This window comes from Lissotriton helveticus, chromosome 11 (genome assembly GCF_964261635.1).
Source record: "Lissotriton helveticus chromosome 11, aLisHel1.1, whole genome shotgun sequence".
Classification (NCBI taxonomy): Eukaryota; Metazoa; Chordata; class Amphibia; order Caudata; family Salamandridae; genus Lissotriton; species Lissotriton helveticus.
The window spans coordinates 41,918,373-42,495,088 of record NC_136072.1 but is presented as its reverse complement, the minus strand read 5'-3'; the positions used below and the strand labels follow the sequence as shown (position 1 = coordinate 42,495,088).

General features: G+C 44.3%; 1 pseudogene across 1 annotated transcript; it reads right to left on the bottom strand.

Moving 5' to 3' along the window:
- Nucleotides 1–145,666: 145,666 nt before the first annotated feature.
- Nucleotides 145,667–544,247, bottom strand: LOC144790702 (cytochrome P450 2D28-like; annotated as a pseudogene). Its single transcript, XR_013602251.1, has 9 exons — nucleotides 543,975–544,247; nucleotides 405,118–405,280; nucleotides 343,337–343,486; nucleotides 314,632–314,792; nucleotides 298,120–298,293; nucleotides 289,657–289,798; nucleotides 194,423–194,610; nucleotides 159,572–159,713; nucleotides 145,667–145,899 (listed from the first exon to the last, which is right to left on the bottom strand). The product of XR_013602251.1 is annotated as a cytochrome P450 2D28-like (transcript).
- Nucleotides 544,248–576,716: the final 32,469 nt, after the last annotated feature.

Below are 576,716 nucleotides of genomic sequence, written 5' to 3'. Positions count from 1 at the left end.
TGACAGTGAATGTCCAGGCAATTCACTGCAAGATCATTACTTGGGATTTGTTAGGGCACAAACTAGCAGATGCCCGTAACCGTCAAATGTCATTCCCAGTTCTCCGTTTAAAGTGTTTGCCAATATTGCAGTGCTCTCCATGTACTTGTGTTTGGTATTCTTTGGTACCTGCCACGCCACTTATCTCTTGTAACACACTGTTTGCTATTTCACACGTGTTGTTTACCTTTGCACTTGCGCAATTGCCACCATTGCCTGTTCTTGTGCCTGGGTGTCTAGCATGTATTGCAGTATTTACCTCTAATTATACTGTATTTTCCCTTGTAAACTGCACACTGTTGTACTGTTTGCTACCTCCTGTAACGTTTAATCACAATTGTCCTCTTGCCTCATGCAACTTGTCTGTTTTTGTAAGTTTTTCACCCGTCAATTTCGTAAAGTCTCTCGCCTGTCATTTTCTGTACCTATTGAGACCCACTCAGGGTGACGTATTTGCCGACCATGCATGGCATACTTGATTTTGCAGTGAGGGCCAGAAAGGTGGCTGTGCTCCTGCTGGTGTACTTGGTGTGCTAGAACAATTCCTTCTCTGTAAGGGGCTGTCCTGCGCCTACAACGTTCGTCTGAATAATGATGCAACCTGCTATAGTAAACATTCTCATTTACATGGTCCCTGTGGTGAGCTTTCTTGGCAGCAACACTGGTCATGTGGTGCCATCTTAGTGGTTTAAAACGCCAACCTTATTTGGCCATTCGCAATTAACATTCGATCAGTTTCGGACTACATCGCCTGAACGACTGAACAATAATTGCAGGATACACGTTTTTGTTAGTTCCATGTTATCGAGGGTGGGAATGCCCTTCGATCCGCGTTATTTCCGATTCAATAACTTCGTCGGCAGAGGCTGAGAGCCTCTCGTGACACATGGTTGTTTTGACCAGGCCAAGCCGCGAATAAGCTGGTTCGCGCGGGGGTGGCATTCCGCCCATGGTGGCTACCCGGCAATTCGCTTTGAAAGGTTGATGCTCATTGTGCTCATTGTATGCAGGTCAGGCAGAGCAGCACAACTGACAAGCCCAATATGAAAACCTCTCCTCGGCTCAATAATTTAACTTTCACCTGTTGCACAACTATCACATCTGACCCACTGAACCATCAGTTTTCAGGGGTTTTGCCTATAATAAATTAAGTTGATATGTGGGAAATTAATGCAGTTCTGCAACCCGTGCTACATGTTTCCGAATATGTTCCAAGGTTAGATGGACCAAGTTCGTTCCACAAATGCTGCTACACTACTCCCTTATGACACAAATGTGTGGTCTTTGATGTTCTGAATTCTGGATTGATTCCTGTGAGAAGTTGGCCTGATGTGCAGTGCTCACTATTCTAGTGATCACTATATATCAGTCCAAACAACCCTTATTGATGATTGGTTGTAAGTCAACCTTATAGACCAGCTATCCTAGTAGCATGGATACGAGCAGTCTAAGGCTAAGACTCTAGAGGGCGTGTTAAGCCAGCTGTTTTACCATCACATTACCCCTTGAACACCCAGTGAAAGGACACCACACAAGTGTTATGAAAATAAACAATGTATTTATTAGAATCACAACAACCCTGTACTCTTTATGAGGACAGGGTGCTAAGCACACAGCAAAACTCTTATGAAAATACTTAAGTTAGCACGTTATACACAAATGCCCGAGGGGCACGAAAAACCATATACTCTAAAAGTGGAATGCGAATTACTAGCAGGTAAGTAACAGTACTAATAGGCTTTGGAATCGCTAGGACTTGACTAGGGAATCGTTAGATTACTACTAGGAGGCCCAGGGGACTCGGGTGCAGAGTGTGCACTCTCACGCGGGATGCGGGACAAAGTCTATGGAGGCTAGTAAAGGCAAAGTTAGTGTTCACGGGCGAACCCGACCTGGTAGGGAGAAAACGACAGTGGATCCTGACCCTTGGATAGTGAGGCTATGCTGGGACACCGAAGTGCCGAAGTTACCTAGCCCAGGGGCTGCAGCTGCATAGGTCTGAAAAGACGTCGGGAATCCTCGTGCCGGACCAGGAGCCTGGAAGGAAGAAGTTGCTGGCAGGCGACCAGTGAAGGAAAGTTCGATGGATCCAAGCCTGGATCAAGGAAGAAGGAAACCTGAAAGCAGAGGGGACCAAGTTCTTGAATCACTAGCCAGTGATTAAGTGGGCACCAGGATGGCACCGGGCGAAGTCACCGCAGTCAGGTGAGTGGGCGCGGCTGGGCTCTGTAGTCTCTCGGACCAGGAGGCGTTGTCGGCGACCAGGATGGAGGTGCGAGCTGTCCCACGAAGGTTCTTGCTGTCGACGTCGCTGGACCCAGGATTGGGCAACAAGTCTTGGCAAATGCAAGGCCCACGCGGTGGACCTAAAATGGCGTCTTAGCCGGACCAGGAGGGTCCAGAGTACTTCTCCGATGGAGGGAAGCAAGGGCCAGTCTGGAGCAACCAGACCAGCAGCAGTGTTGTCGTCGGGCGTCGTTCGGAAGGCCACAAGCCAGCGGGCTAGTAGCCAAACAACGCGGTGAGCAGCAAAAAGCAGAAGGGCCCCACGCCGATCGTGGAGATGCTGGGGGGCGGCTCTTCGCTGCTGGAGCTGCTCAGGGTGGGGGCTTCTCGGACCCCAAAGCACTCACCAGGAAATTACTCGGTGGGCTTGCTGTGCAGAAGTCGTGCAGTCTTGGCGATGGCCGGTCCCTCGAGGTCTCGTCGCACCCACGGTTCTCAGCTGTGCTGTAGAGGGGGGTAGAGGTCAGAGGTGCCAGGGAAGCCGGGTCTCGTCGAGCTGGGCAGTCGGATTCCGGAGGAAGGAAGTGCAGCAGACCGCAGTGTTCTTGGATGGTGCCTGCGGATGCAGGGTGACTGCTCCTTAGCCACAAGGGAGAATCTTGAGGAAGAAATCGTGAAGTCCTTTCGTGGAAAGTGGTATCTTGATTCCAAAGATGATCTGATTTGGAAGGGGGCCAGTCTCTACCTTTATCTTGGAAAAGGGGGCTGGCACGCGACTAAGTCCTGCCCTAGGGGTGGGACCAGGAGGGGGGTGGTTACACCCACTTCCTTGGCGGGCTTTTCCCCAGCACAGGGTCTGGAGTGTCCCTGGAACTGGTTTAAGCCAGCCTATGCACAGTGAGCACCGGGGTGCCACGTGCAGTCACCTTCCTCTGAAGCCCTGCCTACCTACAATACACAAAACCCTGTCTGGGACGGTGCTGGCACCGCCCCTGGCAGGAAACCCTTTGTCCTTAACTCCTGCTCTGGGAGGACTCCCAGCAGCAGGAGGGCAGACTTGTGTCTCGGTGGCAGCATCCATTTTGTGGATGCTAAGGCTCTGTCTGACTTTTAACCGGGTTATAGGTTACATGCATGTCGTGTCCCTCTAGAAGGGTGGAATGCTAACCCCGTCGCCAGAATTGGCGAGGGGTTAGTATTCCAATTCGTATGACACCTTACTCGACATGTTTTGATAAAGCGATACCAGAGTTGGCATTTAACCGCGAGGATTATAATGCACTTAAGAGTATATGGTATGCGATATCATGGAAACGGCTAAGGGATAGATCCCGAAAGCCGCAGACAGGCTCAGCTCATGCCAGAGCACCATCTCACACGATTCCAAGCACTCTGCCTTCAGGATTGTTAAGGCCTGCCATAGGAGTGACTGATAGGAGATCTGTGTGTCCATTTAGGGTTAGATATAGGAATACTATATCTAAAGCAAGGGGTGATTACACCACCTTGCCCCAGCTGTCGTGCAGCCAGTTGTGTCAGATTTGGATGGCCAGCCAGGGGTGGCATAATACATGCTGCAGCCCCTGGTAGGCCCTGGGTACACCTATGCCCTGGGTACCTAAGGTACACTGTACAGGGACTGATAAGGTGACTCAGTATCCAATTAGATATGTACCTAAGGTACATGGAATCCATTTTACAGAGAGAGCAGTAGGCCTGGGGTCCTGAATAGCAGGGCCCCAGGTCAACTAAGTCAGAAAACCAGCAAAACACCAGGCAAAAAGTTGGGGGCAACCATAGTCAGGGATCTACCTTCCTACATAACCCCCTCCCCAAACGAAAGGAGATAAGGCTAGCCTTGCCAGGTAAGCCTATATTGCCTGAGTGGCCATATAAGGAAGTACCAGCACTGGCATGGTTACCCCCTATCTCATGGTCCACTAAGCAATCCCTCACCCTAAGGGTGTCTGAGGGTCTCCACCATAGGGAATCTCTACCTGTGGTGTGTTTTGGCAAAGTAAAAGGCTGGTGCTGAAATGGAGTACTGAAGTGAGGCTCCACTAATTTTGGGCTCAGCTTCCTCCAATCACTATCCACCATAGAGGCCTTTCTTTCCAAGACTGAGTTGTTTTGGGCTCTCAGGGTCAACCTCTGGCTACCTACAGCTGGAGGTTGGGTCCCTCTGTTTGGCTTACTGGAGGGACAGGTCAGGTCTGGGGCCCTCAGGTCCCAAGTTTGGCTGTGCCCAACAGTGTCCATCTGTGGGAGGTCCCTAACTAAATTTAAGGGGGATCCCTCAGGAGTTTGTTTTATTTTCACTTGGCTAGGACTACTAGCTTCAGTGCCCTTAATCTGCTGATTGGGGAATTCTTTTGGACAGGGGGCCCTTTGGGGTCCAACACTGGCCTCCCTGACCTCTACAGCCCTGGGCTGACTGAGGCAGGGTAGAGAGGGGCAGGTTACCTGCTCCAGACTGGGTCCCACCTTGGAAGGGTCCACTGACATCAGGGGTTCTGCCAGGCTAGGCCTGACTACCTCTGTGGCAGTTTCTTCACAAGGGGTCAGATCAGTTCCCTGAGGAGGCTGATCCTTTCCTAAAGTCTGGTGGGAGGGAGATTTCTCTTCCTCCTCAATACTCTCTGTCTGAGTGGAGTGATCCATAGTTTCAGGCTTCACAACACTGTCATCTGTCTGAGTTTGAGCTGTGGCCATCACAACTCTCCCAACCTTTTCAGGAGGGGGCTCAGTTTGGGTGTGGGCTGTGACCTTCACAGCCTTGACAACCTGTTCTGGGAAGGAAGTTGTCTGAGATTGGGTTGTGACTGGCACAACCCTCCTGACCTGTTCAGGGAGGATATCTTGGACTGGGGCTGTGGCTACCACTGCCCCACTACCCTTACCATGGATGTTCACCATTCTAGAATGGGTTTCTTGCTCTACTTCAGCCCAGGCTGAGAGCTCTAAATCATTCCCCAGTAGGCAATCTACAGGCAAGTTTGGTGACACTGCCACTCTCTTGTGGCCAGTGACACCTCCCCAGCTGAGATTGACCACTGCCATGGGATGATCTCTCTGTACTCCATCAATATTGGTCACCTGGTATGTGGCACCAGGTAAAAGTTGCCTGGAGGGGACTAGGCTCTCAGTCACCATAGTGATGCTAGCCCCTGTATCTCTATGGGCCTCAACTTTTATACCATTGATGAGGGGCTCCTGTCTGTACTTGCCCAAAGTGTTGGGACAAGTTGTGAAGTTGGCAAACCCCATGCCAGTCTCACAGACAAGAGTATCTAAGTTTGGGGACCTGGTTAGGCCAGAGTCCCCAGGAACTCCCAAAGTAAATGCACCCAAATTCTTGGGGGCACTCCCACCACCTGGGGGATTACTACTAGTAGTAACAGGAGGTTTGGGAATGTTACTTGGGGGTATGTTTTCCTTATTGTTATTATTTGGGCAACTGCTGTCAGTTTTTAAATGACCCACCTGTTTACAGGGATAACAATAAGGTTTCTTTTGGTTATTGGAAGGATTCTGGGACCCACCCCCCTCAGAGGATTTTTGGGGCCCTGATGTGGTTTGATCTGTAGATTTATTCCCACCCTTCTCTTGAGGCTTGGTTGATTCCTTTTTCTGGTCACCACCTTGGTTCTTGGGCCTAATCCTGGTTCTGACCCATTTGTCTGCCCTCTTACCCAATTCTTGTGGAGAGGTCAGATCAGAGTCTACCAGGTGCTGGTGTAATAACTGGTTCTGACAATTATTTAAGACTTGCTCTCTCATAATTAGATTATACAATCCCTTGAAATCAGTAACCTTACTACCCAGTAGCCAGCCTTCCAAAGCCTTAGTGGCACAATCAACAAAGTCTGACCAGTCCTGAGACTGAGTTTTCTGGGTGTCTCTGAACAGCAACCTGTACTGCTCAGTGGTTAAGCCAAACCCATCAACCAGTGCATTTTTCAGGACCTGGTAATTGTTAGCATCCTCAACTCTAGTAGCGAGGAGCTTATCTCTACCTTTGCCATCAAAGGAGAGCCACAGTATAGCTGCCCACTGACTCTGGGGAATGCACTGCACAGTGCAGGCCCTCTCCAAAGCAGCCATCCATTTCTGGATGTCATCCCCTTGCTTAAAGGGGGGCACTATTTTTGTCAGGTGTTTAGTATCTAAACCCTTCTCTCTATCTCTTGGGAGATTGCTGCCACCAGTGGGAACTATCCCACTCATCTGCTGCTCTCTAGCAAAGGCAAGCTTCTCTTTGGCCAGGGCAAGTTCTTCCCTTTCAATCCTCAGTTTGGCTTGTCTCATCCTTGCTTCATGCTCTCTTCTCTGAGGGGAAGTCCATCTCCACTGGGGAGAGCTCCTTCTCCTCTGGGAAGAGGCATTAGAGTGCAGAGACCTATTGGAGTCCCTAGAAAGAGATCTATCTCTCCTAACTCCAAGGTTAGGCCCACTTCGGGTCAGTACTGGGGGTCCCCCAGTTCCTAGCCCAAGTAAGTCTAAGTTGGCCCTGGTTAGCCTTCTGACTACCTCAAGACCTTTGTCTACCTCATCCCCAGAGAGTTCCTCCTGATCCTCCTCCTCCTCGACTGCAGTAGCAGTGTTGGGGAGGTCTGGATCCCCAGAGGTTCCCTCCAAGGCTGGCATGTTCTCATGTAACTGAGAAAGCTTTCTGGCATCATATGTCTCTAAGAGACCTATCAGAAAGGGAATGGTGGGGTTAGACCCCTGCTTCAGTTTCCTGGAGACACAGATTTGTCTCATCTCCTGAAAACTGAGAGCTGCATATCTTGAAGTGACCTGTGGAGGGTCAACACTGACCAGGGGAGTCTCAGTAGATTCTCCCTGGGTAGACATGCTTTTCTAGTGAGGTGTAAGTGGTGCACTTACCTACACTATATGTTTGCCTACTGATCCCTTGCTAGAGTTGTAGTTTAGGGTGTGCTAGGCCCTAGGAGCTACAACAGCTGGTTCAGTAGAACTCAGAGTATTCTAAGCTAAGTTATATGTACCTTTAGTACTTATGTGATCTTTCACAAGATATTCTTAGGGCATGTGTGGTAAAACAACAGCAAGCTCAAATCACACCGCTGCCACCAATGTGAGAAGTTGGCCTGATGTGCAGTGCTCACTATTCTAGTGATCACTATATATCAGTCCAAACAACCATTATTGATGATTGGTTGTAAGTCAACCTTATAGACCAGCTATCCTAGTAGCATGGATACGAGCAGTCTAAGGCTAAGACTCTAGAGGGCGTGTTAAGCCAGCTGTTTTACCATCACATTACCCCTTGAACACCCAGTGAAAGGACACCACACAAGTGTTATGAAATAAACAATGTATTTATTAGAATCACAACAACCCTGTACTCTTTATGAGGACAGGGTGCTAAGCACACAACAAAACTCTTATGAAAATACTTAAGTTAGCACGTTATACACAAATGCCCGAGGGGCACGAAAAACCATATACTCTAAAAGTGGAATGCGAATTACTAGCAGGTAAGTAACAGTACTAATAGGCTTTGGAATCGCTAGGACTTGACTAGGGAATCGTTAGATTACTACTAGGAGGCCCAGGGGACTCGGGTGCAGAGTGTGCACTCTCACGCGGGATGCGGGACAAAGTCTATGGAGGCTAGTAAAGGCAAAGTTAGTGTTCACGGGCGAACCCGACCTGGTAGGGAGAAAACGACAGTGGATCCTGACCCTTGGATAGTGAGGCTATGCTGGGACACCGAAGTGGCGAAGTTACCTAGCCCAGGGGCTGCAGCTGCATAGGTCTGAAAAGACGTCGGGAATCCTCGTGCCGGACCAGGAGCCTGGAAGGAAGAAGTTGCTGGCAGGCGACCAGTGAAGGAAAGTTCGATGGATCCAAGCCTGGATCAAGGAAGAAGGAAACCTGAAAGCAGAGGGGACCAAGTTCTTGAATCACTAGCCAGTGATTAAGTGGGCACCAGGATGGCACCGGGCGAAGTCACCGCAGTCAGGTGAGTGGGCGCGGCTGGGCTCTGCAGTCTCTCGAACCAGGAGGCGTTGTCGGCGACCAGGATGGAGGTGCGAGCTGTCCCACGAAGGTTCTTGCTGTCGACGTCGCTGGACCCAGGATTGGGCAACAAGTCTTGGCAAATGCAAGGCCCACGCGGTGGACCTAAAATGGCGTCTTAGCCGGACCAGGAGGGTCCAGAGTACTTCTCCGATGGAGGGAAGCAAGGGCCAGTCTGGAGCAACCAGACCAGCAGCAGTGTTGTCGTCGGGCGTCGTTCGGAAGGCCACAAGCCAGCGGGCTAGTAGCCAAACAACGCGGTGAGCAGCAAAAAGCAGAAGGGCCCCACGCCGATCGTGGAGATGCTGGGGGGCGGCTCTTCGGTGCTGGAGCTGCTCAGGGTGGGGGCTTCTCGGACCCCAAAGCACTCACCAGGAAATTACTCGGTGGGCTTGCTGTGCAGAAGTCGTGCAGTCTTGGCGATGGCCGGTCCCTCGAGGTCTCGTCGCACCCACGGTTCTCAGCTGTGCTGTAGAGGGGGGTAGAGGTCAGAGGTGCCAGGGAAGCCGGGTCTCGTCGAGCTGGGCAGTCGGATTCCGGAGGAAGGACGTGCAGCAGACCGCAGTGTTCTTGGATGGTGCCTGCGGATGCAGGGTGACTACTCCTTAGCCACAAGGGAGAATCTTGAGGAAGAAATCGTGAAGTCCTTTCGTGGAAAGTGGTATCTTGATTCCAAAGATGATCTGATTTGGAAGGGGGCCAGTCTCTACCTTTATCTTGGAAAAGGGGGCTGGCACGCGACTAAGTCCTGCCCTAGGGGTGGGACCAGGAGGGGGGTGGTTACACCCACTTCCTTGGCGGGCTTTTCCCCAGCACAGGGTCTGGAGTGTCCCTGGAACTGGTTTAAGCCAGCCTATGCACAGTGAGCACCGGGGTGCCACGTGCAGTCACCTTCCTCTGAAGCCCTGCCTACCTACAATACACAAAACCCTGTCTGGGACGGTGCTGGCACCGCCCCTGGCAGGAAACCCTTTGTCCTTATCTCCTGCTCTGGGAGGACTCCCAGCAGCAGGAGGGCAGACTTGTGTCTCGGTGGCAGCATCCATTTTGTGGATGCTAAGGCTCTGTCTGACTTTTAACCGGGTTATAGGTTACATGCATGTCGTGTCCCTGTAGAAGGGTGGAATGCTAACCCCGTCGCCAGAATTGGCGAGGGGTTAGTATTCCAATTCGTATGACACCTTACTCGACATGTTTTGATAAAGCGATACCAGAGTTGGCATTTAACCGCGAGGATTATAATGCACTTAAGAGTATATGGTATGCGATATCATGGAAACGGCTAAGGGATAGATCCCGAAAGCCGCAGACAGGCTCAGCTCATGCCAGAGCACCATCTCACACGATTCCAAGCACTCTGCCTTCAGGATTGTTAAGGCCTGCCATAGGAGTGACTGATAGGAGATCTGTGTGTCCATTTAGGGTTAGATATAGGAATACTATATCTAAAGCAAGGGGTGATTACACCACCTTGCCCCAGCTGTCGTGCAGCCAGTTGTGTCAGATTTGGATGGCCAGCCAGGGGTGGCATAATACATGCTGCAGCCCCTGGTAGGCCCTGGGTACACCTATGCCCTGGGTACCTAAGGTACACTGTACAGGGACTGATAAGGTGACTCAGTATCCAATTAGATATGTACCTAAGGTACATGGAATCCATTTTACAGAGAGAGCAGTAGGCCTGGGGTCCTGAATAGCAGGGCCCCAGGTCAACTAAGTCAGAAAACCAGCAAAACACCAGGCAAAAAGTTGGGGGCAACCATAGTCAGGGATCTACCTTCCTACAATTCCTTTCATTTTCACGATGTTAGTTACTGCGCCGAGCAGGCCTTCACCTGCAATGTTATTGGGTAATGTAACTTAGCGTGGCGTCTATTACTTTCCTACTCATAGACACACCCCTACTTAAATTGGGGCATGTTATATTTAAACAGAAAGGGAGGATAATCTTGGTCTTGTTCCATTGCCAAATTTCTTTGTTGGATTGTATTTTACTTTATGGCATGCCACTCCATTCCAAGAACCCCGTGAATATCCCGCATCCAGTTTACCGTTATAAACGAGGAATATCTAGCCCCAGTTTACCTTTAATGCTAGCTTGTATACACACACAATTGGGATAAGCCAAAGCATAAAGTCCCATTCAGATCACTATATTTATTTCACCTTACCTGCGTTCCTATTCCTATTATTCATGGAAATTCACTCTGCTTCATATTAGTCCATTCTATGTGGTCCCACATGCGTTCAAACAAGGAAACTACAAAGAGGGATAGCAACGAGTACTTGGTAGGTTAATCCCGCTGAACTATGTAGTAAGGACAACTCCATCTTGACCTGCTCAGCTACCAGAGGGCAGTGTTGAAGGAAGTGAATCAACATTAAATCCCCTTATTATTCACCCTGAAGTGCTGCCTGCAATATTACCGTATTACCACAGTAAAGCATGCTTGGTTGTGTTTGGATTCCACGCACAGAGGCAAGGCCGATATGTCTGTTTTCAGCACTTGATGTGACGGGTATCCTATTACTGTAAGCATACGGAACACCGTAAAAGAAGAAAGTAAAAAAGGCCACCATTTAAAGGTGCTGGTGAGGGGTGTGGCCACGCAACATGGCAATGGCAGATTAGCCACAGTCTATAGCTCGTCGCATAAAGGGTGCCCAACTGGCATGGACAAAGGGTAAAATTGCGAGACGATATTCAACCGGAGGTGCAAATCCGGGACAAAAGGTAAATTTTACAGACACATCTGAGGAGGTCGTGCAATAGACTATGCTCGTACACCGAGGAGATAATCAAGTGCGACCAGAAGGTACACCGCAGCGAACAGGCAACCCGGGAGCCAGAACGGGCAAGAATACAACAGAAGGGGAGACCACAAAAGTGGGCAGAGCATAGAAAGAGATTTCCCATTGGGCAATATATTCTCCTGGGAACTATATTTTCTTCTTGAAAACAAATTAGCAAACGCATACTACCATAACTTCTGCACAAGCAAACATTATTATATGATTGCATATCCACACGCATAGATGGCCATGGGGGTTACGTGGATCGGCCTATCAAGAGTATTTGAGCTAAGGATAAAAGGAAACTTGCATACTGGATAGACTTCACTTTAATCTGTTGCTAAAATTACCATAACTTCTGCACAAGCAAACATTATTATATGATTGCATATCCAAACGCATAGATGGCCATGGGGGTTACGTGGATCGGCCTATAATGAGTATTTGAGCTAAGAATAAAAGGAAACTTGCATACTGGATAGACTTCACTTTAATCTGTTGCTAAAATTACCATAACTTCTGCACAAGCAAACATTATTATATGATTGCATATCCACACGCATAGATGGCCATGGGGGTTACGTGGATCGGCCTATCAAGAGTATTTGAGCTAAGAATAAAAGGAAACTTGCATACTGGATAGACTTCACTTTAATCTGTTGCTAAAATTTATATTTTTGTTCTCTTATGTTACTAACAATGGAAAATTCTTCCTACTTCCGGAAGGAACAGCGGAAAGGAGGAAATCATGCAGTTTTGATTTTTTGATTTCCTAGTCTGCACTAGGGAGGCTACTCCGAATTTGAAGTTCCGTTTTTGATACTCCTGTTTTTTCATTTAAAATGAATACTTCTCTCCACAACAGCTTGTTTTATTCGGGAATGCCTTTATAGTTGTGTTGCATAATAATCAATTCACAAGAATTATCTTAAGGAACAAGTTTCAACTTCCTCATGACTATGTAAGCGCATTCCCAGCGTGTTCTTGCGGTTTGAGGTCTGCCTTTTGCTGCGGTATTTTCTTTCTGCCTGTGTTCGGTACTCTTGTCACATGCACACGTCACTTTCTCTCTTAACACGCTGTTTGCTATCTCATACATTTTTTTGCTTTGATACTCGCAAAGGTGCCACCCTGCTCGGATCGTGATCTACTGCGCCTCGTCCTCGGTCCCCATACTTGTGGGTAAGGAGGAAGGCACTTACAGGGGAGGGGGTGCATCAGAATTTGGCAAGTGCCCGCCTGTGCAACCTCGACCGTAACCGTCGGCCACTGGTGTTTGCAGTCACTCCAGCAAGGCTGCAGGATGACCCCGTGGTACCGTACAAACGATCATTATTGTACCACATCGTGCTCCTCCCTTCCCACACAGGATCCTTCCCTCCAAAATTCGAAATCGTATTATCCCCGAATTGTGGTTTGATAACATTCGCGGCCTTCCTTTGACTCACAGCCCGTCTATATTCTGCCCGTCAGGTGCTAAATACCGCAGGCCACTAGCCGGCTTTGGCCATTGATCATCCTCGTTCGCTGTCACTAACGCACCTTCAGGGCCCCTTCGCAGCCATCGCTGGCCCTGAAAGCGTGTCACCGGCACCGGGCCAGCAGGGTACACGCAGTTCCTTCGCAGGCAGCGGGAGACGGATACATCCTCCATGAGACGCGCTTCTGTAAGATGCAATCTCATCAGACAGAGGGGGGCCATAGGCGACCCGAAGAGAAGGGCATCTGACCGGACATTTGTCTTTGTGTGATAGAAAGACTCCCACAATTCATCTGGAAGCCTCTGATAATCAATTGGTGACAGCAATTATGTCTTTGTCTAATAAAAGACTACCGCAATTCATCTAGAAGCCTCTGATAATCAATTATTACAGCTGTGTTAATGCACGCGCTTGTTTCGAATGGTGCTACCGACCCATCAGCGTGATTTCCGCAGTGACGCTACTATGCATCTCGGTGTAGCCCCACATCACTCGGGAAATCACCGCGGCAAGCGCGCTGCAGCAGCATTCGCGGTGGCCCTGCCCCCCCCCCTTCCACAGCGCAATTCAATTGATGCACCTCAGCCGATAAAACATTAGGGGCCGAGTGAGGGGGTGGCGTAACGGCCAGAGGGCTGCTGTCCCGACTTTGCAGGAAAGGAATTAGCATGTGTAAGTTTCGCAGGAGACTCGACATCCTGCAATTCTGCGCAAAATCACTGAGGAACGTAGGTGGTTTGCGGTGATTGCGGGCACCGGGCCGCCTTTCTGCTTGCAATAGGCCCGTGCAGGGTGTCGCTTTACCTACTCATATCGAGTGCGCTCGGGGCCACCCTCGAAAGAGACCCCCGACGGCACGATTCGGAGACCGGCCGAACACTTCGTCCCCTACATGACTACAAGGCTCTCCTAGTTGTTGTGTCCTGCAGATGGGTCGGGACAACCTTGGGGATCACAACTAGGGGCCTACTCTGTAGGGTATCTAGGTCTAACTAGGCCTAACACGTGGCCCTAGAAATAACGGAGTCAGACACTGGGAATAACTTGCTGGCTCTCCGTGCGCCCGTCTCTGCCTGCGTACGTGCGTGCGGAGACTCTCTTTATTATACCAGGTCACATGACTTCAACACTGCACGCCCCTTGCGCCAGGGGCGGATCATAGGCCCAGGACATAACATTCCTCCTAAAACAAGAAAAACCCAAACAACTTCAACACTGCAGTCTTGATGGACAGTCTATTGCAATAATCTTCATAGACCCCAAGTCCGCTTTCCAAAATCACTACCAACGGGTAGGACACGTTACTGAACATGGTACTCAAATACTGATACATAAAACAGTCTTACGTGAGGTAATCGCGTAGTCGGCAGGAAGGCGTCGGGTTTCTTCTCAGCCTTTGATGCACGCCCCTCTGGCTTGAGCAGTCTGTTTCTGGGGCGGTGTTAGTCTCAGGCGCCTCCATGTCGGCCTCCTCCGGATCTGACACCCCCTCCTGGGCCTCAGCGCCGCCCTCCATCTCTTTGATCACCGCCCTTGGAGTGCTACTCTGGGTGACCTCAAGACTAGGCGTTGGCTCCCGGCCTGGCAAGTCCTGGGCAGTTTCGATTTCTGTCGGCAGAGTTGGTTGACCAGATGTTTTGGAGTCCCCATGGAAATGTTTAAAGTGCGACACATTTCGGGTTACAGTCTCTCTTCCTCGGACCACAGTGATACGGGTTCCTTTCACACCAATTACTCGCCACGGTCTTCTTTCATAGTTCAAACGGAACTTTCCACTGGTCACCCTGTTGCGGAGAAGTACCACATCCCCTCTGCTGAATTGTGTCACTGTGGCTCTTCTCTTTTGGCTAATCTTAGCAAAGGCAGTCTTTCGTTTGCGTGCAATTAGTTCTTCATTCACAGTTGCTGGTGCCCATTGTGGATGGTGAGGAATGGAATCGGGTATGATCCGTCCCATCAGGAGATGCGCCGGGGCTATCCCCGTAGTTGAGTGCGGGGTTTGCCGGTAGCTGCGGAGAAACGTGAAAATGGCCATTTTCACCGACTGTCCTTCATCATGGGCAATGCGAATTACTTTATTCAGAGTCCTCATGAAGCGTTCAGCTTCCCCATTAGCTTGTGGCCAGCGCGGAGTGATGCGTCGATGCCGAATGCCCAGGGATGATAGATAGGTAGCCAGCTCCTGTCCTTGAAATGGGGGCCCATTGTCCGTGCGGAGCTCACACATGGCCCCATGAGTGGCAACGATCTTTTCTATTTTCGGGATGACACTCTCGGCACTGGTGCTGGTTATTATCTCTACTTCTGGATACTTAGAATGGTCATCAATCATGACCAACGTATACCTGCCATCCGGAAGACTGCCAAAATCCATGCTGACCCTCTCCCATGGCTGTTGTGGGCGAGGTTCCACTGCAATCGGGGCTTCACGAGGAGCTTCCCCGGTCACTTGACACGCAGCGCATGTCCTCACCACCTTCTCTACCATATCGTCCATCAGGGGAAACCACACCTTTGTCCGCAAGCGTGCCTTGGTTTTGACTATTCCTTGGTGACCCACATGTGCCAACTGTATTACTTGATCAGTTAGGGCTGAGGGTATCACTAAGCGATGCCCTCTCAGAAGGCATCCCGCTTCATCCTCATTGAGCTCCTCCCGGACATGATACAGGCTTTCCATTATTTTCTGAGCCTCGGAGGTGAGCACCTTCCACCCATCCTTGGCCCGATGCCAGTTGGTCGTGTGAATGAGTTCTTTGGCCCTCTGGAGACAGGCATCCTGTGTTGTGGCGTTCACAATGTCACTGATAGAGAGGGGACGAGGGCATGATCGCGCCACCACCCACTTGACATAAGCCTCCGTCTCTTCAGCCTCCTCCATCTCTTCGGGCGTGGCTGGTCTGGGATGTCGTGATAGATAGTCCGCCGGGTTCCTTGCTCCAGGCTGATACTCAATTGTGCAGTTGTACTCCTGCAATTGGAGCAGCCACTTCTCTATGCGAGGCGGCGGTTTGGATGAGGTTCCCGCAAACAGAGACAGCAGGGGTTTATGGTCAGTCACCACCGTGAATGGTTTGCCATAGATGTACAGGTGAAAATGTCGGCACCCCCAATGAATGGCAATTGCTTCTTTCTCGATCTGCGAGTACCGTTGTTCCGTGTCCGTGAGGGATCTGCTCGCAAAAGCGACAGGTGTCCAGTCAATGTCGTCCCTTTTCCTTTGCATGAGAACTGCTCCCAGTCCAGCAGGCCCAGCGTCCACTGCAATGAGCGTGAAGTTTCGTGGGTCAAAGAAGGCAAGAGTGGTGTTGTTGGACAGAGAGTCTTTGATATCTCGGAATGCTTTTTCCTGCTCAGGTCCCCAGTTCCATGGAGTGGAGTCTTTGGTGAGGTCCCGTAGGGGGAGCGTGAGATTAGCCAAGTCTCTGATGAACCGGCCACAATAGTTGACCATGCCCAGGAAGCTCCGGACTTCAGTGACGGTCTGAGGGGGTGGCGCATCTTTTATGTCTTTCACTTTGTCAGGGTCTGGATTGACACCATCGGCTGAGAAAATGTATCCAAAAAACCCTATCCGGTCCCGCAGGAACTCACACTTTTCTCTGTGGAGCGTTAGTCCTGCTTCCCTGAGTCTTCGAAACACTTGGGCCAGCCTTTGATTGTGCTCAGGGATGGTGCGGGCATGTATCATTATGTCATCACTGACATTTATCACTCCAGGTATTCCGGCAATTAACTCCTGGATGACATTCTGAAACACCTCTGCTGCGCTGGAAATTCCGAAACTGAGCCGAGTGTATCGTCGAAGGCCAATGTGGGTGGAGAAAGTGGTAATGTTGCGCCACTCCATGTCCAACACCAACTGGTGATATCCTGATCGTAAGTCCAGCTTCGAAAACCAGCGGGCACCTGCCATCTCTCCGATGAGGTCATCGATGGTGGGAGTAATGTGACGTTCCCGTTTTATGGCGGCATTAGGGAGGCGCATGTCCACGCAGATTCTGACCGCTCCGGGTTGCTTCGGTTTCCGGGTGACCACGATGGGCGAGACCCAGGGGGTGGGACCCGAGACCTTCTCGATTATGCCCGCCGCTTCCAGTTTATGGAGTTCCTCTTCCACCAGCGGCCGTAGATGGAAAGCAATACGACGGTGTCGCAGAGCCACCGGCTGCACCGTTGGATCAATGTGTAGGTGAATCTCTCGACCCTTGAACTTGCCGATGCCCTCAAAAAGGTCCGGGTATTCCATGAGGAGGTGTTGAACGGATTCCTCATGGACTCCGAAGGCAAATGTCACCACGCCCAGGTCTTCGGCTGCTCTGCAACTCAGCAGCATACCTTGGCCTTCTTCCGACACAAAGATGTTGGTTCTGATAGTCTTATTCCCATGGCGGATGACCGCTTTGAATTTCCCTCGGATCTTGAGAGGGGTGTCTTGCCCATACGCAAAGACGGTGATGGGGGTGGGGCTCAGCACCGGAGGCGTGGTCATGGTCCTGTAAAGGGAGACGCTCACAAGGTTTATGGATGCGCCCGTATCCACCACCGCTATTAAATCTTGGTCCGCCACTTGTATGGCACATTGAGGCAGTGGCCTGGTGCGGCGGGCAGCGGTGCCGATCATGTGCACCTTGTGCACCGACCGTTCTTCTTCCTCATCGTCATCCATGTCACTGGGACTCTGTTCCCCCTCCGTTATGGCCTGCACAGCGGGGCGTGGTTTGCGGAATTTTCTTCGAACGGCACACCTTTTCGAAGTGATTTTGCCTGCCACATCCCGAACACCGCTTACCACGTGCTGGGCGCGGACCTCCACAATAGCCACATGACTGTCCCGACGCCCCACCCTGAGTGGGCGGTCTCTTGTGCCACTTGGTGGGCGTGTGGGCCTGTATCTTGTTAACCGGTTCCACTTTGACCGATGCCTGCAAGGCAGCTTCCATGTGCGCAGCCCTGGCCTTGGAAAGTTCTTTCGTGCGGCCAAGAGTTAGGATCTCCGTCAGCGGCTTGCCAGACTCCTCCAGAATCCGTTCCCTCAGTTTGGCCGAAGCACATCCCTGTATAATTTGCCCCCGAATCTCTTCAGTGGTATCTTGAAAACCACACGTCAGTGCCAACCTTTTGAGTCGAGTGTGATATGTGTCCAACGATTCCTCCGGCAGCTGACGCGCTTGTCGGAACACAAACCGTTCATAATCTTGATTGGCCATGGGCTCAAAATGGGCATTGAGGGCATTGATCAGCGTGTGATGAGTTCTGGGGGTCGCCTCCGTGAGGGTCCGAGCAATGGAGTGAATGTCCTTGCCACCGAGATGTAACACCATGGCCCGTTTCTGTTCCTTGTGTGTTTTCGTAGCTTCGAAGAACACTAGGAGTCTATCCACCCACTCCTTCCATTTGGGAGCGAGCGCTGAGGGCGCACCCTCCACCACAAAGGGTTCGATGGGCGGAATTGTGGCCATCCTCCAGGTCGTGCCGGATCAGGCACCCGGCGCGCCCACCAGATGCGTGCGCTGAAACGGGGCACCGCCCTGATCGACGGGCTGAGCGGAAGGAAGCGCGCTTCACGCACGGGCTGAGAGGCACAGTGCGGCGCTAGGACTAGAAACACCTACACGACATCCATGCGCCAGGTCGCTCCTCCAAGCGGTCCGTGTGGGGGTGGGGTACACCGCACGGCACGAGCACCACAAGCCGAGGGACAGGCTCGCGGCCGCCACACGGGGCAGGAGGCAGGTACCCACACCCAGCGAGGATTCAGCAACCACCCTCGTCGCCAATTGTTTTGTCCTGCAGATGGGTCGGGACAACCTTGGGGATCACAACTAGGGGCCTACTCTGTAGGGTATCTAGGTCTAACTAGGCCTAACACGTGGCCCTAGAAATAACGGAGTCAGACACTGGGAATAACTTGCTGGCTCTCCGTGCGCCGTCTCTGCCTGCGTACGTGCGTGCAGAGCCTCTCTTTATTATACCAGGTCACATGACTTCAACACTGCACGCCCCTTGCGCCAGGGGCGGATCATAGGCCCAGGACATAACACTAGTTACTCGTGTAATAGATGTCTTGCAGGGTGTCCCCTTACCTACTCCATCCTGTGCGCTCGGAGCCAGCTTCAAAAGAGACCCCGGATGGCACAATCAGGAGGCCGGCTATGTCCTTGACTGTACGGCCGCTTTGCGGACATTACACCAGCTGTAGCACCTTTAGGAGCACCAGTTCCTTCAGCGGGTTCCCAAATTTGTACAGCGGTCGTGATTCGATGCCCCACCCCACCCAAGTGGTATGATAGCAAGCCGCATGGATTTTAGCTACTGCACAACTAATGAAAAATGTAGCTGATGGTCAGCCCTCTCGCTCCTTGGTTCAGGCACCTATTTCCCGATGCTAATCTGCTTCTTTTCATTAATTAAACATCCAAGCTCCCTGTGTCTAGAAGTCCTACGACCACTGTGGTTAAAAGTGAGAGATGTTTATACACATCCAGGTAACGGTGGCAGAAATGCATCAGTTAAACCTGTGTCATGGTTTATATGTATCTGTCTCGTGTGTGGCTGCATCTTGGAATTTAGCAGCGTGCAAGGTGTAGTGGGAATTGTCTTAAGTGGTCTACTGTTCCCTTAACAAATGCGAATATTTAGGATGTGTGAACTCCCACTGTCCACCCCCTCTCAAGTTGTTGTGCCTTTAAACATTTGCTGTAGTTTAAAACATAATCATGGTAACATTCTGGATGAGGGACCTCAGCTGGGGTGGGCACCACGCCCGGTCAAGCCGGGACATCACCCTATATATAGCAGTACGCAGTAAGCAGGAAATAAAAGTCTCTTCACATTCTGAAAATCCATATGCATTTTGGTAACGGACCGTCGTGCTCTGTTTAGTAGCCGCCATCGCGCACGATCGTCCCGGCATCAGGCCTAGAAAATGACCGATATTGTGGGGCGCTTAAGGCCTGTAAGGACCCCAGCCCCGTAATACCCCGTACGGTTGCTCCGGCATTAGGCCCCGCAATATTGGCTATGGTGTGAGGACTGCAGTACATAAAGACTGCACGGAAACCCGGCCACGTGCGGCTGCCCGACAGCAGGCGCGCCGCAGAGCCACACAGCTGCTTAGACCGCGCGGCGGTTACACTCGCTGGCCAGTTAACCCCCTGGGAAAGTGTTTCATTATAAACAAATTGCACTAACCCATTTTTCCCGGGAGACTGACTGCAGCGCCTCAGACAGCTCCACTTGGCGCCACAATTATCCACAGTGTACTCACTGCATCGGGCCGCTTAATGGCGCGCGTACAGGCAGCCACTCTCGATCAGCGCACTACACGGCCCCTCGCCATCGAGGAGACTCTAAGCCCACTAGTCCTCAACTCAAATTACTCCACCGCCCGTTGTCCATACTAATGATGGTTTGAAGTACTATATAAAACAACTAAAATACAATGCAGTAGCTGGCAGCACCATATAGTTGGATTTTGTTTCTAAACTTAGGTCCTCAATTTGTGCTCTGGTGTCTGAATTGTCAAAAAGTGTGAGTGTTCTTGTGCCAGCTGTACGTGCAAGCGATACCGTTGTGAACTCACAGTTTGCCGTAATTATACCGTATTTCCAGTCCTGGGAATATGTGGTATTTCAGTTGATTCAATATGCTTGCAGGTTGATCAAAAGGTAAACCAGAAATCACTTTTTCAAACCATTTAGAAAAAGCAAGCATTTCAAATTAATATATTTATGATACTAGCATAATAATGTGAGAATTTCTCACATTATTATCTCACTGAGAAATCTGGCAGTACTGGAAAGATATGTTGCGGTGTGTTCTAATTAGTATAGCCGACAAACTGCACATCTTTTCAGTACACTTTTTCTGTAATGTATTGATGCTGTTTTCAAGTGTGCCTCAAGCTCATTCTGTGCTCCAGACTTTCTCCTGAAGGTAGCGGCGGATTATCAGACCGTTTTCATTTAATCATTTTAGGTTGTGACATATTGGGTAGCCTGAATAATTTATTAAGTACTCTTCCATGGCACACTATACGTTGAAAAGAGCACCTTTAGGCTCTATCTAGACACTGCACATGGTAAAACCTGGTTAATAATGACTATTAAACACAATGCTAAATTACAGTAGGCATGTTGAAACTACAAAGAATGCGATAAATTAATTGTACATTTACTGACACATTTCAGAAAGAAGCTGCAAAAATAATCAAATAATATGCATGATGTCACTCCTGCCATTAATCAATATAGGTTTGTTTTCATTGCAACACCGACTGGTGCAGTTAGTGAAGGCATTATTTGAATAGCATTATCATTATTCATCACTTAAATTACTTTAGGTTGCAGACTTGTCCTATCTGGGCATGAATTGCATTTCCAGTGTTCATTAAATAGCACGAAAGCCCAACCTTGAGTGTGTGTGGCCGTTCACCAGTTGCACGTGAAGTAACAGTAGATGTTGAAGCACCCAGGATAATGTGCTGCTTGGCTAAACACTTACAAGCTCCCAAAGGTGAGACCTATTGGCTATGCCAATGCTTGTTATCTTTGAGGGAGATGTTTTCTTAGGGCTTCACTTAGTATGTGTGGGTATCTTTCTACCTCTGTTAGCTACCCCCTAATGTGCAAATTGAGATGGAAAGGAATTGGTTCTTGGTAAATCAGCTGTGTTTGGATTTTCTGCATTCTATTACATTGTCATTGGCAGGATGTATGACGTTACAACGCATACTTTTACATCGCATGCCTTTACAACGCGGTTTTTACATCGCATACCTTTACAACGCATAGTGCTTTGGGGTGCTGGATAGTGAATAGTTTAATTTACTATTCCAACTCCAGTCCCCGTGGACACTAGGGAAGGTGTTGGACAGTAAATTAAACGTATTCCCTATCCTAGAGCGCCCCCCAGCGCAATGCGTTGTAATGGTTTGCGTTGTAAAAGTTGCATCGTAAAGGCACTGCGTGGTAAAAGTTGCGTTGTAAAGGATGTTTCCCTCATTGGCACCTTCTGTTTCCAAAGGCCGTAAACTAATCGTCCTTCCAGTCACAGCTTTCTGTTTGTATAATGACGTCAGCCACTTTCTTGGCCAGTGAGTTTAAGTTGAGTGGTACCCTTGACTGGTTTATGATCTCACTATAGCTGAGCATGAGCTAATTCTGCCTAATTTTAAACTGCTGGTTTCCAGGTGAGATAGTGCTATTATTAGTGGTGACTTTGATATGTTCTGTGTGACACTTTATTTAAGATGGGCTACGTTTAGTTCGACTGCTGGGGCACTTAAATTGTTACCTGTCCCCTCATCAGATTAGTTAAATATTTGCTTATTATTTCTGAAGTACCTACATCATGGGGTGTCAGTAAATATCTTGTTTATTAAAGTCAGTATGTAACGTTGTTCCCTGGGCAGCTATTTCTTGTACTTCTTATTTCCCGCCTGTGGTTCGTGTCAAGACAATATCTGGTGGTGCTGATTGTAATTTTTAGTATTTTGTTGTGGTTGTCTTTTTCTCGGGCTGAGCTTTTTCTTAGCTCTATTCTCATTTTCATTTGTTGCTTTGAGTCTAGAACTAATGTGCTCATTAGCTCTGGGAGGGTTATTAATTTGTCTAAGAGTGTGGGACAAGAGCAGTTGGCCCTTCTGTATCTCACCTCTCCTTTTGCCCTCCTTTTTAGGGCGAGCCTGGCAGTGCACATGCGCTGTCTTCGAGACATGCAGTATTCACTCTGTTGGCTTTGAACACGCCCAGCGCTTTTCACTGGTTGTGTCATCTGGTTTTTGAAATTTCTTTGCTGTTGTTGTTCAATAGTTTACATTTGTCCCACTTTTTGGCTGTTTTGCTCCTGGCTTTCAAAATTCCTTTACTGTCAGTAAATAGTTAACATTTGCCCACCCTTTGTCTGGTTTGTTCCCGCCCTGGAGACTGCCATTGCTATATGGATCCTTTTACTAACGGCCATATGTTTACTTTTGGCACACTCTTTTTTACAATTATGTATTTAGCCATGGTTGCAACTTTGGCTGTTTCCGTCTGAAGTTATCGAATTTCCCATGATTATATCAAGTAAGGCAACAGCGCCTTTCTTTTGTTCTGCACGGCCCGGCTCGCCCACCTCTTTTGTCAGCTTTTGTTTTAAGCAAAGTTGTGTAAAAAATAGGCAAACTGATTGTCAGATCGTGAGTATGTGAGATTTTGTGTGCTAGGGATTGAGCGAGGGGAGTTATCTAATAATTAACTTACTGGGTCATTGGAGTGGTTGATACCCTAACCGTGGTGATGGAGGCCAGAGACATACGCAAAATCTGCTTCCTGCTTTTCCAAACACCCAACACTTCTCCATGTTGCTGCCACATCCCTCCACCCTGTCGTCATTGCTTGCCTGCAGCTGTGCCCTCTTACCCCTCCTTGCTTGCCTGTCCTGCTCTTCCCATCTTGAAAAAAATCTCAATGATGCTGTACGAGCGCTTTCCCTCTTGGAAGACTGGGAGTGGGAATGTTATGGTGGAGGAAATTCCACAGGTGGCTTCTTCCCTGGATTTACCACTTTCTCAGATATTAGTGGGTTTTCCTATGTCCTGCCATTACCACTGCACTATACTGTGTTGCGCCTCCCTTGCCTTCCAACACAACCACCCGTAACCTGTCACGGTCTGCCATGACTCACTATGGTGGACAGAAGTGGGCAGCAGTAGGCAGCAATAGACGGTGATTAGTGCTACCAATGGAATTCCTTCAGGGGGGAGAGTAGTGGGTGGTGGCAGCATCAGTAACAAAACGCAGTTTACTTTTCTGGGGAAAAGGTCCGAAGGGGCACACATGCTCCATGACACTTCTGCAGACCTCTGCTTCCAGCCTCGTGCTACCAGCGTCAGCTGCTTCAACTCCTCATCACATCAGTCCTTGCTTACACTCCTCATCACATCAGTCCTTGCTTACACTTGCCGCAGTATCAGGTCTTCCCAAAGAAACCTGCAAAATACCGGAACCAGCAGAAGGGATGCGTAAGGCTCACTTGTTGGCTTCTTTCTACACTGCAAGCCAGACTGACTAGATAATAAATGTACTGACATCTCACTTTTTCCCCCGTAGTTTTATATAGTGCGAACTTGACCCGAAGGTATCAGAGCACTTTACATGAGAATCAGTTGTATTACAGACAAACACATTTTTTTTTCTTTTGGGGCACGGGGAGTTTGAGTGATTTGCCCAGAATCACAGGATGTTGAGCGTCCCATTTTTCCTACCTTTGGAGAGACAAGGGCATAAGGGATGTATTTGGTTATGCAGTTGAATCATGGGACAGCCACTGGCCCCAGAATATCAATGGGAAATGCCTTCCTGTGCTGCAGGGGCATGAATCACTTTCTTGGGAATGTCCTGCGTATAGGAATCCCCTTATGGACCTCCTCATCACATGGATGTAAATTTGATGTGGGATACATTCATTTCTCCTCACACACAAATCCTTAGTTACCGACGTCTAAGAGGCACATCAGAACGTTTTGACATTTCAGTTCTTTGCTGGGGCAAAAATAGAATAAGCTAACTTTGGACTGATTTTGCTGCTATTACAAGAGTAGAGCAAATATTTTTGCTCTGCTTTTTGATCTGGAACGCAGGGCATGATTCAGAGTTGCATAATAGTGATAGTCCCTCCAATATCTGAGGAGGTGGTAGATCCAGGGAAGAATCTATCTGTGGAATTTCCTCCATGGAGGAAAATGCGCCGGTGGAGCCTCCTTTAAAACTTTTGCCTGAAATCAGAATCAAGCCTTAGTTTGAGCAAAACTGGCGTGTCCCTTTCACACTGTGTAAGCAATGTTTTGCCCTCTGGATTTAGCACTTCTTCCATAAATGTGAAGATTTTACAGTACACCAGCACCCCAATGTTTTGAGTGATTGATCTGTCACCAAACTGTGAATTCATAAAATATGCGTAGCAAAGCCAAAGACACAGAAGCAAAGGCATAACTGACTCAAGGATAGCTCGTCTTCCTGACACCTCAAGGACAAATGTTGTTACCTTTTTAACAATGAAGCCCTGAATAGTGGTGTCCTTCACACAAAGATGTGGCATGCCAAGAGGAGCAATGCTGCTGTAGCGCTGTATCTCATGGATCACGGCATTGGTGTATGGCAGCTTCTTCCGGTGTTCATATTGAATGATTTTGTCGGGTTCAAGGACATCATCAAGCTCTCTCTGGATTTTCTCTGGGGAGAGATATGCAGTAGTTACTAGTGGGAGATGCACTAGGGACTATCCAGTCTCCCCTCTTCTCTCCATCACGTTGAAAGCATTCAGACCTGTGGAATTCACACGCTCTGTAACTCCTGAATAGTGCAATTGTGGTTCTCTGAGAACTTGATAAATTGTAATATTGATAATCTAGACTTTTTGACAGTATATCTGTTAGTGGGAAGCAGCTAAGGAAAGCCAGAGTCCTGCCTCATTGTCGCAACCACATAAATCCACATCAACACCAAATGCATCTTATTTCTTTGTTTTAAATATATGTTTATTTTATTATAAGAATTCAAACATGACATATCATATATCATTTAACATATTCGGTTATACAGGATATTACATATGTATGCATAAAGTATGCAACACCTTATCTAACCCTAACTACTATCAATGCATCTGATTTTCTGATACAAAAGTGAGAGCAGCAGTGAGATATTCGGAATCAATAAATAAGGTGTTACGTGACCCTTCGAGGATGGCCAGCTGTAACACCTTAATAAGGATGGACAGTTGTCACTGTGACCTAGTGGATATTGCATGGATGACTGTCAACATTAGAGATTTATGATGGCAGAGAAAACAGTAGCTCTGCCACTGTGAATGCAATGCTTCACACAACTCAAATTAGAGTTTGGTGGGGGTGAATCACAGCTGGTTTGCGGTTGTGGTACCACTCTGCCAAACTCTAAATGAGGCCCAAGGTGTGTTAAGAATGTAGATGCATATTGTGGGATCAGGTAGTGCTCTCAGCCCAACAGGACAGCTAAAGACTGCCACTTTACTATGGTCACTGATCAAATTATAACATAGAATCTGCTGTCAAAAAGAGGGTGGAACGTTGGTAATCCACGGATAACCATCTCTAACATATGGATTGCATGGTTTGTCCATGAACACAAAGGCACTGTGAGGGTTGTACACTTTTCAGGCCCTATATATTAAATAGTTAACCCATGTAATGTGCTTTTTCATTTGAAAAGGTGCTAATAAAGCACAACAAGTTTGTACTCAACTTTGTACTCTGCACTTGTTAAACAAGTGCAGTTATGTGTCCTGGATGTGAATTACTAAAGCCTACAGCACTTTGAAATTTGCATTCAGAAGTTTTAAGGGCATATATCAATGTGGCTGGTTGGACCGCCAACCGCAATTATGGTAGTCAGGCGACCACCCGACAAGCAGTCGACAGTCCGACCACCAAATTAGGATGCGACCACCATGCTGGCGTTCAAAAAGAGCACTTGAACACTGTGGCTTGTGCTGCAGCCCAGGAATAGGGCCACAGGGCAAGCCACAGTGTTAAAGGGCAGGAATAGGGACTCAGCACAAGTGGCAGTATTAAAGAGGTCTTCCTGCACATCCATACACCATGTGCCAGTCATCATGCGGTGCCTGGCACGCAAGACATGGATGTGTATGGGCACCCTGGGGCCCACAGGGCCCTCTTTTGGCCCCCAAAGAACATTTCTGACAGCCTTTTATGGAAGTCAGACCGCCATGAAAAGGCTGTCGGAAAGAGACATCGTAATCCTGATGGAAGTGCCTGCCTCGGCACCGCAGTCACTAAAGATTGCTATTCCAACCACCACCCTGTGGGGATCAGTAGATCCTATTGGAGATGGTGTTTTGTCCCCCATCTGACAAGGGTCCGACTGCCTGGATCATTATGTAGCGGTCGGACCGAAGGGCTGTCTGTTAGTGGGACGGTCCCACCGAAATCAAAATCAGGCCCTTAGATTTAAAAGCATTGTGGCAAATATATAAAAAGGGTTGTGCAAGCATAAGTGTTTTTGAGCTTTAACCAATCTAAACTATGTAGTAGTGCAGTTGTTAAACTATAGTCATATGTTTATGGACATCTGGCGAGGTGTGTAATCAAACACCAATATGACTGTACTATATATATATATATATATATATATATATATATATATATATATATATATATATATATATATATATATATATATATGTATATATATATATTTGACTGCTCCCAAACTTCCTCCATGTTCCGTCGTTCCGTCAGAACAAGAAAACAGCACTCTCAGGGGGGGGGTTTAAGTGCCAACAGTTCTTTAATAGCAACCCAGCACAGACAAGACGCGTTTCGGCGCTTAGCCTTTGTCAATTGCAACCTAGAACACGCCGCCATTTCTTTTAAAAGCATTGCTTCAATTACGGTGTGGTAAAACATAAACATAGAAAGAAGACTGTACAATTGCAATTTGGTCGCCATATTGGAAAGTGCAATTTTAACGTGAACAAAGAAAGTATATACAATCGAACATCACGGTCTTCAATGCTGTAAAGTTTGAAATCAACTCTACTATTGCCATATTTTGCAATCATGAAATTTAGCCCTGAATGGGCATAATCTTAACACAGTTAATCTCGCCCACCAATGGGCATATCTATGTAGTCACACACCTTACTACAAACAGTGCAATATATTATATCTCAGTTCATAAAGCAATTACATTAAAAAACTTGAAAAAAACAAATCATTTTGACACTTGAAAAATACATTCCATTTCTTAATCAAAATCCACTCTGTGAAAATTAATCTTTCTAGTGCCCCAAATGTACTGCTAATTCCTCATGTGACTTTTACCCTGTAAATCTATGATATAGCGTGACTCTAACTGTCGTAGTTTCTGCAGACGATCTCCCCCTCTGGGGAGGGGTGGTACACTGTCCAGACAAAAGTAGGCCAATAGGTCCCTATTGTGCCCATGTCATTTCTTAAAATGTCTGGCGACTGGGTAGGATTCATCGGTGTTGTTAATAGCACGCATATGTTCCAGTATACGTAATTTTACAGGATTGATCGTGCTACCGATGTATCTCAATCCACAAGGACACACAAAGCAATAAATTGCATATGGTGTGGTGCGAGTCAGAAATTTGGTGATCTTTTTGGGGAATTTAAGGCCTGGGATGGTATATGTTAGAGTTCTTTTACTGATTTTGCAGGCCTTGCAACGGCCACAGGGGTAGAAACCATTTAATGGTATTTTACTAGAGCTGTTAGTTTTCGTCATATGATAACTATACACTAAATCATCTCTCAAAGACCTGGCTTTGCGAAATGTGACCAAGGGATTCAATGGTAAATCCTCTTGGATAACATTGTCAGTAAGTAAAATATTCCAATTTTTACAAAGTATCTTCCTCACTTGTTCTGAATTTTCTGAAAAGGTTGTGATGAGTCTAAATGTTCCTTGATCTTCAGTTTTTATGTGTTTAGGTTTCAACAACTCGGATCTGGGCCGTTTCTTAACTTTATTTAAAGCTTGTTCTAACACTCCCTCTTTATATCCACAAACTCTGAAACGATCCATACTGAGTTTCGCAGATTTTTCAAATTCAATTTCTGTAGAATTATTTCTTTTTAATCTCAAGAGTTCCCCATACGGGATGCTCTTAATCAGTTTTTTTGAGTGGTTGCTGGTTGCATGCAATGTACAGTTGCCAGCAGTACTTTTCCGAAACAATTTGGTTTGCAATTTTCCCGTTTCAATGTACACAGTTAAGTCCAAATAGTTAACACTTTGATCACTGATCTCACCACTAAATTTCAAATTCACATTGGTATTATTTAACACATCGACATATGCAGTGGCTTTAACTATGGATCCCTCAAAAATAATAAAAAGATCATCGATATATCGATGCCATGCTTTGATCCTGTGATTCCATAAAATGTTGATGTTGTCCCAGGCTATCTGCTCCTCCCACCAGCCAACGCAAAGATTCGCGTAGCTGGGGGAGGAACAGGAACCCATGGCCACACCAGACATTTGCTTATATAGCTGTCCGTTGAACACAAAAATATTGTTATTTAAGCTGAAGATTTAGAATTCAATAAGCATCTTATTGTGTTCAAAGTATTTAATTTTCCTAGTCTGTAAGAAACTCCGGACCGACTTTAATCCGTCTGTATGTGCAATACTTGTGTATAGACTGGTGATATCCATCACCATCATACAGTATCCGTTTTGCCAGACAAAGTTACCCATCAAATTTAAAAAATGAGTAGTGTCCTTAAGATAGGATTTTAAAGCGATAACAAACGGAGACAGAAAGGAATCTATATACCTGGAAAGATGTTCAGTAAGACCTCCTAGTGAGGCCACAATAGGTCGTCCAGGAGGATTAAGATTATCTTTATGCACCTTTGGAAGGTGATAAAAAGTTGGGGTAATAGGATTCAAGCAACGCAGGAATAGAAATTCATCACTGTTGAGCATATCTTTCTCATACCATTTCGTAATCATGTCATGAAATTCTTTATTACTCTGTTGGTAAACAGTATTAGTGATTTTTAAATAACAATTCGTGTCACTCAATTGTCGAAGTGCTTCCATTTCATAATACGTTTTAGTCATTAGCACAATGTTTCCTCCCTTGTCCGAAGGTTTACACACAAGGGAAAATCATCACAAAGTTTGTTGAAAACCTTTTGCTGTTGTTTGGAAAAATTACTTGCTTTGTTTTGGTATTGTATATCGTGTCTTAATCTATTCAGATTTTTAATAACAGCTTCAGAGAAGGTGTCGATGGCATCCGTCATAGTGGGAGGCATAAATCCCGACATAGGTTTAAACAAGGTCATACCTCCTTTTAATTGAATGTCCATATCTGTCACCATTTGTGTGTTAGTGATGTCACGGTGTTCACCCTCAGTAATCTCTGCTCTCAGTTCTTCCACAGTTATTATTCCACCTACATCTTTACAAGATAACCCTTCAGATATTCCTTGCTGTGTTTTTCTGGAGGGTTTGGATGGAGCCGGTCTAGATTTGAAATACTTATGTAGCTTAAGTTTTCTCACAAATTTGAACAAGTCTATTTGCGTTTGTGCATATTCAAACTTCTTTTACAGACAGAAGGAAATACCTAATTTTAAAACAACTTCCTCCTCTTCCGTTAGGATTTTAGGTGTCAGGTTAATGATAGTAAGATTGTCTACCAACTTTAATTCCTCTTGTTGTAGGTCTTTTTGCTGCGGGTAATTGGGGGTGAGCCTATTACATTTCTGGCCCCCACCGCCCCTCCTCGTCTTCCTCGTCCCGCTCTTCTTTCTGGTGGTTTCCCTCTGCTGCCCTCCAATTGTTGCTTTCTCATGACTTTGAACTCCTCGTAAAAATGTGAGGGAGTGGGAGCCCCCAACCCCTCTTCACATGAGTCCTCATCCGGTGTTACTTCTGATTCCGAAGTTTCAGGCACAGTAGGTGGAAGGCCTGTTTGTTTTTTCCGAAGCTCTTTTCTTGGATTGTCATATTTTTTGGAGAACGTGAGTACTCTGCCCAGTCTGTAATCACGTTCATCCCTATCAAATTTGTCTTCTTTACGTTGCTTGATTTTTTGTTCGTATATTTTAAGTAGTTTTTTCATTTGTTCTCGTTTATTATTCAAGTTGTCCTGATCCGGTTCTTTGAGTAATTCTTCTTCTAGATCTTTTATTGAGACTAATGCTTTATCACGGTCTCTCCATGCAAAACGTATTAGAATCACCAGCATTCTCTTACATGAGTCAGCTACGTGTTCTGCCCAAGCATCCAATAGCAAAGGGTCAGGATTTTCGTAAGCGGGTATGGTGTAAATTCGCAACCCTCTAGGTACACGATTGACCTCGATAGAGTTTTGTAAGGAGGTTGCCTCCCACCATTTGCGAATTTCGCGCTCATATAGGCGCTCCAAGGTGGCTAGTTTCGTGGTTAGATTAGTTGTGTTTCCACTTGCATTGCTTGGACCCGCTTTGTTAGTCTCATTATCATTTTGCTTTTTCTTGAACATTCCTAGCGCGGCTTCTTTGCGTTCTGTCTCACAAAACATAGTCTTATTTTAGAATGCTGCAGCCGCAGCTCTTCAGTTAAGTGTGCTAAACCCTCTTCGTTCTGTGTCAGTAAAGTCAATAGATAACAAGGTGACCAGAGATCGCCTATGGCTTACCGGAGTTCAAAATGAATTTCCCAACGTCGACTGATGTGATTCACAGATTTCTCACGACGTTATAGTGGAAACAGGCTCTCGGTAATACATTTCCCAGCGATCACGTAGTTCGTATCGGTCACAGTTCCTCTCTTTACTTTCACGGTGCAGCTGGAAAAGTAATATAAATGCTCCAGAAACCACCAGCCTGCTGCACACTCGAGCGGTTGCTCTTCCAAGCGGGGGTGTACCCGCCAAACAAATGACTGCTCCCAAACTTCCTCCACGTTCCGTCGTTCCGTCAGAACAAGAAAACAGCACTCTCAGGGGGGGGGGTTTAAGTGCCAACAGTTCTTTATTAGCAACCCAGCACAGACAAGACGCGTTTCGGCGCTTAGCCTTTGTCAATTGCAACCTAGAACGCGCCGCCATTTCTTTTAAAAGCATTGCTTCAATTACGGTGTGGTAAAACATAAACATAGAAAGAAGACTGTACAATTGCAATTTGGTCGCCATATTGGAAAGTGCAATTTTAACGTCCGTTTGGTTACATTCCCGGAAACACAGAACTGGTCTTCCAACATGATGAGATGCCCCTGTGACGGAGCTTCTTTACAATCTACGATCCATGTTGTCCTTTTCTGTAAATATTATAAACTTGCAAGAAAAAGATGGATCATCCCGATCCTCCGGGCCAGTGGACTTAGACAATCTTATCCAGCTCTCTTCTATTTACAATCCCCAAAATCCCCACACGAAGCCAAATTCATAGCGACTTTTCTCAAAGCAGTTATAAGAGTTCGCCGTAATATTGTTAGTCAAATGAATATGTCTCGTTAAGAACTGTAAAGATGATTTTATAACCTCAAAATATCTTTTTTTGCAGTGATCTCATTCTTACATAATTCCATTTTATCTCAAAGTTGTTTCTTGTGTGTAAAACTTTCTTAAATGTACTTTTTATGATTATTCAATTTTATAATCGAATAAAAGTTGATGAAAACTGAAACTGAAACTAATCTGGAAGAAAGAACATTTCACCTGCTAAAGAGTGATCCCATATTCATATGGACGTTTCAGGGTAGCCCTCAGGCACTGGTGATGTTCCACTGCTATTGCTGAGTATATCAAGATGTCTAATATTAAACAACAGGAGAGATAGGGTTGCGAGACACTCCTGTACCCCAAGTAAAGATACTTACAACAACAAAGGAGTGACTATTGGTGCAAAAAACACAAGAAGGGGACTAGTGTTTGCAAACTCAAACAAAAAGCATAACGGGTGGGGTGTGAAATGTGTTACTCAAAAACCATTAAGGTTTTTAAGAAAACCCTCACTCACCCACCTAGTGGGTGACATGCTTCATCATCGGGTTCCACCTTCCCGGTGTGCTACATCACCTGCAATTGCAGTGGAGTTGGTTTTTGTGTTTGAAGTGAATTGTGACAGGGTGAGTTAAAAGAAAGGAAATTTTATCCAAAATTCAATTTTAATATAGGTAAAGTAAGCAATCGGTTAAAAATAAGTGAAACGGACAGCAGCTGGCTTTTAGCCTGAGCCAGCTATGTCCTAGGTGTACAAAAAGGTCAACATGTTTCTGCTCATACGTGCCAATTAGCCTGAGTTTTCTTCAGGATCAAGCTACATGTGGAAAACAACCACTGGGCGGTATACACACACTAAGGTGTACCCTGACCTCAGGGGCGTAGGTGTAATAATAAGAATTAATATTTTCGGGCCGTGGATGTGAGCTGAATAGGATGCAGGCGCAGAGACGTCAGGAGAGAATTTCTTCGACGCGAAGAAAACCCCATGCCACCGGTCCCATGAAGTGAATCGCTACGTGCTTGCACGTTCGGACACCTGGAAATGCCAGGTTAGTCCAGTACAAAACCGTGAGTTTTGCATTTTTACACCTAGATGGGTGAGTGAGGGTTTTCTTAAAAACCTTAATGGTTTTTGAGTAACACATTGCACACCCCACCCGTTATGCTTTTTGTTTGAGGTTGCAAACACTAGTCCCCTTCTTGTGTTTTTTGCGCCAATAGTCACTCCTTTGTTGTTGTAAGTATATCAAGATGTCATCACTGACATTCAGTATGCCTTGCAATCCTGATAGCTCTTCCCTAATTGCATTTTGAAAACCTTGCCAGCGACGATATTCCAATACTGAACCGTTTATAGTGTCTCATACCTAAGTGCATAGAGAAGGTGGTGATGTACCTGCCCCCTTCATCCAGCTGGAGCAGTGCTTTCGGTCTAAGTTTGAGAACCACAAAGCCCTATTGAGATGCACTATAATATCATCCACTGTGGGGGTGATGTGCCTCTACCTCTTAATAGCCTTTTTTTCGGAAGGCATGTATTGATGCAGAGGCGTACCTTGTCGAACTGTTTAGGCTTTTATGTGATCACCATGGGTAATACCGCGTTGGGCCAGATACTTTTTCGATCACCCCCAGGCTCACAACTCTTGTTCCACAAGTGGCTGCAGTAGGAAAAGCCTTCAGAAATGATGTAGCACCACTGGTTTGACATTTTGTTGGCGGCACTCCAGGCAGCCTAGCCCCTTGAACAGTCCAGGGAACTGATCCAGTAGCTTATCTACTTGGCACACATGCACTTTTCGGGCAAATGGCACTAAGCCTAAGCCCTCTGCTGTTTGACACCCCAGCAGGGTATCCACTTCCTTGTCAGTGACATGGAATGATGCAGTGATCTACTGGGTGTTTGATTGAACACACCTTCAGTAGCCCTTTGAGTGGCAGTGGTATATTCCCACAATAGGTGTAAATCTTAGTGTGTGAAATTGTCACGGCTAGCTTTGGGTGGAGGCGTCTCCTCCTTATATGTACTGAAGCCCCAGTGTCTATGAGGGCCTTAAGTGCCGAACATGCTATTTCAACCATGCAGGTGGGTTGTGTTTTCCAGTGTCATTTGATATGTTTTGTGAATGAAATGAGGAAGACCTCCTCCTCATCCTCAAAGGGGGAGTTTTCCTGCTGGCCACCTTCCTATCTGTGGTGCTTTGGTGCTTTGGTCATCCAGCAAGAGCTGACGTATGGCTTTTGTTTGGGTTTTCCACCCATTAGCTCCTTGGCTCCTTGGTCCTCCCCTGCACACTTTGGCAAGTGATTAGGTTTGCTGCAGCTCAAGCATGTCCTCCCTTGAGCCTGGTAGTTTTCCGGGGGGGGGGGGGGTGTTCCTCTGTTCACAGTTCCTTCATTGCACATCCAATGGCGCCAATACACTTGCTTTGGGTCTGGTTGTCTTTGCCCTTGTGGAGATGGCAGCTGCATGCTCCACTTTCGCACTGTGTGCCTTGCTGAGCAGTTGCAACATGGCCATGTCTATTTCCATGGCCCTTGCGGCTGACAGATCATGCGACCTCCTCATGATAAGGATGTCTTCCAAGCTGATGCTGGGTTGGCATAAGGTCAGGTTCCTCCGGGTTTTGTTTCTGCACCCTTGGATGATCTGTGCCCTGATCTGCTTGGGCTGATCGTCTGCTGTGCACATGCTTAGACGAGCATGGAGAGTGTCAATGGATTCCCCTTCCTAAAAGTGAGCCTGGCGGAGCTTCAGGTGTTCGAAATCGGGATCTAACTGTGGGTCTAAATGAACGTTGAGGGCCCTCACCATTGGTTATTACTATTAATCATGTGCTCTGAGGAAAGATTGCATGCATTTACTCAAGTTAGTTTGTGATATATTAATACCAGGTAGGCGTGATCAATAGTGGGAGCTATATGATTTCAGGTGAATGGTTGGGGAGATAGGCTGGTGGAGTCTAAGACATGTCAGGCTAGTTTTTAAAGAGGAGAGGTTGTGATGTATGAAATTAGGTATCTTCCAATTGCAACATTTATTAATAAGAAGGATTGTGGCAGACATGCATGGGGCTCAGAGGAGGCTATTCTTGGAAATTGAAGGTGTGCGGAGGATGGAAGGTAAGTAGAGGGTCACTATAATGAAATGAGTAAATCATGATAAAGTTTCCATGCAGGATTTAGAAGTATAGTGGGAGAAGGCCTTCTGTGTTAACAAGCAATAGGAGGATGTAAACTAAAAAGAAACAAATTTACAAATAATGCTCCATATCCGGGGCTAAGGTGTATCTAAGCTGTTGTGTTATATATCTTGGCGCAATAACAGAAAGCTCAGGGAAGCACGTAAAAATAACAGTTGAGTGGTACGCAATGGGAATTACAAAAATTGTTTATATGTTTCAGCCACATCCTTAATTACATAGACCATGCCCCTTTTAGAGACCTCCCACTTTTTACATTCGATTGAAAGCCCTGATTGTAATCCATACACTTCAGAGAAATAAAACTCCATGTCCAAATCACGTTAACTCCTAATTATAATATTTAACCATGTGCTTATATCTATATGACATGATGAAATGTAATATATTTTTTTATTTTTTACTATCAGGAGTGAGATTCTACAACCACCTGAAGAATGGGCTTACTTACAAGAAAAGAGGACATCGCAGTTACCCATCTGAACAGTGTTATGATTGTAGCAGATGAATGATATTTAAAGCCCAGGTAAATCCACAAAGGTGTTGAGATTTTCCAAAGGATGTTCACCTGCCATCATCCTCTGGTTTTAGTTTTGAGACCTATGTCTGAACTTGAGTGCAGCCTTGCACCTCCCTTTGGTGCTAGTATGTGACAAGCTGTAATGCCTAACTCTCTTATATATAGTACACAAAATACTACCACCAAGCTTCATGTTACACTGGGGGAGGTCTGCTGCAAGATGCTGCACACAAAAACTGGTCTGCCGGCATCCCTGTGGAGCAAACTATGTAGGAAGGCCAGAAGTCAGCATTTCATGTGTCCCACAGCATAATTCCTAGGCATTGTGCTGGTATGCTGATGAAGATGCAGTGTTGGGAGTAACCATTGGTTTTCAAAAAACAGGAACTTAGAGGGTAAAGCTAGTCATAGGTCGCCCTCCACTCAAAATACACCTAATCCAAAAAAGACCCAGACTATATAGGCACTTATAAAGTTTACCTTTATTTGGGATATACCATTTGTTGCATTGTCATTGCAAACCTTACTCCCCTTTCAAGAATTAATGGGGTAGTCGGTATGTCTTAGGAATGTGCCTCCTTTAAACAATCACCTGGTTCCCAATAAGTAAAAATCAGTTGTGAGACCAAACATACCACACTCACTTTCGTGTCAAATTATGATGTGCAAAAACGAAAAAAAGTGTGTGTGAGCAAGATGGCACCTCACGGGCGCACCACCAACGGGAACCTGACTAGTACTCGCCAGGATAGCCCTGTTCTCATCATTGGCACCATCAAGCTCGAAAAGAAAAAATAATAGTGTCCAAAATCTCAACAAAAAGAGTTTGTGAGAGGATGCAGTGAAAACAGACAAAGGAGTGACCAATAAAGTGTCAAAACAACATGTAAAAAACACACACATACACCAACACAGATATGCAATTTTATTCTGTCTCTTGTGTTGGGTATGGGATTAATAAAAAAGTAGTCGTGGTTATTACCTATCTAACCACTACTACTTCACTTGCCGACATGTTTCATTGCCAGTCAATTTTGGCAATTTCTTCAGGGCGTCTTGTATTTTAGAGCCACTGCCTATGGACAGATAGGACTTCACAACTGAAATGACACATAAAGAACACTGTTGTAATGAACCTGTTTAGATAGCGCGTGCCCCCTTCCAATCTCCCGCATATATCTTAATAATAATTACCCTCATACGGCAATAGGTGCTCGTACCAGCCGAGGAGGTGCAAGTCTCATAAAATGAATAATCGCCGCAAGTCAATTATTCCATCTTCCCCTTCAATTTTCTGCAAATGATACAACATATCCATTTAGGGCCACATCCATATCTATGGATGTCCTTTTACACAGTCCCACGTTTCCACAATCATATTAATTTGTTTTCAAAATGTCGAGCATTTCGTGTGGGTTTGACTTAACCTCCCGTTTACAGACTCATCACGGAGGCAATTAGTGTGGAACTAAATAAATAAGCCTGTCTTCATACCTCTTTTGTTACAAATCCCAAAATCATAGTATAGCCTGTATTTTCTGCATTAAACTCGTGCTCACCAGTTTCAATTGCCCTTATATCTCTATCATGTTACTTGGCTAACACCTCGGCAACCCTCTCAGTGTCTCAAAGAAAAATAGAACCTAATTGTTTCAGTCGGAATATACCCCGTTTAAAAGTCTAAAACACGGCGGAATCCCCGGATCCTTACTCCTTACCGGAATAGTGGAAGATAATGGGCGGTATCTCAGCCCCTGCCTGGTTCTGACGGAAATGATGTATTTGTGTATAATACACGGCGTATTCTCGCGTTGAGACGCGGCCACCATCTTGAAATGGGCTATCGTCACTTCCAAACCATGTAACCTGCCCCAACGAGATCAGTTCTCGCGAGATCTCGACTCACACTATCGTGAATTTATCGGAGCACAAATTTTATTTCAATTTCTTGTACAGTTACACAATGTGCACAAATCGATTCTAAGAGTGTTATTCAAATTGTGTATAAAGAAATATGTTAATTATAACGATGTTAATAAAATCTTTTTTTGAGGGCACAATCCGACTGATTCAAGAGAGGTCCTACCTGTTATATTATGGGGATTCCCAATATATCTATGCAATGGTGTTTGTGCAAGTAGTCTCTTGATAATGATATTTAATGGGCACAGTCCATCCCTAAATATTAGGAATTCAGTTCCTAATGTCATATTGCTAATGTATCTATGGGCTCAGTGTGGAGTGTCATTAACCATGGACCCAAATTTATGTTCTGTAGAGAATATATATGTATAATCTCTTAATTTAAACAGAATACTTGGAGGTATATATATCAGCCACTGTATTGTTAGGTGTATCGCCTGTTTAGATGTCCTGTAATGTCTAGACTTATGCCCTGAGTGTAGGTGACACCTCACACAAATGCCAAGGGACCATCGTAATGATTGATTCAATGTATTTTGTTCCACTCCAGTAGATCGTTCAACCCGAGTTTATCCGACTTTTCTTGAAAAATCCATTTTGCTTCCTTCCTAGTTAGCAGTCGCTCCACTGTATGTGTGTCTCCTGTTACTTTCTCCAGCACCAACCACTTGAAAGAATGTTTATTACTGTGACAGTGTTGCACCAGTTTTGTTGTCAATTTTCCAGATTTTATAGTACTGAGATGTTCCTGAATGCGAGTCTTTATTTTGCGCGTGGTGAGCCCTATATAATGTAGTCCACATTCACAGTCCAGTCTGTATACTACGTTTGTAGTGTTACAGTTACTAAACTGTCTTAACTCCCAATCTCCCTGATTCCAAAATGACACTGGTCACTTTGGAAGTGAGGTGGCAGACAGAACAAGTCCCACAGGGATGGTGGCCTGTGAGCCGTGTTTTGCTATTATTTTTTGGTGTTTGTGTGCGGGTATGCACCAGTCTGTCCTTCAGATTACTGGAACGTTTAAAAGCGAACCTGGGTGGTGGCATTGTGAAGTCTTTATTAGACAGGATCACCCAATGTTTCCGTATCGACTGTCTAATTTTGGAGGCAAGAGGATCAAAGGTCAAAACAACAGGAAGGCATTCCTTTCTTTCTTTTTTGTTAACTTCTAAAAGAGCACTTCTGGGAGTATTTAATGCTCTTTTTCTAGCATTTGTAATTGTTTTTGCTGGATACTGTCTTTGTAAAAGTTTTTCTCCAAGTATCTGTGACTGCTCTTTAAAGGTCTCTGTAGTAGAACAGTTTCTACTGTACCGGAGAAACTGGCCCACAGGGAGATTATCCCTGAGGGCCCTTGGATGGTATGACTGATAAGACAACAATGAATTTCTGTCCGTAGGTTTTTGATGCACACTGGTGCTCAAATTGTTGTCCCTGGCTTTGATATCAAGATCCAAATATACAGCAGCATCCCTGCTGTAAGACCATGTGAACCGCAGGCTTTGATCCTGACAATTAAGCCAATTAAGAAAATCTAACAGCTTGGTCTCTTCACCAGTCCAGATACAGAGCACATCGTCTATATATCTCCCCCAGAGACGCACATGGTCTCTGAAGGGATTGCTGGCGGGGTAGACGATGTGCTCTTCAAACTGGCCTACATATATGCAGGCCAGACTGGGGGCCATCGTAGCCCCCATGGAAGTTCCCATGGTTTGTAGGAACATCTTGTCCTTATAGCAAAAGAAATTGCGTGTTAAGGCTATTTCAATGCATTGCAGTATGAATGTTTGTGGGGCATCATAAAACCATTCTTTTTCTCCCAGGGCCCTAGCTGCTGCCACCAGCATGGCGTCCTGAGGGATACAAGAGTAAAGAGACTCGTTGTCAATGGTGACTAATATTTCGTGGGTAGGATCAAAAGTCATCTCACTGATTACGTTCAGTATATCCATAGTGTCTTTCACGAAATATTTTTGCGTAATCACTGATTCCCGCAGGAAATAGTCTGCAAATTGAGAAAGAGGTTCAAGGATAGATTGTATCCCTGATACAATAGGCCTGCCCGGCGGCGGCCGGGCAGGCTTATGAATTTTTGGTAAAATGTAGAATGCAGGCATCTTGGGATTCGTATTCACCAGGAATTCTGCCTCCTTACTGGAAATCCATTTTTTCTCTTTGGCTTCTGCCACCAACTTTTGAATAAGTTTGAGGCACATTCCTAGGACATACCGACTACCCCATTAATTATTGAAAGGGGAGTAAGGTTTGCAATGACAATGCAACAAATGGTATATCCAAAATAAAGGTAAACTTTATAAGTGCCTATATAGTCTGGGTCTTTTTTGGATTAGGAGTAACCATTGGTTGCCAACATCACCATTTGCAAAAACAATTCCCACTGTGTATATTACAACCCAGGAGGAGGTGAGGACTCTACTTCTTTACTGGTGCACAAAGCTGAAATTAATGATCACCAAAAGACCTGCCCATGCTATGTCAAGTAATCTCCCATTGCTCACTTCTACCTTTCTGTAGTAGGAAAAAGGCTCATGAAGTGTGTAAATCTCTGCAGGGATTAACACAGAGGATTATCTTTCTATTGCAACTTAATTATTGCTTATTAAAATGGATTGGTGTAAAGCATACCAGCTATTAAATCTGCTTAAAACTCATTACATTTTATTTTGCAATACAATGTTTATGAAAGGTAACTTAAAGCATTATGCAAGAAACAGTGATTAGATGTAGCATTATACAAAAAGGCAAGTATGTAAGCCTATAGGTATATTAGTAAAAGATATTTTTTATAATTTTACATTGATATATATTTAGTATGTATAAAGTAGTAGAGCAATGGCGTTCAATGTTATAGGTTGATAATACCCTGCTATAGCCGAATTTATGCGCAAGAATAGAGCTAGAGAATAATTATTTAGTATGGTTAAAGACGTAAGTCTTGGTGAAAAGTGCATGATGTGCATGTGCCAGGCTACTAACTTGAAAGGCAGATTGTCTATTAGGAATGTATGACGTTACAACGCATACATTTACAATGCATGCACTTACAACACAGTTTTTACATCGCAACATCCACTACAACGCATTCCATTACATCGCATGACACTACATCGCATTTTAAAAAACTACCTTACAACACATTCTATTACATGGCATACTACCTTTACAACGCATGCCAATACAACGCATACCATTACATTGCATTTAAGGTAAGTATTGGATAGTATAGGGATAACAATTACTATTCTAACTCCAGGGGGTGCAACAGTAGGGTAAGTGTTGGATAGTGTAGGGGAAAAAATTACTATTCTAACTCCAGGGGGGGCAACAGTAGGGTAAGTGTTGGATAGTGTAGGGGTTATAAATTACTATTCTAACTCCAATGGTATGCGTTGTAATGGTATGCGTTGTAATGCCTGCGTTGTAGTGACATGCAATGTAGTGTCAAGCGTTGTAATAGTATGCGTTGTAATGCTTGCGTTGTAGTTTCATGCGTTGTAAAGGATGTTGCCAGGGGCGGCTCTAGGCTCATGGCGGCCCTGGGCAGGGAGCGTAGGTAGGGGGCCCCGGAAGGGGGGGGTCCGGGTGGGGCGGAGCGCGCAGGCCAGTGAAGAGTGGTGGGGGGGGGGTCAGGGTGTTTGGAAGTGGAACAGAACCGGAGGCCGCCAAATCCATGCCAAGGGCCGCCACGCAAATATGTATCCATCCTCTGAGGATTAACATATTAAGGATATATATTGGTGTGGTGGCCCCTGGGGTTTGGTGGCCCTGTGCAGGTGCACAGCTTGCACATGCCTAAGGCCGGCCCTGATGTTGCGAAGTAATGCTCGCTTTGTTTGTGTAGGGCGATGTAATCGTTGGGTTATAAAGGTTGGTTCCCATCTATTAGTAATTACTAGTTACCAAATTTTTTAACAAGCACATTTGTATAGGAAACACAGTGAAACATAAAGAAAAGACAAATATTTTTGTTGCATCATTGTGCCAGCAAATGCAAGCCAATTACACCTTATTTCTTGGCTCGCTTGTAACAAAAGGACTACTTGATGACTCAACCCCAAAACTTAATGGCCCAAAGTAGTCATTCTTGAAAATCCAAGGCATTTATGACACTCCATATAAGTGATGCCAAAATATGAAAAATGAACGAAACCAATGACTGAAAGGTGCGGAGCCAAGGTCTATTATCTCTGTTTTTCACATTATACCTTTCTGAAGAATTGATTGCATCAGCAAAGGCTGTCTGTAACCATGTGGTGTTGGGTACAAATCAGACCTACGTACTCTGCTAAACTCTCGAACACCTTAGTATAGAAGTTGGCACGGACACTGGAAAAGGTAAAAGACAAGTTTATTAGGACCCCATGGGGTGGTGATACATTCCCACAGCACCCTTCGGCAATGTAAGAAGTAGCACACCGAACATTGGTGCGCGACCTCTTTTATACAGTTTAATAGTAATAAAAAGATAGGCGGTTACAAGTTACACATTTTAGGTACATATAAGGTCATTTTTGGAACACAGCCAACGTGTGGGAGGAGCTTCAACAGCACTGGTCAGTTAGTGTGAACATTCCTAAAGAGTGACCAATTGGTGCGTAATGCGCATGTGCGCTTGACCAGTACTAAAAATAGCCTGTTGCCGAGCAGACTAGTGACCATGGGTATCGAGAAAGGACGAAAGGGCACACTGACCACGAGGCAGCGTGTTCATAGGAAACGGAAGTCAGAGGGATTCAAAATGGCCCCCGTTCGTTTTGGTCAAGTTAACAGAAAAGACCGTGTAGCTGTGCTAAACGCTAACTCAGGAGCTGCCAAAACACGACAGACGGCCCTTTTAGCGTTTAGCAAAAGCTACCTCATAGTGGACATAGTCAGAATGTTCATCTTCAATGTTAATAGCCATTATTTTCAATACTTCATCATTGATCAGTTTCTCTTGCTTAACAATAGCTCGTTTGGACGGAATACAGGCTGTGATACATACAGAACATAATGTAGGGCCACATTGAATACATAGACAAAGAAAAAATAGTATTCCAATAAAAACACAGAGAATCGTTAATAATTTCCAACCCCAAGTACTAAGCAGGGTCCAGAACCAACCAGAAAAGGTCCATGTTCCATTTTGTGGGTGGATCTCAGCAGCTATCTTATGTAATTTTGTAATTGAATCATATACAGAAGGTGAGTTATCTGGTACGTACACGCAACAACTACTTCCGATGACGCGGCATGCTCCACCCCTATCAGCTAGTATCACATCTAGAACCATTCGATTCTGGAGTGCTACAATTCTGGTAATTTGTAATTCCTCAGTAATATTCCCTAAAGCAGAGGCAGTTTCGTTAGCGACGGCTTCCACCACACGTGTAAGCCGCCTTATCTTCCTGCTATTCAGTGCAGATCCTACAAATGAAAATAACCCCAAATTAAAATCTACATATTGTTGTAAAGTGGTATCAGTCTGGTCTATTTCATCAAGATCTAGTGCTCGTTTCACTCTATTCAATATGAAATCATGGTACAAAACATAATCATTGTGATACATGGGAGGAGCAATAAACACAGGTGGTAATACAAATGCTATATAACACGTTCCCAACCATCCCAATGGTAGACGATGGTATCCCTTATTTCCACAAACGAAATATGTGTTATGTGAAGCTACAAATGCAATTCCAGTCGGTGTATCAAAGGTAAGTGTAATATTACATTCACTGCGGCCTACAGGGATTGTACCTTTATTTCTAATACACAAATCTGCTTTTGTATCGATAACGGTTATTATATGCGAGTTCGTCACATTTATAAGTCTTTGATTCGTATATACACGAGGTGTAGAAACATTGTCCGGACGATATTCTTCCCATTCGAATTTAGTTCCTTCAGCGTGTGGATAGCCATCTTTATCGTTATAGCATATTTTATTCAACCGAAAAAGTAATCCACCTTTCGTCGGCCATCGCAGAGTAAAAAGAAGAGTGTACCAAGCATGACAAGAACCATTATGAGAAAACGGGAGAGGAATGAGTGGTGTTCCTCCCTTCTTCTGGTGTCCGGGCAACATTCCACATACCCAACAATTGGACGTATTGGTCATGTTATGAGTATGATGCAAAATTTTAATAAAACTGTTATTCAAATAAGTCTGCCTATGCCTTTCTTCGTGAAAAGGCAGAGTGAAATGAAAATGTTCAGACGGACTTGGAGTGGTGGGCAGTAAATGTTCTCGTACAGGAAACAACAGTTCTATAGTCCAAGCTAATACTGCGATCACCACTATGGTCAAGACAAACAAAACAACACCAAGAATTCTCCTCTTTCGTGTCGAAGGAGATGCCATAGTTCATAAAACAATACTCTTTAAAAACAACACTAAGCGGGAAAAATAAAAACGATGGTTCTGAACCGAGGCTGCCGTTGATTTGTTCTCCGGGATTCAAGACGGGTGTCGCTACACTGGGCAGAACTGATCCCCCCCCCTTGATATTCCCGGCTTCCGTTTCACAAACCTCAGAGCGGTCACCAACCAGTTTCAAAAAGAGCACAAAAGAAATCTTATTTCCTGGGGCGTAGATTATATTTCACTTTATCAGAAACAACGTGGTCCGGGAAGGCTCCCTCCAATTCATCAGGCGTGACAGCTGGGCTCTTTCTGTATCCAAAATCTTTCTGTAGTCGGATAGCACCACAGGGCTCACCAGATCCGGAGAGACACGTCGGCAGTGCGTTGAATGTATCCACCGCTTCTTGTTGGTGACTCTCACAGCAGTTCGCGTAGCCAGCAGCACTTGCTCAGGGCCATGCCATCTCGGTTCCAAACTGCTGGATCGCTCAAAGACTTTGACCATCACGTGGTCCCCAGGGCGGAGATCGTGGGCCTCACCAGTGGAGTTATCAGGGAGCGCCTCTCGAACCTGTTGATGAATAGAAAGCAAATCATTTGTTAATCGTGCCAGATAATCGTTCATCATTATACAAGGCATATCATGTATCAAACGAGGTTTCGGAACTCCCCAGATATTCATAGGCCTTCCAAACACCACTTCATAGGGTGTGAGGCCAGACCGAGAATGGGGCACTGATCTAATGGACAGCAATGCCAGAGGCAAAGCGTCCGGCCATTTCAGAGATGTCGATGCCACTATCTTTGCTAGCTTCAGCTTCAGAGTTGCATTGTATCTCTCTACTAAACCTGCTGATTGCGGATGAAAGACAGCATGGAATCGTTGTTTGATTCCCAATCCTTTCAGGACATATTCCACTACTTTTCCAATGAAATGAGGGCCATTATCACTCCACATAAGTTTACAAACACCGTAGCGCGGGAAGTACTCCTTCAGTAACACCTTAGCTGTTGTCAATGCTGTATTGTCTTTCGTAGGGTAAGCCTCAATCCATTTGCTGAAGGCACACACCACCACTAGAACATACTTGAGATTATTACAGCGCTCCAGCTGGATGTAATCCATTTGTAGTACTTCGAATGGTGCAGTAGGTGGAACAAACCCACCTTTAGGAGTATGAGTCCCTTGTCCAGGATTGTGCTGCAAGCATATCAGACAGGTCTGCACTACTCTCTTAGCCGTACTAGCAATGTCAGCATTTTCCCAAACTCGTGTAAGCAATTTAGTAATTGCGAGAGCTCCAATGTGTGCCAGCCCGTGTGTCATTTGCACCATTGTTTGTAAATAGGCCATGGGTAGTTTCCATCTCTCCATATCTTTACTACGCCAGCAACCCTCATCATCTAATACTCCTTCAGTGGCCCATTTCACAAGTTCTGCCTCTGATGCTGACTTCTGTATATCTAGTATTTCTTCTCTAGCATCATGCCACCGCTCAGCTTGTGACTTCACCACATACATGGGGAAATTATTTTGCAGCATAGCGGTCTCCCTTGCAATGTGGTCTGCAAAGGCATTGCCTTGCCCTATTTTGTCCGTCACCTTTTTGTGTGCACTACACTTGACTATTGCAACTTTCTTTGGGCATAACAGTGCATTCAGGAGATCACGTACCAACTCTCCATGCATGATGTGTACTCCGTGTGAAGTCAGGAATCCTCGTTCCTTCCAAAGTAGGCCAAAATCATGCACTACTCCGAAAGCGTAACGACTATCCGTGTAAATGTTCACACATAGTCCAGCACTTAACTCACATGCCTTCGTTAAGGCTATCAACTCAGCCGCTTGAGCCGATTTTTGGGGTATCCGTGCTGCTTCTACCACAGTCTTAAGTGTCGTGATCGCATAAGCTGCAGAAGTCGTACCATCTGGTAACCTCACGCACGATCCATCAACCCACAGTTCCCCATCTACATCTGGAAATGGCGTATCCTGTAAGTCGATACGACCCTTTGTCTGCTCCTCAGTCAGAAAAACACAATCATGTTGTTCTTCCTTCTGGGTCTCAGCAACAGGATCCGGCAGTAAGGTAGCAGGATTTAGTGTCGCACATCGCTTTAGTGTGATGTGCGGCGCCAACAATGTTAACTCATATCCTGTCAAACGGGCACTGGTTAGATGCTGCGTTCTTGTTTGATTCAGTAACGCATCTACCGCATGGGGAACTAGCACCAACAATTTGTGTGACAAAACTATTCCCTCACTTTGTCGTATCGCAACTGCTGTTGCTGCAACGGCTCGAAAACATCCGGGCAATCCTCGAGCCACAGGGTCGAGTACCGCCGAGAAGTATGCACAAGGCCTCTGTTTGTCTCCGTGTGTCTGCACTAACATTGACAATGCGCACCCATCCTTCTCGTGTATATATAATGTAAAGATCTTCGTGTAATCAGGTGTACCCAACACTGGTGCAGAACAAAGAGCTTGTCTCAATTGCTCAAAAGCATTCTGACATTCATCCGTCCATTCAATGGGAATCGGTGTATCTTTAGACAATAATGCCAACAAAGGTTTAACGATATGTGAAAAACCCAGTATCCATTGCCTACAAAAAGACGTCAAACCTATAAAGGCGCGAACATCCTTCTGAGTGCGAGGGACTGGAGTATCTAGGATTGCTTGAATTCGATCTGGTGTCAATGCACGGCCCTCCTTAGACAAAAGATGACCGAGGTAGGTCACCTTTGGTCTACAATATTGTAGCTTTTTCTTCGAAACTTTATGATTATGTTTGGTCAGGAAGGAAAGCAAAGAAAAGGTACTCTTCTCACATTGTTCTGGCGTGTCTGCAGCAAGTAAAATATCGTCTACATATTGAATGAGAACCACTCCCTCTTGTAAGTCAAAAGAATCAAGCTGTCTTTTTAATGCCTGACTATAAATGCTAGGACTTTCAGTATAGCCTTGAGGAATTCGACAGAATCTGTACGATTTATTATTTAATGTAAAGCCGAATAGATATCGACTGTCAGGATGTACAGGGATCGAAAAGAAGGCATTCTTCAAATCGATGACTGTAAAAGTAGTTGCCGTCGATGGGACCAACGTAAGCAACGTGGTGATGTCAGACACCACCGGGTACTGAGGCACTACTATCTTGTTTATTTCCCTCAAATCAATAATGAAACGGTAAACCTTGGCATCTGTATCTCTTTTAAGAATCGGTAAAATGGGGCTATTGCAAACATTGTAGGGGACTTCCTCAACTACTCCTGCCAAAATCAAATCGTTCACAATGTTCATCAAAGCAAGTTCTCCTTCTCTGGAAATCTTATATTGTGGGACACGTGGTAGAGACACTCCCTCCTTTACAGTAATACGTACTGGAGGGATTAGCATCTGCCCTACATCCGTATCGGAAGTGGCCCACAACGTTTTCGGTAAGGAGGCCAGAACTTCAGATTCATGGACAAAACACACTCGCTCCAATTCCGGGTAATTCTCATTCAACACAACTCGCACTCCTTCTGGGGCACAGCGAATAGTAGCTCGAAAGTGTTTTAACATATCGAGTCCAATAATATTATCTGGTGTATTTGGAGACAACAAAAAGGGACATGGGGCAGCAAATTTATCAACATGAAATGCAACTGGTTGAGACAATGGGCTAGAAGTAGGTGTTCCATCGAACCCTATTGCTGTAATTACCTCGCCAGACAGGGGAGCCCTTGGAACCAAGTGTTTGGACAAAGCGCTATGAGTAGCTCCTGTATCGACCAGAAATTGATCAGTGGAACCCAGAACATGTGCTTCTATGTATGGACCCCTTTGATCAACTGGTACCTCAACCGATTCCACACCCCATCCTACGCAATCCTATGCGTAATGCTCATCCTGTAGTTCAGCAGGACCACCCTCATTTATCTGATATTGATTGCGATTATCAAACGTATTATAATCTGACTGACCACGACCCCTTGCTCCATATCCTCCACGATCATTCGTGCCATAACCTCCTCTTGACCCTCCATAATAATTCCTAGACCTTCCACTTCCTCGTCCCCTCAAATTACGCTGCTCTCGAAACACCGGACAGTCTGCAATCCAATGCCCAAACTGTTTGCAGTATGCACATTGATTCACAGAAATGTCAGAACGAGGGGGAGGAGCATTACTATATGATCCTCGCCCTCCTCTACTGTTTCCTCTCGTAGCCTGAACCTGAGCTAACATTACCTTCGTTTTCAATTCCTTCGCCTTCTTTTCACTACTTTCCTTCGCCTCCAATTCCTGTCTTTCATAATATTGAGCCATAGTCAATAAAGAAGCAGGGGTTGCTGTGGTCCATGAACTTTCACTCGCTTTCAATCGTTTCGCAATCTCCGGTAGGAGATTAGCCACGTACTTATCAACGAATAAATGCCTGCCAGTATCTTCTGTCAATAATTGACCACTGTAATCATGGAACGCTTCCTCGAAGCGAGAGAAAAAATCGGAAACTGATTCATCCGCTTTCTGCTTACAAGAGGCTAATATAGTCCAATCAATCTTTTTAGCAGGAGCAAGAGTCTTTAGTTTTGTTAGTATGGCCCCTGGAAGGTCTAATATTAATTGACACGGCTTACATGCTGGTTCTCTATTTAAATCAGCCTGAACAAGATCTTTCCAAGTGGCCCCGAGAGTCGTGAGGTCATCAAACCTACGAATCGCTCTCCACATATCAGGGGGCAATATCAACCCGAAAAATAGATCAATATCAACTAACGTCATGATACATGAAGAAATTGCACTTTCAACATTTTCATAAAAAGCCGCAGGGTTTTTACGGGGATCAGGTAAAGCATTCTTAAGCGCCATGACATCTGCTCTATTCCAAGGCGTATAAACCCAATTATGTACAAAATACCCTTTCGCGTCTTTGGATCCTTTATCATCATCTGTGCCATCCCCTTTATGAGGGACATATAAAGGCGCAGCTTCTCGCATAGGTCTAACATTAATCGCAGCGATCTTATCTGTTTCAAAGATAGGGCATTCTTTGGATATCCCCGTCACTCCGGACGTAGACGAATTCTTCGACTTTTCCAACTCCCGTAGCCGTGTCGTCTCATTACGCAGTTCAAGCAAACGCTTGAAGAAGTCGTCCGCATCTGAAAGAACAAAAAGACCTTTACGAAAATTCTCACGATCCTTGGATATCTCCTTTGGTTCTAACTCGAGAGAATATTTTCTATACCGCTCAACAACTTCATCTCCAAAATGATCTAAAAAATACAGTCGTTCCTTATCAGACCACTGTTCCATTTGTTTAGTAACATCAGAAACAGTAACAGTATTAATATTTAGCTTTCGCGCAATTGAGCGCAATTCCGCAGCTCGTTCCGTATATAACCTGGTACGCTGTGTTCGATCACTATCCTCGTCCGAGTCCTCGTTCGGAGCCGTAGGTACGACGTACGGAGGCGGACAACGATCTAGTAAGGAAAAATCATCTATTTCATTAGTAAGGACCGGATAAAGAGGACGCCTGATAGGGAATTGACCATTAACCTGTAAATTTCGTTCTCGTCTCTCCCTCTCTTTCTTTTCCTGTAATTCCTTCTCCTGTAGCTGTAAAGCTTTGTCATGTGCAGCCTTCCGCTGCACTTTCTCCGCCAAGGCTTCCTCACGCTTCGCTCGTTCACGCACCTCTTTCTCCCACATACGCACACAATCAAACATATCTTGTCTAGACCTTCGCTGAAACAAACACTGTTCTACATACTGTACCTTTCGAAGGTCAAACGACCCATATAGTGGCCACTGTAATTCACGATCAGTCTTAGTATACTTATGCCATAATGTACTATACATTATAGGTGGAATACCGAATTTGATATACATTTCACGATTTGGAGTCCCCTCTGGGGGAGCCGGCTGTTTTTCACTTAATCGATAATTGGTACCATTTTCGGAACAGCACATCCTACGGAGTGTGCTAAAAACAGGCATGTTTCAAAAAGTACCACGAAACCGCGATACTACAAAAATGCCACCTAACACGGTGCACTGTTCAAATCAAATAAATCAGAGAAATATCCCTACATGCCTGCCTATGTGAGGTGCACTTCACATATTCAAATTCAAATTCAAAGATTCAAAACGTTAGCTAACAAATTCAAATTCAAATTCAAAATTCAAAAAGGCCACAGTAAGTGTCAGTAGACTACCTCACCGCTCAAAAGCTTACCAACTATTTTCAAACGTCCAACGTCCACCTGCCAAATTCTGTGGTCAAATCAGCCAAAACGGCACATCACGACAATCCAAGATCAGAATCTCAGTCGAAGACCGGCGCCACCTGGAAGGTCAGATCGGAAGGACGGGAAAACCCACCGCGGGTGCCGAGACTCGGGTCACTCAGTGGCAACGTACGCGTCCATGGCGAGTTTCCTGACCTTCGTCACGACCTCTCCTTCGGGCATCCGAGTCGCCGATGAGTCCCTTCGTGGTCGCCAATTGTGGTGTTGGGTACAAATCAGACCTACGTACTCTGCTAAACTCTCGAACACCTTAGTATAGAAGTTGGCACGGACACTGGAAAAGGTAAAAGACAAGTTTATTAGGACCCCATGGGGTGGTGATACATTCCCACAGCACCCTTCGGCAATGTAAGAAGTAGCACACCGAACATTGGTGCGCGACCTCTTTTATACAGTTTAATAGTAATAAAAAGATAGGCGGTTACAAGTTACACATTTTAGGTACATATAAGGTCATTTTTGGAACACAGCCAACGTGTGGGAGGAGCTTCAACAGCACTGGTCAGTTAGTGTGAACATTCCTAAAGAGTGACCAATTGGTGCGTAATGCGCATGTGCGCTTGACCAGTACTAAAAATAGCCTGTTGCCGAGCAGACTAGTGACCATGGGTATCGAGAAAGGACGAAAGGGCACACTGACCACGAGGCAGCGTGTTCATAGGAAACGGAAGTCAGAGGGATTCAAAATGGCCCCCGTTCGTTTTGGTCAAGTTAACAGAAAAGACCGTGTAGCTGTGCTAAACGCTAACTCAGGAGCTGCCAAAACACGACAACCAGACCTAAAATCGCTAGATGTAGACATGGTCAACTTTGACATTACTACAGCATTTGATATGGTAGTACATATAGTAGATGGAAAATTAATAAAGACTTGTGAACAGCCTCTGTAGGTGCATATCGACGTACTGATTAGGAACTGGTTGAGTTCACCTCCAAGTATTAGTAAATAACTTTAAATGGGGAAAAGATTAAAAGTGATGCACCTTAGGGGTCAGTAATATAGCTAGAATGTTGTCAAACTGATAAATGAAATTCCAAATACTTGTGGTAGAACTGGTTAAGGTTGTTTATTTGTGAAATGGTGAAGCTGAAAAGTTTTGTCAGCTTTGAATTTTGGGCAGAATTGTTCCTTACAGAATGTCGCCCGATGGAAAGTCATTTGTTTCATCCTATGGAATATAATTGGATATGATTCCAGTTTCATGCCAAGTTTCAGAAGATAGATAGGCAAAGCTGCAACCATTGCCATTAGAATTATTGATTTTTTAAATATATATATATATCTATACTACTATTATAAAGAGAGAACTGGGAACCTTTGAGGCGGGTAAACTCGGGAACCACAGCGCCCATCCAAACACCCAATACAGCGTTGGAATTGTCAGGGTAAGCAGATGGACATAGGCTATATACCAAAAATATATATATGTTAGAAGGGCAAAGTACGTTCTTTGCCAAAGTAGTCCCTTGGAAGTAGCGCCATCTCTGAGGTGGGCGTGTGCGCTAACGACGTGCGTGCTGACATCACGGGTCGGACATTTTGGTAAAGTAAACAGGTCGGCCAGGAGCCAGGAGCGGCCAGGAGCGCGGAAACGACACCGTGCGAGGTCGGACATGCCCAGAGGTAGGAGCAGCCAGGAGCCCTCTCACAGCCCGCCTGCAGTGTACCCCTGCTATCCTACCCCTCGCAGGAGACGGGCCCGGCTCCTCCGTGAAGCGGGGCTCCGAGGTGCTGTGGTCGGCGTGGACCGCCAGGGAGGCCCCCAGGAGCAGGGCTCCATCCCTGGAGTAAGACTTCTGCTTCCAGACGTGTAACCTGCAGGCAGTGTCTGCGCATGAGCAGCACAGCAGCAGTAGCGCCACGCAGAGACCAAGACCCATCGAGGAGCTACAGCTTCCTGACGTCTCCGCTCCGTGTTCGTCTTAGCACAACAGTGTGCGCGTCATCTCAGCGATGGAAACTCATCGGTTATCTTGAGCCAGCGATGGGAAATAGAAGTGTACAGAGGTGACATTTAAAATATTCCAAAAAGGGCAGCGTCAGCTTTCCATGCACCCTGCTCATGTCAGCGCGAGGCCCTTCTAACCCCCGGCACCTGACAGGGGTTTTATAAAGCTCCTCGAAGAGTGATGGGAAATAGAAGTGTACAGAGGTGACATTTAAAATATTCCAAAAAGGGCAGCGTCAGCTTTCCATGCACCCTGCTCATGTCAGCGCGAGGCCCCAGGGATTCCTTAGTATGGGCTGCAGACCGAGCCAGCGCTGCCCTGGGGGTCCCTGCAGGGGGGTCTCTCACAGGGACAATGTCACAGGATGAGCAGGAGAGCACACACACTGGGACTCCTCCGAGTGTGAACCCTGCAGGCCCTGTATCCTATAATACATGCAGGTTACAGGTCAGGGCTATGGACCCTGCATAGAAACAAGTGAGTCCTGCCCACAGGGACCTGCCAGGACTGGCCGCCTCACTGATGCAGAAAACTGGGAATGAAAGACAATCTGGCAACAATGCTGTGTTCTGCATGAATCCAATGAAATGTCCAGGAGTGTTTCTGGGAGCCTCACACTCTTGAGCGCACCAGGAGGGGATAGAGTGACATGGTCATGGCATGGTATCCACTGTGTGGGTCGTTTACGGCGTGTCCAGCAAGCGATTGCTCCAAATCCATTCATGAAACATCTCTGCAGAGTCTTGGGTGGGACAAGGGGTCACTGATGCCACATTTCAATGAAGGACCATCAGGAGCTCTCGACTTTGAACACAGATGAGAAGGTGCGGCTCGATTCCTGAGACCGCGGGGAGCAGACAGGAGGTAGCCCCGTGTGGGGCCGCGAGGAACGCGCCTTGAAGAGGCTGCTTTCAGATAGCTCCTGGACTTGTGGATAGATTGGGACCTGAGCTTCGGGCCATCACTGGTCCTCACTTTGGGGCCGTGAGTCATAAGGGAGCAACACCAACCTCAATACAGAAAGGCACCGTGCCTACATATCGGCCTCCAAGAGCCAGAGGTGGAGCACCGTTTTCTTTTGATAGTTGGGGCCCTGTGAACGGTCTGCAAAATGTTGAAGTAGGTCCCAAAATCTACTGGTAGCCATGATATTTCTAACATTCAGGCACACCTTGGCTCCAGGTTCAAAATTCCTCTGAAAAATTGGAAATTTGTCCCCCGGTTCGGGTGGATAAGATATTGCAGCATTCCGGTTGAGGCGATATCACAGGTCTGTTCTGTGACATTTCTCATACCCGGCTTGCATGAAGGGTACCACCCTTTGAGGTCATGGGGGGAGAAGTGATCGTATTCACTGAATTTGTTGAGAGGCCGAAGGCCGCTTGGCTCGAAAAAGGAACGAGAGCAGGCCACAGCATTGAGTACCAAGCTGCCCAAATAACAGGGCCACAGAGGTGCATTTCTGGACTTTCTTACCTTGGAAAGGTTCCACGGTTGCCAATAGAGTGTTTTTTGCTAACTCTGGATTCAAGAACCCTGCCATCCAATGGAGCCTCAAACACAAGCAAGCGGTTCTCAGAGATGTCATAGCCCATATAGACATGTTAAGATGGAAACAAGGTTATAACCTTGGGTGTTTGACACAGTCATGGTGGGACTGTGCCAACTCCAGTGCCTCAGGAATTACAACTCCTATGGAAAAATGCAAATAGATTTTAGCCCCCACAGCCAATCTATCTAGCTGGACCAAAGGCTCCTCTGGAGATGAGTAGGCACAGTCATTAGTAACTGCCAGATGGACCTCCTCAGGTATGAGGTTGGTCAAAAGAACATAATCCATAATCTATACTACTATAATAAAGGAAGAACTTTCAGCCTTTGAGGCGGGTAAACTCGGGAACCACAGCGCCAATCCACACACCCGATACACCGTTGGAATCGTCAGGGTGTGTAGATGGTTATAGGCTATATACATTTTTAAAAAAAACGTTATTTCCAAATTTACAGTAAAAAAAAAGTAGTCCCTCCGAAGTAGCGCCGGCCGCGACGTGCGTGCTCACGTCAGGAGCGTGGGGAGGAGCGGCGTCCAGGAGCCAGACGAGGAGCGGCGGACATGGCGCGGGGGAGGAGCGGTGACGTGAGGAGGACCGGACAGGCCAGCGGCGAGGAGCGGTAAACTGAAGAGCGGACAGGCCAGCAGTGGTGAGGTGACAAGCAGCAGCGGTGAGCGGTAAACTGAGGAGCGCGGGGGAGGAGCGGTGGCTGAGGTGAGAGGACCCATGTCGGGGCAGGCGGGGGATGGGCCGGGCGGGGCCGGGCTGCTGGAGGGGCAGGAGGGGGTCGGGGCAGGCGGGGGACGGGCCATAGCTTACTTGACTTAACGCGCTCCACTAATAGTGTGAACAGTCAAGATTGTGTAACTCGGGAACCACAGCGCCGATCCACACACCCGATACATCGTTGCAATCGTCAGGGTTTGCAGATGGACATAGGCTATATAAACTTAATAAATATACGTTATTTAAAAACTTTACCGAAAAAAAGTCCCTTGGAAGAAGCGCCGGCCGCGATGTGCGTGCTGACGTGAGGAGCGCGTGGAGGAGCGGCGTCCAGGAGCGGGAGGAGGACCGGCGGACATGGCGCGGTGAGGAGCGGCGGACAGGCGGTGAGGAGCGGCGGACAGGCGAAGAGGAGCGGCGGACAGGCGGTGAGGAGCGGCGTGTCGTAATTTGGCAGCACCTGGGTTAGCATTTAGCTCAGCTACACGAGCTTTTTCCTTTAACTTGACCAAACGTGCGGGGGCCATTTTGTATCTGGTGGCTTCCATTTTGTATGAACATGCGGCCTCGTGGTCAGCGTGCCCTTTCGTCCTTTCTCCATGCCAATGAACCTTTACCCTGCCCAGCAACATGCTATTTTTAGCAATGGTCAGTCTCGCGCATGTGTACACCCGATCTCTGGACTAACGAGTGGTCACTCCTTAGGAATGTTCCCCAAACTGACCAGTGGCCTCAAACCCCTCCCACATGTTGGCTGTGTTCCAAAAATGCCCTTATATGTACCTAAAACTGTTCAAATGTATACCACCTACCCTTTTTATTACTGTTATACTTGTATAAAAGAGGTCACGCACCGATGTTCGGTGTGATACTTCTTGCATTACCGAAGGGTGCTGTAGGAATGTACCACCACCCCATGGGGTCCTAATAAACTTGTCTTTTGCATTTTCCAGTTTCCGTGCCAACTTCTATTCTATGGTCTTCGTGAGTTTTTGCAGAGTATGTAGGCCTGACGAAACCCGATACCACAGGCGGACAGGCGGCGAGGAGCGGTGAGCGGCGGATGAGGTAGGTTATTTATTTATTTATTTATGAGCGGTGAGCGGCGGAAAAATGAAGCAAAAATAACAATCGTGAGCAAGAGGAAGCAAACGGAGCATTACAAAAGTGAGCCAAACGGTGCATTACAGGAGGAAAAAGTTACGTGTGCAGGTTACAAAAGCGTACATCGTGAGCAACAGGAAGCAAACGGAGCATTACAAAAGTGAGCCAAACGGTGCATTACAGGAGGAAAAAGTTACGTGTGCAGGTTACAAAAGCGTAGAAAGTAAACATAGAGGTATTGGAGGAAATGTGACGTGTGCAGGTAGCAGAAGGAAGCAAACGGAGCATTACAAAAGTGAGCCAAACGGTGCATTACAGGAGGAAAAAGTTACGTGTGCAGGTTACAAAAGCGTAGAAAGTAAACATAGAGGTATAGGAGGAAAAAGTGACGTGTGCAGGTTACAAAAGCGTACAAAGTAAACATAGAGGTATAATACTGCAATATATGGAGGAAGGCTCCGGGGGACCCACGGACAACGTCGGGGCGGGCGGGGGCCCTGAAGCCTAATTGCTCCCGGACAACGTTGGGACGGGCTGCTAGTATATATATATATATAAGAAGCAGAGAACCCTGGGGAGTTCCCAAGTTTAGGTGGAGAGCACCTCCTGTATTGAGCACCCTACAACACCAGGGACACTCTGAACCTGCTCACCTCCAGCTTGGGAACTACCCAGAGTGCTCTGCTTCTTTTTTGCATAATTGATGCAGAACTCTGAAGTCTGAAAGGGTTTCGTTTTCACACAAACTTGCGCATAGTTACGTTCAAGAGCAATTTATAACATTATACAAGATAAAGAAGAACAACATCAAAGGGAAAACACCAGGAAGTCTGATCAGTACACATGTTGGGAAATGTAACTAAAACTAGGGCATATGTATCTAACATATATACTCACAATGAGATGAAAAAACTGGATTCAGCTAGGACACTAACCCAAGCTGGCAGATTAACAGTGGGTGACTTCCTTTTACTCTGGACTCTGCCCCAAGTATAACATCTAGCCAGAGAAGATGTCTGATGTATCTTGTGTCGTCTGGTGGCTGGGAATGGCGGTGAACTCTGAGGATCTGAGAAAGGCCAGGCATTCTTCCCACGAAGGAGGTACAATATCTTGTGCACAAGAGCTCTATTCCAGGAGGTCTTCCATAGCCCTTGCTGCTGGAGCTACAGTGATGGCAGAGACCAAGGTAGGTTGACTGGGGGCCGGGGGAGTCTGAAGATCAAGTTCCAAGGAATAAACATATGCAGTACCAGCCCAATCAGCAGAGGTTGATGGCATAGCGCAGCCTCAGACAAGGAGACAGACACAAGAAACCCTGAAACGGAATGCGGCTCATAATAGGCATCTTGCAGCAAAGGGAGCCTCTTAGGACAACACTGTTGGTGCACCCACAAAGGACACACAAGCAGATCCATATCCTTATACTACGACAATTGCATATCAAGGCATAAATCTAGTGAACACTTGAAAGAGCACCATAGATAGTTAAACACAAGCCGTACACTCTGAAATCACATGGGCTAGAAGGACAAAGACGAGCTGCAGTTCAATTCCAGGAGCAATGACAATCCAAAGTACTGTACTATACGTTTATGGCACAGAAGGATGTGTGGCAACTCCATTACCATTTGACCTTGTTGCAGACCATCAATTGCGAACCAACAAAAGTAGGACCCAAGCATCAATCAACAGGAATAATACCAGAGGGATGCCTCTGAAAACACTTTAAAATAAGTAATGCGTAAAAGATGGGATGGCACAGTCTGAAACGTAGAAATGAGTCCAGACCAATCACTTAAAAAAGTGTGCCTCTCTATTGGTGTTAGAAGCATTAAAAATGCTGTGTATAAGTTCACTGAAATGCTTTGACAAGTTAATGTGCAAAAGAGATTACACTTCTGTGGAAGATTGGGCAACTTGGCTATCAAAAGTTTCCAGAGCAGATGTTAATGCCACGTCTTTTTGAAACAAAAGAGCTTTCAATCAGCTTAGCTTTTCAAACTTAACTATAGAAATAGGGACTGATGTAAACAAGGTAACTACCCTAGTTGTGTGTGCAGGAGTATATAAGACATTCATATAGCAAGTCATGACCTTGGAAACAATGATATCATATGGGACATCTGGTTTCATTCCAATCAAGTACCTTCCATTAGAAAGTAACATAAATACTGACCTAAACAAGACTATGGGAACTTAGCCATGGATGCATTAAAAGCTCCATGTCATGTTATCTGTTTACAGATTGAGAAAGGGCCCAATGAAATTCAACATTAATGTCCTCTAATAAAAACGTATTTATCTGAAAGAAACAGTTAGTTATAGATTCCTCATGTTAGAATTACCCCCAGGTGTCAGACTGGATCCGGAAAGTTTTTCGTCAGAAGTACCCCTGCGCGTCGGAAGGTGGCGTAAGTCGACTCCGCGTCCGTCCTTGGCATTGTGGTTGCCGGGATGATGTCGCGGAATCTACATAGACGCTTCCCTTGCGCGCTGACGTCTGTTCTTTCTGCACCTCTGTTGCCTTTGTCTGCACCTCTGTTGCCTCTTTATGCACCTCACTTGCTTCTTTCTGCACCATCTTGCCTCTTTCTGCACCCCTTTTTGCTCTTTCTGTACCTCTCCAGCCTGTTTCTGCACTTCTCTTGCCTCTTTCTGCACTGCTTTTGCCTCTTGCTGCACCTCTGTTGCTTATTTCCGTACTTATTTTGCTTCTTTCTGCACCTCTCTTGCCTCTTTCTGCCACCTTCTTCCCTCTTTGTGCACCTGTCTTGCCACTTTCTGCACCCTGTTGCCTCTTTCTGCACCTCTGTTGCTTCTTTGTGCACACCTATCACTTCTATATGCACCTCTCTTGCCTCTGTCTGCACCCCAGTTCCCCCTTTATGTACCTCTTTTGCCTGTGTCTGCAACTTTCTTGCCTTCTTCTGCATTTCTCTTGCCTCTCTCTGTACCTCCCTTGCCTCTTTCTGTTTTTCCAAACCCCCTTACCCCCTTTGTGTACCTTTCCTGCCTGTTTCTTACCTCGCTTGCTTCTTTCTGCACTTCGCCTGCCTGTTTGTGACCTCTCTTGCCTCTTTCTGCACTTCTCCTGCCTCTTTCTGCACTTCTCCTGCCTCTTTCTGCACCTCTGTTGCTTCTTTCTGCACTTCTCTGACCTCTCTTTGCACCGCTCTTGCCTCTTTGTGCACCTCTGTTGCTTCTTTCTGCACCCCCTTGCCTCTTTCTGCACCCTTCTTCCCTCTTTGTGTATCTCTTTTGCCTCTTTCCTCACTTCTCATGCTTCTTTCTGCAGTTCTCTTGCCTCTTTCTGCACCTCTTTTTCTTCTTTCTGCACTTCTCTTGCCTCTTTATACACCCCTCTTGCCTCTTTCTGCTCCTCTTTCGGTTCTTTCTGCATTGCTCTTGCTTTTTTCTGCACCACTCTTGCCTCTTTCTGCACCGCTCTTCCATCGTTCTATACATCTATTGCCACTGTCTGCACCTCTGTTCCCTCTTTCTGCACATATTTTGCCTGTTTCTGCAACTCGCTTGCCTCTTTCTGCAGTTCTCTTGCTTTTATCTGTACATCTTTTGTTTCTTTCTGCAACTCTGCAACTCTCTTGTCTTTTTCATCACTTCTCTTGCTTCTTTCTACACCTCTGTTGCTTCTTTCAGCAGTTCTGTTGCCTGTTTCTGCACCCTCTTGCCTGTTTCTGCACCTCTATTGGTTCTTTCCGTACTTCTTGTGCTTCTTTTTATACCCCTCTTGCCACTTCCTCAACCCCTCTTTCCTCTTTCTGCACATCTTTTGCCTCTTTCTGAAGTTCTCTTGCCTCCTTCTGTACCTCTGTTTCTTCTTTCTGCATTTCTCTTGCCTCTTTCTGTACCCCTCTTGCCTATTTCTGTACTCACTTGCCTCTTTCTGCACCTCTCTTCTATGTTTCTGTACTTTTCTTGCCTCTTTCTGCACCTCTCTTGCTTCTTTCTGTACTTATCTGGCTTTTTTCTGTACCTCTCTTGTTTCTTTCTTCAACTCTCTTGTCTCTTTCATCACTTCTCTTGCTTCTTGCTTCTTTCTACTTTATTTATTTATTTTATTTGAAAAGTTTTATAAGGCGCGAACAAGACTCTTACGGGTATCAGAGCGCTGTACAGATTTGGCAAAAGCATGATAAACCAAAACACAATGGTACAGAGGGTGTAGTTAAGTCAAACAATGTAAAACAAAGGGGGGGAAGCAGACCCGGGTATGGGTTGGGGGGCTGACTTGACCAGAACTATAACAGAAGTGCCCTAGAGCACGATAACAATTTAACAGACAGGAATGAAATAAATCGCACCAACGGAGTACATTAAGAATCATATTTGTAGACAAAGCATGAGCATGAGAACACGTTGAGGCTGTTAAAGTTTGTTCAAGAATAGCCGTTCAACAAGTTTCTTGAAAGATGCAGTGGAAGGATTGGATCTGATCTCGGGAGGCAGGGTGTTCCAGATTCTTGGAGCAAGACCTGTGAAAGCACGGTTGTAAGATTGTTTCTTTTGAATTTGGGCGGTTTCAAAAGTAGGGTGGACATACTTCTTAGGTTCCTGCCTGAGCCCGAAAGTTCATGCTTATTTGCCAGGTAGACAGGGGTGTTGAAATGTATGGCTTCAGCATCAAGCAGGCTATCTTGAAGCGTGTCCTGGCTTCGATAGATAGCCAATTTAGTTGCAAAAGGTCGGGAGATATGGTCATGCTTTCTAGAGTCTGTTATGAGTATGGCCGTTGCGTTTAGGGTAGCTCTGAATGGGGCCAGGCTAGCTTTGAGAAGTCCAGCAAGGGTCACCAGTCCATATTCCAGATTAGAGATAACCAAGGATTGAACCACCGGCCTGATGTCTTCGAGGGGGCGAAGGCTTGATTTTCTTAAGGGTGTTAAGTTGAAAGTTGGCTCCCCTAATAGCTGCACTGACGTGCGCTTACATATTTAGGTGTTTGTCCAAGGTGATGCCTAAAGATTTAGTGAAGTCTACCACTTTGAAGGGTGCAGTTAAGAGCAGTGAGTTGTTTAAGCCAGTCCAGGGTAGGTGCTGAGTGATTGGGGGGTGGCAATCAGAAGGAATTCAGTTTTGAGAGTATTTAACAGAATATGGTTCTGAGCTAACCATTGTTGCGTTTGTCCAAGTGTAGCATTTACAGCCTGATTCATGTACGGGCCGTTTTGCGTGGCCCTAATAGCGATTCATAGCGACTCGCTATTGAGGACACGCAAAACGGCATTCATGTACATTTCGGGGAAAAAAAAGCGACTCGCACGCGGGCGCTAAATCCGTTAGCGACTAACTAAAATCGCAGAAAAATCGCTATTTCCGGCTACCTGCGTCGGGAATGCGAGTCGCAATCTCGTGCGATCGGGAATGCGAGTCGCAATCTCGTGCGATCGGGAATGCGACTCGCAATCTCGCGCGATCGGGAAAACGGGAAGTCGCTTTTCGAGCACAGTGATGACATCACAACCAGGAAGCAGGCAGTTCCCACCCCCAAACACCACAGTGAGGCAAACCTCGAGGGAGCAAGTCGGAAAGCAGCAGCTAAACTAGTGATAGCGACTTTACTACCTAACTGCTGCCATGTCTGAGGAACCTGTTCCTGGCCCCAGCAACAGCGCAGGGCGTAAGAGGAAGCTGAAGTTCTCAGAGCAGGAGCTCGAGAACCTGATAGAAGGGGTGGTGGCCAACCACGACAGACTCTTTGGGATCAACTCCAGGAAGGTCCCAGAGCAAGACAAACGGAGGATCTGGCTGGGAATAGCCTCCAGCGTGAACTCCGTGGGTGTGGCCGATAGGTCATTGGAGGAGCTCAAGAAGCGATGGTATGACCTCCGAGGTCGTGCCAAGGAGAGGGTGGCGGAGCGCCTTGGAGAGGCATCGGGCACTGGAGGTGGCGGACCTACAGTCCCTCCCAACACACCCTTGGAGGACCAGGTCGAGAACACCCTTGAGAGGGAGGCGTGCGTTGGCGTCACACCTCTGGACTCCTCCCGCCCCACCCAAGACACCCAAGGTAAGTGGCATGCGACTGCGACCCTGTCCCCTATGACCGTCCCTGACCAAATAGGCTCACATAATGGCCCTTAGTCATGCCTTTGTTGCGCATCAGGAAATGCCCTGAAGCATTGTGGTAGATGTAGTATGTCCACAATGTAGTAGTACCACAATGCAGCCAGACAGGTTCCAAAGTACGCAAATCCACAGCCATCCAGGGAATGTCACCCAGCATGCATGTAACATCAGCACGTCTGGCAGTCACATGCAACTAATGAGTATCCACTTACCCTCACAGGTGGCGCAGAAAGCAGTGACAGCGAGAGGCTGCAGATAGATGAGGAGGCCCAGGAGGAGGATTCACAACCGGAAACCCAGGCACCAGCCCCTGCCGCTGCAACAACACCAGCAGCCAGGCCCCCCACCGTTGTGGCCCCTGCATCTGCCGTCCCACCAGCAGCCAAAGCCAGGCCCCCCACCGTTGTGGCCTCTGCATCTGCCGTCCCACCCGCAGCCAGAGCCAGGCACCCCACTAATGTGCCTCCAGTCCCTGCCGCACCAGCAACGCCTGCTGTGACACCACCTGCAGCTGGTGCTACGTCATCTGGGCCTGCGACAGCGGCAACATAGCGGCCAGCCACTGTGACAGGCCAGCAGAGCAGGCGTGGGAGTTCTCACCGTCACACCACAGCTCCAATCAGCAGGAGGGGCAATGGACAGCGCCATGCCTGTTTGAGCGTAGAGAGACGCATGCTCAGGATCCATCAGCGCCAGTCACAGCAGCAAGGTGCCATACAGCTCCAGCTGCACAAAATTGGGCGCAATGTGGCGGGAGTGGGAGACCGCATGGACCGCATGACGGCGGCCATGGGCCGCATGACTGCAGCCATGGAGGCAAACACTGCTGCCATGATCAAGCAGCGCAGTGCAGCAAGCCGGCGCCACCACCAGCTCATGAGCCGGCTGGCCTCCTACAGCAGGTCAAATTATGTGGCTGCAAATGCCACCTCACAGTTGTCGCGCCGGTCACTCACACAGCAGCACCAACTAGTTCAGTGCTGTGAGGACATCACCAGGGTCCTGGAGCACCTAACCACCGCGGTAACGGCACTACACCCTCCTGCTCTACCTGCCACTGTAGGGGGTGACGATGGCAGTGAGGGGGCTTCCAGCGTTAGCAGCCAATCTGCCACACTTGTTCCGCCACTTAGGCGCAGCACCAGGGCAACGCCTGGTACAGGTGCCCCGGAAGAGGATGAGCCTCAGAGGCGCCTGGGCATAACGCGCAGGAGGCGCACTTGACTCTGTCAGAAAAACACTGGCACAGGCTGACTATAAGCCTGCCATGTACTTTCACAATGCAGTATGAAGGAATACTGTTAGTTGTAAATAGTTGTAGTGATTACCTTTTTCTTGTGAATGAAACAAATATATTTATTTTGCAGCACACATTAGCCTTGTGTAATCATTACATTTTGCGTGCAATTGTGATATGTGGGGTGGGGGAAGAGGGTGGGCTAGAAATTGTTCTGTGTGATGTGGTTGCGACGTCTGTGCCCTTCAGCTGGGTTCTCCCCGCGTGCATGGTGCGCATGTGCTGGTGGCCGGTCGTCCCCTTCTGATTCACTGCCTGAGATCTCAACAGGTATCCGGCGCTTGGTTGCAATGTTATGAAGCATTGCACAGACAGCCACAATGCGGCAGCAGGCAGCAGGACTGTAATACATGGCCCCACCTGTCTTGTGCAGTATACGGAACCTGCTCTTGAGCAGGCCAAATGTCCTTTCTATACAGTTCCTTGTCCGGATGTGCGCAACATTGTAGCGCCGTTGCTGAGGTGTGGCAGGGTTGAGGTAAGGGGTCAGGAGGTATTCCCGTAGGGCGTAGCCACTGTCACCTGAATGAGAGGAGCAGATGTTGAATGCCTGTGCAGCGCAGTGACTTCATTGCAATGTGACATTGTCGACAAAGTGTACTTACCAAGTAGGTGTCCTTCCCCAAACTCTCCCCTGAGCAGTCGTGTGTGGAGTCCGCTGTGCCTGAAGATAAAGGAGTCATGGGTACTCCCTGGGTACTGGGCGACAATGTCAGTGATGATGGTCTTGGCATTGCAGACCATCTGTATGTTGAGGGAGTGGTAGGACTTCCTGTTGTGGTACATATACTCCGTGGCAGCTGGTGGGCAGATGGCGACGTGGGTACAGTCTATGCAGCCGAGGACATGGGGAAAATGGGCTACATTGTAAAATTGAAGTTTTGTCAGGTTCAATTCCTGTTGGCTCGTGGGAAATGTGATGTGGCGGTGGAGCTGGGTGAGCATGGCGTCAACGAAAGTGTGGAGGCAGCGTGACATGGTGGGCTGGGATATCCCCCCAGCAGCCGCTACTATGCCCTGGAAACTGCCGGAGGCCAGGAGGTGCAGGCTGCACAATACCTGCACATGTGTAGGCACCGAATTGTTTCGCCTTGTTGGGTGCTGCATGAGGGGGTCAAGTTCATGTATCAGCAAGATGATCATTTCCCCATTCAGCCTGTATTTAGCATATATCTGTTCTCTGGTTTGGCCCAGCAAGGTGACCCGCTGCCGGTAAATCCTTTCCTGCCTCATGCGTCTCCTCCGTGCTGCTCGCTGTAGCCTTCGCCGCCTCACCACCATGTACATTCCTGGCATTGTGGAACGCCTAATGCTGCTGCTGAATGTCCTTATGTGTGATTGGTCAGGCCTGGACCTGTTGGTGATTGGCCAACTGTTTTTCAAATTTTACTTAATCATGGCTTTTATGGTTACCACCTGCTTTGAGTTGTCCTTAATTAGCGCCGCGCAAAAGTGCGATTTAGGGGTTTTTCGCTATTGTATATTTTTCATGAATGCCGATAGAGAATAAATTGCGTTTCGCTATTCATTTCGCAGATTCCGTGGTTGGTCGCTATTTCCGTATCGCTAATGCTCGACTTCCGGGAATCTGCGACTATTATAGCGTAATCGCTATTATAATCGCTATTCTGTGTTTGCGAATTCGCTATTTTGTTCTTGAATGCCAATTCCGTATTTTGCACCCGCAATTGCATTTTCGCAGCCATTGCGGGCGCTATTTCGCTTCATGAATCAGGCTGTTAGTGCTTATATGTCCTCTTGAGAGGAGATCTTCAAGTACAGATACGTGTCATCCGCATACATGTGGTACTGGATGTTAGCAAGGGTCAGAGTGACAGTAAGTGGTTCTATAAAAAGGTTGAAGAGTGTGGGCGAGATGTGGATCCTTGAGGAACTCCGATCATGGCCGGGGTACTGGTTGCAAGGGAATGGTTATCTTTGATCCTTAGTGTGTGGTTCTGTAGGAAAGAGGCAAATCAATTTAGGACCAGGCCAGAAAGACCCATCCTGTTTGGACGAAGAGCACACAGGTTTTTATGTTTGATGGTATCAAAAGCTGCGGACAGGTAATGAAGAATTAGGAGACAAGGGGCATTTTGGTCAAGGTATCTCAAGGCGCCATCTACAATGTTAGTAAGTGCCGTTTCAGTACTGTGCCCTTTTCTGAAACCCAACTGATAGGGGTCAAGGAGTTGATATTTCTCTGTGTGGTTGCATAGCTACGAGTGGATGCATTTTTCGAGCAATTTAACTAGCGTCATGATGAGTGATAGGTCGGAAGTTGTTAGGACCCAAAAGATCTGAGTTGGGCTTCTTAGGAATAGGAGTAACTTGCCCCACCTTGAGGCAATCAGGGATCCTTCCCTGTATGAGCAATTCATGAATGATCCTGACCACAGAGGGAGAATGGCTGAATTGACATCTTTAAAAAACATAGCAGGTAGAAGATCACTGAAATGGTTGGAGGGTTTAAGGGAGGACTTGTTGTGTTCTACACCTCTTTTGCTTCTTTTAGCCCTTCTGTTGCCTCTTTCTGCACTTCTTTTGCCTCTTTCTGCACCTCTCTTGCCCCTTTATACACTTCTGTTTCCTCTTTCTGCACCTCTTTTGCTTCTTTCTGCATTTCTCTTGCCTCTTTCTGCACTCCTCTAGCCTCTTTCTGTACCTCTGTTGGTTCTTTCTGCACTGCTCTTGCTTCTTTCTGCACCTCTCTTGCAAATGTCTGCATCCCTCTTGCCTCTTTCTGCACCCCTCTTTACTCGTTCTGCACCTCTTTTGCCTCTGTCTGCACCCCTGTTCCCTCTATCTTCACCTCTTTTGCCTGATTCTGCAACTCTCTTGCCTCTTTCTGCAGTTCTCTTGCCTCCTGCACATCTGTTGCTTCTTTCTGCATCTTTTGCCTCTTTCTGCCCATTTGTTACTTGTTCTTCACCTCTCTTGTTTTTTTTTGCACTTCTCTTGCTGCTTTCTGTACTCGAATGGGAAGTTTAGGCCGTCAAGTTTAAAGGTCTGCGTGCTCTTGTGTCTGAGGTATATGTCTACTTGTATATGTATTCTCACATGTGGTATGCATCTGAAGATGGTAGCGTAAAAAGTGTGTTACATGGTCTCAGTTCTGCTCTGTCATTCAGTTGCACAGGCAGACATGTCTTATGTATATAGGTATTATCGAGCACCTCAAATATACTACTGAATACCCATATGCCCTGTATTATGAGCAGAAAGAAATACACAAATTTACAGAGTATGCTGGTTGAAACACGGGTATTCAAGTATTTGTATGTTTATTTTGATGTAACATGTCACTAGGTGAAAGCACAGACACATGCATGCATACCTTCACAAACTTGGCAAGACTTTAAGCATGAGCGTAAAATCCGTTCCGCTCGCGGATTTTTGGCAAATTCGCAATCCGCGAACTTGCCGAAAATTCGTAAAATCCGTGCGAAGCGTATTTTTTGCTTGGTCGCACTTGCCAACTAGAATACTATACAATTTCGCGGGAGTAAACACTTGCGAACACGTAGATGCGGCGGGCAGCGACAATGTCGCAATTGCGAGATTGCTAAGTTTGCAATTTCGCACAAGAAATCCACCAGCAGGCAGCAAAAACCTTGAAAATTATGATTTTTATCAGAATAACTCCTCAGGTTGACATTTGCCTGCACTTTTTCTTTGCAAGGAGTCCATTTTGGGGGGGGGGGTGGGAGGAAGGAAGTGCCCCACAGTCTCCAACTTCCTGTTCCTGTCCAGCAGGCTCCTCCTAGTGCTTTCTTCATGTGATGGTCACTTTGATTTGGATCTTGACCTGGAAGGATTACTTTTTGTGGATGCTGCTGGATATTTGGATTTTTGCAAAACTGAAAGCACTCAACAGGTGCAAAAGTTCAATCTTGTCATTAGTAACCATTCCCTGTAGTGCTTCCTGAGGGGCCCCTTCAGAGTTCATTTGCCTACTTGCAACTATTCTATTAACCCTGCTCTGACCCTCACAGCAGGCTCAGAGAATAGCTACAAGTAGGCCACAAAGGTCCTGTGAAAAAAATTACACTGCAACAGAAAGCAATTACAGACAAAACTGAAAGCACTCAGCAGGTGCAAAAGTTCAATCTTATCATTAGTAACCATTCCCTGTAGTGCTTCCTGAGGGGCCCCTTCAGAGTTCAGTTGCCTACTTGCAACTATTCTATGACCCTGCTCTGACCCTCACAGCAGGCTCAGAGAATAGCTACAAGTAGGCCACAAAGGTCCTGTAAAAAAATTGCACTGCAACAGAAAGCAAAATTACAGATAATGAAGCAGGTGCCAGCCAGACTGGAAGTTTAAATTCTGTGACAAATTAATCAACCCCAAATTAATTCATGTCAGTTGAAGCAGGGCAGGTGTGCTTGCTTTTTTTCACCCCCATAATCTACAGTGATAAACCAACCAGAGGATGGCAGTGATGTACCAGAGGGTGGCATGGGTGTACCAGAGGGTGGCAGTGGTGAAACAGAGGGTGCTGTGAACCTGTGATGATGAACCAGACGTAGAAACAACATAGTCGCGGCCGTTGCGAGCCGACAAGTAAGTTCGCAATTGCGAACTGGTACACAACCCTCGCGAACTGGCAGAAACCCTTGCGAACACAAAAAAATAAAATTCGCGACAGTTCGCGGATTTTGCGGATTGCGAATCTGTAAATACGCAAGTTCGCGGATTGCCAATTCGCAAAATCCGCCCATGCTTACAAGACTTACAACAGTGATATCGTTAGGACTGCTGTTTTAAATTTGGTAGGCCTAACATTCTGAGCAGTTGATGAATAGTGAACCTTCAAAAGAAAAGTGAGGTTTAAGACATCTTGGGAGAAGGATTAGTAATTAGGCTATAGTCAAAGTAGGCCTCTCTGCAACATATGTTGGTTCTTTCTGCACTTCTCTTGTTTCTTTTTGCACATTTCATTCTCTTTATGTACCTCTCTTGCCTCCTTCTGCAATTCTCTTGCTTCTATTCACACCTTTCTTCCTCTTTCTTCACATGTCCTACCTATGTAGGCATAGTTAGAAATTAGCATAAAAAATCTTCAGAAATTCACTGAAAAAAACAGAGGTTTCAGGGACGTTATAGTTAGGAATTCACATTTAAAAAACCTTAGGAATTCACTGAACAAAACCCATGTTTCAGGAACTTTATAGTTAGGAATTAGCATTTAAAAACCTTAGATATTCACAGAAAAAACACATGTTTCAGGGAAGTTATAGTTAGGCTGACATTGCACTCATACAAAACCAGAGAAATTTGGCCGTTAAAGTTAACTGAGCTAATTATAACTCATGCCCGCAATGCACTGCTGATGACGTCACATATTATATCACTCATGACATTGTCAGTGACATCACTGATGACATCTCAAATGACATTACTGATGACATCATCCACTTAATATCTGATGCACCTCTTCACACCCTAATATAACCTTTGATACACCCAATCTAAAATATAGACTACCATTCTTGAAACTATAGACACACCAATACCAGTTAGTACAAACCCACTCACTGATTCATAGGTATAAACACACCCACTCACTCACCCATATAGTCACTAATTCATGCAGTCACTCATCTATACAGCCACTGATATATCCAATCATACGCCCATACAGACACCCACTCCCTGCCACTCAAGCATAGAGTTACTCACACAATTAATCAATCACATTGCCATTTACTCACCTATACAGTTATACACACACCACCTCACTTATTCATACAGATATCAACACATACTTACTCTCTCATACAACAATTGACATAAGCACACACTCATCCATACAGTCACTCTCACAATACTCACTCTCACATATAGTCACTTATATACTCCAACACTTGCATATACTGCCTTTCACATATGTAGTTACTCAAACATATACCACTGAGATATCTACTCACTCACGAACACAGCCATACACACTCACCCATACAAGCCCTCCCACTGATGAACCCATACACCCACTGAATCAACCGCTCACACATCCATGCAGGGAGTCACACATCCCCCACCTACCCACACAGACACTCAGGCGCCCGTACAGGTACTCAGACAACCAATCATTAACCAATATAGATACTCATATAGCTACTTACCAACATATGCAGCACTTACACACCAACTGACAGACTGATACAGACATTCACACAGATTAATCATTCACCCATACATTCACTAAGACACGTTTAATCACTCTTATACAGTCAGTCACGCGCCCACCAAATCATCCATTCAGACACTCATACACCCACTCATTCTTCAATACACCTTGGCGTATATATATTACATTCTGAAACTTTTAAAACACACTCAGTCACTGGATGATATCATCGGTGATGTTATTTGAGATGTCATCAGTGATGCCGCTGACCATGTCATGAGTGATGTAATATGTGATGTCATCAGCAGTGCATTGCAGGGGTGCGAGTTATAGTTAGCTCTGCTAACTATAACAGCTACATTTCGCTAGTTTTGGACAAGTGAAATGTCAGCCTAACTATAACGTCCCTGAACCCTGTGGTTTCTTCAGTGAATTTCTAAGTTTTTTTAATGCTAATTCCTAACTATCACATCCCTGAAACCTCTGTTTTTTTCAGTGAATATATATATATATATACTAGCAGCCCGTCCCGACCTTGTCCGGGAGCAATCAGGCTTCCCGGACACCCGCCCGCCCCGACATTGTGCAGCAGCAGCCCGGCCCCCCACCCGCCCGACATTGTCAAGCAGCCCGGGCCCCCGCCCACCCCGTCCCGTCCCCCGCCTGCCCCGACATTGTCAAGCAGCCTGGCCCCCCGCCTACCCCGTCCCGTCCCCCGCCCGCCCCCCACCTGCCCCGCCCCCCGCCTGCCCCGACCCCCGCCTGCCCGGAGCCTTACCTCAGCCGCCGCTCCTCCCCCGCACTCCTCATTTCACCGCTCCTCGCCGCTTACCTCTCCTCCTGCCTGTCCGCCAGTCCTCACCGCCATTCCGCCGTTTGTCACCGCTCCTCCCCCGTGCCATGTCTGCCGCTCCTCCTCGTGTTCCTGGACGCCGCTCCTCCCGCGCTCCTGACGTCAGCACGCAGGTCGCGGCCGGTGCTACTTCGAAGGGACTACTTCTTTTATGTGAATTATTTAAATAACGCATATTTTTATACTTTATATAGCCTATGTCCATCTGCACACCCTGACAATTACAATGATGTATCGGGTGTGTGGATTGGCGCTGTGGTTCCCGAGTTTACCCGCCTCAAAGGTGCAAAGTTCTTCCTTTATAATAGTAGTATAGATATAGATATAGATTTTATACAATAAAGATGTATTCATTCAACACCTCCTGTGCTGTGTTGAGGCCGGGTGTGGTAGACGGTCAGGTTCTGTGCTATGTGATGGTGGGCCAGGATCCAGAGGGTAAAGTTGTCAGGCTGCACACTGCATCCCCACAAAGTCTGGCTGGTTTTATCCTCCCTGTAACTACCTCCTTATGTGCACACGCCGTGCATTACATCTTTTTACCACGACAGGGCGCACGAGTCCTGCAGACACCTTTCAATGTGCTTGTCTTCCAGGTTTGTCTCCTTGCTGTTCCTGTGTTACAAAGCACTTCGCTTCACCCTCTTGTGTGGGAGTGTAAAGTGCCGTGCCGTCCTGTACTCTACACCATGGATTAAAACATTCCTCTGCGTTCCTCAGTCACCAGTGTGCTAAAGCATTATTTCTTGTTCTTCTACCTCTGGTATTTTAAAGCACTGTCCGAAGGCAGGGCCGGGGGTGCGACTCCTTGAGAGACTGGGCGGCCGGGGAGCAGCAGCACCCCAAACTCGCTCAAGATGAGTCCGGGAGGCGCTGTCTGCTGTGAGGGGTTGTGTGTGTGCAGGGGGCACTACACAATGGCACCCCCAGCAGCCCGACCTCTCCTGTTCCTGGAATTCAGTTGGCATCATGCCCCTTACGACCCCTGGCCTGCCCTCTGCGGCCACCAAACTCCGAGATTGCAAGGGCAGACGCAAGAACAGAAGGGAGACGGGGCTCAGATGAGCACTGTTTGCTTTCTTTTGCTTGGCCTGGACTGGAACATTGGCGCATGCATCACACACAATGGCTTTATTTTGCAGGTAGATGCAGTGCATTGAAATGTCTCTTTCTGGTGATGGATTACGAACAAACTGGGTTCATTTAGCAGCAGATTTTTTCACTCCCTCTTCTGCCGCTGAAAGCCCGATTCACCCATCCAGCGCCCGCTCTCTCCCCTCCGCCCGCTCTCTCCCCTCCGCCCGCCCTGGAAAGCAGAGACGAAACCAAACTCGGGCGAACAGCAGGCCGTGAAGTGCTTGGCTTGCCTGGGACCGGGTACGGAGCCGCAAACCTGCCAACAGTCTTTGGACATTTCCAGTTTTAAACCCACTAATTCGCAGAAAAGAAACCACATCACTTGTAACCCAAGATGAACTTACTGGAAATCGTCCTATACGACATGAAGCCCTAATCAATAACCATGTCCGCCCGGTCCGCTGCTCCTCACCGGCCGCTCGTCACCGCTCCTCCCCCGCGCCATGTCCTAACGTGAGCACGCAGGTCACGGCCGGCGCTACTTCTCAGGGACTATTTTTTTTTTAATGTAATTTTTTTTAATATAACGTATTTTTTTACTTTATATAGCCTATGTCCATCTGCACACCCTGAGGAGTACAAAGATGTATCGGGTGTGTGGATTGGCGCTGTGGTTCCCGAATTTACCCGCCTCAAAGCCTCAAAGTTCTTCCTTTATAATAGTAGTATAGATATATAAATTTTGCTGCTATATTTATTGTACCGGATCTGAAAGTATATCTTCCATGTCTATGTGCCCGGTGTCCTGCTAGATGTAATATGCACAGTATTTAAGCACACCCATTGGTTCGTAATGTCATGTGAAAAAGGCTGTGGTGACGCAGCCGAAACGCGTCATGCTGAAGACAATGGAGAAATAAACACTGAAACACTCTATTCTATGCGTATTTGTGGTCTGTACCTGAAGTTATCATGGGCGAAAGAGGCCGAGGTTCAGGATTTGGAGTTTGAGTTACTTTTGGTGGAACGCGGCCGTTTCCGCCTTCACAGACCCTCCTTTCGCAACGGGCTGCCAGACTATGCGGCCGAACTCGCGGAAGCGAAACGTGCACCTAACTCTAAAGGAGTAATCAAGTTGACAGCCCCCCGCATTGGTAAAGCAGTTGGAAGCAAGCGTAAGCACCGGTGCACCCGGAGTTGCCTCAGGTGGACCGAATTGGAGTCGGAGGACCCCGTGGAATCGCCGAGAAGCCGGGACCGTGAGGGTAGGCTTCTGACGTGGCTCCAGAAGTTGAAATCCAGAAAGGATACTGTCTCCAGTGACAGTGAGGATTCGGCATCGGCATCTTCCTCAAGAAGGTCAGTGAAAAGGGGTAGGGGTTCCCCTTCTCCTTCTGTGGAGCGTCCTTCTAAGGCCTCAAAAAAGACCCCCAGTGAGTCTGAGAGCCAGGGTCCAAGCATATCTCCTCACCAAGGTGAAAAGGAGAGGGTAGGACCATCCAGCCTTCAAGAAACCCTCTTCCCATTCTTCTGACAAAAGTTCCAAGTGAAAAGGAGAGGGTAGGACCATCCAGCCTTCAAGAAACCCTCTTCCCATTCTTCTGACAAAAGTTCCAAGTCGTCGACGAAGAAGGCGTCGTCGACGGAGGCTCCGTCGATGGAGAAATTGAAACAGAAGCTGAAACTGGTTCCGTCCACGGGCTCGTCGACAGGAATATCGACAACGGGGATCGTCGACGACAAATACTGCAGTGTCGATGAGGGACTCGCCGATGACGGCATCGTCGATGAGGGCGTCGACGGCGACAGCATCGTCGAGGAGGGTGTCGACGTCGACGGCGTCGCCGACGACAGTGTCGACAACGAGGTCGACGACGATGGCGACGCCGACAGTGTCGTCGACGAGAGCCTCGACGACAGCAACTTTGACGACGATGACAGCTGGGATGTCGACAGTCTCATCGTCGTCAGCATCGACGACGCCCATCTCGTTGTCGAGTGTTTTTGTGTCGACGACACATACTCCGTCGACGATGCCGACGACGGCTGCATTCTCAATTTCATCGGAAAAGAGGATCACAATTTCCATGACCAGGATTACCCCGGACATGACATCTCCCAGGAGGGTAACCCCTTTCCCCCCAGCTCTACGGTTCAATGAGGATGAGTCCAAAGAGGAGGATCAGGACTCAACTGCGGGTTAAATACCAGGAAACGGACTCGGACGGAGTATATGACCAAGAGGAGGGCTATGAACGTCATGCTGCCCAACCACAGCAATACTCTGGTCAAGAGATGGTTACTGTACCATCATCTTTCCTACAGGACCTGCATAAAGTGCTGCAAGATTATAAGTCTAAGGCTGCACAGTCTGCTCCAGCTCCTGTGGCGCACGGCATGCCTGTCATGGCACCGGCCTCAACGGCTGTTCCTGTATCACCACCTCAGGAGTCTCTTCAGCCACTGACATCGACTCCACGGGAGCCTTCCAGACCTGCGGACACTCATGATGATTCCTCGGATGAGGATCAGGATTCGGAGGGTAGAGATGATCAGACCTCTGAGTGGAATGATTACGTCATTCTTGACCCTCCATCTCCAAGTCCGGATCCGTTGGATTCTCCACCTGCAGATATCGGAGGTTTTCATCAGCTGATGGAAAGAGCGACTGGAAAATTCAAACTGACAATGCCTGCGGTGTCCTCCGAGTGTTTCTTGTACGATTTCAAGGAACCTTACAGAAGAACAACAAGATCCATTCCAATAGTGCAACATCTCTGGGATGAGGGCCTTAAGGCTATGAAAAATCCAGCGACGGTGGTCCCTGTGATACAGCGTCTAGATAAGAAGTACAAGGCGCCTGATGATGGTCCAGCTGCCTTGACAGGCCACCCGAAATGGACTCAGTAATTTCCCAGGCGGCGCAGAGAAAATCCCGCAACCCCTCTACTCCTTTAACAACTCCTCCGGACAAAGAGGGAAGCTTTGGTGTGATGTCATACCGTTCCTGGACCAGCTACCTCCAGAAGCCAAAGCAGAAGGAAGGGAGGTCTTGCAGGAGGGGGAGGCGACATCGATGGAGGTCATTGACTGTGCCATGGGCATTGCCACAACGGCATTTCGTTCTTTGGCAGGAGCTGCGGTCCTTCGTTGCCAGGGGTGGCTGAAAGCAACCTGGTTTCGACCCGAGATCCAAAATAAAGTCCTGGATCTTCCATTTGATGGAGAGGCACTGTACGGGAAACTGATTGATGACACTCTCCAAGACATCAAAAAAGACACTGAGACCACAAGATCCTTGGGTACGCTCCAGTACCATAAAACACCTTTTAAAGGATCCAGGGGTAAGAGTACGAACTACAGAGGATTTTACCAACAGCAAAGATACTCTTCCTATCGTTCAAGTTCACAGCAGTACCGCCAGCCTTACCAACAAAGGCAGGGCCAATCCTCCAATTACTCATGGCATAACAACAGAGGAAAGCAGGCTCGCCAGGGACGCGATGCGTCCAAGCGCCAATAGCGGCCTCCTGGCTCTTCCTACTGGGCCCTCCTCCAAAAAGTCATCAGTTGGAGGCAGGGGATCAAAATACCTTCAGAATTTGTCCAAGATAACATCGGACCGTTGGGTGCTCAACATCATTCGAAAGGGCCATACCTTGGAATTCACCCAAATCCCACCAACAAAGCCCCCTGCAGCCATTCCATCGAAACACTTACGTCTTCTGAGGCTCGAAGATCATCAAATGCTCCTCAAGGGGGCTATAGAGCCGGTTCCCTCCGACCAAAGAGGACAGGGATTCTATTCCAGGTTCTTCCTGGTCAGGAAGACGTTAGAGAAATGGTGCCCCATTCTAGATCTCAGGGAGCTCAACACCTATCTCATCTCCCTATCTTTCCGGATGGTTTCCCTTCAAGACATCCTGAGGTTGATCAATGCGGGGGATTTCATGGCCACTCTCGATCTCAAGGATGCATTGCATACTTTCATGTACCGATTCACCCAGCACACAGAAGGTTTCTACGGTTTACAGTAGCCAAGAGCCACTTTCAATTCAGGGTTCTACCCTTTGGTCTTTTCAGCCCCGAGGATTTCCACGAAGGTGCTGGCGCTGGTAGCGGCATTCCTACGAAGACATAATTTTCAAGTCTTCCCTTAATTGGACGTCTGGTTGCTGAAGGCTCTGTCCAGGGAAGAAGCGCAGGACGCTGTTCAGGCTTGTACAAACCTATTTCGCAATCTGGGTCTCACGTTAAACAAGGACAAATCATCTCTGGTTCCATCTAGGAAGGCACGATTCATGGGAGCCATCCTGGACTCAAAACTCTCAGAAGCTTTTCCAACCCTAGAAAGGAGGAGAAAACTTCAAACCATGGCTCTGGACCTACGAAAAAGAAGGTGTCTTTCAGTACGCCGCTACAAGTCTCTGCTAGGGGTAGTTTCATCATGCATACCCCTGATTCCTCACTGCAGGCTGCGAATGCGGCCTCTTCAGGAATAATTGGACATCCAATGGAAACAGGTGCACGGATCATTCGACGACAAGGTGTCTGTCACCCCGACAATGCAGAGAGCGGCTCTGTGGTGGACAGACCAAAGCAACTTGTCCCAAGGTCTATCCTTCAAAAACGATCCGTCTCCTCAAGTAGTGACAACGGATGCGTCGTTGGATGGTTGGGGAGCAGTGATGCAGGACCTGCATGTCAGTGGCCATTGGTCTCCTCACGATCGACGGCTCCACATCAATCTACTGGAGCTCAGAGCTATAAAACTGGCTCTTCAAGCTTTTCTCCCACGTCTAGGAGGTTCACAAGTTCTCATCAGGATGGAAAACACCACGGCCATGCATTATGAGAACAAGGAGGGAGGAACCAGATCTCTCCCGTTGTCACAGGAAGCTCAGGAAATCTGGGAATGGGCTATCCTTCACGGAATGTCACTACAGGCAGAACACTTGCCAGGGGTTTTGAACGAGAATGCCGACAGACTGAGCAGGTTATCATCAGTCAGTCATGAGTGGGAGCTAAACCAACAAGTTCTAGAAGAGGTATTCCGCCAGTGGGGCACATCAGCGATAGATCTCTTTGCCACACCGTCCAACAAAAAATGCCGGTCTTAAGCAAGCAGGCTACACCACCGTGGATCATTGGGGAATGCGCTTTTGATAGCCTGGTCAAGAACATTTGTCTACGCCTTTCCCCCATCCCACTGATCCCGAGACTGATCAGGAAGTTCAAGGTGGAACCTTGCAGGATGATCCTGATAGCCCCTGCTTGGCCGAGACAGTTCTGGTACACGGAGCTCCATCTGTTGTCGCTAGCTCCGCCTCTTCCCTTGAAGCTTGTTCCAGACCTACTCACAATGTCAGAAGGACAGGTTTGGCATCCGGATCAACAGTCATTGCACCTGACAGCATGGCTCCTGAGCAGTGAGAATTTATGAATCTCCCCATCTCAACCGAAATTAAAGAAGTCCTCTCCCAAGCAAGAGCCCCTTCCACAAACAAGACGTACCACCTCAAATGGAAGAGATTTTGCATTTGGTGCAGGAGAGAGAAGATTAACCCTTTTTCTTCAAAACCTCATCAGCTTCTGCCTTATCTCTTGGCCTTGGCTAAGTTTGGGCTGGCCCATTCTTCTATGAGGGTACACTTGGCAGCAATTTCAAGATACAGACGGTCGGAGTCCGGACCTTCTTTGTGGTCTTCCAGAATTATTAAGCAGTTTCTGAAAGGCTTGTGTAGGGTTTATCCACCAGTGAGACCTCCGCCTCCTACTTGGCACCTGAATTTCGTCCTTACTCAACTCATGAAAAGTCAGTTTGAGCCAATTCATCGTTCAGACATGAAGTTCCTGTCATGGAAATTGGCTCTCCTTATTGCCCTCACATCAGCAAGGCGTGTTGGGGAATTACAGGCTCTCACAATCCAAGAGCCTTTTCTACAATTCAAAAGAAACACAGTTATCTTGAGAACCAACCCAAAGTTCATACCCAAAGTACCCTTGGACTTCCACCTGAACGAGCCGGTTATTCTTAAGGCTTTCTTTCCTCACCCTGCTACACCAGCGGAGAGATCGCTACATTCTCTGGATGTGCAGCGATGTTTGAAATTCTATTTGGATTGCACCAAGGGATTTCAGAAACCCTCACAATTGTTTGTAGCTTTTGGTGGTCCGAGAAAGGGTCTCTCTCTGTTAAAGCAGGGAATTGCAAGGTGGATTACCAGTGCCATCCTACATTGCCATTCTGCAGCAGGTAAACCACTGACTGGCAGGGTTTAGGCCCATTCTACAAGATCAGTGGCGCCTTCAACAGCCCTCTTCGCGGGGGTACAGATAAAGGACATTTGCAGAGCTGCTACCTGGAGCAGTGTCCACACCTTTACTAAGCTTTACTGCTTGGACTCCTTGCAACAAGAAGATACTGCAGTGGGCCAGGCAGTACTGAGGAACCTCTTCCACTATTTGGTGAGCTTTCCTTTCTATCCAACCTTCCGTAATTTTGCACATATCTTTATGTCATGTTGGCTTTGCAATGTATACTATGACACAAAATGTTTTTTTTTTTTATTGCTAACTGCTTGCTACTTTGATACAAAAGCATGGGAATCTATGAAAGTTCCAATACTGGGCCATAGGTTTCACACCAGTTATAGTTAGGAATTAGCATTTAAAAAACCTATTAAATTCATTGAAAAAAACATAGGTTTCACACCAGTTATATAAATAGAGAAGGAGAGTACCCTGCCTCAGGATATACAGGCCCTGGCTAAGGGGTCCTAACAGATGTATATGGAGGGGTGATTAACCTAGGGGTTGACACTACATAGAACAATCACATGGTCAAATCAAATAGACTATACAGTTCAAGTTAGAAAATATATATTTTTTTTATTATTGTTTTCCGATAACAGGGATATTAAAAAAAATTTTTTTTGAAGAAATATATTTTTTTGTGTATCATAGGTACATATAAGTCATAAATAAAACAAACATAGATATAAGGACAACAATATCAAGACAGTTCGTCCTACCCAGTACCAGCCAATCTTTACACACACAATATCATTCACTTCAATCTCTACTCACTCTTTCTCTTCTAATACAGTACACCATTCATTCTATCATTCATTCTACTATTCCTTGCGAATACAGCACATAGGTGGTTAAATGTGTTGTATAAATCGGGATGTTAGTCCGGATAGATAGTTTTAGCTACGGGTCCTGATGTAATGAGGACAATGACCGTATTCCTGGAGACATACGCCGACGTGCGTTTCGGTGACAGGCCAGTTAGGCCGCACCTTCGTCAGGGCAAGGGACAGTATACTGGGACGGGCACAAGGATAAAAACTCTGCAAGATAGAGAGCAAAACAAAATTAATTTCACTTTTATATATATTCATGTACTATTCAAAAATACAGTTTTGTGCTAGCAACAAGTTTTCATCATCATAGATTACTACATTCTTCAGACGTTTAAAAAAAATGCTTCCAATATTTCAGCAAGCTGTTTTGTCCATCTGATCAGCCTTGGAGCAATGCTCCTACACTTGACCGGTAATCGCCATGCAATGTCAAACCCTCTAGAGACACTCCCTGAGATAGATTCCCTATTCCGTGGAATCTAGAAGGCATCATGATAGCCTTAACTGTATGGACCATAGAGCACATTTAACACAATCGAAAATCTTCACTTGCATACAGGTATATCTTCTTTTTATCTTACACATTCACACAGATCATAGTCTCTCTCAGCACTCCTCTTTTTTGTGCACGCATGATTCTATAGTACAGACCAAGGACCAAGTCCTGGGACGGCAAAAAGTTCAACTAATCATGATTTATCAGAATGGATTCCAACTGGGAGCTAGCCAGTATTTTATAGCCATATACACAGCTATTAGGTTATTCCTCAGCCTTTAGATTCAATATTTTACCCGATTACGCATTAAGTTCTGTTATTCAAGTATATCAGGCATCAGATGGCGTCATTGGGATGCAGGGGCGCCGATGCTGCTGGTATTTCAAGGGACAGGCTACAAGCAGTTCAAATCCTGTGAGGGGGGCAGATAAATATCCTCTTATATCAAACTACTGGGGTACCTCTAAAAGTGTCAGATTTCAATAGTTAGCCCATACCCCTAATATTCTCTGAGCTTATTGCCATAAGGTGTTATAGATGTCTTCAGGTGTCCCTCTCTACAATTCTCTTGTTTTTCTAGGGAGATCGAAACTATCATGTAGGATCTAGCTAGTAGGCACTCATATTTTGCCAACAGAGCACAATATAGTACTGTCAGTGTTTGAACTACCTACCAGTATGGGTTGGCTCCTTAGCGTTATGCTTTATATCCCCTTTATGTTTTGGCGATCATCTGGGTTCTGGACAGTGGTTGGCACCAATAGGGCCTATTAAATAAAACGTTGTTGGATCAATATTGCATCATGGCCAAATTTAGTTGATTATTATCACTATAAGGCGATAGCATGTTTAAGGGACATTCCTTAACACCTTACATCACTACCCCCCAGCGCAGTTGTTATAATCAATACATACCGGGGATGCTGACTTATAGTGGTGAGTTTTTTCATTTCAATGTTCAGAAGGCGCAGAGGTGCACAATTCTATAGGGCATCTACGAGCCTAAGGATGGAGACAGCAGTTGAAGGAGCTAATAAACCCAACCCTTACAGCTTCATATTTCGCGTTTGTTTTCCCATTTCATTTACCTTTCAAGAGTTGAGTAGCCGTTCCTAGGCGGGGGTTCCAATCGTGCTCTGTTATGTCGGTTCTTTTAATAAGTACGTTCAGAGGGCGCAGAGGTGCACAATTCTATAGGGCATCTACGAGCCTAAGGATGGAGACAGCAGTTGAAAGGAGCTAATAAACCCAACCCTTACAGCTTCATATTTCGCGTTTGTTTTCCCATTTCATTTACCTTTCAAGGGTTGAGTAGCCGTTCCTAGGCGGGGGTTCCAGTCGTGCTCTGTTATGTCGGTTCTTTTAGTGAGTAGCGGATGGAAGCGATGCCGTCTTACAGTACATGGCCGCCTCCGTAGGGGGCTGGCTGATGCAACGCCTGAGAAGGGGACGGTAGAGGGTATTATAAATGGGGTAACCCCAAGCAAGTTTTCTAGTTTTCAAAGCACTCGATTTACGTGCTTACCTTCGTCCCGGAGGCTGTTTTCATCAAGCTGGGATTCCGCCGACCCGGTCTGTCGGCCAATAGACGGTGGCCGGATTCTCTCTTGTTTCCGGCGTCCTAGTTAAGTACCGTCATATTCGCGCCTCCTGGGATTGCATTATCAGCTGGTCCCGATTACATTGAAACAGTTGACGGACTATCGCTCCCTCTATGCACTCAGTCGCCATCTTTTGTATACCGAAGGCGGGCGGAAACGCTATTTTTTAGGGTATTATCTGAAGTAGTGGGGCAGCCATCTTAGTGCGACCGGTCGTCAGCTGTCATATTTTAAAAAAAAAATGAAGATATTATGATTCTATGGGGCTCAATTAGCAATTTATTATACAGTTATAATATGATCATATATTATATATAGTGTCAAACGGGCACTGTGTTGTTCCCTCCTTTTTCGATTCTTTCATCCTCCCTTAGTTGACCGTGGGGGATCCAATGTGCTGTGATTAGAGAAGAGATGTTTGGACCGATGTATTGGCCCTTCCGCTGACCGCGGTTAGTAGATTAGAGGCCATATATAGGAGATGGACTTAGGATATATCAATTGGGATTGAATAAAAATGGTCGCCAGTTTACCTTAATAATTCGATCCTTTAAATACCATGCACTGACGCTATATATAGGGGATGGATCAAAAATCTACTAACCGCGGTCAGCGGAAGGGCCAATACATCGGTCCAAACATCTCTTCTCTAATCACAGCACATTGGATCCCCCACGGTCAACTAAGGGAGGATGAAAGAATCGAAAAAGGAGGGAACAACACAGTGCCCGTTTGACACTATATATAATATATGATCATATTATAACTGTATAATAAATTGCTAATTGAGCCCCATAGAATCATAATATCTTCATTTTTTTAAAAAAATATGACAGCTGACGACCGGTCGCACTAAGATGGCCGCCACACTACTTCAGATAATACCCTAAAAAATAGCGTTTCCGCCCGCCTTCGGTATACAAAAGATGGCGACTGAGTGCATAGAGGGAGCGATAGTCCGTCAACTGTTTCAATGTAATCGGGACCAGCTGATAATGCAATCCCAGGAGGCGCGAATATGACGGTACTTAACTAGGACGCCGGAAACAAGAGAGAATCCGGCCACCGTCTATTGGCCGACAGACCGGGTCGGCGGAATCCCAGCTTGATGAAAACAGCCTCCGGGACGAAGGTAAGCACGTAAATCGAGTGCTTTGAAAACTAGAAAACTTGCTTGGGGTTACCCCATTTATAATACCCTCTACCGTCCCCTTCTCAGGCGTTGCATCAGCCAGCCCCCTACGGAGGCGGCCATGTACTGTAAGACGGCATCGCTTCCATCCGCTACTCACTAAAAGAACCGACATAACAGAGCACGACTGGAACCCCCGCCTAGGAACGGCTACTCAACCCTTGAAAGGTAAATGAAATGGGAAAACAAACGCGAAATATGAAGCTGTAAGGGTTGGGTTTATTAGCTCCTTTCAACTGCTGTCTCCATCCTTAGGCTCGTAGATGCCCTATAGAATTGTGCACCTCTGCGCCCTCTGAACGTACTTATTAAAAGAACCGACATAACAGAGCACGATTGGAACCCCCGCCTAGGAACGGCTACTCAACTCTTGAAAGGTAAATGAAATGGGAAAACAAACGCGAAATATGAAGCTGTAAGGGTTGGGTTTATTAGCTCCTTCAACTGCTGTCTCCATCCTTAGGCTCGTAGATGCCCTATAGAATTGTGCACCTCTGCGCCTTCTGAACATTGAAACGAAAAAACTCACCACTATAAGTCAGCATCCCCGGTATGTATTGATTATAACAACTGCGCTGGGGGGTAGCGATGTAAGGTGTTAAGGAATGTCCCTTAAACATGCTATCGCCTTATAGTGATAATAATCAACTAAATTTGGCCATGATGCAATATTGATCCAACGACGTTTTATTTAATAGGCCCTATTGGTGCCAACCACTGTCCAGAACCCAGATGATCGCCAAAACATAAAGGGGATATAAAGCATAACGCTAAGGAGCCAACCCATACTGGTAGGTAGTTCAAACACTGACAGTACTATATTGTGCTCTGTTGGCAAAATATGAGTGCCTACTAGCTAGATCCTACATGATAGTTTCGATCTCCCTAAAAAAACAAGAGAATTGTAGAGAGGGACACCTGAAGACATCTATAACACCTTATGGCAATAAGCTCAGAGAATATTAGGGGTATGGGCTAACTATTGAAATCTGACACTTTTAGAGGTACCCCAGTAGTTTGATATAAGAGGATATTTATCTGCCCCCCTCACAGGATTTGAACTGCTTGTAGCCTGTCCCTTGAAATACCAACAGCATCGGCGCCCCTGCATCCCAATGACGCCATCTGATGCCTGATATACTTGAATAACAGAACTTAATGCGTAATCAGGTAAAATATTGAATCTAAAGGCTGAGGAATAACCTAATAGCTGTGTATATGGCTATAAAATACTGGCTAGCTCCCAGTTGGGATCCATTCTGATAAATCATGATTAGTTGAACTTTTTGCCGTCCCAGGACTTGGTCCTTGGTCTGTACTATAGAATCATGCGTGCACAAAAAAGAGGAGTGCTGAGAGAGACTATGATCTGTGTGAATGTGTAAGATAAAAAGAAGATATACCTGTATGCAAGTGAAGATTTTCGATTGTGTTAAATGTGCTCTATGGTCCATACAGTTAAGGCTATCATGATGCCTTCTAGATTCCACGGAATAGGGAATCTATCTCAGGGAGTGTCTCTAGAGGGTTTGACATTGCATGGCGATTACCGGTCAAGTGTAGGAGCATTGCTCCAAGGCTGATCAGATGGACAAAACAGCTTGCTGAAATATTGGAAGCATTTTTTTTAAACGTCTGAAGAATGTAGTAATCTATGATGATGAAAACTTGTTGCTAGCACAAAACTGTATTTTTGAATAGTACATGAATATATATAAAAGTGAAATGAATTTTGTTTTGCTCTCTATCTTGCAGAGTTTTTATCCTTGTGCCCGTCCCAGTATACTGTCCCTTGCCCTGACGAAGGTGCGGCCTAACTGGCCTGTCACCGAAACGCGCGTCGGCGTATGTCTCCAGGAATACGGTCATTGTCCTCATTACATCAGGACCCGTAGCTAAAACTATCTATCCGGACTAACATCCCGATTTATACAACACATTTAACCACCTATGTGCTGTATTCGCAAGGAATAGTAGAATGAATGATAGAATGAATGGTGTACTGTATTAGAAGAGAAAGAGTGAGTAGGGATTGAAGTGAATGATATTGTGTGTGTAAAGATTGGCTGGTACTGGGTAGGACGAACTGTCTTGATATTGTTGTCCTTATATCTATGTTTGTTTTATTTATGACTTATATGTACCTATGATACACAAAAAAATATATTTCTTCAAAAAAAATTTTTTTTAATATCCCTGTTATCGGAAAACAATAATAAAAAAAATATATATTTTCTAACTTGAACTGTATAGTCTATTTGATTTGACCATGTGATTGTTCTATGTAGTGTCAACCCCTAGGTTAATCACCCCTCCATATACATCTGTTAGGACCCCTTAGCCAGGGCCTGTATATCCTGAGGCAGGGTACTCTCCTTCTCTATTTATATTGGTTTTCCCCCCTACTACCTGCCCATATCCTAAAGCTACCCACGGGGAACCCCCTTCTTTGTCTACTTCACACCAGTTATAGTTAGCTAGAAATTTTACTCGCATAAAACCATTGAAATTCCCACGTTATAGTTAGTTGGACTCACTATAACTTGCGCGTGCAATGCACTGCTGATGACTTCACATATTACATCACTCATTACATGGTCAGTGACATCACTCATGACATCACTGATGACACCATCCAGTGAATGTGTGTCTTTCTGAAAAATAAATATGTGTTATATATGTATATGTAAAAGTTGATGGAAGAATAAATGTTTAAATAAGTGTTTACATGGATTTCTTTTTAATTGATTGGTTAACTGGCTTATTAAGTGTATCTTAGTGAATACATATATTAGTGAGTAATGTTTAAATATTTAAAAATATGTATTAGTGTTTCACTTTGTGTATAAGTGGCTGCATGGGTTGGCGAGTAGCTACATGTGTATGTATATGGGTTATTAGATGTTTTTTTTAGTATCAGTATGAGTGTTTGTATGGTTTGGTGGGGGTATTACCTAGCACATAGATGCATGAATGACTGACTCTCTCTTTGTATGTGTTTTAAAGACAGCATATGTGCAGGACTGTATGGGTGGATGAGTGTGTATATGTGTGTGTTAGTGAGTGAATGACTGTCTCACTAGTGTCTTTATCAGTAACTACATATGTTTTACTCTAGTATATGTGAATATTGATGTATATAAGTGAGTATATGTGAGAGTAAGAGATTGTAAGAGTTCCTGTTTAAATTAGTATGTGTTTCTATAAGTGATTGTTTAAGAGAGTAAGTATGTGTAAGTTTCTTTAGAAGTAAATTGCTAGTGTGTGTATAGCTGTATATGCAAATAAATGGATGTTTAATAGTTTATTTGCATGTGTGAGTATGTGTCAGAGTATCTTTTAGATGACTGTCGGTGTGTAACAGGATGTATAGGTGTATCACTACATATGATGAGTGAGTATATGTATGAGTGACTATATAGAACTGTTGGTGAATGAGTGGATGTGTATATAGATGGTGGAATTATTGAATTGGTTGTTGTAACTGGTATGGGTATCCCCATTTTTTTGAAAATTTTAGTTTCTAATATTGAATATGTGTTTCAAGGGTTACATTACAGTGAAAGGAGGTCTGTCACTCTGTCACAAGGATGGTGTCATCCGTGATGTCATGAGTGATATCACTGACCATGTCATGAGTGATGTAATATGTGACGTCATCAGCAGTGCATTGCACGCGCAAGTTATAGTGAGTCCAACTAACTATAACGTGGGAATTTCAATGGTTTTATGCGAGTAAAATTTCCAGCTAACTATAACTGGTGTGAAACCTATGGTTTTTTCAGTGAATTTAATAGGATTTTTTAATGCTAATTCCTAACTATAACTGGTGTGAAACCTATGGTTTTTTCAGTGAATTTCATAGGTTTTTAATAGCAAATTTCTATAGGTATGAAATGTAATATTTTTTATAATGAATTTTATATTGTATAATTATGTAATAAAATGTTTTTTGTTTATTTATTTATTTATTTATTTTTTTGCCCCGGAGCGCTCCCGGGGCGCGTACCGATGCGTTCACCGGTGAGCGCAGTGTTACGGCGCGCCCCGGTGCGTGTACCAGTGAGCGTCCCGTTAGCGCTATTGCCGCGAACGAAAACATCATTGTGACGTATCGCGTGGCCGTGTGATGCGTCTTATGACGCACGGCGTAAACGCACCCGGAAGCGCCCGAAGGTATACGATCGCGCAACGTAAGCGCCGCCGGGCGCGTCCCGACGCGCTTACGCTACGCGCCCCCGGGCGCGCTCCGGGGCGCGTAGCGTAAGCGCGTCGGGTCATGTGACCTGAAAATAACACTTATTATTGGTTCAGATCAGTTTTGGTTTCCAAATGATGAAGGCCACAGTCATGTGACCTGAAAGTAACACTTTTCATTGGTTCAGGACCGTTTTGTTTTCCAAATGATGAAAGCCCCCACCTATTTTCCTCATTCTCACTTTGTACTTTGAGTGAGGATGACCTGTTGAAAGACCTCTCTGTACCTATTTGTCTGAAAAATGGCTATAGTAGCAGCAGCTGCAGGAGCATCTGCACCACCACCACCACCACAAGGACCACCACAACACCACAGTGGTGGAGAACAAGAAGAGGAGGAGGAGGAGGAGGACGAGGGGAGTCTCCCACCAGAAGATACTACCCCATATAAGCCAAAGGAGCACTTTATCTGGCAGTTTTTTTCCATCCCAAAGGACAAGAAGAAAGTTAATGCGCCAAAGGCGACTTGTTTAATCTGTGGCTTTCAACTTTCAAGGGGGAACCCTTAACAAAAAATACTCTTTTGGCAACAACACCATGATTCGGCACATGCAACGCCGGTACCCTAATAACTATGCTAGGGCAGAGGTCAGGGAACTGGCCAAAAACCCTGCCCAATCTTCTGCCAGCACCTCTCAAAGTAATCAACCCACCCCATCGGGTCCAGAGGCAAGGGAGATGATCCCTTGCATTCAATCGAAATTGCCCGAAGAAACATTAATTTTTTCCTGGTTTTTTTTTGCTCCAGTTGAGCCATTTACAATTCCCTGTTTTTTGAAAAAATTCGTCCACCGACGCCAAAGTTATTCCCAATAGAATGTTGCGGATTTCCTATGGAAACTAGGTCCTAACTATAACTACCTACTGGCGACCGTCAGTAGGTAATATATATATATATATATATATATATATATGTTTATATGTATACTAGCAGCCCGTCCCGACGTTGTCCGGGAGCAATTAGGCTTTAGGGCCCCCGCCCGCCCCAACGTTGTCCGTGGGTCCCCCGGAGCCTTCCTCCATATATTGCAGTATTATACCTCTATGTTTACTTTGTACGCTTTTGTAACCTGCACACGTCACTTTTTCCTCCTATACCTCTATGTTTACTTTCTACGCTTTTGTAACCTGCACACGTAACTTTTTCCTCCTGTAATGCACCGTTTGGCTCACTTTTGTAATGCTCCGTTTGCTTCCTCTTGCTACCTGCACACGTCACTTTTTCCTCCAATACCTCTATGTTTACTTTCTACGCTTTTGTAACCTGCACACGTAACTTTTTCCTCCTGTAATGCACCGTTTGGCTCACTTTTGTAATGCTCCGTTTGCTTCCTCTTGCTCACGATTGTCATTTTTGCTTCATTTTTCCGCCGCTCACCGCTCCTAAATAAATAAATAAATAACCTACCACATCCGCCGCTCACCGCTCCTCGCCGCCTGTCCGCCGCTCCTCACCGCCTGTCCGCCGCTCCTCATCGCCTGTCCACCGCTCCTCACTGCCTGTCCGCCGCTCCTCACCGCTCCTCCCCGCGCCATGTCCGCTGGTCCTCCTCCCGCTCCTGGACGCCGCTCCTCCCCGCGCTCCTCACGTCAGCACGCAAGTCGCGGCCGGCGCTTCTTCCAAGGGACTTTTTTTTACGGCAAATGTTTTAAATAACGTATATTTATTAAGTTTATATAGCCTATGTCCATCTGCACACCCTGACGATTACAACGATGTATCGGGTGTGTGAATTGGCGCTGTGGTTCCCGAGTTTACCTGCCTCAAAGGTTCAAAGTTCTTCCTTTATAATAGTAGTATAGATATATATATATATACTAGCAGCCCGTCCCGACCTTGTCCGGGAGCAATCAGGCTTCCCCGCCCCGACGTTGTCCAGCAGCCCGGCCCCCGCCCGGTCCGTCCCCCGCCTGCCCCGACCCCCGCCTGCCCCTCCAGCAGCCCAGCCCCTGCCTGGCCCGACCCCCGCCTGCCCTGACCCCCGCCTGTCCCGACATGGGTCCCCTTAGCAACGACACGGAAGCGGAGCTCAAACACATGGCTTCCATAGGATCACCTCACCATTCCTTATGTATGGCCCACAAACTGTTGCGTGGTGTATTGAGTGGCTCCATAGTGTGTACCCTTTGTCGCTAGAAGTTACACAATCTTGACTGTTCACACTATTAGTGGAGCGCGTTAAGTAAAGTAAGCTATGGCCCGTCCCCCGCCTGCCCCGACCCCCTCCTGCCCCTCCAGCAGCCTGGCCCTGCCCGGCCCGTCCCCCGCCTGCCCCGAACCCCGCTCCAACCCCCGCCTGCCCCGACATGGGTCCCCTTACCTCAGCCGCCGCTCCTCCCCCGCGCTCCTCAGTTTACCGCACACCGCTGCTGCTTGTCACCTCACCACTGCTGGCCTGTCCGCTCCTCAGTTTACCGCTCCTCGCCGCTGCTCGTCACCTCACCGCCGCTGGCCTGTCCGCTGCTCCTCACGTCACCGCTCCTCCCCCACGCCATGTCTGCCGCTCCTCCCTGCGCTCCTGACGTGAGCACACACGTTGCGGCCGGCGCTACTTCGGAGGGACTACTTTTTTGTTTACTGTAAATTTTGAAATAACGTTTTTTTTACATTTATATAGCCTATAACTATCTACACACTCTGACGATTCCAACGGTGTATCGGGTGTGTGGATTGGCACTGTGGTTGCCCCAGTATTGGAACTTTCATAGATTCCCATGCTTTGTATCATTCCCCGTCGTCGGAATGGGAGTCTCGGTAATAACAAAATACCATAGTAGTAGGTACAAAAGAGAGAGGAAAGGCCTAGGCCTCATTCCTTTTGTAGCATATCAGCCTCTTTTTGTAAAAGAGACCAAATATTAGGCATCAGCCAATCAGAAGAGCCTCACCCTTGGAACCTTCCTGAAGGAATCTCAGAGCCTCAGATTTTCTACCGCACGTTTCCCAGGCAAGAGCACCTTCAACAAACAAGACATACAGATTAAAATGGAAAAGGTTTTGTATTTGGTGTAAGAAGGAAAAGGTTGATCCTTTTACGTCAAAACCTCATCTACTCTCGCTAGCAAAGTCTAATCTGACCCATTCTACGATCAAGGTCCATTTGGCGGCAATTTCCAGATTCAGGAGAGCTGACTCTGGTCCTTCATTGTGGTCTTCAAGAATTGTCAAGCAATTCCTCAAGGCCTGTTCAGGGTCTATCCACCAGTGAGACCTCCTCCTCCAACTTGGCATTTGAACTTGGTCCTGGCTCAACTGATGAAGGAACCATTTGAGCCAATTCACCGCTCAGACCTGAAATATTTGTCATGGAAATTGGCCCTACTCTTAGCCCTGACATCGGCTAGGCGAGTGGGAGAGTTGCAGGCCCTTACTATCCAGGAGCCGTTTTTATAGTTCAAGAAGAACACGGTCATCTTGCGGACGAACCCAAGATTCATTCCTACAGTTCCTACAGACTTTCACTTTAACGAACCAGTAATTCTAAAGACATTTTTTCCAAACCCAGTCACTCCAGCGGAGAAGTCATTGCACACTCTGGATTTACAACGATGTCAAAAATTCTACTTAGACCGTACCAAGGATTTTAGAAAGACTTCGCAATTGTTCATTGCCTTTGGTGGTCCAAGCAAAGGTCTCCCTCTGTCCAAACAGGGGATCTCAAGATGGATTTCGAGTGCTATTCTGCATTGCCACAACATAGCAGGAAAACCTCTGTGGGCAGGATCCGTGCTCACTCAACGAGATCAGTGGCATCCTCAACAGCCCTCTTTGCGGGGGTACATATAAAGGACATTTGCAGGGCTGCTACCTGGAGCAGCGTGGACACTTTCACTAAGCATTACTGCTTAGAGTCATCGCAGCAGGATGATGCGGCGGTGGGCGCATGGGAATCTATGAAAGTTACCAATACTGGGGAACCAAAGTTACAGGTAAGTAACTTGTTTTCTTCCCGAGTTTACCCGCCTCAAAGGCTGAAAGTTCTTCCTTTATTATAGTAGTACAGATTATGGATTATGTTCTTTTGACCAACCTCATGCCTGAGGAGGTCCATCTGGCAGTTACTAATGACTGAGCCTACTCATCTCTAGAGGAGCCTTTGGTCCAGCTAGATAGATTGGCTGTGGGGGCTAAAATCTATTTGCATTTTTCCATAGGAGTTGTAATTCCTGAGGCACTGGAGTTGGCACAGTCCCACCATGACTGTGTCAAACACCCAAGGTTATAACCTTGTTTCCATCTTAACATGTCTATATGGGCTATGACATCTCTGAGAACCACTTGCTTGTGTTTGAGGCTCCATTGGATGGCAGGGTTCTTGAATCCAGAGTTAGCAAAAAACACTCTATTGGCAACCGTGGAACCTTTCCAAGGTGAGAAAATCCAGAAATGCACCTCTGTGGCCCTGTTATTTGGGCAGCTTGGTACTCAATGCTGTGGCCTGCTCTCGTTCCTTTTTCGAGCCAAGCGGCCTTCGGCCTCTGAAAAAATTCAGTGAATACGATCACTTCTCCCCGCATGACCTCAAAGGGTGGTACCCTTCATGCAAGCCGGGTATGAGAAATGTCACAGAACAGACCTGTGATATCGGCTCAACCGGAATGCTGCAATATCTAATCCACCCGAACCGGGGGGACAAATTTCCAATTTTTCAGAGGAATTTTGAACCTGGCACCCAAGGTGTGCCTGAATGTAAGAAATATCATGGCTACCAGTAGATTTTAGGACCTACTTCAACATTTTGCAGACCGTTCACAGGGCCCCAACTATCAAAAGAAAACGGCGCTCCACCTCTGGCTCTTGGAGGCCGATATGTAGGCACTGTGCCTTTCTGTATTGAGGTTGGTGTTGCTCCCTTATGACTCACGGCCCCAAAGTGAGGACCAGTAGCTCAGGTCCCAATCTATCAACAAGTCCAGGAGCTATCTGAAACCAGCCTCTTCAAGGCGCGTTCCTCGCGGCCCCACACAGGGCTACCTCCTGTCTGCTCCCCGCGGTCTCAGGAATCGAGCCGCGCCTTCTCATCTGTGATCACGTGTTCAAAGTCGAGAGCTCCTGATGGTCCTTCATTGAAATGTGGCATCAGTGACCCCTTGTCCCACCCAAGACTCTGCAGAGATGTTTCATGTGTGGATTTGGAGCAATCGCTTGCTGGACACGTGGTAAACGACATACACAGTGGATACCATGCCATGACCATGTCACTCTATCCCCTCCTGGTGCGCTCAAGAGTGTGAGGCTCCCAGAAACACTCCTGGACATTTCATTGGATTCATGCAGAACACAGCATTGTTGCCAGATTGTCTTTCATTCCCAGTTTTCTGCATCAGTGAGGCGGCCAGTCCTGGCAGGTCCCTGTGGGCAGGACTCACTTGTTTCTATGCAGGGTCCATAGCCCTGACCTGTAACCTGCATGTATTATAGGATACAGGGCCTGCAGGGTTCACACTCGGAGGAGTCCCAGTGTGTGTGCTCTCCTGCTCATCCTGTGACATTGTCCCTGTGACAGACCCCCTGCAGGGACCTCCCAGGGCAGCGCTGGCCCGGTCTGCAGCCCATACTAAGGAATCCCTGGGGCCTCGCGCCAACATGAGCAGGGTGCATGGAAAGCTGACGCTGCCCTTTTTGGAATATTTTAAATGTCACCTCTGTACACTTCTATTTCCCATCGCTCTTCGAGGAGCTTTATAAAACCCCTCTCAGGTGCCGGGGGTTAGAAGGGTCTCGCGCTGACATGAAGTGGGTGCATGGAAAGCTGAGGCTGCCCTTTTGGAATATTTTAAATGTCACCTCTGTACACTTCTATTTCCCATCGCTGGCTCAAGATAACCGATGAGTTTCCATTGCTGAGATGAGGCGCACACTGTTGTGCTAAGACGAACACGGAGCGGAGACGTCAGGAAGCTGTAGCGCCTCGATGGGTCTTGGTCTCTGCGTGGCGCTACTGCGCTGCTCATGCGCAGACACTGCCTGCAGGTTACACGTCTGGAAGCAGAAGTCTTACTCCAGGGATGGAGCCCTGCTCCTGGGGGCCTCCCTGGCGGTCCACGCCACCCACAGCGCCTCGGAGCCCCGCTTCACAGAGGAGCCGGGCCCGTCTCCTGCGAGGGGTAGGAGAGCAGGGGTACACTGCAGGGGGGCTGTGAGAGGGCTCCTGGCCGCTCCTACTTCTGGGCATGTCCGACCTCGCAGGGTGTCGTTTCCGTGCTCCTGGCCGCTCCTGGCTCCTGGCCAACCTGTTTACTTTACCAAAATGTCCGACCCGTGATGTCAGCACGCACGTCGTTAGCGCACACGCCCACCTCGGAGATGGCGCTACTTCCAAGGGACTACTTTGGCAAAGAACCTACTTTGCCCTTCTAACATATATATATTTTTGGTATATAGCCTATGTCCATCTGCTTACCCTGACAATTCCAACGCTGTATTGGGTGTTTGGATTGGCGCTGTGGTTCCCGAGTTTACCCGCCTCAAAGGTTCCCAGTTCTCTCTTTATAATAGTAGTATAGATTTATTTTTCTGAACTTTGCATCTGTGTACCTTCATGATATATATATATATATCTCATGTGTGATGTCATCAGTGATGTCACTGACTATATCACAAGTGATGGATATGTTAAGTCATTAGCAGTGCATTGCTGAGGCATAAGTTATAGATAGCTCTGGTAGCTATAACTGCTCAATTTCACTGGTTTTGGTGAAATCTTACTCCACTCCCAGGTGCACTGCTAATGAGGATTCCAAATCCAACGTCATTTTCAACCATTTCAACTTTTTCCACAATTTAAACATTCTTCTTCATTACTTTTTTAACGTTATGTTCTTGTCGCTTTTGACCTATCCACACGATATTCATACTGTATTTAAGCAACTTCTCATATTTCCATGTGTCCATCCGGACCTCTTTTGAAAATAAGATCCAAATACATCAGATTTTTCAGAGCAGCAATCTTTTATTTCATTTTAGAACCCAATGCATTTCGGGCTGCGGTTCAGCCCTTCGTCAGGGGTAGCTGAAAATGGATAATTACAAGCAATGTTTTAATTTTGAGTAGTAACAATATTATTTGTAACTGTTTTTTAAAAAAAAGAGCAACGTCTTAAAATCTCATTTATAATACAAGCGATCTTATGCCAAATGTTATTACATGCGACATACATCAATGCTATCTGAATATATAGAACACATCCCTATGACAATCCTCAATTTTCGTGTGCAAACAATGAAACAAGCTAAACTTCCATTATCTTGGGGAATCCATTCTGCCCGACTTCAGGGGGATTTTTTACCAGGCGTTATAACAACTTGTTAAGCATAACGATAGTGACGCAGCATTTGAACGGTTATTTTCAAATATTACTTTTACTCATTTGTGCGCTTATCGCGGACTACAATCTTTAAGTCTTTCTTGCCCGCTAGTACAGTGTATATTAAACTTTTGACCTCTTGCTGCATCTTAGCGTTAAAAAGCAACCCCGTACTCATGCCCGTCATACCTGCTATTTTAGTCGTCTCATTCAGCTCGCGCTGCGCGCTGCCGGAAATAAAATCTCCCACACGTGCTAACATACACTTTTTATAGCCACATCCTGCTCCGCCCATCTCCTCCCCAAATTTCATGTGTCCTCAGCTAGAGCCGGTAACTACAATACCAAATACCACACTCGTGGGTATTCTTCAAATATGAGAAGTTGCTTAAATACAGTATGAATATCGTGTGGATTGGTCAAAAGCGACAAGAACATAACGTTAAAAAAGTAATGAAGAAGAATGTTTAAATTGTGGAAAAAGTTGAAATGGTTGAAAATGACGTTGGATTTGGAATCCTCATTAGCAGTGCACCTGGGAGTGGAGTGTGTCTTTACGCGCTCCCCTTATGTTTATACTTTCAAGTAGTGTATTCGGGCTTGCACAACCCAGGGACGCACGCATCTGGTTGAAATTTCTAGTAAAGTAAATGGACTGAAACGGATGAATACGGAGTGCGGACCACCTATAATGTTTACGTAGTAATTTAAGCCCCCCGTTGGTTATTGCACCCTTGAAAAAATATAAAAAAAGCTTGAAGAATACCCACGAGTCCGCATGGAATATAACAACGTGTTCGGAGCCACAATCTAAGAAGGTGGTGATCGTAAATATGGAAGGATAAATAAGCATCTTGAATCTACATTGATTACGGACATTTTTTGCAAGCGGTTTTCTTAAATAAACGCTATTTGAGCAAGTGCTATCAGATATAAGCATTATGTTGCACTGTGGGGCATGTAGTTACCGGCTCTAGCTGAGGACACATGAAATTTGGGGAGGAGATGGGCGGAGCAGGATGTGGCTATAAAAAGTGTATGTTAGCACGTGTGGGAGATTTTATTTCCGGCAGCGCGCAGCGCGAGCTGAATGAGACGACTAAAATAGCAGGTATGACGGGCATGAGTACGGGGTTGCTTTTTAACGCTAAGATGCAGCAAGAGGTCAAAAGTTTAATATACACTGTACTAGCGGGCAAGAAAGACTTAAAGATTGTAGTCCGCGATAAGCGCACAAATGAGTAAAAGTAATATTTGAAAATAACCGTTCAAATGCTGTGTCACTATCGTTATGCTTAACAAGTTGTTATAACGCCTGGTAAAAAATCCCCCTGAAGTCGGGCAGAATGGATTCCCCAAGATAATGGAAGTTTAGCTTGTTTCATTGTTTGCACACGAAAATTGAGGATTGTCATAGGGATGTGTTCTATATATTCAGATAGCATTGATGTATGTCGCATGTAATAACATTTGGCATAAGATCGCTTGTATTATAAATGAGATTTTAAGACGTTGCTCTTTTTAAAAAAAAACTGTTACAAATAATATTGTTACTACTCAAAATTAAAACATTGCTTGTAATTATCCATTTACAGCTACCCCTGACGAAGGGCTGAACCGCAGCCCGAAATGCATTGGGTTCTAAAATGAAATAAAAGATTGCTGCTCTGAACAATCTGATGTATTTGGATCTTATTTTCAAAAGAGGTCCGGATGGACACATGGAAATATGAGAAGTTGCTTAAATACAGTATGAATATCGTGTGGATTGGTCAAAAGCGACAAGAACATAACGTTAAAAAAGTAATGAAGAAGAATGTTTAAATTGTGGAAAAAGTTGAAATGGTTGAAAATGACGTTGGATTTGGAATCCTCATTAGCAGTGCACCTGGGAGTGGAGTGTGTCTTTACGCGCTCCCCTTATGTTTATACTTCAAGTAGTGTATTCGGGCTTGCACAACCCAGGGACGCACGCATCTGGTTGAAATTTCTAGTAAAGTAAATGGACTGAAACGGATGAATACGGAGTGCGGACCACCTATAATGTTTACGTGTTTATTTGGTGAAATCTTAGCCTAACTATAACGTCCCTGTAACTTTTGTTTTTTTCAGTTAATTATTTGGTTTAAAAAATTTTTTTTCCTAACTATAACGTCCCTGTAACCTTTGGTTTTTTCAGTGACATCACCAATTACACTCTACATACCAAGCTACACCGCAAGACCACCACAGGGAATTCAACACTGCATGCCTCTAGCTTCCACCCCAGGCACTTAATTACGAGCATTCCTTATGGGAAGATGTTACGCTTATCTAGAATATGCAGCGCACAGGAAGATCTCCTAGCTTGCCAGATGTAAGCTGCAGAAAGATTTAAGGTACGTGGTTATTCCCCATCTACTGTACGCAAAGCCATTGACAGAGCCAGTGCCATACCTAGAGAGGAACTGCTTGTGGGGCCAACTATTGTTGAGGTTCCCAGTGCTGCTGCCATACTCTCTGAACCTAGCGGCACAGTCACTCCCAGATTGATCATCACACACAACACGGAGGAAAGAACTATCAGAACAGCCATATACAAGCATTGGGGGATCATTAAATCTGACCTTACCCTATACAGGAGAGCATTCTCAATGAGAGATGCCCTGTTCAGAAATAGTCCAGCGGTTATCACCAGGCTGAACTGGTTAGCTGATGTTAAAGGGTTTGTTAAATGCACAAGTTGTAGGGCTCCACTTAACATCAAACATAGACTCACATGTAGGACAGAATTTGCGTTCTATGCTTGAATGCAAGTTTGGGCTCCGCAACATTGGAAGCACTAAGCTCCAAGTCCACCTCTGCATACTACAACACCTCAGAGCTATAGTGAACAATGATCCAGCTTACCCTGTAGCGAGGCATTTTAAAGAGGTGAACCACGATAACCTAGAACACCTGCAATACTCTGTCATTGACTGTGCTCCGCCACTCAAACGTGGTGGCAACAGGGAGAAACTGTTGAGGCAGTTAGAAAGTAAATACATATTACAATTTAACACCAAGGCACCATCAGGCCTCAACACAATAGAGGACTTACACCACTTTCTATGACCCACCACTATAGGCACCCACCTCTATGTCATACTACATAGCTGAATCTACACACTCGTATGACACGATTTCTGCCTATTTATCTCCTATTTTTCCTTGGCATCTTGATTGTACATAATGTAATTATTTGTGTTTTCTCACTGTAGCTGTTTAACTGTGTTCCTGCCTTTGGTTTCCTTTATCTGCATCCACACAGATTCTTATCGTCATGTTTAGCACCGTTTTGAATTTAGCCTTAGCTAATAAGTTACACCCGAGTATTTATACAGCTATATGCGCCCGTTGCAAGGACTTCTGAGTCAATGAGGATTTTAACCTATTTGAATTGTAGCATTCTGAGAGTTAGGTGGAGGCTCTACCTTAACTCTGTTGCTAGACAGACAATATTATGTTTATCTTAATTTATGCAAGATTTAAGATGGTAGTCATTTCATTACCAGGACGCTTCTACTTCACTTTTTATTTTTCACATTAGGCAGTTTGGATCAGCTCCAATGCCTGTGAGGCTGGCATCACTTCTACAAATCCCACCGTACATTTGCGCATATAGCACTCGCACGGCAGCCTCATTATATGTATATACATATACACTAGGCTCACGTAATCACTGTTACCTTTCCCTCATATTCACTATCCACACGAACAGTGGCAGGCATCATACTAGAAGGTTTTCAGTGTGTGGTGTAACACATCACATTTTTTAAATTAGCGCATTTAGACATGATGTGAACAGACCGTCCTTTGAGGACTTTCACCCACCCGTGAGCCACATATTTAATCAGGCACTACTTAAATATTGATTTCCCGTCGAGCAGCCGCAAGACACATATATATTGACAGATGCCGCTGTATACCTTGCCACCTATGCCGCGTGCTACATACCATGACATGTCAATACTTATACACTTGTAGCACATATTTGGCTCTTTTAAACACACACACGGGGTTCCCAACACTCACCAGTCTAGTGCATTACACTGTTGATTTTCTCCATGGACTAGGAACATCAGCAATCCATGAACCTCGTTGGCAGACACAGCTTACTTGTGGCTATCACCGGCTCTGATCCATGTGCTCAGCTTTTATAGTCTTACTACTATGTCTAGATGCTTTACAGCATATCAGTTGCAGTAAATCTGTGTTGTCACAGATGTTGCTTTACCACACGTAGTAAACCTGTTTAATCATTGTGGTGAACATAGTAAAAATACTGCCAGTTTTCCCACTGTATATAAAGCACCCTTCCACCATTGTAAGCGCTATGTGATCAAGGCCGCATGTCTGGCGGCCGAAACGCGTCATTTGGACAACTGATGCTCTGAATAAACACCACTAAGCATTAAGCCTTGCCTACGGAGTCTGTTTCCCGGTTCTGCGCCGCTCCCCTGGATGGTTGCACTGCTGGGATTTTGGTGTGATTCTCTCTCTCTCTATATATATATATATATATATATATATATATATATATATATATATAGAGAGAGAGAGAGAGAGAGAGAGAGAGAGAGAGAGAGAGAGAGAGAGGGAGAGGGAGAGGGAGAGGGAGAGGGAGAGAGGGAGAGAGAGAGATCTTGAAGGTACATAGATGCAAATATGAGAAGAGTGAATTAAGTTTATCGCTTTACCGCTCAATGTTTTGGCATCCAAGTAACTCTTATACGTAACCGCACATTGATGTAACTTGACAATATATATATTTTGAAGGTACATGGATGCATTAAATATATATTCAGGCTCCACCTTTGACAACCAATCGAATATTGACACTTACGACCACAAATCCTTCAACGGTAACTAGTCACAATATCGACTGGACAGAATATTGAGTTTTTGATATTGAATGGACAGAATATCGAATTGCAAAAATATAGTGGCGCAGAATATCGAAATGCAGGTAAGAAATATTGAATTCCACAATATCGAAGTTAGTAATATCAATTTTTTTTGTCTGTTTTAAGTGTTAGTATATGTGTTAAAAGTATGTATTATTTTTGTAATGTATGTTTGAATTTTGTAAAAGTAATTAATTAATTTTTGTGTAATTTAATTCTGTAGCGGCTAGTGGGTTTATAAGGGAATAGGGTGGTAAGCAATTTAATTATAATATATATTTTTCGATTTATTTCATTATATGTAAAAGAACATTTGTGTATAGGGGAATAGGATGGGAAGTAATTTAATTGAAATCAATTAATTTATTATTTTATTACTTAATAATTTATTATCTAATAAGTTATATTGTTATTTAAGTTAATGAATTTATTATTAGTTATTTATACATCGATTAATATTAATTGATTGGTAATTGTGTAATATTTTTTTATAAAACTGTAATAATTAGATATTAATTATTAACAATGAATTTGTAAATATGTAAATTAATTATACTGTTAATTGTAATTCATTATTAGTTAATTGTTAATTAATTATGTTTTTTTTGTTTTTGTTATTTTGTTTAATGAATTTTTATTAAGTTTTCAAAAGCAAAGGAAAAGCCATAATAATATACATTGCACATAAGAAAATAAACAAGCAGGCATATAACATGGGATACATATATTATAGAAAGAGGTGAAAGGGAACAGACAATAAGAAAAAGAAAGAAAAAGAAGGGGGAAACGGAAAGAAGAAGAAAGGAGAAAGAGAGTGACGATGATAGAGAATAGTATTACAAAAGAGAAAGGAAAAGAGAAAGTTAACGTATAGGAGGGTTTGAAGAAAGATAAGTAGTAAAGGGAAGCCAAAGGAGATCAGATTTGATTTTTTGAGAAACAGAAGAAGAGAAAACAGTAGCAATCCTATGTTCATCACAAATAAAATTCCACCAAGTAAGTAGCGATAATTTGGAAGTATCTTTCCAGGTCAAACAGTTTTGAAACAGCGGATACAGCATCTAACTCAGGTGATAAGGATCCTAGAAAAACATGCAATATTGATAAAGGAGCTTTAAATTTAAATAATAAAATGCAAACATTCCAAACTGAATTCCAGAACCATAAAACATGAGAACATTCATATATTTGATGTATTAACATACCCGTTTCAGTAGAACAGGACCAACAAAGTGGAGAAGAGGTTGGAGAAAACTTACAAATGCTAACAGGAGTAATAATTGCGCTATGATAAATAAAATACAAAGATTGAGTTATGCGTGCAGCAACAGAAACTTTAAACAACTTGGACCACAATTTTTCCCATGTTGCAACAGGGAAAGAAATGGACAAATCATTTTCCCATGCAAGTTCAACAGTTGACTTAGAACGGACAGTAACATTTGATAATATTAACTTATAAATAAAAGAGGCTTCTAGGTCTGTGGGTTGAAAATAAAGGAAATAGAGGAGTAGAAGGGGTTAAAGATGGTAAATCAGGTGGGAGTAAGAGGGTAGTTAGGTGAGATTGTATGGCTGTAACAATGATATTGTATTCATTTAAAAATGAATCAGGCAATTGGTATCTTAATTGTAGTTAATGAAAAGGGGTAATAGAATAATTATGAAGAAACTGAAAAACAAAAGTGATATCCGTATCCTTCCAGTATTTGTAATAAAAAGATTAGCCTTTGTATTTAAGGAATGTATTATACCATACAATAGATGATAAAAAACATTGGAGAGGAGTCAGATCTTTGGAAAATGTATTATAGAGTAAGGTCTGAGAGTATTTCAAAACGGGATTCTTGGACAGAAAGGTACAATTTGACATAAAGATAATATTTTGAAAGGAAAAGTCTTTTAACAATGACCGTTCAAAAATGATCCATTTAGGGATAGGGGTATCCAAGAAGTCATAAGCTAATGAAAAGCATTGTTTGATTAAAAAGGCTGAGTGATATGCTTTAAAGTTAGGAAAGCAGACTCCACTTTCATTTTTAGGACGGATGAGTTTATTTAGAGCAAGACGTGGATGTTTGTTATTCCACAAAATGTTTGTACCAATAGAATTTATACGGGAGAAATATACATTAGGGAGTTTAATAGGAAGCATAGACATTGTGTATAATACATGAGGAAAAATCATCATTTTAATGGTGTCTAGTCTACCACACCATGAAAGAAAGAGGGGGGACCATAAAAGGAGGAGTGATTGGAGTTTCTTCACTAGTACATCAAAAGTACACTTAATAGTATCTTTTAGGGTGGGTGCGAACCAAATGCCAAGGTATTTAATTTTGGAGGGACACCAAGTAAAATTAGTATTATTGAACATAAATTGATAGCAAGTAGAATTTAAGGGTAAAAACTCTGTTTTGGATAAATTAAGTTTATAACCTGATATGGAGGAGTAAAGCTGGACTTCATTCATAAAATGTGGAAGAGAATCAACAGGGTTAGACATATAGACCAAAATATCGTCTGCATAGGCAGATATTTTAGTTTCAATAGAGGCAAATTTGAAGCCAGTAATCAGAGAGTTAGCTTGGATACGCTCCAAAAATGGCTCAAGACACAAGATAAATAATAAAGGGGAAAGAGGGCAACCCTGCCTAGTACCTCTAGATAAACAAAAAAATCTGGAGAAATGGTTATTGACAAAAATACTGGCACGAGGACACGAATACAAAAGTTTAATATAGGAAATAAAAGAGGGTCCAAAAGCAAACCAATGGAGAGTTTCAAACATGAATTGACAATTAATACGGTCAAATGCTTTTTGCGCATCTAAAGATAGGGCAGCAAGAGGATCCTTACATTTTTTGCCAAAGGAAATATTATTAGTGAACATTCTAGCATTATCAGAGGCTAAACGACCCTTCACAAACCCAACTTGATCAGTTTTGATCAAGAGAGGGATGATATTGTCAAGACGGCACGCAAGAATCTTAGCAAAAGTCTTACAACCATAATTAATTAATGATATAGGGCAATAGTTTTTACATAAAGAATGGTCTTTATCAGGCTTGGGGATTATAACAATCAATGCATCCATAAATGACCCAGAGGCTTTGGCATCAGCAATAAAGGAGTTAAAGAGTTGTAAAAGTTTAGGGGCAAAAATAGAATGAAAAGTAGAATACAACTCCACAGGTAACTCATCAGGACCTGGTGCTTTTGATTTTTTCAAAGAGTGGATAGCATTAATCACTTCCTGAAGAGTAATATCCTTCTCTACTGTTTAAATTCCTCAGGAAGAGGTGGAGGGGGGGAAGACCAGAGAAAAAGGAATTTAAGTTGGGATCAGAGGGAAAAGTGTCATCGGAATAAAGAGACCGGTAATACTCATGGAAAACCTCAGCAATCTCTTCATCTGACGAAACAAGTTGTTTAGTAGCTTCGTTAAATATAAGGCCAACAGTTTTACGTTCAGATTTAACTTTTAAGTAGTTTGCCAACATCCTACCTGCCTTATTCTGACCTCCATGATATTTGGATTTAATTTTAAGCAGAATGTTACAAGCTTCAGTCGTTGCTAATTTATTAAGTTTGATCTTTGCTGTTATTAAAACATGAAGGACATCAGAAGACTTAGAGGTAAAATATTTGTGTTCTAACGCTCTAATTTTTCGTAGTTGATCCTCATATTTGGTTCTCAAGGCCTTCTTCTTTTTTGAAACATAGGAAATAGTAAAGGCACGGAAAGCTGCTTTGAAAGCATCCCAGTTATTAGGAGTAGAAGTATCTAATGGGTCATTAAAAACAAAAAATTCATAAAAAAAGTAGCGATTTCTTTAAGAAAGACTGGATCAGATAGTAAAAAAGTGTTAAACTTCCAGCAACTAAATTTGGAAGAGGTAAGTGTAAGGTCCAAAACTGCATAAACAGGTGCATAATCCAAAATAAAAATGGATCCAATATCAGATTTATGAATAGAGGGAAGAAGGGACTTACTAACCAAAATGTAATCAATTCTAGAACGAGTGTGATGCACATTTGAAAAAAAGTGTATTCAAATAAATCAGGATTACAAGTTTTCCAAACATCATATAATGGACGAGAGGCAGTGGCCGATTGGAAAGATTTGTGAGTTTTGTCAGGTTGAAATTTGCATTTGGACAATCTGTCAGAAAAAGGGTCTAACCACTGGTTAAAGTCACCAGCCACAACAATATTGGGACAATCAATTGAGGAGAGAAGGATTTTAATATCTTTCCAAAATGTAGGATCTGGTTTGACAGGGCCATAGATATTCAACAAGACAAATGTCTTGTTTTGTATCACAATCTTAGCCATTACCCAACGTCCATCATCATCCTTTTGAGTTGATGGAATTTGAACCGGTAAAGCTTTATGGAACAATATTGCAACACCCCCTTTTTGTTGGATGCAGGAGAAAAAACAACCTGTCCCACCCATTGTCTTTTCAACTTTAGTGATTCCACATCAGAACAATGAGTCTCTTGAAGAAAAGCAATTTGGGAATTGAGTTTAGATAAATGGGATAGTACCTTTTGTCTTTTGACTGGATTACCAAGACCCCAGACGTTCCACCTAACAAAATTACACATGATGGAGAGTTGAGAGGGAGGAAGACAAGAGGAGTAGATACACAGCAGGGATATGGCTACAAGAAAAAAAACACCATACAACAAAATTACATGAAGAACATCCAATAAAAAAAACCACAAAACTAGAATATATTAACTCTAAGATAATAAGAAATAAGAATATTAAGTGAATAAGAAAGAAAAGAGAAAAAAAGAAGAGGAAAAGACGAACGGACAAAAGAAAGTAAGAAGTAAAATGAGAGGTAGTGCATGAAAAAGAAGGGAAAACAAAGAAAGAGAAAAAAGGAAAGAAAGGAAAAGGGAGGAAATGAACAAACAGATCAGGGTAAAACAGCCCGACCTGTAAGAAGAAGAAAGAGCAATAAAGGGAGAGCATGTTGACGCAGAGCGGAGCGGATCTCATAAGGAAAAATAGAGAGAAATAAGAGCCTTAAAAAGTAGAAAAATTAAAGAGAAGGAGATGAGGAGAAAAACAGAAGAGGATAAGAAAGGGAGAATGAAAAGAATCAATAATAATGACGCAGAAGAGCGCTAGTAAATATCGAACACATATAAGTCAGAAAGAATAAAAGTGAGACGCTAATAGATAGAGAAAGAAGGAAAGGATGAGAACAAAGAAGATCAGGGATTAATATCCATTCCAGCAGAAGAGAGGGAGCGAAGGAAGATTTTCAGCTTTTCAGGATCATCAAAGGATTGTGAGCACCCATTATGAGTAATTTTGCAGAGACAAGGATGAAGAATTCCATATTGAATATTATGATATCTCATCTGAGGGCGCAATGCTAGAAATTCTTTCTGACGTGCATTGGTTGCATTAGAGATGTCCTGTGAAATAAAAATGTTATGACCAGACCAATTAAGACGACGCGTAAGTCTAACAGCCTTCAGGACAGACATCAATTCAGTAAATTCCAGAAAGAGCATAATGATTCCACAAGACTTTGCTGGGTTGGAAGTAGGTCGGCCAAGGCGATGTGCTCTTTGGATATTAAGGGGTGCATTTGTAGATGGAAGACTCAAGAGTGCAGGAAGAAATTTTTGAAGAAAAAGTACCATATCTGGACCTTCTACATTTTCCGGCAAACCATACAGGCGTAGGTTGTTGCGACGATTACGATTTTCCAAATCCTCGGTATGTAATTTCAATTTATGAATTTCTTGCTATATATATAAAAGAGGCTTCTAGGTCTGTGGGTTGAAAATAAAGGAAATAGAGGAGTAGAAGGGGTTAAAGATGGTAAATCAGGTGGGAGTAAGAGGGTAGTTAGGTGAGATTGTATGGCTGTAACAATGATATTGTATTCATTTAAAAATGAATCAGGCAATTGGTATCTTAATTGTAGTTAATGAAAAGGGGTAATAGAATAATTATGAAGAAACTGAAAAACAAAAGTGATATCCGTATCCTTCCAGTATTTGTAATAAAAAGATTAGCCTTTGTATTTAAGGAATGTATTATACCATACAATAGATGATAAAAAACATTGGAGAGGAGTCAGATCTTTGGAAAATGTATTATAGAGTAAGGTCTGAGAGTATTTCAAAACGGGATTCTTGGACAGAAAGGTACAATTTGACATAAAGATAATATTTTGAAAGGAAAAGTCTTTTAACAATGACCGTTCAAAAATGATCCATTTAGGGATAGGGGTATTCAAGAAGTCATAAGCTAATGAAAAGCATTGTTTGATTAAAAAGGCTTAGTGATATGCTTTAAAGTTTGGAAAGCAGACTCCACTTTCATTTTTAGGACGGATGAGTTTATTTAGAGCAAGACGTGGATGTTTGTTATTCCACAAATTTTTTTTACCAATAGAATTTATACGGGAGAAATATACATTAGGGAGTTTAATAGGAAGCATAGACATTGTGTATAATACATGAGGAAAAATCATCATTTTAATGGTGTCTAGTCTACCACACCATGAAAGAAAGAGGGGGGACCATAAAAGGAGGAGTGATTGGAGTTTCTTCACTAGTACATCAAAAGTACACTTAATAGTAACTTTTAGGGTGGGTGCGAACCAAATGCCAAGGTATTTAATTTTGGAGGGACACCAAGTAAAATTAGTATTATTGAACATAAATTGATAGCAAGTAGAATTTAAGGGTAAAAACTCTGTTTTGGATAAATTAAGTTTATAACCTGATATGGAGGAGTAAAGCTGGACTTCATTCATAAAATGTGGATGAGAATCAACAGGGTTAGACATATAGACCAAAATATCGTCTGCATAGGCAGATATTTTAGTTTCAATAGAGGTAAATTTGAAGCCAGTAATCAGAGAGTTAGCTTGGATACGCGCCAAAAATGGCTCAAGACACAAGATAAATAATAAAGGGGAAAGAGGGCAACCCTGCCTAGTACCTCTAGATAAACAAAAAAATCTGGAGAAATGGTTATTGACAAAAATACTGGCACGAGGACACGAATACAAAAGTTTAATATAGGAAATAAAAGAGGGTCCAAAACCAAACCAATGGAGAGTTTCAAACATGAATTGACAATTAATACGGTCAAATGCTTTTTGCGCATCTAAAGATAGGGCAGCAAGAGGATCCTTACATTTTTTGCCAAAGGAAATATTATTAGTGAACATTCTAGCATTATCAGAGGCTAAACGACCCTTCACAAACCCAACTTGATCAGTTTTGATCAAGAGAGGGATGATATTGTCAAGACGGGACGCAAGAATCTTAGCAAAAGTCTTACAACCATAATTAATTAATGATATAGGGCAATAGTTTTTACATAAAGAATGGTCTTTATCAGGCTTGGGGATTATAACAATCAATGCATCCATAAATGACCCAGAGGCTTTGGCATCAGCAATAAAGGAGTTAAAGAGTTGTAAAAGTTTAGGGGCAAAAATAGAATGAAAAGTAGAATAAAACTCCACAGGTAACTCATCAGGACCTGGTGCTTTTGATTTTTTCAAAGAGTGGATAGCATTAATCACTTCCTGAAGAGTAATATCCTTCTCTACTGTGTTAAATTCCTCAGGAAGAGGTGGAGGGGGGGAAGACCAGAGAAAAATGAATTTAAGTTGGGATCAGAGGGAAAAGTGTCATCGGAATAAAGAGACCGGTAATACTCATGGAAAACCTCAGCAATCTCTTCATCTGACGAAACAAGTTGTTTAGTAGCTTCGTTAAATATAAGGCCAACAGTTTTACGTTCAGATTTAACTTTTAAGTAGTTTGCCAACATCCTACCTGCCTTATTCTGACCTCCATGATATTTGGATTTAATTTTAAGCAGAATGTTACAAGCTTCAGTCGTTGCTAATTTATTAAGTTTGATCTTTGCTGTTATTAAAACATGAAGGGCATCAGAAGACTTAGAGGTAAAATATTTGTGTTCTAACGCTCTAATTTTTTGTAGTTGATCCTCATATTTGGTTCTCAAGGCCTTCTTCTTTTTTGAAACATAAGAAATAGTAAAGGCACGGAAAGTTGCTTTGAAAGCATCCCAGTTATTAGGAATAGAAGTATCTAATGGGTCATTAAAAACAAAAAATTCATTAAAAAAAGTAGCGATTTCTTTAAGAAAGACTGGATCAGATAGTAAAAAAGTGTTAAACTTCCAGCAACTAAATTTGGAAGAGGTAAGTGTAAGGTCCAAAACTGCATAAACAGGTGCATAATCCAAAATAAAAATGGATCCAATATCAGATTTATGAATAGAGGGAAGAAGGGACTTACTAACCAAAATGTAATAAATTCTAGAACGAGTGTGATGCACATTTGAAAAAAAGTGTATTCAAATAAATCAGCATTACAAGTTTTCCAAACATCATATAATGGACGAGAGGCAGTGGCCGATTGGAAAGATTTGTGAGTTTTGTCAGGTTGAAATTTGCATTTGGACAATCTGTCAGAAAAAGGGTCTAACCACTGGTTAAAGTCACCAGCCACAACAATATTGGGACACTCAATTGAGGAGAGAAGGATTTTAATATCTTTCCAAAATGTAGGATCTGGTTTGACAGGGCCATAGATATTCAACAAGACAAATGTCTTGTTTTGTATCACAATCTTAGCCATTACCCAAAGTCCATCATCATCCTTTTGAGTTGATGGAATTTGAACCGGTAAAGCTTTATGGAACAATATTGCAACACCCCCTTTTTGTTGGATGCAGGAGAAAAAACAACCTGTCCCACCCATTGTCTTTTCAACTTTAGTGATTCCACATCAGAACAATGAGTCTCTTGAAGAAAAGCAATTTGGGAATTGAGTTTAGATAAATGGGATAGTACCTTTTGTCTTTTGACTGGATTACCAAGACCCCAGACGTTCCACGTAACAAAACTACACATGATGGAGAGTTGAGAGGGAGGAAGACAAGAAGAGTAGATACACAGCAGGGATATGGTTACAAGAAAAAAAACACCATACAACAAAATTACATGAAGAACATCCAATAAAAAACCCACAAAACTAGAATACATTAACTCTAAGATAATAAGAAAAAAGAATAGTAAGTGAATAAGAAAGAAAAGAGAAAAAAAGAAGAGGAAAAGACGAACGGACAAAAGAAAGTAAGAAGTAAAATGAGAGGTAGTGCATGAAAAAGAAGGGAAAACAAAGAAAGAGAAAAAAGGAAAGAAAGGAAAAAGGAGGAAATGAACAAACAGATCAGGGTAAAACAGCCCGATCTGTAAGAAGAAGAAAGAGCAATAAAGGGAGAGCATGTTGACGCAGAGCGGAGCGGATCTCATAAGGAAAAATAGAGAGAAATAAGAGCCTTAAAAAGTAGAAAAATTAAAGAGAAGGAGATGAGGAGAAAAACAGAAGAGGATAAAAAAGGGAGAATGAAAAGAATCAATAATAATGACGCAGAAGAGCGCTAGTAAATATCGAACACATATACCTTAGAAAGAATAAAAGTGAGACGCTAATAGATAGAGAAAGAAGGAAAGGATGAGAACAAAGAAGATCAGGGATTAATATCCATTCCAGCAGAAGATAGGGAGCGAAGGAAGATTTTCAGCTTTTCAGGATCATCAAAGGATTGTGAGCACCCATTATGAGTAATTTTGCAGAGACAAGGATGAAGAATTCCATATTGAATATTATGATATCTCATCTGAGGGCGCAATGCTAGAAATTCTTTCTGACGTGCATTGGTTGCATTAGAGCTGTCCTGTGAAATAAAAATGTTATGACCAGACCAATTAAGACGACGCTTAAGTCTAACAGCCTTCAGGACAGACATCAATTCAGTAAATTCCAGAAAGAGCATAATGATTCCACGAGACTTCGCTGGGTTGGAAGTAGGTCGGCCAAGGCGATGTGCTCTTTGGATATTAAGGGGTGCATTTGTAGATGGAAGACTCAAGAGTTCAGGAAGAAATTTTTGAAGAAAAAGTACCATATCTGGACCTTCTACATTTACCGGCAAACCATACAGGCGTAAGTTTATTTTTTTTTGAGAGTTTTTATATAGCGCGAACTTGAACCGAACCGAATCAGTTATCAGAGCGCTTTACATACCACCAGTTACTTTCATTTTTTAGGCACGGGGAGATTAAGTGATTTGCCCAGAATCACAGGGGTTTTTTGGCGTCGTTACCGAGACTCGAACCGAGTTCCCCAGGTCCGAGGTCGAGCGCCTTAGCCGTTGTTGCGACGATTACGATTTTCCAAATCCTCGGTATGTAATTTCAATTTATGAATTTTCTGCTCCAACATTGGAATTTTTGTAGAGATATCATGTAGGCGACTGACCCGCTGTTCCAAATCCAGTACCTTACTTTCCATGAGAATCCACCTCTCCTCAATTTGTTGCAATTTTTCGTTAGTTGTAGTCATGAAAGGCTGATGACCTCGAACTTCATCTAGGATAGAGTCTAGAACAGGGTTTTGAGAGGAGTGAATAGGAGACAGCGAGTCCTTTTTATGACGCTTAGGTTGTGTGCCTGTGATGGAGGAGCGAGCCGCATGTGAATCATTAGCCATGGTAGCGAGAGTAGCAGGAGATCTCTATGAAAAACACAAGTGGCAGACCCAGCAGTATTAGAGTTGATAGAATAACAGGCACACAAATTGGCTAAAAAAGAAGCACAGCAAATATTCCTCAAGGAAAACCCAAAGAAAAGCAGAGTTATCCCTTTTGTTATGTTTTTGTGTGGTAGCGAGAAAAATATGAAGATCGTGAGCTCAGCGGCTATAAAATAGCGGCCGCTCACATCTACAAATGGTACCACAAAAAGCAGGATTATCGTCTGTTGAAAAATGAAAGACCATGCATACCTAACTCGATGCAAGGGACCATTAAAATACCATAGTAAATCCACAGATGATAATAATTCCTCTCAATTTGGAAGAGTAGCAAGGCTAGTCAAGCAAAACAAGTATCACAAATTGCTGTTCGAATGGAAAGTAGTTTAGGGAGTGTTGTTAAAGAAAGTCATAGCAGAAAAGCAGTACCATAGCAAAGTAAGGCAAAAACAGCAAGTAAAAATTATCTTCCACACATGAAAAAAAAAAGCGTCAAAAACTACACATGTCCTTCAAAAACGATGCATTACGAGCAGAAAAGAAGAGTAGCAGGCTAAAATTATGCCAGGAGAGACAGAGCAGTTACTAGCGTGGAGATATCAAAGTTACCGGAGCATAGTGACAATCGCGGGTGCGACGACCTAAAATGGCGGCCGCCCACGATTTATATGAGGAGAGCAACACGGGAGCCCCAGCGTCGACGTCCTGTGGAGAAAAGCACCGCAATCGCTTTCAGAGTGTGCCGTACATCTTCCGACGGCGAAGGCAGCGACTTGCGGGGTGAAAGACGTCCTGGAAGAGGCTCCAAATAGAGAATGAATTCCGCCAATGCGCAGAGTTCACAGAGGGTCCGCCATCTCGCAACGGCGTCAAGCCACCTTAATTTATTAATTTGTTACAATATTGTAGGTGATGTTTATAGGGGAAAATGGTGGGAGGTAAATGAATTTGTACTAAATAATGAATTGTTAATTAATATTAATTATATTTCAGGAGTGGGTATATTAGATGATTCCCCTACACTTGCTTTCCTTACTGTTGCACTCACTGGAGTGGGAATAGTAATTTTTACCCTTCCGCTATCTAAACCTTTCCCTACTGTTACACTCACTGGAGTGGGAATAGTCATTTGTAACCTCCCGCTATCCAACGCTTTCCCTACTGTTGCACTCACTGGAGTGGGAATAGTAATTGTTACCCTCCCGCTATCCAATGCTTTCCCTACTGTTGCACTCCCTGGAGTGGGAATAGTAATTTTTACCCTACCGCTATCCAACGCTTTCCCTACTGTTGCACTCCCTGGAGTGGGAATAGTAAATGTTACCCTCCGGCTATCCAACGCTTTCCCTACTGTTGCACTCACTGGAGTGGGAATAGTACATTTTACTCTCCTGCTATCCAACACTTTCCCTACTGTTGTACTCATTGGAGTGGGAATAGTAATTTTTACCCTTCCGCTAGCCAACGCTTTCCCTACTATTGCACTCACTGGAGTGGGAATAGTAATTTTTACCCTCTGCTATCCAACGCTTTCCCTACTGTTGCACTCACTCGAGTGAGAATAGTAATTTTTACCGTCCCGCTATCCAGCGCTTTCTCTACTGTTCAACTCACTGGAGTAGGAATAGTAAATGTTACCCTCCCGCTATCCAGCACTTTCCCTAGTGTTCCACTCGCTGGAGTGGGAATACTCATTTTTATTTACTCCCTATCCAACATTTTTCCTACTGTACTACTTGTTTGAGTGGAAATAGAAGTTTTATCTTTTACGCTATGCAATATTTTTAGTATTGTTATATTTAATGTAGTGTCAAATATATATCATATCCTATGCTGACGACACCCAGCTCCTTTTTATGTGTAAGAAGGGAGAGGCTTTTGATGGTGGGAGGATCAAAGACTGCCTGAGTGCGGTTTTTGAATGGTTTCGGCGGCACAGTCTGAAATGCAACTCCAACAAGTCGGAGCTGCATTTTTTCGGCTGTCCGCCGGACCCCAGCTGGAAAACTTGGTGGCCTCAGGATATGTTTCCTCCAGATGCGGCCTCGGAAAAAGCCAAAAATCTTGGCGTGTTGTGTGATGACGCCCTTTCTTTCAGACCCCAGGTCATCGGGTTGTCTGGGAAATGTTTCGGCATTTTGAAAATGCTTCGGAAGTTTCTTCCGCTGCTGTCTCTGCAACACAGGCTCTAATAGGGTCGCGACTGGACTACGCGAATGCCCTTTATTTAGGGCTGCCTAAATATCTGCTAGCCCGGCTGCAAATTGTGCAGAATACGGCGGCAAGAGCCATTTTTGGTCTTCCGCGGAGGGCAAAGGCCTCTGAACTGCTCAAGAGATTGCATTGGTTGCCAATCTCTAAAAGAATTACCTTCAAGATCCTGACTCTTGCTTTTAAGGCCCTTCACTCCATTGGCCCTAAATATATAGGGAAGTGTATGGCCTTTTATGCGCCTAGGAGGACCCTTCGGTCGGCTTTGCTGGCCAAAGCTGATGTCCCGCCTATCAGACTGGCCCGTTGTGGCGGTCGCTCCTTTCGATATTTGGCCTCACGTGGTTGGAATGAGCTTCCTGTTTCTCTAAGGAAAGCCAACAGTCTCTTTTCTTTTAGAAAGGAGTTGAAGACCTCTTTTTTTTCTGTTTGATTTCCCGTGGCCTTTGTGAGTAGATGTGTTGTGTTTTCTTCCTCAGGTTTCTCTTTGCCAAAGCGCCGGGACACCCCTTGGGGTAGCAGTGCGCTATAAAAGAGATACTACATTACATAACATAACATAACATATAACATATTTTTTACAATTAATTGTAATGTTTTAACTTATTATATATAATTAATTGTTATATTTATATTATAGGTTTATTTATATACATATATATTTGTATACATATATGTAATTATATGTACAATTATGTTTTTAACCTTGAATTATTAAAAATAATAATTACTTTTTGATATTATTAAGTTAATATGTATGTCATAAAAATAAAAATTCATGTTTCTTTTTTATTTACATTTATTATTTATTAATTCTAAGGTTAAGTATTTTTAAGTATGTTTAACTTAATTACAATTATTATTTAGTTAATTGTACATTACTTTTAAGAGATTTTAAAAAGTCGACATTTTAGCAAACTATATTATTTACAAAGATATTTGCGATTCAACATTTTTGTACTTACCTGTTTGTAGATAGGAATTCGATTTCCTGGTAGTCGATATTTTGTCAGCTATGTTCTGACAGCTCGATATTTTCATCGTCGATATTCTGTCAGTGATCCGTCTTCAACATGTAATGTTATTTTTTAGCTTCATTGGACACTTGACATAGTAGTTTATACATTATCGAACCACTGGAACTAAAAAAAACTTTTAGAGCTTCCCTCATCAAAATTATTTTATATTCTTTCCATATCGCTATGAGCAAAGTCTTCCTGACTGATGTCATTACACTATAATATGAATAATGCTCAAAGTGGGACTAATTCTTCCAAGAAGACATCCCAGCCAGTGATTACCATGATCTATCCCAGAATGTAAAACAGCATAGGGGGAGATAGGTAGTAGTATTTGAGCTAACATATGAGAAATGTTATAGAAAATATGTCTATCCTTGATGTTTATCTGCCATTTTTCTTGCAGACAACCAATGGACTCAATTGATAAATATTTCCCCTTCATTCTTAAAAATTTCTTTAGTGTTGCCAAGCCACTCACTCCAGCCCTGGCTGTATAAGATAGTTTTTGTGACAGCAACCTCGGAAGTTACAGATTTTATCTTGAGCTTGAACTTCTTTAAAAAGTCCTAGTCAGTTTAGCAACCCATAAAAAATCAGAATTACTAACTTGTATTTAAACTAAATGTTTCAAACTAACTGCCTAAGACAATTTCCTTTTAGCATCTATTTCTAACATCTGTGTATGTGTTGGGACGAGAATGTCCTCTCCATGGTGCACGCTTGTGTTTACCTGCCCTCACTGCACCCCTACAAGTGTCTGATATGATGTTTTTTTTTTTAGTTCTGTCATCACACTAATCTAGTGTGTCTGCAAAAGCCTAGACCTGTCTTGTGACATGAGTCATGTAATGGACCTATACTATGACCTAGATGGGCACACTAAGCATACCCTCATTTAACTGACAGCGGACTACTACACATGTTATGGGTTTGGCATGTATGGTGCCGGTGGCAGTGTTCTGGGTTTTGTGAATTCAGAGTTGGGGCTAGATCTTTTTATTTGTGTCTCTCTGCTACAGCTCCACTGGTCACTTGTGTAATGTTCTAAGCACTAGCCAGATTCTAGTGATAACATCCTAAGAGCATTTTGTGTGGGTTTGTGTCTGTAGCATGTGTGCTGCATGTAATGTGAGTATGAGAGTAATGGAGGAATGTGAGTTCCATCTTGGACCCACCTGCTGTTTTGCATAAGATGGAGATGCAGTTGTTCTCTCAGACAGTAGAAGTGTATTGCTGACATTCTTGAAGCTGGAAGGAAGAGTAGACCTAAACACTTTGGTTGGGACAGAGGAACTTAGACTTCTTTAGGAATTCAATCATGCCATTTGCCAAAAGGGACTGCTGACTAGCCTTCCTCCAGCACTGCCATTTGGCAGAAGCTGGGGGTAAAGGATGGGACTGTGTTCTCTGCTGGTAAGGGAAAGGGGGCCCCTTTAGGTAAGGACACCTTTTAGTCTCTCCAGTCATCACTGTTAGGTGTGGTTATTGATAGCCAAAAGGAGAACACTCACACTTCTGTTACAGGTACTTCAAGCTGGAGAATACCCTGTTGTGAGAAACATCACTGAAATTAAAGGCAGTGTATGGCAAGCAGCTTAGAAAAGACACTTGAAAGAAGAACCACCCCAAAGTGGTTCTGAAAATGCAGATATTGAATCCACATCTCCTGTCTGCTTTCACTGTATAAATGTGGGAGGCACTGATCCACACGTTGTTCTAGTTCCAAGTTCTCGCTTACCAAGGAACGGAGTGTGCTGCAGAGTACTGACAGGGTATCCAATTTCAGAAGAAAAGGAGCATGTAAAAGTCCATCCTTAATTTCTCTTTCCAAAATTAAAAGAATAATATTGTTCATTCCTTAATTATCATCAGTCCATTCAAATAATATGCACTTGGAAGTCTTGTGTTTCTTAATGGATCCCAATTGTTTTTATTCAATCAGTGCTTTTCATCACAAAGTGTCAACACAGCCCAGCCAACCCCTTTTTTTCCCTACGGACATCATCAGGGCTCAATATCATGATTCAGGCAGATGACTCAGTGAATTCCTCTGTAGTGTCTATCAAGGTGCAGCACAATTCACATAAATGTTTCATATCCTGATCTCATTGATCTTGTGCTGTCAGTCTCAACAACGTGTTCATGGAGAGCTCCTGACTGCTGCTCATCCAGTGCATTGATTGACTTTTGATAAAAATCATTGAATAAATTTAAAAAATGTTTTTTTGAGGCTTACAGTCACCCAGTGAAGCCCTAGCAAGGGACCCAGCCTATTCACTGGAGAGGCTGAGGTGCTCTCTACCTCTGCTGCCAAGGTCAGCATGCCATACAGTCCTCCACCTCTCCCGCAGCCCCACCTGCAATCCAAATCCTTTTAGTGTGTCCTTTAGGACCACAGTCACCAGGTGGGAAGCAGAATCTACTGATTTTATCCAGGTTGGCAAGAGATTACATCAGACAGGTTGGTTTAGCAAATCATCAGAAAAGGTTATCCACTGCCTATCCATTCTTCCCCACCACACTTTCGACCGTCCATCCAACATCAAATGGAGGACCATCTCTCTATTTTGTGACAGGAAGTGCAAGCCCTTTGTGCCAAAGGGGCTGTTGAAAGGGTGTCAGGGCCAGAAGTGGGTGTAGTTGTTATTCTTGCAATTTTCTGGTGCCTAAGAAGGATGGAGGCCTCCTTCCAATTCTAGACCTGCACCCCCTCAATGCCTTCCTCCGGAAGGAGAAATTCAAGGTGTTCACCCTAGCCTAATTCTTGTTGGCCCTCAACCCTGGAGCTGGATGGAGGAGTTGGACCTCAGGGACACATGTTTCGATGAGCCCGCCCTGCCTGCCCATGGGCGCTATGTGGTACTGCAGCAAACAGGGTGTGGTGGGGTCCCGAACCCTTTGCTAGGAGGCCTTGCACCTTAGAACATTGCTGGACCAGAGCATCTTCCTGGTGGTTAACCACCTGGTGGGCTCCCAGAACACCAGGGTGGACAAACTCAGCCTACAGACTCATGGATCACGAGTGTCTGCATCACCTAGAGGTGATGCAAGGTCTCTTTTGGGAATGGGGAGAACAATGGCTCAATCTGTTTACCACTGCAGGGAACGTGTAATGTCAGTACTTTGGTCCATTTGAGTTCCCAAGGCGTCTCTTGGGCAGTCACCCATTTCACCTAGATTGAAACTTGGGACTCATATACACCTTTCCACTGATACCACTCCTGCCCAGAGTTCTCAAGAAAATCGGGACCGACCAGGCCCAAGTCATCCTGGTGGCTCGGATTTAGCACAGAGCTCCTGGGCTTGTAAATCTCCTCTCTGATCAGACTGGTCCTCTGGAAAGATCTACTGTTGCAGCAGAAGCCAGGTCTGGTTCTCCATCCTGGCCTGCACACTCCCCACCTTCATGTATTGAAATTGAGCTTCAGCAACTGAATGCCATTGACCTTACCCCCAAATTCTTTGTTATTCTGGGAGCGAGATGTCCATCGACAAAGACAGTATACGCCTGTCTTTGGGACAAATTTGTGGTTTGTTTTCGTTCCATCAGTTGACCCACTTAAGACCATATTGTCTGATGTCCTGATCTTTGTTCTTTCTCTCGCCCAACAAGCCTTTTTTTCGGGCACTGTCAAATGTTGCCTTTTTGGCTTTTCTTCGGGTATCCGATCAGCCCTCCCTATTTCATTCACCAGTTGTGATGCAGTTTTTGGAAGGACTACAACATCTATTCCACTGTTTGTGATGCCGCTGTTGGATCTGAATTTGGTATTGACATTTCTGATGTTTGCTTTGGTTAAACCTCTGCACAGTGGTTGCAACTACCGCTGAAGTTGCAAGTATTACTTTACTATGCTATGGTGGCTTTCGGTTACTCAGCAATCAGCCTTGAGGAACGGAGCGAATGTAAGAACTCGGCACAGCGAGATTAACGGCTGAACCAATGACGAGAGCACTTCCATAAGTGTGTCAAGCACGTGACATGGAATCGGAACGAACTGATTTTAGTTCCGTATTAATAATGTTATCATGTTTATTACAAAGAAATATATTGTTATGTAGCATCAGTATCATGATAATAAAATGTCCGCCAGTTTTAAAATGTTTGTATCATTGCACTGTGTTTTTTTTTTTACATGTGTCTGAATGGGGTGTATTTAAGATGGCAACTTCCATTGTTTGGCAAGCATGACCAAGCCGTAAGGGCGAAACGCGTTGTTTGTCTACTTGCCTAATACATTTCTTGCAAGAAACTCTGGGTGTCCGAGCCTCTTCCTTATCAGGAGGTTTGTTTGGAACAAAGATTTGGGTGTACCGGTTACCTGACTCGGACCGCCCACGACAGCCGAGGATCTCCTTACCGGTATTGGTGGAAGGAAAATAGTTTTGGAGATCAAGCTGACACCTGTTGGATTCTAACACCGGTAATTTCAGGCGTAGTGCTATATGCCCGTTGGATTGTCCAGCTGACGGAAGGGTGCCGTGTTCATTGCCGGTCAATATTTGGAATTGGGACCTGTGCAGCCATAGTGGTATTGAAGCGATCTCCAGGAGCGGGGCGCAGCAGCACGCACAGGTGAGAAGGAGAGGTGCTGTGGGCTTCGCGTGAAGGAAGGGTGCTGGGATACAGCGACTGGTTGCAACTACCCATGAATCCAGTAGCAAGGGAGCGTGTGTGAGCTAATATAGAATTGCAAGGTATCACACACGCACAGGTTTTCAGACAAGGATATTGGAATATCTCAAGATGGCAAGTGGTTTAGAAGCTCGCCGCAAACAGATAGCGGACAAATTATTTTTTGCCAACAAAGAACCAAATACAGATGAATTGGAAGCTGTACCTAACATAAGTACAGAAATCATTCTGCAAGCCTTGCTTAGTACCTTGGAAAGATTGTATAGAAAAGAACTGTCAAAATGGTGGGAGGCTGAATCCCTACAACGGTATATAGAGGTTAAAGGTGTCCCCAGAGGTCTCCGTATTTTTACGATTCTAACATATGAAGATCCGGACACAGACATATTGGAAGAATGGTCTGATAATTCAGCCTCATGCTCAATGACTATGATGCGGATTCTTGTAAAATATGTACTAAAAGATCGTGCTAAATTACTGCAAGAAATTGATAGAATTACATTGGAAATCAGTCAACTTATGTCAAAATAGGCTTTGGAGGAACATAATAAAAAATTGCTAATCAAAATGGATGAGCTAGAAGAAGAAATAACAGCAAAGAAACAGGGGAAGTTCCTTTGTGATTATAAGGATTACCAGGCAGGTCGTACTCTGACATTCCAAAGAAAATATGATTATCTCGTTGATAAAAAATTGGGTGTGACAGTTACAACATCTAAAGTTGGTGGATGTATGAGAGAGATCAGTGGAAGTGATATATCGGATGGCAACATATCAGATGCCTCAACTTCTGGCCTGAATCAGGAAATAATGAGTGACCCCCAAAAGAAAATCGAGCAATTTTTTATTGCAGTTCCAGATGATAAGTCAAAACAGGACAGAATTTCAACAAGATGGGGGTACGCTGAGAGGACGGGGTCGAGGAAACAGAGGAAGAACAGGCGCAAACAACAAGCCAAAAAGAGGAGGAATAAATGCCGCCAAAACCCCAGTGGGAATGGAAACAAGGGGCAGAAAACAACAACTAATATGAAACCTCTCTCAAAGGACTCTTTCACCTTGTGAAATTGAGACCTTGGCGCTAGGTCTTTTGTTTTGCCCGTCGTCCAACATGAACTTCACCCAGACAAGGATTGATTTATTTCTATTTTCAAGAAAATTGAAGCTTAAGAAATGGTTCTGCACTAAACCAAAGGAATCTGGAATTGTGAGTAAAGGAGTCACTGAAAGCAATCTTAATGTATGTGATATTGAAATGTTACATGCTTTGAATGAAGACAGTGAGAATGTTGAGTCCACACCTGATTGGGGGTCTTGGGGCACTGAATTGGGGGTTAATCCTAGTTCTAATTTCAGGCCGAAATCTGTATTTTTTCCTTAAAATACAGCGTGAAGCTATTGATACATTTGAAAAAGGAGTTTTGCAAGATCTACATAAAATTTGTTACCGTAAAATACCTATTAACAAGAAAAACCTCACGGAGGATCAAATCATCTCCATTGATAGTTTAAGATCAGACAAAAGGATTGTTATTCGACAATCTGACAAAGGGGGAAATTTCGTTGTATTGGATAAGGAGAAATATTTGGAAGAAGGGCTAAGACAACTCAACGACATTACCTGCTATTGCAAAACGACTAATGATGAAATACTGAAATCCAACACTACATTCAGGGACCAACTTGCTGAATGGAGGGAGAGGGGACTGCTGGAATGGGAGGAGTATCATTATCTATAGTGTGCCCACCCCAGAGTTCCCATTTTATATTTACTCCCTAAACTCCATAAAGATCAGAGTAATCCCCCAGGACGACCCATAGTTTCTTCTATAGGGTCACTATTGGAGCATACGTCCAAGTATATTGATCACTACTTAAGACCATATGTAGTGTCACTGCCATCCTATCTAAAAGATACTACTCATTTCCTAACTGTGATTAATGGTATACATTGGGAAACAAATTACACACTTGTTTCCCTTGATGTGAGTAGTTTATATACCAGCATTCAACACAATCAGGGTTTAATAGCTGTTCAACACTTTCTCAAAACGAGATCTATCTCCCTGTTTCACCACTCTCAAATGATCCTATCAATGATCGAATTCTATCTAAAGAACAATTTTTTTTATCTTTGATGACATCATGTACAGGCAGTCACAGGGCACTGCCATGGGAACCTGCTTCGCCCCCCAGTTAGGCAAATTTATTCATGGGCTGGTGGAAGGAGCAGGTTGTCACTGAAATGGCAGAATTAACAACATTGCCCTGTGGCTGAGGTACATTGATGATATTTTTTTCATTTGGTGCGGAGATGCAATATCAGTGAGAAAGTTCATTGATAAACTTAATTGTAACACGTTAAATCTGTAATTTACGGAGCACATCAGCAGGACCAGGATGGAATTTTGGGATGTATTGTTGGAAGTACATGACGATCAACTAACAACCAAACTGTTCCGAAAAAGTACTGCTGGTAATAGCATCCTGAGTGCCAAGAGTTGCCATCCACAGAACCTTGTGCACGGTATTCCTTATTGCGAGCTGTTGCACGCCAGGAGGCACTGCAGCACCATGGTGGCCTATAAAGAGGAGGAAGCAGTGATGCGTCAAAGATTTCTTGACAGAGGGTACAATAAGCAAACTATCAACACTGCTATTGCAAAAGTGGAGATGAAAAGCAGGGAGGAATTGTTACATCTGAAAAAGGAGCAAGAGGATAGTGACAGCATCAGATTTATTACCACTTTTTCAGCGCAGGCGAACGATATACGAAGAATTTAAAAAAAACACTGGCATGTTCTTATGACTGATGACCACCTTAAGAAGAAACTCAGTGGTAATCCTCAGATCACATTTAAGAAAAGTAGATCCTTACGAGATGAATTGAGTCACAATTATGTGACAAGCATGGATGGCAGCCAAAACTCTAATACTCCTGCGTTTAGATGCTGTCAAAAGTGTAAGGCTTGTAAGAACAGCAGAAATGTCAAAAAACTGTTGGTGCCCAATTCGTCTAGAGAGTTTGTCACAAAGAAAAAACTATTGTGTAATACCACCTACAGTGTTTATGTTTTAATCTGCCCATGTAATAAGTGGTATATTGGGAGTACAAAGCAAAAAAAAGAGTTTTGGAACATCTACGTGCGATCCCATTGCAAGACATTTTCATGAGAAACACATGCAGGACGAGACTTTGGTCCAGATGGCTGTGATTGATTGTGTATATCTAGGTGTAAGAGGGGGCAACAGGGAGTTATCCTTAAGAAAATTGGAGTCCCGTTACATTATAGATCTTGATTGTCTGGTACCCAATGGATTAAATGTTAGTTTAGAATTGGCTATACATTTACATGAGTAAATATTTAAGAATGTTGGCTATGAAGAATATCTGCAATCCATTTGTTTTTAAGAAGATTTTTTTGTATTTTTTACAGATTGGGGGCACTTGTGTTTACTGACGAACTATGAATCTAAGATGCTATGTAATCATGGAATGGAGCTCTAGGAGATATGCCCACTGGGGCGAGAATGTACGAACTCTTATGCCGCATTTGCATACCATACCTGAGGTTGGATATCGCCCACTGGGGCTTGGCACGAAATGCAATATTTCGCTTTCCTGGTATTTAGGGTAAGATTATGGCTGGAGTTGCAAGTATTACCTTACTATACTATGGTGGCATTCGGTTACTTAGCAACCAGCCTTGAGGAACGGAGCAAATGTAAGAACTACAGACAAACTCAGCCTACAGACTCATGGATCACGAGTGTCTGCATCACCTAGAGGTGATGCAAGGTCTCTTTTGGGAATGGGGAGAACAATGGCTCAATCTGTTTACCACTGCAGGGAACGTGTAATGTCAGTACTTTGGTCCATTTGAGTTCCCAAGGCGTCTCTTGGGCAGTCACCCATTTCACCTAGATTGAAACTTGGGACTCATATACACCTTTCCACTGATACCACTCCTGCCCAGAGTTCTCAAGAAAATCGGGACCGACCAGGCCCAAGTCATCCTGGTGGCTCGGATTTAGCACAGAGCTCCTGGGCTTGTAAATCTCCTCTCTGATCAGACTGGTCCTCTGGAAAGATCTACTGTTGCAGCAGAAGCCAGGTCTGGTTCTCCATCCTGGCCTGCACACTCCCCACCTTCATGTATTGAAATTGAGCTTCAGCAACTGAATGCCATTGACCTTACCCCCAAATTCTTTGTTATTCTGGGAGCGAGATGTCCATCGACAAAGACAGTATACGCCTGTCTTTGGGACAAATTTGTGGTTTGTTTTCGTTCCATCAGTTGACCCACTTAAGACCATATTGTCTGATGTCCTGATCTTTGTTCTTTCTCTCGCCCAACAAGCCTTTTTTTCGGGCACTGTCAAATGTTGCCTTTATGGCTTTTCTTCGGGTATCCGATCAGCCCTCCCTATTTCATTCACCAGTTGTGATGCAGTTTTTGGAAGGACTACAACATCTATTCCACTGTTTGTGATGCCGCTGTTGGATCTGAATTTGGTATTGACATTTCTGATGTTTGCTTTGGTCAAACCTCTGCACAGTGGTTGCAACTACCGCTGAAGTTGCAAGTATTACTTTACTATGCTATGGTGGCTTTCGGTTACTCAGCAATCAGCCTTGAGGAACGGAGCGAATGTAAGAACTCGGCACAGCGAGATTAACGGCTGAACCAATGACGAGAGCACTTCCATAAGTGTGTCAAGCACGTGACATGGAATCGGAACGAACTGATTTTAGTTCCGTATTAATAATGTTATCATGTTTATTACAAAGAAATATATTGTTATGTAGCATCAGTATCATGATAATAAAATGTCCGCCAGTTTTAAAATGTTTGTATCATTGCACTGTGTTTTTTTTTTTTACATGTGTCTGAATGTGGTGTATTTAAGATGGCAACTTCCATTGTTTGGCAAGCATGACCAAGCCGTAAGGGCGAAACGCGTTGTTTGTCTACTTGCCTAATACATTTCTTGCAAGAAACTCTGGGTGTCCGAGCCTCTTCCTTATCAGGAGGTTTGTTTGGAACAAAGATTTGGGTGTACCGGTTACCTGACTCGGACCGCCCACGACAGCCGAGGATCTCCTTACCGGTATTGGTGGAAGGAAAATAGTTTTGGAGATCAAGCTGACACCTGTTGGATTCTAACACCGGTAATTTCAGGCGTAGTGCTATATGCCCGTTGGATTGTCCAGCTGACGGAAGGGTGCCGTGTTCATTGCCGGTCAATATTTGGAATTGGGACCTGTGCAGCCATAGTGGTATTGAAGCGATCTCCAGGAGCGGGGCGCAGCAGCACGCACAGGTGAGAAGGAGAGGTGCTGTGGGCTTCGCGTGAAGGAAGGGTGCTGGGATACAGCGACTGGTTGCAACTACCCATGAATCCAGTAGCAAGGGAGCGTGTGTGAGCTAATATAGAATTGCAAGGTATCACACACGCACAGGTTTTCAGACAAGGATATTGGAATATCTCAAGATGGCAAGTGGTTTAGAAGCTCGCCGCAAACAGATACCGGACAAATTATTTTTTGCCAACAAAGAACCAAATACAGATGAATTGGAAGCTGTACCTAACATAAGTACAGAAATCATTCTGCAAGCCTTGCTTAGTACCTTGGAAAGATTGTATAGAAAAGAACTGTCAAAATGGTGGGAGGCTGAATCCCTACAACGGTATATAGAGGTTAAAGGTGTCCCCAGAGGTCTCCGTATTTTTACGATTCTAACATATGAAGATCCGGACACAGACATATTGGAAGAATGGTCTGATAATTCAGCCTCATGCTCAATGACTATGATGCGGATTCTTGTAAAATATGTACTAAAAGATCGTGCTAAATTACTGCAAGAAATTGATAGAATTACATTGGAAATCAGTCAACTTATGTCAAAATAGGCTTTGGAGGAACATAATAAAAAATTGCTAATCAAAATGGATGAGCTAGAAGAAGAAATAACAGCAAAGAAACAGGGGAAGTTCCTTTGTGATTATAAGGATTACCAGGCAGGTCGTACTCTGACATTCCAAAGAAAATATGATTATCTCGTTGATAAAAAATTGGGTGTGACAGTTACAACATCTAAAGTTGGTGGATGTATGAGAGAGATCAGTGGAAGTGATATATCGGATGGCAACATATCAGATGCCTCAACTTCTGGCCTGAATCAGGAAATAATGAGTGACCCCCAAAAGAAAATCGAGCAATTTTTTATTGCAGTTCCAGATGATAAGTCAAAACAGGACAGAATTTCAACAAGATGGGGGTACGCTGAGAGGACGGGGTCGAGGAAACAGAGGAAGAACAGGCGCAAACAACAAGCCAAAAAGAGGAGGAATAAATGCCGCCAAAACCCCAGTGGGAATGGAAACAAGGGGCAGAAAACAACAACTAATATGAAACCTCTCTCAAAGGACTCTTTCACCTTGTGAAATTGAGACCTTGGCGCTAGGTCTTTTGTTTTGCCCGTCGTCCAACATGAACTTCACCCAGACAAGGATTGATTTATTTCTATTTTCAAGAAAATTGAAGCTTAAGAAATGGTTCTGCACTAAACCAAAGGAATCTGGAATTGTGAGTAAAGGAGTCACTGAAAGCAATCTTAATGTATGTGATATTGAAATGTTACATGCTTTGAATGAAGACAGTGAGAATGTTGAGTCCACACCTGATTGGGGGTCTTGGGGCACTGAATTGGGGGTTAATCCTAGTTCTAATTTCAGGCCGAAATCTGTATTTTTTCCTTAAAATACAGCGTGAAGCTATTGATACATTTGAAAAAGGAGTTTTGCAAGATCTACATAAAATTTGTTACCGTAAAATACCTATTAACAAGAAAAACCTCACGGAGGATCAAATCATCTCCATTGATAGTTTAAGATCAGACAAAAGGATTGTTATTCGACAATCTGACAAAGGGGGAAATTTCGTTGTATTGGATAAGGAGAAATATTTGGAAGAAGGGCTAAGACAACTCAACGACATTACCTGCTATTGCAAAACGACTAATGATGAAATACTGAAATCCAACACTACATTCAGGGACCAACTTGCTGAATGGAGGGAGAGGGGACTGCTGGAATGGGAGGAGTATCATTATCTATAGTGTGCCCACCCCAGAGTTCCCATTTTATATTTACTCCCTAAACTCCATAAAGATCAGAGTAATCCCCCAGGACGACCCATAGTTTCTTCTATAGGGTCACTATTGGAGCATACGTCCAAGTATATTGATCACTACTTAAGACCATATGTAGTGTCACTGCCATCCTATCTAAAAGATACTACTCATTTCCTAACTGTGATTAATGGTATACATTGGGAAACAAATTACACACTTGTTTCCCTTGATGTGAGTAGTTTATATACCAGCATTCAACACAATCAGGGTTTAATAGCTGTTCAACACTTTCTCAAAACGAGATCTATCTCCCTGTTTCACCACTCTCAAATGATCCTATCAATGATCGAATTCTATCTAAAGAACAATTTTTTTTATCTTTGATGACATCATGTACAGGCAGTCACAGGGCACTGCCATGGGAACCTGCTTCGCCCCCCAGTTAGGCAAATTTATTCATGGGCTGGTGGAAGGAGCAGGTTGTCACTGAAATGGCAGAATTAACAACATTGCCCTGTGGCTGAGGTACATTGATGATATTTTTTTCATTTGGTGCGGAGATGCAATATCAGTGAGAAAGTTCATTGATAAACTTAATTGTAACACGTTAAATCTGTAATTTACGGAGCACATCAGCAGGACCAGGATGGAATTTTGGGATGTATTGTTGGAAGTACATGACGATCAACTAACAACCAAACTGTTCCGAAAAAGTACTGCTGGTAATAGCATCCTGAGTGCCAAGAGTTGCCATCCACAGAACCTTGTGCACGGTATTCCTTATTGCGAGCTGTTGCACGCCAGGAGGCACTGCAGCACCATGGTGGCCTATAAAGAGGAGGAAGCAGTGATGCGTCAAAGATTTCTTGACAGAGGGTACAATAAGCAAACTATCAACACTGCTATTGCAAAAGTGGAGATGAAAAGCAGGGAGGAATTGTTACATCTGAAAAAGGAGCAAGAGGATAGTGACAGCATCAGATTTATTACCACTTTTTCAGCGCAGGCGAACGATATACGAAGAATTTAAAAAAAACACTGGCATGTTCTTATGACTGATGACCACCTTAAGAAGAAACTCAGTGGTAATCCTCAGATCACATTTAAGAAAAGTAGATCCTTACGAGATGAATTGAGTCACAATTATGTGACAAGCATGGATGGCAGCCAAAACTCTAATACTCCTGCGTTTAGATGCTGTCAAAAGTGTAAGGCTTGTAAGAACAGCAGAAATGTCAAAAAACTGTTGGTGCCCAATTCGTCTAGAGAGTTTGTCACAAAGAAAAAACTATTGTGTAATACCACCTACAGTGTTTATGTTTTAATCTGCCCATGTAATAAGTGGTATATTGGGAGTACAAAGCAAAAAAAAGAGTTTTGGAACATCTACGTGCGATCCCATTGCAAGACATTTTCATGAGAAACACATGCAGGACGAGACTTTGGTCCAGATGGCTGTGATTGATTGTGTATATCTAGGTGTAAGAGGGGGCAACAGGGAGTTATCCTTAAGAAAATTGGAGTCCCGTTACATTATAGATCTTGATTGTCTGGTACCCAATGGATTAAATGTTAGTTTAGAATTGGCTATACATTTACATGAGTAAATATTTAAGAATGTTGGCTATGAAGAATATCTGCAATCCATTTGTTTTTAAGAAGATTTTTTTGTATTTTTTACAGATTGGGGGCACTTGTGTTTACTGACGAACTATGAATCTAAGATGCTATGTAATCATGGAATGGAGCTCTAGGAGATATGCCCACTGGGGCGAGAATGTACGAACTCTTATGCCGCATTTGCATACCATACCTGAGGTTGGATATCGCCCACTGGGGCTTGGCACGAAATGCAATATTTCGCTTTCCTGGTATTTAGGGTAAGATTATGGCTGGAGTTGCAAGTATTACCTTACTATACTATGGTGGCATTCGGTTACTTAGCAACCAGCCTTGAGGAACGGAGCAAATGTAAGAACTACAGACAAACTCAGCCTACAGACTCATGGATCACGAGTGTCTGCATCACCTAGAGGTGATGCAAGGTCTCTTTTGGGAATGGGGAGAACAATGGCTCAATCTGTTTACCACTGCAGGGAACGTGTAATGTCAGTACTTTGGTCCATTTGAGTTCCCAAGGCGTCTCTTGGGCAGTCACCCATTTCACCTAGATTGAAACTTGGGACTCATATACACCTTTCCACTGATACCACTCCTGCCCAGAGTTCTCAAGAAAATCGGGACCGACCAGGCCCAAGTCATCCTGGTGGCTCGGATTTAGCACAGAGCTCCTGGGCTTGTAAATCTCCTCTCTGATCAGACTGGTCCTCTGGAAAGATCTACTGTTGCAGCAGAAGCCAGGTCTGGTTCTCCATCCTGGCCTGCACACTCCCCACCTTCATGTATTGAAATTGAGCTTCAGCAACTGAATGCCATTGACCTTACCCCCAAATTCTTTGTTATTCTGGGAGCGAGATGTCCATCGACAAAGACAGTATACGCCTGTCTTTGGGACAAATTTGTGGTTTGTTTTCGTTCCATCAGTTGACCCACTTAAGACCATATTGTCTGATGTCCTGATCTTTGTTCTTTCTCTCGCCCAACAAGCCTTTTTTTCGGGCACTGTCAAATGTTGCCTTTATGGCTTTTCTTCGGGTATCCGATCAGCCCTCCCTATTTCATTCACCAGTTGTGATGCAGTTTTTGGAAGGACTACAACATCTATTCCACTGTTTGTGATGCCGCTGTTGGATCTGAATTTGGTATTGACATTTCTGATGTTTGCTTTGGTCAAACCTCTGCACAGTGGTTGCAACTACCGCTGAAGTTGCAAGTATTACTTTACTATGCTATGGTGGCTTTCGGTTACTCAGCAATCAGCCTTGAGGAACGGAGCGAATGTAAGAACTCGGCACAGCGAGATTAACGGCTGAACCAATGACGAGAGCACTTCCATAAGTGTGTCAAGCACGTGACATGGAATCGGAACGAACTGATTTTAGTTCCGTATTAATAATGTTATCATGTTTATTACAAAGAAATATATTGTTATGTAGCATCAGTATCATGATAATAAAATGTCCGCCAGTTTTAAAATGTTTGTATCATTGCACTGTGTTTTTTTTTTTTACATGTGTCTGAATGTGGTGTATTTAAGATGGCAACTTCCATTGTTTGGCAAGCATGACCAAGCCGTAAGGGCGAAACGCGTTGTTTGTCTACTTGCCTAATACATTTCTTGCAAGAAACTCTGGGTGTCCGAGCCTCTTCCTTATCAGGAGGTTTGTTTGGAACAAAGATTTGGGTGTACCGGTTACCTGACTCGGACCGCCCACGACAGCCGAGGATCTCCTTACCGGTATTGGTGGAAGGAAAATAGTTTTGGAGATCAAGCTGACACCTGTTGGATTCTAACACCGGTAATTTCAGGCGTAGTGCTATATGCCCGTTGGATTGTCCAGCTGACGGAAGGGTGCCGTGTTCATTGCCGGTCAATATTTGGAATTGGGACCTGTGCAGCCATAGTGGTATTGAAGCGATCTCCAGGAGCGGGGCGCAGCAGCACGCACAGGTGAGAAGGAGAGGTGCTGTGGGCTTCGCGTGAAGGAAGGGTGCTGGGATACAGCGACTGGTTGCAACTACCCATGAATCCAGTAGCAAGGGAGCGTGTGTGAGCTAATATAGAATTGCAAGGTATCACACACGCACAGGTTTTCAGACAAGGATATTGGAATATCTCAAGATGGCAAGTGGTTTAGAAGCTCGCCGCAAACAGATACCGGACAAATTATTTTTTGCCAACAAAGAACCAAATACAGATGAATTGGAAGCTGTACCTAACATAAGTACAGAAATCATTCTGCAAGCCTTGCTTAGTACCTTGGAAAGATTGTATAGAAAAGAACTGTCAAAATGGTGGGAGGCTGAATCCCTACAACGGTATATAGAGGTTAAACGTGTCCCCAGAGGTCTCCGTATTTTTACGATTCTAACATATGAAGATCCGGACACAGACATATTGGAAGAATGGTCTGATAATTCAGCCTCATGCTCAATGACTATGATGCGGATTCTTGTAAAATATGTACTAAAAGATCGTGCTAAATTACTGCAAGAAATTGATAGAATTACATTGGAAATCAGTCAACTTATGTCAAAATAGGCTTTGGAGGAACATAATAAAAAATTGCTAATCAAAATGGATGAGCTAGAAGAAGAAATAACAGCAAAGAAACAGGGGAAGTTCCTTCGTGATTATAAGGATTACCAGGCAGGTCGTACTCTGACATTCCAAAGAAAATATGATTATCTCGTTGATAAAAAATTGGGTGTGACAGTTACAACATCTAAAGTTGGTGGATGTATGAGAGAGATCAGTGGAAGTGATATATCGGATGGCAACATATCAGATGCCTCAACTTCTGGCCTGAATCAGGAAATAATGAGTGACCCCCAAAAGAAAATCGAGCAATTTTTTATTGCAGTTCCAGATGATAAGTCAAAACAGGACAGAATTTCAACAAGATGGGGGTACGCTGAGAGGACGGGGTCGAGGAAACAGAGGAAGAACAGGCGCAAACAACAAGCCAAAAAGAGGAGGAATAAATGCCGCCAAAACCCCAGTGGGAATGGAAACAAGGGGCAGAAAACAACAACTAATATGAAACCTCTCTCAAAGGACTCTTTCACCTTGTGAAATTGAGACCTTGGCGCTAGGTCTTTTGTTTTGCCCGTCGTCCAACATGAACTTCACCCAGACAAGGATTGATTTATTTCTATTTTCAAGAAAATTGAAGCTTAAGAAATGGTTCTGCACTAAACCAAAGGAATCTGGAATTGTGAGTAAAGGAGTCACTGAAAGCAATCTTAATGTATGTGATATTGAAATGTTACATGCTTTGAATGAAGACAGTGAGAATGTTGAGTCCACACCTGATTGGGGGTCTTGGGGCACTGAATTGGGGGTTAATCCTAGTTCTAATTTCAGGCCGAAATCTGTATTTTTTCCTTAAAATACAGCGTGAAGCTATTGATACATTTGAAAAAGGAGTTTTGCAAGATCTACATAAAATTTGTTACCGTAAAATACCTATTAACAAGAAAAACCTCACGGAGGATCAAATCATCTCCATTGATAGTTTAAGATCAGACAAAAGGATTGTTATTCGACAATCTGACAAAGGGGGAAATTTCGTTGTATTGGATAAGGAGAAATATTTGGAAGAAGGGCTAAGACAACTCAACGACATTACCTGCTATTGCAAAACGACTAATGATGAAATACTGAAATCCAACACTACATTCAGGGACCAACTTGCTGAATGGAGGGAGAGGGGACTGCTGGAATGGGAGGAGTATCATTATCTATAGTGTGCCCACCCCAGAGTTCCCATTTTATATTTACTCCCTAAACTCCATAAAGATCAGAGTAATCCCCCAGGACGACCCATAGTTTCTTCTATAGGGTCACTATTGGAGCATACGTCCAAGTATATTGATCACTACTTAAGACCATATGTAGTGTCACTGCCATCCTATCTAAAAGATACTACTCATTTCCTAACTGTGATTAATGGTATACATTGGGAAACAAATTACACACTTGTTTCCCTTGATGTGAGTAGTTTATATACCAGCATTCAACACAATCAGGGTTTAATAGCCGTTCAACACTTTCTCAAAACGAGATCTATCTCCCTGTTTCACCACTCTCAAATGATCCTATCAATGATCGAATTCTATCTAAAGAACAATTTTTTTTATCTTTGATGACATCATGTACAGGCAGTCACAGGGCACTGCCATGGGAACCTGCTTCGCCCCCCAGTTAGGCAAATTTATTCATGGGCTGGTGGAAGGAGCAGGTTGTCACTGAAATGGCAGAATTAACAACATTGCCCTGTGGCTGAGGTACATTGATGATATTTTTTTCATTTGGTGCGGAGATGCAATATCAGTGAGAAAGTTCATTGATAAACTTAATTGTAACACGTTAAATCTGTAATTTACGGAGCACATCAGCAGGACCAGGATGGAATTTTGGGATGTATTGTTGGAAGTACATGACGATCAACTAACAACCAAACTGTTCCGAAAAAGTACTGCTGGTAATAGCATCCTGAGTGCCAAGAGTTGCCATCCACAGAACCTTGTGCACGGTATTCCTTATTGCGAGCTGTTGCACGCCAGGAGGCACTGCAGCACCATGGTGGCCTATAAAGAGGAGGAAGCAGTGATGGGTCAAAGATTTCTTGACAGAGGGTACAATAAGCAAACTATCAACACTGCTATTGCAAAAGTGGAGATGAAAAGCAGGGAGGAATTGTTACATCTGAAAAAGGAGCAAGAGGATAGTGACAGCATCAGATTTATTACCACTTTTTCAGCGCAGGCGAACGATATACGAAGAATTTAAAAAAAACACTGGCATGTTCTTATGACTGATGACCACCTTAAGAAGAAACTCAGTGGTAATCCTCAGATCACATTTAAGAAAAGTAGATCCTTACGAGATGAATTGAGTCACAATTATGTGACAAGCATGGATGGCAGCCAAAACTCTAATACTCCTGCGTTTAGATGCTGTCAAAAGTGTAAGGCTTGTAAGAACAGCAGAAATGTCAAAAAACTGTTGGTGCCCAATTCGTCTAGAGAGTTTGTCACAAAGAAAAAACTATTGTGTAATACCACCTACAGTGTTTATGTTTTAATCTGCCCATGTAATAAGTGGTATATTGGGAGTACAAAGCAAAAAAAAGAGTTTTGGAACATCTACGTGCGATCCCATTGCAAGACATTTTCATGAGAAACACATGCAGGACGAGACTTTGGTCCAGATGGCTGTGATTGATTGTGTATATCTAGGTGTAAGAGGGGGCAACAGGGAGTTATCCTTAAGAAAATTGGAGTCCCGTTACATTATAGATCTTGATTGTCAGGTACCCAATGGATTAAATGTTAGTTTAGAATTGGCTATACATTTACATGAGTAAATATTTAAGAATGTTGGCTATGAAGAATATCTGCAATCCATTTGTTTTTAAGAAGATTTTATTGTATTTTTTACAGATTGGGGGCACTTGTGTTTACTGACGAACTATGAATCTAAGATGCTATGTAATCATGGAATGGAGCTCTAGGAGATATGCCCACTGGGGCGAGAATGTACGAACTCTTATGCCGCATTTGCATACCATACCTGAGGTTGGATATCGCCCACTGGGGCTTGGCACGAAATGCAATATTTCGCTTTCCTGGTATTTAGGGTAAGATTATGGCTGGAGTTGCAAGTATTACCTTACTATACTATGGTGGCTTTCGGTTACTTAGCAACCAGCCTTGAGGAACGGAGCAAATGTAAGAACTACAGACAAACTCAGCCTACAGACTCATGGATCACGAGTGTCTGCATCACCTAGAGGTGATGCAAGGTCTCTTTTGGGAATGGGGAGAACAATGGCTCAATCTGTTTACCACTGCAGGGAACGTGTAATGTCAGTACTTTGGTCCATTTGAGTTCCCAAGGCGTCTCTTGGGCAGTCACCCATTTCACCTAGATTGAAACTTGGGACTCATATACACCTTTCCACTGATACCACTCCTGCCCAGAGTTCTCAAGAAAATCGGGACCGACCAGGCCCAAGTCATCCTGGTGGCTCGGATTTAGCACAGAGCTCCTGGGCTTGTAAATCTCCTCTCTGATCAGACTGGTCCTCTGGAAAGATCTACTGTTGCAGCAGAAGCCAGGTCTGGTTCTCCATCCTGGCCTGCACACTCCCCACCTTCATGTATTGAAATTGAGCTTCAGCAACTGAATGCCATTGACCTTACCCCCAAATTCTTTGTTATTCTGGGAGCGAGATGTCCATCGACAAAGACAGTATACGCCTGTCTTTGGGACAAATTTGTGGTTTGTTTTCGTTCCATCAGTTGACCCACTTAAGACCATATTGTCTGATGTCCTGATCTTTGTTCTTTCTCTCGCCCAACAAGCCTTTTTTTCGGGCACTGTCAAATGTTGCCTTTTTGGCTTTTCTTCGGGTATCCGATCAGCCCTCCCTATTTCATTCACCAGTTGTGATGCAGTTTTTGGAAGGACTACAACATCTATTCCACTGTTTGTGATGCCGCTGTTGGATCTGAATTTGGTATTGACATTTCTGATGTTTGCTTTGGTCAAACCTCTGCACAGTGGTTGCAACTACCGCTGAAGTTGCAAGTATTACTTTACTATGCTATGGTGGCTTTCGGTTACTCAGCAATCAGCCTTGAGGAACGGAGCGAATGTAAGAACTCGGCACAGCGAGATTAACGGCTGAACCAATGACGAGAGCACTTCCATAAGTGTGTCAAGCACGTGACATGGAATCGGAACGAACTGATTTTAGTTCCGTATTAATAATGTTATCATGTTTATTACAAAGAAATATATTGTTATGTAGCATCAGTATCATGATAATAAAATGTCCGCCAGTTTTAAAATGTTTGTATCATTGCACTGTGTTTTTTTTTTTTACATGTGTCTGAATGTGGTGTATTTAAGATGGCAACTTCCATTGTTTGGCAAGCATGACCAAGTCGTAAGGGCGAAACGCGTTGTTTGTCTACTTGCCTAATACATTTCTTGCAAGAAACTCTGGGTGTCCGAGCCTCTTCCTTATCAGGAGGTTTGTTTGGAACAAAGATTTGGGTGTACCGGTTACCTGACTCGGACCGCCCACGACAGCCGAGGATCTCCTTACCGGTATTGGTGGAAGGAAAATAGTTTTGGAGATCAAGCTGACACCTGTTGGATTCTAACACCGGTAATTTCAGGCGTAGTGCTATATGCCCGTTGGATTGTCCAGCTGACGGAAGGGTGCCGTGTTCATTGCCGGTCAATATTTGGAATTGGGACCTGTGCAGCCATAGTGGTATTGAAGCGATCTCCAGGAGCGGGGCGCAGCAGCACGCACAGGTGAGAAGGAGAGGTGCTGTGGGCTTCGCGTGAAGGAAGGGTGCTGGGATACAGCGACTGGTTGCAACTACCCATGAATCCAGTAGCAAGGGAGCGTGTGTGAGCTAATATAGAATTGCAAGGTATCACACACGCACAGGTTTTCAGACAAGGATATTGGAATATCTCAAGATGGCAAGTGGTTTAGAAGCTCGCCGCAAACAGATACCGGACAAATTATTTTTTGCCAACAAAGAACCAAATACAGATGAATTGGAAGCTGTACCTAACATAAGTACAGAAATCATTCTGCAAGCCTTGCTTAGTACCTTGGAAAGATTGTATAGAAAAGAACTGTCAAAATGGTGGGAGGCTGAATCCCTACAACGGTATATAGAGGTTAAACGTGTCCCCAGAGGTCTCCGTATTTTTACGATTCTAACATATGAAGATCCGGACACAGACATATTGGAAGAATGGTCTGATAATTCTGCCTCATGCTCAATGACTATGATGCGGATTCTTGTAAAATATGTACTAAAAGATCGTGCTAAATTACTGCAAGAAATTGATAGAATTACATTGGAAATCAGTCAACTTATGTCAAAATAGGCTTTGGAGGAACATAATAAAAAATTGCTAATCAAAATGGATGAGCTAGAAGAAGAAATAACAGCAAAGAAACAGGGGAAGTTCCTTCGTGATTATAAGGATTACCAGGCAGGTCGTACTCTGACATTCCAAAGAAAATATGATTATCTCGTTGATAAAAAATTGGGTGTGACAGTTACAACATCTAAAGTTGGTGGATGTATGAGAGAGATCAGTGGAAGTGATATATCGGATGGCAACATATCAGATGCCTCAACTTCTGGCCTGAATCAGGAAATAATGAGTGACCCCCAAAAGAAAATCGAGCAATTTTTTATTGCAGTTCCAGATGATAAGTCAAAACAGGACAGAATTTCAACAAGATGGGGGTACGCTGAGAGGACGGGGTCGAGGAAACAGAGGAAGAACAGGCGCAAACAACAAGCCAAAAAGAGGAGGAATAAATGCCGCCAAAACCCCAGTGGGAATGGAAACAAGGGGCAGAAAACAACAACTAATATGAAACCTCTCTCAAAGGACTCTTTCACCTTGTGAAATTGAGACCTTGGCGCTAGGTCTTTTGTTTTGCCCGTCGTCCAACATGAACTTCACCCAGACAAAGATTGATGTATTTCTATTTTCAAGAAAATTGAAGCTTAAGAAATGGTTCTGCACTAAACCAAAGGAATCTGGAATTGTGAGTAAAGGAGTCACTGAAAGCAATCTTAATGTATGTGATATTGAAATGTTACATGCTTTGAATGAACATCATCTCCTACGCCGATGACACCCAGCTGATCCTCTCCCTGACCAACGACCCCGACGCCGCCAGAGCCAACCTGCACGAAGGGATGAGAGAGGTATCCGAATGGATGTCGACCAGCCGCCTGAAGCTGAACTCGGACAAGACGGAAGTCCTCATCCTGGGCGCCACGCCCTCCGCCTGGGACGACTCCTGGTGGCCCCCCGCCCTGGGCACCGCACCCAAGCCGACGGACCACGCGCGCAACCTGGGCTTCATCCTGGACTCCTCCCTCTCCATGACCAGACAAGTCAACGCCGTCTCCTCGTCATGCTTCAACATCCTGCGCATGCTACGGAAGATCTTCCGGTGGATCCCCACCGAGACGAGGAAGACGGTCACCCAGGCCCTCGTCACCAGCCGACTGGACTACGGCAACGCCCTCTACGCCGGAACCACCGCCAAGCTCCAGAAAAGACTCCAGCGGATCCAGAACGCCTCAGCAAGACTCATCCTCGACATCCCCCGACACAGCCACATCTCCGGACACTTGAGAGACCTGCACTGGCTCCCGGTCAACAAGAGAATCACCTTCCGCCTCCTCACCCACGCGCACAAAGCCCTACACGACCAAGGCCCGAGCTACCTCAACAACCGGATCAACTTCTACACTCCCACGCGCCTCCTCAGATCAACCAGCCACGCCCTCGCCGCCGTCCCCCGCATCCGAAGAGCGACAACAGGAGGAAGGTCCTTCTCCTACCTGGCTGCCAAGACCTGGAACTCACTCCCGTCCGACCTGCGCATGACCCAAGACCACCTCTCCTTCAGGAAGAAGCTCAAGACCTGGCTGTTCGAGCAGTAACGGCACCCCCCCCCCTCCCAGCGCCTTGAGACCCTATGGGTGAGTAGTGCGCTCTATAAATGTCTTGATTGATTGATTGAATGAAGACAGTGAGAATGTTGAGTCCACACCTGATTGGGGGTCTTGGGGCACTGAATTGGGGGTTAATCCTAGTTCTAATTTCAGGCCGAAATCTGTATTTTTTCCTTAAAATACAGCGTGAAGCTATTGATACATTTGAAAAAGGAGTTTTGCAAGATCTACATAAAATTTGTTACCGTAAAATACCTATTAACAAGAAAAACCTCACGGAGGATCAAATCATCTCCATTGATAGTTTAAGATCAGACAAAAGGATTGTTATTCGACAATCTGACAAAGGGGGAAATTTCGTTGTATTGGATAAGGAGAAATATTTGGAAGAAGGGCTAAGACAACTCAACGACATTACCTGCTATTGCAAAACGACTAATGATGAAATACTGAAATCCAACACTACATTCAGGGACCAACTTGCTGAATGGAGGGAGAGGGGACTGCTGGAATGGGAGGAGTATCATTATCTATAGTGTGCCCACCCCAGAGTTCCCATTTTATATTTACTCCCTAAACTCCATAAAGATCAGAGTAATCCCCCAGGACGACCCATAGTTTCTTCTATAGGGTCACTATTGGAGCATACGTCCAAGTATATTGATCACTACTTAAGACCATATGTAGTGTCACTGCCATCCTATCTAAAAGATACTACTCATTTCCTAACTGTGATTAATGGTATACATTGGGAAACAAATTACACACTTGTTTCCCTTGATGTGAGTAGTTTATATACCAGCATTCAACACAATCAGGGTTTAATAGCCGTTCAACACTTTCTCAAAACGAGATCTATCTCCCTGTTTCACCACTCTCAAATGATCCTATCAATGATCGAATTCTATCTAAAGAACAATTTTTTTTATCTTTGATGACATCATGTACAGGCAGTCACAGGGCACTGCCATGGGAACCTGCTTCACCCCCCAGTTAGGCAAATTTATTCATGGGCTGGTGGAAGGAGCAGGTTGTCACTGAAATGGCAGAATTAACAACATTGCCCTGTGGCTGAGGTACATTGATGATATTTTTTTCATTTGGTGCGGAGATGCAATATCAGTGAGAAAGTTCATTGATAAACTTAATTGTAACACGTTAAATCTGTAATTTACGGAGCACATCAGCAGGACCAGGATGGAATTTTGGGATGTATTGTTGGAAGTACATGACGATCAACTAACAACCAAACTGTTCCGAAAAAGTATTGCTGGTAATAGCATCCTGAGTGCCAAGAGTTGCCATCCACAGAACCTTGTGCACGGTATTCCTTATTGCGAGCTGTTGCACGCCAGGAGGCACTGCAGCACCATGGTGGCCTATAAAGAGGAGGAAGCAGTGATGCGTCAAATATTTCTTGACAGAGGGTACAATAAGCAAACTATCAACACTGCTATTGCAAAAGTGGAGATGAAAAGCAGGGAGGAATTGTTACATCTGAAAAAGGAGCAAGAGGATAGTGACAGCATCAGATTTATTACCACTTTTTCAGCGCAGGCGAACGATATACGAAGAATTTAAAAAAAACACTGGCATGTTCTTATGACTGATGACCACCTTAAGAAGAAACTCAGTGGTAATCCTCAGATCACATTTAAGAAAAGTAGATCCTTACGAGATGAATTGAGTCACAATTATGTGACAAGCATGGATGGCAGCCAAAACTCTAATACTCCTGCGTTTAGATGCTGTCAAAAGTGTAAGGCTTGTAAGAACAGCAGAAATGTCAAAAAACTGTTGGTGCCCAATTCGTCTAGAGAGTTTGTCACAAAGAAAAAACTATTGTGTAATACCACCTACAGTGTTTATGTTTTAATCTGCCCATGTAATAAGTGGTATATTGGGAGTACAAAGCAAAAAAAAGAGTTTTGGAACATCTACGTGCGATCCCATTGCAAGACATTTTCATGAGAAACACATGCAGGACGAGACTTTGGTCCAGATGGCTGTGATTGATTGTGTATATCTAGGTGTAAGAGGGGGCAACAGGGAGTTATCCTTAAGAAAATTGGAGTCCCGTTACATTATAGATCTTGATTGTCTGGTACCCAATGGATTAAATGTTAGTTTAGAATTGGCTATACATTTACATGAGTAAATATTTAAGAATGTTGGCTATGAAGAATATCTGCAATCCATTTGTTTTTAAGAAGATTTTATTGTATTTTTTACAGATTGGGGGCACTTGTGTTTACTGACGAACTATGAATCTAAGATGCTATGTAATCATGGAATGGAGCTCTAGGAGATATGCCCACTGGGGCGAGAATGTACGAACTCTTATGCCGCATTTGCATACCATACCTGAGGTTGGATATCGCCCACTGGGGCTTGGCACGAAATGCAATATTTCGCTTTCCTGGTATTTAGGGTAAGATTATGGCTGGAGTTGCAAGTATTACCTTACTATACTATGGTGGCTTTCGGTTACTTAGCAACCAGCCTTGAGGAACGGAGCAAATGTAAGAACTCGGCACAGCAACATTAACGGCTGAACCAATGACGAGAGCGCTTCTATAAGTGTGTCAAGCACGTGACACGGAATCGGAACAAACTGATTTTAGTTCCGTATTAATAATGTTATCATGTTTATTACAAAGAAATATATTGTTCTGTAGCATCAGTATCGGGATACTAGATTGGATTCTCATGGAAATTTGAAAATGATAATTGTGATATAAATATTAGCATTGATTATCTTTACATGATTTTGGGCATTGTATATGATAACAAAGACTGTCATAGATATATGGTAAAAATGCATGTATTTTGGATATGCCACTAGCAATTGAAGATGGTATCATCATTGCCATGAGCCCATGCTAAAATGTCTGCCAGTTTTACAATTTTTGTATCTTTGCACTGTGTTTTTTTTTACATGTGTCTGAATGTATTGTATTTAAGATGGCAACTTCCATTGTTTGGCGAGCGTGACCAAGCCGTAAGGGCGAAACGCGTTGTTTGTCTACTTGCCTAATAAATTTCTTGCCTTATCAGGAGGTTTGTTTGGAACGAATATATATATATATATATATATACCTACATACATACCTACATACATACATACATATACACACAACATTCGATCCTCAAGGAATCCAAATACCAAAATACTCTCCAGAATTTAATTTTACCGATTCGGTATTTTGGAATCGGTAAACGATATGTACCTAATGAATGGGTAAATTTTACCGATTTGGTGCAATGCGGTAAATACCGATTCGGTATTTACTGAATCGGTATTCCCCATTTATTCCTATGGGCCTGGAGGCCCATAGGAATGAATGAGAATTACCGATTCGGTAAATACTGAATCGGTAATAAGGGGTAGACCTACAAGGGTGGCAGGGTGTCACATTGACACCCTGTTGCACCCCTGTATAGTGCATGGCTGCACATGTGGCAGTCCAAAGGGCATGTATGTCTGCCACATGGCACTGTGTAATAATTTGCAAAAAAATGCTTCTTTTGGGGTTTTCGATATTTACCACCAACTTGTAGTTGGTGGTAAATAACTAATCCTAAAATGGGAAAAGCACCCATTTGGGTGCTCCCTACATTTAGGATTCGGTAATTTACCGAATCGGTATTTAAGAATTCGGTAATTTACCGATTCCTTAAATTACCTACCAAAACCTTAAATTAGGCCCCTCCATCTGAAAAGTCTAATTCTGGTCGGTAACGGACGAAATTCGGTAATTTCGGCCGTTACAGACCGGAATTAGGCTTCCTACATCTGGCCCTAAATGTGATAAAAAAAGACTATATCTATCATAGTTCAAAGACACTGCCAAATTCTAGTGTGGCATTTCATTAAAATGTTACAAATAGTGCAAAAACATTTTTAGTGCAAATTAATTTTGTCTCTCAACTTCAACAATTAGAACAATGCAAATAAATCATGATTTCTGATGATTTTTTCTCTTATTCAGCACATCAATTTCAGGTCTTGATTTGTATAATATGCAATTATTTCTTTCTGCTATGTATCCGTGTCATTCACATCACAATACAATTAAGCCCAAGTAGGCAAAGTGTATGTTTCCACAATTATGCCCCAGTGGGCTTTACACTCCAAAAATTTAAAATCCCTGATAAAAGTGCACATTTCCATGATTTAAAATCAATAGAGAACCAAAATACCTTCTAAATTAAAAAATTATGTCCAAATTTGAACACCAAATAGAACCTAAATTAGAATCCAAAATAAAAATTATCAAAACCAGTCCCCCTCTTATCCCTACCAACAACCTTAATCAGGCACTTTACTACTGATAGTGAGGGAATGCAGCAAAATCTAAATTACAAAAACGTATACATCTCTTCTCCAAGATTTAAACCATTTAATGACTTGTAGTCTAAGTTGATAAAGTACCTTTTGTCTGATTGCCTAAGTAACTGCTCACAATTACCACCTCTAAGTTGTTTTGGCATTGTTGGAGTGATATCTTTTCCATTCCCTCCTCTGGTCCTGCAGGATTCTTTTACGGACCTGCAGTAATGGATACTGATCAATTTGCACTCATAAGAAAATACTCAAACTCAGTCTTATAACTTTAAGAAACAACAATCTTAATTGGTTTATCATGGAAGGGAGTCATGTATTCTACGGTGTGTATGCCAAATACACAGACTTTGCATCTGTTGCACTTACGTAAGCCGTTATCTTGTTATAACCAGCAATTCTGCTCTATAACCTCTGGGGGGCTCTTAACCAGGGCATCTCTCATCGAGTCCTTTAAATGCTAGAGGGTGACCTGGGAGTAATGGTCCAAAAAATTGGATCCTATGGATTAGATGCCTGTGTTTACAGATGACAGCTCACAGCTCCATTTCCTGTGTGCTGGATGTAGTTATTTATCATGAATGGACTGCATTTCTTATATTTTTTTCATATGTGTATTTGTGAAAAGTAAGGGCTCTCTACTCAATGGAACCACTGACTTCTCTAAGGACTCTCTCAGGTATCCCCTTTCCATGAATCTAAATACGGGCTCATCCTGACATCTCTTTAAATTATAGGTACGGCTGCAGTTTCTTCTCATTCCCGCACACACACACACACACACGCACACACACACACACACACACACACATATATATATTTATATATATATTTGTTTTATGGGGGTGTACACCCCCTTTTATTTGGTTCGTTTTGGGGTGTAACTACTCCAAGCCCCTATTTTTAATTTAAATAAAGAGCTGTTACCTGCGTTTACCTTGACCCCTTGCTGAACTTTGATAAACCATTACCGCCTTTACTTCTACTAAAGCCTTAGCCCTAAAATTACACCTGTACTTCCCTCAGTACACCCCTAAACCCTAAATTCCTCCTTACTCTCCTTTATTTATCCCCAACACTTAACCCTAAAATCACCCTAACTTCCATTATCTCTTGCCACCCCATAATGCTAAAATCACCATTACCTTCATTTACATCTGCCCATCCCTTAACACTAAAATCACTCTTTCCCATATTACCTCTACTCAACCCTTAACCCTAAAATCACCCATACCTGCATTTATCTCTGCCCCTCTCTTTACCCTAAAATCACGACACCTCTAACCACCCCGTAATCCTAAAAACACCCTTACCCCATGCTTAACCTCTACCCACCCAGGAACCCAAAAATGACCCCAACCCTCTTTACATCTACCTTTTGTTTTCAAAATAACATCAAACTATTGTTATTTGTTGTGTTTTTAAATACTTACATGCAAAGTAAATTCCCACAAGTGATTTTTAGTGTGGTGACACCTTGGCAGAGCCAGTCGGCCTACCTTATTGATTATAGCACCATTTTGGTGTTTTATTGTAACTAGTATAGGTGGAGGAATTCATAAGTATGTATTGAGCTTTGCCTTTTTTATAACAAAGTTGTCGGTACCCAGCCCTCACTGCCTCCCCGAGTAGGCCATGGACTGCTCTGCTTCACTACCCTGAGAGAGTCCAGTTCTACAGTGGGGTACTTGGTTCTCAGTTAAGGAAAATATGTATCGCTTACAACGCATGCCATAACTACCCACCATGCTCAAAATACCAATTAGGAAAAGGTACAGTAACAAACAAAAGAGTGATCAAAATAACAACAAGTGTGTTTTAACTGAAATTCATTGTTTTTTTAGGAGTTGCCCGCTGCAGTGGGGCTAGCTTTCTGTTCCTAAAGCTCCGTGGCCGTCCAAACCATGCTGCTCAACTCCTATTGCTGTGCATTGCTTGGAATGGCTGCAGGGAAAGGCCCTGCGTCGAGCCCAACCCCCACAGCACACAACCTGCAATGTACCCAATCTGCTTGATGCACAGCCTTGGGCCAGGCCCTTTGTCCAACTGCCTTAAAGGTGTGCTTCAGGGTTGGTTGCAGAGGTTCTCTGGCCTTGTACTGGGCTAAGTTTGCAATCTGCCAAACTTCATGGAACCTAATTTAAGGGCATCCAAGTTGTCAGTTGGGAAACTCTAATTTATCTTTGCCTCACCCTCCTGATGGATCTGCTCAATACTTGACATAACCAACAATAAGCTAAACCCAGTAAACTTGTGCCACATTTTGTTTGTACAGATTCATCAAATAATATCAAATTTACAATCAGATTGACACTTCTTTTACCCTTCTTTAAAATTCCCTCCCCCTTGATGGTCTTGATTGAAATCGAAAAAACCCAAAGTAGGCTAAACATGTTAAGTTTCTGCCAAATTTTGTATAGATCCATCAGATGGTGTCAAGGTTAGCAGTAAATAAAATAATGCTTTCATCACCTCTATAAACCCTCACCCCCATTGGATCTGCACACAACCGGAAACGCTTGCAGTTGGTGTAACTCTCTAACTGCCTGCCATAATGGGTGCAGATTAATAACAGTGTTAATGTTATAGGCAATTGAATTTTGTATTGCTCCTCCTCCCCTTAACGTTGCCCCTTGATGGATTGGCACAAAACCTGACATTGCACTCAAAATCCACAGCTTCCAGCTTCTGCCAAATTCTGTGCAGATTCATCACAGAGTGCCAATGTTATTGCAAATTAAAAAAAATCGATCCCCATTTATAACTCGGGTCCCCATGATGGATCTACATGAGCTTAAAAATACTAATAGAATGTTAAACACAGTAAGTCCCTGCTACCTTTTGTGCAGATCCATCAAACAGTGCCAACGGTATTAGAAAATCAAAAATATTCCCCGTTTTAACTTAGCTTCTCTTTGGAAACCTGATGTAACTTCTCTGGGTATCACTTGATAGATTCTTGCCATACTTCACACAGATTGATCAAACAGCGCTAAAGTTTTAAGCAAATTAACATTTTATTGATCCACCCCCTTAACTATGTCCACAACCATATGGATTGCAAATAACGTACATATCGATTGAAAACTAATCCCTCCTAGCATCTGCCAAGGCTTCTTCAGGTTTATCACACAGTGTCAAAAAAATTAGGAAATGAAAACTCTCCCGCCCCTTTAACTGCCCCACCTTTGTGGATAAGCACACATTTGAAATTACTAATAACAATTTAAATATCCTTAGTATCTACCGAATTGTAGGCATATTCTTCAAAGGTTGTCAAGGTTATAAGCAAATTAACAAATGTTTTTTACTGACAAGATATACAAAGGTATTGACCCTTTAAATCCTGACCATCACCTTTCTTAAATATGAATATCTAAAGAACTAGAGAACAGATTTATACTGAACCTAACTAAGCGCGCTCTCTGAGAGAAGTTCTAATTTCATGACAAGTTTGGTGTAAATCTGTTCAGCGGTTTCTCCTCCTGTCTTTCAGCAAACTTTCCTTGTCTTCATTTGTAACCTCCCATGAGGACAGGCCCTTTGACTTCTGTTGTTAGACGTTATGTTTAGTCTGTAAGCACTCGTTTCTGGTACTGCAGGCATGATATGCTAGCCTGCAACATTCAGTGCGCCATGTGCGCTTTCACTTTCAAAGCAGCCCGGGAGAATCATGGCTACTTCTTTGCAATGAAATAGGTCTCGCATTTACCAGAGTTTGAGCTATTGGCATTATAAATGACCATAGCTTAAACTCTTGCAAATGCGAGACCAATTGAGGTGCAAATATTTAGTAAAAGCACCCCATACGGTGCTTTCCCTTTAATGTCGGCCATACCCCTTTCTTTAGGCAAGCTGTGTCTAAAGCATGATGCGCAGCTGCAATTAAAGTGAAATTGCGGCATGGGGTACTTATACAAAAAAAGCATTTGTGACAAAGAGATGGGTTTTTTTGCCCCATGCTGCACGTTCACTTTAATGGTGGCTTTAGACGTGCCTCGTCTAAAGAAAGGGGCTTGGCCTACATTAACATGAAAGCGCGGCACAGGGCACTTTCCAAGAATTGCATTTGCAATGTGTTAAGTCTTGCTTTTGGGAAAGTTTAAGCTATTGGCATTGTCATTTACAATGCCAACAGCTCAAACTCTTGTAAATGTGAAAGGTTAAGCTGTAAAACCGAAAAGACCAAAGGCAGCAGACCAGGTCAAGCACTACGGTTCATTTTGTTCTTGAGTTAAGGTGGTGCAACCCCTTCCAACATCCGCTGCCGTAGGATGTATAAATTGTTGAAATACAAAAAACAGAACGGAAGGGGCACTCAAATGAAGTCAATAGAGATAGTATTTATAAGTAAATTCTTCTTTATTCAATAAATGTTCTTGAAGCATAGGCACAGCCAACGCGTTTCGTTCCTTTTGCCTTTTTAGGAACTTCGTCAGGGCTGTAAAAATTACAAACATACATATACATAAATATACATTTAACATAACACATATAAAAATAGACAAACATAATAAACTAAATATGACTAACCCAATAGACAATGACTATTACAAATTACAATCCAAAGACAACCAATAAAGAAGTATAAAAGACACATCTTAAAATACAACAGTAAACACTCCAAAAACCCAGAATAAAATACTGTTGTAAACTACACTGGTATACCTATTATTTACAAAAAGATTTGTGACTTGAGAGGACTGATATACACATTATTTACAAAGACTTGTACTTCAGGAGGATCAACATAAGCGATTCCATATGCAGTATAATGTACGGAAGGTACTGAGAGTGAGATATCTTTACCTTACAATAGGCTTAGACCAATGTATACACTTCCTAATTAGAAAAAACACATTGTACTAATTTCATCATCTATACAGGGTTTCCCAACGATAAACCGTATTACCAGTACTGCTCAGGCAAAAATGAACTACAGTGGTCATAAGACATAAAGTGACAATAACGCAGAAATTTCTTACCAGGTTCTTGTTATACGGTATCTGTACACAAGAGTCGAATAGAATTAAATCAGAATTGTTGATAAGCTTCGTGGGCCAAAAATGGTGTCCTAAAAAATATATATAAAAAAATGGAATGAATTATAAGAGGTAGAAGTCCCAGCACAACATAGACCTAGTGCCGCGATATGCACTTCCCAAATGGAAACAACACCATGTAGAGCTGTAATACCTAAAATAGGTTTCTTAAATAACGATAGTATTTATGAAAATGCCTCAAACATATATACAAACTATAGTAGTCCTAAGGCAAAAAAAACAGAATCTAGTATTGCAGGACGGTAAACAATCAATATGCTTACCGGGTTCTTTATGAAACGTAGAAATGTTTTCTGGAGCCAAACACAAAATTTGGTCAAGGATGGCGGTAAGCACAGCGGATCAAAGAAGATATCCTGAAATAGTACAAAAATTGAAAAGAAGGGGTTGAATAAGAAATTAGGTGCGGGAGGCCTCAGTTTACCATCAATCAACCATAACGGTCTTTGTAAATATTGAATAATATACAAGGTAAGTAATGTCATAGGAGGTGGATGATAAAACCCATCTCAGCCAGGTTGATACGTTTAGGGATAAAGAAGAATACATAAAATGAAGGGGGGGTTCAACCCCTTCTTTTCAATTTTTGTACTATTTCAGGATATCTTCTTTGATCCGCTGTGCTTACCGCCATCCTTGACCAAATTTTGTGTTTGGCTCCAGAAAACATTTCTACGTTTCATAAAGAACCCGGTAAGCATATTGATTGTTTACCGTCCTGCAATACTAGATTCTGTTTTTTTGCCTTAGGACTACTATAGTTTGTATATATGTTTGAGGCATTTTCATAAATACTATCGTTATTTAAGAAACCTATTTTAGGTATTACAGCTCTACATGGTGTTGTTTCCATTTGGGAAGTGCATATCGCGGCACTAGGTCTATGTTGTGCTGGGACTTCTACCTCTTATAATTCATTCCATTTTTTTATATATATTTTTTAGGACACCATTTTTGGCCCACGAAGCTTATCAACAATTCTGATTTAATTCTATTCGACTCTTGTGTACAGATACCATATAACAAGAACCTGGTAAGAAATTTGGTCACTTACCGTTCTGCGTTGTTGTCACTTTATGTCTTATGACCACTGTAGTTCATTTTTGCCTGAGCAGTATTGGTAATACGGTTTATCGTTGGGAAACCCTGTATAGATGATGAAATTAGTACAATGTGTTTTTTTCTAATTAGGAAGTGTATACATTGGTCTAAGCCTATTGTAAGGTAAAGATATCTCACTCTCAGTACCTTCCGTACATTATACTGCATATGGAATCGCTTATGTTGATCCTCCTGAAGTACAAGTCTTTGTAAATAATGTGTATATCAGTCCTCTCAAGTCACAAATCTTTTTGTAAATAATAGGTATACCAGTGTAGTTTACAACAGTATTTTATTCTGGGTTTTTGGAGTGTTTACTGTTGTATTTTAAGATGTGTCTTTTATACTTCTTTATTGGTTGTCTTTGGATTGTAATTTGTAATAGTCATTGTCTATTGGGTTAGTCATATTTAGTTTATTACGTTTGTCTATTTTATATGTGTTATGTTAAATGTATATTTATGTATATGTATGTTTGTAATTTTTACAGCCCTGAGGAAGTTCCTAAAAAGGCAAAAGGAACGAAACGCGTTGGCTGTGCCTATGCTTCAAGAACATTTATTGAATAAAGAAGAATTTACTTATAAATACTATCTCTATTGACTTCATTTGAGTGCACCTTCCGTTCTGTTTTTTGAAAGGTTAAGCTATTGGCATTGTCCTTTACAATGCCAATAGCTCAAACTCTTGTAAATGTGAGACCTATTGCATTGGAAATGCTTGTTGTTCTGAGGCAATCAAGTTAGATGGAAGTGACCCACTGCTAAGGCTCTTCTGCAGGGTGATGATTTGGAGTCCATCTTGGAAAAGCGCAGATTTGATAAGGCAGTGGTTGCAATGTGCTTCCCATGATGAAGTCGAGGTTCACTGTCTTCACCCCCTCTGGCAGGTGGAACGTAAAGTGTCGTAGAAGATTGGAGAATAAGATGAAGAGCTCAGTCCTCGCCAGCTGTTCCCCCAGGCAGACACGATGCCCTGCAAAAAGAATGTTATTGGCTGAGATATCAGAGTACATCCCAAATGACAAGTGAGTGACTTTTATTTTGTTATATCGTGACGGGCCATGCCAAGAGATGTATTATTTTCAGTTTCATTACCTCAGGATACAAAAATCTCCAAATAGGTAAATTGAAATAACAAAGATGTTAGAAGTGAAAAGAAGGAGAAAGGGGCAAAAATAAAACATAACTGAGGTTAAGTAATAGGGGAGAAGGGATTAGCTTAACAAGAGTTGGCAAATCCAATCGCTTTCAGTTTTTATGAAATGACCCAGTGGTTTGGCAACTATGCGATGAAAGTTGTGTGAAGAAATGTGTGCAGTGAAACTGCATCTGAACAGATCTGAACAGATCGCTACAGTGTATTTTTTAAAATTTTAAAATCTATTTTAGATACTGAGATAAAGGTGGAGTAGATAATCGGGGATAAAGAGCCCCTAGTGTAGTAAGCTTTACTGGTTACAATCTCAACTTGCTGGTAATTCAGGTGAACGGGAGGTGTCTTAGTATCTGACTCACAATTGTTCTAATTTGACTTTGCGCTGCCCTAGTTTTTCGGTCGAGCCTAAACAGCGCGTGCACTGTCAGGCGGTCTGTTGTATCTACTTTGTGGGGTCTGACTCCTCCTTTGCTTAGGACTGGCTTTTGTGTGTCTCATTTAAGAATGGAAGTGTGCTAATGGCTGATGGTTGGTGCATGTCCCACCTTTCCTTACCAGTTAACTCCCATGGAGTGTTGCTGCCGGAATGAGCAGGGACGCGCACGCTGCTCGAGTTCTTTTTGTTTGTTTATTTTCGCCTGAACGCACTTTGGCTACAAAACATGGTCACCCGATGTGAGAGTACATGGGCTTTATTTGGTAGTGTACTTGCGTTGTTTTGCTGGCCTCGTGCGTACATTTTCTTTCTTCTATTTTGTAACAGTATTTATTATATATTTCATGCGGTTATATGTTAAAAAGGCTGCTAAGGCTCGTTGAGGCGAGTGCGCGGTTGTTACTATTCCACAGTACATCTGTTATTATGCCAACCACACTTTAGGCATGCACTCTTGTTATTATTACACTAGACATCTGTTATTATGCCACCCACACTTTAGGCATGCTGCTATGCTGTCTATGCGTGTGTAGTATATTTTAAGGCCAGGTAGCAAACCTCCAATCAGCTCCCCCTTCATAGCAGCACCAGCCTAATGTAGCCGTTTCATCTTTTTATGAGTTTAAACACAGAAAGTTGTTCACCTTAAGTAACTTTATGTGAATTAATATAAAAGAAATCCCTACCCTACAACTGCATTTCTGAATTTATTTGTATATTTAGTTTCTGGTTTTAGCATTCACTGAACACAGCACCTGTCCCGTGATAACATCAAACAATTCTGGTGATTACTACTTGCTGGAAATATTTTTTCATTAGATCGTGCCTAGTTTTTTACTCTCTCTGTAAAACGCACATTTGCTAATATTTTGCGTGTTTCATGGTTTTAACGTCTGTATTTTTGTGAAATATAAATAAAAATAAAGTTTATATATATCACCAACACTACATTTTTACTACTTTGTTATTTGGCTCTAGATATATATTACTACAAATCAAAACATTCACCCCCAGTCAAGAAATCTGGGTTAAATCCATCATTCTTTTGCTCACCATGCCACCCCAGTTTAGACCTGGCCATATGCAAATCAGTCTTGACCCTGTGCCTCATGGGAACAGTCCAGCCCGAACTTCCAAGCCAGGTCCTCCATGGACTGGAAACAAGCATCCTAGGACCGGTTTTTGGATTTCACCCCTAATCAGCCAGGATAGCTTGAATCCAGCGGCACAGCAAGCCCGGGACCAACGTCTGGGCATACCCAGTGCACTTAGGACGACAAAGCACATTTCCAAATTGTAACAAAGACATTTGTATACATATTGGAAGTATGATTCAAAATAAGACTTCTCTCTCTGAAATTGACTAACTATGTCTATCTAGAATTTTTTTTTATAGTTGCCTGAATAATAACATTAGACTGTAATATGTGAAATGTATGAGAAAAAGGGACTTTTGAATACTCATTAGGAAAGTTTTCCAACATACATAAAATCTGTGTTTCGAGCTTCCGGAATTAATATGAAGAGAAGATGTCTAATCATGATAGCGTGTTCAGCTAATTGTATTACTCTGTATAGGTTTGTATTGTACAAACCCTATGAGTACTTATATGAAGCACTTTGTGTTTATAGAATTTTGAGTAAATTAAAATAAGTGTGTAGAAATCCAGCACTGCGTTTAAAAAAAAATGTATATAGTTGTACATACTGTAAATATTTTGTATATATTTTTTGAGGCCCTGAAGAAGTCCGTGCAGGACGAAATGCATTGGCTACTATATCTACTATCCAATGGCGTTTTTAAATGAAGAACATGAATAAAGAATAATTGATATGAGATACTTTCGTTAGATGCAGTAATTTAAGTTTTGTATGAAATATTTAGATGTGCCTTCAGTACAAATCATCGGTGAACATATGCTGAACTCTCACTAACCAGACATATTGTTTACAATTCTGTGAGTGCTGGACCACTAGTGATGAATGTTGTTTTGAAAGTTTCTTTCAAAGTGGACTAGAGAGGGGTTGTACTCCTGTTTCTGTGTACCACACATGGATTAACAATTGACCCTACTTATTTGGTTGTTAAGTGCTGTACTGTATTGCCTCAATCCCTCTGTATATAGCTGTTTCATGTATTTATAAAGCATACATTCACCCATGGGCATTTTTGGCTAAATAAAACTTATTTAATATTACCTAACAGTAATTATTTTATCAACCTCACAAGGATAAAAGGTTCAGACCACATGTAGGGATTTGAACCTATGACCATAATTAATACATCGGGCTCCATATCTCACCACGGCTTGCTTCTCCTAATGTTTTAGAAGGAATATATGTACTCTATTTGCTGATATAGTTGCTTTTTTAATAACATTTTATACAAAGCTGCCCACATTGTAAGTTTTACATTTGTTATCAAATGTTGTTCACCTCCAAGTCACTCCATCTGTATTTATATAAACAAACCCCTATCCCAGGGCTGCATTTGTTGCTTTATGCATGCATTTCTTTTCTTACACTATAATACACTGTGTTTAAGTTATCATTGCCACCCGCAATTATATTTATGTTTTAATAAAACACACCAACATAAAGCTAATTTAAGCTTATAATACCGATAAACTCCAAATAACTCAGGGCCCGATTCACAGAACTAACTTAAGACAAAATCCTAAACTTACTACTTTTGGTATTCACAGAAGTTAGGATTTTGTCTTAAGTTTGTCTTAAGACAGACTTAAGAAAAAATCCTAACTTAAGTTTGTCTTAAGTCTGTCTTAAGACAAACTTAAGGCAAAATCCTAACTTCTCTGAATACCAAAAGTAGTAAGTTTAGGATTTTGTCTTAAGTTAGTTCTGTGAATCGGGCCCAATATTAGGTTAATGTAAGCACACAGTACCAATGCACTCCTAGAATAGTTCTTCAAGATTTAATATTAGTGTGTGGGATTAGGGTGTGATAACTGCCACAGCCAAAGGTGTTAATTTTGAAGCTGGGGACCCACCTTTAAGTCTGGGTATTAGCTGAACAAACTTTAATTCTGGGCGTTAGCTGAACATCCTTTGATTCTGGGCAAATCACTTAATCTCTCTTTCTATGGCAGGTAAAATTCCTGTAATGTGTACTAATTAACTTTGTCTTCCTGCCGAAACAGTGCACATATGCAGGTTGGAAACACGGCATATATCTTTATTGCTATGGTAATGTCTTGCATCATATATCAAAGCAAAAAACAAAGGCTGCTGGTATTCTTCCATTCTGATAGAAACATCTGCCGTGTGGATTCCTCACCTTGTGAATATCCCCCTTGCGTCAGCAACGTTCGGAAATTTTCTTCGTAGTACGCCGACGTGGGCGACGTCACAGGAGCACGGCATCGCGCGCGACTCCGTCTGACGTCACCGACCCCATATCAGGCCCACGCCGGCGTGATGACGTCAGTTCCCTTTTTTCCGCGTCTTCGACGCTAACGGTTTTCGGGATCTTCTGCGATACTTAGTATCTAGCTGTTATTTAATTGTCACTGTTTCTCTTTTACGACTTAATTCTTCACCGAAGATGTCGTTGAGGAAAACAGGCTTTAAGCAATGTAGGTCTTGTGCCCGCATGATGTCTATCACTGACCCACATAAGGATTGTTTGTGGTGTCTTGGTTCGGATCACGACGTTAAAAACTGCAGTTCCTATTTTAAAATGAACCCAAAGGCGCTTCGGGAGCGTGAAGCTAAACTACTTTTAGCGAAGGTAAAACAGGATACTGGAAGATATTCGAGATCGACGTCGAGACGATCGAAGTCGAAGCAAAGGTCTCGATCGAAGTCGAGATCGGCGTCGAGATCCAGAGCGGGTTCGAGATCTGGAGAGGAGTCGAGATCTAAAGCGAAGTCAAGGTCCAGAGAAAGATCTAGGTCTAGATCTAAGTCGGCTTCAGGTCATGCTTCGAGCTCCTCGAGGAGAAAGCATAAGAGGAGGAAGCACAGTTCAAGGCATCATTCAGGGAAGGAATCCTCTGACTCGAAGAAAAAGTCTCACAAACACCGTAAGGACTTTGTCTCTCCTTCGCCTGCCTTGTCAATCGAAGGTTCTCCGACTCCGGAACCAGAACCGGATCCGGTATCCTCGCATCCTTCGGAACATGAAGAGGAAGAAGAGGTGATTCCTCAGGCTCCGGCTCCAATGGAGACTCCTGTAGACCCAGAAGGTCAGAGTGAGAATGTGTCGGAACGACCTCCGTTGGAACATCCGGTAGGTCCGTACCCTCCCTTTCCTGGTCCTGGTCAGGATCCCTCGCATTTTCTCAATGCGATGTTTGGAGTATATTCCAGGGCGATGTACCCCGCTGGAGCGCCTGTTGGTCCCATGGGTCCATTATCGTACAATCTGGGCATTCCTCAGTCGTACGCCCCAGCTCCATTTATGCCTTTTATGCCGGCGCCTCTTCCACCTTGGCTCGGTACGGCTCCGCCGAGGTCTTCGACTCCGCATGCGGCTTCGCCGACTCCGGATCGACTTCGTAGTCGAGATCGAGGTACCACACCTGTCCATGATTCTCGTCCTACTGCTCCGGCTCCTCGATCGACGTCGGAACCGGCTCCGTCGGAGTCGTTACCGGATCCGTCGACTTCGATTCGATTGGAGTGGTCGAGACGAAGAGCTCAGCGTCTTCTCGAACAAAGGGATGATGAAAGTTCTGATGTGGAAGAAGGCGAACTTCCTGATCATGATGATGATTTCGATGAACTTCGGGATGCTAGTGGTCTGGAACTCTCTCCCGAGTGGGGTCTACCTTCGACTTCTGATGCTCCGTCTAGGGATGTGGCACCCTATCACGTGGTTATTAGGAAGGCTGCTGATCTTCTCAACTTGAAGCTGCCCACAGTTGAGTACAAGCCCAACATCCTCACTGAAGTCTTGCACTCTCCCTCTTCAATTGTTGAACCTACACTGCCATTTACTGATGCCTTGACTGATCCAATAAAAGAGATTTGGAAGAGGCCATTATCTGCTCCTGCAGTTTTGAGAGCTATTGCAAGGCGCTATAGGGTGGCTCCTGATGACCCTGCATTCCTTTCTTCACATCCATCTCCAGAAAGTCTTGTGGTACAGGCGGCTTGCTCTAATAGGGCTGCAGGCTCTTTCCCTCAAGTGCCAGCTGACAAAGAATCAAAGAAATTAGATCAGTCTGCGAAGAAGACTTTCTCTTCTGGGAGCATGGCTCTTAAGTCAACAAATGCTACTTGCCTTTTAGGAAGGTATGTGCCTGCACTAATGGACTCAGTGAAGCAATTGTCACCTAAGCTTCCTGAGGAGGATAGGAAGAACTTTAATGAGGTGATCTCTGACACTCAAGCTGCTGCGCGCATGGTCATTCAGAGCGGCATGGACACTGTGGATTCTGTTGCCAGAATTATGGGTTCCTCTATTGCGACCAGGAGGGCAGCATGGTTAAAGTCCTCGGATTTCTCTGCGGATGTGCAGTCTACATTGCTGGACTTACCTTTTGAAGGAACTGGCCTTTTTGGTAAAAAGGCTGATGTAGCCTTGGAAAGGTTTAAGGACAGCCGTGCCACTGCAAGATCTTTGGGTCTCCAGATGAGAGGGTCGACGACTAGAAAATTGAGAGGATTTGGTAGATCTTCTTTTCGTCCCTTCAAGCAAGGTCAACAACAACAGCAGCAGCAGCAGAACCCTCTATATAAGTCCTATAGAGGTAGACAGAAGGGTCGTGGACGTGGACGTCAAGTCTCCTCTTCCTCCACTTCCTCCAATAATGCCCAACCCCCACCCGCATCAGCAAAGCAGCCCTAGATCCACCATTCTGGATCATGTAGGGCCAGTAGGGGGTCGGCTTACTCATTTTCTACGAGATTGGGAATCGGTTACATCAGATCTTTGGGTTCTCAATCTCGTAGAGAATGGGTATGCACTTCCTTTTCAGGAGTTCCCTCCCAATTACCCTCCTTGCCAAGGTTATTGTTCGGAGGACCACCTGCTTCTCCTGCAGGAGGAAGTCCTGGCACTGTTTCGAAAGGGTGCAATAGAGGTGGTTCCAGAGCAGGAGAGGGGTCAAGGGTGCTACTCCCGGTATTTCTTGATTCCCAAGAAGGATGGCAGGCTTCGGCCGATCCTGGATCTCAGGATTTTGAACCTCTATCTCAAACAGGAGAAGTTCAAAATGCTCACCCTTGCTCAGGTTCTTCTGGCGCTGATGGAAGAAGACTGGATGGTGTCGATCGACTTGCAGGATGCGTATTTTCACATCCCAATCCTGAAGTCGCACAGGAAGTATCTCCGTTTTACGGTGGGATTGCAGCACTGCCAGTTTGCGGTCCTTCCCTTTGGACTTACTACTGCGCCTCGAGTTTTCACCAAGGTGATGGCAGTGGTGGCTGCGCATCTCAGAAGGTCAGGGATTCCTGTATTCCCTTATCTAGACGACTGGCTGATCAAAGCAGAGTCGCCGGAGAAGGTGCTCCATCATCTGCAAGAGACAACTCAGTTGTTACACAGGTTGGGTTTTTCGATAAACGTACCCAAATCTCACCTGGTGCCCTCCCAGCACAACCTGTTCATAGGTGCGGTACTGGACACTACTGTATGTCGTGCATTCCCTCCACCTCAAAGGATTCACGACATTCAGGAGATGATTCCTTTATTCTACAATGGAGCGGTTGTTCCGGTCCTGAAGGTCCTTCGTCTGCTCGGTCTGATGGCTTCTTGCATTCTGTTGGTCAGTCATGCACGCTGGCACATGAGGGCACTCCAGTGGTGCCTCCGCAGGCAGTGGTATCAGCACAACGGAGATCTCAGGGAGTCAGTGAAGATCTCCAGAGAAGCTGCAGCGGATCTGTCTTGGTGGGGCGTTGAAGGCAATCTGTCGCAAGGAAAGCCTTTTCAACTGCCTCCATCAGTGGCCACAGTGATAACGGATGCATCCACTCTCGGGTGGGGTGCTCATCTGGGAGACCTGGAGGTCAAAGGTCTTTGGTCTCCGGAAGAAAGGTTGTTTCACATCAACCTTCTGGAATTGAGGGCGATACGTTTGGCGCTCAAGGCCTTCCTCCCTTCCCTTCGCGGTCGTTCGGTTCAAGTCCTGACGGACAACACGACTGCGATGTGGTACATCAACAAGCAGGGAGGAGTAGGGTCGCAGTGTCTCTGCAGAGAGGCTCTGCGTCTCTGGTCCTGGGTTCAGGACCATCAGATTTGTCTGGTGGCAAATCATCTGGCCGGAGTTCTGAACGTTCGTGCAGACAGTCTCAGTCGGCAGTTCTCTGCCGACCACGAGTGGAGGCTTCACCCGGAGGTTGTTCACGACATCTTTCAGATGTGGGGGACTCCTCGGGTGGATCTATTCGCCACTCGCGAGAATGCGCACTGCCTTTCATTCTGCAGTCTCCAGTATCCGATGCAAGGAGCATTGGGGGACGCGTTTCAGTTGAGTTGGGGAGATCAACTCCTTTACGCGTTTCCTCCCATACCTTTGATTCCTCGGGTTCTGAGGAAGATTCGTCAAGACCGGGCCCAAGTCATATTGGTCGCTCCGGATTGGCCAAGAAGGGTGTGGTATTCGGACCTACTCCACCTCTCCTCTCACCCGCCGCTCCGTCTCCCTCACAGGGCAGACCTCCTCTCTCAGATGGAGGGGCAGGTTTTACACCCCCACCTCCAGACATTACACCTTCATGCCTGGAGATTGAACGGGGCAACTTGAGTTCTTTTTCTCTCCCTCACGAGGTAGTGGATGTCATTCTCTCTGCCAGGCGTGACACCACTAAGTCCATTTACTCCTATAGGTGGTCAAAATTTGTTTCTTGGTGCAGGGAGAGAGATGTTGACCCTTTGAAGGCTCATTTGTCTAATATTTTACAATTTGCCCTTTATCTGGCGCAGCAAGGTTTGGCTGTGGCCACGGTCAAGGGGTATCTTTCAGCCTTATCGGCGTTTCTATGTTTGCCGGATCAGCCATCTCTCTTTAAATCTCTGGTGGTTTTGAGATTCTTGAGGGGTCTCATAAATATGTTCCCTCCTACTCCTTTTGTTGTTCCTCATTGGGATTTGAATCTTGTGCTGACCTTCTTAATGGGTTCTCCCTTCGAACCCTTGCACAAGTGTCCATTGAGGCTTCTCTCTTTTAAAACTATCTTCCTTGTTGCAATCACCTCGGCAAGGAGGGTAAGTGAGCTTCAAGCTCTAAGTTCCAAACCCCCATTCCTGACCATTCATGCTGAAAGGATGGTTCTTAGGACCAGGGCTGCTTTTCTGCCTAAGGTGGTGACTCCTTTCCATCTTGGGCAGTCCATTACCCTTCCTACCTTCTATCCTCCCCCTCACCCGTCTAAGGAGGAAGAGAGACTGCATCGCCTGGACCCTAAGAGGGCGGTGTCTTTCTATCTGGACAGGACTAAGGACTTCCGGATGGATGACCAGCTGTTTGTTGGCTTTGCTGGCTGCAAGAAGGGCAGAGCGGTGCACAAGCGCACTCTTTCCAGGTGGATAATCCTGTGCATCAAAATCTGCTACTCACTTGCGGGTAAGGACCCTCCTGAGGGTATTAGAGCTCATTCAACTAGAGCAAAGTCTGCAACATCTGCTTTGTCTAGGGGTGTACCTGTTGAGGATATTTGCAGGGCCGCGACTTGGGCCTCCCTCCACACTTTCGCGAAGCATTACTGCTTGGATACCGAGGTGAGGAGGGATGGCCACTTCGCGCGCTCTGTCCTCCAAGATTTCCTGGTGTAGCAGAGTGGACACCCTCCTCCGGGAGTGGGGACTGCTGTGGGAATCTATTCACAAGGTGAGGAATCCACACGGCAGATGAATCTATCAGAAGAACAAGTTACTTACCTTCGGTAACGCTTTTTCTGGTAGATACTATATCTGCCTGTGGATTCCTCACTGACCCACCCGCCTCCCCGTTGTCCACTCTGCTATACCTGGTCTTTCTGTATATATGGTTTATACTATTGTATTGATTTTGTTCTATATGTACTGTGTACATTGTATATTTGCATATTTGCTATCGTTGGTCCGTCCGTGTGCCTCGAAGGCACGGAAAAAAGGGCGGAACTGACGTCATCACGCCGGCGTGGGCCTGATATGGGGTCGGTGACGTCAGACGGAGTCGCGCGCGATGCCGTGCTCCTGTGACGTCGCCCACGTCGGCGTACTACGAAGAAAATTTCCGAACGTTGCTGACGCAAGGGGGATATTCACAAGGTGAGGAATCTACAGGCAGATATAGTATCTACCAGAAAAAGCGTTACCGAAGGTAAGTAACTTGTTCTTTTGGCCTACGTCTGACTCCACCTTGGTGCCAGGTTTAAACAAAAGGTGTAAATGGTTGAAAATCTGCCAAGGTGCTAAATGTCGCCTTCAGATGTTAACTCACACAATTGTGCTGTTTACCACCTGCCGCAAATGTTTTCAGTTATTTTAAACTTTAAACTTACTGGGTTAAACTGACAACGGTTGGGAAGATTTTGCTTTTTTTTATATTCTTATATTTCTATTTTTGCTGAACTTTTAAAATAAATAAAGTTTGATATATATGTATATATCTCAGCAAGGTAGCATTTTACTGCTTTTTTATCAGACTTATTATGTGACTATGGGCACATTTATATAAATATTTCAAAAGCAACACATCTGGTTTATATTTTTATTTATTTATATTTCTTGCTTCATGTGTTCCTCACTACTGGTTCCTGTCTAGCCCTTTCATACAAGCACCCCCACAATAAGGATCAAATGTGGCTCTTAAAAAATGCAAAAATGCTGCTAAATTCCAAAATATGGACCTAAATAAAGATGAGTTGGAGCACACTGCTTCACCTCCAAGCACAGTTCCCCCCCTAGCATTATGGTAAATGCAGTCCACAATAAATGTTTACTAGAATATTTGCTAGAGTGTTTCACCAAAGTTGAGGCAGGTTACTGCTATAAATCTGTTGACACGTGTTTCTGCATATTATCCATCATCAGTAAAGATAAAAACAAATTTCATCAAGGGTTTCTAAAAAAATCTGCCACAGTCCTCTCAGGTCTCAATACCTCTCACTGGCGCACAAGTGTATCTCCAAAACCTCATCAGCTCAATAACTCAAGAAAGCCTTTTAAAAATAAAGGGGGATGGGAGCACACTGCTTCACCTCTCAACACAGTATACCCCCTAGCTGTCATAATCCCCTGATAACAAATATTTTTTTATCTATACAGATAACGGATAATATCCAGAAACACCTGTGTCAATACATTCACAGCACTAATCTGCACCAACATTCAAGTAAGCATTTACTATGAACTGCGCTTACCATAATGCTATCAGGCGAACTGTGCTGGGAGATAAAGCAGTGCACTCCCATACCCCTTCTCTTTCTCATAAAACTGTCTCAACAGGGTTATAATTAATTGTCCCTGTGGAGCTAGAAAACTACATCTATGTGTCACATAAAGTACTGCAGCCTTAATATAATCTTTCTCTTTATAATTGCATTAATAATGCATTACGTTATAATACTAATAAACGTGCCTTTACAACCCCACAAAAACACATGCTAACAGCTTATACTACTGCACCCTTTCATTGATTCATGCCTTTTCATGTATTACTTTTGCTACTGCTAGGATATTTTTTTAACAAACAAACAAAAAACTTTAACAGTTGCAGCGCCAGTTGCTCAGACATTCACTAATGCGAGAACTATTGCATTGCAAATGCTTGTTTAACAAGGAGCAATTTACAGGCTAATATTTCTAAGTCCAAGCTTACAGTGAAATGATAGATTCCCTGTGTCTGCCTCACTCCTGTCATTTGAATAGAGCATGTCTCTGCATCATTTTGTTTACCTGATAAGTAAATCGTTTTATCCTGTTCCTCACCTCCTATGCTACATTCCCGGTGTTTTCCTTCTCTGGGTCCACTGACTCTTGCTTCAGTGGTGTGGCCTTCCACTGACTCTTGCTCCAGTGGTGTGACCTTTGCTCCAGTGGTGTGGCCTTCCACTAACCCTTGCGCCAGTGGTGTGACCTTCCAAAGCCTCTTGCTCCAGTGCTGTGACCTTTTCTCCAGTGGTATAGCCTTCCACTAACACTTGCTCCAGGGGTGTGACCTTCCACTGACTCTTGCTCTAGTGTTGTGACCTTCCACTGACTCTTGCTTCAGCGGTGTGACATTTCACTGCCTCTTGCTCTAGTGGTGTGACCGTCCACTGACACTTGCTCCAGTGGTATGACCTTCCACTGAATTTTGCTCCAGAGGTGTGGCCTTTGCTTCAGTGCTGTGGCCTTCCACTTACTCTTGCTCCAGTGGTGTGACATTCCACTGACTCTTGCTTCAGTGGTGTGACCTTTGCTCCAGTGGTGTGGCCTTCCACTAACCCTTGCTTCAGTGCTGTGACCTTGCACTACTGACTCTTGCTCCAGTGGTGTGACCTTCCACCACTAACTATCTCCAGTGGTGTGACTTTCCGCCACTGACTCTTGCTCTAGTGGTGTGACCTTCCACTGACTCTTGCTCCAGTGGTGTGACCTTCCGCTGACTCTTGCTCCAGGGGTGTGACCTTCCACTGACTCTTGCTCCAGTGGTGTGACCTTTGCACCAGTGATGTGGCCTACCACTAACCCTTGCTCCAGTGGTGTGACACACCACATACTCGTAAATTAAACATCTTTACATAGAGGAGATAAAGATAGTTCTTAGGGCCTAACTAAATGTCAACATTCCTTAAGACTACCCTACACTATTGGCAGATGAGTGTTTATTGATACAAATCAGTAGTACTCATATTATCAACTTCAGAAGGATGAAAGCTTGACCATGGGAGTCAAATACAGAATCTCATCAGCGTGCACTTTAGCTCATAGAGCCACCAGACGCAGGATGGTGCTACTGGCTGTGCTGTTATACGTTCATCCTTTGTGAAAGAGAACGCTGATTTTTGTCAAGTAAAATCTCATTCTCTCACAGCCTCTAGAATCATGCTTGTTGATGGCAAATGCCCGGGTTTCCTAGCTGAATGCTTGTCTGTTCAAACACTGACTCCAGTACCTCTAGATGACATTACATTGACACACATCCTTTGCTGATTCCTATCTTTGGCCATCAGACATCCTAGTCGCACTTACGCTCTATCTTCAAATCCCTCTCTTGGGACCTCTTGTTTTTAATGCCATATGCCTCCCTTTGGCAGGTTTTGGTGCATGTACCGCATGGCTAATATGCCTGGACAGACGTGGTGAATTCAACAACCGACAGTGGTGAGTCACACGTCTTTCATGAATACACATTGATGTAATATGTACATGTGTTAGAGTACATTACCACTCAGGAGGTTTTAAAACTGTATGGCTTACTCATGCTATCTGAACATAGTATATGTAATCGGTGACAACATGCCTTTTTGTCTCTATTATAGGTTGTTTGCAGTACTTACTTAACAGTCAATTACATTTGCTCAGTACTATACTCATGATTTATTCACGTGTTTTTTCACGTGGTTGCACTTATTTATTGCAGTAGCTGAAAAACTGACCCAGAAGAAGGCCTTGACACTATCTAGGTCTATTTGGCTGAAACATGTTGGTCGATTGATTTACACATCTGTCTCTAATGTCGGCACTTGTGTTATCAGCTTCTCACTGGTTTTAATCCTGAAACCGGGTAACCGAATAAACTGACATATAGCTAACCCTGTAGCCAGTTTTAAACCCTCACATCACAGCACTGCACTTTATTATACACACGTCAGCCTTACATAGGGGTTTAGTACATCCCGCCCGTCTCAACAAAAACATCCCTGAGCTCCTCCCTCGTAGAGAAGGGGTTGTGGCCCACGTGAAGAGTAGGTCTAACACGTGACGAGGCACCCCAAGGAGGCAGCCCTATGATGAAGCTTGACACCTCTGGTGTGTGAGGGGAACAGTCCTGAAAAGGGAAACCATCTGTTTTTGCATGGTAGAGGACAGTCAGACAGTTAAAACAACCTCCTTCTAGTCCGGACCCGTGGTCCCTTTTTCTGTGTGACATGAAAGTAACATTTTATTACCTGCAGAGAAGGGTATGAATGTGTCCTTCTTCACAAAATTTCCTTCTTTGTCCAAGAAGCGACTTGGGTTAAACTCTTCAGGAACCTCCCAAATGGTGTGGTCATGAAGGGCAGAGAAGAGGTTGGCGATAGCAATGGTGCCCTTAAAGAGAAAACAACAGTTTGCTTATTCAAATGAGTTGAAAGGGGTTGGATGAACTGGGCGAACTGATGCAAAACTTAACCAGTCAGTGGACGGGCAAACAGAAGGGCAAATGGAAAAAGGAGAGGATGGACAGGCAGACGAGTGTAGTGAATGGCACGGGAGAGACAAACATACAGGCAAGCTGTTCAGAAACCAGATGCTTGGAGTGCAGGATACTAGACAGATGAATGGACACACAGAGGGCAGCAGGTGCCCAGGCATGTGGGCAGGCAGTCACAGGTTACACAGACAAGTCAGCAGACAGAGCAATTGAATGAGAGAGACAGAGGAAATAGTGCTAAAAATAAAGCAATAAGTAGATGTTAGGAGGACAGGCTGATGACTAGTTGGCTGTAAGACTAAAAGGATGGGAATATGAATGAAAGAAGAGGCATGCGCACATGAACAAAGAGAAAGCAAACTGCGGTTAAATGTATGCTGACAATACCCAACATCTGCTTAACCGTAGCAACTTCCCATAGAGCTGAACCCACATATATGGTCGCTTTCTTCCAAACACTAGAAAGACAGAGCATTCTTATGGGATCTCCATTGCCTCACTCCTCTCTACCATCTTTAAACGGGGCTCCCAGATTTTTCCTGGCACCTCTTTCTTGTGATTTCACCGGAAATAGTGATGCAACTCCAGCAAGCCAGGCTCCCGGAGTTTGCCACTATGACACCACCTACCCTTATCGGCTCTAATCTCCATCTAAACATTCATTTCTTTAGCAGAGGATGGAGCCTCTAAAGGAAATGATGAAACCAAAAAAGAAAACATCATGCCATCCTCATCCCTTTTCAGCATTAGACACTTGTCCTAACCTGACCCTGCATGACTGTTTTTGACAAACTAAGGAAGAAGGAAAATATGGCAAGATTCCCTTGGAGTTGGACTGTCCCATCCAGAAGTTCCCTAGTGAAGAATAATGTAGTATTTGTGAGGACACATTAAGGGACTGAAGGACGCTATTTCTTGGGTGAGGTGAGTCTTCTTTCTCTGATGGTTTGCATACACAAGAAGGCTGGGCACACCTCCCCGGTGGTGGAATTTTCCATTGCATGTATTGTACTTTCTGACAATATTTCTGCTTTTCTCTCCATTTCAGCAAAGCAATAGGCTCTTGGAAATACCCTTCCTTGTTGAACACAAAAGAAATTGTCTTCAGTTGTTGTCATACGTACTCAGCATCATCCAACTATGTTTAATTTAGATAGAACAATTATTAGTTTGAGAGATTTATTTTGCTTGCTTTCACACCATTTTTTTTTATCTTGTTTAGTTGGTAAAGTGAAGTTCCAGATGCTTTTAAAATGCAAGGATACCAAACAGTCTTCCAGGTATTTGCTCCATGGAGTCTTACTTTTTGAGACCTTGAATGATTGCCACAGTAGGTGTTTGGAAATCCTCCTGGAGCAGCTCTTATCTTTGCACAATAGGCTATGAAAAGGCTTTCAGGATATACAGTTGTTTGAAAAGATTGAATTCTTGTCGCACCAGGACTTGCGATGAACTGTAGGGTGATCTGAAATGCTGCTTATATACATGCACTGAGCCAAATCTATCGATGTCAATGCATTTTCCATGGAAAACTTTCTGGATAAAAGTTAATGTGGGCATGACTTTGCTTTAGATCACTTGCAGGAATGGATTAAGGGACAGGCCTGACATTTTACCAAGTAGCCTGAGAAAGGATGCTTTTAGTGCCATAGCTGCTGTCTTCATAGTCTAGAAGCCGAGATACCATGAGGAGTACCAGGGGCGTAACAAAGGCCCCCGCAGCCCCTGCGTTTCAGGGGGGGCCCGAGTGGCATAACGAAACTTGAGCCCCCCCCTGCAAAGTACATGGATGGGGGCCCCTCCCCAACACCTACCACTTTTGCTGAGGGGGCCCCCTGGAGCTCTGCACCCCTGCACTGCGGGAACTTATGGTACATCACTGCTGAAGAAAAATAATCACTGAAATATTGCCTAATATTTACACAGATGTTGCAAAAAAAAAGAAATAGGGTCATGCACGATTTACTCTGAATGTGTGGATGCGAAACACGATTGGGTATTTTCAGTACAATGAAAAATTAACATTACCATAATAACAGAACACTGCTCCTCCAGAGGAAGCATCGGATTAAAGACATTTGGGTCTTGCTGTTTGTCCACTTTCATAGTTCCCAGCAGGCTGTAATGGAGAATGGCTGTTGAACAAGCCATTTGTCAAATTTTTCATGTGCCGCACCCAATCCAGAGACACTGGACCCTCCAATAAAGAAGCATCAAGAAATCAAATACCCTTGCAGGGTCGCAGGCTGACATCTGCAAAATTTCGAAAAAGTAAGGCTTATTATTTTATGATGGGTGTCTGGTGCATGGTGGCTAGAGTCTCACAAATGGCATGCATGTAAATCCAGGGCCCAGGTCCCTGAATAAAAGCAGCCCCCACTGCAGAGAATTGAATAGAGAACATAACTGAACTGAACCAGTAGTCGAAGTGAGGGGGGAAGTAGGGGAACTGTGGTCGGAGAATTAGAGGATGGGGATAACCCGAGGATTGGATCAGTGGGCGGAGTCAGAGGTGTGGCCAGAAAGAGAAGGACATCCCTATATCTAGTATTTGTTTAGCATTTCAATGACCAGTTACAGCTTATCACATCATTTAATTCAACCAATGGATGCACACTTTTATTAAAGGTTTAATATAAGTTATTGACATTAAAATCCATTCACAAAGTGGGATACATTTCCAATCATAGAATGTCCCACATATGCTCAAAAGTGGAATCACAAACTATCTGTCTCCGAGCCGTGGAGTTTCTGTCATCAGAACTTCTCTTGCCCTTTTCCTGTAGTGTGTTTATCTAGGTACCTATATTGATACTCCTATTTCTGACCCTTGTCCGGTTATTAATTAACTAATGTCCATACAACGGCACTGAAACCCGTTTTCAGATTAGGTCATAGCGCATGCTGTCACATTAAGCAAGCACTATCCCTCCAGCCCCCTAGAAAGCACACCGAGTTCTCAAAACAAACCAAACCTCCAGCAGACCTGGGAAATCCCCCGCAGCTATTGTTTTGATTTCGCTCGAGAACTCCTGAAAAGAATGTAGGAACGACCAGTCCTTATGACATTCTTACTGACGTCTTATGTCCATCCTTACGTCAAACTCGGCACCTTTCAGGTATAAATATACCAACGCTGCCCTAAGCAAACACACGGTGGTGACGAGCTTGGAGCAACGCTACTTGCCGGAGAGCCCAGCTGATGCAGGAAGCCCACGGACGCTGCCCCTCCCTTTTGACGCGCTGAGAGAGATGCTGCTTTTTCTCCTGCTGAGAAATCCAGCCTCCGGCGTTTCCAGCCGCCCTCGCTTGTAACTGGGATATCGAGTCCTGAGACAGAGATACCAACCCTCCAGCCTTCTAAATCCCAGGTACTGAACTGACTAAACCCTTGCAGAGAATTCTTGAGTCAGATTCTTGGCGAAACAAACTTAACTTAAACTGCTACTTATTTTCTCCCGCCCACGTATTAGGCTTAGGTCAGGTACACCGGGGTAGGCGTAGTTAGAAGCACCAGTTAAGTACGATTAGTCAAATGTATATATGTATGTATATCTTTTATCCATTTTAAACATCATATGGCTAAGAAACCATATCAATGCTTTTACAGTATTATTTTATAATCCTGTTTTTACTGTATGCACTTTACCTAACTATAAGTATTGCAATAATAGCGATTCAATTCTCTTGTATGAGAAAAGAGACTGATCAATAAATAACATCTTTTATTGAAACACGCCCATCTCTTATTTCTCTACAAACTGGTGAAACTAAGAGTGCACGTACTGACTGAGTGAAACAGTTGTCTTTTGTTTTCACACGACTCTAGAGATATACTCTTGATTAGGGGGGAGCAAAGTTGTCATGTTCTATGGTTGTCAGAAACTAAATCCCTTCTTGTCTATCCAGGGAGGTTAAACTCCTCCTTGCCTATTCGAGAAAGTTTCTAGTGAACTCTGAGCTAGCTGGCACACATAACTTTAAGTCTAATATCGTCAGTAGAAGACCTAGTTAACCACAGTCCTACGTCTATACTATTGAAGATATTATTCCAATGCGCAGAGCCTATTGGGAATATAGGAACTACACTACATGGTGCCGAACGGTTTGGATAGGCGATAAATCTAACGCAAGACATAAGAGTAACTCAGTCGTGCTTTTTCACACAGACCCCTTTTTCCCATAAAACCTCCAAAGACGTCTGGAGTGGGTGAAAGGTCAAATCCGCCAAACTTAGTAGGAGGAGACTCCTATGTATAGTTCTTGGTTTATTCAACGTTGAAGGATACAGTGTTCCAAAATATTGTGCACCTAATCTTTGTTTCCGTAGAAACCTGATCTGCAACAAAAACAAAAAACCTTGCTGTCAGTAAAATGTCAGACAGCGAGGGAGAAAGGGAGGCGGCTAGAATAGCAGCTCAACTCCTAAAGGATGACACAAGTCTCCTGCAGACTGACCTGGACGCAATACTCATCCCGGTCAGCATAAGAAAAACTATAACACTTAAACTTATAGAAAATCGACTGACATCAAGAGGTGGTACAGTCATATTCGTAATTGAGGCACATGAATATCGGCAGACAGAGGTATTCTATTCATGGATAAACTTTCCAGCAGCAAACGCTGTAACAAAGGAATTCCACTATTACAAGATAGAGGAACCTCCGGATGAGTACACTCCTTTCGAGGAGGTGGGAATACCACTAAAATACCAAGAGCACCTGCTCTGGTTTAATGGCGCCCTAAAACATAAAGATCACATCACCAGGCTCGGTCCACTAGGTAGACCAGGAGCAACGTTGCCGGTTCTAGCCAGCTACACACCACATCCAGACATTGAAAAAATGTCAAAACCAGAACTTTTAACACAGTTAAAACAACTGATTAAAATACACAGACAATTAGTCCAATATGTAATGCGGACTTCAACAGTCCAACCAGCTATAAAAATTCCACAGCTGACCCCTCATCAGGGGAACACAAATAAAATAACACCACAGAACATACAGTCCTGTCTGGGTAAAGTACCCATTAAAAGGGAACAAATTCCATTCTGGTTAGCACAAAAAATCACTCAAATAGAGGCGGTATTTCCGGATACCACCCCAGTTGAAAAACACAGAATTCTGACTATCTGTCTTCCAATGGGGATCGCACCACATGTGGAAGACTGTGACACTTGGGGCACAGTCTTTGCTTCCATTTACACAAAAACACATGGTGTTCCGTCCATGTCGGTAATACCAGAGGTGCTAAAACAAATTCAAAATGAATACGGTCCAGAACCTGCTTTAACTCTGGGTATGAAATTACTGAAAGACTTCAAACAGGTCTCGGCAATATTACTAGCAAACATAAAGGGGGAAGCAGCAAATGTGGCGATCCGCCAAAGATTGAAAGAAACAGATATAGCAGAACAACCTTTTGAACTTGCCAGAATCATAGAAAAATCCTATGAAGAACTAGGAAGAGATAGTTTGGGTGGGAAACCAGTGAAACCCCAACTAATTGAAAATCATGAAAAGGTATTTATTAAAAATAATCTAAACACTCCAAAAAAGAGCTGGGATGGAAATAAACAATCCACTCCCAAAGAAAAAAGATTCCAAACCAGAGGAAGGTCTCCTCGGCGGAGAGAAAGATCTCCGGATCAAGGACACAAGTCTCCCCAGAGGGAGCCCTCTGAGAAAAAATACAACCTTAGAAATAGGGATAATCTGAAGAAACCTGATAGATATCAAGATATTGATAAACACGTCCATCTCGATCTTTTCAGACTTCCTCGCAGAAATCGGAAAGAAGAGGACGGTCAGAACACAGGGAAGAGCACGTCAAGTCCAAAGACAAGGAACCTGCTCATCAAAGTAAAAAGTTACAATTTCCAAAGAAAAAGGTAGCCAGCATCAAAGTAATCAAACATGCCGAGGATCCTGAGGACTCAGCTGAAAAACGGAGAGTGGGCTCAGACAATGCTAGACAGCGCAGCAGAAGTAAGCATAGCTCGCAAGATCCTGATGAATCATCTGGAGACAGTGGACACGAATGAATACATTCAGGTGGAAACTGCAGATACCAGAGTTAGCAAACCTCATAAAATATATGAAATAACATTACGTATAGAGGGAGATAAGACTAGGAAAATAAGGGGTCTATTTTGGGATAATCTCTCCAAGGGTTATGACATCCTTCTAGCTGAAAAAGACTGGCCACCAGAGTTTGTCAGGGAGTGCCCTCATGGCGAAGAAATGATTATGCCTGCCTTCTCAAAACACATTCCAATACATAAAAAATATACACTTGCAAGAAAGTGGGCAGTAGCCCAAGCTCCTGCATTATATAAAAACCACGTAGGATGGGATGAGGACTCACCTCCTCACAAAATCCAGTTAAAATCTCAACCAACTGCACAGAGGCAGTACCCAATTAAGCAAGAAGCTAAAAACAGGTCAGGGAGATCTTAGATCAACTTGAATACCAGGGGGTGATTGAAACATGCACCTCACAAATGAACAATCCTTTGTTTCCTGTCTCCAAACCAGATGATACATATCGTCTAGTTTTGGACTACATACACCTTAACTCATGCTGCAAAACGTTTGCGGTACAAAACTCACACAGTGCCGCACTAATGAATAGCATAGTGCGCAAAAAATACAAAACAACATTAGACATCTCTAATGGATTCTTTTGTCAAAATATAGCACCAGAAAGCAGATATTTGACCGCTTTCTCAATAAATGGCTCACAGACAAATGTCTGTCGTTTGCCACAGGGGTTCAAGAACAGCCCAGGATTATTCTCAGCGAGAGTAACAGAGTTACTACAAATGTATGATGATGAGGCATTATCTTATGTCGATGACATCTATCTAACAGACGATGACTTGGATACTCACTTGAAAAGAGTGAACACCATAATACTTGGGTTCGTAGCAGAGGGTTACAAATTCAACTTCAAAAAGTCAAGAATTGCCCATCCAACTGTCCTATTTTTAGGATATGAATTATCAAGTGAAGGCAAAAGCCTGGCAGACAATTTCCTAGAGAAATGTGCTGTAATCTAAGCACCAAGAACGCTTAAAAATGTATAATCAATTCTAGGTTTCCTGAATTTCGGAAGAACTTACATTATAAATTACGCAGAGAGGGTTAAACCTCTCTATGACCTAAGAAAACCAGATTTTAAAAGAATCAATTGGACTCAAAAACACACAGAAATGTTGAGATCTTTACAAACAGACATGTTAGTTAAAACAAGACTGCAAACACGCGATAACACACGCAACCTTGTAATCCGAGTCATCCTAGGAAGATGCGGATTCACATACCTAACCTCTAATGAGGGAGAAACGGTACCAATAGCATACAAATCACACTTGTACACAAAAGCTGAAATGAAATTTAGCCCAACGGAAAAAATTCTAACCGCGGCACAGACTGCTGTAGCGAAAGAAAGAGCCCTAGCACAAGGTAAACGAATAATCATCGTGACACCAATACCAGCCCTGGAGGCGGTAACAAAGGCAAGCATTCCGAATGCTAAAGCACTACATCCGAGATGGATACAGTGGGCTAATTCCCTGGCTGCAACAGACGTGGTATACGAATTGGACCCTAATTTAAAAACACAGGAATTTCTCCACTATGAATTCGAATGTCCTCTGCCGACTGAAATTCTGCCTCTAGAACATTACGGCTGTATAATATATACGGACGGATCAGCACAACCCGCAGGTGGGGGTAAACAAGCTTACAGTGCTGCGTGCGAGATTGTTAAAGGTCGCTGGCACGAAGGAAAATTTAAACCACTGGTCACTAAAACGCAATCCCTAGGAGACTGTACAGCTCAGCGAGCTGAACTACTGGCATTTAAGATGGCGCTTGAAAATACAGATCGCGAATTCCCGACACTAATAGTGGGCGATTCGTATTACTGCGTCAAATCATGCAATAACCATTTACAGAAATGGATTCAAAACAACTACAAAGATGACACAGGTGCCACAATAAAGCAAAAATCGCTTTGGGAACAAGTAGTTCTTTTTCAGAAAGAACTACCAAAGGCTCACGTGATACACTCACTGAGTCATCAGCGTGATGGCGTTCACGCTGCAGGGAATTCATTGGCTGAAACAGCCACAGCGGAAGTAACTAAATCGGCTTCCGTAGCTGCAAAAAACCGTTCGGAAAAATACATTGATGGGGAAACAATGCTGGCGGTGAAAACGTCATCAAAAGGCGACTGCTCAGCGCTACCCATCACATATCCACTCAATTATACATACATAATCGATGCAAACTCCGTCCCTTTGCTCAAATCCCTGGAGTGGGGGATAGAGTCATTCCAAACACGAACAGGAGAGGCTTGTTAATAGCAGACGCACATATGGGTGAGGGTCTTAGACACCTCAAGCTCAAAGATTCTCTAGAAGAATTGCAATCCACATACTGGTGGCCAGGAATGAGTCTGCAACATCACATATTTGCAAAAAACTGTCGAAACTGCAACAGAGATCGCAGTGGCGACCGAGACGGTGTTTTACCATTGCGGTACGCTCAAGACGGGATTGAACAATAAATATATAAAACCCAGTATGATTAATGCGTCAAATTAACATAGAGAGACTATCAACACTTAAAATGTAGACCCTAGGTCACGGCTGACGTCTGAACTGTTATATAAAGATTTGCGAGTCTAAAATGGCATATACGCATGGAGCATGCTACATTCTGACCAATGTCCTGCTTTTAGCTCTCGAGCTTGTGGGGGGGGGCATGGCCAGCATGGGCACTGCATTGCGGGACTCTTGTCACTTCCTTCCTGAGGGAAATGGGATGGTGTAAAGAAAAAACCAAGGCATAAAGCAATCTATAACGGCAAAGGTATTAGGTTCGGGAGCTGGGTGGGTCAAACATTTAATAAGTGTCCAACGTAGTCTTAATAATCTGCCAAGAAATTCTCTGAGAGGTCTCAGTCCGTACGAACTATTGTTTGGGACTAGAATGTTAATCCAGGACCTCGATAGTCAAACTTCAGTGGTTAAAGAAAAATGCTTTGATATCAAAGATCGTTTGGCTATTTTACAGGACTTAAACGAAACAAGAAAAGACCTGAGTAACATAAAGTTGAAACTACAGCCAATAACCACTGAGGAGAAACCACCTGTCCCAGCAAGGCCTGTCTGGATTCCAAAAATCGGGGATCTGGTCAGAGAGAAGATCGCGGTGAAGAAGGAATTTGGGCCTTCTTACAGAAAAGCAGTTCCTGTCTTGTCTGTCAACGGGACAAGATCAGTAGTACTACCGCCCCTTGCTGGTAAAAAGGAGAACCGAGTTGTATCCATCGACCTGGTTAAACCACAATCATGTGGCCGATAACAAGTAGTAGGCCAAGTGGACTCCCAAGAAGTAGCAGAACACCAAAGTTTGCTACAAACACAGACGTTCAAACTGAAAGACTAATCACAATCGATAAACCTACAGTAAAAGAACAAGGACTATGCAACAAAGCCATGGAACTTAAACCTCTGGAAACCCAAATCAAAATCTTACATCAAAAAACACCAATTTACAATGATGTAACCACAGACTATGCTAATGAAACAAAGAAAATTCCAAAAACAAAAAGGAATCCAGAAGCAATTGAAACAATTAACAGAACAGCATCAGGCTACTTCATCAACTTCGATGATTTTTCAGAGGATCTGAGTGAACCTGAGGAACAGCCAACAACAAAAACTTTTTAAGACAAAGCAAAAGAACTCTTTCATCAACTAAAAGAAACCTATCTGATTTCTCCATGGATTGAACTTTGGGTGGCACTAGGAGTATTCATCCTCATACTTTGGCTCATCATGGTACTATGCTTGGGACATTTCATTGAGGGAAAATATGTTACAATGGACACAGCAAGTCAGAATATCAACTTGGTCCTGAAACCGCACAAATCTTCACACATCGAGAAAAGAGAACTTTCTTCAGTGAACTTCACAGCCAATCCTATACCCGGTGGGGTAGCATGGGACAAAACTGATTACGAAATCTATGGTCCGGTTGAGCTCTTGAAGTATCCTCATCCATTCAAGATTTCATTGAGTGACTTTGTAAAACCAAGCACATTCGCTGATGATTTGGACTTTGAAAGTATTAATGATATGATGTCTGATCTAGTGATGTCAGCTAAATTTACAGAACTTGATTATTTACAGGGTTCATCTAATTATGACCAGATGTATTGTTTTAACCACTATGGTAACCATTATCTGCATAAATCTGCTCAACCTAGAAATGTTTTAAATTATAATCAATGGGAACATTGTGCAACTCCACCAAAAGGCAGTTCGAAAACTTTTTATGACAAATATTCATACTTTTCAGGGTTCAACACAAGCAATGCAGAAACATTTTATTTTGAATGATCAAATAAGACAGGAATGAAAACGATGCTTACAAATACAAAATTAATCTATTCAGAGAAATTTTTTGAAAATATGAAAACATTCGGTTTTGATTTCTGGAACAAAAATATTGAAACAAAGACAATCTGGCGTACAAAAGATTGGCAGGTACAAGGTATAGAATCATTATTTAGAGCCTGCATGATCCCAGAACAAATTATATTCTTGAATGATACAATTCAACAGACGACCTGTCTTGGCCTAGCCAAAATCAAAGACTTAAATAAACCGTCTATTCCAAAACCAACACCTAACAGTAATAGCACTACGGATGTTGAGATAGACGTATCCTACATTTTTAACCAAAACAGAACACATCCTGATTGGAAAAAATGGTTGATCTGGCCCACAGACACAAATAACTGTCAAGATAGATTCCTGAACAAAATACAGGGGTTCACATTGACCAGGCCAGACCCTAGATACTCCCAAAGACAACATCCAGGGATAGTAACTACTTACAGTGTAGGGAAACTCTGCCTCGAATGGCTACAAACATCCACACTGTCAGAAATTAAGCAACACTTAACTTTACTTAAAGAGGTGCTGACTTGCGTGATTTCATCATGGGACCACGCAAACAGCGTCAAAAACGTTTCATAGCGGCCTCTATATATGCAGCTTACAACGAAGCTTGGAAAGTAACTCAAATTGAGACAGCAGAAAAAATACGGGAAATTGACCGTGTTAATTTGGAAAAATCACTTTCTGTTGTAGACAATGGGTTAATGACTCTGTCTTCCAGAATATATTATTAACAACAAGGAGGGACAATATTTACCGGGGTCCAATGTACGTGTCCTACGAGACTGCAAACAACAAGATTGTACAAAGTTCCCCAAGTTCTTTTGTTCCTGGCCAATGGGTGCAAGCCTGTGAGGGACCTGGGAGGTGAAGAAGTGAGCGTGAAAAAAGGGTTAAAAAAGGTCAGGGAAGTCCACTTCAATTGCTTTATTCATGTGGCTTACTGCCTTATTAAAATGATGAAGGGAGGGGTACCGATGCCAAAAAATTAGGTGGTTCGGCTCCGTTCAACCCTCACTTGTGATGTGGTCAACATGTTTCATGCCTCAACGGCAATTCATCAGGACCTAAGAGTGCTCATCGACTTATGAAAGAAGTTTTCAAATACAACCTACGGGGGTTCACGCCCCCTTGGTCTGGGTGAGTGGTCCCTGGGAAGCTCGAGGCAACTGCCGGTAGCACCTACCCCTCCCACGTCGGCGAGTTCGAGTCGCAGGACAGCCGCTGTCCTGCGACTCGAACTCGCCGACGTGGGAGGGGTAGGTGCCTCGAGCTTCCCAGGTATTCACCTTACAGCTCAGGCCCCACGAGGACAGTCCGTGGGGACCACTCACCCAGACCAAGGGGGCGTGAACCCCCGTAGGACACAGACACCCCACTGCACTGGTACTTCTACCACGCAGGTTGTATTTGAAAACTTCTTTCATAAGTCGATGAGCACTCTTAGGTCCTGATGAATTGCCGTTGAGGCATGAAACATGTTGACCACATCACAAGTGAGGGTTGAACGGAGCCGAACCACCTAATTTTTCGGCATCGGTACCCCTCCCTTCATCATTTTAATAAGGCAGTAAGCCACATGAATAAAGCAATTGAAGTGGACTTCCCTGACCTTTTTTAACCCTTTTTTCACGCTCACTTCTTCACCTCCCAGGTCCCTCACACACATGCACCCATTGGCCAGTAACAAAAGAACTCCACCAAAAGAGTAGCATATTTGTGCTACCCGTCAGGCATTGCACCGCCAGCCTGTCGTTGGAGCAGGAGGCCAATGATGACACAAGACAACCATCAGGTAGGATGACAACGGTCGTCCAGCTTTTTAGTTGTGTGAGGCATCCTAAGTTCCGATAAGGGATTACGTTTCTCCCTGTCATGGTTCTACACCATTTACACCATTCCCAGTGAGAGAGTTATTATTATTATTACTATTCTTCCAACCCTTCCCTGCCCTTGGGGAACTTTGTACAATCTTGTTGTTTGCATTCCAGAATATATTCACTGAACAGTATTGTATCTTCTGCAATCGATATAATAGAGCAAGACTTACTGATGTTGCAACACGGTCAGTCTCAATTACGTTCTATTGTACAGCTTGGCTGGACGTTACAAAATCTGCGTTCAGGCTATGTGCCTTGGCGTTTAATCAACATAACGACACTATTTAATATCTTTAACCTTACTGATAAACAAATCAGTTTGGCACAAAAGGGTGCTGACTATACAATTCTGAGCATTGAAAATCTTGAGAGATTACCATTGACAATGTCAGAACGACCTGTCATTGAATGGATAATACACGGAATCATAACTATTCCAATAACGACTTTCCAGTTTCAATACTGCCAAAAATATATACAGGCAGGCCAGTATGAAAGGTTGGGTAAAGGATACATTAAGTCAACATGGAACTTACCCTATACACACACATGTGTCAGTAATAAAGGACAGAGTGTATTTCTTAGTGGTAATATTTGCGAAAAATCACTAAGTTGTATACTTCTGTGTAAAGGTATAAGTTTGCATGGGGCCTGTGAAGGAACTTCAAATAACCTTTCATGTCACCAGTTAGGCACACCTGCAACACAAATAGAACCATTCTTTAGAAGACTTTCTAACAGGAGTTACATTCTAATTGTAGATCACAGATGTTGTGGCTTGCTGCCAGGAAAACCTTATCTTGTAAGCGTGACTTCCATGGTCATGTGCTGTGAAAGAGTATTGTTCCCGAATGATGCTCCAGACAGGGAGGGAAGGTTATGTCCCAGTTTGAAAATCTCTTCTATTCGAATAGATACTTTAAGCAGAAGGAAGACTGTGCTCCTACAGACGCCAACCCATTTGACGTCATCAAAAGAAACATATGATCTCCAAGTTGCAAGGACAACGGCAGAGATTCATTCAATGTTATCAACAAATTGCCCCCTACACTTCGCAGAAATGCTGAACGAAATCTTAAACATTTCTGATACAAGTGGTATCGCGAGTGTATTTAAGACAGTTTTTTCGGGACTGTTAACCCCATTCAAAGCAGTCCTGGGTATTTTTCCTAGTTTCGTCCATTCCATCTTTGGCGGACTTCCACTCCTGTTGGGACTCGTAGCAGGCATTTTATTTTTGCTACTCTTGCTTCGTTATGGCAAGCCATGTCACAGACAAGACTCCAGCAACAATGGAAGAAACGATCCTAGCTATCCGCTACCAGGACCGCATAACTAAAGTCCTTGGCTTAGCCCGGCTACGAGATCTAAATATGACCTGGTTTCTTTCATTCAGACCCATCTTTCAGAATTGTGTGATGCCTGTATTAAGATGTATGCTATGCGGCGAAGAATGCGTGTTGGACACCTGTCTTACACTACAATCAGACGTAGCATTGGACGCAGATACTTTGTTGAGTCCAGTAAAAGCTCATGCATTGTGCTGTACCCAGCGGCTACCAATCTTAATGACGGCATTCGTGGAGACTTCACCACTACGATTGAAGGGTAGTGAAGTACATGATGAAAGCAGCATCGACCAGGTACGACCTTCTGTAAGCAGTTCTGATCGAACCATCATCGAAAGCAACCATGCGCATGACTGCATGATAGCGTCATTTTCCAACCTAGTCGAACTTTCACCAGAAGCTGTAGACTGTTTTTTCGAGAGTCTGAATGAAATGATGTTTTCACCGGAACAAAGAGAATAACTTTAAACAAACTTGCACACGGCGTTCCCTGAACTCTGAATTTGGCCTTCAGCTTTGTGAAAACAAAGCGAATGTGAACTATTTTGTTTTTCTCTTCTCCCCGGAAAAGCGAAAACTTTTTCCAAATCCAAAATATTTACCTTTTTGGCACTTATCTTCTGCTTAGAGTACAACTATTCCTAGAGAACAGAACTTCTATTCTTAGGAACTCTAGAGACATTACATTACCTCAAACTCTAGCTTATATGCAAGTAATTGTATTTATATGTGATGAGATGGTCTCGCACTTTTTTTTCTGTATTAAGAGCCATTTCATGTGTAATTTCGCAAATCATTCATGCTGATATAAATTGTGCATCTCCTTTTTGAATGATTACACTGCTTGAATGCATACAGTACCTATACTCATTCCGTGTATTTCGCAAACGCCATTTTTAGAAATACAAAAATGTATTTTGGGGTGGTTCGGTATACACATACACTGCTAGTTGTGTTTACTATTGCTTAGGTTAGTAAATATGTACATAAAATCGTGGAGTGGGTGTAGTGTGTTTATCTAGGCACCTATATTGATACTCCTATTTCTGACTCTTGTCCGGTTATTAATTAACTAATGTCCATATAACGGCACAGAAACCCGTTTTCAGATTAGGTCATAGCGCATGCTGTCACATTAAGCAAGCACTATCCCTCCAGCCCCCTAGAAAGCACACCGAGTTCTCAAAACAAACCAAACCTCCAGCAGACCTGGGAAATCCCCCGCAGCTATTGTTTTGATTTCGCTCGAGAACTCCTGAAAAGAATGTAGGAACGACCAGTCCTTATGACATTCTTACTGACGTCTTATGTCCATCCTTACGTCAAACTCGGCACCTTTCAGGTATAAATATACCAACGCTGCCCTAAGCAAACACACGGTGGTGACTAGCTTGGAGCAGCGCTACTTGCCGGAGAGCCCAGCTGATGCAGGAAGCCCACGGACGCTGCCCCTCCCTTTTGACGCGCTGAGAGAGACGCTGCCTTTTCTCCTGCTGAGAAATCCAGCCTCCGGCGTTTCCAGCCGCCCTCGCGGGTAACTGGGATATCGAGTCCTGAGACAGAGATACCAACCCTCCAGCCTTCTAAATCCCAGGTACTGAACTGACTAAACCCTTGCAGAGAATTCTTGAGTCAGATTCTTGGAGAAACAAACTTAACTTAAACTGCTACTTATTTTCTCCCACCCACGTATTAGGCTTAGGTCAGGTACACCGGGGTAGGCGTAGTTAGAAGCACCAGTTAAGTACGATTAGTCAAATGTATATATGTATGTATATCTTCTATCCATTTTAAATATCATATGGCTAAGAAACCATATCAATGCTTTTACAGTATTATTTTATAATCCTGTTTTTACTGTATGCACTTTACCTAACTATAAGTATTGCAATAATAGCGATTCATTTCTCTTGTATGAGAAAAGAGACTGATCAATAAATACCATATTTTATTGAAACACGCCCATCTCTTATTTCTCTACAAACTGGTGAAACTAAGAATGCACGTACTGACTGAGTGAAATAGTTGTCTTTTGTTTTCACACAACTCTAGAGATATACTCTTGATTAGGGGGGAGCAAAGTTGTCATGTTCTATGGTTGTCAGAAACTAAATCCCTTCTTGTCTATCCAGGGAGGTTAAACTCCTCCTTGCCTATTCGAGAAAGTTTCTAGTGAACTCTGAGCTAGCTGGCACACATAACTTTAAGTCTAATATCGTCAGTAGAAGACCTAGTTAACCACAGTCCTACGTCTATACTATTGAAGATATTATTCCAATGCGCAGAGCCTATTGGGAATATAGGAACTACACTACATTCAACAAGAGCAGTTCAAACATGAATGACGAAATATCCTAGTTTTCAAATGTATTTCATATAATTAGGGCTCTGCCATATTTGTCACATAATAAATCATCTGCTGCATAATTTGACGATTATGACTAATAAATTGTTTGTAGCTCAAACGGATCAAAGGTTACTAAAAAATATGACTTGTGTTGCTGCGAAGTTCCGGGCCCTTTGCAAGGATGTATGTCATTACCACGCATGCTTTTACAATTCATGCCTTTACCACGCAACTTTTACAACGCAAGTCGTTACAACGACTTGCGTTGGGGGCACTGGATAGTGAATAGTCTAATTTACTATTCCAACTCCAGTCCCTGTGGATAGTAGGGAAGGTTTTGGATAGTAAATTAACTATTCCCTATCCTAGAGCGCCCCCCAGCGCAAGTCGTTGTAACGACTTGCGTTGTAAAAGTTGCGTGGTAAAGGTACTGCGTTGTAAAAGTTGCGTTATAAACGTTGTTTCCCCTTTGCAAAGGTTGACTGGTCACATTTTGTATGTTGCACTGGTACTAATGAGGTAAAATCTTTGCACAGACATGCACAGTATGTGTACAAAGTCAAAATAATAAAGTATCAGAAAATATCCAGCATTACGCTGCAGCCATTTGTTTGCTGCATAATTTAGTCAACACTGCGGCATAATTTTGTCCCCCATAGTTGTATAATTCCAGTGGCCCCAAAGCAGTCAGCACATGTTAAAAGTGCTTGTGCATGAAGCAGAGAGACAGTGAAGGTTGAAAACATAGATTGGTGTGTGTGCAAATCCTGCATTGCTGATCCATGGTGAGTAGCACTACTACTGACGTAACAAGGCCAATAGAGGTACCAATGGGTAAGGTGGACTGGTTTCAAGGGTCCTGTAATCTCAGTGACAGTCGCTGTTGCTCTAGGGTGTGCTGATTCATAGTCCTGCCCTCAAGATGGGATGTGAACTTCAGTATGGTTTGTGGTGGACAGGCCTTCAAAGTTAACGCACACCTGCCAGCACTAGGGTCAACCTGCTCGTGCTATGGCACCAGGGTTTCTAAGGTCTTGCGGTGCCTTCTTAGGTCTAGCATGGGAATGTGCTCCTTCAGGAGAGTGATCTGGTGGACTGGTCATGAGGCTGAACCTGGTTCCCCCGTGCCAAAATCGGCAGCTGCGGCCATAGTGCCACATCCTCTCCCCCACTGAGCACCAGACTACTCCACTGAGAGAAACTCGCACTGCCTTCAGCTGCAACCAAATCGTGCCATGCTATAAACACCTGGATGCGACTCAATTCAAATAATGCACTAGACAAGAATAACATGCTGCCTGAAAAAAGCAAACACTCATAGGAAATGCAAGATTAAGTAAAGCATGTGAAATGTAAGGCGGAGCAACGTGGGTACATTAATGCTTTTACACTCATTATTCAGAAATCAATGAGTGTTTTTGATTGAAAAGTTAAGGAAATGACTATAGGGCCTAGAAGTGAACAGTTATTTTCCTCTCGTTGGTAAATGGATAGAAGGGGGCTGGGATGTTGTTTTTGTTGCTCTGGAAAAAACGCGCTTTTAGCGCATTGAGCAACGAGTTAACTTTAACCCGAGGTCCCAGAGTTCAGATGGGCCCTGCCTTTGAGTGTAAGTATAGACTGTGCTTAGGGGGGCCCTGGAGCTCGGGGGGGAGGGGCATAACAAAGGCCCCTGCAGCCCCTGCGGTGCTGGGGGACCCCGAGCTCCAGGGTCCCCCAAAGCACACTCTATACTTTCACTCAAAGGCAGGGTCCATCTGAACTCTGGGACCTCGGGTTAAAGTTAACTCGTTGCTCAATGCGCTAAAAGCTCGTTTTTTCCAGAGCAACAAAAACAATATCCCAGCCCCCTTCTCTCCATTTACCAACGAGAGGAAAATAATATTTTTAAAGGGAATGGATAGACTGACAGCAGAGCTCGTGATGCACCGGCGCAAGTGTCGGGGCTTCTGCAACTGTAATCTAATGTATGTTTCGGTTTATGGCTGCTGCTGTATTGCCAAACAGAAGATATTCTAATTCTATCACTTCACCTACTGACATGGAAATACTGTGTATAATTGGACTCTCTGACAAACTGCACGCCCAGGAGGCGTGGTGACCTTAATGTTTGGAGAAGTGTGGCTCAATGGTTAGAGCGGCAGACCCTGATGCAGAGGTCTAGCCTGGGACCAGGGTTCAATTCCTGCCTCGGCGGGTCTTGGGCTCAATTTCCTCGGACCTGATAATTCTCGCCTCGGTGCCTATTCTAATCATGGGTCCCACTCTGCAACTCTGGGTAATAGCTTGCTTAATCTCCACAACGGCCCCAACAACACTAGGATTCCTGGCTTCACCTTGGGGGTGCCCAGGAGTGGGCACTTCACAGGGAAAAGGCAGGAAGGGTTCCACAGCGGTATTCATACAAGCGCCGAGATACCCCAGCTGTGATCGATTGGTGCACTATACAAGTACACTACATTTACATGTTTGAAATATAATGGTGCCTTGTTGAATTTCATTATATTTTAACGTGATGATGCAAACCACCAACGCCTAAAACCTAAACACAAACCAAAAGCCTGACAACACCTCCCTGATTTTTACTACCGCGTCCTACGTCCAATACCAACGGATATTTTGGAGAATGTGTGACTCACACCAGCGTGTGTGAAATGATGACAACCACCCTTCCACCAGTGCCACCAAGAAATTAAGGGGCCTATTTAGAAAGCCCCTTGCGCCACTTTTGCATAATTTTTAACATGGGAAAAGTGACGCAAAAGTGGCGCAAGGGGCTTGTAAATCTACCTCAAGTGTACTTCAAGTGGGTGGGGCAGCATGACAGCAGAAAAAGGTGTTTAAAAGTGGAAGGGTTGGATACCAATCAAAACAATGTTTTAGATAATGTGTGCAGCAAACATGAATAGTCAACTCTTAGTAACAAGTACACAATTATTTTTCGTGTCTTATTGCTGGCAAAATTATGTGTAAGGGTTGTGGGTTTCTGCCCAGCTGTGATTTGAAGTATGTTTGGACTTATTTGTTGCCGTGGATAACCCTCACTGGCAAAAACATAAAATAATAATAATTAAGTAGGAGAGCAGTCTCACGAAAGAATGTGGACATTTCAGGAATTTCAACAATCGATTTGAAATTATCTCTGCTTTCACCCAACACTCCCCATACGCAGGACCCACCAAAATGATGTTTTGTAATCTGAGTAGTGGTGTTTGCAGGTACTTGATGGACACGTCGCATAGCCTTGTGTTGACACGGAGTGCCTGACGTTGCTCATTGCCATCAGCAAGGCAGACCATATATTACAAGGCGCATGCACCAGCAGTGGGCACAGAGGTCTGAGGGGCCCACTGACCAGATTCTTGCTGTGTTTTTCATTTATAAGAGAGAAAAAAAGGTTTAAAATACAACAAATAAATAGCTGAATAGAGCAAGACCTAGTGGTCTCAAAGTGGCCAGATTGGTTGTATTCACACTCACACACTTTAGCGCCACATTACAAAGTTTTCCAGTGAAGCGCTACTTTTGTTTTCTCATCTTTCTTTGAACAGCATTGTTTTCCTTAGTTGGGGAAGCGTAGCATTCCTGAAGGGACTGCAATACCTAATTAATGTGTAGAGTGGAAAACGTTTAATGTGTTCATTATAAGCTGTTTTCCTTATTTTAGCTTATCTGCGTCCAGGGATGTGGTCTTTATAAACTAAACTGCATATGATGTTTTAAGGATATAAGCAATGAACATTGAAACTGTTCACTTCTAGGCTCTATAGTAATTTCCTTAACTTTTCAAGCAAAACACTCATTTGCTTTCTGAATAATGAGTGTAAAAGCATTAATGTACCCACGTTGCTCCGCCTTAATTTCACATGCTTTACTTAATCTTGCATTTCCTATGAGTGTTTGCTTTTTTCAGGCAGCATGTTATTCTTGTCTAGTGAATTTTTGAATTGAGTCGCATCCAGGTGTTTATAGCATGGCACGACTTGGTTGCAGCTGAAGGCAGTGCGAGTTTCTCTCAGTGGAGTAGTCTGGTGCTCAGTGGGGGAGAGGATGTGGCACTATGGCCGCAGCTGCCGATTTTGGCACTGGGGAACCAGGTTCAGCCTCATGACCAGTCCACCGGATCACTCTCCTGAAGGAGCACATTCCCATGCTAGACCTAAGAAGGCACCGCAAGACCTTAGAAGCCCTGGTGCCATAGCACGAGCAGGTTAACCCTAGTGCTGGCAAGTGCGTTAACTTTGAAGGCCTGTCCACCACAAACCATACTGAAGTTCCCATCCCATCTTGAGGGCAGGACTATGAATCAGCACACCCTAGAGCAACAGCGATGGTCACTGAGATCACAGGACCCTTGAAACCAGTCCGCCTTACCCATTGGTACCTCTAGTGGCCTTGTTACGTCAGTAGTAGTGCTACTCACCATGGATCAGCAATGCAGGATTTGCACACACACCAATCTATGTTTTCAAACTTCACTGTCTCTCTGCTTCATGCACAAGCACTTTTAACATGTGCTGACTGCTTTGGGGCCACTGGAATTATACAGTTATGGGGACAAAATTATGCCGCAGTGTTGACTAAATTATGCAGCAAGCAAATGGCTGCAGCATAATGCTGGATATTTTCTGATACTTTATTATTTTGACTTTTTACACATACTAACTGTCTGTGCAAAGATTTTACCTCATTAGTACCAGTGCAACATACAAATGAAGCAGTGAGAAATGTGACCAGTCAACCTTTGCAAAGGGCCCGGCACTTCGCAGCAACACAAGTCACATTTTTTAGCAGCCTTTGATCCATTTGAGCTACAAACAATTAATTAGTCATAATCGTCAAATTATGCAGCAGATGATGTATTATGTGACAAATATGTCAGAGCCCTAATTATGTGGAATAGATTTGAAAACTAGGATAGTTCGTCATTCATGTTTGAACTGCTCATGTGGAAAAGGGCAAGAAAAGTTCTGATGACAGAAACTTCATGGCTCGGAGACAGATAGTTTGTGATTCCACTTTTGAGCATATGTGGGACATTCTGTGATTGGAAATGTATCCCACTTTGTGAATGCATTTTAATGTCAAGAACTCATATTAAACCTTCAATAAAAGTGTGCATCCATTGGTTGAATTAAATAATGTGATAAGCTTTAACTGGTCATTGAAATGCTAAACAAATACTAGATATAGGGATCTCCTTCTCTTTCTGGCCACACCTCTGACTCCGCGCACTGATCCAATCCTCGGGTTATCCCCGCCCTCTAATTCTCCAACCACAGTTCCCCTACTCCCCCCCCCCCACTTCGACTACTGGTTCAGTTCAGTTATGTTCTCTATTCAATTCTCTGCAGTGGGGGCTGCTTTTATTCAGGGACCTGGGCCCCGGATTTGCTTGCATGCCGTTTGTGAGACTCTAGCCACCACGAACCATACACCCATCATATAATAATAAGCCTTACTTTTTTGAAATTTTGCAGATGTCATCCTGCGGCCCTGCAAGGGTATTTGATTTATTGATGCTTCTTTATTGGAGGGTCCAGTGTCTCTGGATTGGGTGCGGCACATGAAAAATTTGACAAATGGCTTGTTCAACAGCCATTCTCCATTACAGCCTGCTGGGAACCATGAAAGTGGACAAACAGCAAGACCCAAATGTCTTTAATCCCATGCTTCCTCTGGAGGAGCAGTGTTCTGTTAATATGGTAACGTTCATTTTTCATTGTGCTGATAATACCCAATCGTGTTTCGCATCCACAGATTCAGAGTAAATTGTGCATGCCCGTATTTCTTTTTTCTGCAACATTTGTGTGTATATTAGGCAATATTTCAGTGATTATTTTTCTTCCACAGTGATGTACCATAAGTTCTCGCAGTGGGGGGGGGTGCAGAGCTCCAGGGGGCCCCCTCAGCATAAGTGGTAGGTGTTGGGGAGGGGGCCCCATCCATGTACTTTGCAGGGGGGATCCCACAAGTTTCGTTACACCACTGAGGAGCACACTCCCCATTGTTTGCAGACACATGAATTGCCGACTGTTGGATTGCAAGATAATGAGGCATTAAGGGATTAAGTTCTGAGATTTAGGTGCTTGCGAAAATCTATGTTTTACTACTGAGGATTGAACTTGATTATGACTTATTAACCTTGATGAAGTCGGTAGATATTATCCACGAGACAAAACACGTGTTGGCTGCATTCTGTTCAGACTGGCTGTGATATTACCTATTTGGAATTCCGACGTTTGGAATAAAACAAAGAAATTACCTTACATACGGACTGCTGGACTTACTTTGAAAGGGACAGTTGCTCAGGATAAGATTGTTTGTCTTCATATATGCTAACTGCCTCCTATGACCTCTCATATCATCTAGCCGTATACCTAGATATTTGTGTCTGAGGTGCACTTAAGTTGGTTACTATTTACTTACCAGTTTACTTTCTTGAGAATCTTTCAACTGAAGATTACCACTTTTGTCTTCTCATTGTCAATACTCAAATTATGACTTGTACACAATTTGATCCGCTCATTTAATTTCTTTGCAAGCCCATTTCGATTTTTTCTAAGATGACAGACAGCATCAACTGTGTACTATAATATTGTAGTATATTAAGTGGATGTCCAAATAATGTTGGAGGTAAAGGGACCACATCATCAAGGCTGCCCCTAAGTTGGTTATGTACAAATGGAAGTGTATGGGGACTAACACACAGCCTTGTTTCAATCCCTTGTATATGTTCATCTTCCCCATGGTAATGTCAGGGACCAATCTAATTTTCACCCAAGTGCTCGAGTGCAAGCTGTTAGTGGTATTCAGAAACTTGTGGGCATACCCCAGATCAGCCGTTTCCCCCATATTTTTGCTTTATTCAGTGCAATTTTATATGTGAGCATTTCCATCAGTTATACAAAGATTCATGGTGGTAGTACATATGTAGTGAGGTTCAGCAGCATAATGCTCCCGACAATGCAGTACAACAGCAGCCCGCCTCCAACCAGCACTATACCAATCTCACATTAACAAACTACAACACAAGTTACAGTCAGATCTTAACCACACCAAGTACACTTATGAACCCATACCCCTGGATAAAGCTGCCCATTCACGTACTGTACGAAAGGCACCCTCCTGTCATCTTTACCCTCTTCTCTTTATCCATATCCAATTTGCAGTGTATCTTCTGACACTCCCCTTTGGGCCCTCTCTCCATTAATATTCATCCGCCCGAATACTGGCTGTCCTCTATCAAGTCCTACTCCTTTCCACCTGCTAGGCGGTGCAGCATGTCCACCCAGTTCCTGAGGTCTTCCTCTTCTTTTTTGTCCACCGTACCTGCTTGAGGTGGACCTTTTCCGCCAGTGCGTACTCCAACATATCATGTCACCATTTATCTGCCTTGGGCCCAATACTGGCCACCCAGTGCATCGTACTGTTATGCTAGCAGAAGTCCTAGCTTTGCAAATCTATATTGCATCGCCATTATTTTGGGTCTGGTGATCGTCCCCTGCAAACAGTGTTGGATTGTCAGTTGGATACCTATTCCAGTCATTGGTGCTAGTCTCTCAGTCACTTCGTCCCAGTATCTAATCAACATCTTGCACATCCACCTCATCTGGGTAAATGTGGCGTCTGATTTTTAACATCTAGGACAATTGGAAAATCGATAATGACAGATCTTATGTAGCCTATCTGGGGTCATATACGTCCTGTGTAAGAAGTGAAAGTGCATAAGTTTAAACCTGGAATTACTGGCAATTCTTTCCACTTGAGCTCAAGTCATTGCCCAATCCGCATCAGTTAGGGGACTTTGCAAGTCTGTATGCTTTAATCAATGGCATTGATCGATCTGCAGTCAGAGCCTGCTGTAACCCCAAAGCTCTCCCTGGCCTCTTCAAAGAAGATGATCGCTCTGCTGGAGGTCTCCCAATATTAGGCGGCCCCCGTTGTCCACTCGCTAAGTGTCAATGTGTCTGCAATTTGTCAGTACGGCTGTAATCAGTCCAGCGTGAGGGATCTGTTAAAGGGCGGAGGTCCAAGCACTCTACAGACCACTCTGTCCCACACCATTGCAGGCTGTGCCACCAGCACCCCCTCGGCCTGTCTCTGATCTTGCATTAGGCAGACAGGCAGTGTCTCCACCTCTACCTAGTCACTTAGGAGACATGTCTCCCTGTTGGGTTCAGCTGCACACCACATCACTGCACGCTGCAGCTGTGATGCCATATGATACAGTTCAAGATCCGGCAGACCCAATAATTCCAATCAGACCCTGTTCTGCCCTTGGCCCACACTAAGGTGATTAAGAGTTAGTCTAGTTCATGAAAGATCAAGCGCAGGACTGGATGCAGTGTGCTTTGGAGCACATAAAGGCCCCTAGGATGAAGGACCACTTTGGCAAGTGCCACCACTCCCATTATGAAATGTATTCCAAAATGCGATGGAAGACCCGAGCCCCTGCAGTGTCATTTACATGGTTAGTTGGTGATACCATGGCCCTTCGTCAGTCACCCAGATGCCATGATATCTAAATACGCCCCATTCCCAAGGGATCCCCACCTCAGTCAAGTCAGCACTTGGGATACCAGTCAGGGCCACACATGGATAAAGCAATGTCTTTTGCTTATTAACAAGTAGGCCTGAGAGTTTTTCAAAAGCAGCAATTTCTTGAAACAGAATCGACAATGATTCTTCTGGTGCGACCAGGTACACCAGGGTGTCGTCTGCATATATGGATTCAATATATGTCATACCTGCCACCTTCATGCCCCAAAGTTGCACTATGGTGTGCAGTCTCCTGGCCAAAGGCTCCACAGCTAGAACAAAAAGGAGTGAGGATAGGGGACATCCCTGTATAGTACATGGACCATACCATCGAAAACCGTCTGTCTGTATGAATCTTTGCCACCGGGCAATATATAAAAGCTGCACCATTTTTAGATTTGCAGGCCAAATCCCATCCTGGTCAAGACCTCGAACATGTAGTCCCAGCTGGGGCAATCTAAAGTCTTTTTAATGTCTAAGGCCACTAGAGCACTACCCCTTTGGGCATCTCCCACATAGTTTAGGATGTGTCTAATGTGCCACAGTTTCATCACGGTGTCCTGCCATAGTATAAACCCGCATTTGTCCTCATTCACCTAGGACTACGGTAGATAGAAGCCTGTGAGCTAGCACCTGAGATAAGATTGTCATGTTTCTTTTTAATAAGAAAAGAGGTTTATATGAGGTTAATTTTGACAGGTCCCTGTCTGTCTGGGCTCCATAATAATGATGGCCTCCCATATGGTTGCAGGGAGACTGCCGCCATGTACCTCCTCCATCTAAGCCTGCAGGAGGCGATCCGTGAGGACGTCTGCATAAGCCTGGTAGAATTCGGGGGGAAAGCCATCCCTCTCTCGTGGCTTTCCCATTGCCAGGCCTTGAATAGCAGCCAACACTTACTCTTGTGTGATCGCATTTTCCAGCGATGCTCTGTCTGTCGCTGGGAGTGTTGCCATGAAGAGCTCATCCAGGCAGAATACCCACATCTCGCATGTGGTAAGTGTCAGGTGGTCTCTCATAAAGAGTCATCAGATATGCCGACGGTTCTGCATTTATATCTGGTGGCATCACTACATTTGTCCCGTCTGCTTTTATTTAGGGATAGAATCAGAGGGTGTTGGTCCTTCAAGCATTCGGCCGGACTGGTCCCCCTGTGCATGCAGCCACTGTCTATAGTCACAAATAGTGTGTTTATCTAAGGTGTCCCACAGATCCGCAATCTCCCCATGCAGCACTATAAGGGCTTCAGTGGGGGCCGGTCCATTCCGCTCTGGGACTGCAAATCTGTCTGACATGCCTCTTTCTTTTTGTGATAATGCATCATTTGCCGTCTAATACCATATGTTTTCGACATGCATTCTCCCCACACCATTACCTTCAGCGCCTCCCACTCAGCCATCTGTGTCTGTGCTGATCCCCAGTGATGGCCAAGGTAATCCTCCAATTCCACTTTAATGTCCACCTGTAACATCTTTCAGCGCCTCTGAGGGTAGCCTGGACTCCTCACTGCATGTCACATACGTTTCCAGCCGTGGTGTGTGCCCTTAAAGAAATCTGTTCAAACAGTGTGCTGAATGTTCCTGTGGGCCAAGGGTCGCTAATTTGCAGTCCAACCTACTAGATGTATGGTGGGTGGCTGAGTCACAGGAGTACTGCATATGCGTGGGGTATAATGTGCACCATATGTCTTCACATCCCAATCAGTCATTATTTCTGTCAATGCTAACGTCATCCCAGGCTTTGTATTATTGTTATGGGGGCACCTATCTAAGGTCCCATCTAGTATGGATTTAAAGTCACCCCTCCCAAATGAGTGGGATGTCAATATACAGGAGTAAAAGATCCATTAAATCCCAATAGAATGTCTTGTCATCTGTGTTGGATGCGTAGGATTTTGGGAAACTTATCTCCCTACTGTCCAGCAGACCATAAAGGGAACACATATCGACCCTCCACATCAACATAACAATGCTGAGCCTGGAGCCAACCAAATCAGAGCTCCCCTTGCAAAGGAGAAATATGTCAAGGAATTCATTTGACCCCTCCATTTTCTATTCAGCTTACGTGCTTCATCCTCAGTAAGGTATGTCACTTGCAGCATGGTCATACATATACCATGTCTGTGAAGGTAAGTCTGCACCGTGTACCATTTTGTGTATGCATTGAGGCCCCTGACATTCCAAGTTGCTATGTGTAGCTTATAGGTTAATGTTAATGTTAATGGTGCTTTCATTAGCCATTGCCTGATGGTATCCTGTACGCTGTCCATCACACCTCGCAAATAAAAATAGTCGAGAGGGGGTCCAGTTGGCCCACATTTAGAATCAATTTCCTCCTTCACTCCCTCAGCTGGGTTCCATTTTGTGTGCGTGTGTCCCCCTCCCTTTCCCAGGTAAAGACCACATAGAATGAAGTATTGATGCTTACCCATAATATACCAAAACTTAGGCATACTACAACAGGTGTATTGTAACTACAATGCAGCCCAACAGCGACCGCCTAACTAACAGACACTCGAGTAGTAGACAGTCATGTGACCGCCGCGTCCAGCCAGCAATTACCTGTCTAATGCAGCGGCCAGGCTACATCCACATCCCTAACGACTAGTCCCAGGTCTAGTAAAACCTCTCACTATCCAGGTTCACAAGCTTTACACTGAGTACAGCTCCCGCTGGCCCCCGCTCCTCAGCAGATCATGCTCTCACTTATCCACCATTATCGTTTGCCACAGATCCTCTCAACAACTGTGTGTAAATAGCAAGCTGCACACAGGGGTGTGTGACACACACGACCCCTCCCTGTCGAAACTGAGGCAGTGCCTTATAGCTTACATACATTTTATCTACAGATTACAGACCATTCCTAGTGCAGTACAGGTACATCCACACTCTGACAGTGTTTATTCGGATCACAGCCCCAGTGTGTCCACTTCAGTCCTCTCCACGATCACAGTGGAATCTTTTGCAGTCAGTTCTGGTTCAGAGGTAGCTGGGAGCGCTAGATTACCATACGACTGTACTTCCACTCAAGAGGCAGGTTGCTCCATCATCATGCCCCACCTGCGCCTCTCCTCCAGCCCAGTCGCCAGCATCTGCTTCCAGAGCCTTTCTCCCGGCATATACACGGCTCAGTTCCACCTTTCCGGTCAATGCCCTCAAGCCCGTCTCATACCTCTTCAGGGGCTCCAAAGAAGTGTATGTGGTCAGCATATACTACATGTAGCTTTGCTGGAACAGCTGCATATAACAGATTTTAAGCTGCCTCAGTTTAAGGAGTAAGGATTTCCATTCCAATTGCATTTTCTCAGTGTAGTCAGGGAAAAAGCAGATAAGCTCCATCAAACCGGACGTCCCTCTGCATTCAGGCCCATTTCTGTATAGCATCTCTGTCCCGGTCCTCTAGGAGCCAAGCAATCATGGCTCTAGGCTGCTCCCCCGGCAGGGGCTGAGGCGTTAGGGTTTCGATGAGCTCTCTCTATAACAAGGACCAGAGAAAGTTCCTCCATTCAAAATGCGCCCTGAGCCATCCGTCTAATAGCTTTTCTGGTTCCATGCTCTCTGCACCCTCTGGAAAGCCCACTAATCTAAGATTACATTTCCATGTGGGCATCCAGATATGCATCTTTGTCTGTAATGATGCGGACCGTCAAGAGATTCACATCTACAGATACTGCATCCATTTTCTGTTCCAGAGGATCTTGAGTTGCACAATGGCTGTCAAAATCTGACCATTCGAGGTCTTCGTTTGCAACTGTGCTGGCGTTGCTTCTTCATAGTGATCCAGCTGCGTAGGGGCCCCACTCTGCTTCGTTTATCTGTCCATCTTGGCTTGATGTCCTGTGTGTGGGGCACGGTCACAAACCATCTTCAGCATCAGTCCAGCTACTCAAGGCACTCCCTGCATGGTAGGGGGCAAACCACCCCGAAGGGAACTCCGGTCACATCAGTAGTTGTACGAAGATCACGGGAAGAGCGCTCGCCCCTCTGACGGCTCTCAACCCACTTTAGTGCCAATCCACCTCCCTAAGATAGAGTTGGCTGCTGAGGATGTTAGGCTGTTGATGACTGAAATCCCCCTACCAGGGCCCAGGAGAAGGTATCTAGTGTACACCCCTGTGTATTGTTGGATGGGCCCCAGTCCTACATCCAGTCTCTCTGGTCTATCAAAGCCCAGAGCCTTCAGCACCCCCTGCCCTGCAGAGCCCTCTTCGTCTGCAGCCAGGGCCCCCGATTAACCTCTCCTTCCTTCTTGCAGCTACACCACTTCTGTGCTTGCACCTTCCTGTACCGTCACTGCAGTGCCTTCATGCGCAGTAGTCTTCACTCCCGCTCAGAATCCTGCACAGGAGTGTAGAGTCCTCCATCTCATGTCACCTTCAGGCCCCCAAAACCTACCAGCTAGGTCAAGATGGGTGGGGAGATGAGGAGGCCCCCGTGCAGCCCACCACTTGTCATTTTCCCTTCTACCTCGCTTTCTGGTGCATTTCAGGCCAGGTCAGTTCTTTACTTTCTCATTGCCGCAAGACCAGGCCACACAGCAATTCCCAGGGGAACTAGTCCACCCGGCCCGTGCTGCTGTCTCAGGCCGTACACTCGTCAGGGCAGGGAGCACCAGCCGCCTGGCCTCTGGGCACGTTCAGCACCATGCAACCCTGTACGGGAGGGGAGCAAAAGGAAACCCTGCCCTGCCACCGCCACAGCGCGTTACAGGCCCCGGGTTGCAGTACTTTTTCCTGCCACCAGGCTACACAGCTAACAAGTCTCTGGTGCTGCTCCTCACAGCAGAGCCAGCGTTGGCACTTCTCAAGTCATCCGTGGCATCAGGATCCACAGCAAGACCATGCTATGCCTCCTCTCCCAGTGTCACATTCCAGTTCAGGACTCACCTGGGATCCAATGGACTCAAGTGCATGTACGGATATCTGCTCTGATTATCTGGGGGCACTTCAGGATATTGAAGGATCCAGAAGGACAGCCAGCAGAGCTCTCGCTTAGAGCGTCGGACATCTTGTTTAAGTTTCCCCCATAACTTACCACAGAATCAAACACTTTTTAAATATACATAAGCTGCATACAAAAAAAATTAGGTGATCTATTGATAGTTTAGTGCAATAACAGTGATGACCCCATTAAATTATCCTGAAGGTTGCTGTAATGTTGCTGAGTCCTGGGCTATCCCATTGTCTCCGATTGCGCAGGGGAAAGCAACCGCCTGCCACCTCGTATGTAACAGATTGGAGTAGGCTGACATAGGTGGTTGCTTTCCCCTGCGCAATCTGAGACAATGGGATAACCCACGACTCGGCATCATTACAGTTGCTGCCTTTTTCGACTCTCATTTGATAAATAGGTATCAATTTATTGTGCTCTGCCCATTCCTCTAAATGCTTTCATATGGATTTGGCAAAATAATTTGCATCTACATCTTGTAAAGCTTTTAGCCGATAATTAATTTGAGCAGAATGATGGCCCTTTTTTGTGAATGATCATCAGAAATGATCCTTCCCAGATATCTTGAATTGTGGGCCTGATTCACAAAGGGCTTCCGCACTCATGGTTGAGGCCCCACAGTTTTGGGCAGATCTCCGCACTCCGGGTGGAATCTCCGTAATGAGAATTCTAATTGCGGAGATTCCGCCTGAGTGCGGAGATGCGCCCACGACTGCGGGGCGTCTGCCATGACTGTGGAGGAGGTCCTTTGTAAAGCATGTCCTCAGTTTTTAAATAATACGTATATAAAGGTGTTAAAATGCCAGCTGAAGAATCTATGCTGCCCTTACAGAGTAGGACGTGGCTGCTTAGGGCCTGGGGCCACATCATTGAGAATTGAAAATAGCTTTTATTTTGATTTTAGGGATATCAACCACCTGTTCCTCAGAAATCTTAGTTGTACAAGAAGGACCGTTGTTTGTTCAATGCATGTTTTTTTATGTATGATATCCATGCTTGCTGTGGTACACAGGTTATATCATTTCTCTTACTACCTGCGATTAATTTAATTATGTATGTGCAATGTCTCCTTTGATCTCCTGTAGACTGTGGTACACCTTTAGCCATCTGACTTCGTCTTCCTTATGTTTCTCTTCCCAGATTAACGTCCTTATTTCGATCTCCTGGTTTTTTCTATTTTGAGTCTTCTGCTTTGTTATGTTACTGGTTTGATGTTTTCTTTAGATAATTTATTTCGTTTGAAGATCTATTTTTTTTAGACATCCACTTTGTGCTTTTAGTTTAGCATCTCCTGTCAAGCTATCTAGTGCAAGAGACATATTCCCTTTTCACCAGTCCAGGGTGTTAACTTCTTCCCATCAGGCTCAGTGTATTGAGAGAGAACATTAAATATGTACCTACTCTATCCAATCTGTGGGTAGGAGTAGCTAACCGTGAATCCTCCAGCAGACCGCACTTTCACGTTCATTGAACAGGTTAAAATTGAACTCTTACGTTATTAAACAAGCACTGGCAAGGCCAATGGACAGGGTACTGGCCGTCAGTCTTTCGACTTTGGAAATTCTTCTTTTGTTCTGTCATAGTTTTGGGAAATTGTTATTGTTGAATAATCTGGCATAATTAAAGAAAAAGGGGTGACCCTGTGTCCCTCAGAACCTGGGTAATTAATGGTTAATAAAGAAAATGGTTCTGTCGGGTGAAAACATGAGTAATTCAGATTTCTGTTATTGTAATTGAAGAACCCCCTTCTGTCAGCTGACAGAAGGCAGCGGATCCATGGAACTCCGAGCCAGCGATCCTACTAATCTCTTCACTACTAGGAAGCGGATTTAAGGCCATTGTGCCCCACCACTGCAGGCGATTCACTACGACCTGTATTCTCTGGACTGTCGTGCAACGCAACTCTGTCTTGATAAAGACCCGCTGCGACCTCAGACACAGGCGCAGAAGGGTCGAAATGTCGACATCCTATGAAGGCCCATTACTTCTAGGATTCTGCATAACTCAAAGAAACTTTGAGAATTTCTAGATACATATCAGTACATGGCCTCTGACAAAGAAAAAAGAATTGTATATATATATATATATGTATATATTGACTGTATGGATTTTGATCCCTCGCTGTATATATTGCCTCACCATGTGATCACTACTCACCATTGTCACTTAATTTGCACTTCATATTCACTTTGACAGTCGTTGTATGTATTGTATGAATATCTATTGAATTAATTTAATTCAGATAAATTCAAAAGTACAACGAATAAGTCCTCGGATCCTTTTTCATTAATTGTGAGGTTCTAGAATTGTGTTGTTTAAGAGGGGGTTCTTCAATTACAATAACAGAAATCTGAATTACTCATGTTTTCACCCGACGGAACCATTTTCTTTATTAACGAATAATCTGGCATGCCCTCATCAACCTTAAAAAAGTGAGTACAGGCAAAAATATTTTGGTCTACAAAAAGCAAATTGCCATAGTCCCTGGCATCAAAGAGAACTACTTTGTGCGTGGATGTGCTCCTTGTGAAAAGGTAGCATGACATAACTCACAGTGAAGTCAGCCAAGACCTGAAGTTGACTGACCTATTGCCCTATGCTTCATGCTGGATGAAAAATGCAAACAACACAACCACAGACCATTGGACGCAACCATAGACTAATGGCTGGGCTGAAAACCTATGTAACTAACTACATTACACACATTATTTTAGTAAAATGAAAATGTGACTGGCAGAAGCTGCCAGCCTCTTGCCTTTGCTAATTCTCTTTTCTAATGTGTTTGTAAATCGTTATCACAAATGGCTAAAAAGGATTGAAAAGTTAGATAAATAGAGAAGCTTGCAAAGCCAGATAGAGAGGGGTTGTATAGATAAACAGTTTTGCAAGGATAGATAGGTAGCTAGATAGATAGATAAATGGATAGATAGATAGATAGATAGATAGATAGATAGATAGATAGACAGACAGACAGACAGACAGACAGACAGACAGACAGACAGACAGACAGACAGACAGACAGACAGACAGACAGATAGACAGATAGACAGATAGACAGATAGATAGATAGATAGATAGATAGATAGATAGATAGATAGATAGATAGATAGATAGATCAGGAATTTTGAATCAAAGGCACAGCTTCAATTAGTAATACAATAGTTAAATGTCTATATGTGCTTGGCCTAACGGCTAAGGCGCTCGACCTCGGACCTGGGGATCTGGGTTCGAGTCTCGGTAACGACGCCAAAAACCCCCTGTGATTCTGGGCAAATCACTTAATCTCCCCGTGCCTAAAAAAATGAAAGTATGTCCTCATGTAACGTAACTGGTGCTATGTAAAGCGCTCTGATAACTGATTTGGTTCGGTTCTAGTTGGCGCTATTTAAAACTCCGAAAAAAAAAAAAAATTAAGAGCACTGAAAACAGAGGAGAAAGCCATTCAGCTGGAAGTGTAATTGCAGTGTTCAATTGAAATGCATACCATCATGACATACTAGAGTGCAGTTATAAATGCACTCCATTGTGTGCTCATTGATAGTAGTATACATTTATAAAGAACAGTTTCAAAAGGACACACTGGTATGTTGTGAAATAGCAGCAGTCAGGCAAACAAAGGCCAAACCCAAGGAATTTACAACAACATTTACAAGAGACAGGAACTGATAAAGTTGGAATGTGCCCTGTGCTCACATCTAGAAGGAAAGTGTTCTGCTTCTACATCACAACACACAGGCAGCATCAACGCAAAAATAAACAAAACATCGGCACTGAATGGAACTATTTTTTGGGTGGAGGTGCCCCTTGTGAAAGAGCAAAATGCAACGACTCAAAATGACGGCAGCCAGTGGCTGCAGTAGGCTGACACGTTTGAAGTCGATTTTTATGTATAAAATGTAAATATAAAACACAAATTATCCCTTTATTGACTCAATCAACAAGAACCCCCCCCCTATCACTAGTGGAATTCTTAATTCATATAAAACACATAGATAAACTCAAAAAAGATCGCACTCAAAGTCCCTGAAACACTCATACAATGATACTACTACAACATGCAGTGCAAACAAGTCAATGTATTTCTTTAGTACATGTGATTATTAAAACATAAATATTATTAAAACACCTATAATAAAACACAATGCATCATTTCAGCATAATTAAAAACAATACAATTCATCAAATCAGGACATAACATAACATCTTATGACACTTTTACCACAGAGAACCCTAAAAAATAGGGAGGACGAACAATGATAGACAGTATGCTTTGACTTTTAACTCAACAATTCCCTGGGAATAATTTTAGCAAGATTAGCCTGGATGCATATACTCTATTTTGTAATTACAGGTCCAACTTGTCCTCGGGATAATGTATAGAAATGTGTCAACACGTTTCAATGGGTATCAATGGGAATGTCCCTAAGTATAGGAATCCCCTGATGGACCTGATCATCACATGGATGGAAATTTGATGTGGGATGAATCCATTTCTCCCGACTCACAAATCTTTAATTACTGATGTCTAAGAGGGACATCAGAACTGTTTGACATTTCAGTTCTTTGCGGGGGCAAAAATAGAATAAGCTTACTTTGGAATAATTTTGCTGCTATTGTTATGAGAATGGATCAAACATTTTTGCTCTGCTTTTTAATCTAGAATGATTCAGAGTTGGATGATGGTGGAAAACCCTCCCATATCTGAGAAAGTGGTAGATCCAGGAAAGATTCCAGAATCCACCTGCGGAATTTCCTCCATGGAATAAAATTCGCTGGTGGAGCCTACTTTAAAACATTTGCCTGAAATCAGAATCAACCCTTAGCTTGAGCAAAACTGGTGTGTCCCTTTCACATTGTGTAAGCAATATTTTGCCATCTGGATTTAGCACTTTTTCACCTAAATGTGAAGATTGTGCAGTACCCCAGCACCCCCATGTTTTGAATGATTGATCTGTCACCAAATTGTGATTTTATAAAATATGCAGAGCAAAGCCAAAGACACAGAAGCAAAGGCATAACTGACTCAAGGAGAACTAACCTTCCTGACAAATGTTGTTACCTTTTTAAGATGGAAGCCCTGAATAGTGGTGTCCTTCACACAAAGATGTGGTATGCCAAGAGGAGCAATACTGCTGTAGCGCTGTATCTCATGGATCACGGCATTGGTGTATGGCAGCTTTATCCGGTGTTCATATTGAATGATTTTGTTGGGTTCAAGGACATCATCAAGCTCTCTCTGGATTTTCTCTGGGGAGAGATATACAATAGTTACTAGTGGGGAATACACTAGGGACTACCAAGTCTCCCCTCTCCTCTCCCATAATGCTGAGAGTATTCAGACTTGTGGCATTCCCAAGCTTTGTAACTCCTGAATAGGAGCATATTCTCCAAGTGGAATCGCGTTTCTCTGAGAACTTGACACATTTTAATATTGACAATCTAGACTTTTTGACAGTACCATCTGCAAGTTGGAAGCAGCCAAGGAAACCCAGAGTCCTGCCTCATAGTCACAACTACATAAATCCACATCAACACCAAATGCATCTAATTTCTTTTTTTAAAATATATGTTTATTTTAATATAAGAATTCAAACATGACGTAGCATATATCATTTAGAATATTCAGTTATACAGGATATTACATATGTATGCTTAAAGTATGCAACACTTTATCTAACACTATCTACTATCAATGCATCTGATTTTCTGATACAAAAGTGAGAGCAGCAGTGAGATATTTGGAATCAATAAATAAGGCATTATGTGGTCCTTGGAGGATGGCCATAATAAGGATGGACAATCGTCACTGTGACCTAGTGGACATTTCATGGATTAGTTGCAAGGATGGGGCGTGCACCTCCAGGAGCTGGAGATCCAGGGCCACTGGTCAGAGTGGGAAGCACAGCTTCATATAAATATGTTGGAGCTCAAAGCGGTGTTTCTGGGACTTCAAGCTTTCCTGCCCAGAATTCAGAATTCCTCGGTGCTCATTCAGACAGACAGCACCACGACTATGTTTTATCTTCTGAAGCAAGGAGGAACACGATCCAAACCACTTTCTGCCCTGGCGCAGAGAATTTGGAAATGGCTGATAAACCACAACATTTCTAATCATGTGCAGCAAATACAGGGCATCCTCAACACACGAGCAGACGGCCTCAGTCGCACGACGAGTGTGTTGCACGAGTGGGAACTGAACGACACTCAGCTTCGCAGAGTATTCCAAAGATGGGGCACACCAACGTTCGATTTGTTCGCAACCCGGGACAATTCGAAATGCGTTCAGTTTGCGTCCAGGTACCCTCAGCGCGATTCCAAAGGAGACGCGTTTCACATGGACTGGACGGGAATGTTCGCTTACGCGTTCCCACCAATTCCTTTAATACCACGAGTGATTCGCAAAATGAGATCAGAGCCATGTCATGTCATTCTGATAGCACCAGCTTGGCCGAGGCAGGCATGGTTTTCAGATCTGCTGCAGATGTCGAAAGGCAACAAGGTGCAATTCCCAACATTCCAGAGTCTCATATCAATGAGCAACGGACAAATTCTGCATCCGGACCTAGCATCGCTAAAATTATCCGCATGGAACCTCATGAGCGGGAATTTCAAGCCTTGAGTATTCCACAAGACTGCAGACAAATACTTTCTCAATCCAGAGCTATGTCAACCAACAAGACATACGCAGCCAAATGGACACGCTTCTGTCACTGGTGTACCAGTCAAAGTCTACATCCGTTGACGGTACCCCCAAAAGGTATTCTGCCTTACCTGTTGTCGTTATCAAAGGCAGGTCTGTTTCATGCTTCACTGAAGGTGCATTTGGCGGCGATTTCAAAATTTAGGAAAGCCGATTTAGGTGAGCCGTCCCTCCGGTCTCACAGACTGATCAAGGAGTTCGTTAAAGGACTCTTTAAAGCTTTTCCACCCATTCTACGTCCGCCAGTACCCTGGCATCTCAATACAGTCTTGACGCAGCTTATGAGGCCACCATTTGAGCCTATACACAAGACAGACTTACAATTCCTATCTTGGAAGACAGCACTGCTGCTAGCTCTAACCTCGGCGAGGAGAGTTAGCGAAATTCAAGCCTTCTCAGTGGAAGAGCCTTTTCTGCAATTTCGACAGGACAGGGTTATACTACAGACAAATCCTACGTTCATACCCAAGGTCCCTACTTCTTTCCATTTGAATGAGCCAATTATTTTACCTACTGTAACCGGGACCCCCATGCGCGCCCCGCACTAGGGCGCGAACTGACCTTGTGTGACCCCCCCTCTTCTCTCCACAGCCCCCGCATTCCGCAACATGGACTGGACACGAAAGATTCAGTTGTGACGAAGAAGAAGACGGACCCTTTAACTGGACCGAAGGTTTGATGGAGGAGGAGCCGGAACTTCGGATAAAAGGCGAATCCGAGAAGCACCAGGTGTGTTACTACACCGGAGGAGTGGTCAGTGAGAAGGAGAGCGGAGTGGCGGGAAGCAGCGAGGACGAGCAGAGAAGTGGAGGACGGGAGAACAGCGAGGAGGAGTGGAGTAGCAGAGGACGAGGAGACGGGAGGAAGGAGTGGAGCGACAGCGTACGGTGGATCAGCGAAGTCAGCCTAGCGGAGGAGGAGGAAACACCGACCCCGGACCGGAGAGGATATCTGAACGCTAGGTTTCCCTCGGACCTCCAAGAGACGACGGGAGAACCAGACGGGAGAGCAGAGGATGAGAAGGACACGCCCGGAGGCCAACACCACGATCCGCCCAGCCGTACGCCAGGAGGGGTACGGCTAGCAGAGGTGCGTGACCGCTTCCTGGGTTGGTTTAAAAAGAGAGCACGGCGCCTTACTTAGTTAGTGATAAGTCCGCTGGTACGAACCCGGGTTACCTACACAATCACATCCCCTCCATATTGCCTAAGGTTGTGTCCCCGACGGGTGTAACAGCACTGGGTGTTTCCCCACGGCCCCTCCCCTGTGAAACATTGAAAAGTCATTCCTGTCTTTCTGATACCCGCCTGTCTTCTGTTTCCCCTTTTCGGTGCCGGCGAGGGTGGACAGCACGGAGCCTCCGGAGCCCCGCAGAAGGAGGAGCCCCGTCCGCAGGAAGGAGGAGGGAGTACTCCGGAAGACCCGAGGAGAGCGGAGTAGATCTCCCCGCAGAGGAGCGGCCTGAAAGACTTGTACCGATTCCTTGTATGAGCGAATAAATACTGGCATAACAAAAACACGACTCCTGCCTTTTCCTAGTCCCGCCGCTACACCTACCTTCTTCAACAATCCCTCATCTGAAGCGGAAAGATCATTACATTCTTTGGACATCGCTAGATGTTTGAAATTCTACATCGAACGAACAAGAACATTCCGCAAATCTAAACAGTTATTTATTGCATTTGAAGGTCAGAGGAAAGGGCTCCCTCTGTCTAGACTGAGTATCGCCAGATGGATATCATCGGCTATCATTAAGTGTCATGAAAAAGCTGGAAAGCCGCTACATTCCAGAGTGACTGTTCATTCCACAAGAAAGATGGCGACATCGATAGCCTTATTTGCAGGAGTGTCTCTACCTGACATCTGCAGAGAGCGACTTGGAAGAGTGTGCATTCATTTACCAAGCACTACTGTCTTGACACTGCGTGGAAAGAGGACACGGCAGTGGGGCAAGCTGTTCTGAAACGTCTATTTCAATAAGGTATTCTTTGTTTCTTTATTAATACTCTATGCCATGTGTATATATATATATATCTATATGTAGAATCTGATATTGTTATAGATGGTTTTCTATTCTTATCTGCCCTGTGTATTTTCAGAACATGTTCTTACGATATTTCAGCTGCAGAACTTCCTTCTGGGTTCTATCCTGGAAACGCTGCAGGCTTTGTGGGTACTACTTACTACTCTGATACAAGCATGTGAATCTATGAAAGATGTAATACTGGAGAAGGAATTAGTTACTTACCTGTACACTATAGTTCTCCAGTATTATCCACCTCCCCGTTTCTCAGGCAGAACCTATTGTCTCGGTATTTATCCAGGTCTCTCACTTGGGGCCGGAAATCTGAGGCAGGAAGCTTCTGCTGGGGAGTGTGAGGGCAGGGCAGCAATGCTGATTGGCTGACTTTTGGACCAAACAATGAGGAGGTCTGGTTTCCAAATACTACAGTCCCTAGGGGCTTTTCTATGCAGTTTTCTTCTCTATGATACTGCTTTGGTCATTCTGTTACCGTGAGACTCCCACCATGACGACGGGGAAGATACAAGCATGTGAATCTATGAAAGATAATTCTGGAGAACTATAGTGTACAGGTAAGTAACTAATTCCCTCCCCACTATACTGAGGTTCCGTGAATTCTGAACCCGTTTCATAAAGTTCATGGTTTCGTTACGAATTTGATATTAGCGAACCGTAACTAGTTAGTGCGGCAAGTATGAGTGTTTTCATCATGTTAGACCGATGGATTCACTACGTATTTAGGGATTTCGTTCTGAACCCTTGGGTTCCATTTTGTGTATGGCTGCCATTTTGTGGTTGCCCTCACATAGGCCGATGACTGTGGCTGAACTAGTCTTTTTAAGGACATGTACACCTTAGCTCGAGTTTGTGCTGACTCCTGTTTCACCTGAGTGAACTGACCCTATTGCCTGAAGCTGACCTTGTTAAACCAGTTCCTGCCCTTTAGCTGATCAAGATTAAGGATCAGAGCACAGGACATCATAAACTTTTACTGCACACAAATATGCCTTATCCTACTCTAACCTGTTTCTGCTCCTTTCTTTATGGTCTATTTATGATTGGGTTGTGGCCTTTTTTATTATGGGTTCGTTCGACCTGTCTAAAGAAGAATGTTGGGTTTGACCGATGATTGATCATGGGCTGGGCAACTGAAAAGTGGGTTTCACCGTCATGCGATACCTTTGGTGTGAATACATGTGATTGGACAGTTTATAAATGCTAGGTATTTATCTGGAATGTGATTTTTGGCATAAAAAGGAATGACTTGCTTTGTAAAATTGAGCAGTCTTCTGAGAACTCATACCGTGATGATTTCTAGGACTTCTGTTTCTGGCTGCAGCCAATAAATTTGATCTTTGACGCCACCAAGAAGTATCCTGTGTCTCCGTATTCTAAGACAGGTGAACCCGAAGACTTTGGGCGTGCCCCTGGCGCCGCTGGGTCTTAAATAACCTGGTTCTTCAGTTGGCGCTTCCAACGTGGGACGACTTCAGCGGTACCGGTCCAAGCCTGAAGATCGCGAGGAGCTTCGTGAGGAAATTCTGGAGGACGGCCACCACTTCATCGACCCCGGCATGTCGAACGTGGACTGAAGGTCTTTTCTGCGAGGCTTCCCGCTTTCCTGACGGCTACTAAGGACTGCTGCCCTGACTGTCGCCCTGTCTTGGACCCATTTGTGATGCTTTGTACGGCGAGACGATAGACGGGTCTTCTGGTGGCGTGACTGATACCTCAGTTAAGTATAAGTGGGTCGCTCCCAGTCCTTAGTTTTTGGTTCTTTGGTTCTTAGTTTGTTTGGTCCTTAGTTTTGATTTGAAAATTGCAATTTCCAAAGCCAAGGGACTCGTATGTTTGTGAGACTATCGTTGGAGATAATCCCTTGTAGTTTGAAGCTCGATTAGTGAGCGAAGATGCCTAATCGTAGCAAATTTGGTACTTGGTTTGGTTGTGGTTGCAACAGGGATTACCGATTGGAGGATTCATGTCCGATACCTCCAGTTGGAACTCCGACTTATGAGCTTTATTCTAAACAAGGCGTGGGCCCCATTTCGTTTAATGAAGTATGGGTCCGTTACACTAGGAAAGATGGGGTTTTACGATGGCCCCAACATGATAGTTTCGATATTGAGATTTTAGATAATTTGGAAGTTAAACTATTTAAGAAGAAAGCCCGGCCGGCAATGTTTGACTCCTTTCGCCTATGGCGTAAAGAAGCCAGACAACGAGAAATAAAACAAGCTAAAAGAGATAAGAGAGAAAAGGGGTTGTCGATAATTTAAGCTGCTAGGCAGTTTAAAGAGGATGAAGAAGATAAAGCAATTGAGGTGTCAGATAGACAACATAATATGGCTATTGATAAATGTCATCCAGCTTTGCCATCTCTTCTTGAGAATGTAACGAAGGACCCTGAGAAGGATCCTTTGATGTCACATTTGTTGAGACTACCACCCCCTTATGCACAGAGTGCTACGGCACCTCTGCAACCTCCAGTTGCACAACCTCTTGTTGCTGTTCCGCCACCGGCTCCTCCTCAGCTGGTTCTTCCTCCTACGGCGCAGCCTCCTCAGGGGACGCCGACTTTGCTATCGGTTTTGTCTGGAACTACTTTGCCTTATTCTCCTGTACCTTCAACTTCTCTTGCTACTAACCCTACGCTTCTATCACCTCAAAATACTTTGTCTCCTGTCCTTATGACAGCTTCTCCTTCTGCTCGACAACGAATGACTGATACTGTTACTGGTCTTTTGTCTCCTTTCTTTGGGTCATTTAGTATGACCCTTGTTTCTGCACGTAAACAAATGCGTAGTCAGCTACCTGCTCCCGAAGAGCGGGCAGTGTTAGATCTCTTGTCTCGCAGGTGGATTTCGAATGTTTCGAGGTATAATTTAGAGTCAGTTATGGATGTTTTCCTGCAGTGGGAAGCACCCAAGCAAAGATATGTGTTTGATGTAATGTGTACTTTCCTCCGTGAGGAATGGGCAGATAATGATTTGGGTTCAGTTCCCGTAGAGTTGCTAAATGTCCAGTCTGAGTTTGCGAAAGGGACGATAGTGGGTCCCAGAGTTGAGGAAGCAGTTGCGATAGTACTTGCGTTTAGGAGCGATTTCCCCTCTCAGCGATTGTTTGAGCCTGATTCCGCAGTCAGGAGAAAGGTACGACAATATCCAATGAGAGAGGTTCCCCCAGTTTGGAGAGAAGGGGACGCAAACGCTAATCCGCCTGTTCTGCCTCATTTTCAGAAAGTATGGGTACATGTGCCATGGAAGAGAGTAGAAGTTTTGGCCCTTAAACAGTCTTTACCTGATCCCCGTAAGAATCCGGCTGGCTATCACAAAGAATTGTCCCAGACAGTTGACGCATGCATTATGAATTTAGCCGACATAGATATGCTGTTGGGTAATGTAGTACCTCAACCTCTATGGGCAAAGATTCGTCATGAGGATCATGCGGTTGAATTAGGTGACTCATGGCTCAATATTGCTGCTGCGGACGCTAGACAAGTTGGTGGTTCTAAGCCTGAGCCTCTAGTGGCAGAACTACCTGGCAGAATTATAAATCTTATGAAAACGATGATGCCAGCGTTACGAGTAAATTGGGACAAGTTAGCAGCATGTAAGCAGAAGAAGGACGAAAGCGTATCTGATTTCTTCACTAGGTTTGAAGAGACATTTAGAGATCATAGTGGTCAAGATATGAGTACGGAAGGTGGACAAAGATTGTTCGTAGATAAGTTTGTCTTTAACTTACTTCCTGAACTATGTAATAAGTTGAAAGATTCTGAGAGTTCTTGGGCTGTTTCCTCGTCGGCCCAGATATTGGCGACTGCACAGTACTATGAGAATAGGGATAAGGACGAGAAAGAAAGAGTAGAGAAAAAGACAAAAGACTTGAAAACAATGGTTCTTTTGCAGCAGGCGTATCCGCCTCGCTCGAATCAGCAAGAATCACAGCAACGCGCACAGTTTCAGCAACCTCTACAGTTTCAGAGATCGCAACAGAACGCTGGGTATTTTCCTCCAAGACTCCCCTTGGGTTTGAATCAGTGTGCATACTGTAGGGAGGAAGGTCATTATAAAAATGAGTGCCCTGTTTTACGACAACGCACGAGTGGTATGCCGGCCCCAAGAGGTCGTGGTGGTTTTCAGCAAGTGTCTAGGGGTAGAGGACGTGGTGCGTTTCCTCAGAACGAACGTTCCTTTCCCCCGCAGAATTCTATGAATTGCTTTGATCAACAGAAAATTGCATCTGGTCAGTCGACTCAGTACTATGCTGATGACTATTATGTTGAGAGTGAGAATGCTGATTATAATGATTGCTAGGACAGCCATGGACAAAGAGAGGGAGTAGTGTCGGTTCCAGTTGATCAGAGTGGGCCTTATGTTGCAGTAGCCACTTCGGGTGTGGTAGAGCCTTTTCTTTTGGATACTGGTGCAGCGAAGAGTTCTATCATGCACTCTAAACTCCCTGGCGCACCTTTGTCTGGCTTAACTAATGTTTCAGTAGGATTCTCTGGCGCCCCAGTTCGCAACCCAGTTTCTAGTCCCTTGTCTCTTTCTATAGGGCCTTGTGAGTTGGAAGCACCTCTCATTTTAACGACAGGTTGTGGTGAGAATTTGTTGGGTTTGGATTTGTTGAAAAGGTTGCATGCAACATTACGTTGTTCTCCTTTGGGAGTACAGCTTACATTGGGTAAGAAAGTGATCTCTCCGATGTATTTGTCTAAAGATCGGCTTCCACCGGAATTGCGTTCTCTCCCTGATACTCTTTGGGCTACTGGTCCTAATGATGTGGGTCTTTTGGAGATTCCACCTTACGTTGTAACGCTTAAAGCGAATGTTAAATTGCCGCGCATCCCCCAATATAGGATTTCTAGCGATGGTGAAAGAGCGCTTTTAGCGATCATCTATGATTTGATTGAGAAAGATGTGATTGAAGAAACGAGAGGTAATGTGTGTAACAGTCCCGTTTTGCCTGTCCTGAAGCGCACTGACTCTACTCAGCCACCTGTTTATAGGTTTGTGATCGATCTTAGAGAGGTTAACAAGATTGTCGTGCCACAGTTTCCAGTTGTTCCGGATATTACTGCTTTGTTGACTTTGATTCCTGCTTCAGCTGCCTGGTTTTCGGTTATAGATCTGAAGAATGCTTTCTTCAGCATTCCAATTGCCGAGGAAAGTAGAGATATTTTTGGCTTCTCTTTAGGAGGCCGAAGCTTCCGGTTTAAGAGAGCTCCCCAAGGCTATTGCGAAAGTCCTTCTATTTATAGCCAGGCTTTGAAGACTCAGCTTGATACTCTTGCGTTGCCTGCTGGTACTGCTCTTATTCAGTATGTTGACGATTTATTAGTGGCTGCTGATGATGAGGAAACTTGTAAAGAAGCTACTATTTCTTTGTTGCGACATTTGTCGGACTTGCGTAATAAAGTGTCACCTTCTAAGTTGCAGTATTGTCGCCAAGAAGTGACCTACTTAGGTCATCTCTTGTCGAAGGAGGGGAGAAGGTTGACCCCAGAACGAATTCAAGCGATTGCTCAAATGACTGTGCCAAGTACACAGAGAGAAGTGTGTGCTTTCTTGGGTTTCACGTCGTATTGTAGACAGTGGATTCCGGATTTTTCTTTATTGGCAAAACCTCTATTGGCATTGACTTGTAAGGATATACCGAACCCTCTTCCTTGGTCCGACGATTGTCAGAAAAGTTTTTCTGAATTGCGTGATGCTTTGTGTTCTGCTCCTGTGTTGGGTACTCCTGACTACAGTAAGCCTTTTACACTTTACGTCCACAAGAGAGAGGATTGTGCATTGTCAGTTTTTACTCAACAATTTGGTGATAAGCAGCGTCCATGTGCGTATTTCTCGTCAACTTTAGATCCGGTAGCTAGAGCGTTGCTGAGTTGCTTGAGAGCTACAGCGGCAGCAGCTGTTTCTATCCGACAGTCTGCTGGACTGGTGATGGATAATACGTTGATTGTGATGGTTCCACATGCAGTGGATACCTTGTTAAATCGTACCAAGACTCAGCACCTTACTAGTGCGAGGTTGTCGGGTTATGAGTTGACACTTTTGGCTAGTCATGTGCATATCAAGCGATGCAATGTATTGAATCCAGCAACATTGCTGCCGACGTCTGTGGATACAGATGGTCAGGAACAGCATGATTGTTTTTTGAGGACGGAAGAGGAGACGAAGGGTAGGATTGACTTGAAAGATTCTCCTCTTCCGGATCCTGATGGTACGTTATGGGTTGATGGTTCATGCTACAAGCTTACGAATGGTGATACAACTGCAGCATATGCCGTCACGACATTAAGCACAGTTGTTGAGACTGCACGAGTGAGCTATAATTCAGCACAAGCAGCGGAATTGATTGCATTAACGAGAGCGTGTGTTTTGTCTGAAGGAAAGAGAGTGAATGTGTATACCGATAGCCAGTACGCGTTTGGTGTTGCTCATAGTTTTGGACGCTTGTGGAAAGAAAGGGGATTCTTGACATCCCATGGGACTAAGATTCAGCATGGACAGTTGGTGAATGAGCTTCTCGAATCACTTACTTTGCCAAAGCAAGTTGCGATTGTGAAGTGTACTGCTCATCGGAAGGTTACGGATGATGTTGGCCGTGGTAATGCGTTTGCGGATGAAGTTGCGAAAGACACAGCAAGAAGTCTGATGAGCCGAATGTATGTTGCAGGCCCTGCGAGATGGATTGGTGATGTTGGAATGTGTGAAGATACGATTGAGAGTGTGAAATCAATACAGGCTGAAGCTACTGAAAGTGAGAAGAATGTTTGGAGATAAACTACGGGTAGATTGGATTCGACTGGCTGTTGGGTTGAATTGATAGAAAACACAAAAGATGGATGTTGCCAGATGCGTATGTGCTTGCGGTGGTTACGATGGCACATGGTTTGTCTCAAAATAGTGTGAAAGGGATTTGTAAGTTGTTGGCTCCAGTATGGCAGAATGCTGGAATTCCCAAATGTGCGGAGAATGTGGTCAAGAATTGCATGGTGTGTTTGATGTATAATCCTGGCAAGGGAACTCCAACTCCAGCTGGTCATTTTGCGCCTCCGACTTATCTGTTCGAGGTTTTGCAATTGGATTCCATCCACATGGAAAGGTGCAATAGTTTAAAGTACGTCCTTGTAGTTGTTTGTGCCTTTTCTAGATGGGTAGAAGCATACCCCCTAAAAGATATTACTGCCTGGTCCACTGCCAAAGTCCTGGTCAAAGAATATTTCCCTAGATTTGGATTGCCAAGGACGGTATGGAGTGATAATGGAAGTGAATTCGTGGGGAAGGTGATGAAAAGAGTGTGTGAAGAGTTGGGAATTTGTCAGAAGTTTCACGCTGCGAATCATCCCCAATCGGCTGGTTTAGTGGAATGCTATAATGGCACCCTAAAGCTGAAACTGGCCAAGATTTAAGCAAGCACTGGTCTCCAATGGCCCGATGCTTTACCGTTGGCACTTTTGTCAACTAGAACTACAGTACATTCCCGAATAGGCCTTAGTCCCTATGAGATAGTTTTTGGCCATCCGGCAAATGTGTGGGGAGTGTCGAGGCCAACGAAGTTCAGTGACATCGATTATCCTATGCTAGTGGACTACTTGTATGGCTTAACGACTAAATTACGTGTCTTGCATCAACAGGTTCATGATAAATTGCCGCCAGCTTCTGTGGATCCAGGTCACACCCTCAATCCTGGTGACTGGATTTTGGTGAAGAACTTTCAGCGAACCAAGAATGATCAGCCCCGCTGGACCGGCCCACACCAAGTCTTGTTGTCTACGAGGACCTCAGTGAAAGTTTTCGGGAAAAAGAACTGGATCCACGCGTACATTGTAAGAGAGCACCGTTGCCTCTGCCGTACGACCAGTGGGTCCGTGAAGGTATTGCAGATTCCGAGACTGAAAGGGTGCCGAAGTTTGCACCGTTTAGCGATGCTGAGTTGGTATGGAGAGGTTCCGAGAAAAAAGATGACGATGTTCTGCAAGAATCTGTGCCTTTGTCTCTAAGATTGGACACTACTGAACCTGAACTATTATTCCAAAGTCAAACGAAGCCTGGAAAAGACCGTTATAATCTACGACCTAGGGACAATGAACTAATGAAGTGAATAATTCCTTTTTGATTTTTGAAACTGAACTCTCTCAGCCAAGAAACTTTTTTGGTATATTTTTGTGAACCACCATCCGGGTTCAGCTGTAGGGTCACGGTGTAAAGACTAGGGAGTGCAACCGAAGACGCAAGGTCGACGGTTCTGGTTGGTCTAAGGGAGTTCCCTGGGCTGACAGAAGCATTCTTTAGCAGAAGAAAACCAACCACCGTGAACAGCATCGGTTAGAGGATGGAGTTTTTTGAGATTGAGAGAACTGTTGAGAAAATGAACTTTAAGAAGAAACTGTGTAGAATTATGCATAGCAAATGTTTTCTGATCAAATGTATTTTGATGTTTTTTAGCATGACGTTAGCTTTGGTGGGTTGGATTGTATTTTCTCTTCAACTGATTTCTGCACCCATTTCCCAACCTACGACTTTACCGGCTACTACTTCTTTGCATTCCTTTCATGTCTTACCTGAACACGAACAGATTAGAAGGTCAGAATTTGTAAACAACTCGTTCATACAGTTACTGCATCAACATCAGTTGGTGGTGAACATCACTAATTGCTGGATGTGCGTCTTATGCCGCATACTACGGATAGAGGTGTTCCCTATTTGATTTTACCGTTTAGTCAGAATGGTTCTTTGTGGGCTTTTCAGACTATGTTCCTTTATGCCATTGAGGTTTATCCTCCGCGTTCTGTAAGAGAAAACACGAGTAATCAAGCTTTGGTGAAAGGAGTTCTGAATATGAGTAGAGAGATCGACACTTATAGAAGTATTCCCAGAGATGAGCTAATGGCATATGTTGGTTGGAATGCAACTGGATACAGTATTAGTCTGAGTGAAAAGCAGAAACGAAAGAAGTCATCTCCGATTTGGATCGTGCCCCATCGTGGTCACTTTTGTCTGCAAGGTAATGACAAGAATCTGAGAGCTCAGTTAGGGAAGAGTGTTTGTACTGAGACGTATGTTTTTGCGTCCCAGACTTCCCCACCGTTTTTAGAAGCTAAGGGTACGTATTTTGTGTGCCACGACAGAGCATATACATGGTTGCCCCCTGATTTTTCGGGCACATGTTATGTTGGTTACTTGTTGCCTCCTACGTATATTGCAGCGGCAGATTACCACAGAACTAGAGTAGTTAGAGGTGTCTTCAGTAAGGAAGATACTTCAGGACAAGAATTAGGAGATTTTCGTAAGATTTCCTGCCGTTTTGGGGACCTATGATTAATAGTAGGAACATACGGCAATTGACGAGAGTGGTTGAGTCCACCATACTTGAGACTGCCGGTGCCCTTAGTAATTTGACTGCTGAGCTCCAATCGGCTCGTCTTATGACGTTGCAGAATCGAGTTGCGTTAGACGTCATACTTGCAGACAGAGGAGGGGTATGTAAATTGATTCAATCGAGCTGCTGCATTTTCATTCCAGACAATGCTCCTACAGTGTACCAGGCCATTTCCAAGCTACATAAGATCTCCGAGTCTGTACACATGGACGAAGGAGATTGGTCGTTGATGGGATGGTTTTGGAGATTGTTATCTACTTGGGGATAGAAGATTCTGATGATCATTGGGATGGCTTTAGCGATTCTTTTCCTGTTCTGTCTTTGTGTGCAGTGCGCTCCTGCTATATGTGGCCTCTGTGCTACTACGTGTGCAAGGAGACCTGTCCCAAGAGAGGTACTAAGTAATAGGATTATGCTCCAGCAACATCTTGATGATCTGATGAATATAGACCTGGACTCAGATTGACGTGAGTTTAGGTTATTGCCTATGTAAGGGCAAAAGGAGGGCCTGAGGTTCCGTGAATTCTGAACCCATTTCATAAAGGTCATGGTTTCGTTACAAATTTGATATTAGCGAACCGTAACTAGTTAGTGCGGCAAGTATGAGTGTTTTCATCATGTTAGACCGATGGATTCACTACGTATTTAGGGATTTCGTTCTGAACCCTTGGGTTCCATTTTGTGTTTGGCAGCCATTTTGTGGTTGTCCTCACATAGGCCGATGACGATGACTGTGGCTGAACTAGTCTTTTTAAGGACATGTACACCTTAGCTCGAGTTTGTGCTGACTCCTGTTTCACTTGAGTGAACTGACCCTGTTGCCTGAAGCTGACCTTGTTAAACCAGTTCCTGCCCTTTAGCTGATCAAGATTAAGGATCAGAGCACAGGACATCATAAACTTTTACTGCACACAAATATGCCTTATCCTACTCTCACCCGTTTCTGCTCCTTTCGTTATGGTCTATTTATGATTGGGTTGTGGCCTTTTTTATTATGGGTTCGTTCGACCTGTCTAAAGAAGAATGTTGGGTTTGACCGATGATTGATCATGGGCTGGGCAACTGAAAAGTGGGTTTGACTGTCATTCGAAACCTTTGGTGTGAATACATGTGATTGGACAGTTTGTAAATGTTAGGTATTTGTCTGGAATGTGATTTTTGGCATAAAAAGGGATGACTTGCTTTGTAAAATTGAGCAGTCTCCTGAGAACTCATACCGTGATGATTTCTAGGACTTCTGTTACTGGCTGCAGCCAATAAATTTGATCTTTGACGCCACCAAGAAGTATACCGTGTCCCTGTATTCTAAGACAGGTGAACCCGAATACTTTGGGCGTGCCCCTGGCACCGCTGGGTCTTAAATAACCCGGTTCTTCAATACCTTTCCTTTATAGACCTTAATTCAGAATTCAACCCAGTGCTTAATTTGAGCCAGTGGTTTACGGTGCTCAGCACCAGTACTTAATCATCAACACGAGTGCTTGAGCACCAGTTAAGGACACATTACATTTTGGTGGGCACTTGGAGATTAGGAGATCCGCCCAGAATCGCAGGATGTTGAGCTGACATGGAGACTCGAGGCTGGTTCCCCAGCTCTGAAGTCCGCAGCTCTGGCTATTCGGCCGCATCCCCTCCCCACATGTACAGTTTGTTGGTTCTGTGTTAGGCAGCGCTAACAGGAGAAATAGGCTGGTCAAAGCTGCCTCCGGACGAGAGCCCCGGCACATCTTTTTTTACAAATTAACCACTGTTTTATCTATGATGTGGGATCTAGTGGGCAACATCCTGCTGGAAGCAGGGGCCCACGTGGAATGCTGCAGATACAGTTAATTGTCCTGCACTTGACAAAAACAGAATTAAAACCAGCAAACTACGGCCTAACAAAAGACATAAAAACTGTAGAAGCCCCAGGTAACAAAGTTCAGTGTACAAATAAGAAATAAAGTGAGATAGCATTGGATTGTTGACCACCTTAATCTACCCATGCTTGTTTTGTATAAAGGATAATAGTCTGTTACAACAGGAAAAACATTAACTTTACTTTATCACACTATACGACCTTTTCCTTGTGTAAAAATGATCAAATTGTATGAAGGAACAAACTACTCACAACAAATTACATTATCACACTTACCAACATTTTAGAAGAGAAAATTGTGAAATTTAAAAACTATAATCAGTAGAATGTATTCTCCAGTATTGGGGTGTCTTTCATAGATTCACATGCCTGAATCATTCCCCATTGTCGGAGTGGGAGTCCCACTGTACATATAAAAGCAATAACATGCACATAATAACCAAAACACCTTGCTAATAAACAACCAGGAAGTAAAGTAGCCCTAAGCTACAAGAGCAAAAACGTCCACACTCATGACTATCATAGTCATTTTGTATAGTCCAAACTGAAGCCAATCAGGTGACAGCACCCACCAGAATGTTCTCCCCAGAGGCTCAGGCTCTCAGATTTTCTACCACATGTCGTGTGAAGGGAGTCTCCATGAGCTCTGCTCAGTACTTCACTTTTCTGACTGGATTTCTTCACCTAAGATGTCATCTACTAAAAAATCTCTCTTCAGGCCTTGTGAATCTTGTGGGAAGCTTTTTTAAAGAAGATCCCCACAAAAAGTGCATCTACTGCCTTTTTCCTGATGATGAGGTGAGAGAGTGTAAGATCTGCAGGACCTTCCCTCAGAAGACACTCAGATACAGGGAAGGATGCCTTCTTTTGTGGCTACAGAAGATTAAAGACCAGGACAATCCTTTATCTGAAGTGGGAAGTGTGGCTTAAGGGTCATCTGTATCCTCAAGAAAGAGGATGGCTGAGGAAGATCTATCTTCCACTGGGGCTAAGGTGTAGAGGAAAGTTAAGCCTTCCAAGGGCTCTGGCTTGCCTTCTGCAAAAAAGGCTTCTCCACCTTCTGGATCATCATCTGTATTGCCCACTAAATAGACTGGAAAGTCTTTGGCATCTAAGAGGCTTCCTGAGAAGGTTTTTCCTCAGAAGAAGAAAACTACTCTGTTGACGGAGTCATTGTCGACTCCCTCGTCATCGATTATCATCGTCAATGCCACTTCAACGTCGACAGTCACCTTCTCATCACCTAAGCCTAAGATGATAATGTCATCAGCCTCTTCACCGTCGACGCTGGTCTCTGTTGTGGTAAGACCTATTTTGTTGCCGAAGATAATGCCTTCCATCGTCAACGCTCCGTTGTCGATAACGAAGGGAGGTAAGATTCCGTCGGCGAGTACTCCATCGAGGAAGACTGGCTTGACATCGATGACCCACCGTCGACGAAGACTACCCCATCGACGAGTGCTCTTTCGACGAAGACTGGCTCGACGTAGACAACCACATTGTCGACGAAGACTGTCTCGACGTCGAAGATCCCACCGTCGAAGAAGACTGCCTCATCGTCGACAGCGTCATCATCGACAGCGTCATCGTCGACGAAAAATGCCCCGTCGACGAAGACATGGTCGAAGAAGGATGCCTCGTCATCGAAGACATCGTCGACGAAGATTACACCATTGGTTAAGTTAACTGTCTCGTTGACACCATCTCCTTCGACGATGGCACCGTCGACAAAAAAAACGTCGACGCCACATTTGTCAACGTGTACTGAACTACAAGTATGGTCTTCCACACCATCTACAGCCTCTTTTGCCCACCGATTACGACACCTTCTCTGCTTGAAAGACGTGGCTCGTCATTACAAGCTCTATCACCACTTGAATTGCCTGACCAATTGCTGGATTCCAATGATGACGAGGAGCAATCTGATGTAGACTGCAGGTTCCTCACTGCTACAAGTCCATCTGAATTGCTTATTAAATATCAAGAGGAAGATCCAGACGAGGAACAGTTCTCTGAATCTGTATGTCAAGGACAGGTGGATGACGCTTTCCGGATCCTGATGGTACGTTATGGGTTGATGGTTCATGCTACAAGCTTCCGAATGGTGATACAACTGCAGCATATGCCGTCACGACATTAAGCACAGTTGTTGAGACTGCACGAGTGAGCTATAATTCAGCACAAGCAGCGGAATTGATTGCATTAACGAGAGCGTGTGTTTTGTCTGAAGGAAAGAGAGTGAATGTGTATACCGATAGCCAGTACGCGTTTGGTGTTGCTCATAGTTTTGGACGCTTGTGGAAAGAAAGGGGATTCTTGACATCCCATGGGACTAAGATTTAGCATGGACAGTTGGTGAATGAGCTTCTCGAATCACTTACTTTGCCGAAGCAAGTTGCGATTGTGAAGTGTAGTGCTCATCGGAAGGTTACGGATGATGTTGGCCGTGGTAATGCGTTTGCGGATGAAGTTGCGAAAGACACAGCAAGAAGTCTGATGAGCCAAATGTATGTTGCAGGCCCTGCGAGATGGATTGGTGATGTTGGAATGTGTGAAGATACGATTGAGAGTGTGAAATCAATACAGGCTGAAGCTACTGAAAGTGAGAAGAATGTTTGGAGAGAAACTACGGGTAGATTGGATTCGACTGGCTGGTGGGTTGAATTGTCAGAACACCAAAGATGGATGTTGCCAGATGCGTATGTGCTTGCGGTGGTTACGATGGCACATGGTTTGTCTCACATTAGTGTGAAAGGGATTTGTAAGTTGTTGGCTCCAGTATGGCAGAATGCTGGAATGCCCAAATGTGCGGAGAATGTGGTCAAGAATTGCATGGTGTGTTTGATGTATAATCCTGGCAAGGGAACTCCAACTCCAGCTGGTCATTTTGCGCCTCCGACGTATCCGTTCGAGGTTTTGCAATTGGATTCCATCCACATGGAAAGGTGCAATAGTTTAAAGTACGTCCTTGTAGTTGTTTGTGCCTTTTCTAGATGGGTAGAAGCATACCCCCTAAAAGATAATACTGCCTGGTCCACTGCCAAAGTCCTGGTCAAAGAATATTTCCCTAGATTTGGATTGCCAAGGATGGTATGGAGTGATAATGGAAGTGAATTCGTGGGGAAGGTGATGAAAAGAGTGTGTGAAGGGTTGGAAATTTGTCAGAAGTTTCACGCTGCGAATCATCCCCAATCGGCTGGTTTAGTGGAATGCTATAATGGCACCCTAAAGCTGAAACTGGCCAAGATTTAAGCGAGCACTGGTCTCCAATGGCCCGATGCTTTACCATTGGCACTTTTGTCAACTAGAACTACAGTACATTCCCAAATAGGCCTTAGTCCCTATGAGATAGTTTTTGGCCGTCCGGCAAATGTGTGGGGAGTGCCGAGGCCAACGAAATTCAGTGACATCGATTATCCTATGCTAGTGGACTACTTGTATGGCTTAACGACTAAATTACGTGTCTTGCATCAACAGGTTCATGATAAATTGCCGCCAGCTTCTGTGGATCCAGGTCACACCCTCAATCCTGGTGACTGGATTTTGGTGAAGAACTTTCAGCGAACCAAGAATGATCAGCCCAGCTGGACCGGCCCACACCAAGTCTTGTTGTCTACGAGGACCTCAGTGAAAGTTTTCGGGAAAAAGAACTGGATCCACGCGTACATTGTAAGAGAGCACCGTTGCCTCTGCCGTACGACCAGTGGGTCCGTGAAGGTATTGCAGATTCCGAGACTGAAAGGGTGCCGAAGTTTGCACCGTTTAGCGATGCTGATTTGGTATGGAGAGGTTCCGAGAAAGAAGATGACGATGTTCTGCAAGAAGCTGTGCCTTTGTGTGAGAAGTTGGCCTGATGTGCAGTGCTCACTATTCTAGTGATCACTATATATCAGTCCAAACAACCCTTATTGATGATTGGTTGTAAGTCAACCTTATAGACCAGCTATCCTAGTAGCATGGATACGAGCAGTCTAAGGCTAAGACTCTAGAGGGCGTGTTAAGCCAGCTGTTTTACCATCACATTACCCCTTGAACACCCAGTGAAAGGACACCACACAAGTGTTATGAAAATAAACAATGTATTTATTAGAATCACAACAACCCTGTACTCTTTATGAGGACAGGGTGCTAAGCACACAACAAAACTCTTACGAAAATACTTTTAAGTTAGCACGTTACACAAATGCCCGAGGGGCACGAAAAACCATATACTTTCAAAGTGGAATGCGAATTACTAGCAGGTAAGTAACGATTCTCAGAGGCTTTGGGATCGCTAGGACTGGACTACTGAACCTTTAGATTACTAGCAGGAGGCCTAGGGAACTCGGGTGCAGAGTGTGCACTCTCACGCGGGATGCGGGACAAAGTCTATGGAAGCTAGAATTTACAAAGTTAGTGTTCACGGGCGAACCCGACCTGGTGGGAAGAAAACGACAGTGGATCCTGACCCTAGGATAGTGAGGCTATGCTGGGACACCGAAGTGCCGAAGTTACCTAGCCCAGGGGCTGCAGCTGCATAGGTCTGAAAAGACGTCGGGGATCTCGTTGCCGGACCAGGAGCCTGGAAGGAAGAAGTTGCTGGCAGGCGACCAGTGAAGGAAAGTTCGATGGATCCAAGCCTGGATCAAGGAAGAAGAAACCTGAAAGCAGAGGGGACCAAGTTCTTGAATCACTAGCCAGTGATTAAGTGGGCACCAGGATGGCACCGGGCGAAGTCACCGCAGTCAGGTGAGTGGGCGCTGCTGGGCTCTGCAGTCTCTCGGACCAGGAGGCGTTGTCGGCGACCAGGATGGAGGTGCGAGCTGTCCCACGAAGGATGAAGTCGTTGGCGTCGAAGTTACCCAGGATTGGGCAACAAGCCTTGGCTAATTCAAGCCCACGCGGTGGACTCAAAATGGCGTCTTGAGTGGACCAGGAGGGTCCGGGGTGCTCCTCTTCTGGAAGGGAGCAAGGGCCAGTCTGGAGCAACCAGACCAGCAGCAGAAATGTCGTCGGGCGTCGTCAGGAAGGCCACAAGCCAACGGGCTAGTAGCCAAACAACGCGGTGAGCAGCGGAAAGCAGAAGGGCCCCACGCAGATCGTGGAGATGCTGGGGGGCTGCACTTCGGAGCTGGAGCTGCTCAGAGTCTGGGCTTCTCGGACCCCCAAAGCACTCACCAGTAGATTACTCGGCGGGCTTGCTGGAAAGAAGTCGTGCAGTCTTGAAGATGGCCGGTCCCTCGAGGTCTCGTCACACCCACGAATCTCAGCGTGACTGATGATGCAGGTAGAGGTCAGAGGTGCCAGGGAAGCCGGTTCTCGTCGAGCTGGGCAGTCTTGATCCGGAGGAGAGACTTGCAGCAGACCGCAGTGTTCTTAGATGGTGCCTGCGGATGCAGGGTGACTACTCCTTAGTCACAAGGGAGAAATCTTAGGAAGAAGTCTTGAGTTCCTTTCGTGGAAAGTAGTTTCAGGATTCAAAGATGATCTGATCTGGAAGGGGGCCAGTCTCTACCTTTATCCTGTAAAAAGGGGCTGGCACGCGACTAAGTCCTGCCCTATGGGTGGGACTAGGAGGGGGGTGGTTACACCCACTTCCTTGGCGGGCTTTTCCCCAGCACAGGGTCTGGAGTGACCCTGGAACTGGTTCCAGCCAGCCTATGCACAGTGAGCACCGGGGTGCCACGTGCAGTCACCTTCCTCTAAAGCCCTGCCTACCTACAATACACAAAACCCTGTCTGGGACGGTGCTGGCACCGCCCCTGGCAGGAAACCCTTTGTCCTTATCTCCTGCTCTGGGAGGACTCCCAGCAGCAGGAGGGCAGACTTGTGTCTCGGTGGCAGCATCCATTTTGTGGATGCTAAGGCTCTGTCTGACTTTAACCGGGGTTAGGGGTTACATACATGTCGTGTCCCTCTAGAAGGGTGGAATGCTAACCCCGTCGCCAGAATTGGCGAGGGGTTAGTATTCCAATTCGTATGACACCTTACTCGACATGTTTTGATAAAGCGATACCAGAGTTGGCACATAACCGCGAGGATTATAATGCACTTAAGAGTATATGGTATGCGATATCATGGAAACGGCTAAGGGATGGATCCCGAAAGCCGCAGACAGGCTCAGCTCATGCCAGAGCACCATCTCACACGATTCCAAGCACTCTGCCTTCAGGATTGTTAAGGCCTGCCATAGGAGTGACTGATAGGAGATCTATGTGTCCATTTTAGGGTTAGATATAGGTATACTATATCTAAAGCAAAGGGTGAGTACACCACCTTGCCCCAGCTGTCGTGCAGCCAGTTGTGTCAGTTTTAGTTAGTCAATCCAGGGGTGGCACAATACATGCTTCAGCCCCTGGGAGACTTCTGGGTGCACCTCAGCCCTGGGTACAGGGACTTGGAGAGGGCCCAGTGCCAATTCAGTACCTGAGTACAATTTGGATAGAGAGAACAGCTAGGCTGTGGGTCTGATTAGCAGGCCCACAGCCAGGGAAAGTCGTAAACCAGTGCAGCAAAAAGCAAAAATCTGGGTGATCATAGGATTGCAGACCCTACTCTCCTACATGACCCCCCCCCAAACTTTGGGACAATAAACTAACCTTGACCAGGTGAGTCTTCTTGCTCTAAGTGGAAATACCTGGAGAGCCCATCAGCATTGCTGTGATCAGTCCCAGGTCTATGCTCCACTGTAAAATCCATCCCCTGTAGGGAAATGGACCACCTAAGCAGTTTGGGGTTTTCACCCTTCATCTGATTTAGCCACAAGAGGGGCTTATGGTCTGTCTGAATGGTGAAGTGAGTGCCAAACAAGTAGGCCCTCCGCTTCTTCAGGGCCCAGACCACAGCAAAGGCCTCCCTCTCAATAGCTGACCAATTTTTCTCTCTGGGTGTCAACCTTCTACTAATGAAAGCAATAGGCTGATCATTACCATCAAAATTCAGTTGAGACAGAACAGCTCCCACACCCAACTCAGAAGCATCTGTTTGGACAATGAATGGCTTGGAGTAATCTGGACTCTTGAGGATAGGTGCTGTGCACATGGCCTGCTTTAGGTCATTGAATGCTTTCTGACAGCTTGCTGTCCACTGAACTTTCTTTGGCATCTTTTTGCTTGTCAGGTCATTAAGGGGGGTCACTATGGACCCATAATTTCTGACAAACTTCCTATAGTACCCAGTCAGGCCCAAGAAAGCTCGAACCTGAGTCTGGGTGATTGGAGGAGTCCAGTCCTTGATGGCCTGTATCTTACTCTCCAGTGGCTGAACCTGGCCTCCACCTACAAGGTGGCCCAGGTATACAACCTGTGACTGCCCTATCTGGCACTTTGTGGCCTTGATAGTGAGGCCTGCCTTTTGCAGGGCCTCTAACACTTTCCTCAGGTGGACCAGGTGATCCTCCCAGGTGGAGCTAAAGACAGCAATATCGTCAAGATAAGCTGCACAGAAGTCATCCAGCCCAGTGAGGACTTGATTCACCAACCTTTGGAAGGTGGCAGGTGCATTTTTCAGTCCAAAGGGCATTACCACAAATTGATAATGCCCTCCAGGGGTAGAAAATGCTGTCTTGGGTTTGGCTTCCTCAGCTAACCTGATTTGCCAATACCCAGCTGTCAAATCAAATGTGCTTAAGAAGTTGGCAGAAGCCAATCTATCTATAAGCTCATCTGCTCTTGGTATTGGGTGGGCATCAGTCTTAGTGACTGCATTGAGGCCTCTGTAGTCTACGCAAAACCTCATCTCTCTCTTACCACCCTGGGTGTGAGGCTTTGGCACTAGAACTACTGGGCTAGCCCAAGGGCTATCTGAGGGCTCAATGACTCCCAGTTCCAACATTTTCTGCACTTCAGTTTTGATGCAGTCTCTAACATGATCAGGCTGTCTGTAGATTTTACTCTTGACAGGCAGACTGTCTCCAGTGTCAACATCATGGGTACACCAATCAGTTTGGCTGGGTGTCAGAGAGAACATATGTCGAAAGGATTGCAGGACTTGCCTGCAATCCTGTTGCTGATGTTCAGTGAGGCTGCCACAAAAGACAACACCATCAACTGACCCATCATCAGGATTCTGAGTGAGCAGGTCTGGGAGAGGGTCACTCTCTTCCTCCTGTCCCTCATCTGTGGCCATGAGCAAGCTCATGTCCTTCCTGTCAACATATGCCTTGAGCCTGTTAACATGGAGCACTCTGAGAGGGCTCCTGGGAGTTCCAAGGTCCACCAAGTAGGTAACCTCTCCCTTTTGCTCAATGATGGTGTGGGGCCCAGACCATTTGTCTTTCAGAGCTGCTGGGGCCACTGGCTCCAGCACCCACACCTTCTGTCCTGGCTGGTACACAGTCAGTACAGCCTTTTGGTCATGCCAAGCTTTTTGAAGTTCCTGGCTGGCCTCAAGGTTTTTAGATGCCTTTTCCATATACTCAGCCATCCTGGAGCGGAGACCAAGTACATAGTCCACTATGTTGGTTGCAGGCTTTTTGAGAGGTCTCTCCCATCCTTCCTTCACCAAACACAGGGGTCCCCTTACAGGATGCCCATACAGAAGCTCAAAAGGGCTGTAGCCAACCCCCTTCTGTGGGACCTCTCTGTAAGCAAACAAGAGGCAGGGGATCAGGACATCCCATCTTCTCCTAAGAGTTTCAGGTAGTCCATGAATCATCCCTTTCAGGGTCCTGTTGAATCTCTCAACAAGCCCATTGCATTGTGGATGATAGGGTGTGGTGAACTTGTAGTTCACACCACACTCTTTCCACATGGCAGTCAGATATCCTGACATGAAGTTTGTACCTCTGTCAGAAACGACCTCCTTAGGGAAACCCACTCTGGAGAACACTCCAACTAGGGCTCTTGCCACTACAGGGGCTGTAGTGGTCCTAAGGGGAATAGCCTCAGGATACCTGGTGGCATGGTCCACCACCACCAGTATAAACTTGTGTCCTGATGCTGTCTGGGGTTCCATTGGACCAACAATGTCAATCCCCACTCTTTCAAAGGGAACCCCCACCACAGGTAGTGGTATGAGGGGGGCCTTTGTTGTGCCACCTGACTTACCACTGGCTTGGCAAGTGACACATGAGCGACAAAACTCCTTGGTATTCTCATTCATATGGGGCCAGTGAAAGTGTGAGACAAGCCTGTCCCAAGTCTTTGTCTGACCTAAATGACCTGCAAGGGGAATCTCATGGGCCAAGGTGAGAAGGAAACCTCTCAGAGACAAGGGGATGACCAGCCTCCTGGTTGCACCAGGCTTGGGGTCTCTTGACTCAGAGTACAGGAGTCCATCTTCCCAGTATACCCTGTGGGCACCTGTGGCATTCCCTGCAGCCTCAGCAGCAGCCTGCTGTCTGAGGGGTTCAAGGGAAGGGCAGCTCAACTGTTCCTTCCCCAGGTCTGTTCTGGAGGGTCCCCCTGAGCCCAGAAACTCAACTTGATCAAGTTCAAGCTCTTTAGGCTCAGTTTCCCTCAGCTCTTCTAGATCAGCCTCCTCAGAGACTTGATCCTCAACCTGGGGCAAGGGGGAAGGCAAAGCCTTACCCTTACTGCTCTTCTTCTTGGAAGGTGTCTGGTCCATAATTTCAGGATCCAGCACCTGTTCAGTGGGGCATCTTCTGGCCTGTGACCTAGTCACAGCAAGCACATGTGCTGGCAAGCCTAACATCTCCATGTGAGTCCTCTGCTCCACTTCTGACCATTGTGATGACTCCAAATCATTGCCCAACAAACAATCAACTGGGAGGTCTGAACTGACTACAACTTTCTTTTGTCCCTTCACTCCACCCCAGGAGAAAGCCACAATTGCCACACTATGACTAGTAGTGACATTGCTGGCATTGGTCACCAGGAAATCAGTACCTGGCATGATCTGTCCAGGGTCCACAAAGTTAGGTGTCACCATGGTGACACTGGCACAAGTGTCCCTATAGGCCTGAGCCATCTTGCCATTAATCAAAGGTGTCTGCCTGTATTTGCCCAAAGTATTGGGACTTATTTCAGGGGACATATCCATATCCCCTGTACAGACAAGGACAGCCTGAGTGAGTGTGCCAACTAAGTTGTCAGACCCCTCAGTACCCAAGGTTAACCCAACTAATGCCTTGGGAGTGACACTACCACTACTGACTGTACTAGGGGGTGCAGTTGCTTTAGGAGCTGTAGTGGCAGGAGTTTGTCCTCCTCCTCTTTTGGTGCACTCACTAAACCAGTGAGATTTACTTTTGCAGTACTGGCACCACCTTTTTGACTGGCCTTCTTGAGTCTTCTTCTTCTGGGAAGCCTGACCCCCACCCTCTTTGGTTTGTTGGGGACCTGGTGAAGACTTCTGGTCATTTTGCTCATTCTTAACATTACCCTTCTGGTCTGCTTTCTTCTGACCACCCTGGTTCTGGTTCTGCTTGATCCTCGTCCTGACCCATTTGTCTGCCTTCTTTCCCAATTCTTGGGGAGAGGTCAGATCTGAATCAACAAGGTGCTGGTGCAGCAACTGGTTCTGACAATTGTTTAAAATTTGTTCTCTCATCATTAGATTATACAATCCTGTGTAATCTGTAACCTTGCTACCCAGCAACCAGCCCTCCAAAGCCTTAGTGGCACAATCCACAAAATCAGACCAGTCCTGAGACTGAGTTTTCTGGGTGTCTCTGAACAGCAACCTGTACTGCTCAGTGGTTAAACCAAACCCATCAACCAGTGTATTCTTCAGGACCTGGTAATTGTTAGCATCCTCCACTCTTGTAGTGAGGAGCTTATCTCTACCTTTACCATCAAAGGAGAGCCACAGTATAGCTGCCCACTGACTCTGGGGAATGCCCTGCACAGTGCAGGCCCTCTCCAGAGCAGCCATCCATTTCTGGATATCATCCCATTGCTTAAAGGGGGGCACTATTTTAGTCAGGTGTTTAGTATCTAAACCCTTCTCTCTATCTCTTGGGAGATTGCTGCCACCAGTGGGAGCTAGCCCACTCATCTGCTGCTCTCTTGCCAGGGCAAGCTTCTCTTTGGCCAGGGCAATTTCTTCCCTTTCAATCCTCAGTTCAGCTTGTCTCATCCTAGCTTCATGCTCCTTTCTCTGAGGGGAAGTAAATCTCCTCTGTGGAGGATTCCTTCTCCCCTGAGAAGAGGCATTAGAGTGCAGAGATCTATTGGAGTCCCTAGAAAGAGATCTATCTCTTCTAACTCCAAGGTTAGGCCCACTTCGGGTTAGTACTGGGGGGCCCCCAGATCCTAGCCCAAGTAAGTCTAAGTTGGTCCTAGTTAGCCTTCTGACTACCTCAAGACCCTTGTCTACCTCATCCCCAGAGAGTACCTCCTGATCCTCCTCCTCAACTGCTGAATCAGTGTTGTGGAGATCTGGATCCCCAGAGGTTCCTTCTAAGGCTGGCATGTTCTCATGTAACTGAGAAAGCTTTCTGGCATCATATGTCTCTAGGAGACCTATCAGAAAGGAAGTGGTGGGGTTAGACCCCTGCTTCAGTTTTCTGGAGACACAGATCTGTCTCATCTCATGAAAGCTGAGAGCTGCATATCTTGAAGTGACCTGTGGAGGGTCAACACTGACCAGGGGAGTCTCAGTAGAGTCCTCCTGAGTCGACATGCTTTTCTAGTGAGGTGTAAGTGGTGCACTTACCTACACTATATGTTTGCCTACTGATCCCTTGCTAGAGTTGTAGTTTAGGGTGTGCTAGGCCCTAGGAGCTACAACAGCTGGTTCAGTAGAACTCAGAGTATTCTAAGCTAAGTTATATGTACCTTTAGTACTTATGTGATCTTTCACAAGATATTCTTAGGGCATGTGTGGTAAAACAACAGCAAGCTCAAATCCCAACCGCTGCTCACCAATGTGAGAAGTTGGCCTGATGTGCAGTGCTCACTATTCTAGTGATCACTATATATCAGTCCAAACAACCCTTATTGATGATTGGTTGTAAGTCAACCTTATAGACCAGCTATCCTAGTAGCATGGATACGAGCAGTCTAAGGCTAAGACTCTAGAGGGCGTGTTAAGCCAGCTGTTTTACCATCACATTACCCCTTGAACACCCAGTGAAAGGACACCACACAAGTGTTATGAAAATAAACAATGTATTTATTAGAATCACAACAACCCTGTACTCTTTATGAGGACAGGGTGCTAAGCACACAACAAAACTCTTACGAAAATACTTTTAAGTTAGCACGTTACACAAATGCCCGAGGGGCACGAAAAACCATATACTTTCAAAGTGGAATGCGAATTACTAGCAGGTAAGTAACGATTCTCAGAGGCTTTGGGATCGCTAGGACTGGACTACTGAACCTTTAGATTACTAGCAGGAGGCCTAGGGAACTCGGGTGCAGAGTGTGCACTCTCACGCGGGATGCGGGACAAAGTCTATGGAAGCTAGAATTTACAAAGTTAATGTTCACGGGCGAACCCGACCTGGTGGGAAGAAAACGACAGTGGATCCTGACCCTAGGATAGTGAGGCTATGCTGGGACACCGAAGTGCCGAAGTTACCTAGCCCAGGGGCTGCAGCTGCATAGGTCTGAAAAGACGTCGGGGATCTCGTTGCCGGACCAGGAGCCTGGAAGGAAGAAGTTGCTGGCAGGCGACCAGTGAAGGAAAGTTCGATGGATCCAAGCCTGGATCAAGGAAGAAGAAACCTGAAAGCAGAGGGGACCAAGTTCTTGAATCACTAGCCAGTGATTAAGTGGGCACCAGGATGGCACCGGGCGAAGTCACCGCAGTCAGGTGAGTGGGCGCTGCTGGGCTCTGCAGTCTCTCGGACCAGGAGGCGTTGTCGGCGACCAGGATGGAGGTGCGAGCTGTCCCACGAAGGATGAAGTCGTTGGCGTCGAAGTTACCCAGGATTGGGCAACAAGCCTTGGCTAATTCAAGCCCACGCGGTGGACTCAAAATGGCGTCTTGAGTGGACCAGGAGGGTCCGGGGTGCTCCTCTTCTGGAAGGGAGCAAGGGCCAGTCTGGAGCAACCAGACCAGCAGCAGAAATGTCGTCGGGCGTCGTCAGGAAGGCCACAAGCCAACGGGCTAGTAGCCAAACAACGCGGTGAGCAGCGGAAAGCAGAAGGGCCCCACGCAGATCGTGGAGATGCTGGGGGGCTGCACTTCGGAGCTGGAGCTGCTCAGAGTCGGGGCTTCTCGGACCCCCAAAGCACTCACCAGTAGATTACTCGGCGGGCTTGCTGGAAAGAAGTCGTGCAGTCTTGAAGATGGCCGGTCCCTCGAGGTCTCGTCACACCCACGAATCTCAGCGTGACTGATGATGCAGGTAGAGGTCAGAGGTGCCAGGGAAGCCGGTTCTCGTCGAGCTGGGCAGTCTTGATCCGGAGGAGAGACTTGCAGCAGACCGCAGTGTTCTTAGATGGTGCCTGCGGATGCAGGGTGACTACTCCTTAGTCACAAGGGAGAAATCTTAGGAAGAAGTCTTGAGTTCCTTTCGTGGAAAGTAGTTTCAGGATTCAAAGATGATCTGATCTGGAAGGGGGCCAGTCTCTACCTTTATCCTGTAAAAAGGGGCTGGCACGCGACTAAGTCCTGCCCTATGGGTGGGACTAGGAGGGGGGTGGTTACACCCACTTCCTTGGCGGGCTTTTCCCCAGCACAGGGTCTGGAGTGACCCTGGAACTGGTTCCAGCCAGCCTATGCACAGTGAGCACCGGGGTGCCACGTGCAGTCACCTTCCTCTAAAGCCCTGCCTACCTACAATACACAAAACCCTGTCTGGGACGGTGCTGGCACCGCCCCTGGCAGGAAACCCTTTGTCCTTATCTCCTGCTCTGGGAGGACTCCCAGCAGCAGGAGGGCAGACTTGTGTCTCGGTGGCAGCATCCATTTTGTGGATGCTAAGGCTCTGTCTGACTTTAACCGGGGTTAGGGGTTACATACATGTCGTGTCCCTCTAGAAGGGTGGAATGCTAACCCCGTCGCCAGAATTGGCGAGGGGTTAGTATTCCAATTCGTATGACACCTTACTCGACATGTTTTGATAAAGCGATACCAGAGTTGGCACATAACCGCGAGGATTATAATGCACTTAAGAGTATATGGTATGCGATATCATGGAAACGGCTAAGGGATGGATCCCGAAAGCCGCAGACAGGCTCAGCTCATGCCAGAGCACCATCTCACACGATTCCAAGCACTCTGCCTTCAGGATTGTTAAGGCCTGCCATAGGAGTGACTGATAGGAGATCTATGTGTCCATTTTAGGGTTAGATATAGGTATACTATATCTAAAGCAAAGGGTGAGTACACCACCTTGCCCCAGCTGTCGTGCAGCCAGTTGTGTCAGTTTTAGTTAGTCAATCCAGGGGTGGCACAATACATGCTTCAGCCCCTGGGAGACTTCTGGGTGCACCTCAGCCCTGGGTACAGGGACTTGGAGAGGGCCCAGTGCCAATTCAGTACCTGAGTACAATTTGGATAGAGAGAACAGCTAGGCGGTGGGTCTGATTAGCAGGCCCACAGCCAGGGAAAGTCGTAAACCAGTGCAGCAAAAAGCAAAAATCTGGGTGATCATAGGATTGCAGACCCTACTCTCCTACACTTTGTCTCTAAGATTGGACACTACTGAACCTGAACTATTATTCCAAAGTCAAACGAAGCCTGGAAAAGACCGTTATAATCAACGACCTAGGGACAATGAACTAATAAAGTGAATAATTCCTTTTTGATTTTTGGAACTGAACTCTCTCAGCCAAGAAACTTTTTTGGTATATTTTTGTGAACCACCATCCGGGTTCAGCTGTAGGGTCACGGTGTAAAGACTAGGGAGTGCAACCGAAGACGCAAGGTTGACGTTTCTGGTTGGTCTAAGGGAGTTCCCTGGGCTGACAGAAGCATTCTTTAGCAGAAGAAAACCAACCGCCGTGAACAGCATCGGTTAGAGGATGGAGTTTTTTGAGATTGAGAGAACTGTTGAGAAAATGAACTTTAAGAAGAAACTGTGTAGAATTATGCATAGCAAATGTTTTCTGATCACATGTATTTTGATGTTTTTTAGCATGACGTTAGCTTTGGTGGGTTGGATTGTATTTTCTCTTCAACTGATTTCTGCACCCATTTCCCAACCTACGACTTTACCGGCTACTACTTCTTTGCATTCCTTTCATGTCTTACCTGAACACGAACAGATTAGAAGGTCAGAATTTGTAAACAACTCGTTCATATAGTTACTGCATCAACATCAGTTGGTGGTGAACATCACTAATTGCTGGGTGTGCGGTCTTATGCCGCATACTACGGATAGAGGTGTTCCCTATTTGATTTTACCGTTTAGTCAGAATGGTACTTTGTGGGCATTTCAGACTATGTTCCTTTATGCCATTGAGGTTTATCATCCGCGTTCTGTAAGAGAAAACACGAGTAATCAAGCTTTGGTGAAAGGAGTTCTGAAAATGAGTAGAGAGATCGACACTTATAGAACTATTCCCAGAGATGAGCTAATGGCATATGTCGGTTGGAATGCAACAGGATACAGTATTAGTCTGAGTGAAAAGCAGAAACGAAAGAAGTCATTTCCGATTTGGATCGTGCCTAAGTATGGGCGGATCTAGCGGATCTCGCGTACGCGAATTTGCGTATTTACGGATTCGCAATCCGCAAAATCCGTGAACTCTCGCGGATTTGCGGATTTTTGTGTTTTTTGTGGACCATTTTGCAATTGTGAACTTACTTTTCGGCTCGCAACGGCCACGACTATGTTGTTTCTACGTCTGGTTTATTATCACAGGTTCACAGCACCCTCTGTTTCACCACTGCCACCCTCTGGTACACCCATGCCACCCTCTGGTACATCCTCACTGCCACCCATTAGGTTTGTTTATAACTGTAGATTATGGGGGTGAAAAAAAGCAAGCACACCTGCCCTGCTTCAACTGCCATGAATTAATGTGGGGTTGATTAATGTGTCAGTGATTTTGAAACTTCCAGTCTGGCTGGCACCTGCTTCCTTCCTTATCTGTAATTTGCTTTCTGTTGCAGTGAAAGCAAGCACACCTGCCCTTCTTCAACTGCCATGAATTAATTTGGGGGTCATTAATGTGTCAGTAATTTTGAAACTTCCAGTCTGGCTGGCACCTGCTTCCTTCCTTATTTGTAATTTCCTTTCTGTTGCAGTGAATTTTTTTTTCACAGGACCTTTATGGTCTACTTGTAGCTATTCTATGAGCCTGCTGTTTGGGTCATAGCAGGGTCATAGAATAGTTGCAAATAGGCAACTGAACTCTGGAGGGGCCCCTCAGGAAGCACTAGAGTGAATGGTTACTAATGTTAAGTTTGAACTTTTGCACCTGCTGATTGCTTTCAGTTTAGCAAAAATCGTTTTTCTGCAATTTCGCGCCATTTTCGGGGGCGCGAATCCGTGCGAGATCGATTTCGGAAGCCGCGAATACGTGCGAACACACAATTTTTTTTTTGCGGCGTGTATGTTCGCGTGAATTTTTTGCATGTTCGCAAGGCGCTTGTAGGGATACGTTTGCGAAGTTACCCTAGCGGTCGTACACGGGCGCGGCCATCTTGTTTGCGTGACGTAATTCCGTTTCCGGCCGCTATGTGTAATCTCGCAAAGTGTGCTGCTCGCTAGTACCATTTCGCGCGTGAACGTGAGGATCGTGAGGAAAATCTCGCGCGAACTTACCCACGCGGTCGTGAACGGGCGCGGCCATCTTGTTTCTCATTCATTGCTATGGTTCTGGGCATGCTTTCTGTATCCTCTCTGAATCTCTGCCATCCTTTGCTTGTTTGAAGTTTTTTTGATCTGCTTTTACTTATTATCTATCCCTCTATTTTTCTAGCTCTATATTTTTGTGTTTTCTGCTACTTTTTGTTAATTTTAAACTACTTTTTTAAACTCTTTCCTTTTCTTCTTCCCTATTCTATTTCTTCTTTATTATTCAACTTCATTTCTGCCCAGACCATGGTAAAGGGAGCCGGGAAGCACCCTGAGAAGGGGAAGGGTCCCGCACCCCGTGCCCGGCTCCCGTGCGGGCATTTGAGGGGGGAGCTAGTGATGCCACGGGAGATCTTTAGCGCGGAGGAGGTGGCCGCACTCATATTCCACGTCCAGCGCCGCCTCCCCAAGACCATCCTGGGAGGCGGCAAGATCGCAACCGGCTATGGCATCCGGGAGCGCCGGAAGCGGTGGGAGAAGGTGTGCCGGGCCATGTTTAAGCTCTCTGGGGTCCGGCGCACCTATAACCAGGCCACTCACCGCTGGACGGATGTCATGGACCGGGAACGCGACTTGCTGGACGCGCTCGGCGTAGAGGTCCCCGGGCTTGGTGAGTAGTAGTAGCTATTTCTAGCTATTTCATCACTACTCTGTTTTATCCGGCTCTGTTATTTGCAAATCTTTGTTCTTTACCAAGAGCAATAATGCTGCCGATTACATTGTAGGTAAATTATATTTCAAAATCTTCTATGCATTTCAGGTGCACTGCTCTCCTTCTCAGTAGCCTTGCTTGCTACTATGCTTATTTGTTTTGTATTTTGTGTTCATTTCATTGGCCTGAGAAATTATGTATGAGTGTAGTGTAAAGAACTGCGTAATGCTAGACACTAAGGGTCATATTTTCAATTGCCGGCGCATCCCTGCAAAGTAGCAGGGATGCGGCAGTAATTGTGCGCCATGCCACCACCACCACCCATGGGCCCAAAACGTCACAGAAGCCATACGCATCTGTGCCATAAAGGCGGCGCATTGCTGGAGTTGCGTTCCAACGATGGCGCAGCTCCAGCAATGCTCTGGGGTGCCCTATCTCCCCAATGCTGCATCAAGCCGTACGTCGGCTTCAAGCAGGCGCAGTGTTTCAGTCACGCATCATTGTCCTAAAAGTGACTGATTGACATCTTGTAGATTTCCCTCAGCCACTTTTATGATTCGTTCCTGCGCAGGAACGCCCTCCCTTGCGCCGGAACGCCCCCTGATGGCGCAGGGCTTTACAACGTGATGCATCTCCCATATGCGTCATTTTTTTTTATATATACGCCGCACCATGGCGCCTCTTTTGTTCTGTCGCTGCGTCACAAAAGTCACGCAACAATGGAGGAAAATGAGCCGCAAGGGACTTCTAAATCAGCCCCAACAGACTGAAGTCCAGTACTTCCTTTAGACACATGGCTATAAGAAGAAATAGTGGTGGTGGTCGGTGGATTGATAGTTTGAGTATTCACTGATCTGCAAGCACGATGGACTTTGTCTGTCACTTCGCGTGCTGCGAACTGCTGCCTGCCAGGCCTAGGCAAACCTTTTTAGTAGTCTGTTTAGTGAGTTACATAGGAACTTTCAAAGTTAACGGTCCGCAAATCAGGCAATACGAATAACGTAGTATACCATATGAGATTGGTCAATATATCCTGTGGAATAGTTGTCTATCTATTTGCTATTTCTCCAGGAGACATTTGACCAACGCCGCCACTGCCGAGAGTCACTTACCTGCAGGGAAGGTATCCAGTAGCTTCAGCCGCCACCGCCAAGAGTCAGGAAGGCACTTGACTCCGCGCCGCCGCTTCGGGGGACTACAGCACCCGGCAGGCCACGCGGCGGCGCGTCTAGGGTGACGCACACGCGCCTGAGAGCGCCAACGGCAAGGATAAAGCAGGGAGAAGCCCGGCAGAGCGGGGGAGACATTTGACCAACGCCGCCACTGCCGAGAGTCACTTACCTGCAGGGAAGGTATCCAGTAGCTTCAGCCGCCACCGCCAAGAGTCAGGAAGGCACTTGACTCCGCGCCGCCGCTCCGGGGGACTACAGCACCCGGCAGGCCACGCGGCGGCGCGTCTAGGGTGACGCACACGCGCCTGAGAGCGCCAACGGCAAGGATAAAGCAGGGAGAAGCCCGGCAGAGCGGGGGAGACATTTGACCAACGCCGCCACTGCCGAGAGTCACTTACCTGCAGGGAAGGTATCCAGTAGCTTCAGCCGCCACCGCCAAGAGTCAGGAAGGCACTTGACTCCGCGCCGCCACTCCGGGGGACTACAGCACCCGGCAGGCCACGCGGCGGCGCGTCTAGGTTGACGCACACGCGCCTGAGAGCGCCAACGGCAAGGATAATGCAGGGAGAAGCCCCGCGTCGCGGGACGCGAGCGGGACGCCCAGGGCTAAGCCCGGGCAAAGGGCGGGCCCTCTACGGCCCTCATCGGCAGGAAGAGGCTGGGCTGGGCCAGAAACGCTGCTGAATTTTTCGCTGCACTTAATCCTCAAGTAAGACTTACTCTCCAGTTCCTTTTTTCTTTTTTTCTGTTTAAACACTGGTCCTGTGCGCTGAGTGTACACTATGCCTAAGAAACCGGAGGAAGTTCAGACTAACACCATTAATAATTACTTGGTGCAAACTGTTAAGAAAATCAACGTGCAGAGAAGAGAATCCTTAGGTCTGAGTCAATCCCCCGATATGAGATGTTTGTCACCCCCTACATCTACTTTGATTGATGACATTATCTTGCAAGAAGATCCCTGTGTGGAGATTTCCAGCGGGCCTATCTCCCAAGGCTTGATTGACATATCTATTAATGTTACTCCAGTACCTGAGGATTTATTATATGAGGAGGCCGAGGGTAATATGGACATGGGCACTGAACTTGATATAGAAAAACAGTCTTGTGCATTATCGGATGAGCAGTCTCCCACAAGACACGGCCCTAGGCCACGAAGACTTTGTACCAAAAATCCCCCAAAGAGGGCAGGGCTTCGCTCAGGCGCTAAACGGAAGAGGGTTACTACCCCAAAAGCTAAACAACTGATTAGCGATGAGGATGATACACCAAAATTATCTCTTGAGGATGCTTTTTATGAAAAAATTACAGATTTCCTCGAGACAAAAATTAATACCCTCATCAAACCCCTAATGTCCAAAATTGATAAGTTGCAAACAGAGGTCAAGAAGCTGAGTGGTCTTCACAATGCGGTTGCTGGTGGGATAGAAAATATAACCACGCTAGTTACACATCTAAGCGATAATACAGGGGGAAATGCGGTTGGAGATGTCGTAACTGAAAATGTGTTAAATCATTTACCAAAGGATATATTATCATCTCAACTACCAACACTTGTTGCTGATAGAGAGGGTCCCTTGTCAGCTAACATTCCCATAGATATAACCCCCAAGGAAAATACTACCTCAGCACAAAGTCACTCATCAGACCCTCCACAATTTTTGGTAGAAGCCACACCTGTGGTCTTAGTCTTAGCAAACGTGCCCCCACTGGAAGAGGGAGCAGTGGAAAACCCTACCTCTCTTAGCAGTAAGGCCCTACACTGGCTGACCAGCAATACACGGTTTGCACCAGGGGGAAAGTTCATCTGGCTAGCGTCATCAAGTCAGTAACCAGGGTCCCCTGGCTGGGAAACCGACCTAAAAAATTCAAAGGGGACTGCGTGGCAGTGAGTTTCTCTTCAAATGATGTCCTTCCCAATATTCTTGCTAATATCTTTCCTCCCCAACGCAGACGGGGCACTGTTGTTCCCCTGACTTTAAAGTTTTTTTATGGCGAACAGCAGAACGTCACTTATCCAAGAACCCCAGCCCTGGGGAGGGATAGCAATTGGGATTTGAATTTTAGATGGGATCAGGAATCAAGGCAAAATATAGCAGGCTACCACCGTTATCCAGCACAGTTTAACCCGGTCGCACAACCTCTCCAATTGTTCAATCGCTATGCTCCATTATCCTTTTTGGATCATAACGATTGACTCTCCCCAAGACAAGACAATAGAGGCGACGGCCTTCTGCCTGCTTCTAGTTTATTAGCACAGAGTTCCGCAGGAACTAGAGTTTGTAAAATTATGAGTTGGAACATCGCTGGCCTTAGAGCAAAATTAAATAATAAGCATTGGCTGGACATAATTAGTTCCTACGATGTTCTTGCTTTCCAAGAAACATGGGAAACATCAGACAGTTTGGTTCTGGATGGCTTCTCCCATTTTTTTGTTCCTGCAGACCCTAGTAAAGCAGGAAGGGCAAAGGGGGGCCTGGCTATATATATTTCACTAGATCTTAAAGGAAAGCCAAGACACATTAATTTTAACTCAAATAACTGTTTAGCGGTAGAATTAACTCTGCCAAACTCCTCTCCCATAGTATTAGTTAATTTTTATAATTCACCTGTCAGTCAAACTGTTAACGAGCATTTGGCAACTTTAGAGGAATTCCTGTCTACCCACAGTGAGAATAGTACATGTGGGTATGAGATGATCCTTATGGGAGATTTCAACATTCATCCCTGCCAAGAGGATTGCCACTTGGAACAAGAGGATCTCTTTTTATATTCCTCCCCACCTCATTTTGAACACACATCACGTGGACAGACGTTGGAATTGATCTTAGCCACTTTTAATCTGTTTGAGTCGTCTTGTTGCCCTATAGGCCCGAGGGCACCGACATATGTAGGCAATAGCACGGGCACAATCATAGATTATGTTTTTTTATCGTCTAGTCTCTTACCTGAAGTTATTAATTACAAGGTAGAGACCACAGCTTTTAGTGATCACAATCCTGTGATTTTAGAGATTATATCTCAAGGAGTCTTGGGAAAAAGAAAGGCTGACACTTTATGTGCGACAAATTTAGTCTTAAGAAACCAGAATCGAAGATTAAAATGGGATCAAGTGACCCCTATTGCCTTTTTACAGGAAACCCTGGCAAAGGTAGAGGGGGAGGTCGCAATTTGTCTGGATAATAAGAACCCTGGCCCTAATCTGATTGCGGCCTTTGATGCCATTTGCCGTCAGGTTAATTTAGACCTAACTGTAAAGATAAAGGCTGATAGGACCAGGGGCCCCAGATGGTTCAATTCAAACTGCTCTAAGGCTCACTCAATTCTCTTAAAGGCTTTAAAAAACAAACCAAGAGACAAAGCACAGATAGCTTTGTTGAGGAAGCAATATAATCAAGCTATCAGGCTTAGGAAATCTGAGATAAAAAATGATGCCTGAAGTGAATTATTATTGCCTGAAACACAACGAGATAGCGCTAAATTTTGGGCAATAATAAATCACCCATATTTTGCTGGAAAAGATAACCAGAGAGCAGATTGTATCATACCAGATGATCAATGGGTGACACACTTTAGTAAAATCTATAGTCACCCTGACATCCTTTCAGATTGCGAGACGCTATCGTCGCAACCATCATTGACTACAATCTCTCCTTTCACCTCTGAGGAGGTTAGGAAAGCGATTGATGATACACTCTGCAAAAAGGCACCAGGGCCCGATGGGGTCCCTGCAGATTTTTTCAAAAGTGCCCCAGTATTTAGTACCAAGATCCTTACAAATATTTTTAATGTTACTAGGGACCTTATTTTTCCTGTTAGTTGGACAAAGTCTACCATAGTACCTATTTTTAAAAAAGGACAAAGGACAGATCCGGCCTGTTATAGGCCTATATCCCTTATAGATTCAAGCGTTAAAATCTTAGGTAGAGTCCTTTTAGGCAGACTGACCCAGCTGATAGAGGGGAATGGCATTTTATCAAACGTACAATATGGTTTCAGAGCTAAAAGGGGCACCTTAGATCAATGCTTAAACCTGGAACTAATTTTAAATAAGTATGTGGTTGCCAAGGGGGGCTCTCTGTACATGGCCTTTATGGATCTCTCTTCAGCTTTTGACCTGGTTAACAGGGGTAAGCTGTGGAGGATCCTCTTGGCCGTGGGCATTGACCCCCCCATGGTCAATTACTTATCAGAATTACATAGAGAGCTTAAGACATCGGTCAGAGTGACCAGGGAAGGAAGATGCACTTGCCATTTCAACTCAGAGAGGGGGGTTAGGCAAGGATGTATCCTTGCCCCCCTCCTCTTCACCCTTTATATAAACGATCTGGAGAAAGTTATGGCTGCATCTCACATTGACATTCCACGTGCAGGTGAGACAAAGTTACCTGTCCTCCTTTACGCGGACGATGCAGTCCTATTAGCACGTTTTGGAGTGGCTTTAAATAAACTCCTCTCATCCTTCGGAGATTTCATGACCTCGTTGGACATGAAAACTAACACAGAGAAATCCCATGTGATGATTGCAGGAGCAGCAGGTAGGAAAAGAAAGACTAAAACTTTTTATTGTACAGGGAAAGAGGTTAGGAGAGTCCCATCTTTTCCATATTTAGGTGTGACCTTTGATGAAAAGGGCACTTGGGGCCCCCAACACTCCGTTAAAAGCAACGCTGTCGCTAGAGCGGCCGCAGGGTTGCTCGGTTTTGCTAAGAAATTAGGTGCCCGCCCCATGGAAAGCATCATCAAAGTCTACAAGGCAAAATGCGTGTCCATTGCCCTGTACGGCTCTGCCATTTGGGGGTACACTAGCCATGATAAAATTCAGAAAGTAGAAAACAAATTCTTGAGATCTCTGCTTTCAGTCCCCCAATCGACACCTACTTATATATTGCACGCAGAGCTAGGTTTGGGCTACATAACGGACTCTTTAAAATTAGCCCCTGTTATTGGATGGATGAAAACCTGGCTCAATCAGGAGCTTACATTAAATCACATTATCTTAAAAGATTGTTTAGCCCTGGATAGAGCCTTAGATATTCCGTGGATTAAATTTGTACAAATACAGTTGACTCTTGCCGGTCGTCCGGAGCTTTTTTCTTCCCCAGACCTAATAACTCAAGATGATCTCAAAATTGTAAAAAATACCTTGATTGAGTTATATGTCTTAGAGAGGGAAGCTACAGAGTTAAGTAAACCCACGGTAAGGAAACATTGTATGCTGAAATCTGGCCCAGGAATAGAACCATACCTCTTCCTGGTAACTAAACCATACCATCGTTCCCTTTTAACGCGATTCCGTCTTGACCTGATCCATCTTATTTTAGGTAATTATAAAACCTGGAGTAGACCTGGTGATGCCGATCCATGTGATTGTGACCACTTTTCTATTCAGGACACGACACACCTCATTATGTTCTGTGAACATTATATTGATATTAGGAAAAAATATCTGTTCCCAATCCTGCGTAATCAAGGTTTTACTCAGGTTAAACCAGCCCTGATATTTTTGCAACTCCTTCCCAATGCTAAAGTAGCTTTTCACGTGGCTAGCTTTTTAGTTGCTGGTGCACGGATAAATAAGAATCGCACTAGAGCTAGGCACCTTACTGATCACTGAATAATGTCTTCTATTTTAAAGTTTAAAATTTTTTCTTTGTCTCCCGGAGGGTCTCTCTTTTTAATATTTTTTAACATTTTTAATATATTTCGTGTGTATACTGTGATTTTAAAATGTTTTTTTTTTTTTACATACCTTTTTAAACATGTTGATTATGTAAATTTTGTATGTATTTGTGCTGATGAATTGCTATGTACTTATGCTCGTTCTTTTATGATTTTTAATAATCGAATAAAGATAATTTGACTGACTGACTGACTGGCTATTTCTCCAAAATATTTTGTTATTGTTCTTTTGAAATGTTTGATTTGGTTGACAAATATCATCCATGTTTTCTGGTCTTTCTTTCTTTCATGTTGTACATCAGCTCCCCCCAAGGGCAAGAGGACACAGGAGGAGGAGGAGGATGCTGTTCAGGAGGATGCAGCCCAGGATCGGGCAGGCGAGGGCTCCTTTGCTGGCCCCAGTAAGTTTTAATTTTAATATAGAGTACCTATTTTTTCCTAGCGTTCCTCATTCGATTTTTTCTAAATCGTCTTTGATCTTCTTGTAGACTGGATCTAAATTCTTATCCTGCCTCGACTATGACTCCCTGTGGTATTACTAGATTATTCTTATTAGTCTGTCTGTGTAGCTAACTAAGATTGCACATTTGGCAATTCCATTGGACTCCCATTCTAGTCAGCAATAGCTCTATGCACTGAGTGCAGTCCTCTGGGATTGTCCATAATGTCTTTTCAAGTCTTCTAAATGTTTATGCTTTGACAATTGTCAACAATAAAAAGGTGAATGACCACCAAGAAAGAATAAGATACTACTTAACTTTTGGTTTGGATAGGAGGACAATCCATTCTACTACTGTTGCAGGGACAAATCTGCACAAACCGAACTATGAACTCTAAATAGTGCATTGTTTATCAATTATAATAGGCGCAGGTAGACTTTCTTTCCACATACCTCAGTGATATCAGACTTTGAAGAACCCCCAATCTCCTTACTGACTAGATAGTGTGGCAGAGTCATTTAGCTCCCAAAGTCACCGATGATTGATCCCCAATGATGATTAGATTATCCAACGCAGGACAAGAGTACGGAGTCACAGTCAAGAAGTGTCAGAGGCACTCATGTTTGCAAAAATTCCAAAACCTTTAGCTCATCCACTCTAGTCTGGAGGACCACAAACCACAGAGTCTATTTAAGTTTAAAAGCTTTATTAAAACTAAACACATTTATTAAAATCAACTTTGTCATAAAAGTAAACGTTTAACTGAAAATGCAAAAGTGCTTAGTGCTAACGATTAATTGGACACATTTCTTGTGGTCGAGCTGAGCTCTCACCTGGTTTGAACTTGAGCTTGACCCTGATCGTGTTCTTATAAGTCAAGCTTCTGTTAGGAGAAAAAGTGGTGTGTGTTAAAAATAAAAAGCAAGCATTCATCAGTTGTGCGAAAAAGTGCATCAAGACAACAGCCTTCCCTGGAAAAAGGGACATTTTTACTTTAGAGTAGACAGTTACAAATTATTACATTGTATTTCGTTTTTTTAACATTTCTTTATTCCTCCTAGACCAAATATTATATAGTAGTGAGTGGTGTATTCTAACATTCTTAAATGTACTTTGTAGGTGGAACATCTGGTGGCGGGGCCAGCGCGGAGGTGGTGGTGTTGGACGCGGACTCTGGGGAGGAGGCGGTGCAAGTGCCGGACGTTCCTGTGAGGGTTCGCACGGTGGTGGCGGGAAGAGGTAAGCTATATATTCCTTACTTATTGAGATTGAAGACTGCATAGTGTGCTTTCTGCACGGGTGCATTATAAATCAACCAGGTAGTAGCCTCTTCTAAATGTACTTCGACTTAGCTGTGATATATCCGGTTATTACGGTGGACACTCCGTACCTCTCTTAATAACTTTAGTTTAGTAGTAGTACGTCATTCATGTGTGGGTGTATCACTGTTCACTCAATAATAAGCAAAGCACCTAAAGTCATCCCATATGTCATCAAATACATCCCATGTGAAGTGATAGATAATCAAATTATTTAGCTTCTTCATTTTCCTTTTCTAGTACTCATTTGCACTGTAGGGTGAAAGGTAAATTAATTAAGCAGTAGCCCTTGTAACAGAGTATTCTCTGTGCCACCCGTAATAGAAAAGTAATAGCTTCACCACCTGCATGTACTGGACCGGTACAGTAACGCAAGTCTGTCTCACTCATCATGGTGTGCGTCTGTTTTTCTCGGGTGCAAGTTCACTGCGCTGGCATTCTGCCGGCTTGCATAAGATAACGTACCAATTTTCCTAAACAAGAGTGAGAAGAAGAAGAAGAATAAGACTGGTGTACTGTCATAGTCGACTGTAATGGAAGCCCATAGTGGTCGTAGAATTTGTTCATTAAACTCCCACTACTGTTAGAGCAAGGATGCAGAAGTGGGAGGTTAGATAGATACTGTCCTCAATAGTTATGTACTGCGCTTTCAATTTGCTACTTGTACTGTGACACAACGTTCGGCTCAATCACTTTGTGTTATTAATGTTAAGGAGCATTGGTTACAGACTATGTCTTTCTTTCTTCATATAGTTGCTCCTTCCAAATCGACATCACGGAGGGAGCAGGCTCGAATGGCCCGGCAACGGAGGCTGGATGACACTGTCGCCGAATATCGTCGGCTGGTGGCCCTGGAGGAGGAGGACACGCAGTCAACCGGTGGAACCACGACATCCTCCACTGGGACAGCTGCATCCTCCTCCGTGCCCCCACGGGCTGCCAGCCAGCGCAGTGATCCAGCGGTACGGAGCCGGGCTACCAAAGCCAACCGCCACCGCCAAGCAGCAAGAACACCAGCTGCCCCCCACAGGAGTTGCAAGGCACGCCAGCGCCGCTTAGGACTCAGAGTGTCGTACCTGGAGCAGGAGGTCCATAACTATAAGAACTTGGTGGAGGGCCTCCGCTTCGACCATGCCACCCTCCGCAAGGAGTATGATGCCCTGGCCGCAAAATTCACCAGCACCCTCCAGTAGTGGAGTGTCCCTTGCCCTTTTTTTAGAGACAATCGTTGGGGTTAGGGAGGGTCTTGAGGGAGATTATTTTGTTAGGGCTACATAAATATACTTTTTTAAACTTTATCTGACCAAACCTGTTTTTTACTGCTTTTGAGTCTGGTGGGTGGGGGTTTAACAGTAAGTTTGTTTTCCTGAAGAGTCCTAGGGCTTTAGTAGTACTACCGTCAATCTCTCGTCTAGTCCTAATACTCCATTATACTACCTCCCACCAAAGGCTTATTTTACCTGTAATTTGTGTTTGAAATTAGGGCTAGGCCCAGGGCTGGCTCCACGGGAAATGGGGATTAAGGTTGGCAATCCTGGGCGGATGAAATGTCCTCATTGCGGTGGTACTAGTGGTGTGACACAGTGGCAGTTGCATGCCTATGGAAAAAAAGAAAACAAAAACCTGGTTTGTCCTTACTGTAGCATTACAACGGTTACGGTACGATAGAGAATATAGCAGGTGACAGTACACTAGAACAGTGCCACAATGTAGCCTAAGAAATGGTAAAGTATTGCAAGTATAACTAGTACTTGCGTTGAATTTATTTCACATTGGCTCCTACTACTACAAGAAATAGTACTGAAGCTGAGTAAGTCTAGAATATATCCTCGTATTCCTTCACCAGCCTGTTGCTATGACCTTATCCTCCCCAGCAAGTGTGTGGAATTATTGATGTCATTTAGTCAGATATCAAGCAAAACCACACAGCCCGGGGGAAGAGGGTTAGGGTTTGGAAAATGGATGGGAATGGGGGTTTCTTTTTGGGTAGGTTTTGTTGAGAGAAGAAAAAAAAAGCACAGCATGGACAAACAATAATTGAAGATAAAGAAATCTTTGGGTACAAACTAAAGCTAACCACATGCAGTCACACTCATAGAAGAAAACAATGGATACCTTATCTGTATGTTGTTGGAGTTGTCCTGTTGAATTTGGGAAGTAAGTTGCATGCAGCAAACAATTCCTCTTATTAGCGGCACTCCTCCATTCCAGCTGACGCTTCGTCCTTCAATGTTGGTGACCACTGACAGAAGACACCCTGTCCACTGCCTGCCTGGCGGATGTTGACTGAAACCCGGCATGTAAATATTGAACGGAAAACAGGAAGTGCTATTACAGTACCACTGATAAATAAATATAAGGTATGTACGCTGTGTGGTGCAAAAAGTCCCACTTTGATTTTCCTAATAGACAGTACAATATTTTTGAAATTGCGTACTCTGTCTGAGTCACCTTTTGAAGGATAAATAAGTATGGCCAAATTAATTTAGCGGATCTTTCCCCTTAAACTAGGTGTACTGTAAACTGTGTTATAGAACAAAATTAGACCTTCCCAGCAATGCTCCCACCAAGACCCTTACTAAAGCCAGTCGCAAAAATGTAGAAGACCCCCAATCAGATCTCAAAAAACGAGGCCTAGCAGAAAAATGGTGACATAACGTACTTTGAAAGTAAAAGTAGGCCCAAATACCCCCTTACCCACCGTGGATTGTATTCAAACCACTTGCAAGCAAGCAAAAGTATCCATAGCCAGCATCGCTCCAAGAGTGCTCTAAGACCCCAGAACTCAGTTGCAAAAATCTAGAACACCCCGAAACACATGCAATCCTGCTGCTAGGGCTAACCCTAACAAACCCTAAGTTACAAAAAGTGCCAAAAGGCTTTTCATTATGGATTTTGTCCAAACCACTTCTATCCGGTATTAGACCTTCCCAGGAATGCCCCAAGAGACCCGCCAACCCACCCGCAAAAAAGCACACGACAACACCCCCAAACAGCCAAAAAGCAAAATCTCATACTTACAATATCTCTCGGCCTTCGGTCCAAACGCGCTGTGCAGCTAGGTCATCATCATAACTCCTGTTTTCCACCACGCATTTCCTGAAAAGCAAATGCAATCAAGATTAGACTGTCGCAGCAGTGCTCCGACAGAGACACCAAAACCCACCCACAAACACCAGGAAGCACCCCAAACAGGCCCCCGAAAACGCTACATTGAGCAAGATGTCAGAAGAAATAGCCCAAAAAAATTCTGCATGGATTTTGTCCAAACCACTTCTATCCGGTATTAGACCTTCCCAGGAATGCCCCAAGAGACCCGCCAACCCACCCGCAAAAAAGCACGCAACAACACCCCCAAACAGCCAAAAAGCAAAATCTGATACTTACAATATCTCTCGGCCTTCGGTCCAAACGCGCTGTGCAGCTAGGTCATCATCATAACTCCTGTTTTCCACCACGGATTTCCTGAAAAGCAAATGCAATCAAGATTAGACTGTCGCAGCAGTGCTCCGACAGAGACACCAAAACCCACCCACAAACACCAGGAAGCCCCCCAAACAGGCCCCCGAAAATGCTACATTCAGCAAGATGTCAGAAGAAATAGCCCAAAAAATTCTGCATGGATTTAGTCCAAACCACTTCTATCCGGTATTCGACCTTCCCAGGAATGCCCCAAGACTCGCCAACCCACCCGCAAAAAAGCACGCGACAACACCCCCAAACAGCCAAAAAGCAAAATCCCATACTTACAATATCTCTCGGCCTTCGGTCCAAACGCGCTGTGCAGCTAGGTCATCAATAATCATAACTCCTGTTTTCCACCACGGATTTCCTGAAAAGCAAATGCAATCAAGATTAGACTGTCGCAGCAGTGCTCCCAGACCCCAAAAGTCACCCACAAACACCCAAAACCCCGCCAAAGAGCACCTCAAAGGCAAGCAAGTCAGCAAAAACGGCAAGAAATTTCCGCCTCATATTTGGTCCAAAACACTTTTATCCGTTATTAGAGCTTCACAGCAATGGGCCCAGAGCCGTCAACTCACCCGCAAAGAAGTAGAACACCTCCACAAGTGCTGAGTCTTTCTTCATTGGGCGTAATCCAGCCCTCTGCTTTGAGGGAAATAGGAGTCTGGAGGAGGAGGATAGAGGAGCATGTTCTTCTGAACTTGTGAACCTGAGGAATGTAGACTGCGGCACCTTCAAATCAATAAGCAAACAAGTGAAGACAGTTCTGCTAATGGGCTTGTTTTTGTGATTAGGTGATTAAAGTTTGAATTAAATTAACTGTGCAAAACAAAGAAAGACAGACACACAGGAATAAAAGTGAATAAGGATGAAAAAGAAAGTTATTGATTCATTGTCTCATTTTCAGGGCTCGGTGTCCGGGAATAAGAATAAGAGTTCGTCATCATACTCTGCGAATTCAGGCAGGATGAGGTCAGCGTCACCGAACAGAGAACAAATTCCCTCATCTACGTTGCTGTCCTCCTCGTCTTCATGCGGCGTGCTTTCTCGTACTTTGTAATCTGGTGGTATGAGGTGCTGATTCATCTTAATCATTGTTAGCCTCTCCACATTTTTGGGCGAGAGGCGGTTCCGTTTGGGAGTTACAATGCCACCAGCAGCACTGAAAACACGTTCAGAAGACACACTTGCGAGTGGGCAAGACAAGTAGTTTATAGCCAGGTTGGAGAGCTGTGGCCACAATTGTTTTTTCCCATGCCAATACTCCAATGGCTCATCATTAAGAAAGACCTCTGTTGAGTCATTCAGATAGTCCTGCACCATCGACTCAAGGTCCTCAACGGTTCCTCCACTTTGCTTACTTTTTGCTGTGCCTGTGACCTTTTTTCGAGAACCATACCCAAGCCAAGATAGCCAATCCTCTTCAGCAGCCAATGTTACTCTTGTGTGTGGTGCAGATGATCCGGTTGCCGGTGTCTTTAACGGCTGAGAGGTCACTTGTGCCACAGCCACAGGTGCAGAAGTGGATTCTTTTGACTGGGGATGGCCTGCTGATGCTGATGCTGATGTACTGCCTTCTCCTTCAATATCCTGCCGTCCTCTTGGCTGACCAGGCTAGCCAACGTTTGTACTTTTTAACATCTTCATCAGCAAAAGGAAAGAATGCTTGGCCTGCCAGCGCCTTTTTGTAGCGTGGATCCAGAATAGTAGCACAAATGTAATGCTTTTCTGAGTTGATCATTTTAAGACGTTCATCACCACGTAGGCGCTCTAATAATTTCTCCGACAAAACAAAAGGGTCTTTGTTTTTTTCATCTTTTTCTAACTCAGAAGACACCTCCTCTCTTCAAAATGGCCCCTTGCACCCCAAGCACATGTTGCCTGTACCAGCCAGCACTCAAGATGGTCACCATCACCACCACCCACATGGCCAGTCTACATCAACAGTACACCCCAAAAAAACAGAAAAACACCCAAAAATCACCACAATCCAATGCCATCCAGGATGTTTACATTAAAGAGAGTTAGACCACACCACAGGCACACTCAGTCCATGCACCACTGCCCCTGGGCAAAAGGCCACACCAGCAGCCCCAAAAAACCGATAAAAACACAAAAATCAGCACAATCCCAGCCCATCCATGGCCTCAATGATGTTTAAATTCAAGAAGACACCCCACAGAAAGACTAGGCCCATGCAACACTCACCACCCCTGGGCAAAGTGCCCCACCAGCAGCCCCAAAAAAACGACAAAAACAACAAAAATCAGCACAATCCCAGCCCATCCATGGCCTCAATGGTGTTTAAATTCAACAAAACAGTTGTATCATGCACCCATAACCAACCCTGGTCCTACTGGATACTGTGGCTACCCACAATATATTTTATTTAATGTTCTGAAAAAGTTCCAAAATTGTAGTTGCAGCAACTGTAATGCCCCAAACAAACTTACTTGTGAAAGTTGATTTCTAATCCAAAAGTGATCCAAAGAAAGTCAAAAAGGCCTCAAATCCAAATATCCAGCAGCACCCACAAAAAGTAATCCTTCCAGGTCAAGATCCAAATGAAAGTGACCAGCACATGAAGAAAGCACTGGGAGGAGCCTGCTGGACAGGAACAGGAAGTTGGAGACTGTGGGGCACTTCCTCCCCCCCCCCCAAAAATGGACTCCTTGCAAAAAAAAAGGCCATGCAAATGTCAACCTGAGGAGTGATTCTGATAAAAATCATCATTTTCTGAAGGTTTATCCTGTTTGCTGGTGGATTTCTTGTGCAGAATTGCAAAATCTCTATTTCGCGAGTGCGAGATTGTTCCTGTCCGCCGCAACTACGTGTTCGCAATTGCGAACTCTCGCGAGGCGTGCTGTGCAAGGTGGCAAGCCGCGATTACGTATTCGCGGGCGCCAAACTCCCCCGGGATCCCGCAGCAAGATCCAAAATGGCGCAGCACTCGCAAAATATGATCGAGAAAGACAACTCGGCAAACGCTTAATGACGGAAAGTGAACGCCGTACACCACGCCGCGCGCCGCAATATTGCATCACCAAGCAAAAAATCCGCCGCGAGCGAATTCACGGATTTTCGACAAATTCGCGAGAGTTTGCGGATTGCGAATTTGCCGAAAATCCGAAAAATCCGCGAGCGGAACGGATTTTACGCCCATGCTTAATCGTGCCCCATCGTGGTCACTTTTGTCTGCAAGGTAATGGCAAGAATCCGAGAGCTCAGTTAGGGAAGAATTTTTGTACTGAGACGTATGTTTTTGCATCCCAGACTTCCCCACCGTTTTTAGCAGCTAAGGGTACGTATTTTGTGTGCCATGACAGAGCATATACATGGTTGCCCCCTGATTTTTCGGGCACATGTTATGTTGGTTACTTGTTGCCTCCTACGTATACTGCAGCGGCAGATTACCACAGAACTAGAGTAGTTAGAGGTGTCTTCAGTAAGGAAGATACTTCAGTACAAGAATTAGGAGATTTTCTTAAGATTTCCTGCCGTTTTGGGGACCTATGATTAATAGTAGGAACATACGGCAATTGAGAGTGGTTGAGTCCACCATAGTTGAGACTGCCGGTGCCCTTAGTAATTTGACTGCTGAGCTCCAATCGGATCGTCTTATGACGTTGCAGAATCGAGCTGCGTTAGACGTCATACTTGCAGACAGAGGAGGGGTATGTAAATTGATTCAATCGAGCTGCTGCATTTTCATTCCAGACAATGCTCCTACAGTGTACCAGGCCATTTCCAAGCTACATAAGATCTCCGAGTCTGTACACATGGACGAAGGAGATTGGTCGTTGATGGGATGGTTTTGGAGATTGTTATCCACTTGGGGATAGAAGATTCTGATGATCATTGGGATGGCTTTAGCGATTCTTTTCCTGTTCTGTCTTTGTGTGCAGTGCGCTCCTGCTATATGTTGCCTCTGTGCTACTACGTGTGCAAGGAGACCTGTCCCAAGAGAGGTACTAAGTAATAGGATTATGCTCCAGCAACATCTTGATGATCTGATAAATATAGACCTGGACTCAGATTGACGTGAGTTTAGGTTATTGCCTATGTAAGGGCAAAAGGAGGGTCTGAGGTTCCGTGAATTCTGAACCCGTTTCATAAAGGTCATGGTTTCGTTACAAATTTGATATTAGCGAACCGTAACTAGTTAGTGCGGCAAGTATGAGTGTTTTCATCATGTTAGACCGATGGATTCACTACGTATTTAGAGATTTCGTTCTGAACCCTTGGGTTTCATTTTGTGTTTGGCAGCCATTTTGTGGTTGTCCTCACATAAGCCGATGACGACTGTGGCTGAACTAGTCTTTTTAAGGACATGTACACCTTAACTCGAGTTTGTGCTGACTCCTGTTTCACCTGAGTGAACTGACCCTGTTGCCTGAAGCTGACCTTGTTAAACCAGTTCCTGCCCTTTAGCTGATCAAGATTAAGGATCAGAGCACAGGACATCATAAACTTTTACTGCACACAAATATGCCTTATCCTACTCTCACCTGTTTCTGCTCCTTTCGTTATGGTCTATTTATGATTGGGTTATGGCCTTTTTTATTATGGGTTCGTTCGACCTGTCTAAAGAAGAATGTTGGGTTTGACCGATGATTGATCATGGGCTGGGCAACTGAAAAGTGGGTTTGACCGTCATGCGAAACCTTTGGTGTGAATACATGTGATTGGACAGTTTGTAAATGTTAGGTATTTGTCTGGAATGTGATTTGTGGCATAAAAAGGGATGACTTGCTTTGTAAAATTGAGCAGTCTCCTGAGAACTCATACCGTGATGATTTCTAGGACTTCTGTTACCGGCTGCAGCCAATAAATTTGATCTTTGACGCCACCAAGAAGTATCCCGTGTCTCTGTATTCTAAGACAGGTGAACCCGAAGACTTTGAGCGTGCCCCTGGCACCACTGGGTCTTAAATAACCTGGTTCTTCAATACCTTTCCTTTATAGACCTTAATTCAGAATTCAACCCAGTGCTTAATTTGAGCCTGTGGTTTACGGTGCTCAGCACCAGTACTTAATCATCAACACGAGTGCTTGAGCACCAGTTAAGGACACATTACATTTTGGTGGGCACTTGGAGATTAGGAGATCCGCCCAGAATCGCAGGATGTTGAGCTGACATGGAGACTCGAGGCTGGTTCCCCAGCTCTGAAGTCCGCAGCTCTGGCTATTCGGCCGCATCCCCTCCCCACATGTACAGTTTGTTGGTTCTGTGTTAGGCAGCGCTAACAGGAGAAATAGGCTGGTCAAAGCTGCCTCCGGACGAGAGCCCCGGCACATCTTTTTTTACAAATTAACCACTGTTTTATCTATGATGTGGGATCTAGTGGGCAACATCCTGCTGGAAGCAGGGGCCCACGTGGAATGCTGCAGATACAGTTAATTGTCCCGCACTTGACAAAAACAGAATTAAAACCAGCAAACTACGGCCTAACAAAAGACATAAAAACTGTAGAAGCCCCAGGTAACAAAGTTCAGTGTACAAATAAGAAATAAAGTGAGACAGCATTGGATTGTTGACCACCTTAATCTACCCATGCTTGTTTTGTATAAAGGATAATAGTCTGTTACAACAGGAAAAACATTAACTTTACTTTATCACACTATACGACCTTTTCCTTGTGTAAAAATGATCAAATTGTATGAAGGAACAAACTACTCACAACAAATTACATTATCACACTTACCAACATTTCAGAAGAGAAAATTGGGAAATTTAAAAACTATAATCAGTAGAATGTATTCTCCAGTATTGGGGTGTCTTTCATAGATTCACATGCCTGAATCATTCCCCATTGTCGGAGTGGGAGTCCCACTGTACATATAAAAGCAATAACATGCACATAATAACCAAAACACCTTGCTAATAAACAACCAGGAAGTAAAGTAGCCCTAAGCTACAAGAGCAAAAACGTCCACACTCATGACTATCATAGTCATTTTATATAGTCCAAACTGCAGCCAATCAGGTGACAGCACCCACCAGAATGTTCTCCCCAGAGGCTCAGGCTCTCAGATTTTCTACCGCATGTCGTGTGAAGGGAGTCCCCATGAGCTCTGCTCAGTACTTCACTTTTCTGACTGGATTTCTTCACCTAAGATGTCATCTACTAAAAAATCTCTCTTCAGGCCTTGTGAATCTTGTGGGAAGCTTTTTTAAAGAAGATCCCCACAAAAAGTGCATCTACTGCCTTTATCCTGATGATGAGGTGAGAGAGTGTAAGATCTGCAGGACCTTCCCTCAGAAGACACTCAGATACAGGGAAGGATGCCTTCTTTTGTGGCTACAGAAGATTAAAGACCAGGACAATCCTTTATCTGAAGTGGGAAGTGTGGCCTAAGGGTCATCTGTATCCTCAAGAAAGAGGATGGCTGAGGAAGATCTATCTTCCACTGGGGCTAAGGTGTAGAGGAAAGTTAAGCCTTCCAAGGGCTCTGGCTTGCCTTCTGCAAAAAAGGCTTCTCCACCTTCTGGATCATCATCTGTATTGCCCACTAAATAGACTGGAAAGTCTTTGGCATCTAAGAGGCTTCCTGAGAAGGTTTTTCCTCAGAAGAAGAAAACTACTCTGTTGACGGAGTCATCGTCGACTCCCTCGTCGTCGATTATCATCGTCAATGCCACTTCAAAGTCGACAGTCACCTTCTCATCGCCTAAGCCTAAGATGATAATGTCATCAGCCTCTTCACCGTCGACGCTGGTCTCTGTTGTGGTAAGACCTATTTTGTTGCCGAAGATAATGCCTTCCATCGTCAACGCTCCGTTGTCGATAACGGAGGGAGGTAAGATTCCGTCGGCGAGTACTCCATCGAGGAAGACTGGCTTGACATCGATGACCCACCGTCGACGAAGACTACCCCATCGACGAGTGCTCTTTCGACGAAGACTGGCTCGACGTAGACAACCACATTGTCGACGAAGACTGGCTCGACGTCGAAGATCCCACCGTCAAAGAAGACTGCCTCATCGTCGACAGCGTCATCGTCGACAAAAAATGCCCCGTCGACGAAGACATGGTCGAAGAAGGATGCCTCGTCAACGAAGACATCGTCGACGAAGATTACACCATTGGTTAAGTTAACTGTCTCGTTGACACCATCTCCTTCGACGATGGCACCGTCGACAAAAAAAACGTCGACACCACATTTGTCAACGTGTACTGAACTACAAGTATGGTCTTCCACACCATCTACAGCCTCTTTTGCCCACTGATTACGACACCTTCTCTGCTTGAGAGACGTGGCTCGTCAATACAAGCTCTATCACCACTTGAATTGCCTGACCAATTGCTGGATTCCAATGATGACGAGGAGCAATCTGATGTAGACTGCAGGTTCCTCACTGCTACAAGTCCATCTGAATTGCTTATTAAATATCAAGAGGAAGATCCAGACGAGGAACAGTTCTCTGAATCTGTATGTCAAGGACAGGTGGATGACAAATCTAGTCTGTTGGAGTGGGATGAATACCAAATTCAGACGCCATCACCTTCTGCTCCAGCTGCGGCTAATTCGCCTCCAGTAGACATCAGAGGCTTCCATCTCCTAATCCCAATGGAAACAAAGAAAAATGAGTCCTTTCTTTATGATTTTAAAGATCATCCGCGAAGGCAAGTCAAAAGTATTCCCATCATTGACTTCATATGGACGGAAGATTTAAAAATGATGGCGACACCCAATTCCCTTCCGGCTGTATTGCCCCGGTTAGACAAAAAGTACAAGGCACCGGACAACTCTCCTGCATGCCTAATAGGACAACCTAAGGCTCATTCGGTCGTCGCTCAAGCGACGCAAAGACGGGCCAGGAACCCCTCTTCACCTATTTCTGCTCCACCTGATAGAGATGGCAGACGCTTGGATTCCATCGGGAAAAAGGTCTCCACGATGGCAGCAACCACTGTACGTGCCGCGTACTCCCTAGGGATATTAGGGAGATACGACAGGCAAATGTGGTCCGACATCTCCCCCTATGTTGAGATGTTATCAGAACCTGCGAGATCTGAGGCAAGGCAGATATTGCGAGAGGGTGAACTTGCTTCAGCAGAAATGATCGACGCATCAGTAGACGTGGCGTCTACAGGTTTCAGACAGCTAGGGGGCGCAGCTGTGTTGAGGAGACAGGGTTGGCTAAAGTTCACATCATTTCGCCAAGAGGTCCAGACCAAAATAATTGACATGCCTTTTGATGGCGAGTTTCTTTTTGGCCAGCATGTTAACGAGGCCCTACAGGCTATCAAGAAGGACACAGAGATGGCAAGATCTTTGGGTATCCTTCAGGTTCGCAAGTCGTCCTTTCGAGGGGCTAAAGGGCGTGGATCCTTTTCCAACAGAGGAAACTACAATCAGCAGAAGTCATATCAAACATCTCAAACCAACCAGAGATATCAGCCCTACAAACAACAGTCTTACAGACAGCAGGGTAACTCCTTCACGCAGTCCAGAAGGAAGTCTTCCTACCGTGGAAGAGTTCCAATAAAAAACAGTGAGACATGCCACCTGCCACCATCTCTACCCTCCCCCCAGTCAAAAGTTGGAGGAAAAATATCCCGATTCTACTCGAACTGGTCCGCAATTACTACAGACAAGTGGGTCCTGGATATAGTGGCCAGAGGACACAATTTAGAATTCGTCAAAATTCCCCCAAATTCTCCTCCCAAGGGCCCACCTCCAGCTCATATCAAGGAGTTGTTCACCCAAATACAATCAATTATACAGAAGGGAGTGATCGAAAAAGTTCCTTACTTGCAAAAAGGAACAGGTTTTTACTCAAGATATTTCTTCATAAGGAAAAAAATCAGGGGAATGGCGTCCCATCCTCGACCTGCGCGCCCTCAACAAATACTTAAAGAAGTTGACCTTCCGAATGTTTACACTTCAAGAAATCCTCCAGCTTCTTTCAATGGGAGATCACATGGCCACCCTCGACCTTCAAGACGCCTATTTTCATGTGCCGATCCTCCCCAGACACAGAAAATTCTTACGATTCAGAGTGGCTGGCAGGGATTTTCAGTTCAAAGTTCTCCCCTTTGGACTTCGTTCAGCACCCCGTGTTTTCATGTGGGAGCACATCTCCGCTTAGAGGGCATTCAAATCTTCCCATACTTGGAAGATTGCCTTATCAAGGCCAGCTCTTTTGCAACAGCAAGCGCACATGTTCAAAGATGCCTGTCTCTATTCCAGTTTCTGGGTCTCTCCATCAACTTCGAAAAATCCCATCTCATTCCGTCTCAAAGAAAGTCATTCTTGGGAGCCACACTGAATACCTATCTCACGCAGGCTTTCGTCTCAAAAGAAAGACAACACAAAATCTGCAAGATTGCTCGCCTATTGCAAGAAAAAGAGTACATTTCAGTTCGAATGTTCAAATCTTTCCTAGGGATGATCTCATCCTGCATCCCTCTAATACCTAACTGTCGTCTCAGAATGAGACCTTTACAAGAGGAACTCAACCTCCAATGGTTGCAGGTTTCGGGGTCGTTCGACGACATCATTCGCATAACTTCTCGTATGAGAAAAGTCTTTCACTGGTGGACTCAGATAAAGAATTTACAAGAGGGATGTGCATTCCTGGCGGTAGTACCAAATGTTACCATTACCACGGATGCTTCCCTCGAAGGATGGGGAGCACACCTTCAGGGAATGACTGTCAATGGAAAGTGGAATGTGCAACAAAGGAAGTGGCACATCAACCTCCTGGAGCTACGACCCATATTCTTGGCCTTGTAATCCTTTCGAACAGTCTTCCAAGGGTCCTCGGTACTAATTTGGACAGACAATACAACAAGTATGCATTACCTAAACAAACAAGGCGGTACAAAATCGACCCTTCTCTCCCAGCAAGCCCAGGGGATTTGGGACTGGGCTCTGGGTCACAAGATCAATCTTTCAGCGTTCCCATGTTCAGGGATTTCCAATGTCCTAGCAGATTCTCTCAGCAGATCTGCAATATCCAATCACGAATGGGAGATCCATCAACCGAAATTGGACCGAGTCTTTCGGGAGTGGGGTCACCCCGATCTGGACCTGTTTGCAACAATTCAGACCCGCAAATGCCTACACTTTGCAAGCTGGCTTCCCCACAAGGGCTCATGCGGGGATGCGCTTTCGATGAACTGGTCTCAGATATATGCATACGCCTTTCCTCCGATTCCGTTGGTTCCCATAGTCATCCGCAAAATGAAAAGACAGCCATGTCGCCTCACCCTCATTGCTCCCAGATGGTCTCGCCAATACTGGTTCACCAAACTTCTCCTCCTTTCGGAGTGCGATCATATTCAGTTTCCACCAATATCGAACCTTCTGACCATTCAGGGGGGTCAAATCTGTCACCCGGACCCAGCCTCCTTGAGATTAGCAGCTTGGCTCCTCAACACCATGAGTTCAAACACTTAGATATCCCTGCGGGTTGCCAAGAAGTTTTACCCAATGCTAGAGCACCTGCCACGATTAAGACATACAAACTCAAATGGAAGAGATTCTGCGCCTGGTGTCACTCTGCCAATTTACATCCAATTCATGCCAAGCCAGAACAGATCTTACCGTTCTTTCGTCATTTGGCTAGATCGGGTTTATCTTATTCCACGTTGAGAGTATTCTTGGCAGCTATATCGAGGTTCCGTCAGGATGGCTCTAACTCTCTCTTTTCTACTAGAGTTATTCAGCACTTTTTTAAAGGACTATTTCGAATGTTTTCTCCTATTCGGCGTCCGCCTCTATCCTGGCATTTGAATGTGGTACTTGCTCAGCTCATGCGTCACCCCTTTGAACCTATTCATAAGGTGGATCTTGAGTTCCTTTCGTGGAAGGTTTCTCTACTTTTGGCGCCGACATCAGCAAGAAGGGTCAGCGACATTCAGGCATTCACGATTAAGTCACCTTTTCTACAATTCACGTCAAATTCAGTGGTGCTTCGTACTAATCCAAGCTTCATGCCTAAGGTTCCTTCAGACTTTAATGAACCAGTAATTCTGAAGACATTTTTTCCAAATCCTCAAACAGCTGCAGAAAGAGCTTTGCATTCCCTTGACACCAGGAGATGTCTCAAGTTCTATCTGCAGCGAACTGCAAAAAATCGGAAAACAGGTCAGCTATTTGTAGCATATGGAAGGCTACGTCAAGGTTACGCTGTATCCAAACAGACTATAGCTCATTGGATGTCCTCGACGATTAGTCTGTGTCATTAACAGGCGGGAAGGCCTCTATGCTCCATGCCAAGAGCGCATTCTACCGCTCTCTTTGCTGGTGTGCCTCTTCATCAGATCTGCAGAGCGGCAGCCTGGTCCAGCAGGCACACGTTTACCAAACATTACTTTTTGGACACTGCAAGTGATGCAGATATGCCAGTGGGACAAGCAGTTCTCTACAATCTTTTAAAAAAAGGTGAGCCTCTGTTCTCCCTCCTCCACTATGCTCTTTTTAGATGCTTATTCTTACATTGTTGTTATGTCTTACCCAGTATGCATTTGTAAGCACTGTTGTATTTATGTACATTTAAGATTGCTCATGCTGCATTGAGATGCATGTTTACATATATACTGTGATACAAAGAGCATCTAACGAGCATTATGGTTTGTTCTGCTATCTACTCTGGTTCAGTAATACAAACAAGGTGGTCCCAGATACTAAAACGAATAAACCATAAATGCACAACTTAAATAAATTCAAGAAGAATATAACAACATTGTTTTTAATCACAACGTGTACCATAAAAAATTATTCATAAAATTACTGATGTATTTTATGAATAATTTTTTATGATACACGTTGTGATTAAAAACAATGTTGTTATATTCTTCTTGAATTTATTTAAGTTGTGCATTTATGGTTTATTCGTTTTAGTATCTGGGACCACCTTGTTTGTATTACTTATTCACCCAGGTCCCAGCGACTTATTGGGTCAACCCGTGTTTTTACAGCATCTACTCTGGTTTAGGCATTGAATCTATGAAAGACACCCCAATACTGGAGAAGAACAATAGTTACTTACCTGTAATCTGTGGTTCTCCAGTATTGGTGTCTTTCATAGATTCACATGCAACCCGCCCACCTCCCTGCAGAGGCTCTTTGGCTATGATGTTTAGCTTCACTCCAGTGGGAGAAAATTTGAGAGCCTGAGCCTCTGGGGAGAACATTCTGGTGGGTGCTGTCACCTGATTGGCTGCAGTTTGGACTATACAAAATGACTATGATAGTCATGAGTGTGGACGTTTTTGCTCTTGTAGCTTAGGGCTAATTTACTTCCTGGTCCAAGGTTTTTTGGTTATTATGTGCATGTTATTGCTTTTTTATGTACTGTGGGACTCCCACTCCGACGACGGGGAATGATTCAGGCATGTGAATCTACGAAAGACACCAATACTGGAGAACCACAGATTACAGGTAAGTAACTATTGTTCTTTCTCCTATTGACTTCTATTGAGGTGTGAATCAGGCCTATTGGCATGTATGGGACGTGCTAGTGTGCTGCTTCGGGTTCGGGAATGAGAAATACAAATACAGGTTTTTTTCCTGTCAGGTGCATTGAGAAAGTGACAAGACAGGCAGATTGAGAGTGACAAACATTTTCTGCCTGGCTTGCAGAAGCGAGTTACTGGCAGCGCATACTCCGAGTCACACAAGACCAGTCCGGATGTATGACGTTACAACTCATACTTTTACAACGCATACCATTACAACGAATTTTTTACAACGCAAAAACTTTTACAACGCATGTATTTACAACGCATGTTTTTACAACGCAGGTACCTTTACAACGCATACCATTACAACGTAAGTATTGGTAAGTATATATTATTTTTTTTAATTAAAAATAATTGAAAATAATATAATTTAATTTAATTTCATTTAATTTAATTTAATTTAATTGATTTAATTTAAATTTAATTTTGTTTTATTTTTACCCTATACCCCTGTACTCCAAAAACCCAAAACTGACCCTGAACCCTAAAAATACCCCTGTACTCCAAAAACCCAAAACTGACCATGAACCCTAAAAATACCCCTTTACCCAAAAACCCAAAACTGACCCTGAACCCCAAAAATACCCTTTTACCCCAAAAACCCAAAACTGACCCTGAACCCTAAAAATACCCCTTTACCCAAAAACCCAAAACTGACCCTGAACCCTAAAAATACCCCTTTACCCAAAAACCCCAAACTGACCCTGAACCCTAAAAATATCCCTTAACCCAAAAACTGAAAACTGACCCTGAACCCTAAAAATACCCTTTTACCCAAAAACTGAAAACTGACCCTGAACCCTAAAAATACCCCTTTACCCCAAAAACCCAAAACTGACCCTGAACCCTAAAAATACCCCTGTACCCCAAAAACCCAAAACTGACCCTGAACACTAAAAATACCCCTTTACCCAAAAACCCAAAACTGACCCTGAACCCCAAAAATACCCTTTTACCCAAAAAAACCAAAACTGACCCTGAACCCTAAAAATACCCCTTTACCCAAAAACCCAAAACTGACCCTGAACCCTAAAAATACCCCTTTACCCAAAAACCCCAAACTGACCCTGAACCCTAAAAATACCCTTTACCCAAAAACTGAAAACTGACCCTGAACCCTAAAAATACCCTTTTACCCAAAAACTGAAAACTGACCCTGAACCCTAAAAATACCCCTTTACCCAAAAACTGAAAACTGACCCTGAACCCTAAAAATACCCTTTTATCCAAAAACTGAAAACTGACCCTGAACCCTAAAAAATACCCTTTTACCCAAAAACTGAAAACTGACCCTGAACCCTAAAAATACCCCTTTACCCAAAAACTGAAAACTGACCCTGAACCCTAAAAATACCCTTTTACCCAAAAACCCAAAACTGACCCTGAACCCTAAAAATACCCCTTAACCCAAAAACCCAAAACTGACCCTTAACCCTAAAAATACCCCTTAAAAAAACCCAAACATATAAAATTTAAAATATAAGTATATACTTACCCATACTTACGTTGTAATGGTATGCGTTGTAAAGGTACCTGCGTTGTAAAAACATGCGTTGTAAATACATGCGTTGTAATGGTTTTTGCGTTGTAAAAATTTCGTTGTAATGGTAGTGCGTTGTAAAAGTTGCGTTGTAATGGTTGTTTCCCGACCAGTCCCGGTCTTATGAAGCCCATTGAGGAATCAGGTTTTTGCATGCAGGAATAAGGAGGCGGGATACTAGCCTTGAAATTTGTAGCCTCCTGCCTGAATCAGGACGGCTGACATGTATGCATTATTACTATAAAACTTGGATGATTGAAGATCATTATTTAACAAGCACTTTAAATTCAATAGATCAATGACTGAGCAAGTGGAAAGGCATGTCAAGTCTCACGTTTGCTATCCTAACTGGTGCAGCCCACGATGGGGGTCGGAGATGGCTTCTTGAGGTGGATACACTTAATCAGAGCTTTAAGTGGGATGAACAAACTGGGCCAATGTAATTAAGATTGTGGCTTGAAAACACATAAGCTAAAAATCTGTGCTTAGAATAGTGTGCCGCCCGACTGGTATTTGCTGTTTCTGTCATTGCATCCAGATTAGGCCCTGTTCTAGAGGGTGGGCCAGGTGGCCCGGCCCAATTAAACATTACGATTGGCCCTCCCAGTCACGATATGAAACCAATTACAAAATGCACATGTTAAATTCCTCTTTCTTTGTGTCATCGGGCCAAATATTGTGGTGCTTTTGAGCCACTGTGGGCGCGGCTGGGTAGTGTGTGATGTTTGACCATTTGTTATTTAAAGAGTCTGCATTGGCCTGGCTGTGATACTAAAAATTGTTCTAAATAAAAGCATATTTATTCATTTGTAGCATGACTCTTCTGTCTTTGTTCTCTTTCAATATTAGTCATGGATCATTAATGAAGCACTAAAACATAAAAGTACTTTCTATTTATATGTGCTGTGTGACGTATGCACAGATAAGTGTTAAAAATACCAGCTTTTGGCGCTATTTGTACTGGGTGGGACATCAAAATAGTGGTGGTGCAGACAGAAATCCAGTCAGCTGGCAAACCTAATCACAAGATTTTGTTTGTTGCAGGATCAGCAAAATATCTATTGTCTTCACCCTCCATCCCTTATTGATGACATAATAGCAATAGTTTAACTTATGTCTGAAACCTTACTTGCCAACCGTCAACATGCTGAGTTACTCCAAGTACCTGGCCATACATCCTGCACTCAGACAACTCCCTTCCCATTCTCACCCCTCAGGGTCACCCTGCACTCACAGCAGTCACACTGAACTCACACTACTCACTGTGCACCGATGATGTTACCCTGCACTCACACCATTCATCCTCCTCTTACCCTGCACACGAGCACACTGGTCACCCTGCAGTCACTTTGACCACACTGCACTCAAGCCACTCACAAAGAATTCACACCGTTCTCCCTCCACTTACTGTGCGGTCACATGAGCAAACCACTCACTCTGCACTTACAGCGATTACACCACATTCACACCACTCACCATGCACTCAAACTGAACACCCAGCAGTCACATGAGCACATTACTCACCCTGTACTCATGTGACAATTCACTCACTTGTCACTCTCATAGTACACCCTACAATCTCAAACAAGCAAATCACTCACCATGCATTCATTCCTACTACTCTGCATTTTTACCCGCAACTAAACTCATATGGTCACCTCACTCACCCTGCAGTAACTCCTCTTACCCTACTCTCACACTGGCACATCGCTCCCCGTGCACTGGCATAAGCTCTCGCACAGCTAACCCTTCACTTTCATGGGCACACCATGCAAACAAGCACATCCCTCACCCTAAGGTCACACCGCTCACCCTTCACTCTCTCCTCTCACCCTGCACTCACACGGACACACCTCTCAGTTTCCACAGAACACCTAGGGACACATCACTCACCCAGCTCTAACTCTTCTCACAAGGCACTCACTTGTCACTCTCACAGCTCACCTTTAACCCATGCTGCTCACCCTGTTCTCACACACAGGCACCCAACTTACCCTGTATCTACACTGCTTACACCAATCTGCACTCATTCCTCCCACTCTGCACACACTCCTGACACTCACATAGGCCCTCCTCTCTTATTGCATTCATGCAGCTCACTTGACACTCATATCGGTATAGTTTTTACCCTACACTAGCACCACTCACACTGCAATCTCTCACACTATTTACCATCACCCAGCAGAAAACAAGAGATAGCAGGCTGCAGCAGGTGCAGTGGCACCAGGGCCCAGAGATGGAGGGGGCTACTGAATCCTGATTATAGCTGTATTTTACTTTTCAAACAGGGGACCCATTTTGTTTCTTGCACTAGGTCCCATGAAACACTAGCTACACCACTGACAGCAGCCTGAGATGAAGGCTCTTGGAGGTTGGGATGTTTACATTTGCTTTCAAGTTTAATATTATAGCCAAACATTGTAATGTGTCCTCAACTATTGAAGGTCTTATCATGTGAGAACAGAGTGCACCTTTCTTAAGAGCACAGAGAGGTCGGCAGATTGGGTGGTGGGATCGCCTGGACCCTGATGGAACCAGATAATTCCTAATAGTGTACGCTAATATGTTGGGGTCCACTTGCAGATTTTGACGAGGGGGCCCTGAGCTGTCCATTTCTCACAGATATTCATTAGGCTCTGAAGAAATTGAAGAGCCGGCTAGAGGGTTGGGAAGGGGCGGCCTGCACCAAAAGGCTGCTGAGGCCGTTGTACAACCCTGAGCATTCTATTCAAAGCTATAACCAGTGTAGAAATATGCAGCATAATTAAGGTGATCTGGGACACAGCTCTCAAATGTAAATTACAAAGGAAAGTTGGAGTTTATCAATGAAACGTTTAATATACCGTGATAAGGAGAATAGGCACATTTTAATCAGCTTCTTTGGACTTTGGTGGAAATATACAGATCATTTAATTCATTATCAGTGGTCACCATTTGTACCTAATTAAATATTGGGGGTGGTTGCTTGAATCTGGAATAAGGAGCCTAGCTGCTGTTTAGGCGCCTAGGGTTTGATCTCCAGCATTAAATGGCAACAACTCTTGTGAAAGAGGCAAACACCTTACAATTGGTGTACGCTGACCTGCAAGCCAGTTGCAGGCCTGGTTCTCGGTTTGATGAGTTGCTGTTGGGTCTACTCCCCAGCCGGCATCACTGCAAAATGTTTTTTGTAGTTGAATTAAGAGACTAATGAGAGATCAACCCAGAAAGAGTTACCATGCATCAGATGGCTGTGTGCTTTGCTGCCCACAACCACCTTTCATTCTGTCTGGGATGAAAGGTGGCATCTTGTTGAAGGGAATAATCTTGAAACTCATGGGCTAGGAGCTCTTATTTTCCTGGGAGTTTTATATAGCGTGAACTCTACGCAAATATATCAGATATCAGAGTGCTTTACATGAGCACCAGTTTCATTACTGACTTGCTCAGAATGACAGAATGTTCAGCGTCGTTGCGCAGGTAGACCGATGTTACTTTCGGTTCCCTATCTTCTTTTGGACCCTCAACATTTGGTCTCGAGGACTTTCTTCTGCACATCTTCACTTTTTGCGTCTCTGCTTTTCCACCAGTTCTTGTAGATTTCTGTTATGTTGGTTATCTTCCTTACTCCTCCTGCTCAGTTATCTGAGATGGTTGAGCGGTATTAACAGTTCCACGTGACATAGTTTTACCAAAGTCCTGTGCATAGGATATGAGGATTGCAGCCTGGAGAGTTGGTGATTTCAGTCCCACTTCCTGCAGTTCTCTCTAATCCCCATTCCATTTAGGAAGCTTTCTGGAGGTACAAGAAGCATTCACTTGTGTGTAGGATGACAACTTCCCTCCATGTTAACACAGACATTGTTTCCACTCATACACTTCGAACTCACAAATCATTGGTGTTCGGTGTTTGTCTAATTAATTTGATAGAAGCAAACTAAGGCTACAACGCACAAAATGCCTACATCCCTATATCACCACCCACCCATAAAACCCTAAAATGAACCTTTGCTCAATTTACCACTACTCTACCCTCTATATGATCAGTATATACACAGAATGTACCTTTGTATCTTGATGCCTGTTTGGATGTAGATATGATTGGATCTAGGTCTTGTAGGCCATCTCCAGAAGGACCAGAAATTGAGCTCACCGTGGCCCACCCAAAAGCACCCTTGGCCCACCCAGATTAAATGCCTGATCCAGATATATGATACAACAAGCTTCAGCTTTAAAATTATGAAACTGTGAAAGAACTAAAATGAGTCTCTTGAGTTACATCAAAGGCTTTGAGCAGTGGTTCTGCTGAAGTTCAAAAAAAAGTTTCACCCTGAGGGTGAGTACAAAAATGGTGAGCACGTAAGGGTCCCATCTCAGCACGTGCTTTCAAGAACTGCGGGTGCTGAGCACCGGCAGGCCCCAGCCTTCTTAAAGCCCTGCACTTACTGTACACCCAACCTCTGGCTAGGGTCTGTACAGGCAGGGTTTATTCAGACAGGTGGCAATTGCAACAGGGCATCATTATACTCAATGCTGTTTGTCCTTGCTTTTGAGCCGCTGGCCTGTTTAATGCGGGCAAAGGGCCCCGTATGAAGAATACCTTTGGAGAACCAATATCACACAGCAGTGTGGCATGCAGACAAAACATTAATATTTCTGAGGGACGTAGAGCGGTTGATGCCCCTATTACTTCCGATATTGTCAGAATTTGGACATACATCGGGACTTAAAGTTAATTGGGAGAAGTCCGGTGTATAACCACTAGGGAAGCTGCCAATGGCAGACAGACCTCCGTATCTTGGGGCACTCTAGAATGGGAACCCACCACTTTCAAATACCTGGGTATCCAGATTTAGCTAACGAATCGGACCCGAAGGGCTGCAATTTTGATAAATGTATTGCAGGGGTGCGTGGAGCACTTCTGTTCTGTCTCTAAGTGCAACTCTCTCCTTTTGGCTGGATGGCTATCATAAATATTGTAGTTCTTCCCCGCCTACAATATTTCTTTATGGCTCTATCCCTACACTTGCAAAGTACTTTATTTGGGGAGCTGAGATCCTTATGCTCAGAACTGATAGGAGGGACACAGCATAAACGTCTGGCACTTGATAAGACCATGCATTCCCTGGATGGTGCCAGAATCCAGAAGTCTATTACATAGCCACTCAGCTAGTGCGGATCATGAGATGGCTGGTGATAGAGACTAACCCAGAACGACAGGACCTAGAGCATTTAATACAGAAGGTGAATCACTTGAAACCACTCTAGGACAGGAATAAACAGAGACACACCCTAGAGCAGTAAGGGTCATTAAGGTTTACTCGAACAAATGCACCAAGACATTGCGAGTGAAATTGCCATATTTCCTCTACCTTCCACTGTGGGTTATACTGGGATTATCGGATGTATCAGATCACCACACTACACAGATGTAGACATTCATGGGCATCGACACACTGGGTAACATTTAGTCTGGTGGTAAACCACTTACATTCAAAGCACTTGTGGACGATCTTGGCTTGCATAAAGAACTGTTCCTATCCTTCGAATCAGTGTGTGGCGCGCTCTGACATCTATGGGTCACAGAAGCGATGGAACCGCCATAATCGGAGTTTCTAACTGTATTACTGATACATGGGACAGAACATAGGGCAGTGCCCTATATGCACCCTGCCCTAGGCCCCTCCTTCTCAATTTCGCTGGAACCCCTGTAACTCAAATGGAAAAAACACTTGGACATGCCTTATCAGACAAGGAATGGGGAGGAAATACTGGATTATGCTAAAATAGTGAACAGAAACCATGATTCAAATAGTCACAACTCAATTATTTATGCCCGGTGCATCTGGCTACTATGTATCCAGGGCTCTCTTCTGAATGCCCTAGATGTTGAACTGAGATGACAGATCTTTTTCACATGGTGTGGTACTGTCCACGCATTGTTCTCTACTGAACTACTATCCTTCCTCTGCTGACTGAAATGACTGGCAGACCACTGTCCAATACAGCGGCTGTGTGCCTGTCGGGTGATTCTCCTGACCAAAGATTCATTGGTCTGGCCCTGTCTAGGGAAGCAAGCGATAGTTATGCACTGGAAGGAAGCTGAGCCCCCATCGAGGGCACATTGGCTATGAAAATTAATGAAATGTAGTGTGGCAGAGATACATTTAATGACACACCTCCATCAGCAGAGGAGAGAAGCCAACACTACTAAATTGTTGGAGCACTGGGTCCCATAGAGCAGATGAAGTCACATAAGGATGATCTTTATGCCAACATTATGTCCACAACTCCAGATCTTTCTAATTACTCAAATATTGATCTGCCAATTTTCTAAATGGACGTAGAAGCATTGATTAATGTCAATGTCCATGTCAATTTCAGATATTCTTGTAGAGCACACTTTTCACCGGGGGGTCTCAAGGCGCTTGCAACAAAAAACAGCAATATAGACAGTAACCTGAAACTAAAAGAAAACGTACTGAGGCAAAAGCCAGGTTTTCACCTTTCTACGAAAGCATTTGTGGTCAACTATGGACGAGAGGTGGGATGGTAATTTATTCCATAGCAAGGGGGAAAGTTAAGAGAAGGAACGACCTCCATTATGAGAAGTGCAAATACGAGGCTGAACAAGGTATGATTTAGTGCCAGAACTTAAAGGTCTTCCCGGTATGTACCATTGAAGCTTTTTTGCTAGGTAATTAGGGCCAGCATAATACATTATCTTGTGTGTGAGACTTAAGATTTTAAAAAGGCCTCGTTGTCGCACCGGGAGCCAGTGAAGGGTTTTGAGATTTTGGGCAGAGGGGGGATCTAGGGGGAAGATTAAGGACAAGTCTGGCCACTGTGTTTTGAAGAATCTGGAGCTTGGAAAGCAAATCTTCATTACGTGTCATAAACAGGGAGTTTCCAGAATCAAGACAGCTAATAACTAGACCCTGCACCAAAGGTTTCCTATCTTCAATGGGTAGCCACTTAAAGATCTTGCGGGGATTGCACAAAATCCCATAGCAGACACCTAGAACCTGGCTAACATGAGTTTTCATGGACAGAGAACTGTCAATGTTAATTCCAAGGTTACGTACTGCTGACTTAGGAGAGGGACATGAGCCTAATTTCGAAGGCCACCAGTCTTGCGCCCAAAATTTCTCAGCTTTACCAAATAGGATGATCTCAGTCTTGCTGCCATTTAATTGTAACTTGTTTCTACTCATCCAGTTGTTTATTTGGACCATACAGTTCTTGAAACGAGATCGAGTGCCAGCGTAATCAGAACCACAGGTAACAAGCAATTGGGTATCGTCGGCATACGACACAGTCTCAAACCCGTACAACCTGAAATCTCAGTCTTCAAAAGCAGCTGGCTCGAATGGGATTCTGGTTGAAACTGATCCCAGTCTTTGGAGCTTACTTCTCCACAACCTATTTATATGGCTCTAAGAATCGGGCAACGTTTCATCTTCATGACAAGTGACTGTAATAAATCCCATATATAAACAAGCATTTACAATGCAATAGGTCTCGCAGCATTAAAGTTTGAGTTATTGGCATTGTGTATGACAATGCGTTGCATACAATTTTTAGCAAACTTTGAATTGGTGAGCAGTGACAGTGTGTGCCAGAGTATGCTGTTCTTGAAAGCAGTGTGGTAGAGGGGCAGGAATTTGGGTGACATGAGCAATGTGGATGGGGTGAGATTACAGGAGTGAGTGTAACTCGACAAAATGTGTTTAATTGCATACCAGTGAGATATGGAAAGCTCTGATGATGCACCTCAGGCACGGGCTCACAGCTGTTATTATTCACACAGCTTTGATGATGCACCTCAGGCACGGGCTCACAGCTGTTATTATTCACACAGCTCTGATGATGCAACTCACGCACGGGGCTGACGCAGTTTTTATTCACACCACCAGCCATCAGTGCACGCTTCCACCAAGCACACACACCTCCAGCCCGCAGTGCAAGCTTCCACCAAGCACACACACCACCATCCATCAGTGCACAATTTCTACAGGCACACACAACACCAGCCATCAGTGCACACATCAATTGTTAACGCATCCACAATTAAGTATTGTAGCAATCGCAGTATGGTGCACTTTAGTTTTAAACATATTCATCTAAAGCGCAGCATGCCACCATTGCTACAATTCCAATCCAACACACATCATTCTACTACACACCACATGCATACACTCCATAACACATGTCTAAAATACATTGCCATTTACAATGCCATTAGCTCTAACTCAAATAAATCCAAGACCTATTGCATTTCTAATGCTTGTTTAACATTGTCTTTCTTCATTTTAATGATCAGCCAAGGATCATTGTGACAGCTATAGAACCCATCTAAAAGTGATATCTTCTTATGTGCCACAGACAAATAAGTAGAGCTATAAATTGGTATTAACCATGAACACGGAAGGATTACATGGCAAAATCACTGACACAGGACTGCACACATCCGGAGTTATAAGGCAAGCTAAACATTTGAAGGATACAAAACACCAGTCAGTGTTTTAGTGGCGGTGCACTTTTTTTCAGGTTTTGAAAACACAAGGAAAAAAAAGCGATACTGTGGATCTCCCATGTCACAATGTAATTGAGGATGCGGCCTAATGGCTAGAGCTGTCGACCTTGAAGCTGGGGGATCAAGTTCCAGTCTTGGCAGGGATGCTCAACACCCTGTGATTCTGGGCAAATGACTCAATTTCTTTGTGCCTAACAAAATGAATGTGTCACTCTGTAACATAACTGGTGCTCATGTAAACCGCACTGATACCTTCGGGTCGAGTTCGCGATATTTAAAATAAATAAATCAGCCTAGTATTGAATTTAGGGGGGTGTAGTCATGGTTTACTAATGGCAAGCACTAGAACGTAAATTATAAAACATTTGAAGGAGGAGCTAGTGAAGAAATACATATGGAATCGTAAAGGAAATTATTTGGATTGAATTTAAAAGGAAAAAACAGAGCCCTTTTTCAAGTCTTGATTTGCCATTTCAAATGATGTCCTTTTTGTCGAAAGTGAGCTGAATAATGTATTGTGAATAATGATCTACGAAATAAACCTCTTGCCGTGTTTATTGGGATCAGGTAACCTTGGCCTGAAGTACCATCAATTGCTTACCACAGCTCTTCGATGCCTGGCACAATGCTACATGAACGAGGGACCAAGGGACAGGAAGCAAAGCAGGGAATGCCGTCGAACATTGTGCAGTCCATTGTGTACTTTGTGTTTCGAGAGTCACAATGTGAGCACGCATGCTATTTTAACCAATGTGTTCAAAAAGTGCTGGCATGCCGGGAGCTGAAAAGCAGGGAGTGTCCGCGACATCTGGTCACTCTAGTGCAGGTTAATGCAGAACCCGCCTCCTGCGCGCCCCGCACACCTCCAGTTCTTACCATGCAGTTGAAGTGGGCCGCCACCTCGTCGTCGGGGGTCTTGTACAGCACGGCGCTAACCGGGGTCTGCTCGCGCTGGTGGCAGAAGCCACAGGCGCCCTTTACTTTCTCCTTTGGCGGCCGCGGGGCCATGGTGCTACCTCAGAAACACGGCTGACAGCGGTAAGTTTGCAGCCAGGTAAGCAAAAAATACACCTGAGTGCTTGTGAGTCAGCTATTTCTGTCAAAAGCTCCCAAGTGTTTTAGCTGCAGGCATAGTTTTGTTTCCAAGGCAGGACCCAGCTGTGCGTGAGAGGGAGCCACGCCCCCTTCCGAGCCCAGTCCGTGAGATTTAGGTTTCGGTTTTGAAGTATGCGGGATGAAGCCGCGGCGCGTTCACATCTGCGATTCTGTCTCACAGAGGGCCGTGGTACTGATAGCTGACGCAAACGATTACGAACGCCACTTCGCTTGCAGAACTCTACAATGGCGGTAAGTGGGGCTTAGTTGTAGGGGGGATGGGGGCTGCGCTTGTGTGTGTGTGTGTGTGTGTGCGCATGTGTGTGTGCGTGTGTATGTGTGCGGCGGCGGCGGCAGGGGGGAGTGGGGGCAGGGGTCTCTGTATGTGTGTGTGCATGTCTGTAGGTGTGCTCGTGTGTGTGCGCATGCGTAAGCAGGGGGAGGTGTGGCTGTGTGTTACAGCTTTCCAGGAGAGGAGACAGGAGCTGGCCACAGCGAGCGCTTTCACGTGCGCGTGGCCCACTCAATTCCGAGCGCGTGGCCAGCGCCTGTCTCCTCTCCTGGAAAGCAGAGTCGCTCACAATAGGTCTCTGGCGAGACCGCGCTTTGCGCGGTTAACGCCACGACACCTAAAAATGATCAAAAAGGGATTGAAAACTCTACTGCCTCATTGCTCTTCTTGATGCTGATGATGAAAGCTCTTTGCAAAATGCATAACAGTTAATCCTTATACTTCTGCTACCAACCATATTTGAATTCAATAAAATCAAACTGGTTGTCCCATGGCTGAAGATATAGCTGTTAGAAACAGGGTCTCTAGTTGGCAGAGGTATGCACCCTGTCCAAGAAGGAACCTGATCTCTAGTCAGGGTAAGTGTAGTATGCACAAAAAGTGTACCTGTGCTCACGAAAACTCTCTAAGATTCCTGATATATAAGGAATGAATACATTTGAATGGATACACCAATGAATTTAGCCTTGCAGCTGCAAATAGGTTCACTTCCGAGAACAGTTTGCCGCCATTATTCTTCCTTTCAAAGTTCACTCGACCTGGACACAAGGGCTTAATAAGGCGGATTATGAGAAAGAATAGGAGACTAGTCAACCTGATAACTTTAGAAAAGTATAAACATTCACACTAGACACTAGAACCATTTATCCACTTACATATTTATCCTATAATGTGGAACCTGTTTGCAAACTTAAATATTTAACATTTTGCCTGCTGTTAATTCCAATATATCAATTGAAACGCTTATGGAATACAGACCTGTTTACCTTTGAAGGCGTGTTGTCTCTGTGATTATTAGGATTCATTTATCATTTGCCAATGTGCTGCACTTTTGAACTTGAGGAAAAAATTATTTGAAGTCTGAATTCATTATTGCTAATTGCAGGACCTTTAGGGAAGCTATTATGTACTGTTTTTTCTACAAATGAAAGGCAATTAATTGGGGTACTGAGTACATTTTTAGATTTTACATACCACCACCTTTTGAAAATGTAAACAAGAAAATTATTTTATGAATGTTTTACACATCTAGCATTTGTTTAATTGTTTACGTATCTCAGCTCATGTTCTTAATTATTGTAATGGATATTTTAATATTTCAAAACAATAGAAAATAGATTACAATGGGAAAAATAAGCAATTAGAAACACATAATAGCTACATGAAACTTAACGTGTGAGCAGACAATTGACCGTGGAAGAGTCACATTGGGACACTAACCTAACGCAGCGGGAGTCAAAAGCGGTAGATAAAGACATTAAAACACTTGTCAGGTGTCTGACTTATATCTAGAGAAAATTAAATAGATGCATTAAATCAGTGAACTGACATAATAGCTCATGAGTCTGACTTATGATTAGAGAAAATAAAATAGATGCATTAAATCAGTGAACTGACATAGCTAAAAACATTATGAGAATAAAGGTTGCATCACAACTGCGGTACAAAGAATCTTTGATGCTGAGGATGAGCATCAAATTATAAAGAAAACATGGCTATGATGGATAAAGTTCTGGCCCTCATAAAGGGCAAAAAATAAGGACTCAGAGTCCAGCTCAAGACGCAATTAATTTACCATCTTTCGCATCCCTGAGTCTTCGGACATCGGAAAATTAGAGACCTACGTAGAAAACATTCTAAACTTCTTATTTGAGGCAGATAAGTTCTCCAAGCTATCATCGAGAGAGCACACAGAACACTGGCCCCTTAGCCTCCGCCGGGCATGCCTGCAAAACTGATAACAGCAAGTCTCTTAAATTATAGAGATGGGGATGCTGCCCTAATTCTTGCAAGACAGGAAAAAGATCTAAACTATGAAGGCAGCGCTGTTTCTAGTTACTCTTATTTTACAATTGCGATGCAGGAAGCACAGAGAGCCTACTGGGAGTATAAAAAAAGCTACAGCAGTTGGAAATCCCTTCTGCCCTGTTATATCCAACTCACCTGCACATTACTTACAGGGGGGACCGTGACTCTTTGCTAGTCCACACTAAGCACCGCAGTTCCAAAAAGGCTACAACGTATGAAATGGAAATAAAATCTCCAAATAAAATGAGCTAAGTGAGTGTGAGGTTAACTATATGGTAAAATATAGATGGTGCTCATTTTTGGAAATAGGGGAATGCTCAAGAAAAACGCCATCAAGCGTTATTAGAAAGCCCTCAGCGACTATCAGCATCACTTAGGGGCTAATCAAAGATGGCACCCCCTAAGCCCAACACTGCAGACATCATAGGGGAACTTGTAAATTAATATTGAATGCTACACTGATTGTGATGGCCATCTGAGTCCGAGAACATAAATCTATACCTAGAGAACATGGCCATAGCCTGGTTGAGAGAGGGATCAAATGAATTTCTTTTGGAGCCCCTCACACAAGGGGAGATTGCGAAATTAGTTTCAAGGAAATGAACCCTATTCGCTGTTCTCTATCAAATAGAATCTGAAACAAATGTGGCTGCTATTTTTCTAGATGTCACCAAGGCATTCAGTTCACTTGGGTGGAAATATTTATTTACCATACTAAATCTATCTGCGACTATAGGAACGCAGTCTTCACCGGTATAGCTTGATCCCACCTAGCGCCCCTCAAAACAACTCTTAATGCAGCTGCCAGAATGGTCTCGGAGTTCAGATTTATGACCACTTATCTCCGGCACTCTGAGAACTAAAATGGTTCCCAGTCAAAATGCGTGCCATCTTTAGAACTGCCTGCCTCACGCACAAATCCTTGCACACAGGGACACCGGAATACCTGGCCTCCAAACTCAAGAAAGCCGGCCAAACAAGAAACCTCAGGAGCTCCAACACCCTCTTACTCATCCCTATGAAAACACGCAAACAAAGAATAGCAGCACGATCCTTCGCTGGAAAAGCACCCAATATCTGGAACTCCATCCCAGCCGATATCAGGACTATCCCTTCCTTTATAAAATTCAAAAGACTCATAAAAGACCTTGAGGTTCCGTGACGATTTTACTCGTGTTTGTAACATTGTCGTAAATACATAATTTTGGTATCAGTGAACCGCAAATCATCCATTTAGTATATCCTGGTGTTTTCGCTATGCTGCGAGCAAGAGCACTCCTGTTACCAACACATTTGTGATTTACCCATGGCATCCATTTTAGAACACGGAAGCCATTTTGTATTCCTTGCCCTCACATAGTCAATGGACACACAATGATCTCTCTTCATTAAAGGACACGTAGGCTTTAACCGGCGATTCACCTTGCTAGTGACACGTGCACCTTAGGCCAGCAACGCTGTAGCAGCATGACTCGGCAAGAACTGCCTCCCCAGCCTGAGGCCAGTCCTGCTATACTGGTTCTTGTGTTCGTTGGCCTGATCATGATTAAGCGGCCGAAGCTGGTAACCGTGCCCATTTACGACCCACAAACATTTCTTATCCTGTCTTTCTATCTTCTGCACCTGGCTCTGCTCCTTTCCTTCTGGGCCTTTATTAGGGGGAGGTAACGAAATTTACGATGAGGCGGTCCGGGTCTTGAATGAAGAATTGACATGGGATTATAATGGACTAGTGGGAACCCCTCATTCGTAATGTTTTGACATCAGATACTGTTGACGATTCCTGTGCAACGCCAAATATTTATTGTTTAAGACACGAATGTTTAGAACTGTGGTAACATGTCAAGAATTTGCCTGAAGCCCAATATTTAGTATATAAGGAGCAACCCTCTTTGTACAAATTGAACAGGCTCCTAGATACTGCCCATGTGCAGTTTCTGTGACTTCTGTGTCCCTGCAGTAATAAACCTTTGGTCTTTGACGCCACCATCGAGAAGCCCGTGTTTCTGTTTGTTTGTGCACCGAGACAGGTTGAACTCCGGGGTCTTCGGGTGTTGTCCCTGACACCTCTGGACGGAACCAAAAAGTCCAGAACTCCAATTGGCGCCCAACGTGGGGCGACGTCATTCGGTACCGGTCCAAAAGCCTGAAGAGTTCGAGGAGCTTCGTGTGAAGATTTCAGAGGGAGGCGCCCCACTTCATCGATCCCGGCATATCGCAAAAGTGGCCCCGACGTCCTCTTCCACGAGGGTTCCCGTTCAGACGGCTGCAGTGGTCCGTTGCCTTGACCGTCGCCCTGTCTTGGACCCGAGGTGCAGTCCTCAGTACGGCGAAACGTGACGGGTTTCTCCTTGGTGACGTCTTCAGTGCCTCAGTTAAGTATTCAGTGGTTGATAGTTGGTTATTTTGTAAGGGTTGCTCCTGTTTGGATAATCCTGTTAGTTCTCAGTTCAGTTCAGTTCTGTAAGATTATCACTGGTTATTCTGGTTACGATAATCATTCTGTTCAGTTCAGGTATCGATACATTTGTCAGTTCTGGTAGGCCTAAGTTCTTGGTTCGAGTGCGCATCTTTTCTGTTTGTGTCTTGTTTGTTTTGTGTTCCGGATTATAAAATGGTAAGTCGGAAAAATTGTATGTTGTCTTGTTTTAGTTGCAACAGTGATTCCCGGTTGGAGGACTCGTGTTTGGTTCCTCCGATTGGAACTCCCCTTTATGATCTATATTGCAAATTTGGTGTGGGCCCTATCTCTTATAACGAGATATGGATCCACTATACAGAGAAAGATGGTGTCCTTAGTTGGCCACTACATGGTAGTTTTGAACCTGAAGTTCTCGATAATCTAGAAAGAAGGTTGTTTAAGAAGAAAGCCCGGCCGGCAATGTTTGATTCTTTCCGTTATTGGCGAAAAGAATCTAAACAGAGAGAAATTAAAAAGTTGAAGAAAGAACAGAAAGAGCAAGAGTTAACTTTAGAACAGTCTGCTAGGCAGCTGCAACTCAACGAGTCTGAGAAAGCGATGGAGGTGGCCGATAGAGAGCGTAATTTAGCGATAGACAAGTGCTATCCTGCTTTGCCATCGAGTACGGCTAAGATAGTAGAGGACCCTGAAAAGGATCCCCTGTTGTCTTACTTGTTACGATCACCCCCACCGTATGCACAGGGTGCTACGGCTCCACCTATACCGAATGTTCAATTACCGGTTGCTGGACAACCTGGTGTCCCTATTCCCGCTCCCCTGAATCAAGTTCCTGTACCTCCTGTGGTCAATATTAATGTTCCTTCGACAACCCCTCTTCTAGGGTTGCCGGCTTCTTTACCTATGCCTGTGTCGCTCACACCTGCTACTTCACAAGCTATTTTTCCTGCTACTCCTACTGTTCCTGATCTATCTGTTCCAACTGCTACTCTATTTACTGCCTCTGCTAATATTATGACTCCGCTTTCTGTTCGTCGAAGAATCACTGATTCTGTCTCTAATATTCTATCTCCCTTCTATAAAACTCTGATTAAGACTCCTACCTCTGACTCTGTGCAGAGGCGTAGTCAGCTTCCCAGTACTGAAGAAAGAGGAATATTAGATTCCACTGCTCTTAGATGGGTTTCGAAAGTTGGAAGATATAATGTACAAGATGTATTAGATACATTTATGCAATGGAACGAACCGACACAACGATATGTGTTCGATGAAATGTGTTTCCTTCTACGTGAGGAATTGGAAGAGGATGACCCTGAATCAAATCTAGGAGAATTAATTAACGTTCAGAAAGAGTTTGCTGCAGGTATGATAGTTGGACAAAATATAAAAGAAGCGATGGAACTGGTTCTAAGTTATAGAACCGACTCATCCCTTCGTTCACCAAGAGAATTAGAGAAACGTAGTACGAAACAAAATCGTCAATACCCAATGAGAGAGGTTCCACCAATTTGGCGTGAAGCTGTGCAAGCTAATGTAAACCTTGGTATTGCAGCCGCTCCGGCCCAATTCCAGAGAGTATGGATACATATTCCATGGAAGCGAGCTGAAGTGTTAGCAGTGAAACAGGCCTTGCCAGATCCGCGTAAAAATCCTGCAGGATACTACAAAGAGTTGGCTCAAACGGTTGACGCTTGTGTATTGAATCTTGCTGACATAGATCTGCTATTTGGTAATGTAGTACTGCAACCAATTTGGGCTAAAATTCGTAAAGAGAATCATCCAGTTGCCCTAGGTGGTGACTGGGCAGCTATAATTGCAGCGGATGGTCAACAAATAGGTGGTTCCAAACCTGAACCTTTAATTGCTAATTTGCCTGGTAGAATAATCGATTTAATGAAAACCTTGATGCCAGCATTGCGCGTTAACTGGGACAAATTGTCCGCGTGCAAACAAAAGAAAGACGAAAGCGTCTCAGACTTTTTCACAAGATTCGAGGAGACTTTTGTAGATCATAGTGGTCAGGATATGAGCACAGAAGGAGGCCAGAGATTATTTGTTGATAAATTTGTGCACAATCTGTTGCCAGAACTTAGTGGTAAATTAAAGAATTCTGAAAGTGCGTGGGCTGTCTCTACGACTGCGCAAATACTTGCGACTGCTCAGTACTATGAAAATAGGGATAAAGAAGAGAAGGAAATATCAGATAAAAAGACGAAAGATTTAAAAACTAAAGTACTTTTACAGCAAGCTTATCCGCCTCGCACGAATCAGACGAATATGCAGCAAGGGTCATATCAAAGAACGGATTATAATTTTCAAAGGCCACAATACCAATGGAATCAATGTGCTTATTGCAAAGTGGAAGGTCATTACAAAAGTGAGTGTCCAGTTCGAACGCAAAATAATGCTGCGGCAGCTCAGAGAGGTCGTGGTAGTTCTATGCAAAACTCTAGAGGTCGAGGACGAGGTGCTATGCCTCCGCAGACGAGTGATCGCCCCTCTAATTATTTCGACCAGCGAAATGGACAATCTGCCCAACAGAATAGGTCTCCACAATATCATGTGGAAGACTATTATGAAGCTAGTAAGAAGTTCAGCAAAGTGAGTACTAGGACAGCCATGGACAAAGAGAGGGAGTAGTATCAGTACCAGTAGATCAGAGTGGGCCTTATGTCGCGGTAGCAACATCAGGTATAGTCGAACCGTTTCTGTTGGATACTGGTGCAGCAAAAAGTTCTATCATACATGCGAAACTCCCTGGCGCACCTTTGTCTGGCTCAACAAACGTTTCAGTAGGTTTTTCGGGCGCCCCTGTTCACAACCCTGTTTCTGGTCCTTTGTCTATTTCTGTTGGACCCCGTCAATTGAAAGCACCCCTGATTTTGACGACAGGTTGTAACGAAAATCTGCTTGGTTTAGACTTGTTAAAACGCCTGTACGCGACATTGTACTGTTCTCCAACAGGAGTACAACTTACGTTGGGTAAAAGAATCATCTCTCCAATGTACTTGTCGATGGATGCGCTCCCACCAGAGCTGCGTTCACTCCCTGATACTCTTTGGGCGACTGGTCCTAATGATGTAGGTCTCTTGGAAATTCCACCCTATGTAGTAACTTTGAAAGCAAATGTCAAACTTCCACGAATTCCACAATACAGAATCTCTAGTGAAGGTGAGCGTGCTCTCCTACTGATAGTGCATGATCTGATCAAGAAAGACGTTATAGAAGAAACTAGAGGTAATGTCTGTAATAGTCCTGTACTGCCTATTTTGAAACGAACTGACCCTACAAAGCCTCCAGTATATAGGTTCGTAATTGATCTTAGAGAGGTTAATAAAATTGTGATCCCACAGTTTCCTGTGGTACCAGACATTACTGCATTGTTAACATTGATTCCTGCTACAGCAGCATGGTTTTCAGTTATCGACTTGAAAAATGCCTTTTTCAGCATTCCGATAGCCGAGGAAAGCAGAGATATCTTCGGTTTCTCTCTAGGAGGACGAAGCTTTAGGTTTAAACGCGCTCCACAAGGCTATTGTGAAAGCCCATCCATTTACAGTCAAGCATTAAAAAGCCAGTTAGATTCCTTCGTACTTCCTCGTGGTTCTGCTTTAGTACAGTATGTCGATGATCTTCTAGTGGCTGCCGATGACAAGGAAACTTGCAAAACAGCTACGATTTCTTTATTGCATCACTTGTCAGATTTGAATCACAAGGTGTCACCTTCAAAAATGCAATACTGCTGCCAAGAAGTGACCTACCTAGGTCATCTCTTGTCAAAGGAGGGAAGGAAGTTGACCCCAGAGAGAATAAAAGCAATTACACAGATGAATGTTCCTAGCACGCAGAGAGAAGTACGTGCCTTTTTAGGTATTACCTCATATTGTAGACAATGGATCCCGAATTTTTCTCTTCTAGCAAAACCATTGGTAGCCTTGACTGGGAAAGGTGTTCCGAGTCCGGTACCATGGTCTGCTGAATGTCAGCAGAGTTTTTCTGAGTTACGAAATGCACTGTGTTCAGCACCTGTATTGGGTACACCCGACTACAGTAAGCCATTCACGCTCTATGTCCACGAGAGAGAAGGTTGTGCATTGAGTGTTTTGACGCAGAAATTTGGTGATAAACAACGCCCTTGTGCGTATTTTTCATCAACATTAGATCCAGTAGCTAGAGCATTGCCTAGTTGCTTGAGAGCTACAGCCGCAGCTGCAGCTTCCATTCGACAATCTGCTGGTTTAGTAATGAACAACATGCTAGTAGTTATGGTTCCTCATGCTGTGGATACACTCATGAACCGAACCAAGACGCAACACCTTACCAGTGCTAGATTATCAGGTTATGAACTGACACTGTTAGCTAGTCATATTCAGATCAAAAGATGCAATGTATTGAATCCAGCAACATTGTTGCCGACTAGCCAAGAGTCGAGTGATTCCGAACCACACGACTGTTGTTTCAAAACTGAGGAAGAAACAAAAGGACGAATCGATCTAAAAGACACTCCGTTGTCAGATCCAGATGGCACGTTGTATGTTGACGGGTCTTGCTTCAAATTGGAGAATGGTGATGTGACTGCTGCCTATGCAGTAACGACTTTGAGTACGATTGTGGAGACTGCAAGAGTGAGTCAGAATTCTGCCCAGGCTGCAGAATTGATCGCGCTAACAAGAGCGTGCGTTTTAGCTAAGGGAAAGAGAGTGAATGTGTTCACAGATAGTCAGTACGCGTTCGGCGTGGCCCATAGTTTCGGCCGTTTGTGGAAAGAGAGAGGTTTCATTACGTCCCATGGGACTAAGATTCAACATGGTCAGCTAGTTAATGACTTGTTGGAATCTCTAACCTTGCCGACTGAAGTTGCGATTGTGAAATGCAGTGCTCATAAAGCAATCACGGATGATGTTGGTCGTGGGAATGCTTTTGCCGATGAGATTGCAAAACAGACAGCTAGAAATATGATGAGTAGAATGTATGTTGCAACGTCTGCAAGATGGATTTCTGAGTCTGGAATGTGTGAAGACACAGTGGAAAGCGTGAAGGAAATTCAGAAAGAGGCGACTGAGGAGGAAAAACTTGCATGGAGAGAGAGCACGGGTAAATTGGACTCGAGTGGGTGTTGGATTGACTTGTCGGAACAACAGCGTTGGATGTTGCCTGATGCGTATGTGCTTGCAGTAGTAACGATGGCACATGGAACAGCGCACATCAGTTCAAAAGGGATTTGTAAGATGTTGGCTCCGGTCTGGAAGAATGACGGGATTAGTAAGTGTGCAGAGAGAGTGGTGAGGAACTGTATGGTATGCTTGATGCATAATCCTGGCAAGGGAATCCCCACACCTGCAGGTCACTTCGCTCCTCCTTCCTGCCCCTTTGAAGTGATCCAGCTAGACTTCATTCACATGGATCGTTGCAATAATCTGAAATACGTCCTAGTGGTAGTTTGTGCTTTCTCCAGATGGATCGAAGCATACCCACTGAAGGACAATACTGCCTTATCCACTGCCAAAATTCTTCTTAAAGAATACTTCCCCAGATACGGAATGCCACGGATTGTATGGTCAGATAACGGAAGTGAGTTCGTAGGGAAAGTTATGCAGAGTGTGTGTGTCGGCCTAGGGATTAGACAGAAGTTTCATAGTGCGAATCATCCCCAGTCCGCGGGTTTAGTCGAGGGTTACAATGGCACCCTTAAACTGAAACTTGCTAAGATACAAGCATCCACGGGTTTGTCCTGGCCAGACGCATTGCCTTTGGCTTTACTATCAACAAGAGCAACCGTACATTCTAGAGTAGGGCTTAGTCCTTATGAAATAGTTTTTGGTCGTCCTGCAAATGTTTGGGGGGTACCTAGACCGAAAGAATTTAAACAGCTGGAATACCCAATGTTAATTGATTACCTTTTCGACTTGACTGCTAAATTGAGTCTTATTCACCAACAGGTTTTCGATGCATTGCCAAAGTCACCGGAGAGTCCAGGCCATCAGCTGAAACCGGGTGATCAGGTGGTCATCAAAAATTTTGCAAGAACAAAAAATCTTCAGCCCAGATTCATTGGCCCTTTCCAAGTCCTGTTAGCAACGAGAACTGCTATTCGTGTGGCCGGAAGGAAAAATTGGATCCATACGACACATGTCAAACGTGTGCCTCTGCCACTTCCTTACGACAACTGGGTAAAGAAAGGAATCGGTGCCTCTGAAACGGAACAAGTCCCCAGGTTCATACCTTTCAGCGATGCAGAACTGATCACGGATTCACCAAATACTGACTCTCCTCCTGAAACTGCTCTTTTGAACCCTGAACATTTGTCATCTGCACCAAAAGAACATTTGCCATCTGCGAACGTGAACATTGCAACGTCAGCTGAAAATACATTGTTTCCAGATCAGACAGCTCCTGCAAAACTGAGATACAACTTACGTTCTCGCAATATGGACAAATAAAGCAGGAAACTGCCTATTTTCAGATTTGAATTTGCTATACATTGCCTCCAGCCAGGAAGTTTGCTAATACTTTGTATTGTTTCTTTTTGTTTTAAAATTGCCTTGCCGTCTGGGTAGTCGTAGGGTCGTGGCTGTGTGCCTAGTTGAATCTGCGGGGGTCAGACACAAGGTCGATCTTTCTGTTAGTTCTGGGAACTCCCAGGGCTGATAGAGGCATTTTCATCTACGTACACATCATCAGTGGTCGCGAACGGTCGTAGAAGATGGAGCTTCCTGAGCTACAACGAGAAAATGTAATTTATGTTCGCAGAAATAGACTGTACAGAATACTTCACAGCAAATGCTTTCTAATGCAATGTGCAGTTACATTCTTTATTGTTTTGATAACGTTGGTGGGTGGAATCATCTTTGGCGTACATTTGATCTTCATGCCAGTAACTACAGTATCTCCCCTTGATCCTACTACTTCAACTATTTCTTCTATGCATTCTTTTCACTCATTTCCTGAACACGAACAAGCTCGACGCTCAGAATTTATTAACAATACATTTGTACAGCTCTTGCATCAACACCAACTGATAGTTAATACTACAGACTGCTGGGTGTGTGGCTTGATACCCCACACTATGGATAAAGGCATTCCCTATCTAGTCTTGCCTTTTAGCTATAATGGATCATTTCAGGCCTTTCAGACCATTTTTTCATATGCCCTTGAAACCTATCCTCCGCGTCCACCACGGTCCACTAAATACAACTCAGCCAACAAAGCTTTAGTCCAGGGAATTATTGATATGATTAAAGACGTCAATAATACTCCATCTTACCCTAGAGATGAATTACGGGTGTATTTGAGTTGGAACTCTACAGAGTATCGCCTTAGTTTGGGAGAAAGCAAGCGTAAAAGCTCCACTTCAGTTTGGGTCGTGCCTCACCGAGGTCAGGTCTGTTTGCAAGGAAATGGGAGAAATCCGAGAGCTCAGCTAGGGAGGAGTGAGTGCGTTGAGACTTACGTATTTCCGTCTAACTCCTCCCCTGCCTTTCTGACTGCTAGGGGTACCTACTTCATCTGTCAGGACAGAGCATATACATGGCTGCCTGCTGACTTTTCAGGTTCATGTTATATTGCTCGATTGTTACCTCCGACATACACTGCTTCTTCAGATTATCACAGAACCAGAGTAGCAAGAGGTGTCTTCAGCAAGGAAGATACCGCTGGTCAAGAAGCTGGAGACTTTTTCAAAGGTTTCCTTCCGTTTTGGGGGCCTATGGCCAATAGTAGAAATCTTCGTCAACTAACACGGGTAGTTGAATCTACTATTACAGAAACTGCAGGTGCCCTTAGTAACTTAACAGCTGAGCTTCAGGCGGATCGTCTCATGACATTGCAGAACCGTATGGTTCTAGATGTAATACTTGCAGATCGAGGTGGGGTATGCAGAATGATCCAATCGAGCTGCTGTGTCTTTATTCCAAATAATGCTCCAACAGTCTATGAAGCAATCTCTAAGTTACACAAGATTTCCGACTCTATACACGTAGATAAGGGAAACTGGTCCTTCATGGAGTGGTTTTGGACTCTGGTATCAGCGTGGGGATGGAAGGTTCTGATGGTCATTGGTGTCATCCTAGTATTTCTGTTCTCGTGCTGCCTTATTATCCAATGTGGTCCCGCTCTGTGTAGTCTCTGTGCTGCAACCTGTTTCAGAAAACCACCTGCATTAGGAGAAAAGGCACGAGACAGGATGATGATACAACAACATGTCACTGACCTAATGAGCATAGAATTAGACTCTGACTCTGATATAGACTGAGTAATTGCCTATGTAAGGGCAAAAGGAGGGTCTGAGGTTCCGTGACGATTTTACTCGTGTTTGTAACATTGTCGTAAATACATAATTTTGGTATCAGTGAACCGCAAATCATCCATTTAGTATATCCTGGTGTTTTCGCTATGCTGCGAGCAAGAGCACTCCTGTTACCAACACATTTGTGATTTACCCATGGCATCCATTTTAGAACACGGAAGCCATTTTGTATTCCTTGCCCTCACATAGTCAATGGACACACAATGATCTCTCTTCATTAAAGGACACGTAGGCTTTAACCGGCGATTCACCTTGCTAGTGACACGTGCACCTTAGGCCAGCAACGCTGTAGCAGCATGACTCGGCAAGAACTGCCTCCCCAGCCTGAGGCCAGTCCTGCTATACTGGTTCTTGTGTTCGTTGGCCTGATCATGATTAAGCGGCCGAAGCTGGTAACCGTGCCCATTTACGACCCACAAACATTTCTTATCCTGTCTTTCTATCTTCTGCACCTGGCTCTGCTCCTTTCCTTCTGGGCCTTTATTAGGGGGAGGTAACGAAATTTACGATGAGGCGGTCCGGGTCTTGAATGAAGAATTGACATGGGATTATAATGGACTAGTGGGAACTCCTCATTCGTAATGTTTTGACATCAGATACTGTTGACGATTCCTGTGCAACGCCAAATATTTATTGTTTAAGACACGAATGTTTAGAACTGTGGTAACATGTAAAGAATTTGCCTGAAGCCCAATATTTAGTATATAAGGAGCAACCCTCTTTGTACAAATTGAACAGGCTCCTAGATACTGCCCATGTGCAGTTTCTGTGACTTCTGTGTCCCTGCAGTAATAAACCTTTGGTCTTTGACGCCACCATCGAGAAGCCCGTGTTTCTGTTTGTTTGTGCACCGAGACAGGTTGAACTCCGGGGTCTTCGGGTGTTGTCCCTGACACCTCTGGACGGAACCAAAAAGTCCAGAACTCCAACCTCTACCTCAACCGTGCCTTCCCGAACTGAGAACCGCCGCCAAAACGCACAAGCCTGCACTCTGCAGCCACATGACAATGTTCCACCTCAACCTACCTCATCCCCACTCCCCGACCCCCTCCTCGTTCCCTCCTCCCGGAAGAAGTTTTAGCCCAAGACATTGTGCACTCATCGAGGCTATCTCAGGACTACCCTACCTCAATGACGCACAGCACACTGGGTCTTTCAAACATTTACGTTTACCTATGCCTTTTTATGTGATTTCTTCTTTAAATATGTTGTAAAGCGCTCCGATATCCTTGGGTCTGGCCAGCGCTATACCAACTTCTTAATCAATAATAAGAAATTAAAAAGAAATAATAATAAGAAATCTGTTAGGCATCCCTAATCCATTTGTGAACTGGATAAGACTCCCATGTACCTACCCTACTACCAGGATCTTTATTAATGGCCAAACTACTCAAACAATTGTAATTGAGTGGTCACAATGTAAGGCTGCTCCATCTCACCAATCCTATTTGCACTGCTGGCATCACCAATATGTTTATTACCGTAGGTTCTCATACTTTTTGTCAATATTCCGATCCCCTGACTAGACACTACTGACCAAGCTGATGTGGGTAGGCAAGCGCCCAGACTATCTTGGAACACAATAAGCTGTACTGGATGGAAAGCTTTGCATTCCCAGACATGGAGCTATAGTGTGTGCACACAAGTGCAGTTTGTTTACTTCTCATTTCACCCCCAATGTTATATAGCTCACCTAGCAGTTGATATGGATGTTGTGTACCCAACACTTCCTGCATCTGAACTTAGTATGCCAAACCATCCTGAAGCAAATTAAATTGGTACAGCACGGTGCACTATTAGAGAGTAGAAAACACTCAAAAATAAGGTGGGAATGGTGATTTTGTACTAAAATAGATTCCCACTTGTTCACAAAAAGCTCTTTACAATGAATGAGTGAAGAGAAGGCAGTCAAACAACTGAGTAAGTTGCATCTTAATAAGTGGGAAGATCTTCATGATCAGGGTACCTTCATCAGTGTTTAGACAAAATATTAAGTCCAAAATATCTTGTGGACCAAACCTTGTGTCAAGAATATTGAGGACAACAATATTGTGAAGGTAGGTTTCTATAGGTAAGCAAAGTTTTATTATGCCTTACTCCAAATATATGTACCATGATATATATATATATATATATATATATATACATATATATATATATATATATATATATATATATATATATATAGTCAAGGTACGTAGATGTGAAATTAAGAAGAGTAAATTCATATGTACCTATTTGCACTTACCTTCTCGAAATGCTGGTGCTACATATTTTTGACACAATATTCTGTTCGCACAGTATCTCTGTCCTCGACATTCTGTCATTGATCCACTTTCATCATAATCAACAAAACTAAGTTAAATGTTGCCTTGACCCCATTAGACTTGTATCTGTACCATCGGCTTAGGCGAGAGAGCAAACAAGTAACTCCCGACTTCCCCTACAACCACCCAAGTTTCAAACCACTCATGTTAGAAATTGTTAGTATGATACCCAAGCGACTAGCAACAATATTGTGTTGAAAGAGGCAGAGTCAGGCAAAACACTAAAGTGCAAACCAGAAACAAATGGGACAAATACCTAGACATCATGTTTACAGATAAAATATGGGAATATAGGTACTCTCAAACAGGGAAGTTACTACCAACCAGTAGGCTCAAAATAATTCATTATATGTTATGTTAATAACTTTTGTACAGGACAGCGATTACCCATGGGTGTCCTGGTGCTAAGTTATTTATCCTGAAGGCAAATAACTAGGAGGAAGGATTTATTCAGTATAAAGCCAGGTCTTCAGGCCTTTCCTGAAGTTCAACAGATCAGTAGCGTTTCTAAGGCAAAACGGAAGGTCATTCCAGGCTTTCGCTGCGCAGGCAGCAAAGCTTCTGCCCCCCTCACAAAGCTTATTTTTAATGTGTGGTACTATGACCAACTGGGCCCCCAGCGAGCGAAGAGTTCTGTTAGGAGTGTACCACTGGAACAGCCGGTTTAGGAAATCTGGACCTGTGCCATGAAGAGCTTTGAAAACCATACAAAGTAATTTGAAATGCACTCGACTCCTCTTTGGCAGCTATTCTATTGGGCCTGAGGGAGGACATAGGGAAGAGCTTCTCCATATCAGAGTCGAATCCGATGGCCATTCAGGCCTCGTGTGAGGCCGTGGCCAAAAAGGTTGAGGAGATTTCCCTAAGGACTGACGCCTTGGAAGCAGAGCTCCCCAAGATCAAAGAAACAATTGCCGCTTCCTCAGAAGCCATGGATAAATTGGCTCAACAAAACCGAGATATGCAGGATAACCTTGAAAGACTTGAAAATCATTCAAGGAAGAACAATCTGAAATTCTTGAATGTGCCCGAGGACCTCGAGGGAAAAGATATAAAGGCTTTTATCGTTGCTGTCCTCAAAACTACTATCTTAAAGGACTCAACTGATGCTGATCAGGATTTATTGACAGATATCCAGAGAGTCCATCGCGATCCGTACAGAAGAAACCCTGCAAAGGAGCGTCCCAGGAAGATCCTTGTCAACTTCTTGACATATTCCATTAAAGAGAGGATCCTTTCCCTTGCCCTTAAAGCTGGCTCAATAAGATCAACATACTTTTCTACGCCCCGTCTCTTTCACAATACATTCTGATGTTTCTCACATTACTGCGTCTAAACAATGGGAGATGGGGAAGAGACTTACGATATTCAACTCATTAGGGGCGCGTGCCCAGCTTAGATTCCCCGCCTCACTCCGCGTAACGTGGAATAATCACATGCACAACATCCGTCATGTAGAAGAAGCAGACAGTCTGATTGAAAAAATTAGGGGGGCGGAAAAGAAGGGAATGGTGAGGCAATGCAGCTGGTAGTCAGGCGGTAGGGACAGCACGAGCAGTATATCTATACTTTCCTTTTTCTTTTTCTTTGCTTTGTTCCAATGTATTTTTTTGATCATACACTAAATTAGGCCAAATCATCCTAGAAAAGCAAGCACCTTTTCGTTTACTAATCCATATAGTTTGGGGGGAGAGAGCAGGTTCCGTCAAGGAGCTCAAGGCTCATGAAGGAAGGGAGGGTTCCCCAGGGAGGGAGGGGGAGGAAAGGGTGGGGGATGGCAGGGGAAAAAACAAAAAAATTTCCTCATTTCACAATAATTGCAGGCGTATATATTTAGAAAAGTGGGTTCACCACGCTTCAGGGCGAGAGAGACCAGGTGATGACGGATAATAACATATCTTGTATTTCCTGGAATGTCAATGGGCTTAGATGTCCTCGGAGGCGTATGTTAATTTTAAAATATCTAGAGCAGTCCACGGCTAAAATGATTCTCCTTCAGGAGACTCATTTAAGTATCACTGAGGCAAGGGAATTTTTTGGAAAAATTAGATGGATAGCCTCATTTTGCTGCTCCGGGCAGTCTGTCACTAATAAGGGAGTAGCCATTCTGATTAAAGTGGGTAGTGGCGGCACTCTAAAATATAGTTTAACAGACCAGTCAGGGCGGTGGGTCCTAGCAGGGGCCGAGTTTAGTGGAAAGGAAGTAACTATTATATCATACTACGGGCCAAACATAGATGATCCTTCTAGCATATTAAACATACAGTTCACTCTGGCTCAGGTTAATACCCCTATAGATATAGGAGGGGATTTTAACATCCTCCTCGACCCCCAGCAAGACCGGTCCAACCACAGCCGCCACATTGCAGCTCCGAGATCTCGATCAGCCATGAAAAATATGATGCACGAGCTTGGGCTAATCGATGCCTGGAGAGCTAAGAAGGGAAACGAGCCGGACTTCACATATTTTAGCAAAAAGCATGGGCATGCCTCTAGATTGGATTATGTTCTTATGGATAGATTATGTCTGGACAAATTGGTAGAGATAGAAGTATTGCCCAGTATATTATCTGACCATGCCCCTGTGATGTTTATTCTTTCAAAAAGGGTGTTTATTAGAGCAACCACTTCCAGGTGGACTTTACAACGTACAGCTCTTAAGGACCCAGATTTGATTACTATGGTAACCGTATCTACTACCAACTCTTTCTCCGATAATTGGGGATCAGCCCCGACTGAAATAGTATGGGACACATATAAGGCCTATATTCGAGGTCAGTTCCATAGCCTGATCTGTTCTAATAACAGGATAGAGAAATTGAAGTTTAAAAACTTAGAAGACAAAATCTCTAATCTAGAGAATTTAACGCAGAAATCACATGCAGATAATTTATCTCAGATCCTGGTAGATCTAGATTGCCTCCGATCTGAATATCGAGCATTATTGGACCAGAAAGTTAAGGCTCAGTGGGCTACATACTCTATGGAAAATTATGAGTATGGAGAAAAAGCAGGGGCGACCCTGGCCACCAAGATCAGGGCAGACCGGGTGTGAAATAATATCAATACATTAATTATCGATGACCAGGGTACCATCTCTTCTAAACAAGAAGACATGGAGGAACGCCTTCTTGCCATGTTCTCTGAATTATATAAGGAAGAACAGTCCCCAAGCGCTAATAACTCACTGCGGTGGTTAGAAAATAGGGCCCTACCTAAATTGACAGATGAAGGGCGTGAGATTTTGAATGGAGCATTTACGATCGAAGAAGTAAGTCTTCATATAAAAAAGATTAAAAATAACAAAGCAGCCGGTCCAGACGCCCTCCCTGGTGATGTATATAAAGTTCTCCAGCACGTTTTACTCCCAAGACTCTGTCAACTTTTCAATTACGTGTATAGTTTGGAGGGTAGGGTACCACCTTCTTGGAAGGAGTCCACAATTGTTCTTATACCTAAACCAGGGAAGGACCCTCTTAAGGCAGACTCTTTTCGGCCAATCTCCCTGTTAAATGCGGACTATAAGATCTTTACCAGCATTTTGGCAGGGAGATTGGCCAAACTGGCTCCCCTACTCATTAATTCTGACCAAAAGGGTTTTATGCCTGGTAGGTACATCCATGAACTGACTTCCCAGTTGATCGGCAGCATAGATCTGGCTGTGGCACGGTCGGAAACCCTGGCTGTGGCTGCATATGACGCGGCGAAGGCCTTCGACCGTGTCAACTGGGGCTACCTATGGGATGTCCTGAACGTCATGGGGTTCGGGACAATCTTTCCCCATGTACTGAGAGGCTGCTATCAAGGGGCCTCTGCTAATATATTGTTGAATGGTCTGTTGACATCTCGTTTTAACATCAGTAGGGGAACAAGGCAGGGGTGTCCTATTTGGCCCCTCTTGTTCAACCTCTACATTGAGCCCCTGGCGCAAGCGTTGAGGTTGGATGAGCGAATAACTCCGTTCAAAGTGGATGAGTACAGCTGTAAGCTTGCGCTGTATGCGGACGATCTGATGATCTATACAAACAATCCTGCAGAGGTTCTCCCCAGAGTAGATGAGATTATGTCTGATTTTGGCCAATACTCAGGGTACCTCACTAATTCTTTATAAACTGAAATAATGTGTTGGGGGACTAACAACTGGTATGGAGTTCAAAGTAGTCAGTTCAGATATCTGGGTATATTAATAACTCATGACATAACCAATATACCCCAGATAAATATTAAGAGGGTGGCCAAGGACATTGATCAGCTATTCCTCCTGAGGCACAGCCGGGAGTGTTTGTTTTTGTGTATCTGATGTGCTTTTAACTTGAAAAATTGTTTTTTAATTATCACTCACCCCCTACCTGTCACACGACTGCTGTGTGCAGGGACCTGCTTCCCACGCTGAAACGAGCGTTGGGAAAGGCCAAATCGCCGCTTTTGAGAAACTCCATTATCTTCACACGGAGTAGGACACGCCCACTATGAGGCCACGCCCCCCTTCCACAAACACCATTTAAAGCGCTCTGAACTGCGAGGGCGCTGATAACGCTATTCCTCCTGAGGCACAGCCGGGAGTGTTTGTTTTTGTGTATCTGATGTGCTTTTAACTTGAAAAATTGTTTTTTAATTATCACTCACCCCCTACCTGTCACACGACTGCTGTGTGCAGGGACCTGCTTCCCACGCTGAAACGAGCGTTGGGAAAGGCGAAATCGCCGCTTTTGAGAAACTCCATTATCCTCACACGGAGTAGGACACGCCCACTACGAGGCCACGCCCCCCCTTCCACAAACACCATTTAAAGCGCTCTGAACTGCGAGGGCGCTGATAACGCTATTCCTCCTGAGGCACAGCCGGGAGTGTTTATTTTTGTGTATCTGATGTGCTTTTAACTTGAAAAATTGTTTTTTAATTATCACTCACCCCCTACCTGTCACACGACTGCTGTGTGCAGGGACCTGCTTCCCACGCTGAAACGAGCGTTGGGAAAGGCGAAATCGCCGCTTTTGAGAAACTCCATTATCTTCACACGGAGTAGGACACGCCCACTATGAGGCCACGCCCCCCCTTCCACAAACACCATTTAAAGCGCTCTGAACTGCGAGGGCGCTGATAACGCTATTCCTCCTGAGGCACAGCCGGGAGTGTTTGTTTTTGTGTATCTGATGTGCTTTTAACTTGAAAAATTGTTTTTTAATTATCACTCACCCCCTACCTGTCACACGACTGCTGTGTGCAGGGACCTGCTTCCTACGCTGAAACGAGCGTTGGGAAAGGCGAAATCGCCGCTTTTGAGAAACTCCATTATCTTCACACGGAGTAGGACACGCCCACTACGAGGCCACGCCCCCCCTTCCACAAACACCATTTAAAGCGCTCTGAACTGCGAGGGCGCTGATAACGCTATTCCTCCTGAGGCACAGCCGGGAGTGTTTGTTTTTGTGTATCTGATGTGCTTTTAACTTGAAAAATTGTTTTTTAATTATCACTCACCCCCTACCTGTCACACGACTGCTGTGTGCAGGGACCTGCTTCCCACGCTGAAACGAGCGTTGGGAAAGGCGAAATCGCCGCTTTTGAGAAACTCCATTATCCTCACACGGAGTAGGACACGCCCACTACGAGGCCATGCCCCCCTTCCACAAACACCATTTAAAGCGCTCTGAACTGCGAGGGCGCTGATAACGCTATTCCTCCTGAGGCACAGCCGGGAGTGTTTGTTTTTGTGTATCTGATGTGCTTTTAACTTGAAAATTTGTTTTTTAATTATCACTCACCCCCTACCTGTCACACGACTGCTGTGTGCAGGGACCTGCTTCCCACGCTGAAACGAGCGTTGGGAAAGGCGAAATCGCCGCTTTTGAGAAACTCCATTATCTTCACACGGAGTAGGACACGCCCACTACGAGGCCACGCCCCCCCTTCCACAAACACCATTTAAAGCGCTCTGAACTGCGAGGGCGCTGATAACGCTATTCCTCCTGAGGCACAGCCGGGAGTGTTTGTTTTTGTGTATCTGATGTGCTTTTAACTTTGGCCACGCCCACTCGCCTGCGGCCACGCCCACTTGCCCCTCATAAACATGTGTGCCCCACGTCCGCGCAGCGGACGGGCGCAGCGGGCGCGCCGTCAGCGCGCCGAAGGCGCGCCAAGGGCAAGCCCGTCTGGGCCCATCCGGGCCCAGACGGACCCAGGCCCAGAAATGCTGCAGGAAATCCCATGTGAGCGCGTGGTATATACCGGAGACATGCTCCGCGCACTTCAACCGAGAACAATCTTGGCCTGTCACCACACGCATACCGAAGGTAAACCTTTCTACTACTGTACGCGCTGCGCTCCATCCCCTACTGCATCTACAAAACCCGGACTTAAGATCGGACTTCTTAATTGTCGCTCCCTCCCTAAACACGCAATTGAAACAAATTTGTTAATTCTAGACCATGACTTTGATTTGCTCTTTCTCACCGAAACGTGGCTATCAGACAGCACCGACTCGGACATTGTCAAGGCCTTGCCTTCTGGGTACCTCTGTCAAGCCCTACACAGACCCAAAGGGAGGGGAGGGGGGGTAGCCATAATTTTTAAGGAGCATCTCACTTGTAGAATTACTGATGCTCAAATCAAGGATTGCGAAAGCTGCCAATTCTCCATCCAATCCTCCCCAGCTCACTCTCTGTCGGGGCTACTGATCTACCGCCCTCCGGGCCCCCCGGGAAAATTCCTTAACGCCCTCATTGAATCAGTCGCACAACTAGCATCTTCTGTCGGCAATTTTCTCATTTTAGGCGATCTAAACTTACATTTGAAAGACCCTACAGATCGGATAGCCGCTGACCTACTCCAAGACCTGTCGTCACTCAATATCCGACTGGTAAACAATGAACCCACCCATGAGAAGGGACACCTATTGGATCCCGTCCTCACTAATGCGACAGCCATCACCACTAAGCCTCCCCTGATCCTCCCTTGGACGGACCACTTTCTTGTCCCAATCTCCTGGGATACACCCCCCATCAACCCTCAAACCCCTAAAATTCAGACCACTGACAGACGGTGGCATAAACTTGCACCTGAGGAATGGGCCGCCGCTTTAGCAAAGTCCACTCCTGAGCTCTCCAGCAACCCTGCTATTGCCGATAAGCAGGTCAATGAATGGATCACCTCCTCTCTTGATCTACTCATCCCTAAAACCTCCTTCCTTAAACACCCCAAAAGAGTAGCCTCGGCTCCATGGTACACACCAGAGCTTAAAGCCCTGCGCCAAGAGTGCAAGAGGACGGAACGATCCTGGAGAAAAGTCAAATCGGAAACAAATAAAGAGATCTACTCTGCTTCTCTCCTTAATTACAAAACCACCATCCGTAAAACCAAAATTGTGTTTTTTCAGGAGAGAATAGAGAAAGCAGTATGCTCCAGCAAGGAATCCTATGCCATCCTAAAAGACCTTCTGAAAACCCCAGCACCCGGACCCAAACATCCCATTGACCCTACAGCTGACCAGACCAAATGCCAACAATTGGCGGATTTCTTTCACGGGAAAATCCTAAAAATCCTCGAGTCTATTCCCTCCGCGACTCTGTGCGAGGAACTCGATCCCCTGCAACCTTCAACACCCTGCCGTCTTTCTTCTTGGGGTCAAGTCATGACTGAAGAAGTGGAAAACACGTTAACATCTATAAAAAGCGGCTCTCCTAAGGATCCCGCCCCACTCCGAATTCTTAAAAAGGTTGCCCCCATGATCATCCCCCCCGTGACCCACCTGATTAACACCTCACTCCAACAGGGAGTTGTACCCCTAAGCTGGAAGGCGGCGGTCGTGAAAGCTCTGTTAAAAAAACCCTCCCTTGACCCCGAAAACCTGGCGAACTATAGGCCCATCTCCCTACTCCCAGGAATCAGCAAGATTGCTGAAAAACTGGTTAATAGAAAACTTTCCCAGTTCCTGGAAGTCAATAACATACTAAAAAGCTCCCAGACGGGCTTTCGCCCAGGGCAGGGCACAGACATCGCCCTCCTAGCAGCGGTTGAGGAGGCCAGAACGCTATTGGACGGAGGAGGATCAGTGGCAGTGATCCTCCTCGACCTAAGCGCGGCCTTCGATACCGTCGACCACCGACTTCTTATTAAAAGACTCAAGGGAGCCGGTGTAGAGGGCTCCGCCTTAGCCTGGCTCACATCTTTCCTGGCTCAACGGACCTACCAAATCTGGGAGAACAACGCCCGCTCCTCCGAAATTCCCCTCCAATGTGGCGTGCCTCAGGGCTCCTCCCTGAGCCCCACATTATTTAATATCTATATGTCCACATTGGAGGAGGTCATCACGCCATTCGGAGTGAGTGTCGTCAGTTACGCTGACGACACACAATTGGTTGTGTCATTATCCCACCCCAAACAACAACCAGCAGACCTATTCAATTGCCTTGCGCAGGTCCATCACTGGATGAACACCTTTGCCCTAAAATTAAATGGGTCAAAAACGGAGGTTCTGCTCCTTGGCCCACCAGGATTCACACTGTCCCCGAACATCTGGCCAGCCTGTCTGGGCCCTCTTCCCGAACCCAGAGAGGAAGTAAAGAGTCTGGGAGTGTGGCTTGATACCGACCTCTCGTTCACTGTGCAGGCAAAGAAAGTGGCCGGGACCTGCTTTGGACTTCTGAAATCATTGAGGAAAGTCCTGCCCCTCCTGCCCACCGACTCTCAAAAGTTGCTTATTCAAGGCCTAATAATTTCGAGGCTTGATTATAGCAACGTGATATACCTAGGCGCCCCAGAGGTGACTCTGAACAAACTTCAGAGAATTCAGAATACCGCGGCCCGGATTCTCACAAACACCCCTGCCAGAGCATCGGCCAAACCGGCCTTAAAACTCCTCCACTGGCTTCCCATAAGAGAGCGGGTCAAATTCAAGGCCCTGTGTCTGGCCTACAAACTACGACGAAATCAAGGCCCCCCTGTTCTCAAGAAATTCATCACACCTTACAAATCCTCAAGACCCCTCCGCTCTGACACAGAAAATCTCATTGTTGCCCCCAAATTCAAGAGAGCCTGGTCTGGAGGAAGGCGTTTCTCAGTCCAGATTGCACGACTTTGGAACACACTTCCCCGAGTCCTCCGCCTCGAACCTCAATACCTCCGCTTTAGGAGACAGCTCAAAACCCACCTCTTTCCACAGTGAATCACTCTTGGCCCTTATTTTGTTCTTTCGTTTCACCCTCCCTGTCCTTTTTCCCTTTTCCCCTTCCCTTGTCCCACTGTACTCAGGAGATAGGATTTTCTAGCGCTGGGATACCTCCTGGTGACTACGCGCTCTACAAAAATAAATAATAATAATAATAATAATAATAATTTCTGAGATGGCAGAACCTCCCCTTAACGATATACGGCCGAGTCAACTTGGTTAAAATGGTGATACTGCCCAAGATTACATACCTTTTTAATATGATTCCCCTGGCTTTCCCTGAAAGAATGCTCGGTAGAATTCAAGGAAAAATTGGAAGTTTTATCTAAATTAATAAGAACTCTAGGTTATCGTGGAAGAAATTGAAAAGAAGACTGTTAAAGGGAGGTTTAGCTCTTCCAGATGTCCTGGGGTATGCCCTAGCTTTCCAACTAAAGAACATCCGTAGTCTCCTCTCTAACCATGACGAATCCAACTGGGGAAAGATCTTGGGGATTATGGCTCGTCAGGAAGGGGGAGGGCCCGGTTTCTTGTACAAGTTTGGGGCACCAAAGTTCTATAAAAAGGTACGTCTAAAGGTTTTGAAAATATTATTCTGACCTAGCTCCAATTTGGGATTCCCCGGGTTTACCAATATGCCTTAAAGACAGTCTCTCCATTCCTATCAAAAGGGCTGGCATAACAGTGTGGTCTGACCTGGTAACATCGGAAGGGGTTCTTCCTTGGGAGGTGTTGAGGCTAAAGATTGGAGATTCTTTCTCCAGATTCAAATATATACAACTTTGTTCTTGGTTTTCTGTAGAGAAGCTTAACATCTGTGGCAATTGGGACATTGAATCCGCCCTTTTAACACCTGGGTATAAGAAAAAAGAAGTGGGGTATTGGTATAGAAGTATGCTTGAGGTTGAGGAAGGGCATACACCACCATTGCATACTGTTTGGAATTCATCTCCCTTAGAGGCTGCTTCAAGCACACTATACGAAACATCTCTCCACTATCTTTACAGATTTGTCAGGACTGATTCTCTTAAGAAAAACCATTTTTTTGTCTTAAACAGGTTATATTACACCCCCAAAAAGATATCTAAGTTTGCCTCTTCACCATGCTGTTGCCCTAGATGTGGTTTGCTGGAGGTCAACGACATCCATATGTTTTATGAATGTCCCAGTTTAGATCTTTTCTGGGCCAATGTAGAGAGAGCTTTGGAGGGCATTTATAAGGTTAAAATTAAGTTGAACACAGTTAGAATGTTTTTTGGTTTAGACACGGATTTTGTTTGTAGATTTGGTGAAACACAGGTGGCTTTATTTTTTAACCTTGTTCTTGTTGCCCGCAGAGAGATTTGTAAGATCTGGAAAGACCCGAGCCCCCCCTGTACGAGAATTGGCTTAGAGCTGCATTGAGAATGGCACGCCTTGAAGCTGGCATTACACAAAATGTAAATAGTATGGTGTGGGATCCCTTGTTAGAGTGGGGAAAAGAAATGAGGTTGGTCTAAAGCCTCGGGGTCCTATGATTACACCATGCCCTGGACAAAATGGGCCGGCCAGGCCGGCCTAAGGCATAAGCAACAACTTCAGCCCGGGGCGCCCAGGACACAACTAGGGCTGTTTGTGTTCATTTGTGTTTGCCAATGGTGAAATGAGGATTAAAAAAAAAGCACAAAAAAAAAACAGCAATCTAATTTACCCAGTCCTGCATCTCTATCACCAATAATATGTATTCTAGAATGTTGCCTTGCTTGGCAGCACCTTTTGAGGATTGACATTTCCTGTGACATGCTATGTCAAATGCTATAAAGGTTTTCTGTGATTGATTTTTCTTGTCATATAATGAACAAACACAGTGCAAATGCCGCAAAATTCAAAACTGAAAACTTATTTGTATAAACATACGACTTGAACGATATGTTTATTGAATAAATCAAAACTGTTTTTTTTATAACTTTTTCAATTTTTCACTTCTATTTTGATAGTGACTCACACAAATTTGGTACAAATATTAAAACATCTGGAGTGCACAAAAAACGTTATTTACAGTGATTATAAACTCATTAAGTAACAGTCAATCCTCATTCATACCTCACTCATCCCGTCACAAAACAACAATTAACAATGAAAACATAAATGATTCAATACATGCTGTAAACATGAACAGCAAAGAAAGCCAATGTTGATTTCACAGTAAATTTGATGTGAATTAATATTTCTGTGGCAATTGTAAATAGACCTACGCGTTTCGAACTAACATAACTGTGTAGTTCTCATCAGGACCGATCTTGCACTTGGCTACAAGAAGCTGGGAAGTTCAGTAAAAGATTGATTTCAAGCTGTGGCAAGGCGTTTAAATTCAGCCCGTCCCGCCTGTCTCTGCTGGCAAGTCGGGCGCCTGCGTTTATTTGGAGACGGATTGCCGGTGTCGATAAATGAGCTCTGTCGGCGTTTAGTGCGCAGTGTACTTGTGGAAGGAAGCGTTCTCCTGTTGTCGATCAGTACGTCAGGAGATCTTCATGCGAGCCCATCTTGCATCAAAGCCGTCCAAAACGCTGCACTGGGTGTTTGCACTTCCTGGTTTTTCTTGTCAACATGGTTTTAACTACAGTATTTTGCGCGTCAAATAACAATATTCTATTTCTTTATCATGTTGCTACATAATGGGTGCAAGCATCAATAGCTGTACTCATGTCACCTTGAAAGGCAATCACAATACTTTTCCTCCATGTGATAGTATTTAAAGATCATGTACACTGGTATACTTGAATGTTCCTTTATTCACCAACTCACCTTGTATATCGGGATATTGTACCACATAAAGCAGGGCCCAAAGGAGTGTTACAGACATTGTATCTGAACCTCCATAGAATAAGTCCAACACAACTTCAACCAGGTGGGCCTCATCAAGTGCAGCGTTTGGATCATTTTTGGCCTGCAGAGGAAAGAGTTTCACTTAATAAGTTGCTAGTACAAAGTCACATAGAGCACCAGCAGTCTCCTGTCTTCCTGATTGTGCGCCTATCATCCATAATCAGGACTTCACACTGCATAATACACCAACATCAGGCTGGCACACTTACTTCAAAACTCCTGCACCACTAAAGGCATCCCTATACCCCACATGCTGTTCTGTTCTTCAACTCCGACAACAGCGACCCCGGCCAAGCATTAAATAATGAGCAATGCTTCATAGAAATTGATATATGGATTTCCCAGATAATGGTTCTAAGCAAGAGGCAAAATGTATTGGCTGTAAGTAAGTGTAAGGTTAGAGGGGTTTTACCCCTAATTGTACATTCTGAAAATGTCCACTAATGCTCAACAGAGTATATAAAGTAGAAGAAAGCATAATTAGATAGTGAGAAACTTAGCTCCGGGGATACAAGATTGAGGGTCACTGAGTAGTCGTAACCACCTATCATTGCTGAAAAGGAAGGGACATCAAGTTCTCCACTTGGCTTATCAGCCGAGTCGAGGACATAGCCACTTTTTCTTCACTGAACATTGGTTCTATTGTTTAGAAAAGGTATTCGGGTGTGAACCATTTTTGAAACTCGAGTATGTCTCTTTTTGGTGCTAAGATTAGCTTAGTGAGCCTAGAAAAGGAGGGCTTGAGGACATTGATGTACAGAAGCCTCATATAACTGTCAACATGTTACTATATTTCCTATTGCTCTGCCTCTGACCGGTATCATTGCTACCATCTTGTTTATTTTGTATCATAGTTAATATTCATATTGTGTGCATTAAGATAGGATTTTGATCTTAAAGAATCTTTAAAATATATTCATAGCTCCCTAGTTTTCCTTATTGTACCCTTTTATGGGCAAAAGGGATATTTGTTCAAATGACTATCCCAGTGAAATCTCAGAGGACTCAGGTCCAGATGTAGGTAGCCTAATACCGGTCGGTAACGGCCGAAAATCGGTAATTTCGGCCGTTACCGACCGGTATTTGGACATTGAGATGTAGCTCGCCCGAAATTTACAGATTCGGAAAAAATACCGAATCGGTAGATTACCGGCTCGCTAAATAATCCGATTCGGTATTTATACCGAATCGGTAAAATTACTGAATCGGAAAATATACAGTCGGTAAATATTCCGAATCGGTAAAATTACCGAATCGGAAATTAAGAAATGGTAAAACCAACACCATCGAGATGTAGGTGAGCCATAAATTACCGAATTTCACCAAAATTCGGTATTTATGAATCGGTATTTAACATGGATTGAAAGCAGGTGGTAATCAGGTGCAGCCTATAAAAAAGGGCCCCAAAATGCAACACTGGAACCAGAATGACGGCTTTCTACGTCATAGCAAGACGGCTAAGGCTACATGCAGCAGGTGAGAGGGAATGGAGAAGGGAGGAGCAGGTCTACAGGCAGAGGATTACACTCTTCCAATTGACAGAGCCAGAGATACTGCAAAGATACAGACTGCACCCCCAAACCATCATGGACCTGATCAGGGACCTGCACCCACTCCTGGACCACCCAAGACCAAGGGCCCTCGCCATCCCACCCCATGTCCAGGTGCTCTGTAGCATACACCTCCTTGCATCTGGGAGCTACCAGAGTGTTGTTGCTGTGGTAGGTGGGGTGTCCCAGAGCTGCCTGTCGCGTTTATTCAGAAAGTTCCTGGATGCCATGATGCAAAGAATGGAGCATTACATCCACTTCCCAGACACTGATGCGGACTTGCTCAGGACCAAGACTGACTTTTACCTCATGGCAAATTTCCCACACGTGATTGGCTGCATTGATGGGACCCGCATCCCCATTTGCCCCCCAGCTGCCACTGAGCACATATACAGGAACAGGAAGTCATCACACACAATTAATGTACAAGCAATCTGTGATGCCAAGTACATTATCACCGATATAGTGGCCAGATACCCAGGAAGCACCCACGACTCATACATATTCCAAAACAGTGGGATCTATACCCGCCTAACAGCGGGTCAATTCGGGGAAGGATACCTGCTAGGTAAATAAATGGGTGACACTCCCTTGATAGATGAAGCAGACATATGTCAATGTGTGCCTCTGAGTAATGTATCTTTTTTCTTTCACATTAGGGGATAGTGCATATTCACTCCGTTCCTTCGTCCTGACACCCTACCTCAACCCCACAACCCCCAGCCAGAGACGTTACAATGTGACACATAAATCCACCCGGAACATCATTGAGCGCACCTTTGGGCTCCTGAAGAGCCGGTTCCGCTGCTTCCACAAAAGTGGGGGGGCACGGCAGTACTCACCTGTAACATGCTGTAAGATAATTGCAACCTGGGCAATGTTGCACAACCTCGCAACCTAAGAGGGGCACAGAGGTGGAATTGAAGGACTATGAAGACCATGACGATGAGCAGGCACTACCAGCAGCCAACACAGTAGGAGTACCAACACCCACGGACGGAAGACAGAGACGGGCAGAAATCACACACAACTACTTCTGAGTAAGTATAGAGACAAAGCACGTGTTGTACTTCAATGCACGTAGTTTATTTTGCACTACGTTGAAATTACATAAGCCACAAATGACACATACTAGTGTGCCTAACACTACTGGGTGGACGGGGGTTACCTCACCCTCACATGTCCATCTGAATATGGCAGACTCACTGCTTGCGCCCATGAACAGCCCAGCGTGATGCCTGAGGTTGGCTTAGTCTGCTGTGCCAGCACCGGCACTCTGGCGTCTGCTGCTCCTCCTTACTTCAGGGACAGGGGTGCTGCACCTGCTACTAGTGGTATCTGTGTCCCCGACACCTTCTGCTCCTGTGGTGGCTGACTGGTTTGTCAGCAGCACTTCCATTGCTGTAGTGACTCTCCCCATCCCCCGTGTGAGATCAGTACAGCAGTGCACCAGCCCCTCCTGCATCGCAACTGAACGGCGACACATCAGTGAAGTCGCAGTTGCAAGTTGGCGCATGCCCCTTGTCTGCTGGTGCGTTCGATGGCTCTCCCTGCGCCTTTGTGCACGGTCCTCACGTAGTTCCTCACAGAGTGTCATCACACACTGAGACATGTCCCTGACTCCATCTGCCATGCCCCTCATGCTGTCTGCCATTGATGCTATTCCCTTGTTCATGTCAGTGAAATTTGTGTTCAAAAGGCGCATTTGTCTGTGCACTGCACTTATACCTTTTGCCTGCAGGCGCTGCACCTTGACCATTGTGGTCTCAAGGCCTCGGAAGACATCCTCATCACGGCCACTGACTCTTGACTCCCGGACCCTACGACGTCTTGTTCCTACGGATCGGATGACAGGAGTGGATGTATGACCTGGTGCATTTCCTGCCATTGACTGTATTGACTCCTTACACTCCCTTTCCTCATTGGAGGATGTTTGTAGGATCCTTTGCGGGGGACCCTCATCCCTCACGGGCCTGCAGATGTCTGACACCTCTGTGTCTGCTGGTGTGTCTGGTTGTTGTGACTCATGTTGTGGTGAGTCAAGGAGCACTGGAGATGCTTCAAGTTGCATGGTGTTGTCTGCCTCTAGTGTGTCAGCTGCTTGTGTGCAGGGCGCTGTAGGTCTTGCATTGCTGGGCCCTGCATCCCTGCCTTCTTGCTCACTCCTATCCCTTTGGGGATGTGTCTTCTCCCTCACCTGCAGTGACTTGCGTGATGTCTCCCCTGTGGACAGATATGGACAGTGTCTTAGTGGTGCTTTCACCGTGTAATTCACTATTAAATCACATTATTATATCACTATTTCCTGCTCCTCCCATGTCTCTGATTGTATTGTGTGGCATGCCTGACAACATTTCATGTTGACTGCTCATATGGGTATTCTTATGACTACCACTCCCATAATGCATTGCAGGTGAATGCTGAAGTCAGTACTGGATTTCCTCAACACATAGCCACATTGGGGGAGGGCCACAGGCAGGGGTTGTGGGATGATGGACATGTCCCTTACCTTTCTTAGCTGCAGCACGGGCTGAGCTGTCTGCATCACCAATCCTCACAACGCACTCTGGCTCCAGTGTGGACTCCACAAGCTCTTCCAGGTCCGTTAGAGCAGGTGCCCTGTTCTTCCCTCCACCTGTAGCATTGGCCTCCTTACTTCTTGCTGACAGTTTTTTCTTAGTAATGATCCTTAGATCGTACCATCTCTTCTTGAGATCGTCCACTTCCCTGGTGGTCATTCCTATTGCTTTTACTTTGGTCTGGATCCCCAGCCAGGTGTTCCTCTTGACAGCCTCTGGTACCTGCAGGGACTGCTTCCAAAGATTTTTGGGTAGTACTTGACGACCTCCTCCACCAGCACCTGAAGTTCACCAGTGCTGAACTTAATCTTCCTCTTCCTCTCTGCACCTTCCCTCTGAGAGTCTTGGGGATCCATTTGTTTGTCCTGCAGGGCTCTACTTCACAACAGCCTGTCTCTGTGTAACTGCTCTCCTGTGTGATCAGGTACACTGCACCTGCATGGGTGTGGCCACTTCCTGGTTGTGGGGTGGGGTGGATGCACAGGATTGGTCTATTGCTCTGTTGGTTGGCTGAGGGGCGGGGTGGAGGCACGTGATTGGTTGATACTTCAACTGCCTGATATTTTGTATCCCCGACTTGGTATTTACCGATTCGGTATTTACCGAATCGGTAAATACCGATTCGGTAGATTCAATGCATTCCTATGGGCCTCCGGGCCCTTAGGATTGCATGTGAATTACCGAATCGAAATTTGCCGTATCGGTAAATACCGATTCGGTAAATACCGAGTCGGGGTTTCCGAATTTTACCGAATCGGTATTTTTTTACGATTTTTGAGCTACATCTCATTTCCCATTTCTAAAATACCGATTCAGTAAAAATCGGTATTTTAGAGTCGGTAAAAATGAGTTACCTACATCTGGCCCTGACTGTTAGATAAAACACACATCACTCATGTAATGCTTAGTGGGACGTGTCCCACGTTGGCAAATTGACTAAGTGCATAGCACCAGAGGCTGTAGAAAACCCATTTCTGGGCCTTGTTTTGTGGAGAAATTCAGATTATGTATCAGCCACGTAAAACTGCAGTCTGCTGCAATAGCTACGGTTTCATGAGACAGAACAATCAGGAATACTTAACACAATGCCATGAGAGACAGTAATACAAACACGAAAGCATGTCAGACAGTAATCAGCGATAGCAGAACAACAATATTCTGAATACGTTATTCTGAGTTTGCAAGCACTAATAAACACAGCATAGTCACAAAGGACATCAGTTAGCAATAATATGCACAGAGGAATGCAAGACTGCAATCACAACAACAGGCAAAAGCCACAGAAGACATCAGTCAATTAATGACATACAACCATGCAAGCCTCAGCTGTCAATAAAGTCAAGTCAAGTAAGTCTTTATACGAATTTATAAACACACTAGCAGCCCGTCCCGACGTTGTCCGGGTATGAATTGCTGCCGGCCAGTAGTATATTGTTTTGTAGGATTTCGTTTTGATAGCATTTCTTAACTGTGACAGGCCTGTGAAACACTCCGATTCACAGTGCACTGCTGATGCACTTAAGAGTGCGCGTTCAGTAGTGTGTGAACTCGAGTTTCCCGACTTTATTTTTCCTTGCAATATTATATAGCGCGAACTCGACAACATGACATGAGCACAATTTACATTACAGAAGAACACATTCATTTGTGGTAGGCCCGGGGAGACAAAGCGATTTGCCTGGAATCACAGGATGTTGAGCTGATGCCGAGATTCGAACGTAGCTCCCCAGCTCTAAAGTTCGCAATTCTAGAACTTGTGGCGGGAGGTGTGTCTAAAAGTGTATGTCGGTGCTGGCCATCAATGAGAGAGACCTGTGCATTTTTCAAATGGGTGGTGAAAAAATATGATTATGTTGCTGGAGATGTGGGCCGCCGTGCCACCAATGTACTTACCGGGGGAGGGTAAACACCCATTATTCCGCAACTTTCTTTCCGCATACCATCACTCAGCATACTTTCATTACGAAAGTACCATGACTCCGCAATGCTAATATAACGCATGGCATTACATTTTATATTCTTTTACCACGTTGTAATGCATGAATGGTAAAAGCATGTTTTTTTTAAATGTTTGGATAAGGTAAGTATGGGTATAGGGGTATATGTTTTGGGGTACTGAGGTATATGTTTTGGGGTGTTTGGGTATTTTAAGGGTTCAGATATAGTTTTGGGTTATGGGGTACTGGGGTAGTTTTAGGGTTTAGGGATAGGTATGGGTTTTGGGGTACGGGGGTATTTTTAGGGTTCAGGGCTAGGTTTGGGGTTTGGGATACAGGGGTATTTTAAGGGTTCAGGGCTAGGTTTGGGTTTTGGGGTACAGGGGTATTTTTAGGGGCATATTACCAACAACTAGCGATAATTATCGCTATGTTGGTTTAGCGGCGATATTTTTATCGCCGAGCTGCGGCGATTTTTATCGCTTAGGAGCCTTGATATTATCAAGGTTTATCTCCTAAGCGATACAAATCGGCGGAAATGCATGAATATCGCTGAAAAGTCAGCGATATTCATGCATTACCGAGCTAATGCTCTTAGCCATGTTATCCACCTACCATTGGATAACATGGCTAAGAACTGCTCAGGGGCAGGTGTTAGCTTTTGGAGATATTTGCGCTTAGCGCGAATATCTCCAAAAGTTGGTAATAGGAGATAGCGATGTTAGCAACTGTTTCCAGTCGCTAACATCTTGGCACGCCCACTTTGCATGTCATTAGTGATAAATATCACTGACATGCAAAGCGGGGCCCAAGATGGTCGCTATCTCCTACTAGCTGCTACTAACTGGTGTTAGCGACAGCTTGGTAATAGGGAGATAATTTTATCTCCGCTTTCTTGGCTTTTAAAGCCAAAAAAACGGAGATAAACCCCCTTGATAATATGCCCCATAGTTTGTAAGCAGAAACAAAATAGATTAGCTTAAAAACATAACTACATAAAATTACATAGAAAACACAAGTATTATGATTATTGTTAGGCAGCCAATACTAGGTCCTTTAATGTCTCACCCTTGTGAGCGGCCATGCTGACATGATGTAAGCTTCAACTGGGAGAACAATATATGGCATGTAAATCTGATTGCACAGTCCAATTGCATCACTAGTGGTGTTAGCCCCATATTGTTTAAACAATGGGAAGAATATTTACTTTCATAAGGCGCATAAGTAAGATCAGGCAAAACATCTTCAGCCCTCCCAAAGAGCAGGTGTATTGGCCAATGTTTGTTTTAGTTGACTACTTAGCAGTGAAAGCCCCAATAGGTAGGGTTCCAAGCCTAATTTTAATATAAAGAACATCGGGGTATATTACCAACAACTAGCGATAGTTTTTGTCTCTAACTTGTTTAGAGACAAAAATTATCGCCGCAAACCGGCGATTTTTATCGCAGATAAACCTTGCTATTAGCAAGGTTTATCGCAAATGCGATAAAAAACGGCCGCAATGCATGAATATCGCTGAAAAGTCAGCGATATTCATGTTTATCGAGCAAATGCTCTTAGCCATGTTATCCACCTCCCATTGGATAACATGGCTAAGAACTGCTCAGGGCAGGTGTTAGCTTTTGGAGATATTCGCGCTTAGCGCGAATATCTCCAAAAGTTGGTAATAGGAGATAGCGATGTTAGCGACTGTTTCCAGTCGCTAACATCTTGGCACGCCCACTTTGCATGTCATTAGTGATAAATATCACTGACATGCAAAGCGGGGCCCATGATGGTCGCTATCTCCTATTAGCTGTCGCTAACTGGTGTTAGCGACAGCTTGGTAATAGGGAGATAATTTTATCTCCGCTTTCTTGGCTTTTAAAGCCAAAAAAGCGGAGATAAAACCCCTTGATAATATACCCCATCATCTTTCAGGTTTAATCAAGGTAAGGTTTTTCAACTCGAGGTAAGGACCCACATGGGTTACCTTACAAGGAATGTAGGTAAACGTCAAGGAATTCAATACTCCTTCCCCAGTAAATTGAGCTTATGTCTGCCCCTTTTAGTGAGTTCCTCTCTGCACCATTTGCTCCAAAATGTTTTCTTACTTTATATTCTCTAAGGAAATTTTCGATTTCCTAGTCTGTTTTTTGGGGGAGTTGGCATCTTTACCTTCTTGTTGGTACTTTTTTAAGAAATCTATGAAAAAACCTGGGAAATATGAAGCAATTGCATACTTCATCCAAAATATAATTAGTAAGAATGTCCCTAAAAGGTCACAATGTAAATATCCTTAATGTAGGACCACTTAGACAACACCCATCTACTCACCTTTTCAATCTGGTCGATGTAGAGGTCAATAAAATCTTGTTGTTCAGCCTTTGGGCTCTCCTGGTGATCCCTTACCTCCTTCTTCACGTAATTACGGGCAAACTCCATGAGTTCAAAGACCTTCTGGTGAGGGCCTGGGAGGAGGCGTATCAGCTGTGGGAAGGTCTCGTGTAGCTGTAGAAAAATACAATAACTACTATACTAGAAATAACAAACACATTTAACGCAGTACTGAACAAGTATCCAAATACCCCACAGTCTCTATTGGAGGTCACATTTTTTGCTTTCCGAAATGAATCAAACACATTCAAAAGACACAAATTGTGATTTTATGGTCGCTCTGTTTATGCACGTGTATCCCTTCTTTACAGTCTCCATTAATTTTTCATTGTTCAGAGGGTTCACTGAGAAATGCTCTGTGGTCATGATTATGAATCTATATTTTCGATGTTCTAAAAACATGGCAGACTTTGAGCATATGCACAAACCCTTAATCCATGTAAGAAAAGAAGTGGTAAATTTAAGACATACATATGTGGATGAACTACATTGGACATACTTGTGGTTCAGAAATCCTTATAGCAATACATTCACTTTGCAAACTGTGACATTAGAAAATATGTTTCTACATGTTCTGATATATTTTAACACTTACCTTGTTTTAGGCCAATTCAATTAAATTCAATTAGTTTATTTGTTACGGAACTCCAACGGAGGTCCACAAAAATACACCAATACAGTAAAAAAAGACATACTTTATCTATACTACGATTATAAAGGAAGAACTTTGAACCTTTGAGGCGGGTAAACTCGGGAACCACAGCGCCAATCCACACACCTGATACATCTTTGTAATCGTCAGGGTATGCAGATGGACATAGGCTATATAAACTTAATAAATATACCTAATTTCAAAAATTTACCCCAAAAAAAAAAAGTAGTCCCTTGGAAGAAGCGCCGGCAGTGACGTGCGTGCTGACGTTAGGAGCGTGGGGAGGAGTGGCATACAGGAGCGCGAAGAGGACCGGTGGACATGAGCGTGGGGAGGAGCGGTGAGGAGCGGCGGACAGGCGGTGAGGAGCGGTGGACAGGCGGTGAGGAGCGGCGGACAGGCGGGGAGGAGCGGTGAGCGGCGGATGAGGTAGGTTATTTATTTATTTATTTAGGAGCGGTGAACGGCGGCAAAATACAAAAGCAAACGTTACATTAAATGAAGCAAAAATGACAATCGTGAGCCAACAAAATAAAAGAGGAAGCAAACGGTGCATTACAGGAGGAAAAAGTGACGTGTGCAGGTTACAAAAGCGTACAAAGTAAGCAAACGTTACTTTAAATCAAGCAAAAATTACAATCGTGAGCCAACAAAATACAAGAGGAAGCAAACGGTGCATTACAAAAGTGAGCCAAACGGTGCATTACAGGAGGAAAAAGTGACGTGTGCAGGTTACAAAAGCGTACAAAGTAAACAGAGGTATAATACTGCATTACAGGAGGAAAAAGTGACGTGTGCAGGTTACAAAAGCGTGCAAAGTAAACCTGGAGGTATAATACTGCAATATATGGAGACAACGGACAACGTCGGGCCGGGCGGGGGCCCTGAAGCCTAATTGCTCCAGGACAATGTCGGGACGGGCTGCTAGTAACAAATACAATTCTAATAAATATCCAGGAATGTTTTAAAAAATTGAAATATTCTAAACCAAGTAATTTCATTTGGAGGGGACAACACGAAAGATCGTGCCTCCTTAGCAGAATGAATATTACATTTCATAAATAAAGGTCTCAAAAACATTCGCCTTGCCCTTCGAAGTTCTGGGCACACAAATAACACATGATTAAGATCCTGTATTTGGGAACAACGAAGTTCACAGATTCTTTCCTCTCTAGGAGTATTTTCCCAAATGCCCGGTACTTCTCTCAGGGGCAGCAAGTTAGTTCTTATGAGTAGTATTAGCCTTCTAATTCCGTGTGGCAAATTCCATGAGAGATAGGGCTGGGGTCTGCTCCCCATCGCACTCGCACAGATCACCCCGTTACGGGCTTTAGGTGACTTAAAGCCATATCTCTTGCCGTACTAATCATGCTTATTGACTTCTTTAGAAATAACTTCAATACAGGCTTTGGCATGGGTAAATCACAGTTTAAATTAAGCCCAAATAAATGGTTTGCATTGGCAAATGATCTAAAAAAAGCTGATTTATCTTTTAATTTTGCAAACATTTCCAACTTCAAGGCGGCCCTTAGGGTGCCCTCATCCCCCCAAAAAAGGGAGTTCCCCCACCTCAGAACTGCTGCCAAGGACAAAATGTAAGAAGAAACTAAATGGAATTCCAGACGAAGAACATGTGGGACAGCCAAGGAATTTAAATTACAAATTTGACGGAAAAACCGGCCTTCAGCCTTATCGAAAGAGAGCAACTAATTCCTATCCAAAACTTCTGCAGCATAAGTTAATGTTGGGGGGATTTTAACCTTAAATACTGACAGAACATGATTAAAATGACGTCTCCCGCAGTTCTTATAAAATCTATTTAGATCTCCGGCCTGGGAGGCGGCTTTGCCAACACACCTTTTGATGTGCTCTGAGTCACGCCCATTTTTTGAGAAAACCTTCCCCAACAGCCACTTATACCCTTTCTTTATTGGAAAACCTTTCCTGCGAAAGACTAAAATTTAGCTTTTAGCGATATTGATTTTCAAACAATGGTCCTCCGCATATTTAGTTAAAACATCCAGACGACGCTGCAAACCAATGGGAGTTAAATTAAAGATTGCAACGTCATCTGCATATAGTAGGGAACCAATGGACATTGTACCAATTTTAGGGGCATCCCCCTTCACTGAATTTAATTTCTCGGGGAGGTCAAAAATATAAAAAGAAAACAAAAGGGGGGCCAACAGGCAACCCTGCTTGAGACCGTTATGTGTATTAATCCTGCAGGAAAGCCCCTGCGAGCCACCCATCGTCACTTGACACCAAGTGTCTGTGTGTAATTCAATTATAAGGCCCAGAAGATGGTATGGCATACCAAGATGAGAGAGCTTTCTGCACAGCGTCTGACGATTTACTTTGTCAAACGCTGTGGAGAAATCAATAAAAGCTGTATAGACTGACATATTTTTAGAGAAAACAGATTTCTCCACAATGGTCTGGACGACCGCGTTGTTATCCAGCGTTCCGTGGTTCTTTCGAAAACCAGCCTGTTCTGGCGGTAAGATGTTCTGGTCATGGGCCCATTGCTGCACATACTTAGGTATACTTTTTGCGAATAATTTGCCCGCAGCGTCCAGCAGCGTGATCTGTCTAAAACTAGTAGGTGACCTTTTTGAGCCCTTTTTATACAGCGGGACTAAAATGCTCCCCTTCCAAAATGAGGGAATACTAATCGATTGAAAGCAGTAGTTGAATAGTGGCACCAAGAGGGCTCCCCATGCAGCTGGATCCTTTTTAATTAGCATAATTGGTATACCATCCGGTCCTTGTGCACCGGAGGTCCTAGCGTTCTTTATATAACCCATCACTTCAGCCCTTGACGGGGGACCATACTCGATGCAGACAGCCTCCTCTATTACAGGCATCTGAAAAGGGACTGAGCTGTTAGATTTATATAGTGATGAAATGTAGTCCACCCACTCCCTTTCTGGGATCGGAATGGGGAGTGCCCTCTGCCTAGAATCACAATACTCTGCGATCAGGTGCCAATACTTTTTTGTATCTTTAGCTCTCGCTGCTTCTCTCAACCCTATCCATTTTGCATCCATCCATCTCATCTCTCTTTATTCTTAATTTATACCGGCCTCTGACTCGCTTTAGGCGATTAATTTCCCGTTGCACACATATAGAAAATTGTTTATATTGCTTCCGAACTAAATTGTTAATTTCGTAATTTAAAGCCTTCAGGATAGAGGGATCCTGATTTATTCTACGTCGGCCAGAGGGTACTGAGCTTAAATTTTTTATCTCCCTCATTTGTGCCTCAAAGAATTGCATAATATTTGCGGAAAGGCAACCATACTGTTCTGGAAGACTTTTTTTCAATATCGCGCCTACCTCAACGATATTTTTATGTGTCCAAAATGAGCGACCAATAGATTTATTAAAGACAATCGAGCCCTGGCCCAAGTGCCCTTGCTTCAGTGCGGATAGGTTAAAGGCCAAAGTCAAGCATATTACACTGTGATCACTCCATAATGATGGAATAACCTCTAGATTTTCACAGGCCCCAAACATTTGATACGAAATAGCTACGTAGTCCAATAGGCTTTGTGTACCGGAGGACTGAAAGGTAAATTGGGCTGTTTTATCGACTGGTATCCTCCCATTTAGGATAACCAAGTCTGTACTTCTAATGCTATCGAGCAGGAGGAATCCCTGCTTGTCCGTTTTTATTTTATCCGGTAAAAACGACTCAGGAATGTGCCAAATTTCTTCCTTATCTGGGTTAGCATATAATACCTGCGATGAATTAGAAATGTTTGCATTTAAATCTCCCACTAATATCACTAGAGGGCATTCTTCCATGGTGGCTATCTCATTGATATATAAAAAAAGTAAACTCAACAGATGGTCATAATTTTTCCCTGGGGGGATATAGAGATTTGCCACCAGGAAAAAGGAAGGCCTATCGGACTCTCCCAGGCATTCCAACTTCAGGCAAATACAGAGATTAGATGGATGATAAAAAACTTTCTGATTCCAATTAATACTGTTCTTAAGCAAAATGGCGATCCCCCACTAGCATGTCCCCTTTCAGAGTGCTTAGCGTAACAAGAAAGAGTAAAAAACACATTGCAATCGAGATCTTCACACGCCCAAGTCTCTTGTAGGCATATAATCAGAGGGTTTAAAGATTTTAAAAAATTAAATTTTTCTTCATTGTGCCCCAGACCAGCCATGTTCCAGGACAGAAGTAGCCCCCCCTGGCTACCTCAGAGGAGCACTTCTTTCTACCTCTGGACGGTTGGTATTCAGGGTTTTTGCTACCCAACTTCACTGGGCTAAGTCATCTTCTTTATTAGGGGGATGACACGCAACTACAGAATCAGGCACCAAGTTTATTGAACGGCCCTTTTTAGTTAATGAGACCATAATATTTTTAGTGTTACCCATAGGAGAGTCGAAGTCGGGGCCCATGGCGTTCAACACCATGGGATTACCCGGCCTCAGATCTTGAGGGCGTGGGATTGTACTACACCTAGTGAAATAATCCTCGAAATTTGCTAGAGAAGTTATATCTAACCCTCGTTTTAAAAATTGCTCGCTGTTCTGTATGGCTAAGTTGGCCACTAACAGGGAACAAAAGGTGACTCTAGAAAAGGAAACATTCTCGTGCTGGATAATATTCACATTTAAAATATCCCTGCTTTCTAACAACTGCAATGCCTCTATTTCAGAAAAGATTTTAAGAAGGAGTCCTCTATTTATCGGAACAAGTTCGGACTCAAATAGCCAGATGAAATCCACTATGGGCGATGAAGCGGTCTGCACCGTATTGACTTTCTTTACCACATTTCTTTGTGGAATCCATAGAGGCACCTTATCGCTATTATTAACCACCTGTACCTTCGCGTTGGACTCAATCTGTGTGAGAGACCCCACCTCTAGTTTACCATCTAGTTCAACCCCCCGAACTGTGGACCATATTTGAGATGTAGGGTCTCCACCTCCTAATATATTTCTCCTCCCCAAGGAATCATCCCCCTCACTAGGCAGAAGACAATGAGGTACTAAAGGGGACTGCAGTGGAAAACTTGGTGATGCCGCTACTGCTCCAGTAGCCCCAACTCTCCCATTAGGAGACGGAAGTACTGCAACTGGGTTCCTGGGTGCACCTTCTCCAGTGAGTAGTTGACAACCACCCTCCTCCGTTGCAGTCTGAGCAGCACTCTGACTATCTGGGATCTGTGGGAAGTGTAACTTTAACATTTTTCTTTTAGGTAATCGTCTTCTCCTTTTTTGTTTCTTATTCCTGTTTTCTCCTTTGCGGTTTATTAAGAGCTTACCCCTCTTCACTACTTTCGTTCCCAAGTCCACCAGGGGGTTTGGAGGTTGGGCCTGAGGGGCAAATGGATTTTGGACCTCCCCCTCTATCACTCCTGCACCTTTTTGACCCTCAATATTCTCTGCTTCCTTAATGGCTTCGCCGGCCCCCCTTTTCCCCTTGATAAATAAAGGGTAAAGTTTTAGTGGGACGTGTCCCAGGAGAGGGCCCCCTGCAGCTTCCTCAAAGAGTAAGCTTAATCCTAGCTCTTCATTTTCAAGGTTGCAGGAAGCTTCTATTGGGGACAGTGAGAAGAGAGGTGTACCTGCTTGAACAGACACGTCTCTGTGTTCTACGCAGGGTGCAAATAAAGGGGGACTAACATCGATTTGTTCATCCAATCGTGCAGGTATAAAGGAGGGGGGAATAATGGTGCCTAATTTATTAACTTTTTGTATTTCAAACAGCATTACGGAGATCATTTCCAGCATATGATCTGAACTAAAAACAGATTTCTCCAACAAAGACAAAATAGAACTTAAAAGCCTTTCAATGCATAAAAAGAATTCCAAAGGCACTCCATCCCTATCGTTGCTCAAATGTGGAAGTGAACAAGGCAAAAATACATCATGAACATCATGAGCATCATAGACGGACTCCACAGAGTTACCATTCAGGGGATTTGTACTACAATATAATAGGGGCATTGAGAGGCGCCTGGGGGGGAGTTTACGGTGCAAATGTTCTTTTCCATCGGACTGCTAATTGGATACCCGCTCTTCACAGTGTTCTTCGCAGGGTGTATGTTAATGGCTCCCCACCCCCTTATTAGAACATCAGTGTCAATGTCTGGGAGTGTAAAGTCTTCCCTTAAGTTGGGTTCTCCACTAGATGAAGCCGTTTCCACAATTGCAACAATATCCTTCCCGGCATCCTCCCTAGTTCCTACAACATCCCCAAACACACCCTCTACACTGGGTCCCTTGACGATGTTCCCCTCCATAATGGCAACATATTTACCCTCGATCTTGCTGGATGATTATTTTCTGCTCAATGAAGAGGATTCCTGATTCTGCTGGTTAAGAGGGTGATCCGAACCCATGACTGCATGCAGATCAGCGTCCGAAGCAACAGGTATACCAACAGCAGGAAACCCCGTTTTTGATGGATTCGAAGGGGTGTATGGACTACGTTGTGACTGTTGAAACCATTGGATTGGATCGTTACCACAAGGGCCAGGAACCAAGTTTGTCCTTGAAGATATATCTAGTAAAGAGCTAATTCGTTCATCTTCCGTGCCTGATCTTATCTGGCCCCTTGCCCATTCTTGGGACATTTTTGAACTCCCCGTGGAACCATAAAGGTTTCCCTGAACTTCCCCTGTAGACAGGGGGGGGCGATGTTACTAAGGCAAACTTGGAATGCATGCTATCTTGTCCCAATATTGCCTCTGCAGGAACAGTCAGGGGAGCTTTCCGAAAGAAAGCCGTGATAGTTGATTGACATTGAGATTTATAGCAAAGATGTTGTACATTTTCTGTTCCACTATATGATCTCCTCAATTTCCTTATACAGCTAGGAGATGAGGTAAGTACGCGACCAGAGCGTAATTTTTTAGAAGTCATCTTGCGCATAGGGTAGACACTTACGCCGCTGAAATGCTCTTGAAATATACAGTACGGTTCGTGCTTCACCTGGGGTTGCAAAGGTTACTTGCTGGGCTTAACTGGTGCCTGGTACCCAAACCAAATCAAAACCGGCACTGAGGCTGAGGCTTTAGCTTAGGGTGAGGCGAGAACAACTTTCCTAGGCAGTAAGTTTATTTTAGGGTGAGACCACGGTGTTCTAGGTTCCGTCCCCTGCAGCTCTACACTCGATGAATCGGGAGGCCTGAGACAGGAACTCCGCTCTCCTGGCAAGGACCGCTATAGCCCCCTTGCAGCCTCCTGCAAATCCCACGACTCCACACTGCAGCCTCTGTGTGCAGCCTCTATGTAATAGTCCTGCTACAATTAGCGGGATCCGCGGCTTACCGCAACACTGCAGCAGTGCAACTCCTGCTGTGATCCTAGACTTTCGCTATAGCTGTAGCACTGTAGCACCTGGTGCGGCTTGCAGTTTCTCGCGTTCGCAGTTCCGCAGTTCTCCTGGGCTCCCCCTACCTCCACCGCTTCACGGCCGCCGCTGCTACTGCCAATGCTGCAACTGCTCACATGAACACTCCACAAGACCTGGACTGGATCTCCCCTCGAAGCTGCCTCTGCCTCGAAACTCACTGGGACACGCCGGGGCAGATGCACAGAGGTGAAGGGGAGTAGAAAGGAAGATAGCCGGGCGGCAGGGCGGAAAGCAGACGCCGGCACGCCGGAGACCCCATGCTCGACTCCTCGCTTGCCCCGTGGTCCATGGGCCCAACTCCTCGTTGCCCTGGGCAATCCGCTGTCTCTGCTGATCTTCCGCGGTGGTTCCCGGTGTGCAGTTCTCCCGGTGCTCCCGCTCGCCCGCTGCACACACGCCACAGGGCTTCACCACTTGGCACCCGGCACTTTGCCGGCTTCAAGGCCTCTGTCCGGTCGGCGTTTTGCGGGGGGTTTCGTGAACAGAGCCCAGACCGATGCAGCCGCAACCCGCCGGCGTTTTCCAATGGCCGCCGATGCTGCTACTGCTGTCGCTCACGGCAAACTGCTCAGGGTGCTCTCCACGGCTCCACTGCTCTCTGCCTTGTTTTAGGCAAAAGGTTATGAGTGCAAAATTACACAATGCAGTCAAAGTGGAGAAATATAAGTTTAAAATATTGTTTTCCAAAGTTATTCATAAGGCATGTGGATTTTCAATACATTCCTAGGAGACTACGTCTTAATTACTCTAAGTGATAAAGTTGCATTGTCTAAGCCCTGAGTACAGTCTGCCTGACACCATGCACGCTCAGCTTTTAGCAGTAAAGTCAGTGTTTGAGAACCAAAGCTGAGAAGACGGGTATGATGAGGACAGGAGTTATGGAGCTGCCATATCAGAGATCATATGTAGTGTATAGAAAGGGGTTCAGTGTCCCAGAGGTGTCCAATGGGATCTTTTTTGCTTTGAGTCAAAGGTCCAGAAGTGGAGAGCCTCCAACCCATTTGGAAGGAAACTGGAAGTAAAATTGGCCGTCAGAGGTGGTGCATAGATTAAATGGCAAGCCTCAATTCCCACCAATCAATACACATCGGTAGTGCGAATAGGCCTAATGTTCCTCTTGAAGATGACACTAGCGCTTATGGTCACTTGTAACAAGACTATACTAGCGCTTTGTACATATGTAATGTTATGGTATTTTGCCCAATATAATGTTCCACCTTCTAACTCACAGTATGCACCCTCATCTAGTCATGGATAGCGTCTTGACCACCGCATATCCTACCTTAAGTGCATAATGCATGGTGTCCTCAGCACATCGCAACTAACATTATATTTTTTTTATTGCTTGAACTATAATCGGCCATTTGTATCTTTTTACTCATCTACTGTTTCCTTCCTGTGTACTCTGTGACTATGTGGCATTTACTATTCGTGGTACACCAATGCCCACAGGATCCTTGACTGGATCAGCCATGCTCCATCAATCTGTATGTGCAATTTCAATTTTTTGTGTTGTTTGTAATGTTGATGATCTTGATTAATTTGCATTAATTAACATTACTGCCTCATGGTTATTAACTTTATTTCTTACATCTAGTCTCATTCGGGCAAACCATAGGGCAATCTAGTATAATATATATTTTTTAATCTCTTTATTGCATTCTCTTTTGGGTGCAGTCCATCTGTATATGTATGCTTTATACAATGCGCCTCCTTTCTCTGTATATTGACTTTTAAACTGTATGCACAATTGGTGATTGTGTTTTGGTGTTTAAGTTTATGCACTTCCTCCAGCCTTGAGAAAGTCCCAAGCCTGCGTTCTACAGAGGGCGAAACACATGTTGGCTGCACTTTCATTATGTTGTACTTTGGTATACCCAAACCACTTGGATCAATAAACTGGACTTTGTCCTGCTAAGGACTTGTGCTCTGTTTACATTTGCAATCCATTAGGAATGAGAATTGTCCATTTAATCTTTATACCTGAGTGTGTGGCAGCTGCTGATTTAAAATATATTTCTTCTTCAGTACAAGAATTATGGGGGTTTTCACTCAGTTACGTTTAAAACTTGCCATGTATTTATTTCCATTAGGCTAAGAAACCGTGAAAATGACAAGCAACAGGATCACGTTCAAATGCAAGACCTAAATTAATTCATCTAAATGACAGCCTAAGAGAAAACTTATTTTTCAATTGAAAAAGAAAGAGGATGGGCACAGGCGGTATTGTGTAGGAAGGTAGGATCCTTATAGCATGGTTACCTCCATTCTGTGCTTGGTTTCAGTATGACTGGGATCCTGCTAATCAGTATATAGTACTAAGGTACCCAGGGCATAGGTACACCAGGGTCTCCTATTGACTGCAGTATGTGTTTTGCCACCCATGGGAGTCTACTTAAACTTTGACTACAGGCCTGCCATTTCAGCCTGTGTGAGTTGGTGCTTGCACCTCTAGCAACAGATATAGGTTTCCTTATAATTGAGGTCACTGCACTTAAAACCTATACGACAACCCTCTGGCAGGCTCTTCAGTCCTGAGGGCAGGGTGCTTGGTTATAAGTGTGAGGGTACCCCTGCATGAGCAGGCCACCCCTACAAATCCCGGAGTCAATGCTCCAGGCTTTGTAAGTGCGGTCAGCCATTTTAATACATATAGTGGACATCAGTCATTACAAGATGTCTAAGTGTATAGTGGCTGAACTGAACCTGATATGTTTGGTATCAATCATGTTGGAATCATACCCCAACACAGATTCCAGTGTTGGGGGGGGTCTCCCTTGGGTACCTCTCCGTACTCCCGGTAACAGCTTTTCAGGGTCTTCCAGCAAGCTAGTGCTAGTGCCGAAACCAAATGAAATTCTGCCTTCCTGCTGCTGAGCCAAGCTCGAGCAGGGGAAGGTAGAACAATAGGTTTACTGTCACAGGGAGGTATGACCACCTCCCAGACAGGACTTAGTGTATTGGGCTGGGGTGGGGGTGCTTGCTAGCGCCACTAGATTGCTTTGAATGGCACATTTGGTGCTCTTCTTGCATACTCCAGTTTGAGCCAGTCCAGGGAGCCCTGGAATCCCGCTCTGGCACGAAACTTGACAAAGGACACTGGTGTATCTTCCCCTCTGTCCAGCCCCTCCTCTGGGAGAGACTCCTGAGTTGTTCCAACCCTTTCCTTAGGGTACTTAAGGGCTTACCTGTGGGTGGTCTCTTAGATTTGTCGTGGGACAAGACTTAAGCCTGAAACTATGTCACTCTTCAACTGTTTGGACACTTGGACTTCATTGGACTTCAACTGGAATTGAGACTGCATCAAGCAAGACTACTGCTGCTCCTGATCTCGCTGTTCTCCAAGTCTTCTTTGTTGCCTGTGCCTGTGATTCTTCTAGGTTCTTCAACAGATCTGTGGACATCAAGGAAACCCATAGAAATCTCCCTTGGAGTGAAAGAGTCACTCCCCTACATCTGCAGGCATCGCAACAAAGCTGACTTGTCTGCTGCTCCAGACTACAGACTATGCGAGGCTCAACAACACAGGTGGTGGTTCTGCAACTCTTTTGAGGCCTGATGTGTCTTCTCTGCAATTTTTAGGCCAGTATCCCTCGTCGGAACCGCTATGACCTAACCCCTTTGTACTACATCCGCTTGCCATTGCCAAGGCTTGTTGACTCTGCACTCCAGCGATCCTTGAGCTACAAGAAGCTCCAACCTCCAGCATCTCTTCCCTCCAAGATCACCAACCTCATTGCATCCTCTGCACCGTGGGCCTTCATCTTTGGTGAACTGCTCAAGCTCCTCTTGTGACTCCTGTGCCTTCAGTCTGTGGAACCTCCTGAGGGTCTTCTAGTGCTTCAGTGGGTTCTCCTGCTTGCTCAAATCCTGCTCTGACTCCTGTGCTGTTGGTGAGTCCCTTTGACCTTGCTGGTCTCAACATTGCTCCTTCTTCGTCTTCCACACCAGTTGCAGCTACCAAGGTTTGTTGGTGCTCCCACCAGACCCCCGACCACCTGGTCACTGATATACAACATGGAACCGCTCATTCACAGCTCCTGGTCTTCCCCAGCTGCAGTGACATGGCCACCATTGACTTTTCAGAACCTCTGGACATTGGTGGGCATTATGTCTCCGTGCCCCCTGGTCACTTCCGAAGGGCATAAACTCTGTTCCCTCTGCTTGCCGGTTCTTCACTTCCAGAATCCACCCTTGGATTCCACTGGACTTCTTCACCTTCTTCTCCAGAAGCATTTTCTTCCTGGTCTTCCATTATTGTCTACGAAGGTTTCTGACTTCTCCTCACCCCTATGCACCTGGCTTCCCTGGTGTAGTTAATCTGGTTCCTGGGACATCGAGGGGTGGGGTAACTCTCCAACCTTCTGTCCTCCAAAGGAAGTCTTCAGGGTCCTCTGGAAAGGGTCCTTCTTCTGCAAAACTGCAACATGACTTCTCCATTGACTCCATTGTTCTTCCCACTCTGCACACATCCTCAGTGGAGTTCTTGGGTACTTACCTTCGGTGGTTCCTTGTGTCCCTGCCTCCTCTGGGTCTTCTGGTCCAAATCCCATTCTGCTTTACAGTTCTCTTCAACTCTCTTAGTATGTGGGTTGACCCCCCCTCTCAGACCATTGCATTTGTGCTATTTACCTGTTTTCATTTAAAGTATTCTTGTGTATTTTGTTGATATCTCTGGGTAGGGGATGCACCAATGTGTTAGTGAGTGTTGTGTAATAAATAGAAGTATTTTTATATAAATGCTGTGTTGTTCTTGTTCATTTAACTCTCACTATGTTGCATGTCACAAGATGGATTGGATACTAGCAAACTAAATCAGGCAACATCTGAAACTCCACCTGCTCAACCCATTCTCCCTATATTGAGAACAATATGCAGGACTTTAGATATAATAGGGTGGGCCTTGACCACACAGGCCTCAAAGTTAAATGTCCACATTGTGGTTAAGCAGCACTCTGCATCTCATATTGCTGCCATCAATAAAAGAATGGAATGATGGAGGAGGTAGCGGTAGAATAATTCAAAAACATGAAACCATGCAACTAAATTGAATAAACACAGCCATATAAAAGATTTTAAAAAAATAATAGGAAACATCAACATATGGGTGCTCTCCCCAAAGAAACAAACAGGGCCATTCATCTCAGCCTGTAGCTGTCAAAAGGGAAGTACTTAAAAGAATGCTTGAATGTTGACTCAGGAAATAAACCCTTTGCTTTCTGAACATCAACCCTTTGTTTATTTTGTGACAAGTCATGTACAAAGTGTCCTGGCATCCTGATAATTTACACTGCCCTAAGAGATGCAGGATCATAGTACCAGTTGCTCTACCTTCAAATCCAGTCTTGTTGACCCTACTGATCATACTAATCCCCCACATTGGAGACCGTTCAAGGCCAGGGAAAGGTGCAGGTAAAGGAAAAAAGCATCTGTGGGACTGTCAAAGTCGGATCTGACTGTATTGTTACGTCAACTTCCATACCTGGGAGCCATCCTGCACCATTGTCAATCCCCAAAAACTAATAATATGACCTCCTCAAACATATTACCTTCAAACGCAGTGGTAGAACCTCACAATACTAACATGAAAATATTAAAAACCACCAGAACTTGAACTACTTGTTAAAGACATGTTGTAAGGTTATAGAATCCAGTTAACAAAACCTAAGTTGCCTACAAACCCCCAAAAGGGCTCATTAGAAGTTGAATCATTGTCAGTTACATAAGCTAGTGGAAATCTCTGATAATATAATGATGTGATGACAAAAGATATGCATTTTGACATTTCCCAAGATATGTCCAGCAGGGCTGACTTTAGGGCAGTGCTACAGAAGCGGTCGCACTGGGCGCTGTTCTGCAAGGGAGGTTGGCACTGACCTCGGGGGTGTACTGTGTTTAGCAATGATTTATCATTTAAAAGCACGTGTTGCAGAGTTCCTTGTGTGTCCAGCTTTCAGATAGAAATACAAATGTCACAAAAACTCCTGTGATTATTGTTCCTGCTAGAGAGAGAGAGAGAGAGAGAGAGAGAGAGAGAAGGAGAGAGAGAGAGAGTGAGAGAGAGTGAGAGAGAGATCTGAATTTTGTCTAGTAGCAGTTTTCACTCACAAAGGGTAAATATGCCTGTTCCAAAGAATAGATCTGCATTTTATGTGGATAGCTGAGTGGATTATTAAAACCAGCCTTTACCAGTGCTTCCAAAAAATTAAATGTATTCGAGAGAGGGTCTATGGAGCGATGAAGGGCATCTTGCTGGTTGAGGGATTCTAAGAATGAGGTAATGGGGGTCGCCATAAAAGATTGTTGCACCAGGCGCCACTAGCGCTAAAGCCGGGCCTGGTCTCCGGGGAGGAAGAACTAAAAATGTAAATGGTGGTAAAATGAACAAAGATGTACAAGTTCCTGGAGGTGGGGCCTAATACCATATGTTTTATTCCAAGGTATTGATCTAGGGACTGCCATAGCATTGTGACTGGAGGGACTGTTTTAAAGATAATCAATTCCCTACTTGGACTGGATTTTGTATCATTTTGTGATTTGCTATCTGTGCTGAAGCGAAGTTAGAAAGCCAACCAAGATGCTGTGGGCATACCTGAATTGGCAGAATCATCCCAAAAATGGCACATTAGGGAATTGGGGAATAACAATCCATGCAGGAGAAGATGACTCGTATGTAAGGATCCTAGAAAACCAGTGCTTAATTTGAACAGTGGATTCCTGTGCTCTGCACCGTCACTTAATTGTCAACACCGGAGCTTGTGACAGTCTGCCATAAGGTAGTGTTGTGTCATATGACCACAACAACAGTCAATCATTAATTCAATATACATTAAAAATTACTAATACCTGCCGCCTAAGCCATTCTTATAGATTTGGGGGCATGGAATAGTCTTAATTGTCTCACTTGTAGGAGAGTGAGAGTTAGTAGTTTTGTTGTTACTATCACTAGCATCCTGACAAGTACCCTGGCACTTATTTATTTGCAAATTAAGCACTGCAGAATACACAAAAAAGGGTAATTTAAAATGTGGAACTTGCAGTATCCAAATTACCTACAGATCACAATCTCACACTATTTAGAATATGGAGATTTACAAAATCTGAACATTCAAGTTTACCAAACTAATAGAATGGGAGAATCCTTATACCAACTTCATCCTCCTTCTGTTAACAAATACAGCCCCAGCTCTCCCCCACTCGCAATATCAGAGTGCGGAGTTAGCCACTTCCTTTTAAAAGAAAGGGGACGATATCCAGGCCTCCTTTTCCCCACACTAGAACCGTTCTCTCAATTCGGACACCTTGCTGGGCCCTGGTCTTTGAGCACATTCCAGCTCCTGGATCTTCCAACTGTATGTCTCCTCAACATTACTAAGTCAGGCTCGCTGCCCGACCCTTGCACCGTCTCAGTGTTGGGCAATCTTGAAACCAAATCTATGGACCTGCTCACTCAACTCTTAAAGGCATCACTTTTGGATGACACTTTTACAAATGCCTGGAAACATGCTATGGTCAGGCCTTTACTTAAAAAAAAAAATCATCCATATCTGTACAGAATTTGATGAATATCAATAACAATGACAGCCCTGACAATCAGCTGACACTTTAAAATCATTTTGACAGTGCCAGAATGTGTTTTTCAGTACTTCCAGATCCTTCATTTATTTAAACCATTGAATAAGTAAGACTCGTTGATAGAACTTAGTGCAAAATAATTAATCGAAAATGAAAAGCAAAATGTTACTGAACATGAATGGACAGAGAAGAGGACATAGCTCCCAAGGCAACAGAGAATATCAAATAATAGCAATATTACTGGGGAGGAATTGTATCATGTGTTTAAACATTCTCTGGCCTCTCTACTGCCATGATTTTGCAATGTCCGCATTTATTTAGAACCTGGTGAAAATAAATTTTGTATATGTCAAACAGATGCACCTGGTAATCTTCATATGTACTAATAATGTCTGCCTGAACAACACTTTTGGTAAGAGTTCCTTGGAGGTAATCAAACATAAAAGGCTGCAGATTGATGCAAAGTGGATTATTAATATTAGGTGTTGTAATGAGAGTGCTACTCTAACTATAAAAACCCAAAATGTGTTTATGTTGCTTTGCTATTGCCGACAATAGCCGAATAGTGCAGTTTGAAGTATGGCTGGAAGAATTGATCAACTATACAGCCAATGAGAAGACTATTGCAAATCTGAAGGTTATAGGAAATCATTACAAACATTGCCACCAGGATTTTCTTAATAATTATTATTAATGGTTATTTATTTTTCACCAGCAAAGCAGAAATGTACGACTGTCTACTCACATCTTAAATTATCTGGCAATGTATTTGTTGCCTTAAAGTATATGATAAGTATACAATAAATCAGAGAGATAAAATGAAAGAACACTATCTTACCTGGCCCCAGAAGGAACTCAGAAAAGGTACCGCTGCTTTTGTGGCTTCCATGAGGCGGTGCAGAACATCATCCTCGAAGGAAAAACGATGCCCAAACACCACAGCAGAGATGACATTGGTTACACAGCCCGTGATTAGGTGATCAGGATTCAGAGGTCTCCCTGAGAATACAGACAGCAAAAGTCATGTTGGAAAATAAGGGTCTGACTTGAGTTGGGAGGTAAAGGGAAAGACACCAATATATGAAAGAACTTGTAAATTCACAAAGAAATTGTGGACTCTTTTAACTTTAAATTTCATCCATTTTCCATGTCTTGTTTAGTTTTATTTTCAAATCTACAATCAGGCCCCTAACGGTTCACCCCCCTTTCCTTTGTGTTTCTTTAGAACATTCCCTAGAAAGTTCATTGATGGTCAAATTGAATACACTTAGGAATGGTGAAGGTGTCTGACTGCTTGGGTGGCATTTATTTATTTTAATATAATAACTGATTTTCCACAACTTAAAGCAGGACGTCCCACCATCTCAGGACCTCTGCAACAAGGTCAGCTCCTACTTCCACCTGAAAATCAAGGCACTTTACGACAACTTAAGTAAACAGACTGCGGGCCCCACCACCTCCCCCCCTCCACCACTGGAAAACCGCCACCACTGAAGACACCACCACGACCATGAAGAACACCCACTCAGGAGCCCCCCCAATCCCTGCTCACCGCACATCTACTACAAAGCTGCTGCCGCCATGGCACCCGAACAAGGCCGGACAATCTCCCTCAGATCCGGCATCTTCCCCTACGACTGGAAGCAGGAAGAGGTCAAGCCCCTCCTCAAGAGACCATTGGCCGACCCGAAGGACTGGAAAAACTACCGGCCCATCTCACTCCTTTCCTTCACAGCCAAAGTCACTGAGAGATTCATGACCGCCCAGCTGACCACCTTCATCAACGAGAACGCCATCCTCGACTCCTCCCAGTCTGGTTTCCGCAGCAACACAGCACCAAGACTGCCCTCCTCTCTGCCACCGATGACATCTGCATGCTACTCGACCAGCGCCACACTGAGACCTTCATCCTACTAGACCTCTCTGCAGCCTTCAACACCATCCAACAATGCACTCTCGCTGCCAGACTCCACGATGCTGGTATACAAGGGACCTCCCTCGACTGGATCCACTACTTTCACTCCGGCAGAACCCAAAGGATCAGACTTCACCCTTCCTCTCCGAACCTACAGAGATCAACTGTGGAGTACCCCAAGGATCCTCGCTCAGCCCCACGCTCTTAAACATCTACATGACCCCCCTTGCTGCCATTGTCAGACAGCAGGGGCTCAGCATAGTATCTTACGCTGACGACACTCAGCTCATCCTCTCTTGAAGACACCAGACTCAGCTTTCAAAAAGGAATGAAACACGTCGCTGCTTGGATGAGTAACAGCTGCCTAAAACTGAACTCAGAGAAGACAGAGGTCCTCGTCCTTGGACCCTCCCCCACTGCATAGGACAGCTCCTGGTAGCCCCCTGCCCTTGGAATCCCACCCACCCTGACTGACCACGCCCAGAACCTCAGCATCATTTTAAACTCCCCTCACCTTGACCCGCAAGATCGCCGCCGCTGCCTCCACCTGCTTCAACAGGGAAACATCCTTTACAATGCAACTTTTATAACGCAGTGCCTTTACGACGCAACTTTTACAACGCAAACCATTACAACGCATTGCGCTGGGGGGCGCTCTAGGCTAGGGAATAGGTTTAATTTACTATCCAACACCTTCCCTACTATCCACGGGGACTGAAGTTGGAATAGTAAAATAAACTATTCACTATCCAGCGCCCCAAAGCACTATGCGTTGTAAAGGCATGCGTTGTAAAAATAGCGTTGTAAAGGCATGCGTGGTAAAAGCATGCGCTGTAATGTCATATATCCGCTTCAACACCCACCGCATCCTCCGCAAGACCTTCAAGTGGATCCCCCCAATACAGAAAGAACATCATCCCTGCACTCATAACAGCGGACTGGACTACGGCAACACCCTCTATGCCAGAATCAACAAGACCCTGCTACACATGCTCCAAACCATCCATAACACCACAGCCAGACTCGTCCTCGGAATACCACGAAACGAGCACATGACCCAGTACCTACGAGACCTCCATTGGCTCCCCATTGAGAAGAGAGTAACCTTCAAGCTACACACCCATGCCTACAAATCCCTCCACAACATGAGACCCAAATACCTCAACGAAAGAGTCTCCTTCCACACACTCAAAAGGAACCCCCGCCCCGCCGGCCTCCCCCTGGCAGAGACCCCACGCATCCACAGAACCAGAGCAGGCCAAAGAGCCTTCTCCTACATCACAGCAAAGACCTGGACCGGGTCATCGGTCCTGGTCATCGGCCAAAATAATAGTCTTCCCTAAAAAAAACTAGGATGATAAAGAAATGGGTTCCTACCGCCCCATTACTTTGATCAATGGGGACTCGAAATTCTATTCTTAAATACTGGCATCACGGCTGGCACCTATTATCCATAAAATAGTTTCGGAACGGCAACATGGGTTCGTTCCTGGACGATCTACTACCGATCATATTCAAAGAGCTATATCTCACTTTGACTACACGGGAGTGACAGGAGACCCTATGGCGCTTATACTGCTAGACTATGTAAAGTAACAGGAGCCCCCTGGTGCAAATAGCAATCCTGGGTCAGGGTAGAGAATATATGTAAGCAAAAATTCCCAGGCATGCACAAACGTGACTAGCAAGTACACATGTAGATAGAATTATCTACAACAACATTAGACAAACTGCTTTCTCCAATAAAATTGGTTTTAATTTTTCAAATATTCATAAAAAGTTCATATGATAAAAATGCATTACAATGTTCAGAGTCAATGCAAACTTCATTGTAACTATACATGATCTGTTAAGGTTAAAATTTCAATAAACATTATAAAAAATGATGGTTTCCTGTCGACGCGTTTCGACACGTAAGTTGTGTCTTCCTCAGGACTGTACCATCGATGTTCTGTAAAAATAATAATTATGAAAATTTTTTACTATATAATTCTTTTCCTGGTGAAGCAGTTTACACTCGTTTATAACATGTTCATTGTACCGCTAGTCATTCTTTCATGTCTATTGATATACCGCATTATTGCTCAAAACATCTGTATTGAACCCATTTGACTATGTCTATTGTCTCTATACATATAAGCATCTTCAAGGTAGAACATAAACCTATTTTGAATGCTAATAACAGTGTCAACATTGGTTATACAACATCATAAAAATAGAGCACAAACATGTCTTATCGTTCTTTCACATTGTTGACATTTGGCATATACACTTAAAAGTGTCTAGTGACCCTGGTGGTTCGTTGATAACTTAAGGACAAGCTCATGTTGTCTAGTTACCCCGGTGGTACGTTGATAACTTAAAGACACGTTTTTGTCAGGTCAGGCTGGCATAAGTATATACTGTGCTGTATATATGTACAAACTGAATGTAGGTATAACCCAATGACGTATAGGTCTGCACAGTCGTAGATGTGTTTCTGCCCACTGTGCAGAGTAAACCGTCGTACTATCCAACTATGCAATCGATTCACTGCCCCGCGAGAAGGATTATCCAGCGAGGCACTACAAGGAATGCCCACTAATTTATTAATGAATATGTGTTGTTAAAAAATAAAACATGAAAAATAATAAATAGCTCATGCATGTGTGCCAGTCTCTGCATGTATCAATGCATTAACCTTAATATAGGGAAGAGACAGGCTGTCGTGATATACGTTTGTATCTGAAATATCTGTCCCCTAGATAGGAATAGGTTAGGGTCAATATGTGTGAATCCATTGATACATGCAGAGACTGGCACACATGCATGAGCTATTTATTATTTTTCATGTTTTATTTTTTAACAACACATATTCATTAATAAATTAGTGGGCATTCCTTGTAGTGCCTCGCTGGATAATCCTTCTCGCGGGGCAGTGAATCGATTGCATAGTTGGATAGTACGACGGTTTACTCTGCACAGTGGGCAGAAACACATCTACGACTGTGCAGACCTATACGTCATTGGGTTATACCTACATTCAGTTTGTACATATATACAGCACAGTATATACTTATGCCAGCCTGACCTGACAAAAACGTGTCTTTAAGTTATCAACGTACCACCGGGGTAACTAGACAACATGAGCTTGTCCTTAAGTTATCAACGAACCACCAGGGTCACTAGACACTTTTAAGTGTATATGCCAAATGTCAACAATGTGAAAGAACGATAAGACATGTTTGTGCTCTATTTTTATGATGTTGTATAACCAATGTTGACACTGTTATTAGCATTCAAAATAGGTTTATGTTCTACCTTGAAGATGCTTATATGTATAGAGACAATAGACATAGTCAAATGGGTTCAATACAGATGTTTTGAGCAATAATGCGGTATATCAATAGACATGAAAGAATGACTAGCGGTACAATGAACATGTTATAAACGAGTGTAAACTGCTTCACCAGGAAAAGAATTATATAGTAAAAAATGTTCATAATTATTATTTTTACAGAACATCGATGGTACAGTCCTGAGGAAGACACAACTTACGTGTCGAAACGCGTCGACAGGAAACCATCATTTTTTATAATGTTTATTGAAATTTTAACCTTAACAGATCATGTATAGTTACAATGAAGTTTGCATTGACTCTGAACATTGTAATGCATTTTTATCATATGAACTTTTTATGAATATTTGAAAAATTAAAACCAATTTTATTGGAGAAAGCAGGTTGTCTAATGTTGTTGTAGATAATTCTATCTACATGTGTACTTGCTAGTCACGTTTGTGCATGCCTGGGAATTTGCGCTTATACTGCTAGACACAGAAAAAGCGTTCAATAGGGTCTCCTGGAAATACTTATGGGCAGCCATGACAAAGTGTGGGATTGGAGAAAAGTATATAATAGCAATTAAACGACTTTATGTTAACCCGAGCGCCCGCGTTTTGATTAATGGGGCTCTGTCTGAAAGCTTCGCCATTACTAGAGGTACAAGACAGGGCTGTCCCTGCTCGCCCCTCCTGTTTGCCATCTATATTGATGCATTTATACTTAGCCTAGAGAAAAATACCTTGATCCCTCCAATTAGAGTACGGGATTTAGAAACTAAATGCATGGCATATGCAGACGATATAGCTATCGTTACAGGTGACCCTAACAATGCCATACACTGATAGAAAAAGAAGCGCAGGATTTCGGGTGTGTCTCTGGATACAAATTGAACTCTAGTAAAACTCAGATTGTATTGAATAACAAAATCACGATGAATGACCCGAGCATATTTTATAAGGCGATATATCTAGGGGTTAGTATTAGCGCTAAAATTGAAAATATCGTTGATGACAATATGGTGCCCCTCATGCACCGCACGAAGCAAGAACTACTTCGGCTACATAATCTGCATCTAACAATTGGGGGCAGAACGAACGTTGTCAAAATTTTATTTTTCCCTAAGTTTCTATATTTCTTTCGAGCTATATGTTTAGAATTTTCACCACTAATTTTTAAAAATATAGACACTATGGGGCTGATTCACAGAACTAACGTAAGACAAAATCCTAAACTTACTACTTTTGGTATTCACAGAAGTTATGATTTTGTCTTAAAACAGACTTAAGACAGACTTAAGACAGAATCCTAACTTAAGTCTGTCTTAAGTCTGTCTTAAGTCTGTCTTAAGTCTGTCTTAAGACAAAATCCTAACTTCTGTGAATACCAAAAGTAGTAAGTTTAGGATTTTGTCTTAAGTTAGTTCTGTGAATCGGGCCCACAGTTTTCACGCTTTCTATGGGGATATAATAGACCACGTAGAGCACTTAAATGGATTTACTCTCCCACGAGAATGCGGTGGTTGGTCTTTACCCAACTTTAAACTATATTATTGGGCCACAGTGCTAAAATACAGTGTTAATTTACTTATGGTTAACCCTGATGGCTGCAATATACCTACCCCACAAGAACTTATCCTGGTGATGGAAGCGCAGGTTGTCTGTGCCATCATATTAATGATGACTATTTAAAAAAAGTTAAGACTATTATTAGTGTTTGTAAAGTATGGGGCAATGTAAAAAAACTAGTCGGCTTAGGTCGGTACTCCTTTTATACCCCTGTGTCACAGAATACGGACCTTCCTAAAATATTCCAGGATGTTTATATGCAGAGATGGGTTGATTTTGGTGTTACGCAGCTCGGGTGCTTCTTTTCCACTAACGGATTCAAATCATTCGACGAATTGAAAGCAGATTTTGATTTGACGAATCAGGACTTTTTCAAATTTCTCCAGGTACGGGACTTTATATCAAAGAAGGGGGGCGGCCGTATCAAGTTTCAACCCTCTCAGATCATCGAGAAACTTAGACTAGCTAAAACTCCGAGGATTGGCGAGATATATGCTGGATTGAACGTATTATTACCTGATGATATGGATAAACATGGGGCAGCATGGGAGACTAGGCTGGGGGTTTGTCCTCAAATTTCTCTAAATGCTTATGAAATGTCACTCACCTGCTTAATGTCCATGAATCTCCAGGCACAATTCTTTAAAACCTTTTTTTCACTTTATTATACTCCTGGAAAAATAGCTAAATGGGGGACGGGAAAAGGAACAACCTGTCCACAATGTGCATTTCCTGCAGAAGATCTAACCTATATGTTCGCCTCTTTCCCAAACCTGGCCAATGTCCTAGCAGAAGTTTCCGACTTTATCTCGAGCATCGCACCCTGTAGGGTTAACATCACAAATGAAGAAGTTCAATTTAAATCAAATCATCTTTATTCGGTTTTCAGAGAAGACCATAAAAGAACAATAAAAACATTTTTCCAATAAAATACATTAAGACATGCAAAAACAAGTTAATTAAAAAGGAAGCAATCGATTTGGCATATATTTCATATTCCAACATTTGCAAAGCTAAAAAAGCTGGGCGGCATGTTCGGAGACCCATAATCTTTACTATTGGGATTATCCAATAGGTACGGGGAGCCACGAAAAATTTGCAAAAAAATACTGTGTGAATATTACTTTGGGTGGAGACAGAATCACAGGGGCAGGGTAAAAGGTGAGTCGACCAGTCATTTTGTTTTGGGAACGAGATAAGGCGATAAAAATTGTCCAATCTGAATCTGGTCAATAAAATTGTTTAAAAATGTTTAATCTCATATTTTAAATATGGCTCTAGTGAGAAGGAGATTTGAATAGACATTAGATGTTGAACTGAGTTTTTACCGACTTCTTGAGCCAGTCTAAGGTCTCTCATATGTGACAGACATGTCCTTTTAAGGTCTTTTTTTGGAATTTTAGAGATCAAAGTAGGGTCAGTGAAATAAGTCTGAGTGCCCAGATCGTTAAAAAACACTTTTACGTATTCCAGCCATCTTATTTTGTGTGATTTGTCTAATGACATAGAGTCCTCAATAAGGGCTCTGGTTAGTTGGCGTTTATCGTTCGTCCTGATGCGCCTCCACATCATTATGGGTTGGATTTTTAAGATGTCTGAAATGTAGTCCATGCCTAGTTCCAAATGGGACCCGTATGTCGTGGTGCTTCTGGGGACTGAGAGGAGATAACGAAAGAAAGAGTTCTCCACTCTCTGAAGGACGTCTGTATTTGAATATCCCCATACACCCGCGCCATAACTGGCAACGCTGATACACTTGGCCTGGAATATTTTTAACATTTCCTCGGGGGCTCCCTTCCCAAGTTTTTGGCCGAATGCGGTTAGCGCTGCTGTAGCCCTAAGGAAAGATAATTTCCTAGGTAAGGATAGGAAGTCGTCGTGTCCAGGGCAGTATTATTGATGTATATGTCTTTTTTTTTACTCTATTTCTTTAACCCCACAGTCATCATAAATGTTTTCTTTATATTTACTTTTAAGTTCAAAGACGACATTTACTCGCAGTATCTGTCCACCGAACGCTGAAGTTGGACCGGGGTTCTCGCTAAGATAACAGCGTCGTCGGCGTACAATAGTGCCGGAATTGGACGATGCTGAATGGCATGCAGGTCTTTACTATCTCTCACCATTTCTTGTTCAAGACTGTTGGTATACAAAGTAAATAAGAAGGGGGCCAGGACGCACCCTTGCCTGACCCCCCTCTGTACCTTGAATGATTTGGTGAGATCTCCATCAAGCTCAAATCTAAGCCTTGCTGTAGCATTAGAGTAGAGTTCTCTTAAAAAGTTGACCAGTGCAGGTTCGACTCCCATGTCCATGATTTTAGCCCAAAGTTTTGAGTGGCTTACACAGTCGAATGCTGCGCTAAGGTCTACATCGACCATGTACAGGGGCCCACCTTTTGCTGACACATATTTTCCCATTAGAAGGGTAAGGTTTAGTACTTGGTCAACTGTCCCGAGCCCTTCTCTGAAGCCGTATTGCAGGTCTGAGACAATGGTGTTTTCTTCTGCCCAGCATTGGAGTCGATCCAGAAGGATACGCCCTGCTATTTTGCCTAGTGTGTCCAAAAGCGAGATGGGCCTGTAGCACCCGGGGTTATTATGGTCGCCTTTTTTGAAAATAGGACCCACAATCAATGTTGACCAAGATTCGAATAGTCCTGCCTGGGTGGTCGCTTCAAGTACACTCATCAAGACGGGGGACCATAGTTCCGGTTCAGATTTAAATAGATCTACTGGAACCTCGTCCGGTCCTGGGGCTTTTCCGGATTTTGACTTGTTAAGAGCTTTGATGATTTCATTGTGTTCAAAGCTTATCTGGATGAGGTACGTTGGTTGTATGAAATAATCAAGTAGGGCCGGTGTTGGATCTTCATCTTGTTTAAAGATATTTGAGAAGTGGTCCACCCAAGCATCAGGATCTACTGCTACTTCTAGTTTTGGGAATTCCTTATCTTCACAGAGAAACTGTGCTCTAATTGTTCTCCAGAAGGTAATGGAATCCTTCGCAACACAACTTTGATGGAGTTGTTTCCATAACAAGTCTTTAATCTGGGCTTGGCGTTTCCTTTGGGCTGACTGATAGGCCTTTCTCAAAACGGCGATCTCTTGCCTGTCCCTTGTGGTTTTAGTTAGTGCCTTCTTCCGACTGGTTAACGCTTTCGTGCATTCAGTGTTAAACCAACCCTTTAGTTTGGACCTGTTCGATTTTCTAGTGATGATTAGCTCATCTCTTATTACTTTAGTAATGTCTTCATAGCTAGAAAGTATTGTCTCGGGGCTGGAATTCTGATCTAAACATGCATTTACTGATAGTAAAGCCTTCCTTAGAATGATCGCCAAAAATTCCTTTTGATCTACATTTGCCCATTTTAGCGTGAAGCCATTTACCTTGTGTACGTTGAGGGATTGTTGGTCTAAAAGGTTCCAGTAAACCTTCTCCGTTATGCTGAGGGGAATGGTTATTTGGACACTATTAGGGGAATGATCACTAAATGTGTTTATAGAGGTTTTACATTTTTGAAGTTTTGAGGCCAAATAGTTTGAAACTAGAATATAATCGATTATTGTGTTTGTTCCCCGACCATTAAAGGTAGTTGTAAAGGGAACTGGTGGACTAACCAAGTCATTTACATATCCTAGATCTGCAATGGCCATGATCTCGTTCATTCGGTTTCCTGTGGCTGTGTGTTCAAAATGAGATAGACTATTGTCGAGCTCGTCCTGTGTGCCACAGTTAACAAGACCACTATTTTTGCATAGGTGCAGATTAAAGTCGCCTCCCCATATTAACATGATTGACTTGTTACAGTATCTAGTATATAAGTTTTGAAGCAGTCCTAAGATACTACTTAATATCTTGTTTAAGTCGTCTGTCCCGAGGTTATTATAAAAGTTAATCATTAAATAGATGACCCTTTTGGGGCCGGTTATCTTTAAGATCTGATAGTTATAATCTAACATCAGAACTTCAACTTTACCCAGGGAGAGAGTGTTTGATATATACGTTATAAGACCTCCTTTTGATCTACCAGAATGCGATGGGATTGCTTCTGAAAAAAAGGTTTTATAGCCCAAGAGATGAGAGGGTGAGCAAAGCCAGGTTTCCTGTAAGGCAATTACATCAAATGATGTTACTATTAGTCTCCAATTGCTATCTACTATTTTATTTTTTAGCCCTGCCACATTCCAGAAGATAATGTCGAGCGTAGTTTGATTACTTGTGTGGTCAGGATTTATACTAGTTTTTTGTAAACAGGGTTGTATCCGATGTTCTAGTGCTACGTTTGGGTTTAGTTTTTTTTGGTTTGTAATCTTGTCCCTTTGTTCTACGTCTACTGTTGGTATTATAGTTGTTTGATGGGGGGTGCTTGATAGATCCCGACTAGGAGGGATTAGGTTAATGTTTTCCTCTCCTTCTGTTGGAAATATTTTAAGTGTGGTGAGGGGCACTGGGGTGGGAATAGTTTTCCAATTGGGAGTATCTGTTATCAGCTTATTTATACCTAGGTCAAATGGTAGTTCTATTATAGTTGGGGGGTATGGGCTTAAAAGTATCGCATAGAAAGGGCTGATCGATAGCACCTTCTTCTGGGGGGCCGTTCCGATCGATGACAGTCCTTTTACTTGTTGGATCAGATGTGGATAATGTTATGCCCGTATTGGCATTTAAAATATTCAGTATACTTAATCCACTTGAAGCCTTGGATAGTACGTTGATATGTCAATCAACCTCATCCAACCCTACGAAGGGAGCAAATCTGTTTAAAGTTTGAATGTTAGGGAACATCCCCTCCCAGGTGTTGTCATAGTGAAGCTTGCTTCTCCAGTATTTGGGGTGTCTTTCATAGATTCACATGCCTGAATCATTCCCCGTCGTCTGAGTGGGAGTCCCACGGTATATAAAAAATCAATAATATGCCTGTAATAACCAAAAAACCTTGGTAATAACCAACCAGGAAGTAAAGTAGCCCTAGCTATAGTAGCAAAAGCTCCCACACTCATGGCTATCCTAGTCATTTTGTATAGACCAAACTACAGCCAATCAGGCAACAACACCCACCAGAATGTTCTCCCCAGAGGCTCAGGCTCTCAGATTTTCTACCGCACGTTGTGTGAAGGGAGTCTCCCTGAGCTCTGCTCAGTTTCTTCTTACTTTGGTTGGTTTTTTAACCTTCAAAGGATGTCTACTTCTAAATCCCTCTTTAGGGCTTGTGATTCATGTGGAAAGCTAATGCTGTTCAAGGAGGATCCTCACAAAAAATGCATATACTGTCTGTATCCGGATCATGAGGCGAAGGAATGTAAAATCTGCAGAACCTTCCCTCAAAAGACTCTCAGGGACAGAGAAGGTCGTCTTCTCCTGTGGCTTCAGAGGATAAAGGACAAGGATAACCCTGTTTCAGAGGTAGGGAGCATTGCCTTGGGGTCTTCTGTTTCCTCAAGGAAGAGGAAAACTGAGGTTGAGGTGGCTTCTCCCAGGACGAAAGTGTTGAAGAAGGCCCAATCCTCTCAGGATTCTGGCTCGCCTACTACTCCCAAGAAGGTGTCTCCACCTGTGAAATCTGCGCCCTCAGGGAAGACTAGGAAATCTACAGTTTCCAAAGCAGCTACTCAAAAAATGTCACCTCAGATTACACCTCTAGCCATAGCAGAGTCAAGTACAGCCTCATCGTTGCCATCTCTTCATGTGGCCACTTCTTCCACTTCAACAGTGACTTTTTCCTCACCAAGATCAGCTATGGTGATGTCTTCAGCCTCCTCACCGTCGACGTTGGTTCAGATACAAATTAGACCCATCCCGTCGACGAAGATAGTTCCATCTATCGTCGATGCTCCTCCGTCGACGGGAATCCTGAAGGTACCGTTGACGAGTTCTTCGTCGTCGATTCAGGCGTCGACGAATATCCTGCCGTCGACGAAGAAGGCCTTACCGTTGACGAAGTTACCGTCGACGACATTCTCGTCGACGAAGCTACCGTCGACGAAGAAAATGATCCCGTCGACGAAATCCTCATTGACGAAGGTACCGTCGATGAGTTCTTCGTCGTCGATTCAGCCGTCGACGAATATCCTGCCATCGACGAAGAAGGCCTTACCGTTGACATCCTCGTTGACGAAGTTTCCGTCGACGACGTCCGCATCGACGAAGTTACCGTCGACGACATCCTCGTCGACGAAGTTACCGTCGACGAAGAAAATGATCCCGTCGACGAAATCCTCGTCGACGAAGCAGACACTTCCGTCGACGTCGACACCGTCGACGAAGAAGAAAACAACCCCGTCGACGAGTTCACCGTCGACGAAGCCGCTACCGTCGACGGCCGCTCCGTCGACAGCGGATCTGGCAACACAGGGGGAATCAGGCTTGTCACCAGCACCGATGGCTCCGTCGACGCCTCCACTGTCAACCTGTACGGCAATGCAAGTGTGGTCAGCTAAAACATCCACTATACCTTTGCCATCACCGGCTACCACTGCTTCGCTTCTACAGAAGCGTGGTTCATCCTCCACAGCTTTGTCTCCTTTAAAGCTGCCAGATAAATTACTGGATTCTGAAGAAGAGGAATCCTATGAGGACGACACTTTCCATGCGGCCAGGAGCCCTTCTGACTTGCTCATAAAGGTTCAAGATCTGGATCAGGAGGAGGAAGAATTTTTCCAGGAACACTCTGGGCAGGAGACTGGGTCTGCGCCTAACATGCAAATGCCTATGGATTTATTCCAGAATCTCCAATATATGTTGAGCGATTATTATCGCTGGTTTCCGCCTTCAGAATCAGGTGATTCTCATGTCTCTACGCCTAGGCCAAGAACATCTACGGCAACTTTCCAACCGCAAGAATCAGTTTCTCAAATGACAACTGAGGAAGCACGACCCACAGTACCTTCTTCACCAGTACCATCTCATCAAGCAGGGGGTGAGAATTCTTTGGAAGACGAACAAGAAGACGGTGAATTGGACAACAAGTCCGTATCGTCGGAGTGGGACGACTATCAGGCACAAACCCCCTCTCCAGCAGGCCCGCCTACGGCGGATTCTCCGACGGTGGACATTGCCAGTTTTCACAAGATTATGGAAAGAGCTACGAAAAGGTTCCTCATCACAATGGAAGCTAAACAAGACGAATGCTTCCTATATGATTTTAAGGATTTGCCGCAGAGAAAGAGTTGGTCTATTCCAATCATTGACTTTATATGGAAGGAAGGTCTGAAAATAATGGCTACACCAAATTCTCTACCCGCAGTACTACCTCGAGTAGATAAGAAGTATAGAGCACCTACTTCGTCACCGGCATGCCTTATTGGTCAGGCTAAGACGGATTCAGTAGTTACACAGGCAGCTCAAAGAAGAGCCAAGAATCCATCTGCACAGGCCTCTGCTCCCCCTGATAAAGACGGTAGACGTCTTGACTCGATAGGGAAGAAGGTGTCAACTATTGCGGCAACCACGGTCCGAGCCGCAAATTCACTTGCAATACTTGGGAGGTATGACAGGCAGATGTGGTCTGACATATCGCCTCTCATCGAAAAACTTACCGAACCAGATAGAGCTGAAAGATCCTACTAGAGGGAGAGAGCGTTTCATCTGAAATAATTGATGCTGCTGTGGACGTGGCAGCAACAGGCTTCAGACAGCTGGCGGGGGCAGCTGTTTTCCGGAGGCAAGGCTGGTTAAAAGCTACATCCTTTCGTCTAGAGTTCCAGACCAAGATCATGGACATGGCCTATGATGGGGAGTTCCTTTTTGGATAACATGTTGACGAGGCTTTGCATGCCATAAAGAAAGATACAGAGACGGCACGGTCGCTGGTCTCTCTACAATTTCGAAAGTCTTCCTTTCGTGGCGCAAGAGGAAGAGGCAATTTCTCTAACAGAGGTTATTCACAGCAACGCTCCTACAGTGACACCCAAGGAAATCAAAGATACCAGCCATACCAGCAACAAACATATGGCCAAAGAAGAAATAATTACTCTCAATCAAGAGGAAAACACTCTTATTGAGGAAGAGACAACAACAAGAGCAAGTGAGAAACACATCCTGCCACCACTTTGTCCCAGCATGAAGCAAATTGGAGGAAGAATATCCCGATACTATTCAAATTGGTCTAAGATTACCACGGACAGATGGGTCCTGGACGTGGTTTCCAGGGGTCACATTCTCGAATTCGTAAAAGCCTCTCCAAATTCTCCCCCAAAAGGACCACCGCCAGCTCATCTCAAAGAGCTGTTTTCCCAAATACACTCAATGATTCGGAAAGGAGCAATAGAAAAGATACCTCAACATCAGAGGGGAACAGGATTTTATTCAAGATTTTTCCTGATCCGGAAGAAGTTGGGGGAATAGCGCCCCATCCTTGAACTGCGTGCCCTCAACAAGTACCTCAAAAAATTATCTTTCAGAATGTTGACGCTTCAAGAAATCCTCCAGTTTCTCTCAGTAGAGGATCACATGGCAGCACTCGACCTTCAGGACGCATACTTCCATGTGCCCATTTTTCCCAGACACCGGAAGTTCTTATGGTTCAGAGTGGCTGGCAGGGACTTCCAGTTCAAAGTACTCCCCTTTGGACTACGGTCAGCCCCCAGAGTTTTCACAAAAATGTTGGCCCCTGGTGGCCGCACACCTGAGATTAGAGGGAGTTCAAATTTATCCCTATTTGGACGACTGCCTTATCAAGGCCAGTTCCATCGACTTGGCAAAAACTCACGTTCAGAGATGTCTATCACTATTCCAGAGCCTGGGTTTTTCGGTGAATTTCAAAAAGTCTCACCTGACTCCATTGCAGAGGAAGTCCTTCTTGGGAGCCACGCTGGACACAAGACTCGCCCAAGTGTTTATATCAAAAGAAAGGCAGGTGAAGAGTCACAAGATGGCCTCAGCACTACTAACAAGAAAGTGCGTTTCTGTTCACAAGTTCAAGTCTTTCCTCTGGATGATCTCATGCTGTATTCCTCTCACCCGCAACTGTCGTCTGCGAATGAGACCCTTACAAGAGGAACTCAGTCATCAGTGGGTGCAAATAACAGGCTCATTCGAGGACGTCATCAACATAACCCCTCGGATGAGAAACTCCATCCAGTGGTCGGGGCATAGAAGAAACTTGCAGGTGGGATGTACATTCCCGGCAGAAGGACCCAGATTCATCGTGACCACAGATGCTTCTCTGGAGGGCTGGGGCGCCCATCCCCAAGGGATGACAGTCAGTGGCAAATGGAGCATGCAGCAGAAAAAATGGCACATAAATCTGCTGGAACTAAGAGCCATTTTTCTCGCCATGAAATCCTTTCAGGCGATCTTGGAGGGCTCTACGGTGTTGATACGAACGGACAACACAACCAGCATGCATTACCTGAACAAGCAGGGAGGCACAAGATCGGCCCGGTTATCCCATCAGGCGCAGGAAATTTGGAATTGGGCCTTGGATCACAACATCAATCTGTCGGCGGTCCATGTCCCAGGGGTTGCCAATGTCCTAGCGGACTCACTCAGCAGGTCCTCCGGAAGCAATCACGAATGGGAGCTACATCAACCATCCCTGGATCAGATATTCCGAGAGTGGGGTCATCCCGACCTGGATTTGTTCGCAACAGATCAGAACCGGTAATGCCAATGCTTTGCAAGCTGGATTCCCCACAAAGACTCGTGCGGGGATGCCCTTTCGATGAATTGGTGTTGAATATTTGCATATGCTTTTCCGCCAATTCCATTAATTCCCAAGATCATCAGGAAGATGAAGAGTCAACCATGTCGCCTAATCCTAATTGCTCCAAGGTGGCCCCGGCAATATTGGTTCACCGAACTTCTCCTCCTCTCGGAGTGCAGGCCAATACAACTGCCTCGAATACCGAATCTCCTGACAATTCAGAGGGGCAAGGTGTACCATCCGGATCCAGTTTCTCTGAAATTATCAGCTTGGCTCCTCAGCACAATGAATTCGCCCACTTAGACATTCCTCATGATTGTCAAGAGGTTCTAGCTAACGCCAGAGCACCATCAACGATTAAGACCTACAAGCTCAAGTGGAAGCGTTTCTGTGCCTGGTGCCAGACTGTTGATCTGCATCCCATTCATGCTAGACCAGAACAAATATTGCCTTTCTTCCTGCAGCTGGCTAGATCGGGTTTGGCGCATTCAACCCTGAAGGTGTTTCTAGCAGACATTTCCCGATTCCGTCAGGACGTATCGAACTCTCTGTTTTCTTCAAGAATAATTCAGCAATTTTTCAAGGGTCTATTTCGTATGTTTCCTCCGATTCGACGACCACCTCCTGTTTGGCATTTAAATGTGGTGCTAGCCCAGCTCATGCGTCACCCCTTTGAACCAATCCATAAGGTTGACCTTAAGTTTATTACTTGGAAAGTCTCCTTGTTATTGGCTTTAACCTCTACCAGAAGGGTCAGTGGCATTCAAGCATTCACGTCTAAACCGCCTTTTTTTACAATTTACCTCTGATTCGGTGGTGCTGCGGACCAATCCAAGGTACATGCCCGAGGTCCCTTCGGACTTTCATTTAAATGAGCCGGTAATCCTCAAGACATTTTTTCCAAATCCACAATCACCGGCTGAACGAGCTTTACACTCCTTGGACATCAGGAGATGTCTCAAGTTTTATCTTTCAAGAACAGCAGCTGTGCGCAAGACAGATCAGTTGTTTGTGGCCTATGGCAGACTGCGCCAAAGCTGAGCAGTATCCAAACAGACTATCGCCAGATGGGTCTCGTCAACAATTGGACTCTGTCATCAACAGGCAGGAAGACCCTTACAGGCCTTACCTAGAGCGCATTCTACAAGGGCGGTTTCCTCTTCCACTGCTCTGTTTGCTGGTGTGCTTCTTCTGCAAATCTGCAGAGCTGCAACGTGGTCCAACAGACACACTTTTACGAGGCACTACTGTCTGGACTCAGCAAGTGATGCAGATGCTTCGGTGGGAAGAGCAGTTCTTCGCAATCTTTTCCAATAGGGTGAGCCTCTGTTCTCTTTTTAGACGCTTTACAATGTCTTTTGCATTTTATCATTATGCATGTATACTATGTCACAATTAGCGTCTAGGAGCATTATGTTATGGGTACTGCTATCTATTCTGATTCAGGCATGTGAATCTATGAAAGACACCCCATCCTCTCTGCCTTGCGCCCTTCTGCGCTCTGCCTTGCACCCTTCTCCCCTCTGCCTTGCACCCTTCTCTTCTCTGCCTTGCACCCTTCTCCCCTCTGCCTTGCACCCTTCTCCCCTCTGCCTTGCACCCTTCTTCCCCTCCACCTTGCACCCTTCTCTACCTTGCACCCTTCTCCTCTCTTCCTTGTACCCTTCTCCTCTCTGCCTTGCACCCTTCTCCCCTCTGCCTTGCACCCTTCTCCCCTCTGCCTTGCACCCTTCTCCCCCTCCGCCTTGCACCCTTCTCTACCTTGCACCCTTCTCCCCTCCGCCTTGGACCTTTCTCTACCTTGCACCCTTCTCCTCTCTGCTTTGCACCCTTCTCGTCTCTGCCTTGCACCCTTCTCCTCTCTGCCTTGCACCCTTCTCCTCTCTGCCTTGCACCCTTCTCCTCTCTGCCTTGCACCCTGCTCCTCTCTACCTTGCACCCTTCTCCCCTCTGCCTTGCACCCTTCTCTACCTTGCACCCTTTTCCTTTCTGCCTTGCACCCTTCTCCTCTCTACCTTGCACCCTTCTCCTCTCTACCTTGCACCCTTCTCCCCTCTGCCTTGCACCCTTCTCTTCTCTGCCTTGCACCCATCTCCCCTCTGCCTTGCACCCATCTCCCCCTCCGCCTTGCACCCTTCTCTACCTTGCACCCTTCTCCCCTCTGCCTTGCACCCTTCTCCTCTCAACCTTTGCCAAATATTTCGGAAATGCTTACAGCTATGGGAGGTGGTACTGTTTTCAGTGTAATAGACATGTCTTCAGCGTATCATCAGATAGATTTGGAAAGTGGGTCGAGGCATCTTACCTCTTTTGTTACGCCGTTAGGGGCATTTAGATATTGTAGGATGCCTTTTGGTTTAGCATCCGCCTCTGCGGTATTTCAGAGAATCATGGAAAGGATTTTTGGAGACATGAATGATGTTTTATGCTTTCAGGATGATGTCTTGATGATGTCTTGATTGTGGGGAAAGATAATATGCACCATGATACGATTCCGAATGAGGTGTTGAAAAGGATGGATGACAATGGATTGACTATAAAGAAAGAAAAATGTCAGTTTAAAAAGGATAGTGTAACATATCTTGGACATAAAATTTGCAAAGATGGTATTAAGCCTAAAAAATGTATCATTGCTGCAGTCAGAGACTCTCCCATCCAAAAAAATAAGGATTAACTTAAGTCATTCTTAGGACTTGCGGAATATTGCTCAAAATGTGTCAAAGGTTTTGCAGAAATTATTAAACCATTGAGGTTGCAAATGAAGAAAGGAGTTATCTTTACTTGGCATGGTGGTTGTGATAAGGCATTCAACAATATAAAAAAAGTATCACTAGTGCTCCTACTCTTGGCCATTTTAATGTTAAGGATTGAACATGTATTACAACTGATGCAAGTGCAGTAGGGATTGGAGCTGTTTTGACTCAGTTGCGCAATGGTGAGGAAAAGATCATTGGATTTGCTTCCAGAAGATTACGAGATGCAGAATTATCTTATTCTGTGATAGGACGGGAAGCCTTAGTGTGTTGTTGGAGGATCAAGCACTTTAAGTACTTTGTATGAGGTCTTCCTTTTAATGTGTGAACTGATCATAAACCGGTAGTTCATCTTTTCAAAGGAGGTAGAGGGTTAGAAGGAAATGTCACCCCTAGAATTTCAAGATGTCTTTTATCTGTTCTCGATTTCAATTTTATTGTTGAATATGTTAAAGGTCTCAAGAATGTGGTAGCGGACTATCTATCAAGGATGCAAATTGAGGGTGTGGAAAATATTATGGATGACATGATTGATGTAGTACATGATGTTAAAAGAGTTGAACATGCTTTTAGCAAGGAAGAATGGACAAGGGCAATGTCAAATTATGAACTTCTGCAAGAAGTGATTACTTGTGTTTCTCATGGGTGGCATCAAAACAATATTGAAGATGTTAAACTCAGAAGCTTCTACCATGTTGAGGCCGAATTGAGTGTATGTGAAGGAAAATTGTTGAGAAGATATCAATTTCTACCACCAGTGAGTTTGAGAGGGAAAATTAAAAATATTGCTCATGAGGGACACTTAGGCAGAAACATGACTAAGAGAAGGGTTCGACAGTCGTATTGGTGGCCTGGAATGGATAGAGAGATTGAAGATGCAGTAAGAGAATGTTATGCTTGTGCTCAAGTGGATAAAACAAAAGTTGTAAGGCAACCTCCACTGGTGTGTACATCTTTTCCTAAACGTCCATGGGAAAGAGTGGCAATTGATTTTCTAGGGCCAATTGCTAAGCTTGGTTCTCGCAGTAGATTTTTGATGGTCATTGTTGACTACCATTCCAAGTGGTTTGTAATAGAGAGCACAGAATTTATATAACTACTCAAAGGGTTGTTGATTTTGTGGAAATAGTGTTTATGAATGAAGGAATACCTAAGACATTGGTGTCAGATAATGGTGTTCAGCTGGTGTCGAGAGAAATGCAGGAATTTCTTTCTAAATTTGGGAATATTCATTAGAGAGTTGCTTTGTTTAGGCCACAAGCCAATGGTTTGGTGGACCGAATTAACCGACTAATTATGAATAATATCCAGTTGTCCTTAGCTAATGGATTATCATGGCGTGAAGAATTAAAAAAATTGGTGTGGTCCTATAGAATTACACCGCATTCGATAACAGGAGTTTCTCTATTTATATCTTTGAAAGGACGTGAACCTGGTGTCAAAGAGTTTTCTGGTTGGTTGAAAGTGAAAGATTGTGTGTGGGTTGACAGAAGTGCTGTCGAAGATAAAGTATTTAAAATGCAAACTGAGTCTGCTAAGTATTTTAATGAAAAGAGGGGGGTGAAAGAAGTTAAATTTAGAATTGGCGACTGGGTGACCATAAAACGTGGTGGGGTAACTACAAAGGGTGACAGCAAATTTTCGGCACCGATACAAGTGAAGTCTGTAAAAAGAAATGTTATTCTTACTGATGGATCAGCCTGGAGTACTGGAAAATATGTAAATGTCGTGCTCCAGTAAATGTTTCTGAAAATTTATATTTTTGGAATGTAAAAAATGGAAATTACTGGAAACATATGTGAATGTCGTACTCCAGTACATGTTTTTGAAAATTGATATTTTTGGAATGTAAAAAATTGAAATTGTATCATATTCATTTAAGTTTATTTTTATATGTAAAAATTTATACATTTTTGTTCAATATATATTAAGTAAGGAGATGTGTAGAGTTGGCAGTGGCACTTCTGCATGTCATCATTAGAATGTTAGTTATGTTGCTAGGATGGAATATTAGCTTTTGATTATAGGAGTTGGTTTGTGAGCTGTGACGCTGTGCTGGAGGTATCTACCTTTACTCTCCAATAAAGCAATTTATCTTTCATCAAATTGACTGGAAATTGGTTCTTTTCAGAATGCACCATTGTTTCCTCATCACCTGCACACGCTGCACAGAGTAGACTCGTCTGCCCTTGCAAGACCGACAGCTCACAAAGCATTTCTGCAAGCACAGATAGTTTCATCTTTTTAAGACTTTCCACATTAAGATACATTTTTGTTCTCTAACACATAGGCCCCACAAATGCACACTGTTGATTACCAGAGGAGGGTCACGCCTTCAGCAGCAGGGGCCAGGCTGCCATATATTTTCAGATTGAACTAGTGAGAGTCATGTTACCAGTACCACAGGCTGCACATTCCGTAGTAATGTACATTTGACCTTCCATTACGTGGTTGACAATAACTTATCACACTACTTACTTCTAACAAGTTACACAATCATTACTTACTGCCTTTTAATTTGAATTACTCCGTGGCCGGCCTGCTGTGTGACGTGTTGCTGCATGCATCTTCTGTGGCAGATAAAAGCTGCGGCTGCGCAGAATTGAAGGTCGGTAAGGCCACGGGTGAAAACAAAGTAGGGACAGTCTCGCCTGCACCTGAGGAGTGATTATTCACCTGATTCATGTGTTCCGCACAGAGCGGTGGTTCGCTGTGATGGGGCATGTCTCCTCGGTGCAGCAATGGCGGAGCCAGGTCTGGGCACGGTTCTGCAAGCTGCCTTCACAACAACGTCAGTAGTGCTGCTGTCCCGGCCTTATAATCAGGTGGCCCCCTTAGGGATCATTGGCGTTAGTGCCCCCACCATGCGCCCGGATAGGCAGTGGCCACACTATCATCTTTCCGGAGCTCACACTGCTCAGGACAGCCTGAGGCTCCACCAGCTACGCACCGGATAGTTTCTGTGCACTCTCAATGCCCGCCCTTGCATGGCGTTGACCCAACACCTATCCTACGCCCCCATTGAGGGGAAAGAAAGTTCCAGAAAACCACTCTAGTCTCAGCAGACCTGGGCAATCACTTGGCCAGGGCCAGCAGGCATGGTTTAAAAACAGACTATACGCTGTTCGCAGCATTTCACGGTCTGGGCTATGCTTTTCAAGTTCCATGTTTTACAAAAATAAAGAACTGGGTCATTGAAACTGTATCCAATTTGAAATATTTGAGCACACAATGACAGTCACATGCGATTATCAGCTGCTCACCAGGGAGACCCGAATTAATTTAATAATCCAACATCACATGAGGACCCGGCCCTGAGAAATAAGTGCCGTTGCTTAGCACCGGAAAGCACCGGCACAAATTAAGCACTGTGTAAGCCCCTTGTAAAGTGGTATTCCATATACCAAAGGCCTGTAAGTTAAATGTTCCTAGTTGGCCTTCAGCACGTATTGTGCCTTCAACACAAGTAGGTCTTCAACCCTGTCTCAGGCCAGCCATTGCAGGGCCTGTGTGTGCAGTTTACAACCACTTTGACTTGGCATTGAGAACTACTTGCCAAGTCTTAAACTCCCATGTTACTACATATAAGCCTCCCCTAAGGTAGGCCCTAGGTAGCCCCAAGGGTAAGGTGCTATGTATGTAAAAGGTAGGTACGCATGCCCTGGTAGTAACAAGCAGCTAAATTAGTTTTTCAATACTATGAGGCCTACTCCTCTCACAGGTTAGCATTGAAAATTTCTTTATACACTTTTAAGTGGGAATTCCTCATCAGAAAGGTGTAGCTAATTCATGTTATATATGTTTGGAATGGTGATGATAGATTTTCCTTACTGCTGGAGTTGGATTTACATTACTGTTTTAAAAATGCCACTCTTAGAAAGTAGGCATTGGTCTGCACTTACTGCTCTTTGCGCCTTGCAGCTTGTCCCCAATACACATCTGGGGTTGATGACAGCTACACTCATTCCCTCTAGACAGCCACAAACACAGGAAGGACAGGTGTGTCTGAGTACCCATCTACACATATCTCCATTCTGATAGCCTGGGCAGTATGGAAAGTAGGAACTAACACTTCATTGAATAGGTTGTGTCCTGTCCCCACACAAAGGGCTTATTTACTCCCTTAGATAGCCAGGCAGACAGGGCGGGATTGAAAGGAGGGCAGGACTTGTAACTAAAGCTCTGCTAGACAAAGTACTGTGCTGCTTAAAGGAAGGACTGCCAATCTTGAAGGAGACCTGCTTTTCTGCGTGTTGCCCTGTGCTCTTCAGCTTTGTTGAGGAGAGTTGGACTCTGCCTTCACCCCAAGTGTGCTTCAAGGGCTCGATGGCTTGCCTCCTGGTCTTTGAAACTCGGGGATATCAAAGTCTCTAGTCCTGCTCCTGTGTTTGGCTCACTGGAAGTGGCCCAGATATTTGCAGCATGGACTTCAACGCATCTCCTGTCTACTTGTAGCAAACCGGTGTATCGACCCGTTGCAGGAGTAAAATCGGAACATCGAATCGGAACCAGTGCTTTGCCTCCCGAGATGGACACATCAGACAGTGCATCATCACCGCTGCAGCTCAGATGCATCTCCTCCTACTTGTAGCAAACCGGCGCAGCACCTGGTTGCAGGAATAAAATTGGCACATCGCATCAGAACTTATGCTTAACCTCCAGAGATCGGCACATCGAACAATGTATCGTCACCCCTGCAGCTTGAAGAGATCGACACATTCTCTCAACTGCATGGAGATAGGTGCATCACTCAACGCCTCTGGAGTCTGGCACCCGTCTATGGAACCAACCCATCTTGCGCTCAGCGCGTGGAGAAAATCGACGCATCCTCAACTTGCGGGACCTGCATCGATGCATCTCACGACACATCTCGCTGTTGCGACCAGAAAAGGTACTTTGTTCACTAGTACCAGCGTGGGTGCTGTAGACGGCTGACGCTACATCACAGTTGCCATGAACTTTGATTTTGCCCAGTTCCAGATCAACATCAAGTAACCCCCAAAGCGCTATCTGCTTCTAAGTGCCATTTTTGCTTATTCTTTTGAAATTAAATATCTCAACTTCTATCCATTGGATTTTGTTGTTTTGGTCTTGTTTTGTTCAGAATATAGCAATCAATTTTTCTAAACTTGTGTGGAGTCTTTACGTGGTGCATTAGTTGGGTTACTGTCTGTGAGTGGTGCACAAATACTTTACACATTGCCTCTTTAGATAAGCCTGACTGCTCTGTGCAAATCTACCAGGGGTGAGCACAGGCTATTTTAGTCTGTATACTTAGCTTACCCTGACTAGAGTGGTGGTTCCTGCCTGGCCTGGGTGCATACCTCAGTCAAACAGGAATCCCGGGTCTAACATTGGCAGCAGTGGTGGGATAAGACTTGTGTTTGTGCAATAATATATAGTAACTCATTGTTCACTACAACTCTATTAAGACAAAGTTGAGTTTCTTTCGATTCTCTCTAAATGCCCTTTTCACTTTTTCTGCTAAATTATGTCTCAATCTGGAGAAACAGCACCTGTACCTACACCTGAACTTGCAGAGCTTAATATCGCCCAGTTACAGTCTTATCAACTGTGGCTAAGATGAAGATATTTTACAAGGAGTTTCAGGTCTGTATGAGAGGCTTCACCAGGAAGGTGGAGCTGCAGAAAGCCTTAAGGGCCTGGATAAAGATCCAGGTTTTAGGTGATGATGACCTAGATGAGGAGCAGGAAATTCCAGAGGAAGAGGATTACCTGATTTTGGACCTGAAGTGTCTCTGGAACTACCTGTGGGATGAACACGCTACTTCTGGACTGCTCCTGGAGACGCGTAAAAGCACATCGTGGCTCCCCCAGTATGAGAGCCGACAGCTGAGAGCCAGCAGCACTGGGGCTACTGCCACAGCCAGGGGGACTCCAAGCCCCACAAAGTCAAGCGCCAGGAGGCGTCGATGTCACCGCGACCACACGCAGAGGCAAATAAAATCACATCGCAGCTCCCACGGGATGTGCACGGGCCACGCCCAGGCCATCGAAGAGTTTAACAGTCTTTGGGAAACTAACAAAACCAATACAATCTGACCTCACGGTTGTGGAGGGAGACAAGACCCCCGAAGGCCATAAGATAATTCAATGGTGCATGTTCAATGACCCATACAGAGCTTGTGCAGGCCCTAAAATCTATCCATAGAGACGAAGCACAAATCAGGGACAAAAGAAAGGCTTATAAGATAGCAGTTCAGAATAGGAAGAAGCAGCTAAGGGAGCAGGCATGGGATGCCCTGGGGAAAGTTAGTGTGCTGAAAGATAGCTCCAATTTTTGGGCGATAGTCAACAGTCCTTTCCTTTCCGAAACTCCAATCTCTAACACTGATTGCCTGATTCCAGACGATAAATGGGTATTGCATTTTGGCCATATATTTAGTGATGCAAACCTAGGAGAATTTAAAGAGTACCGAGAAGGTGGGCAAATTAGTACGCCACTCCGCTTTAGTGTAGAGGAGGGCCATAATGCAATTTTATCCACATCTGGTGGAAATGCCCGGACCCCGAAGGGGTCCCGGCAGATTTATACAAAGCAGATCCTAATGTTTGAGCTAGTATTTTAGCACATGTATTAATGCTGCATGTTTACATGGATTCCCAGTATCCTTAGGAAAGGCAGTAATTGTTCCCAATTTTAAAAAGGGCGCGAGGGACGAGCCTACATGCTATAAGCCGATCTCACTCCCTGATTCTGCAGCTAAAAAAAATGGCAAAGTCATACTTGACCACCTAACGGCATGGCTGGACCACCAAAATGTTATTTCCAATTTGCAATATGGTTTCAAGCCAGGTAAAGGGACTTTGGACCAATGGTTACATTTACATCTAGTGGTAGGAAAGTATACCATTACTAAAAAGGGTATATTACATTTGGGGTTCATGGATTTGACGCAAGCATTCAACTGTGTTAACAGATCAAAGTTATGGCTAATTTTAAGCGATATGGGTCTCGAATCAGAGCTTTTGGCCTTTTTACACACTATCCATGAAAATAATACAGCTGCTGTCATATATAATAGTAACAGTGACCTGACAACCCCATGGGATGTGAAGAGAGGGGTACTGCAGGGTTGTATCCTGGCCCCCCTCTTATTCACACTATATAAATAAGTTTGGGGATTTTTAAATAGCCAGCGGTAAAGACATTCCTAGGTTTGGTGACAAGATGATCCCACGCACTTTTATATGCAGATGACACGGTCTTATTAGCCAGAACTGCAGTGGGCCTCCAATCACTTTTAGATGGTTTTACACTTTTTATGGACTCTTTAGACCTCTTAACAAATGTTAAGAAATCACATACCATGTCTTTTGGTCCTCAAAGGTCCTAAAAAGAGACTACATGTTACTGTAAAGGGGTCAAAATTACAAAGGTTCAACATTCCCCAATTTGGGAGTACATTTTGATGAGCTAGCGTCATGGTGTCCACAAAATACGCAATTCATTAGAGTGACGTGGGCAACGTTAAATTTTACTAAGGGACTAGGGTCGAAACCCATTCCCTGATGAAGAGATACAAAGAAAAATGCATCCCTATGGCAACTTATGGCTGCGACATTTGGGGATATAAGGAAGGAAAGGACATTCAGGATGCTGAAGACAAGTATTTACATAAGCTCATGGCAGTCCCGCCCTCCACCCCTGCATACATACTACATGAAGAAGTAGGGCTGGGATATATATCGGATCAGATAGCGGTTGCTCCCCTGCTGCGCTGGTTGAGGGTCTGGGCAAGCTCTATTATTAACCTAAATCAAATAATTATTACTGACTGTCTAGTGTTAGATAGAGCTGAGCAAATGCCCTAGCTAAAGTATTAATTGGATTTGACAAAATGGTTAGGTTGTCCTGACTTATTTTGTAGCCCTAAACTCTTGGACAAACTTAAAATCAGAACTATTAAACTGCAGTTAATGGTCGAGCACCAGAGACTCAGGGAAGAAAAAGAGTTGGTAAAACCAAGGGTGAGAAGATATGTCACATTATCTTTGTATAACCAAGTTCAACCATATCTACTCATTGTTGGCAACCCCTTCCATCGCTTTTTATTAACCAGATTTCGTCTGCTATTGGTTCTCTGGCATTTGGCTGTTCTCCTAGGTTATAGAAAACCGGGTACTTTAAAACCTTGTCCTTGTGACAATTTCTCTGAACAGGCTACTCTTCATTTTATTTTCTTCTGTGATTATTATGTTTCTGTACGTAAGAGGTTTATATTACCATTACTCAGAGATTGTCATTTTCTCAAGTCAGGCCGCCCTACTGTACCTTCAAATGCCATTTTCCCCCATGGTCTGCTTTGGGGTTGCAAGTTTTTTAACAGGAACGATTAGGTGCAGAAAAAAAACTGTTTGCTAACTATTATTAGCTTTTTATGTTTTTATCTGAGGGCCCACTCCGTGTCATCAATGTTTTTTTTATATACTTGTTTATTGCATTTGACTGTATCTGATCTTCGCACTTTGCACTTTATACACTGTTTTTGCTTTATCATGTATTTAGAATTCGGCCCTCTGACTGATATTAAGAATGTTTTTATACCAATTCTGGTTTTAACATATGTCGATGAAATGTATTTTTGCTTGATATGATTACTTTTATGGCATGGAGTTGCCGAATAAAGTATTTCTTGACTTGACTTGACTTACTGGAAGTGGCCCAGGTACTTGCAACATGGACTTTGAAGCATCCCCTGTTTGCGTGTAGCAGAAGTTGCGTTTCAACCCTGTTGCAGGAGTAAAATCGGCGCATCGCATCAGAAACAGTGCTTTGCCTCCCTAGATTGACACATTCCGAAAGTGTATCCCTGCCACTGCAGCTTGGAGAAATTGATGCATACCATCAGCGCATAGAGAAAATCGATGCATCCCCGACTTGCTGGACCAGAATCAATTAATCTCATTACGCATCTCGCTATTGCAACCAGGAAAGGTACTTTGTTCTGAGGGGCCTGCATGGGTCCTGCAGTCAGCCTGCACTACTTTATGGTTGGCCCAAACTTTGAATTTTCTCTGGTCCATTGTGGCCTCATGTAACCCCTAAAAAGCTATTTGCTTCTAGGTGCGATTGTTCGACTTACTCTTTTGAAATTCAATATCTTCTATACATTTTAATTTGGTCGTTTTGGTCTGTTTTGTTCACAGTATAGCAATTTATTTTTCTAAACTTGTGTGGAGTCTTTCTTTTGTGGTGAATTCAGTGTGTTTCTGTGTGTGTGTTGCACAAGTACTTGACATATTGCCTCTTTAGATAAGTCTGACTGCTCTATGCCAAGCTACCAGAGGATGAGCACAGGCTACCTTTAGTGTGTACTTACTTAGCTTACGCTGACTAGAGTGGTGGTTCCTGCCTGCCTGGCCTGAGTGCATACTTCAGCCAACCAGGAATCTCTATTCTGACAAAGGTGTCAACATTTTTTTCTAAATCAAATACACATGTGCCTTCGTCCTTGACCTAACTTCGACACCCAAGTGCATAAAGCCTAATTATATAGGAAATACTCTGGCAACTCTGTCCTTGTTTCATGGGGGGAGATTCACAAAAAAGAGTGAGTCTATGATTCTTTCAATGTACAACTATATGTCCTTGCTCTGTGATTCACCACACTCCCCAGGAAGAAGCAGTGATTAAAAACACAAGCCTCTTGATGTCAATCCTCATCCTGCATTTTCTCAGCATTCAATACAAAACATGTAACTTTAAAGTTGAAACTTATAGTAGCCTGGGGTAACTATATATGTGCATTTGAAATTGGTAACCTTGTGACTATCCACAAAGTTGCAATACTGTGGCTTGACAGATTCCCTATAAATGTATGTCCATATATTTTAAAGGGCACTCAACTTCCTATTCCCTGACAACACATATTTCCTAACCCTTTCTTAAAGGTACTTAAAAAAAACCTACCTAGGCTTAGTACCTGACCCACGCGCCATGTATCCCAGTCTAGCATGGCCTGTTATACGCAGTGGGCACTTTGTAAATTTAAATCAAACTTCAAAAATCCATGTTGGGTACTCTGATTGGATTCTTTTCATTTTGGTGTGATTTCAGAGGAACACCAACAAAACCTGAATTGGTGTAAAAAATCTTCAGAATCATGAACTATATTATCTTACAAATTTCTATTTTTTGGGGGATTGTAAAAGAGCCAGTGCATCCATCTTATGTTTACAAGCAAACAAGTGCCCGTGATTGTAATAGTCTCTAAATTATACCTTCTAAATGATCCAGAAAATTGCCAGATGCAATTCAAAACTCAGAACATGTTAGAGATTTATTAAATGTATATAGCCAGTTGATCCATATACAAACCTTCTTGAGAGGTGAGGAACTCTACCATGTGTTGCACCTCCTCTTGTATTTGGTTCCCCATGCTCTTCTGCCCAATGCCCTGGCTGCGCAGAATGATTGCACTTGCACGTCTCTGCTGCCTCCAAGTGTGACCAGTGGCCGAGATAACACCTGTAGATACACAAATTCATTAATGGGGGCATTTCTGCATGGCTGTCAATTGTAAGGGCAAAGGTCAATGGATTTATTAGGAAGAGGCCCAGACAAGCACAATGCAATGAATGAATGGCAGATCTGTAATACAGTTCATGCTTGAGCAGGATATTGACTCTATCAGCCTTCGACCTTACAACGGCCTTCGTCCAGCCACTTGCTGGCTCTCCCCCACATCCATTTTTTATGCTTAGGTGGGAAATGTTTCTCCTACGTTGCAGCCATATCTTGGAATTCTTTTTTTTGGAAATCAAAAATGTGGATGATACCATTAATTATAAAAAAGAAAATGTGTAAGACATGGATCTTTGCACAAATTGGAGGTCTTTACCTAGTGCATTCCTTTTTTAGTGCCAGGAAGCATGTCAAATAGGCAAACGTTGCACTATATAAACTTAGTAATGTAATGTGACATTCTTTGATTACCACGTTTTTGGTAAAAAGAAACTGAATCTTCAGAACTGAATCTACATCAATTTCTGCTTTAAGCTTTCCCGCCTTCATCAATGACTGCACCGGGACCGCACTATTCAGTCACCCAGTATGGTCAAACCTCAACTCAAATCCAGCTTGCACAGTTGACGACTCATCGACAACCACCTTTTCCCCAGAAAAATGTGCCAGTACGAAGGTAACTGTTTGACCAGGACCTACCTAGGCTTAGTACCTGACCCACGCGCCATGTATCCCAGTCTAGCATGGCCTGTTGTACACAGTTGGCACTTTGTAAATTTAAATCAAACTTCAAAAATCCATGTTGGTTACTCTGATTGGATTCTTTTCATTTTGGTGTGAATTTAGCCATTACAATTCTGTTTTTATATTTTGGAGTTAAAAGTATGTTATGTTATGTTTAGTTTTGCTATATTATGTTATGATGTGATTTTGACTTTTTAACTGTGTTGGTACTTCTAAATGTTTCAAACATTTTCTCTCTCATTTAAGCCTGTCTGCTCTGTGGCATAGCTCCAAGGGATTCAGCTCAGGTTTAAGTTACTGAAATCCTTACTGGGCTTAACAAAATTAATACCATTATTACTTGTGGTGGATTACCACCCACTTTTATCTAATCACAAGAGGGAGGTGGAAAGACTGATCCATTCAGTTTCCTGGGAACTGAATGGGTCAGTCTTTCCACCTCCCTCTTGTGATTAGATAATACTGAGCAGCGCACAGCTGTGGGAGTACTCATAGGGATTCTGACTAAGAACATCTTAGTGATCAGAATACTGCCCTGAAGACACCACCATGGCAGAGAATCTAGGATTAAGTTATTCCATAGAAGAAATTGATGCAATACTCGCCAGACCGGCACTGTTTATGAACAGTGACCTCACTCAGACCCTTTCCAGCTCTACAGAATGGGACGAACTAACTGAAACAAAAAAAGAACTAGTCAGAACAGCCATTCACGGCATCATAATGACCGAATATTTGAGAGTAAATGCGGCACCCAGGGGACTCTGGGTCACAAATGCGCCGAGAATTTTCCTGAAAGATCTACCCTTCAGAAAAGATTGGTCTGTAATCTCATGGAAATGCACCAGGGACTATTTAGTCCTGATCATCAAAACGGCCACGAGACTGACAGATGAACTGACGGTGAAAATTGAAATATTGGAAACGAAACTAAATAATACTGTCAACGTTACAATATATAAAAAAAGATTGGAGGAAATCAACAAGGAAATGAGTGACACCCATGAATACCTGACCCAAACAAAACTACAGAAATTAGCAAAAGAACTTAAGAAATTTTCCTTGGAGAGAATACATCCTTATAGTAGTAAGGATTACAAGACAGACGACAATGGGTCAAACAGTGCCGCTTCCAGTAATAGTTCAGATCAAGGAGGAGACGATTCTCACAACCCAAACAGGACCCAACATTACAACAGAAGAGGCAACCGACGAGGCCGCAATTCATGGCGACCTCCGTTCTTCCAGATGGGGAATCAAGGAATGCCTTTCCAACCCTTCAACCCTCACTTTCAAGGATGGATGAACCCCTATTTCCAAGGGCCACCAATCATGAATCATCAAACACAACATCAGTCAGGCCCCAACTTCCAACAAGGCGTTCCTTTTTTAGGGAATGGCCAGACATCACAGAGAACACGGAGGAGAGGAGTAACTTTGTCCGACCAAACCAGACAAGTACAGACCAGGAGCATAGCAAAAGCAAAAACAGGAACAAACACGAATCCCTCATCGTGAATCTCACAGATAAGATCTTAACAAAAGATGAAAAGAGCGTGCTTAACAAAGGTTTGGGATATGTCCCTACCCCTAAACCTGACCTATTCAAAACTAAGTGCGAACATGGCAGAATGTTGCCGGAAGCTGAAATTGAAAGCTTTCTTCAAAATAGATCAACCTCCTACTAGAGAAGGAGACACCACTTTGAAAAACAAATCAACCTTTTGCCCACTCAACTCTCAAGTCCCCATTGAAATCCAGACTTTCGAACAAGCCCTTTTTAAAGGAGTTGATGAACTTGCGGAGAATTCTCGTAAACCCTGTCACAACATGACTAGACTTGAAGAACAAGCTTTGAACACCCTGAAAGAAGATCGTAACATAGTTATCAAACCCGCCGACAAAGGCGGAGGGGTTGTTATCCTCACGGCAGAAGGATATCATCAACAGTGCATGGATCTACTGTTGGATGACAAATTCTATAAGGTTCTAACAACAGACCCAACTTTGAGATTACAAAGAACTGTGGCCATGATGATTGAAGAAGGGGAAACCAACAACTGGATCTCAAAAAAAGAAGGAGAATTTCTGGGAACTACCACGCCTAGAATCCCTACTTCTATTCATTACCAAAGACACACAAAGGCCGAATACCGCCACCTGGACGACCGATCGTCTCAGGAATCGGCTCGATCCTGGAGCCTCTCTCCGAGTTCGCTGACCAATATCTCAGACCGTTGGTCCAAAGAACCCCAACGTATCTAAAGGATACGAGAGATCTCTTAAACCAACTACAGGACATCGAGTACTCACCCACCACAATGCTTCTAGTCGGATTCGATGTGGAAAGCCTATACACCAGCCTTCCACAGGGCAAAACCATGGATACCCTTGAGAACATACTCTTCAATACTGTATGGACCTACAAAACCCCCAGACATTTTGTATTGAGTGTTGTCGGATGGCCCTTATGGAAAAAAAATTCCAATACAGAGACACCCTGTACCTACAATGCCATGGGACCTCAATGGCCAGTACATTTGCCCCGAGCGTGGCAGGACTCTATGTCAGCACATATGAGGACCAATACATTCTGAACGAGGAAACTAACCCCTATTATCATCATATATTGTTCTGGAAACGATATATCGATGATATTTTTGTAATTTGGCAAGGAGATCAGAACAACCTACTACAATTTCATACCTGGATGAACGAGAGAGACGAATGCCTCAGATTCACCTACTGTGCGGATGAAAAAAGCATTGACTTTTTAGATGTGACCATCTATGCTGAGGCAGACAGACTTCAAACCCGAACTTTTTTTAAATCGACGGCCAAGAACAGCCTTCTCTCGTACAATAGCTTCCACCCCTGCTCCCTGAGAGAAAATTTACCATACAGCCAGTTCCTCAGGTTGCGGCGTAATTGCAGCGACACCACCGAGTACAAATCACAGGCTAATGATCTCTGCAAAAAACTGGAAGCCCGGGATTACCCAAGAAAAACGATAAACAGATGCAAAAAACGTGCTAGAAATCAAAATAGTGAATCACTTCTCGAAACTACCCCAAAAGAACCAGCTGAGGGAATACTGACTTGTGTAACGACATACAGTTCAATGACGAATGGCATCAAGAAAATGATTAACAAGAACTGGCGTATTCTGACATCGGGCGATCTGACCTGGTCAAAACCTAGGTTCGCTAACAAAAGGAGTCGAAACCTAAAGGACATCCTAGTCCATACTACACCCGCCCCAAAGAAACCCAGAGACATGACGAATCTATGGGGGAACCCACAGGTGACAGGACATTACCCATGTGGTTCATGCTCAGTCTGTAGTCTTACGAAAGCCACCAAAGAGTTACAATTACGATCTGATTTAAAATGGTACCTAAGGAGTCACACAAACTGTAACACCAGTCATGTGGTCTACATGATCACATGCCCTTGTCACCTCAGATACATCGGAATGACTTGCAGGAAGATTAAGCAGAGATTGTGTGAACACCGAAGTAACGTGAAGTGCAAAAAGAGCACCACAAAAATGGCGAACCACTACCTAGAGATGGGCCACACAACCGAAGATCTACAATGGGTCATCCTTGAGACCTTAACCACAAAAGATAGAAATGCCGAAAAGATCCTCTTCGAGAAAGAGCAGAGGTGGGTACACAGGCTTAATACGCACAGAGAAGGATTGAATGATAACATCCCGTGGCTTAGTCTCACACGAAGATGATTAGGTGACCTGTAATCGAGAAGACGCCATAATAATTGCTTCTTTCCAATATATTTTCCCAAAATTCACTACAGCAACATAAAAAATGCCCAACCAAATTCCGAATCCATCTGGCACTTTACAGTCTGTGCACGAAGTGAGCGCTGTCATAGTAATCGACACTTCTCCCAATTTTATCGGTTCACCTTGATAAAACGCACTAAGAGAAAAGAGTCACTATCGACTTTGTGGTTTCCATAGTAACATCACGAGCGGCCAATCAGCTCTGTTGACGCACCAGCAGCGTCTTTATCCCGACCCGGAAACTCACCCTCATCGTTTCCGGGTCAGCGAGAGCAGAACGCGCAAAGAGGTCGCCAGCGCAAGACACAACAGGTGCCGGCCGCACAGAGATTTGTAGACTAAAACCGCAAGTATTCTGCTAACAACAAACCACTAATCCAATACCTTTTTCCTCCCATAGTCTGCCTGAAGCTCCACTACCCGACTGGAGCGCGTTAGAAAAGCGCGTGAGGTAACTGAGTTCCCTGATCGTAGCTTAAGATCAGTCCAGGACTCACTAACGATAAAATACACGTGATATAAACAAATAGAAAACCACCTAGATATATTCACTTTACGGAATGAGTTGTGTTGGTATCCTTAGGACATCACGCATGTTCACTGTTATCTGCATAATTCTACGTACGCTCGTAACATAAGTGAAACACGTGTCAATACATGCATGCTTTTCAACCACAGGCATGCTACAGTCCCCCGCATGAGTTTGGAACGGTAATGAAAGAGTTGACATTGTCATATACTAGCTGATCTATGAAGTATTGCCATTTTCTAGTTGTGAATGAGTCTATCAAAGAATAGACGGACAAAGCAGATTTCTGCACAATGTGTGTCCCTGTGTACCCCGCCCTTTGTTTGTCGATACGCAACTTTGTTCATTTTTTACAGGTACACTGTGACCTCCTTAACAGAGAAACAGGTTTTTAAAAATCCCTATTTCTTATCACCATTTTCAAGAGCACTTTTGTATATTTACATTTTCCTCACCTTATTCACCTTTGGGTCCTGATGAATGCCCGTAAGTCCTAGTCAAGGCAATTGAGGCAGAAACATGTCGACCATCTTTTAGCTCACTTTTTATGACCTTAATACTCTAAGTACATCTACTACTCATAACAAGTTACACAAGATGCACTATTACAGAGTTTACCAGTCCCAAATACAGAACTAATAAAATCATTATCTGACTTTTCGGGACTTTTAATTCCTTTCCCCCCTTGCCCCCGTCACTGGCTCACTACTGTACCAACCTTGGGTAAGAACCTCCTGTTGGAGGCTACATAACCTGACTGACCTGATGATTATGCACACATGTGATTCAAAAAGCGGAAAACCAAGATATACCGCTCAGTTTACCACCATACCCATCACGTGCATGAGGGTCTTTTATTTGGGACACCCCACATTCCTCCTGCATACCAAAGGTTGTGCAGGACAAGTGATCCTTCTCCTTTTGATTAGAATATGGATTACCACCCACCCCAAATAATAATCCAGTTTCTCACATTTATGAAAGCCGATTGTATGCATTGTGACGTCAGAGACCTCTTAGTTAAAGTATAAATGTATTAAAGTTGAAACACCATTTACAAAGCCCAGAGATGTGTTCTTTTCAGGTCTCTTCACTCCAGCATCTTTCTCCTCCAAGTCCTGTCTAGTGGAACATGGAACACAGAGATTGTGCTTGGAATGGAAGAGACTTACAAAAGTAAACACATTACACAATATAAAGCTTACAGTATACATAACAGGATATAAAATGAAACATTTACACAAAAAATGCTAAAATCCTAACGTAAAAGTCACAGCATGGAATTGTGTGACTCTAGAGGGAGCAAGTTCCAGAAAACGTGCATACTCTCATGTAGTGAAATGAACTGTGGGTATTTTATTTAGGGCTGCATTCATGGTGCAAAGGGCCACGCTTTAGGGTACAAGTAGCCTGGCGTCAGATGATTTAGGCACTTATAGGTTAAGAAGGCCATCGTGAAGCAAATACAGTCTGCTATAGAAATTCAAAGCAATAACTCAAGTGTGCAGGAAACATGAGGGCATAGGTTATTGTTGGATCACTGAAATAATATCGATAACATAAATATCGATGTAGCAAAATATCGACTACAAAATATAGAATACAAAAATATCGAACTCCTATCTCCAAACAGGAAGTACAAGAATATCGAATCAAAAATATCGTTGTAAAAAATATAGTCAAAATATCGTATTTTTTAAATGTCTTAAAAATAATTGAATAATAATAACATATTAAATATAATTAACTTAAACATACTTAAAATACTTAAATAACCTTAAAATTATTAAATAATTAATTTAAGTTAAAAATAAATAAACACACAATTTAATTTTTAAATACATACATATATATATACACATAATATTAATAAAAAATATACAATATTTTTACCGTAGGTTAGCGGGACAGTAAAATTTACTATTACCATTCCACTGAGTGCAACAGTAGAGAAAGCGTTGGATAGCGTAGGGGTAAAAATGACTATTCCCACTCCAGTGAGTGCAACAGTAGGGAAAGCGTTGGATAGCGGGCGGGTAAAAATTACTATTGCCACTCCAGAAAGTGCAACAGTAAGGAAAGAGTTGGATAGCGTAGGGGTAAAAATTACTATTGCCACTCCAGTGAGTACAACAGTAGGGAAAGCAATGGATAGCGTAGGGGTAAAAATTAATATTCCCACTCCAGGGAGGGCAACAGTAGGGAAAGCGTTGGATAGCGGGAGTGTAAAAATTACTATTCCCACTCCAAAGACTGCAACGGTAGGGAAAGCGTTGGATAACGTAGGGGTAAAAATTACAATTCCCACTCCAGTGAGTGCAACAGTAGGGAAAGCGTTAGATAGCGAGAAGGTAAAAATTACTATTTCCACTCCAGAGAGTGCAACAGTACTCTAAAGGATTGGATAGCGTAGGGGTAAAAATTACTATTCCCACTCCAGAGAGTGCAACAGTAGGGAAAGCGTTGGATAGCGTAGGGGGAAAAATTACTATTCCTACTCCAGAGAGTGCAACAGTAGGGAAAGCATTGGGTAGCGTAGGGGTAAAAATTACTATTCCCACTCCAGGGAGTGCAACAGTAGGGTAAGCGTTGGATAGCTTAGGGGTAAAAATTACTATTCCCACTCCAGTGAGTGCAACAGTAGGGAAAGCGTTGCATAGCGTAGGGGTAAAAATTACCATTTCCACTCCAAGGAGGACAACAGTAGGGAAAGCATTGGATAGTAGGGGGGTACAAATTACAATTCCAACTCCAAAGAGTGCAACAGTAGGGAAAGCGTTGGACAGCGTAGGGGTGAAAATTACTATTTCCACTCCAGTGAGTGCAACAGTAGTGAAAGCGGTGGATAGCGTAGGGGTAAAAATTACTATTCCCACTCCAGGGAGAGCAACAGTAGGGAAAGCATTGGATATCGGGAGAGTAAAAATTACTATTCCCACTCCAAGGAGGGCAACAGTAGGGAAAGTAAATACTTCATATATGATTAAAAATAAATTAAATATTAATACCAATTACAAATTAATTTAAATTAATTACCAATTTAATATATTACAATAATCAATCAATTAAAAATAATTTTAAAAAAATTAATTACTAAAAAGATCATTACCTATTAATACAAATTAATTAACAATTAGCAATTAATTCATTAACAATTGAAAAATAATTAACAATTAATTCAAAATAAATACCAGTTAATACATAATTTTTTTTAATTAATTGCAAATAAATTACTTACCACCCAAATCCCCTATAAACCCACAACCTGCTACATTATCAATTCATCAATTATTTTATTTTTTTACAAATTATAATTAAATTAATTAAAAATTAAAAAAGATTTAACAATTAATTCAAAATAAATACCAATAAATAAATTAAAATATTAATTATTCATAATTAAATTACTTCCCACCCTATTCCCCTATAAACCCACAACCCACTACAGAAAATAAATAAATAAAATTAACATAATTATCAATTACTCAATTAACAAAAATTAATTACCAATTATATTTTAATTAATTACCAATTAAAAATTAATTAACAATTCATTCAAAATAAATACCAATAAATACATCAAAATAATTAATTAATTATAATTAAATTACTTCCCACCCTATTCCCCTATAAACCCACAACCCACTACAGAAAATAAATTAATACAATTAACATAATTATCAATTAATCAATTGAAAACATTATTTACCAATTATATTTTAATTAATTAGCAATTAAAAATTAATTAACAATTCATTCAAAATTAATACCAATAAATACATTAAAATAATTATAATTAAATTACTTTCCATCCTATTCCCCTATAAACCCAGAACCCGCTACAGAATTATATTACGCAAAAATTAAATACCATAAATTTAATTCCTTAAAATAAATTATAAAATAAAAATACATTTTTAACACATATACTAACATAAAAAACACTTAGATATTATTGAAAAATAAATATTAACTTACTTACCTAAAATTCAATATTTTTGTTGACTATATTCTGTCCATCGATATTTTTGTTGTCTATATTCTGTCCATTCGATATTTTGTCCATTCTATATTTTGAATTCGATATTACTGCTATTCAATTCGATATTTTTGTGGTCTATATTCTGTCCAGTCGATATTTTGCCCATTCTATATTTTTTACTCAATATTTTGCCCATTCTATATTTTTTACTCACTATTTTGACTGTATACTGTTAATGCTTGAATGAGTATGGCACAAATCGATTATGCAGTGTGATTGTGGTATAAAGTATGGTAACTCACAGCTATGTTTTGCATTGTGTTGCAAAAATCAAGCACTACCTCAAAGCAGTAGTAAATAAACCCTGTTGCCCCTATTCCGGAATTCAGAAAGCCAGGCAGATTGTCACTGCTCCCACAAGTACTCTCCTGATAGGGAGATGATGACACAGATTTCATACAGGTGGGTGATTAGCAGGTGTCCTCTTTCTGCATCCTAGGGCATATGTACTGTGACACATGTTACCTCTGAATTGGAAATAGAGGGGGAACTATTGTTTCTGCTAATCCCAAAAGGAAGAGATAAGGTTAAAGACAAAATACAGGATCAATCAGTGGCAGTTGCAGAGGAACTTAAGGCCCCATTAGGATGGTGGGCGGACTCCAGTCCGCCTGCCACCCTAGCGGTGTTGGGACCACCCACCAGCGTTGCAGCGGTCCCGCACCAACAATTAGAATGCAACCGCTACCCTGGTATGGTTAACATTGGGGCGAGTCGCCACAATGCCAAAAACATATGTTGTACATTGCCATGCACAACGGGGCAGGCACCGCGCGGTGCCTGCCACTTTGAGAAAGGCATTGTAGAGGGGTACCATAGGTACCCCCAATTTGCAGTCCCCCACACCCCTGGGGCCCGCAATGGGCCCCCAAAGCAATACCCGCCAGCCCTGAAAGGCCTGAACTGCCAGACATCATAATATGGATGGCAACCATGTTGTGCCCGAGTTCCGCCCGGTGGAAAAGCGACCATGGTAATATGGCGGGGGGTAAATGTGGTTGTGATGGTAGGCAGAACCCCACCGCCAGCCGGGCAGTGGCGATCCGCCCACCCCCACCATCATGATACACCCCTGAGGGTGTGGGAGGCACTGCAGCACCCCCCTCAGATCAGATATGATTCAATTTGCTCAATAACCTGTTTGGATGGACTTTCTTCCACAGCATGACACTGAAATATCCCATGATGGTGCTGGTCTCCTCATCCGCTCTACGTTCAATTCAGCATAGCCTTGAGGCCCCCAGAACTGATAACCTTGGTCTTGAGAGATTTCTATGCCTTTAACCAGGAACATACATTTACCCTTATAATATTAGTTTTGCAGAAATAAATGCATAGTAAACATAATAACAACAGTGTTATTAAACCCTGAGAGAAAGAGTGAGGGACAGTGACTCAAGATAAGACCAAGTGACCATGAAATGTACTGCCAACTCAGGAACACAGAATACTATGCATGTCTTGACCTCAAACCCTTAGTGGAGATTCAAGATGCGCTCAAATTCGGGAGTGAACAGGCAAAATTAGATGGTTTCCTGAGCGATATTAAATTCTTCAGAAGAGCACCAGCACTCTAAACCCTTCCTAAAGTACACAAAAATGCTTCCAAACCTCCAGGAACGAACTACAACAACTTTCCCTCCTGAGGCGGAAGCCGGGAGGTCTCTCCTCTTTTCTTGGCCACATTTGCATTTAATACCATTCAGTTGCATTTTTAAAAGCGTGTATTTTATTTGCTTGATCTAAAAAGCACCTTGAGACTTCTTTAGCACTTCCTCGCGCTCTGTGTTCCTCTCCCCCCTCCCTCTGCCTCGAGTCCGCTCTCGGCCGAGTGTTGACGCCAAGGGCCGGCTCCCGGGTAATTGGCGGCCATATTGGGTGAGGAGGCGGTGGGTGACGCGCTCTAGCAGCGCTTAAATAAGACGACTATGGCTGCGCGCAGCGGACGCGTACTGCGGACGCGCCGGACCTGCGCCGGAGTCGTGCCAGAGTCCTGCCCGTCTGCGCCCGTCCGCGTTCGGGCGGGGTCAGGGGTCAGGACTCTTGATCACTGACTGATATTTTCCTCTAGAGACTTGAGAGACATGGATTTGGGTAGGCAGGGTCTGGATCCTGCTATCGTGACCAGATTAAAAGAGTTGAATATTCTTCACCCTCCCGGGGGTTTTTCCGAAACTGCTCCCCCCTCCTTGAAATTATCCTGTCTAAATACTAGGTCGCTCCAAAAGCACCATCTTGAGGTTTTCACCCTTCTCCAGGACGATGCTATTGATATCTTAACACTCACGGAGACGTGGCTAGGTGAAAATTCCCTGCCAGATATTATAGCTGCCCTTCCTAGCAATTATGACGCGGTATGGCACAACCGCGCGGAAAATGCTCGGGTGGGGGGGTCGCAATTCTGTTCAAGAAAAATCTAAAAGCTGTCAAAATCATTGCTGAAACTATAGAAGTCGCAGATATACTTGGAGTGAAGATCATGCTGAACAATTCATGCTTAATGATCCTCTCTGTGTATCGTCCCCCAAACTCCACGCCAGTTTTTAATGATTTGTTTGCTCCGATTATGTCTGACTTATGTACTAGGTATCAATAAATCAAAGTGACAGGAGATTTTAACATGCACTGGGATAAAGTTCATAAAGATCTGCCATCTCGCTATCTAGAGAATACTATGTCCTCCCTGGGGATTAGTCAACTTGTGGATGCCCCCACGCATGTTAAGGGGCACACCCTAGACCTCATTTGGACATCGGATCCAAGGGTAAAACTTGGGGACATTTTTTCTTGTATTTGGTCGGACCACTATTTGGTGAATTGTGAGATCCCGATCGAAAGCCATGTGTCCCAAAAACCCCCTAAATTAAAAAAAGTCCGGCAGTGGACTAAAGTAGATTCTCAAACCTTGACCTGTAGCCTACCTAACCGCGTCCAAACCTTCGTTCTAAAGGGGGATTTGGAGCAGGACTATAAAGATCTAATGCAGAATCTGAGTCAGGCAATAGACCAGATAGCCCGGAGAAAGTACAAAAAGTAAAAGGAATAATAAAAGGCGCCCCATGGTTCACCCCGCTTCTAAGGGACCATAAAAAGAAACTCCGGTGCCTAGAAAGGACCTGGAGGAGAACTAAAGAGGGAACAGATAGGGAACAATACAGAACCTCACGGAAGACATACAAGAAATTGATTATGACAACAAAAGCAGACTTTTATGAAACCCGTATAAGTCAGGCGGACAATATTCAGAAGGAAACATTTAAAATCCTAACCGAACTGACCAAAAACCCAGATACATTGGAAATAATAATAACGGCTGATAGCTTCCAAAGCTTCTTTTTTGAGAAGGTGGAAACTATCCTTTTGGAGATCAAGGCTAAGGCCATGAAGGACCCTTGTCCGTTACACGAAGTTCAGTCTTCAACTGGAGTATATCTTGTGAAATTTCCTGAATTAGACCCGCCAAGCCTGGAGCAGATTATGAATAACATTAAGTCAGGCTCCCCAGCAGACCCGTGTCCCCCCAGGGTCTTTAGCCTTGCGCGTCCTATTTTGGAAAATCATATTATCTCCATTCTCAACAGCTCAATAGAGACCGGCCATTTACCATCAAGTCTTAAGGAGGCACGGGTGAGGCCTTTGTTGAAAAAGCCTGGAGCTGACCCAGCCATTTAAAAAACTATAGGCCAATATCCCAACTGCCCTATCTGTCCAAGATTCTAGAGCAACATGTGCTGAAATCCCTTTCCTCGTTTCTGGAATCACACCATCTTCTCCAGGAGCGTCAGGCGGGATTTCGGGCACATCACAGCACTGAGTTGGTGATGCTTGCTGTGCTGGATGAGCTGAGAGGTATGGCTGACAGTAAAAAACCAAGTGCCCTGATACTTTTAGATCTATCAGCGGCGTTTGATACTGTCAGCCATCCCTTGCTATTGGATAGATTGGCTGCTTTTGGGATAAGGGGTCAGGTCCATCAATGGCTCCAATCTTTCTTGACCGATAGGACCCAGAGGATTCAACTGGGGGATGCCATTTCTAAAGCAGGTGCGATAGAGTGCGGAGTCCCTCAGGGTTCCGCACTGTCCCCACTGCTTTTTAACCTGTACCTCCAGCCGTTGATTGCTCCTCTAGCTGACATGGGTTGCCGTGTATTTAATTATGCTGACGACACCCAGTTATTGCTGAGTATCGATAATACGATCTCAGCACAAATCAGTGCTCAGAACATCCTCAGACATACGGTTGGCTGGATGACGGCCAATCTGCTGAAAATAAATCCGGAAAAAACGGAGGTACTGGTGGTCTCTACTCTAGCATCACCTTGTAGTGACCTTTACTAGCCCAAAGAACTAGGGCCTTCACCGATACCCAGTGATAAGGTGAAAAGCCTTGGAATAAAAATCGACAATGAGTTGTCAATGGCCAGTCAGATCTCCTCAGTAGTGGGGATGTGCACTGGCCTGATTCGACAGCTAAGAAAGCTGGCCCCTCTTCTCTCGTATTCCGCACTTCGTATGGTAGTTTCTGCCACTATTGTCTCGAGGTTGGATTACGGGAACGCCCTTTATCTGGGCCTACCCAAAATTTTGATTAATAAATTGCAGGTGGTCCTAAATGATGCAGCGCGTTTGATCTTCAAGCTACCCAGAAGATCACATGCTACTGCTCTACTCCTCAAGTTACATTGGCTCCCCATTGAACAGAGGGTAGAGTTTAAGAGCTTGTGTACAGCCCACAAGGCCGTCTATGGGCTGGCCCCTGCATATATCAAAGAGCGCCTGGAGGTATATACCCCCAGACGAGCTTTGCGGTCCGCCGATTCTCAGCTTCTAGTCTGCCCCCGCTATAAGTTAAAAACTAAAGGAGGCAGGTCTTTCTCGGTTCTGGTTCCGCAGATCTGGAACAACCTACCAGAAACACTTTGGAAAGAAGCGAATCTGCTGCGCTTTAGGAAGCTGTTAAAAACTTTCTTGTTTAGGGAGGCTCTCGACCCAGCTAAATAGATCATATCTCTGGTCCCTGGACCACTTTATTTCTTATGAATTGTTGTTGCTGGTTTGTTTCCAAGCGCCTAGAGACCTGTTGGTGAGTTGGCGCTATAAAAGACCAAGTTAACAATAACAACAATAACAGGAACACCAATACTCTCAGGCCATGGCTCTATCTTAGAGCCATTGGCTAGATACATTGACTAGTTTAGCAAAGATATGGTGGCCAGTACGAGAACATATGTGAAGGACAGGACACATTTTATCAATTTGGTTGGGGACTTAAACATTAACCACCCGATTGAGATTTTAGCATCCCTTGACATTGAATCATTATCCACTATTATTCTGCAGGAGAGGGGCATGGAGCTGGTAGAGGCCCTCATTAATGAGAGACAGGGACCCTTACAGGTACCTACCTCTTTCATAATTTATTAGCTTTGTATTGCTCTTGTCAATTTTTTTCTGGTTTGAAGGCAATTACTATTGCTATTACAATTACTATGCAAAGGTACATCCATGGAACCGTTTTCACACCAATATTTTCCAATCTCTATGTAGAGGCTCTTAAGGGATTGTGTAAATGGACTCTGTGAATCCTTATTTTCATTAGAGAGTGAAAAAGATATAGTGATGATACCTTCATGATCTGGTCTTGAGATGGGCAAAATCTATCAAGACTCATTGACTTGCTCAACAATTCACAACCTAACTTTTGCTTCACATAGCATAACAATAACAAAGGCAGTGATTACCGAGACCTTACTGTAATGATCAATGACAACAAACTTTACACAACATTATTCTGAAAATCCACAGAGAATTCTCTGTTAGAATTTTATAGTTACCACCCCGTGTCTTTGAGGACTTTCTTTTAGACAATTTGTTAGACTTCAAAGAAGATAATACCCTTTCATTGAAATTGCTCGAGAAAAGATATGCCAACTATCGAATAAGATGATCCATAAAAAGGTATTCCCAAAGGTAAAGTCTTCTAGTACCCACAAGCAAACAGCTTACAGACAAAATCACATATTTCATTACTTTTTGATGCTTATCCAACAATATTGTAAAACCGTCAAGAAGTTTGAGGGTAATATACTCAGGTGATTTTGCCCTATATATCCTTTGAGGAAATGGGGTGTATTATAGTAGTTGTGTGACCTCACCATGAAATATACTACCAACTCCTTTATGATAAGTCAGGTTTCGCTTGTTAAACCTTAGCTCAACCCTGGGTAACTGTGGCTCTGAGCAGTCAGACTCACACAAAGGAATATGTGTAAATCATCTTAACAGCACAAAAACAAACAAAGAAGAAAGAAACTAGACACTCAAGAAAACCAACACCTATTTATAATAACTTTATTATATTTTTATGATTTTATGGACATCAAATAAAAAAAATATCAAAGGAGGGTTCCGGAGATATCGATTTTACAAGAAACAATAAATCAGGACTTTCACATAACCCCAAACAAGCATTGGAAAATTTAATGAATTTAACATTTAGCAACTTTTTCAAGAAAAACTTTTAGAAGTTAGAATGCAGTTTTTGAGTGTTACTTTGGGGAACTAACTTTCGGCAGGGAGCCAGTCAATGAGACCAGCACGGTTCAATGAAACAGTTACCTTCTCAAAGAAAGCAGTATTCAGTTCAGTTCCAGCATCAGTGGCCCCTTGCCAGTGACTTCTATTGATTGGTCCTGCTGCAAGAGACACAGGTTGCTAAAGAGGCTTAAGATGCTGTGCAGTCAACGAGGGTCCTCCTGGGGTTACTTCTTGGCCCATGGTCCTGATGGGGTGGTTCCGGTAAGAGGGGTGAATGTCCCTCGAATTCCTTACTGGTTCAGCAGAAGTCCAGTCATCACTGGACTGCCAGTTGCCCGGCACAGTGGTTGCCATGTTTTCAATCTTTTGGTACTAACTCTCTATCTAGGTGACCAAACTGCAGTCTGGTGGCTTTTCAGGGTCCAGCAGACTGGGTGAAACTTTGAAGGGTCCTGGTCTCTTGTCTGCACAGCGGCGATCAAGTGGTCTGGGTTGTTAATTCACCCCAGTAGGCTTCTATAGCTTTTGTGGTCCTGTGCTGCGAACAAGAAGTCAGCCAACTGACTCTTGGAGTTTCTGCTTCTGGCTGGGATTGGGGCGTGACTGCTCCAGTAGTAGGACACAGCTGACACAGTCCTTTTCCTCACTCACCCAAGAATCAGCAGGTACAGTCTGATTAGCATAGCAGTCTGATCCAAGGTCAGCAGGGCAGTTCTTCTTCAGTCCTCTTTTCCAGTCATGCAAGATCTGAGTTGTGGGTGCCCCTTTTATGCCCAAAAAGTGTTCTTAGGGGAGTTAGTGGTCATCACTCAATGGGTTACCAGGCTCCCTCCTGATGACATCTTCATGTGAAGTGTGGCATATACCTATCGCAGAGTGTTGTATTCTGCCCACTCCCAATATATCGGGACCACTCTCTTGGTGTGTGGACCTCAGAAGCCCATCCTAAAGGTGTGGCTGTCTGTGGGCTGCAAGCCCATGGAAAAAACAGTTTGGACAGTGCTTCCCCCTCCCTGTCCCACAGGCCACTGAAAAAACTAGACAACGGGTGGCAACTTTCTAAAAGTTGCAGGTTGCAACAACTTACAATAATTTTAACTTGGGTATCAAGCCAGGCCTAATTTAACAAGTTTTATGGTATCTTAAAGAACTAACTTTGGTAGTCTTATTCAGAAGTTAGCACAGTTGAGGTTTTCAGTGAGTAGATCCGTACTCACCAATAGGGCTTCCTGTCTCTCCCAGCAAAAAAACTATTGAGGATTTTTATTGCTAGAACATGTTTAACTCATGTTCTACTTTTCTAAGATTCTGCACCCTGCCTTTGGACTCGATAGGTCTGCTGTAGGGGTAATTTATTTATTATTTCTTTATGAGATTTGTAGAGCGTGCAAATACTCGTGGGTGTCTCGGCGCTGAGGACAGTAGACGCATACTCTGCAGCAGAGAGCTTTCTGATTAAACAGCCAGGTTTTTGTCCTTCTTCTAAAAACTAGGAGCGATGGGCTGGATCTGATCTCAGCTGGAAGGATGTTCCAGAGTTTTGCTGTAGCCACGCTGAAACGCTTATCACCCCAAGAAGCAGTCTTAGTTTGTGGGACCGTAAGCAGATTAGATGTAGAGGAGCGCAGGGACCGAGTGGGAACGTATGCTGCAAGAGTCTTGTTCAGGAATTGAGGTCCAGAGTTGCAGGATGCTTTATAAACAATGCACAGAGCCTTAAACTTTATGCGGTTTTTCACAGGGAGCCAGTGATATTGTCGTATGATGTGGGAAATAGACTTGTGTTTGGGGGTTCCAGATAACATTCTGGCTGCAGCATTTTGAACAAGTTGGAGTTTTTGAATGACTTTGTTTTGGGCATTCATAAGAAGTCCATTACAGTAATCAATAGTGGACATGACCAGGGTACTGACTAATGTTTTCCTCGCATTCAAAGGTAGGTATGGCAAGAGTTTTTTTATCCTGCACAGCTTGTGAAAAGAGGATAATACCACTGAGTTGGCATGGGGAACAAAGGATAGTCGGTTGTTGAATACGACGCCCAGATTCCTAACCTTGGTCACTGGAACAGGTGGAGGACCCTGTGAGGGCGGCCACCAGCTAGGGGACCAAATTTGAGATAGCTTTCCCAGTATCATCACCTATGTCTTCTCAGAGTTCAATTTGAGGCAGTTAGTGACCATCCAACTACTAATGGCAAGCATGCCCTTCTGAAAGTTAGCTGCTACTATATCGTCATCATTGTATACTGGGAGCACCAATTGGGTATCGTCGGCGTATGATGTAAGGCCCATCCCGTGTGATTTGATGATTTTAGCCAGGTCAGACACATAGATGTTAAAAAGTGTCGGGCTTAAAGAGGAACCTTGTGGAACACCACATGGGAAGGTGACTTTTTCAAAGATTTTAGCTGGAAACGGCAGACTGGCTATAGGTCTATAGTTCTTTGCTTCATTCGGTCAAGATTTTGTTTTTTCAGTAGGGGTTTAACAATGGGTTTTTTTCCAAATTCTGGGGTAGATGCCTCGTGAGAACATTGCATTACATATTAAAAAGGGAGTTTGAGCTTTGCCTTTGATTAAAATGGCAAAGTGGAGCTGGCAGTTTTAAATTGCCCTTCCTATCTGCAGTGTCCGACTGGGAGGCGCATTGTACTTGGTCCCACTCTGATTTCACAATAAGTGCTGCAGTCCCATAGGGCACACCATCTACTAAGGACTTAGCACTAAGTTAGCTTGTGGTAATTGGGTATAAGCAAATCCGCAGACATGTTGTAGGGTCAGGGCACTTGTATTGAAGCCTGGTTAGCAGACCTCAGCGCACTCTCAAAGTAGATAAACCAGCAGCATCTGTCCAATCTTTTGGGGTGACCTACAAAAAGAGGCTTCTCCGTATAATCCCTCTTTTGTCTTTCAAGCATTTCTGCAGTATCAACATATCAGCCCATAAAGTGCGAGCTTGCAAGTTTCCATCTAATGATATTTCCATTACTTCAATGTAGGTTATATACCACTGGTTACTAGTCACCCTAAATGTGGGAACTGTTATGTTATGTTATGTCAATAAAAGTTTTATATAGAGCTCAGCTACTCAAAAGAGTGTCCCGGCGCTTAAAACAAACCTCAGAGGGAGCAATGCGGAGGAGGAGATAGTGCTTAGTGAACAAAAAGCCACGACTTAAGGTCCTTCCTAAAGGCCAAGAGATTGGCATTCAGCCTTAATGACAGGGGTAGAGCATTCCACAGTTGTGGCGCCAGGCGTTTGAAAGAGCGGCCTCCAATGCGGGCGCGTCTGATTACCGGGACCGAGGCCAAGGCCAAAGAGGATGACCTGAGCGTCCTGGATGGCAGATAAAAATCCAGACGCTTCCTGATGTAAATGGCCCCTGAGCCATGGAGTGCTTTGAAGGCCAATGTAAGAGCCTTAAAAATAGTGCACTTCCTAATAGGAAGCCGATGAAGGGCTTTCAAAAGATCTTTAGCACTAGATCTCCGGTGCAGGCCAAACACGGCTTGGGCAGCAGAGTTCTGAATGATCTGCAATCGTGTTAACAGGAATTCGGGAAGGCCAAGATATAATACATTGGCGTAGTCCAGTCGCGAGCCTATCAGTGCCTGGGCAGTAATTCTTCTGTGGGCAAAAGAAAGTAAAGGCAGGAACTTCCTGAGCATTTTCAGAAGCCCGAAGCATTTGCCCACAAGACCCAGGATCTGTGGCTTTAAGGTAAGACCGTTGTCTACCTTTACTCCCAGATTCCTGACGTCCGATGAGGCCGCTGCTGGTGGAAACATGGCTGCTGGCGACCAGGACTTCCATCTCGGATCAGATGGACAGCCGAAAAACAACACCTCGGATTTATCCGAATTGCACTTGAGGCTGTTGTGTTGGAACCAGTCAAAGACAGCCCCCAGACAACCTCTAATTCTCGCACCATTGAAGTCTGAGTTCCTATCACAGCAAAGAGGAGCTGGGTGTCATCTGCGTATGAGATATTCGGGCACCATGTGACTCCGCCAGTGCCGCCAGAGGGGCCAGATAGATATTGAAAAGAGAAGGGCTCAAAATTGAGCCCTGCGGGACTCCTACCTCCAATGGCGGCACCACTGCAGAGTACAGAGGGGCCCAGACTGTCTGTTGGCGGTCGGCTAGAAAGGACTCAAATCAGCTATATACCGGCCCCCGCAGACCAATCTCCCAGAGTCTAGATAGGAGACGACTGTGGGGGACGGTGTCGAAAGCCGCCGACAGATCTAGCATCACCAGCATCACCTTTCCACCGAAGTCCAGAGCTTCCTTAATTACCTCCGTTACTTCCAGCAGTGCGGTTTCCGTGCTCATGTTTGCACGGAAACCAGACTGAGTATGGTGCAAGATGTTATTAGTCTCCAAGAAATTGGAGAGAGACACGTGAACGTGCTTCTCCGCAACCTTGGCAAAAGCTGGAAGGAGAGAGATGGGCCTGTAGTTGGCATGGACTGTGGGATCAAGATTAGGCTTCTTCAGCACTGGTAGAATAAGGGCCTTCTTCTAGGCCAAAGGGACCACTCCTGTGCTAAGTGATAGATTAAGCACAGGGTTGATGAGAGGGTCGATAACTTGCGCTGTTTTGGCAAGGAATTTAGCTGGACAGGGGTCCAAGGGAGAGCCAGACTTTATCTTGGAGAGAAGACCCAAGGAGGCAGAAACCGAGAGAGAGGGAAAGCTCGAGAGAGTGGAGCCCAAGTCAGCCCCCAGAGAAGAGAGAAGAGTTGCGCAGGGAACTGTACAGACGCCAGAAGGCCGAAGGGAAACCTGGATATTTTTAATTTTGCTGGCAAAGAAGTCGGCCAATTGAGCAACTCATAGCTCCGAATGAGAGCCCTTGGGGGAACTCGCAGGAAGCAAAGTAAATTCCTTCACTATTCTAATTTATTTCTAATTTAAAACATTTGTAAAGCGCGGCGTACACCTGTCGGTTTCTTGGCGCTGAAGGAGGGTATTAACTACTGAGACAAAAAGGGAACCGGTAGTAAAGCCGGGAAGTGGTAAAGGTTACGCATGGAAAGCCTGTTTAAAAAGAAACGTTTTGAGTTCCTTGCGAAAGGGTACATAATGGGTAAAGGCGCGAAGGTGGTCAGGGAGGGAGTTCCAAAAAGTGGGGGCTAAGGTGGAAAAATTGGAACCCCCCCACTTTTTACGCCTGAAGCGCGGAATTTGAAGAAGGGACTTGGTGGAGGATCGAAGATCTCTTGGGGGAGCGTAATCTTTTATAAGAGAAGAAATAAAGGCAGGGGCGGTGCCTTGCCGGGCCTGGAAAACCATACATGCGGTTTTGAACAGGGAACGTTCCTTGACAGGTAGCCAATGAAGCTCCCTGAGGAGGGGTGTGGAGTGGTGGAAGCGTGGAAGACCAAAGACCAGCCGGGCAGCTTGGTTTTGAACCAACTGTAGTCTCCTTAGGCTATATGCTGGTATGCCATTATAGATGGCGTTGGCATAGTCCAGCCGTGATATCACAAGCGCGGCCATGATCATTTTGAGTGCCTGGAGAGTGAAGAAGCGGGAGACAGTGCGAATAGTGCGGAGGGTAAGGAAGCAGGAGGAATTGAAAAAATTCCTTTGCTCATGTTGGTAGCTGCCTCAATTCTTTTAGCAAAGTAGGACTTCTTTTCAAGCGTGATGTCACGATGATATGTCTTAACGGAATTCCTATACACCTCCCTAGACACCAGATCGTAGTGGCGACGCCATACTCTTTCCTCTTTCTTGCATTGCCGTAGTTTCTCGGCCAGTGCAGATGTAAACCAAGGCGCAGATGCCCGGGAAGAGCTTTTGCGGGTGGCCAGGGGGGGAGCTAATTCATCAAGGCGCTGAGCAAGCCATGTATGCAGGAGATCGAGGTCGGCCTCAAGATTGCCTGACATCTGGCACGGATAGGTTAGCAGTGCCTGGGCCAGCATATCCGAGGAAACGCGATGAAAGGCCCGTGAAGACTGGGTCGGGTGTTCATGCACATTTGAAAAGGTTCTATCCAGGTGCGTGATTTGAAAGTTCACCAAGTAGTGATCCGACCATAGCACTGGCTCTGGAATAATTATGTCCACAGGGATAGTTGAAAAGACTTAATCAAGAGCGTGGCCCTTGTTGTGAGTAGGGGCAAAGATATAAAGGATAAGCCCCAGAGGAGTGGTAGTATCAAAAATCCTGATATTATCCCTTGCATCTGCTGTGTCCATATGGATATTAAAGTCGCCCAGAAGCAGATAGTGCTTTGATCTTAGGCAAAGAGAAGAAACAGCGGAATGAAGCTCCTCATGAAAAGAGCCTAACGGGCCAGGGGGTCTATGGATCAAGAGCCCAATACAGGATTGATATGGTGATAATGACAGCGAACATCCCAAGGCCTCAGTTCCCTGAATATCCTCCGTGGGAATGATAGTACAAGCAAAGCGCTTATCCACCACCAATGAAACACCACCACCCCGGCCATTAGCCATGTCCTTCCTAAAAATGGCATAATTGGGTGGAAGCGCAATGGCAATGTCAGGGCCCGAGCTGTCGCCCAACCAAGTTTCGGTTAAGAAGAGACAGGTGGGTTTGGCATCGACAGTAGGTTATAAAGGTCCTGCGCATGTTTACTGAGGGACCTGGTATTCAGTGTGTGGCTTGTAACTTTACCTCTAATAACAAGGTATTGCATTATCAAAAGTTTAAGCATTATCTTATTTTTTCTAACTGTAACTCCACTTTTGTCTGTATTTACTTTATTTATTAGCCAGGGGGTTTTAACACAGCTCTAAAACACATTTAAACTTGTTTTCTGTTTATATTTGCTCTTTGAAGTATGTACAGATAAGGGCTAAATCAGAGACACCATAAGTACGTAATATATGTAGTAAGCTGCGAGACTCTTAAAGGAAGTCTTAAAAACTATTCAGAGGGATCAATCTTTGGTCAGTGCCCACCGTCTCATATATAAGCGGGCATTGGCTTTCAGGAAGGGTGAATTGAAGGAGGAAACCTGGAGAGAACTATTGGAGCCCAGTACCCTAGCAAGTAGCTCTAGGTTTTGGGGCATTATTAATCGTCCCGTATTTGAGAAGGTTAGGGACGGAGAAATAGGCACAATTATAACCGAGGATGAATGGGTGGCACATTTTACATCTATTTTTAAAAGTAAGACGGTATCCCAACAACCCCAAGCTAGGACTAATATTCATGTCCCTGTAATGTTCGAGCAGAAAGAGGTGGAGATGGGCATCTTAGGGCTATCGTGCAATAAGGCTCCAGGCCCGTATGGTATCCCTCCTGACCTTTTTAAATCAAACCCACTTTTTTGGGCCCCGGTCCTCGTGGCCATGCTCAATGCAGCGGCCAAGGTCGGTTGCCCGAGTCCTGGGGCACCTCAAAAATTGTACCGGTTTACAAGAAGGGCGATAGTTATAGGACTTTGTGCTATAGACCGATCTCCCTTCTTGATTCCGTGGTCAAGGTTGTAGGTGGGGCGATTGTGGCCGACATCCAATATGGGTTTCGCCCAGGGCATTCCACTTCAGCCCAATGCCTTAATTTATACTTGATCCTGGGGAAGTACACAATTGCCCGCCACTGTATGATCTACATGGCCTTCATGGATCTTTCCTCCACTTTTGACTGTGTCAATCGGGGAAACTGTGGCAATCCATGAGGGCCATGGGGGGGAGGACAATTTGGTTGCCTTCCTTGAGGCTCTGCATAGGGACACCAAGGCTAACATCAGATATGCCGAGGATCTCCGCGTTTCAAGGGATTTTAATAATTGAGAGGGGCGTACGGCAGGGATGCATCCTGGCCCCATTTTTATTTAACCCAGGTCACACCTGAAACATTGGTTGACACAAATACCTTAATACACTTTGACTTGGTCTCTCCATTCACATTTGGGTCATAGACCAACTGTTCTTAAGACAGTGGTAAATTAGGTGTTACTTTTTTACTATGGAGGAAATATTTCCATTAGTCTCACCTTTGCATGAGGTACACTATGTTCGGGACCTTTCCTGAAACTGATTGGTTTTGGATGACTACTATCATTGGGATTGTTTTCCCAATAAATACATTGGTTTCTTTGTGTTTGTAACTATACTGCCTTGAGAAAGTCGCGGGACGACCTCCCGGTTACGATGAAAGACATGTTGGCTGGTGGGAGCAATTTGTGAAGATTCGCATGTATTAAACAGAACAACGAAGAAGAAAGAAGAAAATTGTGCCTATTATTTATGTCTGCACTTACTACATATATTACGTACTTATGGTACTCTGATCATACATATACGGGTGCTAAGTAGGGTTATTTTGTTCTTGTGGGCTGAGGCCTGTCCTGGGGAGTTTGGTGGTTCTCCTCACCTTTTAGCACCGTTAGAAAAGTTGCTCATTATGATATTGTATGTGATTCTTCAATGTAGTGCCTTGATACCTAAACTCAATACCATTGTCCAGGGTTATTTAAATCTGAGACACCTCCTCCGTTAGAGCAAAGGAGCGTCGTCCCACTTAAATGCCCCCAAAGCCCCAGAGAAGAAAAATAAAATGGTAACTTATTTCCATTTTATTTTTCATCATCCCGTCCTGAACCAAGTGTCAGGACGGGCGGTATCTTCTGACTAGCAGCAGTGGTTGGCTGCCTGTGCACGGTTCAAAGTGTGCATGCGTCTTTGACTGGCCGTCTTGTGATGGACAGCCAGGCATGCACACTTTAAACCTGTCAATCCAGCTGTCTTAGACAGTTGGGTTGAGAGCAAGTGTCGGCCTTCAGTGCTCTGGGGAGTGCCGGTAGAGGCTGATCCCTCCAGTCAGGGGACCGATGTCTTGATGGTTAACAGCATGTGAGCAGCGCCAGGATTGGTGAAGGAATTTTGCTGGTGCCCGCACTGCAATAGATGGAAGAAGACGTCCGGAGCAAAGGACATGTTAGTAAGTGTTACATTTTTTCTTTTTTAATTTTCTCTGCCCACCCCCCCCCCCCCATTGATGCTTTGTGTGATTTCTCTGATTTTTGTAATGGCTGGGACATTAAAATACTGATGGTGCTAGTAGAAAACCAGCTAGGTTGCACCATACTCCTGATCAATGTAGATTACAATTACTATACAGGATTTTCCAATCAGTCGTTTTCATTGCTAACTCTATAACTCTGGGAAATCTGCCTTCTCTATGGATTTTAGGGTATATTGTCTGTCATTCATTGTGGACTCTGTAAATCAGCCTATTTCTCCTCCTTCTGCACAGACTATGAACTCTGACTCCAGGGGCTCTACCTGCAAAATCAAAACCTTTCTTCAACCACTTTACAGAAGTAAAGAACCATTTCCTACTTCTAACATTTAACCTCTTGTTGCTGATTTAAATACCAATGTTCTCATACATTATGTGAGAAGATGGCTTGGTATATGGTGCACACTTATGTAAGTGGCACCCTGCATCAATCCAGACAACCCTTATGGTGATTTTAGTAGTCTTAGACAACCTTAGAAAGCTCTTTAAGTAGTAGCTGTGGAGAACAGCCTCGAGGCTTAGTCCAGGAGTGTAAAGCAATTTTACCAGTACATAACTTTATTTGTATAGATTAAGTGAAAAAGAACCACACAGTTTATTTATAAAAAAATGTATTTAGCGTAAAACACTCACTAACATGTACAGCTATCTACTTCCGGGAGATACAAACAAAGCACACAATACTTTGCAATAAAACAGGTAAGAAGCACAATTACAAAGTGGCCAGGGAGAGACCAAACCATATACCAAAATAGTGATATGCGAACCTTGACTCAAGTCAAGACCATACCCAGAAGACGCAGAAGTGCCGGGGACCCAAGGAACCACCGAGGTAAGTAACCAGGGACCCACCGTAGGCAATGTGCCGAGTGGGGACACGATTGCGGACTCAAGTAACTCGGTAAATCGTAGTAGCAATGTTAAAGAAGAAGGTCCCTTCCCAGTGGACCCAGTGGACCCTGAGGACATCCAATGGAAGACAGAAGGTTGGAGAGCTACCTCACCCGTGGATACCATTGGAATCAGGATACCTACAACCACTGTCGAGCACAATCAAGGAATTCAGGACATGGCTGCTGTTGAAGAAGGATGAAAGAGTCTGTTGGGAGCCCAACGGCAAATCATTACAAACAGTACCTGAAAGCAGACGGGTCCAAGTCTATGCCCCACCCGGACATCCAGGAGGCACAGGAGATGAAGGCCACTCAAGTTCAGAGCGGCAGGTCAGTTGATAAAGAGGATTCAAGTAAAGGTACACCGACTCATTAGGTCAGCCCAAGCCACCGTGATGCTGAAGACGACAGAGTCCGTATGTCCAAACACATGCATTGGCATGGGTCAGTTATAGAAGGGACAGACTCGTCAATCGAACCTTTTTGATGCGTCCGACTATGTTGATACAAGTCAATCAAGGTAACCAATGTGTTTACCGCGTGATGAAGCAATACAATGACACAGTGCACAGGGTAGTTGGTTGCAGGGCGTTCTTCAAGGGATTCTAATCTCAACTAGATGAGAGGACATCTCAGGCCTAGAGGAAATGCAGAACCACCACTTGTGTTGCTGAGCCTTTTGGAATCCGGGGAAGCCCAGGTTCGGCAGACCGGTCCATCTTGTTACGGTGCCTGCCAATGCAGCGCAGTGACTCCTTCACTCCAAAGGAGATATCTTTGGATGTCTATAGATGTCGACAGGCCAAGGACGGTACCTGTATGGAGCCTGGACACTGATGGTGCCACGGGTTGCAGGACGACAAGATTAGGAGCAGACAGAGTCTTCTCAGTTGCAGTCTCAGTTCCAAAGCAAAGGATGATGCGATCAGTCTGGCACAGTCAGCTCAACTCGACCAGGAGTCCAGACGGTCAAATTTGAAGTTGTGATGGAGCTAAATAAAATCCCACGACAAATCTAGGGACCCACCTACAGGTAAGCCTTAAGTATCCTAAGGAAAGGGTTGGGACGATTTAGGGTTCCCTCCCAGGGGAGGGGCTGGACAGTGGAAAGGATACTGTGTCCTTTGTCACACTTTTGCACCAGAGCGAGAGTCAACAGCTTCCGGAGCTGGTTTGAACTGGACTATGCAAGGAGGGCACCAAATGTACCCCTCAAGCAGACTGGGTGGCGCTGGCATGTGCTCCTACCCGACCCCAATATACTAAACCCAGCATGGGAGGTGGCCACCCTATTGCTATTGTTCTGCTTTCCCCTGCTCGAGCTTTGCTCAGCAGCAGGAGGACAGAATTGTGTCTCTGGTCAGCAGCAGCCATGTTGTACTGTGAGGTCTAGAAGACTGGTATGGCAGCACTGAGGGCCTTCCGGAGGAGCTTTACAGTACATGGAATCATACCTCCTACACCCTTTATGGTATGAGGGTATGATTCCAACATGGTTGATATCAAACATAACAGGGTTCGTTACAGCCAGTTCAGAGATGGTCATCACGTAATGATGCATTACCACTCTATGTATCGTTGTGGCTGTTGCACTTACAACCCCGGAGAATGGACTCTTAAGGTTGTAGGGATGTCCCCCTCATACAGGGGCACCCTCAAACTTAGAACCGAGCACCCTGCCTTCAGGATTGAAAAGGCCTGCTTTAGGGGTGACTTATAGGTTTTAAGTGCAGTGACCTTAGATATAGGGAAACCTATATCTGTCGTAAGTGGTGCTAACACCAGCTTACACAGGCTGCAATGGCAGGTCTGTAGTGACAGTTTGAGTGGTCTCCCGCGGGTGGCATAACACATGCTTCAGCCCATGGGGGACCCCTGGTGTGCCTATGCCCTTGGCATCTCAGTACCATATACTAGGGACTTATAAGGGAACACCAGTATCCAATCTGGGATGTACCTAAGTACCTACCATAATCAATTTAGGGGACAAAGCACAAAGACTGGAGTCCTGGTTAGCAGGATCCCAGTCAGACTAGTCAGAAACCATGACAACACCAGGCAAAAAGTGGGGGTAACCATGCAGAAAGATCCTACCTCCCTACATATCCTCACTCAGAACCCCTGCTCAGCTCGTTTAATTGGGAGGCTAGCACACCTTATAATTAGAGAATTTTTTCTAATTTCCTTCTATGTTCTGTGACAATAATTTACCAGTTATTCCTCACTAAGGGGCATATACAAAAGGGGATTGATCCTCGAAACATCACTATTCCGGACATTATGGTGGCGCAGTGCCATATTTACAAACGGAGCTAAGTCACTTAGCATGGCTTAACACTGCATTGTAAACATTGTATGTTTTCGCGCAGGTGTCTGCGGGGAAGGGGCATGCAATGGGTGTTGCTGTGGGCGTTCCACTGCAACACCCATTGCTTTTTGTTGCTGCCTGAATTTTACAAGGATGTGTACATCTGGGGCCCCTAGGGGCTTGTACATATGGACAATACAACAGAGAAGGTGACTGAGTGTAAATTGCGCTGGGATGTGACAATATTTGAAGTATACAATCAATTGACAGCTCAAAGGATAAGGTTATTGTCACCCAATAATAACCAAATTAGGTAATGTTTACACAAAACCAGATTCAAGAAGCAAGAAATTTATCCTGAGCTAAATGAACACATCAATAAACATATTCCAGAAGGTGAGTATTCTCCATATCTTCTTTTATTATTGGTGTTGCTCTTAAAAAAAACAACACTAGCCGTTGCCAACACGTGTTTCGTCTTGGTATGTATAACCATAGACTTCTTCAGGGCTATTACTAGATTTCGTAACGGGATCACACAAAACTCTCCATAAATCGCAAGAGTAATAAGAAAGTAATTAGTTCACCGGACGTTCCTAGATGCCACGGACTGGTTTTCGACTTACGTCTTTACTTCGAATCATTCTGGGACACTGGGGGCTGAATACAGGAAGTTTGGAATTTTGATATGTGCATTGAACTAGTCCCTTGCTCACTTTGCCACTGGATTCAAGCAAGCCGGGCTGAAGACGGCTGTAATGCCAGAAATCGGTCCTCGGAAGCTTGTTTCCGGTCCAGGGAAGGCATGGATTGGCAGTTCGGGCTGGACTGTTCCCATGAGGCACAGGGTCAGACTGATTTGCATATAGCCATGTCTGAACTGGGGTGGCAGAGTGGGCTAAAGAACGGTGATGGATCAAACCCAGATCTTTTGACTGGGTGTGAGTGTTTGATTGGTTCAGATGCTCCGTCCATCACCACCCCCTTATGTACTGCTTTGGTCGCCATAAGTGTGGCAGGGTATGCTCAGGCGTGAGTCCCTTGCTCACCTTGCCACTGGATTCAAGCAAGCCGGGCTGAAGACGGCTGTAATGCCAGAAACCGGTCCCCCGAAGCTTGTTTCCGGTCCAGGGAAGGCATGGCTTGGCAGTTTGGACTGGACTGTTCCCATGAGGCACAGGGTCAGACTGATTTGCATATAGCCATGTCTGAACTGGGGTGGCAGAGTGGGCTAAAGAACGGTGATGGATCAAACCCAGATCTTTTGACTGGGTGTGAGTGCTTGATTGGTTCAGATGCTCCGTCCATCACCACCCCCTTTTGTACCGCTTTGGCCGCCATAAGTGTGGAAGGGTATGCTCAGACGTGAGTCCCTTGCTCACTTTGCCACTGGATTCAAGCAAGCCGGGCTGAAGACGGATGTAATGCCAGAAACCGGTCCTCGGAAGCTTGTTTCCGGTCCAGAGAAGGCATGGCTTGGCAGTTCGGGCTGGACTGTTCCCATGAGGCACAGGTTCAGACTGATTTGCATATAGCCATGTCTGAACTGGGGTGGCAGAGTGGGCTAAAGAACGGTGATGGATCAAACCCAGATCTTTTGACTGGGTGTGAGTGTTTGATTGGTTCAGATGCTCCGTCCATCACCACCCCCCAGGGAACACCAAGAGGCCGAAGATGTAAGCAATCGACATGAAGGAAGCCTACTTCAACATTCCTGTCATCTAGAAACACCTGAAGTTCCTGCATTTCAAAGTAGCATCTGCACACTACCAATACAAAGCCCGGCCCTTTAAGCTCAGGTTAGCACCTCGCACATTCTCCAAGTGCATGGCAGTGGTAATTGCTTACCTGCAGAGGAGGATAATCCTTGTCTACCCATACTTGGACGACTTGCTAATCAAATGTTCCTCTCCCCGCCTCACTCAGGAACATCTTCAGGTCTGCATACAAGTGCTGCAGCAGTTGGGCGTACAAATCAATTTTAAAAAATCCATTCTCATTCCAACGGCGACGATCCATTACCTGGGAGCAATCTTCGATACTGAAAACCAAGATTGAATCCTTCGGAGGATAGATTATCCTCAATCAACAACAAATGTTTGACTCTCCTCCACATTTCCAAATTCCCTATCCTTCAGCCAGGCAAGTAGCCTCTCTGCTGGGCTCCATGGCATACTGCAGCTGCACTGTTACCAATGCTAGATGACACATGCACCCTCTCCATCAGACACAGAAAGACCAGTGGTCGCAGTTCTCAGACCTCTGCGAATACTCAGTGACCCTCTCACAACTGGCCAAGGAATCACTCCGTAGGTGGATGAGGAGACCTCAATTCACAATGGTAGTGCCATTTCACCAGGACCTTCCCGCACAGTAAATTATTACAGATGCTTCCCTCCTTTGTTGGGGAGCATACATGTGCTTGCTACAAGTTATAGGCCTGTGGTCGGATGCAGAGATGTTTTACCATATCAAGATGTTGGAGATGAGGGCAGTCCATCTCACACTCAAGTCCTTTTACCCATCTATTCAGGGACATTCCCTTCTGGCACAGACAGAGACAATATGACCATGATGCACTATTTGAACAATCAGGGAGGAACCTGGCCACGGTCCCTGTCTCTGGAGGCTAAAGCCGTATGGACGTGGCTGCTTTCCAGAGGTCTGACCATCTCCGCAATCTATATTACTGGTGCACTAAACATGCAAGCAGACTCTCTCAGTCACAACTTTCCTGAAGCTCACAACTGGATACTAAACAATGAATGTGCTCAAGACATTTTCGAACATTGGGTAATACCACAAATCAGCCTGTTTGTGTACGAAGCAAATGCAAAATGCATCATCTTCGCATCCAGGTTTCCCCAACCAGAAATCCAAAGGTAATGCTCTTTTGATCAGCTGGTCAAAGACCTTATTCTTTTCCTTTTCCTTCCATACCTCTCTTTATGATTCCAGAGAGGCCTCAACGGTGGTGGTTTCTGGACCTTCTTCACCTGTGCGAAAGATCACACAGGAAGTTGCAATGCAGTCATGACAGTGGCAGCCACCACAAACAAAGGGTGTTGGGGCAGGGGGAAGGAACGTGGGAGGAGGAGCATGTGGGAAGAGGGCACATCGGGGGGTGTTAGTAATAATATACATTAAAAAAATAACTAATGTGAAGCCGCTGGCCGCCTCCTGCGTCACACTTCCTGCCCTCTTCCTGGTCCGAGCAGCCCCTGAGACAGAGAGTCCCATCCAATGCGCGTGCTGCTCTCATGCTATGGGAGCAGAACAGTATTGGCCGGAGCGGACTGAAAAGACTTTCCGCTCAGGAGAGGGAGTCTATGGGAGTTTTTCCAGACTGGCTGTTCAATACAGCTGGGCTGGAGAAACCTAAGTGGGCATGGGTGTTTTGGCCGGCCTAAGATGGCCAGTCAAACACATAGGTGCTCATAGTGAGTACACATAGCAGTTCTCCTCCCATGCTCCGCCCTGCTCCTTCCTGTATAAGCTGGCTCAGAGCAAGCAACTAAAAAATAAAACTATGCTAGAACATTGTTTTATTTTTCATTTGCTCGTTTTGAGCCAGGCAGTGGGGCTACGCTCCTCCACCATAGTGGAGGAGCTGCCGCTTAGGCTGGATCTCCTCTTCAACCTAGGAGGAAAAGATTTCCACCACAACCTTCCCTCTCTGAGCTTGACGGCATGTCTCCGGAATTCATGCAATATGGACACTTAGGCCTTACACAAGACTGTATGGACATCTTGAAACAGCCTAGAAGGCCTACTAAAGGAAAATCGTATGTTTTCAGATGGCACACAGGTTTCCTTTTTCCAAATGCCTGTAGTCAAAGCCTTCCTCAGAGGGTTTAAAAAAGGTTTACCCACCTGTAAGGTCACCTTCTCCCTCATGGGACCTTTATATGGGTGTGTCCAAATTAATGGGCCCCCCTTTTGAACCCATACACAAAGCATCTTTACAGCACATTACCTGGAAGACAGATTTCCTAGTGGCTATCCTGCTAATCCAGGCTCTTTGTGCAAAATAATAATTTGTCATTCAAACAGGGTGGTCTTGAGAACGCATCCACGTTTTTTGCCTAAGGTCAATCCTGATTTTCATATCAATCAGACCATAACTCTGCCAATGTTTTTTCCTAACCCTTCCAGACCCCCAGAGAGCATTTTGCACACCTTATATTTGAAAAGGGTGCTTAAGCTTTACCTTGATAAAACTAAGGAGATCAGACATTCTGACCACTTGTTCATTAATAAGGCTCCCTGTTTTCCGTTTTTACGGATTTGTATGGATAAATACAGACCGAAAACAATGTGTTTTCTGTCTGCATTTTTTTTTTAATTGGATAAATACAGAAAATTGTGCTGCTTTTAAGTGACTGTCCGGGCTGTCTTTCATGAATTATAGCCCAAAAGCTGAGCAGATGGACAGCAGGGAAATTAAAAAATAAGGTGACATTTCTTTAAATAACGGCATGTGTCAATATACATTTGTGGTAAGATGCTATTAATATTTACCAGTGGATGCATTGTTATGTAATATTTGGCAGCTTAAATAGCTAAAACACAACAGACATCAAAGTATGAGTGCATGTCTATCAGTAAAATAAATATGGAAATGTACAGTTTTGCACCTTCATCTATACGCATAACACAAAATAAATATGGATAAATACAGATAAAATAGCCCAAAAATAAATATGGATAAATACAGACAGAAATGTTAAAAAAAGAAATACCATAAAATCGGGAGCCCTATTTATTAACTGTAGCACAATACACACTGGTTTGGCTTCCTCCAAGCAATCTATCTCTAGGTGAATAGTCTCTTGGATATCTCTTGCTTACCAGTTAGCCAACAAAAGCCTCCCTTGACTATCCAGAGCCCACTCTACAAGGGGTAAGGCAGCCACTGCTGCTCTGCTTAGACATTTACTCATCGCAGAGATTTGCATGGCTGCAACATGGCAAAAAGTGCATACCTTTGCTCGCCATTATTGCAAACACTCAAATAGATGCCCAAGTAGGGCAGGCTTAACTTAGAAATCTGTTTGGTTGATTGTTATATTAGCTACTAGAAACTGTCTAGCAATCATCTGCAGAGTTATGGAATGGGCTACCTATTCTATTCAATGCGTATGACTATCGATGAGTATCCCCTGGAAGAGAAGGATAAGATACTTACCTGTAATCCTAGTTCTCCTCCAGGGGAATACTCATCAAAGTCATGAGTAGCCCTTCCTCCTCCCCGGATGAATACATTTTGCAGCAGCTAGGTTATGGTTTATCCTCTCAATGTTTTTTCTTGTCACTATGAAAAAGTCCTAACCTAACAGTCACCTATGGAGCATGATGGAATGCAGGAGGTCCTAAAGGCAATGTTCTAGTTTTTCACTGTGATGTGTTTTCAATGCAGCCTCTGGGCTAACAATGCCTTTTATTTCCTTGCATTTTTCCTTTCAAATAAAGGCTATATGTTTAAATGTTCTCTATATTAGAAATGTTAAGTGTATATGGTTTATTTTAAATGCAAAAATCCAATGTAATTTGGGCATTTTTAGCCTATATTTAGATAGGCTGCATGTTGATGTGTATATATATATATATATATATATATATATATATATATATATATATATATATGCGAACAAAGTCCTGTGAGTGTGGCTCCCCACACGCTCTCCTCCTCAGGTACAGATCTCTCGACACCAAAAGTGATATTTCAAAGTGGTTTTATTTTTCCCTCTCCATCAGCATGACGCGTTTCGGCCGTAAAAAACGGCCTTGATCACATGGCTTCAAATGACCAATGGGGGTGTTTAAATACTGTGCTCAGTAAAGGAAATGTCAAATCACATGGGTAATGGACATAAAGGAAATACTCAAGCTTAAAATCCCGATAAGTGCAACAAAGTAGAACAAAATTGCAAGGAACAGTTTGATAAGCTATTTACAAACTATCATTTTCCCAAACAAGATCTGTAATGATATCTACATTAGGAAACTCTGTCAGACCCGATGTGCAAATTGCAATAAAGTGCTAGTGCATACAAAAATTCTATTGTTGACACCCAATTCGTATCTTGGGTGACTCCACATGAAATGTTAATATTAACATGTGCACTCAAGAACGAAAAAATGATATAGATCAATCTATATTTCCATGTCCAAATTATAAGGCAAACCCATAAACTTTGATGTTATCCAAAAAGTGCTAAAGTGCTTAAAAAGATGTGCAAAGATAGCGCGCAATATGTACAAAATGATGGTTTACAATATATCATGATCATCACAATCGATTTCTAGATCATTGTATCTGCGCGAGAATTTATAAAAATATACACAGTCAAAAAACATATAAAGCATAACTGCTGTTGCTGAGAACCAACTATAGCCATAGTGACTGAATGAATTATGGTGCACTAAATTCATGTATCAAATTGCCCCGGTACGATAGTACAGAAACCAAGTTAAAAAAGAAGAAGCAATCATATCAAGAATAGTCAATGATAATGGACTTGGTATTTCATATACAGTTAGGGTGAAAACTAAAATCATGAGACTAACATCACAGAAGACTAAGCTGATGGATTAGAGACATTACTTACATATTTCAAAAAATGAATGAATTGCGTGTACAGTGTGTGTGAGACTATTCTCAAGGCAATAAACATCGACCCTCTGAGTGAACTAATACTCACAACCTATTGGGAGCCAAATCTCAAAGGAAGACCTGTAAATCTTCCCCTCTGTTTAGCCCGTTCGGTATCCTGGTATCGAGGAGTACAATGTATTTGCTCTCAAGCTGTCTTAAAAGCTTCTCTCGATCCCCACCACGGATGTTTTTCGGTACGGAATCGATCACAAAGTATGTTAAATGGTTTAAATTTTTGGCATGTACTAGTTCGAAATGGCGGGCAACAGGATAAGTGACATCCGAATTGACGATCGCCCTTAAATGCTGAAGTATTCTATTAAACACCTGCAACTTGGTGCTGCCCACATATTTTAACCCGCAAGAGCATTCCAAGACATATACCGCGTGATCGGTGCGGCAAGTGTAAAGCTCTCTAATTGGTGTTGGGGTGGGATTAAATGGTGATTGAAATTCAGCAGTATTGACCCCGAACTTGCATGCCCTGCACGAGATGCATTTGTGGAAGCCTTTTTTGTTGGAAACCCACACTCTACTGTCATTAACCTCTGGGCTAGTTCTAACTAGAGAGTCTCTCATAGAGGGCCCTCTCCTGAAAATAATGGAAGGCTCTGTTGGGAGTAAAGGCACCAAATTGATATCAGTATGGAGTATAGGCCAATGTTTTTTAAGAATGCCCCTTATTCTCCTTTCCTCTGTATTATAGGTGGTTATCAGACTGATGGTGTTGTTATCATAGGCAGGAGGAGTCTCCTCCACTGAATTCACCACCTCTCTAGGTTTAACCAGATATTCTTCTCTGTTTTTGCTGTTGGCCTTATCTTTGGCTGCCAATAGATCGTTAATATGGTAGCCACGTTTCAAGAATCTCTGAATGGCCTCATTCTGACAGCTAACTAAATCAGGTTCAGAGCTGCATATTCTGCACATCCGTATGAATTCCCCATAGGGGATACTTTTTATTAGGTGTTTCGGATGAGCACTGGTGGCATGCAAAATAGAATTGCCGGCCGTGCTCTTCCTGTGAAGTCTGGTTGGTAGGGCATTGTCTTGGACGTAGATGTCAACGTCCAAGAATTGTATATTGGTCTTACTTATTTGACAGGTGAAAGCGAGGTTAAGGATGTTATCATTCATGGCTCTCACAAACTCTCTTGCTGACCTCTCATCTCCTTTCCACACCAGACAGATGTCATCGATGAACCTCCAGTAATGTATAATGTTACTGGTGTAACCGGGGATGTGCCTGAGGACATGTTCCTCCCACCACCCCACGTGTAAACACGCGTAGGTGGGGGAGAAACATGCCCCCATGGCAACCCCTCTCTGTTGCTGATAGACTTCTCTATTATACAAAAAATAATTGTTGGTTAAACATAACTTAGTCATTGTTATCAACATGTCATTATGTTTTTTAAGACTAAGGTTACGTTGGTTCAAGAAATATCTAATAGCATTGAGACCATCTGTGTGTTCAATACTGGTGTACAAGGTACTGATGTCAAGAGCCATCAGAATATAATCTTCACTCCATTCCACCTCATTCAGTTTAGTTAGGAAGTGTCCCGTGTCCTTTATGTATGAAGGTAACTCAACCACAAAACTCTGAAGAAAAAAGTCAACGTATTTAGAAATAGCCTCCATGAGGCTCCCCTGGGCTGAAATAATAGGTCGGCCAGGAACAGGAGAGACCAGTTTATGAATTTTAGGGATGAGATAAAGGGTAGGTGTTAGCGGATTATCTATCTTCAAAAATCCTAGTTCTTGTTTGGTTAGAAGGCCTTCTCTCTTCCACTGATTCAGTTCCTTGTGTATTCGTTCCTTGACATTGCGAATTTCACTGAAATTGCCTTTCCTATAACAGGAAATGTCTGACAAGTGTCGTTGTGCTTCTTCCATGTAGAGGTTTTTAGGCCAGATCATGATGTTGCCTCCTTTGTCAGCTCTATTTATTATAAGATTGGAATTGCTTCTTAATTTCTTCATCAAAGTCAAGTATTGTTTTTCCATGTACTTGATTCTTTTGATTTTTCTAGATGTTTTGATTTGCAATCCTATTAGGTCTTCAGTGATCATATCATTGAAGGTATCAATGGCATCTTTGGGCATCAGGGGAATAAACGTAGATCTTGCTTTGAAAGGTGTTTTACTTGGTGCATTGATGTTAATTCACATTTTGTCGCATCTTTCCTGAGTGGAACTGTTACCAAAATTCTCCTCTAACGCTAGTTCATGAGCTGTTTGTAGTGCCCCCATATCAGCAACCTGAAATATAGATGACGGTTGCAACGTGCTACTGATGGAAGTTGCTCTTTCCTGTGCATGTGTAAGTTTAAAGTGCTTTTTCAATTTTAACTTACGAATAAATTTAAAAACATCTATTCTAGTTTGCACATAATTATAAGAGTTCTTAGGGCAAAAGGAAAGACCTAACGATAATAACTGAATTTCTGCTTTAGAGAGGTCAACTTCAGAAAGGTTAATGACCGTGTTGTCAATGTCATTGTCACTGATAGATGTGTTGCCGGTTACATTTTCATATTCATTGATTTCTGTTGTTATCGGGTTAAAAATGATGTCTTGCGTTTCTACCATTTCTTGCCCCTGCCTCTTTTCGTGAAGCCTCTCTCTCCGACGTTTCCTCCTTTCGTTGCATTTACGATTTTTGTGTTTTCGTTTTTGTTCCGCTGTTGCTGGGTTTTCGGTCGTAATGTTTTTAATCTGTCCTCGATTAAAAAACCCAGTTTCTCCGATGGTGCAAAATAAGTTGGTACACTGGAGGACCCACCCGCCACTTGTTCATCATCAGAGCCTATACTGCTGGCATTGGAGCTAAGTTCTGCCTCTGAAAGAACTACTTCATCTCCTTCATTTGTCATTTGCACAGCTGGTTTGGGGATTAATGCCTGTCTTTTCATTGTGTCGTATTTACGTGCAAACGTGAAAATTCTCCCCGTTTCGTAGTCCTGTTTGTCTATAGATATCTATCTATCTATCTATCTATATATATATATATATACCGTTTCCTCCTGGGTCGCTGTCTTCTTTCGGTTGGAAGGAGGTTTGTGCATCAATTATAGCGCCACCCAGGGACGCTTCTCAGATGACCCCCGTTACGCCTTGGGCAACCGGCTTCACTGGGATTCGGACTCCCGCAGTTCGGTTTGTTTTGCCAGCGTTGGTTGGAAAAGCTGGGAGCCCGCCATCGAAACCGAGGAGGAAAGCGAGCAGTTTTGGGATTGTTAATCCCATGCCGGGTAGAACACACTGTGGTTCATCCCCTGCTTTATGGACTCTCTGGTGGACGTGGCTGTGACGGTATTGGGGGACCGGAGGAGGCACTGGACAGTTGGCACACCAAAGCGGGATTTCCATCACAGCATCCTAAGGGGCTCACGCTGTTCCCTGCCCCCCCGTAATGACATTGTCATCACTTACGCCACTTTCCTGCACCGTGGTTCCCAGTCTCCATTACGCTGCATTCTGGGATCTGCAGTCCTGCGCTACACTCGGGACTGCACACAGGTGCGGGGAATTCACCAAAGGGGTGGAGCTGGCTTGCATCAGCAAGCGTTCAAATGAGGGACTTACTTGCAGCATGACATTTCACTGGTAGGACGCTTTGGGCGCTGAGGAAGGCAGATAGGCTGCCGAAATGCATTCGCATCTGTGTCAATAAACCAGTGTTTCCCACCGTTTCCTCCTGGGTCGCTGTCTTCTTTCGGTTGGAAGGAGGTTTGTGTATATATATATATATATATATATATATATATATATATATATATATATATATATATAGATATATATATATAGATATATATATATAGATATATATATATATATATTGTTTCCAATCCCGAATCACAGATAATAAACAGGCGCAGACTCCGTGGGATGTGGTGCATTCAAAGAGAAGTCTTTATTCCATTAGTGATAGACTTTGATACGTTTTGGCGGACGTGTCTGCCTTTCTCACAAGATCTCAAATGAGGGACTTACTTGCAGCATGACATTTCACTGGTAGGACGCTTTGGGCGCTGAGGAAGGCAGATAGGCTGCCGAAATGCATTCGCATCTGTGTCAATAAACCAGTGTTTCCCACCGTTTCCTCCTGGGTCGCTGTCTTCTTTCGGTTGGAAGGAGGTTTGTATATATATATATATATATATATATATATATATATATATACATATATATATATATATATATATATATATATATATATATATATATATATATATATATATATATATATATATATATATATATATTGTTTCCAATCCCGAATCACAGATAATAAACAGGCGCAGACTCCGTGGGATGTGGTGCATTCAAAGAGAAGTCTTTATTCCATTAGTGATAGACTTTGATACGTTTTGGCGGACGTGTCTGCCTTTCTCACAAGATCTATCAACACTACAGTGAAGTGCAATTTATGCTCAACTTGCTTAGTACAAATGAAAGTGAATTGTCATGGCAACCAACTCTGCAACAAAGGACATAGAAGAATTGCATACAGTGGAAAAACGCTTCTCATGGTGAGTTTATGCAGTGTTTCTTCTAATCAATGAATTACCTTTTGAACAAAACAGTCTAATGTGTATTTCATCAATTTGTTAAATGAGCACAAACTTATACAGACTGATATGATATAAAAGAGAACCACAGGACCGTACTGTTAGATGCATGAAAACTATGATTCATAACCAATGATCCAGTGTGCGCCCTGTTGGTTGGAGTTTTGGTCCACTCGTTATAGCTAATAACTGGTATGGGTGCAAGGTCGTGTGTATTTGACCTGTGCCGCATACCGCCCAGTGCCTCAAAATAATGGTGTACAAGTGTATGGACCACAGCCATTCGCAAGTGCGAAGACTGCTGGCTTGGTATGCGGGCGTACCTACTCTGCAACACAATGCGGATAAGTACATTAGTTTGGAGAATTTAGCCCCTGTGGGCAATGTAGGGTCTACCGCAACAGTTGTGACCTCTAGCTGATTGAATATGAAAACCAGTAAGTTTGATTATATTTACTCATATTTAGGTGAAAGGTTGTTTTTGAGTTGGTGAGTGAGTGTAATTGTGCCCAAATCTCAAACAGAAAAAATTAAGTGAAAATGTGAAAAATAAGAAAAAGTGAGTTAGATGTTAGGGGAGGGAGTTAAGGATGCAGAGGGGGCTGCTACAATATGGTTCAGTTGCTCCAATGCAGATTAGAGATGGACACTCATTGCCTCATCTGCATTCAGGCAGTTTGGTGTCTTACAGTCAAGTAGGATTATATATGTTTCTAGTCTCCTAAGGGCAAGTTGTCGGTTACTTCCCCTGATGTTCTTTTTGACACTGTCTATGACAAAGTATGTCAGATCCTCTGGTCTACCCCCGTGGTGTGTGTTTAAATGGTGGCCCACTAGGTATGTGGGATCGTCGTTGGCAACTTCCCACAGGTGTTGGAGTATCCTCACATGAATGGGATGAATGGTGCTCCTTACATAGCTTTTGTTACAGGTGCAACGCAGTACGTACACCGTAAAATCTGTATTGCACATGTAATTTTTCCTTATCTAAAGTGGGGTCTTTCTGAAAGGTAAGATGACTTTCTTTGTGTTTATGCCATGTCTGCAGGCTTTGCACTTAGTGCACTTGTGGAAGTCATTCTGGGATTTGAGCCAGGTAGAACCCTTGTCTTGTGCTGGTGCATTAGTCACTAGCTCTTGCTTCATGGATTTAGCTCGCCTGAAGGTTAATTGTGGGAGCTTAGCACAGGAGGCAAATATCGTGGGGTCACTGCGCACAATAGGCCAATGTTTGTAGAGGATCTTGTGTAAATTGGAATGGTATGTGCTGTACCCAGTGATCAGCCTTGGTGTGCCATCTGTTTGTTTACTAGTGGTTTGATTATTGGCATTGGTCTTGTGAATGAGATCCTCCCTGTTCTTGGTAAGGCATTTCAGCTCTGCTCTCTCTAGGGTTATGTTCTTATATCCTCTGTCTTTCAATCTGCAAAACAGACCCTCTTTAGATTTCTTGAAGCTTTCTTCAGTGCAGAAATTGCGCTTCATTCTTAAGCATTCCGCATATGGGATACTTGCTTTTAGACTTGTGGGGTGGAAACTCTTGGCGTGAGATAGCATTCCCTGATGTCGGTTTCCTGAAAGTCCTAGATTGTACCTTATTATCACAGATGTAGAGTTCCAAATCAAGAAAGACAATGGAGTTTTTGCTAGTGGTGCAGGTAATTTTAGATTAAGCGCATTGTCATTGATATCAATAGCAAAATTAATTGCGCTCTGTTCGCTGCCTCTCCATAAGATGAAGATGTCGGCAATGTAACGACAATACAGGACTACATTCTCAGACATTTCGATGTTGTGTGTCTTCATGAGTACTTGCTCCCCCCTACCAGCCCATATGCAAAATAGCATAGCTGGGGGCGAAGCAAGTTCCCATGGCTGTGCCCTGTGTTTGTTTGTACAGGAGTCTGTCAAACATAAAGGTATTGTTTTCTAGACACCATTCAGTCTTCTGTAACAGCATCATGGTGTGTTGGTTAAAACCTACATCTCTGGTGCTCAAGTAATGTTTCAGAGCATTTAAGCCAACCGTATGTCTGATGCTTGAGTAAAGACATTGTACATCAAGTGTTACAAATACATAATTGTTATGCCAATTGCAATCAAAGATTTTAGCCAGGAAATCTCCAGTGTCCCTTGTATATGCAGGTAGACTTTGTACAAATGGCTGCAGAAAAAAGTCAATGTACTTGCTCGTGTTTTCGAAAGAGCCCACCAATAGCTGATATAATTGGTCTCCCCGGTGGACATGACATTGTGCATTCTTATGTATCTTGGGGATCAGGTATAGTTGTGGTGATACTGGGTAATTGTTTCTCAAAAATTCAAATTCATTTTTTGAAATCATCCCTGCTGTTCTCCTGTCATATACACTTCTTTTAAAAAAATATATTTTTATTATTCAGTTCATAGCATATATAACAAGAAGAAATCATTCACAAATCAGACAATATTCAATGTGCTGTAAATAGAGAGAATAAAAAAAAAGGACATTGCAAATAAGATAGTTAAACAATAGTCAAGAAGCAACCAAAACAATAGCACGGACACTAATCAGAGAGCGAACACTCCATATGCTGTATCATGGGCTGCCAAATCTTAATCCCTAATAGTTTTTTCTTCAATGATTTAATACGGTAAAGGTTAAATTCTAAATGAAATACATTATAAAACTTTGCACGCCATATTTCATACGATAGGGTCTCAGATTTCAGCCACATAGTAGCAATGCATAATCGGGCGACTGACATTGCCATAAAAAAGAAAAATCTATATGGATAGTAAAGGTGTGGAATATCTCTATCTTGACACAGCCCAAATAACATCATCTCTCTGGAAAGCATAACCTTAACACTGGTTACTTGAGATAAGAATTGCTCAATAGAGGAAAGAAAAGGTCCCAACGCAATACAATCCAAAAATATATGTACAATGTCCGCCGCCGCGGTTGGATACCTGAAGCATTGCCCATCGTAGATAGCGCCACACTTCATCATTTTAGCCGGTGTATGGTATAAATTGAACAAAGTTTTATAATGTTGAGCCCGTAAGTTAGCAGTCATAACTTTGCTAGCCATGTCAATTGATTCTTTAACAAACAGGCAAGGATTACCTAATCTAGTACTCCATTTCAGATCTTGAGCCTCAATATCATCTCGCTGCATGGCCAACAAAATATCATACAATGTCCCAATCTTGGCCCATTTAGTCAATGCTTCAAGCAGGTCATTAGTTACTATAGAGATAGTACTGCGATGCTTAAAAATAAAATCTCGTAGCTATAGATATTTTAAAAAATAATTCTGAGAAATTGCGTATTTTTCAGTTAACTCTGCAAATGAGACAATAACTCCAGCATTTAGGGGGCGTGGCTACGCACGCGACGGCAATGGACGCCTTCGGGTAGAGCTCTGCTCCGAGTTCCCCTTCCCGGCGCATTTATCCATCTAAATACAACCAACAGCCGCTCGAAAACCACAAGCGCTGCGACAGGACACCACACCCGTGCACCCATTCAACTTTGGACAAAATCGGAGTCGCTGATCCGCACCGTGATTTTCACGGAACACCAGCCGCACACGCTCACTCTGAGCCCGACGTGCGCACAAGATAGCCCGAGGCTTCAGCGGCACAGACAGGCCCAAAAGTGCGGCCTATACTGGACACTAGCGGAGCTCTTGCCGTCACCCAGCTGAGCACGTAGAACACCCGGTACCCTACCCTCACCGGCGGACAGTGCTATTTCCAGTGCACTGCCCGGAACGCTGCGGTGTGAAAAATCGGAGTCACTGATCCGCACCGTGATTTTCACGGAACACCAGCCGCACACGCTCACTCCGAGCCCGTCGTGCGCACACGATAGCCCGAGGCTTCAGCGGCACCGACAGGCCCAAAAGTGCGGCCTATACTAGACACTAGCGGAGCTCTTGCCGTCACCCTGCTGAGCACGTGGAACACCCGGGACCCGACCCTCACCGGCGGACAGTGCTATTTCCAGTGCACTGCCCGGAACGCTGCGGTGTGAGGGAGAGGTGCGGGGGCGAGGCACGCCAGGACTGATAGCTCAGCACCAGAGCTCGCTGAGGCCCAGCGCCGGACCCCGGACCATGGGGCCCGAACAGAGGAGTACACGGAGGTCAGCGGTGGCGGCCTGGAGGAAAGGGACAACTGCGCACAGAGGCACGGGCTCGATGTAACCACCGGTGGGGACAGCCAGGGACAAACCATCCATTCATAGCTGGTACGTGGCGTGGGCACGAGAGAACTCGCGGCTGGGGGAAGACCGGTGAGTGAGAGGCCACACAACGTGAGAGGACAGGCGAAAGGGGACGAGACCTGCGACGCCTCCATTGTTGGCGAGCGCCGAGCGGCAGGGCGCCACCCGGGGAGCCAACAGAAACCCACTGGCAGCCGTATACATTACCCCTGGGGAGAACCCACTAGTGCTGCGAGGCACGCACACGGCGACATCGCGACCCGCCTGACACTGATCACTGCTGGCCACCACTGTAGAAGCTGAGGTACAGATATCTGGCCACCACTCTGCAGCAAGCACCACGCAGCCGACCCGGCCCACGCCATACCGCAGGTACACGCCCCGGCCCGTCTCCCGGCAGCCACACCGTTGCGGATCTCGCTGCTGTAACCAGACACGCACCGAGAAGCTGATGTCTAACGGACCCCGAACCCGGACCGGGACCGGGGGTACGAACTCTAAGGGCAAGATGGACAAGTCCGGAAAAGGTGCTGATCCGGATCCGACGACGGCCAAACTAGACACTATGCTGGCCGCCATGGAACGCTTGGAAGAATCCATCCAGCTCGCCCGCACCTCCATGGCCACTAAAATCGACAGCGTAGCCATAGACCTCACGCACCTGAGATCGGACCACAAAAAATTGACGAACAGCACCACATCCTTGGAGAACGACGTGAAGGAACTTCACCCACAAGTCGACCAATCTAATAAACAAATACAAGACCTACTGAACAGAGTGGAATTTCTCGAAGATAGAGCTGAGGATGCAGAAGGCAGGGCACGAAGGAACAACGTGCGACTGGTTGGAGTTCCGGAGAAATGGGAGGGGAGGAATCCGGAGGAACACGTGGAGCGGTGGCTGAAGGACATATTGCCGGAGGGGTCACTCTCGCCGCACTTCGTGGTAGAACGTGCACACCGAGTTCCCACACAACCCTTGGCAACAGGCTCCAACCCTAGGCCCATGCTGCTCCGCATACTGAACTACAGAGACAGGGACTCCATCCTGCGCGAAACGCGCAAACTTCAAGAGGTGCGGATCGAAAATATGTCAGTGATGTTCTTCCCGGATTACACTGTACAAGTGCAGAGACAAAGACACTCCTTCCTCGTGGTGAAAAGACGCCTGAGGCAGCTCGGCCTACAATACTCCCTGCTGTTTCCCGCGAAACTGAGAGTCGTGGCTGGCGAACGAACACATTTCTTTACTGACCCAGCAGAGGTGGAGGCATGGCTGGACAGTGGCACAGACACGAACCCCAGGGCAACCGCGGGCCCCGCCGCTCGGCGACAGCCCAGGGGTCGCCGGCGGAGACGCAGGCCCCGCCAGAGATCACTGACGGGTACGGGAGGCGCAGCAGGGACGCCCCCCCAGCGGAGGCAGCACAACAGGAAAAACAAGACGCTCTCCGCCTGGTGATGGAACTAAGCCGTTCCCCCGAACAGAGTGAACCAACGGACGGCAGTCCGCGAGACTTCCCCAGCGATGACGAAGCCGTCTATGGAGTACCAGATTCCCAAGCCTCGGAGGGACGACTGGACGTCACGCCACAGACAGCGGACTACATAGGCTAATCGCACCGACGGACATGCTATCTCAAGGACACCTGTTGTGGAACTCTGCTGCGGTCACGGAGTAATGGCCTGACTGCGCCGCGACGCCACGACCGCGAGAGACATCCATGGCAGCAACCGGCAACATCGAACCTGGCTACGATCTGCACAGTGAGCAAGACCCCAACATGTCTTAGAAAAGGTGCACAACACAGGAATAGGCCGGAAACACACCTACGACCGACGAGCAAACCCTGAGAAGACCTGCTTGGCAACCGACTGATTGGGACACGTAATGTATGGTGTTTGATATATGTAAAAGTGGTTCCATACCTTTCAATGTGTGGTTTGGGCGGGCATATACCTCCCGGGAAGGCGTGGAGCCTCCATGCAATGACTTTATAGATTTATACTCACCGTTATAGTGCGAATTGCACAGCAACCCCCTTAGACTTAAACTTTGTTGCTCTCTTCGAGAGTATGGACGGGAGCGCGTTCAGCAACCGACCTTTTGGTATTATATGTGTTTATCACGTTCAATGGCTCACTGTTCTCTCAGCCATGTTTTTTTACCCCCCCCCTCCTGTTCCGAAGAAATGGTGTGCAGAAGTGGTTGCTATTCCGGGAAGCATTGTAGGGAACATTTGCACGATGAAAACTGTGAATCCTGCGGGAGGGTGGAGGGAGAGCTGGAGGGGGGACCCACTGACGAACCGTAATGTCTGCTATTAAAATTTGTACATGGAATGTAAAGGGCATCCACGCACCGTCCCGACGCTACCAAATCTACTCATACCTCAAACGACACCACATCCAAATAGCCCTCTTACAGGAGACGCACCTCAACGACACGGAAACCCGCACCCTACGGCGCAGGTGTAGAGGGCAGTTGTATGCCACACATTACTCCTCTTACGCCAGAGGTGCCCTGGTGTGGGTGAGACCAGGTACCCCTTGGATAGCTTTGGACACGCATATAGATCCAGGAGGGAGGTTTGTTTTGGTCAAGGGAAGATTAGATGGACACCCCTTAGTGCTGGCCTCGGTATATGCGCCCAACACAGGACTAGCAGATTTCCTTGCGCAGTTATCAAACACATTGGCTCCCTGGCATGGAATCCCATGGGTGCTGGGCGGGGACTATAATTGCACTCTTGACTTGACTTTAGACCGGTCACACCCCCCACCCCCTGGCTCGCAAGCGCAGAACCCAACGAACACTCTTCGTGCCTGGTCCGAACAATGGGACTTACAAGACGCGTGGCGCAGCCGCAACCCCCACACCAGGGTTTACTCATACTACTCAGGGGCACATGCCCTACACGTCCGCCTAGACAGGTACATGGTTTCCAGTGAGACCCTCCCCTCTGTCACAGACACCTGCTACATGGGCCGCACGCACTCGGACCACAAGCCACACCTCATGGACCTGGCGTGGGAGCAGCCGCGGCCCCCAGTACCTACCTGGAGGCTACAGCCTGATCTGCTCCTGGACGGCACATTTAGGAATTCCATATCCACACAAACAGCACAATACTTTGAAGACAACACGGGCACAGCGTCGACCCCACAGCTTGAATGGGACACGTTTAAAGTGGTCATCAGGGGGCAATGTCTGGGCACACAGACGCATTCCCGGCGACAGATAGAAACGGATCTGAGGCGCTTAGACACTGATCTAATGCGGGTGGAACAGGAAGGGACTGAGGGCGCACACACCAGAATACTGGAGGCGCGGGCGGAACATGCCAGACTGATAGCTAGATTAAAACACATCAACTACATGGCCCACTCAGCCCGCACACACCACACGGGGGATAAGCCTGGCAAATTGCTAGCCTGGCTAATACAACGCGAGGACAGGTCATCGCCTGTGACGGCGATACACCCTGCTGATGGCCCAGTGGTGTACACTCAGGTGAAAATTCATGAAGCCTTTGTGGCACACTACGGTGCACTATATAGATCGAGACTGCGGACTACGCAAACGGACATCGCCGCTTACCTAGATGAGATCACACTGCCCACCCTGACTGATGTCCAGCGGGACGAACTGGGATCACCGGTAACGGCGGATGAGCTACGTGACGCCATTTGTGCCCTTTCAAATGGCAAGGCCCCAGGCCCGGATGGGCTACCGGCCGAATATTATAAAGCATGCTCCGACATCCTGATTCCGGAGCTCCTCCGGATATATTCAGTGGCGCTCGTAGACTCGTCCTTGCCCCGGTCAATGAACGAGGCGACCTTGGTGTCTCTCCTTAAACCAGGTAGAGATGGCACACTCCTGGGTTCATACAGGCCTTTGGCACTCCTGAACACAGACTACAAGATCCTGGCGTCGACCCTAGCCCAGCGGCTGGCTACCGCGCGGTGCCCGCCCTAGTACATAGTGGCCAAAACGGCTTTGTGCCCACCAGGTGCACCTCCCAAAATATAAGGAGGCTCTTCCGGGTACAGACATATGCAGTGCGGGGATGGCCGAGATCGGGTTGTTTGGTATTAGACCTTGAAAAGGCGTTCGAATCGGTCGAATGGCCCTATTTACTGGAAGTGTTGCGCAAATTCGATCTGGGAGATGACTACATTGAGCTGGTCGGGTTGCTATACAGGAGCCCCGAGGTGCGGGTCCGCACGGGCAAGCTACTCTCCGATGCCATTAAAGTCCAACGAGGCACCAGGCAGGGCTGCCCGCTGTGCCCACTGCTCTTCTCGTTAGCGATAGAGCCCCTTGCCGAGATACTACACAGCAGAGGCACACACTGGGGCATTCCGCTGGCGGAGGGCACGCATGTGGTCTCGCTATATGCAGATGACCTGCTCCTGTACGTCAGAGACCTCTCCTGCCTACCGCCGGAGCTATCGGACATTTTCCGATCCTTTGAGGCCATGTCGGGCCTAAAGGTCAACTGGGCCAAATCGGGGGCGTACTCGTTCGCACCTGACGCCCCGGAACCCGAAATCAAAATCAATGATGTGAGGCTGCCATGGCACCGCACCACGTTCAAATATCCGGGAATATATATCTATAGGACACCCCCCGACATTCTTGAGGGCAACCTGACGCGCGCCATCACGTCCATAATGTCTCAGATCGCCTTTTGGAAGACCCTCCCGCTCAACGTGCCCAGCAGAGTGACGCTGACGAAAATGATTGTATTACCCAGACTCCTATATTACTTTGCTAACATCCCGGTGTATGTCCCGGCCCGCACTTTCAAGGAACTGGAAACCCTGATCAGAGGCCTGACCCGGAATGCTGGTCGACCCAGAGTGGCCCTCAGAAAAATGTATATACCCGTCGAGGGTGGCGGCCTTGCAGTACCGAACCTGGAGCTCTATTACCTAGCCGCCCAACTACAATGGGTAACGGCCTGGCTATCCGGCAGGAACATGGCGGACACAGCCACGGACACAGACACGCTATCCCCCCTACAGGTCCACACACTATTCCAACCCATTGACGAAAATGAGGAAACAGACACAAATACATGTGGCAGTGGCCACACGATGCTATGCTAGGTGCCTACGGCTTACCAAAACGACTATGCCATATGCCCCAGCGCTCCCGCTCCTGGGCACTCCTAAGGCCGCGACCGTGGTCACGGAGGAGGCGCTGGAACATTGGACCCGCTCGGGAGTGGACACCATGGCGGACCTATATGCCAATGGCGCCCTGATGTCATTCGCGACACTCGCCAATGACACAGGATTGCCAGCGGGACAGTTCTTGCAGCACGCTTCCATAATCATGGCATACACACAGCAATAGGGTAACATCACAGAGGAGCCTCCCACACACCAGCTAATACAGTGCTTACACGTAATCGGAAACGGCTCACACGTGGTTCACTGGTTGACTCAAGCGCTGTTATCGCACACACAACATACTTTACAGCCACTTCGAGACAAATGGGCGGTTGACAGGGGGAAAGACTGGACAGACAAAGAATGGGCGATAATAACTCATCCCACGCAACGCGCGCTTTAACCTGATCCAGTTTTACATATTACACAGGGCATACCTCTCACCGGACAAAATTAACCAATACTTCCCGGACGCTGCGGCGGCTTGCCCGAGATGCGCACTGGTGGGGGCGGACCTGCTGCACATGCTGTGGCAATGCCCATGGATCCAAACATACTGGCAGGTGGTGTTGCCGTTACTCAAGCGGACCACAGCCATGCCAATACCGCATACATGGGAGGCATGCCTGCTTGGCCTCTACAAGAGGACCAAACATAATAAAGTCCCTTCCCGGTTTTGGGACCTGGGGCTACTCACGGCCAAGAGACTCATAACCAAACATTGGAAACGAGCTGAACCGCCCCTAGAGGAACATTGGCGCACCTCCCTAGACAACTGGGCGAAAGCAGAGAGCATCACTCTCCATAACGAGGAAACAGCAGGACTGAGAAAGTTCCCAATCGCAACTCTGTGGGACGGACTGCTAAGCTCCTTCCATAGAGCATGTCAGACGCAGGAAACCCCCATGAATGGCGCCTCCCCTAGGCAGGACCGAGGCACAGCGAGTGGAACAGACAGTATAGATCACGGCCCCGACGCCCCCGACAGGGTTGACCGCGAACCCCCAGATCAGGCTGCTCTTGGATCTGCTGGCAGCATCTCCTCCTGACTAATATGACTGTGCCCTCCCCAACCTGTCCACGCATTGCACCTCCTGCGGAGTAGTGCCCCACCCTCTCAGAAATAGATGAACAGTTATGGGCAAAATATGATGACACCCCCGAGCCCCTACTGCCTCGTCACGCTTCCACCACAACACACACTTCACACCTCCAAGTTCATTGCCCCATCCCTTCACAACGACATTACTGCTGGACTACATGTGTTATGATCCTGTAATAATGCAAAGTTTGATGTAACACTGTATTATTCGATCCGCCCCGTGATAATTGCACGCACCCTTGAGAGGTGTGTTGAAAAATGATGTACAACCAATGTTTTCTTTTCTCCTGTGAATCAAATAAAAGATATTTAAACAAAAAAATAACCCCAGCATTTAAGACATCGCCTAGAGAACAAATCCCTTTGTCTTCCCATGTCCTCATCTTAGTGTCCCAAAATATTGAAGGAAATAATTCTATAGAGTCAAAAGGAGTATAATAATTAATTTGATTAAGGGCAATAATTGTACGCATCCATCTCCACCCTTTAAAAGCAGCAGATACGATTTTGAATCTTGTTCTTTTGTAGTAACTCGGTTCCAGAAATTTAGGCAACACTTGACGAGACTGGCATCCCTATAACATCAAATAAATATTTGGGGTTTCAAATGGCAATGTCTCTCCCCCAGTCACTAACATTTTCATATTTTGAAGAAGGCAAACTAAATAAAAAAAGCAAAATTATGCACACCCCATCCTCCTCTTGACAGTGGTAGCATCATATATTTGGAAGCCCTCCGAGCCTTCTTCAAGGCCGAAATAAATCTATCAGTAACAGATTGTAGCTGCATTAATTGTGCACGTGTCAGCTCCAACGGCACCGTCCGAAAATAATAAAGCACCCTGGGTAATATACACATCTTTAAAACATTTTGTCGCCCTACCATCGAAAGGTGAAGACATTCCACCTTTTCCAGCTGTCTCTTAACAGATCCTATTATATCCGCCCAATTTACAGTTACTATCTCCTGGAGCGACATCCTAATTTTAATCCCCAGATATCTAGCCTCATGCGTCATTCGCGGTTCATCAGGGCAGAGCCCTGCCGTGCAAACAACCTGAGTTTTAGAAATATTTAACTTATACCCAGAAGACTTCCCAAACTCTTGAGTCAAATACTGAATTTCAGGTAATGCTTGCTCAGGATCAGATGTTACCACCGTAATGTCGTCAGCATAGGCTAAAACACGCACATAATGTTCATCCACAGCCATTGATTGTATACCCTGTGTAGTTTCAAGCATTCGCAACAATGGTTCAATATAAATGGCAAATAATAACGGTGAGCATGTGCATCCTTGCCTTGTCCCCCGAGTAATATAAACGAAAGCTGATTCTTGCCCCATTGCACAAATCTTGGCCCTAGGTCCCTTATACATGGTCTGTAAAGCAAGCAAGAACTGGGGCCCAAACCCCATTTTACACATTACAGACCAAAGAAATGCCCATGCGACACGGTCAAAAGCTTTTTCCGCATCTAAAAATATTATACCAATGTTTTTATGAAGTACAGAGGCATAGTCCAGCAGCGTTATGACCCTATGCAAGTGGTTAACATGTACTTCTACCGGGGAGGAACTCATGTTGATGACGGGATACCAATAATGGGACAATTTGAACAAATCGAGTTGCAAGTATTTTAGAATATATCTAACGATCAACAAAAGAATCACCTTCCGGCTCCTCACCCACGCACACAAAGCCCTACACAACCAAGGCCCGACCTACCTCAACAGCCGCCTCAACTTCTACGCTCCCAAACGCCATCTCCGCTCGACCAATCATGCCCTCGCCGCCGTCCCCCGCATCCGCAGAGCGACAACAGGAGGAAGGTCCTTCTCCCACCTGGCCGCCAAGACTTGGAACTCCCTCCCGACCGACCTACGCCTCACCCAAGACCACCTCTCCTTCAGGAAGAAGCTCAAGACCTGGCTGTTCGAGCAGTAGCGGACCCCCCCCCCCAAAGCACCTTGAGACCCTCCGGGCGAGTAGTGCGCAGTATAAATGCCTATGATTGATTGATTGATTGATTGCCATCAGCATTTATTAATTTTATAGGTCTATATGACCCAGGGAGTGTAGGGGGCTTATCTTTCTTCTTAAAAACCACAATATTTGCATCATCCCCAGACGGAGGGGATTCCCAGTCTGAGCAGCAATAAAAGTGACTAACATATCATCCTTGATAATAGGAAAAAGTATTCGGTAAACCTCGAGCGGAAGTTTATCCGGCCCAGCTGCTTTCCCAAGCGCCAAGTCATCAAGTGCTGTCTGTAATTCTAACAAAGATATTGGGGCCTCTAATTCCTCTTTCACAAGGAGCCCCACCTCGGGTAAATCGAATTTTAACAGATATTGCTCAATCTGGTCTTGAAGTGCAGAATCCTGGGTATATAGTTCTTTTTATTATAACTGAAATATCTCCATTATGCCCTCATAGGTAAGGTAAAGGTAAAGGAAAAGGTAAGTATACTTGTAAAGCGCACTGTTAGTCCATCTCGGAGTGTTCTGGCGCTGTATACCGCTGGGGAACCCGTCCTGGCTTTCCCTGTGAGATGGTCCCTCCTGGGCACCTCCAAGGTGAAGCCAGGCATCCCCGACGCTGATGGGGCCGTTGTGGAGATTAAGCAAGCTATTGCCCAGAGTTGCAGAGTGGGACCCATGGTTAGCGTAGGCACCGCGGCGAGAATTATCGAGTCGGCGGAAATTGACCCAAGACCCTGCCGCGTCGGGAATTGAACCCTGGTCCTGGGCCGATCTCTGCTTCAGGGTCTGCCGCTTCTAACCAGTGAGCCACACTTTTCCACATAGTCTCAACCAAACAGCCCTGATCATTCTCCAGTGCCTCAATTCGTTGGGAGGCTTGCCGACCGCAAAGTCTTTGGGCTAAGCATCTACCAGTTGTTTCACCATACTCATATCTCTCTGTTTTTTATTTTTTATACTGAATCGCTATTTCCTGACTCCAAACCCCGTTAATCTTCGCCTTGCAACAAGCCAACTTAGTCTGGGCAGTTTGGCTATCCCTATGTGCACTCATTGCTAAGATAAGCTCATGTTCAGCCTCTTTCAAATCTAGAAGTAAATTCTCTATTAAGACTTTCCGTTGTTGAGCTCAGCCATAGCTACAGGTTTCACCCCTTATCCCAGCCTTAAAACAATCCCAGACCAATGGTTGGGTAGCAGTGCCTCTATTGTGCTAAAAAAACAGCTTTGCCCATAATTGAATATGACATATATATTCCTCATCGGTTATCAGCTTTTTACTGAATGTAAAAGCGCGTTGTTCCCGCATGATGTTAAAAGGAGGCAAGTCAATAACTACAGGACCGTGGTCCGACGTGATCTGTGGCATCACCTGCATTTTGGCCCCAATAGTTAAAAATCTAGATAAGAAAATATAATCTAACCGAACACATTTATTATGTGGAGAGGAGAAAAACGTATACCCATGATCACCCTGGTTCAGCAATAGCCACCCGTCCACAAGGCCATGTTGAAGCAGTAATTGGCGTAATGCTCTAAATACTTTCGGCTTACAGCCTCTATAATCAGTAAATTGGGGATCCCAAGTACAAGATTCCCCATGTATATTAAAATTCCTAACAATAGCAAGGGGGTCCCCTACATTGCAAGCTCAACGTTCAATAACTACAGAGTCTCAGCTTCATCTACATTAGATCCATATACAGTACATACTGTAGTCTTAGTGCCCCCTATATTACATTCTACTATTGCCCAACGCCCAAAATTGTCCGCCCTCTCTTTACATGTACCAATTATCGTTCGACTCCCCAGAATTGCCACGCCTCGATTCATTGTAGACTGTCTGGATGCCACTAATAATGTAAATCCCAACCCAGTCAATATCTTACGATTTACCCAGGGTATATGTGTTTCCTGGAAACAAATAATGTCAGGGTTGATTAACCGCAGTTCCTCAATCACGCGTTTCCGCTTAAGTACATTATTCAACCCACATACATTGAATGAACATATACGCAAACTATTATTAGCCATTACCACCAACAAATCGCTGGTCATCAATGTACAGAAAAAGAAACAAAGTTATTCCTAAATCATTACAGCACATGCTATGTACTGACGTTTTACCCTTTTCACCCTTAACCCAGTGACCACCCCACCCATTACTCCTAAAGTGTCCCCCTACATCCCTCTCCCACCCCCCAGAATCCCACCCCCCACCCCAGAAGTGTCCTTCCCCCTTAAATAAGGCAATAGGGCCTATCACCCTCGTGATGGACTGTGAGAGACACTCTGAATGCTTGACCAATCCCATAATCAAACAATATATACATTGGGAGTCAAAGCCAGAAAAAACAATCTAAGTGCATAATACCAAAATTATACATATCCTATTAAAAAAAACAACAGCAAACAAACCTATGCACTACACCATTAACCCAAAGAATGAAGATACACTTTAGCAGAGGTCTCAGAAGTGAAAAAACAAGCTTGTCCCTTATGAACTGTCTTTAAAGTTGCCGGTTGCAGTAGGAAAACCTGTAGACCCTTGGTTTGAAACAGTACAATTAACTGGCGTAGCTGCCAACGCTTTCCAACCGTGGAATGGCAGTAATCAGGACGCATAAAAAATTGAATTCCTTTACCAGATCTCTTTTTCTCCGGTCTAGCAAGGTCGTATAGTGCCTGTCTCGCCAAAAAGTTATTCAGTGAAATCAATATAGCTCGTGGATGTTGCACAGCTTGACCACTCCTAGCAGGTCGTTGTCGGAATGGAAATCGGTGCGCACGTTGAATTTCCCGGGTCCAATTCCATTCTTTCACCTCAGGAAGTGCTTCCTCGAACAACTCAGCAACGAATTTACGAATGTCTTGCCCCTCGAGCCCTTCTGGGACCCCAAGAATGCGTAAATTATTGCGCTGCAATCGATTCTCTAAATCAGCAAGCTTGTGGTGTACAACTGCCTCATGTGCCTTTATATCTACAATTTCTTCCTTTTGAGTTGCCATTTGATCTTCTAGTGAAGAAATACGACCTTCGGCTTCAGCCATTCTATCGGTGAAGTCATTACAAGTTTTGGCCAGACGTCGAACAGTATTTTGTTTTTTCCGGCAAGCTGTATGGGTTTTTCGATGCTCTGCTCGGGCCTCCAGCCTATGCTCTGATATAGATCAGTAGATTTCCTCGAGCGATACTTGGCTAGAAATCTACAAAGCCGGGCCCCCACTTGCTTGATCAGATAAAATTCAGTCTCTCCAACAGCGGTTCAACACCTGAGAGGTCCCAGTCGGATAATTCTATGGCAGGCACCTCGTTTCTTTCAGCATCTTTCTTCCGAACTGTGTCTGCTTCATCTAATATAGCATTGGAGATATTTTCAATTGGGTTAGCGACCTTCGTAATAGGAGTAGTATTTCCTGGTCCTTCTTCACGGAGTAAAAAGTCTTCCTCCATATCACCATCTAAGTCAGTTCCATCTGAATGCTCAGAAAGCGAGTAGAACTCACTGTCTTTACTACTCACTGGGTCATTTACATCTTCAGAGCTGGCCACATTGGTCGCATTGTATTCATCCCCAGCGCCGACTGCCTTATCACCCGCCACACCCCGTGGTACTTGAAAGGCCCGTACTTGAACAGAAAAGCCAGCAGATGCTCTGACCATAGTACTGTCTTCATCATGGGCATCCATGTCAATAGATCTATCCACAGAGGTCACAACTTTTTTCCCAGTGACAGATTGAAACATTTGTGGAATCTTAGGGGTGCCCTGCCCATTGGTTTCAGAGTCCTTACTACTTGAGTCTTCAGATAATTTAGCAGCAAGTGCAGCTCGAGTTCCTACTAAACGTTCTCCAGTAGCTCTGGTTTTCCCACCAAACGCAGTTTTAGGTGCCACTAAGCACTCGGTACCGTTACGAAATTGCTGAACTGCCATTCCCACAATTGACACAAATTATATTGGTATTGGTGGAGTGCAGTATTCAATAAATTCACATATGTTCACAGCGTAACTCAACCGCCAGCAAACAAAAACAAAACGTGCAAAGGAGAGCGCGGACAGAGAAAAAAAATATTAATAATCCATCTCTCTACTATTCTTAACTAAACACAGCAATTCCCACCAGTCAAATCAGTTCAGTTTCAGTTCTGTGAAAAAATCAAGTTTTTTTTAAGCTACAGGGAGCTACTACATATTTAAACTATAAGCTGTAAGTACTCCTCTAAGTCTTACTGTATATTCCAGAAAAAAACCTCTAAGCAACTTCAACGACCACCAAATAGCACGGCACAGGGCACCCGGTTTCTTTTTTTCCCCCAGTCTTTTCCTGCAATCCGTGTGGCAGTGTATTTTACGCCAAAATTATGTCTGTAGACTTAGATCAGGTCAGGCAGTTCTTAACGACCGTTGAGAATCCAGTGTTCAGCGTTCGAAGTTCAGCGCTCAACGGCTGCACTCTGCACTCTGCAGCGCCCCGCCCTGCGGGTCTTTCCACGGTCCACGGTCCACGGTCCCATAAGCTGCTTCCTCCGCTCTGCTCCCTCTGCGCTCGGTCACGGAGACTCCTGGCAGCTCCCAGCGGCTCACAACACACCCAAAACGATTACCGGCAAACGGCAGCTGGCAAACGTTCCAGGGTCCCAAAACGAAGCCAAAACAGCCCCGCAAATACCACTGACGACCTCTGCACTCAAAACGCTTGGACAGCCGAGCGGAGCCTCTCACTGTATTTCTGCACCGCAGACGCCATCTTGCCTCGCCCAGTCATATAGACTTCTGTGGTATTTTTCTTGGATACTGACAATGTTCGTAGCGCTGATGCGTGTGTAGCAGTTCTTGTCCTATAGTTGCATCATTGCTTCCCTGTTATACAAGTCCAAGGGCCAGAGGACCACATTGCCCCCTTTGTCGGACCACCTCACAACTATATCCGTATGATCTTTGATTTTTTTCATGACAGCCGAATACTCTGTTCTTTGGTTATGTTTCAATTTCATAAAGTCATGACTACTTTCAATGGCCAGCTCTTTGATTACTTTATCTGAAAAAATGTCAATGTTATCTTCGGGCATGATCGGACTGAACACAGATTTCAGTTTGAATGGAGTGGGGATAGTTGTGTACAAGTTAACACCTGCCCGGGTTGCTGCTTCGCCAGTACTTATGCTCCCAATTTCATTGTCATTGTCCATTTCAGCCATCTCCCTTAAAAATGACATGTCTGCTACATTCAGATTGTTCATTTCATTGGATGCTGCATCTCCATTTGGTTTGTCTTGTGTTTTATCACGTACGTTAAAAAAATGCTTACGTAGTTTCAAACTGCGTACAAACTGATGCAAGTCTATTCTTGTCTGTGTATAGTTAAAGTTTGTTTCTCTGCAAAACGATAAGCCTAGTGCTAATGTTTGTTCTTCTTTTGGTGTCAAAGCCATGTTAGTTAAGTTGATAACTGTGTTGTTTGTCTTGTGTTGTGCCTGCCCCATCTCCTGTTTTTCTTCCTCCTGCTCCTTGATTGGTAGTCTTGTTTGGGGCTTGATCTTGTCGTAGGGGTCTTGACCGAAGGCTCATCAGGCTTTCTACTCGTAAAAAAGCAAATTCTTGGATCTGTGTTGGAACTTTGCGTATTAGGTTCCCACTTCCCGCTCCTCAGGGTCGGATTCAACTTCAGAGCTAAGTTCGGATTTACTGGGCTCATTAAATTCTTGCTGGCCGCTGCCCATTGCTGATAATTGTTGGCGGCGAATGTTATCAAACTTTCTGGAGAAGGTGTATATCCTGCCACATAGGTAGTCATTCCTATCACGTTGAAATTTATTTGCTTTTCGTTCTTTTATCGTTTGCTCATACTTTACTATGCGGTTTTTAATCTCTGTCAGTCCTTTTTTAACATCGTCTTGATTCGACATACTTTCAAGCTCTTTGTAGATTTCATCTAGTCTGACCAGTATTCTCTCCCTGTCAGACGTGGCGTACTTAATTAGTATCTGCAGCATGTTTTGTAATGACAGGGCGCTGTTATCAGCCCCTTCTTGTAGGATAGCCGGGTGTGGGTTTTTGTAGGTCCGAGCTACTAGAATTCGAAGTCATCTGGGTACACGGTCCACTTCTAAGAACCTTTTCAATGATGTACATTCCCACCATTTGGCCACCTCGTTCCGGCATAGTTTTTCAAAGTCATTTAGTAATTTTCTGAGATCGTTCCCTGCCATTGGAGGTTGTGCTGCTCCACTCGTAGATTGCGCACTGGCGCCCACATCTCTATCACTGAAGATGTCGAGTGCTGCCTCCTCATGTTCCTTAACCCACTCCTCAGCCATCACTGCGGAAAATAAATTGTCTTTGAAACCCACTGCCTGTGGCTCCTGAGAGCTACAGGACTACCTTTCTCAGCAGCCACCTTGGGGAACCTGAAAGACACTGACAGACCACACCAGCAACCTTACCTGGAACTCGGTTGACCTCCGGCAGTCTCGAGGATCAGGGTACTCACGTCCCTGCGGGTTCAGTGCTCGACGTCCCGTGTTGTCGGCTTAGGGGGGCTCTCCGTTTTCCTTGGTTTTCCAAAGATAATCCACTTTGTTTTCCGGCAGCGGAGGGCTCCAGATCGAGGAGGGTCAGCGTAAGGGGCTCCGGCGCGTCCCTGAATATATTTCCATGTGTATATATATATATATATATATATATATATATAGCAGCTCCCAAACACCAGCCAACTGCACACGCGAGCGGGTGCACACAAGGCGGGGGTGTGCCCGCAAACGTAATTAAGGCTCCAAAATCCAAAGGAAATTAACTCCAAAAAGGAATGCAGCACACGCAGGGGTGGTTCCAACATATATATATATATGTGTATATATATATATATATATATATATATATATATATATATATACATATACACACCACAAAATATTTGATAGGTGCCCTGTGGTCCCAGTGTGTGGGCAACCCTATTCAATAATAATGACTTTGATGAGTATTCCCCTGGAAGAGAACTAGGATTAAAGGTAAGTAACTTCTCCATACTCAGCTGCAGGCCTAATACTACATAATCTCTGCTGTTTAGCCGACCACTTTGTAAATATGAGAGAAAATTCACTGGTTACCCGCCAGCCGGCCTAATTGTGTCCACCATTGCTTTCATCATCTCCATATCTCTACTTATGCTCATACTTTGGAACACCTTGGCCCTCAGCTACGCAGGGCACCAGCAGCGGACATTTTTAAGAGTGAGTTGAAAACGTGGCTGCTTGATTCTTAGACTCATTCCTTGATGATGTTGTATGGTATCAGTATTCTCTTTGAGTGCCAGGACACCTCAGCTGAAGTAGCCACATGCTTGACAAATGCATTTGATTGATTGAGGTAAAGGTTTGCTCTGAATTCTGCATTGAGGAAACAATAGATGTAAGCTGTCCCATTTTGCAAGGGATAGATGTTGATAGATGAAACAATAATTCAGGCTCGAGAAGCATAGGCCTGGCAAGATAGGCCTTTCTGGGTTGGGGCCAGATGTCAAAGGCAGAGTCTATGGACTTCACTAAATGGGACTTAAATTATGTTACAGTGAATGGTTACCAGTCCACACATTGCTCATTATAGCCCATCATTGTCTATTGTGGTGGGAAAAATTCTAGCCATTGCCCTGAACAGCCACTAATCATGTCCTTTTCTTAAAATGTAATTTTGTTTTGACAGATCAAATATTTCACAAATATATTTAAATATTTACATAAAGACAAGAAATGCAGTGGGGGAGATGAACCAAAAAGAGGATCGAGATAGGTTATTTCTTTTTCAGGTAGAATATTTACTCTTAGCCCCGCTTTTGAGGTGGGCTTTAAAGCCCCTCATGAATTGAGGTATTGTGGGTCTTGAATTGTGCTGCTTCAAGAAGAACAATTGGTAGTAGCACAATCTGAAGTTTCAGAAGGTAGTTTGTGGGTTGGTTATATAGTTTTATCATCTGGATGTTTGAGGTTGTGAGGAACTGTGAAAGGTAAGAATGTGGCATACCATGCATAACTCCAGATCCAAATATTGGTAATTTATGTATGGCTCTGTCATTATCAGAGGGCAACTAAGACCGTTTATTGTGGGAAGACCTAACTTAAGGGCTCATTAGGATGGCGGATGGACCTGCGTCCGTCCGCCACCCTAGAGGAGGAGGGACCGTCCGCAAGGGCAGCGGCGGTCCCTCCAGTGCAATTAGCATGTGACCGCCAGCCTGGCGGTCACATCCCCAATATTTAACATTGCGGCGGGTGCTGCTTGAAGCAGCACCCGCCGCAAGGTTAAATATGCATGCTTAGCATTTGCATGCACAAAGCGGCAGGCACCGCGCAGTGCCTGCTGCTTCGGGCACGCAAATGCAGGGGGGTACCACAGGTACCCCCCATGTGCACCCCCACCCCCCCAATCACCCTGGAAAGGCATCTGTTTACCGCCATCCTAATATGGCTGGTGGTGTCTGATAGACACCACCAGCCATGTTAGAGCTTTTCCGCCGCGGTCGGAAGGCGACCGCGGCGGAAAAGCTGCGGACCGATTTTGAGACCCACCGCCATCCTAATTTGGCAGTGGGTCTTTTGTGCCTCCCCAGTGGTTTTCCCGCATCCTCTGGGCCGGCGGTGGCTTCCTCCGGCCCGGAGGATGCGGGAAAACCGCGATCGTAATGTCTATCTGGTAAGGTTGAATTGTGTCATTGCATAAAAGTTAGTAGGGGAGAAGAAGTATGGAAAAAGTGATTGCTGAATTAAGGCTATTCATGACATAAGCACTTAACTAGGTTTTGTGCACCATAAAGGAGATTAAATGGAGACTTTTTCCTCAGAATAGAAACTTGCCTCTAACGTCAATTGGCATGATCAATGACCCAAGCCACTTGGTTGGATTAAAGTGAGGTTCTTGCCACAGGGGAACACTAGCATGCTGTCAGATGGAAATATGGGAGTGGAGGAGGCAGGAAAGTCCATCGTCTATTCTCTTAGAGACTCAAGCTTATGGGAGCAGAGAGCTGTGCATTCAAGAAAGTTATATTTACTTGTTTAGAGGAGTACTGTGAGAAATGAGAAAAAACATTCTAATCATCCCTAGATTAATTTTAGAAGCAGCCTAAAATGACATGATATTATAGTGGGCTGTGAACCGTTGCTTAAAGTTGGTTCTGCTAAACTCAGCACCATTGAAATCACCAGACTTTGACTTGTGATTCTCGAGATGTCACTTTTCGAAAGTTTTGCATCTCATTCTAAAACCAGTTATATCTTTGTTCTCCTGTGATTAGAAGTGCAGCTGTTGCTCCTTCAACTGTGAGTGACCACGACTGCAAAATCTTGATCATGACCAACAGGAGGTCATGAAGCTCAATTTTCAGGTCTGATTAGATGAAGAGGGCTAAACAAAGTCATGCTGGTACAGTTATGTCAGTGCAGTAAGGAATGAGTGCTAAATGAAACCAAGGAAAGTGCAAATGCAGTGAAGAAGGAATGAAAATACAGTCTGGATAGGTTCAAGGGAGTGTGATTAAGGTTAGAGTGGGTGAAATACAGGAGGTTGACAAGAAGAACAGTGAGAATCTGTTCACCAAGCGGAATAATGGCACAATGGTCATGAGGCTCAAAGTGTAGTTGCCCACCATCTAGGAGTAGACAGCTTAGTGCTATTAAGGATAGGAGTGCTTTTATCAACAGTGGCCAATTGTGAAAGTATGTGTTTAGCTCTTGTTTCACTCTGTCTTCACACTAGAGCACAATGCTTACATGCTTTTACTTATTTATTTTAGGAAGTTAATGGTGTGTTGACTTTTAGAAAATAAATACATTTAACATGGCCACATTGCCATTTTACTGCATGTGGCATTAGGACAACCTCACAAAATTGAAATATCTGACTAACCACAGTGGAATATCATAGATAGGTCTTGGGATTAGCGAAGAATCAAGGATATAGCAACAGGTTTTGACATAAAAGGGATGGATGGGCTGGAGATCCTCCACACAACTTAAATTTGCTTTCAGTGTACTCTGGAATGTACCTTTTCCATGTCCAAATATCTGAAAGAAAGGTGTCTCAGGTCGTCCAGACGTTTCCTCGGACTTGGATACCAACATGTCTCTCACAGCTTTATATCCATTGGTGATCACCAAAGGGGTATGGCCCGCCCACAGGGTGAATGTATTTCCATAGGTCTTTGCAAGCTGTGGATACAAAACACACAAATGGAGTCCCTACGGATGGGAAAGATCAATGACCACAACACATCCTAAAAAACTGTTTAACATTGCCCTCAAACAATGCCTTATCCACATTTCCATTCATCTGCTGTCTTTATTCAGCAGTCACCTCTACCAACCATCCTGAGTTCATTGTCCTTTGTAAGATTCTGAACTGTACTCGCAACAAAGCCCAAATGTCAGTTTCCTAAGATTTGTTTCTCCTTCTCTTTAAGCCACTTTTGCAGTTTGAATTCAGACAGCCGGTTCCGCTGTAGTCACCTCAAACTCACCGCCTCTCACCAAAGTTGGTATGCGATGGTGATCTACTTTTGAATTTTGGCCAAAGTCTGACTGTCTGCCATAAGAGTTGGTAGAAAGCAAGCAGAGATCAGAGAACAAGGGAACTCTAGATCCAGGCCAGCAAATATGGGGACTTTGTCTTGACCTCCTGCTTGCCGAGCTATAAATTCATCAAATCAGGGGCATCATCTTGTAGTGTAGTTCCTATATTCCCAATAGGCTCTGCGCATTGGAATAATATAAACAGCAGTGTAGACGTAGGACTGAGGTGGACTAGGTCTCTACTGACTATATTAGACTTAATTAGTTTTGCCAGCTAGCTCAGAAGTCACTAGAAACTTTCTCGAATAAACAAAGAGGAGTCTAACTTCCCTGGATAGACAAGAAGGGATTAGCTTCTGACAACCATATAACATGACAACTTTGCTCCCTCAGAATAAGAGTGTATCTCTAGAGTCGTGTGAAAACAATAGACAATTATTTTACTCAGTCAATCGTGCATACTTAGTTTCACCAGAGTGCAGAGAATAGAGAGACGGGCGTTTTCAGTAAAAGGTGTTATTTATTGAGCAGTCTTCTTTCTCATGCAAGAGAAATTAATTGCCACAATTGCAATACTTAGTATAAAGTAAAGTGCGTACAGTAAAAGGATTATTATAAAATAATACTGTAAAAGCATTGATATGGTTTCTTAGCCATATGGTACTTTAAAATGGGGAAAATATATACATACATATATACATTGACTAACGTACTCAACTGGTGCTTCTAAATACGCCTACCCTGGTGTACCTGACCTAAGCCTAATACGTGGGAAGGAGTAAATAAGTAGCAGTTTAAGTTAAGTTGGTTTTGCCAAGAATCTGAATCAAGAATTCTCTTTAAGGGTTTAGTCAGCTCCGTATCTGGGTAATAGAAAGCAGGAGGTCTGGTATCTCTCTCAGGTCTCGATATCCCAGCAACCCGCAAGGGCGGCTGAAAACACCGGAGCTGGATTTTCTCGGCTGGAGAAAAAGACAGCGTCTTTCTCAGTGCATCAAAAGGGAGGGGCGGCGTCCGTGGGCTCTCGCATCAGCTGGGCTCTCGGGCAAGTAGATAGCCGCTCTGCTCCAAACCGCCGTGTGTTTGCTTAAGGCAACGTTGGTATATTTATACCTGAAAGGTGCCGGGTTTGACGTAAGGTTGGACATAAGACGTCACCAAGAACCAACAGTTCTTTCTGACTCTAGGAGTTCTTGTGCAAATCAAAACAAGAGCAGGGGGATTTCCCGGGCTGCTGGAGGCTTGGTTTGTTTAAAGAACGCGTTGTACTTTCTAGGAGTCTAGAGGAGTAGCCATGCTGTATTTGGACTGCATGGGTTGTTACTAAATATGGATATGATTCTTATGCCTTTATAAGGATATTATTTATTATAACCACATAAGGGCGTAAATCAGGAATATTGAATTAGGGTCCTAGATAGAATTACAACACCCACTCCACGATCTAATGTCCCTCATTACTTAAAACTAAGCAATAGTAAACATATAATGGTGCATGTGTTTTCCAACCCACCACAAAATACATAATTCGCATTTGAAATGGTATATGGTAAATACACGAAAATTAGTATTGGTACTGTACGCTTTCAAGCAGTGGTATCATTCAGTTAAAAAATGCATATATATATCAGCTGAATGAATTGCGAGAATTTACACATGAAATGGCTCTTAATACAGAAGAGAAGACCATTCCATCACATAATAATACAAATGCTGTACATGTGCTAGAGGCTGAGGTAAAATATTGTCTCTAGAGTTCCTAAAATAGAAGCTCTGTTCTCTAAGAATAGTTTTACTTTAAGCAGGGTACATGTGCCAGAAAAAGGTAAATATTTTGGAATTGAGAAAAAAAGTAATTTCGCTCTTAAGGGGAAAAATAGTTCCAATTGTTTTCAAAAGCTTTTGTTTATCAAAGCTGAAGGCCGAATTCAGAGTTCAGGGAACGCTGTGTGCTTGTTGCTTAAAAAGTTATTCTTTCTGTTCAGGGGAGAACATCATTTCAGACAGACTCGCAAAAAATTGGTCTACGACATCAGGTGAAAGTTCGACCAAGTTTGAAAATGCCGAAACAGTGCAGTCGCAAGAATGATTGCTATCATCGATGTCAGGATCAGCAATGCTCACTGAAGGTTGTACCTGTGTGATGCTGCTCTCATCTCATACTCCACTGCCACATACTCGTAGTGGTGAAGTCTCAACGAATGGCGTCATCAGAATAGGTAGCCGCTGGGGACAACACGATGCATGAGCCGTTACAGGACCCAGCAAGGTATCTGTATCCATTGGTACTGCTGATGGTAGTGTAAGACAGACGTCCAACACACATTCTTCTCGGCATAGCATACATCGAAGCACAGGTAAGATGCAATTTTGCCAGATAGGTCTGAATGAAAGAAACCAGGTCATATTCAGATCTCTTAGCCGGGCTAATCCAAGGACTTTAGTTATGCGGTCCCGATAGCGTATAGCTTGGATCGTTTCTTCCATTGTTGCTGGAGTCTTGTCTGCGACTTGGCTTGCCATATCGGAGCAGAAGAATCAAAAATAAAATTCCTGCCACTAGTCCCAAAAGTAGAGGTAGGCCGCCAAAGACAGAATGGACAAAATTGGGGAAGATGCCCAGAACTGTTTCAAAAGGTGTTAACAGTCCCAAAAAAATTGTCTTAAATACATGTGCGAAGCCTCTGGTATCTGACATGTTTAGCATTAGGCTTAGAATTTCTACAAAATGCGCGGGGCAATTTGTTGATAAAAGGGAATGTATCTCTGCCGTTGTCCTTGCGACTTGCAGATCATACGTTTCCTTGGACGAGGTCAAAGGCACAGTTGTCTGTAAAAGAATAGACTTCATTCTGCTTAAAGTATCAATTCGAATAGAAGAGATATTCAAACGAGGCCATATTGCCGCCTCCATATCTGGAGTGCTGTTTGGATACAATACTTGCATACAGCAAGTGACCATGGAACTCACGCTTACGAGATAGGCTTTCCCTGGCACCATGCCACAACAGCTGTGGTCATTTATTAGAATATAGCTCCCGTTAGAAAGCTGTCTAAAGAATGGCTCTATCTGTGTTGCAGGAGTGCCGTGCAGGTGACATGAAAGGTTATTCAAAGACCCTTCGCAGGCTCCATGCAGGTTAATGCCTTGACACAGGAGTGTACAGCTTAGTGATCTTTTACAATTTTTACCACTAAGAAATACATCCTTTTTCTTTTCACTGTAACATTTGTGTGTATAAGGTAATTTCCATGTTGACTTGATGTACCCTTTACCCAACCTTTCATACTGGCCCGCTGGTATATATTCTTGGCAATATTTAAACTGGAAAGTTGTTATCGGAATTGTGAATATTCCGTGTATTATCCATTCAATGACAGGTCTTTCTGACATGGTAATATCTCAAGTTTTTCAATGCTCAGAATCGTATAGTCTGCTCCTTTTTCTGCCAAACTGATTTGTTTATCAGTAAGGTTAAAGATAGAGAATAATGACGTTGTGTTGATTAAACGCCATGGTACGTAGCCTGAACGCAGATTTTGCCATGTCCAGCCAAGCTGTATAATAGAACGTAATTGGGACTGACCATGTTGTAACATTAGTAAGTCCTGCTCTATGATATCAATAGCAGATGATACAATACAGTCCAGTGAATATATTCTGGAGGACAGAGTCATTAACCTATTGTCCACAACAGAAAGTGACTTTTCCAAATTAATACGATCAATTTCTCGTATTTTTTCTGCTGTTTGAATTTGCATTACTTTCCAAGCTTCGTTGTACGCAGCGTATATACCGGCCGCTATGAAACGTTTTTGACGCTGTTTGCGTGGTCCCAGAATGAAATCACGCAAGTCAGCACCGTCTTTAAGTAAAGTCAAGTGTTGCTTAATTTCTGCCAGTGTGGATTTTTGTAGCCATTCGAGGCATAGTTTCCCTACACTGTATGTTGTAACTATCCTTGGATGTTGTTTCTGCGAGTATCTTGGGTCTGGCCTGGTCATTTTGAACCCCTGTATTTTGTTCAGGAATCTATCTTGACAGTTATTTGTGTCTGTGGGCCAGATCAACCATTTGTTCTAATCAGGATGTGTTCTGTTTTGGTGTAAAATATGGGATACGTCTATCTCCATATCAGTAGTGCTATTACTATCAGGTATGGGCTTTGGAATAGACGGTTTGTTTAAGTCTTTAATCTTGGCTAGGCCAAGACAGGCTGTTTGCTGAATGGTGTCATGCAGGAATATTAATTGTTCTGGGATCATGCAGGATCTAAATAATGATTCTAAACCTTGGACCTGCCATTCTTTTGTACCCCAGATGGTCTTTGTTTCAATGTTGTTTTTCCAGAATTCAAAACCAAATGTAATCATTTTTTCATAAAATGTTTCAGAATAGATCAATTTAGTATTTGTCAGCATTGTTTTCATTCCTGTTTAATTGAACATTTTAAAATAAAACGTTTCTGCATCACTTGTGTTAAACCCTGAGAAGTATGGGAATTTGTCATAGAATGTTTTTGAGCTGCTTTTAGGTGGTGTTGCACAATGTTCCCATTGAATATAATTAAAAACATTTCTAGGCTGTGCAGATTTATGCAAATAGTGATGACCAAAATGATTATAGCAGTACATTTCTTCATAATTTGATAAACCCTGTAAATAATCATGTTCTGTGAATTTTGCTGACATTACTAAATCTGACATCATATTGTTAATATTTTCAAAGTCCCAATCATCAGAAAAAGTATTTGGTTTTACAAAGTCACTTAATGAAAACTTGAACTGATGTAGATATTTCAAGAGCTCAATCGGGCCAAAAATGTCAAAATCAGTTCTGTCCCATGCTACCCCGCCGGGTATTGGATTGGCTGTGACGTTTACTGATGACAGTTCTCTTTTCTCGATGTGAGATGACTTGTGAGGCTTTAGGACCAAGTTGATGCTCTGACTTGCTGTGTCCATTGTACTGTATTTTCCTTCAATGAATTTTCCCAAACAAAGAACCATGATGAGCCAAAGCAGGAGGAAAAGTACACCTAACACAATCCAAAATTCAATCCATGGAGAAATTAGATAGGTTTTTTGAGTTGATGAAAGAGTTCAGTTACTTTGTCTTTGAAAGTTTTTGTTGCTGGCGTTTCTTCATGTTCACTTGGATCATCGTAAAAGTCATCAAAATTGATGAAGTAGCCAGATGCAGGTCTGTCAATTGTTGGAATTGCTTCCGGATTTTCATTTGCTTTTGAATTTTTCTTTGTTTCATTAGCATAGTCTGAGGCTACATCATTGTAGGCTGGTGTTTCTTGACGAACTGTTGCAATTTGGGTTTCAAGAGGCACAAGTTCCATGGCTTTATTGCATATTCCTTTTTTATTAACTGCAGGTTTATCAAAAGTGATTAGTCTCTCAGTTTGAACCTCTTGTATTGTAGCAAATTTTGGTGTTCTGCTATTTCTTGGGAGTCCACTGGGCCTACTACTTATTATTGGCCACATGATTGTGGTTTTACCAGGTCGATGGATACAACTCGGTTCTCCTTTTTATCAGCAAGGGGCGGTAGTACAACTGATCTTGTTCCGCTGACAGCTAAGACAGGTACTGCTTTTCTGTAAGAAGGCCCAAATTCCTTCTTTACCGCGATCTTCTCTCTGACCAGATCCCCAATCTTTGGAATTCAGACAGGTCTTGCTGGGACAGGTGGTTTTTCTTCAGTGGCTGTTGGCTGTTGCTTTAACTTTATGTTGCTCAGGTTTCGTCTTGTTTCATTTAAGTCCTGTAAAACAGCCAAACGGTCTTTGATATCAAAGCATTTTTCTTCTACCACTGAAGTTTGACTATCAAGGTCCTGGATATGCATCTTAGTACCGAACAACAGTTCGTACGGACTGAGACCTTTTAGAGAATTTCTTGGCAGATTATTAAGACTACGTTGGACACTTGTTAAATGTTGGACCCACCCATCACCCGAACCTAATACCCTTGCCCTTATAGATTGCTTTATGTCCCGTTTTTTTCTTTCCACTACCGCATTTCCCTCAGGATGGAATGGACAAGAGTACCGCAATGCAATGCCCATGCTGGTCATGGCCTCTTTGTAAGCGCTAGAGCTGAACGCAGGACCCTGGTCAGAATGTAGCATGCCAATTGCGTATGTGCCGATAAAGACTCGGAAATCTTTTATAACAGTTCTGGCGTCAGCCGAGTGCTGGTGTCTACATATTAAGTGAATCTAGTCTTAAACATAAATGGGACGCATTTCTCCTATTGGATTTCTGCGTATAGATAGCCTTATGCTTTCTAAAAGAAGGGTCCTGGCAATACTCCGGTCGGTTCGCGACTGCGATCTCTGTTGCAGTTTGGACAGCCCATTGCAAATTTATGAAATTGCAGGCTCATCCCCGGCCACCAGTATTCTGATTGTAATTCTTTAAGAGATTTCAAGATCTCTTGGTGCCTTAGACCCAATCCCATATGTGCGTCTGCTATTAAAAAGACTCTCCTGTTCGTGTTTGGAATTACTCTATCTCCCACTCCAAGGATTCGAGCAAAAGGAACGGAGTTTGCATCAATTATGTATGTATAAGTGAGTGGATAGTTCAGAGGTAATGCTGTATGATCGCCTTTCAAAGACGCTTTTACCGCCAGCATAGTTTATCCGTCTATGTATTTATCTGAACGCTTTTTTGTGGCTACTGAAGCCGGTTGAGCCGCTTCCGCTGTGGCTCTGTGAGCCAATGAATTCCCTGCAACGTGAACGCCATCACGTTGATGACTCAGTGTATTTATCACGTGAGTCTTTTGTAGTTCTTTCTGCAAAAGAACTACCTGTGCCCAAAGCTTTTTATGCTTTATTGTGGCACCTGTGTCATCTTTGTAATCGTTTTGAACCCAGTTCTGCAAGTCATTATTGTAAGATTTGACGCAGTAATGCGAATCACACACTATTAGTGTGGGGAATTCGCGATCGGCAATATCCAGCGCCATCTTAAATGCTAGTAGTTCAGTTTTTTGAGCCGAACAATCTTTTACTGATTGAGTTATAGTGACAAGTGGTCTCAATTTTCCTTCGTGCCACCGGCATTTAACAACCGCCCACGCAGCACTGTAAGCTTGTTTACCCCCAATTGCGGGTTGTGCTGATCCGTCTGTATATATTATACAGGCGTACTGTTCTAGAGGCAGAATTTCGATTGGCAGAGGATATTCTTCTTCATATTTTAAATTTTTTAGTTTTTTCATTTTCGGGTCGAAATAGTATTTTACGTCTTCTGCAGCAAGATAATTTTCTCATTGTATCCATTTTGGATCTAATGCCACGGTAGTCAAATTGCGTGGGCTTGTTAATGCCTCAAGGGCTGATTCTGCTGTTAAAACAGTTATTCTTCTGCCTTGGGCTTGGGCTCTTTCTTTTGCTACAGCAGTTTGAACCGCTATTAGAATTTTTTCAGTACAACTGAATTTCATTTCAGCTTGTGTGTACAAGTGTGATTTGTAAGCTATTGGTACCGTTTCTCCCTCATTAGAGGTCAGGTACGTGAATCCGCATCTTCCTGGGATGACTCGGATTACAAGGTTGCGTATGTTTTCGCGTTTTGCAGTTTTGTTTTAGCTAACATGTCTGTTTGTAATGATCTTAAAATTGTTGTGTGTTTCTGAGTACAATGGATTTGTTTCAATCAGGTTTTATTAATTAATAGAGAGGTTTAACCCTCTATGCATAATTTAGAATGTATGTTCTTCCGAAATTCAGGAAACCTAGTATTGATTGTAAGTTCTTCAGCGTTTTAGGTGCTTGGAGTACAGCACACTTCTCTAAGAAGTTGTCTGCTAGGCTCTTGCAATCACTTGATAATTCATATCCTAAAAATAGGACAGTTAGATGGGCAATTCGTGACTTTTTTTTTTTTTAAAGACCTTTATTGATAGAAATCGCAATTACAACACAGCGAAGAGCGCCAGGGCTCGCAAACACAGTACATTGTAATACAGAAACGCGAAGGATCTGGTCCAGGAGTACAGAGGTCTAATTTTAAAGGTGTGCGTTCCAAAGGATAGACAAGAGCAGGATAACATAGCACAACAGGGTGATTCCGGCCTGTAATAATCAGGATAGCCAATTGCACAATACAACAAAAACGCCAGAACCGCTGCGCACCACCTAGAAAAACGTCTAAACCCCGAAAAGAGAAAAAAGAAAAAGAATAGAAGGCCCATAGAACCAAAAATAAAAACAACCCCCCCCCCATCCACCCCCCACCCTGCACCTCTGCAGCTGGCTACGGCCTTCCCCCCCCCTAGCAGTGTGCCTGTCGCCCAATAAAAGGAGTCCCGAAATGAAGAGAGTAAGAGAAGAAACCTAATCTAAGCTCCCATGAAAGGAAAAGCGGGGAGGAGTCCACCACCCGTCCCCCGGCTCCACCCTCCCGTAAAGCCAACAGCACTAAACATGACGTCCGGCGGCAGCAAGCATTACAAGCAAGAGAAGTTAGAAATACAAAGACAGCCCACATCGTAAACAAGGATAGCGATCCACATCCCACATGTCTGTCCCCAGCATCACCCTCCCATGGATCAATAGGGATGTAGAGTCCGGTGCCAAAAAACATTACCAACAGAGCAATTCACAAGGCACAAAGCCGGCACAGTGCATAGACAAAGAAATCAGCACATCACATATCTGGCTCGGTCAGCAACGAGAAACCCATCAGTCAATAATAGGAAGCGTTCATCCCTGTCCCGTTTTTTCACGTGCACCACAGTTTACTAAAGTGTCCCCAAAAAAACGCGAACATCAACCCAAAATTGGCAAGTCGGTACAACCACCCAATCATGGCAGCTACGCTCAAACCCAATGATCCCATCCCGGGCAAAGAATGAACCATCCCCATGTCACAATGCGGAGCCGAGCCAGGAGGGAAAATGTCAACATCCGACAACACCCGAGGCGACCCCCGGGCAATGGGGAGTATGGCTAAGGGCAAGCACTCCCGTCGCGATTCCAGTCCGAGGTCTTCACATCGCCCCAGGCATGCAACATCCGCAGCATTAAATTTTTCGAGGTCCGGAGATTCAGATCCGCCATTGCGAAATAGGGCAGCCATCTTGATGGAGACGGACGAGGAACAAGAACCATCGAAATGTACCTGCGAATCAGCCATTCGCCATCTTCCCAGTGCACACACGATATCATCAACCTTATCGATCAGGGTTTGAGCAGAGTGCGCCAGAACGTGACGGAGGGAGAGAATAGCAGCCAGAAGATCGCCATATCCCAAATCTCCACCACTCTCCCCTTCGAGTGCGTCCCCTTGCACTACAATTCCGCCACCACACTGCAGCACAGACTTCCCCAGGCTGTGTTCCATCATGGCCGCCGTTTGCGTGGGGGTAGACACTCCGAAACAGGTCAGGGTACTCAAAAGTGGGAAGCCAGAGTTCCACGCACTATAATGTTGACAAACGATGCCAATATGTTGCCACAAGCTTAAGACCCATGGAGACGCCGTCTTGTAAAATATAGCGGGAGCAGAAATTCTGGAGCCTCCCGTCGATTGCGGAGCTCCACGAAAGCCGTTTCTCGGCAGCCAGCAGATAGGGCACTTGCAGCCGTGCGGTGCCCCAAACGAAGCGCCAGGCACGATTCGACCCGTACCTGTAGTACAGCAGGGCGTGCGTGTTGAAGTTCGGCTGCCTCGCACTAAGAAGGATCTGACCGGCTCACAGCGGTCGCTGGCATCCCGAGTCATGCACTGAGCGGCCGGCCTCACCATCCACTCGAGGCCCCGGTCTGAGAACTGCTGCAGGCCGCATATTGCAATCAGTCATTTCTCCCGCAAGCGAAGACGGTACAGCATCAGGATTTCTCCACAGGTCGCCGGACATCATCACAATCAACAATCCGCCATGGCGGGCCAGGATAGACGGCAGGATAGTTGCAAAGAAGGAGATGATCCTCGGAGCCGAGGGACTGAGCGTCCTACCCGGACGCCATCTTGGCTCCTCCCCCTAATTCGTGACTTTTTAAAGTTGAATTTGTAACCCTCAGCTGCGAACCCAAGTATTATGGTGTTCACTCTTTTCAAGTGAGTATCCAGGTCATCATCTGTTAGATAGATGTCGTCGACATAGGATAATGCCTCGTCATCATATATTTGTAGTAACTCTGTTACTCTTGCTGAGAATAATCCTGGGCTATTCTTGAATCCCTGTGGGAGTCGACAGTAGTGTTTTTGCGACCCCATTATTGAGAACGCGGTCAAATACCTGGTCTCAGGTGCAATGTTTTGACAAAAGAATCCATTAGAGATGTCTAATGTCGTTTTGTATTTTTTGCGCATGATGTTATTCATTAGTGCTGCACTGTGTGAGTTTTGTACTGCAAAAGTTTTGCAACATGAGTTAAGGTGTCTGTAGTCCAAAACTAGACGATATGAATCGTCTGGCTTGGAGACAGGAAACAAAGGATTGTTCATTTGTGAGGTGCATGTTTCAATCACCCCTTGGTATTCAAGTTGATCTAAGATCTCCCTGACTTGCTTCTTAGCTTCTTGTTTAATTGGGTACTGCCTTTGTGCAGTAGGTTGACATTTTAACTGGATTTTGTGAGGAGGAGAGTCCTCATCCCATCCTACATGGTTTTTATATAATGCAGGTGCTTGAGCAATGCCCATTTTCTTGCATATGTATATTTTTTATGAATTGAAATATGATTTGAGAAGGCAGGCATAATCATTTCTTCGCCATGAGGGCACTCCCTGACAAACTCTGGTGGCCAGTCTTTTTCAGCTAAAAGGATGTCATAGCCTTTCGAAAGGTTATCCCAAAAGAGACCCCTTACTTTCCTAGTCTTGTCCCCCTCTATACGTAATGTTATTTCGTATATTTTATGAGGTTTGCTAATTCTGGTATCTGCAGTTTCCACTTGAATGTATTCATTCGTGTCTCCAGAAGATTCATCAAGATCTTGCGAGCTATGGTCACTTCTGCTGCGCTGTCTAGCATTGTCTGGGCCCACTCTCCGTTTTTCAGTTGTGTCCTCAGTATCCTCGGCATGTTTTATTATTTTAATACTGGCTACCTTCTTTCTTGGAAATTGTAATTTTTTACTTTGATGAGCATGTTCCTTGTCTTTGGACTTGACGTGCTCCTCTTTGTGTTCTGACCGTCCTCTTCTTTCCGATTTCTGTGAGGAAGTCTGAAAAGATCGAGAGGGACGTGTATCAATATCTTGATATCTGTCAGGTTTTCTCAATTTATCCCTATCTCTAAGGTTGTATCTTTTCTCAGAGGGCTCCCTCTGGGGAGACTTGTCACCTCGTTCTGGAGATCTATCTCTTCGTGGAGGAGACTTTCCTCTGGACTGGAATCGTTTTTCTCTGGGAGTGGATTGCTTATTTCCATCCCAAATCTTTTTTGGAGTGTTTAGATTATTTTTAATAAATGTTTTTTCAGGATTTTCGAGTAGTTGGGGTTTTAATGGTTTCCCACCCAAACTATCTCTACCTAGTTCTTCCTACGATTTGTCTATGATTCTGGCAAGTTCAAAAGGTTGTTCTGCTATATCTGTTTCTTTCAATTTCTGGTGGATCGCCACAGATGCTACTTCTCTTTTTATGTTGGCTAACAATAGAGCCGAGACCTGCTTGAAGTCTTTCAGTAATTTCATACCCAGAGTTAAAGCAGGTTCTGGACCGTATTCATTTTGAATCTGTCTTAGCACATCAGGTATAACCGCCATAGACGGAACACCATGTGTTTTTGTGTAAATGGAGGCAAAGACTGTGCCCCAAGTGTCACAGTCCTCCACATGTGGTGCGATCCCCATTGGAAGACAGATAGTCAGAATTCTGCGTTTTTCAGTAGGCGTAGTATCAGGAAATACTGCCTCTATTTGAGTGATTTTCTGAGCTAACCAGAATGGAATTTGTTCCCGTTTTGTAGGTACTTTACCAAGACATGATTGTATGTTCTGTGGTGTAATCTTGTTTGTGTTCCCCTGATGAGGGGTCAGCTGTGGAATGTTAATCGCTGGTTGGACTGTTGAAGTCCGCATTACATATTGGACCAATTGTCTATGTATTTTAATTAGTATTTTTAGTTGAGCTAAAAGTTCCCGGTCTGTCATTGTTTCAATGTCGGGGTGTGGTGTGTAGCGGCTAGAACCGGCCACGTTCCTGGTCTACCTAGTGGACCGAGCCTGGTGATGTGATTTTTATGTTTTAGGGCGCCTTTAAACCAGAGCAGGTGCTCTTGGTAATTTAATGGAATTTCAACCTCCTCGAAAGGAAAGGAGTGTATTCCTCTATTTTGTAATAATGGAAATCGCGTGTTACAGCGTTTGCTGCAGGAAAGTTTATCCATGAGTAGAATACCTCTGTCTGCCGATATTCATGGGCCTCTACCACGAATATGACTGTACCACCTCTTGGTGTCAGTCCATTTTCTATAAGTTTAATAGTTATAGTTTTTCTTACATTTACCGGAATGATTATAGCATTCGGGTCATTTTCTTGGAGACTTGTGTCATCTGCTAGGAGTTGAGCTGCTATTCTAGCTGTCTCCCTTTCGTCTTCACTTTCCGTCATTTTTACTAACAGAAAGCTTTTTGTTGCAGATCAAGTTTCAAGGGAAACAAAGATTAGGTGCACAATATTTTGGAACACTGTATCCTTCAACGTTGACTAAACCAAAAACTATACATAGGATTCTCATCCTACTAAGTTCCGGCGGATTTTAAACTTTTACCCACTCCAGACGTCTTTTGGAGTATTTACGAGAAAAAAGGTCTGTGTGAAAAAGCACGACTGAGTTACTCTAATGTCTTGCGTTAGATTATCGCCTTACCAAACGTTGGGCGCCATGTAGTGTAGTTCCTATATTCCCAGTAGGCTCTGCGCATTGGAATAATATAAACAGCAGTGTAGACGTAGGACTGAGGTGGACTAGGTCTCTACTGACTATATTAGACTTAATTAGTTTTGCCAGCTAGCTCAGAGGTCACTAGAAACCTTCTCGAATAAACAAGGAGGAGTCTAACTTCCCTGGATACACAAGAAGGGATTAGCTTCTGACAACCATATAACATGACAACTTTGCTCCCTCAGAATAAGAGTGTATCTCTAGAGTCGTGTGAAAACAATAGACAATTATTTTACTCAGTCAATCGTGCATACTTAGTTTCACCAGAGTGCAGAGAATAGAGAGACGGGCGTTTTCAATAAAAGGTGTTATTTATTGAGCAGTCTTCTTTCTCATGCAAGTGAAATGAATTGCCACAATTGCAATACTTAGTATAAAGTAAAGTGCGTACAGTAAAAGGAGTATTATAAAATAATACTGTAAAAGCATTGATATGGTTTCTTAGCCATATGATACTTTAAAATGGATAAAATATATACATACATACATTGACTAATGTACTCAACTGGTGTTTCTAAATACGCCTACCCCGGTGTACCTGACCTAAGCCTAATACGTGGGAAGGAGTAAATAAGTAGCAGTTTAAGTTAAGTTGGTTTTGCCAAGAATCTGAATCAAGAATTCTCTTTAAGGGTTTAGTCAGCTCCGTACCTGGGTAATAGAAAGCAGGAGGTCTGGTATCTCTCTCTCAGGACTCAATATCCCAGCAACCCGCAAGGGCGGCTGAAAACACCGGAGCTGGATTTTCTCGGCTGGAGAAAAAGACAGCGTCTTTCTCAGTGCATCAAAAGGGAGGGGCGGCGTCCGTGGGCTCTCGTATCAGCTGGGCTCTCGGGCAAGTAGATAGCCGCTTTGCTCCAAACCACTGTGTGTTTGCTTAAGGCAACGTTGGTATATGTATACCTGAAAGGTGCCGGGTTTGACGTAAGGTTGAACATAAGACGTCACCAAGAACTAACAGTTCTTTCTGACTCTAGGAGTTCTTGTGCAAATCAAAACAAGAGCAGGGGGATTTCCCGGGCTGCTGGAGGCTTGGTTTGTTTAAAGAACGCGTTGTACTTTCTAGGAGTCTAGAGGAGTAGCCATGCTGTATTTGGACTGCATGGGTTGTTACTAAATATGGATATGATTCTTATGCCTTTATAAGGATATTATTTATTATAACCACATAAGGGCATACATCAGGAATATCGAATTAGGGTCCTAGATAGAATTACAACAATCTTTGTATGATGCTCAAAGTGCATTAAACGTGCTGATGGTGTCTCTTAGACCTTTTAGCGGGGAGTCAAGATGCCATGAATAATTTCATGTATCATGTAGTAAGGTACTAGTTACAGGGTCCCGGGAAGATTGCATAGGAAACAACTCTTCAGATGTAAATATGATAAATATTGCGTCAAATCAGTAATTAATCAACCGTGATCAAAATTGTCAGATGGATGAGAAAAAGCATGTATGTGGCAATGAGAAGACAAATACTTGTGAATCTGAATCAGAAGCAGAGACAATTTCTAGCTTTACCGGTATTCCAGATCCAGGTTGGACAAGGAAATGGGCATTACCTCCTCATCCATTCCTCATCCCATTACTTACTATATGCGTTCACGAGGGGAACGCTCACTTCAGTCACTCCTATCAAGAAGCTCTCTCAGAAAGAAAATAACTTGCCCTCTACTTAAGGGCAACAAGACTTACAGATTTCCTTTTTTTTGTGTGCACTACTTGGACACACTCTTCACAGTTCTTGAGCCTGTGATTCACTTGGGGGTGCTTGGCGCTTGGGCCTGGCGTCCTCTACATATATGTTACATCTTATGCTTGAACCCCATGAGTCGTTATATAAACAGAGTCTGCCATGGGGCTCATTGTAACAAAATTGAATCCTCTTACTATAAATCATGGGAAACACAGACTGAATGTATTATTTCAGTAGCCTAATGGATGTTCTCATTAGGGTTGCATAAAACAGACACTGAGATAAAAGACAATAATGCGGATTGCAAATAATCACAGTAGCAATGGAGATATATGTCATACATCTCCATTGTTTCTGTGATTATTTATGAATTGAGCTATACTGTATGCACATGCTTGTTTGTACAATTTGACCTAGGAACCAAGGATGGTTTGTGTCTTTTGTGTATATTTATATGTTTATACACACACAATTAAGCACTGCGTCGTCTGCACAGTGTGTGAGTCACGCCATTATTTGCATTTGTATTGTAGGAGAATGCACAAAAGTGTTCTGTATTTCCTTCAGGCCCACAGTGTTTTCTCCCTTATGTTAACCCAACTCCACATAGTATGCTGCCTTTGATTTGCACACGTTACAAAAGAACAAGCTTGTTTTTGTCCTACACTTTTATTTTACAAATAGGCTGCACATTGTTTTTATTAAGTTCATGTGCTGGGACTTAAACAAAACATTTCTTAGAAGGTCGAAAATAATATGCTCTCTTTTCCCTGTGGTCGGACGCTAATTCCTAGACATAATAGACAATTCTAGCTGCTGTTTTGAATATGCAGCTCTAATCATATAAACCAGAATTTGACGTTTTGAAAACAGAGAGGGCACATTCACATAGAGCAAAGGTCCTGAGACGAGGAAGAGCTTCACTGCCTGAAATGTAGAACTACCTATGTAAGCCTGGAATGGGTTCTCCCACTAATCCCAGAGATCTATAATATATTACTGTGCTTCAATAGTTAGGGTAGGTTTAAGTAGAATATACCATGCAATTACAATGCGGTTGTTACAACGACTGCCTTGTTATAACAATGCATACCATTACTCCGCAAGTCGGAACAACAACTTATTCTAGGGTGGGGGTTGGATGTTGGAATAGTATAATTTACAATTCCGACCCCAGTCTGTGCAACTGTAGGGAAGGTGTTGGATTTTTAATCCAACACCTTTTGACTCCTCTGCAAGTCATTGTTCCAATTTGTGAAGTAATGGTATGCGTTGTTGCCCCAGTATTGGAACTTTCATAGATTCCCATACTTTTGTATCATTCCCCGTTGTCGGAATGGGAGTCTCGGTAACAAAAATAACATAGCAGTAGGTACAAAAGAGAAAAAAAGGCCTAGGCCTCATTCCCTTTTGTAGCATATCCGCCTCTTTTTGTAAAAGAGACTAAGCTAAGCATTAGCCAATCAGAAGAGCCTCACCCCATAGAACCCTCCTGAAGGAACCTCCGAGCCTCAGATTTTCTACTGCACGTTGTGCTTAGGGAGCCTCCTTTGAGCTCTGCTCAATCTCTATTCTTTTCAAGATTTTTCTTCAGGTTTTTGCTTCAGAATTGTTGGCTGTCCCTTCCAGGATGTCTGATAAGGAAAAGAAGAAGACCCTTTTCAAGCCATGTTCTACCTGCGGCAAGAAAAGTTTATTTGTTGAGGACAGACATAAAGATTGTATATAGTGCCTGTACCCGGATCATAAGGCTGCGGACTGCAAGATCTGCGGAACCTTTTCTACCAAGACCCTCCGGGACCATAAGGGTCGGCTCCTCACCTGGCTCCAGAAGCTGAAGTCCAGAAAAGACACAGTCTCCAGCGACAGTGAGGGGTCTTCTTCAGCCTCATCTTCGAGAAGGTTAGTCAAAAGGGGTGGGGTTTCCCCTTCACCTTCTGTGGAGCGTCCAGTTAAGGCCTCAAAAAAGACCCCCAGAGAGTCTGAGAGCCAGGGTCCGGTCGAATCTCCTCACCATGGTGTAAAGGAGAGGGAGGGACCATCTACACCGTCTACTGCGATGAAGACTGCTCCAGCCTTCAAAAAGCCATATTCTCAGTCTTCTGAGAAGTCTGACACGAGTCAGTCGACGACGCAGCAGAAAGCTCCCTTGACGAAGGCGTTGAAGCCCAAAGTTAAAGTGGTGCAGTCGACGGGCTCGTCAACGGTACAGTGGACGTCGGCGGGATCGTTGGCGTCGACAGAATCGTCGACGACGACAGCGACGATGAAGATTTTGTTAACGGTGGTGACGATGACAGTGTCGTCGACGAGTGCTTCGACGACGACAACACTGACGACGACGGCAGGAGTGTCGACTGTCTCGTCGTTGACAGCGTCGACGACGCCCATCTCGTCGTCAACAGTTCGTTCGTCGACGGTGTCTATTCCGTCGACAACGCAGAAGGCAGCAGGTTTACCAATAACGATACTGTCGTCGACGGAGAAAATTACTATTTTTATGACAATAATTACTCTGGACATGACGTCTCCAAGGAGGGTTACCCCCTTGCCTCCCGCTTTGTTGTTAGAGGAGGATGATGATGAGGATCAGGAATCGTTTGGGTATGCACACAGTCCATCCCAACTGCTGGTGAAATGCCAGGAGACAGATTCAGAAGGAGAGTATCTGCAGGAATGTGCATATCAACATTCTTCTCTGCCACAGGAGTTCACAAGACATGAAATGGTATCTGTTCCAACTGCTCTCTTACAAGATCTCCATAACATGTTGCAGGATTACACATCAAGGTGTTCTCAACCTGCTGCTATTTCGGCTACTCAAGCCTTGCCTGTCCCTCGACCCGGTGATGATCTCCCCAGAGTTGCCGACTCAGGTGGTGTCTCAGCTGCAATTATAAGTAACAAGGACCCCCTGAGAATTGGATCAAGCTCCTGGGTCAGGGTAAATAGGCTATTGAAAATAACACACCCAGGCAAGCAACCTAGATTAGGAATAGTTATTCTTTCAAGGATTCGCCATCTGATGTCAGTGGGAGAATGCTTGTGTTCTGAAAAATGTTTTGCTTGTGGGGCAGTCATTTTAGATGTGTTGATAGCCGATTTGTGCTCAGTTAAGCGGGTTTTGATGGCTCGGGAGGTTTCGCCCACATACCCTAGGTTGCATGGGCAATAATTAGGTAAATGACATTTTCAGTGTTACAATTCCAAAGTTCGTTAGCTTGGATTTTGAAGTGGTTGCACACCATAGCTTCTCCTGTTAGGATGCTAGTACAAAACTGGCATGATGAGCACCTAACGGTGCCTTTAAGTGGGTTCTATAATTTGTTGTCAATGTTATGTACTTTTATTATATATAAATATTTTGTATGTAAAACTTTTCATTCATATGTACATGATAACCATGACGACCTCGGCACACGCGGAAGACCCGGCGACTGCCGACAAACAATACAGAGAATGGATTACCTCCTCCCTGGACTCGGTACTCCCAATTAGAACTAGGGAAAACAAAAACGGTACACCTGGGTCAGCCCCATGGTATACTACGGATCTCCGAATACTCCGTAAAAATTGTAAAAAAGCCGAACGGCTTTGGAGAAGAAACTGGCAGCACGCCAACAAAAAGGCTTACCAGATCACAGTCAGACTTTACAAAGAGGCCATCAGAAAAGCCAAAGCCTCACACTATGATACAAGGATACAAGAATCATCCAATTCAGCCAGGGAATCCTTCTTAATTGTTAAGGAACTGCTTAAAGTCCCCAATTCTACCACCTCCACCACCCCTAAAGTTGACCGTAGCAACGAACTAGCTAACTACTTCAACGATAAAATCATAAGAATCCTGGCATCTCTCCCACCCCCCGACCCCACCAGTCACATGGAAAGCCGACTATCCCCCGACCAGGCCAAAAGCAATCCGCACCCCGCTCTGCCGACATTTCGGCCAGTAACTTGCTTAGAAGTGGAAAGAACACTGATGAAAATGAAAAGCGGTTCACCTCTGGACCCAGCACCGATCAGGTTCCTTAAAACCGTAGCCTCGGTCATCGTACCCACCGTCACAGAACTTATCAACAGTTCGCTCGCTCACGGATCTGTCCCTGATAGCTGGAAGAGTGCTGTTGTAAAAGCACTTCAAAAAAAACCCCAGCTAGATCCAGCAGACTTGGCGAATTATCAACCAATATCTCTGCTCCCGGGTATCAGCAAAGTAGCTGAGAAACTGGTAAATGCTCAGTTATCTCAGTTCTTTGAGACTAACAAAATACTTAGGCAATCCCAAACTGGATTTCGCCCGGGCCATGGGACAGACACCGCACTCCTCGCCGTCATTGAAGAAGCAAGGCGCATACTGGATTCAGGAGGATCAGTGGCAGTGATCCTCCTGGATCTAAGCGCAGCCTTCGACACAGTCAACCATCGTGTCCTTCTTCATAGACTGGCGGATGCAGGACTAACCGGGACGGCACACAGTTGGATGGAGTCATTCCTGACAGGGCGCACATTCCAAGTATGGGACAACAATCACCACTCAGCCATCCTTCCTCTCACAAGCGGTGTCCCTCAGGGCTCCTCCCTGAGTCCGACGCTTTTCAACGCGTATATGGCCCCCCTTGAGGACGTGGTCACACCATTTAATATAAAAATGGTAAGTTATGCCGACGACACTCAGCTGGTCGTCTCCCTGTCCCAACTGATAGACCACCCAGAAAATCTGGCCAACTGTCTTACAGGAATTCATAACTGGATGAATAATTCATCATTAAAACTCAATGGGTCAAAGACGGAGGTCATGCTCCTAGGGAAACAATGGAAGACCATCCCCCCAGCACTCTGGCCTGACGTATTCGGGGAAATTCCACCACCAAAACGCGAAATTAAAACACTCGGCGTGTGGCTCGAACCAGAGTTGTCCATGAAGACACAGGCAACGAAAACTTCAGGCACCTGCTTCGGGCTCCTACGCACAACCCGCAAGATCCTCCCCCTACTGCCACCCAACTCTAGGAAACTACTCATCCAGGGACTGGTATTGTCCCGCCTGGACTACAGTAATATGGTCTACCTAGGAGCCCCTGAGGCCACCCTAACAAAACTTCAGCGGACACAGAACGCAGCGGCACGCCTGCTCACCAACCTCCCCTCCAGAGTGTCCGCCAAGCCGGCCCTCAAAGCTCTGCACTGGCTCCCTGTGCGCCAAAGGGTGCAATTCAAAGCGATGTGCACAACACATAAGCTGATCAACGGTACTGGCCCCGAGATTCTCAGAAAAATTATTACCCCATACACAACAACCAGATCTCTTCGATCTCAGAATGAGAACCTGGCCAACATACCTAGATTTAAAAAGACCCGCACAGGAGGACGGCAATTCTCCGTACAGGCGGCTGCCGGATGGAACGCCCTTCCACGGACCCTCAGACTTGAACCTGACTACCTGGCTTTCCGCAAGAAACTTAAAACACACATCTTCCCTAAATAGTGTCCCCATACGAGTACCTCTCCCCCCCCTTTCCCCTCAACAGGATTGCAAATTCACAGCGCGGGGATACCCTTGGGTCACCAGGCGCTTTAGAAATCGCTATTAAATTAAATTAAAATTAAATTAAGAATTTTCTTTAAAAAAGATACTACCTTGCAGTTCCATGTCATTTTCAGTTTTTTTGGGCCTCATCACATTGTATATCTAGGTTGCTTGTCTGGGTGTGTTATTTTCAATAGGTGTCTCAGCTGCAAACAAAGGCTCCACAAGTACCTTCAATGCCACTAGACATTCAGGATGATTATTCGGTTGAGGATCAGAACCTTGATGGCAGGCCTAATCAGGGCTTAGAATGGGACGAGTACGTAATTCCGGACCCGGCGTCACCATGTCCAGACCCAGTGGACTCCCCTCCGGTGGATATCGGGGGGTTCCATAAGTTGATGGAGAGGGCATCTAGCAGGTTCAAGCTACCATTGCCGTCTGTTGCCACTGAGTGTTTCCTATATGACTTTAAGAACCCATATAAGAAGGTGACTAGATCCATCCCTATTGTACAACATGTATGGGAGGAAGGCCTTAAGGCTGTGAAGAATCCGGCTATGGTGGTCCCTGTCCTACCACGCCTGGAAAAGAAATATAAGGTGCCCAAGGATGGTCCGGCGTCTTTGACGGGGCACCCAAAACCAGGCTCTGTGATTTCGCAGGCAGCACAGAGGAAGTCCCACAATCTGTCGGCTCCTTTGACTACTCCTCCTGATAAGGAAGATAGGAGACTAGATAATGCTGGGAAAAGATGGCTAGTCTTCTGGTGCGGGCAGAAAATGCTTTGGCGATACTGGGCAGGTATGATCGCCAGTTATGGTGTGACATTTTACAGGAAGGGGAAGCCACATCGATGGAGATAATCGATTGTGCCATGGACATCGCCACAACAGCGTTTAGATCACTAGCTGGGGCAGCGGTTCTTCGTCGCCAGGGATGGCTCAGGGCGACTTGGTTCAGGCTGGAGATCCAGAATAAAATCTTGGACCTACCTTTCGATGGAGAGGCGTTGTTTGGAAAGCATATAGATGACACTCTCCAAGATATTAAGAAGGATACAGAGACGGCTAGGTCTCTGGGTACACTTCAATACCGAAAGGCACCGTTTGAAAGTTCCAGAGGCAAAAGTACCACTTACAGAGGCTCATACCAGCAGCAGCGGTACTCATCATATGGTTCAGGATCTCAACAATACCGCCAGCCTTATCATCAGAAACAAAGTCAAACCTCAAATTTCTCCAGATCAAATACTAGAGGGAAACAGAATCGCCAGGGATGTGATACGTCCAAGAGGCAATAGCAGCATCCTGGCTCTTCCTGCTGTGCCCACCTCCACAAGATCATCGGTAGGAGGCAGGGTATCTCAATACCTTCAGAACTGGTACAAGATAACATCAGACCGTTGGGTGCTAAACATCATTCGAAAGGGCCAAACTTTAGAATTCACACAAATCCCACCATCCAAGCCCCCTGCTGCCCTTCCGTCAAAACAGCTGCTTCTCCTGCAGCACGAGGTTCATCAGATGCTCCTGAAGGGAGCTGTGGAGCTGGTCCCCTCATCTTAGAGAGGGGAGGGTTTCTATTCCAGGTTCTTCCTGGTAAAGAAGACGCTGGTGAAATGGTGCCCTATTTTAGATCTCAGGGAGCTCAACACCTATCTCATTTCTCAATCCTTCCGGATGGTCTCGCTTCAAGACATACTGTGTCTCATTAATCCAGGGGATTTCATGGCCACGCTTGATCTCGAAGATGCGTATTTTCACATACCCATTCACCCAGCACACAGAAGGTTTCTATGGTTTACAGTAGCCAAGAGCCATTTTCAATTCAGGGTTTTACCCTTCGGACTTCGCTTGGCCCCAAGATTCTTCACCAAGGTGCTGGCACCGGTGGCAGCTTTTCTGCGGAAAAATCACTTTCAGGTCTTCCCTTACCTAGGACAATTGGTTGCTGAAGGCCCCGTCCATGGAGGCGGCGAGGGAAGCAGTCAAGGCATGTACAAACCTATTTCAGAATTTGGGTCTTACTCTCAACAAGGAGAAATCATCTCTGGTTCCGTCCAGGACTGCGCGCTTCTTGAGGGATATCTTGGACTCGAAGCTCAACAAGGCTTTCCCATCCTTACAAAGACAGAAAAAACTGCAAACCATGGCACTGTTCTTGAGAAAAAGAAGGTATCTTTCAGTACGCCGTTATAAATCCCTTCTGGGAGTGATCTCCTCATGCATCCCTCTAATTCCTCACTGCAGACTGAGGGTGCGACCTCTTCAAGAGCAGCTAGACAAACAGTGGAAGCAAATTCACGGTTCATTCGACGACAAAGTGACGATCACCTCGGCAATGAAAAAAGCTGCCTTGTGGTGGACGAATCAAGAAAACCTTTCCCAAGGTCTATCCTTCGTAAGCAATCCGTCTCCTCAGGTGGTGAGAACGGATGCGTCATTGGAGGGCTGTGGTGCAGTACTTCAGAATCTTCATGTCAGTGGACATTGTTCACCTCAGCACCATTTTCTGCACATCAACCTCCTAGAACTCAGGGCTATCAAGCTGGCTCTTCAAGTGTTTCTCTCTCGACTGCGAGGTTCGGAGGTTCTCATCCGAACGGAAAACACCACAGCCATGCATTACTTAAACAAAGAAGGGGGAACCAGATCTCTTCTGTTGTCTCAGGAAGCTCAGGAAATCTGGGAATGGGCTATTCTTCACAGAATTTCGCTGCAGGCGGAACATCTACCAGGGGTCCTAAACAAAAATGCCAACAGAATAAGCAGGCTATCCTCAGTCAATCACGAATGGGAACTGAACCAAATGGTACTGGACGGGATTTTCCAACAGTGGGGCAAACCTTTAATAGATCTATTTGCCACCCCGACCAAGAAGAAATGCCGGTCTTATGCAAGCAGGCTTCACCATCGAGGGTCATTAGGGAATGCGCTTTCGATAGCTTGGTCAAGAGCATTTGTATACATCTTTCTCCCCATTCCAATGATCCCAAGGCTTATCAGGACGATCAAAGGTTGAACCATGCAAGATGATCTTGATAGCCCCCGCTTGGCCGAGACAGTTCTGGTTCACGGAACTCCATCTTCTGTCGCTCGTCCCTCTTCTTCCTTGCGGACGATTCCGGACCTTCTCACGATGTCCCACGGACAGATTTGGCATCCAGATTCATTGCACCTGACGGCATGGCTCCTGAGCAGCAAGAATTCATGAACCTTCCCATTTCAATTGAAATAAGAGAGGTTCTCTCGCAGGCTAGAGCTCCTTCCACGAATAAGACTTACCGTTTCAAATGGAAGAGATTTTGCATTTGGTGCAGGAAGGAAGGTGTTGACCCTTTCTCTTCTCAACCTCATCAACTTCTGCCTTATCTTTTGTCTTTGGCTAAGACAGGACTGCCTCATTTATCCATAAAGGTTCACTTGGCAGAGATTTCTCGCTACAGACGTTCTGCGTCTGGACCTTCGCTGTGGTCCTCAAGGATAATTAAACAATTTCTCAAGGGCTTATTCCGAGTCTTTCCCCCGGTGAGGCCTCCGCCTCCCACTTGACATTTGAATTTGGTTCTCCAACAACTCATGAAAGAACCCTTCGAACCAATACATCGGACGGACATGAAATTTCTTTCATGGAAATTGGCTCTTCTTCTCGCCCTCACATCGGCGAGAGGCATTGGGGAATTGCAGGCTCTCACAATACAGGAACGTTTTCTCCAGTTCAAAAGGAATACAGTGATCTTAAGAACTAATCCAAAGTTCATACCTAAAGTGCCTTCGGACTTTCACCTAAACGAACCTGTGATTCTCAAATCTTTATTTCCTCACCCTTCCACTCCAGCAGAGAGGTCACTCCAGTCTCTGGATGTGCAGCGGTGCTTAAACTTTTATTTGGATTGCATCAAAGGGTTTCGGAAGTCTACACAATTATTCATTGCATTTGGTGGTCCGCGCAAAGGACTTCCTCTGTCAAAGCAAAGTATTGCTAGATGGATTTCCAGTGCTATTCTATATTGCCATTCAGCAGCGGGTAAACCGCTGAACAGCAGGATCAGAGCACACTCCACAAGATCCGTTGCTTCATCTACAGCTCTCTTCGTGGGAGTGCACATCAGAGACATTTGTAGAGCTGTGACTTGGAGCAGCGTGTACACCTTTACAAAGCATTACTGCTTGGAGTCCTTGGCGCAGGAAGACACGGCTGTGGGCCAAGCAGTCCTGAGGAACCTCGTCCACTAATTGGTGAGCTTTCCTTACTATCCCTCCATCCTTTTTCTGCACATTTTGTCTCTAATGTTGGTACTAATGGTTTTTCCTATGTGTAATTCCTTATTCTCTTATGAAAGTATATAAACTGAGGTATTCATATACATATAGGGCCCGATTCACAGAACTAACTTAAGACAAAATCCTAAACTTACTACTTTTGGTATTCACAGAAGTTAGGATTTTGTCTTAAGTTTGTCCTAAGACAGACTTAAGACAAAATCCTAACTTAAGTCTGTCTTAAGTCTGTCTTAAGACAAACTTAAGACAAAATCCTAACTTCTGTGAATACCAAAAGTAGTAAGTTTAGGATTTTGTCTTAAGTTAGTTCTGTGAATTGGGCCCATATACATGTTTGTGCCACAAAATGTGCTTTATGGTGTACGGCTGGCTACTCTGATACAAAAGCATGGGAATCTATGAAAGTTCCAATACTGGGGCAAGAAAACAAGTTACTTACCTGTAACTTTGGTTCCCCAGTATTGGTAACTTTCATAGATTCCCATGCGCCACCCTCCTCCCCGAGGAAAGCTCAGCCTTCAGCAGAGACGTGGTTACTGTTACACAACGGCTACGAAAATCTGAGGCTCTGAGGTTCCTTCAGGAGGATTCTATGGGGTGAGGCTCTTCTGATTGGCTGATGCTTAGTTTGGTCGCTTTTACAAAAAGAGGCAGATATGCTACAAAAGGGAATGAGGCCTTGGCCTTTTTCTTTCTCTTTTGTACCTACTGCTATGTTATTTTTGTTACCGAGACTCCCATTCCGACGACGGGGAATGATACAAAAACATGGGAATCTATGAAAGTTACCAATACTGGGGAACCAAAGTTACAGGTAAGTAACTTGTTTTCTTACAAGGCGGTTGTTGTAACGACCGCGTTGTAATTTCATGCGGAGTTCCGGATTAGTTGTAAACGATGTTTACCGTTTAGGCACAACTGTATTCTAATATGGCAGGCATTTTCATTGTATACAGTTTGTTAATTATGCTAATCACATTTTTGACTTGCATATGTCTTTTAATTGTAACACATTTATTGCAAAATGGAGTGCAATAGTTTCAATAAATATTGTAAGCTTTCCTCGTGTCTCTTTTCTCTTCATTGGGTATATGTATGAGTGAGAGAACGAAAGCTGATGGCCTACTACCGCAAGCCCTGGGAAAATCTAAAGTGTGTCACACTGTGGTGCCACATTACTTGTTTCTGCGGAAAGGTTGGGAGAGCAAGTAAGGCACAATAAGCTTGTCTGGATTTGAGCCCATAAGTACTGATGTGGTATGGCGACTCAGTTCCGACATACTGATGTTCTGTGGTCCCAGGCATAGTTTTGTTTCTAAGCAGAGTCTCTGCAACAACAGCAACATAAACCTTTTCAGTCTGTGTCTTTTTTATGAAACCCAAATGACAACATTCAGTTAAGCTGACAAAATAATACATTCAGTGTGGGTTTGCCCTGATTTATACTAAGAAGACTCCATTATGTCACAAAGAGCCCCACGGTGAACACCAAGAGTGGCAGCCCGACCGATCCACTTTATTTTGGATGTAGATGATCATGTGATGCATCTCCCCTTTTACCTGTTCTGCCTCATTAACCTGCAGTAAAATAAACATGGTATTTTACCCTGAATTCCACTGAGAACTATGCAAATAGAAACTCACAATAAACACAAGTGCACATGAATATGAAAAAGACTTATTTATTATTATCATGACTTTTATCTTAACAATGATTACATATCTTAAATGTCATATTTCCAGACTTTATGACAATCCAATCTTACTAATATCTTTTTGTTTGTATAAGCTTTATTCGAGACAATTCTCATAAAAGCACATTAAATCAGAATATTTACAAAATACATAATACAGAATAAAAAATCCATTAAACACAGTACGCTCATACAACATTACAGATAAAACAATAAATGCCAAATACATAAAAGACTTAAAAAGGAATACCTGATTACATACGACCCCCCAAGAACCGTCGTCTTATCGCCCACGCCCAACCCATGTATTTGGCGACACCCATAACTATCGAATCCTGCTGTGTTGTGCATAGGATTCTTAGAGCCACTGAACTTTCGCGTGTCCCCAAATTTTTACAAACCGGCGAGAGCCATTTCCTCCTTGGATTCACATAGGCTTCGCATGAAAAGAGAAAATGGCCAAGGCTCTCCTCAGCATTTTCGCAGGCAGGACATAGACTGTTAGTGGGCCTGTGCCAACCAGATGTCAATTTCTTGAGTGGGATAGATCCTGACCTCAGCTGGAAGACAAGTTTCCTGTCCATTGGTACCGTGACATTATCCCAATAGTTTTCCAAGACAGGTGAAATTTTGGTCTCCAGAAAACGGCCAGACATAGAATCTGCCCTATTGTCATTCAGCATCTTACCACCCACCCAATCCCAATATTGATTTTTAAGAGCTTCTTTACTTGGGAAGGTTTCTCCCACGGGGTTATTCCAAAGATTTGAGAACCCTAGATTTTCCAACATGGTCTTCAGATGTTTTAACCATTTTATTTTGTGGAAGATGTCTTCCCTGATTATCCACAGAAAGCTCTCAGCGTACTGTCTTATTTCCGGAGTCGTCCAGAGGCGCCTCCAGTAAAGAACTGGCCGCAATCGAGCTCTGTCGATAATCGTGCGTCTGCCAAGCTCCAGAAACAATGGGATTAGGGGGGTGCTCTGAGGAAGTCCTGTAATACCACGCATGAACTTGTTCTCGGAAGTCTGGAGAGCCGTCAGACCATTCCAAGCCCATAGTTCTGCGCCGTATAAGGTGGCACCCAAAACCTTCGCATCATACACCGTCAAAGCGGGTTTTATAGGTTTTGTTTTTGATTTACGGTGTTCCCCCCTTAGGGCCCCCGATAGCTGCTGGTGTTTTAGGACTACTTTGTTCACGTGATACGTCCAGCCAGTCCCCCCCGCAATCTGCACTCCCAAATATGTAAATTCCTTGACTATATCGAGCCTGCTGTTATTTAGGGTAATTTTAGGATCGCTTCTGCGTCCAGCAGAGAAGGCCATTAGTTTGGTTTTTCCTACATTTACCTCTAGCCCATGCTCCAGGCAAAAAGCATCAAAGATGCCCAATGCACGTTGTAGCCCCATAGGAGTCTTTGACAAAATAAGAGTGTCGTCAGCGAACATCAGGATCGGGACCCTGGTGTCCGCTAACGATGGGGCGTCAACACTAGCCCTCAACATTCTCTCGACTATCCCGTTAATGAATAACGAGAAAAGTAGAGGGGCCATGGAACATCCCTGCCTAACACCCCTTTCAACAGGAAAGTCCACCGTTGTCTCGCTACTTCCTCCCCATTGGACTCTGGCATAGTTGGATTCGTGCAGTTGCATGATTAAAGTTAACAATTCTGCAGGAATCCCCAGCTTTTGGAGCACCGACCATAGTTTGTACCTGGGGACTAAATCGAACGCAGCCCGTAGATCAACGAACGCGACATACAGGCTGCCCCTCCCCAGCTCAACGGTCTTCCACCGCAATATTGTGAAGCGAAAGACCTGGTCGATGGTGCTAGTAGCACGCCTAAATCCCGCCTGGTATGGCGAGAGGGCACTGTTATCTTCAACCCAGTCCATCAGCTGGTTGGTTACCATTCTCCCGACTATCTTCTGCACGGTGGCTATTAAACTTATAGGCCTGTAATTAGCAGGCAATGAGCGGTCGCCCTTCTTGTGGACGGGGATAATGGTTGCACATTTCCAGATATCTGGAACCACTGCCCCCTTTGCTAATGCATTTGCTACAAGGAGGATGTATCTCGCCCATCTGGCCACATCGTGTTTAAAAATATCAGGGGGGATACCATCTGGGCCTGGCGCCCTCCCGCATTTCGCAGAACTAATGGCAGTTACCACTTCACTAAGGGAAAACAGATCATCTGTTGCGTAGACCGGTGTTATTTCATCAGCTGTCACAGACTTATTACTTTCCGCATACTGGGGCCCAAAATAGTCAACCCAGGATTCTACTGGTACATTATTGTCGGGTTTTGCAGGGCCCACACCACTACCCCACTTGATAATTTTCCAAAATAACATTGGGTCTTTGTTATCAGAGGCTTCTTTTAATTGGGCCCAGTGGTCTTCGTCCCATTTCTTTTTTGCACAATAGATGGCTGCTTTGTACAATTTCCTGTTCATTCTTACAGCTGCAGGATCCCTGTTCCTTATCGCATGCCCCAAATCTAGGCGTGCTGCTCTACAACGGTTATCGAACCACCTACCCACTTCTTTAGTTTTCTTCCCTTTTCTTTGCTTTATAAAAAAACATGGTCTTAAGGCGGAGAATAACTTATTGTGGATATCTGTGATAACATTGTCCCCGGGAGCTACTAGGGCTACTGCTTCAATCGCAGAAATAGCACAATCTACCATATTAATTATGTATGTCATAGTGACTTCGTTTGCTGTCACCTTGGGCCATTTTAACCTTCGCTCATCGTTACTTAACAGAGGAGTTTCGTTATGTGTCTCATTAGGATTTCTTGTACCTACATTCCACCACTTATGTGACACACATAGGGGGTTGTGGTCACTTTCAACCCGGGGCCTGATTACCATGTCAACAACCCCATTCCACAGCTGGAGACTACACAATATATAGTCAATTCGACTCCTATTAATACCATTATCAAAGGTAAAACTGCCCTCCTTATCCCCGGGTGTCCTACCGTTGAGGGCTCTTAGACCATATTCCAAACATATTCCGTTTAGTAGGAGAATCTCTTTAGTCCATCGCTTCACAGGTTGTAGGTTTAAGGAGGGTACTCCCCATAGATTGTCCTCTTCACACTCGATAAGGACATTTGTACAGGTCAAGGGTTCAAAGGTCCTGTTTAGGTCCCCGGCAACTATCTTTAAATTACCCTGGGAATTAACCTCCATAACGTCGGACAACAACTCAATTGTAGATGGATTGACTTCTTTACCACCTCTCACATAGACATTGCATAAATCTATTGGTGCACCATTTACAACAGAGATTCTAAGGGCTTGTAAATCACAATTTCCCTGGTCTAGGATTTTTATATCAATAAGCAAACCCTGTCTAACCCACACAGTTAGGCCACCCTTTGGCCTCCCTCTTCCCCCTTTTGTGGCAGGTATATAGTAATTCAAGTAACCTAAGCAAAATAATGGATCACAAGCCCAGGTTTCTTGAAAACAACAGATGTCAAAACCACTTATAAAATCCACCCAAAGTTGGGAGTCCAACTTGCTAGCCAGTCCGGCGACATTCCAAGACAAAAAAGTGCCAATATCTGCATTTGTCCCGTCCCTAGATTTAGCAATTGGAGAATCATGGGACGACATCGATATCCCCGTTAGGTTTGCCAGCCTTTCTGGGTCATCAACTGTGACCACAGCTAAGTCATCCGTTACAGGGTGTAAGACATTTGGTTTTATTGTTACTAGTCTAAAACCACATTCATCGGCCACACACCCGGCCTCATTGCTATTCTCCTTAATGTCTGTAGCAATAATGTTACCACAGACATCTCCTAGCTCCTCTACTTCTTTTGTAATTCCACCCACATTGTCAGTACCAGTATGTCAATATCCCCACCCTGAGTCCTGCCATCCTACATGGGGATTATTGTGTGTATGTGGGGTACGATTGAAACTGACATGGGGAGGTGGTAAAGAAGTCACTGGCCATTGCGCCTTTGGGGGGACTATTGGCTCGTTGAGTAGGCTTGTGGTTACACTTGTTGATCTGGGGTAAAAGAAGGTGAGGTCCACAATACCAATACCGCCCTTATTTGTTCCCCATCCTTGCCTTGTTATCCATCCCACCACCCTAGGATCTTGAAAATTAACCACTATACAGTCTCCCCCCAGGGTTTTAGGTGTGTAACCCATCCAGTCTATTCTCCTTGCCCCTATTATTAACCCATCAATGTCACCCGGCAGAGGACGATTTTCCTTTAACCAGTGCATGGTCTTATTTTTAAGCATCTGGAAATTTTCTCTCTGCCCTGGGGGTAAAGATGGTACATTGATGAGAACTGCCACATAGGGGAAGGAGTCTGGAGTAAGATTGATCGGGGGTTTTCTATGAGGAGGCTTTTGCAAGGGCGTTGGGATAGGTTTGGGAACTTGGGGAGGAGGTTGGGGGACTGGTTTCTGCACCTGTTTATTATTAGCAAGGGGTGCTGTTGTGGCTTTAACAGCCGACTGGTTAACACTGACCCTATTTCCTACCCCCGTGATGTTGGGAGGTATACATGTATTGGTAATTGTGTTCACAAGAGCTGGTACTTTACCCACTTGTTGGGACGAAGTAGCCACAACGTTTACAACGGCCAGTAGGTTTTGTGGCCGGGGTAATGGGGACTGCACGGGATGTGTTGAGTTGAACTGCGATGATTCGGAACCTGGAGTAGCTTTCTCTACCCTAACTAAGGGTTTTGTGGTGGCTTTAGCTGGGGGTTTATTTTGTTTGGAAGGTATAGGTGAGCCATTTCTTGGATTTCTACCCTTGTCCTGTGTGTGGGGGTTATTTACAACCTGAGAATTTGAGCTTGTTTCCAACCTACTCGTTTTAATCAGGGATTTAGTAGAATAGAAATTGTCTAAAGTTGCTTGCTCAAAGTGGTTTAACCTATCTATGAGTTTTGCAATTCTATCCTCAATGGGAATGAGTACCAATCTAAACATTTTTTCCAGTTCTGGAAGCACATTTGCGAATAGTACATCGTTACCATTACTTGATGCTTTGAGAACAGAACATGAATTGTCCACATTATCTTGGATATCCTGGGAAGTAGAAATAGTTGACGTTACACATCCTGTTCTTTGCACTGGTTCTTTAACTGGATTCCCACTGATCACAAGTTTATGTAACTTCCTGATTTTTGGTAGTGGTTGGACCATTTTTTTACACCTTTTAACAGAAACTGGACATTTCCTTTTAGCCCCAGTTTTAGAATTAAACGATACAACATGAGGACCCGCATCAGTATGCAATAGTAGGTCAGATATACTACCACTGGTATTATTTAAAACTGCTACGACAGTCTCAGTTGTTTTATCCCCCGAGGCCTCAGAGTCTCTGTTTGTAACCGGGATGCTCACTGATGATAGAGGGGTTACCAATGTGGGATAGACTACATTTGGAAACTTGTCCGTAGTGTTCTTAAGTATTTCGATAGAAAGCCTGCGCTCGGCACGCTTCTCTGCCAAAGTTAGTTCTTTATCTATTGCAAGTGAGCGATTAAAAAAGAATTTATCTAAAGGACCGATGGCCAAGGGGCCAGACTCTGTAGAAAGAGACGTTAAATGGCTGGTTGCAGGACTTGTATTTGCAGCGGTTGCCATAATAGTAACAAAACAGTACAAGGGAAGCTATGTCACTTACTATGATAGATGGAGTTTCACACTGACCAGGGGTGGTGGCCCAGCCCGGCCTCCTGCGGCCCCGGACGGCCACAGACGGTCCCGCCCTTGTCCCGGGCTTCTCCCGGCGCGCTACCGCGCAGCGGGGATGATGCTTCCCTTTTGTACAATGTGATCAGACGTGAGGGGCGGAGCCGGCAGGGAGAGCAGCCCAGATGACCACGGGCGCGCGGGGACTCCTGGAGCTTGGAGTCCGCCGCTTCTAGCTCGCAGCCCTGCCGGTCAGGAGAGCAAACACACCCCAAGGTCCTGCAGTCTGTTCCTAGCCGCGAAGCGGGACCCGCGAAGCGGGTCCGGCGAGGGGTAGCGGCAGAAGCAGTCAAGCAGGCAACAACAGGCTCCCGCGGCTCCCTCCTCGGTCAGTATCCGGCGTTATCAGGCAAAGAAATCCGCTGATTGCAGGGTGGGACACAGCTTTGTTCGTCCAGATGGGGGCGGAGCCGGCAGGGAGAGCAGCCCAGATGACCACGGGCACGCGGGGACTCCTGGAGCTTGGAGTCCGCCGCTTCTAGCTCGCAGCCCTGCCGGTCAGAAGAGCAAACACACCCCAAGGTCCTGCAGTCTGTTCCTAGCCGCGAAGCGGGACCCGCGAAGCGGGTCCGGCGAGGGGTAGCGGCAGAAGCAGTCAAGCAGGCAACAACAGGCTCCCGCGGCTCCCTCCTCGGTCAGTATCCGGCGTTATCAGGCAAAGAAATCCCTAATATCTTAAAATCGTCATACCTTCACACGAACATTCAATCAAAGTACACATATTCACATAAATAAACAATCGTAACTGTTCATTGGTGAGCCAAAACTAAACTAAACAGACATGTTTAAATAATCTCTAAACAATTCATAAATAAAACCAATTCATTTGTTTTAGGAAAATGTTGTGGCTTGTATTGTTGATTCTTTCATCACAAAATATATCTACGCATGTTTCGGTGTACAACATGCCTTCATCAGGAAAGCCACAACATATTGTTGAAGCCACCGCTTTGACAACAATCACTTAAACACATACCGCTCAGCCTGAAAGTATGGACAACCACATCTACCTCACGAGCTTGTTGAAAATAAAAACAAGAAGGTTAACTCAAAGTCTCCAGCTTGGAGACTATTCATTGTAGCCCATAAACACATGCGGAGGCTAGAGATGCAAGAGAGATTTCTTACATAATTAGCCGGGTCAGTGGTGGTGTTAACAACGATCTAATGGTCCTTAACCATATTTTGGATTAAACTCTTCGGAACTACCACAAGCGGAATGTCCTCTGAGCTGTAATAATAAATAAGTCATTTTCATATATTCATGCCTTTTTTTCTTCAGTGTGTGGGCGCCGTGCGGGTAGTCCGTAGATGCCAAGGTGCAGATCTTCGTGAAAACCCTCACTGGGAAAACAATCACCCTCGATGGTTGAGCCCAGCAATTCTATATATTCATGCCAAGATGGCGGATGGAACGTGATCCGCCTCAGCTCCGGAGCTAGGAACTGCCAGTTGGTGTTTCCTCTTAGCAGAGGAGCCAAGAAACTTTATATGCCACTATGTGAAGGTGGCGTGAAGCAGAGGGTAGTCTGGTGCAGACTTTCGTTGTGGCGCTCTACCGCTTTTTCTGACTTGGTGTGGTGCGGCCCGAGGCATCGCATTGCCTCAGAAGCAAGATGGCACCGTAGCTGCCCCTCTAGCACGATCCCAGCACGGCGGAGCACCACGACGACAGCGAGAGCAGAGACAGCGTGTGGACCCTCAAAATGGTTATCAGAGGTGCTGCACCAGCCTCTGGCGCCTATCCCGAGATTACAGTCCGAGTGAGTGGAGTCAACATGGCGGCACCTCATGCTTAAAACAGCCCGGACGAAAAATCCTACCTTCAGGGATCCAAAATTGACATAGCTGCCCCAGCAGAGTAGCTGAGAAGGCAGTGAAACCGGCACCACACAAGGAAAATGTGGGACTACAGAAATCCAGTGAGTGCAGCTTGCTGGGCGGGAGAAGTGAAAGAACTCGGGCCCATGGGCAGCTCGTAGTTAGCACATCACTAAACTGCCAAGCAACAGTGTGAAGGGGATTAGCGCAATAGGATAGAGCGCTACCGGAGGCATTGAGAGCGATACCGGCATCTCCAGATGGGACGGAAGTGCCCTGCCTGACCCCAACAGGGCGCCCACTGCCCAACATCGCTTAATAGAATAACGGGGAGAACGCTGCGGAATTCTACAGCCTTGTGCTTAAACCTCTTAGGGACTCCTGAGTGATATTGGAAGGCCCTACAAACTTAGCAGTAATTCCGATCTCTGTCAGCCAAAATTATCCATACCACCATGCCTGACTCCAACATGGAGGCGCCAATGGATCTGCTACCTCCGTTACAAGAATTATAGAACACCCTAGAAGCCCACCTATAGAAGAACGAAGTGCTTGACATTGGGAGTGCCCAGAATAAGCATTGTACTAGCAAAGAGCAGTTTAAGATTTCCTTCCATTTGTGATCCTCTGCTCAAGGTATCCTTTATGTTCGAACTGTATTTACGCTGCATTCGCCCTTTGCAGCAATCGCTCCCAAGATACTGCATGTACCTGCCTGACTTTAAAATGGCAGCCGCAGTATCCCTCGATCCTCTTCTACACACATTTCCCCACAATATTTGTTTCCTGCGTAACGCAGTACCCTGAGTTTGCCAGCGCTCACTTCACTCTGTGGCCCTTTGACCCGTTATAACTGCTCACTCACTCACTTTATTCCACGAGTGTAGCAGCAACTGAAGGAGCTATGAACAAAATGGTCCGCAGCACATGTTAATGCTGTACTTTACCTGCAATATCATTACCAACAACATTTGCTATATTGGGGAAGCAGACTCCCAGGCAACTAAACCAGTGCCCCAACTATCAATTCCCCCTACAGCAGTGAGGGTCATTCTTACCAGCCTGACTGTCCCTAAGATGGCTGACACGAGTGGGCCTTCCACTAAAGCACTCTTTCTTCCCTTGTTGGTGAGGGATCAGCATTTGTTCTCTGGGGATACAGAGACCTCTCCGAGAGTGACCACATTGACAAGGGAGACACACTCAGTAGAGGATAGGGAGTGGTCCCATCACCACTGGGATCGTAGCACCATACACCATGACTGGTGCTCTCAATTGAACTTTTGATAATGCCCCCCAGGCGGAAACAATACCTGTCTGTACGTACCACGGTGCCCTAGCAACCTTGGCCGATACCCGGTGGAGCTGTCCTATGCAGCTATAGAGGAGTTTCGCTCTGGTTCACCCCTCGTCTGTCACCTACCCAGCCGGACAACAGACATTGTATTCCTCGTCTCCCCGTTGTGTTTCTTTTCCCTCCCCCGCCTCATCCCTCCGTGATTCATTGTCTGCCACTTAGGCGGAAACCTTATCAGTCTGTATGTACCGCGGTGCCCGAGCAACCTTGGCCGATACCCGGTGGAACTGTCCTATGCAGATATAGATGAGTTTGGCTCTGGTTCACCCCTCGGCTGCCACCTACCCAGCCGTAAATATGGCATTGTTTTCCTCGCCTCCCCTGTTGTGTTTCTTTTCGCTCCCCGCCTTCTCCCTCCGTGATTCATTGTCTGCCTCGCCTTTTCCAGCCTGACCTTTCTGTGTCCCCTGAAGTACTTTCCCCCTTGCCAGTTTTTTTTCTGCTAGCTATGCTTTAGTAACTCATATAACTATGTTATACTGTCTCCCTTTCTATGTTATGCGATGCATCAGAAACTGATGTAACTATGTAACAATGTTCTGAAACAATGTCCTACCTCATGGAAAGCGCTCCGATACCTCCGGGTCTAGCCATATGAAACTTTTCAAATAAAATTAATAAAATGCCATGCTTCGCCCTTTTGCGTTTATTTTGAGTTTTTATTGGTATAGATGCCCGGGGAATTTGGAGTACAATCGTATTTTCCCTGCCCTTGGATCTGCCATTATCAGCAGGTGGTGATTTTCTCGACCTAAATTAAGCATATACCAGGGCCAGTGTGTGCTGAACAAAACACAACAGGCTTGTGCTTGTCTGTTACATTTTTCCTTCATGGTTTCTGCTTGCTTTTCTGAGACACAGTGGCACCGGCCTGTGTTTCCATTTATGGGCAGAAGATTAATGTTTTTTTTCTTTCATTTAAGCAGTGCGTAAGGCCTGCTTTTTGTGAAGGTGAGATGAGTCTTGGATCGCCTACAGCCTGGTTTTCGTGCTACATCGGCACAAAAAGTTAGGGGGGCACACTTCTAATTCCTATTTATAAAGCAAGTTCTTTTAATTATGCATTTAAAGATTGAAATGTTTCACTTACCTGCTTCCGTGCCACTGCTATGATTTCATCCAGGAAGCCGGTTATCTTGTCTTTTCTTTTCAAATAAGTGAGGGTGACAAAGATTCAGCAAAAACAAGCATTGGCAAAGCCAAAAGGTCTCAGCAAAGCGAGAGCTATTGGCTTTGTCAATGTTAATATCTTTTAGCCAAATGCACAGAATTTAAGTGGGTAAGTACGTTTTTGGCATGATACAGAATTGACTTTCTTCCATATAAAACGATTCTGGATCTGAAAAGGATGCCAGAAGGTGTAAAAAGACATAATAGTCTATATAACTTCCATGTCATCAAGTGAAATGTTTAACCGACTCCAAAGTTAAACACAACTTTGATACCTGATCAGAGCAGAAATAAGTAAAGGCAGTATTAAAAAATTATGAAATGCAGTCGGATCTCTTAAAGGGGGTGGGCAGGCAAACAGTGGCTAATCGTACCTTTGAAGAATCCAATGAGTGTGAGATTTGTTTTGGAAGCGTGCCCAATAAAATCAAAGGAGAGTAAAACTATGTTGGAGACCAATGATGGTTTTCAGGGCAACTAGTGTGTCATGATGACCCTTAGTCAACAACAGAGAAAAACAGCATAATACTGCATCTATGGGTTAAGCTGTCTAATTGGCAACCGTTTCAAAATTAAAAAGATTGGTGTTTCATCAGGAAACAATAGGTTAAATTCAAAAGGAGAAATGTTCATCCCTAAAGGTATCACCACATGCAAACTGAGGTAGTACACAGTGTTCTTCTCTAAGCATGTACTATTGCAATAGCTGAATCTGACCTTTGAATTGAGGAAATGAATTGGTGAACATATGTTTACTAGTATAGTTATCACAAGTAACATGGTCTACTGAGCCACATTTATTTTGAGTTGCACGGCGTATATATAAATACAAAGGGGGCAGATTTATGATAACTGGCACATCCCCAGGGATGCACCAGTTATTTTGCGCCGCAGCTCCGCCACCCATGGTGCGCCGCATTTACAATGCGGCGCACCATGGGGCAAAAACGGCACAGATGCGTGACTCATCTGTGCCGTAAAGGTGGCGCATTGCTGGAGTTGCGTCGCAAGCGCGACGCAGCTCCAGCAATGCTCGGGGGTGCCCTATCTGTCCAATGCTGCGTCAAACCTTACGCCTGCTTCAAGCAGGCGCAGGGTTTTGACGCAGCATTGGCCTGAAAGTGACTGAGTTAAATCTTATAGATTTCACTCAGCCACTTTTGCAAGGCGCACCTGCCCCGGAACGCGCACCCTGCGCCGGAACGCCCACATATGGCGCAGGGCTTTACAACATGACGCATCTGCCTAGATGCGTCACGTTGTAAATGGGTCGTAGGGATGCGCCACGTTTACGCCGCAGTTGCGTGACACAAACGTGGCGCATGACCAACATCAATCTGCCCCAAAATCTATTGTGAAGAATGTATGCAGACAAGTATTAAAAGCAGGCAATTAGAACACATTTCAGTAAAACAAAACATGGGTAAAGCTTTCTCTGACATGCTGCTGAGGTTTGAAAACAAATTGCAAAAGTACATGTAGACATCCTGTCAGCCTCCCAAGGTTGAATAATTTATTTACTTTTGGTAGCAGTATTTACCTAATATTTGAGATATCAGCAATGTGATTAAAAATAGAGGCATCCCTGCAGTACAAGCTATTAGCATACCCCAAAACAAAGCTATAACCCGTGGTTAGCCCAGTTCTAACTATAGGTTGGTGTGAATCACAAGTGTGGCAATCGGACGCCAAGCCACATTGGCCTATGAAAGTACTACAAGGAGACACTGGATTTAGTCCACAGCTTCTAATTGGCTGGAAGGGTTGGGTTGGTGTACTTCATGCACAGAAGACAAAGTCATCGATCTGGAGTAGTGTGACATGTTGTTCTAACCCAGAAGTAGAAGATTTTCCTCAGAGCAACAGTGTCCATCATAACCGTTTAGAACAAAGGAAACACTTGGACATTAATTTCAATAAATCCTCTCATTTTGAAATCAGACAAAGAAACGTAAACAGGTGCCCTTGGTAAACAGTGTCTCTAATTTGATCTCCGTCTTTGAATGCACAGCAAATGTGATGGGATAAGAACAAGATTTATAGGCCTGAAGACAAACAAAAAGGTGCACCACTCAATACAACAAAAGATGGACATCTAGCAAACAAATTAGTCTGTGTCCAAGATATCCATTCTTCTTCTTTTATTCAATTTTTGATAAAAACATTGAAGAAACAGCTGACACGTTTCATCCAAAGGATGGACTTCTTCAGGGCAAATAATCAATAGTGGGACTCTCAAGTCCAAGGCGTCATAGGCATGATCGTCAAATGTGTACGTATCGAGAGGTCGGAATGTAAATAATATCACCAGAATTTGAAAGATGAGGAAAATTGTTCCAAAAGTATTTGTAAGGCAAACAATAGATATGGTGAACCAAATAGAACAAGGGCACCAGTCTCACCAAGATAAGGCCAGCTGGAACTATTGTGTAGGATTCACCATCTCAAACCTCAGGTATGATCGAGTAGAGTCTCGACAGTCACGGGCAGAGTAACTACTCTAAGAACAAGATTTATAGGCCTGTTTACGGAAACAGAGTTCATGCGGGTGAAAATATGATCACTCCTGTGAAATGCACAAAGATAAAACAGTAGTTCCAAAAATGGGTGCAGTGGATGGATATTAGTAAATTGGCCATGCACTTGGGGAGGACTAAATGCAGGAAGAGGCATGAAGCATGCATGCCATAGACAAATGGGGAGAAAGAATGCAAGAGCGCTGATGTGGCCAGCAAATGGGAAGCCTATGGGCGGGCTGAAACCCACATATTAAACACATGTCTCTTTGAGAGAGCGCATGTGCTGTCTAGCTGAGATCTAAAAAAGGAAATAAAGGTGTAGGGCTGGCTTCTTTATTGCTTGTAAAATATTTTTGCTTTTTTATAAAATAAAAATATATTTTTTGTTAGCACACATATCAGGAATTAATGATTCTCTTTTTTTCTCTTTTTTTTTCTCATATATCTTTAAATATGCTTTAGATTCAAGGATGGGAATTTTCCGCTTATCACATATAGCCGGGTGTTTAAGTGGGGGCTTCCGGTCACTCCTTACGGAGAGATGAAATGTCCTAGGACTCCGGGAGAGCTACCCTTCGGCTTTGTTAAGAGAAGACCAACCCCAATCTTGATTCTTGAGAGGTGCTTGCACCACTAGTATCCCCAATCCTTGGGGTTTATTTATAGCATATTTTGTAATCACTGGACCGAGCAAAACTAAAAATCTAAACCTGTACCCACCCCCCAACCCGGAATTCATGTGTGGGAGACCTGTGTACCTATAGTTCAAAATACTGATTTATCGTAACTAGTGTCAGACCCCTGACCTTGAAATTTCGACCTACGTCCCAGAGCTCCTCTCCACCCACTTATCCCATATTTCCCAAATAGCAGTTTTCTTTCGCTTAGTACCAGCTTGGTCCAATTTTGATACCCTTTGAATGGAATGTATCCATTTATCTTCCGTCAGAGGGCAAGCTAAAATCCATTTAATGCACAATTCTCTTTGTGCCAGACGTATCAGAGTGAAAAACAATGCTCTATGTTTTTTAGTTAAAAAACCCCAGTTGAATCCATTGGTAAAATCCCAAATATTATAGCTACCGTTGTTAACTTTATTTCAAAACCCATAATATTTGAAATAGTCTTACCTATTTTCTGCCCAAACTGGAATATTGCCGGGCAGCTCCAGAACATATGTACCTTGTTTGCTTTTCCTTCTCCACATTTTGGGCACTTCTTAGTTTCTTGACTCCCCATTTTCGATAGTTTCTGAGGTGTCCAGTAGGCTTTATGTACTGTGAAGAGGTGATTTTCTTTTTTAACGGTGCAGCATTCACATATGACCATAAAAACGACATAGATACTTGCCCAATTATATCGAGGTCTTCATCCGGCAGGTCCTTTTTCCAAGTCTCATAGCATTCGACCTGCGTATCCTCTCCGTTTTGGGCTAATAACCAATACCACTCTGCTACTTCTTTAGCTTTTGTTTTGTAACTGCAAATTTTTGATGCCAGTCCCTAATTCCCTTGTAACTCTTTGCCCATTGCTCTTGCCCAGCTACTCAACTGATAGTATTTGAACTTTGAAACAGAGTCCTCACACACCGCCGAGAAATGTGGCCAGGAAATCAGTTTTGCTTAGGAAATCAGTTGACCCCAGGTTGTGATACTGCACGAGCGGAGAGGGGTTGCAAGAACATCTTCCAGACATGAGGGGGTTCCAGGGAATCCCAAACACGAGCTGCCTCGTTATAGTATGTAATTTTTAAAAGGCATCTAACGTGCTACCAAAGCTTTATAGCAGAGACCAGTATCTTTAATTTGAACTTTTTAAAGTATCTTGGGTGCCCGAATTTTAATAAGAAATAACCCGCTTGTTGGGAAAGTTCTGCAGTGAGGGCTTTATAAAGGGGAGACAAAAATTTGCTTTATAATAATAGTTGTCAAATTTTTTTTAGGTGGAAAGCACAGAAGTATAGAAATAGGTTGGGCGTTGCTATACCACTATAGGCTTTTTTCTTCCTAAGTTTTTTTAGGGAGATTCTAGGAGTTTTGGGGCATATTATCAAGAACGGGCGTTACATTATCGCCGCTTTTATCGGCAGGTAACTGCCGATAAAGCGGCGATAATGTGCTTGATAATATGCTCTATGAATTCCAATCGAAGCCCATGTTAGATGTCTTCACATCTAACATGATTCAGAAAAGGGGGTGGTGATGAACAGAGTGCCTGAATTAAGCAGACCACTCTTACCCAGTCCAAAGATCAGGGCTTGATCCATCACCGTTTTTTAGCTCACTGCACCATCCCAGCTCAGAACTTGGCTATATGCAAATTAGTCTGTTCCTGTCCCAGTGCATGATGGGAACAGGGCAAACCAAACTACCAAGCCAATTCTTATACTGGGAAGGAAACAAGCTTCCGGGGACCGGTTTCTGCCATTTCAGGCGTCATCGGCCCGGCTTGCTAGAATCCTGATGGTGCAATGAGCAAGGGACTCACATCTGAGTATACCCTTCCACGCTTATGGTGGACAAAATGATTCAGAAAAGGGGGTGGTGATGAACAGAGTGCCTGAATTAAGCAGACCACTCTTACCCAGTCCAAAGATCAGGGCTTGATCCATCACCGTTTTTTAGCTCACTGCACCATCCCAGCTCAGAACTTGGCTATATGCAAATTAGTCTGTTCCTGTCCCAGTGCATGATGGGAACAGGGCAAACCAAACTACCAAGCCAATTCTTATACTGGGAAGGAAACAAGCTTCCGGGGACCGGTTTCTGCCATTTCAGGCGTCGTCGGCCCGGCTTGCTTGAATCCTAATGGTGCAATGAGCAAGGGACTCACATCTGAGTATACCCTTCCACGCTTATGGTGGACAAAATGATTCAGAAAAGGGGGTGGTGATGAACAGAGTACCTGAATTAAGCAGACCACTCTTACCCAGTCCAAAGATCAGGGCTTGATCCATCACCGTTTTTTAGCTCACTGCACCATCCCAGCTCAGAACTTGGCTATATGCAAATTAGTCTGTTCCTGTCCCAGTGCATGATGGGAACAGGGCAAACCAAACTACCAAGCCAATTCTTATACTGGGAAGGAAACAAGCTTCCGGGGACCGGTTTCTGCCATTTCAGGCGTCGTCGGCCCGGCTTGCTAGAATCCTGATGGTGCAATGAGCAAGGGACTCACATCTGAGTATACCCTTCCACGCTTATGGTGGACAAAATGATTCAGAAAAGGGGGAGGTGATGAACAGAGTGCCTGAATTAAGCAGACCACTCTTACCCAGTCCAATGATCAGGGCTTGATCCATCTCCGTTTTTTAGCTCACTGCACCATCCCAGCTCAGAACTTGGCTATATGCAAATTAGTCTGTTCCTGTCCCTGTTCATCACCACCCCCTTTTCTGAATCATTTTGTCCACCATAAGCGTGGAAGGGTATACTCAGACATGAGTCCCTTGCTCACTGCTCCATCAGGATTCAAGCAAGCCGGGCCAACGACGCCTGAAATGGCAGAAACTGGTCCCCGGAAGCTTGTCTCCTTTCTGGTGAAGAATTGGCTTGGTAGTTTGGTCTGCCCTGTTCCCATGATGCACTGGGCCAGGGACAGACTAATTTGCATATAGCCAGGTTCTGAGCTGGGATGGGGCAGTGAGCTAAATAACGGTGATGGATCAAGCCCTGATCTTTGGACTGGGTAAGAGTGGTCTGCTTAATTCAGACACTCTGTTCATCACCACCCCCTTTTCTGAATCATTTTGTCCACCATAAGCGTGGAAGGGTATACTCAGACATGAGTCCCTTGCTCACTGCTCCATCAGGATTCAAGCAAGCCGGGCCGACGACGCCTGAAATGGCAGAAACCGGTCCCCGGAAGCTTGTCTCCTTTCTGGTGAAGAATTGGCTTGGTAGTTTGGTCTGCCCTGTTCCCATGATGCACTGGGCCAGGGACAGACTAATTTGCATATAGCCAGGTTCTGAGCTGGGATGGGGCAGTGAGCTAAATAACGGTGATGGATCAAGCCCTGATCTTTGGACTGGGTAAGAGTGGTCTGCTTAATTCAGACACTCTGTTCATCACCACCCCCTTTTCTGAATCATTTTGTCCACCATAAGCGTGGAAGGGTATACTCAGACATGAGTTCCTTGCTCACTGCTCCATCAGGATTCAAGCAAGCCGGGCCGACGACGCCTGAAATGGCAGAAACCGGTCCCCGGAAGCTTGTCTCCTTTCTGGTGAAGAATTGGCTTGGTAGTTTGGTCTGCCCTGTTCCCATGATGCACTGGGCCAGGGACAGACTAATTTGCATATAGCCAGGTTCTGAGCTGGGATGGGGCAGTGAGCTAAATAACGGTGATGGATCAAGCCCTGATCTTTGGACTGGGTAAGAGTGGTCTGCTTAATTCAGACACTCTGTTCATCACCACCCCCTTTTCTGAATCATTTTGTCCACCATAAGCGTGGAAGGGTATACTCAGACATGAGTCCCTTGCTCACTGCTCCATCAGGATTCAAGCAAGCCGGGCCGACGAGGCCTGAAATGGCAGAAACCGGTCCCCGGAAGCTTGTCTCCTTTCTGGTGAAGAATTGGCTTGGTAGTTTGGTCTGCCCTGTTCCCATGATGCACTGGGCCAGGGACAGACTCATTTGCATATAGCCAGGTTCTGAGCTGGGATGGGGCAGTGAGCTAAATAACGGTGATGGATCAAGCCCTGATCTTTGGACTGGGTAAGAGTGGTCTGCTTAATTCAGACACTCTGTTCATCACCACCCCCCTTTTCTGATTCACATCTAACATGGGCTTCGATTGGAATTCATAGAGCATATTATCAAGCACATTATCGCCGCTTTATTGGCAGTTTCCTGCCGATAAAAGCGGCGATAATGTAACGCCCAATCTTGATAATATGCCCCTTTGTTTCTCCAAATAAAACTTAAAAAAAGGCCCTGCACCTTTTTAAACCATGCTTTTGGAAAGTCTAGGGGAATAGAGTTAAACAAGAAGGTATACTTTGGCAAGATCAACATTCTCAATAAATTTGATTGACCTAATAGAGAAAGTTTGAGTCCACCCCTCGATTGTAACTGTGATCTAACTTTTTCGTAACTTTTTTAAAATTAACCGCTGGGATTTCTTCAATATTGTGGACTATTTGGATACCTAGATATCTAATTTCTTTTTTTGTGTACATACTCCTGTGATTAATATTCCACTTCATTAATTCATTTTTTTCTTGATTGCTGCTGTACCCAGAAACCTTGCCAAAGTTCTCTAAATTAGACTATATCTCTGGAAGTGATCTTTCTAGATCACTGGTGTAAATTATGAGATTGCCTGCATAAAGCCCGATTTTTTTAACCCAGCCATTACAGCTGAAAAGGATGATGTTTTGGCACTCTCTCAGGATGCATGCTAGACGCTCAATATAGATGTTGAAAAGTAAAGGGGACAGGGGAAACCCCTGCCTTGTACCCTTACCTATTTGTATTGACCTGGTTAATTTCCCATTAATAAGAATTTTAGCCATAGGGTTCTTATAAATGGCTTTAATTGCCGACAAAAGATTGTCGCCTAAATCAAGATGTTGAATTACATTAAATAGGAAAACCCAGTTGACCCGGTCAAATGCTTTGGCAGCATCGAGTGTCATTGCTGCCAAAGGAATATTGTAGGTCTGTGCCATGTCTATCGCTGCAATTAGATCATGCGTCAATTCGCTGAGTTGTCTCCCTTTGATGAATCCTTTTTGGTCTGGGTTTATTAGACTACCCATTACTCAATTCAAGTGTTTAGTGATTATATGGGAAAAGATCTTACGGTCACAGTTTAAAAGTGAGATGGGTCTGTAGGACTCGCAAAGTCTAGGGTGTTTTTCTGGTTTTAATAAAATTGTTATTGTGGCCTCATCCCATGAGGCCGGAGGACTCAGACCTTCAATAAAGCAGGAATTGAAAGCTGAAGGAGGAAAGGAGCCAATTCGTCTCTTAGACTGATGTATACTTCTCCAGTATTGGGGTGTCTTTCATAGATTCACATGCCTGAATCATTCCCCATCGTCAGAGTGGGAGTCTCACGGTATACAAAAATCAATAATATGCAATAATATCCTTAGGAAAACTTGGTAATAACCAACCATTAAGTAAAGTAGCCCAAGCTACAAGAGTAAAAACTTCCACACTCATGACTATCCTAGTCATTTTGTATAGACCAAACTGCAGCCAATCAGGTGACAGCACCCACCAGAATGTTCTCCCCAGAGGCTCAGGCTCTCAGATTTTCAGCCGCACGTCGTGTGAAGGGAGTATCCCTGAGCTCTGCTCAGTTTCTTCTCAATTTCTTCTCAATTTCTTAATTTTAAGATGTCTTCCTCAAAGAAATCTCTATTCAGGCCTTGTGAGTCTAATGGTAAGCTCCGGCTTTTCTCAGAAGATCCCCACAAGAAGTGCATTTACTGCCTGTATCTGGACCATCAAGTGAAGGACTACAAGATATGTAGGACCTTCCCTCAAAAGATCCTCAGGGACAGAGAGGGCCGCTTACTTCTGTGGCTACAGAAACTCAAGGACCAAGATAATCCAGTGTCTGAGGTAGGCTGTATTGCCTCTAGGTCTACTGTACCTTCTAGGAAGAGAGCTGCTGAGGAGGTGTTATCTTCTCCTGGGGCCAAGGTTGTGAAGAGACAGCAACCTTCTAAGGGGTCAGAGAGGCCTTCCACTTCTAAGGCTACTCCCCCTGTTAAGAGCAAACCGTTGCCATCTACAACCCCAAGAAGATCAACCAAGATTTTACCTGAAAAAAAAAACAACTTCTGAGAAGATCCTTCCTCAGAAGAAGACCCTGTTGTCAACGGCGCCGTCGACGACCCCTTCGTCGATGAAGGTTTCCGTAGACGCAACATCTACATCTACAGTAACCTTTTCTTCACCGAAACCTCAGATGATCATGTCGACGGCATCTCCTCAGTCGACGTTGGTCTATGTCTCAGTTAAGCCTATCTCGTTGACGAGAGAATCTACATCTGCCATCGTCAGTGCCCCGTCGACAGCCAAGCCTAAGATAATTCCATCGATGACAGCTTCATCGTCAACGCCCCCGTCGACGTTCACTTCATTGTCGTTGTCGACCCTTTCATCGTCGACGAACTCGTCGGCGAAACCTACATCATCGACGGCCAGATCGTCGACGAAACCTACATCGTTGACGGCCAGATTGTCGATGAAGACTTCATCGTCGACGAAGACAACCTTATCGTCATCTTCAGGACCTATCCCTCAGACGACGAGCCCGTCGACGGCCACAACTGTCTACATGTACAACAATTCAAGTTTGGTCACCATCTACGGCTTTAACATCTACGCCGTCTTCGGCGAAGCCTTCTTTGCTACACAGGCGCGGTTCTGGGCTAGAACCGTTGCACCTGTTGCCTCATAGGGTACCCTTACAGGTTCCTGAAAAATTGCTGGACTCAGAGGACAGTGAGGAAGATTCTGAATTGGATGGTAGGTTTGGAGCAGCAACAAGTCCTTCAGAACTGCTCATCAAATATCAAAAAGAGGATCAGGATGATCAACCTTTGCCTGAGCATGTGGCTTCACCCATTACGAGTGTTGGGACAGCTTAGATGCCTTCGGATTGTTAACTAATCTCCAACACATGCTAAACGATTATTATCAGCATTTTCCGCCATCTGAGTCAGCGGACTCTGTGCCTCCTACACCTGTGGTGCAGGCGTTCACATCTGATTTCAGGTCTCCAAGGCCTCTTTCGCCAGTAGCTTCCCATCATCCTGAAGAACAACAATCATCTGAGGATGAAGAGAGAGAGGAAGGTGAAGTTGATGACAGATCCTTGTTGTTGGAGTGGGACGATTATCAAATCCAGATGCCTTCTCCCTCACCTCCGATTCCTGCTGATTCACCTCCAGTGGACATTGGGGTTTTTCACCTTCTTATGGAGAGAGCGACACAACGTTTCCTTATTCCAATGGAAACTACGAAAGTGGAATGTTTCCTCTATGACTTCAAAGACCAGCCAAGGAAACAAACTAAGTCAATTCCAATTATTGAATTCATATGGAAAGAGGGACTCAAGGTGATGTCTACTCCTGCATCTATCCCTCCAGTATTGCCACGTATAGATAAAAAGCATAAGGTGCCTGACAAATCTCCAGCTTGCCTTATAGGACACCCAAAGATAGATTCTGTGATCGTTCAGGCTGCACAAAAGCGGTCCAGAAATCCTTCATCCCCGATTGCAGCACCACCGGATAGAGACGGCAGGCATCTAGATTCTATTGGAAAACAAGTATCTACAATGGCAGCGACAACAGTCCGTGCGGCCAATGCTTTACCCATTCTGAGTCGGTACGACCGACAAATGTGGTCGGACATTTCACCGTAAGTTGACATGCTTCCAGAACATTAAAAATCGGAAGCTCGGAAGATACTGGGGGAGAAATTATCTCGGCCGAGATTATAGACTCTGCAGTGGATGTGGCTTCTACTGGATTCACAAAAAAGGCTAGTTAATGATCATGTTAATTGAGACTTAGATGCGCACTACTTTATAAATTGTTCAAAAACTATAACCCTGTTTCAATACATTCTTGACATGATAAGCATTTGCAATTTATTTGCCAACATTATTTATTTATTGTTTGATTCACTCATTTCACTGTAAGCGTTTTTTTATTTTGACTTAACATGAAATAGACACAATTACTATGTCCACCGGGAAAGGCACGTTAAGTTAACATCTCATTGAATCCGCGGTGTTTATATTAATTGCCTAGGAGAGGATTAATTGGAAAGAGCGGAGCGCGTGACGCATAGTTGAAGAAAGACGTATTTTTATTGGTCGAGCTAGATCTTCACGTCTTATAGGTCTGCGTATACACGTGGTTTAAATGGAAATCGGCAAACAGGTTCGGCTATCGGGACGATCCTGAGTAGAACCGTGTTGGATTGAGCTTCGAGCAGTGAGACGTAGATAGCGGTAAGAGTCAACAGGAGTGCCTAGCGACATTCAGTGTGGGTTAGCTAGTTGGAATAGAGTCGTTGATTTGTTGTTGTTTTTGAATACCGGCAGGGTTGCGAGTGAAAGATTTTTTGGAAGCCTGAAGGAGGAGAGCGTCATTGTTGTTACACCTATTTAATGGTAAGCAGCGTTGGTTGATATCAGTTACAAAAGCAACGTTGTGGGAAATATGGATCGTAATCCGGTGATTCTGTTTTGTTATAGCACAGAATACACAAGAATAGCTGTTTGGCTTTCTTCAACAATACCGCACTTTATTCAACAGTACAACACAATCGACGTCTTTAAGGTATGCCACATTAGGAGTTTTATGGATGCTAGACTTGAATAACCGAGAGTTCATAAGATGAGATATAGTATTCATGCTTTTTTTTGTAGGAGAGTTTTAGTCACTTGAGTGACGAATTTCAGTTTAAATCACGTGAGAGCTGATTTCATCATCATTTTGAGTAAGCTATTTGGTGATGGAGCTAACCTTAGTTGTATTTGAATATGTCAGAGTACTAGCAAGACTGTATCTGATGTGCCTGTATCTTTTTCATTTACAGCATTACCCCTGACGAAGGGACTATTAAATTGTCCCGAAATGCATTGGGTTACAATTATCTTTCTGTTTACCAATCAAATGAAAACTGAATGAAGCTTGTAAAATGAAAATCAGATAATGTATTTCAAATAATGTGAATGAATTGTGAATTTGTGGTTTATGATTTCAAAAAATGTTGGCAAATAAATTGCAAATGCTTATCATGTCAAGAATGTATTGAAACAGGTTTATAGTTTTTGAACAAATTATAAAGTAGTGCGCATCTAAGTCTCAGTTAACATGATCGTTAACTTGCCTTTTTTGTGTCTTAAACGTATAGTAATTGGGTATACTCTAATTAGGTGCAGCACACACAGATCAACATAAAACAGCATAACAACTGTTCAAAATTTAGACAATCAGGAGTGCTCAGAACACATTTCGTTTCTTTCACTGGATTCAGACAGCTAGCGGGGGCTGCGGTCCTACGCCGGCAAGGCTGGTTAAAGGCTACTTCGTTTCGTCAGGAGGTGCAAGCTAAGATTCTAGACATGCCTTCGATGGGGAGTTTTTGTTTGGCTCACAGGTAGAAGAAGCCTTGCAAACAATTAAAAAGGACACTGAAACAGCCAGATACCTTGGCACCTTGCAGTTTCGAAAGCCGCCCTTTCGGGGTGCGAGAGGACGTGGATTGTCCACTAATAGAGGAAGTTATAATCAACAATCCCGGACGGGTACAAGATCATCAGGAGGGACCGCATCAACCAGACCGGAGGTGGCATCGCCATCATCCACAGGAACACCATTCGCATCACGACCGACGCCAACGACTCCTTCGCCGCAGCCGAACATCTCCACTTCCAGATTCACACCGACCCTAAGACGACCCTCAGAGGCACCCTCGTCTACAGACCCCCGGGACCACGCACACAATTCAGCGAAGACATCACAGACTTCATCAGCCCACACGCCCTCCCCTCCACTGACTACATCCTCCTCGGGGACCTCAACTTCCACCTGGAGAACAACAAGGACCGCAACACCACCGCCCTGCTGCAAAACCTCTCCAACCTCGGACTCAAGCAACTGGTCAACACCCCCACCCACTACGCCGGCCACACGCTTGATCCCGTCTTCTCTTCCAGTAAGTACATCACCTTCAGCCACGCCACCGGACTCCACTGGAGCGACCACAGCTGCGTCCACTTCAGCTTCAAAAGATCCACGACCCACCACCACCCGCAACAGGTACCTCACAGGAATTGGAGCAAGATCACCGCAGACCAGCTCACCACCTCCCTCAGCCAGATCCCACCCGCCAACACAACGGACCCCAACGAAGCAGCCCGCAACTTCACACAGTGGCTGACCGCCTGCGCCGACGACCTCGCGCCACTAAAGAATCCTCCCAGCAGACCCAGAAGCAAGAAGGCATCCTGGTTCACCAATGACCTCAAGGACTCCAAGAAGACCTGCCGCACCCTCGAGAAAGCCTGGCTCCTCGACCGGACCACCGACAACATGACCGCCCTCAAACACGCTACCCGCAAGCACCACCAGCTCATCCGCACCACCAAGAAGAAATCCCTGAAGGAACGACTGGACAACAACGCCCACGACAGCAAAGAGCTCTTCACTATCGTCAAAGAGTTCTCCAACCCCAGCACCGGCACCAACGACATCATTCCGTCACAAGACCTCTGCGACTCCCTCGCCTCGTTCTTCCACCGCAAGATCGCCGACATCCACAACAGCTTCGGCGCCCCACCCACGCACCCAACCATTGAACCAACGCCCCCCACCGCCACCCTTCGCACCTGGACCACGGTGACCACCGAAGACACAGCCCGCACGACGAACACCATCCACTCCGGATCACCGACCGACCCCTGCCCACACCACGTCTTCAACTAGGCCGACTCCACCATCGCACCCCAACTCCGGAACATCATCAACGCCTCCTTCAACACCGCCACCTTCCCGGAGAGCTGGAAGCACGCCGAGATCAGCGCCCTCCTGAAGAAACCTACAGCGGACCCCACCGATCTCAAAAACTTCCGCCCCATCTAGCTCCTCCCTTTTCCTGCTAAAGTCATCGAGAAGATCGTCAACAGACAGCTGACCGCCTTCCTCGAGACGAACGGATCCCTCGACCCCTCGCAGTCCGGCTTCAGAGCCAACCACAGCACCAAGACCGCCCTCATCGCAGCCACCGACGACATCCGGACCCTGCTCGACAAGGGGGAAACAGTGGCCCTCATCCTCCTGGACCTCTCCGCTGCGTTCGACACGGTCTGCCACCGCACCCTAGTCCAGCGCCTCAGCAACATCGGTATCCAAGAGAAGGCACTGGAGTGGATCATCTCGTTCCTCGCCGGAAGAACACAAAGAGTCCAGCCTCCCCCTGTTTCGCTCCGAGGCCACCGAAGTCATCTGCGGCGTCCCGCAAGGATCTTCACTCAGCCCCACCCTCTTCAACATCTACATGAAACCTCTCGCAGCCATCACACGCCAGCACAACCTCAACATCATCTCTTACGCCGACGACACCCAGCTGATCCTCTCCCTCACCAGAGACCCCGACACCGCCAGAACCTGCCTACACGAAGGGATGAAAGACGTCGCCGAGTGGATGTAGGACAGCCGCCTGAAACTGAACTCGGACAAGACGGAAGTCCTCATCCTGGGATCTTCGCCCTCCGCCTGGGACGACTCCTGGTGGCCCCCAGCCCTGGGCACCGCACCCAAGCCAACCGATCACGCACGCAACCTGGGCTTCATCCTGGACCCCTCCCTCTCGATGACCAGACAAGTCAACGCCGTCTCCTCATCGTGCTTCAACACCCTGCGTATGCTTCGCAAGATCTTCCGCTGGATCCCGACCAAGACCAGGAAGACTGTCACCCAGGCACTCGTCACCAGCCGACTAGACTACGGAAACGCCCTCTACGCCGGAACCACAGCCAAGCTACAGAAAAGACTCCAGCGCATCCAGAACGCCTCCGCCCGACTCATCCTGGATGTCCCCCGACGCAGCCACATCTCCAGCCACCTGAGGAACCTGCACTGGCTCCCCGTCGACAAGAGGATCACGTTCCGGCTCCTCACCCACGCACACAAGTCTCTCCACGACCTGGGCCCCAAGTACCTCAACGACCGCCTGACCTTCTACACGCCCACCCGCCAGCTACGGTCCACCAGCCTCGCCCTCGCAGCCGTACCACGCATCCGAAGAGCCACCGCCGGAGGAAGATCCTTCTCTTACCTGGCTGCCAAGACTTGGAACTCCCTCCCCATCCACCTTCGGCTGACCCAGGACCATCTCGCCTTCAGGAAACAACTCAAGACCTGGCTGTTCGAGCAGTAGCATACCCCTCCCCCCAAGCGCCTTGAGACCCTCCCGGGTGAGTAGTGCGCTATACAAATGGCATGATTGATTGATTGATTGACAATCTTCCTACAGATCTTATCAGGGGAATCAGCGCTACCAGTCCCAACGTTACTAATCTTATGGCCAGCGCAACACAACCTATTCCCTGAACAAAAGAAAGCCTGCCTACCGCGGAAAAGATTCCAATAAAAGGCAAGGAGTGTCATCACCTGCCACCGCTACTGCCGCAGTCCTATGTAAAAATTGGAGGAAGAATCTCAAAATTTTACTCAAACTGGTCCTCAATAATGTCAGGCAGGTGGCTCCTAGACATTGTGGCCAGTGGCCATGCTCTCGAATTCAAAAAATTTCCTCCAAATGTCCCTCAAAAAGGCCCGCCTCCAGCTCATCTCAAGGAGTTGTTTTCCCAAATCAATTTGATGTTAAAAAAAAGACCAATCGAAAAAGTCCCTCAAGGACAGAAAGGGACTGGATTCTATTCCAGGTTTTTTCTAATCAGGAAGAAGTCCGGAGAATGGCGTCCAATTCTGGACCTTCGTTCCCTCAACAAGTATCTGAGGAAGCTATCGTTTCAGATGCTATCACTTGAAGAAATACTGCATCTTCTATAGGCAGGGGATTACATGGCCACCTTGGACCTTCAAGATGCGTATTCCCATGTTCCCATTTTACCCCGTCACAGGAAGTTCAGTTCAAGGTACTCCCCTTTGTACTACGATCGGCACCCAGAGTGTTTACGAAGGTCCTAGCTCCATTAGCAGCACATCTCCGGCTAGAAGGAATTCAAATATTTCCCTACCTGGACGATTGCCTTATCAAGGCAAATTCTTTCGCAGACACAGACTTCCATGTCCAACGGTGTCTGTCTCTCTTCCAATCGTTGGGTCTTTCTATTAATCTCAGCAAGTGACACCTTGTCCCGTCCCAAAGACAAACGTTCTTAGGAGCAACCTTGAACACACAACTGGTCCAAGTTTTCATATCAGACGAGAGACAAGAGAGGATACAAAACATGGCTCAGATGTTAGTATCAAGAAGATTAGTTTCAGTACGACAGTTCAAGTCTTTTCTGGGAATGTTTTCTTCTTGCTTACCTTTGATACCAAATGGCCGTCTCAGAATGAGGCCTCTTCAGGAAGAACTCAACCTGCAATGGTTGCAAGTCTCTGGCTCATTTGAGGATCTCATTCAAATCACTCCTCGGATGCGAGAGGCTTTTCTCTGGTGGATCCAAGAAACAAATTTGCAGAAGGGTTGCGCGTTCCTTCAAGAAGCACCAAATTACACAATCACCACAGACGCATCCCACGATGGTTGGGGAGCACATCTTCAAGGGCTGAAGGTCAGCGGGAAATGGAGCCCTCAGCAAAAAGTCTGGCACATCAATCTGCTAGAGCTAAGAACCACCTTCTTAGCCCTCAAGTCCTTTTGTGCAATCATTCAAGGGGCCATGGTATTGGTTCGCACAGACAATACCACAAGTATGCATTACTTAAACAAACAGGGAGGAACAAGGTCGGTTTGTCTATCTCTGGAAGCCCAAGAGATATGGGCGTAGGCGATACGACACAGGATCAATCTTCTGGCTGTTCATGTGCCGGGAATTGCAAATGTTCTGGCAGACACCCTCATCAGGTCAACGGTGTCCACCCATGAATGGGAACTTCATCAACCAACGGTGGATCGGATCTTCCAGCAGTGGGGTCATCCCGATCTGGACCACTTTGCGACCAAGAAGAACAGCAAATGCCTGTTCTTTTCAAGCTGGAATCCCCACAAGGACTCTCAGGGGAATGCGTTTTCGATCAACTGGTCTCCAATATACGCTTACGCTTTTCCTCCAATTCCGTTGGTCCCCAGAGTTCTCCGGAAGATGAAGAAAGAACCGTGTCACCTGATTGTCATCACCCCCAGGTGGCCTCTCCAATACTGGTTCACCAAACTCCTTCTCCTCTCAGAGTGCGATCCAACACAGTTTCGACCAATACCGAATCGCCTCTCCAACAGAATGGTCAGATTTGCCTTTTTGGCAGCCATTTCAAGGTACCGTCATGATTCGTCCACCTCTCTTTATTCTTCAAGAATAATACAACAGATCTTTAAAGAAATTTTCAGAATGTTTCCTCCTGTACGTCGTCCACCTCCATCATGGCATCTTAATATAGTGTTAGCGCAGCTCATGCGCCACCCATTTGAACCAATTCACAGGGTGAATTTAAAATTCCTGACATGGAAGGTGTCTCTATTGCTCACATTAACTTCATCTAGACGAGTCAGTGATGTCTAAGCTTTCACCGTCAATTCGCCTTTCTTACAATTCACGTCCAATTCAGTAGTGTTACGTACAAACCCTGCGGAGAGGGCATTGCATACCCTTGACGTCAGAAGATGTTTAAAGTTCTATTTGCAAAGGACCTCTGCAATCCGCAAGTCCGATCAACTGTTTGTTGCCTATGGAAAGATACGGCAAAAGCAAGCAGTGTCTAAACAAACCTTAGCTAGATGGATTTTGGCAGCTATTGATTTTTGCCATATACAAGCAGGAAGACCTTTACAGACAATTCCAAGGGCTCACTCTACAAGAGCTGTGTCTTCCTCGACTGCTCTTTTCGCTGGAGTTCCTCTTCAGCAAATCTGCAGAGCAGAGACTTGGTCCAGCAGACATACTTTCACCAAGCATTATTGCTTGGATGCGAACAGCGAGACGGATACTTCAGTGGGTCAGGCGGTTCTACGCAATCTTTTCAGATAAGGTGAGCCTCTGTTTCCCTCCTCCTCTGTACTGCTTTTCAGACGCTTATTTCATGCCTATTATTAAGTACATTCTCATGTAATTGCAAGTTTTTCATGCATTTAGGAAAGTAGGCGTTTTATTATGTATATATTTGATGTGTACAAACTTATGTTACAAATAGCGTCCACCAAGCATTATTTCTGTACTGCTATCTACTCTGATTCAGGCATTTGAATCTATGAAAGACAACCCAATACTGGAGAAGAACAATAGTTACTTACCTGTAATCTGTGGTTCTCCAGTATTTGTGTCTTTCATAGATTCACATGCAACCCGCCCACCTCCCCTAAGAGGCTTGTAGGCTAGGATGTTTTTAGCTTCACTCTGGTGCTAGAAAATTCGAGAGCCTGAGCCTCTGGGGAGAACATTCTGGTGGGTGCTGTCGCCTGATTGGCTGCAGTTTGGTCTATACAAAATGACTAGGATAGTCATGAGTGTGGAAGTTTTTACTCTTGTATCTTGGGCTACTTTACTTCCTGGTTGGTTAAAACCAAGTTTTCCTAAGGATAATATTGCATATTATTGCTTTTTTTATACCATGAGACTCCCACTCCGACGACGGGGAATGATTCAGGCATGTGAATCTATGAAAGACACCAATACTCGACAACCACAGATTACAGGTAAGTAACTATTGTTCTTCGTTGGGGATTGAATCAGGGCCGGCTGCTTTTCCCCTTGTTAGAGAACTGATCGATTGAATTAACTCTTCTTTTGTTATGGGGAGGTTTAATTGTTCTTTTTCATCTCTGTGTAGGGAGGGATGAACTATACCTGACAGAAATTCCTTCATCCTAGCTTCTTCAAGAGGGATCTCATCAGTGTATAAACTCTGAAAGAATTGGATGCAGGCCTCTTCTATTTCGGAATCATCCGAGAGGATGTTGCCAGTACTCAGACATCGGAGGTCCCTAATCCAGGTTCTTGTTTGGTCTATTTTGGTTTTCCATGCCAGGAGTTTACTGCAACCCTCGCCGTACTCATGATGAGACAATTTGCTAGCATCCCATTTTTTTTTCTATTCAGATTTCTAAATAATCTGCAAGTTTATGTTTCGCAATATCTATTTCTCTAAGAAGAATAGCATTCCCATGATCTTGCTCTAGTTGTTCCTGCAACAACTGTATGTCTGCTTCCAATTTTTTTGATTCCTCTTTCACCTTTTTGGGCTGGAGGATTGATATAGCCATTAAAGATCCTCTTAAGAAAGCTTTATATGTGTCCCAAATTATTTGGGGGGATGCTGAGTTTGCATTGTTTTAATAAAAGTCCTTTGTCTCCCCCTTCAGCTTCTCAATTACTTCACCATCTTATAGTAGTACTCGTTTAATAGTCCATCTCCTCGGGGGAGAGCCTACTCCCACTTCCTGTTCTAGTATAACAGCCGAGTGGTCAGAGAGATGTTGAGAGACATGTCTAACTGAATTGATATATCTGCTTAAAGAGATATTAGTCAAGAAGAAATCAATTCTGGAGCGATGTCCACACTTTTTTATTATAAAAGGTGAACTTACCCCCGAATGTCTTGTGTACATTAAACTTCTCTCTCCATACATCCACTAGCCCGATGTCTGACATTAATTGCCTGGGTCGGTCTCATTTTTTGAGCATTGGAGCCTGCTCTGATTGATGTGGAATCTTACTTTGGGTCAAGAACCATGTTGAAATCTCCCCTAATTATGATCTGATCATTCACATTTACTAAATGGTGAAGTATCGTGTAAAGGGTAGCTGGGTCGTCTATATTTGGCCCATAGTAACTTACATAGGTTGTCCACATGTCGTCTATCTTAACTCTGGCGATGACCCACCTCCCCTGAGGGTCAACCCAGCATTCCACTAGCCTAGCCTGAGATGATATTTTAATTAAGATGGCAACTCCTTTTACTGTGCAAGATTGTGTTTTACAAACACAGTATTCAATCCACTTTTGCTGTTAAACAACTCCCTCCTATTCCTTTTTAAATAGGTGTGATTCTTGAACCAGAATAATATTACACGCCAACAACTTTAAATATTCTAGTAATCTTTTCCTTCTAGAGGGAACCCTTAACCCGTTGACATTCCAAGACATGGTTCGTATTTTATTTATTTTCCCCTTATTCATAGGAGCCGGCCTTGAGCATACTAAAGACCCTGATATCATTTATAGTTTAACAGCAGGCCTTCAATGCCTGCATACCACCCTTGACAAAAAAAAGAATAAATGAGGACATTTTTTTTTAAATCCCACTTGCTCCCCCACCCTGTGCATATTATTTTTTTAATTTTTCCATTTTATGTGAGACCCACCCACCCTGCCCTAGGGAACCCTTCCTTACTTCTAGTAGAGGTGAGATTGTGTACCTCTAGTTTATTTTTTTGGCTCTCTCTTTGGTCTGGCAACAACACATAGACACCTAAGCCTGGTCACTTGTCTGTGCTCTTAATTTTCTCAATTAGAACATTTGCCTCTTCTGGATCCCTGAAGTTAAACATTTTATTGTTCCACATAGCTTTGAGAGAGGCAGGAAAGCATAGGTTTGCTGTGGCACCCAAGTTTCTGAGTTCCTGCATCGATTTCCCTAACTCCCATTGTTTATACTGAGTTATGTGGGAGATATCTGACCTTATGCGGAACGACCTGTCTGCTCTGTTGTACATCCCTGCTTTTAAACCTGCAGACAGGATTTTTTCTTTGAGAACATAGGTTTTAAAGTTCACTAGTATCCTTCTTGCATTTTTCCCCCTGATTTTTTAAAGCATGGGTCCCGATGGACTCTTTGGATGTCGTCATACAGGATTTGCTTCTCAACTTCAGGGTGTAGTTCAGCAAGCAGGTTGAGTACAAAAGTTCTGATATCCTCGCACTCCATGTCCTCAGGAATATTCAGGAGCCTGATGTTATTTCTCCGAGCCTTATTTTCCGAACTCTTCATCTTTTCCAGCAGAATTTTGTCACCTTTTTTTATTATTTGAATATCTCATGTATTTTCCTCCGCTTGCTTTTTAAGTTCTTCTACGGCTGATTCCACTACCCCTACTCTTTCAGATATCTCATTCATTTTAGCCTCTAGAGTATTGCAAGCCATTTGTATTTTCATTTGGTTACTCTCTGAAATGGCGAAAGTATCTCTTACTTCTTTTAAGAGAGACGTTAGCAAGTCCTCAGTAGTGGGGTTCGCACCAATCCCGCTCGTTGATATTGGCTCCCCCCTTGGTACCAACTCATCTGCTACCGTTAAATTACCTTGCTGGGGATTTGGTTGTGGGCCACCAGAGCTGCTCACTGGAGTACATTTTTCAGTTGATTGAGACTCCATATTTTCTTTTTCTCTAAGCGGGGAAAGTGTACAAACACTGCCGCTAGCTCCAACATCAGTTAAAAGAGCCAGGGGGTCGTATCTATTCTTTAGCCCTATAGGCTCTATGGATTTCCATTGATGTATTAGATATAGGCAATACATCTTGGACTTTAAAATATGATCTAAGTGAAGGAGTAACACAGGAACTACCTGAGCTCGCCTTCAACTGTTTCTTCTGTCTTTTGCCAGTAGGAGTCTTTCCCGGGGGAGCCTTTTTATTCTGAAGCGTGGCCGAGTTTTGAGTAGATTTTAAAGTCTTGGTTTGGGATGTTCTGGTTGCTTTAGATGTTAACACCAAGTCACTATTGTCCGTCTCGGGAGGTGATTGGGGGAGGCCCCAGATATCCCTACTTCTGAGGGTGTATCTATTTGGTTTGTTGAGCCCTGCTCCTAGCCCTTCCTGTCTTTCCTCCTCTGCTCCACCTCGCCCCACATTCAATTTTGGTCCCCAGTCTCGCCCCTTCCTCCTTACTAGGGTCATCTGTGGAGTCCAAGCATTAAGAACTGTTTTCTGAAGGTCTAACAAATCGTTTCCCACCCCCTCAGTCCTTTGACCTTCTATACTTTGGACATGTTTAGTTATATTTACTTTATTTATTTCACGGGGTAGATGACTTTGTACACTTTTTATGGGTATTTCTCTAGAGCTGGAAGCCCAACGTAGAAAAGTATAGGCAGTCACCCGAATACCGTCGTGCCTAAATCCTTTCCCGGAGGCTGCACGTCTCCCGCACGAGATCCTTTCTGCCGCTTCCAGCCAGCGCCCCCCCGCAGAGTCGTCGTCCCCCCTGACCGCCACCTCTATTTTAATGCTAAGGTGCTGAGCCTATCAAACCCAGCACCACCCTTGCCCTCCAGGCGTACAAAAGACTCAAAAGAGCTCTGAAAAACCCAAAACCTTTAAAATTGGGTGGTACCCGACTCAATCAAGCGGTGTAGTTTGCAAGGTCTATGTATTCAACAGGTTTAGAATTACCTGATAGTTAAAGCGCACTCTGGCTAAATGATATAATAGCCTTCAACCTTATAAAGCAAGCATAATATGTACAAAAATGCAGCCGGTTGATGGGGATCTGACTACACAGTGACCAATAAATAAAAGTAAGGCAAAAGCAGTTTCCCAACTAGACTCCCAGCTTAGCATTCTTCCAGCGAGAGCAATCCTGAATGGAAAAGCGGAAAAACACCAGAATATGAAACCTACTCGACCCTCTACTTCCAGCAGTCCAGCATACCCGCACCATTGCTCCAGTTCAACAATCAAACGAACGAGGCCTCTACACCTCTCCGGGGGGTGTAGCACGATCCCTCCCACCGTGTCCGCTCTCAGCCGCTCCGCCTCCAAGCTCCGAGCGCCGAGCACCAAGTACCTGGAGCGGGACACCTCCCCCGGCGCCGCAAAGCACCGTCCACAGCCCTCACCGAGGCACCACAATCGGTCCGGGAACCACACACGCTGTCCAGAAACCTTCAGAGGCCGAAAAGTATCAAAAAGGTGAGCACAACCATCTATTTTCGCATATTGTGTGCCTCACAGAGAGAGTGCCTCCGACCGCCGCTATCCAACGGGCGCCATTTTCTCCCTGTTCCATACTCTCTTAATAGTGCTTTGGTGTTAACAATGGGTAAAAACAGTAAGAAACGTAGACACCTGTCTCCTTCTTCCTTTAGGAGAAGGGGTCCTCTAATTCAGGTAAGAACCTGTTCAAAAGGAGCTCTTCGGGGGATCCCACAATGTTTCTGATAAGAAGCTCCAAATGATGATTAAATCCATTTCTGATTCCTTTAACAGACAGCCGGAGGAGACTGTGTGTTGCAGGATAGAAGCGATTCTTCTCAGGTTTCCTGTCCATCTCCATCTTCAGTCTCTTCATCTTGGCCTTTTTTCAGCTTTGACAATGATGAGTTTGAATCTGGTGCTCCGAGAGGAACATACAAAAAGAAGAACTGAAGGTACTGGTTCTTTCTCCTCTAATGTGCATCTCCCTATGGATCAGGATTAACCTTCCACAAGCGGTGCTTGATTTGAGCTGAGGGTTTCCGGTGGGGGCCGTCTGCACTCATTTTTGGGCACTAGCACTTTTTTCCACATTTTGAGTGGACAGGGAAAAACACAAAACGGAAAGACAGAGGAAGAGAAAGATGGATAAACTGTAACAAAGGGAGAAAGTAGGAGCCTACAAGAGTGAGATAATGGGGAAGGGAGTGTCTGGTGGTGGATGAAAGAGGCATGAGGTGGATTTTGGGCTACACAGCCTTCGTATTCGGCATGCCAAAATTCCACTGCACTGGCCACAGTCTTCTGAGCAGAGCCCTGGGCACTGGCATTAATTCTTTTACAAGTTGAGCACTGACTACAAGTGGTGACTCATCTAGTCAGTTCAAGACACCCATCCTTTCTAGATTCCCTGTGAATCCTCCGGTGCATGGTCTCTTTGAAAGAGAATTGCAAGATCCAGAGTAGACTTTTGTTCCCAGGTTTAGGGGAAGGATTTATCCTATAGCTAAAGGAGAACTGGAGCTTGCCCAAAACCTCGATATAGACCTCATAAAAGCTAACCTTACAGGTAGCATTAAACACATTTTAAATATTAGTACATTATTCAAGCAAAAGCACATATTTCTCAAAAACATGACAGACATACAGCAGTCTCAGGCAAACAATGAAATGTAAACAATGTATTTGATGTGATTTTTTTTGTTCCTCGATTTCCTGGTCGTAAAAGGAACACACAATATCCTATAAGGTAGTGGTATGACATGCCGTGTTATGGGGTGCCATGCTAAGTTACAGCATGTTATTCAATGTCATGCTCTGACACTGCATATCATGTTTATGTTATGATATGTCACACCGTATTACGGGATACTCTGAAAGGCAATGTAATGCAATGCAATGTCTTACTATATTGTATGAAATTATGGCATGCCATGCCATGCTATGTCATGAAGGATTAATGTAGTGTATCCTGATGCTTTGTAAATTTGCTATGCACTGGGGTGTAGCTATCATTGTTTCTGTAGGTGCGCTGGGGCTCAGGCACCTGAGAGGCCCACTGAAACCTGATTATTGTGCAAGTTTGCTACCTAACAGGCAATCAGTGGCTCCTTTTCCTTTTTCGCACAGTCGCCCAGGATACCCATGCTATGTCTCTGGCTAGACTGCGTAGTATGGAGACATTTGAAGATTCACAGTAAATGTATTGGTCAGGCCGATGTACAAGCTCTTGCAATAGTCGATATAGGAAATTCCAAAGTAAGGATAATAGCAATTCTTTTGAGGTGGGTAGAGGAGGAGACGGACCCCCAGCACTAAATGAAGGTGGATTTGTTGACACAGTTACCTGAAGTAGGAAGGAAATCTTGCTGTCAAACAGAACACTGAGGTTGCAAGCTCAGGAAACAGGTTGTGGAGGGGCAGCCAAAAGATTCTGTTGAACCAATGGAAGGTTCTGAGGTTTAGCAATGCCCATGAGGATAATATTAGTTTTGTCGCCATTCAAATAAGGTTAGTTTCCCTGCATCCATTGGAGAACATGGAAGAGGCACAGGAATTGCTTTGACTGGCTGTGGGAATTACTTAAACAAAAAGAGAGTAAGGGAAGCTTATTCACACAAGGGTGTGAATGGAGAGTACTCCTGGTCCCCTGGACTAGTATTAGTAAACAAGAAAGGAGTACCACCTCAAGGGATTACTCGAAAGGTGATCTGAATGAGGACAGATGATGAAGCTGGACAAAGGGAGACGGGAGTCTTCCTTAGGTTATAATAAACCCCTCACTCACCACCTAGTGGTGACATGCTTCATCATCGGGGCCACCCCGAAGGCCGAGTTCCAACAGGGTGTGCTGCAACACCTGGAATACAGTGGAGCGGGTTCTTGTGAGTGGTGCAGAAAAAATGTTAAAAAATGTCCTGGTATATCTATGACAAATGGATTTTATTTTAAGATTACTGACATTAAATAAAAACGTGTTGCGATACAATTACAGTGAGTTATGACTGTGTGTATCAGTATGTGCAAGGTCTACATGTTTCAACCCATACATAGCAGTTAGCCGGGTTTTCTTCAGGACCGAAAGGAAAATGGGGGGTCAGAGTACACTAACACCCTGCCAGCCCTAGATTCCTGAGCCTTATCTACAAAATCTGTAGTAGGCTGATGCTTCAAGACCCTAAAATAGGGTATGAAGAAAATATAAAAAGACCTGTGGAGAGAAAAGGATAATTAAAACGAGATCACTACAATCCTGTAACGTCGTGCAGTGCTCATCACGTGTGTCTCATGGTTTCCTCACACAGTACTCATTCAGACCTTATCGCATTGTAATGTGAGCTAATTGGGGGGAATTGATTACCTAAGTCAAAGAAGTGCAGTGTATGGTGAGTTTTGGCTCATACACCGGAGTCTTTTTTGATACAACACACCTATCAATATTGTGATGTGCTGAGAAATACATTATGCGCACACTCATCGATTTCAAAGTGTGTGAATCGGCCCTTTTCAAAGGTACACTCAAGTCGGAAAAGCGGCGTGAATTATCAAAAATCAAACAACCTTTCTGGTGTGGTTTTATACACTAAACACAACAAATACGAACAGACACACATAAAAAGACGTACTCCTCACGGGGTTCTTAAGGCATCACGGGATGGAGGGAGGGCTCCGATTTAGAAACATATTCTGGCGAGGAAAGTAGGGCGAGATTTAGGACGCTGCAGTCACGCGTCTGGAAAAGAACTCCATCATGTAGATGCGAGTAAAGGCAAACGAGTGATGAAAGGGAGCCTCGTTGCCAAGGAATAGAGGTATTACTTACAGTTATCCAGGAGGAAAAAGGCCCGTCACCTATACACCTCTCCATATGCCCGCAATGGAGTGTGCCGGCAGGCTCGTATACATTGACCCTTACTGGAGGCGGAGTCGCGACTGTGCACAGCACGTGACTGACTACGGGAGGCGCGGGGGGACAGTGTGCTGCCTCGGTTGCTAGGCAACTACGCAGGGAGCCGGGGTTCGGTTCCTGCTAAATGAAGTAAAATCCTTGACAAGTTTTTAAATTATATTAAATGCCAGAAGTTAAAAGGATATTCAAGGTGTGATAAGCACCGGCATCTGCACAACACAGTGCCAGCTGTAGGAGATGGGAAGGGGCATGGTGCTGGAAGGCATGGGAATGACTGAGCTGGGGACCGAGGTGCGATCCTTACTCATGGGATTGTGTGAAGGTGCCAATGCCAATTGGGATTACAAATGGGAGGTAATGACAGTGTCGAATTCATAGGGACATACATAATAGAGAGTTACTGCCAGAAGCGACTCAAGTAGCGGACAAATAGGAAACAATCAATATATGAATGTGATTGACTAGATTAAGGGTTATAGGCTATAAGACATTTGGCCAGGGGATATTATCGTTCAGCCCCAGTATGTGGGTAGAAAGTCTATAGACCCATCTTTGTTCTTTTTCGTAAAGACGCTTCTGTAAATTAGGGCCTGGAGTGACTTGTTCGATGACCGTCCAGGTCATGTCATTAGGAGTGTGATTGTTTGAGATGAAATGATCGGTCAATCGCGTTGCGCTTTTCTTGCAGCGAATGGTGCTGCGGTGCTCACATATACGTTGTTTAATTTTTCGTGTTGTCATTCCAATGTATCTTTTTTTACATGTGCATTCGATCAAATAAACAACGTTGCAGCTATTGCAGTTGGTGTGTGTCTCTTGCTTCCACACCTTCCCTGGTTCAATCTCGAGCTCCTTGGTATCCGATGTCAGGTGACACACACTACAGTTTCCACAGCGATAGTGACCTATGACGTCAGGCAGCCCCCATGGTTGAGTGATGGTTTGGTCTCCTGGAGGTTGTTTTATGATTGGTCTGGTGTTTACTAGACTGTCTTTTAGGCTACGTGATCTCTTGAAGGAGAACAATGGTTTCTCCCAGTGGAGATTCCCAGTGTTTATTATCGACCAATGTTTATTTATGCTCTTCGTCACTTGGTTGGAGATGGTGTTATATGTGGTTACACAGGTTAACGGTATGTCTTTATTCTTGGGCACATTTTTCTCCAAAAGTGCCGCTCTAGGCTGGTTCCGAGCCCTCTTCTGGCATTTCCTGATGGTTTTGGCTGGGTAACCACGGATAGTCAGTTTGTTACTTAGGTCAGTAGCCTGTTCTTTATATTCGCTCAATTTGCTACAGTTGCGTCGCAATCTTAAAAACTGACTATAAGGGAGGTTTTCTCTAAGAGGGCGGGGGTGAAAATGGCTGTGGGAATTGCCTTCTAGCTTTAGGTGGAGTTGCATGGATCCCATCGCTCCGTGAACGATCACCGGACAGCTACGCAGCCCACAAGAACGCCACCCGCAGACACCACCACCTCATCAGATCCGCCAAAAGGGCCTCCTTCAAAGACCACCTAGAGAACAACGCACACAACAGCAAAGGGCTCTTCAACATCGTGAAGGAACTCTCCAACCCCAGCTCAAACACCAACAGCCTCCCACCTTCGCAAGACCTGTGCGACTCGCTGGCCACCTTCTTCCACCGCAAGATCGCAGACATCCACGACAGCTTCAAAGCTATGACTGCCCGACAACCACTGAGACCTCCGCCCCCACGATCACCATCCGCACCAACTGCCTGCTCTCCTGGACCAACTTCAACAACGACACCATCAAGATCATGAACACCATCCACTCTGGATCTCCATCAGACCCATGCCCACACCACATCTTCAACAAAGCCAGCACAGCCATCCCAACCCATCTCGGGAAACTCATCAACATCTCCTTCGAGACAGCAACCTTCCCGGAGAACTGGAAGCACGCCGAGATCAACGTCTTACTCAAGAAACCCAAGGCGGACCCCAGGGACCTCAAGAACTTCTGGTCCATCTCCCTGCTCCTGTTCCCTGCGAAGGTCATTGAGAAGACCGTCAACAAACAACTGACCCGCTACCTCAAGGAAAACAGCATCCTGGACCCTTCCCAGTCTGGGTTCTGCAGCAACCACAGCGCAGAAACTGCCCTCATCGTCGCCACCGATGATATCAGGACCCTGGTAGACAACGGAGAAACAGCAGCCCTCATCCTCCTGGACCTTTCAGCCTTCGACACGGTCTGCCACCGCACACTACGAATATGCCTCCACGACACCGGGATCCAAGAGAAGGCCGTAGACTGGACCACCTCCTTCCTCTCCGGCAGAACACAGAGCGTCCGCCTTCCCCCTTCCGCCCCGAAGCTGCCGAGATCATCTGCGGCGTACCCCTGGGCTCATCCCTCAGCCCAACGCTGTTTAACATCTACATGGCACGTTCACCCACGTCGCCCGACTGCAGGAGCTCAACATCATCTCCTACACCAATGACACCCAGCTGGTCCACTCCCTCACCAAGGACTCCCACACCGCCAACACCAACCTCCATGAAGGAATGAAGACCATCGCCGAATGGATGAGGAACAGCCGACTGAATCTGAACTCGGACAAGACGGAGGTCCTCATCCTCGGATCCACCCCTTCGGCCTGGGACGACTCCTGGTGGCCGATCGCACTGGGAACAGCTCCAACACCCACCAACCACGCACACAACCTAGGGGTCATCTTTGACTCCGCCCTCTCCATGACTAAGCAGGTCAGCGCCGTCTCTTCCTCCTGCTTCGACACCCTCTGCATGCTACGCAGGATCTACAAGTGGATCCCCACCAACACGAGAAGAACGGTCACCCAGGCCCTCGTCAGCAACAGGTTGGACTACAGAGACAACCTCTATGCAGGAGCCTCGGCCAAACTCCTAAGACGGCTTCAAAGCAACCAGAATGCCTCTGCATGCCTGATCCTCAACATCCCCCGCCGCAGCCACATCACACCCCACCTGAGAGACCTGCACTGGCTCCCCATCAACAAGAGGATAACCTTCAAGTTTCTCACCCACGCACACAAGGCCCTCCACAACACCGGACCAGCGTACCTCAGCAGACGACTCAGCTTCTACACCCCGTCCCGCTGGATCTGCTCCGCCGACCTCACCCTCACCACAGTCCCCCGCATCCGAAAAGCAACCTCCGGCGGCAGATCATTCTCCCACCTCATTGCCAAGTCCTGGAACACCCTCCCCATCCACCTACGGCAGGCCCAAGACCTACTGACCTTCAGAAGACTCCTCAAGACCTGGGTTTTCGAGCAGTAGCAGCATTCCCCACCCCCAAGATCCTTGAGACCCTCACGGGTAAGAAGTGTGCTCTACAAATGATATGATTGATCGATTGATTGATCCCTGACAAAATATAGAGTGACAGAATATCGTGTTCCCAAAATATTGGGACATAAATATTGATGTCCAAAACATCAACATCTTCATAATGATATGTACTAAAATATCGAAGAAAAAAATATTGTTGTTAAAAATATCAAAGTTCAAAAATATTTTTTTAAATGTATAAAAAATAATGTCAAATAAATAAAATAATACATATCACTTAAAAATATTTAGAATTATTAGAAAATGTTAAAAATTATAAGTAATAAATGTAATGTAAAAATAAATTAAACATACATATATAAATGCAATATTGATTTACTTAATAATAATTAACAAATAATTATTTTAATAAATTATAACATGTTAGAATTTTATTTACATTTATATATATATATATATATATATATATATATATATATATATATATATATATATATATATATATATATATATATATACATGCACCTGTAACATAAAAATAAAAATATTTATATATATTATAAATTAAAATATAAAAGAATTAATTATTTATTAAACTACATTTTTCACTATATTGAGTACAACAGTAGGGAAAGTGTTGGATAGCGGAGGTGAATAAACTACTACCCCACTGCAGCAAGTGCAACAGTAGGGAAAGTGTTGGATAGTGATGGAATAATTTATTATTTCCATTCCAGTGAGTGCAACAGTAGGGAAAGTGTTGGATAACAAAGGGGTAAAAATTACTATTCCCACTCCAGCGAGTGCAACAGTAAGGAAAGTGTTGGATAGGGAAGGGGATAAAATTATTATTCCTACTCCAGGGAGTGCACCAGTAGGGAAAGAGTTGGATAGCGGAGAGGTAAAAATAACTATTCCCACTCCAGCGAGTGCAACAGTAGAGAAAGTGTTGGATCCCGTAGGGGTCAAAATTACTATTCCCACTCCAGCAAATGCAACAGTAGGGAAAGTGTTGGATATTGGAGGGGAATCATTTACTATTCCCACTCCAATGAGTGCACAGTAGGGAAAATGTTGGATAGCGAAGGGGAATAATTTACTATTCCCACTTCAATGAGTGCAACAGTAGGGAAAGTGTTGGATAGCGAAGGAGGAAAAATTACTATTCCCACTCCGGCAAGTGCAACAGTAGGGAAAGTGTTGGATAGCGTGGGGGTAAAAATTACTATTCCCATTCCAGCGAGTGCAACAGTAGGGAACGTGTTGGATAGAGGAGGGGTAAAAATGACTATTCCCACTCCAGTAAGTGCAACAGTAGGGAAAGTGTTCGATAGTTCATACAAACAGTTCTTTGAGTAAATGCCTCTCCATATACATTCGAGAAAAGCAAAGAAAGAAGAAAATTCAAATCCTTTTTTGAGCAGCTTATTGTGTTTATTTTCAATGCATCTTCTTTAAAAATCCATATGATTCAGAGTCTCAGGGCACAGCGATGGGGGCAAAATTTGCTCCCCTGTACGCATGTATCCTCATGGGAGAAGTGGAACGTCATTGGATCTGAAACACAAAAACAGTACGTCTCTCCAACAACATAATTATGTGGGGGAAATTTATTGATGACATTCTTTTGATTTGGCAAGGATCAGAGACACAGCTTAAAGATCTCATAAACACCTTCACCCCTAACAAATGGGGGATAGACATAACTTACACCATTTCTAAGACAGAAATTGAATTCCTGGCTTTATCAATTTTTATTGAACAGAATACACTACAGACCAAAATTCACATAAAAAGCACCGCTGGCAACTTTATCCTGCATGCAAGAAGCAGTCATCCACACCATACTATCAGAAACATTCCATCAGGGGAATTATGGAGAGCCCGTATGACATGCAATGCAGACGAGGACTTCAATATCAAATCGCAGGAGATTACAAAAAGATTACAACAAAGAGGATACAACCAGCGATGCCTCAAAGAAACACAACACCGTTATTCCCAACTAGATTGCAATACTTCTCCTTCTGTGTCCTTGAAAAAGGGAAACAACATGCAAGAGGTGGCAACCTTGAGCTTCAACTACGTCAAAACGAAAGCGCCCTTATAATCAGGTTTGGTACAGTGGAGAATGGTCTGAACAAAGAAAATGAATGGCACTGCTGGTTATGATATGCCCTAACGGGTCGAACTGTATATGCCCTGGAGTTTTGAGTTAACAGGCCAATTGTAAATAACCGATGGAAAAAAATACGGCAAAGACACTCAACACGTTGATGTATATTTGTTTGTCCACCAATATGGTTGCGACTAGAAGTCTCTCTATATGCCTTTTCTCAAGCTTGTATTTTCGTAGGCTTGTGCCCTCACGTAATCTGTAGTTTAGCTAGATACCTGACTATGCCCTGAGACCCAGAATGAGGCAGCCTTGTCTGGATATCTAAGAATTCTCCCCACCAGGTACTGGACCTTCAACTTCTATTCAGCAGTCCCCACAGATGTATTAACCTCTTTGGACTCACCTTGACGATGATATAATTTCCTTATAAAAAAGGTTAGCAAATGGACTAAGAAAATAAGGGGCAAGCCAAAAAATGGTGGCCTTATCGCTACTTGCTTCTTCGTAATTTGGTTCCTGCAAGTAGCACAAACTAATGATCCAGAGGGAGATATTAAGTTCTCCTATATCAATCATACAAAATGTCTTTACTTCTCCCTAATAGACATTTGTCCCTCTTCTCTTCTCCTTCGCTAATATTCTCCAATCCATTCTTCCAAATGAACCTGATCACTTTGTATGTAGGCTCCTCGAGGGGAATGCACAGGAAACATCGGAACCCTGACTAAAATTGTTTAGAAGTTACACATCTGTCCTTACTCGTGTCCTCAAACTAACGACCTATTAGGAACAAAAAGCCGGCAAAAATAAACTTTCATTTTTAGATCCAAAAATAATAAAGGCCACTGCCGTTTAATTATATTATACACCTCCGCAACCATCGAGATGAGGTTGCAGTGCCATAGTTGCCTGCATAATTCAAGAAACCCGTATCCATTCCAAGATGGCGCCTGTGTACAACTTGCCAACTTGACACGTGAACGGACGTAGTTGCTGTTTTAAAAAAATGGCCCGGTTCACAACACTGCTAGTCAGAGCAACGAGACGGGATTTAGCCCGGAAGAGTGCACTCCTGTTTCACCGAACAAAAGTAAGTACAACTAAGATACCGAGCTTCTCGTTTTATGCAAAATGGCATTCTGAAGCTATTGAGAGTATGACATGTGATAAGTCTGCGGTCTGTTTAAGATACGCGTAGTCGGCAATCAATTGTTCATGACCTTACTTTCTCCGTCATATTAGTGGTTTTGAAATGTCTTAATGGCACTAAGATGGATTTACGCTGCTCTCGCATACATAGCGCTGCTGTCATTTTACCCTGTATATCTAAAAACACAAGACGGTAACCGGCGACCGAAGCAAACCAAATGCACGTTTCCATGCCAATAATAACTATATCCAATTGGCATTTGTCGGCTCCTTTTTTTAACTGTTGTATCCCCATAGTGCCTGCCTGCTGTCGCTAGATTAATCTTTGTCGGGTTGCCCAACCTATAGACACTCATTTAGTTTTGTGTCCTCTCTCTGTCTATTTAATATGTATCATCCTTCATGTTGAACATTCATATTATACCTGAAGGTATTTGAATATAAAATTCAAAACTTAAATGTAATGTCTGTTGGATAAGACAAAAATGCCTAAATCATGGTAAAACATATGATGCATGCTAAATCGGCAGAAAACATGAATAACAAATACAAGGTATGATAAGACCTTACTCTGCAAGTTGTAGTGACACCTTGCTGCTTCCTAAATAGCCTGCATTAATGACGCTAGACTGCAACTGTAAAACAAAATCTGATTTTTACTAGTAATAACTATCTCAACACTTACTAACCTTAAGACTCCTTTCCTTTCTTCGAAACTCAGTTAATCTCCTGTATGTTAGAATATAGCCTAAAAAGCTTGTTCAAACAAAATGTCTTTGTCTAAAGCCACCTGTCGTACCTCAGTGGGGTCTCTTTATTCACTTGTTCTTATTCCCTGTTTTTCCCCTTTTTCTTGCCTTTGCTTTCATCTTCCTCCTGTTTGTTTGTTCTAATCCCTCACCAACTTGCTCACTTGGCATAAGCACTTGCACTACACTGGTGTGAACAAAGATCAAACCATTCTTGGGACTTCTTGGACTATTCTGAAGTGACTTTTTACTAGGGTTTTTGGTGATATTCATCACTTAGACACAACATCATGGGTTTTTGATCCAGTAATATTGTTTCAGCCTTGAAAAAGCCCAGGTCGACTTGACCCAACGGGCGAAACATGTGTTGGCTGACATCCTTTGTTTCTTTGAGACTCTGAATCAATTGGATTTTTTAAAGAAGATGCATTGAAAATAAACACAATAAGCTGCTCCAAAAAGGATTAGAATGTACTTCTTTCTTTGCTTTTCTCAAATGTAAATGGAGGAGCATTTACTCAAAGAACTGTTTGTATGCATTATTCTTGGCTGACATCCTTTGTTTCTTTGAGACTCTGAATCAATTGGATTTTTTAAAGAAGATGCATTGAAAATAAACACAATAAGCTGCTCCAAAAAGGATTAGAATGTACTTCTTTCTTTGCTTTTCTCAAATGTAAATGGAGGAGCATTTACTCAAAGAACTGTTTGTATGCATTATTCTTGAGGCCCGAGAGGTCCCGAGCCTCGAGTAAACTTTCTCCGAATCTATCTTCCAAAATAATTTGGGCAATACTATCCAGAATTGGGATCCAAGGACCTCTTTTATTAAACAAAGTGTTCGATAGTGTAGGGTTAAAAATTACTATTCCCACTCCAGCAAGTGCTACAGTAGGAAAAGTGTTGGATAGTGGAGGGGAATAATTTACTACTCCCACTCCAATTAAGGCAACAGTAGGGAAAGTGTTGGATAGTGTAGTGGATAAAATTACTATTCCAACTCCAGGGAGTGCAACAGTAGGGAAAGTATTGGATAGCGGAGTGGTAAAAATTACTATTCCCACTCTAACAAATACAACGTTAGAGAAAGTGTTGGATAGCGTAGGGGTAAAAATTACTATTCCCACTCTAATGAATACGTTAGAGAAAGTGTTGGATAGCGTAGGGGTAAAAATGACTATTCCCACTCCAGTGAGCGCAACAGTAGGGAAAGTGTTGGATAGCCAAGGGGATAAAACAAAACATTACAGCTATTGAACCTAAATCCCCAAACAAAAAAAAACAAAACACGATTACTAACAATATTGATCGATTAATAAATGAATAATAATGATCACCTAATAAGTAATGTATTTAAAGTATATTACTTTCAACCCTCTACACCAATAAACACACACCTAAACATATTTACACAATTTCCATATCTAATTTTACAGTAATAAATTAATAACAATTAACAACAAATCATTAATTAATGTAGAAAAAATTCTTCCCAACATTTACAAGTATAAACGCCACAATTCACACATCATAATGATTCCACAACTAGCCTATTTAATATTTACTTAATTAATTAACATTAATTAACAAATAATTAATTAATTATAAATATTTTACCTCCCACCATATAACCTTTTAAATGACACCACCAATGTCGTAAAACATGACACAATTAACATAATTTGATAACAATTAATTAATTATTTAATAACAATTAAAAAGCAAAATAAAACAATAAATAATAAATTAATTAACACTATAAAATAAATATTATACTATAAATATAAAATATTTTATTAAAATTAAGTTACTTCCAACCCTACTACCCTATCCAATCCAATCCAAAAGACTTTATTTGGATAACAACGTATCCATTAAAGTAAAACATATACAAGGAGTAAAATCACAGCAAAAACAATTAAATAACTTGTCAATTCATAAAATTGCCAGCAGTAAACAGAAGAACTACATGATAAAAACAATTACAATGACGTGATCAGAATTCATATTATAATAGGAAAGTGCAAATATGCTTCACGGGTCACACACAGATTAACGTGCCCCTATGGCCATTCGCAAGACGGTACCGAAGCGCAGGATCAATTCATCATCAACAGTTTTTTTAAAAAAGGGATTAGCAGCCATAGTGCATATTTCATATAGTATTTACAGAAAAATAAGAAATGTAAAAGTGTTTGTCCACTGTGTCCATCACATAGACATGGCAGGGAGTCGAGTTTTGCATTATACCCAAGGGGAAAGCAGAGCAAATATCTTATAGTCCCAGCTCTTAGGTGAAAGAGAAAACCTCTCTCCCAATGTGACATTGTAATACAATATAGCTAGGTAAACTGTGTTCAGTTTGCTCGATGGGTATACATTTAGCAACAGTTTGTTTCTTTGATTCCCTCTCTAATCTTTCTGCGCTGTTAAGTGCATACAGTGCTGACCTTAGGGCTTTTGTATCAACTGTCGCAACTATGTTTGGGTTAAGAAACAATGCTCTACACTTTCCAAACTCTTGATGACCCCGGCGAGCCATGGAATGTCTAACCCTTTCATGCAGCGAATACAATCATCTATTATGTTCCTTGTGAGAGATGCTTCGAGGTTTTTCATTATGGCTGGCCAGAACAAAGCAGGGCGTGCCCTTATAAAATCTTCAATGTACCTTAGTTTTAGTTCCCTGTGGCATATGTACTGAGGAGTGGAGATTGGGGCACCCAAGAGTTTTCAGCAAAATCTATTTTCCTCTAATTGGACGCTAAGACTTTTAGCAATACCCCAAACCTCTGCGCCATAGGTGGCTATTGGTATGTACTGTGACTTAAAAATCTTGTAAATTGCTGGAATTGTCCCAGATCTTTTAGGATGGGGAAGACTGAGGATTGAGTTAGAGGCCTTCGAGAACTTGTTTGGACAATGCACCATGTGTTCAGACCAGGTGCCGTTTGCAGCGAAGACCATTCCCAGCTAGGGAAAAGTGGCAGTGCAGGTTAATTTTTGGTCTCCCACGGAAATAGAATTTAAGGGGTGTTTCCTTGGCTCGCAAGACATTATAAATGATTTCCTGAAATTAGTGCATAGGTCTAGATCAGTCATAAAATCTGTAAAACCTCTGACTAAAGTGCATAGTGCATTTGGTGTGCGACCAATTATAACCACATCATCTGCGTATAAACGTACCAGGAGAATGTTACCTTTAACTTTGGGGATGTCATTGGTGAGTGTGATCAGTGATTTGTGCAAGTTTGTATGTAAATAATAAAAAGGATAGGGGATGGGACACACCCTTGCCTAACCCCTCTGCCAACACTTATATCATTAGACACCTCGACCCGCCGCTGATCCTGACCCCAGTTTTCAGGTCCATGTGAAGATAGGCCAAAAAGTGAACAAGAGCTTCATCCAAGCCATAAGCTAGGAGAATGGACCACAAGCAAGACCTATTAACAAATTCGAAGGCTGAGGTCAGGTCCAGAAAAGCTAGATAAAGTGGCAAAGACTAAAAGTCAGATCAGATGACCTTGATGGATGTGTTGAACAAAAAGGGAAAGAAGGGTTGAAGCAAAAGCGATGGGCGAGATGTGATATGACTGGCAGAGAAGGATATGTTGGAAGCATGCATAGGTGGCTGATAGGAATCAGATCCGATGCATGGGTTGTTGAAGTTTGTGTGGAAGGTGAAAGAAGATGCCTGCTTGGGTGGGCGACACAGTATGGGTGGATACTAGATAGCTAGCATCATCAGCCTGGTTTATGGTCAAACTCAAAGCCAAGGCAAGCAAGGAAGGAGCGGACGCATGGATGGTTGTTGGTGAAACCAACTAAGGTTTGTGAAGAGATATATAAAAAAGAATAATCGACATTTACTTTTAAAGGATGATTGCCTGGATGTATTCATCATAGACAGCATAGGTGAAGACTGTCACTGGATGAAGAGTCCTACTTTGAAGAGAAAGTAAAAGAAACTCCTCCAGAGTAGCAAAGCGGAGGGGAATATATAAGTAGTATTTTCAGAATACAGTTGACTCAGTAGTTTGCAAGCACATCATATATATATTATTATCAAGCGCCTTCCTCAGACTCCAAGGACCACTCCCTACCTATGTTAATTTATTTTCGATTGTGTCAGCCAGCCTCCAAAGGGTGGCCTATCTGTTGGTTACACAATCAATGAACAAAGTACCTTATGCAGTAGCGGTCGTGGTGGGTGGGCTGTCGGGCAGTGATGTGGGGAGAGGGAGGGGCAGGGTGGGGGGTAGTAAACTATGGATTATGATGCAGTGCGCACAACAAAATTTGTTTTATTTATTTTAATGTTACCCCCACCCTGCCCCTCCCAACGTCACCACCCGCGAGCACTCCCACCACTGACCGCTACTGACTTTATGTTGTTCCATATATAAGTATGATCATTGGATCAGATACATAATATTAATCTGCCTTTTTGTAGTAGCCAGGGCAGAGTGAAAGTGAAATTGAGCAATTGCCCTTCATGTAACAGAGAGTATGGCCAGTGCCACCCGTAATAGAAAAAATACGAGCTTCCCCACCTGCAGACAGTATTAAATACAAGTAACAGGAGTCTGCGTCATGACTCGTATGTTTGTCTTGGGTGCAAGCTTGGCTGACTGAGCTGGCATGCCGGCTACAACAAGGTTATGTAATTTAGCTAAACTAGAGATAAAAAAAAGACTGGTGTTCTCTGAACTGGAGTCCATACTAGTGGTAGTATAATGCCTGAAAAACTCCAACAAATGTTAGAGGCAGAGGACGTGGGAAGATAGATACTTACCACAAATGTTATGTACTGCGCTTGCTAGTGCTACTGTGCCACTATGTGTTGAATTAATTTTGTGTTACTGTCTTGCTAAGAGTATTGGTTACAGTTCTTTTTCTTTGTTGATATAGATCCTACTTCCCATGAAAAACCCACGCTGAAGAAGTTGGCAGCCAGGGCCCGGCGCCGGAAACTGGAGACCATCTGCCAAGAGTACCATTGGCTGGTGGCTCAGGCAGAGGAGGAGGAGGAGGAGGCGGAGGCAGCAGCAGCTGCAGCCTCTTCCAATGCTCTAGGCCCCAGCCAGGCCCCGCCTCCAGTGGTATGGCGCCATGGTCAGGCAGCTGCCCACCGCCGCCCATTTGCAAGCACTGCTGCCCCCACCCTGGATGCAAGTGCAACTGCAGGTAATTTCGCCCCAAGAGTCTCCTCCGGGTGGCACAGCTAGAGGAGCAGCTAGAGGAGCGAGTTAAGATCATGTTGGACAAACACCTTAAAGCCAGCCAAATCTAGATGGACCCCATTGCATTGCCCCGTTTTTATTACTTTTGTTGGTTGGTGGGAATTTGGGGTTGGGGTTTATTATGGACATTGTTTGGACTTTTTTCATTTTAGACATTGGTTGGGGTTAGGGAGAGGGGTGGGTCAGGTGTGGGATAGTTTATTTTTGTTAGGGTAATACATTATATTTATTTATACTTACACATATGATGGCAATGTTTTGTGGGGGGTTACTGTTTTACGAATTTATTTACGTCACATGGTTTCGTTGCTGTTGCTGGGCAGCAGCCAGTGTTGGATTTAAATATTCTGCCAATTTTGAAACACACAAACAGATAGATGCGTCACTGAGTTATATTTGTCCTACTAGTACTGTCAGTCTCTCCTCCTAGTCCATTATACCTCCCACCAACTTATCTTACCTGTGATTGATGATGATTAAGCTTGGCACAGCAATGGTTGCATGGTTATCCAGTATTGGGGTATCTTTCATAGATTCACATGCCTGAATCATTCCCCGTCGTCGAGGCGGGAGTCCTACGGTAAATAAATAAGCAGTGCCAAAAGCACTTTGTAGTAGTAGTAGGCCCTAGAAATAGGCCTGAGGCCTAAATTATAGTAGCCTATCTACCTCATTATGTCAAAAAGACCAAAGTCTTTGCTCCAACTAATCAGCTCACAGCACCCTCTAGAACCCTCTCTGCAGAGCCAGTTCTCCTCAGATTTTCACCGCACGTCGTGTGGAAGGGAGTCTCCCTGAGTCTTGACTGAGTTTTTTCCTCAGAGCTTCGGGATGTCTGACAAGAAGGCCTTGTTTAGACCTTGCAGAACCTGCGAGAAGAAAAGGGTCCATGTGGATGACCAGCACAATGACTGTATTTATTGCCTTTATCCCAAAGATGAGGCAAAAAATTGTAAGATCTGCCGCACCTTCCCTTCTAAGACCTTAAGGGATAGGGAGGCCAGAGTCCTTTTGTGGCAAAAATCCTCTTCAACGGATGATGATGACAAAGCCTCTACCTCTAGCAAGAGGGCGAGGTCTCAGGAGGATAAGAAAAGTGAGGGGAGAAAACATGCGAAAACCTCCCACTCTACTTCAAGCTCTTCACAGAGATCTCCACATTCTGTCTCTGGAGCCTCAGCCACCAACGATTCCTCTCAGAAAACCGTGAGTAAGAGCTCTTCAGTCTCCTCACCAGTGACTACTATTTCTACTTCAGCTTCCTCTTCTACGGCTATGATCTACACTACATCTGTCTCTTCGCCTATTGTGTCTACTAAGATTTGTATTGTGGCTAAAAGAACTCTTGTGGACGACTCGTTGACGAAGAAATCATCGTCAACGAAGCCTTCGTCGTCTAAAAAGAGCCCGTCGACGAAGTCATCGACGCCACCGTCGACGATTGTCTCGTCGATGAAGAATGCATCAACGACGAAGCCGTCGACGGCTGTCCTGTCGACGACGAGTCCGTCGACAGCTGTTCCTTCGACGACCAACCCGTCGACGATTGTCCCGTCGACGGTAGTTCCATCGACGACGGTCCCGTCGACGTCGAGTCCATCGACAACGGTGCCTTCGACGGCAGTTCCATCGACGACGTTTACTTCGTCGTCGACCTCGTCGACGATAATCCCGTCGACGACGACATCTTTTCAGCAGCCAGCTGCACTTTTGTCACCGGTGCCGTCAAAGTTGATGGATTCAGCTTTAGTGAAGCCGATCGCTGGTAATCAGGTTTTTTGTACACCAGGTTCAACAAAGAACTTTCAACTTGTCTCTTACAAGAAGCAGCAAGGTTCTTACATGTCGCCATTTATGCCCTCTCATCTTCTGGAATCCTACTCGGATGACGAAGAAGATGATTTTGAGGATGATGATAATGAAGGAGCTTTTGGTGTGGCGCGTCACCCATCTGATCTCGTCATCAAGTGTCAAGATGATGATGAAGACGACACTTATACTGAACATTACTATCAGGAGGACATTTTAGTGCCTCACTCTTTGGAACATCAGAGGCGGCCTAAGGTCTCAGAAGTGACCCATTTACCACCTACCCTGATTCAGGATTTACAGGATATGCTGGCAGATTACAAGCAACACTTTCCACCACAAATGCCTCAGCCTACTACTTCTATTCCTCCATCTCAAATTCCACCGCTTTCTCCAGTTGTGGAACCTACGCAACATGAGTTGCCTCCACAAACCCCGGACACGTCCTCAGAAGAGGAAGTAGAGGAAGGAGAGTTGCCTAACGCACCTTCATCAGACCCGTGGGATGATTATGTTATTCCCATGCCATCCCCTCCAACTCCTCAGCCCTCAGGATGTAGGTGGCTTCCACAATCTGATGCAGAGAGCAGCAAACAGATTTAAACTCCCGGTGACTGTGGAGCAAACGGAGTGTTTTCTTCATGATTTTAAAGAAGTAACCAGGAAGGTGTCTCGAGCCATTCCTATCATTGATTATATTTGGAAAGAGGGCCTTAAAGTAATGAAAAACCCTGCTGCTGTGCCTGCTCTGTTGCCAAGAATTGAGAAGAAATACCGTGCCCCTCTCATTAGTCCAGCGTGCCTTATTGGTCACCCGCGTCCTGATTCGGTGATCTCTCAGGCTGCACAACAAAGGTCGAAGAATCAGGCTACCCCTATTTCTACACCACCTGATAAAGAGGGGCGATGTTTGGACCTCATTGGGAAAAAGTTTTCCACAATGGCTGCGGCCTCCATCAGTGCGGCAAACTCTTTGGCGATTATAGGGCGCTATGATCGCCAAATGTGGTCAGAAATGGCTGTTTTCATGGAACTCATTCCAGAAGATAAGAGGCAGGGAGCACGAAAAATATTAATGGAAGGAGAGCGCGCAGCTGCGGAATCCATCGACTGCGCATTAGATATTGCAAACACAAACTTCAGACAGTTGGCAGGAGCAGCTGTCTTGAGACATCAAGGGTGGTTGAAGGCCACTACCTTTCGTCCAGAGGTCCAATTGAAAGTGCTGGACATGGCTTACGACGGAGAATCCCTCTTTGGGAAACATGTCGACGAAGCTCTTCAAGCAATTAAAGCAGATACGGATACTGCAAAATCGCTGGGGTCATTGCAGTACAAAAGAGGATCGTTCAGAGGAGCGAGAGGACGTGGTTATTCGTCCAGAGGAAGTTATTACCAGCAAGGCAGACAATATCAACAGCAATACTGCCAGAACTATCAATCTTCGTATCGCCAGTCTGGATCGGCTGGTTTCTCTCGCCAAGGAGGAAGAAGGCGCACGAACAATAAGGGGCGAGACACTCACAAGAAACAGTGAGATCAATTGGGCGCCACCTTCAATCCCCTATTTTCCCGTGGGCGCGAAGATATCTGCCTTCCAACACCAATGGCATCAGATAACAACAGATCAGTGGGTGCTGGACCTAGTCCAATATGGTCACACCCTGGCGTTCATTACCAAACCTCCAACAACTCCGCCCAGGGGTCCCCCTCCCCCTCGTCTTCACTTACTGATCAAGGAGGTTCAAGCAATGCTTCTCAAGAACGCTGTAGAGAAAGTCCCAATCCATCAGAGAAGGACAGGTTTCTATTCCCGTTTTTTCCTCATAAAAAAGAAATCAGGGGAATGGCGACCGATCCTAGACCTGCGCAATCTGAACAGATATCTCAAAAAGCAGGGATTCCGAATGGTCACTCTCTCAGACATTCTCAACTGCCTCAACGAGGGAGATTACATGGCTTCCTTGGACATGGAAGATGCATACTTCCACATCCCAATTCACCCAAAACATCGAAAATACCTCAGCTTCACTGTGGCTGGCGCCCATTATCAGTTCAAGGTCCTCCCATTTGGCCTCAAGTCGACCCCAAGGATTTTCACGAAGTGCCTGGCTCCTGTAGCAGCAGCTCTTCATTCAGCAAAGGTGCAGGTCTTCCCGTATTTGGATGACTGGCTAGTCAAAGGTCCATCAAAGGCCAAAGTAAAGTCCGACATTACAATATGCCGCAATCTCTTTGCATCGCTAGGCCTTACAATCAACAAGAGCAAATCTCAATTGGTTCCGAAACAGAACCTGCTGTTCCTAGGAGCTTGTCTAGACACAGTAGAATGCAAGGCATTCTTGTCTCGAGAGAGACAACTCCGACTACAGGCTTTGGCAATAAAACTGTCAAGAAAAAGGTCACTTTCAGTTCGCCTATTTGCATCACTTCTGGGGATGTGCTCTTCGCCCATTAACCTCATTCCATTAGCACGTCTAAAAATGCGACCTCTACAGGAAGAGTTACATCTTCAATGGCAACAAGCGACAGGCTCTTTCGAGGACACCATCACAGTCACCAACAGGATGGTGCATGCCCTTCAATGGTGGACAAGGCTGAGCAATCTGGAACAGGGACTCACTTTCTTGCAAGCCCCTCCGGATTTCATTCTGACAACAGATGCATCCATGGAGGGCTGGGGAGGTCATCTCCAGGAGTTACAGGTGCAGGGAAAATGGTCACAACAGCAGAAAAAATGCCACATCAACAGTCTAGAGTTAAAAGCCATTTTTCTTTCTCTTCAAGCTTTTCTCCCCAGGATCACAGGATCCTCAGTTCTGGTCAGAACGGACAACACTACCAGCATGTTTTATATACACAAGCAAGGGGAAACGAGATCAGCAACATTGTCCAGGGAAGCCCAAGAGTTATGGCAATGGTTAACGATTCACAACATAACTCTCAAGGCAGAACACGTCAGGGGTCTGCTCAACACCTTAGCAGACAAACTGAGCAGATCCTCGTCAGAATACCACGAGTGGGAACTGAACAACAACCAATTGAGCAAGGTGTTTCAGAGATGGGGCAAGCCAATGTTGGATTTGTTTGCAACCCAACAGAACAAGAAATGCCGGTACTTCGCCAGCAGGTACCCTCAACCGGGATCAAGGGGGAATGCCCTGTCCATGCGATGGTCAGGGAGTTATGCTTACGCCTTTCCTCCGATCCCTTTGATTCCACGAGTGATGCACAAGATGAAATTGGAGAGTTGCCGCCTTCTGCTAATTGTTCCCAGGTGGCCACGCCAGTATTGGTTTCAGGAGCTCATGCTTCTCTCACAGGAGCCACCGATTAAGCTATTGGTAACCCCAACGTTACTATCACGCAACGAGGGCCAGATACTGCACCCGGACCCTCAATCGCTGAAATTGCATGCATGGCTCCTAACTTCTTAGAATTTCAACATCTGCAAATTCCTCAGGACTGCCGAGACATTCTAAAGAAAGCAAGAGCCCAGAGTACATTGAAAACTTATCGTTTCAAGTGGAAGCGTTTCTGTGCTTGTTGTATCTCAAATAATTTACATCCTATAAAGGCGCCAGCAGAAAAAATACTACCCTATTTATTGCATTTGGCCCGATCTGGTCTTTCTTTTTCCTCAATAAAGGTCCACTTAGCGGCTTTATCCAGATACAGGAAGATGGCTGACACTCAATCGCTCTGCTCTTCATCGCTCGTTAAGCAATTAATGAGGGGCCTTTTCCGAGCTAATCCTCCAGTAAAGCCTACACCACCAGAATGGGAGCTCAATACAGTCCTCTCACAGCTGATGAAGCACCCGTTCTAACCCATCCATAAAGCTGACCTAAAATCCTTGACATGGAAGGTTGCTTTGTTGTTAGCCCTAACTTCCGCCAGACGAGTGGGAGAAATTCAGGCATTCACTATAAAGGAACCCTATATGCATTTTTCCCAAGACTATGTCACTTTGCGGACGAATCCAACATTCATACCAAAGGTGCCTTCTCAATTTCATCTTAATGAACCGGTCAAGCTGAAGGTTTTCTTTCCAAATCCTTCAACCCCAGTGGAGAGAACATTACATTCTTTAGACATCAAAAGATGCTTAAAGTTCTACCACCAGAGAACTAAGACTTTAAGAAATTCAGATCAATTGTTTGTGGCTTATGGCGAGACTATATTGGGTAAAGCAGTCACTAAAGCTACGATTCCCAGATGGATAGCCTCTGCTATCCAATTCTGTCACATCAAGGCTAACCGACCATTGACAAGGTCTGTTCGATCTCATTCCACAAGAGCTGTGGCAGCGTCTGCAGCTTTGTTTGCAGGAGTGACGCTTGAGAATATTTGCCGTGCTGCGACATGGAAGAATGTCCACACGTTTACAAGACACTACTGCCTACAATCAGCAAATCAGAATGATGCGGCAGTGGGCCAAGCTGTGTTACGCCATCTGTTTCCATAGGAATACTTCAGGTACTACCGTTGGCTTCTTTCTTAAAGTACATAAAGTTCAATTTGTTGTTTATAATATGCAAACATATGTTGTCATACAGTAAGTTTATATGCTACTAATGTTCCATTTCCTGTAGGAAATTGCATTACTTCTATGTTGGTTTTCACTAAGGTTGTTAATAGATCAATCTCTAAGCGATTGTTGGTTGTTTCACTGTACATTCATGGGGATGCAATACAGTAAGTCTCCCACCATCCGCAACCGACTTCGCTTGGTTTACTGCTTGCTATTCTGATTCAGGCATGTGAATCTATGAAAGATACCCCAATACTGGATAAGAAAACAAGTTACTTACCTGTAACTTCAGTTATCCAGTATTGGTATCTTTCATAGATTCACATGCATCCACCCTCCTCCCCGGAGAGGCAGTTCTCTAAGGTTGGGATACTTTTTTCCCACTTGTGCTACGAAAATCTGAGGAGAACTGGCTCTGCAGAGAGGGTTCTAGAGGGTGCTGTGAGCTGATTGGTTGGAGCAAAGACTTTGGTCTTTTTGACATAATGAGGTAGATAGGCTACTATAATTTAGGCCTCAGGCCTATTTCTAGGGCCTACTACTACTACAATGTGCTTTTGGCACTGGTTTTTTATTTACCGTGGGACTCCCGCCTTGACGACGGGGAATGATTCAGGCATGTGAATCTATGAAAGATACCAATACTGGATAACTGAAGTTACAGGTAAGTAACTTGTTTTCTTTCCCAAGAGAATGGAGAAGATGCCATGATTGTGGTGGTAGTAGTAGACACTAGCACTAGCATTTGCAAACAAAAAAGAGACAGTCGCTTGCCTGAGAGAGACTGTGGGAGGAGTAGTAGAACAAAGTAAAGTGCAGTACAGAAGAAGACTGCCAAACAAACAATATTGCAACTTTTAAAGTAAAATAAAACATAATGATGGTGGGGACAGCCTAGTACAAGAAGTTAAGAAGTTATAATAAACTGTAATTGTGTCGAGTGTGTGACTTAACACAATCGTAATTCGTAAACTTTACTACTGTGTGGTAGGATGTTGAATTTGATGAATAATCCAATCAATGCGGGCAATTCATTATGATGATGTATTAGGTGGGTCCCTTTGGAAAAAAAATTGGCTTGTACATAGACTGAGCATGGGTGTGCAAGTAGAAGAAGATCCTCGCCCTGCCTTGAAATTGAATTAGTGTTGCTTTCAGCTCATCTGCCCCAGCAAGCGTGTGATCAATTGTTGGTGTACATTTAATGTAGTCACATTACACCTCAATATAAATCACACAGCCCTGGGGAAGAGGGTTAGGGTTTGATGAATGGGTTGAAAGGGAAGGGGGTTTGGGGAAAGGTTTGACAAAGAAAAACAGTACGCATGGACACAACAAAAGTAAAACACAATCATGGAAGACGACCATGATCCACTATCCAATAAATCTATAAAGGGAGAAAAAGGAAATGCATGCATGAAGATAAGTTAACTTGATGGTTACTGAGTAGTACTTACTAACTACAACTACACAATTAGGCAGTACAGGGCAGCAGTATTATATGAAATTTGCCTTGCCTGTATAACCTCAGAGAGACCCAAATTACATGCTATACCCGGCTTACTTTTAAAGCTAGCAAAGAAAATTAAAAAATAGTTGTAGGGATCAATTAGCAAACAAACAACAACAACGACACACAGTCATAATGATTGAAGAGAAAAAAGGAATCAAATTATTGAAAAGACGAATGATGAATGATACTAAAGTTATTGTATTATCCAGGTCCAATTGTGGAGTTGCATCTCGTCATTCATCTTGGTCCTCCCGTCCCTTCCATGGACACTCTGCACATCATTCTTGGGTGCCACTGCCTGCCTGATGCGGATTGGTAAGGTAAGGCTGAGTTGTTGCTCCTAGTATAATAGCACTGGGTAAAGGCCGGCCTGTAAGTGTAGATGGAAAATCAAAAGGGGAATTGAAAAATAAATGAATAAAACAAAAAGCATCAATTACGGTGGAGTGCAAGAAGACAAGACTCTTGAGCGAGAACACTTTCAGACTGAGGCGGCTTGGATACATCGTGTCTACTCTATTTTACACAGCATTAAGCTACAACAACAACAGAGCAGGAGCCAGCATAGAACAGGCCCACAGCACCAGGCCGTGACCCAACCTCCCTTTACCTTAAATGTTGACAGAGCCAGAAAAAAGGCATATACAGCAACCTAGCATTTTCCAAATCAAGTGACTAAATCGAAACACCGCTGTCAGTCATACCACTACACTCGACTCCACCACTACACGGACATGTAGCCTAGGTCTGTTGTGGTTCTTGTTGAATTGTTGTGTTTACCTTTTATGCTAGTTCATGAAACGCAGTTATTCCATCAATCATCTCGGATCCAACTGACTGACTGCGTGCAAAGATAGTATGGCCATCATCATGGTGTGGTACGTGTACCTGTTGTCCAACACCAACTCAGTCTGTAGTGAGTGACTTAGATTAAGTCCATCCATATTCCATATTAGAAAATTTCAACGGATATTGGCCTGCGCCTGCAGTAGTAGGAGTACAATGTGGTTATTATTAAACAACAAGGAAACATTGACAGTCACTTGAGTCACTTTTACTTTGTAGATTAACTAGTATAGTTCGACTTAATGCACATTCGCTCAGTCAGCAAGCATCCAATGCAATGCATGGCATCATTCATTAATCATTACCTTTCTTGCTCTTCTCTTTGGCTGTCCGATCAGATATCTAGCCTTCTGACAGTGATGAGTTTACTTTTGGATGCCTGCTCAAGTTCTGACAGTGAAGAGTTGTGGATGCCTGCAGACAGAGGCGGCGGTAGCCTTAGGACAGAGATGAGTTTCGGCTCGGAGACAAAACAGAAGATAGCTATAGTCACGTATGTTTCACTTCTTATGGAGGGACTGTTAAGGCAACATTTAATGTACTATTCTCCATCTCCATCCAATGTCTGGCTTGATGGAAATGTATTTAGTGCGAGTTAGGATGATGGAGCAGGACTCTGAGGAGTGGAGTGGACAGTTAAATGCACTGACGTGCAACTCCAAAAGGGAAATAAAAATAGGAGACGGTGGTGATGGATTTGTTGTGATTTGATTTGAACCAGAAAGACAGATACACACACAAATAAAGGAAGGAAGAAAGTAACAATTTGAAACCTTAGTTGTCAGGGAAGAGAAGCTCGTCCTAAAACTCTGGTGGTTCGTACAGAAGTAGGTCATGTAACCCACTACTTACGTCTTCGAAATCACTCTCCTCATCCTGCTGTGATTCACGTATTTTGTACTCCGGTGGTATGAAGTGCTGATTCATTTTGATCATGGTTAACATCTCCACGCTTTTGGGCGAGAGACTGGTCCTTTTCACAGTTACAATGGCACCAGCAGCACTGAAAACACAAGCTCAGAAGAGACACTTGCGTCAGGGCAAGCCAGATACTTTATCGCCAGCCTGCTGAGCACTGGCCATTGGCTTATTTTCCCATACCAATACACCAATGGGCTTTCCTCCATGAAGACCTCTGTTGTGTCATCCAGATAAACCTGGACCATGTGCTCAATATTCAGGGGTGCTCCGATTTGCTTGGCCTCTTTTGACTTTGCATCAGCAATGGACTTACCAAACCCTTTCCGTAGAAATCAATCAGTTACCATTTTTTTTGATGTGGCTGATGATCCTGTTGGTTCTGTTGTTGATGTTATTATTGGTAGTGTTGGTGACTGCTGGGAGGCAAAAGCACTGCTCTCAGGCTCTGAAGTAGAACTTGACTCTGGATGCCCTGTAGTACTTGCTCTGTCCTGGGGTGGCAGGCCTCTAATTAAGAGCTGTTCGTTTTTTAAATCAGTGGCTTCCTCAGCTCTCAAAGTTTTGTACTTGGCAACATCCACTTCTGAAAAAGGAATTACTGTATTGCTGTTCGGAAATCATTTTTACTGTGGATCCAAAATTGTGGCAGTAATGTAAGGTCGATGTGACACAATGTTATTTTGAATCATTGTATTTTCAGATAAGCGAACGGCTAAGGCGTCTGCCAAATAATATGCGTCTACTTTGTCATCCACACCTTGGTACGTTTCAGACACCTCCTTCAGCTGTTGCTCTAGCATGTACAACAATGGGGTAGCTTGGCCCATAGTACAGTCCTCCCTGCTGACTTCACGTGTGAAGACCTCAAAAGGAAGTAGCATCTCTGTCAGGCATTTAACGAGGTCCCATTGGCCCATCTCAACGGTCATGGCTTTCACAGTAGGATCCCCTAATCTTCTTGTCATGACATAAGCATTACGTGGTATGTACTGCTCAAACAGACAATCAAGCATGTAATAAGTTGAGTTTCAACTTGTTGGCACCTCCTGGATGAGTGCTTTGACTGGCATTTTATGCTCACGTTGAATGACCCTCAGCTGCTTCTGGGCTTTAAAAGAATGGTTGAAATGTGTGCATATTCTTCTGCAGGTGGTCAGTAAGTTGCTGACTTTGCTTTCATTTTTCACAAAGTCTTGAACAAACAATGTTAATGTAGGTTGCCAAACACGGGACCCTGAAATAGCCACCATCTTTCATTGCCTCAACTACATTACAGCCATTATCTGTGGCAACAAAACCAATGTTAAACCCCCTTGGTCGCAGCCACTCAAAGACCAGGCTGTTAAACTCATCCAAAATGTTTGCAGCTGTATGAGATTTCTCCATAGCAAACATGGCTACAGTTGCATGTTTGCGAGTGTCATTACAAATCTGAGCAGTGTTAACCCCTGCAGATATCTTTTCTCTAACACCCGAAAAAGAGATCCAGTGTGCAGTGATGCACATGTAATCAGTGGCTTGGCAACTGGTCCACATTATGGTTGTCAGGTGGATACCCTGAACAGCACTCTGTTTTAAGGCTTTTCCAAGCAATTCCAGCACGTCGTGATGTAGTGCTGGAACAGCAACTCTGGTGAAATTTTGGGCAGATGGTTGTCACAAATTCCAGAAAACCCACCCCTTCAACAAAAGAGAAAGGGAGAAGGTCCAGTGCTAACATGTTAGCCAGCTTCGCATTGTACAAACGTGCTATTGGGTGGTTGCGTTCGTACTGCCCCTCCGGCCTAGTAAACATGCTAAGAATGGTAGGCTGCGTGGTATTCCATTCTGTTAGGCTCAACACCACACTTTGTTTCATTGCAGTACTCCTTGGTTTCTCAGGCTGACTCTTACTCTTGTGCCACTGAGATGTTGCTGAGGATGTGGGCGGTACTACTGCAGTGCTGGGGAGAGGGCTACTTTGTGTACCACTACCAGAGAGAATGTCTCCCTCTTCATCTTCTTCTTCCTGTTCCCCCGTGAGTGGACCTTCTACTCGTTTATCCCCACCAACAGCGATGGTTCCAGTTTTTATGCGCCAAAGGTGGCCCTCCCAGTTGATTGCATGGTGTTTTTTCCGATGGGCCATTTGGCCCCAGGTACCATAGTTTGTACCAAGCTTACCACGACTAACAGAGGTATGACAAATGGAGCATATAGCAATGTTCTCCTCCTTTTTGCTAACCGTAAAGAAGTCCCACACTGGGGAGCTTAACTTTTGTCTCCTGCTGGAGGTGCAGCTTCCAATGCCAAATGAACTGGAGGGTGTTTGTTGAATTTGACTCTGTGGCTGTGCAGTACCACTACCTACGTCTGCTGAGGTGCTGCTTGTGCTGGATGTAGGCTGCTGCCAGCCCTTTGCTAATGTAAATATGAATGCTGGAGGTCGTGTTGGTGGTACCTGTGTTAGAGATACGTGTACTACATCCCTAGTCACAGCCATTCTGGATAGGGTAATAATGTTGGTCTCCATGTCCTCAGGGCTGGGAGTGATGTTCGTGATGACTGGCTCATCATCATTATCCTGCTGTTCTACATCGACCTCCATAAGTCTAAGGCTTTCTGGAACCTTCATTTTCACTAGCCTGGTCTTGGGATGTGTCTCCATTTCATGCTCAGGTTGTTGTGGCTCCTAAGTGACATCTAGATCATCAGAAGGGATGCTTGGCGAAAAACTCGATGGACTAACCCTCTTTTTCATTGCTGGGGATTTGGAAGACAATGGATCTCCTGAATGAGTGGCTTCCTCTTCTTCTTCCTCTGCACGAGAATCAATTTCCTGAACTGCCCCTGCCTTGGGAGGAACAACAAGTACTATTGCGGGCGGTGGTTGCGGCTGTTGTTGTTGACCACTTATCTGCTGTTTTTCCTCCTGTGTTGATTGTGTACTACTTCGAGATAGCGATAAGTTTAGGTCAGGCTCAGCATCACTGCTTTCCACCATTAGGCTGGCTACCTCTTCCACACTCATCTGCTTGGGCCTGTGTTGGTGGTTTGGGCCCACTGATGCGGAGGTGCTGCCCCCAGATTGCCCCCCGGACACCGCTGCTGCAGGCGTATTTTTGGGTTTCCCAAAAAAGGTGTTGGGGGAAACCAGACTTAAGTGTCACTTCCTTCTTCTGTTCCTTCTTCTCAGCAACTTTCTTGGTCTTGGAGGACCTGGTACCCGCTTTCTTTGGGCCCATCTTCTTCAGATGTCAGCAGCACTCAGTTGCACAAGTTGCAGAGATGTCTGGTCAGGTCACACCACACGTCGCGTACAACAGCAAGACGTCTGTCTGGCAGTACAACGGGCGATAATGACAGACACCTCCTCCTCAGTCTTTAGTGCACCTAAAAGCAAAAAAGTCAGAAGAACATCAGTCAAGCGTTGAATTTGTTGTGCTTTAATTTTAATTACTACTAGTGTACTGTGTACACTCAGGAAGAGTAAGAATAGCAAAGAACAAAAATATAAATATAGTGGAACCTGTTTGGCCTTAATTTGTGCATCATGTGGGATGGATGCAGCATCAGGGACCTGCAGCTGGCAATGGGGATGGAAGCAGTAAGCCAAGAGGAACAATGGAAAGACACGCAGGCCTATGTGGCAAAAACAGCCCACTACTACTACCCCCACAAAATGGCCCCCAACACATGGTCACTCATCACAGGTACAAGGGCAAGGTCCGGAAAACAATGAACTCAAGCAGGCCTATATCACTATATGGCCAGACAAAGGATGCCTGTTACACAACACAGCTTTAATGCAAAAAAGAAACTCTGCATGACTAAAAAGGTTGGAAAGTTACACAACAACACATACACATGCAACAAAGGCATTTATTTAACACACACCCACAAAGTTAACTACACCCCAAAAGCCACATTTTGGAATTCAATACAATGTCATCCATGCCTAATTGAGGTTTAAATTCAACAGACAACATAGAAACAGTTGATTCAAGCACCCCTGATGAGTACCTCTGGGAGTCTGGGCCTACTGGCAGACTAGGCCACAAGTTTGGAGGCCTATGGCAAAAGCACAGTGGATGGTCCCACAAAATGGCCACCACCACATGGCCTAGCCACCCACAACAACATGAAAAGAAAGAGAAGACAAACAAAGCAGGCCTATGTCAAAAGCACAATGTTTGGCTTGACAAAATGGCCACCACCCACATAGTCAAGAGGTGTGGCGCCGCGGCCAGGGCGACTGACGTTGGAATCTGGGGACCACGGTTCGATCCCCGGCTCCGGCGGCAGGTCAGCCCAGCACCATGTGACTCTGGGCAATAGCTCGCTTAATCTTCCCGACGGCCCCCCAGCGCCTAGAGACCCTTACGGGTGATTGTGCGCTTTACAAATGTGGACTTTACTTTTACTTTTTACTTTACCCACAATAACAAGAAAGTACATACAAAGGACAGGAATAGGAAGTTGGAGTGCTCCAAAAACTACAACCAAATGACAACCTGAGGAGTATTTTTAGCAAAATGAACAAAATCATCATTTTCGAGAAGGTTTTATGCAGCTCAAGAGGTATTGTTCGCCAGATTGCAAATTCGGTGTGATCGGCATCGCAAACTGTACAAAAAGTCATTATCGCATGCGTGAACATGCAGATTGAGAGCGAGAAGAAGACAAAAACTGTAAGTCCGCATTGTTGCGCTGTGCAGAGGTGCCAAAACTACGCGAGCTTAACTCCTAGGGTTACCTACTGGCTGAAAAGCCCTATTTATTTAACACACATCCCAAAAACTGAAATTCCACCCCAAAAACCACATTTTGCAATTCAATCCAAAGCCATTCATGCCATACATGATGTTAAAATTCAACAGACAACACAAAAACAGTTGTTTAATTTTCATGGACCCATGATGACTGATAATGAGTGGTACCTCGGGGCCTACTGGCAGAGTAGGCCACAAGCGTGAAGGCCTATGGCAAAAGCACAGTGGCTGATCCCACAAAATGGCCGCCACCACATTGTCAGCCCACCCACAATAACAAGAAAGTACATACAATGAACTCAAGCAGGCCTATATCACTATACTAGCAGCCCGTCCCGACGTTGTCCGGGGATGAAAAGTAAAGCGTGTAATGTTGTGACAGATGAAGTATGTCATTATTGTAAGATTTCGCGGTAAACTACATTTTTAGTTTCATTTGAATGAGGATGTAGAATAAATTGATTTTGCACATTCCCGGTGCGAGAGAGTGCAACATATAACTGGCCATGAGTGAAGCACTCTTCTCGTAAGTCGATGCCTATAACTTTATATGTTTGACCTTGCGATTTGTTAATGGTAGAAGCAAAGGCAATGTTAATCGGGAATTGCAAACGTTTAAATTGAAATGGTAGATCTGTAGGTATCATGGGTATGCGTGGAATGTGAGCTAACTGGCCTGCAGCAGGGCTAGATAGAATAGTTGCTTTAATGACATAAGGTAAAAGACTTTTAACTTGTAGTCGGGTTCCATTGCATAGATTTGGCGGATGTAGGTTTCGCAATAAGATGATTGGAATGCCAACTTTTATTTGGAGTACATGAGGTGGAAGTCACGAAGGGTTAAGTGAGTTTAGGAATTCTTGAGGATAATGTACTGCGTCTTCTGTATCTAATACTGTGTCAATGGATTTATATACTTTTGTTTCCCCTGGGATTTGAAGTAGTATGTGTTCATTGATGTGGTTATTGCAAACACAACAGTGATGGACAGAATGTGGATCAATGTCACAAACGATGGATTTGGGCCCAGATCTTTTGACTGGGGTGAATGTGTGACATTGATCCACATTCTGTCCATCATTGTTGTGTTTGCATTGATGTGGTTGACACTTGTGTTTCTGGGTGCAACTATAGCTCCTTCACAAATCCATTGGTAGTCTTTGTTAATAATATTGTGAACGTTAGGGTATACATGTTGTATGAGTTCCTGTAAGTTCGAGACAGCCGTCCCTAAATTTTCAATATTAATTGTATCATTTGTGTTGTGTAAATCTCCATTACCAACTTGTAGTAGAAGATCAGCAAAGAGATTATCTCCACCTCCTAAATGTGTTCTCATGTTAGTGCGTAAGGTAAGAGTTTGTACGGAGTCCCATAGGTGTGATGCTTTTAAGCATGCTTTTAGTATATCAGCACGTGTTCCTCTTGGGTGAACAGGAAGAGTCTGATGGAAGTCACCTGCAAAGACAAAAGTGACCCCACCCATGATTGCAGGACAATTTCTAATGTCTTGTAGAGTTCTGTGTACGGCGTCTATATGTGAGCGGTGTGTCATAGTACATTTGTCCCACATAATAAGAGACACTTTTTGAAGCAGGGTGCCTAAGGGTCCGTTTTTGCGTACTGAGCAAGTGGATTCATTTTCAATGGAAACAGTTAAAGGTAGTTTAAACGTGGAGTTAGCAAAGTGGCAGCTATTCCAGAAGATGCAACTGCCGGAGCCAATAGTCCTAAAGAGCGTATTTTTGCAATTATTTGATTGATTAAGTAAGTTTTCCCAGTCCCTCCTGGTGCGTCTAAGAAGAATATTTTTCCATCTTTTGTTTCCACACTTTCAACAATGGTGTTGTATGCTATTGTTTGATCGGGCACTAAGTTTGGCAAATGTTGTGCAACGTATTGCAGTAGGTTCTCTGTAGAGTTTTCAAAATCAGTATGGTTGTATGGTGTATGTATAGTTCTATTTGTTTGTGGCAGTTTGAAATCTTTTAAAGTTTTTTCACTTAGTACATACACCGAGTCTTCAATTAGTATGAGACCCTGGTTAAATATGTCATTACTCATTGATATTGATTCATCATTTGTTTCTTGACGCCTATTGTGTAGTATATCTTCACACAAATCTTCTTTGTATTGGTCCCATAAAGTGAGAGGATCAGATGGGTTACAAAACAGCAGAATAGTAACAAACAATTCACGTAGCTTAGATGGGGAATGTGAAAGTGCAGAATCACCTAATGTATGTTTCCAATGTTGGTCGTCTTCAATGAGTCCAAGTTCTTTACACGCTGCTTGATAGGTAGGCATTAGTTGTCCGTTAACCGTTAAAAGAGTGTCAAAGCCTGTAGGTCCGCGAACATGTTGTAAAAGAATGCGTAAGTGGAAACCCTCCGATTGGTTTGGGTGAATAGTGTACATTCTACCAAGAGCTGAGTCTTTTTTTAACACCAGGGTGTCCTAATACTTGCTGTCCACGTTTTCGCCGTTTAAAACTTGATTTTGACCATGTATAGTATTGTGGTACTTCTTGGTATAGCAATGTTTTTGCAAAATTGTCGGTGGCACACAATTGGAAGAAGGCAGTAAGCGTTGTGTGCGTTGGGTTCTGTGCTACATGTAGAATGTTCTTGTCATTGAAATAGACTCTTTGACCATTTTCAAGATGCACAGCTAGATGTGTGACAGTAAACAGTAAACAGTGACAGTGGGATGGCGTTCATGAATGTGAAACTCTAGAATGCGCCACACTGCTTCGGAAGTGCTAATATACCGTCCATTTAGATATGTGTCTATTTCATTGTGTTTGTTTTCAATAGCAGCAGTTGCTTGATCCGAGCCTTTGTTAATATATTTGCAAATATATTTGATAGCTTTAACAGATTGGCAATATTCAATATTAATGTGAGCATTGAAAGTGCGACAGAGTAGTGGTAAATATGGAACAACCCACTGATTATTGACAGTGAGGGCGTGGGTATTTTTTGGTGCAAATCCCGTTTTTCATACACGGTGAAAGAATGTTGTGTTCACCACAAGGACCATGTATCATGTTTTTCTTGACAATAAGAAATAGTTGTGGATCGTTAATAGGATCAGGCAGCTCTGCGGAGTTAATGAGATCAACGTCATCGGCATTAATTTTTGGTTCAAGCCATAATAGTATGTGTACATGAGGTAGTCCTCTCTTTTGCCATTCAATAGTAAATACGTAAGCTTTAGCAGGTCTAAAGATACCCTGTTGTGTTAATAGTTTCATTAGTGTTTTAACTTTTAAATTGAAGACCGGTGCAACTATGTCATGTCTATCGCATGGTTTTTGTTTTGGGAACAGTTGATCTTTAATTTCTTGCCAGTCTGGATTGCATGTGAAAGTAATGAATAAGTCTGGTCTGCCGTAGTGCCTGACATATGTCATAGCATCTTGTGTTTTTTCGTGCATGTACCTTGGTGATCCAGTGAAGGTAGCTGGTAAAATAACGTGCTGTCCAATGTTTTGAGCTTGTACGTTGTGATCTTGATTGACAGCATCTTTTAAATTGATGTCGTTGTCTGCACGTAGTTGTTTTTGATTGTGCCTGATAAAGTCGAGTCTTTCTGTGATCATTTTGGCCAAAATATCTACAATGTATTGATTGAAGAGATTGCGGAACCAATGCAAGGTATTGAAAGCTGTATTTCTAACCATAAGAGTATAGGCATAGTTATTGAACCCTACCTTGGCTTGCACACTTGAAATGCCGACACTGATAGGAGTCACGAGGGGCTCCAGTGAAGCGCCGGACATTTGCCGCCACCGCCCGAGAGTCAGCTCAGCCATCCACCGCGCCGCCGCCCCGGGACAACAACCCCCGGCAGCCTCAGCGGCGGCGCGCACCGCTGACGACGCGCCTGCACCAGGAGGTGCATAAAGACGGCACAGAGGTCGGCGGAGGGGGTAATAGTTATTGAACCCTACCTTGGCTTGCACACTTGAAACGCCGACACTGATAGGAGTCACGAGGGGCTCCAGTGAAGCACCGGACATTTGCCGCCACCGCCCGAGAGTCAGCTCAGCCATCCACCGCGCCGTCGCCCCGAGACAACAACTCCCGGCAGCCTCAGTGGCGGCGCGCACCGCTGACGACGCGCCTGCACCAGGAGGTGCATAAAGACGGCACAGAGGCCCGCGTCGCGGGAGCGCGTGGGAGCGCCCGGGGCTAAGCCCGGGCAAAGGGTGGGCCCTCTGTGGCCCTCAGTGGCTAAAGTAGGCTGGGCTGGGCCCACATATTCATATTTTATATTTCATTTTTTCGTTTTGTTCTTGTTTAGCTTGATAGATTTTTATTATCCATTCATGCTTACATAGACATTGACTTGTTGACTAATACAGGAACTCTGACTCACATTCTCCAATTGCCTTATTTTATATATTTTAAACTGCTAATTATTGTTTCTCCCTTGGTATTGCGCTCTGCCCTCGCTTTTTTTTTTTTTCTTCTCTTGGATACAAGTCTAAAGATGACTGCTAAAAAGTTGCGTTCTGGGAGACTCTTGGGGGGAAGATCTTGTGTTAAGACTAGATCCAACCCCCTGCGAAACAAGGATTCAAATAATCTCCAATTAAAGGGTCAATGTCAGCTATTCCAGCTATGGGAAAAGACAACGGATAAGGACTTGGTGAAGCAGGCTGACCCTGAAGAAATTACTATAAATAAGAACATAGGGGTAGCTCCCTCACTTGGCGTAGAACCTGCGTTTGTTAAGAAGGGGCCTGTTTTGGTAGAAAAATCGATTCCTGACTTACAGTCCTGTGAGGGGCTTAATCTAAACCCCGTAGAAAGCATCGGTAGTGTTAATTTGCTTGCTTCTAGAATAGAGAATGTGCATCAAAATAATGTCCTCCCAAAGCTTGACATGTGTTTGACTAATGATTTAGTAGGAAGTACCCAGTCAAAGGAGATATGTAATGGTGACTCTCAAGGGTTAGATATTGACTTGGAGTTGTGTGGTCGTTACTTGGCAGATGGTTCACTGAAATTATTTGAAGCCACTAAGACCCCGATTGGCGCTATTCCTTCTGGCTTGCAGCTTTATAGTAGCACCCCCTCCCTCAAATCTCAAGATTTATCTATGCAGTCTAACCTTTCAAAAATCCCTGTGTTCAACATTTCAGGTATCGATCCCATTATACCACTAGGCATGGATAGACATGAAAAGCCTATTTCGGAGTCATTGATTGCTTTGGAACATTTGTTGTCTTCGATATTACTGTTATTGAGTAAATTTGTGGGGAGCTCTGACTGTGTTCTGGAATCTGTCACTCAGATATTAAAGGCTTTATTACTTAGATTTCCAGAGAAGACATTAGAACTAGATCCTAGAGTGGGTTTGCAGGAACCGGTGTCCCCTGGTGCCTCTCCTTCTGGAGATCAAACTATTCCGGGGGTCTCAGCCAGAAGTGAGCCTTTTCCAGTCCCTAAATCTTCTGCTTATAATTGTATAAGGGATTCTGATCTTGAAATTGTAGAAGAAGATGGGGCGTCCGCAGATTGTAAACTTCATAAAGTGCTCTTCCCAATTTTCTTGCCAGAATCTAAGGGGACAGAGAAAGAAGAAAAAGAAATAATAGGGAAGCACAAAAGGTGTAGAGGAAAAAAGAGAAAACCAATTTGCAGACATAGAAAAAAAAGGGTGAGACAAATAATATTTGAGGATTCTCAAGATCAGCCAAATGATCAGCCTAGTACGGAAGATCCAGTTAATGGGTTCTCGAAGCAGGATTCAAATACTTGTATCCCCGATACCCAAGACCCTTGTGCAGATTGCAATAAAATTCTCCCTAACTGTTCTATTTTGCCTACAGGAGGACCTCCCCTTGAGGTGGGGAGATCTACGATTCTCTTTCCTAAAATAGAAGTGACAAAGTTAGTCCCTTCTATCCCAGTAGTTATCAATCCTGCTGCTCCTATTTTTCATTCCCTGGTTGAAGGTACAGCCTGTTCACAAGAACCTCCTAGAAAAATTACGGAAGATTCTGTAGATACATTGATTCTTGATTTTGTTCCATTGTTTGACCACGATTTAGCATTAAATAGAACATTGCTACTTAAATGTTTTAGAGATATAGAGAGCCTAAAATTAATTCAATCAAATGATATTGATTTGGTTTCTATGTCAAGAACTGATAATACATCACATACTAGGGTAACGCTCTATTCCAGGCTAATAGTGAACCTCATTTTGAATCAAGCTGAAAATGTTCAAAGTCGAGGAATTGATGTGATACCTTTTTTGGCGAATTGTGGAGATAGATTCTGTGAAAATAGACCTATTCAACGGGGCTTGGGTCAAGCAGGTCACCCTGCCTTCTTCGAGGAATTAAAAATATGTGTATTAAAAACTAAACGGCTAGTGTCTCATGTAATTCCTGCACCGCAAAAAACTTACAGCATTTCAAGAGAGGATAACCAACAATGGAATTGGCTTCCTGGGGCTTTGTTAAGTAAATCAAAAGATAACCCAAAGCTATTTCCCAATCTTTAGCAGTAGCTTAAAAATTCTCTCCTGGAATGCCGCGGGGATCACCAATAGTCCTGAAAAATTACAGTATCTTCTCTCGTTGAACCCTGGTGTGATCTGCATCCAAGAGACCTGGTGTATAGACAGAATAGGCGTGGGGAGGGACTATTTTGTTCTTGAGGTCGCAGCCTCCCCTTCAAAGAGAGGGCATGCAAAAGGAGTAATTGCGTGCCTTCTCTCTAATAGAATAAAGTGGAACTTCTCCCATTATGTGGATCAGAGTAACCTTTTTCAGGAGGTCACCCTTAGTAGCTTTGGTAGTGGGGAAAATAAAAACCCACTGGTTATAATAAATGCTTATATCCCCCATGATGAATGTTACAATAGTGTATTAAAGAAGGTTTTTATTTTTATCAAAAAGATAAAGGAGACAATACCTACTCCTCAGGTGCTGTTAGTGGGGGATTTCAATTGCAGAGTTTCTAATTATAGCCTAGAGCTTTTTAGAAATAATTCCAAAGAGGAAGCATTTTTGATTCCTCAAGCCCTTTTCCCCGATAAAATCAAAACTAATAAAAGAGGGAAAATGCTGCTGGAAGAATTGTTTCTTATGGAGGGGCTAATAGTGAACGGTAGGCTCCCTTCTGATGTCCCAGCAAAATATACCCATAAATCCAGCACAAGTGAGTCCATTTTGGACTATGTAATCACAGACCACCGCTCCTTCTCTTTATTGAGAGATCTGGTGGTCTCAGAGAATATATTTAGTGATCATATGTTGATAACTTTAATCCTTTCAACACACCCTCCTAAATCTGACCCTTGGTCACTTAATGGTGATGCGGTCAATTTTCATAAGAAGTCTGGAAGATGTTTTTGGGACTTTAAAGCTATAAAGGGTCTGGGACGCATCCTTGATAAAACGATGTTAGAACTAAATAATTGGAAAGGGTCTGAATTAATCCATTTTGAGGATCTTATGAAGAAGATCATTTTGGATGTTAAAAAATCAAATTTGGCGCCAAAAAAGATTCTCCTCCCAAGATCGATTATTCTCCTCAATAAGGAAATAAATGAGTTAGTGCGGGAGCAATACCTGTGTAGATCAACTGAAAGACTCCATAAAATTGATCGTTTAAAAAGAAGGAGAAGTAGGATTAAGAAAAAGATAAAAAAAGAAAAAGAAGATTCCCTATGGATAAGTCTACGGGAGGCAGTGGTTCATGGCAAAGTTAGACAGTTTTGGTCTCTTATTGGAGAGGGTTGTGGTGCAAGAGTTGGTCCTCTCCCAATTCCTATTCCTGAATCGTTATGGGTCAATTATATCTCCACTTTATACGCTATGAATGGGCAGTTGGTGGAGCTTAGGGGCCTCAGTATTGAGCTTGATTCCCCAATAGAGTCCCCTTCAGAAAGCATTATTGAACAGGCGATTACGGACATGCGTACTTCAGGAGCCATGGGGCCTGATGATCTCCCGATATCTGTCTTGAAACAGGAACCAGCATTATGGAGCAAAATACTGTTTCCTGTTTTCAGATTTTGCTTCATTAAGAAAACTGTCCCCTCCTCTTGGAAAGGGAGCATACTGGTGCCACTGTTCAAAAAGGGCGATAGGGATATACCGAAGAACTATCGTCAAATAGCCCTCCTTGGCGCAATTGGAAAAGTTTTCACCAAATGTTTGTTATCTTTAATTAATGATTGGGTCGATGCAAACCACATTTTACCCCTAGAACAGACTGGCTTCCGCAAAGGGCACGGCACCCTAGATAACCTTACTGCACTTCAGATCATCTCTGATAAATATGTAAGGGTTCGTGGGGGATATGTGTATGCGGCATTTATAGACTTCTCCACAGCATTCGATAAAGTGGATCGCCCCCTGCTGTGGAGAAAGCTATCTGCCATGGGCATGCCTCCTCACTTGCTAGATCTGGTGCAGGTTTTACATACTGATACATGGTGTCGTGTCCTGCAAGGTGGAGAAAGGGGGTTAGCACGTGTCATTCCATCAATTAATGGATTAAAACAGGGTTGTCTTCTTGCCCCACTGCTCTTTTCACTGTATATTGCGGATCTTCCTGCATCTATCTCCTCAAGTGATGGTATAGCCCCGGTTGTAGGGGGAACCCCTATCTCCTGTTTGTTATATGCAGATGATATTATAATACTGGATCTAACACCTAAAGGGTTGGCCAATCGTCTTCGTGCATTACATCTTTTTGCCTAAGCCCATTACTTGAGGATAAATGCAACAAAAAACAAAATTATGTGTATCGCAGGGAGAAAAAAGTTAAAGTATAAGAACTTTGTTTGGACAGTTGGTGGCCATAAATTGGAGGTGGTAAAGACATATATTTTTTTAGGAAAAATCATTTCCAATAATTTGAGTGACAAGCCCCACACTGATAACAATACCCGCAAAGCTTTGTCTCAGGGAAAAGGCTTGAGTGCATTATACTCAGCCACGGGGAGAAGACATTTCGATTGCCTACTGGAAGTCTTTAGGGCAAAAATCCCTTCTTCCCTTTTGTAGGGAATAGAATTGGTTGATTTAAGGCAATGGGATTTTTTACATTCTGTAGAAGGGAAGTTGTTAAGATCTATATCCTCTCTTAACACCGCTTGTTCAGCGGCTGCCTGCAGACTTGACTATGGCCTTCGCAGTAGTTGGGTGCAGGGCCTAGCAGCTGTAGTACGGTGGGTTGCCAGTCGGGCTAGAGGAGAAATGGGTTCATTAAGAAATCTTATGAAGGTTGAACTGTTGGGCAGCTTAAAGGAGTACTCGCAAATTGTTAAGAATTTCAGAAAGGCGGCCGCCCTCCTCCAATTGGAAGAGAGCACACTTTTTATTGTTTCTGCTGCACAGTTAAAATCACTTTTGAAAGAGGCATCTTGGGACCTTAGCTTTAAAATGAACAAGGAGGCTATTTATTTTAAGAAGGGAGCTAACCATCTTACTGACTCGTATGTTAGGAAAGCTATGCAACCTTATATCGCCTGGAATTTACCACATGGCATTCGGCGATTTTGGTTTCTTCTAAGACAGGATTTGTTGCCATTAAACAATCTATTGGCAAAGTGGTATGGTGCTCCTGCAATTTGTAATTTTTGCAACTTGTCATCCCAGGATCGCTTGCACGTTCTCTTCATATGCCCTGTATTGCGCCCATTTCGGCGTAAGTGGTTAAGATATGAATGTTTGCAATTGGGTATTTTAAATGCTAACTCTTTCTTACTTGCATTGTATAATCCCCCAAATGAAATCTTCTGTTTTAACATTTTTAACTTTTTTAAATGTTTTTTAGCTATTTATTGATGGCTTTTGTAGTAAGTGAATCTGATTACTCTATATTTTTGTAAACATTGTAGATGTCTTTTTTTGCATTGAATGGGTCTTGTATCGTGTATGGTTTTTATGTGGATCTCCTCGGAGTTCCAAAACATAATAAAGAATTGAATTGAGCATAGTACTGCATGCATGTAACATTTTTGTTGGTTGCAGAGTTTCTTTGTGGTATATTGAGACAATAACCATCTTCACCTTTAGGGAATAGGATGGGGTATTGTAAAGGATCATAGGATCTATGTAATTCAGATACTTTGCGTAGTACTCCCTCTCGGGTATGTAATACAATGTCGTGTGGTCCCTTGTCCTCGTTGACTAAAAGAACTGCAACTTCATTGGTAGTTGGTGCATTATATCTTCCTGCATGTGTATTTGTTGGCCGTTTTTCAGCGTGTATAATAATGCGCAAATCTTCCTCTTGTGAATTTATTTCATAGTTGTACTTTAGTGAACGAATGTATGTGTTATGATGGTGCAATGTGTCTTGTAGTAGTTGTATGAGGTCTGTGTTGAAATTTGGCACCATGTGTGAGCGTGCGTCTATTTGTTGTTGTTCAGATAGGAAATATATTTGTAGGAACTGTGGCGCTTTCCCTTCCATTGGAAGCATACTTCCAATCAAGTGGTATAACTGTCCCTGTATTTTAAATGTTGGCATGAAATTTCCTTCACTAACTTCATTTGCACCAAAGGATGTCATTTGGAATAGAGTATTGTAACGGCGTGTGTTTGTTAAGAAATGATTTGAAAGTGTGTGAGTGCCATCTAGTAGTTGTCTAATGAGTGGCGGTGGATCTTGAATGTTGTTAAGAAGTACTTTTCCTGATGAGCAGCAAAGGCCTTTAGGTTCTGCCTTCCATTTAAGTGCGTTGCAGTGAGTACAGACATTGTCCATGTCTCCAATTTTGACATGTGGACTGTTGCAGTAGTCATGAAGTGGGTTGTAGTTGAATGCAGATCTGAGAGTGTGTGTGTGTTGTACTGTATGTTCTTCTTGTTGTGATTGCATATTTGGAGTTAGTAAAGTTTGCTGTATTTGTATGTGAGTGGTGTCTTTGTTGGTTTTGTTAGTGTTGTCAGCGTGTGTGATATTAGAGGTTGTTGGCTGTGGAGTACTGTTATGATGCCGTTGTGAATAAGTTATATTGTTTGTTTGTGGAAGTTGTGAGGTTGATGGTGCATCGATGTTATGTAATGTTTCCTCATTATTTGTGTGTGTTAGTCTAATGCGCTTGTTTGTGTTTGCGCGTTTTTTATATGTAGTCCGTGAAAGATGTGTTTTCCTCTTCACCATATTGAAATGTATGTGTTTTAAATATTTACAAAAGAGAGAGTAATGTATTTACGTTGATGTTCACTGTTGCTTTCCCTAATTGTTTTTGCGTAGTAATGTGTGTGCCACCATTGCCTACGTAACGTTTATTTTTGTGCCTGAGTGTGTAGCATATATTGCAGTATTATACCTCTAATTGTACTTTGTTTTGTCTTGTAACCTGCACACTTGTCACTGTTTCCTCCTGGCAGTTTTTGCTACCTTATGTATTTTATTTGGTCACAATTGTCACTTTTCCCTCATGTATTTTAACGGTTTTTTTTGTAATCTGTTCCCGTGTAATGTGCTCCTTATGTTTCAGTTCTGTTAGTTCCACACACCACTTTTCCCTTGTAACCCACAGTATGTGCTCCTTATGTTTTAATCCTGTTAGTTGCACACATCACTTTTCCCTTGTAACAGACAGTATGCTACCAGTCACATTTTGTTTGCTGTTGATACTTGCACAAGTAGGCCTATATCACTATACTAGCAGCCCGTCCCGACGTTGTCCGGGGATGAAAAGTAAAGTGTGTAATGTTGTGACAGATGAAGTATGTCATTATTGTAAGATTTCGCGGTAAACTACATTTTTAGTTTCATTTGAATGAGGATGTAGAATAAATTGATTTTGCACATTCCCGGTGCGAGAGAGTGCAACATATAACTGGCCATGAGTGAAGCACTCTTCTCGTAAGTCGATGCCTATAACTTTATATGTTTGACCTTGCGATTTGTTAATGGTAGAAGCAAAGGCAATGTTAATCGGGAATTGCAAACGTTTACATTGAAATGGTAGATCTGTAGGTATCATGGGTATGCGTGGAATGTGAGCTAACTGGCCTGCAGCAGGGCCAGATAGAATAGTTGCTTTAATGACATAAGGTAAAAGACTTTTAACTTGTAGTCGGGTTCCATTGCATAGATTTGGCGGATGTAGGTTTCGCAATAAGATGATTGGAATGCCAACTTTTATTTGGAGTACATGAGGTGGAAGTCACGAAGGGTTAAGTGAGTTTAGGAATTCTTGAGGATAATGTACTGCGTCTTCTGTATCTAATACTGTGTCAATGGATTTATATACTTTTGTTTCCCCTGGGATTTGAAGTAGTATGTGTTCATTGATGTGGTTATTGCAAACACAACAGTGATGGACAGAATGTGGATCAATGTCACAAACGATGGATTTGGGCCCAGATCTTTTGACTGGGGTGAATGTGTGACATTGATCCACATTCTGTCCATCATTGTTGTGTTTGCATTGATGTGGTTGACACTTGTGTTTCTGGGTGCAACTATAGCTCTTTCACAAATCCATTGGTAGTCTTTGTTAATAATATTGTGAACGTTAGGGTATACATGTTGTATGAGTTCCTGTAAGTTCGAGACAGCCGTCCCTAAATTTTCAATATTAATTGTATCATTTGTGTTGTGTAAATCTCCATTACCAACTTGTAGTAGAAGATCAGCAAAGAGATTATCTCCACCTCCTAAATGTGTTCTCATGTTAGTGCGTAAGGTAAGAGTTTGTACGGAGTCCCATAGGTGTGATGCTTTTAAGCATGCTTTTAGTATATCAGCACGTGTTCCTCTTGGGACAACAGGAAGAGTCTGATGGAAGTCACCTGCAAAGACAAAAGTGACCCCACCCATGATTGCAGGACAATTTCTAATGTCTTGTAGAGTTCTGTGTACGGCGTCTATATGTGAGCGGTGTGTCATAGTACATTCGTCCCACATAATAAGAGACACTTTTTGAAGCAGGGTGCCTAAGGGTCCGTTTTTGCGTACTGAGCAAGTGGATTCATTTTCAATGGAAACAGTTAAAGGTAGTTTAAACGTGGAGTTAGCAAAGTGGCAGCTATTCCAGATGATGCAACTGCCGGAGCCAATAGTCCTAAAGAGCGTATTTTTGCAATTATTTCATTGATTAAGTAAGTTTTCCCAGTCCCTCCTGGTGCGTCTAAGAAGAATATTTTTCCATCTTTTGTTTCCACACTTTCAACAATGGTGTTGTATGCTATTGTTTGATCGGGCACTAAGTTTGGCAAATGTTGTGCAACGTATTGCAGTAGGTTCTCTGTAGAGTTTTCAAAATCAGTATGGTTGTATGGTGTATGTATAGTTCTATTTGTTTGTGGCAGTTTGAAATCTTTTAAAGTTTTTTCACTTAGTACATACACCGAGTCTTCAATTAGTATGAGACCCTGGTTAAATATGTCATTACTCATTGATATTGATTCATCATTTGTTTCTTGACGCCTATTGTGTAGTATATCTTCACACAAATCTTCTTTGTATTGGTCCCATAAAGTGAGAGGATCAGATGGGTTACAAAACAGCAGAATAGTAACAAACAATTCACTTAGCTTAGATGGGGAATGTGAAAGTGCAGCATCACCTAATGTATGTTTCCAATGTTGGTCTTCAATGAGTCCAAGTTCTTTACACGCTGCTTGATAGGTAGGCATTAGTTGTCCGTTAACCGTTAAAAGAGTGTCAAAGCCTGTAGGTCCGCGAACATGTTGTAAAAGAATGCGTAAGTGGAAACACTCCGATTGGTTTGGGTGAATAGTGTACATTCTACCAAGAGCTGAGTCTTTTTTTAACACCAGGGTGTCCTAATACTTGCTGTCCACGTTTTCGCCGTTTAAAACTTGATTTTGACCATGTATAGTATTGTGGTACTTCTTGGTATAGCAATGTTTTTGCAAAATTGTCGGTGGCACACAATTGGAAGAAGGCAGTAAGCGTTGTGTGCGTTGGGTTCTGTGCTACATGTAGAATGTTCTTGTCATTGAAATAGACTCTTTGACCATTTTCAAGATGCACAGCTAGATGTGTGACAGTAAACAGTAAACAGTGACAGTGGGATGGCGTTCATGAATGTGAAACTCTAGAATGCGCCACACTGCTTCGGAAGTGCTAATATACCGTCCATTTAGATATGTGTCTATTTCATTGTGTTTGTTTTCAATAGCAGCAGTTGCTTGATCCGAGCCTTTGTTAATATATTTGCAAATATATTTGATAGCTTTAACAGATTGGCAATATTCAATATTAATGTGAGCATTGAAAGTGCGACAGAGTAGTGGTAAATATGGAACAACCCACTGATTATTGACAGTGAGGGCGTGGGTATTTTTTGGTGCAAATCCCGTTTTTCATACACGGTGAAAGAATGTTGTGTTCACCACAAGGACCATGTATCATGTTTTTCTTGACAATAAGAAATAGTTGTGGATCGTTAATAGGATCAGGCAGCTCTGCGGAGTTAATGAGATCAACGTCATCGGCATTAATTTTTGGTTCAAGCCATAATAGTATGTGTACATGAGGTAGTCCTCTCTTTTGCCATTCAATAGTAAATACGTAAGCTTTAGCAGGTCTAAAGATACCCTGTTGTGTTAATAGTTTCATTAGTGTTTTAACTTTTAAATTGAAGACCGGTGCAACTATGTCATGTCTATCGCATGGTTTTTGTTTTGGGAACAGTTGATCTTTAATTTCTTGCCAGTCTGGATTGCATGTGAAAGTAATGAATAAGTCTGGTCTGCCGTAGTGCCTGACATATGTCATAGCATCTTGTGTTTTTTCGTGCATGTACCTTGGTGATCCAGTGAAGGTAGCTGGTAAAATAACGTGCTGTCCAATGTTTTGAGCTTGTACGTTGTGATCTTGATTGACAGCATCTTTTAAATTGATGTTGTTGTCTGCACGTAGTTGTTTTTGATTGTGCCTGATAAAGTCGAGTCTTTCTGTGATCATTTTGGCCAAAATATCTACAATGTATTGATTGAAGAGATTGCGGAACCAATGCAAGGTATTGAAAGCTGTATTTCTAACCATAAGAGTATAGGCATAGTTATTGAACCCTACCTTGGCTTGCACACTTGAAATGCCCCCTTTTCTGTATCGTTTTTGGCCACTATAGGTGTGGCAGGGTATACTCAGACATGAGTCCCTTTCTCACTGCTCCATCAGGATTCAAGCAAGCCGGGCCGAAGAGGCTGAAATGCCAGAAACCGGTCCCCGGTAGCTTGTCTCCTTTCTGGTGAAGAATTGGCTTGGTAGTTTGGTCTGCCCTGTTCCCATGATGCACTGGGCCAGGGACAGACTAATTTGCATATAGCCAGGTTCTGAGCTGGGATGGGGCAGTGAGATAAATAACGGTGATGGATCAAGCCCTGATCTTTGGACTGGGTAAGAGTGGTCTGCTTAATTCAGACACTCTGTTCATCACCACCCCCTTTTCTGTATCGTTTTTGGCCACTATAGGTGTGGCAGGGTATACTCAGACATGAGTCCCTTTCTCACTGCTCCATCAGGATTCAAGCAAGCCGGGCCGAAGAGGCTGAAATGCCAGAAACCGGTCCCCGGTAGCTTGTCTCCTTTCTGGTGAAGAATTGGCTTGGTAGTTTGGTCTGCCCTGTTCCCATGATGCACTGGGCCAGGGACAGACTAATTTGCATATAGCCAGGTTCTGAGCTGGGATGGGGCAGTGAGATAAATAACGGTGATGGATCAAGCCCTGATCTTTGGACTGGGTAAGAGTGGTCTGCTTAATTCAGACACTCTGTTCATCACCACCCCCTTTTCTGTATCGTTTTTGGCCACTATAGGTGTGGCAGGGTATACTCAGACATGAGTCCCTTTCTCACTGCTCCATCAGGATTCAAGCAAGCCGGGCCGAAGAGGCTGAAATGCCAGAAACCGGTCCCCGGTAGCTTGTCTCCTTTCTGGTGAAGAATTGGCTTGGTAGTTTGGTCTGCCCTGTTCCCATGATGCACTGGGCCAGGGACAGACTAATTTGCATATAGCCAGGTTCTGAGCTGGGATGGGGCAGTGAGATAAATAACGGTGATGGATCAAGCCCTGATCTTTGGACTGGGTAAGAGTGGTCTGCTTAATTCAGACACTCTGTTCATCACCACCCCCTTTTCTGTATCGACACTGATAGGAGTCACGAGGGGCTCCAGTGAAGCGCCGGACATTTGCCGCCACCGCCCGAGAGTCAGCTCAGCCATCCACCGCGCCGCCGCCCCGGGACAACAACCCCCGGCAGCCTCAGCGGCGGCGCGCACCGCTGACGACGCGCCTGCACCAGGAGGTGCATAAAGACGGCACAGAGGTCGGCGGAGGGGGTAATAGTTATTGAATCCTACCTTGGCTTGCACACTTGAAACGCCGACACTGATAGGAGTCACGAGGGGCTCCAGTGAAGCACCGGACATTTGCCGCCACCGCCCGAGAGTCAGCTCAGCCATCCACCGCGCCGTCGCCCCGGGACAACAACTCCCGGCAGCCTCAGCGGCAGCGCGCACCGCTGACGACGCGCCTGCACCAGGAGGTGCATAAAGACGGCACAGAGGCCCGCGTCGCGGGAGCGCGTGGGAGCGCCCGGGGCTAAGCCCGGGCAAAGGGTGGGCCCTCTGTGGCCCTCAGTGGCTAAAGTAGGCTGGGCTGGGCCCACATATTCATATTTTATATTTCATTTTTTCGTTTTGTTCTTGTTTAGCTTGATAGATTTTTATTATCCATTCATGCTTACATAGACATTGACTTGTTGACTAATACAGGAACTCTGACTCACATTCTCCAATTGCCTTATTTTATATATTTTAAACTGCTAATTATTGTTTCTCCCTTGGTATTGCGCTCTGCCCTCGCTTTTTTTTTTTTTCTTCTCTTGGATACAAGTCTAAAGATGACTGCTAAAAAGTTGCGTTCTGGGAGACTCTTGGGGGGAAGATCTTGTGTTAAGACTAGATCCAACCCCCTGCGAAACAAGGATTCAAATAATCTCCAATTAAAGGGTCAATGTCAGCTATTCCAGCTATGGGAAAAGACAACGGATAAGGACTTGGTGAAGCAAGCTGACCCTGAAGAAATTACTATAAATAAGAACATAGGGGTAGCTCCCTCACTTGGCGTAGAACCTGCGTTTGTTAAGAAGGGGCCTGTTTTGGTAGAAAAATCGATTCCTGACTTACAGTCCTGTGAGGGGCTTAATCTAAACCCCGTAGAAAGCATCGGTAGTGTTAATTTGCTTGCTTCTAGAATAGAGAATGTGCATCAAAATAATGTCCTCCCAAAGCTTGACATGTGTTTGACTAATGATTTAGTAGGAAGTACCCAGTCAAAGGAGATATGTAATGGTGACTCTCAAGGGTTAGATATTGACTTGGAGTTGTGTGGTCGTTACTTGGCAGATGGTTCACTGAAATTATTTGAAGCCACTAAGACCCCGATTGGCGCTATTCCTTCTGGCTTGCAGCTTTATAGTAGCACCCCCTCCCTCAAATCTCAAGATTTATCTATGCAGTCTAACCTTTCAAAAATCCCTGTGTTCAACATTTCAGGTATCGATCCCATTATACCACTAGGCATGGATAGACATGAAAAGCCTATTTCGGAGTCATTGATTGCTTTGGAACATTTGTTGTCTTCGATATTACTGTTATTGAGTAAATTTGTGGGGAGCTCTGACTGTGTTCTGGAATCTGTCACTCAGATATTAAAGGCTTTATTACTTAGATTTCCAGAGAAGACATTAGAACTAGATCCTAGAGTGGGTTTGCAGGAACCGGTGTCCCCTGGTGCCTCTCCTTCTGGAGATCAAACTATTCCGGGGGTCTCAGCCAGAAGTGAGCCTTTTCCAGTCCCTAAATCTTCTGCTTATAATTGTATAAGGGATTCTGATCTTGAAATTGTAGAAGAAGATGGGGCGTCCGCAGATTGTAAACTTCATAAAGTGCTCTTCCCAATTTTCTTGCCAGAATCCAAGGGGACAGAGAAAGAAGAAAAATAAATAATAGGGAAGCACAAAAGGTGTAGAGGAAAAAAGAGAAAACCAATTTGCAGACATAGAAAAAAAAGGGTGAGACAAATAATATTTGAGGATTCTCAAGATCAGCCAAATGATCAGCCTAGTACGGAAGATCCAGTTAATGGGTTCTCGAAGCAGGATTCAAATACTTGTATCCCCGATACCCAAGACCCTTGTGCAGATTGCAATAAAATTCTCCCTAACTGTTCTATTTTGCCTACAGGAGGACCTCCCCTTGAGGTGGGGAGATCTACGATTCTCTTTCCTAAAATAGAAGTGACAAAGTTAGTCCCTTCTATCCCAGTAGTTCTCAATCCTGCTGCTCCTATTTTTCATTCCCTGGTTGAAGGTACAGCCTGTTCACAAGAACCTCCTAGAAAAATTACGGAAGATTCTGTAGATACATTGATTCTTGATTTTGTTCCATTGTTTGACCACGATTTAGCATTAAATAGAACATTGCTACTTAAATGTTTTAGAGATATAGAGAGCCTAAAATTAATTCAATCAAATGATATTGATTTGGTTTCTATGTCAAGAACTGATAATACATCACATACTAGGGTAACGCTCTATTCCAGGCTAATAGTGAACCTCATTTTGAATCAAGCTGAAAATGTTCAAAGTCGAGGAATTGATGTGATACCTTTTTTGGCGAATTGTGGAGATAGATTCTGTGAAAATAGACCTATTCAACGGGGCTTGGGTCAAGCAGGTCACCCTGCCTTCTTCGAGGAATTAAAAATATGTGTATTAAAAACTAAACGGCTAGTGTCTCATGTAATTCCTGCACCGCAAAAAACTTACAGCATTTCAAGAGAGGATAACCAACAATGGAATTGGCTTCCTGGGGCTTTGTTAAGTAAATCAAAAGATAACCCAAAGCTATTTCCCAATCTTTAGCAGTAGCTTAAAAATTCTCTCCTGGAATGCCGCGGGGATCACCAATAGTCCTGAAAAATTACAGTATCTTCTCTCGTTGAACCCTGGTGTGATCTGCATCCAAGAGACCTGGTGTATAGACAGAATAGGCGTGGGGAGGGACTATTTTGTTCTTGAGGTCGCAGCCTCCCCTTCAAAGAGAGGGCATGCAAAAGGAGTAATTGCGTGCCTTCTCTCTAATAGAATAAAGTGGAACTTCTCCCATTATGTGGATCAGAGTAACCTTTTTCAGGAGGTCACCCTTAGTAGCTTTGGTAGTGGGGAAAATAAAAACCCACTGGTTATAATAAATGCTTATATCCCCCCTGATGAATGTTACAATAGTGTATTAAAGAAGGTTTTTATTTTTATCAAAAAGATAAAGGAGACAATACCTACTCCTCAGGTGCTGTTAGTGGGGGATTTCAATTGCAGAGTTTCTAATTATAGCCTAGAGCTTTTTAGAAATAATTCCAAAGAGGAAGCATTTTTGATTCCACAAGCCCTTTTCCCCGATAAAATCAAAACTAATAAAAGAGGGAAAATGCTGCTGGAAGAATTGTTTCTTATGGAGGGGCTAATAGTGAACGGTAGGCTCCCTTCTGATGTCCCAGCAAAATATACCCATAAATCCAGCACAAGTGAGTCCATTTTGGACTATGTAATCACAGACCACCGCTCCTTCTCTTTATTGAGAGATCTGGTGGTCTCAGAGAATATATTTAGTGATCATATGTTGATAACTTTAATCCTTTCAACACACCCTCCTAAATCTGACCCTTGGTCACTTAATGGTGATGCGGTCAATTTTCATAAGAAGTCTGGAAGATGTTTTTGGGACTTTAAAGCTATAAAGGGTCTGGGACGCATCCTTGATAAAACGATGTTAGAACTAAATAATTGGAAAGGGTCTGAATTAATCCATTTTGAGGATCTTATGAAGAAGATCATTTTGGATGTTAAAAAAATCAAATTTGGCGCCAAAAAAGATTCTCCTCCCAAGATCGATTATTCTCCTCAATAAGGAAATAAATGAGTTAGTGCGGGAGCAATACCTGTGTAGATCAACTGAAAGACTCCATAAAATTGATCGTTTAAAAAGAAGGAGAAGTAGGATTAAGAAAAAGATAAAAAAAGAAAAAGAAGATTCCCTATGGATAAGTCTACGGGAGGCAGTGGTTCATGGCAAAGTTAGACAGTTTTGGTCTCTTATTGGAGAGGGTTGTGGTGCAAGAGTTGGTCCTCTCCCAAATCCTATTCCTGAATCGTTATGGGTCAATTATATCTCCACTTTATACGCTATGAATGGGCAGTTGGTGGAGCTTAGGGGCCTCAGTATTGAGCTTGATTCCCCAATAGAGTCCCCTTCAGAAAGCATTATTGAACAGGCGATTACGGACATGCGTACTTCAGGAGCCATGGGGCCTGATGATCTCCCGATATCTGTCTTGAAACAGGAACCAGCATTATGGAGCAAAATACTGTTTCCTGTTTTCAGATTTTGCTTCATTAAGAAAACTGTCCCCTCCTCTTGGAAAGGGAGCATACTGGTGCCACTGTTCAAAAAGGACGATAGGGATATACCGAAGAACTATCGTCAAATAGCCCTCCTTGGCGCAATTGGAAAAGTTTTCACCAAATGTTTGTTATCCTTAATTAATGATTGGGTCGATGCGAACCACATTTTACCCCTAGAACAGACTGGCTTCCGCAAAGGGCACGGCACCCTAGATAACCTTACTGCACTTCAGATCATCTCTGATAAATATGTAAGGGTTCGTGGGGGATATGTGTATGCGGCATTTATAGACTTCTCCACAGCATTCGATAAAGTGGATCGCCCCCTGCTGTGGAGAAAGCTATCTGCCATGGGCATGCCTCCTCACTTGCTAGATCTGGTGCAGGTTTTACATACTGATACATGGTGTCGTGTCCTGCAAGGTGGAGAAAGGGGGTTATCACGTGTCATTCCATCAATTAATGGATTAAAACAGGGTTGTCTTCTTGCCCCACTGCTCTTTTCACTGTATATTGCGGATCTTCCTGCATCTATCTCCTCAAGTGATGGTATAGCCCCGGTTGTAGGGGGAACCCCTATCTCCTGTTTGTTATATGCAGATGATATTATAATACTGGATCTAACACCTAAAGGGTTGGCCAATCGTCTTCGTGCATTACATCTTTTTGCCGAAGCCCATTACTTGAGGATAAATGCAACAAAAAACAAAATTATGTGTATCGCAGGGAGAAAAAAGTTAAAGTATAAGAACTTTGTTTGGACAGTTGGTGGCCATAAATTGGAGGTGGTAAAGACATATATTTTTTTAGGAAAAATCATTTCCAATAATTTGAGTGACAAGCCCCACACTGATAACAATACCCGCAAAGCTTTGTCTCAGGGAAAAGGCTTGAGTGCATTATACTCAGCCACGGGGAGAAGACAGTTCGATTGCCTACTGGAAGTCTTTAGGGCAAAATTCCCTTCTTCCCTTTTGTAGGGAATAGAATTGGTTGATTTAAGGCAATGGGATTTTTTACATTCTGTAGAAGGGAAGTTGTTAAGATCTATATCCTCTCTTAACACCGCTTGTTCAGCGGCTGCCTGCAGACTTGACTATGGCCTTCGCAGTAGTTGGGTGCAGGGCCTAGCAGCTGTAGTACGGTGGGTTGCCAGTCGGGCTAGAGGAGAAATGGGTTCATTAAGAAATCTTATGAAGGTTGAACTGTTGGGCAGCTTAAAGGAGTACTCGCAAATTGTTAAGAATTTCAGAAAGGCGGCCGCCCTCCTCCAATTGGAAGAGAGCACACTTTTTATTGTTTCTGCTGCACAGTTAAAATCACTTTTGAAAGAGGCATCTTGGGACCTTAGCTTTAAAATGAACAAGGAGGCTATTTATTTTAAGAAGGGAGCTAACCATCTTACTGACTCGTATGTTAGGAAAGCTATGCAACCTTATATCGCCTGGAATTTACCACATGGCATTCGGCGATTTTGGTTTCTTCTAAGACAGGATTTGTTGCCATTAAACAATCTATTGGCAAAGTGGTATGGTGCTCCTGCAATTTGTAATTTTTGCAACTTGTCATCCCAGGATCGCTTGCACGTTCTCTTCATATGCCCTGTATTGCGCCCATTTCGGCGTAAGTGGTTAAGATATGAATGTTTGCAATTGGGTATTTTAAATGCTAACTCTTTCTTACTTGCATTGTATAATCCCCCAAATGAAATCTTCTGTTTTAACATTTTTAACTTTTTTAAATGTTTTTTAGCTATTTATTGATGGCTTTTGTAGTAAGTGAATCTGATTACTCTATATTTTTGTAAACATTGTAGATGTTTTTTTTTGCATTGAATGGGTCTTGTATCGTGTATGGTTTTTATGTGGATCTCCTCGGAGTTCCAAAACATAATAAAGAATTGAATTGAGCATAGTACTGCATGCATGTAACATTTTTGTTTGTTGCAGAGTTTCTTTGTGGTATATTGAGACAATAACCATCTTCACCTTTAGGGAATAGGATGGGGTATTGTAAAGGATCATAGGATCTATGTAATTCAGATACTTTGCGTAGTACTCCCTCTCGGGTATGTAATACAATGTCGTGTGGTCCCTTGTCCTCGTTGACTAAAAGAACTGCAACTTCATTGGTAGTTGGTGCATTATATCTTCCTGCATGTGTATTTGTTGGCCGTTTATCAGCGTGTATAATAATGCGCAAATCTTCCTCTTGTGAATTTATTTCATAGTTGTACTTTAGTGAACGAATGTATGTGTTATGATGGTGCAATGTGTCTTGTAGTAGTTGTATAAGGTCTGTGTTGAAATTTGGCACCATGTGTGAGCGTGCGTCTATTTGTTGTTGTTCAGATAGGAAATATATTTGTAGGAACTGTGGCGCTTTCCCTTCCATTGGAAGCATACTTCCAATCAAGTGGTATAACTGTCCCTGTATTTTAAATGTTGGCATGAAATTTCCTTCACTAACTTCATTTGCACCAAAGGATGTCATTTGGAATAGAGTATTGTAACGGCGTGTGTTTGTTAAGAAATGATTTGAAAGTGTGTGAGTGCCATCTAGTAGTTGTCTAATGAGTGGCGGTGGATCTTGAATGTTGTTAAGAAGTACTTTTCCTGATGAGCAGCAAAGGCCTTTAGGTTCTGCCTTCCATTTAAGTGCGTTGCAGTGAGTACAGACATTGTCCATGTCTCCAATTTTGACATGTGGACTGTTGCAGTAGTCATGAAGTGGGTTGTAGTTGAATGCAGATCTGAGAGTGTGTGTGTGTTGTACTGTATGTTCTTCTTGTTGTGATTGCATATTTGGAGTTAGTAAAGTTTGCTGTATTTGTATGTGAGTGGTGTCTTTGTTGGTTTTGTTAGTGTTGTCAGCGTGTGTGATATTAGAGGTTGTTGGCTGTGGAGTACTGTTATGATGCCGTTGTGAATAAGTTATATTGTTTGTTTGTGGAAGTTGTGAGGTTGATGGTGCATCGATGTTATGTAATGTTTCCTCATTATTTGTGTGTGTTAGTCTAATGCGCTTGTTTGTGTTTGCGCGTTTTTTATATGTAGTCCGTGAAAGATGTGTTTTCCTCTTCACCATATTGAAATGTATGTGTTTTAAATATTTACAAAAGAGAGAGTAATGTATTTACGTTGATGTTCACTGTTGCTTTCCCTAATTGTTTTTGCGTAGTAATGTGTGTGCCACCATTGCCTACGTAACGTTTATTTTTGTGCCTGAGTGTGTAGCATATATTGCAGTATTATACCTCTACTTGTACTTTGTTTTGTCTTGTAACCTGCACACTTGTCACTGTTTCCTCCTGGCAGTTTTTGCTACCTCATGTATTTTATTTGGTCACAATTGTCACTTTTCCCTCATGTATTTTAACGGGTTTTTTTGTAATCTGTTCCCGTGTAATGTGCTCCTTATGTTTCAGTTCTGTTAGTTCCACACACCACTTTTCCCTTGTAACCCACAGTATGTGCTCCTTATGTTTTAATCCTGTTAGTTGCACACATCACTTTTCCCTTGTAACAGACAGTATGCTACCAGTCACATTTTGTTTGCTGTTGATACTTGCACAAGTGCCACCGTTGGCTACGTAACGTTTATTCTTGTGCCTGAGTGTGTAGCATATATTGTAGTATTATATCTCTAATTTTACTTCGTTTTGTGTAGTAACCTGCACCCTTGTCAGTGTTTCCTCCTATCAGTTTTTGCTACCTCATGTATTTTGTTTAGTCACAATTGCAATGTTTCCATTATGTATGTTAAAGTCAGCTTTTGTAATCTCTTCATGTGTAATGTGCTCCTTATGTTTGAGTTCTGTGATGCGCTCTGACGCCTTTGGGTAAGGTCGGCGCTCTATAAAGACGCCTTTGTCTAAGTTCAGCGCTATGTATGAACGTGTCCGCGCTATATAAAGACGCCTTCGTGTAATTTCTGCGCTATGTAAAAACGCATAAATCAATCATTGATAGCGTTTCTCTCTGAAGAATCTGTTCCCGTGTAATGTGCTCCTTATGTTTTAATCCTGTTAGTTGCACACACCACTTTTCCCTTGTAACAGACAGTATGCTACCTGTCACATTTTGTTTGCTGTTGATACTTGCACAAGTGCCACCATTGGCTACGTAACGTTTATTCTTGTGCCTGAGTGTGTAGCATATATTGCAGTATTATACCTCTAATTGTACTTTGTTTTGTGTAGTAACCTGCACACTTGTCAGTGTTTCCTCCTGTCAGTTTTTGCTACCTCATGTATTTTGTTTGGTCAGAATTGTAATGTTTCCCTTATGTATGTTAAAGTCAGCTTTTGTAATCTCTTCACGTGTAATGTGCTCCTTATGTTTGAGTTCTGTGATGAGCTCTGACGCCTTTGGGTAAGGTTTGCGCTCTATAAAGACGCCTTTGTCTAAGTTCAGCGCTATGTAGGAACGGGTCCGCACTATATAAAGACGCCTTCGTGTAATTTCTGCGCTATGTAAAAACGCATAAATCAATCATTGATAGCGTTTCTCTCTGAAGAAATGGTGCCTTGTTTTGTGGCTCTTGAAGTGTGTTTCCTCGTTTTAATAATGTGTTTGTATTTTTTTTTTTATTTTGTGACCAATCCCTTTAACTATTAAAATGATTAATTTGAGGCTTTTGAAGTGTTTTTCCTTGTTTTATGCTTGGTATGCCTTCCAGAAATTGTCCGTTTCATTTTGTTAATTGTCTCTGCAAGCCTTTGCACTGTTGAATTGAATTTGTTCTGGCTCTGTAAGGCTGTTTCCTTGGTCTTCGTTTTCATAAACTGTGTATTATTTATGATTTGTATGCAAGCCCTTTGTGTTGTCTAAACTTTCCTAATCCTTTTTTGTTAATTCTGTGTGCAAGTGTTGGCCCTGCTCATGTGAATATGCCTAGTTGTCTTTTTTGTGGCTCTTGAAGTGTGTTTCCTCGTTTTAATAATGTGTCTGTATTTTTTTTTTAATTTTCTGGCCAATCCCTTTCACTGTTAAATTGATAAATTTGAGGCTTTTGAAGTGTTTTTCCTTGTTGTATGCTTGGTATGCCTTCCAGAAATTGTCCGTTTCGTTTTGTTAATTGTCTCTGCAAGCCCTTGCACTGTTGAATTGAATTAGTTCTGGCTCTGTAAGGCTGTTTCCTTGGTCTTCGTTTTCATAAACTGTCTGTGTTTTTAAGTGATTTGTGTGCAAGCCCTTTGTTTTGTCTAAACTTTCCTAATCCTTTTTTGTTAATTCTGTGTGCAAGTGTTGGCCCTGCTCGTGTGAATATGCCTATTTTTTTTTTTATTGCTAAGTATTCTTTTCAGCGTGGTGGTTCGTCAGGTTATCTTTCACCCGATCGCGTTTCACTTTCCAAATGGTTTCCTGTCTACTATGTGCAAGTCCTGGCCCTGCTAGTCAGGTTATCTTTCACCTGATCGCGTTTCACTTTCCGAATGGTTTCCTGTCTTCTCTGTGCAAGTCCTGGCCCTGCTAATGTGATTTCCCCAGTTGTTTGTTTATATTAATTTAGTTAGTATCATTTTCTTCTTAGAAGATAGCCTGTAGCTTTCGCCCCTGTTCGCTTTTGTCCGTGAATAAAATGCGCCTTCGTTTGTTCCTGTTTAGCCCCCTATGACATCGTTGTCCAATGTATGAAGTCTTCTGATGTGTTTTTTCCGAAGTCGTGTGTTTATTTCTTTATTAGCGTTGCTATTGGTGTTCTGTCCATTTAACCCTGCCCCCTGTGTGACGTCTATTGTGTTTCAATGGGAGACTTCTGTGTGACGTCTTTTGCGTGTGAATGGAAGACAGTCATCGTAGATGCAAATGTAAGTCACGCCCACTGTTGAATGTTGTCTGGGTAACTCCTTTGTGTATATTTCTTCTTGTTATAGCGCGCACCTCGTGAGTTTTAAGGCCATTTCTGCTGTATGTTTTTTTATCTCGAAATGTGCGTCCTAAATGCTATTTCTGCTTTATTTTTTTTATTTTGAAATGTGCGTCCTAAATTACGTTTCTGCTCTATGTATGCATATTAAGCGCATTTCCGCTATATCTGGGCATATGTATTGGTGTTGTTCTTTACCTTGGACGCTGTCTGGGCATATGTATCTGTGTTGTTCTTTACCTTGGACGCTGTTTGTTATTAGCATTTGGCATTGCTTTGTATTTGGCCACATTTGTTCTTTGCGACGCCCACGGCCACGTTCTTACACTCGACCACGCCCCCAAGGGACTACTTTTCCACTTTTAGCGTTTTTGCTTTTTTAAACATATATTGTTTTTCATCTATAGCCTATGTCCTTCTGCTACATCTCCCCTTTCAAATGGTGTATTTTGTGTAGTGATTGGTGCATTACTTTTCTAGTTTACCTGGCTCAAAGGTTTGTGTTCTCTCTTTATAATAGTAGTATAGATGAACTCCTAGGGTTACCTTTTGGCTGAAAAGCCCTTATTTAATTAACACACACCCAAAAACTGAAATTCCACTCCAAAAACCACATTTTGCAATTCAATGCAATGCCATCCATGATGTTAAACTTGAAATTCAACAGACACCACAGAAACATGGTTGGACCCATGGGTACCTCTGGGCCTACTGGCTGAAATTTCAATGATATACAACTCTACAATACAGAGCCCGACCGGAGCCTGGGTGCAAGCCGTGCTGGCCGGAGTGACAAGCGGAGCGAGGAAGCAGGACCGACCAGTGCATCCACGCTGCATCTACGCTACGTGTTGAGGTGAGGGACGGGAGCGGAGGCGGGGCGGCACTGGACAAGAGGCACGAGTTAAGATATGGCTGGACCCTGCGCTCCCTAGTGCAAGCAATATTTGAATAAAGAAAAAAACAATTAAACTCAGAAAGTGAAAGAAAGAGGAAACAACAAAGCGGCGCACCTGACTTTAAAATGGCGGCTGCGTAGGACATTTCATTTCTGTAAAAAGTAGCTCTTGCTGCCTATTAGGACAAACAGTGCATACCATACTGTATAAACAGTACTCCAAAATGGCGGCACGATAGAGGAGGAACTGAAAGAGGACTAATGCCAAGACCTAAACAGTATATGGCAAGGGAAAGAGGACAAATAGAAATAGTAGAAAGACAGCAGGGCTAAGAAAAATAACGAAAACGGCGGACATCTTGGAAAGTCTACACAAACATCATAAGAACTTAGTATTCAACTATTAGATATTCACTGATTCGGAGAGGGTACTTATCAGAGGAATCCAGAAGAAACTACCTACCTGGAGGAGGAACCATAAATCAGAATCTACTAATTAATTACTTACAATAAAGAAAATATTACTAGGATACTACCAGTTATAACTATAATTATGATTATAGTTATAATTATTAGTCAGTAATTTATGCAAAGACCATCAGGAAGAAGGCAACTGATATTAGTACGCTAACACACATATCAATATGGAGGATAACTACTTAGAACGAATAGGTAGGAACGCATACATCATAAAGTACCCTACCTATCTTTCTAAAAATGCAGCCAAAAAATGTAAGCATAACCTAATGAGGAAAAACCCTGACACATTGATCTCTGACACATCCTTTTGCATGGATAAAGGAATCATCATGAAAGATATGATATTCTTTACCAGGAGAAGGGCGAAATGGCGCAATGCCTTTACAAACATGCTATATATTAAATCCACAACCAACATCCCGCATGGAACAAAATTTATGACCAGAGCATCACCTAACCTCAGAGCGGACATTTGCATAACAATCTTCAAGAATGGAATAGTATTGATACAAGCCACTAACGACGAAAATATGGAGAACATGAACATTCGACTACACCGGGATCATACAGAAGACTATTCTGTATCACTACACCGGGATCATACAGAAGACTATTCTGTATCACACAACAACCCTACTAGCAGTAGCACAATAACTAGAGACCACCAGGAACAGGATCAAGTTACGCAATCAAGAGACACGAGGCCTCCACAACTCTAGAATCCATCAACAGACAATCTAGTCTCATCCGACAGGAACCCTATAAGTATAAGTATTACCCCGACCAGAGACCACCAGGAACCGGATCAAGGTACGCAATTAAGAGACACTAGGCCTCTACAACTCCAGAATCTGTCAACAGACAACCTAGTCTCATCCGACATTAACTCTAGAAATATTACCCCGGCCAGAGACCAACAGGAACCTAAACGAGATACGAAAATAAAAGACACTAGGCCTTTACATCTCCAGAATATGCCAACAGACAACCGAGTTTCATCAGATATCGACCCTATAAGTATTACCCCAAACAGAGACAGACAGGAACACGAACAAAACTGCACTCCAGCTAGAAACCCACAGGAACAACTCACTCAACTAGGAGCCATATGCGGAACAGAAAATACATTAAACGGGAATGATTCAGAGAGAACGCAAAATACAAATAATAATAACACCAGATGTGGTTCACCAAACCTGGATAGAATGACCAAAGCCACAAGCAATAACAGAGGAGAAAAGCGACCAACGGAAAGTATCAAGAAGTCAATTATACATTGCTCAGAACGGAAATGCGGGAACAAAAAATGTGAAGATCGAAACATACTGAAGAGTACTCACTCTACGGCACCCAAGGTCATGAGGAAAATCTTCGAAATCCAAACACAAATTAGCAACCTATCACAGGAAATAAAAAACACTGTGAAAGGGATAGAGAATCTATATCTTATCACAGAAAATACTCACAACGAAGTAGAACTCATCAGAGAACTAGTAAACACAGCACTCGATATCAACAACAAGAGATCGATGGCAGTATCAAACAGACAAAACAGACCGGATAGGAATCAAAATTATTTAACTGAAGAAGACATACTATCTCTACTCCGGGAATACGAGTCATCAGACCCCAGGAAGGCACAGGAAATCAAAAGAGTACCGATAGACGCCAATAGAACAGCTACGAGGAATGAGAGGAAACTAAATCTCAACAACTTACAACAAATCCATCTAACCACTGATCCGTTAAACGTGATCACAACCAATATGGAGAAATCTTTAAAATGCCTACTGCTCAATTGTCGATCCGCAGCGAAGCATGCCTTGGACATAGCTGACATCATCATCAATCAAGATATAGACATAACAATCCTTACCGAAACTTGGTTATCTGAATCCTCGTCCCCAGTCCTGGACCTCTTGGTTCCCCCCCACTATAACATAGTGAGATTGGATAGACAGAAAAAGACAGGGGGTGGTATTGCCTGTATCCACAGATCGAATTTAGAAGTCGGCCAATTTCAATCCGACCCCCTCGAATCATGCGAATACCTAGGGCTCAATGTAAGATTGGCAAACAAACCGATTTGCAACTTACATGCCCTATATCACCCACCAGGAAACAATTTGAACTTCATTGACCAACTGATGGAGATCATCACTGCCAACGCCAACACCGACATTAATAATATATTTTTAGGTGATTTCAATCTACGCTGGAATGACAACGACGACAAACAGGTCAACGCCTTTAAAGACTTCTTATCCGAACTAAAACTATCCCAAGCTTGTCTTCAACCTACACTCTCGAAAGGAGCAACATTGGACTGGATTATCTCGAAGAATAATGACATCTCAATCCTCTCGACAGAACCTTGCGACTGGTCAGACCACCACGCCATAACCTTCCTAATACCATGGTGGGAGAAGATAAAAAACATACAAACTAACAAAATGAAAAGATGGATCCGTGATACCAGAGACTTAAATATGGATCTTCTAATTGAAAGCTGTAAGAGAGACTTAAACCCACCTGTCAACATGAAAAAGGTGAACGATCTAACGAACCATTACACTACCTCAGTTACGGAAATAGTCAATGCCACCATACCACTCAAATTGAAAAGACTTACGAAAAAGATTAAAAACCCATGGTTTAATGGAATATTGAATGAAGAAAGGCGTAATCTGAGACGCGCAGAAAGAAAATGTTGACAACACCCATTTTCCCCTGATCTGAAATCACTCAGAAAAATCAGAAGCGAATATAACAAGATGATCATCAACACAAAAAAGGAATTTATCAGAACAGAATTGGATAATGCTAAAAACAGACCACGAAAATTGTTTGAAATTATAAAACAGCAATCAAACAAGATGGCAAAATCGGTCCAAGAGGTCACTAAAACACAACTAAGTTGTGAAGAATTCTCTCCCTTTTTCGCGAACAAAGCCAACAAGCTGGAAGAAGAACTTAAGATCGCTGCAGATTACATCGACGACAATACACCACCATCACAATCCGATCCAAGTCATGCGGACAAGACAACTAAAAACAAAGCACAATGGGACACGTTCAAGTTACTGAACCAAAATGAGATTGCTAAAACACTAGCGACCACTAAACCCAACAACCATTATAAAGACCCACTACCATCGAAATGCCTAAAAGAAATCAGCCATACTTTGATTCCAATATGGACAGAAATTATAAACGCCTCACTCTCCCAGGGGGTCCTCCCAGAAAGCCTGAAGGCGGGACAAGTGGTACCGATCATCAAAAAACCCACAGTGGACCCAACAGATCCAAATAACTATCGCCCAGTGACCAACATCCCTTTTCTGGCCAAATTGATAGAGAAATGTGTGCAGAATCAGCTGAGCAGACATATCGACAACTTTTCACTTCTAGATGACTGTCAATCGGGATTCAGAGCAGATCACAGCATGGAAACAGCTATCCTACACATTGTCGATGATGCCCTTCAAGCACTAGATCACAATCAATCTTGTTTACTCATCCTCCTAGACTTGTCATCAGCATTTGACACAGTTAACCACGAAAATTTACTGAACAGACTTCATGAAAGGATGGGAATATCTGGCACGGTACTGAAATGGTTTGAATCATTTTTACAGAACAGAACTCAGAGATTCCTAGTAAACCAATCGCTTTCTCTTTCATGCCCAAACACAATCGGAGTACCACAAGGATCCACTTTATCCCCTTCTTTGTTTAACTTATACATCGAACCACTTACAGAAATCTTGAAGAAATCAAAAATATCGTACCACATGTATGCGGACGACACGCAACTTTACATCAAGATTTCGAACTTGGAAGACATAACCACAATGAATGAGGCCCTCAAAATATCGCTAAAATGGCTAACCAACAATCATCTCAAGCTAAACGCAAATAAAACAGAATTCTTACTTATCACACCACAAAAGAATCAACCCGTAGTGAAGGAATGGTCCAAAATGATCACAGCGTTAAATTGCATCCCTACTCTATTTGACTCGGCGAAATCACTCGGAATCACATTGGATGAGAACCTTGATATGAAAACCCATATCAAAACAATGGCAAAAAACGCACGTTTCCACTTGAACTATTTGAGAAAAATGAAATGTTTTCTAACGGAGACCGACTTAAAACTAGCTGTGCAATCACTGGTGATCTCAAGGATTGAATATGGGTGTACAACGCTAGCAGGACTACCAAAAATCTCCACAGCACCCCTAAAAGCCTGCCTCAATGCAGAGGCAAGGCTCATTACAGGATCGAGGAAATTTGACCATATATCCCCTCACCTGAAAGCTTTAAACTGGTTACCATATGAAGCTAGAGTACAGCTGAAAATAGCATGTATCACTCATAAAGCGATTCATCACAACACACCTAGATATCTCGCCAACAAAATAGAAATTGCAGGAAGAAACAGACCAGCCAGAATGGCAAATTATCTACTCCTGAGACCACCTATCTTCAAGAAGAAAAGAACATATGAGAGGACGTTTTCAGGCGTGGCCCCCAGAATTTGGAACTCCCTTCCCGCAAACATCAGAAAAATCACTAACTCTATCATATTTAGGAGGGAAACTAAGTTCTTTCTTATGAGTAAGTTCCTTTCATAGGTGCGACATATCACCATCTAAGACTTATCACATGGTGATCTCCAGATACTTACCAAAATAATTGATTTGTTAGAACCTTAAAGAAAACTGTATATTGGCTACTTATAGACTAGGTCTAAAGTAATACCAATTAAGCTTTTTGTTGCTAAGATCGTGTTGACTTCTACACATTGTTGTTCCAACCCATGCCATGTGATGTTAAGCGCTCTGATACCCATGGGTCTTGTTCGCGCTATAGAAAACTGTTAATAAATAAATAAATAAATAAACTAGGCCCCTACTGAATGTACAGGCCACCCACAACAATAATTTTTAAAAACTATGAAACCAGAAAACTGTAGGTAAAAAAAACCCAATCAAACAAACATGTACACCAATTCTCCAACTTACTTGTAAAATAAAATCTCAAATCCAAAAGTCCTCAATGAATCCAAGCCAATGATATGATGCAGCAGACATACACAAAAAGTGATCCTTCTAGCTCCAAAACCAAATGAATGTGAACAGCACATGGACAAAGCACTGGGAGGAGCCTGCTGGACAGGAACAGGAAGTTGGAGACTCAGCGGAACTTCCTTCCTCTTGAAAAAAAGTGTAGCAAAAAAGGACTCCTTGCACAAAAGACTACAGCCAAATCACAATCTGAGGAGTTTTTCTGAGCAACATGATAATTTTCGAGAAGGTTTTATCGTGCTCGAGAGATATTCTTTGCCAGATTGTAGTTTCTGCGTGTTCAGCAATGCAATCTTACCAACACTGCCGCCGGAAGGTAGATAGCGAGTCCGAATGACGTGTTCGCGTTCGCACAATCTCGCGGGATCATGCGGCCGGATTCCAAACCTCGTGGAGCATGCGAACGGATGGAAAATCGAGTCGGCGAACGCAGAATCAGGGTAAGTCATTACCGCGCCCGTGAGAACGCATATTGAGCACAAGAGGAAGAAAAACAACTACGTTACGCTGTAGATTGTGTAGTATTCGGCAACTTCGCGCTCTATGCGAACCGCGAAGTTATTGAAACTTCGCAAACTCCGCAAGCAGAGCGTAGTTCACCGCCCAGGGTTACTTCTTACATTGTAAAACATATTCTTATTTTTGTTTATAAATTATGATTGGTCCAAGTCTATTAGATGCAGCAGTAGGGATTCCAACCTAGGCACTGAAAATCTTTTTTTTAGATCAAGTAAGAAAATTGGTCTGTAGGAAGAACATTGTTCTGTGGGCTTTGCTAATTTATATATTTAAGTGGTAGCCTTTTCCATTAGTGACTCAGAAGCAGTGCTCACATAACATCACTTTACCGGGTGTAGGTTACTCTAATGTTCATGCGTCCTCAGTCCCGAAATAGCCCTAAATATATATCGGAACAAGCCAGCCAATGTGTCAGCTCTTTCTTTATCATTTTTGTGTTTAAACTATATATTCAGATTACAGTACTTCAGCGCTAATAGCACTTTTTCTTTGCACCAATAGGTTTTATATGTCCGTTTGATGTGCTTTATTATATACCCAATACCAGCTAAGTACAACTGCCCACTAGAAAGTGCATTTGCTGTTCTATCAAAATAATATACAGTGGTTATTTTGAACATTTAAAGTGTTTTTGCAAGCATATATCTATCATGTTTAGGTGTGGCATTTTTTCTTTTTATGTTTGCGGCATAAGCCTGCAAAAAAAAAAAATCTAATCCTTGCACCAACTTGTTAAAGCCAGACAAAGTTGCTTTTCCACTGCTTGGTATATATATATATTGCTTATAGTTTATTATGATTGCGCAATTATTTAAAATCATAGCAAACATTACAATTTAGGGGGAAAACACAACCGTATGAACAGACTGCCCCATACATTATCACTCGGCCTGGGAGGAGTTCATGAAGTTCTTCTCCACGAAACTCCGCTAAGTGCCACAAAAACTGTGCTGCACAATGCGGAGTTCCGCAAGCAGCAGAGTCTATTAAGTCACGCTGCTGGCACTGATTTTTAGCTCTAGGAGTTTGTCACACCCTATAAAATCAGCACAAACAGCACTATGCGCAGCACAAGAAGGCGCTGCTTCATTCTGCTGCTAGTAGATGTTCAACTAAAGCAGGAGCATCCTCATTGCAGGCGGTAGATTTCTCAACGCGAGCAGTCACGGCCTAACACGAACTGCCGCAATTGCCCGCTTTGAGAAATTTTGCCGGGAGGAGGTCTAGCGTATCATTTTTAACTTAACGTTGGTGAGCCCCTTGACAAAAAAACTCCGCTCTGTGTCACTTCACACTTTTGTGGATCTTTACGCTCTTTACAAAACGCGGAGTGCGCAAAACTCCACGAGCTCCGCCGGCGGAGCAGAATTTGTCGCCCACCCCTAATTACCACATGAATAAAATACAAACTTTCATTCATACTAGCAGCAAATAAAGAGCAAGGGCGGGCTAAGGCAAGTACGAATAAACATGCAAGTGCATATCAGAGTCAGTAGCAAAAATAAGAAAAGGCTGTCATTCTAACTGTACCAGAGTTAAAGTGCAAGTAGCATCAGTGCCAATTGACCATTGAAAAAATCAGACAAACAATGAAGAAAGCATGCCATGACAATGCTTATTGAAGTAGACGCTGCATCTTTAAACTTTAGTTTCCAGAATACTATACTTCCAGGTAATTAAATAATATTTAAACACCACACAATTCACAGTAGCAGCTATGGCAAGAGCCAACAGCACTTCTGCCATGGCCAGTTCTCTATATTTCTCATGTGCCTCTCCAATTTAATACCCAATGCAGTTGAAACAAAGGCTTGGAGTGCACTCATTCAGTAAGTACCTTTATGAACATACAACACTTAGACAACAGTCATTTGCGTGCATACCAAGATTTGGTTGTCACTCTTTGCATCTGCTCATGTAAATTGATGTTTATGTTTTTAAAAATAAGACGTTATCAAAAAAAACATTTAACATAAAAACAGTGATGAACTATACAGTAAGGGACATATTTCAAAAAATTGACATAAGGTAGCACTGCAGGTAATTTTTCTGAGTTTCCCTACGCCAATCCGAAAGGGCAGGAATGCACAGTATTTACAAAATACGGTACATTCCTGTCCTTTCAGCCAGCTTCAGCGCACAATTAGCAGTTGTGCGCCAATGCATTCACACTTGCAGCATAGTGCAAGGGTGCCTGTGTTGTTGGCATGATTGTTTTTTTGCAGGAAGGGACACTTTCCTACACAAAAACAATCAATGGAGGCATTGAATGCAGCACACATAGAAAGACGAAAAATCAAGGAGAAATGTAAAAATTTCTTAGTTACTCCTTCAAGGTTTAGGTGCTGACCCAGGTTTACAACGTCAAAGTCCATGGGCGTTGCATGGGAACACCCACTAAACTCTTCTTTGATGCAGGGTAGCTTTACTTGGCCTTGTAGATATGGCTAAGCCCTATGCGCTACTTGAAGGTCACAAAAAGTGATGCTCCAGTGGCACACAGGGCTTGAAATTAAGCCCCTAAGTCTCTATTGGTGTACATTTTGTATGTTTACATTTCCTACAGCCATGAAGAAGTTCCACTGTAGAAAAGAAAAGAAACGGGTTGGCTGTTTTTATTTTACAATGGAATGAAGACTAATGGAAGGATCTTAAAATTGAATATGGGACTCTTGATCTGACTACTGTATGGCATATATTGAATGAGAGCACTCCAAATTTTTTGTTTAAAAAAAATGGGGGCATATCATCAAGGCGGAGTTATGAAATTATTGCTCCTTTTGCATCTGTTTTCGGGTGAAAAACAGTGATAATTTCTTCGCCTTATCAGCAAAGACACGCTATCGGGTGTTTTGCTGATTTAGCACCCCTTACAACAACGCCCAGCTTTGCATCACTAATGAGATGCAAAGTGGGCGTTCTGTGACAAAATAACTGGAGAAATGTTGCTTACTGACATTTCTCCAATTATCAAGCTGCATGCAGACAAGCAGAGCGATAAGAAAAGTAGCGCTAACCACAGTTAACGCTACTTTCCTTACGCCTGCTTAAAATCTGATTAAGCCATGTAATCCAATGGGAGGTGGATTACATGGCTAAGACCACCCTGCCCTATCAGCAAGGTTTTGCTGGTCGCAGTCTGATTATCGCTGGATTTCTAGCGATAATCACACTATTTTCCAGCTAACGCATGGATTCCTATCGCGTGGGAGATAAGCGTTGCTGATAGCACTCTATCTCCGTGATAGAATCCAGCGTTAGCCTGCGATAATTATCCTTGCGCTAAAAGAGCTGAGCGATAATTATCGCAGGCCCTTGCTGATATGCCCCATAATTATTCTTCTTGCCTGGAAAGACAGGCTAATTCATATATGCAGTTGGACCTACCTTTTTGCTTGCTCTGACCAGCTAATAATGCAGCCAACAAAATAAAGCTATGTGGAGGAGCTGCCCATCATCTTTCGTAGGTCTTTGGATGTGGTGTCAAAAACCCCTGTCACTGGGACATTTAGCCATGGTTCTTTTAGATGTTCTATCTCCCCTCTCTAGGAGGACATCTAACTGTTGCTTAGCAGAAGTCTGGATATTTGTGTATTTGACCTCAAGTTCAAGGGGAGGGTCCCGTGCCTACTGACTGAGATTGACTTTTCCCTTCTAAGAATGTTCAGGAAATGTCTCCTCGGCAATGAAGCGAATCCCACAAGATGACATATCCCACTGCAAGAAGTGAAAGTGGGGGTCACGAGGGACACGTCTGAGGAGGAGAAGAAGAAAGAACATTGCCAGTTTTGCCTGTAGGGAATGTCCCCCCTTCTTCCCACCTGGAACAAACTCAAGGAGAGCTGACCAGACCCTTCACTGGAGTTCGACAAGGAAGGGCTTTATGCATTGGTCTGCTGGTATAACAAGTCTGTTACCTCTCAAAAGAATGCGCTCATCAGTGGTGCTTAGTCCGTCTTCAACGTTGCATTGCTTATAGATTGCCTTGTATGGTGGTCTCTGCTTTGGTGTCTTTTTAGGAATATTCCTGTGGTCACTTGGCCAGATATGACCAACACATGAGTAGTTAGACTATTTGGTGGTTTCATATTTTGACAAAAAGGGTTGCAAGTCCAGTCTGAAATGGGAGTATTTCACTCAATGTAAGTCCTATTCGGTTTACGTTCCCTCACTGTGTGCCCGAATGTCTCTGTTCTCACCAAGGTCCAGGTTAGCTTCTTCCTGCATCTTCACATCCCATCAGCAGAAAGGGTGAGCACATATCCCTCGGGACAAGGAAATGGGAGATACTATAAGCGGACTGTCCTTTTACTATACTCTGTAGTTTTAACCCCTCACCGTCACCCAGTGTGGGACCATACACCACCTGCATGCAACAGTAAACTTCAGTGAGCGTTTCTAACAAAGACCCTATGGGTGACCGTTCCTCCACCTGCCTCTAGTAAAGAAGTTGAGGAAAGGTACTTGCCTGAGGCCATGCCCCTCCGGGGTCGTGGCTGAAGGAGTCACACCATCCTTTTCTCCTCCGGGACGGCTTGACTGGCTGGCGGGTTCTTTATATGCTGGTTCTTGTGGCTCTGCCGGTCTCGCTTCCTCCGCACTCCTGGAGTTTTCTCTGGCACCTGTGGACCTCTCGCTCAAAGTCAGCGTCTCTATGCTGCTCCTCAGTGCAGTTGCTGGTCCCTCATGATTCTCCGCGTCTTCCTCCTCTCCCTTGCATTGCGTATCCCCGCCGTCCTCCGGCCTTCTCTTCTTCTGCTCCGCTCCCCACGTCACTTCCTCTGCTGCTACTAGAGCGTCAGATGCACTCTCGGTCTACCACATTTCCACCGCCATCTTGGAAATCCCATCCTAACGTGGAACGGGATTCCACTGCCTTTCCTCCAAGTATGGACGATCGGGCCATACCGACACTCAACACCGTGAAAAAAAGGCCACATTCCCTTGGAACCTTCCTGGGGCATGAAGGGTCTGAAAAGAGAAAGCCTCTAATGCTAGGAACCAATGTAGCACTTTTGGATTTGTGTCCTTATGGGTTGCAAGCCATGTCAGAGGGGCATGGTCTGTAATTAGAAAGAACTTGCGTCCCAACAAATAGTATTGGAGGGCTTCCCTGGCTCATTTGATTGCCAAACATTCTTTTTCCATAGTTGCGTAATGTACTTCCCTTGGGAACAGTTTATGACTAAGGTATCGGACAAGTTGAAGTTCTCCTTATTGGTCAGGCTGAGATAACACGGCCCTTAACCCCTTCGACGCTGATGACGGAGCGGTTCCGTAATCAGCGTCGGTTGGGCTGTGCTGATGACGGAACCACTCCGTCATCGGCACAGTCCTAGGGGGGAGCGCTGGCGTCAATTTTCTTCATTTTAGCAGGGGTGGCAGCGGAAGACTTTCCGCTGCCCCACGCTTCCTGGTGACGTCAGCGTGCACAGCGCGCGCCGACGTCATCAGGAAGCGCTGGACGCGCTGGAAGCCATTTGTTTCCAGCGCGTCCAGCTAACCAGGTATGTTTTGTGCTCTCCGGTGGGGCGGGGGGGGCGTTTCTCGGTGCCTTGAGGCATCGGGGGGGAGGAAACAGTGTTTCCTCTCCCCTGCTGTCCCAATGCAGGGCATTTCTGGTGCAGGATCGCGCACAGCGTCGCCATCCTGCACCAGAAATGCCCCCACTAGACACCAGGGATGTTTTTCTTGGCATAGGAAGCGACCCCTTGGGCAAGGGTAATTTCCTTGGGGTGCAATTTTTATTTCAGACTTTTCTGCCCCCCCCCCGGGGGCAGATCGGGACTATTTTTCCTGAATCTGGACCCAGGGGGGTAGAAAAGCCAGCTATATACCAGGGATTGTTCTTTTTTTTATAAAGGAAGCGACCCCTTGGGCAAGATTTGCTTCCTAGGGGCTTATAAATTATTTTAGACTTTTCTGCCGGCCGTTTTTTGGGCCTAATCTGGACCCAGGGGGGGTAGAAAAGCCCACTAGACACCAGGTATTGTTCTTTTTTTATAAAGGAAGCGACCCCTTGGGCAAGGGTCGCTTCCAGGGGGCTAAATAATTTTGTTAGACTTTTCTGCCCCCCCTGGGGGCAGATTGGCTGTTTTTTTTACAGTTTCTGGACCCAGGGTGGTAGAAAAGCCCACTAGACACCAGGGATTTTTTTTGTATAGGAAGCAACCCCTTGGCCAAGGGTCGCTTCCTTTGGCCCATATGTTTCAAAAATATGTTTTGCCCTATTATTGTCTTAATTTGGCCTTTCTGCTCTCTGGAGGGTTGCTTCCAGGGGTCCCACATTTAAAAAGATTTATATTCTGCCCCTAATGGGGACAGACACCCCATTTCTGACATACCCTGTGACATAGCCTGTTGTAATGTGTATTGTTTTTGTTTCTTCTAATGTGTTTTGTTTTATTTTCTCCTTAGATTGTTGCAGTGTGCGGTTCCGTTACTGGTGGTTCTGCTGTTCTGCTGTTTGTGTAGTTGCATGTGTTTGGTAAGAGACCTTTTTTGTTCAATTTTAATGTAATTGTTTTGTTTGCAAAGTGTGTAATAATACGAGTATGTTTGGTTTCTGTTTTTTGTGATTGTAAAACATGTTTTGCATTTGTTCTTGATGTGTACTTCTGTAGATGTAAGTTTTTTTCTTCTTTCTAGTGGGATATCGTTGCCTATTTGCTGTGTCTTTGCAGAGTAGGTGCTGGTGAGTCTAGCTGTCTCTTGTAAGTGAATTGTATATTTTTTCAGTATATAGATCCTTGTGATAAAGGCTTACATTTTTTTACTTACGTTGCACAGTGTTGGGGTTGTTGAGTTGTTTGTGCAGACTCCTTTCTTAGTAAGGATAATAGCTAGCAGCCGGATTACTGCTCAGCAAGTTGTTGGAATGCTTTTTGATTCTTTCTCTGACCATGGTCCAGAGACTGACTCTGATTCTGAGGCAGAGGTGGGAGGTGAAGATTCAGGTAGTGAGTTTTCTCTACACATGTCTTCATCTGATGATGAAGATACTCTGAGTGCTGATGAAGCTACTTTTGGTGTGGATGAAGTGCCTGTGGTTGCGGAGGACATTGCTGTGCCGATAGTGCGGCAAGAGGCATCTGGGCTGCAGCCTGGGGCTGCTAGACTTCCAGTTGGTGTAGTGAGACAAGAGGCAGCTGGGCGGCAGCCTGCGGCTGTAAGACTTGACGTTGAAAGTTCTGACCTCTGGGTTGCACCAGGCATGTTGCAGCCGGCATTGCCTGAATTTACTGGTGTTCCAGGGTGTAGGGTGAACACTGAAAACTTTTTGCCAATTGATTTTTTCAAGTTGTTTATGGATGATGTGTTTTTGGCAGAGATTGTAGAGCAGACTAATTTGTATGCAGAACAGTTTTTGAGGGAGAACAGTGCCAGCCTTAAGCCCCACGCTAGAGCTACCCGGTGGACTCCCACAAATTTGGAGGAGATGAAAAAGTTTTTGGGTTTAACTTTTTTGATGGGCTTGCTTAGGAAACCATCAATGGCTTCATATTGGTCTACCAGTCCCTTGATGGCAACAGCCATTTTTACGGCAGTCATGAGTCGTGATAGGTATTTGCTTCTGCTTCGGATGGTGCATTTTGTTGACAATGGTTTTGCTTTGCAACGAGATCACCCTGATTGTGACCGTCTTTTCAAGATTCGGCCTGTCATTGATCATTTTGTTGATTGGTTTCCTGAGATCTTTGCTCCTGGGAAAGAAATTGCAGTGGATGAGCCTTTGCTGTTGTTCATGGGCCGCTTGGTATTTCGGCAATACATTCCTAGTAAGAGGGCACGCTATGGAATTAAGCTTTATAAGCTGTGTGACAGTCGGACTGGATATGTCTCTAATTTCAGGGTGTACACCGGTAAGGAATCCAGGATTAACCCCCCTGGTTGTCCGTCGACTTTTGGAGTGACTGAGAAAATTGTGTGGGAACTTGGTCTAGAATTTTTTAACAAAGGCCACCATTTATATGTAGATAACTTCTACACTGGTGTGCGGTTGTTCAGGGAATTGGCCAAAGTGGACACTGTTGCTTGTGGCACAATCCTCTCTAACCGTAAAGGTTTCCCAAAAGAACTTGTTTGTCAAAAGCTTGCTCGGGGACAGTGCAGTGCATTGCGTTGTGAGGAGCTTCTAGCTGTGAAGTTTTCAGACAGGAGAAATGTCTACATGTTGACGTCCATACATGATGAAAGCACTGAACCGGTGACTGTTTAGGGTCAGGTTGCAGAAGCGCGCAAACCTGTGGGCATTTTAGACTATAAAAGGCACATGTGTGGTGTTGACAGAGTAGATCAGAGGTTGGAACCGTATGCTGCTCTTCGTAAGGCTTACATTTGGTACAAGAAGTTGGCTATCCATCTTTTCCACTTGGCAACCTTTAGTGCTTTTGTTGTGTTCCAGCAATCTTGTCCCCAGTCAAAGATTACTTTTGTAAAGTTTCAGGAGTCTGTAATAGGCAACCTTGTTTTAGTGGAACAGGCAAGTGTTCCTAGAGTTGGAGTGGTGGAGGATGTTGCCAGATTGAAAGATCGCCACTTTCCTGATCAATTTCCTCCTACAACCTCAAAAGACTTTCCCACTCGGAGATGTAGAGTCTGTTGGCGAAGAGGTTTGCGGAAGGAGGTTCATGTGTACTGCCCCGACGGTCCTTCAAACCCTGGGCTGTGTGTACCTGCTTGTTTTAGAATGTACCACACGCAAAAGAATTTTTGGGAGCATCCATTAATGGTAAAGTGAACTGGCTGGTCTCTATTCTCTAAAACTTATTGTTCAGTTTCAAAGTTGGCATTTGTGTAGTGTATTTAGATTTAGTTGTTGTATTATTAGATTTGTATCAATTTGCAATTTGTTTTTGTTTTTCATTTGTCTTGAAAAAAAACTAAAGTATGATGTTGGTTTGCGTGGAGTGTCCATTGTCTGACGGTGTGCATTGTTTGGTGCTTGGCTGGCGGTGTCTGTGGACTGGTGCTTGGCTGGCGGTGTCTGTGGACTGGTGCTTGGCTGGCGGTGTGCGTGGTCTGGTGGTTGGTTGGCGGTGTGCGTGGTCTTGCGCTTGCCGGTGGTGTGTTGGGATTGGTGCTTGGTTGGTGGTGTGCCTGGGCTAGAGCTTGGCTGGCGGTGTGTGTGGAGTAGCGCTTGCCTGGTGGTGTGTGTGGACTGGTGCTTGCCTGGCGCTTTGCGTGGTCTGGTGTTTGGTTGGTGGTGTGCGTGCTCTTGTGCTTGTCTGGTGTTGTGTTTGGATTGGTGCTTGGCTGGTGGTGTGCCTGGACTGGTGCTTGGCTGGCGGTGTCTGTGGACTGGTGCTTTCCTGGCTGTGTGTGTGGACTGGTACTTGGCTGGTGGTGTGCGTGGTCTGGTGCTTTACTGGCGGTGTGTGTGGTCTGGTGCTTGGCTGGTGGTGTGCGTGTACTGGTGCTTGGCTGGCGGTGTGTGGGAAGTGACTTAATGCTGGTTACTACACACAGTACTAGTTGAGCGCCACTCCATGTAATCCATGAGTTTGTGTAGTTGCTGTGTCAGGAATGTGGGCATGTGAAAGTAATGGGCCCTTGATTGGCATTGTCTGCTGGTGGAAGTGTAGTAATGTGATGGGTCCGCGGCTGGCGGTGTGAATGTTTTATATGTGTCACATGTATGAAAGGTGTATGAATGGCCTGTAAAGAGGTTGGTGCCTTGTCGTGGTTTTACAGCTCACGAGCTGTGAGTCAATGGTCCAGTTTATTTCATTTTTTGTGAAATCACTTGCTAATACAATGGTATATACTGAACCATCACCCACCCTCGTGCCAAATCTAACCAGTATGTGTGTGTGTTTGAAAACTTGAAATCTGTGTAGTTTTTTTTTTTAGTTTTTTTTAAGCAGGACGCACCTTGCCACTTTTTTTGTAAATGTTGTGATGTGTTGCTTTTGTGCCTGGTGGTGTGAATGGTCTTCTGTGTGTCAGGTATGAAAGGTGTGTGAATGGCCTATAAAGCGGTTGGTGCCTTGAAGTGGCTTTACAGCTCACGAGCTGCGAGTCATTGGTTCAGTTTTTTGTCCATGTAATTGACAGTGCATTTCATTTTTGTGAAATCTCTTGTTAATAAAATGATATATACTGAACCATGACTCGCCCTCGTGCGAAATCCAACCAGTATGTGTGTGTGTTTGCGGAATAGATGGTTGTGTAGGGATCTTGTTTTTCTTAGTCTCTGTGCCAAGGTATATATTCCGCCTACGAATAACCTGCCAATTGTAGATATTGTTGAAAACCCATGGGACTACATGGTGATGTCTCTCTGGTGAAATCTAACAATTAATTTTATCCACAATATCCTGCAAAATGCACAATGTCCGTCATATTTTCCTTGCAATATTGCACCCACATTGTCATGCTGCACAAGTAAACAACTAATTTCGTCAAAAGCAATTGGTTTAGCTAGGGGGGTCACATGGGTTTTTCACTCCTTCCTCGGTTGCCATCTAGGGAAACCTAGCAAACCCACACTTTTTTTGGAAAGTAGACATCCAGGGGCTTTCAAGGGGGTATGGCTTGCATGGATCCTCCAACGTTTCGTTTCTCAGAATCCCTAGCAAACTTTAAATGACGCTGAAATAATTTGTTTTTTCAAACATTTTTGTGTGTAAAAGTGTGGCATCACTGGGCTCACACAAATTTTCACCCACACAGCGTTTCCCCAGGTCTCCCGAAACAAATGGTACCTCACTTGCCTGGGTCTGCCTAGTGCCTGCGACAGGAAACAGCGCAAAACGCAACGTGTTTGCACCTCAATTTCGCAGTGAAAACTGGCCCTTCTTTGTCAAAGTGCCTTCCTTTTGTTTTTGAACCCTAGCTCTGCCGGCACCTAGGGAAACCTAGCAAACCCATACATTATTGAAAACTAGACACCCAGGGTAATTAAGGATGGGGTGACTTCACTGCCTCCCACCAGGTTCTGTTACCCAGAATACCTTGCAAAGCTAAAAAAGTCACCAAAAAACGCATTTTCCTCACATTTCTGTGGTGGAAAGTTCTGTAATCTGTATGGATCAACACATTTCCACCCACCCAGCGTTCTCCCAGGTCTCCCCAAAAAAATGGTACCTCACTTGCGTGGGTAGGCATAGTGGCTGCAACAGGAAAAGGCCCAAATCATACGGAGGAGACTTCAAAATTACCTTTTGCAAAACTACCTTGTTTTGGGGGTGGGGGTTTTGGCCCGGGGCTCGGTAGCAAACTTGATAAACTACAAAACCCAAACAGTTCTGAAAACTAGACACCAGGGGGAGTCCAGTGAGGTATGGCATGCGTGGGTCCCCCAACGTTTTCCTACCCAGAATTCCCTGCAAACCTTAAAATTAGGTAAAAAAAATCACTTCTCCATACTTTTTTTCGTGGGATCTCCATGCCGGCACAAATGTCCTACCACCCAGCGTTCCCCTTGTTCTCCCGAGTACAATGATACCTCACTTGTATATACTGTCTCCATCTTTCCTGGGGCCAAGTAACTATTGCTGCTACTCTCTTAAAGTTCACAAAAAAATAGTCAGGGTCATCCCCTTCCTGGAACTTTTGTAGAACTGAACTGGGAATATTGGGATGCACTCGGGCTGTTGAAATAACGTCTGTCAGGCGTAAAATGGCGGTGTCTTGCACTTTTTGATTAGTGGTCATGATGGTAGCTTGCTCCTTGAGGGCACTCTGAAAGCCTCTCTCTCTTTTTGTGCATTGTGATTTTGTTGTTCGAGGACTAATGGTAAATGTCGCTGGCCCTCAGCTAGTTGAGTGACCCTTGCCTCCATTGTAATGGGTTGGGTAATGGTGGCTTCACTGACCAAAGATCCCGCTTCTGACACCACTTGTGGTCACTTGGCCAGATATGACGAACACATGAGTAGTTAGAATATTTGGTTGTTAAATACTTTAACAAAATGGGTTGGAAGTCCATTCTGAAATGGGTGTATTTCACTCAATGTAAGTCCTATTCAGTGTCAGTTTCCTCACTGTGCACCCGAATGTTCTCCCCACGGTCCAGGGGTTAGCTTCTTCCTGCGTCTTCACGTCCCATCAGCGGAAAGGGTGAACACATATCCCTCGGAACAAGCAAATGGGAGATACTATAAGCGGACTGTCCTTTTACTATACTCTGTAGTTTTAACCCTTCACCGCCACCCAGTGTGGGACCATGCACCACCTTGTGCTGCATGCAACAGGAAACTTCACTGAGCGTTTCTAACAAAAACCCTATGGGTGACCCTTCCTCCACCTGCCCCTAGTAAAGAAGATAAGGGTCGTGGCTGAAGGAGTCACACTGTCCTTTGCTCCTCCGGGACGGCTTGACTGGCTGGCGGCTTCTTTATATGCTGGTTCTTGTGGCTCTTCTGGTCTCGCTTCCTCCGCGCTCCTGGAGTTTTCTCTGGCATCTGTGGACCTCTCGCTCGAGGTCAGCGTCTCCCTGGTGCTCCTCAGTGCAGTTGCCGGTCCCTTGTGGCTCTCCGCGTCTTCCTCCTCTCCCTTGCGTTGCGCGCCCCCATCCGCCTCTGGCCTTCGCTTCATCTCCTTTGTTCCCCACGTCACTTCCTCTGCTGCCACTAGAACGTTGGACGCACTCTCGGTCTGCCGCATTTCCACCGCCATCTTGGAAATCCTTTCTGAATGCGGTACGGGATTACAATTCCCCACTTGTTTTTGCAGATACTACCAATGCTAGTTGATTAGTACATCTTCATCTGATGGCAGTTACTTTGGGTTATGACCATACAAAGACTTTCGTAGACATGTTGTGCTGTGGGTCTACAGACTCATGGCTCGCTGGATGGCGCAATGGGTAAAATGCTGACTTGACCGATCCTGACGTGTAATTTACACTGAGTTTGTATTTCTGGAATTGGATCCCCATTTTTTCAATTCTTGGAGATGAATTTCTATTTTTGCTTTTGGAATAAATAAGATATTTCAATATTTTAGCAATTGCTTGGCATATATTTGTCTTTGTATTTGTATGCTTTGTTTTGGAGTTCAAATCACAGAAATTGCTTAGGCCGGGGTCCCTGGCTTCCAATAATTGCTCAACAAGGTCGCAGGCGTCCAATAACGATTCAGTTGGGGTCCACACAAGTAAAGAGGTTAAGAACAACTGTGCTAATGCATGCAAACACAGCATGTACAGCATGCAATAAAATGATGGAATAAATACTGTTTGCCTGTGTTAGCACATGAAAGCCAGACCTGTTGACTTTTCCAATGCTTGTTTGCTTCTGGTGTCGATTTTTACTTGGCTCTGTCCTCTCCGTCCCCAGGGTTTTCTCTTTAGATGATAGAAAAAAAGAGGTAACACCTACATTACCAGGACCAGTGACACAACTCATATAAACCTGCTGGATCAATTGTGGCCGATTTTGGACTAATTACATAAGAAGTCAGCAACCATATCTCCCCATTTATAAGAGATCATGATGTACTCAAAAACTCCAGTACCAACTCATAAAGCACCACCCTCTGCAAGTTAGTTTATATTTCAAAACCTTAGCTTGAAGTACATAATTGCATAACTGACATATCTTCTGAACCATAGGATGGGTCTTAATTGAAGTGCATGAACAGGTTTTGCTTGTAAAGGTTTAGTTCCATCTTTCTACCCTCTGCCAGACTCTTTGCTCCCTTCAGTTGGCATCTCTTTTGCATCCCCACCTTTCTTCGTAGGTCTGGCCACCTCTGGTCTGACAAAGGAACCTCATCCGAGCCCTTCACTGACTCCCCCCTCACCTTTGGTGTTTTTGCAACTCCTTCATCCCATTTGTCTCCTTTGGCCCCTGTGGTCTGCCTGCTTCCCCCTTCTCCCTCCAGCACTACCCAGCAAGCCCCTCTCCAGCACCCATTGGAATTTCGTCATCTAGAGCGGATGACACGCCTTCAATATTGCGCATGTGCGCAGCATCCTCGCCTTCTAGGAGCCCCTGTGACCAACCAGCTCCCAAACTGGCCTCATCACTCCTTATAACCTTGCACAGCTGTGTGCCTCTGTGCTACAGTGGACTCTCAGGCCAGCAACAGCTATCACCGACAAGGGTGTCCCTGCGGGACACAGGCTGATGACCTACCTCAGCCAGTGGCGCTGCGGGGCCCCCCCAAACCCTTCCCCCGAAGAGGTCCAGCCTCCAGTACTTAATTTGTAAAAATAAAAATAAAAAGTGCCAGGGCTCTCGTTAGTAGGCTTCCAAAGCTTACACCACCCATTGCCATTGTTAGCATTGCCAGTGACAGTGCCGCCAAAAAACTAAACAGCACACTCCTAAAGTGTGACAATTCAGACTATTCCAAGCCCCCAAAGCTAAAACAAAATAGCCTGGGTGGCGGGGATTCGTTGTTTTTAATATATATTGAATTAATAAACAATTGCTGTTCTGCTCATCTTGAAATTATACAAACAGCGCCACCATGTGGCAGCTGTCAGAAGTGCCGGTGTTGAGAATTAAGTGCCGGTACAGAGCACCGGAAACCACCGATTCAAATTAAGCACTGGCCTCTGCCCGAAGCACTCAAAGGGCTTCAATCCTCCGATCTCTCCGTCGGAAGTACCAAAACATGTATTTGTTCACCACATAACAGCACTCGATGTGCGCTTTGAATTCAAGGGCACCAGAATGAAATATTGTTCTGGACGTTGTAACGCAGGGGTCACATGCCGATCACCCTCCTTTTCCATGTACTTTTTATCAAAATCTCAAAGCCTAACTTATAGAAACGTTTTTTAAAAATGACTGTACATTAATGAAGTGAGGTATCCTGCTGCAAGTGTCATGCAGCCCAGAAGTGCTTTTTTAAGACTCATCGTGTTAAATGTCACTGCTAATAGGCTGGTGGCCGCTTTTATCCCTCAGGATTGTTCACTGGCTTCACAATCATTTCTCCTGAGCTCTTGCCACCATGGCAACCAATAATACACACACAGGCTGGACTGGCACAAGGATTTTTGCACCGTCGCCAAAATGACTTATGGCATTAATTATGATTTCCCAAACAATCCCCATTTGGGTGAAGCAGGAGGTTGTGTCTGCCTCAGATGGTTATTTATGCAGTAATTCCACATAACGTGGGTTCTTAAATGCATACATTTCTCAAAGCAAAATCTGGTGGAATTTGTTTAATGCCCATTCCGAGTTTGCAGACCTTGGATTAGGTGAAAATACAGTTTTTATCCTTTCGCCACCATTTCGAGGGCTGAGTTACACAACCCCCAATTGGTGAGGTTATGCTACTGCCAGTTCAAACTGCACCCTGTAGTATGAGTATTTTCCAGGTGTGGTATTACCCCAAATGATAGGAGGCAGCTTGGAATAAGCCCCTGCCCCTTGCTCCACATTCACCCCGTTTCCCAGCATACCTGCATGAGAGTTTCATGGTGTAGACTGAAGTTTAGCGCCCACATGCTTCCTACGATAGGGAGTGGAGTTGGTCCTGGGGGAAGCTTCCTCGCCGCCCACTGTAGATTTAGAAACTGCCCCAGGAGCAGGACCACAGCCAGGGCGACTAGCGCCCATGTGACCTCCATCGCGTCCATCCTGTTAGGAGCTTTATCCGGAGCTGAACCCGCAACCTCTTTACCCGGACCGTCTCTCAGTCAGGTGTGTCCTGTGGGAATGTATCACTCTTCCTTCTTTGCCTCCTAATGCCAAGCAGTCACAGTGCAGACTGTGTAAACAAGGACTGGAGACGACTGGGAGAGGCGCCAGCTTGCACAGAGCAGCCAACAGGTCGTGCCAAATGCTGCATTCAACCTCAGAGCTATGCAGTGTGCCTCTGCGTGCACAAGTATTATATTATGATTGACTCCTTGAGGTCCAGGCATTATAAGTGAAAAGAAAAACGTCAAGCAAAAGCCACGTTCCTTGTCAGGGTGAATACAAAAGTCACAAAATAAACCTGTGTTTACCACTGGGTAGCTAAGCACAAAAGCAGTCATGCTTAACTTAGAGGCAATGAGTAAAGTATTGGTGTGGCACAGAAACAGCAGTACAGTGAAAACACAACACAAGGAAAATACCACAACAGTTTAGAAAAATAGAATAAATTGTAATAAATCATTTGATACCAAAACAACAAAAATCCAATCGGTTGAACCAAAGTTCTGATTTTCAAAGTTTTTAGTAAAAAACAGTGCCTACAAGATCCAAGAAGCAGGTTGGGTCTAGTCAGTGCTTACCTTCACACTTAAAAGAAATGTTCTAAGAAGGTAAAGTTCAGCAGGGCAAGGCTGCAAGGGGTGTCCAAGGAGGGAGCGTCGTGGTTGGGGAGCCACTGGATGAAGATTTCCACGTTCAAAGTTAGTTTTCTTTAGAAATCAAAAACTTCAGCTGGACAAAACTGGTGGCTGTAGCTGATGAGAGTTCCGGGAGGCCAGATACACCTTCACTGGCCGGCTGCTGAAGAGGACTTGCTGCTGCGGAGAAGAACGTAGGAGGAGCTACTGCGAAGTCAGGCTGGCCACCAATGCACCTTGGGCGGATAGGCGAGGAGGTTGGTCCCAGTCTTCCCTCGATTCTCGAAGCATCTTTTAGCCAAAAATTCCCAAGTTTTGGATTTTGTCTATCTAGACACCTTAAGAACCACCACCAAGGGTCCAGGACTGGAGGGGCACCACTTGGGGGGGTTAAAACCCACTCACGCTATGTCCAAGTGACGATTCAAGATGGATGCAGCCTTTTAAGTCCCTAAGGCTCTGAACAGGAGGCCAGCAAACTAGCCCATGGAGTCACTATAGTAGTCCTGGGTGCAGGTGATGAAGTAAAGCTCAAGCAGCAGGGCAGGCCTTTGAGTGTTCAAGGTAGGTTCCAGGCAGCAAATCTTTGATTCCAGGTAAGTAAAGCAGTCTTGTTGAGTACACAGCAGACCACACCAGCAGCCAGTCCTCTCAGAGTCTTTCTGCAGGTCCAGAAACTGAACTGAAGAGTGGGTCTGATGGTCATATACAACAGTAGCCACTTTTACTGCGGTAAATCTATTGGTACATCCTATTAATTAACGAAAAACATCTGATTTGTTAAAAGGACTCTCATCGAGTCCTCACCACAGATTACAGTATTGTATGTGGACGGGCTCTACCTCTTTTGTCTGAGGGAGCTCTTAAGTGATATTTTTTATGGCCTATGGTTGGGGGATCTCAACTTAAAATTTCCTAGGAGTGTCCTCAATCAAACTATTGTTATTTTATTGTCAGGCCCCCCTGACAAGATAAAAATAAATGTACCAGCTATTTACCCGGCCTCCTGATAAACAGTGAATTTCCTCTACTATTTACCCAGCTTTACTGTTGGCTGGCAGCCTTGAAAACAGCCAAAAAAGGTCAGCATTTGCCCGGTTACTGGCTAAATTGTAGAGATCCGGCACTGTTCAGCTGGTGGCCGGGCAGAGCCTTCATGATTTACATGGCTGTAGGCAAAGTAAAATAGATTCTGCACTGTTTGGACGACGTCTTTTCAAATAACATAAAACATTCACTATTTACAGAGCCGCTGTCTAAATGGTAGAGATTCTGCTCTGTTTGACTGATGGCCTGCAACTAGCAGAAAAACACCACTGTTTATCTAGTTGCTGACTAAATAGTATATATTCTGTGCTATTTGACTGGCACCCATGCAAATACAAGTAAACTTCACCATTTACCAGGCCACTGGCCAAATAGCAGAGGTTTTGTACTCTGTGTCTACCAGGGTCGTGGACTTGGGTCAGCGGACTTGATAATTCTCGCTTCGATGCTTACTTGAATCAGGGGTTCCACTCGGCAACTCTGGGCATTAGCTTGCCTAATCTCCACAATGGCCACATCAACTCCGGGGATGCCTGGCTCCACCTTGGGGACTCCCAGCAGGGACCATCCCACAGGGAAAGCCAGTACGGGTTCCCCAGAGTTATACAGCGCCAGGCAACCTACGTACGGGTAGCAGTGCGCTTTACAAGCTCAAATACATACAATACATACATACAGTCAAGCAAACAAAAAACTTCACTCACTACGCCGCTGCTGGCAAAACAGCACACATGTACAATTAGGCCCAAAACAACAAGATGATACATGGAATGCTTGAATTAATCTCAGCCACTGGCAATAGTTTGGGCTGCATATCAGTCCATTGCTTTTGTGCCCACCAGCCACCCCAGTTTTAACCCAGCCATATGCATATCAGTCTTGACCCTGCTCCCCATGGGAACAGACCAGCCTGAAGTGCCAGGCTAGGTTTTCCCTAGACTGGAAACAGCCCAATCCATTGTTTTTTTGCCTACCATGCCACCCCAATTTGGTCCCAACCATATGCAAATCAGTTTTGACCCTGCTTCCCATGGGAACAGTTGAGCCTAAACTGCCAGGCCAGGTCGGGAAACATCCTTTACAACGCAACTTTTACTCCGCACTACCATTACGACGCAGCTATTACAATGCAAGTCGTTACAACGACTTGCGCTGAAGGGCGCTGTAGGATAGGGAATAGTTTAATTTTCTATCCAACACCTTCCCTACTATCCACGGGGACTGGAGTTGGAATAGAAAATTAAACTATTCCACTATCCAGCGCCCCCCAACGCAAGTCGTTGTAACGACTTGCGTTGTAAAAACTGCATTGTAATGGCATGCGGAGTAAAAGTATGCGTTGTTATGACATGCATCCGGCCAGGTCCTACCTGGACCAGAAACAAGCATCCTGGCACCAGTTTCAAGGTATCACCCCTCATCAGCCATGCTAGTTTAAATCCAGTGGCACAGTGAGCCTGAGATCCACATCTGGGCATACCTGGCTCACTTAGGGCGGCAGATGCAAAAACAACAAGGTGGTGAATGGAATTATGAACAATGTCAAACAATCACCCCGGTACAGTGATCTGGGCCTAAATCCATCCATCTGATTTACATTTGGCCGGACTCAAACTGGAATGGCATAATGAGTAAAAAACACGATGGATTTAGGTCCAGATCACTATCCTGGGGTTGAGTGTGATAGACTTTGGTCAGTATTCCATCCATCATTCTTTTTGCACTAATTCTGTCACTGGCCTTCCTCTGGAGTGCTGGCTTGCAAACTGCTGCTCATATATCAAATGGAAGGATGAATACCCCTAGGACTCCTGTTATCCTGGAAAAGAGAAACGTGTAAAAAAATACACTTAATTTCTAATGGTGTACTACATAGTGACATATAAACATATGAAGGCTATACCTGAAAATAGGTGAATTTAAGCAATGTTTAGGAACTCAATGGCATGTGCTGGTTCATGGCTCCTTGGAGTAGTATTTAACATGGGAGACATCTCACTCAGGTTCGTAGACAGGTAGAAAGGACTCAGAAAGCAGCAGAAGCTCTTGAAATGAGAGCGTAAGAAAGGGTCAGAAACTCTTAAGTCAGAGCCCAGCACAAGTTAATTACAATTCTGGGTATGCGAGGGAAAAAGTCACTGACTTACTCAGTGATAATCCTTTCCATACACACTAATGCACAAACATCAAAAAGGAATAGAAATGCCAAGCACAAAGTAATCGACCCTAGGACAGAGAGCGATCATCGACCTTTGAGACTTATGTTATGTTTGGACGTTTTCTTTCCCGCTCCTATTGGTCCTAAGGAAATTGGCTCGCCAGAGGATGGTATAATCCTAAAGAATAACAACCGAGTTGTAAAATGGCCATACATACTTGGGAATGTAAAAGCTATTACTAGTATTTATTCTACTTTTGCAGATATTTTGGAACCCCTTGTAGAACAGGCTGCCAACCCTATTAGGATCATGGACCTACATGGTAGGTTGGTAAACGCGCTGGGCCCAGTGTTAAGCAAAATCCCAAAACCAAGGAAAGCTGGGAATCTAGAGGGACATAATAATAATTACTCCTGGTTTAAGAGCTGCAGAGCTGCAAAAACTGAATTAGTGCAGGCAATTAAAAGCGGAGACATCTTCACCATAAGGACAAAGAGGAAACATTACAAGCAATGCCAGACAGACGCAAAGAGACTATGGAACGAAGAGCTGTGTTCGGGCCTAATTAGCGCGGCCAAAGCTAAGGACCAGGCCGGGTTTTGGTTGTTAGAGTTATTACATTTTATAATCCTTAACCGTCTCAGAGAACATGGTAGAAATTTGAGTTTAGTATGCCTGAACTCAGAATAATAAAATACATCTTTTAGTAAAGTTTATTTTAATATTCTGTGTTTGCAAATACCACTTTTAGAAAGTAGGTATTTGCTTGTCTAACCATTCAAACCTGCCTCTGCTAGGTTGTGTATTCCTATGTCTGGTTTTGTGAGTGACAGGGCTGGGGAATTCCAGGAGACAGGCTGAGTCACCCAGTGGTGAATAGAGAGATTTGCATCTAGATGGGAGGGAGGAGTTACACCTGCACATTGAATAGGGCTGTGCCTGCCTTCCACAATGCTGGCTCTACCCCCTAGGGAGCAGCTGATGTCTCTGCCCTGCGCTCTGAAAGAAGAGAAGGAGTCCTGTAAACAAAGTGCTCCAGGACTGTACTTGCCTTCCACAATACTGGCTCCACCTCCTGTGGGGCGTCTGATGCTTCTGCCCATCACTGTGAAAGGAAAGGAGAACTATGGTAAACCGAGTGCTTCAGAACTGGTTTGGACTGGGCAAAGGCCCTTCTCCCCTCAGAGAACAAAGGATTTCTAGGTATAAATATTGGGACCCTGATCCCATGAAATTAGATAACTTTGGACTACAAGAAGAAACCTTTACTGAGGAGAGGAACCTGAAGAAACTGAGGAAAGACTATTCCCAAGCCTAAGTGCTGCCTGGGGGATTGGCCTGCAGTGGTTGCCTTACTGCCAAAGGAAGGAGAAAGGAACTTTGTGTACTTTGCTTTCAACTTGTGAAGGATCTCCAAGGGCTTGGAAAAGAGCTTGCCTCCTGCTGAAGTCTCAGGGACAACAGATTTGGAAGTGCCTGCTGCTGTTTTGGGCCTTCTGAGGAACTGCATGTCGCAAGGAGCTGGAAGCGCGACTCAACGAGAAGAAGTGTGATGCCGTCGCTGTGCCTACCGTCGCAACTCCGGAGAAAGGAGGGTGTCGCCACTGGAACTGTCGCACTGCACCGCATCGGAGAGAAGCGTGCCGCAACGAAGTGGAAACGTGTCGCCGTCGCAACTTCGAAGAAGGAGGGTGTCGCCACTGTGGTTGTCGCACTGCACTGTATCAGGAGAAGAATCTTGCAACTAGTTCAGAGTGTGTCGCCGTCGCTGTGCCTGCCCGCGCAACTCCGAAGCCAGAGGGTGTCGCCGCTGGAACTGTCGCATTGCACCGCATCGACCAAGAGTACCTCGCATCCCCGTGAAGCGCACCGCCGTCGGAGCTGCTGCCATCGCATCTTGGATGCCGCCGCTGTAGTTGTTGCATTGAGCGGAAGCTTCACGCATCGTGGAGAAGAGTGTCGCCGCTGGAGCTGTTGCTGTCGCATCGTAAAGGTGTCGCCGCTGCAGTCCCACATCGAACCAAGAACTTCTCTCATCCCCGAGACGTGTGCCGCATCTGGAAGATCTTCACATCTTTATTTCATTGCATCTAACTTTGCCGCATTTCCCATCGCTGCGACATTGCTTGTCGTGGAAGCGCAACGCAGCTTAAGGTACATCGACACAGAGTGTCGCATCTAAGAACTGAACTGAACTAAAGTAATCATAGTGTGTATTTTTGTTGTTTATCGTCTTGTGGTAACTCTATATAAAGTCTACTTATTTTTTATATAAAACCTGTGTGGTGTCCATTTGTAGTGTTGTCACTGAGTTGCTGTATGTGGTCACAACTGCTTAACTTACAACGCCTCTGAAATAAACGTTGACTGCTCGCGCCATGCAACCTAGAGGGTGAGCTGGGGTTATTTTAAGTGTGTAATCCCCTTGTCCTGACTAGAGGAGAGGGTCCCTACTTGTCACAAGTACCTACCTGTGCCAACTCAAAACCCCCAAATCTAACAGGAAGCGTACCAAACCCACACATTTCTGAAAACAAGACACCCTGGGGAGTCCAGTGAGGTATGTTGAGTGGATCCCCCAAAGGTTCCGTACCCAGAATGACCTGCAAATCCCAAATTTTAAATCCCTTTTCCCACACATTTTTGTGTGGGATTACTGTGCCGGCACAAATGTGCTACCACCCAGCTTTCCCCTTCATCTCTCAAGTAAATGAATACCTCACTTGTGTGGCTGTCCAATGCAGAATCAGCTAAAAACTTGTTTGTTTAAAAATGTAGCGCTTAGAATTTGCGGTGCTATACCCTTAATCCCTATGTTTTGGGCCTTTTACTAGTCACATGCCTTTACATTTTTTATTGATTCTGTATTGGACACCCACACCAGTGAGGTATCACTTTTGAATCTAGCCTCCAATAGCATTACTGTAGGAGCGAAATAGTGATAGCCACTACGGCGTGTGCTGAGGCTACTCCTTCGTGTGCCGCCACAATCAGATTTTGCCTGCGGTATGTGTTGTGAATAACAGACTCAGCAACACCAAGAGTCATCACAAAAGGAAAAAAAATGTTTTAACTCTATATTTAAAGTTCTTAACAATACAATTCGTTGAAGGCAAGTCACACATAGCTTGAAAGTATGCATTACAGTAGGTGTCTCAGTAGGTTCCGATGTGAGCTTGTGCATACAGTTACATATCTGGCATATATCACAGTTATCAATGATCGGTCTTGTCCCTCCCCCTTCTCAAATCCTCTGTTGGAGAGATAGAGAGTCCGCCCCGAAATGCATTCCATTTACCCATTTTTGGTCCCATTTCTTCGGGCATCCCCTATTCTTGTAGAACATCCTTTTCTGCTGTCATGGATCTGTCCATGTCTTTTGCCCAGTCCCCAATTAGAGGTGTATCGCTTGCTCCCCATTTCTGGGCATGTTTCTTTTAGCTATGGCCTGCCCTTGGGATAACCAGGTCTGCTCGGTACTGGTCGGGTCAGTAGCCTCCCATATGTTGAGCAGACATAGCCATGGGGAGCAAATGATTTCTTTCTCGCAAACCTCCTTTAATTTAGGTATGATTCCCTCCCAATAGGGTTGAATCTTGGGGCACTCCCACATTATATGGTAAAAGGTAGCATCTTAGGTGCAAACCCTTAGATTTGACATTATACACTAGGCAGACACTATCTCATCACAAGGCTGTGCCTAGTGTCCTGCCTGTGGATTGAGACAAGGGGTTACACTTTGACCAGTGTTGTCTAGGTGGAGGAAGCCACATTTATCCAATTCCTCATGACACACCCCATTGAAAATCCCCCGCACTTGACATTCAATGCATTTCGAACATTGATTGTTTGAGGGTTCTCCTCAGGACTCGGATATGGCTGTGGACTCTTACAGGTGGCGTAGAAAACGTCAGCTGGCTGTGAAGACTGTTCAAAATCCTAAGTATGTAAGGTGCTGTCGAATTCTTGTGCCAGCAGGATTGAATTAATGCAGACCCTCTGTTGCTTCTGTTTCTTATGGCAATTTCGAATGCCACAAAAATCAATTAAAGCGGCCTTGCAGACTTGAAAGAGGTAGATTAAATTGTTCCGCCTTTGGAACTGCTTGAACTCCATTGAATGGCATCCGTGCGGCTCTGTCAGTTACGGCGAGACAAGCTATTTACTTCTCCCTGAATAGATTTTTGTACCGAGGCTGCAGCACGACTCAATGTTAGGCAGGACAGCAGGCACAGCCTTGTGACGAGATAGTGTCCACCTAGTGTATAATGTTAAATCTAGGACTGCTTGAATTGGTATATATATGTGTATATATTTTTCCATGTAACAGTTTTGTAGTATGTTTTTTCTCAAATTTGTCATGTTTTATGTCAATATGAGTTTTGTATGATATTGCCTATAATGTGTTTTGTTTAACACTGTGGTTTTCAAATATGTGATTTCCTTCTCAAGACATGTACAAATAAGTTTACTTGTTTTGTGTATTTAAATAATTGAAATTAAGCTACTAAAGCTAGAGAACTTTAGAATTTTTGGTCTATAGTTCATGTTAATTGTCTATGGAATAGTCCTCTTCGACACTCCCTTCTTATTCAAGCATTTTAAATAGGGACACACTAAGCATTAGGGTCAGAGGGAGAGCTCGCCAGTGTCGGACATCGTTTTGCAGTCATGTTAGTGGACCCCGAAGATTATTGTTATAGAAAAGTGTTGAGTCAGTTGTTATATAAATTCCTAGGTACTTGAATCCTTCCAATGCCACTGTGACCTCGCATTACTTTGGTAGGTGTGGCATCTGACCATGTAGCATATACAGTGGGGTGTTTGTCCAACTGATGGTATATCCAGAGTGTTTGCCAAAGTTTGAAAATATATGAAGTATCCTATATTGAATTTCTCGGGCCGCAACATATTGGAGTATGTCATCGGCATATACCAAGATTTTTCCTCATGTTGCTGTGACCATTTCAGTCCTCTGATCAGGGGGTTCCCCCTCACCCATGTCGTCAGTGGCTCGAGCATCAATGTGAAGATCAGGGTTGACAGGGGGCAGCTCTGTCTAGTTCCCCAGTTCAGATGAAACCGCTGTGAAATGTGTTGGGTGACAACTATTTGCGCTGTCGGGTCTGAGTATAATAATTGTATCCATTTTATATACGTTGGGCTGAAGCCCATTCGCTCCAGGACAGCAACGAGATCGGGTCATTCGATTGTATCGAACGCCATCCTGGCATCAAGAGAGAGCAGAGACACGTCTTCTTCGACTGTTCCTGCTTTCCCCAACACCCCATGTAGTCGGCGGTGGTTAAGAGCAGTGTTTCTTCCGGGCATAAAGCCTGACTGGTCCAGGTGCACAATTTTATTAATTATTGGAATCAGTCTATTAGGTAGGGCTTTTGCCAACATTTTTGTTTCTGCATTCAGAAGCGAGATGGACCGGTAGGAGCTACATTCCTCTGCCGGTTTGCCCTGTTTAAAGATCACAACAATCGATGCTAATCGAAGGTTGTCTGGGAGGGAGCCTTTTTGAAGACTTTCTTAATACATTGCTTTGAGGGGGGGCACTATCTTAGAGGCAGTTAACTTGAGCAGTTCAATTGGGATTCCACTGGGTCCCATAGCTTACAAAAGGATCATTGAAATTACAAGAATATTTTAAAGGAAAGGCCTTTGGCAAAGGGTGCCGTTTTTACATGCATTCACGGCAACCAAGATTTCATTATTGATACAGGTTTTAGAGGGTGTTACTTTTGCTATTTTATCTGTGGCTGCTGCAGATTTGGCTGCTTCATCTGCCAGAGAATTCACTACAGCTTGTGCTCCAACACATTGATAACTCAATGTATGTATGACATGAGTTTGTGGCAAGCCATCTTTAAGATCTACCATTTTAACTAAAGCATTTTTCTACTTTATTGTGCTACCTTTGGACCCCTTAAAATCATTCGGTCACCAAAAATGTAAGTCATTAAATGACTGTACACAGTAATATTAAACACACACTGGGGAAGTTAGGATTCATATTTTCAAGTGCAAGAAGTTAAACCTTCAATTCAGCTATCTGCGCTGTACAGTCTAATAGAGACTGTGTGTTGTTTGGGGGGTGAAAAACGCCATTGGACATAGTGCCAATAACGATTGTGCATGCAGCAGAATACTGCTGTTTGGAACCTATAGCAGGTTGAGAAGTACCATCAGTATAAATGATGTATTTGTATTCATCAAGGGGCAGAACTGAAGAAGGCAATGGATAAACATGTTCATATAGCAAAAATTCTTGAGTTTGCAAAGAAGGGTCAAAGATAAAGTCGACATCCAAGGCTGTTAAGGACATAGCCCATTGTATCTATCTGGGATGGAGGGCTTTTGCCTTGGGAACGCAAGCTTTTTTGATGGCCTTTAAGGTGGGCATCAGAGAAACAGCTATAATGTGTTTACCTTGAGCAAATGGTTGTTCTTTAAGGATCGCCATCTGTACAGCAGTCAGATTATTTTCAGTGGAAGCAAAACGCATTCCTGCATTGGAATATAGATGTGTTTTGTATGCTATGGGTACCGTTTCACCCTCATTATATGTTACATATATAAATCCAATACCACCTGGTAAAACACATCTCATTTAGTAGAGATCATCATCAGGCCAGGTTTGTGAGCACCTAGAATCATTAAGATTAAAAACAAAGGTTGCGGGGGGTCAGAACATACTACCCCTATTGCCTGCTGAATTATGCAATTGTTAATTAATGAAAAATTAAATAAGGAGAAGAACTCAGAAACTTGCCTAGGGAGCGGGAGAGATGACAGATCAATTACTAATTTAATTAAGCAGAAATATATATATATATATATATATATATATATATATATATATATATATATGGTTGCTCCAATCGCGCCAAAGAACGGGGCTCAAGCGGTGGGTGCCGCTGCACGGTCGGCGCACCGTGTAATATCAATGCTCCAACAGCCTCTCTCCCAGCCGAGAGAGAAGTAGAAAAGCAGCACTCGCGGGGTGAGTTTCAGCGTTTCTTTATTTAATTCTGGTGCAGACGCGTTTCGGGCCAAGCCCTTTGTCAATGTAATTACAAAAACGCTAACAGGAGGACATTTTATGCAGCGCGATGTTCCTGATGGAAACTGAAAATGGACTACCCGGCTCAGAACTATGGGCGCCATATTGGAATGTGCAAAAGTAACACAGTTACATTGATCATAGGGCGAAAATAGCTTTTTCCAACATAATTCATTTTGTTATAAAGCTGTGAATCAGCTTGCCTTTAAAATTCTATTGATGAATATTGTGACGTAAACTTTAAACTAAAACAAGTACATTTTAAATATACTATACATTTCATAAATATTCCAACCATCCTTGTTCTCTTATTGAGTGTACATGTTTACTCATTTAGTCACAAAAATGTAGATGAAAACGCCCAGTCAATCAAACATTCCATTACTATCTTGCCGTGGATCGGCTTGGGCGGCTCCTATCACTAGAAACCGCTTATCAATACCCGGGGGCACCCCCCGAGTCAAAACAGATTCCACCAGATCAAAATGAGATGGCAGGCTGTTTACTAATGCAGTTTATTTGCCCAGGTGGATGGCTAGTTCTTCACCACTATTCAGACCTGTTGGGATTTTAGTCTGTAAGTCAATGATATAACGAGACTCCAGACGTCTCAACTTCAAAAGTCTGTTCCCACCCCTTTCGTTTTCCGGTACTTGGTCCACCCCGAAGTATTGTAACAAATCTCTGTTGCTCCGATGTTTAATGGCAAAGTGTTTGGCAACAGGAGATGTCAAATCCTTATTCGCTATCGCCCTCATGTGCTCAAGGATTCTTAACTTCACGCTTTTTATGGTACTCCCTATATATTTAAGGTTGCAAGGGCATACTAGGCAATACACCACATAGGGTGTTTGACATGTAATGAAGGACCCAATATTTTTCTTCCTCGTGACCCCAGGGATTTCATAACCCAAGACCCTTTTGCTATAAGCGCAGGCCTTGCATTTGCCACAAGGATAGAATCCTTTCATTTCAGCCAGAGTATTCGTCCTAGCAGCGGGAGTCTCAAGATGGCTGTATCGAAATCCTCGCCCCAATCCAGTGGCAAAAATGAACCGCACTCACACGGGGGAACGTTTAGGTGATCGCTTCTTTAATGGTATGTAAACAGACGCGTTTCGGCTGATAGCCTTCGTCGGTCTTTACTGCACCAGGAAATTACATCACAGAAATAGTATCAGTGCGATTGTGGACACAAAGAAGGGACTTTTCACCCCTATGATCATGCGAGTGACATATTGGAATTCGCATTATGCTAAACCTCCTACCAAATGTAGACATTAGCGTACATAGCCGTGTAAATTTTGATCCTGTAATTTTGCAATAGAGAATGGTGTTGGTTTACATTGTATTTGAAATGAAATATGGGAGGCTTCTCATAGTAAGGACTAGATATGGTGTCACACCTTAGCTACTGTATTTAAGATATTGAAGTAACCTATATGAAATTGATATGAGGGTATCGTTTAAGAATTGGATATGTAATAGGATATGTTTTTGTGTGTTTTTTGCCCCGAATAAGAATTAGTGTAGTGTGGGACGAGTTAATTACAGAAGGGACTGTTGCCGATACACGGCTATATGAATAATTCCTGCAGAACAGGTTTTGCATATGAGTTGGTCATTGAATGAACTGTGATTATTGTAATATATGCGTAACACGTTAAACAAACCTGTTGCGGGAGGCTCCTAGTAGGATAATTACTGGGAGATATGCCGATACACGGCTAAATGCTACTTGAACCCTGTGTACGCTAATGTCTACATTTGGTAGGAGGTTTAGCATAATGCGAATTCCAATATGTCACTCGCATGATCATAGGGGTGAATAGTCCCTTCTTTGTGTCCACAATCGCACTGATACTATTTCTGTGATGTAATTTCCATCAGCACTGAAGACACCATCCACTCCGGATCACCAACCGACCCATGCCCCCATCACATCTTCAACAAGGCCGACTCCGTCATCGCACCCCATCTCCGGGACATCATCAACTGCTCCTTCAACACCGCTACCTTCCCGGAAAGCTGGAAACATGCCGAACTCAGCGCCCTCCTGAAGAAACCTACAGCAGACCCCACCGAACTTAAGAACTACCGCCCCATCTCGCTCCTCCCGTTCCCCGCCAAAGTCATAGAGAAGACCGTCAACAATCAGCTCGCCGCCTTCCTCGAGTCTAACGATTCCCTCGACCCCTCACAGTCCGGCTTCCGAGCCAACCACAGCACCGAGACCGCCCTCATCGCAGCCACAGACGACATCCGGACTCTGCTCGACAACGGGGAAACAGCGGCCCTCATCCTCCTGGACCTCTCCGCAGCGTTCGACACGGTCTGCCACCGCACCCTTGTACAACGCCTCAGGGACGTCGGGATACAAGATAAGGCATTGGATTGGATCATCTCGTTCCTCTCCGGAAGAACCCAGAGAGTCCACCTCCCCCCTTTCAGATCAAAGGCCATCGAAGTCATATGCGGCGTTCCACCAGGATCATCGCTCAGCCCCACCCTCTTCAATGTCTACATGAGCCCCCTCGCATCCATCGCACGCCAACACAACCTCAACATCATCTCCTACGCAGACGACACCCAGCTGATCCTCACCCTCACCAAAGACCCAACCACCGCCAAAACCAACCTGCACGAAGGGATGAAAGACGTAGCCGAGTGGATGAAGAACAGCCGCCTTAAACTGAACTCAGACAAGACGGAAGTCCTCATCCTAGGATCATCCCCCTCTGCCTGGGACGACTCATGGTGGCCCCCGGTACCCAAACCAACGGACCATGCTCGCAACTTGGTATTCATCCTAGACTCCTCCCTCTCGATGACCAGACAAGTCAACGCCGTCTCATCCTCATGTTTTAACATCCTACGCATGCTCCGAAAGATCTTCCGATGGTCCCCACTGAAACAAAGAAGACGGTCACCCAAGCACTTGTCACCAGCCGACTGGACTACGGAAACACCCTCTACGCCAGAACCACAGCCAAATTGCAGAAAAGACTTCAACGCATTCAGAACGCCTCCGCTCGACTCATCCTAGACTTACCTCGCCACAACCACATATCCGGTCACCTGAGAGACCTGCACTGGCTCCCCGTCAACAAGAGAATCACGTTCCGTCTCCTCACCCATGCACACAAGGCACTCCACAAACTAGGACCCAGATACCTCAACACTCGCCTGACCTTTTACACCTCCACTCGCCAATTACAATCGTCCAACCAAGTCCTCGCCGCGATTCCTCGCATCCGAAGAGCCACCTTGGGAGGAAGATCCTTCTCCTACTTGGCGGCCAAGACCTGGAACTCCCTCCCCACCCACCTCCTTCTTACACAGAACCACCTCTCCTTCAGAAAGCAACTCAAAACCTGGCTGTTTGATCAGTAGCGAACTCCTCTCCCTTAAGCGCCTTGAGACCCTCTGGGTGAGTAGCGCGCTATACAAATTTTGACTTGACTTGTATTCCAGTGGCGGCCGATGGACAGCCCATTCTGTTGACTTTTCCCCCCATTGAGCTTCAATCCTCTCTGGAAGTACTGTCTAAAATGAGATCCGGCTCCCCACTTGATCCATGCCCCGCTAAGATTTTAGCCAAAATGGCACATGCCGTTAACCCGATTGCAAATCCGATTTTAAATCGGTCGTTGGTAACGGGAATCGTGCTGCTAGCATGGAAACAGGCAATGGTTCTCCCCCTCTTAAAAACTTGAGCACTGAATCGCCACTGTTGGAGGTGTCAGAGGCCATCAAGGAAGTCCTAGATAATGGAGGGAAAGCACTGTTAGTGTTATTAGATTTCTCGGCGGCGTTTGACACCGTTCCCCATGACCGCCTCCTGACAAGACTCTTGGAGATTGGTGTTCGGGGAAAGGTGTTCAGATGGTTTGAGTCGTTTCTATCCAACCGACAACAGACAGTCTGGGCCCCCCCGTACTCTGCTGCAGTGCCGCCTTTGGAGGTGGGAGTCCCCCAGGGGTCGATTTTGAGCCCCACTCTCTTTAATATCTACATGTCCCCTCTCGGGGCACTGGCAGAGTCTTTTGGCGCCCAGATTGTCTCGTACGCCGATGACACCCAGCTTCTCTTCACATGCGGTAGGAACACAGACTTTGATGGCGAGAGCATTAAGAACTGCTTGGGTGCGGTATTTGCCTGGTTTCAACTTAATCAGCTGAAATGCAACTCCGACAAGGCTGCGCTCCTTTTCTTTGGGTGCCCCCTTGACCCCGGATGGAAGGCCTGGTGGCCAGCGGGGATGTATCCTCCTTCCACTGACTCCACGGTAGCTAAGAATCTTGGAATCAAGACGGACAACTGTCTCTCACTGAAACCACAGATTCTTGGTCTGGTCGGGCAGTGTTTTGGGATACTAAAAATGTTAAGGAAATTCCTCCCTCTCCTTTCCACTGCCCATAGGAAAACAACGGTGCAAGCCCTGGTCGAATCGAGGTTGGATTACGCAAATGTACTCTACCTCGGCCTGCCGGAACATCTTTTGTCTCGCCTACAGGTAGTGCAGAACTCGGCGGCACGGGCAATTTTCGGCCTTGGCCACAGTTCTCATGCCACCGCTCTTTTGAAGTCCCTTCACTGGCTGCCAATCTGGAAACAAATTAAGCTCAAGGCCCTTACCACTGCATTTAAAGCCCTTCATGGCACTGGGGCTATCTATTTGCGGAAGAGAGTTGTCTTTCACCATCCATCCAGAGCCTTACGATTGGCTACCTTGTCACTGGCCACGGTCCCGGCAATCAGGCGTGCGCGGACCGGGGGCCGGTCCTTTAACCACATGCAGGCGGCGGGTTTTCCCGTTGCGCACTGAAGTTTTTAAAACCCCGCGGTTCATGACGAGCTCAGCTCGTCATGAGCGCACGACAGGTAAACCTCATGACGAGCTGAGCTCGTCATCGGCGCAGAAGGGGTTGAATATCTGGCGCCGCGGGCCGGGAATGCTCTGCCACTCGCTCTGAGAAAGAGCGAGAATTTAGCATCTTTCAGGAAAGAGCTTAAAACGTGGCTGTTCTGTCTCTAATTTCTCCTCCGCCACTGGGGTTATGCTGTGTTAGGTCTGTTAGCGCCGGGACACTCTGCTTGAGTAGCTGAGCGCTCAATAAAACTCCAGATAACATAACATAACATAACATAAAGCATTACAGACGACACACTAACAAAGGCCAGCTTCCAGAAACGCTTGCAAAAAGTGTGCCTAAAAACTAACCTGCAGGAACAAAAGTTTAAGGCTACAAGTAATTGGGCCATGCTCTGTGGGAGGGAACAACACATGACAAGGAGCGACATTTACAAGAGAATGACCACATGCAAGCAAGTATTTACAAATGAAGCTCGGAATAACAAATAAAAAGCAATGGGATGGCTGTAAGCCCACAGAGTGTAAACAACATGTCTCGAAGAGACAGCACATGTGCTGTCTAGGAGAGACCTAAAAAGCAGTATGAGAAGCATACTTTAATGTGCCACCAAACAGTTGATAGTGATATCGGTTTGGAGAAGGACAGGATGGGACACAGCCTGGGCAGGTACCACACATTTGGGGTTAGACTAATAATTTTTATGGAGTGTGCCAGAATCACTCCACTAAAAGCTTAGTCATGAATAATTAGAGCTCCCAAGACTTTGTGAAATCATGAGGTGCTGCATAATCGAATGAGAATGAAGGAAGCACACTCAGCTACTACTGGTGCTGTCAGGCAATGTTACACTCCTACTCACGACACACAAGCTTCCTCACAAAAACCTAGCTTCACTACGGCAACCAGAAAAGAACTCTGACAAAGAGCGCCCTTGTGGGGCCCATTGTACGTTGCAGCGCCGGCCCAACGAGGTGTGTGAGGACCCTTGATCCTTTTTGGAGTGATCCCAGTGCTATGATGCACTCTCTCTCTAGCGCCTGAACTACACACTCTCTCCTCCTCTCTACCATCTCCTTTTCATCCCCCATACGAAGAGTATACTCCTTTGTTTTGCTTACTTTAATGTGCCACCAAACAGTTGATACTGATATAGGGTTAAAGAAGGACAGGATGGGGTGCAGCCCAGGCAAATACCATACATCTGGGGTTAGACTAATCCTTTTTATGGAGGGTGCCAGAATCACTCCACTAAAATACTTAGTCATGCATAATAAGGGCTCCTGAGACTTTGTGAAATCATGAGGTGCTGCATAATTGAATGAAAATTAAGACATCACACTCAGCTGCTACTTGTGCTGTCAGGCAATGTTATGCAGCCGGCTGAGCAAGGGAGTCACTCGTTGGAAACAAAATGTGTTTGAGATCAAGCTAGGTCCCCATGGCCTTGTGAATCTGGCAACTTGGTGTCTCCAATTAGCAAACAGCAAGTACACCAGTCCCAGCTTCACACGTTTCTGCCGCCTTGTTCTTTTTCCGTACTGGGACTCACGCACGCCCAGGGATGTAGCGCAGGTCCCTGCAGCCTCTGCAGCAGAGGGTGGCCCCCAACCCTCATGGGTGGCCCATTTAGCCCAAGATCAATGAATATCTGTGTGATATGGGAGATTCAGGACCTCTTATCACATTCTGCTGTGGGGCATGATTTTGCGTTACTCCAATGGGCACGCCCTGGCACAACTAAAACCTCGCCTTTGGGGCCTTATAAGTGTTTAGCCATGCAACAGTTGATATTGTTGCACCAAGGATATTGTGCTGCATAACTAAATACTTATAAGGTCCCAAAAGTGAGACCTATTGGCTATGCCAATGCTTGTATTGTTAGGCCTCCTTCCCAGCCTGTCCTTTGTCTACAAGAATGCTCTTCCTATTAGAATAGTCTCTAGATGAGGTGCCCACCGTAGAAGTACAAAGAGGTATGAGCAGGCTGTGGCAATGCTTTGCCCTTCTGCTATACATTGCCTTTAGCCAGTTAGCTACATGTTTTGTATGGCACCACGCCCCAGTGGCATAAAGTTAAAAGAGCTCTGGAATTATTGGATTCCCATTGGAGACAATGGAATGGCAGTGGGCCAATAGGAAAAGATATAGTGTAAGCGGTGCTCATGCAAAGCACTTCAGTCCCTTCCATGTGAGTTGGCGCTATGTTAAAGCGCGATACACGGTGCTGTGCTCGTGTAAAGAGCTCCAATACCTTTGGGTTGAGTTAGAGCTATATAAAACTGGCCCTCCAAAAAAGAGCCACTGGACAATTCTAGGCTATGACGATCCCCATACAGAAGATGCAAAGCTCTTGTATCGGCTGAATATGTCTTTATAAATACATACTGTATTCAATAAATATTAAATCAGTAGAGCATTTTTTTGCAACAGTTAAAGCCCAAACATCTGCAGTCCTTATGATAAAATGCAAACCATGCGACTGCGGTAGAGTGTAATACAAAAACATTATCTCCTTCAAATTTCAACAGATGCTGTCTAGAAACGTAGTCAATGGCTAGTTGCATAATACTGCACCACTCACTCTTGCCCCGCCCCCCTCCCCGCATAAACAACATTAAGCAATCCTATGTCAACAGAGGGGTCCACGAACTCCAAGACGGCCTCAATCACCCGTGGTGCAACTCAGAAAGCAACAGTGTGATCCTGGGCAAATATCTTGATGTGCCTCAGTTCCCTTTCTGCCAAATGGACTTATTTTAAGTTTTGGATTTGCTTTCTAGAAATGTCACCTCGGTCAATGTGTACAAGGTATCTCACAACCACTTCCTTCGACCCCCACTTGAAACAGCAGTCAATGAGGCAAGGATTAGATGCGCTCCCTTCAGAGATTTAGTGGTTGGTGCGCAGGTGACGTAACCATGACACCAGGATTCTCAGCTACTTGACAATCAATCATTTGCAATGCAAAAGGTCTCGCATTTCAGAAACCTTATCCTATTGGCATTGTAGAACACAATACTTTTTATTTATGTGCACTTTGTACTTATAGTCATTCCTTGCAGGTTTTCAAAACACATAAATAAAAGGCATTGCCATTTACAATACCAGTAGCTCAAAATTTCTCCATTGCAAGACCTTTTGCATTGCAAATGCTTGTTTTTCAATTACTGCTGCCTGTCCCCGGCCTTCCCGCCTTCCAGAGCACCAATCATTGTCATGACATACTTACCTTGAAGGGTGGCAAGTGAGTACACTTGGAGGGAATCATAAACAATTAATCATGTCAGAAACCAATGCTCAGCAAGGGGTCTGAGTTCAGACAGAACAAGAAGCAGCTAAGTGGAAAGAGTGTTTTTTTCTTTTTTTAAAATTCTTTTTATTATTGAAATTAACACCATACATCGGCCATCATAGCCACACAATAGGGTTGCAAAGGCGTACAGTGGGTCACACAAGGAACAACAAATTACATTGAAGTCATATCAGTGGGACTACAATCCATCAGGACATCTAAACATCTGCCTCAGGCGTCGATCTTCGAGGCTGGGGGGTTCACATACAATGCCCCTGTATTCGTTCCATTTGTCCCATATCTCCCCCCATTTCTTGGGGCACCCACGGGCAGTTCCTGTAACATGCACCGTTTCCAGTCCGCGAGTTGCGGATGCGTGACTGCCCCCCAGAGTCTTGCAATGTTACGCTTAGCCTCCATCTGGCCGAGTGTTACCCAAAGCCTGCCTCTGGCTGATAGGTCCGTCGGCTCCCATATGTTCAAGATACATCTCTTAGCCTCTGGGCGTAACTCAACCCCCCAAACGTCCTGCATACAGCGCGTCACTTTACAAGAGTGTTTTTAACATGTGAGAGACTCACGAAAATAAACCCGGACAGTCTAAGGAAAGATGAAATCACGTCACTACCAAATGCTCTTATTAGCCAAGTATCAGTCCATGTGTTGTGTGGTGGGAAGCCCAGAGGTGCCTCGGAGTGCGGCGCCTGGAACAGTGATGGAAAGAAAGGGTCAAGGGAAGGAGGGATGAGGGAGAACCCATACTCATAAAATGATCTTCCACCCTGCTGAGAATTGAACAGAATGGAACTCAATCTGCAGAGAAAGGTCAGGAAGAGGCTGGCACAGTAACTTGTCGAGAGATAGAGGGTTGCCATTTGGAAAGAAGAGGGATGAGGTGATTGTAGTATTGTCCCAGGAGAACACTGTACATAACTACAAATAATTTAATACAACAGGTGTGTAAAAAGAGAAATGGGAAACTGGAGAAGCTGGTATTAATTGTGTGTGTGTGTTTCTGTGTTTGTACATTATCCGTAAAACTTTTTTTTCTATAGTAACTTGGCCTGCCAAACTCTATCAGCGGAGGGCAGGGGTAGATGCAGTTAAGTTAATGCATGCATTACTATTAACATGAGCTACCAGCATATCAGGGCCTCTGTGTGCTATGGCTCTAGCGGCCCTGTTAATGTGGCCGCCTCACAGCACCACATGGTGCTCCATTTGTTGAAGTCACACAAAAAAAACTATTTTCGGGAAGGGGACAGGGGTTATAGGAGTTTTAGAAAGTCAACTATATTTCAACTCTGCAAACTATTCAGCACCCTCATTAGTCTGAGAGCTTTGTATTCAGATATTTGATAAGAAGTGCACGCACAGTAATGACTCCCTCAAATCTTGATTCTGAGTGTGTGGAGAACCCCACTGCCTGGCTAGGGGGTTGTTTGCAGAGAAGTTTTGGTTGGCATAGTCTCATATTCGGATGTAGACTACACACACAGCACCTGTAAGTAGCATTGAGGCAGGGCTAAATTATGAAAGGGCTTACACCCACCCCCATGCCACTGATCTGCCTAGAGCAATATTTAACGTGCTTACATTAGCTGTGGAAATGCACTTCCACCCACTATGATCCTGCCATCTAGGGCACCTGAGGAGGAGATAACATGCATTACGGGTCCAGGAGGCAGTGGTGCCTGTTGTTTTCGTGATTGAAATAACTACAAGGACACTCATTCTGTAATATTACTCTTACTATGAGGTCTGGACCCCGGGTCTTTTATTTCCTTTCTCCGCACCTCATGAGCTTAAATCATATAGCGTGTGTGACGGGGTTGCCCCATAAACTCCCCTCTCTCACTGGACTGTGTGGGATGTTCCACATCCCCTCCATAACAGTGCCCCGTTAGAGGTGAGTACATGGGTGTTAGAACATCACAGGGAGAAATAGGGCCCCTCTCACAAGCCTAGAAATTGGATCTGTGCTTCTGTAGAGCTGCAGACACTTCAAAGTGGAATACTCTGCTAAATCAACAATGCACAAAATGTCCATTTCTGTGCCTAAAACATCCTGGTGGGGTAGTCAAGGGTCTGACCAGCGAATCCACATGTAGAACAAATTCCTTGCACAACTTTCCTCTCTAGATCCAGAAAACGTACTTTGAAACAGTAAACGATGCAGTCTAACTGGGTCATATATTTTTCATCATGTCATTCACGCAGACGAGGCATTTTAAAAGTATACAATCGACAAACTTCTCTGTGACACTCAGTAAAGGGTCGTGACGATAGTAGAAAGTGTTAGGTCAAGCTGTAGAGAGAAAGAGCGAGGGTGGTCGCACGTAATACCCATGACATCTGCATACCAATGATTCTCTGTGACGTATCTGCAGACTCAAGAGCCTCTGTCCCATATCTGCATACCCATAATCCTCTGTGCCTTATCTGCCTTCCCAGGATTCTTTGCTGAATAACTTTTGCTTCGGTCTGACAGAAAATATCTTCGTTAGTAATATAAAGTAGATCGTTTTCTGCTCATACTTCCTTTTGAAGGAAAGGTTTAGAGCATGAAATTCTGCCCAACACTGCAAGGACTTTAGTTGTATTTGTATGCTTCCTGTACATTAATGTTTCTTTGTTACCCAAATTCCTGTGTGCACTATCTGAATTCACTTGCTCCGTGTGTAGCAGTGAAGAAGGCGCTAAAAAATACAGGTCAAATAATTTTTGGAGGATTTTTGTCATACAGAAATCCACGTATTGGAGTTTAATAACAGTTAGTATGACTAATTAGGGGGAGGTTCTAGGTCGCGTAAGTCAATTTATGATCTATCCAGCAGGTTCTAAATAATCACGTAAAAGTTGTCAATTCTTGATGTTAATTCCACAGTGCTTTACTGTCTAATTCATAGTACTGTACTTGAACTGATTTCATAGTGTCATACTATACATACAGATTGTAGTGTGCAATTTGCAAACAATTGTCATGTTGCATTTTGCTGCTACTGCCATGGGCACATCTTGTAACTGGTTATAAATCTGTCTCTCAACACGGACGTTTAAAAACGGAGGCAGACTATTTAGCACCCAGAAATCTAGCAATATATTTAAACAAGCGTGCGCGCCTAAAATATGTGGGCAAAAGTGAAACCGTTTCCCTTGCGGGAGCGAGCCAGGTGCACCATGTTTTTGTAAGTTAATTACAAACATAGGGTGTCAAGCTCGCTCCCGCAAGGGAATCGCCAAACGTGCACGCGTTGCCATTGAAGGCAATGGAATGCGTGCACGTTTTTAAGACAAAAACCGAAGCGATTGCTAAAGGTCTTGTGCCTATTCAGCACATGCGCACAGCATAGGCGAGACCTAAACAGTATCTGATTTGTTTCCTCTGCTGCTCAGCCCTGCTGGCCCCTGCTCAGGCAAAGTAGTGTTGTGGTTCTTTGGAACCCAAGTGGCTAGGCAGACAGAAGTGGTAAATAGTCTTTCTATCTATTGCCGCTCACTTTAGCCGCTAAGGCTGCCCTCCCTATAGTCTAGAGCTTAGGGAAGCAGGTGAAAGCTGCATTCATTCCAATACAGGAAGGAAGATGGGCTCTGTGGGCACCAGAAGGTGTCTAACCTCTGGCAGCCTTTGGCTTAGAGCGCCGTGACACGTGCCACTGATAGAGAGGCGCTGTATAAGGTAAAGGTTGAGAGAGGAGAGCAGAAAGCTCAGTGCTTGAAGACGGTAACCAGTGCCCATTCAAATATTCAGCCCCAATCAATTTATACAAGCAGCCTATGCAGCTGGTCTACAGAGCTGAAAAGAAGTGCAAGGCTTAAAATATAATAAAGAGATCATGCAAGTTTGATGTGAGGGACTGTGCTAGAATCCGAGAAAAGTAACTGCCTGTCCTGATGCAGATACTGAACTCGGAACATCAACACTACACGCTGAACTGGGTAACGTCACTCAATCTGAGCGGGTTTCAGGGTGCTGTACTGTGATTATTTATAATAAAAGGTCAGGCATATATTCACTATGGTAGCAACTAAATGAGCATATTTACACATATAGCAAAAATAAATAATTTTAATGATTTTAACAGAGGTATTAGTGGATAGCACTACTGATATCCATACTAATATTATAAAGAGAGAGCCCAAACCTTTGAGGCGGGTAATATCAGTAACCACAGCACCAATCACAACACCCAATACAGCGTTGGAAAGGGCAGTTGCAGCAGAAGGACATAGGCTATGCAGACGGCCACCATATACATCTTTATTTTTTATTGTTTTTATTAACTTTTCAAGAAACAGTGTTGTTCATCACAATCATACAGTGCAAGACATACAATTGTACCTTAGGACACCATATACATTTAAAAGGTAAAAGATCCGTGCCAGCAAAGTAGTCCCTTGTGGGCGTGTCTGCGTTGTGCTGTGGGCGTGGGCTGGGGCGTGACTAACGCTGGGGGCGGTGGTACGGCCATCACATTGTGGGCTGTGGGTGTGTGCTGGGGGGCGTGACAAACGCTGGGGGCATGACAAACGCTGGGGGCGTGTGTCCGCCCTTCATGCCATGTGATTCGTACATACAAGCGCCAATTACGTTGCTGCGCAACATCAAGGAGCACGCTGGGGGCGTGACACGCTGGGGGCGTGAGAAACGCTGGGGGCATGTGTCTAGCCTTCATGCCATGTGAACGCAATTGCGCCGCATCAAGGGGCACGTTGGGGGCATGAAAAACATTGGGGGCGTGTGCTACGTTCCGCCCTTCATGCCATGTGGGTCGTACATTAATCAGAAGATCGTCTGCTGTGGCCGTGTGCTGGGGGCATGACAAACGCGTTCAGCTGGAGGCCTGGTAAGTAACATTGCTGCAGCTTTTCCTGTGCGCTGTTACTGAACTCTCTCATTCAACGAAATTAGACGCGCCTGCTACCATCTACCAGGGCTCTAGCCGGGCTCAGGCGGCAGATCAGTACACTAATTACACGCACCTGATAACATCAACCAGGGCTGCAGCTGGGCCTCAAGCGGGGGAACACGCGCCTGCTAACATCAAACAGGACTGCATCTGGGCCTCAAGCGGGGGAACACGCAAATGAGTGTGTCTGCGGGGACAATTACTGCAGCCTCTCCTACTCGCTGTCACTGTACTCTCTCATTAAACAGATTTACCCGCGGCTGATAACTCTCTCATTCAACGACATTACATGCGCCTGCTAACATCAACCAGGGCTGTAGCCGGGCTCAGGCGGCGGATCACTACACCAATTACACGCGCCTGCTAACATCGAACAGGGCTGCAGCTGGCCCTTCTATGTCCCTATTCTAATGAAACAAAACATTTTGTCTACCGCAAGAGTTTAAAATAAATTGCCCTTGCCAAATACACACATTACACACATTCTATTTCATACCCGGACAACATCGGGGCGGGCTGCTAGTGTACATATAATATAATAGAATCGCTAGCTTCTTGCAGCGCCTTGAAGCACTGTAGGCAGCCCTGTGGATTATTTTGAATTTACCCAATGCATAATCTCTGTGTGCTGCTACCTCAGGCAAAAATGAGTGAGCTCAGGCCATGGAGAGGGGATGGTGCTCTCCTCGACCCGACTAAACTGTTGTCAGAATACCTTTCAGCTTTAAAGGCGGTTCCCTGCGTCTCAAAGCTGAGAGATCTAGCAGAGGAGGTCTCAGCAGCAGCTACTAATGGAGCTCTGCCTAAAGTCAATCTGGCAGTCCAGTCCCAGCCTATAATCACCACTACCCGGTGCCCCCCAGCCAGTCCCGGAGACACTCTGGCTAAGACTGGCAGACAGTCAATGGGGGGGACTTCACTCTTGACACAGGTGAGTCAGTGCAACACTGGAATGATAAGAGCTCAACTTATGGCTTGAGAGTCTCGGTCATTCCAAAGGCACTGGCTGGGGCTGTTAGTTAATAACACGTATGGTCAGTGGTGGCATGTCATCCTGTTCCATGCTCCAGTACTTGCTTTTACTCGTGAGAACGTGTATTTTCGAACTGTCTCTCAATTAGCAGAAGAATGTCACTCATAAATGCACACAAACCATTGAAAATTTCACACATAAGCAATGCTGGTGGCTCTGGGGAAGTCAACATTTGGGGCTGGATTTAGTAACACTTCACGCAACGCAGTGCAGCAAGTGAAGATACTGTGATTCACTGTGAAAGGGAGAGAGCAGATTGGATCAATATCTTCAAACAAATGGGGCAGTACTACTCTCTTCTTGCGCCGGTGCACCTTTTACTGCCTAGTACCAGCACAGGCACCCTTGCGCCACAGTGCAAAGGTGGCTGCATTATGGAAAGGTTTATTTTTGGGCAGGGCAGAGGGCCTTCTTGCACAAAAACTATCCTTTTTGGCTAGTTCCTTTTTGTATGTATGCTGCAGAATGCAGCACACATGCAAAGAGGAAATAACAAGGATAAATATTCTACAACACTTTATAAATTTAGGTTTGTGTCAAAATCCATAAGTAGATGTATGTGAACACCCATACACCACCCATGAAACACCCCCCTAACACAAAGCAAGGCAGCACAATGCACTGTGTTGGGTTGCCATTTGTTTTTCCAAACCAAGCAACTCAACATATGAATGACTTTGCAAATCCCCCAAAAGATTTTGTTGTGAAGTATTGAATCAGAAGTAAATACTGACTCCGGGCCCGATTAACAGAACTAACTTAAGACATAATCCTAAACTTACTACTTTTGGTATTCACAGAAGTTAGGATTTTGTCTTAAGTTTGTCTTAAGACAGACTTAAGACAGACTTAAGTTAGGATTTTGCCTTAAGTCTGTCTTAAGTCTGTCTTAAGACAAACTTAAGACAAAATCCTAACTTCTGTGAATACCAAAAGTAGTAAGTTTAGGATTTTGTCTTAAGTTAGTTCTGTGAATCGGGCCCATCCTGAGCATTCAATGGCCATCAGGCGTGCTGATCTCCAATTTGACTGATATTGTCAGCAGGGCAATGGCTGACGTGGGCTGACCAATTTCCCCATGCTTCAAGCTGTAGTGGATGGAAGAAATATGTGTATGACACAATAGCAAATATATATATATTTCCACAATCCTGTTTAGCCCGGGATTCCCCAAGAAACAGGTACGGACCACAGCGTGTTGATGTTATTCAAGTGCGGTTTATTGCATCGATTTCAGCAGCATTTGTTAGGAGTCCTAACTTTAATACTCCTAAACTGAGAAAAATCCTAACTCTAAGACTTTCGGTATTCACAAAAGGTATTTAGGAGTCCTAACTTTACTACTCCTAAACTGAGAAAAAATCTAACTTTAAGACTTTTGGTATTCACAGAAGGCATTTACGAGTCCTAAAGTTAGGAGTCCTAACTTTACTACTCCTAAACTGAGAAAAATCCTAACTTTAAGACTTTGAGTATTCACAGAAGGCATTTAGGAGTCCTAAAGTTAGGACTCCTAACTTCTGTGAATACCGAAATTAGTAAATGCCTTCTGTGAATACCAAAATGAGTAAGTGCCTTCTGTGAATACCAAAATGTTAGTAAGTTTAGGATTTTGTCTTAAGTTAGTTCTGTGAATTGAGCCCTATAAAAGTATCTTTAAAGTATATAGTTCAATCACCCCTACTTAGCACAATCTAGGCCAGGTAATATTATGCCAAAACCCTTTGGGCCTCATTCATGAAAAGTGTTGCATCCCTGCGTGAAAACAGCAATGCAACATTTTTCAGTGCACCCTCCTTTCGACACCATGGCTGTGCCATATTAACTGATTGGCGCTCCATGTGGCAAGGATTTACAGATACATTAGTATTCCTGATGTATCTGTCTGTGCAAAATTGGCGCATTGCTGGAGTGTGTCGCAAAAGTGTCCTAACTCCAGTATTGGGTCATTACACATGAGGCAAGCCCAAAGTAAAAAGGGCCTGCGTCAGTCTTACGCCTGCTGTGAGGCAAGCGTAAGGATTTGTCGCAGTGTCATCCTAGAACTGGCATAGTGAACTCTGATAGATTTCACTGTGCCACTTCTACGACCCTTTTTTACTTGATGCATATATAATGTAGCACCGGAGTTTAGAAAGTGACACATCTGCTTTGATGCGTCACTTTGTAAATATGTCGTAGTGTGTTGCATATTTTACACTACTGGTGTGTTACAAAAAGTGGTGCACCGGGAGCGAAAGGGGCTCATAAATAAACCTGCTTATTTATTTCTATACAATGCAGTTGGCCCACAAGTAATTTAATTTGGAGCCCGATCACATTAAGAAAATATAAATTGTGTTTGTTAGATTCCCTGGAGACAAATGACCCGCTAAGTGGTGCATTCATTTGTACATTGTAAAGTTAACTTAATGCTGGACTTAACTTAATGCCGCTGGAATGATACAATTAAATCGCTGTTATTTTCTAACAGTTTGAATGTTCAGTAGTATATCAATACTGTGTATTGCTCAATGCAGAAGTATATAATTAATATGGATTGCTCAATGGGTCACTAATGCAGTCATGGAATGGGCCGTGATCTTTCAGCTAGATCACATAGTGTACTCTGTACTCAGTACTCTGCTTGCACTTAATAAGTGATCCATTTTAGAAAATTTTTGAAGCTCCACAGAAAACATTACAGTTAGCCAATAAACAGTTTAAGTTAGCCCATAACAACTTTCAGGAGATTTTTATTTCTTCCGAAAGGGCACGCAAAAGATCCCCTGTATCTTGCGATATACTCCCTGCTTCTGTGGTTACAACTGTTGTCTCCGAAGCTGGAGCCTCACAGTCCTCTTCTAATCTGAACTCGGGATCTAATAGGTTCTCCCCAAGCACTTGGAATTTATTAGAGAGAGGGACGCCCCCCTGTCCCTTGTATTTGCTCTGTTCTTTAAGTGTGTGTGCCATTTCCTTACAGGGGATTACTTGGAGAGGAGTGTTGTGAGTAGAAGGTGGTATAGGCAGTCCATCCCTTTCCTGCCTTTCCTGAACCTTAAAGTAAGATCTTAATGAGGGAGTAATTGTTGTTTTCCTAATAGGCAAGTCGTGTGGGGTTGCCTGTGTTTTCCCAATTTTCTTTTTCTGCTTATGTTCAAAGAGTGTCCCTTTAGGTGCTGCTGGAGTTTGTTTATGAAGAAGTAGACTGGGAGTTTTAACACCAGTATTTACGGGTACATTAATGGGGAAAATTATTGGAGGAGATATTGCTAGCTCCTCCTGCCTGGGTAAACCTAAGGAGAAATCTACCTTTGAATTTCTCAGAGTATATCTGGAAGTACCTGGGGATTTCTGTGGTAGATTTGTGGTCTGTCCTGTCTTGTCAGCCTTGGTTGTACTTTTTTGTCCTTTCTCCCTTGCAGAGGTGTGGGGGGTTCTTTTAGGGCATATAGGATGGTGTGCTTGGAACTCCAGTAATGGTGCACGTGCCCGGAGATTTGTTCTGAAGCTGCCCCCCCATGATCAGGAAGTGGAGCTGGGCTGACGCTCGCTGATCCCAGCGGAGCTGCAGAGCCGCCAGCAACCACCGGTCACTGCGGCAGGAAGGCTGATGCGAGGATGGATTGGTGAAGAACAAATTCCAGTGCTTATTGCCCTTCCTTACAACGGACCTTGGCGGCTTATGGCAGAGTGTGCGGCCACATGGCTCCCCACACCGGCTCCGCTGAAGGTGCTGTCCTGGGCCTGGGCTAGGAGTGCTCCGCTGTGTACCCGGAGAGGTGAGAGGCGGCGGTCGCGTTTACCCGGCCGCCATGTTCCTCCTCCCAACAACAGTTGTAACCACAGAAGCAGGGAGTAAATTGCAAGATACAGGGGATCTTTTGTGTGCCTTTTCGGAAGAAATAAAAAACAGGTTCATGCTTTTCGGAAGCAAACCAAGCAAAGATTTGCGATGTTTGCGAAAACTTGGAAAGTAAACTTACAACGCTCTCAGAAAGAATAGGAAGCTTAGAAGTGGCCTTAGAGACGGTAAAAGAGGAAACAGCAAATAACTCAAAACAAATAGCAGAGCTAAAAACTATTACAGGAGAAGATGGAGGTGCTAGAGGAATAACTTAAGGATCCTAAATATTCTTGAAAGGGAAGAAGGGAGAGACCTAAAATAATTTGTTATAACCCTGATAAAAGAGTCAATACCGTCTGCTAAGACTCTCAACTTGCACCAAGATATACCACGGGGGCATAGGGATCCGTTCAGGAAGAATCCCAATATATCTAAGCCAAGAAAAATTCTTAAACTTTAACACCTACACGATAAAAGAGAAGCTGCTTGCCGAAGGCTTAAAAGCGGGCACTTTTACAAATGGCGATTGGTCTTTTAGAATTTTGTCAGATCTAGCCAGGGAGACTCAGAATCAACAGTGGGAATTAGGGAAACACATTCAGGAGTTGAAAGCTCTAGGTGCTACGGCCGAATGAAAATTCCCCGCCACATTAAGAATAATGTGGAATAACAAGATGTTCAACATAAAGGATCCAGGCGAAGTTGTAAACCTAATAGAAAAAATGAAAAGTAAAGGGCTAGGAGGAGACAATAAATGTTTACAAAAACTTGTAAACATGGAAAAAGAACATCAAATAATATTACAATTGTCATAGAATATTAATTCTGTGACCCCCCAAAAAAGTAAAAAGCACAATTACAGTCAACATCATACTCTCATTCGACCTATCTCACCATTCATACTTCTGAATACCATCTGAGAATTATGTCAAGAAAAATTACTATCTATAGATGAAAACGATGGACTGATGCTCTTTGAAATATAGAAAAAATAGTTTTTTTGTAACAGGTCTTTTTCTCAGATGTTGTTGTTGTCTTCATAGTCTTATTTGCACAGCATGAGAGTTAGTATGTTTGAGAAGTATGAATGGTGAGATAGGTTGAATGATAGTATGATGTTGACTGTAACTGAGCTTTTTACTTTTTGTGGTGGTTACAGAAATAATATTCTATGAAAATTGTAATATTATTTAATATTATTTTTCCATTTTTACAAGTTTTTGTAAACATTTATAAACTGTTTTGATTCAAAAAAACTAAAAAGAAAAAATAATTATAGGTATATACAAAAAAAGAGAAAAAATGCATTGTGAATAATAAAATAACTATTTAAATGAAAATCACTCCTTTTTTAAATTTTGCATCTGTGTTGAAATTGTTTGCAATACCAATTGATAAATTAGATAGATCTGTCAAGAGGTTTTGCCTATTTTGAGGGCAAAGGGATAGTCAGAATGCCCTATTTGGATAAAGGGAGGGTTCCTCAGGGGGGAAAAGTCAATACACATGCACTACTGTACATAATTCACAGGGTGGGGAGCAGTAGGAAAAAAGAAAAAAAAAGGTCCTTATATGCGGTAAAATATACATTGTAATCAAAGCATGCCATGGTTTTGTGCCCTCTTTAAAAAATAAAAATGATTAATAACAATACTACTTGCACAGCTAGAAGAAGGAGAATTTTGCTCTTTCTAAAAACAATCAAATACTGATATTATTATGCTGCAGGAGACACACCTTCAGAAATTAGAGTGGGAAGAGATAGTTAAAGGCCAGAGCTGGATTAATCACTATGCATGCACAAATCAAAATTGTAATGTAAAGGGGGTGGCAATTTTAATAAAGAATTCAGCACAAGCCAAAATACTAGAAGTTATTGCAGACCCTAGGGGGAGATGATTGACAGTGATCGTGAACATCAATTCTATAAAATACTCGATGATCACATATTATGGACCAAATGTTGATGACCCCTCCCCACTAAATTACTTATTTCAAGTACTGTTAGAAAATGGTAATATCATCATAATGGCTGGCGATTTTAATGCATTACTGGATCCTGTCTTAGACAAATCCTCCACACGTCCCACGGTAAATACACCGAAATGACTCAGACTATATAAAATCTAATGAAGATCATGGGTTTGATAGATCCGTGGAGGAGTAAGGCGGGCAATAATAAGGGTTTTACCTTCCATAATAAAAAACATGGGCATGCATCCTGCATCGATTATTTCTTAATCGACATCAGGTTGGGAAATAAGGTTGCGATAATCACACACCAACCTGCCCATCTGTCGGATCACTCTGCAGGAGACTTTTCTTAACATTAGATAGCCCTACTCCAAGTATGAGATGGACTCTAGACAGAACCATCTTAGAGGATCAGAACATAATTATAAACTTAAAAAAGGATACTTAAGAGGTTTTTCTATAAACAAAACCTCCGCAAAGCCAGGTATAATTTGGAATACGTACAAGTCCTATCTGTGAGGGAAACTAATACTTTATGCCACACATAGGAGGAGGGAAGCTAACATAAAAATTACAGAGCAAAAGAAGTTAATGGCTGCTGGACACGCTAACCTGAATAAGGCAACTAATGAAGAAGAGGTCACCAAAATTTAAAAGCAGATTGACGAAGCAAAAAAAAAACTCTCTCAGAACATCTAGATGAGATTTTATTACAGAAATGGAATGCTAGCCAACTGGCACACTACGAGTATGGCGAGGGTTGTGGGAAGCTACTCGCATCGAAGGCAAGATGGGAACTAAGCAAAAATAACATCAAAGTTGTCACAGTGGAAGAAACTGGAAATTTCTCAGTGATCGAGTAATAGGGAAAGCCTTAACTGATTTCTTTGAAAACCTCTATAAAGAAGACTGTCTGGCGACAAAATCTCAGATTGAGACTTGGTTAAGCTTAGACTCTGTCCCAAACTTTCAATAGACAGGCAACAATACCTTAATAGTGAAATAACCCTAGTTGAATTCTTAAAGCTGTTAAAGACTCTAAGAGGGGGAAAGCCCTAGGCCCAGATGGCATTCTATCAGAGATTATTAAAGTCTTAGCAGAGGAGTTAGCTCCAGAGTTAACCTTGTTGTTTAATCAAATCTATGTTGGCAACAACATTATCCCTTCTACATGGAATGATGCCATAACCACTTTGATTTTAAAACCAAATGAAAACACCAAAGCCTGCAAATCCTACAGACCAATTTCATTATTAAACAATGACTATAAGCTATTCACAAACATCCTGGCCAAAAGATTGGGGGGAGCCATAGGTGAACTAATTAATGCCTCTCAAAAAGGGTTCATGACAGGGAGACATTTACATGAGCTGGTCCATGACTTGGTCTGTGCAATTGATCTAGCTACTGCCCAACAACACCCACTAGATGTAATGATGGTGGATGCTGCTAAGGCATTCAACCGGGTAAGTTGGCCTTACCTATATGAAGTACTAAAGCTTAACAGGGTGGGGAAATACTTCCTACACGTCATTCAAAATATATATAGTTCCCCAAAAGCAAGAATCTTGGCCAATAGTAAATTAACTCCTGTAATGGTGATAGGTAGAGGCACCAGGCAGGTACGCCCCCTTTCACCATTATTGTTCAACGTATACATTGAACCATTGGCC